This window comes from Neolamprologus multifasciatus, chromosome 23 (assembly GCF_963576455.1).
Source record: "Neolamprologus multifasciatus chromosome 23, fNeoMul1.2, whole genome shotgun sequence".
Classification (NCBI taxonomy): Eukaryota; Metazoa; Chordata; class Actinopteri; order Cichliformes; family Cichlidae; genus Neolamprologus; species Neolamprologus multifasciatus.
Genome location: NC_140460.1, coordinates 6,428,999 through 6,991,680, shown reverse-complemented (window position 1 = coordinate 6,991,680; position 562,682 = coordinate 6,428,999). Strand labels below are relative to the sequence as shown.

At 39.7% G+C, this 562,682-nt stretch overlaps 45 protein-coding genes, 4 long non-coding RNA genes and 1 pseudogene across 106 annotated transcripts in view; 22 read left to right on the top strand and 28 right to left on the bottom strand.

Moving 5' to 3' along the window:
- Nucleotides 1–19,970, top strand: part of lrrc52 (leucine rich repeat containing 52) — a 31,103-nt gene extending 11,133 nt beyond the window's left edge. Inside the window, exon 2 of the mRNA XM_085152609.1 lies at nt 6,477–19,970. Within this exon, the coding sequence (XP_085008735.1) occupies nt 6,477–6,817 (341 nt within the window). The 3' untranslated portion in view covers nt 6,818–19,970. The remainder of the gene's footprint in view (nt 1–6,476) is intronic.
- A 17,226-nt stretch (nt 19,971–37,196) lies between these two features.
- On the bottom strand, nt 37,197–42,855 carry mmachc (metabolism of cobalamin associated C). The gene is made up of 5 exons (XM_085152611.1): nt 42,673–42,855; nt 42,142–42,339; nt 39,214–39,366; nt 38,943–39,119; nt 37,197–38,636 (listed from the first exon to the last, which is right to left on the bottom strand). The coding sequence occupies exons 1-5, from the start codon at nt 42,760–42,762 to the stop codon at nt 38,454–38,456; spliced, it is 801 nt and encodes a 266-aa protein (XP_085008737.1). The 5' UTR covers nt 42,763–42,855; the 3' UTR covers nt 37,197–38,453.
- A 116-nt stretch (nt 42,856–42,971) lies between these two features.
- Nucleotides 42,972–57,334, top strand: LOC146490890 (uncharacterized). Of its 4 annotated transcripts, none has more exons than XM_085152604.1 (12): nt 42,972–43,087; nt 45,789–45,866; nt 46,320–46,362; nt 46,527–46,687; nt 46,798–46,879; nt 50,077–50,260; nt 50,410–50,483; nt 50,617–50,693; nt 50,786–50,886; nt 50,980–51,071; nt 51,155–51,295; nt 54,279–57,334. In XM_085152604.1, the coding sequence occupies exons 2-12, from the start codon at nt 45,801–45,803 to the stop codon at nt 54,449–54,451; spliced, it is 1,194 nt and encodes a 397-aa protein (XP_085008730.1). In that variant the 5' UTR covers nt 42,972–43,087; nt 45,789–45,800; the 3' UTR covers nt 54,452–57,334. The 4 variants fall into 4 exon arrangements, with proteins under 4 accessions (XP_085008730.1, XP_085008734.1, XP_085008732.1 ...); XM_085152608.1 differs by having other exon boundaries at nt 43,075–43,106; XM_085152606.1 differs by lacking the exon at nt 42,972–43,087 and adding an exon at nt 45,078–45,213.
- On the bottom strand, nt 56,444–70,510 carry LOC146490889 (uncharacterized). The gene is made up of 5 exons (XM_085152610.1): nt 70,189–70,510; nt 66,227–66,454; nt 61,677–62,102; nt 60,385–60,539; nt 56,444–58,075 (listed from the first exon to the last, which is right to left on the bottom strand). Exons 1-5 carry the CDS (start codon nt 70,256–70,258, stop codon nt 58,034–58,036), a joined length of 921 nt encoding a protein of 306 aa, XP_085008736.1. The 5' UTR covers nt 70,259–70,510; the 3' UTR covers nt 56,444–58,033.
- A 1,767-nt stretch (nt 70,511–72,277) lies between these two features.
- Nucleotides 72,278–103,960, top strand: LOC146490888 (importin-13-like). Of its 2 annotated transcripts, XM_085152599.1 has the most exons (23): nt 72,341–72,406; nt 72,819–72,905; nt 81,385–81,510; nt 81,604–81,960; nt 82,461–82,714; nt 85,763–85,903; nt 88,106–88,247; nt 88,776–88,942; nt 89,238–89,358; nt 89,718–89,865; nt 89,990–90,171; nt 90,429–90,455; nt 90,684–90,818; nt 92,382–92,534; nt 92,924–93,004; nt 93,083–93,220; nt 94,768–94,864; nt 96,897–96,949; nt 98,470–98,536; nt 98,679–98,737; nt 98,871–98,960; nt 99,105–99,286; nt 100,734–103,960. In XM_085152599.1, the coding sequence occupies exons 2-23, from the start codon at nt 72,837–72,839 to the stop codon at nt 100,828–100,830; spliced, it is 2,886 nt and encodes a 961-aa protein (XP_085008725.1). In that variant the 5' UTR covers nt 72,341–72,406; nt 72,819–72,836; the 3' UTR covers nt 100,831–103,960. The 2 variants fall into 2 exon arrangements, 1 of the variants encoding a protein (XP_085008725.1); XR_014872551.1 differs by lacking the exons at nt 96,897–96,949; nt 99,105–99,286; nt 100,734–103,960 and having other exon boundaries at nt 72,278–72,406; nt 98,871–98,951.
- A 332-nt stretch (nt 103,961–104,292) lies between these two features.
- Nucleotides 104,293–120,816, top strand: pfas (phosphoribosylformylglycinamidine synthase). Its single transcript, XM_085152598.1, is given in 29 exon segments — nt 104,293–104,818; nt 106,781–106,903; nt 107,070–107,205; nt 108,123–108,228; nt 108,336–108,473; nt 108,475–108,535; nt 111,039–111,144; nt 111,234–111,374; nt 111,460–111,584; nt 111,672–111,800; nt 113,375–113,512; nt 113,734–113,862; nt 113,962–114,035; nt 114,113–114,269; nt 114,363–114,424; nt 114,538–114,699; nt 114,836–115,072; nt 115,172–115,402; nt 115,550–115,730; nt 115,840–115,923; nt 116,100–116,255; nt 116,507–116,626; nt 116,724–116,869; nt 116,953–117,160; nt 117,645–117,724; nt 117,826–117,940; nt 118,018–118,167; nt 118,315–118,455; nt 120,224–120,816. Coding segments are annotated over 28 exon segments (3,945 nt in total). The 5' UTR covers nt 104,293–104,818; nt 106,781–106,782; the 3' UTR covers nt 120,535–120,816.
- Nucleotides 120,817–121,052: 236 nt separating this feature from the next.
- On the bottom strand, nt 121,053–125,602 carry LOC146490886 (E3 ubiquitin-protein ligase RNF170). Its single transcript, XM_085152612.1, has 6 exons — nt 125,161–125,602; nt 124,604–124,706; nt 123,936–124,044; nt 122,585–122,658; nt 122,388–122,498; nt 121,053–121,814 (listed from the first exon to the last, which is right to left on the bottom strand). Exons 2-6 carry the CDS (start codon nt 124,622–124,624, stop codon nt 121,476–121,478), a joined length of 654 nt encoding a protein of 217 aa, XP_085008738.1. The 5' UTR covers nt 124,625–124,706; nt 125,161–125,602; the 3' UTR covers nt 121,053–121,475.
- Nucleotides 125,603–127,008: 1,406 nt separating this feature from the next.
- Nucleotides 127,009–142,456, top strand: hook1 (hook microtubule-tethering protein 1). Its single transcript, XM_085152600.1, has 22 exons — nt 127,009–127,259; nt 130,162–130,247; nt 131,241–131,313; nt 132,807–132,857; nt 133,022–133,154; nt 133,390–133,457; nt 133,690–133,752; nt 134,356–134,439; nt 135,914–136,077; nt 136,157–136,297; nt 138,104–138,305; nt 138,474–138,584; nt 138,686–138,773; nt 138,859–138,925; nt 139,017–139,157; nt 139,294–139,381; nt 139,795–139,826; nt 139,935–140,017; nt 140,098–140,198; nt 140,276–140,377; nt 140,808–140,876; nt 140,968–142,456. The coding sequence occupies exons 1-22, from the start codon at nt 127,215–127,217 to the stop codon at nt 141,124–141,126; spliced, it is 2,151 nt and encodes a 716-aa protein (XP_085008726.1). The 5' UTR covers nt 127,009–127,214; the 3' UTR covers nt 141,127–142,456.
- On the bottom strand, nt 142,362–149,013 carry LOC146490884 (cytochrome P450 2J6-like). Its single transcript, XM_085152601.1, has 9 exons — nt 148,026–149,013; nt 147,562–147,727; nt 147,306–147,458; nt 147,073–147,233; nt 146,801–146,974; nt 146,564–146,705; nt 146,268–146,455; nt 144,590–144,731; nt 142,362–144,503 (listed from the first exon to the last, which is right to left on the bottom strand). Exons 1-9 carry the CDS (start codon nt 148,221–148,223, stop codon nt 144,328–144,330), a joined length of 1,500 nt encoding a protein of 499 aa, XP_085008727.1. The 5' UTR covers nt 148,224–149,013; the 3' UTR covers nt 142,362–144,327.
- A 90-nt stretch (nt 149,014–149,103) lies between these two features.
- On the bottom strand, nt 149,104–156,914 carry LOC146490883 (cytochrome P450 2J4-like). 2 transcript variants are annotated; one of them, XM_085152603.1, is made up of 9 exons: nt 156,577–156,914; nt 151,827–151,992; nt 151,587–151,739; nt 151,334–151,494; nt 151,058–151,234; nt 150,837–150,975; nt 150,538–150,725; nt 150,302–150,443; nt 149,104–150,196 (listed from the first exon to the last, which is right to left on the bottom strand). In XM_085152603.1, exons 1-9 carry the CDS (start codon nt 156,760–156,762, stop codon nt 150,021–150,023), a joined length of 1,488 nt encoding a protein of 495 aa, XP_085008729.1. In that variant the 5' UTR covers nt 156,763–156,914; the 3' UTR covers nt 149,104–150,020. The 2 variants fall into 2 exon arrangements, with proteins under 2 accessions (XP_085008729.1, XP_085008728.1); XM_085152602.1 differs by having other exon boundaries at nt 151,058–151,237; nt 151,337–151,494; nt 156,577–156,912.
- Nucleotides 156,915–160,992: 4,078 nt separating this feature from the next.
- On the bottom strand, nt 160,993–165,003 carry LOC146490882 (cytochrome P450 2J5-like). The gene is made up of 9 exons (XM_085152614.1): nt 164,716–165,003; nt 163,781–163,946; nt 163,544–163,696; nt 163,286–163,446; nt 163,041–163,217; nt 162,814–162,951; nt 162,294–162,479; nt 162,059–162,200; nt 160,993–161,950 (listed from the first exon to the last, which is right to left on the bottom strand). Exons 1-9 carry the CDS (start codon nt 164,899–164,901, stop codon nt 161,775–161,777), a joined length of 1,485 nt encoding a protein of 494 aa, XP_085008740.1. The 5' UTR covers nt 164,902–165,003; the 3' UTR covers nt 160,993–161,774.
- Nucleotides 165,004–170,383: 5,380 nt separating this feature from the next.
- LOC146490881 (cytochrome P450 2J5-like) lies at nt 170,384–173,720 on the bottom strand. The gene is made up of 9 exons (XM_085151778.1): nt 173,431–173,720; nt 172,488–172,653; nt 172,251–172,403; nt 171,993–172,153; nt 171,748–171,924; nt 171,521–171,659; nt 171,002–171,189; nt 170,767–170,908; nt 170,384–170,660 (listed from the first exon to the last, which is right to left on the bottom strand). Exons 1-9 carry the CDS (start codon nt 173,614–173,616, stop codon nt 170,485–170,487), a joined length of 1,488 nt encoding a protein of 495 aa, XP_085007904.1. The 5' UTR covers nt 173,617–173,720; the 3' UTR covers nt 170,384–170,484.
- A 5,208-nt stretch (nt 173,721–178,928) lies between these two features.
- Nucleotides 178,929–182,279, bottom strand: LOC146490880 (cytochrome P450 2J5-like). Its single transcript, XM_085151779.1, has 9 exons — nt 181,989–182,279; nt 181,044–181,209; nt 180,807–180,959; nt 180,549–180,709; nt 180,304–180,480; nt 180,077–180,215; nt 179,565–179,752; nt 179,330–179,471; nt 178,929–179,223 (listed from the first exon to the last, which is right to left on the bottom strand). The coding sequence occupies exons 1-9, from the start codon at nt 182,172–182,174 to the stop codon at nt 179,048–179,050; spliced, it is 1,488 nt and encodes a 495-aa protein (XP_085007905.1). The 5' UTR covers nt 182,175–182,279; the 3' UTR covers nt 178,929–179,047.
- A 5,163-nt stretch (nt 182,280–187,442) lies between these two features.
- On the bottom strand, nt 187,443–190,827 carry LOC146490879 (cytochrome P450 2J5-like). The gene is made up of 9 exons (XM_085152367.1): nt 190,536–190,827; nt 189,591–189,756; nt 189,354–189,506; nt 189,096–189,256; nt 188,851–189,027; nt 188,624–188,762; nt 188,112–188,299; nt 187,877–188,018; nt 187,443–187,775 (listed from the first exon to the last, which is right to left on the bottom strand). Exons 1-9 carry the CDS (start codon nt 190,719–190,721, stop codon nt 187,600–187,602), a joined length of 1,488 nt encoding a protein of 495 aa, XP_085008493.1. The 5' UTR covers nt 190,722–190,827; the 3' UTR covers nt 187,443–187,599.
- Nucleotides 190,828–196,201: 5,374 nt separating this feature from the next.
- On the bottom strand, nt 196,202–209,429 carry LOC146490878 (cytochrome P450 2J4-like). The gene is made up of 17 exons (XM_085150242.1): nt 209,103–209,429; nt 208,264–208,429; nt 208,023–208,175; nt 207,764–207,924; nt 207,468–207,644; nt 207,241–207,379; nt 206,165–206,352; nt 205,930–206,071; nt 205,653–205,825; nt 198,310–198,475; nt 198,073–198,225; nt 197,815–197,975; nt 197,570–197,746; nt 197,343–197,481; nt 196,824–197,011; nt 196,589–196,730; nt 196,202–196,482 (listed from the first exon to the last, which is right to left on the bottom strand). Exons 1-17 carry the CDS (start codon nt 209,286–209,288, stop codon nt 196,307–196,309), a joined length of 2,787 nt encoding a protein of 928 aa, XP_085006368.1. The 5' UTR covers nt 209,289–209,429; the 3' UTR covers nt 196,202–196,306.
- A 6,783-nt stretch (nt 209,430–216,212) lies between these two features.
- On the top strand, nt 216,213–220,973 carry LOC146490877 (cytochrome P450 2J2-like). 2 transcript variants are annotated; one of them, XM_085152368.1, is made up of 9 exons: nt 216,213–216,467; nt 216,794–216,956; nt 217,457–217,606; nt 217,713–217,873; nt 217,959–218,135; nt 219,012–219,153; nt 219,281–219,468; nt 219,552–219,693; nt 219,806–220,973. In XM_085152368.1, the coding sequence occupies exons 1-9, from the start codon at nt 216,285–216,287 to the stop codon at nt 219,979–219,981; spliced, it is 1,482 nt and encodes a 493-aa protein (XP_085008494.1). In that variant the 5' UTR covers nt 216,213–216,284; the 3' UTR covers nt 219,982–220,973. The 2 variants fall into 2 exon arrangements, with proteins under 2 accessions (XP_085008494.1, XP_085008495.1); XM_085152369.1 differs by having other exon boundaries at nt 217,457–217,610; nt 217,717–217,873.
- A 4,466-nt stretch (nt 220,974–225,439) lies between these two features.
- LOC146490876 (cytochrome P450 2J2-like) lies at nt 225,440–229,626 on the bottom strand. 2 transcript variants are annotated; one of them, XM_085152373.1, is made up of 9 exons: nt 229,224–229,626; nt 228,783–228,945; nt 227,616–227,769; nt 227,353–227,509; nt 227,099–227,275; nt 226,645–226,786; nt 226,141–226,328; nt 225,904–226,000; nt 225,440–225,817 (listed from the first exon to the last, which is right to left on the bottom strand). In XM_085152373.1, exons 1-9 carry the CDS (start codon nt 229,404–229,406, stop codon nt 225,642–225,644), a joined length of 1,437 nt encoding a protein of 478 aa, XP_085008499.1. In that variant the 5' UTR covers nt 229,407–229,626; the 3' UTR covers nt 225,440–225,641. The 2 variants fall into 2 exon arrangements, with proteins under 2 accessions (XP_085008499.1, XP_085008498.1); XM_085152372.1 differs by having other exon boundaries at nt 225,904–226,045; nt 229,224–229,621.
- Nucleotides 229,627–231,339: 1,713 nt separating this feature from the next.
- Nucleotides 231,340–235,614, bottom strand: LOC146490875 (cytochrome P450 2J2-like). The gene is made up of 9 exons (XM_085152370.1): nt 235,011–235,614; nt 234,391–234,553; nt 233,780–233,933; nt 233,517–233,673; nt 233,257–233,433; nt 232,793–232,934; nt 232,142–232,329; nt 231,899–232,040; nt 231,340–231,810 (listed from the first exon to the last, which is right to left on the bottom strand). Exons 1-9 carry the CDS (start codon nt 235,191–235,193, stop codon nt 231,635–231,637), a joined length of 1,482 nt encoding a protein of 493 aa, XP_085008496.1. The 5' UTR covers nt 235,194–235,614; the 3' UTR covers nt 231,340–231,634.
- A 12,962-nt stretch (nt 235,615–248,576) lies between these two features.
- On the top strand, nt 248,577–264,283 carry LOC146490874 (cytochrome P450 2J2-like). Of its 6 annotated transcripts, none has more exons than XM_085152349.1 (10): nt 248,577–248,637; nt 248,853–248,965; nt 250,993–251,155; nt 251,242–251,391; nt 251,927–252,087; nt 253,040–253,216; nt 254,157–254,295; nt 254,387–254,574; nt 256,937–257,078; nt 257,427–264,283. In XM_085152349.1, exons 1-10 carry the CDS (start codon nt 248,592–248,594, stop codon nt 257,600–257,602), a joined length of 1,455 nt encoding a protein of 484 aa, XP_085008475.1. In that variant the 5' UTR covers nt 248,577–248,591; the 3' UTR covers nt 257,603–264,283. The 6 variants fall into 6 exon arrangements, with proteins under 6 accessions (XP_085008475.1, XP_085008479.1, XP_085008477.1 ...); XM_085152350.1 differs by lacking the exon at nt 248,577–248,637 and adding an exon at nt 248,737–248,782; XM_085152353.1 differs by lacking the exon at nt 248,577–248,637 and having other exon boundaries at nt 248,675–248,965; nt 250,993–251,129; nt 251,242–251,372.
- A 591-nt stretch (nt 264,284–264,874) lies between these two features.
- On the top strand, nt 264,875–270,889 carry LOC146490873 (cytochrome P450 2J2-like). Of its 2 annotated transcripts, none has more exons than XM_085152382.1 (9): nt 264,875–265,140; nt 266,241–266,377; nt 266,487–266,617; nt 267,154–267,314; nt 267,897–268,073; nt 268,231–268,369; nt 268,463–268,650; nt 268,828–268,969; nt 270,468–270,889. In XM_085152382.1, exons 1-9 carry the CDS (start codon nt 264,940–264,942, stop codon nt 270,641–270,643), a joined length of 1,452 nt encoding a protein of 483 aa, XP_085008508.1. In that variant the 5' UTR covers nt 264,875–264,939; the 3' UTR covers nt 270,644–270,889. The 2 variants fall into 2 exon arrangements, with proteins under 2 accessions (XP_085008508.1, XP_085008507.1); XM_085152381.1 differs by having other exon boundaries at nt 266,241–266,403; nt 266,487–266,636.
- Nucleotides 270,890–274,994: 4,105 nt separating this feature from the next.
- LOC146490872 (uncharacterized) lies at nt 274,995–276,380 on the bottom strand. The gene is made up of 3 exons (XR_014872515.1): nt 276,224–276,380; nt 275,880–276,060; nt 274,995–275,507 (listed from the first exon to the last, which is right to left on the bottom strand). It is a non-coding gene; the product is annotated as an uncharacterized LOC146490872 (long non-coding RNA).
- Nucleotides 276,381–277,156: 776 nt separating this feature from the next.
- Nucleotides 277,157–280,144, top strand: LOC146490871 (cytochrome P450 2J1-like). Its single transcript, XM_085152380.1, has 4 exons — nt 277,157–277,709; nt 279,464–279,626; nt 279,776–279,925; nt 280,031–280,144. Exons 1-3 carry the CDS (start codon nt 277,509–277,511, stop codon nt 279,883–279,885), a joined length of 474 nt encoding a protein of 157 aa, XP_085008506.1. The 5' UTR covers nt 277,157–277,508; the 3' UTR covers nt 279,886–279,925; nt 280,031–280,144.
- LOC146490870 (cytochrome P450 2J4-like) lies at nt 280,058–283,224 on the top strand. Its single transcript, XM_085152379.1, has 6 exons — nt 280,058–280,191; nt 280,610–280,786; nt 280,878–281,016; nt 281,594–281,781; nt 282,202–282,343; nt 282,560–283,224. Exons 2-6 carry the CDS (start codon nt 280,634–280,636, stop codon nt 282,733–282,735), a joined length of 798 nt encoding a protein of 265 aa, XP_085008505.1. The 5' UTR covers nt 280,058–280,191; nt 280,610–280,633; the 3' UTR covers nt 282,736–283,224.
- Nucleotides 283,225–283,790: 566 nt separating this feature from the next.
- LOC146490869 (cytochrome P450 2J2-like) lies at nt 283,791–289,802 on the top strand. 7 transcript variants are annotated; one of them, XM_085152339.1, is made up of 9 exons: nt 283,791–284,467; nt 286,007–286,143; nt 286,270–286,400; nt 286,513–286,673; nt 287,132–287,308; nt 287,385–287,523; nt 287,760–287,947; nt 288,964–289,105; nt 289,251–289,802. In XM_085152339.1, the coding sequence occupies exons 1-9, from the start codon at nt 284,267–284,269 to the stop codon at nt 289,424–289,426; spliced, it is 1,452 nt and encodes a 483-aa protein (XP_085008465.1). In that variant the 5' UTR covers nt 283,791–284,266; the 3' UTR covers nt 289,427–289,802. The 7 variants fall into 7 exon arrangements, with proteins under 7 accessions (XP_085008465.1, XP_085008462.1, XP_085008460.1 ...); XM_085152336.1 differs by having other exon boundaries at nt 283,792–284,467; nt 286,007–286,169; nt 286,270–286,419; nt 287,388–287,523; XM_085152335.1 differs by having other exon boundaries at nt 283,795–284,467; nt 286,007–286,169; nt 286,270–286,419.
- Nucleotides 289,803–290,773: 971 nt separating this feature from the next.
- Nucleotides 290,774–294,304, top strand: LOC146490868 (cytochrome P450 2J2-like; annotated as a pseudogene). The gene is made up of 8 exons (XR_014872514.1): nt 290,774–290,960; nt 291,992–292,145; nt 292,252–292,407; nt 292,485–292,661; nt 292,984–293,125; nt 293,437–293,624; nt 293,720–293,861; nt 293,948–294,304. The product of XR_014872514.1 is annotated as a cytochrome P450 2J2-like (transcript).
- Nucleotides 294,305–297,102: 2,798 nt separating this feature from the next.
- On the bottom strand, nt 297,103–305,557 carry LOC146490867 (cytochrome P450 2J4-like). 3 transcript variants are annotated; one of them, XM_085152354.1, is made up of 9 exons: nt 305,241–305,557; nt 304,144–304,306; nt 303,855–304,004; nt 303,589–303,749; nt 302,186–302,362; nt 301,945–302,083; nt 301,164–301,351; nt 299,625–299,766; nt 297,103–299,396 (listed from the first exon to the last, which is right to left on the bottom strand). In XM_085152354.1, exons 1-9 carry the CDS (start codon nt 305,439–305,441, stop codon nt 299,221–299,223), a joined length of 1,497 nt encoding a protein of 498 aa, XP_085008480.1. In that variant the 5' UTR covers nt 305,442–305,557; the 3' UTR covers nt 297,103–299,220. The 3 variants fall into 3 exon arrangements, with proteins under 3 accessions (XP_085008480.1, XP_085008482.1, XP_085008481.1); XM_085152356.1 differs by having other exon boundaries at nt 303,874–304,004; nt 304,170–304,306; XM_085152355.1 differs by lacking the exon at nt 297,103–299,396 and having other exon boundaries at nt 299,629–299,780.
- A 789-nt stretch (nt 305,558–306,346) lies between these two features.
- On the bottom strand, nt 306,347–320,464 carry LOC146490866 (cytochrome P450 2J4-like). 3 transcript variants are annotated; one of them, XM_085152363.1, is made up of 9 exons: nt 318,501–320,464; nt 315,784–315,946; nt 315,479–315,628; nt 314,325–314,485; nt 313,555–313,731; nt 313,318–313,456; nt 312,611–312,798; nt 308,733–308,874; nt 306,347–307,602 (listed from the first exon to the last, which is right to left on the bottom strand). In XM_085152363.1, the coding sequence occupies exons 1-9, from the start codon at nt 318,699–318,701 to the stop codon at nt 307,523–307,525; spliced, it is 1,401 nt and encodes a 466-aa protein (XP_085008489.1). In that variant the 5' UTR covers nt 318,702–320,464; the 3' UTR covers nt 306,347–307,522. The 3 variants fall into 3 exon arrangements, with proteins under 3 accessions (XP_085008489.1, XP_085008487.1, XP_085008490.1); XM_085152361.1 differs by lacking the exon at nt 306,347–307,602 and adding an exon at nt 308,393–308,625; XM_085152364.1 differs by lacking the exon at nt 306,347–307,602 and adding an exon at nt 308,393–308,625 and having other exon boundaries at nt 315,498–315,628; nt 315,810–315,946.
- Nucleotides 320,465–320,587: 123 nt separating this feature from the next.
- On the bottom strand, nt 320,588–335,485 carry LOC146490863 (cytochrome P450 2J2-like). 3 transcript variants are annotated; one of them, XM_085152322.1, is made up of 10 exons: nt 335,270–335,485; nt 325,457–325,783; nt 323,766–323,928; nt 323,457–323,606; nt 323,105–323,265; nt 322,569–322,745; nt 322,354–322,489; nt 321,734–321,921; nt 321,399–321,540; nt 320,588–321,146 (listed from the first exon to the last, which is right to left on the bottom strand). In XM_085152322.1, exons 1-10 carry the CDS (start codon nt 335,372–335,374, stop codon nt 320,971–320,973), a joined length of 1,725 nt encoding a protein of 574 aa, XP_085008448.1. In that variant the 5' UTR covers nt 335,375–335,485; the 3' UTR covers nt 320,588–320,970. The 3 variants fall into 3 exon arrangements, with proteins under 3 accessions (XP_085008448.1, XP_085008447.1, XP_085008449.1); XM_085152321.1 differs by having other exon boundaries at nt 322,354–322,492; nt 335,270–335,483; XM_085152323.1 differs by lacking the exon at nt 335,270–335,485 and having other exon boundaries at nt 322,354–322,492; nt 325,457–325,814.
- On the top strand, nt 328,362–330,029 carry LOC146490865 (uncharacterized). Its single transcript, XR_014872517.1, has 3 exons — nt 328,362–328,719; nt 328,818–329,199; nt 329,928–330,029. It is a non-coding gene; the product is annotated as an uncharacterized LOC146490865 (long non-coding RNA).
- LOC146490864 (uncharacterized) lies at nt 332,155–333,164 on the bottom strand. The gene is made up of 3 exons (XR_014872516.1): nt 332,867–333,164; nt 332,550–332,772; nt 332,155–332,365 (listed from the first exon to the last, which is right to left on the bottom strand). It is a non-coding gene; the product is annotated as an uncharacterized LOC146490864 (long non-coding RNA).
- On the top strand, nt 335,273–404,413 carry LOC146490856 (cytochrome P450 2J2-like). Of its 3 annotated transcripts, XM_085152345.1 has the most exons (10): nt 335,273–335,287; nt 399,512–399,760; nt 400,346–400,508; nt 400,652–400,801; nt 401,150–401,310; nt 402,199–402,375; nt 402,466–402,604; nt 402,863–403,050; nt 403,499–403,640; nt 403,918–404,413. In XM_085152345.1, exons 2-10 carry the CDS (start codon nt 399,548–399,550, stop codon nt 404,091–404,093), a joined length of 1,509 nt encoding a protein of 502 aa, XP_085008471.1. In that variant the 5' UTR covers nt 335,273–335,287; nt 399,512–399,547; the 3' UTR covers nt 404,094–404,413. The 3 variants fall into 3 exon arrangements, with proteins under 3 accessions (XP_085008471.1, XP_085008472.1, XP_085008470.1); XM_085152346.1 differs by lacking the exon at nt 335,273–335,287 and having other exon boundaries at nt 399,478–399,760; nt 400,346–400,492; nt 400,668–400,782; XM_085152344.1 differs by lacking the exon at nt 335,273–335,287 and having other exon boundaries at nt 399,482–399,760.
- LOC146490862 (cytochrome P450 2J2-like) lies at nt 335,751–342,579 on the bottom strand. Of its 8 annotated transcripts, none has more exons than XM_085152330.1 (9): nt 341,452–342,579; nt 339,761–339,923; nt 339,515–339,664; nt 339,261–339,421; nt 338,629–338,805; nt 338,414–338,549; nt 337,992–338,179; nt 336,835–336,976; nt 335,751–336,689 (listed from the first exon to the last, which is right to left on the bottom strand). In XM_085152330.1, the coding sequence occupies exons 1-9, from the start codon at nt 341,650–341,652 to the stop codon at nt 336,514–336,516; spliced, it is 1,494 nt and encodes a 497-aa protein (XP_085008456.1). In that variant the 5' UTR covers nt 341,653–342,579; the 3' UTR covers nt 335,751–336,513. The 8 variants fall into 8 exon arrangements, with proteins under 8 accessions (XP_085008456.1, XP_085008452.1, XP_085008458.1 ...); XM_085152332.1 differs by having other exon boundaries at nt 335,752–336,689; nt 338,414–338,552; nt 339,534–339,664; nt 339,787–339,923; XM_085152329.1 differs by having other exon boundaries at nt 335,753–336,689; nt 338,414–338,552.
- LOC146490861 (cytochrome P450 2J2-like) lies at nt 342,695–347,948 on the bottom strand. Its single transcript, XM_085152357.1, has 9 exons — nt 347,647–347,948; nt 346,421–346,583; nt 346,151–346,300; nt 345,886–346,046; nt 345,291–345,467; nt 345,061–345,199; nt 344,300–344,487; nt 343,573–343,714; nt 342,695–343,356 (listed from the first exon to the last, which is right to left on the bottom strand). Exons 1-9 carry the CDS (start codon nt 347,845–347,847, stop codon nt 343,181–343,183), a joined length of 1,497 nt encoding a protein of 498 aa, XP_085008483.1. The 5' UTR covers nt 347,848–347,948; the 3' UTR covers nt 342,695–343,180.
- LOC146490860 (cytochrome P450 2J2-like) lies at nt 351,128–358,258 on the bottom strand. Its single transcript, XM_085152360.1, has 9 exons — nt 357,785–358,258; nt 356,522–356,684; nt 356,292–356,441; nt 355,603–355,763; nt 353,945–354,121; nt 353,650–353,788; nt 353,369–353,556; nt 353,050–353,191; nt 351,128–351,551 (listed from the first exon to the last, which is right to left on the bottom strand). Exons 1-9 carry the CDS (start codon nt 357,983–357,985, stop codon nt 351,376–351,378), a joined length of 1,497 nt encoding a protein of 498 aa, XP_085008486.1. The 5' UTR covers nt 357,986–358,258; the 3' UTR covers nt 351,128–351,375.
- On the bottom strand, nt 360,576–369,957 carry LOC146490859 (cytochrome P450 2J4-like). The gene is given in 9 exon segments (XM_085152347.1): nt 360,576–361,431; nt 361,778–361,919; nt 363,776–363,963; nt 364,055–364,193; nt 365,136–365,312; nt 366,531–366,691; nt 367,236–367,385; nt 367,472–367,634; nt 369,665–369,957. Coding segments are annotated over 9 exon segments (1,497 nt in total). The 5' UTR covers nt 369,866–369,957; the 3' UTR covers nt 360,576–361,255.
- On the top strand, nt 373,790–388,108 carry LOC146490858 (cytochrome P450 2J4-like). The gene is made up of 10 exons (XM_085152383.1): nt 373,790–374,108; nt 376,550–376,707; nt 376,860–376,942; nt 377,987–378,147; nt 380,575–380,687; nt 382,514–382,577; nt 382,676–382,814; nt 383,298–383,485; nt 387,247–387,388; nt 387,496–388,108. The coding sequence occupies exons 1-10, from the start codon at nt 373,908–373,910 to the stop codon at nt 387,669–387,671; spliced, it is 1,425 nt and encodes a 474-aa protein (XP_085008509.1). The 5' UTR covers nt 373,790–373,907; the 3' UTR covers nt 387,672–388,108.
- LOC146490857 (cytochrome P450 2J2-like) lies at nt 389,642–398,917 on the top strand. Of its 2 annotated transcripts, none has more exons than XM_085152359.1 (9): nt 389,642–389,903; nt 390,854–390,990; nt 391,156–391,286; nt 391,409–391,569; nt 392,796–392,972; nt 393,075–393,213; nt 395,374–395,561; nt 397,245–397,386; nt 397,539–398,917. In XM_085152359.1, the coding sequence occupies exons 1-9, from the start codon at nt 389,703–389,705 to the stop codon at nt 397,712–397,714; spliced, it is 1,452 nt and encodes a 483-aa protein (XP_085008485.1). In that variant the 5' UTR covers nt 389,642–389,702; the 3' UTR covers nt 397,715–398,917. The 2 variants fall into 2 exon arrangements, with proteins under 2 accessions (XP_085008485.1, XP_085008484.1); XM_085152358.1 differs by having other exon boundaries at nt 389,644–389,903; nt 390,854–391,016; nt 391,156–391,305.
- Nucleotides 404,414–407,837: 3,424 nt separating the features above from the next.
- LOC146490855 (cytochrome P450 2J4-like) lies at nt 407,838–415,017 on the top strand. Of its 2 annotated transcripts, none has more exons than XM_085152366.1 (9): nt 407,838–408,110; nt 408,619–408,755; nt 408,872–409,002; nt 409,256–409,416; nt 410,770–410,946; nt 411,043–411,181; nt 411,370–411,557; nt 413,832–413,973; nt 414,478–415,017. In XM_085152366.1, exons 1-9 carry the CDS (start codon nt 407,910–407,912, stop codon nt 414,651–414,653), a joined length of 1,452 nt encoding a protein of 483 aa, XP_085008492.1. In that variant the 5' UTR covers nt 407,838–407,909; the 3' UTR covers nt 414,654–415,017. The 2 variants fall into 2 exon arrangements, with proteins under 2 accessions (XP_085008492.1, XP_085008491.1); XM_085152365.1 differs by having other exon boundaries at nt 407,840–408,110; nt 408,619–408,778; nt 408,872–409,021.
- Nucleotides 415,018–415,970: 953 nt separating this feature from the next.
- Nucleotides 415,971–427,146, top strand: il23r (interleukin 23 receptor). Of its 3 annotated transcripts, XM_085152312.1 has the most exons (19): nt 415,972–416,066; nt 416,216–416,326; nt 416,449–416,550; nt 416,688–416,789; nt 417,196–417,325; nt 417,503–417,669; nt 418,241–418,364; nt 418,446–418,612; nt 419,014–419,150; nt 419,262–419,463; nt 419,576–419,658; nt 420,333–420,531; nt 420,618–420,818; nt 421,112–421,210; nt 421,361–421,516; nt 424,143–424,283; nt 424,424–424,511; nt 424,951–425,041; nt 425,974–427,142. In XM_085152312.1, exons 4-19 carry the CDS (start codon nt 416,729–416,731, stop codon nt 426,622–426,624), a joined length of 2,697 nt encoding a protein of 898 aa, XP_085008438.1. In that variant the 5' UTR covers nt 415,972–416,066; nt 416,216–416,326; nt 416,449–416,550; nt 416,688–416,728; the 3' UTR covers nt 426,625–427,142. The 3 variants fall into 3 exon arrangements, with proteins under 3 accessions (XP_085008439.1, XP_085008438.1, XP_085008436.1); XM_085152310.1 differs by having other exon boundaries at nt 416,216–416,550; XM_085152313.1 differs by lacking the exon at nt 417,196–417,325 and having other exon boundaries at nt 415,971–416,066; nt 416,216–416,550; nt 425,974–427,146.
- Nucleotides 427,147–429,201: 2,055 nt separating this feature from the next.
- il12rb2 (interleukin 12 receptor, beta 2a) lies at nt 429,202–442,164 on the top strand. The gene is made up of 16 exons (XM_085152320.1): nt 429,202–429,527; nt 429,772–429,962; nt 430,554–430,814; nt 431,317–431,440; nt 431,542–431,732; nt 432,239–432,381; nt 432,727–432,868; nt 434,605–434,669; nt 435,274–435,472; nt 437,229–437,411; nt 437,537–437,635; nt 437,737–437,883; nt 438,667–438,798; nt 439,657–439,753; nt 439,839–439,926; nt 440,013–442,164. Exons 2-16 carry the CDS (start codon nt 429,902–429,904, stop codon nt 440,451–440,453), a joined length of 2,373 nt encoding a protein of 790 aa, XP_085008446.1. The 5' UTR covers nt 429,202–429,527; nt 429,772–429,901; the 3' UTR covers nt 440,454–442,164.
- A 2,095-nt stretch (nt 442,165–444,259) lies between these two features.
- Nucleotides 444,260–450,306, bottom strand: serbp1a (SERPINE1 mRNA binding protein 1a). Of its 4 annotated transcripts, none has more exons than XM_085152374.1 (9): nt 449,935–450,306; nt 448,437–448,620; nt 447,733–447,873; nt 447,518–447,589; nt 447,224–447,298; nt 446,887–447,058; nt 446,213–446,257; nt 445,896–446,084; nt 444,260–445,602 (listed from the first exon to the last, which is right to left on the bottom strand). In XM_085152374.1, exons 1-9 carry the CDS (start codon nt 450,188–450,190, stop codon nt 445,546–445,548), a joined length of 1,191 nt encoding a protein of 396 aa, XP_085008500.1. In that variant the 5' UTR covers nt 450,191–450,306; the 3' UTR covers nt 444,260–445,545. The 4 variants fall into 4 exon arrangements, with proteins under 4 accessions (XP_085008500.1, XP_085008502.1, XP_085008501.1 ...); XM_085152376.1 differs by having other exon boundaries at nt 447,518–447,586; XM_085152375.1 differs by having other exon boundaries at nt 446,887–447,055; nt 449,935–450,305.
- Nucleotides 450,307–450,416: 110 nt separating this feature from the next.
- On the bottom strand, nt 450,417–456,616 carry hsd17b7 (hydroxysteroid (17-beta) dehydrogenase 7). The gene is made up of 9 exons (XM_085152378.1): nt 456,481–456,616; nt 456,050–456,256; nt 455,837–455,929; nt 455,584–455,698; nt 454,456–454,650; nt 454,225–454,338; nt 454,090–454,146; nt 453,913–454,011; nt 450,417–453,820 (listed from the first exon to the last, which is right to left on the bottom strand). Exons 1-9 carry the CDS (start codon nt 456,513–456,515, stop codon nt 453,713–453,715), a joined length of 1,023 nt encoding a protein of 340 aa, XP_085008504.1. The 5' UTR covers nt 456,516–456,616; the 3' UTR covers nt 450,417–453,712.
- Nucleotides 456,617–456,784: 168 nt separating this feature from the next.
- ddr2a (discoidin domain receptor tyrosine kinase 2a) lies at nt 456,785–489,024 on the bottom strand. Of its 6 annotated transcripts, none has more exons than XM_085152314.1 (17): nt 488,885–489,024; nt 475,117–475,230; nt 467,020–467,122; nt 466,249–466,480; nt 465,849–465,996; nt 464,531–464,633; nt 463,101–463,284; nt 462,775–463,015; nt 462,288–462,347; nt 461,727–461,863; nt 461,425–461,638; nt 461,107–461,339; nt 460,886–461,013; nt 460,582–460,779; nt 460,263–460,497; nt 459,297–459,446; nt 456,786–458,486 (listed from the first exon to the last, which is right to left on the bottom strand). In XM_085152314.1, the coding sequence occupies exons 2-17, from the start codon at nt 475,196–475,198 to the stop codon at nt 458,355–458,357; spliced, it is 2,580 nt and encodes an 859-aa protein (XP_085008440.1). In that variant the 5' UTR covers nt 475,199–475,230; nt 488,885–489,024; the 3' UTR covers nt 456,786–458,354. The 6 variants fall into 6 exon arrangements, with proteins under 6 accessions (XP_085008444.1, XP_085008440.1, XP_085008443.1 ...); XM_085152317.1 differs by having other exon boundaries at nt 461,107–461,294; XM_085152316.1 differs by having other exon boundaries at nt 461,464–461,638.
- Nucleotides 488,928–503,375, bottom strand: uap1 (UDP-N-acetylglucosamine pyrophosphorylase 1). Of its 3 annotated transcripts, XM_085152341.1 has the most exons (11): nt 503,246–503,375; nt 501,732–502,036; nt 500,424–500,628; nt 499,723–499,898; nt 499,462–499,634; nt 495,349–495,542; nt 495,112–495,252; nt 494,058–494,246; nt 493,763–493,804; nt 492,808–492,874; nt 491,291–492,708 (listed from the first exon to the last, which is right to left on the bottom strand). In XM_085152341.1, exons 2-11 carry the CDS (start codon nt 502,012–502,014, stop codon nt 492,616–492,618), a joined length of 1,563 nt encoding a protein of 520 aa, XP_085008467.1. In that variant the 5' UTR covers nt 502,015–502,036; nt 503,246–503,375; the 3' UTR covers nt 491,291–492,615. The 3 variants fall into 3 exon arrangements, with proteins under 3 accessions (XP_085008469.1, XP_085008467.1, XP_085008468.1); XM_085152342.1 differs by lacking the exon at nt 493,763–493,804; XM_085152343.1 differs by lacking the exons at nt 491,291–492,708; nt 492,808–492,874; nt 493,763–493,804 and adding an exon at nt 488,928–489,058.
- Nucleotides 503,376–505,554: 2,179 nt separating this feature from the next.
- On the top strand, nt 505,555–514,219 carry ubxn6 (UBX domain protein 6). The gene is made up of 11 exons (XM_085150949.1): nt 505,555–505,756; nt 506,222–506,379; nt 507,058–507,122; nt 507,755–507,883; nt 507,983–508,080; nt 508,199–508,274; nt 508,390–508,474; nt 508,594–508,813; nt 509,675–509,805; nt 509,944–510,092; nt 510,443–514,219. The coding sequence occupies exons 1-11, from the start codon at nt 505,674–505,676 to the stop codon at nt 510,566–510,568; spliced, it is 1,320 nt and encodes a 439-aa protein (XP_085007075.1). The 5' UTR covers nt 505,555–505,673; the 3' UTR covers nt 510,569–514,219.
- chaf1a (chromatin assembly factor 1, subunit A (p150)) lies at nt 511,032–526,265 on the bottom strand. 3 transcript variants are annotated; one of them, XM_085150945.1, is made up of 16 exons: nt 525,884–526,265; nt 524,103–524,150; nt 523,191–523,840; nt 522,692–522,754; nt 522,297–522,532; nt 521,867–521,948; nt 521,712–521,780; nt 520,997–521,214; nt 520,054–520,222; nt 519,850–519,930; nt 519,202–519,303; nt 518,815–519,064; nt 516,179–516,332; nt 515,746–516,067; nt 515,490–515,574; nt 511,032–514,774 (listed from the first exon to the last, which is right to left on the bottom strand). In XM_085150945.1, the coding sequence occupies exons 1-16, from the start codon at nt 525,945–525,947 to the stop codon at nt 514,665–514,667; spliced, it is 2,703 nt and encodes a 900-aa protein (XP_085007071.1). In that variant the 5' UTR covers nt 525,948–526,265; the 3' UTR covers nt 511,032–514,664. The 3 variants fall into 3 exon arrangements, with proteins under 3 accessions (XP_085007071.1, XP_085007070.1, XP_085007072.1); XM_085150944.1 differs by having other exon boundaries at nt 522,297–522,541; nt 525,884–526,261; XM_085150946.1 differs by lacking the exon at nt 525,884–526,265 and adding an exon at nt 525,236–525,806 and having other exon boundaries at nt 522,297–522,541.
- Nucleotides 526,266–526,832: 567 nt separating this feature from the next.
- scamp4 (secretory carrier membrane protein 4) lies at nt 526,833–538,990 on the top strand. Its single transcript, XM_085150956.1, has 7 exons — nt 526,833–526,990; nt 527,424–527,450; nt 527,731–527,859; nt 527,975–528,131; nt 531,618–531,719; nt 534,822–534,939; nt 535,067–538,990. Exons 2-7 carry the CDS (start codon nt 527,444–527,446, stop codon nt 535,253–535,255), a joined length of 702 nt encoding a protein of 233 aa, XP_085007082.1. The 5' UTR covers nt 526,833–526,990; nt 527,424–527,443; the 3' UTR covers nt 535,256–538,990.
- On the bottom strand, nt 536,259–554,567 carry LOC146490844 (semaphorin-4E). 2 transcript variants are annotated; one of them, XM_085150947.1, is made up of 14 exons: nt 554,443–554,567; nt 547,672–548,159; nt 547,214–547,356; nt 546,084–546,146; nt 545,587–545,685; nt 544,231–544,330; nt 543,874–543,984; nt 543,605–543,756; nt 543,326–543,498; nt 542,958–543,114; nt 542,628–542,850; nt 540,553–540,668; nt 540,117–540,333; nt 536,259–539,929 (listed from the first exon to the last, which is right to left on the bottom strand). In XM_085150947.1, the coding sequence occupies exons 2-14, from the start codon at nt 547,778–547,780 to the stop codon at nt 539,166–539,168; spliced, it is 2,427 nt and encodes an 808-aa protein (XP_085007073.1). In that variant the 5' UTR covers nt 547,781–548,159; nt 554,443–554,567; the 3' UTR covers nt 536,259–539,165. The 2 variants fall into 2 exon arrangements, with proteins under 2 accessions (XP_085007073.1, XP_085007074.1); XM_085150948.1 differs by having other exon boundaries at nt 547,672–548,156; nt 554,443–554,552.
- LOC146490845 (uncharacterized) lies at nt 543,899–545,551 on the top strand. Its single transcript, XR_014872314.1, has 2 exons — nt 543,899–544,004; nt 544,905–545,551. It is a non-coding gene; the product is annotated as an uncharacterized LOC146490845 (long non-coding RNA).
- Nucleotides 554,465–559,992, bottom strand: LOC146490843 (uncharacterized). Of its 6 annotated transcripts, none has more exons than XM_085150954.1 (5): nt 559,887–559,992; nt 559,347–559,694; nt 558,896–558,943; nt 558,382–558,519; nt 554,465–555,413 (listed from the first exon to the last, which is right to left on the bottom strand). In XM_085150954.1, the coding sequence occupies exons 1-5, from the start codon at nt 559,927–559,929 to the stop codon at nt 555,253–555,255; spliced, it is 738 nt and encodes a 245-aa protein (XP_085007080.1). In that variant the 5' UTR covers nt 559,930–559,992; the 3' UTR covers nt 554,465–555,252. The 6 variants fall into 6 exon arrangements, with proteins under 6 accessions (XP_085007080.1, XP_085007081.1, XP_085007076.1 ...); XM_085150955.1 differs by having other exon boundaries at nt 558,382–558,498; XM_085150950.1 differs by lacking the exon at nt 554,465–555,413 and having other exon boundaries at nt 556,382–558,519.
- Nucleotides 559,993–562,682: the final 2,690 nt, after the last annotated feature.

Genomic DNA, 562,682 nt, shown 5'->3' with positions numbered 1-562,682 from the left:
GAAACTGCAGTGCAGTGAGCATGCAAACTGTCAATTTTTCGAGGCTGCAGTAACTGTCTTGAAACTGCTGGAATTAGACTGCACTCAAACTACTCTGCAGGAACAAAGAGCGCAGGCACACATCTCTTTATCTTTGTGCTCCACACTCGCTCTCTGCTCTCTCTCTCTCTCCGAGCCTTTCTCATGCACATCCACACAGTCCCTAACCTGAAAATACCCCTGGTTTAGCTCTCTGGGTATTTGTTTCATTTTGTAGAATTGTATAAGTGCTGCACCTACTGAGAAGTTTTAATGAGACAATGAGCAGGTTAACTGCACAGGCAAATGGAAAGAAGGGCAAATGTTAGCACAAGTTTGCAAGTAACACCCTTTTATACACATTTAAGTTTTCAAAAAGGTGTGTTTAAAATAAATTAGCACCTGTACTGAATGGGTACTATAACTGGACATTTAATGAAACAGTCTTCAGATTAGATATTAACCGGAGAGAATGGCTACAATGCCTAAAATGCTGGACTTTAAACAAGAAAATAACAGTTTTAACTACATTTATCAAAAGTACCAGCGCGTATCTTATTAAAGACAAAATTCAGTGAAATATAGCGACTGTGAAAAACAGGGACAACTACTGAAAATGTCAAGGGCATGCTGCCAGAGTGATGGCTGAGTGATGGGATGAGTGAGAAAACAGTGAGTGACAAGGAAACAGACGGCAAAGAGAGACTGAACACAGAGTGAATCATCCAGGCTGCCACCTTTTCCTGTATTCTCCAGTAATACTCACATTATTTTCTCTTATCTGGGATTGGAAGCAGCAGTGAATTATCTCCAAAGCGTAGCCACAAGTGTGCAGGATAAATGGATTTGTGGGCGGGAATTCAGACGTCTTCCTGTTGAACGACACAGAAACAACTGGTAAATGGCCTGTGTTTGTATAGCGCTTTACTAGTCCCTAAGGACCCCAAAGCGCTTTACACATCCACCCATTCACACACTGGTGATGGCAGCTACATTGTAGCCACAGCCACCCTGGGGCGCATTGACAGAGGCGAGGCTGCCGGACACTGGCGCCACCGGGCCCTCTGACCACCACCAGTAGGCAACGGGTGAAGTGTCTTGCCCAAGGACACAACGACCGATACTGTCCAAGCCGGGGCTGATTACAAGGCGAACTCTCAACTCTTGAGCCACGATCGCCCGAGTTAAAGGAGTTTGTTTAACCACCCTGTATAGCTGCTGTCATGGCTTCTCCTGTAATCCGTTCCTATTACCCGTTGTATTCTAAAAGTTATTTCCTTATTACTCCCTTCCCTCCACCTGTGGCTTATCCTTTTTCTCTCCCCGTCTGTGTTTAGCCATTACTCGATCTTATCGTGTTCATCTCCTGCATGCCTCTCATCCATTTGGGGATCCTCTGCATTTTTATTTATCTCATTGTTTACTTATTTGACTCACTGCTCGACTTTGGTGAATCCTGCTAAACTCTGCAGTGCTTTTTGTGGTCATGTTCTTCCAAAATTTACATTAAATTTACACCTTTCTTGTTTAACATCAGGCTTTGTGTGTGCTTTTGACAGAAGCCCTTACACATGACACCTGCCCAGTTCACACCATGTTACAGTCTAAAACTCTTAACTTTAGATTAAGTACAACAGGCTATATACACTCGCTGGCCACTTTACACCCATGATGCACATCTCCTATTAGTCTATTGGATTGATATGTGATTATTGTGGGCTAATTTTCATGTTCAGAAACCAGTTTGAGATGATTGAACTTTGTGACATGCAGGGTTTTTCTGCTGGAAGAAGCCACTGGTGCGGTCATAAATAGATCAGGAGTCTCTGTAATTATTTGACTGATTCATTATAATTTGGGTGTTACAAGGGCATACAGCTAGTTTGTGGGAGTCAAAATTCTGGCTGGGTCATAGAGGATCAAATATTTACTTCACTCAATGACCTGCAAATTAATTTTTAACTTTTATGTTTTTTCTTTTGACTTTTTTGGTTGATATTTTGCCTCTCTCCATTAAAATGAAACAGGGGGTCAAAGAATTATTTACCCCACTGTATGTCTTGTGCTAGGATGAACTCATTAAGTTCCTATAATTGCTCATTTTAATTAAATGCAATACAGTTTTCTTCCATTTAATGCTAATTCACAAGCGCTAACTCATGGCACTTTGCAAGTAAAATACTAAAACTTACCTAGTGTTTATGAAAAAAGTGCAGGTCCAGATTACTATTACTGCCAGTAAATCTTATTAATCTGTATCATATGATCCTTTTGTCAATGGTCAGTTCTCATTTTGTGTTTTGATCAATGAGAAAAGGACTGCTTTTCATACAAAATCAATAGGAAGACAATAAAGAGAGTCATGTGAATTGAATACGTTTTCCCAAAGTAAGACTTAACTTTTGCTTCTATCAGGCTGCCTGATTATTGTTAACTTCACAGCTAACACTAAATAACAGGAACATGGTGGATGCATCGTACTTTTATGCTTATCTATTGTTTAAATATTAGAGTTTTCTGTTGAAGGATTGTTTTAATGTGAGACAGTGTTCTTGTTTGTTCACTTTGCTCAGACGCACACAGAGGAATACAAGTGGAGCACGCTCAATCAGTATACTGCCTTTCATCACACTTTAGAGAAGAACAGGCAGCAGTACCATGCAGCCAAGAACTGTGACCAGAGTTTGAATTGTTACAAGACGCATGAAATGTTGACGGAACAAGAACAAACGAGACCCCAATACCCCGAGCGACCTGTTTGCTGTTGTGAGTCTGCACAGCCTCTGATTGCACCTCATTGTTCCAGCATCCAGTTACGAATGTTACATTGCAAGAGAGAAAAGAAAACACCTCACCGCATATACGCAGGAAAACAAATCCTCACACCAGCCTCGAGGCAAGATTGGCAAGGTAATGAGTTAGAGCAGACCAGCTAGCTGAGCCAGAAACAGTGGAAGACGATGACAGAGGGACAGCCACGAATAGTGAAGACACATAAGGAAGTTTAGCGCAGTTTTCCAACATATGAAGACCTTTCAACATAAATAAGGTAACATGGAGAAAAGGTTAGTGACAAGCAGATTAAAATAATAAAATAAAAACAGAACTGACCTTCCATACTTCCTCCACAGATTATTTTGTCCTGAGCTGACCTCAGGCTCCTGCTGCAGCCCTTCAAACGATACTAAGAGGCAGAATTTCTCAAGCATGTCTTGGGTCTTCTCCCAGTTAAATGCCTGAAAAACCTTACTTTGTAGATACCGGGATCCCAAAGGGTAGTCAGACCTTTATCCATGGAGCTTGGCTGGACGCAGCCCAAACAAGTGGGTCCACGGCCTGTAGATGTGCCATTGTGGCCTGCTGCATTGTGGCTTGGGCAGCAGTTAAAGGAGGCAGCAATGGTGATCTGATCCCCTGGGTTCACAGACAGCCTGTTTAAGGCCTATATAGATTTTGTATTGTAATAGTGAATTACTGAATGACATCAAAAATCCTTTGCAACAGACAAAGGCCATCATTCATTTCAATCAGGTGTCGTCTTTAGAGTCTCTGCCTCCTGACATCTGACCCACACTAAACTCATGGACCGGACATACACACACCCACAACCACCTACACACACACGCAATGGACAACTGTACCCTCAAACACACAATAATAACATGGACTGAACCACCACTCACAACCACTAGCACTTTATATAGCCTCTGTAGAAATTATCCAAATATCTCACTTATCTTAACTGCACTACTGTGTAGCTCTGTGTAAATAATCATTCTGTACATACGATAATTTTTTATCCTACAACTGTTTATAACTTGCATAGTTCACATTTCTGTATAACTGTATATCTCAGATTTCTGTATAGTTTTTTTTATTTCATATTTATATCCTGTTCATAGCCTGTACATAGCTTGTACTCACTACAGCCTGTACATACTTATAGTTATAGAATATTCACAACATACTTCATACCGTGTACATTATAACATACCACAATAGACCCATTTCTGTAATATACTTACATATCTATATTATTGCTAATATATATTGTAATATATCTATATCATGGCTAAAGCACTTCTGGATGGATGCAAACTGCATTTCGTTGCCCTGTACCTGTGCATGTGCAATGACAATAAAGTTGAATTCTATTCTATTCTATTCTTAGTGGAGAACAATCCTCGAAGAGCCAGTAAAGTCTTGTTTGGGTGGGTTTAAAAAGCCCTGTCCCTGCTTTCTCCAGCACTTTCTGATAACTAATTTCCACAAAGGAGAAATATAAAAGAATTTCTTCATTACATTCAGGAATGCGCCTGTTTTACTTTCACATTTCCAGCAGTAAATTTCATCCGTCGGTCCAATTTTGGCCTATTAACTTACAGACACTCTAAGGTTAATGCCATTTACAAAACTACCAGTGCGGTAACAGCATAATTTCTGTGTGTAATAATAAAGTATCTAATCTTGCCCTTTGCGTTGCCCACTGAACACTCAGCATTAACCACTGTATTTGTCCCCTCTCAGTATTCTCTCCCAGCTTTTTAAATCAGGTCTCTTTTTCATGCCGATCACTTCTACGAAGCGAGCAGAGACAAGAGAGGGGCGATGTAAAATCTCTGTGCGTCTATTTTCTGATTGATAGTCAAAAATGGATAAAGATAAAAAGGTGTTACATGCAGAATATGTTCCAATTTATCCTCAGTTGTTTATTTGCCACTGAAAAATTGTGCACCTCTGACAACTAATCCTGTTTTATGGTGTTAAATACTAACTCAGTGACCTCATACTCTCAGCACTCACATGGACAGCTGTTAAAAAGGAAAAAAAAAAAACCATCAAAGCTATTTGGTTACAGAAGAATACCAATCCATCACTTGACACATGCAGCAGACTTGACACAACAGCATCAGCTCAACTCTTCTTCTCAAGAGTGGGAGAAAGCCCTCGGGGGAGGTGATAAGCGACGCTGTATTGATCAAAAACATAAAACCGCTGCAGATATACGTGTTGTGAAAGTTCTCCCGAGCAGGTTTTTTCAAAACACCAAGTTTGCTTTGTTTGATTCCACTTTTCTTACCACCAGTATAATGTGTCTCGTGATTATCTTAGGCAGAATAAAACACTTTAGGTTTAAGGTTCATTTGGGCGTCCTTCTAGTTCTTACTTCAAACTGATGCTTCTGCAAATCCCTGGCAAGTAGTCTGAGATGTATAGATCATATCCAGTCATTCTTTTCCCATTGCTCATTTCCATGTCCAGACCTTTGGCTTCATTGGTAGATGACTGCAGTTTAATTAACACTGCTAACAGCAATAATCCATCAGAGGAATGGAGCGTCGGAGACTTCGCTCATATTCTATGTTCTGTCTATCTCGTGATTCCTATTTAGTGTGTGCATACACTCTTTCTCTGTGTATTTGTTTGCATTTTTCTTCCTCCATCCCCGTTTTGTGCCGTTATCTTTCTCTCGGTTTTCAAAAGTGCTCATCTCGATTTGTCCGTCTATCTCTTTTTCGGTCTCTCATCTCTCTCGTTTTCCCAGCTTGGAATAAAGAAAAAGAAAAAGCAAAACACACAAAAAGCTCGTGCCCGTTATGTAGACAAACGCAATCAAGCATGCAGGGAGGGTGGGAATGAAGAAGCATGGGAATTAGCCGTGCTTCTAAAGTAAGATGAACTGATAGGAAACAGCGCATACTGTTCTTGTTTCTGAAATGATATACACGAGGGTACTGTATATGCTAATGCAAATTCACTGTAGCAGAATGAACTGATTCAAGGAGGCTAGGACAAGCACGGACAAACAGATTGGGACCTATCTGGCTTCAGTAGTTGACCCTAACCTTTGACCTCTCTTTTGTTAAATCAATAAGTCATTTACTGTTTTAAAAGTGTCAGTGTTTCTGCTTTTCTGTGTAGATGACAGTTACTCCGGCTGATTATCATTTTCCCATTACGAGCAGCAGATGTTTTGTCAGCGAAAACACTCGTCTCCTTATCTTCTCACCAGTGCACAGTGATTTGCTGGTGTATAATGATGTACACGAGCCTAGGGGAGCGTTTATGTGCCCCAGGCTTGCAGTCAAGTCACCTTTCCTTGCATACATGTGCATGAGTATGTGTGCAGCGTAATAATGATCCCGTGCCCTAGACACCAAAGACCTTCATTACTCAGAGGAAATCTGTTGTGTCTCTCGGGATCCTTTATCACAAAGGTTATCAGTGCATTTTTAAAAGCTGTTTGTTTGGATCCTGGCGTTTGATGTTTGCATACCTTTTTCTCCTGAGTAATTAAATTTTTTCCCCTTTTCTCTCCCGATACTTTGCCCTTCATCCTCAACCACTCACTGATTATTCTCTGCCACTGCTCTCTTTTATATGTCTTTCCTCATTAATCTCCTCTCTCATTACTCCTCCGCTCTCTTTTTTCTTTTTCTTTCTCTCCTCACCTCCAGATGAGGGCCAGACAGTTTGCCACAACCCTCCGGAGCTGGCTGGCCAGCGGTTGGCGGAGGTCGGCATGCAGTTGCGGGCAGATTGCCACCAAGGCCTGGGCTACTGGGACTACCTCTTCTTCATCGCCATCGGCTTTGTCATCTTCTCGGCCGGCACGGTGTCGGCTTGGGTGATGGGCGTGCTCATGGTGCTGTACGAACGCTACAGCAAGCGAAAGAGCGAGGAACTGGACAGCGATGACGAGGACGAAAGGGGAGGGATGGGTGGAGGTGGGGGAGGTGGAGGGGGAGGTGGGAACCAGGGGAATGGCGATCTGAGCAAGCCTGGCATGCAAGTGTGACAGACTGATGCGAAACAACATTGGAAGAGGAAGAAAGAAAAGACGGAGAGGAGCAACTTGAAGTGATGAGAGGAGTCTGAGACCAAAGGCTCCGCTATGAACTAAGATCTGCCTGTCTCTCTTTGTTACAGATTTAGATATTGCAATATGCTCCTTAACATATAAGAAAGTGAGTGTGTATGCGTACGTGTTTGCGCGCGCGTGTGTGTGAGTGTGTGTCTGCGAGAGAGAAAGAGAGACAGACAGAGACAGCAATAAGGATGACTATGCCTTCACTTCAGGAGAAACAGAATGACCTCTGAGATTATTGAGAGCAATAACCCCCCCACCACCACTACACACACACACACACACACACACAAACATACACACACACTTTGCACAGATAGTCTACGGAGCTGCTGGTTTCTCTGAGTGGGTGGATGTACCTTTATACTATATGTAAAGTACTCTTCAGTAACACCCAGTAAAACAAGACACGTGAGTGACGCATTCAAACACACACACACACACACACACACACACACACGCACGCACACATGTATAATCATACAAAATACATAAGAAGGTACTGGGAGTCACAACGAGAGCTTTGCCTTATCTCCAAAGTTAAAGGGGGATCTAGTTTCGTATTTAAATGTGATTTTCCTGAAAGCCTTAAGGCAACTCACTTGAAATATTCTACAGTCACCGCTGTTTCCTATAGACAGAATCTGTCCACAGAGAACAAACACACATTTTGGGTCATAACAGATCGAACAATGTCAGACACTGTCAAAATAATGTGAATGTACAAAAAAAGAACAAAGAGGTGGTCCAACTAAGCTTGCCGTGTTACTCTTAACATTGAAAGGCACCCTGTGGAGCTGTCTGAGTGGTAAATGGTGCTATGGAGCAACATTTTCTTTGGGGTGTTTGTCAGTTTTGCTGTACTGACTGACACATAACGTTTTAAGCAAAATTAGAAGGTTTCTAGTTATCAATGCATGCCGATGTCTTAAGTCGGCAGGTATTTATATAAGTATTTATATAAGCCTAGAGGATAGACGGAAATGAATTTATTTGAATGTAAAAAAAAATAATAACTCCCTTTGTTGACAAGAAAACTGCACAGGGTGCCTTTACAAAGCAACTTAACACCAGCTGAAAATCAGACTTTGTGGTTACTATATCCAGACAGTAATGCAAATTTGTAGCACAATTTTTTCCTGAATTCCTGACCAGAGACCTTTTGGAGTGTTGGGACCAAAAATGTCTGCAAGAATCTGAAACACTCTGACATCTTGAGAATGAGTTTCCACAACATGTCCTTGATGTTGACCTAAAGGAAAGCAAAGCAAAGACAGATTAAAAGATGTTAAAGTGAAATCACACAAGCTGTAAAAGACAGAACAGTTTTGACCCTTTTAAAAAGTACTACTCAAACATTCTGGGAAATGTGCTAAATTAATGGTGTTAATTTCACCTATTTATTTAAAGGTAGCTACAGTTTCCCCAGTATTTCACAAAAATCTGATATTGTCATTTCCTGCTGTTTCTTACTAGGGCGGATGGTTCACTCGACATTTAAAGACGTGCTTTTACGTGCCGTTGCCCCAGCGTCTCCAACTCAGATAGGGGCCGTGCAGAACAGTGACTGAGGTGCTTTTCAGTCTGATGTTAAGTTGCTCCCAAAGCTCGTTTCTCTGTATTAACAGATAGGAGAAGTCTACCTATAGTGACACTAAGTGACTGTCAAATCTCATGTTTACTATGTGTATGTCTGACTTCATGTTTCTGTGTGCACAGTACATGGTTTGCCACACCGTGAGTCGCGCTGCAGTAGTTGCTTGCCGTAGTCTCCATCTTGCTATTGTGCTTGTGGGAGAAGTTTGTCTTTCTCTTTGTGGCAGGATGCCTGTTGTGAAAGTCAGACAGTGTTTGTCAGGCTTTCACCCAGGAAGTCTGGAGTTTGAGCCAAGTATTTAATTATTATTTTAAACTTAAAGTCAAAGTTTAATTAGTTGCATTTGAGAAAAGATGCTTTTGGTGGTTAAAATACACATTGCCACAACATTAGCCACTTCTTAAGCTGTTTTCACACATGCACTGCAGCCCTCAGTTTAACCCTGTCACATCAATCACTATACGCTAACTTGTGTGTCTGTGTGATGTCCAATTGCACACGTGAGAAAAGCGTAGGCAACTGCACGGTGAATTGACCGCGAGCAAGTTGATCTGCTGCTTCGTGCACGCTCTACCCTCATAGCACCTAAGGCTAATCTCCACAGAGTATTCCTCTGTAGTAAGAATTATTTCCTACACGTAAGAAAAGGCAGCTTTGGACATTGTCCCGACCTGATTCTGTATGCGCACGTGTGAAAATGGCTTTTGAAAGCCCTGAAGCCAAACTTCTCCCGTGCTCTGTAGTTGTAGAAGTGGGGCGGGATCATGGTGGCTGCACATGAAGACAGCACCAGGGTGATTGACTCAGTGGTACATCCACGGATGACTCTGCTTTATGTGGTCAGACATATCACTTAGTTGACCCCATATCACGTACGCAGATGGGCTGCAGCCTATAACCCGACTGTCAGAATAGAAGTGTGCCTCTGGAGCAGTAGTAGTAGTAATATTACTGTTTGTGTTCATGTATGCGTAACTGTATGCGTTTAAGTGGGGTAGAGCGATCGTAGAGCATCTCTGTTAGCAGCGTGGATGAGTGATTCATGAGCACAGACAGGTCCAAACCGATTCCTCCTTCATCCTGCTCCGCTTCCACCCTGTCTGTCAGAGACTGGTTAGGCGGTTAGCGATAATAAAACTTTAGATAGAGGTGGGGTTGAGCAAGAGCGGGGTCACCATCTGAAGCAGGAATTCATCCTGACTGATGTATTTAGCAGCTGTATTGAAAGACTGATTGATAGCCAGGCTTTTATTGATGTTGTGGGCTAAGTGGATCCAAATGCCCGGGATGAATGGGCACGGTTAAATGATGAATCTCCAGAGGGTTTGGCAGAATGTATGCGTGTGCGTCACTGTGTGAGTGTGTGAAAGAGTGCATGTTTATGTTTTTTTGTGGCTTGGTTTATGATCATAACAGTATATCCTAATGTGGGTGCAGATGAGCGACAACAGCTTTTTCATTTGTTTGTTTATTTATTTTTTTTTACAATGAGAGGTTAACTTCCAATGAAAATTTGTCACATCTTCACAGACAGGCTTCCTCCCTCACTCAATCACAGGAAGCTGCTCACCCTCCCATTTAAACACACACACACACACACACACAGATCTTCCTACATGCACAATAAATCTCAAGGGCATCACTAAAGTCAGAGCAGCAAGCCTGAGAACATTAACACTCCTGCTTTGGTCTCTCTTACCATGCATCACTACATCCTCTTATCCTTCCCCTTCATTCTCAATCCGACACTGTCATCAGCTCTCACATGACGCCAGCACACAAAGGCACACGGATACACCTGGATCTATAATTTATCTGCTAAATCTTTAGGCTGTCAGTGCAGATTTTAAAAGGACCTGTGGAAGGCTGGTATCTATGTTTCATCGCATTCATAAAAAGGCATGTGACCTACCATGGCATGACCTCGCAACCTATACCTAAACTTGCAGACAGCACTTTCTGTTTGGTGCGTACATCTGTTTTGCTGGGCTGATTGTCAGTTTTATGCTGCTGACAAATATAGAGCTGTTTAGCGGACAGAAAATGTGAGTCCTTTATCAGCACTAGGTCAGAGGAGAGGGGAGTCAGTCAGTGTGCCAAAAGGTGAGGCGCTATACTGGTGTGAAGTCGTCACAGGGCAGAGCACAGGACAGGGTAAAAATATCACTGATCTAAGAGGGCTTCTGTTTTGTGCACACATGTGAGCACCATCAGATTGTGTAATTAGCTGAGAGGCGAATGGAAGTTTAAAATGTTTGGTAGGAAGCTACTTTGGACTTATGAATCTCATCTTAAAGGCACTAATGCATCTAATGAATGAGCATGAGTTTGTGGAAAGGAGTTGGAAACAATTTAATATATTATTACTGATAAAATCACTGTAGTGGACTCTGTTCTGGGTGTAGCTGATCAAAGCAAGCGAGGAAAGAGAGGAGGGGGCTTCTTTGTAACTTCTCCCCTCCTCTCGTCATGTTTTTACACATAATAATAGTAATAATAATAATAATAAACTTTATTTATAAAGCACACTAAAAAAACCAAGGGTATACCAAGGTGCTTGACAAAAAATAAAATAGGAAAAAGGAGATGGGAGGGAAAAGAGATAAGACCTGGCACGTATCAATTATAAAACCTTGACAATCATAATATATAAAAGTAGTTAACAAGCATAACGGATAAAAATGTACCAACGCACACCAAATGTTAACTAGGTGGAAAAGCAAGATTAAATAAATAAGTCTTCAGCCAGGATTTAAACAGTGGCATAGAGTCAGACACCCGGATAGGGCAGCTACAGCAAACACACGGTCGCCGCGAGATTTCAGCCGAGAACGAGGTTGCTCCAGAAGAAGTTGGGTAGCAGATCTAAGTGCTCTGACAGGAGTGTGTAACCTAATTCCGCATTCTGGACAGTCTGCAGAGAGTTGCAGTAGTCCAACCTGGAAGTCACGAATGCGTGAATAAGTTTTTCCAGGTCATTGTGCGGAATATAGCGCTTAGCCTTAGAAATGAGGCGCAGCTGATTAGAACTAGACCTCACAACAGCAGACACTTGCTTGTCAAATTTAAACGAGCTATCCAGTAATATGCCCAAATTACTGGCATAATCAGAAGGGGAGCTAGCAAAGGGCATCAGAGCAGCACACAATTGGTCGCGGGGGATTTTACTATCGAACACCACAATCTCTGTTTTCTTTTCGTTCAGGACAAGAGAATTACTCTTGAACCAATCTTTAACCTCACGCATGCATTCACGAAAATAGTGAAAAGACATAGCAAGATCGTCAGTAATCTCAAAATAAATCTGTATATCATCAGCATAGCAATGAAAGGCAATATTATACTTCTCAAAAATTGCTCCAAGAGGGAGCAGATATAGTGAAAAGAGAATAGGGCCTAATACAGATCCTTGAGGCACACCACAGCGTACAGGTACCGAGGAAGATGAGAAGTTGCCCAAATTAACCGAGAAAGACCTGTCAGCAAGATAAGATTTAAACCAGTTGAGGGCAGTGCCTCTTATACCCACAGTATGCTCAAGTCTTAGTAGAAGAATGTTATGATCGACCATATCAAAAGCAGAGGAAAGGTCCAATAAAACCAGGACCACAGAGCGTCCAGAGTCAGTGCTTACAAGAAGGTCATTGAGAACTCTAAGCAAGGCCATTTCAGTGCTGTGCCATGGTTTAAAGGCAGACTGAAATTTCTCTGCAATGTTGTTCGCGTCTAAATACGCCTGAAGCTGAGAAAGAACTAGTCGCTCCAGGATCTTGGACAGAAACTGAAGCTTAGAGATTGGTCTATAGTTCAAAAGATCATAACAATCAAGATTCCTTTTTTTTTCAGAATAGGCTGGACTACAGCATGCTTAAAGGCCAGTGGGACAGATCCAGAGAGTAGAGAAAAATTTATTAAGAATAGAATGCTCGGTCCAATTACATCAAAGCAGCCCTTAACAATGCGTGATGGGAGAATATCAAACACAGCATTGGTGTTTTTCAGTTGATCAACCAGCTGCTTCAGAGTCGAAAGTAACACGGGCTCAAATTGATGAAAAGTTGAATTACACTCAGAGGAAAAGACGGGATAAGAAGCAGACGAAGAGGAAAGCTTAAGGGATGAAACCTTATCTAAAAAAAAGAATTTGAAAACGCTCACAAAGAGCTTGTGAATACAGTAAAGGCATATCAGGACAGGGATTAACAACAGAATTAAAAATTTTAAATAGCATACGGGGGTTGTGACCATTAGCTAAAATGACTTTGGAAAGAAAAGATGCCTTAGCCATTCTAGCAGCAGTTTGAAACTGTGAGTGGCTAGTCCGTAACATGTCATAAGAAACCTGAAGTTTATCTTTTTTCCAGCAATGACAGTAGGTTTTAGGGCGCTTCATTTTGATGGGAGCAACAGAATCAAGAATAGAAGAACAAAAAGATAACAGGATATTAGCACAACCATCAACCGAGCAGAAAGAACAGTCATCAGGTACAGCCAAATCAGGGGTAGATGAAAGTAATGATAAGAAAATATCAGCATAACCATCAGATGAGCAAACTGAGCAGCAGTCAGGAATCATAAACGCCAAATCTAAAAAAGACACAGCAAACTTTGACACAGCTTCAGAGCTGAGTACGCGTAGCGGACGAGAAAGAGCTCCAGACTGCGGTCCAGCGGCAGATAAGCCAATATCAAAGGAAATAGGAAAATGATCTGAAATCCCAGCGTCATTTATATCCTTAATACAGATATCCAGGCCATACGTAAAGACCAAGTCGAAAATATGGCCTTTAACGTGGGTTGGTTCATTTACCCACTAAAGGAGGTTAAAAGAGTCCATTAAAGCAAGAAAGTCTTTAGCAAGCAGGTCATCCTTACAACAGATGTGTATGTTAAAATCACCAAGAATAAGAACAGAATCATATTTAAAAAGAACGGAACCCAAGAAGTCGGCAAAGTCCAAGATAAAACACTTGTTATATTTGTGCGGTCAATAGAGCAACACACACAAAGTGGTCATGGAAGCAGTCATCTCCAATAACTGAACTTCAAAAATAGCAAAGTTAGGCGAGGAAAGTCACCGAACATTATATATCTTTTTCAAAACCAAGGCTAAACCACCTCCCCTACCAGAAAGCCTCGGTGAACTAAAAAAGGCACAGTCCAAAGGAAGAAGTTCAGAGAAAGGAATGAGTTCACCAGGGCGAATCCAGGTTTCTGTAAGGAATAAAACATCAAGGCCGCTAGTAGAGAAGAGGTCATTGTAGCGTGTGAGGATGTATCTCTGTGTGTGGCTGGAAAATTCACAAATTACTGCCTGAGAAAGCAGCGTTGGTGTGCTGTTTAGAAGTCAGAGGTGCTGTGATGGCTTGCTGTTGAAGCTGCAGATTGCAGATGTCCTCGAAGGCGACAGCACAGTCCCCAGTGTACGTGTGTGTGCGTGTGTGCGGGGGGATCTGATTTAGATTCTGACAGACCTGCTGATATACTGTGTATCATGTTTTTTAGTTCCTTTGCCATTTCTTTTAGATTTTTCTTTAGTTTTGTACATCATGGATCATAAGCAATAAAGAACTTAAGGATGAAGTCTGGATGAAAAGTAGTTTTCTAAGATTTTACTTGTTAATACTGGAAAAATGACTTGAATTCTTGTCTTATATGAATAAAAACTACTCAGTTAAAAACTGTAAGATTTTTTTAATACCACAATAGTGGAGATCTTTTGTTTAACAGCACTGAGTCCTGGGTCCAGTGCACCTTTGCTGGATGTTTGCAGTATAACATAGTTCTGTTACTGATTTTCATAGCACCACCACCACATTCTTTATTATTGGCATTTTTATAGATCTCTCAATTTGGTTTACTCGCAATTTTTTTTAATGTTTCCAGTATATTCTACCATTTACTAACTGAAATGTCCTGTCTGCTTTTAAAGCATTAAGAGGAAATTGTTTATGCATGTATACCAGTGTTTCTAATAATGTGGCATTGATATCAGCTGGCTTCTTTTTCAAATTCTCTGCAGTCGCTCTTCGGTTGTATTTCACAGAAAGCCCTAACGAAATCCCTACAGCCTGCAGGGCAGATGCATGCAGTTGCTTTGGGTTGCTTGGGAGTAAGGCCCAGCCACCAGACCCTCACCCTCAATCCCCTACCCCATGCCTGGCTCCAGGCCGGAACCACGGTGACTCTATTCTGTGCAGCGGGTCACTCTTGGATCCTCCCCCAGAACCAGTTTGCCTTGGGAGATCTGACCAGGGGCAGATTGACCCACACAACATATCTCCTGTGATCACTGGACATGCAAATCCCTCCACCACGTTAACGTGATGATTCAAGGAGGGGACTGCATATTTAGAAGGTAGCAAACTGGCAACCATATGTTAGCCTACCATGGTTTGCTACTTTACTTCTTAACTATTATTTAGAAAATTAATAACACATTGTATTCAAAGTGAAACTAGCAACTGAGACCATTAACTCATCAAGACAGTCAATAAGGTCACAAATCAAGTTAGCAGTACGTTCATTTCCTCATAAAAGTTGCCCCTGCTGGCCATTTAGAGAAAAAAAAACAGGTTCACGTCCACATTGGCTTTACTTTTGGAGGCTAACTCTTTGCTATGCGTATGGTTTATGAATGAGCAATCTGGGAACCCACTGGCTAGTCTGATTAATTAGCATCTGGAGACGATGCCAGCAATTCTGGGCTTATACTGAAGCCAGTAAAGATCTGTTCCAAGATTTCCTGTTCCGGAAATCGTTTATGAATGCAGGTAAATTAGAAAAAGATGATGAGAAAAAAAATCGTGTCAGACAATAGCTGATGGCTTTTTAGATTGCATTTCAGCACGCCATACCTCTTTTAATCTACACAAAAACTGTTCACTTGCATACATTTTGGGAAATTCTTTACCAAAACTCTGCAGATTTGGCATATTTGTGCTCAGATATCTGTTTATGGAGATTAATGACAAAGTAGCAACTCAAGCTGTTACTACAATAATAACCACACAAGTTATTAAATCTACTATGAGTGAAATCCCGAAGGTTCTCACTTTAAACTGTGTAGTCGTGCTCTGGTACTGATGCGCAGGTGTGTGCTTTTGCTGCAATTGCCTGTGGGAACTCAGTTTCACAGATAGCTCTCAGTGAGGTTGGAAAGAGCAATCTTAGATTCAGTCTCTCGCTCTCACACACACACACTGAGGGAAAAATAGAAATAGTCCATTCTCATAAATCTGAGCAATATTTGGCTCCATTTCCTATATATTAGACACAGTCCGTCTGTCTGTCATGTGTGCCTCTAGAGAATTTAGAGACTGCTCGCCACACACATACACACTGCACAGTGGAACTGGGATAGCATCAGGGGCTTAGAGCAGGAAGCAGAGGCTCACAAATGACTTTGGTGAATGCACGTATGAATGTTTTTTCTCCCCTCTCTTGCCCCTCAACTTTTCTTTCTCCTCTTTATCTGTCCTCACACCCTGCTCCCACCTGCTTGGCTCGGAGCACCCCACCCTTCCACTTTCCCTTTCTTTCCACTCCCTCCTCCCTTCACTTCAGTTGTGCTGCCAACTGCTCAGCCGCTCCGCTCACACCACTGGCAGAGAGCGAGCCCTAATCCCTCACACGGCCCTCAAAACTGCGCCTGCTGGATCTCAGAGCTTTGGCGCTTCTAAAAGCTTTCCATGAGAGAGACAGGAAGGATTGCGGGCTGACAAATGGACACAGAAAGACCGACAGGCTTGCAGACAGACGGACAGAAATGGCAATTTTATACAATACTAAGAACACAAAACCCCAGAAGCACAACAGCAATGCAAGAGCCAAAACATTTTGTGTTCACACAACCATTACTGTGTGCGTTTGCATGTGTGTGGGTGGGTGTGCGCTTTAGTTTGTGTGTTCAGTCTGATCTGATCCCGTTATTCCTCTGAGGGTGAAGTTAGAGTGCAAGCATGAAGCACAGAGACCATCTAATGCAATAAGTCAATATTACAACCCATCACTGCACACACACACACACACACACACAGCACAAAATAGCCTTCCAGAAGAAAATGTGAACATTTTGTCTTTGCAGATCCTTTGAGTTTTATTATTCTCCATCATATTCCCTGTACTCACCACTCATGCACAGCTACAGTGGAAAAACTGTAAAAATCAAAGGAGGAATAGTAGAATATGACCAGGAGGAGGTGATACATCAAAATCAACAACTGTTTATGCATCACTTTCAATGCAACCCCACTTTAAGAGTGGGGGAGAATGCACTGTGACTTCACCCACAGGTTTTCCTACAAACACATGACATAATTTTTATAATTTGCAACATTAATAAGTAATTATGTTAACTGGTGATGACAACATTGCTCTATGGCTGCAAAATAACCAGCGCACATGAAGCCCTTGTTTGCATTTACATTGTTCTACTGCAATTTTACTGCAGCAAAACAATGACAATAGTTATTTTATTTTACTAAAATAACTATTTTGCAATCTTAATAATGTTTCCACTATAATGAAACCAGCTTATCAGTCAATGCATGCAAGCCTAACTAACAAGCTGTTAGCATCTATAGACTGTAGGGGCACGTCACACAGCAACACAAGTGGCTGTTCAAGGAGCTGCAACTTCTGTGTTGACTTCATTTTCCAACCAACACATTTATCAACCCAGACATGAGTCCGAATAGCTACAATAATGGGAACGAAACTCAAGTTCAACTGTAATTTACCATTAACACCGGCCCTCTTCCAAGAGGTAGGGTGCTCAGAAGCTTTGAAAAACATGACCTTTCAGTCAGTAGATGGATGTCTTTGAAACAGACCAGCCTATAGGTACTTGAGCAAAAGAGGAGAAAATAATCACCGTCACACTAAATGTCCATTCTAGAAAAAACATTATAGTACGATTAAAAGTTAAAGTGAGGACTCTTTTTATATAAATCTGTATTTGTTAGATTAAAAAAATCTTTAGATGAGGCAGAACTAGTCTTAGTTCATGTTTATGCTGCGATTTAAAAGGTTTAAGACTGGGGACTGGCACGATCTTAAGTGTTTCAGGCGTGTCAACCATCTTTTCTAGCACATCAAGATGTGACATAGTTGGAGTAGAGGTCAGAGGTCAAAAGTGGACCAGAGACAGATTTTAGTTTCATAATTATAGAAATGGCACACTTCGTATACACTAGAAACACACAATGTGCTCTCACGCAAATAAATAAAAACAAGTACAATACAGAGCAGCAATTTACCCAAGCCTTTCTGACACACACACACACACACACACACACACGCACACACACGCACACACACACACACACACACACATCCTGTTGATCGCTGGCCTATCTTGGTTCTCTCACTTGCAGTAGCGCTCTCTTTCTAGTCTCTCTTGGCTTTACACACTCCAAAACACCAACACACACACACACACACACACACACACACACACACACACACACACACACACACTATTGTACAAATCTTCACAGAACTTGTCTGTACTGTATGACTAGCAGTTCTGGCTATTTAATACTGCAGTAACTTATATTAAGTAACATTTTATCTTTTACTATCAATTAAATCAATAGACTGATGTTTAACCAATGTTTGTGCTTTCATTCCTTTTTTTTTAACAGTGTGTCTTCTCTGTTTGTCCCTTTCTTGGGTGTCCTATGGTGATGTGGAAAAAAGTACACATCCTATGTCAGCACAATGTGCAGCAGGAGAGCAAATCGTGATTGATTTAGTCTCTGCACCAACACCCTGGCGCTGGAGATGGCAGTGACAGAGGGACTGAGGGTTGGGAGAGAGAGAAAATACATAGCCTCGTACCTGCAACTTCATTCAAACAATGTCAACCCTAAACTATATTTTTGTTTAGTTTAGATTTCAACCTCTTCAAATTCCCAGTCAAAATTTCCCATCTCCTGCGTGCCCCCAGTGATTTTCCCTTCTTATTTCTTTCCCACTCTGCCTCACTCTCTTATTCTTTACCTCCCTCCCTTATCTCCTCTTGTCTTTCTGGCAGGAACAGTGGTTTTATTATCCAACGTCACCTCTGCCAGGTTGGGTCAGATACTGCAGTGGAGCTTTCTTCACTTGGCACTTAACATAGGGAGAGGGAGGAAAAACAGATACACAGCTGAGGGAAGTAGAGGGAGTGACACGCAGGTGGAGAGTTTATCCCTCTGCTGCACAATCTGTAGGTGTGAAGGTTCAGGCTTCCAGCCTGGCAAATTGTGTAAAATATTTGTGTTTATGCGTGATTGTGTCTGCGTAGATGAAGTGTGTCTGAGTAGTGTTTGCTGCAGCTCCACTTGATGAACGATGCGTCACTGTGGCTGTGGGCTTTCTGGGAAGAAATGGTTGACCAGGCACAGCACGCCAATGCAAGAATGCCAGGCCTGGTCTCTACCGCCAGCTCGGAGGAGCCACGATCGATCCTGACAGCTCAGTGTGTCACCAGGTCACACTGCCACACTGTGGAAAAAAAAACTAAAAAACTAATTTCAATCAACTAAAGTGCACTTTTCTCTTTTAACCATTTTAAGGAGCAGAAGATTGGAATAAGAATACCTGTTCTGCTTTGTTCTTTCTGTCAATCCAGGTGCATTCTTAGTAGTCCATTACCTCAAGTTTATTTTGTACTTTCTGCTACAGCTACAAAGATTATGCCATCCTAACCAGATAGAAAACGATCTGTAAGAATGACTATCTGATTTAGTTGCTTTAGACATTCCTTCTGTGCCCTTTTCCTGTCTGATGCAGTCGGGCAGCAAGAAAAATACTCCCCATCTGCACTGAGTAAATGGATGACCACAACTCTTAAAACTGTTTCACTTCACAATATCTGCCAGACCAGTCTTTGTTTCGAAATCTAAAAAGTCTTTCATAGCTTAATAATTAAAAAATAATAAGCAGCATATTTGGTATGCTGTAGAGATCATGTCGGTCTAGGGGCTTGAGAATATTTTGGTTTCCTACCAAAGGATCTGTAAGAAAAGGCTACAGTAAGGCAAGTCTACGCATTTTGCTTTGAATGCTGCCTCTGCAACCCAGACCTGGACCCATGAATACATGGATGGATGAAGAATAAGAAAAAATAAAGTTCACAGTTCTCTAAATGCAGCTTATTTGCTCATATTTAAAGATGCATTGCTAGACGTCAGTATTTTGCAGATTGCTGTCAGCTGAGGTTTATTTTCTTATCCTTTCCAATTCACATGCACAATCCAAGCATGTTTTTGTGCTCACTATATTTTTACATATTTCAACAACATATCAACATTTAAGGTCCCAGTATAACTACTGCAACGGTCGCTTCGCTCACTGCCATGACTTCGTCTCACGGTCACCAAATCAAGATTTGCATCCCATGGCCGACGCGCAAAGATCGACACATGAGGTGATGTCAAAATCAGCGAGCATAATGGTCTCACTAGCAATAAATCAGGAAATAAAAATGAAAAAAAAAAACCTCCAGATCTGTGCCAATAAAATATTTTGCAGCATTTTATGTTTTTACACCTGAATGACCTCAAAAACTCTGGTCACCGTTCATCTTCAGCGAGTGTACGCTGTCAGCCCACTGTGAGCTGTCTATATACCAGATGTCCACATCGACTTATTCTAGAAGAGGCTGTAAAACTTTGTGAATGGAGTCCAGTACGAGACGATGAATCAGTGAAGCTCATTTATATCCGATGACAGGGATACTCAGGTGAGTTGTTGATATCTTTAACTTTTCTGTCAGTAAGTGCTGCTGTTTATGCCACTATTAGCCTCTGCTAGCTAAACATTCCTTGAAGTGGATGTGACATTTGTGGACATTTTTGGAAATAAACTCTCATATTATGTGAAAATGTAAACAAACTGTTTATCATGCTCGAGTCTAACATTCGCTGGCATAATGTTAACTTATAACCAGCTGTTGTTCTTGTTTAACTGGCTCAATATCAACTGTCCCGAGACAGAAGGGTTGCATGTCTAATCTGGTGACAGTACGCAACTGCAATAATCTTATATATATGTATCTGGCTGATCTCTACTGCACACATATAACAAGATTTGGCAGAGATACCACGTCCATCTCGCTCACCTTATTCAAGATAGAGGAGCAACATGCAAACTTCCACAAACCCACTTATATGTATTTTGAACTGATTAATTACTCAGGTTGGTGATATTGGATCGGGTTTCTGGAAGGTGTAATTACACAATATTCAATATATATATTTCAGTACAGCATTTTCTCTCATAAAATAACCTTAAAAATGACTAACTGTACCTTTAATATTTCATATTTTAAAAAAAATAATTACAGCCATTATGTATTGAAACTTTAAACTCATGAGAGAAATATTAAAGAAAGCAGAAACTGAGTCAATATTTAGACTTTGAGAACAAGCTAGTTTTGGGAAACGTATCAGAATGCAATACAGCAGCATAGAAATCACAGAATGTTTTGGCCCTCGTATATAAATGCTGGTTTTGTGCTCCTGTTCCCTTATTTCCATCTATGTTCCCTTTTCATTGTCCTACTGTTGAATGTCAGGCTACAGTGTTACATTTAATTACATCCCGTTTTGCCTTTTTCTTGTCTTTTTGAGGTTTTTACCTCATGCCCCCCACCTGTGTTTATTTGTCAGTGGCTTCCTATTTTGAGTTAATTAGGCTGCTGAACATATTGGTCTCTTTTTTAAAAAATAAATAAATAAATCCACCTTTACTTTTTTTCTATTAAGCGTCTCCATTGCTTGGTTCTTCCTTTGTTAGAGGAGACCTCCAACTCTAAGGTATTCACATTTCATTGCATAATCTCACAAGATGTCACTGTTTATGATACAAGAGTCGAAACATCTTTTATCATCATTTATCATAGGTGTCATTCCACTACCTTTATGTAAGTTATTACATTAAGACATTATGCACCAGTGTTTCCACTGTGTTTGTCATTTTAATTACACACATCAAACAAGCAGCAGCCGACTGTTTAGTTGACAGTAACTCGACGGCTGTCACCTTCAGCCATTACAGCCAGCTGGGATATGCTGCTCTGGGTTTTTGTTTTGATTTGATCTTACTCCTGAAGTGTATTGCGATTATAGTTACAGCCAGTGAGGGTAACCTAGAGGAATACCAGCATTTTACAGGCAAAACTGGCTTTATGAAAACAAAACAATATTAATATTTTTCATTTGAGCTTTAAGTCAGAGCACTATAAAGCTGCAAAAAATGAAATGAAAGTAGGGATTTCTGTTTGGAAGGAGCTATAAATTCACTACAAAAAGCCTGTGGTTGATATCATTGATTTATAATCAGTGGTATACCTCTTTTAGATAAATTTCAGACTCCAACCCTCCCTCCCCCCACCCTCCTCATCTGACTTTCTGACCTCGACCTACTGCCCTGCTGCCCTCCTGCAGACCTGACGGAAAATCTCTCTAAATGCCCTAAACGTGGACCTTTTAGCAGTTTGTAAGAAGTCACATGAAGCAGGATTGTCACACCTGATTTGATTCTTGAAGCTAAACTCAAAGATGTCCTTACATTATGGTGGTTGTCAAAGGGGGCGGGTGGGGGGTGGGGGTGTATCTGTGCTGAGCAGCATCAGAAGGTGAACCAGCCAGATTAAACCTCAGAATAGCAGCTCAGTGCCCCTAGAATAGAGCTCATCTTCCTCCGAGACTAACAGCTCATTACCACAGGAATGCCTCCAAGGACCCACCCCAACCACCTCACCCTGCCTTCATCACCAAACCCCCACCCAACAAAATGACCTGTTGTTGGGTGGAGCATCCGCATTGTGACGTGTTTCTGTATGAATACACCTCCACCTCCCCTTCACCACTATTATCAGTAATCTTAAGTAACTCCCGTTCCTCCTACTTTTGTATTCCGCCTTTCTCTCTATAAGGATAGCTGCCACCCTTATCTCAGACACATGACTCTTCTGTCTTTCACCAGAATCCCCGACAACCACACACACACACACACACTCCCCTCCTTTGCCTCCGCTCCCCTCTGTCCCTTTGCAGGGTGGCTCTTGTCGACACCTTTCCTGATTTGGAAGCTTTTGATGAGAATTCCCCACCTCAATCTCTTCTGTTTCCCTACTTAACCCTCCCAGGGGCTCCTTAGATCTGCACACACTGACGCAGACACACACAAAAACGACTGGATCATGCCCAGTGCGTTGGCACATACTGGAACATGAGCGTGCACACACACTTCGTTATAGCCTTAATGAGGTCTCATCATGTCTTTTACTCTCTCTCTCTGTCCTCTTCCCTCTCCCTCTTCTCTTAGCCCAGTGTCATAATTTTTATTCTGCTGCTCTACTGAGATGTCAAATTAAAACATTAGCTGAGACAACCATTTGAGCTCCTGAAAGACTTTAAATTAACATAACAAACTGGGTACTCTTTTGTCAGACTCACAGACTTTTCAAAGACACAAACAAACTCTGGCAGACTGACTAGCTCTCCCTATGAATGCAAACTATGTTATTTTATGTCTGGTTTGCCCCAACAATGTTTGTGCAAGGACATGCATTAATAAGGGCATGAGTGTGAGTCTTCAGTGTGTGCATGTGTGCCTAACTGGGCAACCCCAAACCCCATAGATGGCCTCCGTGATATGGATGTTAGAGCAGTAATAAAAGGCATCCTTATAAAGGAAAGGGCCATGATGTGGAGGAGAATGCCTCATCGTGAAGAAGTGGTTTTTCATGATTGATATGAATGCCTTGGCATACAAAAAGTACACTACAAGCATCATGGGTCACACCTGCCATCTGCTACATCTCAGTCTCATTATTTGAACAGCCATGTCTGAGTGCGGACGTTAGTATGTCCTCTAACTTAAGGGTTTTAGAACAGAGTGTGGAGTCAGCATAGGTTCATCTTATCCACACACTCCAAGGTAAAATATAGTTTTTATTAGTTAGTTTTTAGTTATTCTTTACTGTGGCTGTATGTTTGATTATATTTGTTTCCATGTAGTCTGGGCAAGGTGTCTCGTCTGCCCGTCCTGCTTACATGTGTCCCTGGTCTATCGTGTGTGTCCATGTGTTTCTGTAGCCCGTCATGTCTTGTTCCTTCTTTCCCATATCCCCTGTGTTTAAATCTTCCTCACGCTCTCTCTCGTTCTCCCTCACTCCCTCTTTCTGTCTCTTGTGTCAAGCTTGCGTGTCCCAGTTTATGTCCCTCTATGTTTCCTGTTTTATTTTGAAAGTCTTGTGTCTCCATGTTCAGTGTGTGCAGTTTTGTATCTCCCTGTGGCGTCATGTTCATTTGTGTCAGCTCTGTTCCCCATGTGTTTCCACTTCCCTCATTAACCTTCTGCGTATTTAAGTCCTCTGTTTCTCTTTGTTCATTGTTCGGTCGTCTATTTCAGCGGTCCCCAACCTTTTTTGCACCACGGACCGGTTTATGCCCGACAATATTTTCACGGACCGGCCTTTAAGGTGTCGCGGATAAATACAAGAAAATAAAACTAGTACCGGTACCGAAAAAAAGATGATTTATTCATAACACACGTGAAAAGACCCAGGAAAACCGAGTTAACGATAAAAACGCTAACAAAATAACACTGAAAACCGATAAAACCCCTGAAAACTGTACATTTCACACCTGAGCCTCAACTCTCGCGGCCCGGTACCAAACAACTCACGGACCGGTACCAGTCTGAGGCCCAGGGGTTGGGGACCGCTGGTCTATTTAATCTTGCTGTCTATGGATAGTTTTCATGTCTTCATGCCCCTGTTCATGTTCATGTTCATACTTTTGTCATAGTTTTCATGTCTAGCTCTAACTGTTTGCAGTTTGATTTAGCTTTTGTTCTTTGACTTAGTTCCTTAAGTCCTTTTGTTTTCTATGTTTTGCTATCAGCCTAAATAAACATCTCGCTTTTTGTTACACTTCAGTTTTGTTTCCTGTGCGTCTGCTTTTGGGTCTGCTCCTCAAACACACCAGCTGCTCAGCCGTAACAATAAGACTTCCTATTTAGCATGAGACGTGCTTGGGCAGTGTGAATTGACTGTGAATTTATTTAATTTAATGATGTTTAATAATTCTAAACATTAAAACATTTTTTAAATATACTGAGCACACATAGAAAGATTCAGACAATCGGAGTAACTGGGAATTTTCAGTTAACATATTAGTAATGTATTGGATTGACATGAATGTTTTGCCAAGAAAATATCCTCCAGAATATTATAACAGCGCCAGTGGCCTGAATGGCTGATACAAGGCATGATGACTCCATTTTTTCATGTTGTTTACACCAAATTCTGGCCTTACTATCTGAATATTGCCACAGAAATTGAGATCCTTCAGACCAGGCAGTTTTTTTCCTTTTCCTTTGTTTCATTTTGGTGAGTCGGCCTGGTGTGTTTTTAAGCAGATGTACCCACACTACCAAAGTAGTTGGTGTGTGTGTGTGTATATACAATTACAATGGTATATGCTCATATTACACATGGCATGATAAGTTTCAAATATTGAGGTCGGCACATGTGCAAGTATGAACTGTGTTCTCTCAACACAGTGGTGGGAGCTGGAAACAGCACCAAAGCCTCAGAAACTATTACCTGAAGTGTAGGAAGGCTTACAACTACAGAATAAAACAGGAAATGACTTGAACAATAACGAAAAAAAAAAATCCAAAATCAAGTAAAAGTATAAGCGTCTCAAGCACACTAGCTGAGTGTGTCCACTTTGTATTTTTCATCATTGAGTGGGTCTGCACGAAAAGAAACACCCAACAGGGGTAAGTTGTTTAACCTCAGGGAATGTAAAGCATTCATGCTTACCTTGCATTTTTGTCAAAACACAAATAAAAGACAGATTCTTACATGCCCTTTTCTCAGAAACTGCTGGCTTAGCACTTTGCGAAGGCTGGTTTAGTAGCTGGGCTTGTGTGATGGATAGCCTCTTGATCCTGTTCCAGGTAGAGGGGTAGTCCGACTGCTCCCAGGGGACACTGAAAATAGCCAAGTAGAAGCCCACTCAAATGAAACTGCACACTGGAGCTCAGAAGGCAAGAGTGAGATGGACAAACACAGCGCCGTTAGTCCAAGCTCTTGCATATCTGTCAGCAAAGAATGGCTGAAACACCAGCGCAACACTCCTAATGTAAAGTTTTTTCATTAACCAGCAGTTTTCTGGTATCAAGGGAATACCGTCATGAACTCAGTACATTTACTCCAACCCAATTTCCCCTTCTGTCCAAGTCCAAGTGGTGTGTTGATGAGTTTGACTGCAATGTTTATCACTTCCCAGGAGAACAAAGAGTACGCCCGCAACTATCCACCTTGAACATGCTTACTGCTAACAACCTCCCTAAAGACGCACGTTCACCCCAGAAAGATGACACAATTCAAGAAACACCCAAGAAGATATGGACTATTTCATTATTTGCAAATCCGCCTTTATTTACTGTGATTAATGTGAGTTAATGCCTACTTAAAACACAGAGAAAAACATTCACTTCAATCATGATCAAGTGATCAGACCTAGGGGTAAAAATCCTGTGACCCAAAAACAAGATATAAAGTGATCTAATGAACCTGGGAAAAAAATTAAAGGAAAAAGGAAAAAGAAAGAAAAAAATGCAGGGTCAAATATCATACCGGAGGCTGCAGCTAAAAACAGCCCTTTATGGATCAATACAGGAGAGCAGAACAGAAGATGCAAGAAAAGGAAGAAAAGAAGTAGAAAAAAGAGCCGATGCAACTCTGCATTTCCTGCCATCCACATGAGCCTCCCTCTTTTCTGAAAGATGCCTTTCTATTGATCCAATATATGAACTCACTCTCTCTTCCTCTTGCCCTGTGTGTGTGTGTGTGTGTGTGTGTGTGTGTGTGTGTGTGTGTGTGTGTGTGTGTGTGTGTGTGTGTGTGTCTGTTTTGTGAACCTAAAACCATCTACATAATCACATGGACACATGCTTCCGTAACGTAAATGATTCAATTTTAGGCCTAAAGGCACATATTAAAATTATGAAAAGGTTATGGTTAGCCAAGTATGATAGTATGGTAAAGGTCAGAATAAACCTCTAAAGGATAAATTCAAATCAGTGCCATCTGAAGTCATGGATACATGACTGTGTGTATGTGTGCATGCATGTAAGAGAGAGAAAGAGAGAGAGAGAGCAGATGCTTATATCTTTCGACAAGCCTGACTCAGCCAGTCTGAATGTAAAGTATGTTTGGAGTTTGTTTTTTGGCAATGAACTTCACTAGAAACCCAACAGCTTCACAAGCAAATTCAAATTTCTTCCCTACTAGAAATGTAATGTTCAACCGTAAGTGGTATTATTGCAAAGTGGAAGCATAACAACTCAGCTACAAAGTGGCAGATGAAAGTCACAGAGAGGGGTCGCTGAGTGCTGAGGCACATAGTACCAACGCTCTGCTGACTCACTAACTGCAGAGCTCCAAACATCTGGCAATAACATCAGAGCAAAAACTGTGAGCCTCGAGTTTCATGGCATGCGTGTCCATGGCTGAACGGCTGCATGTAAGCTTTGCATTTCCAAGCACAACATATCGGATAAAGTGGTGCAAAACATGCTATCACTGGACTCTGGATCAGAGGAAACCTGTTCTGTGGAGTGATGAATTATGCTTCTCTCTCAGCCAGTCTGATAGACAAGTTTGTGTTTGGTGAATGGCAGGAGAATAGGACCTGCCTGGTTGCAGTGTGCCAGCTGTAAAACCTGAGGTATGGGGTTGCTCTGAGCCAACACTGCAAAATCAATCTTTATGCCTGCCCTTACCAAGGCAATTTGGATAATTCTGTGCTTCCAAATTTGTGGGAACAGTTCGAGAAAGGCCCTTTTTTTTTATTTCTGACTGTGCCTATTTCACAACGCAAGGTTCATAAAGGAATGGGTGGATGAGTTTAGTGTGGAAGAACTTGACCGGCATGCACAGACACAAACTAGAACAGATTTCAAACCAGATCCTCTCACCCAACATCAGCGTCTAACCTCACAAATGCTCTTCTGGGTGAACAGCCAAACGTCCAAGAGACACACTCCAAAATCTTGCAGAAAGTATTCATAGGAGAGTAGAAGTGGATATAGCTGCAAAGGGGGAAACCATCTGCGTATTAATGCCTATGGATTTAGAAAGGGGTGCAATTTAAGCTCCCATAGCTGTAATATGTAGATGGTCCAATACTTTTTACCACAGGTAAGTAGAAGAATGTCTCTCTACAAGGTGGAGACATGAACAAAACTCCTGTCATAAATTTTAATAATGGATATGACTTATATAGCACTTTTCAAGGCACTTTACAATGCCACTATTCATTCACTCTTACCCAACACCAGTAGGGTAAAGTGTCTTGCCCAAGGACACAACGACCAGGACAGAGAGCCCAGGGATCGAACCGGCGACCTTCTGGTTACAGATACGCTTCCCAACTCCCTGAGCCACGGTTGCCCCTTTTTAAATTTTAAGTCATGTTAAACTTGGCTTGTTGGCCTTTTTACAGAAAAGGAGATGAGTTCTTCTGCGATGAGAGAGATAACTCGTGACTGCAGGCAACAGTGCTAATGGATTTAGGACAGTGAGTGCCTTCGCAGTGGAAAGCATTTGCATGCTGGAGTGAATTGTAGTGTAAGTTACATCTACTGTATTCTTATATTCTCCACCCACCTACTGTTCAGCAAACACACCAAAGGAAATTAAAAAACCAACAACAAATAAAAATAAAAAATAACCACAAAAAATACAACAAAAAAACGAGTTGACGGTAAATATTCATCAATCAGGTATAAGATTATGACAACCTGCCTAATACTGTGCTGACAGGTGGTCCCCCTTTTGCCTGGAGGCATACAGTAGACGCTGTCCCCTTGATGCATCATTAGTTGTCATAACTTTGTCACAAAGGAGAAAATAATTTAAGAAAATCCGGCAAAATATCTTAGTAAAGTCTACTTTACCAACTTAAATGAGATTAATGCATCGATCATTTTAACTCCTAGTTACAATTGCACAAAATTAGATCCCCAATCAATGCTTGAATTTAGTGGCAGATGACGATTTATAACTGATACAAAATATACACCGATCAGGTGTATAACATTATGAGCAAAAGAAGTTCCCCCTTTTTCTGCCAAAGCAGCCATGATTCGTCAAAGCATGGACAAAGCGTGGTCTCCATGGACTCGTCTTGTTTGTCCACATATGTTCGATTGGACTGAGAAATGGGGAATTTTGAGTCCGAGTCAACACCTCGAACTCGTTCTTGTGCTCCTCAGTTATTCCTGAATCATTTTTGATTTGTGGCAGGGTGCATTAGACTGCTGAAAGAGACTAAAAACACAGCTAATATTGTAATAGTAACAAAAAATGTAGTCAGTGTGGTAAATTTTACACTTTAAACATCTCAAAACATTTCCAACGTGTAAAACATGATCATTCTCTCTTGGCCACGCAGTGATTAGCGCTTTCTTGGCTGTAAGAAAGTCCTGAGTGGAGGAAAAGTCAAGAGATAACTGAAGAATATAGAATTTATCTTCTGGAAACCATGAATGTGTGTACATTGTCCTCTCATCTGAAGGTCATGGTCCAATCTGATGCTTTTCTGGTCTGCATGTTGACGGGAGATCCCCAAACTGAATTAACTGTGTATGAGTGTTTCCATGAAGTGATTTAAATGGTCACACTAGACAACCCACCCAATCAAGTTACTAAATAAATGATCAAGTTACTAAATGATCAAGTAAGCATCTTGTACAAACTCTAGCATAAGCTGACACTGTATCCATAACTCTAAAACTCATTTTCTGTAACTTTCACATCAAAGTCATCTGTAATTTAAATGCTCAAACTGGTAACTACTTTGCCAGGCCTGCCAGCTAAATGTAGGAGTAGTGCAGAGTGGTTTCTCTGTGTTGTGTCAGATTCAAGCACTCTCAGAAGTGCTCTCCAGCTGCGTTCAGCACAGGCACTCTATTTATAAAAAGTGCATTGAGGCGTGGGAGGAGAGCATTATGCTGTGTCAATATTTCAGATGGTATAAACCTCGACGATGTGTTACTCAAGTAAGTGAGTAGAGTGGAGATGCCTGTGTGTCTGGCTACACACAAGGACATACACGCGCACAGTGGCCTGGCCTATAATCGTCCCTATTTAAATTGCTAATTTCCTCTCTCCCGCAGGTGCCTAACTGTGTTTGAAACTAAATTGCTCGTCATAGCAGGTCAATCTGAGCCTAATGAATTCAGCTGTTCTCCCATTACACTTATTGACGCTGAATGGCGAACGACAGGTGCGCTGAGTACTCAAGAGCTTGAAAGCAAAGCCTGCAGCCTCTACTTGCCTTCTCAGTGGGTGCAGATGAAGTTCCACATCAGCCTGTGAATATTTAAGCATTTGGCTTGAATGAGATTTGTTCAGCGAACATCTCCATTACAGGGGATATTTTACTTAGAGGTGATCATTGGCTCACTGACACCACACAACTAATCAGACTAAGTCACCAATCCCCAGAAGCTCCACATCAGCCCTGTTCTGACTTTAAGGACAAACACTGAACAGGATTTTGCTTTGTGCATGCGCATGAAAATCAATTTAATTATGCTGGATTGCAGCCATACAGTGCAGAAGCAATGCTGCTTCAGAATGGAGCTCATTTGCATAAAAATAAATCACAATGCACAGGCACATACGCATACTCCTAATTCCCATATATCATGTCGAATGCAAAACACCAGATTTAGCGAAGTGGATGTTAAATATAAATATAAACATGTGATTGTACCACCTAATGCTTTAGGACAATATTTCTGTGGTTTATCAAGTTACTTTACTTCTAGGTTAAAACACTTGTGCACAATCAAACTCCACACAGGCTTTTCTTTTTGTTTACAGGTGACTGGCATAATACATTTTAGGTCCAGTATTGTTGCAAAAAGTCTATTACGTACACTTTAGAACTAGAAAAATGTTCCCCCTGCCGATTCAAAACAGTTAATGATAATTATGAATGAGTCCCATCCAATACGACAAACTGCGAGGACACAGGAGGACATCGCAGAAAGATGATCAAACTATTTTCTCTACAGTTCTACCTCCTTCAAAAAATCCTTCACGCATGTAGAAAGAGAGAACAGAGGAAGAGGAAAAGTGAAAGGCAAAGCTGAGGTGAATGATGTAATTGTTTCTCCTTGTGTTTCAGAGAAACGCATTAAGAGGCCTCACTCATACGTGGCAGATTTAGAGTTCATCAGCAGCTGTGATGTAATCCTTAATGCATAGCTATAAATTAGCTGATACACACATATGTGTATGAGAGCATTAGTAGAGAGCAGAGATGGGCAGTTACTGTAATCCGATTACTTTTTTCAAGTAACAAGTAAAGTAAGGGATTACTATTGCAAATAAGGTAATTAAATTACTGTTACTTTCCCGTAAGCACGCTGCGTTACTGCGTTACTAAAACCGTGATTTTTTTTGCGAGAGTGTCTCATGACAATGACATAAGCGAGTGCAACATTCGTGGCAACAGCTGTGTGCAGATCAAAAATGGATAATATAACGGCTGTATCCCAATTCAGGGTCTGCAGCCTTAAAGTATGCAGCCTCAACGATCCCCAAGGGCCGCGTACTTAAAGACCGCTAAGGCCGGAAGTGCGAGGCTTGTGAGATGGGACGGTCTAGCCTCCAGTGCACTGCCCAGGTTGCCTAGCAACCATGATACTAACAGCTGGAAACGTTTCATACAGCTTTGTTTGACAGAAATGAAGGAGAAACTCTTTTGTTCATTTGCTTGTTTGTTTCTACATGAGCTCTGATCATTCTCTGTAAGATTAAGGTCAGCTATTGAACGATGTATATTTTAAAGTAAAGGCTGTAAAACCAAGTTAGTACAAACGTCACTTATGTCACATAACTTTGCAGACATGTGGTCAACAGTAATGTTTTGATGTTCTTCATTATTAAACATTTGCACATAAATAAGTGACATAATATTCAGAACTTACTTAAAGTTTACTCTTCGGGTGCCCCTCATCTGCCGTTTTTTTCGGCAAAATTATCCACATCCACCACTGCGCTATGCATTCTGGGATATGTTGGGCCATGAAGTCTACACCGCCACGTCCTTAAAATTCAGGGAAATTAAGGACGCATTTGAGGGCAGCATTTCGAGCAGCCTTTGAATTGGGACAGCCTTCGTCGCGTCGCGGTGACGTAATCGGCCTTAAAATGCGGCCTTTAAGGCTGCAGACCCTGAATTGGGATACAGCCAACTAGTGCGGCAGAAAGTATGACCGTGCAGCGTTTAACGCGTGGAAGTACTGACCTTACTTTGAGTTTGATTCCGTAAAAAGTGACAAAAACATTAGTGTCCGATGCTCACTGCGTGGGAACCCTAAACATCCGAGCAAGCACCAAATACGCTGCCGCTGGAATGTGAAATTCCAAAACAGAGAAACTGCCGTATCCTTCCACTGACCGCTGCGGCACACCTGCACCAGGGCAAACCTCCGCCTGCCTCACTCCTGCTATACAGGTGAAAATGGAGCAACAGGACCGCTGAGTCTTTGATTTTATTTATTTTCTGCTGTGTTTTACGTGCATTTATTTGACAGAGTGAGTGTAAACACAAAAAACTATTTTATTTTATATGCTGGAATATGCAGAAAATAGGTTTAAATGTTAAACAATTTTCTTCCAGTCAGAGAATGTTGCATATAATTTAATGTTTGCTTGATGCATAAAGTTAAAAGATTAAAACTAATAAAACAAGTTTTAAAAAGAGACTTTTTCATTTGACTACATTTTATATGATGGATTATGCAGAAAAAGTAGAATTGGGCTGAAATATCTATTGCTTTAAATGGTAAAATCTATTGCTTTATTACCTATTTAGGGGATTGATCATGTTTTAAAAAGTAACTAAGTAACTAATTACTTAATCAGTTATTAATTAAGTAATCAGTAAAGTAATGGGATTACTTTTTTTGGGAAGTAATCAGTAATTAGTTACTGATTACTTTTTTCAAGTAACTTGACCAACACTGGTAGAGAGCAGCAGACCAAGCATATGAAGCATGGAGCTCACTGCAATCAAACAATAGAAAGCGAAGAGAAAGGAGCGAGAACACTCCCCACCACGAATCGAAAAAATAATGGTGGTTGCCAACTCCACTCCTCAGACTCCTAGCAGACGTGCGTATGGAAAAAATCCTACTTCTTCCTTCAGAAAACTTGACCTCTGATCTTGGACTGTACAATCTGAACTGCTCCCAACAAACATAGATGTTTACATCAATGCTGTAACTGCAATAAGTTAGTTAATTAACCAATTCGCACTACAACCTGGTTTGCCTCTTACCTGTAATTATTTTTATTTAATTTAATAGCTGTACAGTACTCTCTGTTTATAGTAACCATTGTCCTTAATGTAAATATGTAAGAAAATTGTGTATTTTTCTGTTCCGTGTCCTGTGTACTGTTTGTTTGTATATTTGTCTTTTTGGCTGCTGTTACAACCAAATTTCCCCTTGTGGGACAATTAAAGGATTATTCTATTCTTCTATTCTATTCTATTCTTGACCTTGAGGTTGAGGTCACCAGGATTTGAACTCATCTGAGATTGCACCTATAGTATGAATTTCAAAATCCTACATTGTCTTGTTCCCGAATTACTGCATTCACAAATTTGGGTGTCCACCCTGCTCTCCCACCCGCCCAGTGGTATGACAACAGCATCAGATATTTACGATTGAGGGGTAAAAATGGGTGAAGTATAACTTTCCTCACCACAAAAGAGGAATCAATCACTGCTCTTGTTCATGGATATGAAAGCATTATTTGGATTTTCATACACCTTTCTCCTGGTTTGGTGCCATTTTTCACCAACCATGTCACCGTCAAAGTCACCTTAATTACATTTCTTCCCCATTCTGATGATCGGTTTGAGTTTCAGCAGGTCATCTCCATATAAGGAAAATAGGAAATAATGGCTTTGACTTCATCTTCGCTGGCTTGATATGAAGAGTTTAAAAAAGCCCCGACTCTGACCTTAAAGCAGAACTATAAGACAAGGACAATAAATAATAGCTCGCTCCTCATTCTGTAAATGTCGAATCCATAACCAATAAGATGCTTTCATTTCTTTCTCTCACTTAAAAACACATTTAGGGTTTTTGCTGCAGACTCGATCTGGTATGTGCAGCAGTTCATGCTGATGGCTCACGATAGCTGTTTTTGGGCTGAAGCATAACAGACATTACTGAGTCTTTCTATTTTATCTCTGCTCCTGTGCCACTAAATTTTATCTCCAGTTTTTATTTTCCATAACGGTTGCTAGTAACCAAAGCGGGTTCATCCAAGATTTATAAAGGCCTCTTTTACTCCCAGAACTGAAGCACTGCTGTGTGTACTCCACAACAGCATAAACGTTCCATCTCAGTAGACACAGGAGAGTATTTTATGTTGTAAATGACAACCGCCCTCCGTTTTGTTTTCTGCTTCTTCTTTTTTTGTGAGGCCGCATTCCTCTTTTATGGTTCAAAGGCTGAAATATATCACTGTCTCAAGGAAATGAAGTTAATCTAAAAATGTGGATTATGTAAGGGGAGTCTTAGCTCGAGCTAATCCTCTGCTGCCTGCCTGCCACCCTGTTGCGTGATGACTCGGTTATTGTGGAGATGATGCGGTGTCAGGTGAACGTTGTTATGTTGTTGTCCAAAAGAAACAGAAATATTGCCGTTGTAATATCTTTAGCCTCACATTCAATAAATCTTAGTTGTTGTTGTTGTTTTTTTAATTTTGCATATACTTGAATTTACATAAAAATAAATGATGGCAATACTTAAGTACATGTGCAAGCAACCCGATGGCATTTAGCACAAATGAAGAGTCTGCACACAGACAGATCAGATCAAATTCTCCCTTTCTGACAAACTAAATGTACACATTGACATGTTCACTGCACTTTTACAGCTGGGGGAACTGAGCAGGTTTGCTAATGATGCAATGCACCTGATTTATTTATGTTTTAAATAGTACTTGTGCTTTTTTGTTGTTGTTGTTGTGTAAAGAGGGTGGATTTCTAGTCTATTGCAGCTGGTGTCTGATAAGACAATTGGGCAGTTCTCCACTTACCCACCTCCACTCGCTTTCTCTCTCAGTATTCCCTTCTTCCCCTGCTGACCACTCCCTGTCCATAACCATTGGACTGCACAGGCACAGCTAAATAACCAATTGGCTGCAGGGAGAATTCTGATGCAAAAGACTAGTTAATTATGCTAAGCCAAGAAAGTGATAAGGAGGCGGTTTTAAAAATTTAAAACCTCCTAAAACACAGATACACACCGAGGCAGTGTGGTTTAAAGAGAGGCAGACCCTTTGAGGAATAAAGTGAGACTATTTCGTCAGAATAAGCAAATATGGGATGTGCAGGAAATGGAGAAGAGTTATAATTAGGATCCTCCCCTTTTCTCATAAACTTCAACCTCGGTTATTTAAACGTTCAGTGTTAAATTCTCCCTTTTCTATCTCAGTTTCAGAAAAGCATAATAAACATTCAATTCAAAATTCCACTAAATTCTCTAGATGCAGGTCCTTTCCTCCCCCCATTCGGCTTTCAGTTCCTCCTCTGTTGCTGGTACTCTGCTGGCCTTTCCCCTCTCCTCTTGTTAGCTTATGTCTGTGGGCGGATAACACTGCTTCACTGATCCACAACTCATGAAACACCACTCATTTTTTCCTCCTCTTTTTCATCTCTGCCCAAAACTATCTGAGATTCAGATAATTTGTGCAGCAAACACATTCAATTACAGCCCAGAGTTGTTTTTCCATCTTTGGATTTTAGAGGAGCAGCATCCAGTATACTTTTAGCATCATTCCTCTTTGCAGATATATTCAGAACTGATTTTATTTTTGAACTATTTAGAAAATTCCAATTTCATTGTTTTCCAATTTCATTGTACTACTGTACTATGTATGACTGTGCAATGACAATAAAGAGTTATCTTATCTTATCTTAAAACTATGACAGATCTGGGAATCTGGGTGCTTCATGTTCTTGTTGATGGCTTTTGTGCGTGTTGTTGTGAATCATAAAAAGGGTTGTTTTTTTTTAACCATTTTACTGTTTCCAACAATCAAATCTGTTAAACTCAGTGAAAGTCCAAAAACTGCCTGTGTAGTTCTGCAAAAACACTGGAAGCATGAGAACCTGCTGGTGCAGTTCTGCCTGCAGTTTTGCCTGCCAACACGATCTGCAATGTGCTTTCCTGCAGGATACTGAACAGACGCGAAGGGAGAGCTTGATCATCAGGAGTACCTCCCTACATCCCGCTCGCTTGTCTTTTTGCTTCATTTCAGACATGCTCTGCTCCAGATATTAGTGTTTTGCCAGCTGCAGAGAGGTGAGGCATACTACTCACCTCTAAGGACTCAGAAACCCGAGAGTTGGCTTCTCCCATTTTTTTTCACAAAGAAAATTACCCCTGCACCTCATCAGAATCAGAATGACTATCGGGGTTCAGAACTAACCAAAGATGGAAGGAAAGAAGAGAAAAAAAGCTAGAAAAGCATCATTCTGCTAATGATTTCTGTGCTTGCTTCAGTTCTTGGTGTGTAAATTTGTGCCAAATATATCACCCGTGCTAAACATCTGCATCTGCAAATGTAGCATGCAGAATTTGCCTCACTTCAGTACAGCCAAAGATAAGTTACATATCTTTGCTTCACTGACTTTAACAGTAACTTGTCTTCTTGATCAAATTCAGAATTCAGAAAATGAAATGTTAGAAGCTCACAGTATGTTGGGCTGAGAAATGAAGACCCCTCCTAAAAAAATGACACAGAGAAGGCAAGAAAAGGGGAGAGTGAGGTGGGATGGGACGGAGTAACAGTGGTGGGGGAAAGAGGAGAGCTGGAGTATCTGTGGGAGTATAATTAACTCCATGGTCTGGCTCTCTGCAGGCCTGCGGCATACTGCTCTGAAATGCTGATTCAGTACACAGATAGACAGAATAGCACGGGCGGGAGAAAGGGGTGAGGAGAGGGAGGCAATAAGAGCAAAGGAGAGTAAAGGAGTCAGGGATGGGGTGTTGGATTGAGCATTAAAGAGGAAATTAAGCAATAGATGGCTCAGTGGAGTAAAAAAAAGTCACCAAAATTGAAAGTAAAACATAGCAGAGAGTACAGCCGTTTACCTAAGAGTGAAAGAGTTGTCTGAGATTCACTGAGCTGTGTGCAAATGTATACTTCATAATCTGAGGCAGGTTATCTGCAGTCAGTACTTGACTTTATGAAGTGCTGAACATTTGCAGATGCTTCAGAAACAGCAGCGCAAACCCTCAGCCTCACGACAACAGCGACACCTAGAGGCGTAAGTGTAAACGTGACCTGGACTGAACCCGTACTGATGCAGTTAACCCCTCAGTGCACATTAGATCCTGTTGTACTCATTCCTCTTAAAAATAAACAGACAGGAGGAGATAAACCTGACAAACTGAGCATTCTCGGGATCACAGTAGCACGCTGGGTGCTGACTCAACGTCACCGAGGTTAGTCACAGTTAAAGGTAGTCAGTCTGTCACCAGGCAGGTGGGCAGAGGCTGCTCACATCTATAATGCATCAGCTGAGTGTCAGGTAAACTAGAGACAAGGACAAAACAATGGAGGGAATGAATACTGGAGACAGATGACTGGATGGACTTTTTGTTTGTTTGTTTTAACAAAATAATAATTTTTGACTTTGTGCTGCAATATTCAGCGTTGATTTTCTGCAAGTAGGTTCATTCAGTTTGAACTATAAACTTAAAGAAACACACTCCTGTAACAAGTACACTGTTCTGGAAAAAATTACAGATGTGATCAATATTTTTCTCAAAGCCCTGCACAAAGACTGCATGCATGGATGGCATATATACATGTTTACATCCTTCTTGGATCCAGAAGGAATATATTGTCATATATCATCAACACGTTGTCTTCTGCTTATGCAATTCAGAATTCAGGGTCGTGCGAGGCTGGTGACGATCCCAGCTGACATCACCAGTCTGTCACAGGGCTAAGACAGAAACAGACAACCATTCACGCGCACATTCACACCTAGGGCCAGTTTAGAGTTCCATTACACTAACCCCACGCATCTCTTTGGACTGTGAGAGGAGGCTTTAGTATCCACAGGGAATCCACGCAAGCATGAAAAGAACATAGAGAAAGACATAACACAAGAATTAGCATTGTTAAACAATCCTTCAGATATTTCTCAGTTTGTTGGGTTAAGTCTCATCTCTGGACAAAAAAAAAGTAATATTCAAGCAACTATAATTTTTTGAGTCATTCTGCTCACAAACAGACTAAAGCGATGTTGCTATTTAGTCTCAACTTTTATTGCTTCACTGTTAAATCAAATAGAAACATTATACAGAAAAACAATATTGTTCTTTTTTTAATCAAGGCACTTGCATGCAGATTAAACATGCTGATGACACATGGCTTAACTCAATTTTGAACTTGAGTCATTCAAAATGTGAAGCAAAACCTTCCTGTTGCTACTTGGACACACACATTCTCTATTTTCCCGATAGGACACAACAAAAACTAAAGTGCATTACTATGCAAAAGCACATCAGACTGTAAACTCTGCTTTCCTGAACAGAATACTACTCAGCAAACATCCACTCAATAATATCAGCTATTACCTAATAATACAAGACGTAGAGGAAGCTGATATGTTACTGATATTTTCAGTAGTGTTAAACTTTTAAGAAAAAAACAAAACAAAGAATCAAACACATTTTCAACCCTGAAAAAGCAGCTTTCACCAAAAAGCCAAGCTTACATTAAAATCCCAGCTTTGGTCTCAATAAGAAGCTGTTTGATTAAAAAGGTGTTCAACCAAGACTTCGTTTAAGTTCTAGATACAGCAGAGGTTTGAATTCAGAAAGGACAGGCGGTGCTTCCACAATTCACCCATGTCCAATTTCTTGACTCTGTGTGTCCGAGGTGGGTTCAGGTTGATTATTGTCACTTGGCAGATAGCCCCAAGCCCTGAGCAAAGCCACACGCTGGGCAGGAGGGGTGGAGAAGTAGTCCCTCTGTTTCTGAGAGTAGGTCTGGATTGGACTGATAATGTTTCGGTAGCTCCAATCCTGATGAGGCAGAATGGTGGAAAAATTCAGTTATACATTAATCTGACATACTCAAACTTCCCAAAGATTGGAAAACTAAAATGCAGCTTTAAAAACGAACCAATGATATGAAATTTGTCAAATTTGTCAATTTTTATCGTCATGAAATAGGAAACAGGACAACAACATGTGTCCTTTTCCACATCACCCCTACAGCGCAGACAAATCTTCTCAGAGAACAAAACCTCCATCACAGAGCACAAAACTGTTGTTGGTGTCTATCTACAGTTTGTGTGTGACGCAGGTTTTATGACTAAAAGATGTTACCTGCCAGTGAAAGTTAAAAGCCTCTAGCAGCTTTATCCTGCCCTCTCTGGATGGCACACAGTCAGAAGGAACAGGCTGCACCAGCTCAGAGCCCACCGTGACATCTCCAAACACCAACAGAGCTCGGATGGCAAACCAGCCCCCAAACCGCGGATGCACACACACTCCAAACATTTTCTGAAAGCAAAAGGATCAAAGGATCACAGCACACAAGAAAGGTAAACACTGCCTTTCAAAAATGTACCAAGGGAGCAAACAAGAATGTGATTACTTTTTCAGCCCAGGGCTGCTCCGTCACATCAGCCTTTTGGTAGTAAAAAGCTGCTCCCGATACGTGAGCTGCAGTCTGGGCCAAGAACTTGGGCTTCCTGCTGGGCAGTAGCTCATAGTCGAACCTCACATCCACGTTCCCTCCTGGAAAACACTGCAGGGCAGGACCAAGTAAGAAATATGTTTAAACGTGAGAAAAAGTTCATGAATATGATTATAGTTGCAATCTAAATAGAGTTAGCCAGCATGATGATGCTGTGAGACTGTCAGAGGCTTTCCCATAAAGTTTCATGTGCTATAGGCTTCCAGTAACTTTTACACTGTGTTTAAACTGTATGCACACACAAACTGTAAGCTCACTCACGCAATGTAAGGTTTATGCCACAAGTTCCCTGAATTAGCAGCACTGGTTATTACAAAATATTTTTTTATATTTCCATAACAGTTGATATACCAGTATGCACAAGCGCCTTAATCAAAATTATATTTTCAATTCTAAAATATAACTATTCTTGTTATACATTTTTGAATAAGATGCTAAATTATGGTCATTTTGAATAAAATCAAAAATTACGTTTTGGTCACTGAATGTTACCATTAATGTTATGATTCATTTCTGACTTTGAGTTTGTTATTTGTCTAATAAATAACAATGCAATTTTTAATTTAAACAGGTTTTTGAGAGCTTTCTAAAATATTTTGTTTTCTTGTTTTTATGACAGGTGGTCTAATAAATCAGCATTGTTCAGTCGTGCAAAACAAAACAAAAAAAGTCACATCAGTTTTTAGTAAACACGGTGCAGAGACAGATCATAGTATGGAAGCTTGATTCAGCGCTGAAAAAAAAGTTGAGCTTTTTTCATCCATAAGTCACCAGAAGTATGTGAAAATTTTGGGTTATTATTTCAAAATTATTTGAAGTAATGTGTTATTTTTCTCAAGTTTGAGTTACTCTCTCAGAGGTGCGAGTTCGTAAGGAGACATTTCAAGACACTTGACTCAAAATGTGATAATATTAGAAAATGTGAGTTATAGATGGCAAAAAAGGATCTGCAGGTCAGGACAAGGGTGGCCTTTTTGCAGTGGCAGAAACAAGCTTCCACCATAACCTATTAAATTTCAGTGAATCTGATAAGAAACAGGGTGACACAAGGCACATCCTAAGTGGATGACAACTCTTTAGATTTATAGGTATTACCCTGACTGCACAGCCTTGTTCAATAATCCAGTGGGCTCATCAAACACGCAGTACAGCCAGTCTAAGCTAAGTGACTTCAATGACTGCCTGGAAACTAACTGAGACTGAACATATAGAAAAGTTTAATGAGAAACAACAAAAATGAAGGAGTGACTTAGACGTTTAGTATGTGAGTATTTTATTTTTTCATTTAATCCAACGTGAAGTTAATTAGAAATATTGGAAATAACATAACTGTATGGAGAGCCCCATTTTCAGAAGCCAGCACTTCTGCAAAGGCTCTTTGATAATTAAAGAAAAGCTAATTATATTAGCCAAGCTAAAAAATGTCAAAAAGAAGGAATACATGTGGCTAAATAAGTGTCTAGAATTCGAATACTGTCTCAAAATAGCAGCGCTATACAAGACTGGCCTTCAGCAGAAACCTGCACTCCAAGGCAGGATTTCATCTAGCCAGGTAACTTTAGGGTTAACCCCAGATTAAAATCAAAATCAATAGGTATAAAATCACCGCCTACTGACCAATCAGATCTCAGGAAAAGAGCATTACAATACTTGGAAGACACCTGAGACTTCTGTGTATGGGGAGTAGAAGGGTCTAAAGTTTTTCAATAGCATTTAAAGCCTTTGTATTTCCCAGTGGAAATACCCATTGAGGTATACTGTAAGTTGAACTCATTTTGTAATACAGGCCTTAGGATGCTGGAAAAAGTCAGTCATGGTGAAAATGAATACGGACAAAAGAATGCAGGCATTTGAGAAGAATTATAATTAGGTCACTAACAGTGAATGAACCACAGATTGAAATTAAATGAAGTGAACCACTGAAACTGATTTTTGCAATCACTACCACCATTATTATAGCCAAGTATTTTTAACCATTTTTAGTGTAATCGCTTTAGTTTTAGTTTAATTTTTGATCAGTTTCAGTGCTACTTTTAGGTTTTCCTTTATTCAGAAATGAGTGGCATTTTTCAGGGGGAAGGAGAAAGATTTAAAAACAGTATGAGTTTGGAACACAACTACGCAAACATAGACGTCCTGTTTTCAATACACATGTGCATCTGAGCTCTACACTACAAAGAAAGTTCAGCATACCCAGGGTATCTTTCCGTTGTCTGGACCCACTTAACCTAACAGTGGCGATCAGACTGAGTGGTCACACGAAGCCACTTATCAACTCAAAAATTAACTCAGGGTTTATCAATCCAGCTACGAGCATGTTCACATGAAAGGAGTGGTACTGCCAGCATCTGACAAATCACAGACATGGATAAGTGTGCTGGCAGCTGCATACAAATCAGTGGTACGAGTGTAGACGCAACTGAAAAGCTTCAGATCCGCCAACAGCCTGAGGGATCTTCCAGAAGTGCTATTTTCCAGTCAACTGATTGATCAGTAGGTGGTAATTTTACCCCTGTTGAACTCTAATTTGAAACATAATCGGCTTCAATATGTTACCATTTACCCTGGTAAGAGTTAACCCTAAAATTACCTGGATAAGCCAAGACCCTGCATTGTAGTACAGACCTCAGTGGCTTCTCATGTTGGCTTCTCATTAATAAAAAAAAAATGACTAAAACTAGAAATATTTCCTGTATATTTGTATATGTTGTTGTTGTTATTATTACTATTATTATCATTATTATTATTACTACATTTTCAAAATTTAGTTTTACTTTTTAATTAGTTTAACTAAAATAACCCTGGTCACCACTCTTCCATCCTCACCTGAGAGACAGCAGAGGTGATGCATTGTCTAACACACTGGTCTATGGGGTCATTAAGCCCCTGGTAGCACCTCTGCTCGAGGAAAGGCAGAAAGGCTTCTTCAAACATGGCTGGAGTGCTGAGCACCACCACAGCCAGGGTGTCATCTGGATACGACAGGTGCAAGGTGGGAGGTAGCACAGAGTTGTACCAGCCAATCTGCAAACAGAGGGACATGTTAGGGAGTAAGAACCAAATATGTGCAGGTTACTCCATCACAAATCATCTGATTTGGCTGAAAATTTCAATTCCGCGGAAGAGATAAAAGAACAGAAAAGAATGATCCACGCACATTCCCTTAAAGGCAAGAACCAGTAATACGTCAGTAAACATGTAGTATTCAACCATCTATCATTATATTTACTTGTTGTAGCATGTTTAACAATTAATATTTAAACGTAAAGATTTAACTAGGACATATAAAAGAAATAGTTCTGCGATCAGAATGATTTTTTCATACTTTTCAATATAAAACTATACAATTCATTATACCTTTAACGGGTAAACTTCAAATCCCAGATTTGTTAAACTGTCGTTTAACAGTCGTCTTACACTTTCCACGCTTACATTGGAAGCCGCCATTGTTGCTTGTCAACATTGAGCTTTGCATTGTGGGACATGGTGTTCTTTGGCCAATCAGCGTCCTCGATGAAAAATCTTAGCTTCGGGGTATATTTGAACAATTTTTTGTTTGTTTGTTTGTTTGTTTTTTGCTAACTAGAATGCGTTTAGGATACAGTGTATTTTACTAAGTGAGTGTACATCGAGGATATCTCTGTAATTTTGAGGGTAAAAATAATTACGGACCTTTTGACTACAAAACCCAGAAGGCCTGTGCTTTACGTCATACGCAATCACGTTATTGTTATGGGCTCCTGGATTTAAAAGTGGAGTCGGAAGGTTTTCTGTGAGTATCTCGATTAGCGGTAGGAAAACATGCTTATTTTCTTAATAATGTTTAAGAGACAGCATTAGAAACAATAAAGTTAACTCTATTTACTGTTTTAAAGTCGAAATTTTTTTTCCTGGCTACACAAATAAAACCCGAGAGAAAAAAATGTCGCAAATCACGGCTAACGTCTAACGTTAGCGGTATTAACTGTAAAACTTGGCCTTTACCAGTTGATGTGTCTCAACATGTTTGTGTGCTTTGCATTTTGTCTATGTTAGGAATTGCTTGCTCTGCCCAGAGCTTCTCTTTCAAGCTTCTGTTCCTAGCAGCCGGACAGCGATATGCTCTATAGTTCCTAGCGGACCTGCAGATCAGTTTAATAGGCCCATTACTTTATCGACCTACAAACCGTGGCGTGGGCGAAACATAATATAGGGGGGACGACGTTGATTAACCTGTGTGCAACCCCTGTAATTATAATTAGCACTGTAGCAGTAATGAAATACCTGAAATTGAATCCCGGATTCATCGTTTTGTCATAAGGGACATTTGGCATCTGCTGATCACCTATGGTCCCAGGTGCAGAAAGGTTAATTGACCCTGTGCACGAGAAAATGCTAACTTCCTGGTTTGAGACCGGATGTGGGGTTGTGCATTTCCGGTAGCTTTACTTTGCGGTCAATCGCTACTGCGAAGATATATTCCAAAATCATGTCCAAAACTCGAAAACGGAAAGATCACGTTAAGTTACAAAGAGGAGAAGGTGGGAACACTCACCACTGTTGTGTCATAAAAAATCTAATGATCAACTTTGACGTTTAAAGAGTTTAGATCGATCAGTTGTTTACATCACTCAACACAAGCAGAACTGCATCACCCCATGCAGAAGACACATCGTCCACATTCAGAAGCACATCTCTGTATAGTGACTGGTCTTATGATTTAAACAGGTAAATGTTCAGCATTCAAACTACAGGTGAACAATAGTCAAACCAGATGTTTCCGTTATGTCGATATCAGCTAGTCAAGTACACACCTACACAGCATGTTAACAAACCGTGAAAAAAAAGCCACACAAAAAATGAATGATTGCTGGTAAGGGTTTCTATACATTAGTATTTACAAGGGTATGTTGTGACTTACCTTCAAAATTACAGCGGTCCCTCGCTATAACGCGGTTCACCTTTCACCTCGCTGTTTCGCAGCTTTTTTAGTGCAAGTTTGCATGCTTATTTTTTTACATCACATTGTGTCCTGCGTCCTGATCGCTGCAGACGATCTCCTCCGTGATGTCTCTCCTGTACAGTACAGAATCGCTGCATCAATGGCTAGCAGTGTAACTCTGAAGTGCAGTACTGTATGTCCACGATGTCCACGAAACGTTTTGCACCGTCAAAAAATAAAATTGGCTACTTGATTTCACCTATCGCTGGTTATTTTTAGAACATAACACCCGCGATAAATGAGGGACAGCTGAGAAATATAACATTTGAATCACTTTTCTCTTTTGCCCTGAGGCGCGGGTAAAAATATTGACAAGTCGATGAACATCATTTACAGATATATTGGGTAAATGCCCAAGACATGTATAGAAATGTAAATCGCCGCTTGATTCATTCATTTGCTTAACTTGTTTTGGACCGTAAACAGGGCGTGAATAGGACACCGGAAACAAAGCTCCCCACAGGAGTTTCTGCACCGGAAGTAGCATATGCTAACGTGCACATAGTCAATTGAATGTGTCGGACTTGTAATTCATGGACTGGAAGAAAAAAAAAAGATAATTGCGCGTTTTTCATGTTTTTTCCAGAAATTAAAGTGACTTATATAGTGACAGAGAATTGAGGAAATATTCTCATATCTACTGCTTTACTATGAGAGAATATCCATTTTCTTTCTCATGAATTATTAACAATAATTAGCGTAGGAAAATGTAATTAAATTTTTTTTATTTGTCTCTCCATCCATCCATCCATCCATTTTCTGCCACTTTTCTGGATCTGAGTCCCATTGACAGGATTCGAAGAGAAGCCCAAACCCCTCTCTCTGCCCGCCTCATCCGGCATGTATAGGGGGACACCAGAGTGTTTGTGTGCTGGGGCCTCCTCCCGGTGAACATGACCTAACACCTCAGTTAGGAGGCATCCTTGTCAGATGCCCAAATCCACTCATCTAGCCTTTTTGATGTTGATGATCATCCCCTTAGAATTTTTTTTTTATCTATAAAGTAGCCAGAAATATTAGGAAAATGCACAAACTTCAGCTAAGTCAGGTAATAAGACTTTTTATTTTAACTGCATGTGAACCAGTTGTGTTTACATTTGTAGTCATTCCCAACAGGCCTGTTTGGAAAACTCTTGCTCTCTTTTTAATCTGAAAATGAGCTAATACGCTGTCATATCGTGACATCCCATGTTACATTTTCCTGTGAAGCAGCTGATCGCTGTAACTAAAAACGTGCAAATGCACAGGGCTGCTGTAATTTAATCTCCCTCAAAGTGTAAGCTCTTAACTCAGCTGATACCTCGCCTACCAGGAATAACACGTGTCTAAGGTTGTGTCATTGTGGTCTAGTGGTTTTTGATGTAGCTTTAACCTATGTCAGGGCAGAAAGCTTCGTGTCAGATGATGCTCCTCGTGGATCAATTATCAGTTAAGCGACAATAATAATGAATATTTAAATTTGACAACTTCCCTTTTTGAATTCTCTTTCTAGTTCGAATGAGACATGAACTGGGACAATCAGCTGAGCTCTATTCTGTCTGTAGCAGATGGCAGTGTTGCAAAGATGAGGGTGAGTACATTTAAATACTTCTATTTGTACGTGTTGATTCATACTGAGGCAGGTTTTTTTCTGCATCACTCTGAACAGTACTTCTGTAAAGCCAAAACAAAGTTCACATCACACAACGTTCATCAATCGCTGACAATAAAAAAAGGCTCGGTGTTGATATTTACATAAATAAAGGTGCATATCAAAGCACAGTAGCATCTGCAAAACCTGTTAAAAACGGCATTTTATTTTATATATTTCACATGCTTGTCTGCACCCTGTTGTTTGATAAGCTCTGGCGTTGACCACAGGAGAACCTTCTCTGATCCTTTGTGATCAGTTCCCATAACGATCTGTAGATGGCAGCAGTGCTCTATTAAAGTGATTTTAAATTAAGACAGTGTAGATAGAAGACTTTGGGAAGTACCCTTTGAATGTAAAAAACAAACAAACAACAACTTCTGTCTCTAACAGGAGAGGTTGACGCCAACGGGGAAATTCTTCAAAGGAGGCGAAGGTGAGCGTAGCATTTTAAATTTCTCAATATGACTAGAAGGGGAAATTACCCTCAACTTGTCATTGTTTATGCTAAGTTGACTTCCTTTCTTTCAGAGTTAACTAAATACTGTAGGCGCAACAGTTGTTTGAACCATCTAAGTGATTTCCACTCTTCCTTTTCAGATTTGTTTCCAGTGCGTGAGAGAGGTTGTGATTCAGATTCAGACCCCCCAGCTCTTCCTCCTCGAGCACCACTTCTCCGACAGACTTCCCCAACTTTCAGTCCTGGTGTGCAGTGGGCAGACTTGGCTTCTGTCCAGTCACAGCTCCAGATACAGAGCCAGGTGTGTTTATTTGTTTAACACTGAGAACTAAATAGCAATATATTTATGGTATTTAACAGATTGTTTGATTTGAGCAGTGACTCATTTTCTCTTCCCAAAATCTTTCAAAGGCGATTGATTCCCTCACCCAGAGGCTCCATGATTTGGAAAGGGAGAAGCACTCTCAGCAATGTCACATTCAGGTGCTTCAAGGTAACCGATACTGTGTCATATTACTTTTCTCATAAACACATCTCATCCCACTTTGTCAACTACAAGAAATTAGAGATGGCACAATACCACTTTTTTATGTCCAATACCAATATCATAAATTTGGATATCGGCCGATACCGATATGAATCCGATATAGTGTGTGTTTTTTAATAAAACTGTTTTGGTTTTTTTTATATCTTGCTGCATTTTGTATAAGTTCAAACTCAAGTTAAAAAAAAACACTAAAGCTATTCTGTTGTACCTGTATGCAAAAAATACATTGCACCCAAAATATTTCATAGTTCAGCAATACAGATCAATCTAATAAACTTAAACCTACCTACTCCACCCTCCCTATTCTGGTATTTTAAAGAGTACTTAGCAGAAATATTAAGCAACCTAACTAATAGGGTTGCAAACTCCCAGCAAAAAAAAAAAAAGGGAACCACCCCCCACCTCATGATGCTTAATCGACGTAATCAACTTTAATTTGATGCAGTGTGGGAAAAAAAAAATGCACAGAAGTAAATTATTTTTCTACAATATTTAAATAGATTCAACATCTTTCTTCAACAGAACTGCAGAGATGGTACCTTCCCAAAGGAAAAAGTACTATAGCTTACTGGGGTATATTAGACTTAATAGTTACTATATACAGTAATGAACTTCTATACATTTTACATCAAATTAAAACTTTGGGTGTAAGATTCAGATAATTATTTATTAAAAGCTAGACATTTTAAATGAGAATAAGAAAGAAAAGTATGTCTTTGTGCCCCCTTTTCCCTGTTAATGCCCTACCTGCCCCCCTGGCTAAACTTTGCTAGAGCCGCCCCTGCACAGTTACCAGCCATCAGCTACGTAGAAAAAGATCCAGGTGTTGAAAGTAATATTAAATAAATTCTAACAACAGATTATCAAGCTTAAACGTGCTGCTGTGGTTCAGCCGCTGGTTTCCTCTTTCTGGCGCGAAGTGGGCAAAAAACAAGCAAGAGAGACGGACTCGTGACAGAAAAGCTGATCATTAATCAGTTTCACAATTGAAGTAGCAGGAGGAGAGGGAGGGAGAGAGAAGAGGCAGTCGCTCCATATATCGGTTGTTAAGCTTAACGCTGGAATGCTTTACAAACATTCAGAGATGAACTTACACACTTGCTTTACTTCTCTCTGAAATGCCGGTTTGGTAGCGGGGCTCCAAATGCTCAACCAGACCGCCGACAGGTCCCGCACGCCACAGCCGCTCTATCACGTGATGCATTCTGCTCCGACGTGCTGCGGTTATGAGCCGAGTTACGCCATGTTGCAAGTTTTGTGAGGTGATTTTTGATATTTAATGGATCGGCTTACGTTTTTTTATTTCTCTCCGATATCCGATCCAGTAATTTAGGTCTGTATCGGACCGATACGTAATATCGGATCGGTCCATCTCTACAAGAAATGAACTGTTACCAGATTCAGAAGTGTTGAGAGTCATCATCCAAACTGAGGTGTCAGGTCACAAACAATGCGCCCAAAGCATGTAGCATTTTAATGTAAGTTAGTTGTTACCACATCGTTTTTGTGTGATCCATTATAGACATTACATGTGATGAGCTTCAGATTACAGTACAAACAATCCTTGAATTTTATCGTTTTTACCTACCCTAAGGCATTTATGTTCATATATCCACTGGATATATCCAGTTTAACAAACTGTGGTTGGCTCATTAATTAGTTATGTATCCATGAGGTGAAGGTAGAATCCACCTCACCTTCTCAAGCTTGTTTCTCAAAATCTGAGGTTGAAGAGTTTTAAACACGCTAGAAAAATAAAAAAAGATAAACCGCATGTTACCACCAGGCTTGTCCAAAAGAAATAAGTCTAGTGTTACCTTGTTATCCAAACTATAAAGGCTCCAGCGCATTCTGGACTTGTGGTGTCAGAAAGGGAAAGAGTAGCCTCTGCATTGTCTTCATGATATGGGAAGTGGGGGTAAATGGTCTGTAGTTGTTGATCACGGTCAGCTGCCTTGAGCACTGGCACAGGACGGTTGGAACTCGTCTGAACTACGGTTGAAGATAGTGTGCAGAGGCGCTGCCATCTGCGATAAAGTCTTTAAATAGCCTGGGACTTACCCCATCTGCTTTCCTAGAGTGCATCCTCCTCCGCTCTGCTTTCACCTCATTCACTGTAAAGAACAGCTGAGGAGAAGCTGGTGTAGAAGGTGCTGCAGCTGTAGTGTGCTTAGTGAGGATGGTGCTGGAGATGCTAGACTGGCAGAAGTGGCAGAGTGCCAAGTTCAAACCAGTTATAAAACAGGTTAAACTCACATGCTATGTCCTGGGGGCTGGCTACTCTTCCTCTTGAAGTAAGTCATGGTGTTCATTCTCCCGCACATATCTTTGATGTTGCTGCATGGTAGTTTCCCCTCCAGCTTCCTGTTATTGTTTCCCTTTACCTGTTAAAACTGCCTCTCAGGTTGTGCTTCCTTTTTGTGGTTTAGTAGGCACTTGATACTGCTAGCAGATGATTTGCAGCAAACAGTTCTTACTGGCACAGCAACATCCCTGCAGAGGTTTATGTAATCAGTTCTCTTTTACATTCTCTATATGTACATATTGGAAAAAATAACAACACTCAGACGGTGTAGCTGAAGTCTAAGATTGTGACTCACACAGATTACTTTGTGGACATGGTGACATTATTTGACATTTTGACCACATTTAATATGATGATCAGCTTCTGTAACATTATATAACTGACAGAAATTAAAAACTTGGAGGTGCTTAAATTTTTAGTTTACATTAAATACAGTTTGACCCACTTCCACTCTACACTAACAGGTTCACTTAGCTGTCTCAGGAGAGATGTAGAAAAAGTGAGCCAATAGCTAAACACTTGCAGCTAAAGGAAGCAAGTGGATTTACAGGAAAATATGGTCTCAATTTTTTGAGCCATCAGCACTTACAGCACCGCTTGAAAGAGATGAGTCCTAGCAAACTTTATTTGTTATCGGCCCGCCTCTATTTTCTCTACTCACTATCCACCCCTTTCTCTCTACAGCCTGGGAAAACTGCTAAGTGTATTCAGCCAGAATGGATTCATTCATAATTAAAGATATTGATGAATTATTCTGGTTTGTCCGCGAGGGTAATGGAAGGAGCAGTAAAGTAGAAAAAAAAATCAGCTGGTCCTAGATATCTATCTTCTTTTCCAGACGAGGTCCACAGACTGCATGAGGAGTTGAGAGAGAGGGATAGACAAAGGGAGGAATCGAGGAGAGGACAAAGCCCAGGAGCAGAGAGAAGGATGGAGCAGTGGAGAAGGGAAGTTGGACGTGAACTGAACAGTCTAAGGGGACACATCACCCGAGCCACGTCGCTAGGCAACCTGGAGGAGAGGTGCATTAGGGGTGGAGCTGGGGGAGGTGACTGGAGACTGAAATGATGATAGGTCCAACCCTAAATTGACATTAAAATGTTTACATCTCTTAATAAGAGATGGCTATTACAGAGTTGTGTGAGTGTCATTTACTTTCTCTTTTTCCCAGTTTTACCTCAAAGCTCCGCCGAGAGGAGCTGGAACAGCTGCGCAGAGAATTGGACCAACTAAAAACACGGCTAAGTGAGTCTCACACACACACATTCCTTGCATTCATTCAGCGAGACTGCACATGTTCTTTTCCACTGTTGGTCTACAAAGGAAAAGCAAGAACCATCTTGCTTGGAACATCTGCTCTTTCTTTTACCCTTGACAGGGAGGCAGGAGGAGGACATGTTTCTCCAGCAGGCACAGGCCAGGGAGACCAGGAGACTGTACGAACACAGCTGCAAGGTACACAATGTAACTCACAGCCAGTGTTTTCTTGTGGGTTTGTGGGTTTGATTCTTTCAGATGCTTAATCTTTCTCTGTGTGATTTATTCAGACTCTGGAGGAGCTGACAGACAGCTACAGAATTCACAACACTGATCTGACAAAGACAGTCTTACAGTATTCTCACACACAGCAAGAGGTTCGCCAGATCAGGTATATGTGTAACCATGTATAGTCTGTGTGTATCTAGTTGTTTTTTTTTTCTTGTCTTGTATTACATATGTTACTGTAAATCACTTACACCAGATCAACTGTGTCAGAACTGAAGGATGAGGTCAGAAGTCTCGTTCTCCGAGGATGTGAATCAACATCACCTCTGCCTTCAGCCCACACATCAAGTAAGTCCCATCCTTTGTTTCTGTTGAACACAGATGCACAGCATAATAAACCATGTTTGGGGTTTTTTTGCTGTTTGATTTAGGGGCATCACCACTCCCACTCTCTCACAGCCATAAGAGAGTGGTTAAAGTTGAAGAGGCGGACTCTGACTCAGAAGACCTTAGCCTGACCCCGAGCCTGGCGGAGATCAGCTCAGATGATCTCTCGTGGCTGGAAGACCCTGGTAAGAATTTATCTTTAGGTGCACTAGCCCGGTGGCCTAGTGCACCTAAAGTCACAGCAATACCACATGTGTGCATTATAGTGTTCTTGCAAATCAACCTTTGGTACAAATACAGCAACAAAGACATGTTCTGACAGTTAAACCACCTGTCACATCAACATGAAACGTTGGAAAAGCAGAAAATGAAAGCAGATGTGCACGACCTGATGGCGGTTTTAACAAGATGAGACTAGTCATTCCCTCTCCCGCCACTTTCCCACACATCTGGCTCAACCTTCAGTCTTATTCAACCCAGTAGGTGTGACTCAGGGCAGAGAGTACACTACAGTCTTTGCCAATTTAGCTTGCAGTGAAATAAGCCCTGTTCAGACATGACTCCTTTCCATTGATCTGACAGTATATCTAAATCATGTGATCTGTTGAAGTCAGAGATGCAGTCTTACTGGTTTGGACCTTGTTTTGGTATAATTGTCAATACAAGTCTGAACTGCACACAGTCATGTCAACAGATAATCACTGACAATGCACTTGACTGTGCATCTTTGTGAGTTGCCCACCACACTGGCCTAAACACCAATTTTTTTTATGTAGCATGCATAATGCAGTTTTTGTGAGCAACTCTGTTTCTAATTCACAAAAACATTTATATATGGTGTATTTTCCCCAAAGACAAGTCCCCCCCCCCCCCCCACACACACACACAAAACTTCACAAATATGGTTGAACTATATATTTGCTTAATTTTTTGTATATATGGCAAATATTGCTTTCTCTGTTGCTGTGGTGTGTATGTCTGCTCTGAAGCGATAAGGGATATAACATAAATATAGCCTATACCTGAAAGACTTTGTAAATACGCTTTAATAGGCAGTAATAAATAACTCCAATTCCAAAAAAATTGGGACACTGTGTGAAAAAGTGGGGGGGGGAAACTGAATGCAATGATTTGCAAATCTCATAAACCCATGTGTTATTCACAGTAAAACATGGAAAACATCAAATGGTTAAACTGAGAAAATGAAGCATTTTAAGAAAAAAAAGGGTCATTTTGAATTTGATGGCATCATGTCTCCTCTGCTTTTACCAGCCCATAAACGTCTGGGAACTGAGGAGAGGAATGTTGCCTCGTTCTTGTCTGATAATAGTCCGGGCTCTTCTTTGTTGTATTTTTCATTGCATGATGCTCCAAACCTGTATATACCTTTGAGTATTGATGTTGGATAGTGCCAGTGACATAGACAGTAATGCACCAGTCAGAGATGCAACACTGATAACAAGCGAGATGGTTCTGGCATCCGTCCTTTCCCAAAAGAATTTCAAATTTTGATTTATGTGGCAATAGAATAATTTTCCATTTTGCCTCAGTCCATTTTTCATGAGCTTTGGCCCAGAGAATAAGGTAGTGTTTCTAGATCATGTTCACATGATATAGTTTCTTCTCTTTGACCTGCTTTTATGGATGGCATGGGGAAGTTCATGACAGAATCATGGCCCATTTTAAGTCAGTGCCAGCTGAGAGCCCATAGATCATGGACTTTCAATATTGATTTTCTGCCTTTTTCCATGCGCACAGAGATTTCTCCAGATTCTGTTGATAATATTATGTACTGTAGATGATGAGGCAGTCTTTAATATTTTACACTGAGGAATATTAAATTGTTTCATAATTTGTAGACACAGTTTTTTTTTGTTTATTTTTTGCCAATCTTTACTCCTGAGAAACTGACTAAGATGCTCTTTTATATGATATTACTGACCTGTTGCCAGTTAACCTAACTAGTTATAAAATTTACCTCTAATTTATTTTTTAGTCCATACACCCCCCGCCCCCCTTTTTTTTCCTGCCCGTGTCCCAACATTTTTCACATGTATTTCTACCATCAAATTCAAAATTATCTAATATTTTCAACGGAAAATATCAAAGTTTTAAACATGTGATATGTTTTTTATGTTCTATTGTAAATAAAATATGGGTTTATGAGATTTGTAAATCATTGATCTGTTTTTCTTTACATATAACACAGTGTGCCAACTTTGGAATTGAAGTTGGACCATGCCTGAAAAGGACTTTAAAGTAATAGATTGACATGTCAGGAAATAAAATATGCTTTTAGGTTTCTTTCCAAGAGTTAAAAGAAAACCTTAATACCACTACAGTGTCTGTCCTGGAGAATATCCTTGCTCTTCTACTCTCAAAGGATTTGCTAGAGATGAGTTCTGCCAAGATCTTTAAGATATTTCATTGTTATTTTACAATCTAGTTTGATGTATTGTAAAACTACAGCTAGTTATGATGATTTTGTAGGGAGTAACTGTAAGCATGTTAATGTTAAAGGAAAAATGTGTTACTGGGATACAGCAACGCTTGTGGTCACCTCATTAACAGTCTTTATGCTAAGCTAACCATATCCTTTTGTAACTTCATCTTACATGAACCATGACCAGTGAAGAGTTGCACACAAAAGCAGTAGTTTTAAAAAATTACATGACCAAACAAAAACCTTGAAATTAGATATAAAATATACAGGATTATATAATTTGCTGGTGATAGTGAGTGTAGCATGTCAGTGTCAGCAGGCTGGTGTCCTTTTGTGTTCTTCCGTCTGCAGAAAAAAACACTAAAGCTCTCATTTCCTCTCCAACGGTCTCTGCAAAGCTGGTCATTTCTCTGGGAAATTTAGTACTCTGTGTGCCTGTGTGAGCTCATGCACTGCTCACCCTGAGACTTACTGTAACAGAGGGTTGACGTTCCCGGAAGAGATTACCATCACTGCTCTAAATGTTTCCCAGAGTGATTTGGGACCACGAAGCCAGGATAATTTGACAATTGTATCCGCACACACTTGCACACGCACTCATGCCAGTGCATAGTTGTTAAGAAAAAATTTGAATCTTTTCCAACCCAATCCCAGATGGTACCACAGCAATAAGGTACTCGCGTACACAAAATTAACCACTCTTCTTTGCTCCTTATGTCTGCCAGCTCTTCATCAGAAGCCCAGAGCACGTCTGAGTATTCAGTCCAGGCGGAGTGACTTTGCTGGTCCTGGATCAGATGTGGGTGGTGATGACAATGACGATAATGATGGTGATGATGATCTTGAAGATGATGTGAATTCAGATTTGGGATCTGACCTAAGTCTTGATGAGCTTTGACCTTTATGTGTTGTGAGTTTTTTTTGGAAAAGTTGAAGGCTGAGGAAGCATTCGGCAAGAAAAAGACAGCTGGCAGCGTTGTTGCTTCGTCATTGCCGAGCGTGATGAGAAATTAAATGAGGTGCATAAAATGTGAGATAAAACTTGATAAATTCAAAAATGAGTATTGAATGTACATAAAGGAAAGCGAGTAATTAGATCATTTTACCTATTGCTGTTACAGAGCTGCTTGGATATGATTATTTTTTTCTTGGGGGGGGCTTTATTTGAATGCAGTTTAACAGTTTTTGTGAGAGTGCCAGAAGTCTTGGACTAAGGACAGATCACTAAGTGTGAGGCTATTTTAAATTTTCTTTTTTCTTTTTTTAAACTGGTCTCGTTTGAATTGCCCACTCTCCTTCTCGTACTCATCATCAAAGCATTTTTTTCTCCACTCAGTCTATTTAGTGTTATCAGGTACAGTTTAGGATTGTAAAATCTTCTGTTCCCATATGCGCAGACTGATAGGATGCTGGGAACCACTTGAGGTGACAGTCAGTTGTTTAAATAGTTCTTTGTATGACCTTTTGATATAAAAGCTTTTTTCTCCCATTATTGTGGAGCTTTGTGTCAGTCTAGAAGCACTTTTGTAAGGTGCATTATTTTGCAGTGTGAGGCACTAAAAGAATACGTTTTAATTGTTGCCACACCCTCTGCCCGCATGTTGCGTGCTACTGGCAGAAAATTATGGGTCCTACTGGAGTTAAGGATAGAACTGCTGCAATTGGTCTGCTAAACCACAAAGTTTGGCTTTAGGCATGACGAAATTAAAAATAGTTATGTTTAGGTTTGTTATGATTACAGATTGTTGGGGTTAGGTGAAACTTTGATGTGGTTAAGGTTTGGGCTGGACTCGCATCTTTGCCCATAGCGACAGTGGGATGCATAATGAGACATAACTAATCACTTGGATTTGAAGAGCACACCACGGGTTTGCAAGCTTAGAGCACGGTGATATACTCAGATTGAGTTAAGTTGGTATTTTATAACTGGGACTTGGATCACTTTATAGACAGCTCTTGCGTTTAAAGTTCTGGTGAATGTCATGACTCTGTATTAAAAGTAACTGTAAGTCTTCTCTGTGAAACTGTAATGGATATTTAATGGATTTTTTGTCTTGCATAATGCACTCTTCAGTCCAGAAGGAATCTGATGAGGGATGGGATTTTGGTTCCTGGTAATGTAACTGAAGTGAGGTAGGAGTGAAGTGAGATAAAATAAATAGGAATCAAAAGCCATTACCATTATCAAGGCGCCGGTGCCCGTCAGTCTCCACTTCGATCTCCATATACCCACAACTCAGCAAGGCAGTTGAAGGTCCCTTTATTGCTACAGTGTCTGACATGAATCACACTGCGCCAGGCTACGTGTCAAGCTGTTAAATATTTCAGCTTCCAGACACCCCCCATCAAGGATCCCAGACCTCGGTGCAGAGCTGCAGGCAGCTGACAGCCAGGTTAGGTATTCAGTGGGGGGCATGCATTCAGGCTTCAACAGTATTGACCACATACACATTGTCCACCTCACTAACAAGACAGATTGTCTTAGTAGTCTGTAGTGAGCAATACAATACCTTCTAAAAAACCAGAGCAGAGCGTATTTTTCACAATCCACTGTAACACTATTTTTGTATAGCTGTTAATTTTGTTGTGTAAGCCATTTAATGTAGAAAAGACTCATCTATTTGTTATTGTGTCCACATAATGGCTGATGAATCAGACCCTTTTACTGCCATTTTATGGCGTTTGCCAAGTATTGTGCGGTTAGGCTGCAGTAAAGCAGAGCACTGATTCGTTTATTCAAGATGTGTAAAAGAAATGTTTTACATCTTGTCTCCAAAAATAAAAGTCTGTTTTAAAAGAAGAGACTCGTTTTCCATTGTGAGTTCTTTGGTGCTGAAGTGAAAAGTTGGAACAACACAGACAAAAATGCTAATTAGGGAAATGCAGGGGATGGTTTCAAAATATCTTTAATCATAAATCACCAACAGTCCAATAATTCACATCTGGCAGCAAAGCCTCAGGAAAAGCATTTGGCATTCGTTTTTACAGAAACAGACAATACAGGACTTAAAAATGATGACTGAGTTATACATTAGATCTTTTTAAATGGTTATAGCATAACCATTACTCTCACCAAATAAAGGAATGAGTTTTGGAGGATTGATGAGAATTAGAAGTGTAGAATGTGCCAAAGACCACTGAATCTTTTATGGCCTGACACAAATTTTCTTTCATTTTCTTTTTCTGTGGCACAAATACTAAACTACAAACACAGCTGTAGCTCAAACATATCAGCATGATTTAAACCAGAATTTAACTTTTATCAGTGGACAATGTTGTTGTTGTTTTTGTTTTTAAATAAAGAGTAGTTAAAATGTGTTTTGTGTCATTGTGGGCGATTCAGTTGTCCTGTTTGTCACATTTCCACCCATTATATTTTTTCCCCCACGTGTTTTATATCCGTATCCTTTTGCTTGATGCAGATCAGTAGTATTTACAATACACAGGAAAATGAAAAACATTGTGTGGAAAGGCCACTAACGCACATCAGTCTCATTGTATGAAAGAGTGCCTTACGGTGAACATGCCTGAGGCTTATCTTCAAACACAGACGACTCATAGCAGCCACTTGGCCCACAGAGCGTGTGTTTAAATGGTTACTGGGAATGCCTACTTAATCTGGAAATTAGTTTTTGTGGAATATGAAAACATTATACATTAAAAGCTGTTCGTGTACTGTGTAAGGCACTCTCTCCTGGACTTAAAACACTGCACATATCAAAATCAGGCAAAAAAAGCCAGCAAAACCATTAAGGTAACAAAACAAAGAAGTTAAATAAAACCTCCCATGCCTCTTTAACACACTTGCACACACAAACGTTCACCCAGCTATGCTGCCTATGTACACAAAAACCTTATCTTTAATACACAGAAAATTCTTCTACTTATGTTTTTTAATCTCCACTCCTAAAAAAAGTAAAGTGCAACCTTGTTAACAATATAATCAGGTGGTTTGTTTTGTTTATTTCTTCTCTTTAGCTCGCTGGCCTTTATTTCTGCCAGACTTTAACTGGTAAAGCAACATTAAACCAGTGAGCCACAGTAGGAGAGGCTCGGTCGATGGCCATGTCAGATGATCTTCTGCTTTGAAACAACCTATTTTCAACTCTAGAGAAATCAAATATATTACACAACCCCAGCAACCTTAGATGGGCTGAATAATGTAAAGTTTACAGTAATGAACAAATGAATGAATGGATGGATGAAAAATTGGGAACACTTGTGATAACAGACAAATTTAGAAAAAAAATCCAAAAGGCAACGTCATGGATATTTTCTTCATTGTCCATTGCAGTTTCAATCGGATCCTTTTGCCAATGATCTGGGTAACTTAAAGCAATCCAGAAATGTGCTTACACCTACCCAGGATTCTTTCTGTTTGGTGCAGATTAAGGAAGAGAGACCAACTTCACCAACCACAGTGGCCTGATTCTGGAATCTACGAGGGTATTTGGACATCAAACATCCTATTGTGCCTTCATCAGTAGCTGTACATGGACAAAGGTGTGTCCTCCATATCATCCTACAAGAAAAAGAACGATGTAAATGCTTACACCTATATTTACAAGGTCATACTCACACTTTTGCCTTTTCTTTAGGCAATACAGTTGAACTTCAGGAATCACTTTGTTATAAGGCAGCAAATTATAACATTTTAATAGCTTTATTATTGGCTCATATTATTAGCACTCCTGTCTGAGGGACTATTGGACTTTGGAAGCCACTATAGAATAAAAAGCATTCATGAATCCTTCAGGAAGATGCAAGATAAACTGCTAAAAGGGTGTTATGGGCAGCAGAAGGAGGAGACCAAAGCCCACGGGTGGGCTGGGGGTGTATACATGCACATAGGCTTAAATCATGGCAGGCTATAAGTATCAGAGGCAACAGAGACAGGAGGACCAAAGGTGAAGACTCTGCAAAGGGGCGCGGGGGGCCCTCGGGCCTCTGGGCCTGCGGCTCGGTTCACTCTGGCATGGCGGGCACGCCGGTGCAGCCCCCTCTAGCTTCTGCTCGGTGGCTACTGGGTGACCCCTCGTCTGGGGATCCTCAGCCCTTCCCATGAGGGTGGCACGGATGCCCCTCCGGTGGTCCTCCTTGGGCTCTCGCACTCTGGGGCCTCTGGATGTCTGGGGCCTGGATCTCCTCCATGCCTGCTTCATGCCCTGGGGGAGAGGGCTATGGCTCCCTACATCCTCTTGCAGACCATTACATGGGGAAACCATTTGAATACAAGCGCGCTGATCCACGGATGATCTGATATCGTCGTGTTGGTGTTGTTCCCAGATCATCATGAAAATGTTGTTCCAGGTTCAACATTGCAAGTGACCAATCACATTATTGTGACGTTATTCTTTTACGCACCAACCCATTCGTGCATTTATGAAATTCCAGTGTTGCAAGGACAATATCAATTCTGCTTAGCGTTTATTAAAGGGTTAGGGTCAGGGTTAGGGTCCGTTGATCGGCGGACAATGGCGGTTTCTCGCAGCTTAAGTACAGTTTTTTGTTTTACGCCGGTTTTTCCCGAAGTCGTAAAAGTATGACATCACAACATTCTGATTGGTCACTTGCAATGTTGATCCTGGAACAACCTTTAGTATGATGATCTGGGAACAACACCAACACGAGGATATCAGATCGTGCCTGATCCACACAGGTGTGCACACGGGTGTTCACTGTTCGTAGACTTAAATCACACCTTTCTTGGCTGCTACTTCAAAGCACATTGTGCGCTGTCTGTCCTGCGTGCTGCACAACAACATTCAATATTTAGTATTTACTGCTGTTTACACTTAGCTAGATTAATGCAATGGTGTTGTGTTTAGTATGTTGCTTTGTTTTTTTTTTTTTGCTTGTTTTCTATTCTTTTTCTCTCAACAGGTGATCCAGGAGATTTTTTCCCCCTTTCTCACTGTCCCTCTCCCCTTCTGTTTTTCTTTTCCTTCCTCTTTCTTTCTCCCTTTCCTATCCCTCACTCATGTCTGCCCCGTCTGTAACAACTGAAAATAAAATAAAATAAATAATAAAAACAAAGGTCGATCAAATGGATCAATACGGCAATGCCATGATGATCCATTTGGCAAAATAAATCCATTGGGTATCCTTGTTGGTCTTCAGACAACAATTCTGACGGCTAAAGAACCAAATGCGACAGGCAAAAAAAAAAAGAAAAAAAGAAGACTGTGCAAAGAAGCCCAAGAGGCCGAATATTGTAGAAGGGTGGAAGGTGCACGCCATTGCAGCTCACACTGAGAGACACTGCCAAGTGTCTGGGATTGTGCACAGGAACATCTGTGCCCAGAATGTCCAATGAGGCACATCCCAAAGCGGCTGAGAGCAAGAGAGCAAATGTTCTGTAAGACTTCAAGTTCTAGACAGACAAGCTGATACTGGCTAACCAGCCAGATAGAGTGGTAGTTAACAAGGAACAAAGTAATCGCAGCAGCAACATTGGAAAGAATGAGCATGAGAAGAATGGAAAATGGAAAAGCCCTGTGGAGGGTAAAGTCCAAAATGGTCCTAGTAGTAATAGCAGCATTAGGGGCTGTAACCACCAAACTCAAAGAGTGGCTACATGAGATTCAAGGCACAACGTGTGGTTTCAAAGATGTAAAGGCCTAGAAATAACCCTTAAACTCCCAGGCCTATATTAGAAGCCTGAGGAAACGCTGTGAGTTTTAACTATATTAGGAAGAGCAGCAGCAGAAGTACATCTCCAGTCAGGCCAAATGAAAACTGTAACTAAGAGTGCATAACACATCTGCTTTTAACAACATCTGACAGGCTGAATATTTTCCAGTGTTGCCTGGATATGATGGGTGAGCTCACCATAGGTAGGTCCTGCAGCCTGCGGAACTCCGGCCCGTTGCCTCTTCGGCGCAGTTTGAGGAAGAGGAGCAGAGTGATGATGACAGCAGCAATGATGAAGGCTGATACCAGACCAGCCAGGAGGGGGTCTAATCCAGGAGAGTTGTGGGCCGTCGCTAGACAAGAAACACCAGAGACACATCAGCTGGGGCCATTTTTCTATTACCACACTGTATGCTGAGTAAACATGCTGGCAATGCAGCGTTTAGGGAGGATTTGACTTTGAAGTTCTGGTTAGAACTATATATAGACACTCCATGAGCCTGCTGAGTGTTCATCATGAAGCTCAGGACAGAAGTGTCAAACAGGATGTTTAAACTTGCCAGAACGATACTTAAGGCGAAGAAGTAAAATCAGCAAGTGATTTTATTATTAAGGTATCATTTTAAGACCTTTTCAAACTAAACTAGATTAGTGTATACAGCACATGAAGTGTGTTTCCATTTTCTCCCAGGTTATTGTTTAATTTCAAAGACTAGCCTGACCTTTTGTTTGGTGTTTCTTTCCGCTAAGTATTTCTGGGCAGGAGGATTTCAGATCTGCGTTTCTGGCATCTCTGTATATGAATGTTGCTATGGAAGACTGTTTTGTAAACTTAGCTGTTTTTTTTAATATCCTTTGGTCAAAAGTAACAACAACCACAGAGCCATGAATGCTTGCTGTTCCTCTGGCTTATGGAAAGAGGCAATGTGCCAAGCACCTAATAAAACCACACAGAGTGAGACAAGCAGAGAGAATTTTACACTTAAACTGTAGTCAAGCAGCCTTGACAGCTGAGAAAAGTTAATCAGTTATTCATTTCTTTGCACCTATAGTCTGGTAAAAGTACTTTCAACGTGTTCAAATGAATGGTTTCTAAACCCTGTATGGACACAGAGAGAGCAACTGTTCATATAGAAATCATTTAGTAAATAGAGAGACGGAGACAGACAAAAAAGAGAAAAACAGAAATCTTGAGGCTAGAGTCCCATGACTGCCTCTGTCCCTTTCTCAAACAAACCCATGATTGTGGAGTGCTTGGTGGTGACAGTGCTTGTAGAAGATGTCAACGGGGGGGGGGGGGGGGGGGGGGGGGGGTTGCGTGGTGTGTGTTTGTGTCTCTGTGTGTACAGCCAAAGACTGGCTTGTGCTGGAAACAAAGAACAGCATCTCCTTTGTTGTTAAGCCAATTCACTTCTGGCTCTGTCAATATCCTGGAAGTGAACAGTCAAGAACAAATTCATATACCAGCACAGAAGGTATTATGCACTTACCGTCCCCGTTCACGTTGAGCAGTGATGGGTTGTTGGCATGGGTGCTGGTCTGGATGCTAGGCTGGGTGGACTGTCTGTCGGACTGTGAAGTGTTTGACGTTGGCTGGGAAGTGGAGGACTTTTGGACGGAGGCGGTGCTGGAATTTGTGTTGGACTTGGTGGTGGCGGCGTTAGTGGTAGATTCAGGCTTTGGTGTTTCAGCTGCTGGGGCAGAAGTAGCAGGGGGTGCTTTGGTCTCATGGTTTGATGCGTTTAGATTTGATGAGGGAGTCGGGGTGACCGGTGCACCTGCAGAAGTGCGCAGTACGAGTGTGGTGCTGATATTGATGGGAACAGCTGTGGTGGGGCTGCTCTGAGAAGGTGAAAGTGCCGTATTTGTGATGTTTTCATTTTTTGCTAATGTGGTCTTAATGGCGTTGTCGGTTACTATGGAAAGAGAGAGAGAGAGAGAGAGAGAGAGAGAGAGAGAGAGAGAGAGAGAGAGAGAGAGAGACAATGTTATTGTCAAAATGATGTAGTACTATCAGGTAAAAAAATCAAGTCATGCCTTTAGTTTCCTGTGTTTACATTTCTGCCAGCACATCCAATTTAATTTGACCCATTTTATTTTGTAAAATAAAAAAAGCAGTGAATCTAGCCTTTATTTATAATAATATTGATTATTTAAAATTACACAAAATAATATAAACAGTAACTATTACTATCAATTCACACAGGAAGTGGTTTTATTTATTTTTATGAGAAATGGTGAAGAGTTCCAGGTGGTCTAAACATAGAAGATAAGATCAGTTTTTCCAAGCTCAGTATGGACTTAAAAGGCTTGCAGTGATAGCCAAAGAACTAAACCAGTCTCTAGAACCAGTGTGCAAAACGACAGCTTGCCAATAAGAGCCTTACAGTATATAACAACATATGCCTATAATGCCTTTTACACAAATAAGATTTATTCATATAAAATCCATATAAACTTGAGGATAAACATCCTCCAAGGGCTTAAGGGTGGAGACAGAGACATGCAGATAAATCCTCTTACTGTAATCCATAATGGTGAAGCATATGGTTTTAATTTTTTTTCCTGAAATAGTCAGAAAATTAGATCTACTTCTGTTAAAGAAGCAGATCTAATATCTTAACAAGACTGAATGATATTTGAATGTAAGCAAAACACCGGAGATGAATGAATTTGTTTCACATTACTGTAAAATTGTATTTTTTAAAAATGTTTTTTTTAACTGTATTTTCTTTTGAAGAAAAAAAGATTAGAAGACCAGGATTAAGGTCATTTCTTCTGAAAACAGATGGTTCAATTGACTTTCAGCTACTCTGACACCTTTTCGATAGACTGCCATGAAATCCGTTCAGGTATTCATGGTTTTTTCAGAAGCTGTCTCCTGAAAACTTTAGTGACCGCTTGAGGCTGATGAAATGAAATGATCGTGGCTGGTGAAATCTCTTGAGAACTGTGGAATTAAATTTTGTACAGGATAAAATGTAATTACTCTGATGATCGTTTCACTTTTATGTGGTGCCATCATCACATATCTGCTAATGTAATGCGGTTCTCATCAGCCTCGGCTGTACTTTTGTGCTGAAAGCATGTTTAATTTAACGTTTACCATAAATCACTCTAAACAAGACTTGCTTTCTATTATATGAAGCAAATGTTATCTATTATACATGCTAAATGTCAGTGAATTTATTTACCTTATCACCTTTCAAAGTTATTTCCAATAGAATATTTTTTTCTTAAAATATAACTAAATATACACATGCAAAAGGAAAATGTATTTTCCTTTTCTGTATGCTGCTTTTTTTAAAGCTAAAAGTGCCCGGTAAAAGTGATATTTAAAGACAGAAGGCTTCATACTTCTGAGTCTATAATAACTAAAACTGGCACCCAAAAGCTTCATGGAGAAACCTTATGAATACTATTTGTAAGATCATATTGTGGCACGCTATATGGAGAAAAGTGCTGAGCAGATGTTTTCTGTCCCACTGTCACAGGTGTACAAAATCAGGCACCCAGCCATGCAGTTTGCTTTTACAAACATTTGTTAAAGAATGAGCTGTTTTAAAGAGCTTTCTGATTTTGAGTGTGGCATTGTAACAGGATGTCACTGTTACAGCTACTCAGTTTGCAAAATGTCTTGCAAAAAGGAAGTGTTTGTACTAGAATGCCACTGTTACAGCTAATCAGTCTACGAAATGTCTTGCAAAAAGGAAGTGCTTAAGAACTACAACAAGGTGAGAGACCATGTAAATTTACAAAGTGGGATCAAAAAGTGCTGAGGAGCACAGGGTGCACAATCTGATATCCTCATGTTGGTGTTGTTCCCAGATCATCATACTAAAGGTTGTTCCAGGATCAACATTGCAAGTGACCAATCAGAATGTTGTGATGTCATACTTTTGCGACTTCGGGAAAAAACGGCGTAAAACAAAAAACTGTACTTAAGCTGCGAGAAACCGCCTTTGTCTGCCGATCAACGGACCCTAGCCCTGACCCTAACCCTAACCCTTTAATAAACGCTAAGCAGAATTGATATTGTCCTTGCAACATTGGAATTTCATAAATGCACGAATGGGTTGGTGCGCAAAAGAATAACGTCACAATAATGTGATTGGTCACTTGCAATGTTGAACCTGGAACAATATTTTCATGATGATCTGGGAACAACACCAACACGACGATATCAGATCATCCAGCACAGGGCATAGAAGTCAGCAGTGCTCTGCTGACTCAGTAGTTCCAGACCTCCTCTGACATTAACATCAGCACAAAAACTGTGCACCGGGAGCTTCATGGCAAGCTACTATAGATGGAATAAGGAGGTGGCCCAGTACTTCTGTCCACAAAATGTAGGAAGTCTGCGCTATAGGAGCAGATAAGGCCAGTAAGTGCTTTCGCAACTAAAAGGACTTCAATTCAGTTTTAATGGTAGATTATGTAAAACAGCAATTATCTGATCTGCTTTTCTTCAAACTCTGGCAACAACATCCTGGTTAACATGCAGTTTTGTAATTGCTGCGTTCAGTAGCTCAGTATATACTTTAAACAGGAGTAAGAAACAAAAGCTGGAACAATATTTGGGTAGAGAAATCCCAAAAAGTTAATTCTGTTCATCTGGATGTAGCGTTTTCAGTGGGAGAAACATTTCTTCACTCATCCAAGTGACTCCTTCAGTCTCCAACACTAGCTTTAGGCAGTACCTGCCAAAGTGGGTTAAAATGTCTCGATGCGTGCTCAATTAAGAACCCACTTGGACAAGTGACGAATTCTTTCTCCCGCTGAAAACGCTACATCAAGATAAACAGAATCAACTTTCTGGGAAAACCTTGAACAAGCTTTTCAGCTTCAGCTGTGTTTCACAAATGGTAAACAGCAATTTTGTCCAAGAATAATTATTAGCTATTAAATAGATATCAGAATCAAATGTGTCACTTAAGTTTTTTCCCTTCTGATTACATCTGTGCGGCTACAGGACAGAGGCTCTCTAACACTTGCCGCCTTATTTTGTCTTCATTTAACTTTAAACAGCTCATGTTCATCTATTGATTAGCAGCTGACACGGTCAGTTAAATGAAAATATTTTGCTCATTTGGCATTATGGACATATACAGCTGTGTGTATCAAGAAAGCAGCTACAGATATTCACACCATACTTACGAATCACAGTGGTAGCATATAATTACGTGCATGAGCATGCTAAGTATAACCTACAAGCACTAAGAATGAAAATTTACTTGCTTCCACTCTACTGAGGTAAGTGCTAATGACTTAAAAGTTAAATATGTCTGATGAAAACATATAACCACAGCTATCTGCCAGCTTAAATCCTGCAGAGATACTGACTCATGTCAATGAAAATAATTGCTATTTTTTACAAAAAGTAATTGCGTGTGTGTGTGTGAGTGAGAAAGGCAAAGAAAGAGCTATCCATGTCTGTCTTGGGGGAGAGGATTTCACTTCTCTTTCTCACCCCCATGTGAAAAGTCGCACAGCATTTAATCACTTCTCACCTCAGTGGCATCTGAATCACCTCTTTCTCAGCTCTTCTCCAACTAGATTTTGCCTTTATTCTCCATTTCCTATACAGTTAAGCTAGTCGCAGCTTCTTTGTACTGCTCTTCTTCCCTGCTTTGCATCATCTTTGCATTTAGTGGCATTTCCAGTTCTGTACTCTGTTTCTTTAAAGTCTGAACTGAGCTCTCTGTCCCTTCCTGTGTTGTGTTTGTGGAATCACAGTCAACACTTAAACCTTGTCACTAGCCCTGTGGCCCACTTCTGGACGTGGAAAACGGTGATAAGGACTCTGTTAATTATAGCTCCTCAACTCTGAGCCACCTGCTGTTGTGCTTCCTCTAAATTCTTCTGAAGTCTAACAAAACTTCCCGTACTGGCAAACGTCAAACAGACAGAAACAATAACCACAACAGCGCATCACAGTTTGTTGCAAGTTTGCAATATTAGGCCACTTCCTAAACACTTTAGCCTACCATCATGTTTTGTAAGTGAGCGCAGGAGTAAGAGTTTGGAGGTGCATGCTTACCATTATCTTTCCCTGGTTCGGCTGTGATGGTGATGCTTGTATTTTCTGTAGTTGTGCTACTGCTCACATTGACTGTGCCATTGGAACTTATGTTTGTCACTGGGCTGCTCCCTGAATGATTGGCAGCATCCAGGCCCAAACTAGACTCATGGTCCAGAACTGGAGCCCCTGTAGTTTGAACAGTACTAGGAGTAGTTTTTGAAGAAGGGGCAGGACTATGCCCATCAGCTGAAGAAGTAAGGACAGAAGCAAATGTGTCATTTTATTAATATCCTTAAAGTCACAAATTATTTATTCATTATTCCAAATACATATGGAGCAACAGGCAGTGTTCACACCCCAAAACCATCGTAACAACTCAGGCTAATGTTTAAACAACCGAACAATGGATACTGAAATTAAAACATGCACACATACAGCTGTGCAAACATTTTAAGCAACAACAGTAAGGTATTAACAAGTGATAATGGCATGAATACATTTTTGAATAAATAACATTATTATTCATTCATTTATTGAATAAGTGTGCACGTCTCCTCACTTCTTTTCAATATGTAAACTAAATCAAAAAAGTGGAGCAATGTTGGAGTGTATTTCGCTTAATTTTTTACAGTATTAATTCTCTTTTTTCGTAAATAACTTTCTTTATATTGTTTACATGATCGAAATATAAACTGAAAACAAACAAAGTTTCCACATGACCCCAGTTGTTGGCTGGGAGTTTTTTCAGCTTTCACAACGTCTGCTTGCTTGACATCAGAGATTTGCGGGGGTTGCAACATCCGCTCCAAAACTATTTGTTCATCTCGTTGCAGCAGGTTGCACTTTAAAAATCTCATTATATGTCTGGGATAAAACCCATCAGATGCCCTCTCGTGTTACTGCTGGAATCCAAAAGTCTAAAGAGCCCCAAACTTTTGCATAGTGCTTTATATGTAAATGTATCTGTCCTGAGTAAAGCCTCAAAATCATCACAACAATTATCGAACAGCTTCCCTGGATCAAACAAGGTTTTAGTGTCTGGCTAAAGAATTTGGAAAGAGAATCATCCAGGTAAGGAAATCCCAAAAAGTTGATTCTGTTCATCTGGATGCAGCATTTTCAGTCTCAGCGAGAATGAAAAAGTCATTTGGATGAGTGATGAAATGTTTCTCCCACCGAAAACGCTACATCCAGACGAACAGAGTCGACTTTTTAGGATATCAAGTTGTATTTGTTTTGCAAGTCCAGAGTTTCTTTTGCATCAGGAGCCATAAATTCCCAACCATTTTTCGCATGTGACTTTTTAAAGTAAATCAAAGTAAACCTACTTGTGACCTGTAGAGATGTGATTAGCTTAGCCAGTGTGTGATGTTCCCTTTTGGGAGACATCTTTAGAAGGCTGATATGACAAACCATCCATAATAAAAGTATATATCTATTGTTTTACCAGCTCAAGTTTAACCTTGCATCCTTTTATGAACTCTAATCTATAGGTCGTGATTTGCTAACTAAAGTGCACAGTCACAATGCCGCACGAAAAAAAAAATAGACACAATTTGACTGCCACTTTCAACTACAGGCCATATAAGTTGTGTGAACTAATGAAGACCTTCAGTCTTTTGAACTCTCTTTTCCCCCTCTGTGCTGACACATTTATCTCTACTGTCCAAGGCTCCATTTCAGTTTCTCCCCTCCTTTGATGAAGACCAGAGCACTAATGTAATGTAAAGTCATTACCGTTCCATAACACACTGCCCTGATACCTTTCATTACTGCCATAATCAGTCACACGGCTCATCAGTAAACACAGTGAGAGAGCGAGGCAGTGAGACACAGACAGACCCAGAGAAAGAGAGAGTTGTGTGAACTAAATGATACCAAAACAGACACACTCATAAATAGACAGAGGTGCTTGGCTGTATAATACTGGCCTTGTTCCCTCACTTTAGCTCCATTAGCGAGCTTCCTAGGTCTCGTCTAGTAGGCTATGTCTGTTTTCGTACATGCATGTGTGTGCAGGGTAAAATCATGAAGAGAGTCACTGTTTCCACCATTGCACACGCCCCTTTTTAGATATTACAAGGGCTTACTCACAATCTTTCAGGCCAATGCAGCATGTACCTGGGGAGATAGCTTTTGCCCATTTGTTGACCCTGCCAGCGAGAGAAACAGCCACAAGTTTCTCTGTGAACAGATGTCTGCTGCTGCTGCTACAGGAAAAATATACTGCGATACATCATAAGCTCTGTTTTCTCAGCAAGTGGTTCTGGTGACATTTCAGCCAATACTGCTGAAGTGAGCTTTTTATTAAGTGAAACTGAAAGAGCTAAAAACAAACAGCTATGCACATGCTGCACTCAAACTGCCTACCATGTTTTTGGCTCTCGTTCTCATTCAGTAGACCACATGTGAGAGCCTAAACTAACTATAGGTGTTTCGTTATTTTTTATGATAGCGAACTTACCTGGTGCATGCATGTTACACACCGCATGCAACAACTTCTGTCCTAAACTAATTTGCACCATAAAAAACCCTCCCAGTAAAACTTAATAATTATCCAGCTCGGGGAATTTATCAGAATGAAAAATTAAGCTCAATGAAATGAAACAAAGGGATTTCTCGTAAATGGAAGCTATTAAAAACAGCCTTTTTGAAACCAGGCAGAGAGAGAGCTTCAACTTATATCACAGTTTTGCTTCATAAGATGCTCTATCTGTAGTTCTTTTCCTGAGTAAATATGACTCCATACAAATGAAACTTAAACCCAGCTCTGTTATACCGTGTGCATATTATTGCATAGGTATGCTGGCTGAAGCATGATGTCAGTTTATTTATTTATTAACCTTTATTTAACCAGGAAGATCCCATTGAGATTAAAAACCTATTTTTCAAGGGAGACCAGTTACTTTTGATCTAATTTTAAATAGTCTGTCTATGTTACTCTTATTTATTTAAAACTTGTGTTTTCCACAGGAGAAAAGATCTGATTGATTGGTTATAAAAGAAGGCTATATGAGTGCAGCATTGCTCATATTCTTTGCTTCTTTGCTATGAAAACTCAGGGGGCTTTTTTTTATGGTGAATGCTAATAACCTGCCATCATCCCCTTCATTGTGTTTAATGCATACAGTAAAAACTGAACCTGTTACCACTGAACAATCTCTTCATAAAGTCTGCATAGTGTACTGCAGAGGCGAGCCAATTAGTAGGAACCCAGTAAAATGACAGTGTGCTGCTGCACATAATTAGAGGTGTCATTTATCACAATGTACTTTTCCTGCTAATTTACAGCCAATAAATGTTCTCCAGTGGAGCCGTGCTGTTTCCTATTCATCTGAATTTCAGCTCGAGGAGCTGAAGGGACAGTTCAGCCCAATAAAATCTTTTCAAATGTCAACAGTCTCATTGTCCTTTTATGTGAGAGGTGGTGATGGAAGAAATAAAAGAGAAGGCCGGAGGAAGAGAGAAAAGGGTTGTAACAGGTAGGAGGGGGCAAAAAAACAGAAGGTGGGTTAAGAGTGAAAGACAGGATGTGTGAGAGGTGAGTTAATGTAATGCAAGCAGAAAGAGGAAGAAGGGGAGAGGGCGCAAGGGAGGAAGTGATGTGCGAGATAAAATGTGGCTTGCTTGAACAGTAGAGGCGAAGATGTGGAGTAGAATTTTTAAAATAAATCTGCGCAGTGTAAAAGCGAGGTTGAGCTAGAAAAAAAGAGGAACTAAAATAAACAAAAGAACAACCTGTCTGTCTCTTTGTTGCGTAAAATGAAAACAAAACAACAACACTGACTTCATCCTTTAAACCCAGATGAGTTTTGTCATTTTAAAGCCGGACAGACATGACTAGTAATGCCACTAATCCCCACTCTAACAACATCACAAGTGTCAGCAGGTGAGTTTGGCGTGAAAGACTGTGTTTACTTTTTAGGCGCTGTAAGCATAAAGTTCGGGCATGTAGCATACAGAAATAAACTGCCTCCTACCGTGTACAGCGGATCCCAAGTAAATCGCTAGAAGCGCGCAAAGGGCAATCCAGAGTTTGGTCTCCATCATCTGTGTCCTGTGGCGACGCAGTAATAAAATCACTACACAAGCGTGGTTTCCTCTCCTCTTCTTCACCCAGGACTTCTCTCGCTTTTGTCCACAGTCGGACTGCAGACTTTCATGAAACAGTTTAAAAACCCGAGGCCGCTTTAGTGTCCTAACCGCGGCGGAGAAACAGTAGCACTAACTGTGTGTGCGTGGCTGGAGGGACAAAGTTGAGGGAGGAGTGTGTGGTGTGTTCTCTCTCTCTCTCTCCAGAACCAGTGCCACGTGTTCCTGGTTCAAAATAGTCAGCGAGTCTGTGACGCACAGGCGCACAGGGCAACGACGACGCAAACACGAGCCACACAAATCACAAATGTATTAAAGATCTGTTACATTGCTATTTATAGTTAATATTTAAGCTCCATATTACTCATTTCAACGAACTTCTAACGTTGTTTTTCTTCTGTCCTGTTTTTTCCTCTCCATTCATACCTAATTTAAAAATAACGTTAACAAATAAATTACTTCCTCAAATGCCTGTGATGCATTAGTAATATTGCACTGGCTATATAATATGTATTACTCCATTTTTTTCTCTCTTTTTAAAAAATAATAGGGTTTCGTAATGTTTGACTTATTGATGCCTTTAAATCTGCAACAACATCAACATCTCCATGTTTAAACTGGGACTATGTTAAATCATTGTCTCACTAAGGATTCAGCTATGCAACATTTAAAAAAAAAAGCTTCACTCCTTCTTTTGGGTTTATAACTTTATGCTAAAGCAGAATAAAAAATAAGAACGTTCTCGCTTTTTGTGATTTTTAAGGCATGCTGTAAGTTTTTCTCTCATCCACATGGGGGCGCTGTTGCTTTAAAGTTGATTCTTATAACAGGCCAAACTGTAAACTGCAACACACTGCTCTAGTTAGACTGATGAACTGAAAGCCATTTGTCTCACACATTTCATGTAGATATGGAATTATATTAAGATATTAAACTGTTTTGGGGGTGGAATGAAGAATAGTAAACATATACACAGACGGTTGTTAGGGCTGGGTTAGGGCTCTCAACTCTACTGCTGATTCACTGGTTTAAATAAGATTAGACTTGTGAGTCATTGATGTCCTACAACTCCTGATTCAATTTTAACTGCAATTTTCTTCAATTGAATTGGATGGTTTTGTTGTTATTACTGTTTGTACACTATATATATGTTTTAAATAGTTGTCTGTTGACAGTGATGTGTGGTTATCATTTTGTCCAGGAGAAATTTATATGATATGCACTTTAAAAAATATATATTGGTCTATTATATATTTTATTTGCATATAAAATAATAAACCTAATATGATAGCTGGGATAGGCTCCAACCAGCTGCAGCCCTGGAATGGATAAAGGAAGAAAATGAATAGATGGATGAATGAATGGATTTACAAGTCAAGTTCAGTAAAAGAAATAAAGCCATTGTTTAAAAAGCACAACTTGCTTGAAAATCTAAAGATTAAGATGTATTTGAAAACACAGGGTGGAATGGTGATGCTGAAGATTGTCTATTGAAATACAGTCCTGGGCCTTTCTGTATGGAGTTTGTATGTTCTATCTGATACCCTAACTTCCCTGCAAAGAAGTGCATGCAGTTAGGTTAATTGGTGATTCTGAATTGCCTGGTGTAAGTGTAAATGGTTGGCTCTACGACGTATATTTAAATTAAGGTAACTGTGGGCTGTTATTATTATTATTATTATTATTAGTAGTAGTAGTAGTAGTAGTATTGGTAGTATGTGTGCATAGATGTGTATTCCATCACTCGCATTTAGGGAGGAAACTGTCGCATTTAATGTTAATGGCTTCAAAAGGGCAACTCTGGACGATTTATATAATTTAACCTTGTGATGACGCAAACAGTTTAGTAAGGCTGATAATATATAACTAACTAATAGATTATAATAGCAAAATTCACTCTTTGCAGTAACGTATACATATCCTGTGCATTTAGTATTATGGGAATTTTACAAAATTGCTGTTTCATTTGCCTTGTTCATTGGTTACGCTGCGATTACGATATTTCCAACAACACGTGAACGCAGCAAAGGCTACTGGTGACGGAGCAGAGGCAGAAGAGCGGCGGGGAGCTGCCAGCATCGTCTCAGACCGTCGCAGGACAGAAAGGTGTGAAAATACTGGTCCACCAGATAGACTGGCGATAACACACTGAGATGAGATTGTTATGATAAAACTGTCACTCTGAAAATACCAGCGTCGCCGTCTCGCTTGGTTGAATTTGACACTAGGGTTGCGTCAAGTTACATTGCTACGTTAGCTAGTTTCGTGCTAGCACAGTGACGCTAGCAATCGCTGTAGTATTCTTACATAGTGGAGGGTAGCGACAGCTAGAAGAGCTAATGTTAGCTTGCCGGTTAGCCCCTCATGTCATCCTTAAGACTACAATTATCATATCGTAGAGCTAACCTAAACATGCTCATTGCTGTTGCGGAATTATTATGGAAATTACACACTTTGCGGGGGAAAGTTTAACGAAAGCTGCTGCTGAATGTGTTGCTCCTCTTTGATCATTTGACAGCTCCGTATCAGCGGAGATATGGAGACACCGGGGAGAATAGCAGCCACACCGGACGCCCTGGACTTTACGGTGGAAAACGTGGAGACGGTAAGTTTTTGCATCAGTCAGCTGAAGAGGAAAAGCAGGGGCTGTGTTAAAGATAATACGGACGAATTAAGGGGGGAAGCAGGACGCTTAAGTGCGCCTTGTAGCCCGCTGTAATTACTTTGGTTAAGACTTTTTCTTACAATGCTGGTTTATTTAGGGGACGTGATGTTGCTGTGTTTACGAGCTGACCTCACCTAATTTAGCCTCGACTAAATGCTATGTTTAGAAAGAATACTGAAGTGGTAACAGGTTGTACCATGCACATTCTCCTAAGTGCGCTTCAAGGTTTTGTTTATCTTTGTCAGATTGGTTATATTCAGCTGGTGTGTTTGTGTGTGTACGTGCGTGTGCATGACAGTGTTTGCAGCCAGGTCGCTGTGATAAATCTCCCTCCTTGGTGGCCGCTAACAGGGGCACAAGGGGATGGGTGGGGAGGCGGTGGAGAGTGTGTGTGTGTGTGTGTGTGAGAGAGAGAGGTTCTCCTGTGGTGGATGAGAGCTGATGTGATAAAACTGATAGAGGGATGAGGTGAAGGAGGGAGGGGTCCATGTCGATAACAGTGCCAGTAAAGAAAGAGGAGGGGGTGAGAGGAGGTTGGGGATGCGACAGAAATGATTAGAGGCAGGTTTAAAGGAAAGAGGCAGATTCTTGTGGGGAAAATGCCTGGATAGATAGGTAGTGTGGTGTAATAAAAGCACAAAGAAGAATAACAAACACGGAGCACGGTCCTGTTCTGCCTTGGGATAATCTATTTTCACTTATTCATGTTTCATTTCTGCAAGTGGAGAGTGTATTGTTTTATTGGCACACTAGAGGAAAAAGATACTCCATTCCATGGAATTACATTTTCTAAATTTAAAGTTAACACTAACATATATTACATGCACTCCTTAAAATGTGTAATTAATATAACTTGAAGCATGGAGGTAATTTTTTTAGATAGTAAACGAAGTCCAAACTCATATGCTTAGATATTATCATAACATTGTTCTGTTTTTATTTTGAGTTTGCAATATTGAAGTGAAACCTTGCTTACCAAAAACCTTTCACACAAGCAAAAACAATGCCTGATATTTACAAAAAAAAATGGTGTGAATCACATGCGCTACATTCAGCTTTCACTGACTCATTTTACTGTCTGAATCAGGTAGTCGTGTCAGGGTACTAATCATTCAGTAAATAATAGTTTTTAAAAAGTGTTTAAGAGCATCTCTGTAATGTCTTTGCAAATAACAAAATGTCATGTGTGGGTAGTGTTTAAGAATTTAAGGTCGTTATTCAGATTGTGTGACAGCTTGCACCAGCATTCAGTCTGTTCCAAGCCGTACAGCACTATCTGTAATCTCATGAACTAATATAGCATGCATACAGCACATAGCATCTGAAATATAATTTCCCATAAAAGATAACAGCAGTTTTGTATTTATAGTGCAGTGGCATTTCAAAACTAATGAGATATTGTTAGTCTAAGGCTTGACTATATTTAGAAAGTAATACCGGTAGCTGAGATTTTTTTTCTATTTTCTTATCCTTTCTTGTTAGTTTGGTGATAACACTTTGGTTATGGGATCAGTAGGATGCTAAGAGAATGGAAAGTGTCTTTAAATTTCTTTTTCTGCTTACCTAAAAACATCCTTAGCATGTAAATCTGATATTTAACTTATTGTCTAATATGTTAGTATTGGCAGTAAATTACCTACTGTACAGTAGCATATGGCTTATGAATAAAAAGATAAATTGTAATTTTATTGGAGCAGTTGAAAAAAGGAGATTGTAGATGCAGAATTTTCCCTTTGCTGCAGTGGGTGTTGGGTAGTGTGTGCTTATATTATAGATGGTGGTGGAGATGATGGTTCCTGGCCCAGTGTTTCTGTGTGTTCCATAGAGTGCTCTTTGTTCAGTCTCAGCTCTGTGAAACAAAGTGTCACACTGTCAGGATATTTGTGTGCATAATAAAAGGGGTTCGAACACTGGCGTACGTTTCCGCCCAACTATAATTATCTTTGGAGTCACTATGTGCCAAGAAAGGGAATTTTTTTAAAGGAAATTCAGAGCGCCACAGTGTGTTTTTAGGATTTTGCCATTTTTCAGCTCTCCCCTGAGACAAAATACTGCTGTACCACAGGAAAGAAGCCCAACACTGCACTGGATCGGCCCAATTCTTGCTCAAGGGAACTTTAACGGGGTGACTTTCTGTTACCGTAACTACCTTAATCACCCCACACAGGATGCTGTGCACAGGAGACTGTCAAGGTCCATTTAGTATGGTTTAGCTCCCTGCCTCTCAGCTGGTAAAGCACCTCTGTCATTCAGTAACTGTAGGTAATTTCAGGGTGAGATCTATGTAGCAGCAGGTGCAGTTTTAAGAAGTTTTATCACATTTAAAGGCTGAGGAGACTATTCACCCAGCCAGCTAACATATTATAGAACATAGCAGCACCCTAAAATCTGTCACTGAGAAATTACACATGATGTATTAAATAGTTTTTGAGTAGTCAGAGTGTAAGAGTTTTATATATCTTCTTGTGCTAATTCAATGTCAGTATTAAATGAATAACCTGAATTACTCACTGTGAGAAAGAGACTGGGAATCTTTTTTTAATGTTTAAGTCTAGACATTAATAATTGGTTAATTAGCTCCTGTCATGTAAAGATACAAGTTAAGCGTTCTCACCCTCACCATCTTGGTATTTTGAAACAAAGAACAGGAGAATCTGACTGTGAAACTAAGAACACCGCGCTTTCTCGCAGCTTGTTATTGGGCCAATTGTTGGCCAAAGAACCTCCCCTGGGTAGTGTTGTTTCTTTACTCTAATAATAACCATAATTTACAAAATTAAAATAATGTTTTAATCAACAGTGACAAAGAAAGTGAGCCGAGGACAGTTTTACTGTAGACTTCTACACAACCAGACTTCTTTTTACCAGAGAAGTCAACCTCATCTGACCATTAAAATGCATGTTTTCGGTGAGTGCTCATAAACCCCAGTTCTCTATTATAGACCTTGTCCAATTATATTAACATTTTGAAGATGCATGGATATAAATAAGATCAGTGCAGTCCAGCCCTGACTTAGAAGTTTTAACATCAAATCAAATCACTTTTATTGTCGCATCACATGTGCAGGTACACTGGTACAGTACATGTGAGTGAAATTCTTGTGTGTGAGCTTCACAAGCAACAGAGGTGTGCAAAAATACAATAATATAAGAACAAGCAAAATATAAGAATGGCTAAATCTGAGAATTATATGAATAAATATATGTACAATATAAGAGTGTACATCGGGTGTCTTTCTTGCTTCAAAACACGAAGAATTTGGTTTTAAAGTAATTAAAATTTGTATTTTTTTCACCAGATCCTTCAATTTAGATATCCTTTTTAAAGTTATCAATTGTAATTCATAAGTACTTCTGTTATACTAACTCACTCTCAGAGCTGAAAGGTTTAGTACGTTTGAGTTCACACACACAGAGTTGTGCTGCAGTGTTTTACAAACTGATTGTAGCTGACAGAGAGCCTAATTAGGAGTAGGTGCAGAGGAGTGGATCACAGTATCATCTGCATAAAAATGAAACTTTGCTTTAGTGATATTTTAATGGTCGTCAAACATTTCACATTTCTCTAGGGGCCACCGGCATGCAAAGAAGGCTGACCTTACCTCGATGACACGTAGGCCCAATCTTTACTCCGAAGATTTGGGCCAGCTTATGCACTCCATTCAGTCTTGAGTTGCAGTTCCTCACCCTGCAGACAGTTCAACACTTGGGTGATGAGACATAAAAGTAATTATATTCCAAATAAACAAAAAAAGAGGGGAGTGAAGCCTGGAGATGCTTTAGTATCCTCTTCTTGAAAACCCATCATCTCACACCTGCTCCTGTCATTTCATGAAGGGCAATTTAGTATGCCTGGTGGCCCTTCAGACTAGGGCTGTGCGATATGACCAAAATCTCATATCCTGATATAAGAATTCTATCGTCCAATAACAATATAAATCACAAAAATTTATCATTTTCTGTCAATTCTTTGAATCTCGGGCAGCTCGACTTGCGGGAAGTGTTTCCAGCTGCGCGTCATGTAGCTGGAGTCGAGTGTTTTAACCGAAGCATGAAACGATACATTTTTAGACATAAGTTGTAAAGGCTGCCGTTTTCTTTGTGAGTATTTATTACACGGCGTGCTGCGGAGAACAGCCTGTTCTAACATTTAAGTCTAAGGTTTATTTTTTAGCACCTGGCAGCTCTTTTTGCTTCTCATCCGTAAATATTCTGCTCTTTCACATGATTCAGTTTATTTTGAAAAGTCTCAACAGGATCTTGAGCTTTATTGTGAAAGGTTTATGTGGAACATAAACAAGCAGACACGCGATGGTTTTACCGTCGTTGTTGCTAACCACAACGCATAAAAACAGGCGCTTGTCCGTCTGTAGTGTAGTTATATTAAATATAAGAGAAAGAGAGAACTTTAAGAAATTAATATAGCCACTACAGTGACCATCAAAAGGATGAAAAAATATTGCCGTAAACAGTTTATTTTGCGACACCACGAAACAAACGATAGCGTAAAATGAAACGATAGATGTTTTTATATCGTCATCCGATATATATCGTTATATCGAACAGCCCTACTTCAGACCCACACCCTTCACATCCTTGTGGCCAAATCCTCAGGTGGGTGGTACTGTGACAGTATTATGGTTGTTTATATCTAAGATAAACGGCAACAATCTTAGAACTGAATCATGGGACGCACCTTTAGTTAGATGAAGCAAAATAATATTAATGAAGTTGATCACAGTTACACCGAACATTAGCACAAATCACACAGAGTGAAGTCAACAGGAAAAGCACACTTATGGGGTGTTTTTAGTTGTCATGTCTGTTAACTAACATCAGCTCTAAATATCAGATAGATGCATTTCTATAGTAAATAAATATTATTATCCTCAATTCAGTATCTACACCTCAGCAGTCCTCTGAAAATTTTCAGGAAAATAAATGGTTTATGGAACAAGGGACTGCATATGGAGACATTTGGTACAAGAGATTTTTTTAGTGTTCATGTGACTGAGATATAATCACTCTTGGCAACATAGTATTCTTAATTTCTATCTTGGCTGTATGCTGTCAACAGCCACCCGCGCACACAAACTATTGTTCTTTGTTCCCTCATTAATCATCATTTGTCTGCATGTCTCTGACTCTCGCAGTGTTATCATGGGTCAGTGATGTGATCATGCCTTCTGCACACACAACCGTAGCTGCTACAGTGACACTTGTGGACAGATGGCTTGAAAATACACTGAACCTGACCTGCTGTGTGTGAACACAGTGTGCAAAGATATTTCCAAAGTATGTGTGTGGGGGTTCCTGCTTTTATGCCTTAAAAGCATGCTGGGGAAGAGAGATTTCTTTAGTAAAAAATAAAAAAGACTGCCTTTATTTTAGATCTGCCTGCCTCTATTAGTCCAAATCTGCTGCTATGCACATTTTGTTATTTTAATATGATCATTTTTAATTTGTAATTGCTCTTACCTCCTGGATTTGCTTCATATTTGGTATTTAGTAAAATATAGGTGAAGTATTATAGCTATTTGTTTTGGTAGTGAGGATTCAGCTAGATAGTGAATCTGTCTGATGGAGGCATGTTGTTTTTTTTGTTTTGTTTTTTTACCTACACGCCCTTTCCCTTCCTACAGTGGTGAGGAGGCTAATGACCTTTGACAGTGTCTGCCAAGAGCTCGGCTTCCTCAGGTGAAGCCAGGTGGTTCAGGCATTGTGCGACCATCTGTAGATACAACTACCTCTGTCAACTGCAAGTAAAATTGAGGGCTGGTGTTTTTAAGGATGTGGGTTTTCTTCTTGTTTTAAGAACCAGTTAACAGTAGACAATACAGTTGTTTGAGATTTTTGAGATGTCTTGTGTGATTTATAGGAAAAGACAAACAGTGGTTCTTTGTCAGCAGATTAAAGGAGCAAACTGAGCAGACTGTTTAGCATGGTGTGCTTTGATAATAAACCTCGGAAGGACAGAGCAGCTCAGACACAGCGCTGTTCGGGATTAAATAAGGAGAAGTCTACGATCACACAGTGGAGTTAAAAGCTGCTGTTTATGACTCGGATTACATCAATGGCACAGTGGAACTGACTAAACCGTTTTTATACATCCAATCTTTTTATGTTTGATCTGTCTTAATTGGTATATGAGTGAAAGCTGGACCTGAATATTCATCTATTCAGATTTGCATTAACACTTTCCTCTTGGATGAGCAGTTCGCTCTCAGTTATGTATACCCTAGTAACTTCATAAACCTTCTTGTATTAACTTTAACTAATAGCTGTCTCTGGTACCAGGCTCCTTGCACTCTTGCTTCTGTTAACTTTATTGAAGAGTGGTGTGTTTTCAGTTTTACCTGAATCCAGTAGTTTTGGGCAAATTCGCACATAAATATTTTGTGTTGATTGTGAGATTTGTGAAGTCAGACACTTTTCTCTAGTAGTAAAGCAAACTGCAATCCCTCCTCCCCTGAATTGTCATATTTTATTCAGATAATGAGCACAGAGAAGCAGAGCTACTCCTAGATTGGTCTGTTGCTAGTGTTTGTATACGATCATGTGAGAAGGACAACAAGGTGCTGAGTGAAATGATTACAGTCAGTGCTAATCATCAATAAAATGAGATTTGAATGGTTAAAAAAAACAGAACATCATTAGAAGAAAGCTGGTCAGTTATTTGTGGCATCTCTGTTATTTGCGAGATGCCACAAATAACTGAGTATATGGGAAACATTGCCTATTTTCCATATATGCTTCCCAGGTAATGTTTCTAGGAAAATACTGACGATAGGTCTATATACATCACAAATGGATGGATTGGCTGATCTATATTAATATTGAAATTATTTTCCCCTCTCTAAAAATGATAAATGTCCTAAAAATCCAGTTATAGTTGGGGCCAAATTGCAAAGATCCTGCCAAATCACAGCACAACATTCATTTTTCATACATTTTGCCATGGAGATTTTTCTACATCAGTGGTTCTCATATTTTCTAGCATGCTACACTTGAAGTGAAACATAGTTCACACCCCTCAATTTATAAGTTGTTAACAGTAATGCAGGTTGAATTATAGTTAAAGGTTAGCACAAAAGCAACAGTAAACCGTTGTCCTTATTTTCCCTACAATTTATCAGGCTTAGTTTCTCTCCATGTGTCAACAGTCCTCAATCGTGGTATATGTGGTTTAAAAAAAGAGGTTTTGTAGCCTGTTATCACTTATGTTTCTCTGAAACTGAAGATAGATGTTAAGTATGAGCTAAGAATAAATAAAGGCCCCTTACCATACATATGGCTCCTATAGCTCTTGCTATAGCATCTGTATAGATGCTATAGATAGCTATGTACAGATGCTACCTGACTGTGCAAACAGTCAGCTCATTAATAGCCAGCAGCCGTGTTCAGAGTAGTATAGTGAGTGGAGACAGATAATTGCAGTGGAGGATGACAGACATTTAGAGAACATCACCTGAAACTCTGCCTCTAGTCAGTATTGACTTTGTATTGATAGTCCTTTTTCAGCTTTAGTTGTATTGTTGTCCTTTGTAACCTGTCATGTTTTTTTTGCTGTATTGTTAAACCTTTCCTTTTCTACAACATTATATTTTGGGGTAAAATGTAAATCCTAGAAGAAATGTGAGGAACAGAGGCATGGGAAGAAACCAGATGGACAGTTAAGGCTCGAGGAAGAAAAATAGAGAGATGAACTGTCAGAGAGAAAAGAGGAGAGCATGACTGGTGGTGGAGGAAGTGATGTGAGCAGGCTTCAGGGGTAAAAGACAAGGATCAAAAGCTCACTGAATAGATTTTTTTTGCTTCCCTGAGACACTATGTGCTGGCAGCCAGCTGTTTCAGTTCAGTGAGCATGTATGTGTGCTAGTGCGCTTGTGTGCGAGACAGAGAGAGGGAAATAAAAAGGCATTTTATGCAGAGTAGTGCCTCAGTATTTTGTCTAGCATTGTCAGGATTGGAGGTGACTGTTTAATTAACACTGCATTTTATTTTCTTGTATTGTCCTCTCTCACACTCATCCCTTATCTGTTTTTTATTTGGCTCTCTCTTTGCTCTCTCTGCACTCAAGTACTCAAATTACTCAGAGCTACATTTCACAGAGTCCTATTTTCAGGTCATTGCTTTCTCAACTCTTCAGATTTTGGAGGTAACCTGTCTATTTGGTGTTTATGTGTTGCCAAGTGAGAAAAGATTCTCATTTCTCAAGGCATCAAGGCCTTTCCAGCATACAAGTGCTCAAAGGAATGCATCTATTCGCAGCAGGTCTGTTTGCGGACACCCACTGTTGTGACTGTGGAGTGTAGTTGCAAACATTTCTCACAAGAAAGTTGTTCAGATCCTTCATGGTTCAAGACTGTATGGATTGGTTTCACTGTTTAGTATTATTCTTCTCTTTTCTTTTTCATAGGCACTCCACCAGTTGTACTATGACCCTAATATAGAAAACAAGAATCTGGCCCAGAAATGGCTAATGCAGGCTCAGGTCTCGCCTCAGGCCTGGCAGTTTTGCTGGGCCCTCCTGAGCCCAGAAAAGGTACATGGTACACAGACTCTCACAAAGACACACATAGATAGAAAAAACTAAGATATTTTCTGTAATTTGCATCCATCTTTTCTTCGTTCACAGGTCCCAGAGATCCAGTACTTTGGCGCTAGTGCACTTCACACCAAGATCTCTCGGTACTGGTCAGATATCCCCACAGACCAGTATGAGTCTCTGAAGAGCCAGCTGTTCTCCCAGATTGCCTGCTTCTCCTCTGGCTCCAAGATGGTGCTCACAAGGCTGTGTGTGGCATTGGCCTCTCTGGCACTCAATACCATGCCTGAGGCCTGGCCTGGCGCAGTGGCAGAGATGGTGCGAGTGTTTCAGGAGGACGGGGGAGGAGTGGACGGACGGGCACGCTGCCTTGCATTGCTAGAGCTGCTCACTGTCCTGCCTGAGGAGTTCCAGACCAGCCGCCTGCCCCAGTACCGGAAAGGACAGGTATCTCTCCAGGCACCCCTTTCTCCTATCTTTGCATCCACTGCAGGTCTCCCTATATTAATATCCCTTTTACTCAACCACTGTCCATGCATCTTCAGAGTGTTAATAGTGCTTTACAAGATTTTTAGTTGTGGAAAATTTAAAAAACTTAAACGGCTCACATGCCAGTAGCGACTTCTTGTAGTATTTTATGCAGCCCATGTATTCAACCAGAGTTCATGTTATGCTATGATATGACAACACAAGACTAAGAAAGCTTTAACATTTTTTGCATTGTAGCTACCTCTCATTTCTTTCGTTCTTTTATTAAGTGTTTTTGAACAACAGTTCTTTCTTTTGACTGGATTTTTTAACTACAGAGATGTTTGTGAGAAAACAATGGTTTATATTCCAAAAAGTATTGTATCCAAGTATTTTATTACCACCAAAATAAAAGAGGCAAATACCAGACCTAAACAAAGCTTTAGCAGTATTAACCCTTTTTATCATTATCACTGTAGGTTCGGGGAGCCCTGGGACGGGAGTGGGGGTCAGTGTGTCCCTTACTGCAACAACTACTGCGGCGGACAGACAGCCCGGGAGCCGTGAAAGCTCGCGTGCTACGCTGCCTGTCATCGTGGGTGCTGCTAGATGTGCCCCTCAGCGAGAGTGAAGGCCTGGTGCACGACTGCTTTAGTGCCCTGCCTGACCCAGAGCTCTTCGACACAGCAGTAGAGGCAATAGTCAATGCCATCTCGCAACCCGACTCCCAAAGGTGTGTACAAATGTTTGTAAATGTGCGTTTATGTTTACCTATTAAAATGGGATTATAACTATAAGACGACATGATAACTATACTGCTACGCAAAAGGTTGTGAGGAACTGGTGAAAATACACTGGAGTCAAAATGAAAACAGTGAAAGAGAGAGATGAAAAAATCAGTAGCTTAGGGCTGAGAGCAGACAGGGTGGGCACTGGAAGGGCACAAGGGAGGGATGGAAAGAAGGAAGGAAGGAGGGAGGGATTGATACAGGGCAATCTGACAGCCAGGGGGAGGAGAGCGGCATTTCTCGGTTGGCTGGCGTTGCTATGGTTACAGAGCTGGGGAGAGATGTCATCATGCCCCGGTTGATTCAGACATAGCAGGCACCCATTACCCCTCCCCTTAGAGACATAAATCTAGAGGGAGGGGGCGATGGGGCGATGCAAAGAGAAGAAAGGATGCTAAGAGACAGGGGAGGGCAAGGGAAGGTGTGAGATGTGTGGAAGGATAAAAGGCTTCATCCTCCATACCTCTGCACGGCTGCACAGACAGAGGGGGGTGGACCTGTGAAGTTGCTGTTGACAATTTGTTTTAAACAACCTGACATTATTCCTAGCAGATGGTAGGAGGACAATTAATGGCAGTGCAGTTACAGGTAGAACATCTTCAGTCTCAACATGACACACACAGCATAAAATAAGTATTTTCAGGCTCCTAAAATAGACTGTTACAAATGTTATCCTTCTGATTTCTTCTGATTTCCTTTTTTTCAGTTATGTTTTCGTTTTCTCTTTTTTTGTTTTCTGTTTTTTTTGGTTCCCCTTTTTTCTTTTTTTAATGTCATGGTTGTCAGCCCCTCCCAGAAATCATGTCTTATTAGAAGCGTCTCCTGAGACACATGTGGCCGCTGTTTTTGTTGGTCCATTGTTTAATCATAAGGTTAAAGTAGCTCCATAAAATAGTATCTGTTCATTAATGAATGAAAGACAAGAAAACGAATAAATCTATTTTTCCATTATCCCTTAAAATACTGTCAAAGCCCACATTTTTTTTCCATCCTTCACAATCGCTTTTTTAATTCTATTTTATCGCTTCTCTCACTCTACCTCTGATTCTTTGTGCTCTTCCTTTCCCCTTTCTCATCTCTCTCATCAGCACTAAGCCCTCCTCCCTGTCTCTTGTTCTCTCTTTCTGTTTAAACACATTACAGTCAACTCATTTAGGGGGATGCTATTGGTCCAGCTGCATCCTGTTGCCAGGCAACCCATTTCCCCTGTCTCAGAGTGTTGCAGTAATTGCAGAGGGGATCAGAGGTGGGGAGAGGGATGTTGGGGGGGGAGGGAGGAGCTGGAATGAGAGGGAGAGAATGAAGGAGGAGTAAGGAAGGCAGAAAGTGTATAACATCATGGTAGGAGCTAAAGAGAAGAGTAGATAACTATAAGCTAGCGGAGAGGAGATTGCAGCAGGCTGTCTCAGAGGAATCTCCAGAATGTCATCTCAAGTAAAGGAAGTGGGGAAATGCATACAAATTCATTCTTCCCTTTTAATCACATGACATGCACACCAAGCCTTCCTTTTCTGGGATAAAAGTGCATGACCTGCATTTGCAAAGCACCTTATTAAAAATGAATGATCTTCTGAGTGCATGAGTGCAGTCTACCGGTCACATGTACACACACGCGTGCTCACACAGTCAGTTAGGTTAAGTGCAGTTCTCGGTGCAGCTCATAGCATTACTTAGACAGCTGAACACAGGATCTAGGCCAATAGATGTACAGGTATGAGATTATTAGATGAAGGCCATATTCATACACATGTGCTTCGCTACAGGGTGGATCTCACTCAAGAAAAGGCTGAATCAGCATGGGCAGCTTAATAGAGGGCTGGACTTCATACAGGACCATAGAACCATCTGCTTGACCCATAAAAGGGTCCTAAAGAAATTAAAATAATAAATCCTTTCTATGACTGCAGCAAGGGATACATTTAACGTGCAACACAGGAGGTACATTGCAAGGGGGGTCGGGTGGGTGTGGACACTTTTCCTGTGGCTGCTGTTAAATTACCACTGAGAAATATTTAATTAGTCAACATAGACAGGAATCCATGTAGCTATCGAAATTTAAAGACGACTTTTTTTTTTTTTTTTTTGCGTATGTCAAATAGATGTTTTTTGTTGTTGTTGTTGTTGTTTTTTTAAAAGATTAAAAAAAACATTACTGGCAGATACTGATAATGGAAATAATAGTCAGTTGTGGCCTTAGTGTGCTTCTCTAGTGCTCTAATCTAACCTACAGTTGATTAGGTTGAAATATTTGGGTTTTTTTTTTTAATTTTGTGTGCTTTTCCAAATGCCGGTATAGTCCCACAACCTTGCTCTGTCATTGATAAATATTCATCGACCTGGACCAACCTCCATATTGACTTTCTCGTAAAAGATGAAGCACAGGCTGCATGCCACAAAAGCCCAGTGGGACACACGTAATATGGTTTACATGTATAGCATTCACTCGTGCACATAATCTTCTAGTTGACATTCAGGAGCCCTTCATCTCCAAATGTCACTCTTTTTCTTGCTGTCATTAAAGACGACAGGAGAACTGATGTTGTATGATGTCGTCACATGAGCAGCTGTGAGGGGAGCGTGTGGTGCCGTGTGTCACGTCATACGTGTCTTTTAGCCAGAGTGAGGGAATTATAAATGGCTGAGACAGCAGGAAGAGGACAGAATCAAATTTGACAGCAGTGAAGCTGTGAGAAGAAGCTCTGAATAGATTTTCAGGTGGGATTTTTACGGTGGGTGTGCTAGATCAGAGGTTGGACTAACTTGGACTGAGATTTGATTTGAAATAAACACTTGTCTTGGAAAGGAGCAATAAATACATCAACCTAGCTGTGAGCAGTGTGAGTCAGGTTGGTATACACTAGTTGAGAGTCCCTAGCCTTGCATCCTGTGTTTTATCTGCTGTATTTTTTTTAAATCATTTTTATTAAACTTTGCAGTCTCATAAATACTGATTGTAGATGTTCTTTTTATTTGTTTGTGTTTATGGGTTGCAGATATGTGAACACTTTGTTGAAACTGGTCCCTCAAGTGCTGGCACTCCAGGAGCAGCTCAGAGAGGCTGTTCAGAATGGAGACATGGAAACCTGCCACGGTATCTGCCGGATCGCCGTCACATTGGGAGAAAACCACTCCAGGTGTGTGTTTATTATAGCATAAACATAATAATAAACACTTACAAATAAAGTGATCTTGGTCAGTATTGTTGCTATTAATATTTCAAGAAATTACTTGCCCTTGAAATTTTGAAAGTGGCACTACCTTAACCTACCTTCTTAGGTTACAGGAAATACGAGTTATTTATTTATAAGTGGCCTTTACTTTTTGTGTTTCCACACATAAAGGTAAGCATGGTTTTAGGGGAAGGGACTTCTGAGTGGCCCTGATCTTAAAAAATCTTAAAAAGCACCTTTTGTTAGTTCAATTTAGATAAGACAAACAACACAAACGGTATGTAAAAGTGAATCTAGAATTAACTTTTAATTCTAAAATTAAAAAAAACTCTAATATTAATATAGAGTCCAGAGCAGCATTGGAATTGAAAAAGTGAGAAGAAGCAGGCTGTGGTGTTTAATCAGCCTAGAAAGTGAATGAAGAGCAGAAGAGGTATTAGTGTATACAGAGCACTGAATTGGAGAACTGCTTTTTATTTTCTGATTGGTTACTGCGCATATTCTAACACACCCAACCCCAACACAGTCATCCTGGAAGGTGCAGCTTGCAGAATTTTCAGAGCCAAAGACCAGCTTCATCTTCATTCTTTATATACAGGTCTCATCCTATCCTCAGTGGCTGCTTTGTGTGTCTGTTTCGGTGCTGTCACGCAGACGTGCATCTCTGACAAAGACAGGGAACAGAAAAGAAAGATGGAGACAGCTGAGACATAACCTCATCACTTTTCTTTTTTCTTTTTCTTTTTTTAAATAAATTCCTGGGTGTGAAAACAGCTGCTACAACAATAGCAGACTAATTTCCATTTTCATGGGTCTTCAGTGCAGCACAGTTGCATGAAAACAATGCTTTTTCAAAGTCTTTACATTGTTATTGAGAAAAAAACTTCTTCCTACTTTGGAGTAGGGATGGGTACCAGTATCCGGTTCTGACATAAACGGTACTAACCAGACTGAAAAGCAGCGCACATTTCGGTGCTTTATTTTGGTGCTTTTTTCCCCTGAAATGTCATACACTTTGGATTCTAGCCAATCATTTTACCTTTGCAAGCATAGTATGCTGGCCCAGGTACGTACATTCTTTTAGAGCAGAGCTACAGATTAAAAATGCCCAAGGCGAAGCGGTCAAAGTCTGGCTGTACTTCACAGCAAAAGATGCAAACTCAGCAGCCTGCAACAAGTGCTTTAAGCTGATACTGTGATACTGTCAAAGGAGGTAACTCCTCGAATCTGATGAAACACCTGGCGACGTATAGCATTTTGTTAAAAGCTGAGAAATGCGCCGTATTTGATAGCTTACTGCGAGACCTCACACCGGGCACATCTACTGCGGGTGTGGTGCCTGTTATCGGACCCGGAGTTAGCAACATCCCCCAAAAACCTGAAGAGTAGAGTCCTGGCCCCTAGCCCTGCCAGTGTAGCAGAAATGATGACGGATGATGATGGCAGCAGCAGCAGCCGTTCTTCTCTGCGTGAGTAGCTTAATGTTGTTCGTGTGTAATTTACGTTGAGTAGGCTAACCACGTTATTACATTAATGCACGTAAGGTGAACTAGCAAACACCGTCGTAGTTACATGCGGCTGTCTTCTTGTTTGATGATACTCCCTTCACCCTGGCCAAAAAGGCTAAAATGACCAAAGAGAAAGTGGAAAACAGTTAAACATGAGAGGTTTTTGGACAAAATTTGTGTTTTTTCCCATTGTTTAAGCACTGCTTCCAGCCAAGAGTGATACCATATTTGCCCCATAGCTGCAGAAAAAGCTAACATTGTTATCTTTTTACAAAAAAAAGCTGAACATGAGAGGTTTTTGGACAAAGTGTGTGTTCTCCATTCTTTAAGCACCAGTTCGAGCACCGTTTAAGCACCGGCACCGTTTCAAAAGTACCTGTTTGGTACTGGTATTGGATAAAACCTAAATGATACCCATCCCTACTTCGGAGTGGAAAAAACCCCAATTAAAATCTTGGTTTTTACTGAGCTCAGTTTGTATAAAATAAACCATGCTTTAAACTGTCTTTATACTGTCAGCGTTTTATGTGTTGTTGTGTTTAAAGAGAGTAGTAGTCTAGTTTAAATGTGTACTAACTTCACTGTGCACTTGCCAAATCACACCTTTCTTCTATCTCTCTCTTTTTCCCTTTACACTCGTCTCTCCCACTCTCTCCAGGACTCTGTTGGAGCAGGTGGATCACTGGCAGAGCTTCTTGGCTTTAGTCAACATGATCATGTTTTGTACAGGCATCCCCGGCCACTACCCAGTCAATGAGACAACGAGCTCCCTCACACTCACCTTTTGGTACACGTTACAAGTGAGTGATGTTCAAATCAGATCTGTACCTCAAGGTTAGATTCTTACAGTATATAAAATGTGTTTATGGGTAATCCCAGCAAGTCTAGATGTTTCTGCTAGTCATGTCTTTACTGGGCATTCAAAACCATCCCATCCATTAAGCTTTGCTACCTCCTCCATAGTATCACAAAGCTTGCAATTCACTGGCTTTTAACAGACTTCATGAGAACATGAGTCATTCTGCACTTCATATTGCACAAATAAACTCTTCTTCGGGTTGTCATAGGTCTTTGTCTTCATTTTTTTAATTATTAATTGCAGCTCTGAAATCATTGGGTTTTGTCTTCTATATTATCTGTTTCATGGTTGGTTTCTATTTGCAGAGCTTGGGTAATTGTGTTATTATTGTAAAATCTAAACTATTAACCAAAATCAGTTCTTGTTTTTTTGTGAACTTTGTGTGAGTCAGATAGATACCTTGGAAGTATTTCAGTCATTTTATGTAAAAGACCATCGATTTGATTCTTCTTTATCTCTTTCTTCTCAGGATGAGATCATGTCATTTGAGTCAGACAAACAGGCCGTATATCTGCAGGTCTACAGGCCAGTGTATTTCCAGCTGGTGGATGTCCTGCTGCACAAAGCCCAGTTCCCCTCTGATCAGGAGTATGCATCCTGGTCCTCAGATGAAAAAGAGCAGTTCCGAATCTACAGGTGTGTTTGTTTGCTTTTGTGTTTGCGCATTTGTATGCATGGATCTGTCTCAGTCTATTGTACAAGCCCGTTTGTGCCACTGCTGTTATGTGCAAGTGTTTCGGTGATGGTCTAAGAGTTTCAGAAATTACTCACTGACAGGATGATTGGTCAGCAAATGAGCATGCATTCCTCTAATAGACTCTCACTGAACTGACAGCTGAGAGGGCAAAACCTGTCTTGTAAACAGATCAACGGATAAGGTTTCTAGACTCCGTGCCCCTAAAATGTCTGTCTGTGCACGTTTGTCCTTCAGAGTGGATATCTCAGACACACTCATGTATGTGTATGAAATGCTGGGATCTGAGCTGCTGAGTAACCTGTATGACAAACTGGGAAGATTGTTGACTAATGCAGAGCAGCCTACATCATGGCAGGTGGGTGAGACATAGACACATAAACAAGCAAAGAAGTAATCTAAGCTATTTTCAGTTTCTTTCAGTGTTGCAAAAGAGCCTGGACTGAAAATGTGTCATGCTAGATATAATTTGTTTTTGAGACTAGCACCTGTAGACTTATATAACCTAAATAGACGTAAAAGCGAAATGTGTAATCGCAAAAACAAAAACCATGAAAAACATTTTGATTTCAGTTTTGAATTATTTTTTCTTTCCAAAGTTTTATTTATTTATTACTTCTTCTTCTTCTTTTAATCCATTCTTTAAGCTATTATAATTGCGTCACCTTTCTTATTTTGTACACAAATACATTGATCCGCTTCATCTTCCTCCTTCAGCACACAGAAGCTTTGCTGTATGGCTTCCAGTCCATAGCAGAGACGATAGATGTGAATTACTCTGACGTTATCCCAGGCTTGATAGGTCTCATCCCCAGAATCAACATCAACAACGTCCAGTTAGCAGACACAGTGATGTTCACAATAGGTAAGACGATAAAGATAATAAAATGAATATCAAATGTAAATAATGGTAATTCATGTGACTAGACAGTTGTGGTGCATACAGAAAAAACACACAAATAGTTTGTTGATCTGTATCTGAATTCTAGGTGCTCTGGCTGAATGGTTGGCAGACCACCCAGTGATGCTTAGCAGTGTCCTTCCCTTGGTGCTACAAGCTTTAGGAAACCCAGACCTTTCTGTGTCTTCAGTGTCAACCCTCAAGAAAATCTGTAGGGAGTGCAAATATGACCTACCCCCATATGCGACAAACATAGTCGCTGTCTCACAGGTGTGTGGATATTATACGCTTGTGTACTTTCTTCCAAATTGTTCCAGGATTTAAGAAGTTGATAATCTAACTGCTTCCTTCTTCGTTTTTGGAAGCTACGGTGTTGCAGATTTTTGTAATGTTCCAGAAATAAGTACACTTTGAACTGACTTCAGTTGTATTATTTAGGATTACTTTTTTATTGCTATTTTAAGATGTTTTTGTTGAGCTCTCAGAATCATACAGCCTTCTTTCTCTCTCTCTTTTTTTCCATCAAGGAGGTGCTTATCAAGCAGATACACAAGGTCAGTATTTACCGTGTCACATTCAGTCTCTGTCTCTGTCCTGGCACTCAGTTTAGAAGTGACAATTAAATGAGAAAAGCTGTGAAAGGATTACGTGACATGTTTGCAGCCTGTAGTCTGAAGATTATGTGTTGTGCAACAATCTGTTAGCTATGTCTGTATAGATCTTTGTGATGATTTAAAGCTTGCTTAAACGAAAGCTAAACCTGTGATTCCTTCCTCTTGCAGACAAGTCAGTGTATGTGGCTCATGCAGGCTCTTGGCTTTCTGCTCTCTGCTCTCCCCGTGGAAGACATCTTAAGAAACCTTCACTCTCTCATAACCCCCTACATTCAGCAACTGGAGAAATTAGCAGATGAGACGGTACGTATACAAACCAACGTGAAACGGCACACACAAACAGAGCGCGGGCACAGTTGGATTCTGGCCAATAGGAACAGGCCTTGTGTCTGTGTGGTGTCACTGCAGTGGAACATATCTCTGCGGGACCAGATTGGATTTGACCCTGCACCATGGGCTAGTGACTCACATGGAAGTAGCAAAGACACCCTTTCTCTTACTCATGGAAACATCCACAGGATAAAAGCAGAGTTGGGAAAATAAAATTGCCTACACCAATGTACTTACAGTAGGTCATGCTTTCATGCTTGTGAGCAAACAGTCAGGCAAAAGAAAATTCATGACTCTGTTTAAATGTTACATCCAGTAAACTGTCATACTGGATAGTACAAATATAGAGCTGTTCCTGTCTAAAAATAGTCTGATATTTACTGTTTGTGGAACAGAACAGGTTTTCTCCTGATCGCTTGTTTTTGTGTGTGGGTTTGTTTTTTTGGTTTGTTTGTTTTTATCAGTACAGACCCTGGATGGGCTGAATAGAGATGTCAGTTTAGATGAAGCTTTTCATTTCTGTGTCTGTCTCTGGCCCTGTCTCACCTCCCATCCTTCACAAAATACGCACACACAGTCAAACCATGTCTTACCCATCCTCGTTTCCTCCCCCTCTTATTGTTTTCTGTCTTGCTTTTTGATGTATCGGCATTACATCAGACTAGGAAATCAGGTGGTGTCTGGTGCCGGACAAATAGTGGCACCTAGTGGGGAGACCTTCGGGTTGCATTACGTCAGGGGTGAATGACCATGACATGTGATAGGGGAATAAATAACTGATGGAGGCACTTGGGGGCTGTTGGGAAGCATTTGTCCATGAGCTGTAGTTCAGCTGCAGTTGTTGCAGGATTAGCATGGGACTGTCAATGGATTTGAAGGAGACATAAAAGATGTGGCTCTTAGAGGGTGTGGCAACTACATGTTTGTTCTCTTTGTTGCAATTTGGTTGTTACATCTCCACAAAAAATGGCAATTATTAACCACTGCCTGTGAAACTCCTACTGTTTTTACCTGTGATGGTGTGTTTGTGTTTGTGCTAAGTGTGTTTGCATGGGTGGGTGTGATGATGCCTTTAAGAAAAGTGGTATGACAACAAGACTCAATTTTTTTTAATTAATTTTTTTTTCACTTGAAATTGTAATTGAAAATATAATAATTTAACAGTTTAATTGTAAAGATATAAATATGAAAGAACAAATTTAACCTAACCGTAACATTGAGTTAATTATTACTGAATAGATTATTTAGTGTCAAATTTCATTTATTGTTTTTATTTTATTATTTACATTTCACTTCTTACCGCCTTGAATTGTTGATGCCTTTGAATCATTCTTAAAACTGTTTATTCTGTTGGCAATTGTAATTGTGCCAACATGTAGTTTGCAAGATTTGTTTGTGTCTTAAATAATTAAGCAGTTATAGATTTCAAGGCTGACACTAATGCTCTTAGTCAGTCTGGGTCCCAGCATTAGGTTGTAAATGAGCAAATTTCCAATTAGAAATAATCTGTTTCTCTATTTTTTGTTGTTCCTTCAGCCTAATCCTTCTAATAAGTTAGCAATCATCCACATCCTGGGGCTGCTGTCCAACCTATTCACTACGCTCGACATTAGCAAGCAGGATGACGAGTCAGCGGACGGCTCAGCGCCACCTGTCAAAACAGCCCCACCTCCACCAGGACCAAACCCGGTCAGTCACAGCACACAGTCATCACTTTAATTAGAAGTGTTGCGTGAATGAACAGTTTCTATGGCTGTCGTCAATGAGCTGAATGTGTATTTGTCAGATTTGAGCTAATATAAACACAGAGAGTGTACCATTTTACAGCTTTATAGCATGACACACTCTAGTTAAGTAGACATGGAAAGCAGTGAGATGCTTAGCCCTTGCAGCCGTTTGACTTTAATTCTCTACAACCCAACCCCGTGCTGTCTCCGCCACTGAACACATCAGGATGTCACTGAATAAACTCATGACTGGGGATTTATACTTCTATTTATAACAATAACAATCATAGCCGCAGTATATGGACTCACAGATGTCAGCAGATTATGGTTAATGATGTCTGTGTGTTTCAGGTCGTGGTTGTTTTGCAACAAGTTTTTGCTCTCATACAGACGGTACTCAGCAAGTGGCTCAACGACTCACAGGTTGTAGAGGTGAGTTGTTAAGATGTGCAATGCATACCTTTATATTTTGTCTATATTTTATGTAGCTAATCCTGTAATATCCTTCAGGCGGTGTGTGCCATCTTTGAGAAGTCAGTGAAAACTCTCCTTCATGACTTTGCTCCCATGGTTTCTCAGCTAAGTGAGATGCTTGGGCAGATGTACAGTACCATTCCGCAGGCTTCAGCCCTTGACCTCACCCGACAGGTACACACACATTTTGGTCAGATATTTAGACATAAATGAGTACCTTTTCATTTGCTTTTAAAGCTCTAAAGCTTTGTTAAAAGTGGTAGTGTAGGAGTTACAGAGCTATGTGCCAGCAAGTCCAAAGTTAATGAGAATGCTAAATAACATTGTAAATCATGATCCAGAGTTTTAGTATTTATTCATCACCAGACTTTCTAGTAGGATTTATGTTTCCATATAACTGAAACACACTTTGATTACTGATTACATTTTCCTTCAGGAGGTTAAGCAAGAACACTAATAATGAACCTATTAGAAGCAGTTATTGACAGTTTAGTGCTATTTATAATGTCAAATAAATGTGTTAGGTTTTTACTCCACAGAAAAAGGTCTGGTGTATTTATTTACAGACGGTATTTAGTCAGATTTTTTATTATTTGCAGCTTCACAGCATATTTTTTAAGTTAAAGTTTGTAGCCTAAGCAGGAATGTTTCTGCAGAAGAAACCTGATTTTTCTTTTTTCTTCCTTTCTTTTTTGTCCGTTTCTTTTAAAACTCAAATGCAAGTCCAGTTGAACGTGTGAATGTCTACTTACTAAACAAGTGTTAATTATGCCAATTTCCACAGATAAGAAAAATCCAGAAATACTGAAGGAATTAAAAGTAATAATACAAAGCTTGTTTTTATCTCTCCACTGGGTAACAGTAAAGAAAGAAAATAGAAGAATGTGCTTGCCTTCTAAAATGAATCTAAAAAATCTCTCCAGTCCCCAGCCACTTTGTTCGTTACACCTGTTCTGCTGCTCCTTAACACAAATATCTAATCAGCCATCATGTCAGCAGCTCAGTCAGTTTAAGCAAGTGGACATGATCAACATGACCTGCTGAAGTTCAAACTGAGCATCAGAATAAAGGATAAAAAGCTGATCTAAGTGGCTTTGATTCTGGTGTGGACAAGCTGGTGCGAGTATTTCAAAAACTGCTGATCTACTGGGATTTTTGCCACACAACTGTCTCTGAGGTTTTCAGAGAATACTCCAAATGCCTTGTTGATGCCTCAGGTCAGATGGGAATTGCTGGACTGCTTCAAGCTGATAGCAAGGCAACTCAAATTTAGCTTTAGACCACTTGTTACAAGCAAGGTCTGAAGAACATCTCTGAAAGCAGAACACATTGAACCTTGAAGCAGATGAGCGTTTGCAGCAGCAGGTCACACCAGGCACCACTCCTGTTGGCAAAGAATGAGAAACTGAACATAAAATTTCTAAAACAGTCTCACAAAAATGTCATGAATATGAACCAAAATCTCTGAGGAATGTTTCCAGCACCTTGTTTAATCTATGCCACAATTAATTAAAGCAGTTCTGACAGAAAAAGGGGGCCGAGCTCAATACTAGTGAGGCCTACCTAATAAAGTGTCTGGTGAATGTAAGTCAGTAATTATCTGGTTAGTTTGTTGCCTGTTTAAAGTCCTTTCTTCATACTGCAGCCTGTTTTCCTTTGAGAAACACAGTTTTTTATGTGTAAGTAAAAATAGTTTTTAATGTGAGGCCCTGCTGTTTCAGATGGTGCATATCTTTGCCAGTGAGACAGACCACTTCCCACCCATCAAGGCTCTGTTTGAGCTGGTTACTTCGGTAACACTGTCCATCTTCCAGCAAGGTAGGGGGTCCTGCAGGGGCGGGAGTGTCAGTAATATAAACGGTTTCTGTTAAAATCAGGTAGGTTTTTTTTCTGAAAAAGACAGAAAAGCTGCACATTATTTGGCTCCAATTTAATAGTTAGTTAATCTTTCTTTTACATTCTGCAGAGGTAGACCTTTAAATCATGGACGTGTAATTTTCACAACATATTGTGATTTATTTTGGGGGTTTTTGTCAGGCACCTAAAAAAAATTAAAAATTACCTGAATGTGCACATGCTCCTTTTTTGAGTACAGGTTTCTAGTCATATTTGATTTGACAGTTTTTGATTTGGTTTAGCAGAGGTGGTTTTATTTCATGTCCATTGATGCTTCCTGCTAAGAGTACTTGTGCAACATAGTAGATTTTGCTAACAGGTCAGCCTGGGAGCATAAAAAAGAAAACAACAAAGAAGGTTACAGGTCATCGGACTCCACGGTCGACCTTTAGACATTCACTCTAATTACTCAATAATGTGAGTTGAGCCACAAAGTTGTCTGTCTGCTTGGTGTGTTGACAGAGAGTCATAAAAGCAGACCTTTTTTTCCACTTATGATTCAAGTCATTTTCAGATTATTGCTATCTGCTGCTATCTTGTAACATTTGACATGTTGTCATGATTCTGTTCAATAGGGGAATTTATTTATTACATTTATTTGTCTTTTACATTTACAAACCGATGTAAGTATTTAATTGAGGAAAAGTTTCCTCATATGCGTAACCCGGGGGCTAGGGTGATTGTTAAATATTTGACATAAATGGACATCGCTGAGTCGATATCTCCTCTTTCATTAAACATGGCTTTGAGTATTGTTGCCAAGTCTGTCTGATACTCCCCTTCCCTTTGTGTTGTCCCCTTTTCTTCTCCCCCTTTTCCTGTTTTGACTAAGTAATGGCTGCCTCTCCTCCCTCCTCTAAACTCTTGTTTTCTGAGCAGGTGTCCTGCAGTAGTATTAGTACTGGATACAGTCACAACAAAAAGACTAGCTTTTTTCAGTTGACATATAACATAGCAGGGAGGGCTTGCTCCATACGACTGCAACCACTGTTGTCCAAGAATTAGTCAGGCTCACTATCACAACCCTTTTGAATAATCCTGAATTGTCTCGGAAGTGTTCCTGTGTGGTAGTGGGCTGGAGGAGGGTATCGAGCAGGAAACTTTGTTTGGAGTCTGGGAACAGCCAAAGCTGGGCGCTCACTACATCTGTTTTCTTTTATCCAGAAAAAAAAAGTTGGAGTCCCTCCAACGTCAACCTTTCGCTATTGGATTGATCCCGAAAGTCAAAAATTTCAATGTGGATTCTTCTGCTTTTACAAGAGATGTGTGTTTAACTCTGCATCATATGTTTTCAGAGCCTTGTAGTCTGTGTCCAGCATAAAGGGAGGTCGTGATAAGTGAAGCTGTCCTTAATGTTAAATGTGATTCCTATTGATGCTGTGGGCTCTCATTTGAACCAATGGGGATGTTATTGACTAGTGCTGAATGGACCCTTTACAGTAACCTTCACCTCTGAGGTGCTCGTTTAAATGAGAGGAAATGCTTTGCTTGCTATTTGATGGTGTTGATGTCGGCGGCGCCTCATGAGGAGGAGATAAAAGAGGGTTCATTCTGGTTTGGTGCCTTTTTTTTTCTCCTTGTTTTTTCCTCCTCCAAGCTGTAACAGTAACAGAGGTGCCTCCTGGGTTCCCACTCCAAACACACTTTTGTTCTTTTAGGTTTGTTCTTTTTCTCTCGTTACTTCTTTCCGTTTCTCTCTCCAAACAGACCCATGTCTTTGTCTTCTGCCTGTGTTTTGTTTTTGGTTGGTCTCTTCTTCCAAGACTCTGCCAAAGCTTCATATGCCCCTCCCCCCCTTCTCCCCTTCGTTCCTTACTCACGTGTGAATTATTTCAATGAAATATTTTTGAGTTCTCTTTTATTTCCACATGACTGTTGAATCTATTAAGTTGCTGTTTGTATATTATTCTTATTCTCTTATGATTTCTTAAGTTTCATCTTTATTATATTTTAGGACCCAGGGATCATCCTGATATTGTTGATTCATTTATGCAACTCCAAGCTCAGGTGTGTTTTTGGTTTCTTATTTCATTCACTTTGGGTTTCTCTCTCTTTCTCTTTTTCTAGTTCCGACCTGTTTCTCTGTCCTCTTCTCTCTCTATATAAATATACCCTTTTCTGTTCTTTGTTACATAGGCAAGGCAGTGGAATGTAACACACGAGGGGAATGTTTGAAAACGGGACGTTTGTCTCTCCTCAAACGCTTTTGATTCTAACAGTCTCCTCACCACAAAAACATAGCGCTGTACTCATGTAGAGTTTTTATTTTTCTTGTAGAAATGAGCTTTATCTGTGCAGTGTGCCCAGTACAGTAAGGAAAAACAACCAAAATTTCAGGTTATATTCAGGTAATCAGCTAATAAAACATTTTTTTATGGCCTCTTGCAAATATGCAGGATTTTCTCTTCTCACTGCCAAGTTACCATCATCACATAACCAGTCTTGTTTCAGTAAGATAACAGGGCATTTTTAAAATGACCCTGGGTCTTTTGGAAAGGTTTTATACCCTCTGATGTCTTAAATTCTCATGACACATGCCATGTAAACCCTTAACCAGTTACTACTTTATGACAAAAGATCAAGAGGACTTGTTTGAAGTCATTTTGCAATAAAATCCACCACCTGACACACTTAAATCGTATTATGTCTTTAACCAGTTTCCCTAAAGTCAACACCAGGGTAGATTTCCTCATCTGGAAAAAATAAATCCACAAACTCAGAACCTCAGAGGAAATATTTTAGTTGATGCGGCGCTCGTGGGAAGGATGATGCAACAGTATGAGTATCAGCATTGTGGTCTCAGGTGACTGATTAGTCTCTGAGCTGAGTCCTCCTCTGAAGTCATTCCAGCCCAGAGCCAATCAAAGCCCAAATGAATTAATATTCAACTAATATTAATCAGTTCCGACAAATTGGCTGATGGCTCTCCCGTTTTATATTTTTGTCTTTCGTCTTCATTCTTCTTCCTTTGTTTTCTATCTTTGGATAGATCTGACCTTCATCTCTCCCTTTCCCTCTCTCCCTCTCTCCTCTCCTCCATCCTGAATGAGTTCATTATTATGAGATGAGTTGTCTTTCTCTTTATCTGCACATGTTAATTACTTACACACTTCTGTTGCATATTCAATCCAGTCAACCAAAAACAAGGAATGTAATGTTTGGAATACAATTGAGTTCAAGAAACGAGCCCAAAACCACCATTGCTTTTAGTTTGACTTAAGTTTTCAAATGATTTCAAAGTTTGATTTTGTGCAATTTGTTTGTTACACCTGCCGACTTCTGCATTGGAGGATCTCTGTATGAGTTTGCATATAGTTCTTCCTAAACAGACGGAGAGAGAGTATTGCAGCCTGGTAGGCAGATCTGGCTCCTTGCCCGTGTTGCTGTCAGATCTGACTACCAGGCTTAGCGGGTATTGTTGATACCAGAAATTTGAAGGATCTTATGCAGTGGAATGTGGTGAAGCAGTACCGATTGGGTCGGGCCGACAAAAACATACTCCGTTTAATTCCTTTATCTGCTTTTAGGCCCTCAAACGGAAGCCCGATTTGTTCTTGTCTGAGAGCCTCGACGTGAAAGCAGTGTTCCACTGCGGTAAGTTTGCACATGATTCACACAACCATACACACTGTTGTGTGTTTTGCTACAGTTTCTGTGAATGTGTGCTTGTCAGTACAAAGTACAAATTGTAAATGTTTGACACCAGCCTTCAGTAGTTTCTGTCTCCCACTTCTAGGAGTTCTGTCACTCAAATTTCCTGAGGCTCCGACTGTCAAGTCAACGTGCTTGTTCTTTGTAAGTGCGCGCACACACACACACACACACACACACACACACACACACACACACAGCTTAAACCATACGAGTGTGTTCAGAAGTGAGTCATTTGTCTTTAAATTTGATGATTCTCTCTGTGTTCCTGTCTTAGACTGAACTATTACCCCACTGCTCAGACGTGCCTCCATTAGCCAGAGTGGTGCAGGAGGACGGCAAGCTGTTGGTACAGGCCGTTCTGGAGGTGAGAAGCACCACATTCACACCACAGAAATGTTTCATCATTTCAGTGATCCTGCAGTTTGCTGTGTTATTACACTCCAAACTCTTCTTCCTCATTTACTGCAATTAAGTCCCTGATGTAATTTACCTCCTCCGCTCTCCCCAGGGCATTGGGGGTGGGGCATCTCGGAGTCTGATGGACCAGTTTGCAGATGTGCTGTTTTGTCTGAACAAGCACTGCTTCTCTCTTCTCGCCGTGTGGTTGAAAGAGGCGCTGCAACCTCCAGGATTCCCATCATCACGGATCACAGCTGAGCAGAAAGACAACTTTTCACACCAGATACTCAGGTAACACCACTGGACACACACATCCATAATATCATCCTTTTATTTCTCACTGAGATTTAACATATGACACAAATACAGAAACACACAGTAAAATCGAGGGAGTGTGAGACTCACATCATATGCGATAACACTTTAACCCTTTAAAACCGATCGGAGCGGGCATGCTCTGTTTTGCGTAACTATTTTTAAATCCCGGTAGCACTGCAACCACGTAAGCTAGCACAAAATTATTTTTTTTTGCATATGAAACCTGAGGAGTCTTACTTACATCTTATGCCATCAGCTTGTCCTAGGTCACAGTTTCCTTCCACATATAGCTTTGCAAAAACTGCATAAACAGCGCTTGCAGCAACACAAACATAATATTCCAGAAACACGCTTTGCAAAATACAAAAATGATTTTCAATTTTTTTGTAGTTCATTGCACTTTTTTGCAATTTATGTAATTACTATGCACTTAATTCATACATATTATTAAAATCTGGGCTATAATGGTTGTATTGGTGTATAGCAACTTGAAATGCTCCCAAAAATGGCACTATAGCATGTAAAAATATAATATAAGCTCTGGCGGACTTGGTTCTATGGTAGGTCTTAAAGGGTTAAGAACAAGTAACATTACATTGACCAAGAGGACTGTTCTGCATCACCACCAATTCTGACAGTTTCCAGATTATTCCAGAAAAAAGAGGTGGCATACTTCAAATTTCAAGTAAAATTCAAAATATTTTTGTCACACACACATCCATACACAGTATGACATGAGGTGAAATGCTTATTGCTGTGCCATGTCCGACCATTAAATTACCATTACTTGAGGCATTGTCACATCTGTTGTTCATTTACTCTGGTCTGAATCTGTTGATGAGTTTGTAAACTTATACATTGTGTTCACTGTGATAACTCGTCACTACAAACCACGCGAGACTGTTCAGTATGATCATTGGTTAGATATGTCTTGAGTGTGAGCAACAACAGTAAATACGGATGCTGAGTTCTGCACTGTTGGAGATTTAAGTTAAGTTCACAGTTGCTAGCCCGTACAGACCACAGCACGTATATTGGACTTTGTTGCTTCCCAGAATATACGGCATACATGCCTACAGGACGTTTTTTGCTCAAACTGGAAATTTACTCCTGGTAGTTTGTTCAGATTGAGGTCAAATCACATTCACACCATAAACGAACCACACAAAACTACCTCCTCCAAAGTGTCTCAGTGTGCGATTACTGTGTCACAGCTACACAAAGGAACGGCACCAAAGGGGAAAACAAACCAGAGTTCTGCTCTAAGTTTGGAGACAAATGTTTGTAAAATATGAGACTTTACTGATTATGCTTTAAACACATGTTTGCACACAAAGAAGGAAGCAGCCCAAGGAGCAATTTACATATACTTTATAATTGTTTCTTTTTTTGCCTTCTTTTCTTCTCTATTGTTAAACAGAGAGCGAGTGAACAAGAGGAGGGTGAAGGATATAGTGAAGGAGTTTACGCTACTGTGCAGAGGTCTCCATGGTACAGAGTACGCCGCTGAGTACTGAAACTCTACCCTTGAACTTTCACCTAACCATGACCTCTGTCTTCAGTGCAAAACAGCTGGATGCCACAACTACACAGTTCTCTTGAACCCCTTCAGCGAAGATATCATGAAATGATTGTAATGTAACCGAACCCGCTGCAGAACAAGACATGAAACCATTCCAGTGCAGACGCGCCATCGGATTAATGGACAAACATTAAATCCATGGCTCTAGAGAGGCCATGATTTCTTTTTTTCTTTTTTTGTTATAACCTCGATTGTTTCTCTCGCCCACTTGCCTCTCTTCTCTTACTTAAAGGTCTTTTGTTAAGTCAAGCTTTGAGGAGAAGTGCTGCCACACATCTCCTTTTCTCTCTGTCTTGTTCTGCCTTTCTAGATCTTCCTGTGGTTCCTAGATTGTTTCCTGGTGATTAGCATCCATATGAAATGGTAGTGGTATCGTACGTAGCTACTTAACATTATTTTCAAAATGAATCAAATTAATTATATAAATGTATATGTATGCACATATATTAAGACAGTGGTTTTCAGTCCTGCTGCTGCTATGAAGAAAGGAGAAAAGGACCAATCTTAGGGGGAGGGGCGGGGGATTCTGCAGGAAGACTGACGTCGATATAATATTTAGTCCTACTCATGCCCCTTGTGGTCTCTGCATTTGCCAAATTATCATGGATCTTTCATTTTTGTGTTTCGTTTTTAAATAAATGCCTTTTATGGGATTTATATGGAGACAGAAAGCTGAAGACCACATTGACTTGGTCAGTCTTGCCCTGCCCATTGTGTACAGGGCTGTACCTCATGTACATACGATTCCACCCAGTCATATTGCAGTCTCCTCAGGTTTGTAGATAGTGGGTAATGCAGTGGTCCCTTAGGTAAAGCAGGGCTGCTTACAGTAACAAAATGAAAGGAAAATAAATTGTAGTTGCTGGAAGAGAAAACGGCCCAAGATGTAAATGAAGAAGGGAACAGACTGCTGGGAGGGAATAATAATCCTGACGGTGGACTGCTTAGTCACTGTAATTGTGCAAAAATATTAATCAACTTGTGCATATTAACAGTTATTGCTGAACACTTATGTGTATTTGAGTGTATGCGTGTGTTCATACCTGTATGTATGAGAGGTTGTGCATGAATGTGTGCGCGTGTGTCTGCACAGATTATATCTTTTTCCACTTGTTTAGTGCACTTATATCAGACCTACAGTTCACATGCATAATTTCTGCCGGTTTTTTAAAGAAAGAGCCCAGTCATCCATTCGTATCTTCATACCACTCTTATTCAGCTTACTCTCTTCATTAAAACTGACCATGCACGTCCAAATATTTCACCTATGCTGCTCACCAGCAACCACACCCATCTATTAAACCTCTTTTTCATGTGGGAAATCATTGCTGAGATTCATCCGTCTATCTGTTATTGACACCAACTACTGCTCTTAACGAACTGCTTGCAAACAAGCTACCCAGAATCCTTTTACCCACCTGGGTCACTGCCTTGGAGAGGACCGAGAAGGATTAGAGAGTTCAGTAACAAATTGCAAGACCGCTGAGAAAGTTTTTTTTGAAACCGACATTCTGTGCTCATCTAATATGCCTGAGACATTATTGGTGAAGTGATGCGAGGGCTGTAAAATACACTGTCTAGTGAATCAGCAGGACCAGCTGACACCTAATAACACTCAGCATTTGAAATGTACTTTGTGGTCTCTGATAAAAACTATCTCAGTCTAATCCTTCTGTCTTATCCGCGGTGCCTGCAGACATGTAGCATGTATGTGTTTTTGTGGGGAGGGGGTGGGGAGGGGGTGGGTGGGGGCGAGGTAGGGTAGAGATGCGATTTGCGGAGTGAGATCCGAGGCATGAATCGGCTTTGGAGTGAGCTGTTCTGCTTCAGAGTCTGATATGAACTGTGACGTTGAACGCCGATCCTCTGTCGGTGTTTCGCTCTTACTCTGAGGTGAGGAAATGAACAATGTTTGTCACAGTTTAAAGAACGACTTGTAGGTGGTGGAGGAGGGGAGGGAGGTATGAAATGTACTTGTTTTTTTTTGTACCTTGGCTTTAATTTATTAAATATATCTAAGACTGCAACTCTTGACTTTTTATGTGTGTGTGGGAGTATTTTTGTTCTTTTCCTTCAACACTTGCATTAAAATGTCTGCAACCTCTTGCATATATTTTCCAATTTTCAAAACGTTTTACACAACTAAGAAAATGTCTTCAATTGTTTTGTTTTTTTATAGCTTGAGAGAGTGAGCCTATTATGCGAATTTACAACTCCATATTTCTGTTTTTGGACTGCACCAGAGCAGCACTGTATTACTCACAGTTCGAAATAGTATTTATTTACCTTATTCTGCTCCTGGCTGCAAACCCAGTGTATCCTACCCTCTCTCTTTAATGTCACCATTAGTTAAAGCCAACTCTTTTCTGATTGGCTGTACCTGGTCCATCAAGTTTAAACAGCAGTTGGAGGCTATTTCTTTACTCACAACATGAATTATCTCCCTGAGGTGACTATATTACCTGCACCCACAGCAGCTTTTTGCTTACAGGGTTTATTTGCACATATATTTGAATGGTAGCGTCAGAATTTGGCATAAAGAACATGAAAACATGGATCTACCCTGCCTTGTATTAGGCTTGTGATTGTGTTCTAATGATGTGGGCAATACTTTCTTGGCACACTTTGGGCCCCTTAGTACCAAATGAGCATTATTTTAAGGCCACAGCTGACCTGAGTATTGTACCTATCTTCTGATGGCTGCTTCCAGCAGGCTAGTCGTGGTGTCACAAAATTTAAATGAACATGAGAGTGAGTCCTCTGTACTCAGATGGCCTCCACAGTCACCAGATCTGCAGCAGCTGTGTGATGTTTACTATCTTAGTGTGGACTGAGATCTCTGAGGAACTTTTTCAGCACCTTGTTGAATTTTTGCCACAAAGACCTGAGGCAGCAAAGATGTGCAGGGTGAGTTTATATGAGAAGAAATAAGGAAACAGTAATTGGCTCCCTTGAGCTGTATACAATTCTTTAGGATCACCGGGACAGGATGTTAGAAATACTAAGATTAATAGTCAAAGTAAACCCCCAAAGTTTTCCAGCATGAAGATCTAAATGACATGCTCCCCCCCAGTTCTATTAATTTCAGCTTGTTCTGAATCATTTTAAATAAAATGATTATTTTCAGGTGTTTTAGAAATTTTAAAAAGAAAAGTACAAAATAATTTACAAGTTGCTTCCCTGTTGGCAGTTTTCACATTAAAAGTTCAAAGCCTCCCAAAATTCACTGACATCCCTGAAACTTCTAGTATGTTTGCTGATAATGATAAACAGACTGCCATCAACAGGATTTACAAAGAGGATTTATATAAAATAAAGAAATAACCTGTTTTGAAAGCATTATCCTACTTTTGTCCCTTTTGCCCGCTTAAAATATCTTTATAGGACTGTTGTGCAATTTCTGGTCCTGTTTGGCCAGAACTCGATTGAAAAAGACATTTTTAATGGCAATGAGACTTTCCCAGAATAAATAAAGGATAAATAGAAATCACTTTGCCAAAACAAAAACAAACAAAACAAAAACAAACAGATTCCAGCTTCTAACTTGTGACAGGAAAGTTCACTGTTGCTCAAAATTAGTTGATATCATTCGTAAGAAATATGGCTGAAATATAGGATAAAATTGACAGATTATAAGCCAAAAAGCAATTTACCACAGTTTAAATACTGGGGATCATCACTGAGCAAATACTGTAAATCACTCTTTGCTACGACACCCACTTGCGCATGCGTCTTGCAGTTTGAGTGGCTCACACGTGGGTGCAGAGGTCCAGCCATCCTTCCATCCATTCAGTCAGTCTGTCAATCAGTGTGCAGACCGCAGCTAACTCAGCCGCTTTCAGTCTGTCCTTCAGGAGCAGAAGTTACTCCGGGACTCCAGCAGAGACCAAGTTTGATCCCAGACAGCGTAACTGCTGCTGCACGTAAGTTAGCTAATGTGCTTTCTGCTAACTCTGCTGCCTTTTAGCCGCTTAGCTTCCACACAGGAAACATGGAAAACTCCCCCAGCTCTTTTTAGACACGAGTCACTTATTAAGAAGTTGTATCCCTTATAATGTGTCGTTGTTGTGTTACAGTCAGTTGACACAGAGGTGTGTGTGTTTATGTTGAAGGGGGTTGCAGTTTGTAGCGTGTTTAACACTAACAGAAAACTCCTGACCGTGCAGTGTGTGACCTGCAGTCAGTGGGCCATTTATCAGGATCAGGATTGTGTGTGTGATTTTTATATTGGACATAGTTCTGCATTTATTATTGTAATGTAGGTTTTATTAAGTGTAAAATTAAGGAAGTTTTATAGAATGTTCACCTGAGCCACAGCAACTATATATAAAGAAATGAATAAATACTTTTGAAACCATGAAATCATAAGTGTTAATGACAAACATCTCTTATCTCTTGAAAATCTGATGACATGAATTATTTTTTAATTAGAATATTTTTTAATTAAATAGAATATTTTTAATAAATAAATAAATGGTAAATGGCCTGTATTTGTATAGCGCTTTTTCTAGTCCCTAAGGACCCCCAAAGCGCTTTACACAACCTGTCATCCACCCATTCACACACACATTCACAGAATAAGTGTTAGGGTACTGCTCATTTTTTCTTTAGGGGAGCCCAGAATTTCTTTCTTTCTCCTTATTCTCTGCACATGTGTCAATACATGTAGAGTTCAGATCAAAGAAAACCTTCACATGTTGGTTTTCTAACCTTGCAAAAGTGTTATACATCTTTATAATTCAAACAACTTGAGTCTGGATCTAGACATTTTCCAGATGTTTTACCAAAAATGGATTAACTTCTTTTTGTAATTAAAAATTGGAATAGTTAATGACTTGAATACAACTTTAAAACTTTGTTGTGGTCCCTGGGTTGTATGTTCAACATGCTGATATCGTTGGCTTTTTGTGACGATTTGCAACCTTTTTCCCCTTTTGAATCAAACATACAGTGGACTGAAAACTTTTAGAAACTACAAATAAATTGAGATCGTGCAGTATTAATAGTTTTTATTTGTTTTGAACTTAATGTACAGTAAACGAAAATTAGATTTCAGTGTGTTTTCTGCTAATGTAAATTCTTAGAAATTCAAATCAAAATAAAGTGATCTGTACCAGCGTTCTTCCTCTTAGCTCCTGTTCCACCTTTGTAGCAAATTTCATGAAATTCACCTCTGTAGTTTGTAATCTTGCTGAAAATCCAAAAAAAAAAAGACCTTTAAGAAAAAGCCTAAGTCGGAGTGAGAATTTGTCTTGTAACATCCTCCCTGTTCTGTGTGCCTTCGAGGTCCTTGACACAAAATGTGCAGATTCAGCCTCCCTCCTCTTTCTTTTATCCCTTCATTAAATCGCTGACTCCATGATGATGAAATCCGGGCGCTGTGTGGCCCATAGCATGTTGCAGGACTCCAGTTCTTTTTCCTGTTTGGGTTCAGAATGAAGTGTAGCCCGATCCTGCTACAGCGTAATGGCTTGTAATCAAAATATTTAAAGCTCTTAAAGCTTTTGAAAAGTGCCGTATCTAAACATAGATTACTCTGCTATACTGAGAGATGGCTTTCACAGCCTCTTTGAGGTCTTGCGGAGGTGTTGGAATGGGTTGTAGGCTTTTTGCAGTATTACGAGTGGCCTGCTATCGCATTATTGGTTTGTCTTGACCTGAATCGATCTGGAGACAAGGGTCGGCACACTTAATATTGGTCATCAATTTCATACTTTGGACTCTGATTTAATGACTCGTTACTTCAGAAAATGCAGTTAGTAATAGGCTAAATCAATTCTATTGACAAATGATCCCTAAAATTCACCTTCTTTGACCCTCTACAATTGATTTGACTAATGCACTACCCTCTGGCTTTTAACTGGATTTGTGTATCTCTTCATCAGTCATGGCTGTCGTGAGGTTCTACAGTAATGAAGCTCTGAAAAGTCGGGCCTTACAAAGGGCAGCCAAGCTCTACCCACATCTGTTAGTCACAACCGAGCTGTGCTACAATGTGGAACTGACAGGTGAGTGTGTAACAGGCCTTGAAGATGCTAATTATTATGGATGTGGGTAGAATGAGGATTAAAGTCACTGAATTCACCTTAAAGGTTTTTTACTAGTCTACCACTTAAAATGTGACATTTACATCTGTTTATAATGTTTTGTCCTGCTGTGATTTTTCTCCCGCAGGCTGCAAGAGTCTCAGCGATGAGCAGAAGGGGGTTCTACTCTGGTTGTTTCATCATCCTCTGCACGCAGAGCCGCTGTCTGAGAAACCACACCTCACAGAGGGCAGTGGGGAGAAACTGGTGGAGATCGGGCCCAGGTACTGCTGCCTGGTTTTTAGAGATAATTCATTTGCATCTCAGTCTTTTTGCTTAGCACAAAACACACAGATGCCATCTGCAGTTGCTTTACCAGGCAATCCCTGCTCTTATTTTGAAAGTTCAGTCACTGCCAAGCAGCTAGCCCTGGCCTTTCCCTGTGAATCCTTACTTGATGAGGTCCTGGCTAGGTAGCAATCAGCTGCTTTACCAGCGAGGATCCGACATCCACCTCCACTGTTTTTGGATTGCAGCTGGGATTGCTAGTCCTTGTTCTTTTTCGAGATCCACAGCACCTCTCTAACTAAAATGGTTCAGATATTGCAGTCCTAGGCAGCAGGTCGCGATTACGAGCTGCAAGAAGGTGGAGCTGGAAGAAAGATACAAATCTGTACCTGTGCATTTTCAAATGTTTGTGTTCCAGGTGCTCTATGTTTGTTTTCTTGGCAGTTGGCAATGCATGTGCATTTCTATTTGTACTCTATTCTTTGACCACATATACCCCAACATTTGTTCTTTCTTTTTTTTTCTCCTGCCTTAGACATTGTCATTCTGTATAAATAAGATTCCAGTTAGTGAAATGAGAACTTAAGGTCATGAAATGCAGGAAACAAAGAAGTCAAACTGGTAAATTGCAAACAAGCCAGGCCGTGAGGGTTCTGGCCAAGATGTTTGTGACTTCCTGTAGCATACGTTCAAATAAATACTGTCTGTACTGAACAATGTTAGGCAGGTGTTCACTGTGACTAAGGGTTAGTAATATGGAAATCTTTAAAAGTGCTGCGCAGACTGTAGGCGAGCCTGACTTAAAAGTAAATAGGGAAACATATGGTACATTTTTAATTAAAATAATTCTTTTAAATCGTTCATATGAGAGAAAGTCTACATTATAAAAAAGTCTTTTATGTTCTATTTTCAGGTTGAACTTCTCCACTGCCTGGTCCACTAATGCTGTGTCCATCTGCCAGAGTGCCGGTCTCACTAATGTCACCCGAGTTGAGCTGTCGCGCAGGTTTCTCATCAAGGTGTGAACACACACACACAGAGAAAAATCTATGCATATATATATATCTTTTTCTTTTTCTTTTGCGACTTTACTTTCTGGGTCTAATGTGAACTGTCTCCGTTTCAGCCCAAGACCGAGCAGAGTGTGAGTGAAATCAGTGGAGATGTAAAGAAGCTGATTGAGTGTCTGTATGACAGCATGACGGAGTGCATCTATCAACACCCCATCACCTCCTTCACTGTGGAAACGGAACCTCAGGCGGTGTTTCGACGTGGACATCCTGGGGAAGGGTCGCGCAGCCTTGGAGAGCGCTAACGATGAGCTGGGTGAGAATTTATTCATTTTATATATTTTTTTACACTTTAATAGAGTTTCCTTACTGGGGCTCTCTTAATTAATGGAGCATTATTGAGCTTCATCCTCTTTTAATTTCCTCAATCAGACTTTTATTGCATTTAATGAACTGTGACCTGCCTCTCTCCTCTCTTTGTCTGCTCTTCCTTTATGCTGCTTCTCAGTCTTACAGTGGTCTGTGAGTACACTGCTAATAATGTCACATGATGCATGACATTATTACTTAGCTGGTTGAAGTCACAGGACAGCAGTGATGCTGCGGATTATCTTGCACGTGCATGTGTGTGTCTAATGTAAAACCCTAAAGAGATAAAGGCGGTCGATTGAAGGACTGAATAAACTGATCTGAGTGATATTTGAAGCCAAGATTTTTGTTTGTTTCTGGTTGACTAAAAGTTTTTAGTCCTTGTACCTGACCATTTTCTTTGTTTGTTAGTTTGTTTGTTAAGGTTTGTAACGCACAGAAAACAAGGGGCTGAACCAGTGCTTAGTCCACACATGGCGAAAAACTTACAACATATTATTTTATTTTTTATCTTTAAGCGCTTAGTTACAGGCAGTATGTCATAAAATCCCAGTTTTACAGGCATAAAATGGTATTTTTGTACCCATGAGGTGATTCTTAAACAGCTATTAACTAAAAATTTGGCATATCTCAGCATGGTGTGTAGTTTGTCCTTAAAAAATTGGAGTAAACTGGAGAACAAATGACTTATTGGCAGACCTATAAAAAAAGGTGAATGGTATCTGAAATGGAGTAAAAGCAGAACAAAACACTGTCAGTCATGGACGGGCCTTCCCGGAGCCCTGACCTCAGCATCACTGAACACTGTGAGAACATCTTGTCATCAACTAAAGGCAGAAAACACTCAGAGGTCTTTGATTTTTATTGCTTAAGCTGTGTTGAAGAACAAAGGTGCTCATACCAAATACTGAGTTTTAAAACTGTACCGACTCTATTTTTGCCTTATATACTATATTAACATTAACATGCAAATAAATTAGAAGTGGCTTGAGACATTACTGTATAAGATAATAAAAGCAGTTAAGTTATTTTCCTAGAAAAAGTTGGATGCAGTGGTTAATCGCACTTTAAAATTATTTTTGTTTCCCTAGTGACACTGATTTTATTTAAGGATCATTGCTAAGTTAAGGTTTTTCATATCTAAGTGGTTCTTGGTTTTATATTTTCTTACTTAAATTATTGCTATTTACCGCTCTTAACTAACCATCTTTAAAATCCATTGCAGTCTGTCCAAAATGCAGCTGCACATCTTTTAACTGTTTCCAAGAAGAGATGTCTTGCATCTTTATTCACTCTGTGTTAGCTTTAGAGTCAATTTTAAAATTCCCGTTTTAGCTTTGAATGCTAAGGCGCTCGAGTATATCGCACTCGGTGTCTCTCCTTCGGGTTTATGAGCCCGTTGTAACATGATCTTCTATTCGCCGACCTGGAGCTGCAGTCACACTGCGGTGAAAGCTGTAGGCTGACAGAAACAGCCAGTTGCAATTGTTTGACCAGACGACCTTGTGTCCTCTTCAAACTTCTTAATTTTTCCTTTATATAATATTTAAAGTTCAAGGACATCTCCTGCAAAAACAAGCTCAATACCAAAATGATTAAGATTGCAGTTACGGCCCTCAGTAAAAATACTTTTTGCAGCCATACGAACAAGTCAGTTCTGTCATCTGTGCGTAACGGCGATTTTCTGTGTAATGACCCAGAACTGTAAAACATTTCATGTGTCTGCACGCTGAGTGATTATTTCCTCCTAATAATGTGAACAGGGTTCAGGCTGACACCAGCCACAGCGACAGAACGTGGCGTGCGTTCTTATGTTCATGCTCTGCTTATTCGCTCAGCTTCATTAACATTCACAAGCACTCAAAGAAATGAGAATCATTTCGGTGCACGTACTTTGTAGGCGCCGCCATGCTCGGCTGGTGAATTGAGGAGATAATTAAAAAGGTATATGTGGAATTCGTTCTGACTACAGCTGCTTTGAATCCTTGTGAAATCAATTTTACACTCAGTGTTTTGGTGTTTAATAGATGGGACACAAGGTTGTTATGCAGTGTGGATCCTTGGAATGCTAATTGTAATGTGTTCATGCTAAGTACTGCTTAAGTTTAAGTGCAGTGGAAGTGATCAAATTTATGTGTAAACGAGCCAAAACCATCTCAGAGTTGTCGGCTTTCTTGTGTTTTGAAGCATGTTTGAATGCATGGGAGTGTGTCGATTGATTTTTGTTTCGCCCGAGGGTTAAATGATATTTTTCCAAGTTTATATATAGAGAACAATTCAGGGGAAGAAATGCTGACCGAAGCGCTGTGCACCTTTTTAGAAGAGCATGTTTTGAATCAATAGTAAATGGATGGAAACTACTCGGTGCTCTTTAAATGATCGGGTGATGTCATGTGGTTGTTTTTTCAGTATTGAGAAACTTTATGGATGCACTTTTGTGGTTGGTGCAGGCTTGGCCTTTGACGCCTGGGATCTGGACTACTACACATCGATGTTCCAGAGGATTGAAAGGAACCCCACCAGTGTGGAATGTTTCGACCTGGCCCAGTCCAATAGGTGGGGTCGTCTGCAGTGAACAGATTGGCGGGACTGCTCTGTGTGTTTTTGGTATTTATACGCTGCAAGGCTTTCTTTGTCCTTCCCAGTGAGCACAGTCGTCACTGGTTCTTCCGGGGGCGGATGGTGATTGACGGGAAGGAGCAGAAGGAGACTCTTTTCAGCCTCATAATGGACACGCAGCGGCACAGCAACCAGAACAACGTCATCAAGTTCTGCGACAACAGCAGGTAGTAGTGGCGACAGCAGGGGCGAGCACACTTGTGAGCGTGTCTGTCTATTTTGGCTCACTGTGAATTTTCTGTGTGTGTTCAGTGGCATAAAAGGCATGGAGCTTGAGTTCATTTGCCCAAAAGATCCATCCCAAGCGAGCCCGTATGAGACTCGGCGCTCACTAAGACATGTCATCTTCACAGCAGAGACGCACAACTTCCCGACTGGTTAGGGCGCAAAAAGCTTTGTACTTAATTAAAATGCAAGTTTTTGTTTTTACCTGAGATTAATCCTGAGCTGGATGGACATTTTAGGTGTATCACCGTTCAGCGGAGCAACAACAGGGACTGGCGGTCGTATCAGAGATGTCCAGAGTGCCGGACGAGGAGGCCACGTCGTTGCTGGCACTGCAGGATACTGCTTCGGGAACCTGCACATACCAGGTCCAAGACTCTATGCATCTAATATTTAAGGGCAAGCTTTAAAACAGCCGTCCCAACCTTTGTTGCGCCACGGACCGGTTTAATGTCAGACAATATTTTCACGGACCGGCCTTTAAGGTGTTGCAGATAAATACAACAAAATAAAATGATACAACTAAGACAAAAACTGTGGTGTTTTGTAAATATAATACTAAACGCGAATTCACTGTCTAACTTTATTAGCAGCGTCCACCTGAAATGTGGCAACAACATTGAAAGTAACGTCCTCTTCTTAATGCTTAATGCTTTCTGGTTGCTATGGTAACATGTAAATATTTCTTTCAAAATAAGACACACAACTACAACACGGGAAAAGACCCAGGGAAACAGAGTTGATGATAAAAACCCTGAAAACCATAAATTTCACACCCGAGCCTCAACTCTCGCGCCCCGGTACCAAACGACTCACGGACCGGTCCGTGGCCCGGGGATTGAGGACCGCTGCTTTAAAACCTACAGGACAACAAATTAAAATCCACATATTAGAGTTATTATAATATATCACAAGTCTTCACTACAAAGTAAAAGTTTTAAATACCTAAATATAGTTTTTATCGATGAGTCATTTTGGCACCATGTGAGGATGCTAGAATAGTTTTGGTTAAAGTTGATGTTGATCAGTGAATTGCCAGTTGAGGAAAGTAAAAAGGTGGTTTCATTCAAGTTTAATAATTTTCTCTTTAAAGGTAAAATCGAAGAATTTGACCACATTCATTTAGATAAACCTAGGCTACGTCCACACGTACCCGGGTATTTTTGAAAAAGCTGATTTTTCTATGCGTTTGTACCTTTCGTCCACACGTAAACGGCGTCTTTGGTCACTGAAAACGGAGGTTTTTAAAAACGCCGGCCAGGGTGGATATTTTTGAAAACTCAGTTTTTGCGTTTACGTGTGGACGAGAAAAACTGAGAAAACGCAGTGTCAAAGGTTTGCGCATTTTTTGACGTCACACTGTGCGCCACGTTATTGTTTCGGTGAAATGAATTTCTACAATAGTGTTACTGTTAATTGTACTCTCTGCAGTGTTTAAATGCTTACATATACACACACAGTTACTGTCCCTCCACACATACGACTCGGTTCTGCTTCTATGCCCCAGCTTTGTTTACTTTTTCCCACCGAGGCTTCTAGACTTCTGATTGGCCAACATTTCTGCATGGTTAGGAATATATCGCCACCTGCTGCTTTGGCATGTTCCTAGCAGCGTTTTCCTTCATTTCTGCCTTTACGTGTGGATGGGATTATTTTTTAAAACAAAAACAGAAAATCTCCGTTTTCAAAAATACCCGTGTACGTGTGGACATAGCCCTAGATGTCATCTGGATAACAGTTAAAAAGAATCTGAAAGTCTTGAATGATTTGCCACACACATGGCGTCTATACAGAAAATGGATAATGGGCTAATAATGAAACCCTGAGGCACAACATGCCAAATGTAAAATAGATGCATTTTTGTTAATAAGGTATCAGAAAACATGGTTGGACTGTGCTGCACAGAAACTGACCTTGAGTCAACATGTCTTTCCATCTGTAGGATATGATCTCCCATGGGAGTGTAAAGGAGAGGGATGGGAGTATCCCTCCACCTTTGCCCCTCCTCTGCAGGTGGCCATTGAGGCCAGCGATGGAGCGTCGGACTACGGCAACAAGTTTGGAGAACCTGTCCTCTCAGGTAGGAAGACCGTACATACTAAACACATAAGTTTAAACGACAACACAAATCTAATATTATCTCTGTTGTTGTAGAAAATTCATTTTGTCTCTTTTCCTCAGACTGCTTCCCAAAAACATTGCATCTTTAAATCTGTAACCTGTTTTCTAACATAACTGTACAAATTTATGAATGACTATTGAATTATTTTGGCACTGCTTTAACATATAACCCTCCTTTAGGCTTTGCTCGTTCCTTCGGCATGCGGCTGGCTAATGGGGAGCGACGGGAGTGGATTAAGCCGATCATGTTCAGTGGCGGTCTCGGTTCTATCGAAGATATCCACGTGAAGAAAGAAGCGCCAGAGCCTGGTGATGCTTTAACACACTGTGTGAAATGACATTAATCAATTCAGAGGCTATATTTACACACATTAATCAGAGACTCTCTGCTGCTCTGCTGTCCATCAGGAATGGAAGTGGTGAAGATCGGAGGGCCGGTGTACAGGATCGGTGTAGGAGGAGGAGCAGCCTCTTCTGTTCAAGTATGGACACTACAATTGATCAATGACCTCGCATGACGTGAATGTTTTTCAGTATTTAAGTACATGTAAACTTGTAGGTCCAGGGGGACAACTCCAGCGACAGGGATCTGGGTGCTGTCCAGAGGGGAGATGCTGAGATGGAGCAAAAGATGAACCGTGCTCTCAGGGCATGCCTGGAAAGAAGTGGCGGAAATCCGATCTGCAGTATACATGATCAGGGGGCAGGAGGAAATGGTGAGGAAAATGTGGCTTCTTTAAGAGGTTATATGAAGCTGAAATGAGAGAAAAACCAAGGTATTGAACCTATACTCTCATTTCTTTTTTTAGGTAATGTGCTCAAGGAGCTCAGTGAGCCAGGAGGAGCTGTGATATACTGCAGTAGATTCAAGGTAATCACCACATGAACACAGCTTTCTGTTTGTGTTTTTAAACACATTTCTTGTATTTTCTTTTAAATCCAACAAGATAAATGTCTGGATTTTTTTTTATGCTTGTGTTGTAGAAAGGTGACCCCACACTGAGTGTGCTGGAGCTTTGGGGGGCTGAGTATCAGGAGAGCAATGCCCTCCTGCTGCGGCCATCAGACCGGTCCTTCCTGGAGAGGGTGTGTCAAAGGGAGAAGTGTCCTGTTGACTTTGTGGGAAACATCACAGGAGACGGCAAGGCACGTTTTAGACTGGCTCGAGTCGATAAATGCACATCTATCATACCGGTCATTTCACCTTGTTGGCTAGGTTATAATGCCACAAGTGTCTCGCTGAGTAAATCCACGCTCAGTGAATTACTGATTTCTCACTCAGATTGTGCTGGTCCATGACGAGGGAGGAAGCGGCGATGAGGCAGACACCGGGCGTCGTCCTGTGGACTTGCAGCTGGAGTGGGTTCTGGGAAAGATGCCGCAGAAGGAGTTTAAGATGGAGTCACTGGCCCTGAATCATCAAACGCTGAGTCTTCCTGCTGGGCTGACTGTCAAAGATGCTCTGCACAGAGTTTTACGTTTGCCTGCTGTGGCGTCCAAACGCTACCTGACCAACAAGGTGTGTGTGTGTGTGTATACCCGTCTTACAGTCTCTTGTTTTTAGAAATAACTTGTGCAGACACTGATTCTCTCTGTTGTCTCTCTCTCCCTCCATCAGGTGGACCGGTCTGTGACTGGGTTGGTTGCCCAGCAACAGTGCGTCGGCCCTCTTCACACCCCATTGGCCGATGTGGCTGTTGTTGCTCTATCACCTTTCAGCCTAGAGGGAGCAGCAACAGCCATTGGGGAGCAGCCAATTAAAGGGCTGGTGTGTCCTGCAGCAGGGGCTCGCATGGCTGTGGGTGAGGCTCTGACCAATCTGGTGTTTGCAAGGGTAACAGAACTAAAGGTGAGTAAATATGCAGAAACAAACAAGCTTAATTAATATATTGCAGATATGCAAAAATGTAAAAAGGTGTATTTTAAATCCCAACATGATGTAATTATTAGAATTTTATTATTATTATTTATTTTTTTTTTTTTTAAATCTTGTCAGGATGTGAAGTGCAGTGGTAACTGGATGTGGGCTGCTAAGCTGCCTGGAGAGGGGGCGTGCCTGTGGGAGGCCTGCCAAGCCATGTGTGCAGTCATGGGTCAGCTGGGAGTGGCCATCGATGGAGGCAAGGACTCTCTGAGCATGGCTGCTAGAGTTGGAAAAGAGACGGTCAAAGCTCCAGGTACTGTGTGTGTGTGTGTGTGTGTGTGTGTGTGTGTGTGTGTGTGTGTGTGTGAGAGAGAGAGAGGGGGAACTGTCTAAACTTAGCTTTCGCTCTGCTTCTTTTTCAGGTGCTCTTGTTATTTCAGCATATGCTGTTTGCCCTGACATCACTGCTACTGTGACGCCTGATCTCGAGGATCCAGATGGCAAAGGTATAACGCACACACCAAGACTCAAATCTGTCAGTGTTTTAATGGCATAAAAAATAAGTTAATTTTCCTTAGAGTTTTTTTTTATTTCTATTTTCATGCTTCTCTAACTCACGCAGCGCACATCGTGATCTCAGTAACAGACAGCTTGCCTCTGACTTTTTGTCCTCTGTCTGCAGGCGTGTTGTTGTGGGTTCCTCTCAGTCCAGGCCATCATCGTCTAGGAGGCTCTGCCCTGGCTCAGTGCTACAGCCAGCTGGGAGACTGCTCTCCTGACCTGGACCAGCCGGAACTATTGACAGCCTGTTTCAACACCACTCAGCAACTCCTACACGGTCAGTTTGCACAGGGTAAACATCTCCCTGCCACAGAAAGGGAAAAAGTTGGCATCGAATTATACTGGGAGCAAAGTTTTCTTCAGTGTTTTTGGTTTTTTTTCCCCCCCTTTCAGTTTTGTTTAAATATTCCATTAAATTCTTACTGCACAGCCACAGCTCTGCACTGTGACGAGAGAGCCACCTAGTGGCTTGGAAAGCTCCTAAAAAAATAAGAACAACAACATGTAATCTATTTTGTGTCCTTTCAGATCACCTGCTGAGTGCAGGTCATGACATCAGTGACGGAGGCCTTCTTACTTGCTTGCTAGAGATGGCGTTTGCAGGAAACCGTGGGATTGATGTTGAATTAACTTCACAAGGAGCTGGAGGTTAGAGACTGAATGTGTTATTTCCCTTTCCTTACCAGTTAATTACACATACATAATGCAAAATAACTGTGTCTTTACAATCTTTTGCCACGTGCAGTCATGGAGCTGTTGTTCAGCGAGGAGCTGGGTTTGGTTCTGGAGGTTTCTCAGTCAGATTTAGAAACTGTGTGTCAAAGATACAGCGATGCAGGCGTCCAGTGCCTTCATCTCGGCAGAACATGTGGCTTTGGACCAGAAGCCATGGTGAGATGTTAAACCTGGCATGGACTCGGGTCTTGTGTCTTTGTAAGGGATGACCGCTGTCTTTCATCTCACTTGTCTTCCAGATCAGGGTCCGTGTAGATGGAAAGGAGGTGCTGAGGGAGCTGCTGCCTGACCTCAGAGCAATGTGGGAGGACACAAGTTTCCAGCTGGAGCGTCTCCAAGCCAATGAGCTGTGTATTAAACAGGAGGTGGAGGGGCTATCAAAGAGGACACAGCCATACTTTAAACTGACCTTTAACCCCTCTGAAATGCCCACCATCAGCCAACCTGGTATCAGTGACTTATTGTACTCCAGAATTGGAATTAATGGTTGTTTTTATTATGAAGTCAAACACTCTTTGATTATTTAATTGTCTATAAACTATAGTTTAGCATAACAGTTGTACATGCTGTGAGGGTGTATCCCCACTGGGGAAGTCCTCCAGGAACAACAAACCTTTGAAACATTTTATTCAGTTCGCTAGTGTTTCAAACTGCCAGTAGCAACACTGAACTGATGCAACAGCTAGCCGCTAACTGGTAATGCATTGTCATCCATTGTTGTTTTTCTTTATAAGTCTGTTTTATCTTATATATTTTCCCTTTACATCATTTCCCAGTGTGCTGAATGGAATGAAACCATATTTATTTAGTGGTTGGACAGCACCACTAAATTCTTAATCATTTAAATTCAGATATAATCATTTATTAATACTGTGATTTTTTTTTTTAAATTGTTTTTTTTATTTTATTTTAAACTGTTCTGCTCTTTTAGCACGTGTTGCTGTGGTCAGAGAGGAGGGCAGTAATGGAGATCGAGAGATGTCTGTCTCTCTGTACATGGCGGGCTTTGAGGTCATTAACAACAGCCTTATGAACCAGATATCTGCTTATCTAAATCTAAACTGTGTTGCCTGTGTTCATTATTGAGCTTTGTAATGTAAATGTGTGTGTAGGTTTGGGATGTCACCATGCAGGACCTGTGCACTGGCTCACTAACCCTGGACCCTTTCAAAGCAGTTGTCTTTGTTGGTGGTTTCAGCTATGCAGACGTCCTGGGATCAGCTAAAGGTAATCGCACTCAGACGTAAACCACTGTGAGGTACATATTCTTTTTTCCTGCGTAACAATATTACTTTTTCATAAAGGTTGGGCAGCTACTGTTGCCTACAACCCCAAAGCCAAGGCTGAATTTGATCGTTTCCGACAACGTGAGGATACAGTGAGTCTGGGCGTATGTAATGGCTGTCAGCTGCTCGCCTTGTTGGGCTGGGTGGGAGAGAGCGAGGAAGGAGTGGGTAAGAGGACATAGGCAGAGAAAGCCATTGAAATGTTTCTTGAAAATGTGATGATTTGAAATAAAGCAACACAATACCTTAGTAGTGAATTAAAACAGAATTGTTTAGAATGGTTTTTTTTTTTCTTGGCTTTTTTATTCTCACCAGAATCTGAAGTGGTGCTGAGTCACAATAAGTCAGGCAGGTTTGAGTCGCGTTTTGTCAGCGTTGGGATCCAGGACTCTCCATCCATCTGGCTGAGAGGCATGGAGGGCTCAGCGCTGGGAGTCTGGGTTGCACATGGAGAAGGTAAAGTCAGATCAACATGAGAGGTCTACTGCTACTGGTTTAAACGAGCGAGCTTAGTATCATGACAGTGGGTCACAACTTACTGAACTAAATCACAGTGGTAACTTACACTTAACTTAAACTCACCAGCTGTAAAAACAGTACCCACAAACCAGTTCTGTTCTATTGGAAAATGGTGTCTTAGAACAGCGGTCCCCAACCCCCAGGCTGGTAGTGGTCTGAGAGTTGTTTGGTACTGGGTCGTGAGAGTTGAGACTTAGGTGTGAAATTAATGGTTTTCAGGGTTTTTATCCTAAAAACCATAAATAATAAACCATAAAATATTGTTTTTATCATTAACTTGGTTTCCCTGGGTCTTTTCTTGTGTGTCATGAATAAATTTTCCCTTTTTTTGGTACCAGTACTGGGTTTATTTTGTTGTATTTATCCGCGACACCTTAAAGGCCAGTCCGTGAAAATATCGTTGGACATAAACCGGTCTGTGGCGCAAAGAAGGTTGGGGACCGCTGTCTTAGAAGACACTAGAGTAGGGGTGGGGGAACTCTAGGCCTCAAGGGCCAGTGTCCTGCAGGTTTTAGCAGGTGTCCTTGATCCAGCACTGCTGATTTATATGGCTAAATTACATCCTCAACATGTCTTGAAGTTCTCCAGAGGTCTGGTAATGAACTAATGATTTGATTCACGTGTGTTGACCCAGGGTGATATTTAAAACCTGCAGGACACCAGCCCTTGAGGCCTGGAGTTCCCCACCCCTGCACTAGAGGATCCTATGAAGCTCAAATATTCAGAGATGATGACAGATCATTTAATTAATTTTATTATAATACATGAAATTTCAGGATGTTTGGACATGAATTCTTTATATGTGGTCAGGAGTTGATCAACCAAACATGAACAAACTTGGCCCACAGGGCATCCTAGGCCCAGGATGTTATCAGATCAGATATCATCATGTTGCCTACTAAACATCAAGGGGCTAAAATGATCCATATGTAGCATTTATTCTTACAACAGCTTGCAACTATGTTATGACTGTTCAATTTTCAACAGGCATAAAATAGTATTTTGCATCAACAAGGTGATTATCAAGAAACTATTAGCTGGCAAACTTGGCATATCTTCTCATGATGCACTGTCTCTAAAAACTTTGCAGCAACTGTATAAGTACAAAAGACGATGTGGCAGGCTTAAAAGCTATCTGCAGGAAATGGATAGTAGCTGACAGAAGAGAGAAAAGCAAAAACCTGGCATAAGACCTGAGAGATGACATGTTTCTCTTCAGCTGATCTATCTGCTGTTCACTAAACCCTCATCAGAAATAGTCTCGGTGGAAGGTTGGCTGACGAGAAGTCTTTTTTGAGGGAGGGAAATGGAAGTGGGGGGGAAAGCTGAGGTATATCAGATTACACAAGAACTGGACCGAAAATCTGTGACATCTGTAAAACACGTTGGAGGCTCTGTCGTGGTTCGGCCATGGTGTTGGGATCTTGTCAGAATGTATGGAATTATGAATATAGAAAAGTATGCACTAAAAGTGGTCATAGCCAAAATGTTCTAGCTTTATATATTTCCATTAAAATTTTGCACACGTCAATAAATCACTCAGCTATTTATCATTTTTCTAGCAGAATGTACAGAAATGATGAGCCCCCCTCTTTAAACTTGCATAACATCAAAGATTAATCTGGTTGCCTAACAAGTCAGTGGGTCAGCAAATCAGCACCTGTGTTTAGTATTGATTTTCCCCTAACCTTTTTCTTTCTCGTAGGTCTTGTGCAATTCTGTAGCTCTCGGGCTCAGGACCTGATTATTTCTGGTGGACTAGCCCCCCTCCGTTACCTTGACGACCAGGGTCATCCCACCGAAGAGTACCCTCTCAACCCTAACGGCTCACCTCAGGGTATTGCGGGACTCTGCTCCAGGGAAGGAAGACACCTGGCCATGATGCCCCACCCGGAGCGCTGCACCCTGAGCTGGCAGTGGCCCTGGGCCCCGAGGGACTTCAGACTTTCTCTCACACCTTCACCCTGGCTGCGTATGTTCAAGAACGCAGCTTCTTGGTGCAGCAATCAAGAGTGATATTCCTCCATTAACATGTTTCTAGTGCTGTCAAAGTAGGGGGTCAACTAAAACTGCCATGTCTGTTTACATTTTGTTGCCCAGCTTTTTACTTACTGGGGTACGCTGGTGTTTATGCATTAATACTGCCTGTTATACTTTATTGAATTATGGATTAAACATGAATTCCATAGGTTTAATCTGCATATTGTACAAAACTGCAGGTCTGCTGTTATTAGTGTTGGTCTGCTGAAACATCCACTACTGAACTTGCTAACAATAAATGATTTAATACTGGAAAAACGTGGTGTTGTGTGACATGATAAAGAACAGCTATATAAATCAATAAATATTGTTTATTTAAACCATAAAAACTTAAATTTATACAATGTCAAGTATTTACATGGATGTCAATAATACAGTACTGATGTGACACATGTTCTGTAGCTTACTGGAACAACACGTTTGTTTTTATATATATATATATATATATATATATATATATATATATATATATATATATATATATATATATGGTCCTAAAAGAGCCCTATCTGTGTCTCTGGGAAATCACAAGCTAAAAAAATAATATAGATTATTAAAATATAAAAGATGCATGTTAATAGACACTGGTACAGATTTTTTTTTTTTTTAAAGGGAAAACAAAGACAAGTCAAACACTTAAGGACTCAAGAAGGGTTAAGGATTTGTAACCACATCTGAACCTACAAATTGCATAACGTCATATTTTTAGTTTAGCATGAACTCTGTAAACAGTTCACAAAAACACCTGGAATCTGAATCTACATTTAGGGAGGCTCAGACAACCTCTAACACCTTGACTGTTGCATGCTGTGCAGTTGTCAATATTCTTCTAACCACTAATCCAGCCAGAGGGAAGAAATTCAATAGAAGTCCATGTCTAACAGCTTGTGCTGCCACGCTCCAGCTGCTCATGCTCTCTAAAGTGAATCTCCCATCACTCCCTGTGAGGTTGTAGCATTTCCAGGTTGTCCTCTCTCTGGTGTTATTTGCTGGTTGATATTGATAACGCAGATAAGGAGCAGGATGACCACCACCAGGTCGTCCAGGAGACCTAGCAGTCCGCAGAGAGAGGGGTCTGTTTCTAGGGTGCTCGATGAAGACACGGCATCCAGAGCAGGGGAGGTGATGGACATCACGGTCCCCACGCAGCACAGGGCAACCCTGAACAGAAACAGCCACACGAGTCCTCCCATGGTGCCCAGGCCACGAACCAGTAACTGCAGAAGCAGGGGGGTGTCACAGAGGTAGTCCGTTACCTGGAGGGGTGAGTATGCAGGAGGACATCAGACAACCAGATACCAAACATTTCAAGTTGGAGCAATCAAAAATGATCCACAAGATTTTGACTGAGCACTTCGACATGGGTCAGGGGTATTCTGCTGATTTCCTGATGCTGCATTTATTATATTTGTGTCTCTTAAAAGCAAGAAATAAATTATTCTAAATGTATAGTCAAAAGTAGTTCCAGTTCTTAAGCATGAACGCTACAGGATATGTTTTCAAAGAAAAAAAACACACAAAGAAGGTCACGCGGCTTCTAGGTGTGTCATTGTGAGCTGTTGAGCTCATACCTCCTTTGTCTATCACTGTTGGTTAAACAGGACAATAACTGCTAGGTTGCATAAGAGGTATTCCCTTTTCTAACTCTTCGAGGAAATAATGAAAGAATTCTTTTCTTCCCTTTCAGATGCCCTGATAGATACCACGGCTTATGATATCTTAGAATAATAATAATAATAATAAAAGTACTCTTGGCTCTTTGATAGGTGAGTTTGCTGTTGGGGAGTAGCAGTACAATGATGTTACTGATGTTTTAACAGAGTACTGACCCTGCGTGGAGCTCCAGAATAACGTTTGTTGTAGGCTGTGATTTCATCGAGCACTTCTTTTGACTGCTGGTCTGATCGGGTCTCGTTGAACAGGTGGCAGAGCACGCTGACCTGCAAGATTGCAAGTATATTTATTTCACGGCCACGCTCGTAACACATTTATGATGTACAGTAAAAGAACTACGAGAATACCGCACCTTCTGTCTGCAAAGAGGACAACTGATTGCATCTAACCATGACCCATGCCTCCAGTAGGTGATAAGACAGGGAGCTGCAGAATCAAACACAACTATTTATTTAACTCGTCATTTAATCTGTAACAGATAGTATCAAGGTTGGATGAGTGCATTCATGCCATAAATGTTACTCAAAAGCTACAGATATGAACATCTAATTGACCATCTCAGATATGCCCGAAGAAATTCTAGGAGAAACACTTCCTAATAGGAATTTGCAGAATTATCCAGAATTTCAGGTTCTCAGTTCTACTGTTTTGGGGTTTTATTTTTAAGCAATAAATTTATGCACAGTCATGGTTCTGGGCCATAACTCTGCATAAATTGGCTTTTGTTGTTATTCTTAAGCAATCTTTGGCTGCCACATATAAATATGAGATATTTTCAAAAATTTATATTGGAAACATGAGAGATCACCATCCCAAGTTTTGGATATTCTTCAAAGAATATTATGTGCCTTGAATATGAGAAGTTGTGAACAAAATATCAGTCCTCTACCTGCAAAAATGTGGTGTCTTTAGGTCTCCAAATCTGCTGGTAGAGATTGGACATAATATTTCAGGGATTTCAACAACAGTCATTATATGCTATCCACTCTTGAGACTCTATATTCATAGTGCCATGTTACCAGATATTTACACCAGAAAACTGAAGGATCTAGCTCAAGTTATTAAAAAAAAAAAAATCCCTAAATGACAGAACCTGAAATGTATTCCCCATTGACAAGTCAATCTTTCTCCTGGATTCTTTTTTTCGGGCAAATCTAAGGTAGAATGACCCTGTAGCAAAAATTACAAGAGCCCTTCTCAAAAGCGGATTTGTAAAGACCTGAACATTTTTACATGGTTAGCCTAATATACGGATACGAGCTCTGTTTTTTTATTCTATGTATTATACACCTCTCAGGTCAACTCATAGCGCAACTCTCCTTAATGCTCCAAGTGTAGATTATGAATTTGGGTAAATGATGTTGAAGTTTTGCTTTCCCAGTAGCTGGCATAAAACCTCCATCTCGCATCGTCTGTGAACACATACCTTACTGTGTTTGGTCGTTTGCTGCTCTATCTACAAGTGTAATGGGTGGACCGTGGCAAACGTTAATTATTAAAAGCCAAACAGATGGGCCAAACAGATGGGCCTGAAACAGCTACAGCACACTACTTCTACACTGATCAGTGAATAAAGCGCATAAACTAAGACACGAAGTGTGAGCCCTAATCACAGACGATTGTCCGAACGGGTGTGTGCATAAAATAATTAGAGTCTGAGAAGATTTTGGTCAGTTTGTGCAAATGTGTGCAGGATCTCGTACCGCAGAACAAATGGCCGCAGTTCGTCTGGACTGGGAATCTGGCCGTCTGCAGGCAGACTGGGCAGTGCCAGTCTCGTCTGTTCGAAGACTGACGTGCCTGCATGGATTCCTAAAAACAGGAGAGACGAGGAGACATAGAAGTGAAAAGTAGGTCAGGTGTGGGCAAAAGACCTGCAACTGACAAATAAAGGCTATCTCATCTCTCAAGTAGGAAGAAGGGAAAGGACAGTGACAGAAGAATCGATAAGCGTTTTCTATTCCTACTCCTGGTGTTCATGGATTTCAAGTGAAATAATCTTTGAAAAGCTTATACCGATGTAACGGTGAAACACAGAACACAAAACAACAGAAAACTTTTGATGTGAGTCATGCAAGCAGTGACATCAACTTCCTCCTCCAGACTGTGCCCCCAATAAAAGCAATAAATTACCTTTTTTATAACACAGGAAGTGTCTTATAAATAATGTTTTCCCAGTTTCCGTGTAGGAGAAACTGTTTTAAAAATCCAAATTAATGTAACTCTTTAAGTTAAACCACGAGATTCACCCAAGTGCTTCAGAGATAGTGACAAACAGAAGTGTAACCCCCACTGAAAACAAGGAAATATAATAAGCCCCTGTGTGACATGAGCTTTACTGTGAGTGTATGCGTTTGTGTGAACCATTCACCTTTAGGCAGCTCATATACATTGATGTTGACTGATCAGGTGTGCACAGCAAATACGTGGATTATCCTACAGGCGACCCTGACTCAGTGGAACTTCAGTCTGATCTGAAACAGACATGACATAGCAACATAGATAAACACACCTGTAATGCAAGTTTATCTAAATAATGATTTAATTATTGATGCGTGAGATAAAGAGAACAGAAGCTCAGCTCTTCTCTGTTTGCGGATTACGGCTACTGATGCTCCGACTTCAGCGTTCGGACTGCTAATTTAAATGGTTTGTATAGCTTAGCCTGCACTAACAGGTGAAATTATTTTTTCAGATGGAAAGATGAAACTGTTAATAACGATATGCTCAAATCAAAGAAGGCTGCAGGTTTCATTTGTCAAATAACTTCAGTATCAATTTATGGCTTAGATCTTAGGTCTGGTCTTTCATACAAATCAAGAAATCTGTAAGAAACACACTCAACAAATTCCCCCAAACCTTCTCTAACAATTTGGTAAAGCAAAAAATCATATTTCTATTACAGAAAACATTGGAAAAAAGACTCACCTGGACTTAAATCTGTAGCACGGGTGTATAGACGTTAGGCAGATAGATAATCACTGTCTTCTAGAAGGAAGTGAAGTGCTGCCCAACAGCATCACTGAACAAAATAAATTGAAGCTCCCTGTTAATGATCAACTACATTTTCCAATATCAGCTGGCCTGTGAGTCTTTCTACTTAAAGGGGACAGCATTGTGGTCAGATCAATACATTGGTGCTTTGTACAAAACTCACTTACTTCCCTTTAAAATAGGCAGCTGTCAACCTTTAGTCTCAAATAAATACAAAAAAACGAGAAAAAAATCAACATATTTGGCCCTTCAGTCTGGCCAGCGGTAACCGGTTTGGGTCGCATGACCAGATCAAAGCCAGAAAAGATTCCACCTACGCTTTGTTTAAGTAGGTTATATTTGAACTTGCCAATAATTTACCCAGAGTTTACTTAGCCAAAACCTTGTCCATGCAATGCTTTTTTATATTACTACACTAAGGGTACTTCAACTGATCCTTTGATCCAAATCCAAGTTGCAATGTGAAAGCAAGAAATGTCCAAATTGGTGGATAGTAAAGCCATTAAAAACAGAGTACTACATGAACATAGCATTGACTTATTGTGGCAAATATTTGTGTCAAAGCAACCTCTCTGGTAGTGCCAAATGTTGTGACAGCCATCACGTACTTTTCCAAGGCAGCTATTGCAGAAATATCTTGTCAAATATTTGCCCTGGCACTTCACCATACCTTAGAAGCTAAAAAAGGGAAGTTCATGTGGATCAAATCCTCTAAAAATAGCCACTAGAGGGTCAAGGTCTGAGTGGCAGAAATCAGGAGATAAATGAGGTCCTCATCCAAAGAGAGTTTAATGGGTAAAGTCCAGAGTCAGTTCAAGCACGTACTATTTTATGAGTGTGTCAAATTTTAGCTTTGATTTGTGAGGATTAGGATGCTTGCTGAGCGATGTAACAATCCCCTTATAATAGGTGCTCTTTAAGATTTGTTTGTAATTTTCCATGGTGTTGCTTGGGAAAGCATGTGACACAGAGAAGATTTCATATCAACTAGACACAACCTCATGTGAGGCATAAAATAAATGGGTAACTTGAGAAATTTATTGCCTTCATGGGAAATGATTTACTCGCAGAGAGTAGCTGACATGCTACCAGGGTTTTAGTGGCTCTTTGGGAACAGTGCAGATTACAGAAAATAGTTGTGTAGCCAATAAAACGTGTCCAAGGGATTATCATTCCAACAGTATTTATCTTAAAGCTCTGCCTAAGAAAATTTCTGTGCAGGGTTTTTAATTTGTTGGGTGTGATAATAAAATATTTTAAAGCAGAGAAGCCAAACATGATATAAACTGCAGTTTGACTTGTTTCAAGCAGCAAATAGTTTGAAATATTTACCTTTGCCTGCAAAACTGATTGTATTTTTTGGGAATTCGATACTGTCTGGTTTCTCCTTAAGTTATCATATTAGTGTATAAAGACTTTAGTCATGATGCTGTAGCCTCGAGCAGGGTTTTTACTACTTAACTGCAGGTGAAATGACGACCTCATTTGGGGGAAATGGATACTGTAACCTTTATAGAACGCAATAAATAATACTAAATTAGCCACGCTCCATTTTCTTCTAATACCTTTTTGTTTTCCTGTTCCCTAATATCGGTGGGCAAAGAAAACAACTGAGCGGACAAAAAAAAGTGTTTATTTTGTGCAGATAATTGAGGCGTACACGAATTTCAAATCAAGCTGTCTGATTGGCCAGAGTGTGGAGTCACAGCCGTCAATCATCCCCGATCTTAATACCGATTGGTTTCTGCTTAGATACCCTCTCACTTCGCAACAACCCAACCTGTAAGCAAGAAGAAGAAGCTACGCTATTCGCGTACATCTTACGCAAACTTAATTCAGACAGGTCTTCACTCGTCTTCAAAATACGTATCTGACGTTAGATAGCCACCTTTGGCAGCAGGTGAGGTCAAATGCTGTGGGACAGAGCGGAAGAGCTTTGCCGACAGGTGGAGGAATAAATATTTTAGCTTTAAGCTAAAAGGCAACAAATGGACGAAAACAAGACGGAGCTGGTCGAAAGCCTCATAATATGGGTGAGTCTATTTGTGAATGTGTCGCCGAAACCGCGGAAGGGATTTAAGTCACCTGTTCGTAGCTGGTGGGGGTGTCAACGAAAGAAACTAGAGAGAAAATGAAGGAAATCTGACGATTTGTTCGGACGGTGTAATGGCAGAATAAGGTCGTTATTAGAGAGATTAGCTTCTTGTGCAGCTGTTGTTCGTTTCTGTGACCCCATAGGTAGGAAATGTAGCTGGGGGCGGGGGGTCCTGCAGTCTGCTGAATGTAAAGTTAACACCTAGCAGGTGCAAAGATAAAAATCCTCTCGTTTATGTGGCTTGGCAAGACTCGGGCCGCTAATCCAATTAACCAGGGGGGTATTTACGGAATGTCGCTGTTTGGATTTTTGCTAATGTTATGTAACTGCTTAAATGTAGCAAACAGCAGCAAGTAATAAGGCACTTTGCGCTCACAGAGAACAAACAGTTTTGCTGCCTGTCTTGTGGTTAGTAATAGGATAAGCGCTGAGTTAATGAGATCTCGTCCAGGATCCACGATTGCTGTGTCTGTCAGTAAGCCACTTTGTTGAACCCGTAACTTTGAACAGCAGTGTCACTAAGTAACGGGTCAACTTACCCAATGCCAAAAAACAAGAAAATGTGTAAAGGTGTCCCATGAAGGGAGTAAAACTTCCTATAAACTCTTCAAAACCGTGCTTGGTGGTCTTTAAATTTTATCGTGGCTATAGCTGCACTGTTCTTGCGGAAGGATATTGATATTAGACTGGGAGAATTAACCGTACACCGCTTGAATTATTTACATCATCATGTAAGCAAGAAAGCCTTTGTCTTTACTTGGGTCTGCGGTGGTTTCTTTGCCACTGTTGTCCTGTGTGTCCCTGTACATCCTGCCCTAAACATTGGCCAATTTATCATTTCTTCTGTCCTAGTGCTGCTCGATTATGGGAAACGTGATAATTGGAATTGTTTTAGTCAATATTGAGTTGTTGTTGTTTTTTAACTCAGTGGTTTGACTTTGGAAACATTTTGCAAATGTAGAAAAGTAAAAAACACTGCTATAAATGAGACAAACAAGACTAAAGAAGAACACAAATGAAACAGTGCTAAGTGATGATGTGTCTTATTCTGTCCTCTCATCTTTCCTTATTCTCTATAGGGGTTTTGAAACTACAGTGCAGTGAAAACTATTTGCCACCCTTCTGATTTCTTTTTTTTAAATTTTTTTAGGTTGTTTGTTTTTTTTTGTCCCATGATGTTGAGATCATCACATTTTAATATTAGACAATGATAAGCCCAGTAAAAAAAAAAAGGTGCAGTTTTAAATGATGATTTCATTTGTTAAGGGAAAAAAGTTTTCAAACCTACTTGGCTTATTGATGTTGAAAAATAAATTGCCCCTCCCCCTCCTTTTAAATCATAATTAACTGTGATTAACCAAATTTTTTTTGGAAGCCTGAGTTTAATTTCACTATTAAATCACAAAAGCACTTAGATGGAACCTGTCTGACAAGGTGAAACGGGCTAAAAAGTCTCAAGAGGTAGCAGCGAACCACAGTGAGACCCATTATCCACAAATGGAGACAACTTGGAACAGTAGTGAACAGTGGTAAGCCTACTGAAATTATCATCAATAATCCATCAATGACTCATCATGAAGGTCACAAAAGAACCAGGAACCTTGAAGACTGCACGTTTCCCTTGCATCAGTCAAGGCTGATCTTTGCAATTAAGAAAGAAATTGAGCAAAAATGCCATCCATGGTTCCAAGGAGAAATCCACTGCTGACCAAAAAGGAAACAAAGGCTTGTCTCACATGTCCAAGACTTTTGAAGAAATATACTGTGGAGTGACAAGACACATTGAACCTTTTCAAATGTTTGCATCCCATTACATCTTGCATGAAACTATCATACCATTTCAAAAACAGTACATCATGTCGACAGTCAAACGTGGTGGTGGTGGTGGTAGTGTGATGGTTGCTTTGTTGTTTCAGGACCTGGACAACTTGATGGTGACATAAATTCTGCTCCGACAATTAGTTTGTGGCTGAATTCAAACAATTCTGCAAAGAACAGTTGGCCAAAATTCCTCCACAGCAGTTGTTCCCAAAGTTAAGAGCGCTGAGGCCCATTTAAAAATGAAAGACTCCAGAGGGGCCTGCCATAATTAAATCTGTACTCTTTACAAAATATGAAATAGTGCTCAATTTCCACGAAAATTTATAAAAAAAAATAAAATAAATAAGTGGCTATAAATTGCTAATGCTACCCAGTCATATGCAAAGTATAACGGCCAACGTTTGACCCACTTGCCACTGCAGCACAAACTTCAATAATAGTAAATTTAGGTCAGAGTAATGTTCTGTTACCAGTTTTAAATCACCTTTTTATATAAATAAATACATTTATATAAACATGTTACTGTACATACTTGTGAGTAATTTCACATTGAATTTCTGTTATTACTGTGGCCCACCAGGGGGCCCTGGCCCACACTTTAAGAATCACTGCTGCACAGCAACCTGAGACACTCATTGTCACTTAACACAAACACTTGCAGTTCTTGCTGCTAAGGGTGGTGCAACGAGTTATTAGATTTAAGGGGCAATTACTTTTCAGGTATGTCCAGGTATGTTTAAATCGTTTTGTTCCGTTATTTTTATTTTTTTTTAATTATCATTTAAAGGGTTCTTTCTATAATAATATTTATTTGATCTAAAACAGGTAAAATCTTCTTTGCAAATATGCAAAGAAGTAAAAAAATAGAAAGGGGGCAAATACTTCACAGCACTGTATGGCATCTCAGAATCTTTGTAATGTTGTAGTTAAAGTCTTTAAAATATATTTGCTGGTGCACTACTATATTATTCCCTTGGTTTATCAGTCATCATAATATTATTTTGTTTTTTGCCTCTCAGCTGCAAACTTTCAACACTCCTGCACCCTGCCAAACAGTGGAGGAGCTGACCACTGGAGCAGCAATGTCACAGGCTCTGCATCAGATGTGAGAGCACATGCTTTATTTATTTCCAGCCAGTTTCGTTAAGCTTGAGTAATTCATGTCACACTCCTGCCTGCTCCACATTAGGTCAAACGTGCACTGCTGGAACAGTTGGGATAATGTGCTTGCATTTTGTTTTTTGCTCTCATGCCCTCATTAGTTCCTCTACTATAGAGAGAAAGGGTACTTATGCTTTAAAGTGCACACAAACAAAAAGAAAACTACTGATCTTATCTTATTACATTTCTGGCCAGCACCACATTGTAGTCATTGACAATGACCCCTCACCGCAAGAACATTTTGGGTACAAAGTAGAGCTGCTTAATTATGGCAACAATCTTAATCACAATTATGATGAGGATTATTTATCACAAAAAATTAACTTAAAATGAAGTCCATTTGTTAAACGTTTTAGTTTAACAAAGAGAACAGAGAAAGTGCCCCACTGTAAAGGAAAGGCAAAGTGAAAGCACCATTTCAAACACTTGTTGGAGGTTTTAATTGTAAGTGAATATCAATTTCAGTTAATTGCACAGTTATAGCTTTGTGTGATATTTCTGAGAGCGAGAATGGAGTTTGCATGCTCTCACCTATCACATGTCAGATATTTCCAATAAGATAATATCTTACTCGTATAATCCACAATCAGTGGGTTAGTTTAGAATTCAAACATTTTCTCCTATTACAGAAACAATTTTGCCACTTTTGTTGTTCTAAAAGTCAAAAGTGTCTCTTCTATGGAAACCCATTCTCACCTAATTAAATTCTATCTGGCTCTTCCCCATGTATAACCCACGGCTGAATAAAAGAACTTGCCTGTTGTATCTCATCTAATGCTGGCAGTTGTAGAAATTAAACAGCTTGAGTAGAAAAGGTTGTAGCATTTATTTCAGAAATTTCATGCACATAACATGGATATCTAACAAAGAATGTGAACTGTACACTACTAAACAAGGACTCTTGTGTAGATTAAGTCTTATCATCTCTGTGCTTCAGAGACCCTGCATGGTTCACTGATGGATGGCTCAGTCGTATCAAAACGGATGTTGAAGACAACTGGAGATTAAAGGTACAAAGTACTACCATGCGGCATGCCCCATGTTTGCTTTTGTTCACTTTGTTTTTTTGTTTTTTTTAATTTTTAATTTTTTTCTAATTTGCTGAACCCTTTGTGTGCTAAATCCTTTGTTTGCTCCACACCTGCCAAACTGTCCTTGACACTGATCTCCAAGCTGCTCCAGGGGCTCTGCTTAAGCGTGCACTCTGACTCTGCGCTCTGACTCTTCTGGTGAAAGTGTGCATGTATGTTTGTCCAAATATGTCAGCTGTAAAGTGTAAGGATGGAAAAAAAAAGAAGCCATTTTCTCTACATTGATTTGGTTGTGATCCTTTCCCTGCTGCTGCCTTGTCTTCTCCCTTGAATGCTTTTTTTCATAAATGCATCCTTTATTGCAGCGGTCCCCAACCTTTTTTGCACCACGGACCAGTTTATGTCCGAAAATTTTCACAGACCGGCCTTTAAGGTGTCTCGGATAAATACAACAAAATAAAACCAGCACCGGTACCAACAAAAGAAGATTTATTCATAACACATGGGAAAAGACCCAGGGAAACAGAGTTAATGATAAAAACTATAAAGATCCTGAAAACCATGAATTTTACACCCGAGCCTCAACTCTCGTGGCCCGGTACCGGTCCGTGGCCTGGGGTTTGGGGATCGTTGCTTTATTGTGCATATAATAGAAGTCTTATTTACATGTGGGTCATTCATCTCAAATCTTTTGCCTGAACATTTCAGATTTCTTTTAAAATGTTATGGTCCAAAAATAAAAATTCTTGTCATTTTCTTGATCAGTATTCTACTTGTTTTATTCATTTTTTTTGCATTATTGTTAAATACAACTCTATACTCTTCAGAAATTATCTTCTGCAATGTGCCTTTTTTTTAATTGTCGTGTCATAAAATATGGGACTTTACAGAAATGTTTCCTTTTTTCATATTTTAACTGGCAAATATGCAAACATTTTTTATTAATGTGTCTCAAATTACTCATTCATTTTTATAGAGCGGCCAGTGAAAATTTATGGATTTTTTAGGCTCAAAATAGTTTTTGAGATATATTCAAGTTCAAAAATTGCCTCAGATTTCAATGTGCAAAAATAAGGCTTTACAGTAGATGGACAGGCCTTTTAAAAAAATAAAATGATATTTATAGATAATTATCTACAAGTATTTGATACATGACCTGAAGGTTGACTGCAATTGCTATATAATTTTAGATTTTAAACCATAAGATTTTCAGGCAAATCAGAGGTGGCTGAGCAGAAATTTGATGATGAGCAATTAAAATACCTAATTTGGTTTTAAGCGTTATCATTAACATTAACTTAATCTACTATGCAACTCAAAATATCTGCCATGAAAAAGGACATTTTCAAATGTGTGATTGAAAAGTTTCTCTCTTTTCTTTGGTCTGCATGAACGTGTATTGTTTTCCATTGTTGTTTGTTCATTTTGATCGATATAAAACAAATATGAGAATATTTTATATCTTTCCTCAGATGAACAACCTGAAAAAGATACTTCAGATGGTGGTTGACTATTATAATGAGGTATGAAGTATGTAATCCTTGTTTATGCAGAGATGTTAAGTCATTGGTAGAGACGACTACAGAATCTGAAAACCTATAAACAGTTGTTTACGGCTTTTCTACATCTTAGAGAAAAGCTTTAGTGAAAAGTTAATGCGCAGCTTTTATTTTCTGTGCACCTTCAGGTCTTATCCCAGGAAATTTCAGATTTTCCCTTGCCAGATGTGTCACTGGTGGCAGAGCATTCAGACCACACTGAACTGGGGAGACTTCTGCAGCTTATACTGGGCTGTGCAGTCAGATGTGAGCGCAAACAGGGTATGTTGCTGCTTGTGTGTTACACATAATCTCTACACTCATGTAAGCAATTAAATCCATTTTTCAGGAGCAAAATGTAAAAAAAAAAAAAAAAAATGTTGTAACATGTCACTTACAAAGACGGAGTCTATGAGATTAGAAACCAGTGAGGACAGGTGCTGCATTTGGTAGTTTGACAAAATATTGCAATGGTGTGTACGTTTGTATGATTTAATCTCCCTCATTATATCACCAGAATACATTCAGATCATCATGACCTTGGAAGAGTCTGTGCAGCATGTTGTCATGACAGCCATCCAGGAGGTCAGCCTGTTTTAATACAACATTACTTGCTCTGACAAATTAGCCGTATAGGATACTCAGAAACAGCTTTGCTGAGCAGTTCTGCCATTTTAAATAACAGTAACCGTTTCAGCAGCAGCAATAGTGTATGAAGGAGGTTCGAGTATTTGCTTGCATATGCTGAAATAGGTTGAGGCTTTTCAGCTTTTTCAGTTAGTGTATGTAATGAACTCTGCTCCATTTTCCTCTTCAGCTCATGAGTAAAGAGACCAAGACCCCATTTGGAGCAGAGCTGTCTGGGGACTTGGAACAGCAGGTTAGTATTATTATTATTATATCCCACTCATTCTGAAAGAAAGTGTGTTGTTAAATGCATTTGTAATGCCCATTTGGTGCAATATGGTGGATATGAATGCCTCAGGGGGCAAATTGGGGGTTTAGTATCTTGCTCAAGAATACTGTGACATGTGGACCGGAAAAGATTAGGCTTGAGACACCTACCTTCCGATTGGTAGACGACCTGATCTGCCACCTGAGTGACAGCCGCTACTCTATTTCTTTGCAGTTAAAATGTTCCTTTAGAGCCGCTTGCAACCTCAGCGTTTGGTGAGGTTGATGTGTTTGAGGAAGAACATTGTCACTGTGCAGAGACTACCACAGCTCAAGTACTGACATGAACTGCACATGTAGCGCTGAAGATCTGCATCTTCAATGGGAAAATGAATCGGGGAACATTGATGGTTTTGTATTGATTTTATGAGTAATGTATTTTATGCTTAGTTCTTGAACTTAGCTTTCTTTTCTTTTTTTTTTTTTTAAGAAAAACCTAGCCATTTAATATTTGCTTTTTCTGATCCATGTGAGAATCACATCAGTGTCTCTCTTCAATAATTTAACTTCTAAATCCTCATGTGTCCAGCTGAAAAAAGCTCTTGAGGACCTCGCTGAACGTCAGACAGAGAAGGAAGCACTAACCCAGCGATGTCAAGAGCTGGACGTACAGGTGAGTGCAGACCTGTTACACACAGCCAAGGTGAATTTCTATTGAGAAATCTTCTTGAATCTGATTGACTAGCGCTCTTTTGCCTTACTTTGCTGATATTCAGGTCTCTATGTCTCCACACATACATGTCTATGTACAGTATAAACAGGAATTGTGTAATGCTTTGCTCCATTGTGTGGAGCTGCTGTGGCAGAATGACCATGAGCTTAGAGTCTGGGCTCAGCTTGTCCTACCGTGGCATTCAGCCCATGCTCTGCCACTGCTACAAGGCCTCATTCATCACTGAACAGGCAGACTAATTTTAGCATAGGGACTGATCAACTGTTCAACTGGACTCTCGACAAATTGATTTGTTCTGTTTCCAGTCTTGCTCTTCTCCGATCGTAGCGAGGTAAGTATAACATGGTTGTCTGTCCCGCGCAACTAAACTCAACTAAACGAGCTGCTTAAATATTTGTACTCTAACTCTGCTAACAGACAGTTCAGTTGGGATTCTGTTTGACACAGGGCACGCAATACTTATTGAATAATTTTTACTGTTTTTCTAGTAATTAACCTTTTGAGAAAAGCAGCATTACATTATTTTGTAATGTATATGGGTCTTTTGTACTGATGTGCTGTGTTACTAATTAGGTGTTGTTTTAAAGATTCAAACTATCAAAATAAATGGCTTTAAGTTAGCCTACAACAGGCCATACAGAGTTACTAAATAATTTTATTTTACATGGTTTTGTTTGGTGGTAGTAGATAAATTGAAAGTGCATTTTGTAAATATTTTACACGCACAGTAAGAGGTTTTGACATCTTACATTGGTAGAAGGCTCCTTATCATTTACCCATGCGTTTGGAAATGCTGTTGTCATCGAGGACGCCTGTTGCCATGGGTGTATAGTCTGCAGCATCCTGCCGAAAGGTTGCATCAGTCAAAGAAACATGCACATGAAGGTCAGAATCAAAGGTCTACTAGCAGAACTCTGCACTATAACGAGATCACTGAAATTGTTCTGTGTTTGACCTGTGATTTTTAGTCATGTGCCTGATTGGTATTCATAATAATAAGAATAATAGTGAACATATATGTCAACTTTAGTTGTAGACAAGTTGTAAGGACATTATGGGATAGGAATTTAAACAGTGATGTTATTCTCAAACTAGTGTTTCATAAACTGGCAACCAGCTTTGAGGTACTGGTGAGTGAGAATGAAAACTAACCATGCATTAACATGTTTGCTTAAAGTGCACTTTGTCTGTGCTCTGCTTTCAGCATGGATTAACTGCACTGTTTGCTTTAACAGCTGGGAAAGTAAATTCTCATGGCAGTGGTGTATTTTTTGATGCGATGATGTTGTGACATTTTACTTTGCATGAAATAAATGAAGATATTTAATGTCATATTTTTCCCCCCGATGAAACCAGTTCAACTTTAAAACTACTTGTGGGAATGGCTCGCTCACCTTACTTTTTCCCTGCACAGGTGGCTGTTCTTCAGGAGGAACGGAACAGCTTATTGGCTGAGAATGACGTCCTAACAGACCGAGCTAATCAGCTGGACACATTTGATGATCCAAGCACGCCGTCGGGAAAAAAACACAGTCAGTTACAGCAACAGCTAGAAACACTGCAGGAGGAGAACTTCAGGTTTGTCCTTTCCTCTTGAAATGGCTGATGAACCTCCCTATGGTGAAAACAAAACAATGATGTGTTATGCATTTTCTAGGCTGGAGGCTGCTAAGGATGACTATCGGATCCACTGCGAGGAGCTGGAGAAGCAGCTGATAGAAGTTCAGCACCGAAACGATGAGCTCACCAGCTTGGCAGAAGAATCGCGAGCTCTCAAAGATGAACTGGATGTGCTGAGGTTTGTGTCTGTAATACAACAGATTCATTAAAGTATTAAATTGTGTAGAGGTAAGATCATAATTCAGTAAAATAAAAATGCATTTCAGACTCAGGATTAGAAATGATTGCATCAGTTGGATAACTTAAATAGTTAGCGCGGCAAAGCCGAGATTATTTGGACATATGTAGAGGAGGGTTAGTGCTTACAATGAAAAAACGATGTTGAATATGGAGTTGCTAGGTGAAGGGAAAAGTGGATGACCACAAAAAGGATTCATGGATGTAGCGACGGAACACACACAGAAGGTTGGTGTGAAGGAAGATGATGCTAGGGATACGCTCAGATGGAGACAGATGATCCTTTGTGGTGACCTCTAAAGGGAGTAATCGAGGGACAGTTTACAAGCAGCCACTTTGTTGCCTCCTGCTGCGAAACTAGTAGAGGCAGTAAGGCCACACCCTTCAAAGAGTGAAACTGGCTGATGTTTGAGTTTCTGACCTTGACAATAAGGGGTGTCATTTTGCTGGCATGAAATCGGTGTAACACCAGTACAGATTATCTCATTCCAGTAAATGACTAATTCTTAATCGATAATGTTACAGGAAGTGAAACAATGAGATTTTGAATTTCTTTTGTAAGAGTGTCCTGAGACTAGATAATCAGCAGGTTTTTGAAACTAGAGCTCTTTGATCTCTCACGCAAGCACTGGGAGATCCTTTAAGTTCAACACAAAAGGTGCTTACCTTAGATCAAAACGTTCTACCTTAGTGTTATTTCTGAAGATGCTCTTTTTCACGGTTATAATGGAGACTCAAATGTGTGGCGACGATATTTTACAGTCCTTCATATTCTTGTGTAGGAAAATGTCTGTTTTACAATATTTAATATTAGGGCTGCACGATTTTGCATAAAATGAGAATCACGATTTTTTGGCTTAGAATTGAGATCACGATTCTCTCACGATTATATTTATTGCACTTATTAACTGCACATCAACTTCGTAACAGTTGAGACTGAACATAAAAACAATAAATAAACATAAAAACAACAAATGTCTCACGTTTTGTGGTTGCCGCAAAATATTGTACTGCTTGAAATTCCGTCTCCACCGTTGCTCGACACTGCGTGTATAGAGCAGGTAGTGCAACAATAGAAAAATAGTTGCTGGACGGCACTGCGTAGCGTTTGTCTAGGGTGTTGATCATTTTCCTAAATCCCTCGTTTTGCACAGCGTTGATGGAGCCATATCTTTGGTCAGGTGATAAGTAATAGCCTCCGTAATTTCTTTGTGCCTGTGGGAGTTTGACGGGTATAGGGAAGCGCTGTATAAGGTTCCCGTTATTGATGTTTGGGTGGTTGACCGGGACGGATTTTCTCCTGTCACTTTCTCATCATCCCCGACGTGTTCTCCGTTGTTTTTTCCCTGCCAATTTTAGCATCACACGGCACAGCTTCTGTATCACGTGGTATAAGGCTCCGCCCTTGTCATTTGTTGAGCAGGAAGAGTAAGCGCTTGTTTTCATGCAGATTATGTCCCGGATCAAAATGCGGTACAATCGTCGTAGTCTTTTTTTTTTTTTTTTTCTTTTTCTTTTTATTAATTGTTGTCATTTGGAAATGAGATCGCACATAAGTATGAATCGAGATCGCGATTTTCTAACGATTAATCGTGCAGCCCTATTTAATATGTAACTAATTAAAGAGGCAGTTTTAAAGTATGCAGTGATCCTAATATCTGTATTAAAATGTTGCTTATTCCAGGCACAGTAAATTGAGATATGTGCTGCAGTACTGTACATTTCAGTTTTCCCATGTGCTGTATAGGAACTGCTCAGATCGGGTGGTGATGCTGGAGGCTTCGGTGGAAACGTACAAGCGCAAGCTGGAGAATCTGGGTGATTTAAAGAGGCAGATGAAACTGTTGGAGGAAAACAACATGACTTACATGCAAAACACAGTCAGTCTGGAGGAAGAGCTGCGCAAGGCCAACGCTGCCCGTGCACAGCTCGAGACATACAAGAGACAGGTAAATGACATGCAAAAGCACAGCTCGAACTTTCATCCAAAATCCACACAAATTATAAATCTCACAATATAATCATTTGTTTGTAATAATAACATTTATTGGCATTTTATGAGCAATAATGTGTCTGGTGGTGGATGAATTTATATTATTACATTTTCATTTATTTAGGTCCAGGAGCTACACAGGAAGTTGTCTGAGGAGACGAGGCGAGCAGACAACCTGGCGTTTGAGATGAAGAAGTTGGAGGAGAAACATGAAACTGCAACGAAAGAAAAAGAGGTTTAGCAGCATTTTTTTGTTAGCAATAATAAAATAATAATTTTCTAGCTGTGATAAAACTTTTAACTAACATTGTTAAAAAATTTCTTCACCACCACAAGAGGATCATCATTGAGCGAGATTCTCTGAAGGAAATCAATGAGGAGCTTCGATGCACTCAAGCTCAGCAGCACCAACTCTCCCAAGCAGGTATCCTATAGGAAAGGTCATACCTGACATTAGTTATTGTGGTGTTGCTATGGTAATCTGAAGTTTGCATGCTTATTTCATATAGGCATGCTTCCCTCTAGCAGCCCCAGTCATGATAACCTGGCTGCTGAGTTGATGCCCGTTGAGTACAGGTAGTATCTTACTGCTGTTGCTGCACTTAATAAGATTTCTACTTTTCCCACCAAACTGATGTGTGTGACTTATGTGTGTGTTATTGTTCAGAGAAAAGTTCATCCGGCTGCAGCATGAGAATAAGATGTTGAGAGTGCAGCAGGAAGAATATGAGCGTGAGAAGATCGCTTCTCTGCAGGCCCAGCTGGAGGAAGCACACAAGACTCGCAGTGAACTGGACACTGAAAACAGGTTTCTGTCAAGCACTGATAGATGTGATGGAAGCTGTTCTCTCCATACATTTAGTTTGATGTATTTTCATCATTTATCAAATGTATTTGATCTGGATGTTAACCTTTCATTCCTCTACATTCTGGTTAATCTTCAGATTGAGCCGAGAACGGGTCGGTGAGCTGCAGCAGCAGGTTGAGGACCTTCAAAAGGCTTTGCAGAGCCAGGCATCCAAGCCTGATGATGTAAGTTTGCCCAAATGGGCTGGCCTTAGTACAGAGAAAATGCAGAGTTAATGTTAGCCTGGTATATTTGATGCTGACAGGGTATTACGACAGAAAATCACTTTATATAAGTTAGGTAGATTGATATTGGTAAAGAAAGATGTATGCACTGTAATTACAGCCATTTGTATGCATTCACATAGCTGGTTTACAGCAAGATGCAAACCTCTGGTTAAATTCAAGAACAGGAAGGCCAAATTAACTTTTCCAGAAAACACCTTAAAGTGCCAGCACAGTTCTTTCAATCATGCCTTGATTGTTAGTTTTAACTTTAGAGTGAGTGTATCAGGGGAAATCCTTTTATTTATTTTTGCCATCCAGAATGAAATTCCATTACCACATTTAATCTTGTACTTCTATTTTCTCATTTTCAGTCAAACCTGAAGCGGAAACTTGATGCACACATGTAAGTGCAGCTGGTCTGAGCTTTGACAAATAACTGAGGGGTGCAAAATGAATTTCTATGTTTTCCAGTAGAGGGAGGTAAAGAAGCAGCATTTTTCTTCCCCTTCAGGGTCCAACTGAACGAGGCCCAGGATGAAATCATGAAGAAGAAAGAGCTGCTGGAGGACCTTCAGCCTGACAACACTCAAACCTGTAAGTTGCACGCTGCGTCATCATCAACACTAGACACAAAGTGATGGCTTAGTTATAAGTGTTGCTATTTTATTTGAAAGCTCTGAAGGTGGATGAGCTGATGGCTGCTCTTAAGAAGAAGGATGATGACATGAGAGCCATGGAGGAGAGATACAAGGTGTATTTGGAGAAAGCTCGCAGTGTGGGTAATATTATTCATGTTTCGTTACTTTGAGTATTGTCTGTGTTAGTATTTCATTTCCTTTGTTCCTACTGTAGGTGATCCGAGCATTGGACCCTAAGCTGAATCCTGCTACTGCTGAGATCCAAGCTCTGAGGAACCAGGTTGCAGACCGAGACAAGCAAATTCTCAGCTTGGAAGTAAATCTGCATTTTAATCTTGTTCAAACTGAAGTTATATGTTTACTACATTTTTCCCTTAAATGAGTCAGTTTGCAGAGAAGAAACTCTGTATAAGAATTATGTAAGCCATAAATTTCCAGGTTTTTGAATATGGCAGTCTCTAGCTTTTCCATTATAAAGTTCCAGTAATGTTTTCCCTTCTTGCATTTCCGAAACCAGTAAATAAGATTACCTCCCGTTGCCTCACTTTTAGGGCAAAGATCTGAAATTGGTTCATTTATCCTGTGGGGGTCTTTCTGGTGTGAAAGAAGTGATGTGGAAAAGTTTTTGATTGCTATATGAAAACATTACTGCTTACTGCTTGTTTTAAGTTGGAGGGTTGTTTATTTCATTTTATTTTATTGTTTAGTTTAAATGGACTGACATTATTTGGTTATTTGTGTCATAGCGTCAGTGTGAGCAGGCAAAGCTGAGAGAGTATGAGGAAAAGCTGATTGTCACGGCGTGGTATAACAAGGTAAAGTAAAATGGTACATTGCCTGCAAGATGGTCAGTTGCATATTTACCTACTGCCTCTTCTTTACTCAGTGTTTTCTTTCTGTACTCAGAGTCTGAACTTTCAGAAGCTGGCCATCGAATCACGTCTCGGGGGCCGCACTGCCTCCATGCTGTCCCCCGGTCAGTCCTTTCTGACACAGCAACGGCAAATCTCAAATGCCCCCCGCCGGGCACTTTCAATCAGCGTGCCTGCCACTGCCTCCAAGTAGACTGTGTCACAGAGCCAAATGTCTCCCTTTATTCAGCTAAGGAAAAATCTATAAGCATCACTCCCTCCCATAAGTGACCTTAAACACATCTGCTCTCAAGACAGGGAGGGGTCAATGAAATGCTGATTGGGATCAGTGAGCATCGGCTCATCCAATAGGTCACCCACCTGATGATATTTATGCTCTCCTACTGTACATTGAACCTGGATAGAAAGTTAACCTACTGTTAACTCAAGCAGTGCACAATTCACCAACTCTAGAGTAGACTAGAACACATTTACCCTGTCTTTGCTTTGCTGTGCAGCTGAATGCTTGTTATAATCAGCTCATTTATCTCCTGTCAGGACTAAGAGAAACATAACTGACTGCTTAACAATATTTAATATAGAGTTTGAGCCCACTCGTTTTAACGAATGTGATATTAATGAACACTAAAGCCGAGAACGTGTAACTTTAGATGATTGTTGAAATACGTCCAAGTTGAACAGTCAAAGTATGCAGTGATGGTGACACGGTCATCAAACAGCAGCATCTGATGAAAAACACAAAGAAGCTTTGGAAAATCAATTCTGTGTCTGGTGCTGGCCACCAACTGCTTTTATGCTTCAGCCACTTAAAGATTTTTACTAAAACGGAAAAAAGCTCATCGTGTAAAGCTGTGAAAATCCTAAACCGTTTAAAGTAAATCCAGGAATATTTTTCTAGATTTCCAGGGAGTGATGTGATCACAGTAACAACTGCTGGGCCTTCTTGAATCATATTTAGCAGTGACTATCCAAGACTGTAGTCTCTAAATTTGTACAACTGTAATGTAAACATGATTTTAACACCAGCCTTTGATCCAAATGTCAGAATCAGGTTGAACATTTATATAGTACCTTCAAATTGTAACTTGAATTTTTTTTTTCTTACTCTAATCAGGTTGTATCGTGAACATATATTCAGGCTCTTTAGTGGCAGCAGAGGTTAACAGCACTATAAAGGAGCAGAATTTGTCTTTCAGGTTGTTGGTTTCTGGCTGCCTGTTGTTACACCTTCTAGTTAAACTGCACTAGTTTCACAACACATAATTGGATTCTATTATAATTTTGTGTAGGAGTATCTAATATTGCTTTGATTTTTCTTTTGAGTGAATGAAGATTATAGATTTCTGATGTTAAAAAGCAGTGACTCCTAAAACTAGGTGGTATCAAGTGTAGCACAGCACAGAGAACTGAGTAAATGGATTTAAAAAAAAAAAAAGTGTAGTTATAAACTTTCTGGGTTGTAAGCAGTTCAAATTTTAATGCTTTTGGATTTCTTGTGAATAAATGCATTTTGTTTTTCTAAACATGTATATTGTATTCTTTTATGACTCAGGGGTGTACAGCTCTGTCCTCATTATCCACACAAACCAGAGGTTTCAGATGATGTGGTCGGTGTGTGCAAATCATCGCTGTGAGCCAAAAGTTCAGGCTCCAGAATAATTCAAATTCGCATTTTCATACTGTATTTTTCACCCTGCTGTTGTGTGTGGATGATGCTAGATCATTCACCTGTAGCTCAGATACACTCAGATAAAATGGTCCCAAATACTTACTGTTCAAGCCTGTTGTTTGTGAATTTATCACCTCAGTTTCTACTTTCAGGTCTTCCTGAACACTAGTCGAACCAAAGGCTAATATCAAAGAAATTGCAACAGTCTTCTTTGTTTGCTACACTTTGATAAATCGAAGATTTCTTGGCGAGATTGTATAATTCAGCAAGCCTTGGCATAAACCTGGGAGTGTTCCGGTACATGTAGTTTGAGTCATTTTACTCTGTACTCAGCTCTAGACCATTAGAAACAAGTAAACATCAGCAGGACTCCTTTTCCGGGAAATGAGCATGGATGATGGAGCATGGAGTATTAATGAAGTCCAGGGTGTTTGTATGGCACTTTTGAGTTAGTCTCTATTTTTGAGTTGGGTGTTGATATTACATAATGTGTGAGGGCACATCATGGTCAATGTCTGCAATCAAGAGACGACTTTGCATCACACTTATAATTTTCCGCATTGGTTGCTAATTTTCCTTTTCAGATCAGTTAAGAACTCTGTGAACAGAAATGCTTTTAGTTTGTTGCTTTATTTTTTTACTTTAGTTTTTTATGTACTATATTATACATTTTAAAACTTGAATTATTGTAGTTTTTGAACTACTTGGACAAGTACTGGAGCATTTTCATTGTGAATAATGAATCTCAACTGATTGTTGAAATGACCTCCTCGATTTTTGGGTAATAACTGTACATGTCTCTGAAATGTAGGCCTCGGATATTTTGAATAAACAGTAAAAACAAAATAAAAATACTTCCAATGAACCTGTTTACCTTAAAGGAAATGTTGGTGCAATAACAATATAAATATCAAACTTGATTGATAATTTTCACAAGCAAATTAAACAACAATGCAATTTAAAACTCACACTTAATGGTCACGTAACACACAACTGCTTAACGTCTCATTTAAAGCTAATCTGCATATCAAATTCATCCTAACCTTTATTTATGTAAATAGAATTAGTCACCACAGCAAAACAACTGTAATTAAAAAACAGCAGTTGTAGTCTAGTACATCAGTTTGTTTGTAGCTTCCACACATCCAGCACTGACTAAAAAACATTTGGAAACAGTTATTGGCACTTTTGTGGAAAACATAAAAGGTATAGCAACAAGCAGCATAGTTGACTAATGTCTGCACACGTGCCATCTTACATAGCCTTACAAAAAAAATACTGTGGTTCAACCGGGCACGTGCATGTAGCTGTGTGTGTGCACACACATTAGGGTGTATTCCAGTGCTTAAAAGCACTAGAAGTCTGCTCAGCACATCATGGAAGCACCTCCATACAGCCATGGCAACAATCAGAAAATGTTGCAGCAGATTTGAGCTACCCCCTGCTGGACATATTCTCCTTTAAAGAAAAGTTTCAGTTTCAAAGTTAGCGCTGCCTCTTGCTTATTACATCACCTTCGAGTCACAAAAATAGTGAAGATGCCAGCTTAAGGCTTTACAATGCACTTTGTTAACCAGTGTGAGGTCTATCTTTTATGTACAGTCTGTAGTCAAAACTCAGTATACGATAAATAATAATAATAATTTTGAAAAAGGCATCGTCTCCATCTCACAGCAACACAACAATATTCATATTTGCTTTTTCTGTTGATTTGTCGGGGATGGTTCAGCGCGGCTTAGCGTACACCTTAAAAGGGTAGGGTGTGCGAGTGGCTCCGGTGACTCCTTCTGTACTCAGCTTGACTCCATCCAGAGTGGAAAAAATAAACTTCTGAAACAAACTGACAAAAAACAGGAAGAGTTCCATCCTTGCCAGCCCCTCACCGAGACACGCACGCCTTCCTGGGAAATGAAGGTGACTCTGGTTATCACCCCATCTAACCAATATCATAATTACAGTTTGTAATTTTAACATATGTTAAAATTACCTGCAGAGAAAGGTAAAAATGCTCCCCTCCTCACAAACTTGCCCTCGCAATCTAGGAAATGTTCAGGATTAAAGGTGTCTGGAGTCTCCCATTTATTCTTATCAAACAGCACTGAAGTCAGGTTAGGCATCACAGAGGTCCCCTGCACATAGACGACAGCAGTCACATTCAAAGATAGTATTCAAAGTGCTGGTTTATACAGCTAGGCAATGTTTGTAAGAACAAATATAAGACAAAAAAAAGACCATTTTATCTTGAAAAAAGGACAAAGAACCCTGCCTAAAATCTCATGCAAGGGCTTGTTGACAGTAAACACTTGCTCAGTGCTAACACTGTTAAGGGGGTTATAATCTGGGAAACGACACATACTGTTTTGTTAAGGTATAGCCAGTGTTGGGAAGGTTACTTTTAAAATGTATTCCATTACAGATTACAGAATACATGCCCCAAAATGTATTCTGTAACGTATTCCGTTACGTTACTCAATGAGAGTAACGTATTCTGAATACTTTGGATTACTTAATATATTATCATGCTGTTTACAACTACATGAATGTACTATTGCTGTGATTTATTACTGTTACTGAAGGTCCGCGGCTCCGATCCGTAGTGAAGGGACCTCTGGCTAATAAGGTGGGTTCTGTGTTGGGCTGAAAACTAGCTATACTTTGTTGTCTGGGTCAACCTTGCTAGCGAGAGACAGTGAGAGGCGTTGAAAGGCTGCTCCAACGGAACTTATTGTTTTTGGAGGAAAACACGAACACGGTGTACAGTCGAGTCTTAATAGCTTACTTACAACTGGGCTCGTCAGGCTCTCTTCTTTGCTGCAGTGGTTATTATTATATTTACATGCTTCCAGCTCCCGTTTTAGCTCGATGACAGCTCAAACTTTTCCTTTTTCTCCCTCCCTCGCTCACAGACACATAACGGGTATGGCAGTCCATTCTCCCTGCAGCACGGACTACACTGCCTATGATGCTACATTCTTTAGAGCTATACCTGTAGCATTCTGCCTATTAGCTTAGCACAACAACAACAAAAAGGCCTCTCTCACCCAGGAAACACGCAGAGAGAGAGAGTCACCCTGTAACCATGGCAACCGTAAAGCTGCCACCTGGAACAACAAAACGTGGCTGTCAAACAAAACCCAAACAGTCCTGACCCGCCAAAATATGAAACAGGAAAGTACCGCATATAATCCATTTATTTCAACAAAGTAACTGTATTCTAAATACCACCTTTTTAAACGGTACCTGTAACGGAATACAGTTACTCATATTTTGTATTTTAAATACGTAGCGGCGGTACATGTATTCCGTTACTCCCCAACACTGGGTATAGCCTATATATTTAGCATGTATCATTATTAGCGACCTTGCTCTCTTTCAGAAAAAAATGTTTTCCCATTTTGGCATCTGCAATGCATTTGAAAGCAACAGTCAGTTTTAAGTTGCAGTGTGGCCAGTGGAAAAATAGAAATCTCAGTCTATTACTATTTTGGAAATAGAAAAGTATTTTTGTAAAAAGCTAAATTATTTTGGGCAAATGCAAACCGTGTTTTTGGTTCCCAACATGATGGTTTACCTGGATGAAACCAACGCATGAACTTGAACTAAGCAATTTTTAATCTTATGTAGGGGGCTTAAGCTGCTGTGTTCTGTGAGCAGACCAGATGCACCTTGGGTATGAAGTAACCACCCAGGATTGTGTCCTTGGCGGCCATCCTGAGTCCATTGAGTGGAACGATGTTTCCCATCCTCTGGATCTCGTGGATGACAGCATCAGTGTAAGGCAGGTTGGGTTTGTCTGCCATGGTGGGCTGACGGGTCTGTCCGATCACTCTGTCTATCTCTTCCTGGACTTTACCTAGGAGTCAAATTATATTAACTTGTTAATTAACAGGTATCTGTGTCATATAATTATTTTGATCTCTGACCTGGATGGTATTAAAAACTAGTTTTGTTCTGAACTTACACTGGATCTGAGGGTTCATGATGAGATAGATGAGTCCCCACTGCAAAGTCTTTGAAGTGGTTTCACTGCCAGCCAGGAACAAGTCCAGACAGCACAGACCCAGGTTTTCTTCCTCAAAGCCCAAATGACTGTTTCTGTTGTGCTAGCGAGCAAAGCAAGGTATCAAAAAATACAAGTTAATAAACAGATTTTTTTAATTACTGTTATTATTATTTTGGTTGACCGTAAACAGCATACTTTCTCCTTTATGAGGAAGCTGTCAATGTAATCTCTCGGGTTGTTGGGATTCAAATCTAACTTGTGTTTCTCGATCTCTTCCCTGATAGATGCCACCAAAGATTTGGAGCTGCTAAAGATGCGATTGTGAGGCCCTGGCAGGTGTTTCATCAGTCCTGGGAATGCATCATATAGCTGTTAGGGGAGGAAATTGAAAAAATGTATTCAGTGGTGGGTTACCTTTCAATATTTTCAGGAAGAAAAAAATTCCACTGACACAATTTGTGTCTTACTAGAGCCCATATGGAACCTTCCAGATAGGCCATCTCAGTCAGATTGCTCAGCATGACCTGGAAGTTGTGGTCACTGTAGTCAAATCGTCTCCCAAACACTATCTTGCAGATGATGTTGGAGACAGCATTGTTTAAGAACGGCACTGGGTCGAATGGCTCACCTGAAGGCAGGAAATGCGTTTAGTCACAGTACACTGTGTGTGTTTTGCTTTCACTCATTGCTGTCTCTTGACCTTTCTCCTTTTCCATCGCGTCCTTCAGATGTTGACTTTCATCACAAATACTCTGCTCTGTCGACTCCTTAGCTAAACCAAAGGTGCGTAAAGTAGTCATGGCAAAACGTCGCTGTCTCCTCCACACCTTCCCATTACTGAAGAAAAGACCCGCTGAAAGGAAAAGAAAGCAACAATTACTGAGGTGTGGCTCAGAGGGTGACCTGACTGCTTTGTTGCAGAAGTATTGCATTTGTGTATTCTTTTTGTGATTCACCTGAGTTCCCTGAATAAATTCTGGTCACCATCGGGCTGTAAGGCCGGTCCACAAAGTTGTCCGCTTGTGTTACTAAAGCTTCCTTCACCATCTTCCACCCGGACACAAACACTGTTTTGTGCCTTCCCAGACGTATGCAGAACACATTCCCATAAGAATCAGCAAGCTGTGGATGCAGCAGCAGACAATAAGTGGCCTGTTGTCTAGCATGTGATTCTGATAAGATGCATAGCACAACCTGATGTTAACACTATAACTTAGTATCTGCAAGGTATTTGGTATTGTTTTATTATTTTTCCAGAGTGAAATATGAACATTTTGTTAACTTTATTATTAATGTTCTCTTTAAACTATTCTACGTCAGATAAAAGTGTAACTAAAGAGCGTCAGTGTCAGCGGAAATCCTGAGGTTGCCCAAGTGGACTTTTAAGAAATGTGTAAATGCCACAATGATGTCAGCTTACCTTGGTTAGGTAAATATGAGGCTGTTTGGCATCAATGTTGAAGATGTTTCCTAAAATAGGTAGAGCTGGAGGGCCTGGAGGAAAGCCCGGTGGATCCTTATCCTTACGAAAATGAAAATATACCATAAGGAGGCCAGCAAAAATAATAAGCAGCTGCTCCTTTATATCAAGACAAAGAAACAAATCACACAGCTGCATTGTGAAGCAGAGTAAAACTAAGTGATCAGGACCTCAGCTCCAGGATCCCTTCCTATTTAGAGATGGGCTGGTACACTGCTGACTCACAGCTTGGGTATATATAATGATCTGTGTGTGTGTGAAAGTTTGTCTGATGCTGGGTCAGGCCTCAATTATTACAGATTCTACTAAAAGGTAGCACAAACATTGTTGTTTTATGTTCACATTGTTGATGTGAAATCTTTACGTACATATGTGAACGGTTTTCAGCAAACTGATATAAGGGAGAAAAAAAAACTTGAATAGTAACACAAATAGTTAAATGTACTGGTGCTTACATACATAAGTATAGCAGAGCATTTAAAGCGCTTTCTACTACCAACCACATTCACAAAGCACTTTGATTATCAGTGTTGGGAAGGTTACTTTTAAAATGTAATCCATTACAGATTACAGAATACATGCCCCAAAATGTATTCTGTAACGTATTCCGTTACGTTACTCAATGAGAGTAACGTATTCTGAATACTTTGGATTACTTAATATATTATCATGCTGTTTACAACTACATGAATGTACTATTGCTGTGATTTATTACTGTTACTGAAGGTCCGTGGCTCCGAACAGTAGTAAAGGGACCTCTGGCTAATACGGTGGGTTCTGTGTCGGCTCGTAGCTGAAAACTAGCTTTACTTTGTTGTCTGGGTCAACTTTGCTTGCGAGAGACAGAGAGAGGCGTTGAAAGGCTGCTCCAACGGAACTTATTGTTTTTGGAGGAAAACACGAACACGGTGTACAGTCGACTCTTAATAGCTCACTTACAACTGGGCTCGTCAGGCTCTCTTCTTGGCTGCAGTGGTTATTATTATATTTACATGCTTCCAGCTCCCGTTTTTTGCTCGCTGACAGCTCGTACTTTTCCTTTTTCTCCCTCCCTCGCTCACAGACACATAACGTGTATGGCAGTCCATTCTCCCTGCAGCACGGACTACACTGCCTATGATGCTACATTCTTTAGAGCTATACCTGTAGCATTCTGCCTATTAGCTTAGCACAACAACAACAAAAAGGCCTCTCTCACCCAGGAAACACGCAGAGAGAGAGCATCACCCTGTAACCATGGCAACTGAACAACAGAACATAGCTGTCAAACAAAACCCAAACAGTCCTGACCCGCCACAATATGAAACAGGGAAGTACCGCCATGTAATCCATTTATTTCAACAAAGTAACTGTATTCTAAATACCACCTTTTTAAAAGGTAACTGTAACGGAATACAGTTACTCATATTTTGTATTTTAAATACGTAACGGCGGTACATGTATTCCGTTACTCCCCAACACTGTTGATTATATACCTGAGCACTTTGTCTAGCATTCACGTGCATGCATACACACAACAATACTTTGACATGCAGACTAGAGGAGCACTGGCTTGTAAAAAAATCTAATGTTAAAATGGGGAAAGAAGCTAGTTGAATGTGTAGTTGTGGCTTTGCATATGCGGTTTCTTGTGTAACCAGTGAATTAAATCAGGTGTGCGACACAGATTGGCAAACAACTAGTTATGAATACATTTTATTACTAAAAGTGTACATTACAATTTGTCGTTATTGCAATTTAATGATGGAATATCCTTGAATTAAAACACAATATAGTGAATCGGATGCACGTGTAAAGAAAATCAGGTAATCTTTGCAGGCAGCAGTGATACAGCAATGAAATGAAGATATTAAAATAAAAAAAAAATCCATCCTTCATTAAAATACTTTTTCTCAGTCTTGACTCTTAGTCGTTGGTTAAATGGCTCAGTGAGATTTATCGAGCCTTGGCGTGAACCTTGAAGGGTTCAGGCACACGTATAATTCCAGGAACACCCTCTGTACTCAGCTCCACTCCATCAGGAACAGAGAAAGTGAACTTCTGCAGCAGGCCAACAAAAAACAGGAACAGCTCCATCTTGGCGAGGCTTTCACCAAGACACACACGCTTCCCTGAAAAATTCACAAACACATACACGTGCAGGTTTACAACCTGTGAATGATGTTTTTTTCTTGTTCAGGTTTTGCTAAAACAAAACACTCATTGTGGGGTTTTACCTGCAGAGAAAGGTAGGAATGCTTCTCTCTTCACAAACTTCCCATCAGCATCCAGGAAGTGTCCTGGGTTGAAGGTGTCTGGAGTCTCCCATTCAGTCTTGTCAAACAGCACAGAGGTGAGTACAGGCAACACACTGGTACCCTAGAAAAAACCCACAAGATAACAACAAGATGCACTTTAACAACAACACCTGACAGAACAAACATGTGAAGCTTAAAATGTATATTACATGTACCTTGGGTATGTGGTAACCATCCAGGATTGTATCCTTGGCGGCAATTCTGAGTCCATTGAGAGGAACAATATTTCCCATCCTCTGAATCTCGTGGACGACGGCATCAGTGTAGGGCAGATTTGGTCTGTCAGCCATGGAAGGCTGGCGAGTTTGTCCAATCACGTTATCTATCTCTGCCTGGACTTTCTCTGTGAAAGAGAATTAAAGGAGTTCAGCTTTAACTGTGGGAGAAATGTTTACTTTTGCTGGCTTTATGTTTTGGCTACTTTAAAACATATGAAGCCCAGCATGTCACCCACCCTGAATATCAGGATTTCTGATCAGGAAAACCAGAGCCCACAGCAAAGTGGTGGCTGTTGTTTCTGTTCCAGCCAGGAAAAGATCAGTAGAGCACATAACCAGGTTGATCTCAGTGAAGCCCAGGTCAGATTTGTTGAGCTGTTCAGACAAATGAATAAGTTACAGTACACAGTCACAGTAACTGGTAGAGTGCAGTTTGTGCAATGCAGTGTCCACATACATTCTCCATTTTGATGAGGAAAGCATCAATGTAGTCTCTTGGATTGTTGGGATCCAGGTCCTTCTTGTGGCTCTTTATCTCCTGAGCGATGAAATCTTTGACTATGTCGGCATAGCTGAACATTTTGTTATGAGGACCTGGCAAACGCTTCATCACTCCAGGGAAAGAGTCGTAGAGCTGGTCGGTGATGAGAGGAAGTTAAATTTATAAATGATTAAGACAAATCCCACGCATGCCATACTGCTGTCCCTTTTTCACTTTCTGAAATTCACTTACCAGACCCCATATGGAGCCCTCCAGCTGAAGAGTCTCAGACAGATACTTCAGCATGAGCTGGAAGTTGTGGTCACTGTATTCATATCTTTTCCCCATCACCAGCTGGCAAACTATATTAGACACAGCATTGTTGAAGAGACCTGCTGCACTGAAAAGTTTACCTGAAGAAGAAGAAGAAGAGACAATTGTTACAGGTAACTTTTTGCTCCCTTGTGCAGGATTGTGAGCTTATGTTCCACTTAAAGTAAAACACCTTTCTCCTGATCTATCTCCTCCTGCAGGTATTGGATCTCCTCACAGATACACTGCTCCATGCGGTTTTTCCCCAGGCCGAAGTCTCGTAATGTAGACAAAGCAAAGCGTCTCTGTGCCTTCCATGTTCCACCGTTGCTCGCGAACAGACCATCTAAATACAAACATGCAGATTTGGGAGTTAATAACTGGGAAACAATTCCTGCACTAAATGAGAGGAAACAGAGAATAATTTCTTAACCCGTGGGTCCCGAGTAAAACCTGTCAGCCAGGGCACTGTATGGTCGATCCACAAAGTTGTCAGCTTGCGTCACCAGAGCCTCTTTTACCATCTTGTATCCAGAGATCATTACCATTTTATCCCTGCCGAAGCAGAAACTGAACACGTTCCCATAGACTTCAGCCAGCTACAAAAAACACAAGCATGAACAATATTACCTGCCATCTTACCCTCCGACCATACATACATTACACAAAACATCACATGGGCAAGACAGGTCAGAGAGGTATAACAATCAAAAATGCACCACATGAGGAAAGATAAGGAGAAAAAATAACTCCCCCCAGACTGAGCTCCAACAGGGAGATCAGTTTGAGAACAGAAAAAAACACCTCTGCACATAGCACATGAAAAAACTCTTAATACACCAAAGAAACACATGACAAGCAACAGGGGTGGGTAAAGGGTGCAGCATCGGAAGGGAATAAGCGTCGAAGGCGTTTGGAAAGGGAGGGGGGGATTAGTGTGTGCATATCAGTGTATATGTATGTGTGTGCGTGTCCAGAGTTCAGCTGAGACAGTGTCCTTCGCCCTGCTAGGCTAAGTAAACAGTCTTCCAGCCAACCCAGGTGGTGATATTCAGCCCCTCTTTCTCACTGCCTCAAACTGAATGGGACAATTGTCTGATAAGCCATTTCTTATGCAGGCGAGGCCTGTCCACTTATAACTTATAGCTATATAAGCTATACGTTCATATATGGCAACCATACAGATATCAAATATCTCTCCCCCCCCCTCTCTCCATAAATCTACATACTATATATATATATATATATATATATATATATATATATATATATATATTTATATTAGGGGTGCAACGATACACAAAATTCACGGTTCGGTTCGATACTTTGGTGTCACGGTTCGATATTTTTTCGATACAAAAAAAATGTTCATGCCTTTTTATTAATTTGTCATTTATTAAATTTTCACGGCACATTCTGCACCACATCTCTGTGCGTTCATCATTTGTTTGAAGCCAGCTCACCTCCTGCAACCACTTTTCCGAGAATACGCGCTTCTTTTGTGGTTCGGACTCCTTCTGACATTTCTTTGGAGGTGGAGGAACATCACAGTAATTGCTTAAAGGAGCTTCTTCGACATCTTTAAGAGTTCTAAACAAATGTCTGTCCTCCTCCTGAAAATCTTATGTACGCAAACACGCGTTGCAACTTCTTATCTTGTGCGCGTTTTTATTTTGACAGCGAATGCGCACCTGCGGACCACTTATGTGCAGCCCTGGTTATTTAGCTCGTCATATTGCAGCCACAGAAATTCTTTTGTCCATGAAACCATAAAGCTGCACTTTCTTTTTGCCTTATAGTCTGATTTGTCATAACTTTTCCGTTTTGTCACTTCTTCACCCTGACCTGTCTTATTTGGCTCAGCAGAACTATAATATATATCCTGCTGCTTTTACACACGCACTCACATGATGCTCAGCGATTCTCTGCGCGATCAACCTCTCACATGTTTAAGCTGCGGGAGATTTCACTTGTCATGTTTGCATAGTAAGCTAACGATTGATAAGACGATGTCAGAGGAATTGGTGCGCAAATTATCATCACTCACCAATCAGTACTGTTGCTCTCTATACACAGTTCACGCGATTGCAAAGTGAAAGCAAAAAACAAGCGCACATTCAAATGCGATTTCAGTATGTCACATATTGACAGTGGCCGATGCCAATGATATAATTACCCAGCTACATTTCCGAAAGAATGCAAAAGCATTGACATATATTTTTCCTTCCTACGATAGGCCGACGGGCAGGGCAGAGATAGATTTTGGTAGCCCGACTGGAAAAAAGCCCCAGGACGTTGGGCTAGCGATTTTGCGAGCCCTGTATCTGATTGAGGAATCACTCATCTTTGGAAAAGAGAGTTTATTATGGAGAAATGTCTCTTTCCAAAATAAAAGCTATACTATACGCTTCTTCTGGGCTATATTCTCAGCAGCATATTAAACATATCAGGTCCCCATAAGGAGAATCATGTGCTAACGGCTGTCTAAATGACTCGGGTAAAGTTTGTAGCATGCGTGCTTGTTTTTGTCTGCTTCCACTTGTCTTTGCACTAGGATGATGTCGGAGTAAATGTGCAGTCATATTCGTTGTGTTCCCACTAGTGCTGTCAGCGTTAATCTGAAATGACGTTAACATCACAACACGGCAAATCTCCGTTAACGAGCTACCGCGGATCGCCTCATGAGTGGGGCTGGAAGACATCAACACATTAACGAGCTAACTGCGCTAACACACTAGTTCCCACCAATTGAGCATTGCTGGCACATCCAACATACTGTTTTACTTTTGTCCGTGACACGCTTACCTTCAGGGTCATACGTCACATGAAAACCAAAATAGTTCCAAACGCCAGATCTGAATGAGGGTGGGGGAGGTTCAATGTTGCCATGTTGCAACTAGCCTAGCTTCTGTCTCGCTAGCTTGCCCTACGCTCAGTGAATCTGTGTTCGACTACTCCGCCTAGGCTGCACTGTCGAGCGCAGATCCACTGAGCGCTCAACACAGACAGCATCGTCAGTAGGAAAGTTGATAAAATAAATTAAAAATGTTTAATTTATTAAAAATGTTGTATTGTTCGATACATATGCATACCGAACCGAAAGCACTGTATCGAACGGTTCAATATCGATAGGAGTATCGTTGCACCCCTAATATATATATATATATATATATATATATATATATATATATATATATATATATATATATACGCATATTGGGGAAACCTGTGTGCCAAGGTAGTTATCCCTGACAGAAACAAATAACATCAGGGTCAAACGTGGTATAATTTATATGAATCGACTTTAAACAGACTTGATTATCCTCCTATTGGCCAAAACGTCACTATTTCCACATCAGCTCGGTTGGAATTGAGGAGTGGTCAACTGGATCCGCTCTCCCTGCCCAGTGCGCAGTCCAGCAGTGGAAACAAATTCACTGCTCAGCATTCAGCTGAGACTGAGAAAGGTGTTTCCATGAGTGACCAACGAATTACCCCACTGAAAATTCATCCAGATGAACAGAATCCACTTTTTGATTTCCTTTCCTTTTCGATTGAGCATACATCGAGACATTCACAAGTGTTTTTTGGTTAAGCATTTTTGTTCGCTGTGTGAAAACAAACTAAATTATGTGGAAAAGCTACAAGTTTACAAACTTATTAAGTACACAGGTATTTTTGAAAACAAAGATTTTCCGTTTTCGTTTATAAAAACATAAAAGCCAAAAACGAAGGAAAACGCTGCTAGGAACATGCCAAAGCAGCAGGTGGCGCTATATTCCTATCCGTGTAGAAATGTTGGCCAATCAGAAGTCTAGAAGCCTCGGTGGGAAAGAGTAAACAAAGATGGCGCATAGAAGCAGAACTGAGTCAATGGTTGTGTCCAAATTCATGGGCTGCATCCTCCTGAGGCCGCATTTGTAGACCGATTACGTCACAGCGACGCGCCGAAGGCTGTCCAAATTCGTAGACTCCTCCGAATGCAGCCGACAAATGCGTCCTCCTTTTCCCCGAATTTGAAGGATGGGTCGGGTGTGTCCTTCTTGGCCCACCATATCCCAGAATTCATAGCGCGGCCCAGCCAAGCTCCAGTTTCCGGCAATGGCGGCCGCTACTAAGTTTTAAAATTACTCTTATTAATCTTTCTGGGCCACAAAATAAACTTTAAACATATTTTCAGGCGAGAATGTGGGTTAGCTCGTTAATAATTAAAAATGAACACAAAAAACGGAGAAAGATTTCGGGGTCCATTTTCGATTTTCGTGCCGTGGCGCTGACAACCGGAAATACTCTGAATTAAGGGCGGGAGTAGATCGAGAAGGCTAGACCGTCCAATTCCATAGCCGTTTACTTCCGGCCTACCCGACCTCCTGAGGACCCGGCCCACATAGACCGCGAAGGCCGGGTCCTCAGGAGGATGCAGCCCATGAATTTGGACACGACCAGGGACAGTAACTGTGTGTGTATATGTAAGCATTTAAACACTGCAGAGAGTAAAATTAACAGTAACAGTATTTTGTCTACGTCCGCCATTGTAGAAATTCATTTCACCAAAACAATAACGTGGCGCACAGTGTGACGTCAAAAAATGCGCACACCTTTGACACTGCATTTTCTCCATTTACCTCGTCCACACATAACGGGATCTTTTGAAAGTATCCACCCTGTCAGGAGTTTTTTATTTTTAAATCTCCGTTTTCAGTGACCGAAAACGCCGTTTACGTGTGGACGAAAGGTGCAAATGTATGTGTGGACATAGCCTCGGACTACAGTAAAAACGCCCTTAGTTTTCATGGCTCTGATATTCTCTGCATAGATGCATGCAGTTGTCCTTCCTTCCGTGTTTCAGTAAAAAAAAAAGAGAGAGAAGAGAAATCTGCCTCAAATGCGTACGATATCTTCCACAAGGGTAAACTAAGATTTACAAATGTGTACAATGATTTGGGTGTAACCTTTAAGGACAGACAAGCGCCTGCTTCAATCCACACACAAATACACAGAAATCTGTAGACACGTAAAACTGTTTTACAGATTTGAAACCCTTTTAAGGCATATTTCCCTCCATAGAACATTGCATAAATATCTCAATTTCAAACACACCAGCACACAAGAGCATACAAACAAACAAAGCTATACTACAAAGTACACTCAATACTAAATGTAACAGAAGTGTGAATCAGTACCTCAGCGAAGTAAAGATGCAAATGTTTCTTGGCAATAAACTGAAGATTCCCGAGGAGAGGTAAAGCAAAAGGTCCAGGCGGAAAATTTCTTGGATTCCTGTTTTTGACGTAGTATGCGATCAAAAGGATAAAGAAAAATGAAAGTAAAATCCCCTCACTGCTCAGCACAAAACTGGAAAACCACATCGTAACAGAGAGCGAAGACGTGAGCAGTACGATATCTGTATTATGTGCGTCCTCGCGGATGCAACACGCCTGGTTAACTCCTTTTGTTAGGTAGAATTTCAGGACAGACCAGTCGTCACAAAGTTGATATATGAGCTTTATCTGCAAACAAAGGTGAATGTGATGTAGTCAGTGGCGGTCCTAGCCTGTTTGGTGGCCTGGGCGAACACTCCCTCTGGCGCCCCCCCCCCCCACACACACACAAAACAGATTAAGGACATTATTGTACACATTGTACATTAACATAAAACTGTTGTACACACACACATATGAAGAGAGAGATAGTATGCATAGTATGCAAACGGCTACCAAACAGCCATCATAATTTGTCATACAATGAGAGCAGGACAAATCAACAATTGACAATGACTAATTAATATTAAAATCTGTAACATAATGTATTGTTTGGAGTTTACTCTGTTACTGTTGCTATTTTTACCGTTTCTTCTTGGAGAAACTGTCACTCACATAATTTCCTTAGGGATTAATAAAGTATTCTGATTCTGATTGTTTCAGGATACATGACCTGCCATTATCCAATCACACATCTGCTTACCTGCATCTTTTGCTCGTTTCTCCTCGTCTTCTTTTCTCTTTTTTCTAAACTGAGCACCTGATGGCTTTGAACTTTTCTTGTCCATCTTCCATTGGTTTTAATTTTGCACTCCAGTATGAACACCCATCCCTCAACCCGAGGATCACCACAACATAATCTAACAGACCTACACCTTAGTTCACAGATTTACTTTGTCAAACTGTATTTCTGGGATTTCACACAACCCAGGATTCAAATCATGACTAGATAATGGGCTTGGATTTACAGCATTATGAATGAAATGTGCTCTATTTGGAAGCAGCCGGCCCCCTCCCCTTTCGATGGGTTGTGTGTGTGACTTTAAATCATCAAACTGCTGCAGAGGAGGGGTGACACAGTGAACTCTCTGGGCGGCACGGAGGCGGGGAGGCAACAGGTGTACGGGACTGTGTTAATGAGGGAGATGTCTTTTTGTGTGCCCACAGGAGCTAGTGATGGCCAAATGAAGCTTTCTGAAGCACTGAAGCTTGTATTGAAAAACGGTTCATTACTCGAAGCTTTTCAACAGTCCTCTCTGGTGACATCTTGTGGCCAAAAATATGACAAGCAGCTTGAATCCACAAAATAAAACCAACCCCTTCATAATGATTGCCCACTCTACAGAGTGGAATTCTGTCTGATATTGGGCTGCTGTTGTGTTGCTTTGAACGTGTATTCTTTGGTGTTAAAAAAAAAGTGGTTTATTTGTTTAATAAATAATTTTGACCAGTAAACTCTCCTTGTTTAAACATGCACCATGGTGTGGTCTTTCTTTGCTTGTGACTTCTTGACTTCTTGATGTTGGTAAATACAATAATTGAAAAAATACCACGTTACATATAACATACTGCTGTGAGGTCCTGCCTCCATGTACTTATGCAATTAATCGTTAGACGGGTATATTTATAAATAATATTATATTAGGGAAATTTTCGTATACATATTTTTGACCTGGGGGTAGAATTGATTGTAAATGGAAAGGGAAAAATGCTTATGAACTTGCAAATTAAAAACATGATGCATTTAAAGTAGCCCTTTTTCATTTTTATTTAAGAAGAGAATTTGTTCTAGTGTGCGATGGCCGAACCTGTTCCTTTTCGTGGGGATAATTTCTCCTGCCTTAAGGAAAATCCCTTCACATGGCACAGAAGAGGCTGGAGTGCAGAGAAACTGGTAGAGATGCAGTTATACAGTCTACCTGGGCCCAAAAACTATCAGCTAAAGAGAATAAATAAATTAAATTGCTGCACATTTGGTAGACTAACATTTTAAGTTTATTTAAAAAATAAAATATGTATTTTTATAACATTACATGTAAAGAGTCAAATGGAAGTCTTTCTAAAGTTATTTAATGATATTTATATTATGAAAAGCAAATTTTTGACATTTTAAGTTTTTCCCGTTTTCAGATATAATAAACACGCACAAAACAAAAGCAAACAGCCAGAACACACAGCTGGAAAACCCACCCGATTGACCAAAATCAACTCAAAATTCTCCCACACAACCGAACCTCCTCTATTCCTCGCTGGCGCCAAATCTCTCAGTGGAATGATCAGTGGTTCGCTATCTGTCACCATCAAAACACCACAAATCCCGCGAATGATTCACCTGCTTATAAACCATTGAATCAGATACCGAAGCAGTTAGGTTCTAAATGAAGCTTCGGACGTCACTGATCACGTGACTCTGGCCAAGCGAATCAAGCTTCGACACAGTGCTTCTGAAGCAGTGTGTTGATTTTTTTGACACACGCACCGGAGCTTCAGCTTCAAGCGAGCCATCAGTAGATGGAGCAGATGATGCTGGTATAGAGAGAGAGTGGCTGCGTCCGAGGCGGGTGCCGAAAAAACCGCAGATTATTTCCAAAATAAAAAGACACTAAGCATAACCCATGTGTGTGTGGGTCCTGTGTCACATACCCCTAGTACTAAAGTGGATATTTATTATCTTACTCCTCTTATATTTATTGTTTGTTTACTTGCACTGCTGTAACTGGAGCCTCGTCGTTGACTTCAGCAGCGAGCAGGCGCACCGAGGGCTCTCGTGCTCACTTTTCGCGTACAGAATTTCGAAAAAACATCGGTGCAAATTATAAGTCTGTATCATGATGTCTGGTGTTTTCGTGTTTATTTTGTTTTTATTTTGCGAGTTGGTTATTAGGTGCTGCTCCAGCCACCAGTGAAACCCCCGCCGCCCCGCCCCCTCCTCCCTGTGCTGCAAGCAGGGCGGAGGGCGCCCTTACTCCCAGCAAATGGGCGATAGAAAACCGATCGGTGCCTATGCCATTCCCACTATGCGCTGGCCGTGATGTCGCCCCCTACCACGATGCCGCCCCGGGCAACCGCCCGTGTCGCCCGTATCTAAGATCGCTACTGCAGACATGTATGCATTCTCTTCTTACATACATATATTATTTGTGAGATTAAATGCATGTAAATGAGAGCAAAATGTAGGAATGCATAAATGAAAATGCATGTATGTTAGAGTGAAAATTTGTAAATATGTACATTAAAATACATGTATAAGAGAGCACAATATTGCAATGTGTGTGTTAAATATGTGTAAACATGAGAATAAAAATATCTAAATATAAAAATTAAAATAAAACTATATGAGAGTGAAAATATGAATTTTGGCTTGTTATTATCCATAAAATCATCACATTCTCTGTAAGATTAAGGTCAACTATATATATATATATATATATATATATATATATATATATATATATATATATATATATTGAAGTTAACGCTGAAAGTACAAACATCACTAATGTCACACAACTTTGCCGACATATGGCCAACAGTAATGTTTTAATGTTTTTCGTTATTAAACATTTGCACATAAATAAGTGACATCATATTCAGTACTTACTTTTGACAGTTCACTCTTCGGCTGCTCCCTTCTGCGCTATGTATTGAGGGATATATGGGCCACGAAGCGTGCACCGGACCACGCTTGATATTTGGGGAAATCGACGGCGCCTTTGGAGTAGGCATTTGAAGTACACTTCGAATTGGGACAGCCGTCGTCGCGTGGCGGTGACGTAATCTCACTCAAAAAGCGTGCAGTCTCTTAATTGGGACACAGCCAATGTGTGTCTGCTGTTGACATTTTCAGCGCCGAGAACCATAACCTCAGTGTTATCTGAATTTAGAAGCAGAAAATTAGAGATCATCCAGGTCTTTATGTCTTTAAGACATTCCTGCAGTTCAACTAATGGATGTGTATTATCTGGCTTAATAAATAAATGAAGCCAGTCTTTATTTTGAAAAAATGCTGGTCAACATAGTTAGCCTTTGACTCAGGACTAAAGTGTTTACCGTAAAACTGGTGTATTATATTGAAATCTGTGATTATTTATTATGAATTATACTGAGACACTGCAAAAGGTCATCCATCTCTTTATATGTTGCTTTCGAATGTAACGTTCTACTGAAATGAGGTTTGCATATGCGAAAAGTGCCGACTACATTTGAAAGAACTATATTGCGTTAATATTAATTGTAAGGCATTGTACCAAATGTTTGGTTACATAACCTGTGGCTTTAATAAAGTTAATGACACAAATCAGTCAATCATTATTTTTTTGTGAATATTTTATTACCACAAACGTTCATACACATAACATTACAACATTACATAACATTACATGGTCCATGGCCGGTGTCGGAGGAGCAGATGGAATGCCCACGCCTACGGGTGTGGCTGTCGTCTCCACACCTGCATCCCATTCCAGGCGATCATCATGAGGATTATTTAATCCCGCTCAGCCAGCTGCTCCACGCCAGTCCGTCAGTCACCATTCAGCGGTTATCACTTGACGTGTTTGAGCCTACACCTGCCTGTCCTCCTGCCCGCCTGGAGTTTGGATAATCTCCTCCTCTGTCTCCCTGGAGCTCTCCCGCGGACCCTCACCCCTCCCTCCAGTTCCCACGGCCCTGCCCTGATCCCTCCCACGGTCCTGATCACGGCGTTCCCGAGTTGTTTGTCTCCCGGTCCCTTTGTTTTCCTTTGACCATTCCGGGACACCCTTAGTTCAGAAATAAAGTTGCGTGCATCTCTGCGTATTGTGTTTGCTTCTGGGTCCAGCTTGCGTGCTTGAACTACGGTTCTTGACAGAAACAAAATAATTAAAACTTTCTTTTTTCTTGAAATACATTTTGAATAGAACCTATAAATAGTTTTTGATTGACATTAATCATCAAAAATACAGGTGAAAAATGAACAGGTCAGTTTAAAAGGCAGTAATTACACAGCAGATGAAGACTGATACTGAAAAATAATATCAACATTATTCCCACAAAATAAGGAAAATCCACCCTTAATGAAAATGATCTCACTTAGTCTTGTCTATTACACACTGGCCTTATGGAAAATGAGCAAATGTAATTCAGCGAGTCTTGGCGTGAACCTTGAAGGGTTCAGGCACACGTGTAGCTCCGTAAACTCCCTCTGTACTCAGCTCCACTCCATCAGGAACAGAGAAAGTGAACTTCTGCAGCAGGCTGACAAAAAACAGGAACAGCTCCATCTTGGCGAGGCTTTCACCAAGACACACACGCTTCCCTGAAGAATTCACACACACACATACACGTGCAGGTTTACAACCTGTGGATGACTGTTTTTTTTCTTGTTCAGGTTGTGCTAAAACAAAACACTCATTGTGGGTTTTACCTGCAGAGAAAGGTAGGAATGCTTCTCTCTTCACAAACTTCCCATCAGCATCCAGGAAGTGTCCTGGGTTGAAGGTGTCTGGAGTCTCCCATTCAGTCTTGTCAAACAGCACAGAGGTGAGTACAGGCAACACACTGGTACCCTAGAAAAATAGACAAGATAACAACAAGATGCACTTTAACAACAACACCTGACAGAAGAAACATGTAAAGCTTAAAATGTATATTACATGTACCTTGGGTATGTGGTAACCATCCAGGGTTGTATCCTTGGCAGCAATTCTGAGTCCATTGAGAGGAACAATATTTCCCATCCTCTGAATCTCGTGGATGACGGCATCAGTGTAGGGCAGATTTGGTCTGTCAGCCATGGAAGGCTGGCGAGTTTGTCCAATCACGTTATCTATCTCTGCCTGGACTTTCTCTGTGAAAGAGAATTAAAAGATTTTATCTTTAACTGTGGGATAAATGTTTACTTTCCCAAACTGAGGTATGTTTTGCCTTCACGCATAATGTGACCCAAACTTGGCCCAAGCTTTCTATGGAGCTATTGAGTCCCATAAGATGATTATTTTGTATTTTGTTATTTAGTACTTGTTATTTGATTGAATACCTTTGGTTGTTTACATGAATGACTTAATCATAAAGTCATATAATGGACTCTATTGATTCTGGTGAACAAATTTCTCTCACATCATTATCAGGGTTGAATTTGAATTTGTCCAGCTCCATATGAAGCCCAGCATGTCACCCAACCTGGATATCAGGATGCCTGATCAGGAAAACCAGAGCCCACAACAAAGTGGTGGCTGTTGTTTTTGTTCCAGCCAGGAAAAGATCAGCAGAGCACAAAACCAGGTTGATCTCAGTGAAGCCCAGGTTAGCTTGTTTAAGCTGTTCAGACAAATGGAAAAAGTCACATTAGGCACAACACAAATAGCTATTTGGTAGAGTGCAGTTTGTGCAATGAAGTATCCACATACATTCTCCATTTTGATGAGGAAAGTGTCGATGTAGTCTCGGGGATTGTTGTGATCCAGGTCCTTCTTGTGGCTTTTCACCTCCTGAGTGATGAACTCTCTGACTTTGTTAAAATCCCTGAAGATTTTGTTATGAGGACCTGGCAAACGCTTCATCACTCCGGGGAATGATTCATAGAGCTTGTCGGAATAAAAGATTTGATGAGAGAAAGGAAGAAGAAAGAAAGAAGTTAATTATTTTGACATACCTGAGCCCATATGGAGCCCTGCAGGTGAAGAATGTCAGACAGATTTTTCAGGATGAGCTGGAAGTTGTGGTCACTGTAGTCAAATCTTTTCCCCATCACCAGCTGGCACGCTATATTAGACACGGCATTGTTGAAGATGCCTGCTGGCCTAAAAAGTTTACCTGAAGACAAAAAGACGATTGTTAAGAACACATTATTCTTTGCTTTAGCCATGTTTGTGCAGGATTGTGAGCTTATGTTCCACTTGATGTAAAGCACCTTTCTCCTGCTCTATCTCCTCCTGCAGGTATCGGATCTCCTCACAGATACACTGCTCCATGCGGTTCTTCCCCAGGCCGAAGTCTCGCAATGTAGACAAAGCGAAGCGTCTCTGTGCCTTCCATTTTCCACCGTTGCTCATGAACAGACCATCTGAATACACACAAGCAGATTGAGAACTTAACAACCTATGAAGAATAATTTCAACACTGAATGAACGAATAGAGACTTCCAAACCTGAGTTTCCTGAGTAAAACCTGTCAGATATTGGGCTGTACGGTCGATCCACAAAGTTGTCAGCTTGTGTTACCAGAGCCTCTTTTACCGTCTTGTATCCAGAGACGATTACCATTTTATCCCTGCCGAAGCAGAAACTGAACACATTCCCGTAGATTTCAGCCAGCTACAAAAAACACAACAAACATGAAGGATATACCACAACATTTGTAATCTACAGAAAGAAATTAGAGTGAACTGCTGTAATTAGAGGCCAGAAATCTACACGGATAAACTAACTATCAATCAATATTTCATCTGTCCATCTGTTCTCTTCCACTATTCTTCCACTTATTGCAGGAGCAGGAGGCTATTGATGGTTAAGTACAACATGGACAGGCTCCAAGCTTGTGACAGACTGACAGATGTGTAACAATTTACATCCACACCTGCGGGACCAATTAGCCAAACCCCATTGTAAGGCAACTAACTTATACACTCAAATTTAAACTTTACAATACTGAATTTAAGTGGATTGAAATTTACATAATTAAACTTCTGGGATCCACAATTTTTCCAGATAATTGTTTGTTTGACCATATTTGAAGAAATTGCTATATTAGACATAGCATAATATAGATAGATATAGATATAAGACACAGACTTATATCTGCTTATTAGGACTAAGTATGAAACTATAGTACAACAGTTAGTTGCTCTGATAATCTATTAGAGTCGTTTCTGAAATATTCTCTCCTTCCTGTGTTTCATTAAAAATTAATTTGAAAAATCAAAATCAAAAATCTGTTGCAGTAAAACATGTAGAAGTAAAAAATCAAAATCTCAGTTTTGATCCTGACCCAGCACACAAGTATACATGCAAACAACAAAGCAGTACTTTAAATTGCACTCCTTACTTAGAACCCCCCTAATATTATACAAGCATGAACCAGTACCTTGTTGAAATAAATATGTGGGTGTTTCTTTCCCACAATCTGGAAATTCCCAATAAAAGGTAAAGCGAATGGTCCCGGTGGAAAATCTCTTGGATTCTTGTTTCTGAGGTGGTACATGATCAGAAGGAGCAAAAACACAGAGAGTAAAACTCCCTCGTTGCTCAGCAAAAAGTTGGAAAACCACATTGTTAAATTCAGCTGCAGCTGATTCTTTCCAATCTGGAGATGTGATTCTTTCTTACAGAAACCAGTGGTTTATAAACCTGATGCTTGATAAAAATGCTAAAGTTCAGGACACACAGTACAAATACTTGTCTGTTCAAAGGTGCTTGTGATATGGTGGCTACACAACAAGCTGGGCTACAAAACACAATCCACTTGCTCAGCTCTGCAGGATGAATTTGCTCAAGGCTTTTGAACTTACATCTACTCAAAGTGTAAATACTGTCCAGTGGTGACAAAAGTCATCTAGTAAATTCATCCTGCAGTTTCATATACTTCTGATGACCTTAGAGGAGTCATCATCAGTTTTACTGTCTTTTGCTATATAGCTAAGATATATTGTCATTATCAGCAGAAATATCAAATATATATATATATATAATATGTGGTCGCATGATTTTCATGCACAAAAATAAATGTATGTTATTGTTATAAAAATATGTTGTCACGTGGTTTTCATGGACAAACAATAAAAAAGGAGTGCCCTTTGTCCTGATCCTGCATAAAACCTTATCTGTGATCAGATTACAGTACAGGTCTCAATTTCTGACTTGCAGGAGCAGGAGGGAAACTTTTTTTAATCTGTTCTTCTCAGGTTAGTGATAAAGTGGTGGTAAAAGTGTTTCTTGCACCACCCAATGGCTGTTGAAAACAGTCACTGATACCACCTAGGTAAATGCCATCTATTGTTTTTCTCTGGATGTAAATTTTGGGGTTGAAGCAGCTGCTGCAACAATAACCTGATGGCTTAGAATGTTGTTTAGCTTGTATAGGTTTATGAGGTTGCTTATCTTGTTGTTTGTTTAATAACTCTGTATATTTGAAAAGCACGAGTTACTATTGTTGGGTCTGTGCTTCAGCAGGCCCGCTAGTTCAGAGACTTATCACCAATGTTTCCTCGAATTTTTCATGTGTCTGAGCGAGCACACAAACTCCCTGAGCGGTCTCTTGGACCACTGTGAGCAACAGCAGACGTGTGCACTGTGGTCACGTCAGCATCAAATCCATCCAAGTTACATGGTTTATTAAAATAATAAAATTACAGCATTTACATTTATGTTAGACTACTTTTAATTAACTGCTTTAGCCCACTTACAATGAAAATGTAAAAAAAAAAATCTTGTTCATGACCTGTGTAGGATGTTAACATTGTTGGAAGTAAAAATAACTTGAACTCATTTTGAAAACACAACTTCTTTTCTTTTAAATAAAGCTCTGACTTGTATTATGAGTCTGTGGTCTGGGAGAGAGTCCTGTAACTGTCTGTCTGCAAAATACAGTATATAATGACCAATGTTGGGCAATTAATGATATAGTTGCTTCTTCAAAAAAGTAACTGAGTTTTGCAAACAAAGTTTTTTGCAGCTGTTTACCTAAAAATGCAGCCAAGGTGTTGTTTTTAAATAAACATTTCAAACTATTTACAGAACAATCAGCACACAAATTATTTGTCTATTATTAGTTATTATTATTATTAGTTATTATTAGTTATTAGTTATTATTATTATTATTATTATTATTAGTTATTTATCTGCAGGCCTGACAACAGGAGATGTATCACTGCTGTAACACCTGTAACATTCAGCAGTCGCCTCATTGTTCTGACACACACAACAAAACTATCGACTACACTACACACTAACTACACAAGATTTGCTCTAAACGTCGCAAATCTCTCACATCTCAAACCACCGTCGTCACTCCTAAAACTTCCTCCAGTATCTCAACAACTACTCACCATACACAAGCACACTGAGGCCATAAAGAGGAGGAAGTAAAACATCCTCACTAAATAAGGACACCCAGAACCTTACATGCAACGTCTGCAGTTAAACACTATAACTAATTACCTCCCCCAGCATCCTAGATGTGTAGGGGAGGAACAGAAGAATATCTAAACATGCAGTTTAAGGCAAGGTTTACAAATTTAAGTACAACAATGACAACTATTATCAAAATCAACCTAACAACTATAGGACATTTTCATGTGCACACTAAGTGTTGGATTTAAAAAAGGCTCAGGGGCTATACTCACATGTGAACTGCAACCCCGGCCCAAACTCCAAAAGTCTAATTTCTTTTTTCTTCCTTTTTTTTTTTCCAGATAAAGAAAATTGTTTTTGAGTTTAATTATTTGTTTTTCTACATATTCAAGGTGGCAGGGAAGCAGACTACGCAGACATTTCAGGTTTCCAAGGTGAGCAATTTACTTAGAGTGAACTTCATTTAATATGTAACTTAACAAAACTTCCCCCCCAAATCAACTCAATTAACAAACTCAACAGCTCACCTCTCCTCTCTGCTGCATCTGGTAGAGACTGGCTTAAATAGGGCCATCAATTTCCCTCCACTTGCCCGGCCTGTACCACTCACTCAACCTGAGGGATCTAAAACTCTACACAGATGATCTAAAAACACAAAACCTCTACAAACTTCTAATATGCACATTTACACAACTAAATGGCATTAACGAAAGGAAAAACATTCAACAAATCCCTTTAAACCTTAACACCAACAAAAGGAATCATCTCTATGGAAAAAGAAACCCCTCCACTTGGTTTGACCTGCTGACGTCATATGTGACATCTTCGGAATTTAAAATGAGGAAATGCTAGGCGGGCATTTCCCCACACCTGACCCTCATGAAGACTGAAAAGACAAACAAAGTAAGTATGAACTAGTGATGGCCAAATGAAGCTTTCTGAAGCACTGAAGCTTGTATTGAAAAATGGTTCATTACTCGAAGGTTTTCAACACAGCCCTCTCTGGTGACATCTGGTGGCCAAAAATATGAAGAGCAGCTTGAATCCACAAAATAAAACCAACCGCTTCATTATGATTGCCCACTCTACAGAGTGGAATTCTGTCTGATATTGGGCCGCCGTTGTGTTGCTTTGAACGTGTATTTTTTGGTGGTTAAAAAAATGTGGTTTATTTGTTTAATAAATAATCTTGACCAGTAAACTCTCCTTGTATAAACGTGCACCATGGTGTGGTCTTTCTTTGCTTGTGACTTCTTGATGTTGGTAAATACAATAATTGAAAAATACCACATTACATATAATATACACATGATAATGTACAACACATTATGGAGTATGCTTCTGCTGTGAGGTCCTGCCTCCATGCACTTATGCAATTAACCGCTAGATGGGTATATTTATAAATAATATTATATTAGGAATATTTTCCCAGAAATATTTTTGACCTGGGGGTAGAATTGATTGTGAAATGGAAAGGGAAAAATGCTTATGAACTTGCAAATTAAAAACATGATGCATTTAAAGTAGCCCTTTTTCATTTTTATTTAAGAAGAGAATTTGTTGTAGTGTGCGATGGCCGAACCTGTTCCTTTTCGTGGAGATAATTTCTCCTGCCTTAAGGAAAATCCCTTCACATGGCACAGAAGAGGCTGGAGTGCAGAGAAACTGGTAGAGATGCAGCTATACAGTCTACCCGGGCCCAAAAACTATCAGATAAAGAGAATAAATAAATTCAATTGCTGCACATTTGGCAGACTAACATTTTCAGATTAATTAAACAACAAAATATATATTTTTACAACATTACATGTAAAGAGTAAAGTGGAGGTTTTTCTAAATTTATTTAATGATATTTATATTATGGAAGCAGATTTTTGACATTTTACCTTTTTCCCCTTTTCAGATAAAATAAACACGCACAAAACAAAAGCAAATGGCCAGAACACAAAGCTGGAAAACCCACCCGATTGACAAAAATCAACTCAAAATTCTCCCACACAACAGAACCTCCTCTATTCCTCGCTGGCTCTTGCTTCATAGTGAGTGAAGCAATGTTGCTTGACAAATAGCAAATCATAGCAAATACATAGAAACAGAATAATGTGTACAATGTGCAAAAAAAGGTAAACACATATGGGACAAATGGAGACCATTGCAACTGCTCCTCCACTTTTTCACACACCTCATGTTTTTTTGTTGTTTTGGGGTTTTTTTGTAATGCTGAGAGCAACAGAAAAACACTGGGGTACTCAGTGGGATTTTCTGGTAATTTCAGGTAACATGTTTTAGAAAGCTGAATGTTGACAAAGTCACTGTAGGAGCCATATGAGTTGTTCCTTTTTGGACTAAGTGGGTTGGTTTAAATGGACTCACTGTATTGGTGCACGGGTGTGGGGCGTGTCTCATGGGTGTGGTAGATAATAAATGTGGTTGCACTCACCTGTTCACAGCACCTGATGTTGATGAGCAGAAAGGTAGGGTGAGCATGAGGCAGAACTTTCTGTTGACCGCAACTTGATCGCAGCTTGAGCGCAGTTTGAATTATTTTGATGTATTATATCTGTGCATTTGTTTAATAAGTTAATCCCAGGCACTGATTTGTATATGGGACAGTTGCATGTGGAATAAAAGGAGCAAAAGGTACAGAAGTGTATTTTATGTGTTCATTGTTGCGCGTCATCTGTGTCCTCATGTTTAGCCTGCCGTGGCCATAGGTTGGAGGAGCCGCAACAGTCACACTGTGATGTGCAGATTCTGAGGGAGATCTTTATGTCCTTAAGACATTTCTGCAGTTTAACTAATTGGTGTGTGTTATCTGGCTTCATGGATAAACGAGGCCAGTCTTTATTTTGAAAAATTCTGGTCAACATAATTAGCCTTTGACTAAGGACTAAAGTGTCTACCCTACACTCGTGTGTTATATTGAAATCTGTGATGAGATATTATGCGACACAATTATGTGATTACTTATTATTATTTATTATGAACTGAATGCGAGCAAAACCAAAGAGATGCTTTTGACCTTCTCCAGTAGGCAGAGGGATCTGGCTGCTTCAGTCACCACCACCATCCATGGGAAGCGGTAGTTGAGCAGTACAAATACTTGGGAACCATCTGAAATTCTCTGCCAACACAGAGGAGATTCTAGGAGGTGCCACCAACGGCTACACATCCTTAGGAAACTCAACTCCTTTGGAGTCAGCACACCCATCATGATGACTTTTTACTATGCCTTCCTAGAAAGCATCATGACCTTCTCCATTACCTGCTGGTTCCACTTCCTCAGCCTTCAGAACAGGAACAGACTGCATCAGTGTGCTCTAAAATCATTGGCCTGTCTGTCAGAACTCTTGCACAGGTTTTCAGCCAACAGGCCCTTAGACAGGCAGCCAAAATTATTAATGACCCCTCTCACATTCTTCACCCCGCATTTCAATGGCTGCCCTATGGGCGGCGCCTCCGCTGCATTTCCTGCAGGACTGAGAGGAGGAGAGCCACCTTTGTCGCCAAAGCCACCCTGTCTTTTAACTCACACCCATAAACATAAAGACTTTTTTTTTTTTTTTTTATACCGCCGACACTTTATTCAGTTTTAGTCACTTACAGTTATATATTCACTTATTCAGCCACTTTAATTTTAAAACTGTGTATATACTGTATATTCTAAAAAAAATTTTTTTATCTCACTCTAATTGCCTGCTTAAAAAATCCACCCTTAATGAAAATTATCTCACTTAGTCTTGTCTTATACACACTGGCTATATGGAAAATGAGTAAATGTAATTCAGCGAGTCTTGGCGTGAACCTTGAAGGGTTCAGGCACACGTGTAGCTCCAGAAACTCCCTCTGTACTCAGCTCCACTCCATCAGGAACAGAGAAAGTGAACTTCTGCAGCAGGCCGACAAAAAACAGGAACAGCTCCATCTTGGCGAGGCTTTCACCAAGACACACACGCTTCCCTGAAGAATTCACAAACACAAACACGTGCAGGTTTACAACCTGTGGATGACTGTTTTTTTTCTTGTTCAGACTGTGCTAAAACAAAACACTCATTGTGGGTTTTACCTGCAGAGAAAGGTAGGAATGCTTCTCTCTTCACAAACTTCCCATCAGCATCCAGGAAGTGTCCTGGGTTGAAGGTGTCTGGAGTCTCCCATTCAGTCTTGTCAAACAGCACAGAGGTGAGTACAGGCAACACACTGGTACCCTAGAAAAATAGACAAGATAACAACAAGATGCACTTTAACAACAACACCTGACAGAACAAACATGCAAAGTTTAAAATGTATACTGTATGCACCTTGGGTATGTGGTAACCATCCAGGATTGTATCCTTGGCAGCAATTCTGAGTCCATTGAGAGGAACAATATTTCCCATCCTCTGAATCTCGTGGATGACGGCATCAGTGTAGGGCAGATTTGGTCTGTCAGCCATGGAAGGCTGGCGGGTTTGTCCAATCACGTTATCTATCTCTGCCTGGACTTTCTCTGTGAAAGAGAATTAAACGATTTTATCTTTAACTGTGGGATAAATGTTTACTTTCCCAAACTGAGGTATGTTTTGCCTTCACGCATAATGTGACCCAAACTTGGCCCAAGCTTTCTATGGAGCTATTGAGTCCCATAACATGATTATTTTGTATTTTGTTATTTAGTACTTGTTATTTGATTGAATACCTTTGGTTGTTTACATGAATGACTTAATCATAAAGTCATATAATGGACTCTATTGATTCTGGTGAACAAATTTCTCTCACATCATTATCAGGGTTGAATTTGAATTTGTCCAGCTCCATATGAAGCCCAGCATGTCACCCACCCTGGATATCAGGATGCCTGATCAGGAAAACCAGAGCCCACAACAAAGTGGTGGCTGTTGTTTCTGTTCCAGCCAGGAAAAGATCAGCAGAGCACAAAACCAGGTTGATCTCAGTGAAGCCCAGGTTAGCTTGTTTAAGCTGTTCAGACAAATGAAAAAGTCACATTAGGCACAACACAAATGGCTATTTGGTAGAGTGCAGTTTGTGCAATGAAGTATCCACATACATTCTCCATTTTGATGAGGAAAGTGTCGATGTAGTCTCGGGGATTGTTGTGATCCAGGTCCTTCTTGTGGCTTTTCACCTCCTGAGTGATGAACTCTCTGACTTTGTTAAAATCCCTGAAGATTTTGTTATGAGGACCTGGCAAACGCTTCATCACTCCGGGGAATGATTCATAGAGCTTGTCGGAATAAAAGATTTGATGAGAGAAAGGAAGAAGAAAGAAAGAAGTTAATTATTTTGACATACCTGAGCCCATATGGAGCCCTGCAGGTGAAGAATGTCAGACAGATTTTTCAGGATGAGCTGGAAGTTGTGGTCACTGTAGTCAAATCTTTTCCCCATCACCAGCTGGCACGCTATATTAGACACGGCATTGTTGAAGATGCCTGCTGGCCTAAAAAGTTTACCTGAAGACAAAAAGACGATTGTTAAGAACACATTATTCTTTGCTTTAGCCATGTTTGTGCAGGATTGTGAGCTTATGTTCCACTTGATGTAAAGCACCTTTCTCCTGCTCTATCTCCTCCTGCAGGTATCGGATCTCCTCACAGATACACTGCTCCATGCGGTTCTTCCCCAGGCCGAAGTCTCGCAATGTAGACAAAGCGAAGCGTCTCTGTGCCTTCCATTTTCCACCGTTGCTCATGAACAGACCATCTGAATACACACAAGCAGATTGAGAACTTAACAACCTATGAAGAATAATTTCAACACTGAATGAACGAATAGAGACTTCCAAACCTGAGTTTCCTGAGTAAAACCTGTCAGATATTGGGCTGTACGGTCGATCCACAAAGTTGTCAGCTTGTGTTACCAGAGCCTCTTTTACCGTCTTGTATCCAGAGACGATTACCATTTTATCCCTGCCGAAGCAGAAACTGAACACATTCCCGTAGATTTCAGCCAGCTACAAAAAACACAACAAACATGAAGGATATACCACAACATTTGTAATCTACAGAAAGAAATTAGAGTGAACTGCTGTAATTAGAGGCCAGAAATCTACACGGATAAACTAACTATCAATCAATATTTCATCTGTCCATCTGTTCTCTTCCACTATTCTTCCACTTATTGCAGGAGCAGGAGGCTATTGATGGTTAAGTACAACATGGACAGGCTCCAAGCTTGTGACAGACTGACAGATGTGTAACAATTTACATCCACACCTGCGGGACCAATTAGCCAAACCCCATTGTAAGGCAACTAACTTATACACTCAAATTTAAACTTTACAATACTGAATTTAAGTGGATTGAAATTTACATAATTAAACTTCTGGGATCCACAATTTTTCCAGATAATTGTTTGTTTGACCATATTTGAAGAAATTGCTATATTAGACATAGCATAATATAGATAGATATAGATATAAGACAGACTTATATCTGCTTATTAGGACTAAGTATGATACTATAGTACAACAGTTAGTTGCTCTGATAATCTATTAGAGTCGTTTCTGAAATATTCTCTCCTTCCTGTGTTTCATTAAAAATTAATTTGAAAAATCAAAATCAAAAATCTGTTGCAGTAAAACATGTAGAAGTAAAAAATCAAAATCTCAGTTTTGATCCTGATGACAGACACACCAGCACACAAGTATACATGCAAACAACAAAGCAGTACTTTAAATTGCACTCCTTACTTAGAAGCCCCCTAATATTATACAAGCATGAACCAGTACCTTGTTGAAATAAATATGTGGGTGTTTCTTTCCCACAATCTGGAAATTCCCAATAAAAGGTAAAGCGAATGGTCCCGGTGGAAAATCTCTTGGATTCTTGTTTCTGAGGTGGTACATGATCAGAAGGAGCAAAAACACAGAGAGTAAAACTCCCTCGTTGCTCAGCAAAAAGTTGGAAAACCACATTGTTAAATTCAGCTGCAGCTGATTCTTTCCAATCTGGAGATGTGATTCTTTCTTACAGAAACCAGTGGTTTATAAACCTGATGCTTGATAAAAATGCTAAAGTTCAGGACACACAGGACTAATACTTGTCTGTTCAAAGGTGCTTGTGATATGGTGGCTACACAACAAGCTGGGCTACAAAACACAATCCATTTGCTCAGCTCTGCAGGATGAATTTGTTCAAGGCTTTTGAACTTACATCTACTCAAAGTGTAAATACTGTCCAGTGGTGACAAAAGTCATCTAGTAAATTCATCCTGCAGTTTCATATACTTCTGATAACCTTAGAGGAATCATCATCAGTTTTACTGTCTTTTGCTATATAGCTAAGATATATTGTCATTATCAGCAGAAATATCAAATATATATATATAATATGTGGTCGCATGATTTTCATGCACAAAAATAAATGTATGTTATTGTTATAAAAATATGTTGTCACGTGGTTTTCATGGACAAACAATAAAAAAGGAGTGCCCTTTGTCCTGATCCTGCATAAAACCTTATCTGTGATCAGATTACAGTACAGGTCTCAATTTCTGACTTGCAGGAGCAGGAGGGAAACTTTTTTATCTGTTCTTCTCAGGTTAGTGATAAAGTGGTGGTAAAAGTGTTTCTTGCACCACCCAATGGCTGTTGAAAACAGTCACTGATACCACCTAGGTAAATGCCATCTATTGTTTTTCTCTGGATGTTAATTTTGGGGTTGAAGCAGCTGTTGCAACAATAACCTGATGGCTTAGAATGTTGTTTAGCTTGTATAGGTTTATGAGGTTGCTTATCTTGTTGTTTGTTTAATAACTCTGTATATTTGAAAAGCACGAGTTACTATTGTTGGGTCTGTGCTTCAGCAGGCCCGCTAGTTCAGAGACTTATCACCAATGTTTCCTCTAATTTTTCATGTGTCTGAGCGAGCACACAAACTCCCTGAGCGGTCCCTTGGACCACTGTGAGCAACAGCAGACGTGTGCACTGTGGTCACGTCAGCATCAAATCCATCCAAGTTACATGGTTTATTAAAATAATAAAATTACAGCATTTACATTTATGTTAGACTACTTTTAATTAACTGCTTTAGCCCACTTACAATGAAAATGTAAAAAAAAAAAATCTTGTTCATGACCTGTGTAGGATGTTAACACTGTTGGAAGTAAAAATAACTTGAACTCATTTTGAAAACACAACTTCTTTTCTTTTCTTTTAAATAAAGCTCTGACTTGTATTATGAGTCTGTGGTCTGGGAGAGAGTCCTGTAACTGTCTGTCTGCAAAATACAGTATATAATGACCAATGTTGGGCAATTAATTATATAGTTACTTCTTCAAAAAAGTAACTGAGTTTTGCAAACAACAAAGTTTTTTGCAGCTGTTTACCTAAAAATGCAGCCAAGGTGTTGTTTTTAAATAAACATTTCAAACTATTTACAGAACAATCAGCACACAAATTATTTGTCTATTATTAGTTATTATTATTATTATTATTAGTTATTTATCTGCAGGCCTGACAACAGGAGATGTATCACTGCTGTAACACCTGTAACATTCAGCAGTCGCCTCATTGTTCTGACACACACAACAAAACTATTGACTACACTACACACTAACTACACAAGATTTGCTCTAAACGTCGCAAATCTCTCACATCTCAAACCACCGTCGTCACTCCTAAAACTTCCTCCAGTATCTCAACAACTACTCACCATACCTAGATGTGTAGGGGAGGAACAGAAGAATATCTAAACATGCAGTTTAAGGCAAGGTTTACAAATTTAAGTACAACAATGACAACTATTATCAAAATCAACCTAACAACTATAGGACATTTTCATGTGCACACTAAGTGTTGGATTTAAACAAGGCTCAGAGGCTATACTCACATGTGAACTGCAACCCCGGCCCAAACTCCAAAAGTCTAATTTCTTTTTTCTTCCTTTTTTTTTTTTTTCCAGATAAAGAAAATTGTCTTTGAGTTTAATTATTTGTTTTTCTACATATTCAAGGTGGCAGGGAAGCAGACTACGCAGACATTTCAGGTTTCCAAGGTGAGCAATTTATTTACAGTGAACTTCATTTAATATGTAACTTAACAAATTTCCCCCCAAATCAACTCAATTAACAAACTCAACAGCTCACCTCTCCTCTCTGTTGCATCTTGTAGAGACTGGCTTTAAATAGGGCCATCAATTTCCCTCCAATTGCCCGGCCTATACCACTCACTCAACCTGAGGGATCTAAAACTCTACACAGATGATCTAAAAACACAAAACCTCTACACACTTCTAATATGCACATTTACACAACTAAATGGCAGTATTAAAGAAAGGAAAAACATTCAACAAATCCCTTTAAACCTTAACACCAACAAAAGGAATCATCTCTATGGAAAAAGAAACCCCTCCACTTGGTTTGACCTGCTGACGTCATATGTGACATCTTCGGAATTTAAAATGAGGAAATGCTAGGCGGGCATTTCCCCACACCTGACCCTCATGAAGACTGAAAAGACAAACAAAGTAAGTATGAACTAGTGATGGCCAAATGAAGCTTTCTGAAGCACTGAAGCTTGTATTGAAAAATGGTTCATTACTCGAAGGTTTTCAACACAGTCCTCTCTGGTGACATCTGGTGGCCAAAAATATGAAGAGCAGCTTGAATCCACAAAATAAAACCAACCGCTTCATTATGATTGCCCACTCTACAGAGTGGAATTCTGTCTGATATTGGGCCGCCGTTGTGTTGCTTTGAACGTGTATTTTTTGGTGGTTAAAAAAATGTGGTTTATTTGTTTAATAAATAATCTTGACCAGTAAACTCTCCTTGTATAAACGTGCACCATGGTGTGGTCTTTCTTTGCTTGTGACTTCTTGATGTTGGTAAATACAATAATTGAAAAATACCACATTACATATAATATACACATGATAATGTACAACACATTATGGAGTATGCTTCTGCTGTGAGGTCCTGCCTCCATGCACTTATGCAATTAACCGCTAGATGGGTATATTTATAAATAATATTATATTAGGAATATTTTCCCAGAAATATTTTTGACCTGGGGGTAGAATTGATTGTGAAATGGAAAGGGAAAAATGCTTATGAACTTGCAAATTAAAAACATGATGCATTTAAAGTAGCCCTTTTTCATTTTTATTTAAGAAGAGAATTTGTTGTAGTGTGCGATGGCCGAACCTGTTCCTTTTCGTGGAGATAATTTCTCCTGCCTTAAGGAAAATCCCTTCACATGGCACAGAAGAGGCTGGAGTGCAGAGAAACTGGTAGAGATGCAGCTATACAGTCTACCCGGGCCCAAAAACTATCAGATAAAGAGAATAAATAAATTCAATTGCTGCACATTTGGCAGACTAACATTTTCAGATTAATTAAACAACAAAATATATATTTTTACAACATTACATGTAAAGAGTAAAGTGGAGGTTTTTCTAAATTTATTTAATGATATTTATATTATGGAAGCAGATTTTTGACATTTTACCTTTTTCCCCTTTTCAGATAAAATAAACACGCACAAAACAAAAGCAAATGGCCAGAACACAAAGCTGGAAAACCCACCCAATTGACAAAAATCAACTCAAAATTCTCCCACACAACAGAACCTCCTCTATTCCTCGCTGGCTCTTGCTTCATAGTGAGTGAAGCAATGTTGCTTGACAAATAGCAAATCATAGCAAATACATAGAAACAGAATAATGTGTACAATGTGCAAAAAAAGGTAAACACATATGGGACAAATGGAGACCATTGCAACTGCTCCTCCACTTTTTCACACACCTCATGTTTTTTTTGTTGTTTTGGGGTTTTTTTGTAATGCTGAGAGCAACAGAAAAACACTGGGGTACTCAGTGGGATTTTCTGGTAATTTCAGGTAACAGGTTTTAGAAAGCTGAATGTTGACAAAGTCACTGTAGGAGCCATATGAGTTGTTCCTTTTTGGACTAAGTGGGTTGGTTTAAATGGACTCACTGTATTGGTGCACGGGTGTGGGGCGTGTCTCATGGGTGTGGTAGATAATAAATGTGGTTGCACTCACCTGTTCACAGCACCTGATGTTGATGAGCAGAAAGGTAGGGTGAGCATGACGCAGAACTTTCTGTTGACCGCAACTTGATCGCAGCTTGAGCGCAGTTTGAATTATTTTGATGTATTATATCTGTGCATTTGTTTAATAAGTTAATCCCAGGCACTGATTTGTATATGGGACAGTTGCATGTGGAATAAAAGGAGCAAAAGGTACAGAAGTGTATTTTATGTGTTCATTGTTGCGCGTCATCTGTGTCCTCATGTTTAGCCTGCCGTGGCCATAGGTTGGAGGAGCCGCAACAGTCACACTGTGATGTGCAGATTCTGAGGGAGATCTTTATGTCCTTAAGACATTTCTGCAGTTTAACTAATTGGTGTGTGTTATCTGGCTTCATGGATAAACGAGGCCAGTCTTTATTTTGAAAAATTCTGGTCAACATAATTAGCCTTTGACTAAGGACTAAAGTGTCTACTCTACACTCGTGTGTTATATTGAAATCTGTGATGAGATATTATGCGACACAATTATGTGATTACTTATTATTATTTATTATGAACTGAATGCGAGCAAAACCAAAGAGATGCTTTTGACCTTCTCCAGTAGGCAGAGGGATCTGGCTGCTTCAGTCACCACCACCATCCATGGGAAGCGGTAGTTGAGCAGTACAAATACTTGGGAACCATCTGAAATTCTCTGCCAACACAGAGGAGATTCTAGGAGGTGCCACCAACGGCTACACATCCTTAGGAAACTCAACTCCTTTGGAGTCAGCACACCCATCATGATGACTTTTTACTATGCCTTCCTAGAAAGCATCATGACCTTCTCCATTACCTGCTGGTTCCACTTCCTCAGCCTTCAGAACAGGAACAGACTGCATCAGTGTGCTCTAAAATCATTGGCCTGTCTGTCAGAACTCTTGCACAGGTTTTCAGCCAACAGGCCCTTAGACAGGCAGCCAAAATTATTAATGACCCCTCTCACATTCTTCACCCCGCATTTCAATGGCTGCCCTATGGGCGGCGCCTCCGCTGCATTTCCTGCAGGACTGAGAGGAGGAGAGCCACCTTTGTCGCCAAAGCCACCCTGTCTTTTAACTCACACCCATAAACATAAAGACTTTTTTTTTTTTTTTATACCGCCGACACTTTATTCAGTTTTAGTCACTTACAGTTATATATTCACTTATTCAGCCACTTTAATTTTAAAACTGTGTATATACTGTATATTCTAAAAAAATTTTTTTTATCTCACTCTAATTGCCTGCTTAAAAAATCCACCCTTAATGAAAATTATCTCACTTAGTCTTGTCTTATACACACTGGCTATATGGAAAATGAGTAAATGTAATTCAGCGAGTCTTGGCGTGAACCTTGAAGGGTTCAGGCACACGTGTAGCTCCAGAAACTCCCTCTGTACTCAGCTCCACTCCATCAGGAACAGAGAAAGTGAACTTCTGCAGCAGGCCGACAAAAAACAGGAACAGCTCCATCTTGGCGAGGCTTTCACCAAGACACACACGCTTCCCTGAAGAATTCACAAACACAAACACGTGCAGGTTTACAACCTGTGGATGACTGTTTTTTTTCTTGTTCAGACTGTGCTAAAACAAAACACTCATTGTGGGTTTTACCTGCAGAGAAAGGTAGGAATGCTTCTCTCTTCACAAACTTCCCATCAGCATCCAGGAAGTGTCCTGGGTTGAAGGTGTCTGGAGTCTCCCATTCAGTCTTGTCAAACAGCACAGAGGTGAGTACAGGCAACACACTGGTACCCTAGAAAAATAGACAAGATAACAACAAGATGCACTTTAACAACAACACCTGACAGAACAAACATGCAAAGTTTAAAATGTATACTGTATGCACCTTGGGTATGTGGTAACCATCCAGGATTGTATCCTTGGCAGCAATTCTGAGTCCATTGAGAGGAACAATATTTCCCATCCTCTGAATCTCGTGGATGACGGCATCAGTGTAGGGCAGATTTGGTCTGTCAGCCATGGAAGGTTGGCGGGTTTGTCCAATCACGTTATCTATCTCTGCCTGGACTTTCTCTGTGAAAGAGAATTAAACGATTTTATCTTTAACTGTGGGATAAATGTTTACTTTCCCAAACTGAGGTATGTTTTGCCTTCACGCATAATGTGACCCAAACTTGGCCCAAGCTTTCTATGGAGCTATTGAGTCCCATAAGATGATTATTTTGTTATTTAGTACTTGTTATTTGATTGAATACCTTTGGTTGTTTACATGAATGACTTAATCATAAAGTCATATAATGGACTCTATTGATTCTGGTGAACAAATTTCTCTCACATCATTATCAGGGTTGAATTTGAATTTGTCCAGCTCCATATGAAGCCCAGCATGTCACCCACCCTGGATATCAGGATGCCTGATCAGGAAAACCAGAGCCCACAACAAAGTGGTGGCTGTTGTTTCTGTTCCAGCCAGGAAAAGATCAGCAGAGCACAAAACCAGGTTGATCTCAGTGAAGCCCAGGTTAGCTTGTTTAAGCTGTTCAGACAAATGAAAAAGTCACATTAGGCACAACACAAATAGCTATTTGGTAGAGTGCAGTTTGTGCAATGAAGTATCCACATACATTCTCCATTTTGATGAGGAAAGTGTCGATGTAGTCTCGGGGATTGTTGTGATCCAGGTCCTTCTTGTGGCTTTTCACCTCCTGAGTGATGAACTCTCTGACTTTGTTAAAATCCCTGAAGATTTTGTTATGAGGACCTGGCAAACGCTTCATCACTCCGGGGAATGATTCATAGAGCTTGTCGGAATAAAAGATTTGATGAGAGAAAGGAAGAAGAAAGAAAGAAGTTAATTATTTTGACATACCTGAGCCCATATGGAGCCCTGCAGGTGAAGAATGTCAGACAGATTTTTCAGGATGAGCTGGAAGTTGTGGTCACTGTAGTCAAATCTTTTCCCCATCACCAGCTGGCACGCTATATTAGACACGGCATTGTTGAAGATGCCTGCTGGCCTAAAAAGTTTACCTGAAGACAAAAAGACGATTGTTAAGAACACATTATTCTTTGCTTTAGCCATGTTTGTGCAGGATTGTGAGCTTATGTTCCACTTGATGTAAAGCACCTTTCTCCTGCTCTATCTCCTCCTGCAGGTATCGGATCTCCTCACAGATACACTGCTCCATGCGGTTCTTCCCCAGGCCGAAGTCTCGCAATGTAGACAAAGCGAAGCGTCTCTGTGCCTTCCATTTTCCACCGTTGCTCATGAACAGACCATCTGAATACACACAAGCAGATTGAGAACTTAACAACCTATGAAGAATAATTTCAACACTGAATGAACGAATAGAGACTTCCAAACCTGAGTTTCCTGAGTAAAACCTGTCAGATATTGGGCTGTACGGTCGATCCACAAAGTTGTCAGCTTGTGTTACCAGAGCCTCTTTTACCGTCTTGTATCCAGAGACGATTACCATTTTATCCCTGCCGAAGCAGAAACTGAACACATTCCCGTAGATTTCAGCCAGCTACAAAAAACACAACAAACATGAAGGATATACCACAACATTTGTAATCTACAGAAAGAAATTAGAGTGAACTGCTGTAATTAGAGGCCAGAAATCTACACGGATAAACTAACTATCAATCAATATTTCATCTGTCCATCTGTTCTCTTCCACTATTCTTCCACTTATTGCAGGAGCAGGAGGCTATTGATGGTTAAGTACAACATGGACAGGCTCCAAGCTTGTGACAGACTGACAGATGTGTAACAATTTACATCCACACCTGCGGGACCAATTAGCCAAACCCCATTGTAAGGCAACTAACTTATACACTCAAATTTAAACTTTACAATACTGAATTTAAGTGGATTGAAATTTACATAATTAAACTTCTGGGATCCACAATTTTTCCAGATAATTGTTTGTTTGACCATATTTGAAGAAATTGCTATATTAGACATAGCATAATATAGATAGATATAGATATAAGACACAGACTTATATCTGCTTATTAGGACTAAGTATGAAACTATAGTACAACAGTTAGTTGCTCTGATAATCTATTAGAGTCGTTTCTGAAATATTCTCTCCTTCCTGTGTTTCATTAAAAATTAATTTGAAAAATCAAAATCAAAAATCTGTTGCAGTAAAACATGTAGAAGTAAAAAATCAAAATCTCAGTTTTGATCCTGATGACAGACACACCAGCACACAAGTATACATGCAAACAACAAAGCAGTACTTTAAATTGCACTCCTTACTTAGAAGCCCCCTAATATTATACAAGCATGAACCAGTACCTTGTTGAAATAAATATGTGGGTGTTTCTTTCCCACAATCTGGAAATTCCCAATAAAAGGTAAAGCGAATGGTCCCGGTGGAAAATCTCTTGGATTCTTGTTTCTGAGGTGGTACATGATCAGAAGGAGCAAAAACACAGAGAGTAAAACTCCCTCGTTGCTCAGCAAAAAGTTGGAAAACCACATTGTTAAATTCAGCTGCAGCTGATTCTTTCCAATCTGGAGATGTGATTCTTTCTTACAGAAACCAGTGGTTTATAAACCTGATGCTTGATAAAAATGCTAAAGTTCAGGACACACAGGACTAATACTTGTCTGTTCAAAGGTGCTTGTGATATGGTGGCTACACAACAAGCTGGGCTACAAAACACAATCCATTTGCTCAGCTCTGCAGGATGAATTTGTTCAAGGCTTTTGAACTTACATCTACTCAAAGTGTAAATACTGTCCAGTGGTGACAAAAGTCATCTAGTAAATTCATCCTGCAGTTTCATATACTTCTGATGACCTTAGAGGAATCATCATCAGTTTTACTGTCTTTTGCTATATAGCTAAGATATATTGTCATTATCAGCAGAAATATCAAATATATATAATATGTGGTCGCATGATTTTCATGCACAAAAATAAATGTATGTTATTGTTATAAAAATATGTTGTCACGTGGTTTTCATGGACAAACAATAAAAAAGGAGTGCCCTTTGTCCTGATCCTGCATAAAACCTTATCTGTGATCAGATTACAGTACAGGTCTCAATTTCTGACTTGCAGGAGCAGGAGGGAAACTTTTTTATCTGTTCTTCTCAGGTTAGTGATAAAGTGGTGGTAAAAGTGTTTCTTGCACCACCCAATGGCTGTTGAAAACAGTCACTGATACCACCTAGGTAAATGCCATCTATTGTTTTTCTCTGGATGTTAATTTTGGGGTTGAAGCAGCTGTTGCAACAATAACCTGATGGCTTAGAATGTTGTTTAGCTTGTATAGGTTTATGAGGTTGCTTATCTTGTTGTTTGTTTAATAACTCTGTATATTTGAAAAGCACGAGTTACTATTGTTGGGTCTGTGCTTCAGCAGGCCCGCTAGTTCAGAGACTTATCACCAATGTTTCCTCTAATTTTTCATGTGTCTGAGCGAGCACACAAACTCCCTGAGCGGTCCCTTGGACCACTGTGAGCAACAGCAGACGTGTGCACTGTGGTCACGTCAGCATCAAATCCATCCAAGTTACATGGTTTATTAAAATAATAAAATTACAGCATTTACATTTATGTTAGACTACTTTTAATTAACTGCTTTAGCCCACTTACAATGAAAATGTAAAAAAAAAAAATCTTGTTCATGACCTGTGTAGGATGTTAACACTGTTGGAAGTAAAAATAACTTGAACTCATTTTGAAAACACAACTTCTTTTCTTTTCTTTTAAATAAAGCTCTGACTTGTATTATGAGTCTGTGGTCTGGGAGAGAGTCCTGTAACTGTCTGTCTGCAAAATACAGTATATAATGACCAATGTTGGGCAATTAATTATATAGTTACTTCTTCAAAAAAGTAACTGAGTTTTGCAAACAACAAAGTTTTTTGCAGCTGTTTACCTAAAAATGCAGCCAAGGTGTTGTTTTTAAATAAACATTTCAAACTATTTACAGAACAATCAGCACACAAATTATTTGTCTATTATTAGTTATTATTATTATTATTATTAGTTATTTATCTGCAGGCCTGACAACAGGAGATGTATCACTGCTGTAACACCTGTAACATTCAGCAGTCGCCTCATTGTTCTGACACACACAACAAAACTATTGACTACACTACACACTAACTACACAAGATTTGCTCTAAACGTCGCAAATCTCTCACATCTCAAACCACCGTCGTCACTCCTAAAACTTCCTCCAGTATCTCAACAACTACTCACCATACCTAGATGTGTAGGGGAGGAACAGAAGAATATCTAAACATGCAGTTTAAGGCAAGGTTTACAAATTTAAGTACAACAATGACAACTATTATCAAAATCAACCTAACAACTATAGGACATTTTCATGTGCACACTAAGTGTTGGATTTAAAAAAGGCTCAGGGGCTATACTCACATGTGAACTGCAACCCCGGCCCAAACTCCAAAAGTCTAATTTCTTTTTTCTTCCTTTTTTTTTTTCCAGATAAAGAAAATTGTTTTTGAGTTTAATTATTTGTTTTTCTACATATTCAAGGTGGCAGGGAAGCAGACTACGCAGACATTTCAGGCTTCCAAGGTGAGCAATTTACTTAGAGTGAACTTCATTTAATATGTAACTTAACAAAACTTCCCCCCCAAATCAACTCAATTAACAAACTCAACAGCTCACCTCTCCTCTCTGCTGCATCTGGTAGAGACTGGCTTAAATAGGGCCATCAATTTCCCTCCAATTGCCCGGCCTATACCACTCACTCAACCTGAGGGATCTAAAACTCTACACAGATGATCTAAAAACACAAAACCTCTACACACTTCTAATATGCACATTTACACAACTAAATGGCAGTATTAAAGAAAGGAAAAACATTCAACAAATCCCTTTAAACCTTAACACCAACAAAAGGAATCATCTCTATGGAAAAAGAAACCCCTCCACTTGGTTTGACCTGCTGACGTCATATGTGACATCTTCGGAATTTAAAATGAGGAAATGCTAGGCGGGCATTTCCCCACACCTGACCCTCATGAAGACTGAAAAGACAAACAAAGTAAGTATGAACTAGTGATGGCCAAATGAAGCTTTCTGAAGCACTGAAGCTTGTATTGAAAAATGGTTCATTACTCGAAGGTTTTCAACACAGTCCTCTCTGGTGACATCTGGTGGCCAAAAATATGAAGAGCAGCTTGAATCCACAAAATAAAACCAACCGCTTCATTATGATTGCCCACTCTACAGAGTGGAATTCTGTCTGATATTGGGCCGCCGTTGTGTTGCTTTGAACGTGTATTTTTTGGTGGTTAAAAAAATGTGGTTTATTTGTTTAATAAATAATCTTGACCAGTAAACTCTCCTTGTATAAACGTGCACCATGGTGTGGTCTTTCTTTGCTTGTGACTTCTTGATGTTGGTAAATACAATAATTGAAAAATACCACATTACATATAATATACACATGATAATGTACAACACATTATGGAGTATGCTTCTGCTGTGAGGTCCTGCCTCCATGCACTTATGCAATTAACCGCTAGATGGGTATATTTATAAATAATATTATATTAGGAATATTTTCCCAGAAATATTTTTGACCTGGGGGTAGAATTGATTGTGAAATGGAAAGGGAAAAATGCTTATGAACTTGCAAATTAAAAACATGATGCATTTAAAGTAGCCCTTTTTCATTTTTATTTAAGAAGAGAATTTGTTGTAGTGTGCGATGGCCGAACCTGTTCCTTTTCGTGGAGATAATTTCTCCTGCCTTAAGGAAAATCCCTTCACATGGCACAGAAGAGGCTGGAGTGCAGAGAAACTGGTAGAGATGCAGCTATACAGTCTACCCGGGCCCAAAAACTATCAGATAAAGAGAATAAATAAATTCAATTGCTGCACATTTGGCAGACTAACATTTTCAGATTAATTAAACAACAAAATATATATTTTTACAACATTACATGTAAAGAGTAAAGTGGAGGTTTTTCTAAATTTATTTAATGATATTTATATTATGGAAGCAGATTTTTGACATTTTACCTTTTTCCCCTTTTCAGATAAAATAAACACGCACAAAACAAAAGCAAATGGCCAGAACACAAAGCTGGAAAACCCACCCAATTGACAAAAATCAACTCAAAATTCTCCCACACAACAGAACCTCCTCTATTCCTCGCTGGCTCTTGCTTCATAGTGAGTGAAGCAATGTTGCTTGACAAATAGCAAATCATAGCAAATACATAGAAACAGAATAATGTGTACAATGTGCAAAAAAAGGTAAACACATATGGGACAAATGGAGACCATTGCAACTGCTCCTCCACTTTTTCACACACCTCATGTTTTTTTGTTGTTTTGGGGTTTTTTTGTAATGCTGAGAGCAACAGAAAAACACTGGGGTACTCAGTGGGATTTTCTGGTAATTTCAGGTAACAGGTTTTAGAAAGCTGAATGTTGACAAAGTCACTGTAGGAGCCATATGAGTTGTTCCTTTTTGGACTAAGTGGGTTGGTTTAAATGGACTCACTGTATTGGTGCACGGGTGTGGGGCGTGTCTCATGGGTGTGGTAGATAATAAATGTGGTTGCACTCACCTGTTCACAGCACCTGATGTTGATGAGCAGAAAGGTAGGGTGAGCATGACGCAGAACTTTCTGTTGACCGCAACTTGATCGCAGCTTGAGCGCAGTTTGAATTATTTTGATGTATTATATCTGTGCATTTGTTTAATAAGTTAATCCCAGGCACTGATTTGTATATGGGACAGTTGCATGTGGAATAAAAGGAGCAAAAGGTACAGAAGTGTATTTTATGTGTTCATTGTTGCGCGTCATCTGTGTCCTCATGTTTAGCCTGCCGTGGCCATAGGTTGGAGGAGCCGCAACAGTCACACTGTGATGTGCAGATTCTGAGGGAGATCTTTATGTCCTTAAGACATTTCTGCAGTTTAACTAATTGGTGTGTGTTATCTGGCTTCATGGATAAACGAGGCCAGTCTTTATTTTGAAAAATTCTGGTCAACATAATTAGCCTTTGACTAAGGACTAAAGTGTCTACTCTACACTCGTGTGTTATATTGAAATCTGTGATGAGATATTATGCGACACAATTATGTGATTACTTATTATTATTTATTATGAACTGAATGCGAGCAAAACCAAAGAGATGCTTTTGACCTTCTCCAGTAGGCAGAGGGATCTGGCTGCTTCAGTCACCACCACCATCCATGGGAAGCGGTAGTTGAGCAGTACAAATACTTGGGAACCATCTGAAATTCTCTGCCAACACAGAGGAGATTCTAGGAGGTGCCACCAACGGCTACACATCCTTAGGAAACTCAACTCCTTTGGAGTCAGCACACCCATCATGATGACTTTTTACTATGCCTTCCTAGAAAGCATCATGACCTTCTCCATTACCTGCTGGTTCCACTTCCTCAGCCTTCAGAACAGGAACAGACTGCATCAGTGTGCTCTAAAATCATTGGCCTGTCTGTCAGAACTCTTGCACAGGTTTTCAGCCAACAGGCCCTTAGACAGGCAGCCAAAATTATTAATGACCCCTCTCACATTCTTCACCCCGCATTTCAATGGCTGCCCTATGGGCGGCGCCTCCGCTGCATTTCCTGCAGGACTGAGAGGAGGAGAGCCACCTTTGTCGCCAAAGCCACCCTGTCTTTTAACTCACACCCATAAACATAAAGACTTTTTTTTTTTTTTTTATACCGCCGACACTTTATTCAGTTTTAGTCACTTACAGTTATATATTCACTTATTCAGCCACTTTAATTTTAAAACTGTGTATATACTGTATATTCTAAAAAATTTTTTTTTATCTCACTCTAATTGCCTGCTTAAAAAATCCACCCTTAATGAAAATTATCTCACTTAGTCTTGTCTTATACACACTGGCTATATGGAAAATGAGTAAATGTAATTCAGCGAGTCTTGGCGTGAACCTTGAAGGGTTCAGGCACACGTGTAGCTCCAGAAACACCCTCTGTACTCAGCTCCACTCCATCAGGAACAGAGAAAGTGAACTTCTGCAGCAGGCCGACAAAAAACAGGAACAGCTCCATCTTGGCGAGGCTTTCACCAAGACACACACGCTTCCCTGAAGAATTCACAAACACGTGCAGGTTTACAACCTGTGGATGACTGTTTTTTTTCTTGTTCAGACTGTGCTAAAACAAAACACTCATTGTGGGGTTTTACCTGCAGAGAAAGGTAGGAATGCTTCTCTCTTCACAAACTTCCCATCAGCATCCAGGAAGTGTCCTGGGTTGAAGGTGTCTGGAGTCTCCCATTCAGTCTTGTCAAACAGCACAGAGGTGAGTACAGGCAACACACTGGTACCCTAGAAAAATAGACAAGATAACAACAAGATGCACTTTAACAACAACACCTGACAGAACAAACATGCAAAGTTTAAAATGTATACTGTATGCACCTTGGGTATGTGGTAACCATCCAGGATTGTATCCTTGGCAGCAATTCTGAGTCCATTGAGAGGAACAATATTTCCCATCCTCTGAATCTCGTGGATGACGGCATCAGTGTAGGGCAGATTTGGTCTGTCAGCCATGGAAGGCTGGCGGGTTTGTCCAATCACGTTATCTATCTCTGCCTGGACTTTCTCTGTGAAAGAGAATTAAACGATTTTATCTTTAACTGTGGGATAAATGTTTACTTTCCCAAACTGAGGTATGTTTTGCCTTCACGCATAATGTGACCCAAACTTGGCCCAAGCTTTCTATGGAGCTATTGAGTCCCATAAGATGATTATTTTGTTATTTAGTACTTGTTATTTGATTGAATACCTTTGGTTGTTTACATGAATGACTTAATCATAAAGTCATATAATGGACTCTATTGATTCTGGTGAACAAATTTCTCTCACATCATTATCAGGGTTGAATTTGAATTTGTCCAGCTCCATATGAAGCCCAGCATGTCACCCACCCTGGATATCAGGATGCCTGATCAGGAAAACCAGAGCCCACAACAAAGTGGTGGCTGTTGTTTCTGTTCCAGCCAGGAAAAGATCAGCAGAGCACAAAACCAGGTTGATCTCAGTGAAGCCCAGGTTAGCTTGTTTAAGCTGTTCAGACAAATGAAAAAGTCACATTAGGCACAACACAAATAGCTATTTGGTAGAGTGCAGTTTGTGCAATGAAGTATCCACATACATTCTCCATTTTGATGAGGAAAGTGTCGATGTAGTCTCGGGGATTGTTGTGATCCAGGTCCTTCTTGTGGCTTTTCACCTCCTGAGTGATGAACTCTCTGACTTTGTTAAAATCCCTGAAGATTTTGTTATGAGGACCTGGCAAACGCTTCATCACTCCGGGGAATGATTCATAGAGCTTGTCGGAATAAAAGATTTGATGAGAGAAAGGAAGAAGAAAGAAAGAAGTTAATTATTTTGACATACCTGAGCCCATATGGAGCCCTGCAGGTGAAGAATGTCAGACAGATTTTTCAGGATGAGCTGGAAGTTGTGGTCACTGTAGTCAAATCTTTTCCCCATCACCAGCTGGCATGCTATATTAGACACGGCATTGTTGAAGATGCCTGCTGGCCTAAAAAGTTTACCTGAAGACAAAAAGACGATTGTTAAGAACACATTATTCTTTGCTTTAGCCATGTTTGTGCAGGATTGTGAGCTTATGTTCCACTTGATGTAAAGCACCTTTCTCCTGCTCTATCTCCTCCTGCAGGTATCGGATCTCCTCACAGATACACTGCTCCATGCGGTTCTTCCCCAGGCCGAAGTCTCGCAATGTAGACAAAGCAAAGCGTCTCTGTGCCTTCCATTTTCCACCGTTGCTCATGAACAGACCATCTGAATACACACAAGCAGATTGAGAACTTAACAACCTATGAAGAATAATTTCAACACTGAATGAACGAATAGAGACTTCCAAACCTGAGTTTCCTGAGTAAAACCTGTCAGATATTGGGCTGTACGGTCGATCCACAAAGTTGTCAGCTTGTGTTACCAGAGCCTCTTTTACCGTCTTGTATCCAGAGACGATTACCATTTTATCCCTGCCGAAGCAGAAACTGAACACATTCCCGTAGATTTCAGCCAGCTACAAAAAACACAACAAACATGAAGGATATACCACAACATTTGTAATCTACAGAAAGAAATTAGAGTGAACTGCTGTAATTAGAGGCCAGAAATCTACACGGATAAACTAACTATCAATCAATATTTCATCTGTCCATCTGTTCTCTTCCACTATTCTTCCACTTATTGCAGGAGCAGGAGGCTATTGATGGTTAAGTACAACATGGACAGGCTCCAAGCTTGTGACAGACTGACAGATGTGTAACAATTTACATCCACACCTGCGGGACCAATTAGCCAAACCCCATTGTAAGGCAACTAACTTATACACTCAAATTTAAACTTTACAATACTGAATTTAAGTGGATTGAAATTTACATAATTAAACTTCTGGGATCCACAATTTTTCCAGATAATTGTTTGTTTGACCATATTTGAAGAAATTGCTATATTAGACATAGCATAATATAGATAGATATAGATATAAGACACAGACTTATATCTGCTTATTAGGACTAAGTATGAAACTATAGTACAACAGTTAGTTGCTCTGATAATCTATTAGAGTCGTTTCTGAAATATTCTCTCCTTCCTGTGTTTCATTAAAAATTAATTTGAAAAATCAAAATCAAAAATCTGTTGCAGTAAAACATGTAGAAGTAAAAAATCAAAATCTCAGTTTTGATCCTGATGACAGACACACCAGCACACAAGTATACATGCAAACAACAAAGCAGTACTTTAAATTGCACTCCTTACTTAGAACCCCCCTAATATTATACAAGCATGAACCAGTACCTTGTTGAAATAAATATGTGGGTGTTTCTTTCCCACAATCTGGAAATTCCCAATAAAAGGTAAAGCGAATGGTCCCGGTGGAAAATCTCTTGGATTCTTGTTTCTGAGGTGGTACATGATCAGAAGGAGCAAAAACACAGAGAGTAAAACTCCCTCGTTGCTCAGCAAAAAGTTGGAAAACCACATTGTTAAATTCAGCTGCAGCTGATTCTTTCCAATCTGGAGATGTGATTCTTTCTTACAGAAACCAGTGGTTTATAAACCTGATGCTTGATAAAAATGCTAAAGTTCAGGACACACAGTACAAATACTTGTCTGTTCAAAGGTGCTTGTGATATGGTGGCTACACAACAAGCTGGGCTACAAAACACAATCCACTTGCTCAGCTCTGCAGGATGAATTTGCTCAAGGCTTTTGAACTTACATCTACTCAAAGTGTAAATACTGTCCAGTGGTGACAAAAGTCATCTAGTAAATTCATCCTGCAGTTTCATATACTTCTGATAACCTTAGAGGAATCATCATCAGTTTTACTGTCTTTTGCTATATAGCTAAGATATATTGTCATTATCAGCAGAAATATCAAATATATATATATATATAATATGTGGTCGCATGATTTTCATGCACAAAAATAAATGTATGTTATTGTTATAAAAATATGTTGTCACGTGGTTTTCATGGACAAACAATAAAAAAGGAGTGCCCTTTGTCCTGATCCTGCATAAAACCTTATCTGTGATCAGATTACAGTACAGGTCTCAATTTCTGACTTGCAGGAGCAGGAGGGAAACTTTTTTTAATCTGTTCTTCTCAGGTTAGTGATAAAGTGGTGGTAAAAGTGTTTCTTGCACCACCCAATGGCTGTTGAAAACAGTCACTGATACCACCTAGGTAAATGCCATCTATTGTTTTTCTCTGGATGTAAATTTTGGGGTTGAAGCAGCTGCTGCAACAATAACCTGATGGCTTAGAATGTTGTTTAGCTTGTATAGGTTTATGAGGTTGCTTATCTTGTTGTTTGTTTAATAACTCTGTATATTTGAAAAGCACGAGTTACTATTGTTGGGTCTGTGCTTCAGCAGGCCCGCTAGTTCAGAGACTTATCACCAATGTTTCCTCGAATTTTTCATGTGTCTGAGCGAGCACACAAACTCCCTGAGCGGTCTCTTGGACCACTGTGAGCAACAGCAGACGTGTGCACTGTGGTCACGTCAGCATCAAATCCATCCAAGTTACATGGTTTATTAAAATAATAAAATTACAGCATTTACATTTATGTTAGACTACTTTTAATTAACTGCTTTAGCCCACTTACAATGAAAATGTAAAAAAAAAAATCTTGTTCATGACCTGTGTAGGATGTTAACATTGTTGGAAGTAAAAATAACTTGAACTCATTTTGAAAACACAACTTCTTTTCTTTTCTTTTAAATAAAGCTCTGACTTGTATTATGAGTCTGTGGTCTGGGAGAGAGTCCTGTAACTGTCTGTCTGCAAAATACAGTATATAATGACCAATGTTGGGCAATTAATGATATAGTTGCTTCTTCAAAAAAGTAACTGAGTTTTGCAAACAAAGTTTTTTGCAGCTGTTTACCTAAAAATGCAGCCAAGGTGTTGTTTTTAAATAAACATTTCAAACTATTTACAGAACAATCAGCACACAAATTATTTGTCTATTATTAGTTATTATTATTATTAGTTATTATTAGTTATTAGTTATTATTATTATTATTATTATTAGTTATTTATCTGCAGGCCTGACAACAGGAGATGTATCACTGCTGTAACACCTGTAACATTCAGCAGTCGCCTCATTGTTCTGACACACACAACAAAACTATCGACTACACTACACACTAACTACACAAGATTTGCTCTAAACGTCGCAAATCTCTCACATCTCAAACCACCGTCGTCACTCCTAAAACTTCCTCCAGTATCTCAACAACTACTCACCATACACAAGCACACTGAGGCCATAAAGAGGAGGAAGTAAAACATCCTCACTAAATAAGGACACCCAGAACCTTACATGCAACGTCTGCAGTTAAACACTATAACTAATTACCTCCCCCAGCATCCTAGATGTGTAGGGGAGGAACAGAAGAATATCTAAACATGCAGTTTAAGGCAAGGTTTACAAATTTAAGTACAACAATGACAACTATTATCAAAATCAACCTAACAACTATAGGACATTTTCATGTGCACACTAAGTGTTGGATTTAAAAAAGGCTCAGGGGCTATACTCACATGTGAACTGCAACCCCGGCCCAAACTCCAAAAGTCTAATTTCTTTTTTCTTCCTTTTTTTTTTTCCAGATAAAGAAAATTGTTTTTGAGTTTAATTATTTGTTTTTCTACATATTCAAGGTGGCAGGGAAGCAGACTACGCAGACATTTCAGGTTTCCAAGGTGAGCAATTTACTTAGAGTGAACTTCATTTAATATGTAACTTAACAAAACTTCCCCCACAAATCAACTCAATTAACAAACTCAACAGCTCACCTCTCCTCTCTGCTGCATCTGGTAGAGACTGGCTTAAATAGGGCCATCAATTTCCCTCCACTTGCCCGGCCTGTACCACTCACTCAACCTGAGGGATCTAAAACTCTACACAGATGATCTAAAAACACAAAACCTCTACAAACTTCTAATATGCACATTTACACAACTAAATGGCATTAACGAAAGGAAAAACATTCAACAAATCCCTTTAAACCTTAACACCAACAAAAGGAATCATCTCTATGGAAAAAGAAACCCCTCCACTTGGTTTGACCTGCTGACGTCATATGTGACATCTTCGGAATTTAAAATGAGGAAATGCTAGGCGGGCATTTCCCCACACCTGACCCTCATGAAGACTGAAAAGACAAACAAAGTAAGTATGAACTAGTGATGGCCAAATGAAGCTTTCTGAAGCACTGAAGCTTGTATTGAAAAATGGTTCATTACTCGAAGGTTTTCAACACAGCCCTCTCTGGTGACATCTGGTGGCCAAAAATATGAAGAGCAGCTTGAATCCACAAAATAAAACCAACCGCTTCATTATGATTGCCCACTCTACAGAGTGGAATTCTGTCTGATATTGGGCCGCCGTTGTGTTGCTTTGAACGTGTATTTTTTGGTGGTTAAAAAAATGTGGTTTATTTGTTTAATAAATAATCTTGACCAGTAAACTCTCCTTGTATAAACGTGCACCATGGTGTGGTCTTTCTTTGCTTGTGACTTCTTGATGTTGGTAAATACAATAATTGAAAAATACCACATTACATATAATATACACATGATAATGTACAACACATTATGGAGTATGCTTCTGCTGTGAGGTCCTGCCTCCATGCACTTATGCAATTAACCGCTAGACGGGTATATTTATAAATAATATTATATTAGGAATATTTTCCCAGAAATATTTTTGACCTGGGGGTAGAATTGATTGTGAAATGGAAAGGGAAAAATGCTTATGAACTTGCAAATTAAAAACATGATGCATTTAAAGTAGCCCTTTTTCATTTTTATTTAAGAAGAGAATTTGTTGTAGTGTGCGATGGCCGAACCTGTTCCTTTTCGTGGAGATAATTTCTCCTGCCTTAAGGAAAATCCCTTCACATGGCACAGAAGAGGCTGGAGTGCAGAGAAACTGGTAGAGATGCAGCTATACAGTCTACCCGGGCCCAAAAACTATCAGATAAAGAGAATAAATAAATTCAATTGCTGCACATTTGGCAGACTAACATTTTCAGATTAATTAAACAACAAAATATATATTTTTACAACATTACATGTAAAGAGTAAAGTGGAGGTTTTTCTAAATTTATTTAATGATATTTATATTATGGAAGCAGATTTTTGACATTTTACCTTTTTCCCCTTTTCAGATAAAATAAACACGCACAAAACAAAAGCAAATGGCCAGAACACAAAGCTGGAAAACCCACCCGATTGACAAAAATCAACTCAAAATTCTCCCACACAACAGAACCTCCTCTATTCCTCGCTGGCTCTTGCTTCATAGTGAGTGAAGCAATGTTGCTTGACAAATAGCAAATCATAGCAAATACATAGAAACAGAATAATGTGTACAATGTGCAAAAAAAGGTAAACACATATGGGACAAATGGAGACCATTGCAACTGCTCCTCCACTTTTTCACACACCTCATGTTTTTTTGTTGTTTTGGGGTTTTTTTGTAATGCTGAGAGCAACAGAAAAACACTGGGGTACTCAGTGGGATTTTCTGGTAATTTCAGGTAACAGGTTTTAGAAAGCTGAATGTTGACAAAGTCACTGTAGGAGCCATATGAGTTGTTCCTTTTTGGACTAAGTGGGTTGGTTTAAATGGACTCACTGTATTGGTGCACGGGTGTGGGGCGTGTCTCATGGGTGTGGTAGATAATAAATGTGGTTGCACTCACCTGTTCACAGCACCTGATGTTGATGAGCAGAAAGGTAGGGTGAGCATGAGGCAGAACTTTCTGTTGACCGCAACTTGATCGCAGCTTGAGCGCAGTTTGAATTATTTTGATGTATTATATCTGTGCATTTGTTTAATAAGTTAATCCCAGGCACTGATTTGTATATGGGACAGTTGCATGTGGAATAAAAGGAGCAAAAGGTACAGAAGTGTATTTTATGTGTTCATTGTTGCGCGTCATCTGTGTCCTCATGTTTAGCCTGCCGTGGCCATAGGTTGGAGGAGCCGCAACAGTCACACTGTGATGTGCAGATTCTGAGGGAGATCTTTATGTCCTTAAGACATTTCTGCAGTTTAACTAATTGGTGTGTGTTATCTGGCTTCATGGATAAACGAGGCCAGTCTTTATTTTAAAAAATTCTGGTCAACATAATTAGCCTTTGACTAAGGACTAAAGTGTCTACCCTACACTCGTGTGTTATATTGAAATCTGTGATGAGATATTATGCGACACAATTATGTGATTACTTATTATTATTTATTATGAACTGAATGCGAGCAAAACCAAAGAGATGCTTTTGACCTTCTCCAGTAGGCAGAGGGATCTGGCTGCTTCAGTCACCACCACCATCCATGGGAAGCGGTAGTTGAGCAGTACAAATACTTGGGAACCATCTGAAATTCTCTGCCAACACAGAGGAGATTCTAGGAGGTGCCACCAACGGCTACACATCCTTAGGAAACTCAACTCCTTTGGAGTCAGCACACCCATCATGATGACTTTTTACTATGCCTTCCTAGAAAGCATCATGACCTTCTCCATTACCTGCTGGTTCCACTTCCTCAGCCTTCAGAACAGGAACAGACTGCATCAGTGTGCTCTAAAATCATTGGCCTGTCTGTCAGAACTCTTGCACAGGTTTTCAGCCAACAGGCCCTTAGACAGGCAGCCAAAATTATTAATGACCCCTCTCACATTCTTCACCCCGCATTTCAATGGCTGCCCTATGGGCGGCGCCTCCGCTGCATTTCCTGCAGGACTGAGAGGAGGAGAGCCACCTTTGTCGCCAAAGCCACCCTGTCTTTTAACTCACACCCATAAACATAAAGACTTTTTTTTTTTTTTTTTATACCGCCGACACTTTATTCAGTTTTAGTCACTTACAGTTATATATTCACTTATTCAGCCACTTTAATTTTAAAACTGTGTATATACTGTATATTCTAAAAAAATTTTTTTTATCTCACTCTAATTGCCTGCTTAAAAAATCCACCCTTAATGAAAATTATCTCACTTAGTCTTGTCTTATACACACTGGCTATATGGAAAATGAGTAAATGTAATTCAGCGAGTCTTGGCGTGAACCTTGAAGGGTTCAGGCACACGTGTAGCTCCAGAAACTCCCTCTGTACTCAGCTCCACTCCATCAGGAACAGAGAAAGTGAACGTCTGCAGCAGGCCGACAAAAAACAGGAACAGCTCCATCTTGGCGAGGCTTTCACCAAGACACACACGCTTCCCTGAAGAATTCACAAACACAAACACGTGCAGGTTTACAACCTGTGGATGACTGTTTTTTTTCTTGTTCAGACTGTGCTAAAACAAAACACTCATTGTGGGTTTTACCTGCAGAGAAAGGTAGGAATGCTTCTCTCTTCACAAACTTCCCATCAGCATCCAGGAAGTGTCCTGGGTTGAAGGTGTCTGGAGTCTCCCATTCAGTCTTGTCAAACAGCACAGAGGTGAGTACAGGCAACACACTGGTACCCTAGAAAAATAGACAAGATAACAACAAGATGCACTTTAACAACAACACCTGACAGAACAAACATGCAAAGTTTAAAATGTATACTGTATGCACCTTGGGTATGTGGTAACCATCCAGGATTGTATCCTTGGCAGCAATTCTGAGTCCATTGAGAGGAACAATATTTCCCATCCTCTGAATCTCGTGGATGACGGCATCAGTGTAGGGCAGATTTGGTCTGTCAGCCATGGAAGGCTGGCGGGTTTGTCCAATCACGTTATCTATCTCTGCCTGGACTTTCTCTGTGAAAGAGAATTAAACGATTTTATCTTTAACTGTGGGATAAATGTTTACTTTCCCAAACTGAGGTATGTTTTGCCTTCACGCATAATGTGACCCAAACTTGGCCCAAGCTTTCTATGGAGCTATTGAGTCCCATAACATGATTATTTTGTATTTTGTTATTTAGTACTTGTTATTTGATTGAATACCTTTGGTTGTTTACATGAATGACTTAATCATAAAGTCATATAATGGACTCTATTGATTCTGGTGAACAAATTTCTCTCACATCATTATCAGGGTTGAATTTGAATTTGTCCAGCTCCATATGAAGCCCAGCATGTCACCCACCCTGGATATCAGGATGCCTGATCAGGAAAACCAGAGCCCACAACAAAGTGGTGGCTGTTGTTTCTGTTCCAGCCAGGAAAAGATCAGCAGAGCACAAAACCAGGTTGATCTCAGTGAAGCCCAGGTTAGCTTGTTTAAGCTGTTCAGACAAATGAAAAAGTCACATTAGGCACAACACAAATGGCTATTTGGTAGAGTGCAGTTTGTGCAATGAAGTATCCACATACATTCTCCATTTTGATGAGGAAAGTGTCGATGTAGTCTCGGGGATTGTTGTGATCCAGGTCCTTCTTGTGGCTTTTCACCTCCTGAGTGATGAACTCTCTGACTTTGTTAAAATCCCTGAAGATTTTGTTATGAGGACCTGGCAAACGCTTCATCACTCCGGGGAATGATTCATAGAGCTTGTCGGAATAAAAGATTTGATGAGAGAAAGGAAGAAGAAAGAAAGAAGTTAATTATTTTGACATACCTGAGCCCATATGGAGCCCTGCAGGTGAAGAATGTCAGACAGATTTTTCAGGATGAGCTGGAAGTTGTGGTCACTGTAGTCAAATCTTTTCCCCATCACCAGCTGGCACGCTATATTAGACACGGCATTGTTGAAGATGCCTGCTGGCCTAAAAAGTTTACCTGAAGACAAAAAGACGATTGTTAAGAACACATTATTCTTTGCTTTAGCCATGTTTGTGCAGGATTGTGAGCTTATGTTCCACTTGATGTAAAGCACCTTTCTCCTGCTCTATCTCCTCCTGCAGGTATCGGATCTCCTCACAGATACACTGCTCCATGCGGTTCTTCCCCAGGCCGAAGTCTCGCAATGTAGACAAAGCGAAGCGTCTCTGTGCCTTCCATTTTCCACCGTTGCTCATGAACAGACCATCTGAATACACACAAGCAGATTGAGAACTTAACAACCTATGAAGAATAATTTCAACACTGAATGAACGAATAGAGACTTCCAAACCTGAGTTTCCTGAGTAAAACCTGTCAGATATTGGGCTGTACGGTCGATCCACAAAGTTGTCAGCTTGTGTTACCAGAGCCTCTTTTACCGTCTTGTATCCAGAGACGATTACCATTTTATCCCTGCCGAAGCAGAAACTGAACACATTCCCGTAGATTTCAGCCAGCTACAAAAAACACAACAAACATGAAGGATATACCACAACATTTGTAATCTACAGAAAGAAATTAGAGTGAACTGCTGTAATTAGAGGCCAGAAATCTACACGGATAAACTAACTATCAATCAATATTTCATCTGTCCATCTGTTCTCTTCCACTATTCTTCCACTTATTGCAGGAGCAGGAGGCTATTGATGGTTAAGTACAACATGGACAGGCTCCAAGCTTGTGACAGACTGACAGATGTGTAACAATTTACATCCACACCTGCGGGACCAATTAGCCAAACCCCATTGTAAGGCAACTAACTTATACACTCAAATTTAAACTTTACAATACTGAATTTAAGTGGATTGAAATTTACATAATTAAACTTCTGGGATCCACAATTTTTCCAGATAATTGTTTGTTTGACCATATTTGAAGAAATTGCTATATTAGACATAGCATAATATAGATAGATATAGATATAAGACACAACTTCTTTTCTTTTCTTTTAAATAAAGCTCTGACTTGTATTATGAGTCTGTGGTCTGGGAGAGAGTCCTGTAACTGTCTGTCTGCAAAATACAGTATATAATGACCAATGTTGGGCAATTAATTATATAGTTACTTCTTCAAAAAAGTAACTGAGTTTTGCAAACAACAAAGTTTTTTGCAGCTGTTTACCTAAAAATGCAGCCAAGGTGTTGTTTTTAAATAAACATTTCAAACTATTTACAGAACAATCAGCACACAAATTATTTGTCTATTATTAGTTATTATTATTATTATTATTAGTTATTTATCTGCAGGCCTGACAACAGGAGATGTATCACTGCTGTAACACCTGTAACATTCAGCAGTCGCCTCATTGTTCTGACACACACAACAAAACTATTGACTACACTACACACTAACTACACAAGATTTGCTCTAAACGTCGCAAATCTCTCACATCTCAAACCACCGTCGTCACTCCTAAAACTTCCTCCAGTATCTCAACAACTACTCACCATACCTAGATGTGTAGGGGAGGAACAGAAGAATATCTAAACATGCAGTTTAAGGCAAGGTTTACAAATTTAAGTACAACAATGACAACTATTATCAAAATCAACCTAACAACTATAGGACATTTTCATGTGCACACTAAGTGTTGGATTTAAACAAGGCTCAGAGGCTATACTCACATGTGAACTGCAACCCCCGCCCAAACTCCAAAAGTCTAATTTCTTTTTTCTTCCTTTTTTTTTTTTTTCCAGATAAAGAAAATTGTCTTTGAGTTTAATTATTTGTTTTTCTACATATTCAAGGTGGCAGGGAAGCAGACTACGCAGACATTTCAGGTTTCCAAGGTGAGCAATTTATTTACAGTGAACTTCATTTAATATGTAACTTAACAAATTTCCCCCCAAATCAACTCAATTAACAAACTCAACAGCTCACCTCTCCTCTCTGTTGCATCTTGTAGAGACTGGCTTTAAATAGGGCCATCAATTTCCCTCCAATTGCCCGGCCTATACCACTCACTCAACCTGAGGGATCTAAAACTCTACACAGATGATCTAAAAACACAAAACCTCTACACACTTCTAATATGCACATTTACACAACTAAATGGCAGTATTAAAGAAAGGAAAAACATTCAACAAATCCCTTTAAACCTTAACACCAACAAAATGAATCATTTCTATGGAAAAAGAAACCCCTCCACTTGGTTTGACCTGCTGATGTCATATGTGACATCTTCAGGACTTTAAAATGAGGAAATGCTAGGCGGGCATTTCCCCACAACTGACCCTCATGAAGACTGAAAAGACAAACAAAGTAAGTATGAAATAGTGATGGCCAAATGAAGCTTTCTGAAGCACTGAAGCTTGTATTGAAAAATGGTTCATTACTCGAAGGTTTTCAACACAGCCCTCTCTGGTGACATCTGGTGGCCAAAAATATGAAGAGCAGCTTGAATCCACAAAATAAAACCAACCGCTTCATTATGATTGCCCACTCTACAGAGTGGAATTCTGTCTGATATTGGGCCGCCGTTGTGTTGCTTTGAACGTGTATTCTTTGGTGGTTAAAAAAAATGTGGTTTATTTGTTTAATAAATAATTTTGACCAGTAAGCTTTCCTTGTTTAAACATGCACCATGGTGTGGTCTTTCTTTGCTTGTGACTTCTTGATGTTGGTAAATACAATAATTGAAAAATACCACATTACATATAATATACATATGATAATGTACAACACATTATGGAGTATGCTTCTGCTGTGAGGTCCTGCCTCCATGCACTTATGCAATTAACCGCTAGATGGGTATATTTATAAATAATATTACATTACGGAAATTTTCCCAGACATATTTTTGACCTGGGGGTAGAATTAATTGTGAAATGGAAAGGGAAAAATGCTTATGAACTTGCAAATTAAAAACATGATGCATTTAAAGTAGCCCTTTTTCATTTTTATTTAAGAAGAGAATTTGTTCTAGTGTGCGATGGCCGAACCTGTTCCTTTTCATGGATATAATTTCTCCTGCCTTAAGGGAAATCCCTTCACATGGCACAGAAGAGGCTGGAGTGCAGAGAAACTGGTAGAGATGCAGTTATACAGTCTATCTGGGCCCCACAAACTATCAGATAAAGAGAATAAATAAATTCAATTGCTGCACATTTGGCAGACTAACATTTTCAGATTAATTAAACAATAAAATATATATTTTTACAACATTACATGTAAAGAGTCAAGTGGAAGTTTTTCTAAATTTATTTAATGATATTTATATTATGGAAGCAGATTTTTGACATTTTACCTTTTTCCCATTTTCAGATAAAATAAACACGCACAAAACCTTTCAATCCTTGAAAGAGTAGTTGTCAAACAGCTAACAGATCATCTGCAGAGGAATGGTTTATTTGAAGAGTTTCAGTCAGGTTTCAGAGTTCATCACAGCACAGAAACAGCTTTAGTGAAGGTTACAAATGATCTTCTTATGGCCTCTGACAGTGGACTCATCTCTGTGCTTGTCCTTCTTGACCTTAGTGCAGCATTCGATACTGTTGACCATAATATCCTATTAGAGCGATTAGAACATGCTGTAGGTATTACAGGTATTGCACTGCAGTGGTTTGTATCATATCTATCTAATAGACTCCAATTTGTGCATGTAAATGGAGAGTCCTCTTCACACACTGAGGTTAATTATGGAGTTCCACAGGGTTCAGTGCTAGGACCAATTCTGTTTACATTATACATGCTTCCCCTAGGCAGCATCATTAGAAGACATAGCATACATTTTCACTGCTATGCAGATGACACCCAGCTCTATCTGTCCATGAAGCCAGATAACACACACCAATTAGTTAAACTGCAGGAATGTCTTTAAAGACATAAAGACTTGGATGGCCACTAACTTTCTGCTTCTTAACTCAGATAAAACTGAGGTCATTGTACTCGGCGCTGAAAAGCTTAGAAATATGGTATCTAACCAGATTCTTACTCTGGATGGCATTACCTTGGCCTCCAGTAACACTGTGAGGAACCTTGGAGTCATTTTTGACCAGGATATGTCCTTCAACGCACATATTAAACAAATATGTAAGACTGCGTTCTTCCATTTGCGCAACATCTCTAAAATTAGAAATATCCTGTCTCAGAGTGACGCTGAAAAACTAGTTCATGCATTTATTACTTCCAGGCTGGACTACTGCAATTCATTATTATCAGGATGTCCAAAAAACTCACTGAAAAGCCTTCAGTTAATCCAAAATGCTGCAGCAAGAGTACTGACAGGGACTAGAAAGAGAGAGCATATTTCTCCTGTTTTGGCTTCCCTTCATTGGCTTCCTGTTAAATCCAGAATTGAATTCAAAATCCTGCTCCTCACATACAAGGTCTTAAATAATCAGGGCCCATCTTATCTTAATGACCTTGTAGTACCATATCACCCTATTAGAGCACTTCGCTCTCGCTCTGCAGGCCTACTTGTTGTTCCTAGAGTATTTAAAAGTAGAATGGGAGGGAGAGCCTTCAGTTTTCAGGCCCCTCTTCTGTGGAACCAGCTTCCAGTTTGGATTCGGGAGACAGACACTATCTCTACTTTTAAGATTAGGCTTAAAACTTTCCTTTTTGCTAAAGCATATAGTTAGGGCTGGACCAGGTGACCCTGAATCCTCCCTTAGTTATGCTGCAATAGATGTAGGCTGCCGGGGGATTCCCATGATGCATTGAGTTTTTCCTTTCCAGTCACCTTTCTCACTCACTATGTATTAACAGACCTCTCTGTATTGAATCGTATCTGTTATTAATCTCTGTCTCTCTTCCACAGCATGTCTTTTATCCTGTCTTCCTTCTCTCACCCCAACCGGTCGCAGCAGATGGCCGCCCCTCCCTGAGCCTGGTTCTGCCGGAGGTTTCTTCCTGTTAAAAGGGAGTTTTTCCTTCCCACTGTCGCCAAAGTGCTTGCTCATAGGGGGTCATATGATTGTTGGGCTTTTCTCTGTATCTATGAAGCGCCTTGAGGCGACATTTGTTGTGATTTGGCGCTATATAAATAAAATTGAATTGAATTGAATTGAAAACAAAAGCAAACGGCCAGAACACAAAGCTGGAAAACCCACCCGATTGACAAAAATCAACTCAAAATTCTCCCACACAACAGAACCTCCTCTATTCCTCGCTGGCTCTTGCTTCATAGTGAGTGAAGCAATGTTACTTGACAAATAGCAAATCATAGCAAATACATAGAAACAGAATAATGTGTACAATGTGCAAAAAAAGGTAAACACATATGGGACAAATGGAGACCATTGCAACTGCTCCTCCACTGTGTCAGACACCTCACATATGTTTTTTTTTTTTTTTTTTGTAATGCTGAGAGCAACAGGAAAACACTGGGGTACTCAGTTGGATTTTCTGGTAATTTCAGGTAACAGCTTTTAGAAAGCTGAATGTTGACAAAGTCACACTGTGATGCGCAGATTCTGAGGGAGATCTTTATGTCCTTAAGACATTTGTGCAGTTTAACTAATTGGTGTGTGTTATCTGGCTTCATGGATAGACGAGGCCAGTCTTTATTTTGAAAAATTCTGGTCAACATAATTAGCCTTTGACTCAGGACTAAAGTGTCTACCCTACACTGGTGTTATATTGAAATCTGTGATGAGATATTATGTGACACAATTATGTGATTACTTATTATTATTTATTATGAACTGAATTCGAGCAAAACCAAAGAGATGCTTTTGACCTTCTCCAGTAGGCAGAGGGATCTGGCTGCTTCAGTCACCACCACCATCCATGGGAAGCGGTAGTTGAGCAGTACAAATACTTGGGAACCATCTGTTACCAACGGCTACACCTCCTTAGGAAACTCAACTCCTTTGGAGTCAGCACACCCATCATGATGACTTTTTACTATGCCTTCCTAGAAAGCATCATGACCTTCTCCATTACCTGCTGGTTCCACTTCCTCAGCCTTCAGAACAGGAACAGACTGCATCAGTGTGCTCTAAAATCATTGGCCTGCCTGTCAGAACTCTTGCACAGGTTTTCAGCCAACAGGCCCTTAGACAGGCAGCCAAAATTATTAATGACCCCTCTCACATTCTTCACCCCGCATTTCAATGGCTGCCCTATGGGCGGCGCCTCTGCTACATTTCCTGCAGGACTGAGAGGAGGAGAGCCACCTTTGTCGCCAAAGCCACCCTGTTTTTTAACTCTCACAACCATAAACATAAAGACTCTTTTTTTATACCGCCGACACTTTATTCAGTTTTAGTCACTTACAGTTATTTATTCACTTATTCAGCCACTTTAATTTTAAAACTGTGTATATACTGTATATTCTAAAAAACTTTTTTATCTCACTCTTATTGCCTGTTTATGCACTGTCCTTGCAGACACACTGGTGGTCCTGTGCTAGCCCATGTGTGGATTACCTCTGGCAAACGGACTGCGGTATGTGGGCCATGTATAAGTGGTGTGCAGCCACTGGCCAGTTGCATCACACTGCTGGTCCTGTGCTGGCCCAGAACAGTTTCAAATCTGGCCCCAGATACCAGCCTACTGTGTTCCTTAGTCAAGTCATGTAATAACAACATGCGCCGCAACATAATAGTCCAAAAGTAACATGACAAAACTCTGTTCAGACAGTGAATGGACTGATTCTTATATAGAGCTTTTCTACTCTCATGTAGCATGTGCTCTATGCAACATGCTACATTCACCCAATCACACACTTTCTCTAAACTGAGTGCTTCCTAACTATACACATTCGCACTCTCAACGTGCAGACTGGAGGACCCAGGGATTGAACTACTAACCTTCCAATCAGTAGGTGATAAATAAATAGTGCCATCATTGCCAGAGCTGACCAACATCTGGCTAGATACACTCTGCCATGACACCATTCGGTCAGAAGTGCCAGCTTGATGCCAGATCTGGGCCAGACCTGTTTTCTATGAGCCTGGGCCACATAAACCAAACCATAATCAGCATGCCATCACATAAACAGTGCCATCATTGCCAGGCCTGGCCCATATCTGGATGACATACCACTTACCATGCTAGAAGTCAGCCAGCAATGCTGGCGTGACACCAGATCTGGGCCAGACCTGTCTGCTATGTGGGTTGGGGATAAATAAAGTTTCTCTGATTCTGAATTATACTTAGACACTGCAAAAGGTCATCCATCTCTTTATAAGTTGATTTTGAAGGTAAAATTCAACTGAAATGATGTTTGCATATGTGAAAAGAGCTGACTACATTTGAAAGAACTATATTGCGTTAACATTAATTGTAAGGCATTGTACCAAATATTTGGTTGCATAACCTGTGGCTTTAATAAAGTTAATGACACAAATCAGTCAATTATTTTCTGTGAATATGTTATTACCACCAACGTTCATACACATGACATTTAAAACCAAAATAATCAAAACTTTCTTTTTTAATGAAATACATTTTGTATAGAAACCATAAATAGTTTTTGATTGATGACATTAATCATAAAAAATACAGGTGAAAAATGAACAGGTCAGTTTAATAGGCAGCAATTACACAACAGATGAAGACTGATACTGAAAAATAATATCAACATTATTCCCACAAAATAAGAAAAATCCACCCTTAATGAAAATTATCTCACTTAGTCTTGTCTATTACACACTGGCCTTATGGAAAATGAGTAAATGTAATTCAGCGAGTCTTGGCGTGAACCTTGAAGGGTTCAGGCACACGTGTAGCTCCATAAACTCCCTCTGTACTCAGCTCCACTCCATCAGGAACAGAGAAAGTGAACTTCTGCAGCAGGCCGACAAAAAACAGGAACAGCTCCATCTTGGCGAGGCTTTCACCAAGACACACACGCTTCCCTGAAGAATTCACAAACACATACACGTGCAGGTTTACAACCTGTGAATGATGTTTTTTTCTTGTTCAGGTTGTGCTAAAACAAAACACTCATTGTGGGTTTTACCTGCAGAGAAAGGTAGGAATGCTTCTCTCTTCACAAACTTCCCATCAGCATCCAGGAAGTGTCCTGGGTTGAAGGTGTCTGGAGTCTCCCATTCAGTCTTGTCAAACAGCACAGAGGTGAGTACAGGCAACACACTGGTACCCTAGAAAAATAGACAAGATAACAACAAGATGCACTTTAACAACAACACCTGACAGAACAAACATGTGAAGCTTAAAATGTATATTACATGTACCTTGGGTATGTGGTAACCATCCAGGGTTGTATCCTTGGCAGCAACTCTGAGTGCATTGAGAGGAACAATATTTCCCATCCTCTGAATCTCGTGGACGACGGCATCAGTGTAGGGCAGATTTGGTCTGTCAGCCATGGAAGGCTGGCGGGTTTGTCCAATCACGTTATCTATCTCTGCCTGGACTTTCTCTGTGAAAGACAATCGAAAGAGTTCAGCTTCAACTGTGAGAGAAATTTTTATTTTCCCAAACTGAGGTATGTTCTGTCTTTAAATTCACACATAATGTGGCCAAAACCATTAGCCCAAGCTTTCTATGGAGCTACTGAGTCCCATAAGATGATTGTTTTTAGTTTGTATTTTTTATTTAATACCTGTTAACTCACTGACAAACTTTGGTTGTTGGATGGTAGACATGTCTAACAAATATGTCAAAGTTCTGGAAGGATTGCTGTAAAACTTTGCACTGACGCTAGTAATCTTGCAATTGTTTCATTCAATTTACTTAATGACTTAATATTCAAGTTTTGAACTTTTTTAAAATGACAAGTTTTTAAAATGTTTAGGAACAATAACACTGTTTCCCAGAAAAGTTATATAATTGTAGGCCTTTCAACGTTAACACGTCAATGTGAATTAATCTGTCATTATGATTAATGCAATGACAATTTTTTAACATATTTTACCCATCTGGAGCACAGAATGACTCAAAATCCCCAAAATGTCTCTGTCAACGCATTTCGGGCAGTTTGTCCAAAGTTTGTACATTCTGCGCTCCAGATGGGGGTAAGTGTGGTAAAAAAAATTCAGTCACGTTAATCGTGATGATGCGTTTGCATTGACAGAACTAGAAAATAGACTTTATTGATTCTGGGGAACAAATTTCTCTCGCGCCATTTTCAGGTTCGGATTTACATTTTCCCAACTATTAGTTTTAAACACAAATAAAAAGCATTCCATTAGTTGTATATGTGGTCTGCTTTTGCTACTGTTAGCATTTATTGTAAATTGTATTAGAGCTACTAGTGTTATGTTCCGACTATTTTAAAGCTCCGGATGAAGCCCAGTACAACACCCACCCTGGATATCAGGATGTCTGATCAGGAAAACCAGAGCCCACAGCAAAGTGGTGGCTGTTGTTTCTGTTCCAGCCAGGAAAAGATCAGCAGAGCACAAAACCAGGTTGGTCTCAGTGAAGCCCAGGTCAGATTCTTTGAGCTGTTCAAACAAATTAAAAAGTCACATTAGACACAACACAAATTGCTAATTTGTAGAGTGCAGTTTGTGCAATGAAGTATCCACATACATTCTCCATTTTGATGAGGAAAGTGTCGATGTAGTCTCGGGGATTGTTGTGATCCAGGTCCTTCTTGTGGCTTTTCACCTCCTGAGTGATGAACTCTCTGACTTTGTTAAAATCCCTGAAGATTTTGTTATGAGGACCTGGCAAACGCTTCATCACTCCAGGGAATGATTCATAGAGCTTGAGATTTGATGAGAGGAAGTGTTATTCAAAGGACGATAGAGAGAAGAAATCCAACACCCATGCCACAGTGCTGTCTCTCATTCTTTTTTTGACAGAAGGAAATTATTTTGACATACCTGAGCCCATATGGAGCCCTCCAGGTGAAGAATCTCAGACAGATTCTTCAGCATGAGCTGGAAGTTGTGGTCACTGTAGTCAAATCTTTTCCCCATCACCAGCTGGCACGCTATATTAGACACGGCATTGTTGAAGACGCCTGCTGGCCTAAAAAGTTTACCTGAAGACAAAAAGACGATTGTTAAGAACACATAAATTCTTTGTTTTAGCCATGTTTGTGCAGGATTGGATGCTTATGTTCCACCTAATGTAAAGCACCTTTCTCCTGCTCTATCTCCTCCTGCAGGTATCGGATCTCCTCACAGATACACTGCTCCATGCGGTTCTTCCCCAGGCCGAAGTCTCGTAATGTAGACAAAGCGAAGCGTCTCTGTGCCTTCCATTTTCCACCGTTGCTCATGAACAGACCATCTGAATACACACAAGCAACTTAAGAACTTAACAACCTATGGAGAATAATTTCAACACTGAATGGTACATCAAATAGTGACTTCCAAACCTGAGTTTGCCGAATAAAACCTGTCGCCCATGGGGCTGTACGGTCGATCCACAAAGTTGTCAGCTTGTGTTACCAGAGCCTCTTTTACCATCTTGTATCCAGAGACGATTACCATTTTATCCCTGCCGAAGCAGAAACTGAACACATTCCCGTAGATTTCAGCCAGCTACAAAAAACACAGCAAACATGAAGGATATACCACAACATTTGTAATCTACAAAAAGAAATTAGTAGGAAGTGCTGTTATTAGAGGCTGGAAATCTACATGGATACTGACTATCAGTCAATATTTCATCTTATCATCCATTTTCTAGAGGTACATCCTGGATAGGTTGCCAAGTTTGTCACAGGGCTAACACAGACAGACAGGCAACCATTCACATTCACAACTATGAGAAATTTCAATTTACCAATCAACCTAATAGTTAGCGAATGCGAAGTTAAATGTAAACTTTACACTTTTGAAATTCAAGTGGACTGAAATTTACATAAATTTACATAATTAAAATTCTGGGATCCACAGTTTTTCCATATAATTGTTTGTTTGACCATATTTGAAGAAACTGCTTAGACCTACATCTGCTTATTAGCACTAAGTACCAACTATAGTTAGTTGTTCTGATAATCTATTTGAGTTGTTTCTGAAGTATTCTCTCCTTTCAAAACAAAACAAAACAAAAAATCTTGCTGCAGTACAAAATCAAAATCTCAGTTTTGATCCTGATGACTGAACAATGCAGACAGAAGCACGCAAGTATACATGCAAACAACAAAGCAGTACTTTAAATTGCACTCCTTACTTAGAACCCCCCTAATATTAAACAAGCATGAACCAGTACCTTGTTGAAATAAATATGTGGGTGTTTCTTTCCCACGATCTGGAAATTCCCAATGAAAGGTAAAGCGAATGGTCCCGGTGGAAAATCTCTTGGATTCTTGTTTCTGAGGTGGTACATGATCAGAAGGAGCAAAAACACAGAGAGTAAAACTCCCTCGTTGCTCAGCAAAAAGTTGGAAAACCACATTGTTAAATTCAACAGCAGCTGATTCCTTCCAATCTGGAGATGTGATTCTTTCTTACAGAAACCAGTGGTTTATAAACCTGATGCTTGATAAAAATATTCATCTGATGCTAAAGTTCAGGACACACAGTGCTAATACTTGTCTGTTCAAAGGTGCTTGTGGTACAGTGGTTACATAACAGGCACGTGCGGGGGGGGGGGGGGGGGGGGCTAGAGGGGCTTGAGCACCCGCCCCTTTCCTGATGGGTGCCCAAAGTGCCCTTTTGTTGAGGCAACTTTTAAAAAAAATATATATATATATATATTTTTTTATGTGTGTGGGCGTGCGGAGTCCTATCTGTGCCCCTCAACAATAATATTTAACTATTAATCACAGTTTTGCTAAATAAAAGGATCTGGCTTGCATCAGTCACATGATCGCATTTAACCAATGATCGCCCTTGACGGCAGAACGCGCTGGTTACGAGCCGGGAACGAGCTCACAAAGAGCACGCGCATTGTTTGCGGTCCGGAGCTGTAGGAGAAACACAAGTTAACTCAGAGACACAGACCGATGCGACAAAACCAGTAAGTAGGTGTACAGCGTACACTGTAGTGTATAGCACACAGGAGTATTAGCGTATTACGTACACGTTGGTAAGCTGTCTTGTTGCAACTGACGAACTGAAACAAATGAGCGTGCTGTGTGTACAACAGCGCGACAAACATTACCTGTCCTTTTATTAACTGCACAAGTAGTGCTGGTCATAGCTGCTGGCTACCTGTGTAAGGCTGTCATGGGTCTGTAGCTCTGTCACCGTTTTAGGGAACATATTTAGTTTTAAAGTAAGTTTCCGGGCTTTTCCTGCCTTTCTGGGGAGATTATATTTCACTAAAAAACGATCTAATATGCATGTCCACATAATTATGCATTATTATAATTATAATATATTAAAAAACACACGCTGTATTTTAAAGAACATACATTAAGAAGCAGATTATATTAGCTTTATATTTTAAACAAGACAAAATTTGGATTTTACAGCAGTAAAATTATTGTATCTCTACAGTTTAAAATTTAATAAGCTTTGCCCTGCACAGAGTGGATTGTGAAACAAATGGAATCATCATAAATACATTATTTCATATTTATTACTGCCCCCTCCTCATTGCTTTATTATTGTAGCTCTAGTAATAAATAATAATGTAAGGATTCTGGATCAGCACCGTGATGCCCATAGTATATACAGTATTCTGAAGAAGGTCTAAAATGTCACTGTGCGTGCATGTGTGTGTTTTATTTAGATGGATTTAAAAAAAAATATTACTCATGATATAACATTGTCCAGACATGCCTGGTAAGGACATGAGGAGGAAACAGTAGGAGCTGTGTGAGGCTACTAAAGGCAGTGCTATAACATTTTTCTGTCATCATTTTATTATAGATTAAGTGCAAGAGTTGTTAGGTGTGGATAATTAGATTATAGTTTATTGCAATAGCAAGTTGTGCCTTGTTCTCAGATAGACAGCAAGTGGAGAGTGATATATGAAATGATGGGATGGAAGGAAGAAGAGAAGCAAAGAGTGATTCACAGGCAGAGCCTAAATTATTTCTCACAGTTCTTTATTGCTTTATGGTTCCAAGCGCTGTCACCAATCTTTGCATTTTGTTATTATCTCATGACACTTGTTTAATCAGCTACCATCTCTCCTATGGACTTTTTAATGTCTACAGTCTCAGATCAACACAGCCCTGCCCTTCCCATATTAGATTCTTGATGAATGTGTGTTGTTGTTATTCAGCCTGGTTCAATGTGCCCCTTTTTAACTTTGAGCACCTGCCCCTTTAAACCTCTCTGCACGGCCCTGTTACATAACAAGCTGGGCTACAAAACACGATCCACTTGCTCAGCTCTGCAGGATGAATTTGTTCAAGGCTTTCGAACTTACATCTACTCAAAGTGTAAATAATGTCCAGTGGTGACAAAAGTCATCTAGTAAATTCATCCTGCAGTTTCATATACTTCTGAGTGGAAGTCACATGAACGATGACCAGGAATCATGGTTTTACTGTTTCTTTCGCTATATAGCTAAGATGGGGTGGCTGTAGCTCAGGTGACAGAGCAGGTCAGCCACTAATCAGAAGGTCGGTGGTTCGATCGGTGCCTCCTGGCTGCATGCCAAATATCCTTGGGCAAGATACTAACCCCATGTTTGCCTACTGGTGGTGGTCAGAGGGCCCGGTGGCGCCAGTGCGCCCCAGGGCAGCTGTGGCTACAATGTAGCTTGCCATCGTGAGTGTGTGTGTGAATGGGTGAATGATTGAATGTAGTGTGAAGCGCTTTGGGGTCCTTAGGGACTAGAAAAGCGCTATACAAATGCAGGCCATTTACCATTTACCATATATTGTCATATTATCAACACAAATATACATAGTATATATGTAGTATGTTGTCACGTGGTTTTCATGGACAAACAATAAAAAAGGAGTGCCCTTTGTCCTGATCCTGCATAAAACCTTATCTGTGATCAGATTACAGTACAGGTCTCAATTTCTGACTTGCAGGAGCAGGAGGGAAACTTTTTTTCTGTTCTTCTCAGGTTAGTGATAAAGTGGTTTGTAAATGGACATATGCACGTTCCCTCACATTTGCACACACGACAGGTTATATGTTTTTGTATGAATAATTTTTTATTGATTGTTTTTATCCTGCGATTCGCTCTGTGTTCATAGTTAAACACATTTGACCTTCCAAGGGATTCAGAGATTCAGCTGGATATTCATTAAAGTGACTGATTGCTTTCAAATAGTGCAATTATCCAGGGTTCTGCTCATGAATCTGCTTGTTGATATTTGCCTCCACTGAACATTATTTACACTGTGAGTAGATGTAAGGTCACAGAGCCTGATGGGTCTGGATTTGCTTTGCAGACCATTTCACAAACGCTGTTTCTCAAGCACCTTTGAACAGACAATATTCTATATGAACTTTGTCATGACTGATTTATTCTGAATGTCTACATAGCAAAAAAGTCCATGAAGCATGAACAGGCTTATAAAACCACAAACATACGACAAAGAGCGCAGGCAGAATTAAAATTTAAACTTGAATGCACTGTTTAACCGAGTGTATTGAATGAAACTCAAATATATTTAATGAAAGACCAATGTCACAGAGGAGCTGGCTCCATCTTCTGTTTTAGAAGTGTAATATTGTAACACATGATGCTAAAAGAAGTGATAACATGAATAAGTTTGCAGAGAACTCCTAAGCAATGAAGACATAATATAATGGAAAATGTACTAGTAATGAACTCCAGGGTTCAGTGCTGTACAATGGATAAAGAAATTTAGTCAGTGTTTCATCACAGACTAAACTAAATGTACAGAACCCTTAGCCGACCTCTAGTATTGCTAAAGGCAATGGAAATATTAGGTGCAGAGAGAAATGATCTCATTTTAAAAACCCACGAACTCTGTGTATCTTGTAGAATACTAGGTTTTACAAAGTTCCTATCGCATAACGTATTTTTTCTATTTCTTTTTAAAGAAATGGAAATTAATTACCTTTGTTTGTACCTTTATGTTTTGCATTTTGTTTCACTCAGTAACTTTTAGCTGCTGTTTTTATTTGAGCTGTTGAAACTAAAATCTACTTAGTTTTGTGCTTATAAAAAGGAAATGTATTTTGAATTTCCATCCATCTCTCAAGCCATTCTAGGGGCGATCGTTGCTCAAGAGTTGGGAGATCGCCTTGTAATTGGAAGGTTGCCAGTTCGAGCCCCTGCTTGGACAGTCTCGGTCGTTGTGTCCTTGGGCAAGACACTTCACCCGTTACCTACTGGTGGTGGTCAGAGGGTCCGGTGGCGCCAGTGTCCGGCAGCCTCGCCTCTGTCAGTGCGCCCCAGGGTGGTTGTGGCTACAATGCAGCTGCCATCACCAGTGTGTGGATGTGTGCGTGAATGGCTGGATGAAATAAAATCTCAGTTTTGATCTTGATGACAGACACACCAGCACACAAGTATACATGCAAACAACAAAGCAGTACTTTAAATTGCACTCCTTACTTAGAACCCCCCTAATATTATACAAGCATGAACCAGTACCTTGTTGAAATAAATATGTGGGTGTTTCTTTCCCACAATCTGGAAATTCCCAATGAAAGGTAAAGCGAATGGTCCCGGTGGAAAATCTCTTGGATTCTTGTTTCTGAGGTGGTACATGATCAGAAGGAGCAAAAACACAGAGAGTAAAACTCCCTCGTTGCTCAGCAAAAAGTTGGAAAACCACATTGTTAAATTCAGCTGCAGCTGATTCTTTCCAATCTGGAGATGTGATTCTTTCTTACAGAAACCAGTGGTTTATAAACCTGATGCTTGATAAAATATTCATCTGATGCTAAAGTTCAGGACACACAGTGCTAATACTTGTCTGTTCAAAGGTGCTTGTGATACAGTGGTTACATAACAAGCTGGGCTACAAAACACGATCCACTTGCTCAGCTCCGCAGGATGAATTTGTTCAAGGCTTTTGAACTTACATCTACTCAAAGTGTAAATACTGTCCAGTGGTGACAAAAGTCATCTAGTAAATTCATCCTGCAGTTTCATATACTTCTGATGACCTTAGAGGAATCATCAACAGTTTTACTGTCTTTTGCTATATAGCTAAGATATATTGTCATATTATCAACACAAATATACATAGTATATATGTAGTATGTTGTCATGTGGTTTTCATGGACAAACAATAAAAAAGGAGTGCCCTTTGTCCTGATCCTGCATAAAACCTTATCTGTGATCAGATTACAGTACAGGTCTCAATTTCTGACTTGCAGGAGCAGGAGGGAAACTTTTTTTTCTGTTCTTCTCAGGTTAGTGATAAAGTGGTTTGTAAATGGAAATACGCACGTTCCCTCACATTTGCACACACGACAGGTTATATGTTTTTGTATGAAGAATTTTTTATTGATTTTTTTATCCTGCGATGCGCTCTGAGTTCATAGTTAAACACATTTGACCTTCCAAGGGATTCAGAGATTCAGCTGGATATTCATTAAAGTGACTGATTGCTTTCAAATAGTGCAATTATCCAGGGTTCTGCTCATGAATCTGCTTGTTGATATTTGCCTCCACTGAACATTATTTACACTGTGAGTAGATGTAAGGTCATAGAGCCTGATGGGTCTGGATTTGCTTTGCAGACCATTTCACAAACGCTGTTTCTCAAGCACCTTTGAACAGACAATATTCTATATGAACTTTGTCATGACTGATTTATTCTGAATGTCTACATAGCAAAAAAGTCCATGAAGCATGAACAGGCTTATAAAACCACTGAAAACCACAAACATACGACAAAGAGCGCAGGCAGAATTAAAATTTAAACTTGAATGCACTGTTTAACCGAGTGTATTGAATGAAACTCAAATATATTTAATGAAAGACCAATGTCACAGAAGAACTGGCTCCATCTTCTGTTTTAGAAGTGTAATATTGTAATAACATAATATAATGGAAAATGTACTAGTAATGAACTCCAGGGTTCAGTGCTGTACAATGGATAAAGAAATTTAGTCAGTGTTTCATCACAGACTAAACTAAATGTACAGAACCCTTAACTGACCTCTAGTATTGCTAAAGGCAATGGAAATATTAGGTGCAGAGAGAAATGATCTCATTTTAAAAACCCACAAACTCTGTGTATCTTGTAGAATACTAGGTTTTACAAAGTTCCTATCGCATAACGTATTTTTTCTATTTCTTTTTAAAGAAATGGAAATTAATTACCTTTGTTTGTACCTTTATGTTTTGCATTTTGCTTCACTCAGTAACTTTTAGCTGCTGTTTTTATTTGAGCTGTTGAAACTAAAATCTACTTAGTTTTGTGCTTATAAAAAGGAAATGTATTTTGAATTTCCATCCATCTCTCAAGCCATTCTAGGGGCGATCGTTGCTCAAGAGTTGGGAGGTCGCCTTGTAATTGGCGGTTCGAGCCCCTGCTCGGACAGTCTCGGTCATTGTGTACTTGGGCAAGACACTTCACCCGTTACCTACTGGTGGTGGTCAGAGGGCCCGGTGGCGCCAGTGTCCGGCAGCCTCGCCTCTGTCAGTGCGCCCCAGGGTGGCTGTGGCTACAATGTAGCTGCCATCACCAGTGTGTGAATGCGTGAGTGAATGGCTGGATGACTGGATGTGTAATGCGCGAGGCATGGAAAGAAAAAACAGTGGGGAAGAGGAACGGTGTTAAAGGGCACAAAAAAAAGGTGGGGGGCAAAAAAAACAAAACAAAAAAATATATATATGTATCAATCACCTGGATCACCTGTTGAGAGAAAAAAAGAGAGAAAACAAGCAAAAAAGAGAGCAATATAACAAACAACATCATCGTGATAATCTACGTGTATTTAAAAGTACATACTAAATATTTTCTTTTTTATACTGTGGAAAGAGACCACATCCTTCAGTGAATGCTGTTTCTATGAACTTTTGTACATGGTCTGTGACCTTTAACTGACAGCTGTGGAAAATAGATTAGAGAATTTATGAAGCAGAAGTATGAAGCAACTATGTTTTCTCTGAGTTGTTAACGTCTGAATTTGGGGCAGTGCCACAGATATGCAATTCATTCCATCTTAAACCAGCCATTTTTTTAGAACAGCATTGTTATTCCCTCCTTTAATTCAGACAATTAAACTTATTTTAAACTGTGAAACATCTACTAATCATGTTTGTAAAAAAAGCCATAGAATTGGCAAAATCAATATTTTAATATACCATTAGTCACTGACAAATCAACCTGGGTATTAACATTTAAAAGACATTCTTAAAGTCAGCAGAGAGTTCGAGGAATCCAAGTTCCAGCCTTTTATTTTCACACAAAGCTTTCAGTGTTATGTAACCTGACACGGGGGCTTGTTTTCCCAGAACTGCAGGTTCCACCCAAATAACATCAGACATACCAAAGCCCTGTCTGCAGAATCAGTGTGGTTCTCCACAAGGATCATCAATACTTTCACCATGGTTTTTCAAGCTCTTTTTGACTGTTTGAATTTTAGTAGTTGGCTGTTGCTTGCTTTTGTATTGCTGATTTTGTTTGATTTGATAAGAAACCGCAGACCTCGTAACTTTCCACCAGGACCCCGGTCTTTGCCTCTTCTAGGAAATGTTTTTACCGGAGTTGACTTCAAATCAATGATGAAGGTGAGCTTAACAGTCATGTAAAAGTAATGCATGCAACAGTATGTACATGCATTTTTTCCAGCAGAAGTTTGACTTACACACAACAACGTGGTCCACATGAAGTGCAAAAGAAATCACAACTGCAGAATAACAATATTGCAACTTAAAAGATTTGTAGTCATCACTGTCACACTTTCATACTGTGTCAGCAGTTTCAGTGGGGGATTTGGGAACTTCAATCTCTTAATGAAATATTTGTCATTGTCTACATATTGAAGGTATTATAATATGAAAAAGTAATAACCTGTTTGTGAAACATTTCTCCTCCTAATTTTTCCTGCTTGCAGCTGGCTGAGACGTACGGTCCTGTGTTCAGTGTGAAGAGAGGCAGTGAGAGGATGGTGTACGTTGCAGGATACAAGATGGTCAAAGAGGCTCTTGTTAATCAGCTGGACAGCTTTATTGATCGACCAGTTCTTCCTCTCTTCCATATTATCTATAAGGGTCTTGGTGAGTATAGGGGCATCAAGGTCTAGGAGCTGCCAAACATACCCCCTCCCACCCGCACCACCAAGTGTCATCAGTCTGTCACTTTGACAAAAAGGGCTCATGATGTAACCAAGTATTCTAATTAAATTAAATCTAATCTCTAATTAAATACAATCTGAATATACTTTACTGAAGTATTTGCGTTTTACAACTCATATTTTGGAGGGAAATATTACTCCACTACATGAAACTGTAGTTACTAGTTATTGCATAGATTTGTATTATTATTAAATATGTTTTGAGTATAAAGTATAACAATTATATGATTGTGTACTATTAACTTTCCGTCATAAAATAAGCAGAAAGTAGACACTTCTGTAGCATGAAAGTGAAGTCACATTTGTTGTTGGAAAACATTTTACAAAGGACATCATATATATACAGCATATTTTTTGTGGGAAAAACAGAAATATAACTGGGCAGAAACTAATTGTTAGTTATTCTATATAATATTGTCATAGGCATATCTTTGAGCAATGGTTACCTGTGGAGGAAGCAGAGGAAGTTTGCCAACACTCACCTACGTTACTTTGGAGAGGGCCAGAAGGCACTGGAGAGGTACATTGAAGTGGAGTGCAGCTTCCTTTGTGAAGCTTTCAAGGAGGAGCAAGGCAAGTAGGCTGCAGGAATTCACTCAGTTGGGCTGTTTGTTGTGCACTAAAATCATTTCTATAGCAGGATTTCTCTTGACCTGAGTTAAATTTGACATCTTCACAGGAAGACCATTCAACCCACACTACACCATAACAAATTCAGTGAGCAATGTGATCTGCTGTGTGATCTTTGGGCATCGCTTTGAATACACTGATCCAAATTATCGCAAAATTCTGGAGCTGGACAATGAGGCTATTGTGCTTTCTGGTTCAGCCCAAGCGCAGGTATTCCTTATGTAAACTATTGTAGTAATAACAAAATAAGCGATGTTGGTCTATTGCTGTTCTCAGAGACTGTCATCACCAACAGCTCCTTGATGCCTTTCCTGACTTGATGAAGCACCTGCCAGGGCCTCATCAGACTATCCAAAACAACTACAAGGAGCTTTTGGCATTTGTAAAGAAGGAAATAGAAAAGCACCAGGAGGACTGGAACCCTGAAGACCCTCGTGACTTTATTGATACATATCTGTCAGAGATGGAGAAGGTAATATGAAGGCATTTCTAACAAAGCTTATGAATCCTGTTAGGTCAAGAATTGCATGCTTTTGCATCCTTGAACAAAGTGAACAAAGCCAGCAGTTTCTGCTCAAAATAGATAGTTTAAAATTTAATTTATATTTACAACTAATGCACATATCATTGTAAAGAAAAGAAACACACACACACAAAGTTTTTTTCTATGTTAATGTGAGAAAAATGTGAGAAAAAAAATGTCAAGACATAAATGCTGCATTACACTTAGTCAGTGCTAATATGACTGGCAAACAGCAAGCCCAGCTTGATAATATATTAACTATATTGTATAAATTATGTTTTCCCTTTATTCCTAGTTTGCAAAGCTACACTATGACATCACAACAGTGTGATTTGTCAGTTGCAACTTTGATGCAGGAACAGCAACAAAATGGGTATATCAGACACACCAAACTGTAATAAAGCAAAAACTGGACTAAAAAAGATTCTAACCTTCTTCAGTGCTTTACTTGCTGATGAAATTTGTTTAGTTCTTCACCAAAATACCACTTTTAATTCCCTAAAGATTTATTATCAGTGTCACTTGAAAATTGATAAAATATCTAAATGCTTATATGAACCAGGAGTTTCAATTAGCCATGGTGGAGAATACTCTGAACATGCTTCTGGAGAGTAGACCGGAAAATCCCATTAGTTCCCAAAACGTAAAAAAATAGTGAAAAATGACATAAAGCTTACTTAAAATAACTAAGTTAGGGCAACTTATTCATTATGAGTACAATTTGTCAAGAAAATGTAAAACATATAAATATATTTAGTGGTGGTGTAAAATAGCCTAAATCAGCTCATCACTTTGAATAATGTCAGTACTTTTTTGTTACATTAGAAACAAATGGATCCCCAGGCTGGCTTCAACCTTGAAACACTGTCGTTATCCTCCCTTGACCTGCTTGAGGCTGGAACAGAAACAACTGCTACCACCCTGCGCTGGGCCCTTGTATTCATGATGACCTACCCAGAGATACAGGGTCAGAGTCTAATCAATAACACTTAACATTGATGTATTTCAGTGAAGGACTGAGACTGTTGATGAGAGTTTAACCATGATGAGCAGTGAACTGTCTGTGTTAGTCCTTACTGTGCTTACATTTTCAGAGAAAGTCCAGGCAGAGATAGACAGAGTGATCGGACAGTCTCGCCTGCCCACCTTGGCTGACAGACCCAACCTGCCGTACACTGATGCTGTTGTCCATGAGGTCCAAAGGTTTGGAAATATTGCTCCCCTGGGATTCCCGAGACTTTCCACTAAGGACACTACACTGGGAGGATACTTCATTCCTAAGGTAAGTGACGATTTACCTGAGTCACCCAGAGATGGTTATTTCTAAACAGCTAATATTAAAAAGATTGTAAAACTTATTTTCAGGGCACAGCTACGACTATGATTCTTGCATCCGTGCTGTTTGACAAGAATGAGTGGGAGACTCCCGATGTCTTCAATCCTGAGCATTTCTTGGATTCACAGGGCCAGTTTCGAAAAAGAGATGCATTCTTGCCATTTGCAGCAGGTCATTTTAAATCTACCTTTTTTTTTTTTGTTCTTTAGCAACAATAATCAGAATTCCCATTTTAGAGAATGACTGCCACCAAAAACAAATACTTCTGTTTGTCACCCCACAGGTAAACGTATGTGTCTTGGTGAGCCCCTGGCCAAAATGGAGGTCTTCCTTTTCTTTGCATCTCTGCTCCAACGCTTCACCTTCACTCCTATTCCTGGAGAAATGCCCAGCATGGATGGTGTGTTGGGCTTCACCCACACACCTCAGGAGTTCAGGATGCAGGCAGCGCCTCGTTGATGTCATTCTATCCAAACATAAAGATCAAGAAGCTGAACCTCTTTATGAGCATACTAGAAACCCAAAGAGAAGCAACACCTTTTATTATATATATTCTGACCTGCAACTGAAAAAAAAGCAACTTTCTTAATGTAACTCTCTTTAAGTAGTCTTGAGGAATAGTTCTCCAGGCTTCTTAAGAACATTCAAAAATCTCTTTTTGATGTTGGCTGCCTTTTAAAAAAAAATTGTCTAGAAGTTGTCGCAGTGTGCCTAACCCCTTATACTATCTACTGTCACTGACTTTCAGTCGGGTTCTTAAGTAATTTACCTCAAGAATGACTTCTTGACATTAATTCTTCCACTATTTTGGAAAAATCAGCAACCATACAACAAAAACCTTGATTTTGTTCAACAGCTATATTATATACAGCTAGAGAACAAATATCATCAACAGCATAGTTTAAACTGGAGTGGCCACAGTGTAGTGATTAAGAGATTAAGGGATGGTGATTGTGGCAGGAAGGACATTTTGTGTAACAATTTGTTTTTTAAATTTGCCAAGTCAAATACACAAAACTACACTTTGATATCAAATATACAAAGCTACACTTTGATGCCAGGCTCATGGTCTAGTCATGATCATTCTTTAAATATTTAGCATCTAAAGCACATATTTGGTTCCATGAGACATTTCTTTTGAACTGTGTGTAATTATGAACACAAGATCCCATTCGATCATAGACAGAAGACAGGGCAAAATTGAAAAACTTCAAAAAAGTGAAAAATTCACATCTCATAAATTAGACCAAAAAAGTGGAAGATTTTTTTGTAAAAAATTAACTGATCTTCATATAACCTGGCATGCTGCAAATTGCTTTTACATGTGATTATATAGAAGACCCTGTATTTATGGGTATTAATTCAAATGTAGGAGTGCTGCTTTTCTATTTCCTGCTTATGTTTTCAAATGTATTAATCAACACATTAAGAAATAAAACAACTGCATACTACGTGCTTATGATTGTCATTTTATTGGTGGCTTTCATGGATTTAGTTGTTGTCTAAAAGCCTCCAGTTCATCAACTATGCAAGGGAGAATATGTGTTCCCTGTGTCAAAGCCAGCATTTTAACATGTAGAGAAAAGGACTATTGTGCTATACAAAGTCATTGTATCAAATTCATCAATAAATTTGATACAAAAATTGTCATAGTTAGATTAACATATGTAATGCATGAACCATGAATGTGTTTGAGAGAAAAGGATTTACGACTTGAAATGTGATTCGTATTTTTTATTATTGTTAGTTGTCAATGTTGTTTTGTTTGTTGGTTGATTGCAGTAATTAGGGAATGCTGGATCACACGGATATTGGTGGTGCCAGGTAATTGATATTAGCAGCTTTTCATCTGTGTGTACTGAGGAAAGAGAGCGATGGGGATTTCCATATGTTTTGTTGACTGCTATTTTCCTTTTGATTACTTTGATCATTTAAATATATTTTGTTCCCGTTATTATGTTAAATTTTGTTGAAAAGATTGTTTTTCATGTATTTTGGACAGGCAGAGAATTTTTTTAGTTGCGTGTCAGACACAGTAATTGACCCTGTGCACGAGAAAATGCTAACTTCCTGGTTTGAGACCGGATGTGGGGTTGTACATTTCCGTAGCTTTACTTTGCGGTCAATCGCTACTGCGAAGATATACTCCAAAATCATGTCCAAAACTCGAAAATGGAAAGATCGCGTTAAGTTACAAAGAGCAGAAGGTGGGAACACACACCTCTGTTGTGTCATAAAAAAAATCTAATGATCAATTTTGACGTTTAAAGAGTTTAGATCGATCAGTTGTTTACATCACTCAACACAAGCAGAACTGCATTACTGCAGCAGAAGACACATCGTCCACATTCAGAAGCACATCTCTGTATAGTGACAGTTATTATGATTTAAACAGGCAAATGTTCAGCATTAAAACTACAGGTGAACAATAGTCAAACCAGATGTTTCCCCGTTATGTCGAGATCAGCTAGTCAAGTAAACACCTACACAGCATGTTAACAAACCGTGACAAAAAGCCACACAAAAAATGAATGATTGCTGGTAACGGTTTCTATACATTAGTATGTACGAAGGGTTCTTCTTCCCTGTGCCAGATTTCTTGCCAGCCTGAGGACCGCCGTTTGGTGAGCTAAAAGCCGGAGTCCAAGCTAAACCTGAGCGTCAGTGGAGGATTGTGTACATAGCCCGTGTGTTCCATTCCCGTGCCTGTGTTTCCCGGAGACCCTCTCCCTGTGACCCCTCACCTGTATATATCTGCACCTGATGTCTGTTTGTAAATAAATTGTGAACTTTTGAGACGGTCTGCCTCTGAGTCTCTCCTTAGCCTGACAATCACTGACATTTTGTTTGTTTTCCAACAAAACAAGTTTGCAGCCATGGTGCGCCTTGGCATTGTACAGTGCTCGAACAGTGCATGGACCTCTCCGCTTCACATGGTGCCCAAATCGGACGGTGGGTGGCAGCCATGCGGAGATTTCCGCCATTGAAATAATGCCACGGAGAATGACCGTTACCCCATCCCCCACATTCAGTAATTTTCTCGCCAATCTTTACCTGGACGATATTTTGCTGGCCAGCTGCTCGGCGAGCCAGCACGAGTCCCATCTGCGCCAGGTTTTCCAGCGTTTGGCAGCGCACGGCGTGATCATCAACCCTTCCAAGTGCCAGTTTGGGTTGCCTGTTCTGGATTTCGTCCGGCACCGCCGAGGGTGTGGTTCCATTGCTGGACAGAGTCCAGGCCGTTTCAGTTTTCCAAAGCTTTAAATGACATTCTTCCTTCCAACATTATTAAGGATGCTCTGACTACTATTGGACCCTGTATCTCAATTTTATTGAACTCTCCATTGTCATCAGGCTGTGTTCCGACTGCCTTCAAACATGCAGTCGTGCAACCTGATATTAATAAAAGCAACTCTGACAGCAACGCTCTTTCAAATTACAGGCCAATTTGTAAACTTAACTTCATGTCTAAGATTTTAGAAAATATAGTTATCCAGCAACAACAGTCCTTCCTAGAGACAAATGGTGTCAGCGACAAATTTCAATCTGGATTCAAACGCTGATTCAGGGCCACAGGATGCCCTGAATCAGCGGTTAAAAACTCTCAATAAAGCAATTGAGAGTTTTTAACCGCTGATTCAGGGCATCCTGTGGCTCAAATTTTATTAGATCTAACTTCTGCCTTCGATATGGTTGACCATAATATTCTCCTAACAAGGCTGGAAGATGTAGTTGGCCTTAAAGGTAAAGTTCTTTTATGCTTTAAATCGTATCTATCAGACAGATCCTTCTCTGTCACCACGGGGAAATACTCTTCCTCTTCTGCCCTGGTTAACTGTGGTGTGCCTCAGGGATCCGTATTAAGCCCTATGCTGTTCTCCCTGTACATGCTGCCCTTGGGACTCATCTTTAAAAAACATAACATATTCTACCACTGCTACGCGGTTGATATCCAAATCTACCTTCATCTAAACTTGGATGCCCCATCTCCTCTCTTGCCTTTGTTCGACTGTCTGCGAGAGGTTTAAAATTGGCTATCCCAGAATTATCTTGTCTTAAATGAAAGCAAAACCGAAATGATTGTTTTCGATAGCCACATTCCCCAGGGCCAGCTAACCAATACACTGGGGTCTTTCACCAGCCACCTCTCTCATTCTGCCAGAAATCTTTGAGTACTCCTGGATAGTTCTTTTAAATTAGAGAAGAAATCCACTGTGGTAAAAACAAGCTTTTATCAATTGCGGTAAATTTTCAAAGCTAAGCCCTATTTACCACATAAAGAACTCAAAAAACTCCTCCATGGCTTTATCACTTGCAGATTGGACTATTGCAGCACTTTTTACCTGGGCCTCCGACTCTCCCTCCTTCAGCGCCTGCAATTAGTCCAAAATGCGGCAGCTGGCCTCTTAACCGGCTCTAGAAGACATGAGCACATCACCCCCATACTCCCTAACTTGCACTGGCTTCCTGTCAAATATCACACTGATTTCAAAATCCTTCTGCTCACTTTTAAAATGCTAAAAAATGTGGCCCCCAGCTACCTAACTGATCCCCTTGATCTGTACAACCCAAAGAGAGCACTAAGATCCTGCAGCCAACTGCTTCTAATGCAACTAAGGACTCGTTTAAAAACCAGAGGTGACCGTGCTTTTGCCATTGCCACCCCTAGACTCTGGAATAATCTCCCAGTTGATATCCGTACATCGGAATCATTCAAATCATGCTTAAAAACACACCTGTTCAACTTAGCTTTTGAAGCATATAAGTTCGACTTTCATTCTGCCTGCACTACACCATGTAATGTAATTTTAATTGTAACTGTACTATTTGTTAATTGTTCTACCCGCTTGGCAGTTTTATTGTGAAGCACTTTGATGTACACTAGTCTTTTAAATGTGCTATAGAAGGGGATGGATGGCAAGGGAAGTGTACAAAAATGGAAAACAGTTTCAGACAGTAGATGCCCTTCGTCTGGCCATCATCACTTGGAGAAATGTTCCCACTCATCTCATGGAAGCACTAGCATCAAGCATTCCGCAATGAATTTTTGAAGTGATCAACAATAACAGTGGAACTATTCATTACTGAGTTCATGTTTGGAACTTTAATTTCTGTTTTAGAAGAGTTTACGGGTTTTTTGGAGGTGCGGTCCTAAACTTTTGATCAGCTGTAAAACAGTCTGTTTCTGTTGTTTTCAATAAATTACACGCTCAAAAAATGTTTTGTCTCACTCCCATTTCTTTTAGTTGCATGTTGAAGCTCTACTTGGAACCTTCTTAGGATCCAATCATGCAAAATTTGAGTTTTTGCCATTTTTCAAGTGGACTTAAACTTATTTTTCAAGTGGACTTTGGATCGGGACTGTATAAATCTTTACTACCATTTCAACTTGGTTGTCAGCACCGGAATAATCACTGCCAAGAGTAGAAATAACACTTGATTTTGTGTGGTTCATTCATTTGTCTAATATATTTTTGATTAATTTGTTGGTGATTGTAGAAGAGGTCTATCAATACAAGAAACCTTGTATGATTTCAGTCAGTATTTAAATAAATTCAATAGGACAAAATTTTTTTAATGGATTTTACTGGGGTTGTAATGACTTTATTCATTTATATAAAAAAATAACATTTTGCCACTGAACTTGGACTTAGAGAAAATACTTCCACACTGGCATTGAGGAGACAGAGGTGCAGCAAGCATATGTAGGCCTTGCTTATAGGTAAAAATAAGCAGAGTTTTATCCACACATCAAACATTTTTGTGGATTTAAAAACAAAGGATAATATCTGAAGTCCTTTGTGTTAAGAAAAACTCAAGTCACATAATGTAGCACCTAACAGTGTTGAGTCAACCATTATCAACACATGGCTGTTATTTCGCAAGGTTGTCTAACCTTAATAAGTATTGCGTAAGCTTTCAGCAGGTAAGCAAGAAAGTTTTATTGTTTTATATAGCACTTTTCACAGATAAAAATCAAAGTGTTTCACAATAAAACAAGAAATAAAAGTAACATGCATATAGTGTCTCAATATGTAAAATTTTCATTAAATCTTTGCTGGTCCCATGAACCTTGTGGAGTTTCAGTTTATTCATCTTTGTGTTTGCCCGACATGACATCAGCGAGGCACTGCCTGCATCCTGAACTCCTCAGGGGAATTGTTGAAACCCAACACACCCTCCAAGCTCGGCATTTTTCCAGGAACAGGTCTGAAGGTGAAGCGTTGGAGCAGAGATGCAAAGAAGAGGAAGAGCTCCATTTTGGCCAGGGGCTCACCGATACACACACGTTTACCTGTGGGAAACAGAAGTTTTTATCCTGCTAACCCTTGATATCAAATGTACTCTCAATGGAAACCTAATTACACGCTATAAAATGACCTGCTAAAAATGGCAAGAAGGCATCTCTTCTTCGAAATTTGCCCTCTGAGTCCAAGAAATGTTCAGGGTTGAAGACATCTGGAGTCTCCCACTCATTCTTATCAAACAGCACAGATGAAAGTATTGTAGTAACAGCTGTGCCCTGAAGTTTCATTATAAGATGTTGTTATTAGCTATTTATAAATAATTGACACACACAATTTAATTTCTGACTCAGTCTGGTAAATAATCCCTTACCTTAGGAATGAAGTATCCTCCCAGTGTAGAATCTTTACTGGCCATTTTTGGTAATCCCAGTGGAACAATATTTCCAACCCTCTGGGTCTCGTGGATAACAGCATCAGTGTAGGGCAGTTTGGGCCTATCGGTCAAGGTGGGCAGGCGAGACTGTCCGACTACTCTGTCTATCTCTGCCTGCACTTTCTCTGAAAGGGGAAACAGTAACGACTAAAAGTCATCACAATATGCCATATTATTAACTGAAGTAAAAGTGGTCCCAAATATTAAAAAAAAATATGTCAGAAGCAGGTTTGCTATAACAACAATTTCCGACGCAGTATTTATATTTAATTGGTGTTGTGTGAAAATGAGGCTCTGAACCAACGATGTCTAATTTTGTAGGGAAAAAAAAATGCCTCGATGCCCCTCCGGTCTACACCTCCTTCACTTTCATCTTTGGAGACTATTACACAAGGAAAGGAGTTGGGAAATTGAAGGGGGATTGATTAATAAGGGACTAACCCTGTATTTCTGGGTAGTTGATCATAAATACTAGAGCCCAGCGTAGAGTGGTGGAAGATGTCTCTGTCCCAGCCTCAATCAGGTCAAGGGTACAAGCCAGAAGCGTTTCAGTATTAAAGCCAGCACGAGGATCCTCTTTTTTCTAATGTAACAGAAAAATACAGGCATTATCCACAGTACTGGGCTCATTTAGGTAATTTACATTATTACCAGTTAATCTCATGATCATAAGGATTGTGTTTTTTGATTAACTGATTCATTTGGGTGGCTGAAGTCTCAGAAACTTTTAAAAGACTTCTTTGGAATGCCAATAGGGATCTGCTAGTGGCCAGCAATGACATGAACATGATGAATTGTTATGGTTTACATGAACATATGCCCCCATGGCTATTGTTGCTTTTTTTTTTTTTTTTTTTTAATAAAGTGAACATAACAGGATTCATTTTTGTGTTACCTTTTCCATCTCTGACAGATATGCATCAATGAAATCACGAGGGTCATCTGGGTTCCACTCTTCCTGGTGTTTTTCAATTTCTCTGTTTAAGAAAGTCATGATCTCCCTGTAGTTGGCATGGACAGTCTGGTGAGGTCCTGGCAGGTACTTCATCAAGCCAGGGAAGGCATCATACAGCTGGTGAGGATGATAAACTCTTAGTAAAAGACCAACAACAACATCATAAGCGATCACAACATGGTAGTTTAAACAACCTGTGCCTGAGCTGAACCAGCAAGCAGAAGGGCATCATTGTCCAGCTCCAGAATTTTACGAAAGCTCGGATCAGTGTATTCAAAGCGATGTCCGAAGACCACAGAGAAGATGATGTTACCCACTGCATTTGTCATGATGTAGTGGGGGTTGAATGGTCTTCCTGTGAAGATGTCAAATTATACTCAAATCAACAGAAATCCTGCTACAAAAATGATTTCAGTGCACAGCAATCCCTTCAGTCGTGTGAATTCCTGCAGCCTACTTGCCCTGCTCCTCCTTGAAAGCTTCACAAAGGAAGCTGCACTCCACTTCAATGTACTTCTCCAGTGACTTTTGGCCTTCTCCAAAGTAACGCAGGTGAGTGTTGGCAAACTTCCTCTGCTTCTTCCACAGGTAACCGTTGCTCATAGATATCCCTTGGAGAATATTATATTAAGTTAATAATAAGGAAGCCTTTGCACGGATGTACATTTTGTAGGGGACGGAGTACAATGTGAGCCAAAACAAAATGAAGTTATCATTAAGGACTATGTGACAGGCAAGGCAAGACTCTGAGACAAAGGGGTAAACTAAAAGAGGCAGCTTTATTGCTGTAGCTTATACACTTAAAAATACAAAAAACTAGAAACTTAACGAACTGATGAATTAGAAAACTAATGACATGGACACATGGAATTCCAGAAGACAGCTAGAGAAGCTGACACCACAGAGAAGAGAGGGAGACGCAGACAGTATGTACACAGATTGGGGTAGAGTGGACACACCTGAAGAACACAGCTGAACAGAATCTGACTGACAGGACAGGAAGAAAACCTGAACATAACACACGCAAGACTATCAAAATAAAATAGGAATTAACACACATACTCTGATACTCAGACTACGGCACGCAAACTTGACACTGGGACTGGGGATAACCATGAAGATATGAAAGACTGGTGAGTAAAGGGAACAAAACACAGAGAGATGAACATGGAAACATGAAGGGAGAAAACAAACAGAGAGGACTAAAGAAAGTATTAACTGGACACAAACAGAACAAACATGAAGAAACCAGAATTGAAGAACTACAGTATGACTAATAAACCCATCTGCACAGGAAACTAACATACTCAGGAACTAGTTCATAATTATCTTATTATGAAATAATAAATAGGTCCAAAATGAAACTCAAAAACTGGGTCCAAGACTCAGGACTGTAACAGCACTAAAAAATAATTTCATTATATTTTTTAATTTGATATGCTCTTTCAGGGTTTGTTTTGAGAATTGGGCCATACAGGGACATGATATAATGAGGATGTACAGGTATTGATCATTTCTAGTTTGATGACAATCTAATACAGCTTAAGACTTGGGGAAGGAGGTTGGTACAGCAAAAAATATAGCCAATAGCACATGCTTACATGCACGTGTTTTAACTACTCACCTAAGCCCTTTAATACAACATGGAAAAGAGGGATGATTGGTCGATCAACAAAGCTGTCCAGCTGGCTGACAAGAGCCTCTTTGACCATTTTATATCCTGCAACAAACACCATCCTCTCACTGCCCCTCCTCAAACTGAACACGGGGCCGTACTTCTGAGCCAGCTGCATGTAGAAATAAATCAAGAGAAATGTTTCACATTTGGTATTCCTTTAGAAGTAAAGACTTTTTGTCAGATTAAAAACCCTTCAAGTGGTAGACAATAACATAAACACAGTATTGAAAAGGATCTGAGCTGGAGTTACTAATAACTCACTGAAACGTTTAAATGTTTTTAAAGTTGAAGTCTTGCTATTATCTGTTGTTTTTCCATGTGCACATTATATTGGCCAGCGTACTGCGTGTACACCAAATTGTACTGTAAGGATCTTCTCCTGCTCACCTCATGCATTGTTTTGTAGTCTACTCCAGTGAAGACATTTCCTAGCAGAGGCACAGCCCAGGGTCCTGGTGGAAAGTTGCGAGGCCTCCGGTTTCGTATTACATCACTTAAAATTAACAATACAAAACTGAGCAAAAACCAACTAGTCAAATTCATACAATCGAAGAAAGCTTGAAAAATCATGGTTGAAGTATCAGAAATCCTTCTGCAGAGAAGCAGTGCGGCCCAGCAAAGAGTGCTGTGGTATGTGTGGTGTTATCATCAGGCTGCAGAGTGCTCAGGAAAAAGAGGCCCCAAACATGTTACATAAAACAAATGGACTCTTGGGAACTGTCAGAAGCTGGAATTTGAACTATTCCAGCTGAGTGATGACTGTGAGCTTATGTGTTAAATGTTAACATAAATGAGACTATTACAAGGTAAATCAAAGTTTGTTTGTTTGGGTTTTTTCAGAATTTTTTCACATCTGGAAAGTATGATATTTCACAGTTCACAATTATAAGGTGAAAGGTCATCTTGGGGTAGTCAGCTGGTAAAGCAAACAGTTATGAATGCTGGGGTTCTTGTAACTTCATTCATTTGTATTAAGAAATTATATTTTTGCCACTGTCGATTTGTCTTTTTGGAAATAATCTTTTTGGCTTTGGAGAAACCCTTTTCACATTGGCACTGAGGAAGCAGGGCTGCACAAGTATTCCACAGCAAGCCTGAATAGCTCAACACTCAAAATTCAGACGTCATCACTGACACCATTCACCCTTAAAAAAAAACAGGCTCGATACCCTTGATAAGAAAACGACCTAGGGTTCTTGACATATGCTGCAAAGCCTCAGCACAGAGTTAACCATCACTAGTTCGAGGTGAAAGACCAAATTGGCGGATGTTGCCAAATAGCCATGGGTTTTAGTTTCCTTAGGTCCTATTTAACAAGTTTGTCTTCATATTGTTTTCCTTTTCTTTTGTGGTACATCCCATCAGTCTAAGCGGCTTTGTTATATATGGCGTTATTTTTGTGCCATTATTCTGAGTGCACGTAAAGAAATTTTGAGCGCATGTAAAAAAACATTTGCAGATGCACAAAAATAACGCCATAGTTTTAAGCATTTGTGAATAAATTGGACATCAGGTGAAGATAATTCCTGCCTCCAAGTGTTCTTCCTTCACTGCATCTGTATCCCTCTTACAGGGAGCCACAGTGTATGCCACAAGGAACCTTCTGCTGCATGTAGCTAAGAAATACAGACCCAGAGGGAAGCTGCTTTGCCCGCCCAAGAAAGACTCTTCAACAATATGAAAGAAATGAAAGAAACTGATTTAAATAAGTTTTTAAAGCTCACCACACCAACTCATATTTTTTCCTTTTCAACCAGAGCAAAACAACTCCTTTAACTCTCACCCACTTCAACTGTGCAAACAGAGAACTCAAGGTCCAAAGCAGTTTGGGCATGAAGTTTAACTGGATATTGAAAAGCATTTATAGAACACCTTTCTAGTCTTACTGAGCACTCAAAGCATTTCAGTATGTTTAAAGTGCTTCATTTTATGGTGTCTTGTCACTATTCTCTCCTAAAGCCTGTAAGAGTTATTTAGTCATGACCCAAAGACACGCTGTGATGTATTTGTAACAGAAAATAATTTTACATTTAAAGGAATAAGACTCATTTTAAATTTGCTCAGTAAATTTATTCTGGCAGCCATTTTTAGAATTAATTCTGCTGTGAATTCTTATACTAGATTTGTATTCAGTATTATACAACCACTTATCTATCTGTTGATAGGTTGATAGGTAACATGTAATCTTTTGCAGTCCAGAGAAATTAGTTTTATCATGAAAGGAAATTGCATTTCTAATAGTTGTAAAAAGATGCAAAGTTCACAGAACAGTTTGATTGGCAAAGAATTGTAAAGTCTAATAGATAAAAATAGATAAAAAGGGCAGTTTTATCCACATGTCATCAAACTTTCTTTTTGTTAATTTAATTTCAATACAACATATATTTAAAGAATTTGCCTTATTATAGATAAAGTTAGTATTAGCTAATGGCATTATGTGGCACCTAATTTTCAGTCAGTTGTTATAATGCATGCACATTATTTTTTCAAGGTTGTCTAACCATTATTATGTATTATGTAAGCAAACTTTATTGTTTTATATAGCACTTTTCACAGATAAAACTCAAAGTGCTTCACAGTAAAAGACAAGAAATAAAAGTACAACAACAGTTAGCACTGTGACATGCACATTGTGTCTTACTATGTGAAATGTTCGTAAAATGTTTTACAGAGTATATTTTCACGCTATTGCTTCTTTCCGGGTTTCTAGTATGCTTTTTCTGTATACTGTGATTTGGTGATCCCATAAAGCTTATGGAGTTTCAGTTTATTCATCTTTGTGTTTGCATGGCATGACCTCAGCGAGGCACTGCCAGCATCCTGAACTCCTCGGGAGAGTAGGTGAAGCCCATCACACCCTCCAAGCTGGGCATTTCTCCAGGAACAGGAGTAAAAGTGAAGCGTTGGAGCAGAGATGCAAAGAAAAGGAAGAGCTCCATTTTGGCCAGGGGCTCACCGATACACACACGTTTACCTGTGGGAAACAGAAGTATTTATCCTGCTGTTCATTTTGCTATCAAATGTACTCTTAATGGAAACTAAAATACACGCTATAAAATGACCTGCTGAAAATGGCAAGAAGGCATCTCTTCTTCGAAATTTGCCCTCTGAGTCCAAGAAATGTTCAGGATTGAAGACATCTGGAGTCTCCCACTCATTCTTATCAAACAGCACAGATGAAAGTATTGTAGTAATAGCTGTGCCCTGAAATAGTGTTATCAGATGTTGTTAGCTATTTATAAATAATTGAAAGACATATGAAATGAACGTTAATTTCTGGCTCAGTCTGGTAAATAATCCCTTACCTTAGGAATGAAGTATCCTCCCAGAGTAGAATCTTTACTGGCCATTTTTGGGAATCCCAATGGAACAATATTTCCAAACCTTTGGGTCTCGTGGATAACAGCATCAGTGTAGGGTAGGTTGGGTCTGTCGGCCAAGGTTGGCAGGCGAGACTGTCCGACCACTCTGTCTATCTCTGCCTGGACTTTCTCTGAAAGGGGAAACAGTAACGACTAAAGCAGAAAACTTAATAACCATCATAGTCAGACTGATCTAAAATCTATATTCTTCAGGCTGTTCTCATTTTTCTCGTTTGTGCCTGCCCATCTGTCCCCCCTCATCCTGCTTGTGACCTAAAATCTCATGACAATACACCAATGGTTTACAATTCTTAAAATGCATTTGACAGACAGAAAAAAGGGAGTTCTCTCCTTTGGAGTTACAGTCGAGGATGCAAAGGCGTATCCATTATGAAAGTGGGCCACCTAGAATTTAACCTGCAAATTCTTCTTGGAGGAGGAAACCATCCTTTATTTGCTTTCAGCTGTTTAAGATTCTCAAGCTTTTTGACCTTCACTTTTTCCTCATGCGATGATAAAGGAGAGTTGAAAGCAGGGATTGAAGATATGCAATCTGGGATGTGAGAAAGGGGGATGGAGTAATAAGTTACCAACCTTGTATTTCTGGGTAGTTCATCATAAATACTAGAGCCCAGCGTAGAGTGGTGGAAGCTGACTCTGTCCCAGCCTCAATCAGATCAAGGGTACAAACCAGAAGGGTTTCAATATTAAAGCCAGCACGAGGATCCTCTTTTTTCTAATGTAAGAGAAAAATACAGACATTATTGACAGTACTCGGTTCATTTAGGCAATTTACTTTATTACCAGTTAATCTCATGATCATAAGGATTGTGATTTTTGATTAACTGATTCATTTGGGTGGCTGAAGTCTCAGAAACTTTTGAAGGACTTCTTTTGAATCCAAACACAGTGCTGGCACATTACAAATGTGACCTATTAGTGGCCAGTATAGACAATTGTTATGGTTTACATGAACACATGCTTATTGTTTCAATTAATTTTTTAAAAAGTTAACAGAATAGTATTCATATGCTTCACTAGAAATGTTTTTGTATTACCTTCTCCATCTCTGACAGATATGCATCAGTGAAATCACGAGGGTCATCTGGGTTCCACTCTTCCTGGTGCTTTTCAATTTCTCTGTTCAAGAAAGCCACAATCTCCCTGTAGTTGGCATGGACAGTCTGGTGAGGTCCTGGCAGGTACTTCATCAAGCCAGGAAAGGCATCATACAGCTGGTGAGGATGATAAACTCTTAGTAAAAGACCAACAACAACATCGCAAACGATCATCACATGGTAGTTTAAACAAGGAGTACCTGCGTCTGCGCTGAACCAGCAAGCACAACGGCGTCATTGTCCAGCTCCAGAATTCTGCGAAAGCTGGGGTCACTGTATTCAAAGCGATGTCCGAAGACCACAGAGAAGATGATGTTACCTATTGCATTTGTCATGATGTAGTGGGGGTTGAATGGTCTACCTGTGAAGATGTCAAATTGTACTCAAGTCAAGAGAAATCCTGCTACAAAAATGATTTCAGTGCAGAGCAATCCCTTGAGTTATGTGAATTCCTGCAGCCTACTTGCCTTGCTCCTCCTTGAAAGCTTCACAAAGGAAGCTGCACTCCACGTCAATGTACTTCTCCAGTGACTTTTGGCCTTCTCCAAAGTAACGCAGGTGAGTGTTGGCAAACTTCCTCTGCTTCTTCCACAGGTAACCGTTGCTCAGCGCTATACCTATTAGAATATTATATTGAATTACTAACAAGAAAGTCTCTGCATTAATGTACATCTTGTAGGGCACAGGGTAAAATGTTTTTGGACTGTGAGAGGAAACATGGGAGCTAATAAAGCCCATGCAGGTACAGGGAGAACATGCACACTTCACAAAGAAAATCATCAACTACCAAATTCACTGCAGTGAATCAACCCAAGGCGTTCTTGCTGTGTGTAATGTGTGTAATGGAGAACACATTAAAATATGTACCTAAAGTTTCTAGAAAATAGGTAAAATTTGACTTACTAGTTGCATTTCACCACAGGACTTCTCATTTAATGCTATGACAATGATATATTGGTGCTTGTCATTTCCAAAAGGCAAAAATTTAATACAGTTTAAGACTTGGGGAAGGAGGGTACACCCAAAAATATATGTGATAGCACATGCTTTCGTGCACGTGTTTTAACTACTCACCAATGCCCTTGAATATAACATGGAAAAGAGGGACGATTGGTCGATCAACAAAGTTGTCCAGGTGGCTGACAAGAGCCTCTTTGACCATTTTATATCCTGCAACAAACACCATCCTCTCACTGCCCCTCCTCAAACTGAACACGGGGCCGTACTTCTGAGCCAGCTGCATTTAGAAATAAATCAAGAGAAATGTTTCACATTTGGTATTCCTTTAGAAGACCCGAACTCTTCCACGGCATGCATTTTTAATTTCTCTTTGATATTTGGGCTGAATGGGACCAGATGAATGTAAAAACAAAGAATTACCAGTTTGTTTGTTTTTTTACCTGATTTTTGTTTCTAAGAAAAATGAGAGCCACATATAAGGATATTTGTTTAAAACTTTGATAGAACAGTAGCAGTAAAATGTCCTCGTAAGTGGATCTCAGGCCCTTGGAGAGCAAAATTGAGTATTTTGGTCTAAATAACGCAAAATGTGATGTCCACATATGTGGATGCCAGGTCCTAGGAGGTTAAAGTTGAAATCTTGTTATTATCTGTTGTTATTCATCGTGCACATTATATTGGCCAGCCTACTGTATGTAAACCAAATTGTACTGTAAGGATCTTCTCCTCCTCACCTCATGCATTGTTTTGTAGTCTACTCCAGTGAAGACATTTCCTAGCAGAGGCACAGCCCAGGGTCCTGGTGGAAAGTTGCGAGGTCTCCGGTTTCGTATTACATCACTTAAAATTAACAATACAAAACTGAGCAAAAACCAACTAGTCAAATTCATACAATCGAAGAAAGCTTGAAAAATCATGGTTGAAGCATCAGAAATCCCTCTGCAAGAGAAGCAGTGTGATCCAGCAAAGAGTGCTGTGGTATGTGTGGTGTTATCATCAGGCTGCAGAGTGCTCAGGAAAAAGAGGCCCCAAACATGTTACATAACACAAATGGACTCTTGGGAACTGTCAGAAGCTGGAACTTGAACTGTTTCAGCTGAGTGATGACTGTGAGCTTGTGTGTTAAACATAGATGCGTAAAAGCTTTATTATTAGTTTTTTTTTTGGTTTCACAATAACTTATTTTGTGGTGTATTTTCAAAATGCTTCACACTTGAAAAATGTCAGTATTACACAGTTCACAATTATGAAGTGAAAGGTAATGCGGGGGTGGCCATCTGGTAAGATAAACAATTCAGGCAGGAAGTAGTAATGAGGAAAGAGGCAAAACTCTTCCAAAGTTCATTCAGGAACAGCTCAACTAACAGCTCAAAGAATACAAAAGCTCTGCTTCAGTGAGAACTGAGACTGAAAACCCAGCAGTGCTCGATGGGGAGTCAACATATCCTCCATATGTTGACTCCATATGAGTCAACATATGGAGGAAACAGATTAGATGATCCATTAAAGGCTCGGTAATTCTCATATGTTGTATTTGTTCTCGTTTCATGTGCACAAGGTTAAATGTCCATGTGTAACTCATCACACAAAAATAAAAACAATCATGTACTACACATTTTAGAATCTAAAGGGCAAGAATATAAGATAGGTAAAGCACGGATACAAGTATAACAATCAGTCGAGTGAGGACAGAATTAAAGATATAGTTTTGAAGAAGCAGTACAAGAAAGGCAAGCTAAATATGTCTTTTATAAGTATGCCATCTCAATGACTGTATCTCCACTTTTCAGCATTTTTGTGTTTGACCCCCTCCAGATTTTATACAGAATTTATGATCCTGCTTCTGGTTTTCTTTGCAGTGCCACATGGAAGAAATTATTCTTTCCCTGTTGAAATTTTTTGTTTTTTGTTGTTTTTTGTTTTGATTCAATTCAATTCAATTTATTTATATAGCGCCAAATCACAACAAAAGTCGCCTCAATGTGCTTTATATTGTACAGTAGATACAGAGAAAAACCCAACAATCATATGACCCCCTATGAGCAAGCACTTTGGCGACAATGGGAAGGAAAAGCTCCCTTTTAACAGAAAGAAACCTCCGGCAGAACCAGGCTCAGGGAGGGGCGGGGCCATCTGCTGCGACCGGTTGGGGTAAGAGAAGGACAACAGGATAAAGACATGCTGTGGAAAAGAGACAGAGATTAATGAGAAGTATGATTCAATGCAGAGAAGTCTATTAACCCATAGTGAGTGAGAAAGGTGACTGGAAAGGAAAAACTCAATGCATCATGGGAATCCCCGGCAGCCTACGTCTATTGCAGCATAACTAAGGGAGGATTCAGGGTCACCTGGTCCAGCCCTAACTATATGCTTTAGCAAAAAGGAAAGTTTTAAACCAGGGGCGATTTTAGCCCAGTTTTGGAGGTGCTTCAGCACCCCCAAAATGAATCAAAGCACCCCCAAAGATGTCTTACTTTTTTTGAAAATATTTGCTGTTTGTGGGAAACACTACTAAAAGTATAAAAAGCATACAGTACTTAATTGAGATGGAACATTTTAACAACAAAAGTATAGATAACCCCTCCCCCCTCCCAAAATGGTTTGTTCCAGCTCGGCTCTCTCCTACTTGCTTTAGCGCCGTTGCTGCCAGAGCGATGGTGGCTGAGACGCAGCGGAGCAGAGGTGGAAGTGCCTGGCTTAAAACAGGACATATTAGCTGCATTTAACTTTCAGTTACTCTTTATTTTGTTAGGTAGGAGCAGGGGCGATTCTAGGATCAGAGCTTTGGGGGTGCTGAGCACCCAGAGAGCTGCCCATCCAGGCAAGGTAAACTTTACTCATCACAATAAGACTTCTTCCCCGTCTCTGTCAATCCCTGCATCCATAAATGCCTCCAGTTGTCCCGAGTTCTGTCTGACTGCCTCCTTGGTGCATTTAAACCCCTGTTCCTCCCTGTCCTCATCGTCTGTTGTCTTCATCTCCATTATCAGTCATCACAATTTTACCCTCTCTGTGCAAGTCTGCAAATTTCTTTATTAAATCATAAGTTTCTTAAATTCATCAAGTCTCTCTGTGCCTGGGTCCTCGTCACAAAACACGACATCACTGTTTTGTACATTTTAACACAATTTAATCCCCACATTTTTGAAAGAATAGCAAAACACTTTTTTGAAAAGTCTGTAACAAAACCATCAAATCTGATCAAGGTTATTAAAATGCTGCCAAAGAAGAATGGATTGGAATTTTAAAAAAAATACATATCCTAACCTTAATTACTGGGGAAAAATGATAAATGATGCTCATAGTGAGTAAAAAGTAAACTGTGTGCATTTTTTGGACAGAGATTCACTTCTAAAGTGTATGTATAATACAATACAGATACATAAAAAATACACTCCAAAAATAGAAGAGTCCTTGAAATATACAAAATATTATTAGAAAATGGAGACACTTGGCCTTTGGTACAATGTATACAATGTATGAAAAGATCTTTACTGCAGATGCTACTATGGCTCTGCAGATTTTTTCTTTTCTTTTAACCTATGTCGCCTCACCTTGAGGTTGGTAAATCTGTCTATCACATTTTGGTGGTCAAGTTTCTCACGCATCTCTTTATCAACTGACATCACAGCCAGGTGCTGGAGTCTGCTTTGACCCATGGTCCTTCTCAGCCAGGTATGGAGCTGACTCAAGACACTAAAAGACCTTTCACAGCTACAGCTGCTAACTGGGTTTGTTAGGGCAACCTGAATAACAGTTTTCAGTTTGGGGACGATCTGATTATCCAGAAGATTGTACAATGTTAACATATCTGGAATGGCACCAGCCTCACTCTTGAGCTTTATAAAGTCTTTGGCAACCGTGACTTCCTCTGCTGAAGCTCAATATGGTAATGCAGTGCCAGGGCTGACAACCCAGTTTGTTTTGCAGATTCTGTATAGCAGCTTTAATATAGGGAGAACACAACTTCCAGATTGTATGAGTTGTTTGTATTAGTTGTTTGTCTTTCTTTTTCTTTGCCAGTTAAACAGTTACTGTTTTGCCTGTTAGTACTCCCTGTCTGTTTTCTTACCTGGTACTTCCTGATCTTGTACTTTGTCCTCATGTTCCCCTCTTTCCTCTCTCCCTCTTTGGACTGACAATCTGTACACACACACACACACACACACACACACACACACACACACACACACACACAACAGGAGTTATAAGGTTAATGGGCATCCAGTCAGTTAGCTAGTTAGTACCTTGGGTTCAATATCAGCACATGCACATATGGCAAAATAACCAGTTTCTCTCATTACATTTCAAACAGGACAGTGGTAACAACAGCAGGCTACGGACAATGTTAAGTTTTAGATTTGAAATAGGCTGTATACATTTCAATGAGATCAACAGGGCAGTCAAATATCGCTAATTTTACTACAGAGCAAACATCTCGGAAAACACGTTTTCAACTAGGGCTGCCACAAACGATTATTTTGATAGTCGACTAGTCACCGATTATTTTTGCAATTAGTCGACTAATCAGATCATGCATCCATTGGATGTACAGCGTACAGCTTATTGCACCAGCATGCATCTGCTCTCATATAACTATCATTAGCTTACAGCTCTAAGTGTTTAAGGTATGTGCTAACTAAAAATAAAGACAAGATGATAGTTTATTAAATTTGAATGAAATTTGCAGATTGTTTTGGTGAAGTTTAATAAACTCATTGTTATCTAAAATATAACGGGACACCGGAGTATATTCTCGAGCATCTCACACTTCTGATAATCAGTTGTCTGCTTGACGTTTATTCAGCTGTGTAAAAACTATAACTTTAATCTCAGCCTAACCGATTTACTCAGGAACAAATAAAATACTAAAAAAAGCCAAACAATAACATTTTTAAGTTATCTAAGTGACTTATATATGTTTGACCTGAGTAGCGAAAGACCGCAGTGGGTTTGAAAGCGATTTGCCGGAGTCCGGTGTTCTCACGGGCTCTAGAGAGCCTTGCCCTCAGCTAGCTATCAAGCTAGTGGGTAACAGACGTCTCCGAAAACGTCGGAGCGCTTTTGAAAATATGTGGTGTCTTGATAAACTGAGCAGATATTTACACAGTTTACACAGCTACATTCTCGCCTGAAAATATGCTAAACGTTTATTTTGTGACCCAGAAAGAATAATAAGAGTAATATTAAAACTAACTAGCTGCCGCCATTGTTGGAAACTGAGCTGGGCTGCGCTATGAATTCTGGGACACAGCTCCTTCTTCTTCTGGGTTTAACGGCAGCTGGCATCCTTGTACATGCAGTGCTGCCATCTTCTGTTTCAGTCCGTTATTACACTCTTAAATTCTACTACTTGTTCCTGCGTCTTTTGTGATCTTACAAAGTTTCAAACGACGCATCAACTATTAAATCAGTCGTCGATGATTTTGATAGTCGACGTAATCGTGACTAGTCGACTAATCGTGGCAGCCCTATTTTCAACACAGCAGGTTACCTGGTGTAATGTTTTTTAGTTAAAAAGAAACATGGTCTGACTCCTACCTAACTATATAAAGAGTAACTGAAAGTTAAATGCAGCTAATATGTCCTGTTTTAAGCCAGGCACTTCCACCTCTGCTCCGCTGCGTCTCAGCCGCCGTTGGCAGCAACGGCGCTAAAGCAAGTAGGAGAGAGCCGAGCTGGAACAAACCATTTTGGGAGGGGGGAGGGGTTATTTATACTTTTGTTGTTAAAATGTTCCATCTCAATTAAGTACTGTATGCTTTTTATACTTTTAGTAGTGTGTCCCACAAACAGCAAATATTTTCAAAAAAAGTAAGACATCTTTGGGGGTGCTTTGATTCATTTTGGGGGTGCTGAAGCACCTCCAAAACTGGGCTAAAATCGCCCCTGTTTAGATTACTGTAATTCTCTTCTCTATGGTCTACCTCATCAACACGTTCTCACTCCCAACTCATCAAATGTGTGACGCATGGTCAGGCTCCCTCTGCTTCACTTATCGACGCGCAGGGTACCCCCTCGCGTCGAGAATCGACGTGCAGGGTCCTCTCATTGAATACTATAGAGCTCCCTTAACGTTGCTTATTGACAAGAGATTGCCGCGGAAGAGCATGTTGTCCGTATATTTATATATTTCCGAAATCACATTGTAGTGACGTACTGAACACAATAAATTATATAATGTAAACAACTACCTGAAAAACAGGTAGAACGATACTTTTGTATCGTTTATTGCATTTATGGAGGGAGTGGTGTATGCTGGGTAATGGCACAGCTAGCGACTGGGTGATTTTATTCACCCGCTTCGGCTGTTATCAGTCCATACAATGGGCGTTATTAGCACAAATCAATCCCATAGATATGGGCCATCTCCTGCTAGATTGTTCAGAAGGTTGTTATCATCCATCCAGATGGAGGATCACTAACAGGAGCGTGGGAAGACTCCAGAATCCACTCTGGCTGGAATCCGGTGGATACAGCAGTGTTTACAGGTAAGACCATTTAAACGGACGGCATTTATAGAATGACTATTAAAAGTCAGCGAGTGTCAATAATGTTAATGTGGTTATGTTAGTAATACACCGAGTGCTAATATAACAGCTTTAAGATGCATTTGTAGATATTATTACGTTTTTTACCGTCTTTATGGTGCTAGCTTAAAGTTACGGTGTAAACGTTAGCTTATATTGGAGTAAAGCTGTTACTGTTTAAACGATGTTAGCACAGAAATATTAGCTTCTGTCATGACTGATGAAGTTACTAGTTAATGAAGTTTCCAGTAAAGTGTTTAATCGCAGCCACAGATTGACAGCAAATATCTCGATTAGCTTCAGTGCATCTGTAATAAATATGTGCAAGTTTCAGTGCTTCGTTTAAACTGTATGATACTTATACTGACCCAAGGTCAGTGTAAAATACAATCCTAGCTGGGTGAACAAAGCCTGGCTCCTTTAATCCTGGATGACAAACCTCAGGATGCAGGTTATTATTACTCTTTCCTGCTGACACACCTGTCACATCTGAGAGTCAGCTAGAAACTTACAGTGACGTGGACATCATGCAGACTGCCAGACTCTGTAATACTGTAAATGATCAGTGACTCAAGTTAACACTAAACTTTAAACAGTACTTCTGTGTCTATGTGTGCTGAACATTTAGGATTGAGTCAGGCTGCATTGACTTTATTCATTGGGACTTTAATATGTTAAAAGCAGGTTGAAGACGGTTCAGAAACATTTAAAGATTAAAATTTAGCATTATGGCTGGTGGTGGTTTGTAAAGCCTATACTCAGCTGTATTTTTGTTACTAATTTATGTTTGTTGTTGTTTAACATAGATTTCAGAAGAGCAAATATGCTTAATAGTTTAACTAGATTTCATTTGTCAGTGTGGGACTGCTGAGTCACCTGAAGAACTCATTTCATTTATTCTCCACATGATATTCATTTACAGAAATGTTTCACAGGAACGGATTCCTCCCAAAGGGTGAACTAGTGTGTTTCCATAGATTACCTCTATATGAATGTACTTCTTAAATGAAGGCAAGTGTTTGTCCTTTTTTGTTCCTCAGTTACAGTACGTGATATCAAGGGCAGGCGGTCAACACTGGGGGAAGACAAGAAGCAGACGTACTTCCAAGAGGGAGCTGCAGTGAGGACACAGCCAGGTCACTGAGGTCAGAGGTCAGGATCTGAAATAGCTCAGGTTTATATTTTAGGGGTTATAAAAAATCAAAATGTATTTATAAAGAAACCTTTAAATAATAGTCATAATTATGATTATTATAAGAAATATCAAACATTTAAGTGGATTTTCTGTTACACATATTGTGTTAGCCCTGCAATAAACTGGCAGCCTGTCCTGTCTTTGTCTTGTATCAGCTGGGATAGGCTTCATCCTCCCGCAACCCTGAATTGGATACATTGTATTCCAATTACGTAATCTGATCATTTACAAACTCAAGGTATCTAATCAAAATGTAAGTAATAATTATAAAATGGGAAAGCAGAAAGAAGTGTGACATGAATGTAAATGTGTGAGCTGACATAGAGGACAGCTACATGCAGTCTGAAAAACCTTTGTTGTCAAGTTTGCTGGTATATCAGCACGAGACATTCTTACATAGAAGAGTCTGTTAAAGTCTAACTCAGTGAAGCATTATTGGTCCAGTCTGGATAAATATAGTAAGTTGATGTTTGTCCATGTATTGACACATTTTCTTAAGTGCTTATCCAGTTCAGGATCACAGTGGAGCTGCAGCTGGATATGTTCACTAAATAAACCTTACAAAAGTTAACAATAAACCTGCATCCCTGTACGTTGTTGTCCACAGGATGAGAAAATCAAACTGGAAGACTGTGGAACATGTTAATAAATGTTTGTGTTTATCCCTGTGTCTTTCACAGGAGGCGCTGGAAGGTTTCCCTAATAGTTCCTGGTGAATCAAAGCAGAACCATAAAGGTTGCTGGATTGCATGATGGCCTTACCCCTGAGCAGTCATCCTGTTAAAGGAGGAACCAGTTAGAAGCTGTTTTCAAAGTAGCTGAGCAGATTTTATCTCAAGTAAGCGATTAACTGTTTGTTCATCTGTTCTGCTACTTAAAGAGCATTTAAGGACGTCTTTTGATTGTCCAGTTGAATTAATTCTACTGGCTCTCATGGTCATTTGTTATTATAGACATATTTTTCATGTTCATCCAGCTATTTAGTAAATTCTATCTATTTAGTAATATCCGTCAGCTATAAAATGTAATATAAATATAAAAAATATCTAAATATCTCCTGCCCTTTATATTTTAATGATGTAAGTCAGTTATCGTGTTACATTAGCATTCCTCACATATCAATGAGATGCTGTACAGTACAATCCTACTGACACAGCAGAGGGATAACGACGGCTATTCAACATCGTTACACGACACATTTGAGCTGCATGACGCAGACAAAGTGACTAAATCATCTTTTTTGTGGTTTATTGTCTTCAAACCAGCAGACAAAGCCGATGGCAGAAGATGTCGGAGAAGAACTTCAGGCCGTGTACTGAAAAGGTATTTTTTTCTTGTTATCAAAAGACATTTGGAGTGACGGCTTCTACAACTGGTTGTGCTAAAGTAAAGCTTACAGTCTAAGAAATCAAAGTGTTGATATTCAGCACAAAGAGAAAAGCTCACTTGTTTGAATTTATTTACAATCATAGGTTTATAAATTCTGACTGTAAACATCTTTTACAGCTTTGATATTGTTTGACACTAGATATCAGGTTTAATTTAAAGGTTTCTGTGTCCCAATGAGCCATTTACACTGACCAGTGTTTCACTTTAACTGTAACACATTCATTATTTAGATTCAACAAAGAAATAACTGAATGTAAAAAATGGCAGCCCTCAGGCCAGGTTTAATTGATAGAGATATATGCATGCATTATGAAATTTATGTATCCCAGATAATTGTTATTCATCTAGTCATGGCATACCCACCTCTTCCTCCCAAGTTAACTGCAACCCAAAAGATCTAGTGGGGCTATTTACACACTCACAACCAGTGTGGGGTAAAAGAGCCACCAAAAAGCTGTCAGCCACAGATGTGCTAGAAGAGTTAGAAACTCAACTTATGGAGAAACTTTCTAAGTCTAACAGGGGACAGGTACTCCTGCCCAAATAACATGATATAACCCCACATACAGCCCAGCAATAAAATGAACCAAATCATTTAGTTAAAGACAGCATGGGACCAAATGCATGTAACCAGCCTGCACCAACCTGGCATTTCTTCCTCCTGAATTAAATGAATGAATGGATGAAAGTTAAATGACTACAAACCTAAAGCCACTAGTTCCCACACTGGAATTCCCTGACACTGTGTGTTAACCGTATTTAGCTTGTATCAACAATTGTAACAGGCTAAGCAAGGGCGTAGATTTGGCATGAACGGAAGGGACGTGTCCCCACCAATATCCAGCGATTATTGAATTGTCCCCACCAATAATTTGATCTCTTCGAGTAAAGAAAAACAAACCCGATAGTAAGAAAAAAACGATCTGTCAGCGTCTCATTCAGCGAGCGGAGCACAAAGAGTTAAATTACGTTCTCTACTGGAGTCCTACGTCATGTGACAAATATGGCCAATGTGACTGGCTGAGCCTTTCAGGGAGCTCTGTTTAGTTTCAGCAGCGGCAAACCTGCGCTGCGAGGAGGAGAGGAGAATGGCAGCGCAAAGGAAGAACCTGGATATAAGAAATTGTTTTTCAAAGAAACCTGTAAGTCACTTAAAGTCAAGTTCACTCATATCATGTGTCCGTCACAATAACGTTACAGGCTATGCTAGGCCATACATGCCAACACTCCCGATTTTTTCGGGGAATCCCGAATTTCGGTGCCCCTCCCGAAAATCTCCTGGGACGACCATTCTCCCCCCAATTTCTCCCGATTTTCCACCCGGACAACAAAACTGAAAACCATATCCCAGACTGGCCCAGCCAATTCCAGTTTCCAACAATAGCTACTATTACTATTACTATTACTGCAGCTACTTAGTTTTAATATTACTCTTATTACTCTTTCTGGGTCGCAAAATAAAGTTTTAACACATTTTCAGGCGAGAATGTAGCTGTGTAAACGTCAAATAACTTAAACATGTTATTGTTTGGCCTTTTTCAGTGCTTTAGTTGTGTTTTATTTGTTGGTGAGTAAATCGTTTTGGCTGAGATTAAAGTTATTAGATTAAATTAGATTGAATAAAACTTTATTAATCCCTCGGGAGGATTCCTCCGGGGTTCTCACACAGCTGAATAAACTGCTGTGTGAGAACAGCAGTTTATTCGACCATCTACGCCAGCGTCCGGTTATATTTTAGACAGCAAGGAGCAGACGGCAGGTGACGTAATTCTGATGGCTAGACCGTCCAATTTCACAGTCGCTCATTTCCGGTCTACCCGGCTTTCAGAGGACCCGGCCCTCTTAGACCACAAAGGCCGGGTCCTCAGGTGGACACAGCCTCTGAATTTGGACACTCCCTGCCTGTTTCCAGCCGGACAATAATAACGGTGACATTTAACTTATTTTATCTGATAATTAAACACTGTAAGATTCAAGTTTTTTGTATATATATGTACATGTATATCCCCCCCAGCCCCTTTGAATGTCTCCCTAATTCTGAGGTCTCAAGGTTGGCAAGTAGGTGCTAAGCTTGGTCCACATCAGTCTAAAATTGTATGTAACCATGAATAACGTGATGCCATGTCCACCAGGAGAGACTGGACAGTATAGATGTAAAACAAATATGCCAGCAGTTCATTTCAGCTAACGAGAGGAGCAGGCATGTGTTTGTTGTGTGGGGCATGTAGTCCATGTCTGTTGCTGTAACAGTAGTTCATGTTTAGAATAAAAAATCCCAGCTCACTGATCTGATAGAGGGCAGTAGTGCCTAAAATGTTGCATAATGTTGCTGAGAGATCTTTTACTTTGTGGTCATCTTAGATGAGTAGTTTTATGGACAAAACCCACCAGATCATTCAGTCTTCCCTTAGTGCTAATGTGTCTGAGATGTTGGTGTACTATAACTGAAGTAATGTTGTTAAGTCCTTAAAGTCATATTCTTTTATTGTCATGACTGTCTTTGAAGCTATTTCTACTTTTGTATGATACCTGATTTATATGGAATATGGCTGAAGTAAACTAAAGCCTGAAATACTTAGTCAGTCATTTGTTTAATAGTAATTTGGAGTTCCACAGGGTTCAGTGCTAGGACCAATTCTGTTTACATTATACATGCCTCCCCTAGGCAGCATCATTAGAAGACATAGCATACATTTTCACTGCTATGCAGATGACACCCAGCTCTATCTGTCCATGAAGCCAGATAACACACACCAATTAGTTAAACTGCAGGAATGTCTTAAAGACATAAAGACCTGGATGGCCACTAACTTTCTGCTTCTTAATTCAGATAAAACTGAGGTCATTGTACTCGGCGCTGAAAAGCTTAGAAATATGGTATCTAACCAGATTCTTACTCTGGATGGCATTACCTTGGCCTCCAGTAACACTGTGAGGAACCTTGGAGTCATTTTTGACCAGGATATGTCCTTCAACGCACATATTAAACAAATATGTAAGACTGCGTTCTTCCATTTGCGCAACATCTCTAAAATTAGAAATATCCTGTCTCAGAGTGACGCTGAAAAACTAGTTCATGCATTTATTACCTCCAGGCTGGACTACTGCAATTCATTATTATCAGGATGTCCAAAAAACTCACTGAAAAGCCTTCAGCTAATCCAAAATGCTGCAGCAAGAGTACTGACAGGGACTAGAAAGAGAGAGCATATTTCTCCTGTTTTGGCTTCCCTTCATTGGCTTCCTGTTAAATCCAGAATTGAATTCAAAATCCTGCTCCTCACATACAAGGTCTTAAATAATCAGGCCCCATCTTATCTTAATGACCTTGTAGTACCATATCACCCTATTAGAGTACTTCGCTCCTGCTCTGCAGGCCTACTTGTTGTTCCTAGAGTATTTAAAAGTAGAATGGGAGGGAGAGCCTTCAGTTTTCAGGCCCCTCTTCTGTGGAACCAGCTTCCAGTTTGGATTCGGGAGACAGACACTATCTCTACTTTTAAGATTAGGCTTAAAACTTTCCTTTTTGCTAAAGCATATAGTTAGGGCTGGACCAGGTGACCCTGAATCCTCCCTTAGTTATGCTGCAATAGATGTAGGCTGCCGGGGGATTCCCATGATGCATTGAGTTTTTCCTTTCCAGTCACCTTTCTCACTCACTATGTGTTAACAGACCTCTCTGTATTGAATCATATCTGTTATTAACCTCTGTCTCTCTTCCACAGCATGTCTTTTATCCTCTCTTCCTTCTCTCACCCCAACCGGTCGCAGCAGATGGCTGCCCCTCCCTGAGCCTGGTTCTCCTGGAGGTTTCTTCCTGTTAAAAGGGAGTTTTTCCTTCCCACTGTCGCCAAAGTGCTTGCTCATAGGGGGTCATATGATTGTTGGGTTTTTCTCTGTATCTATGAAGCGCCTTGAGGCGACTTTTGTTGTGATTTGGCGCTATATAAATAAAATTGAATTGAAAAATTGAATTAATTTAACATTATATAATTCACATATAAAACTATGAATTGTAATTTTAAATGGTTTAAAAGCATGTAAAATAGCATATGTAGGCAAGTATATTTCTCCTTTTTTTATCAAGAAGCAAAAACAAAAAGGAAAAAATAAGAAACGGGGCAGGGTTCGGTGGTTGAATCATCCGTCCCCACCAATGCGACAACCAAATCTACACTCTTGGTTTTATTGTTCCTGTACAAGTTTTTCAGCAGTTCTTGGAGAGTTTTTGGGATATAATATATCACATGTAACCCTTCTGGAATATATCCCTCAAGTTTGAAGCCGAAATATTGTTTCAGTGACAAGTTATAGGCCACAATCACTTTTTGGTAGCACTAAAATGCCATGTTCTCAGTCGTTATTCTGAACAAACAAGAAAGAGTCATGGTGATACTGGCACAATAGGTCTTTATTGTTTTAACTACTATTCGACAGTCTTATAACAAATATGAACAACGGGAGTAGACATACTAAACCTGTAGGCATTAATTATTCCATCGTGATGCGTGTAGTCATTCATGACTGCGTTACACACTGAAAGCAACCGTCTGATAAGCGTCATAATTCGGTTACAAGAAACGTTAAAGTTCCATAAATGCATACCTTTGCCTAATAACAAGGCATAAATGTGTTTGGGTCCCCCCCACACGTTATATCAGTTGCACGGAAGTAGCTGGCAACGCAAGTAATCCGGGCGCTGCAGTTTTAAGCCAACACGTTCTCACTCCCAACTCGTCAAATGTGTGACGCATGGTCAGGCTCCCTCTGCTTCACTTATCGACGCGCAGGGTACCCCCCTCGCGTCGAGAATTGACGTGCAGGGCTGTTGACGTGTGGCTTGTCACGTGTTCCATAATGTTGTGCTGTGGACATTTATGCTCTTTTTGTGCAGAGGAGCTTGTTTTGTTTTCTGTTCTCATGCTGTCCTCCCATAGGAGCCCAGCATGAGTCCTTTTTTTTTTTTTACTTTCCCATTGTAGTGTATATTTCAGTGTTTTTCTGTGACGCTACTGATCTCCGACCTGTATCCATGTGATGTCTGTGTTGTGTGTGTATGGTGGGGTGGGGGTGTGTGTGTGTGTGTGTGTGTGTGTGTGTGTGTGTGTGTGTGTGGGGGGGGGGGGTCCCATTTCACTGCAGGGCAACCTGCATGTGACGAATAAAGCCTTGATTGATTGATTGATTGATTGATTGATTAAATGTACGCCGCCCAGATGTGGCCCGCGGGCCTTGACTTTGACACATGTGTGTTAAAGTTTGCACTTTGTTCACAGTTCATGGTTCAGTGTGAGGTGGGACACCACAGTCAGTGCTGTTTATCTGATTGTGTTTGTCCTCTGTTTATTTGTAGCAGGACAGATGAAGAGAAGATATGGAGTTGATATTCAAGGTTCTTGGCTTGGAGTGGATAGATGGCAAAATTATTTTAATATTTTTGACTGTTTCTCTACTGTTGACAGATTTTCTGAAGAACAGAGTGCCAAAAAACTTTCCTCCTGGACCCTGGGCTCTTCCTTTCATTGGTGACCTTCATCGTATCCAAGCTACCAGACTCCACCTGCAGTTAACAGAGGTATGAGTCCATTCCTAAATAAAAATTAAAGTTATTATATTATAATAAAATGAAAAAACATTTGAAATTGAAAAAAAACCAACATTCATTCAACCATACAGATTTCACCTGCAGCTGACTGACTAATAATAAAAGCAGAAAAATAATGTGAAAGGAAACAAACATGTGAAATCACTGGAGTGCAAGGAGGCATAATTTACACCAAAGTATGGGCGACCGTGGCTCAGGGGGTTGGGAAGCGTATCTGTAACTGGAAGGTCGCCTGGTCGTTGTGTCCTTGGGCAAGACACAATGACCGGGGCCGATGGCGCGATATGGCAGCCTCGCTTCTGTCAGTCTGCCCCAGGGCAGCTGTGGCTACAACCGTAGCTTGCCTCCACCAGTGTGTGAATGTGAGAGTGAATGAATAGTGGCATTGAAAAGCGCTATATAAATCCAATCCATTATTATAAGTAGACAGAGTCGTTATTTAGCTTGTATGAGGCTTGAAGCAATTGTATCATGTTTAAGGCTATATTTAGCAAACTTTTTAAATCAAATGGACACCAGTATATCCTGCATTAGAAATGAAACTGAATTAGTCCATTTAAATAAATGGAATAATTGTACATTTACGTCAATGGGCAATAATCTTTAATAGTTTTTTAGTTTCTTTCTTTGAGGTTTTGACTGTTGGTTTAATCAAAAAAAAAATCATTATCATTTTCTTGCTTGGAAATTGTTATTTACTTTTTATTTTAGTTTTTTGTTTGTTTGTTTGTTTGTTTTTTACTAAACTTCTACTGAGAAGTGAAATGATTGAGAAATACTTTGTATTTGTTTTGCATTTGGCTTCCTCCGGTGCCCATGAGGATAAAGTGAAGGGTTCAATGAACCTCTTAGGTTTATTGAACCCTTCACTGAACTGGTATTTATTGCTCACAATTTTAGCTATTTAACTGAATAGTAACTTAATGGCCTCATTACAGGTAGGCTAACACCTGATATAGTGACATTTTCATAACTATAGGAACTTGTCTTAATGCCAAATCTGTTCTGAATTCCCCACTCTGCTGAATGCAGAATAAGAATATTTTATTAATCTCAGAAGAAATTAACTGGCCTACTAACTTACAGCAGTTCTGATATTAAGTAAAAAACAACAAAAACCTTTTCTTATATAAATTGCAAAATATGAATATATATAATATATACTACTCCTACTTTCATCTCCGTAATAATAACCGCCTTCGTCCCTCACTGACTCCACACAGTACCGCCATACTTGTCAATGCTCTTGTCACATCTCGTTTAGATTACTGTAATTCTCTTCTCTATGGTCTACCTCATAAACCCCTCCATAAATTGCAGTTAGTTCAAAATACAGCTGCTTGTATATTTCCAGAACTAGATCCACTGAACATATAACACCTGTTCTTAAACAGCTCCATTGGCTTCCAGTTCACCTCCGTGTCAATTTCAAGATCCTGCTTCTCACTTACAAAGCGCTTCATAACCTAGCTCCTCCATATCTATCCGATCTTCTCCATACATACTCACCCCCCGTACACTCCGCTCTTCTTCAGCTTCCCTTCTGTCAGTTCCACCTGCTCACCTGACTACCATTGGACTCAGAGCCTTTAGCTGTTCTGCCCCAAGACTTTGGAATGCACTTCCACTTGTTCTCCGGACCACACACTGTCTCACCACTTTTAAATCACGTCTCAAAACTCATCTATTTAGAATTGCATACACCTGATCTGTCTTAGTCCATTTTTACCTGCTCAGTTTTTATACTGGCCTTTATACTTTTATGACTGTTTATGTCTAAATTTTATTTTACCATGTTTATTATATATACATATATTTTTTAATGTTTTTTTATGCTATTGTTCACGTGTTATTGTAAGGTGACCTTGAAGGTCTGAAAGGCGCCTATAAATAAAATGTATTATTATTATTATTATTATTATTATTATTATTATTATTATATAGCCTCCTCAGAATGTATCTTGCTCCAAAAACAACAATATACTGTCTGTGTTCAGTTTGCAGAGAAATATGGAAACATTTTCAGCCTCCGACTCTTTGGTGGTAGGATTGTGGTCGTTCATGGCTACAAACTTGTGAAAGAAGCCCTGGTTCACCAAGGAGAAAACGTCATGGATCGCCCAAGTATACCCTTATTTGAATCAATTACTGGGAATAAAGGTAGTGTTTGCATTTTTCCCTCCAAAATTCCAAAAACTTGATTGAACTGATCACATCAGGTCTAATTAAATTTTTATTTCCAAAAGGTCTTATGATGTCAAATGGTTATCCCTGGAAGCAACAGAGGAGATTTGTTCTTCACACATTCAGAAACTTTGGTCTGGGGAAGAAGACCCTGGATTCATCCATCCAGCAGGAGTGCCAGTATCTCACAGAGGCTTTCACAGATCAGCAAGGCACAAAAAACAAACAAACAACTATATAGTTACATGTTATCTATGTTTAGTATGTGTGTTTATAAAATTTAAATATAATTCACCATATGACATGTTTATAAGGTTCACAGTACTAAAGCACATGGCCTAAAAAGTTTCCTTAATAATTGTCCCACTTTTCTTTACCTGTAGCTCATCACCTGATTTATGTTTTAACAAGGAGTTCTAATCAGAGGCCAAACATTAAAAACAGCACCCACTCTGTTTCTCCACTTGTTGACATGCATTATATCCTGTTCATTTGATTTTAGTTTTATTGATATAGCTCCAATTCTTTGTTCAGATTCACAATTATTTGCTGAAATGTTCTGAAACACTCGGGACATTTCCCTAATCCTTTACACCAAAGTTTATTTGACACCCTTGGGTAAGAGTTGGAGGTGCATTTCACTTGCAATTTTCAAGGTCCTCTTTGTTCCCAACTATGTATTTGAATTTTAATTTTATTTATTTATTTTTTTAATTTCATGAATGTTTTTTTCTCCTCATTTTGCAGGCAAACCCTTTAATGCTAAAAACCTGATTAATAATGCAGTCTCAAACATCATCTGCTGTTTGGTGTTTGGCAATCGATTTGAGTACACTGACAAGCAATACCAGCATATTCTCCAGACAATAAATGACATTGTTCGATTACGGGGAAGTTTGACAGTACGGGTGAGTGCATGTTATTCACACACTCATGTACTTCTAGTTCCAGTCTCAAACATGGATGTAAATGTGTGCTAAATCAATTTTCATATCTATCTGCTGTGATGTCCACTTGGTGGTTTTTCACCACTGTGCATTACAAGTGAAATACACTCCAGAAATGATTATTTACTGAATGTGGATCTACAATACAGCAGTATCAGATTTACCCATCGCCTGTAAAAGCCAAACAGAACCAATTCACCCATTCATTTTCTAACATTTCCTGGTTAGATACAGTAGGGGCAACAGTTTAAGCAGAGCTGCTTGTTGCTATTGTAAAACCAATCACACCGTGATGATGAGTGTAAATCCTAATGAATGAAGCCTTAGCTTGACACCCCTGACTTCTAGCCTTAAATTAATTCACACTTCCACACAAACAGCTCAAAAAGACTTTTTAATAAACTTCATTGAGCCTTTTTTACTTTGACACCAAGCTGTTTACAAACATTGTGGCAGTGATATGTTTCACACTAAAATGTTTGAACCATTTTAAAAATGAAGAGAGACAGACAGGTCAAAAAGCTGCATGACTTCACTCTTAACTAAATTGCCCTTTTGTTTTCTTTGTTTTGTTTTGTTTTCTTGGTGCATGCCCAACTTGTGCCCTGTATAGCGGTGCCATCCAATAATAAACACACTTAATATAAAAACAAACAAATGACCTACCTAATTACCTATACATAAACTAATTCAACTAAATAATTATCCCACCTTTAAGCATTTAAGCTCTTATAAAGAGAGTAGACCAGAAATCCAATAACAAAATGCCACTCGGGTTCCGTTCTTGCAGTGATACAGCTGCAGGTTTCAAACCTAAAATTCATGAACACACAGTAATAATGATCTTTATTATTGCTTATGTTAATACGGCCAGTCAATTAGATAATCTGGTTACTGTCTTCCTGCTCTGCAGATGTACAATACAATACCCCAGCTGATGAAGTGGCTGCCTGGATCACACCAGACGATATTTATCTTGACAAAGAAAATAGTTGAATTTGTAGAAACTAGGATCAAAGAACACCAGGAAAACTTTGACCCTTCATCACCAAGAGACTACATTGACTCCTTTCTCAAAGAAATGGGAGAGGTTAGTGTTTTAATATCTATCTCGATTTGCTTTTATGAAAAAAATTAATTCCCCTCTCGCCTCTGCAAGTAGTCAATCCTTCAAGCTCAGGTCCTCTACCAGAGAGCTGGGAGCTTAAGGGTTCTAACTCTAACTCTTCTGGACAGAGGGATCTGCTGGAGCCATTCACCTAACTTGGGAGTCACTGCACCCTAGTGCTCCGATTACCACTGGGACCACTGTTACCTTCACTCTCCACCTTCTCAGCTCTTCTCTGAGCCCCCGGTACTTCTCCAGCATTTCGTGTTCATTCTTTGAGATGTTACTGTCATTCCGTATTGGTACGTTTATCAGTACGTCTTCTGCTACATCTTCTCCTGCTTGTCTACAACTACTATGTCTGGTTGGTTAACCATCACCATTTTGTCTGTCTGTATCTGGAAGTCCCACAGGTTCTTAGCTCTGTCATTCTCAACCACCCTAGGAGGTGGTCTGTCCTCACTGTCTGCAATGTTTCCTTCTGGTAGTGTGATCCCCTCTGTTCTGACAGCCTTACTTCTCTGAGAGGATTTAGGTCTATGCAGAACATCAGTGGGGACAGTGCATCTCCTTGGTAGATCCTGTTGGTCTCTAGTGTTGTTCGCCACATCCCCGTTGAGTTCCTGATGAAGGCTCTTAGGGTCCTGTTGATCTTGCACTGTTACCTTCACTCAAGTTAATCTTGAGTGAAGGTAACAGTGGTCCCCGTGGTAATTGGTGCGCTCGGTGCAGTGACCCCGGAGCAAAGCAAGTGGCTCCAGCAGATACCAGGAACAACATCCAAGATCTCTGCACCTTCATGGGGGCGAGAGGGGAATTTGAAAATTTTATTCTTTACTTTACAAAACGTTTTGATAAGATGGTTTGTATTTATATTGTGTACATAATCAAATATAACAATTTTCTCTTGTATCATTGATAGAAGGAAGATAAAGATTCTGGGTTTTATCTCGAAAATTTGATGGCTTGCACAATGGACCTGTTTGGCGCTGGAACTGAAACCACAACTACTACTTTACACTGGGGGCTTTTATATATGATCCACCACCCTGACATACAAGGTGTGTCAGGGTAATATCTATCAGGGATACATATTTTGTGAGCTTAGTCAACTGTGCACAACACTTATTTTCCTGTTTTCTGTGTGTGCAGAGAAAGTCCAAGCTGAGATAGATGCTGTGGTTGGTTCATCCAGGCAGCCGTCTACAAGTGACAGAGAAAACATGCCGTTCACTGATGCAGTTATTCATGAAATCCAGAGAATGGGAAATATTGTCCCACTTAACATACTTCACGTGGCAAACAAGAACACAACTCTGGATAAGTACTCAATCCCAAAGGTACACAATCAACCAGTAACAAATGTGCGCCAGTTAAAAAGAAAAACTCTGAGATAATCAGATGTGTCAAAGGTACATACTAATAATGGATTGCATTTATATAGAGCTTTTCTAGACACTCAAAGCACTTTACAATTCCACTATTCATCCACCTTTCCCTCATCCACCTGCTGGGCTCAGTGGAAGCTCCGCCATAGCCACCACCAAACAACTGACTTATTTTTACATTTTACACATCGGCCAGCTGCTGGACAGTCCACCACCTTTGGTTGTTTATACTGTTACAAAAAAACGAATCAACAAACACACACAAAAAAAACCCCATCGGCCTATAAAAACAAAAACTCCCCATTGGCCCACCGGGCAGATGCCTGCTATGCCTGATCTGATGGCCAGTCCAGCTATGGCACCAGGAGGTTTTTAGCGTACATGATGTGATCAGCTGACCTGCTCTTCTCTGTAGATTTACACAATTACACAAGTGTAGATGGGTTTTTTCAGCTATCCTGGCAGATGTCTATCCCCCTACACTTTATACAGAGTTGTTATAAAGTTTAAATTCAGTGAAGTAATCTAAGCATGATCATCTAAAATGCAAAGTCGCTGCTACACTTGATGTAACCTAAATCTGACCAGGAGCACCACAGCTACTGTGCACCAGTCCAACACAGTGCTTTACTGTAAATTCAGCCCTGTAATGCAAACTAACCTGTTTATCCTGGACAAAACTACCCAGTATTTCCATGCAACATTTGAATAGCACAAAGTTAATATAGGTTAGTTTGTTTTGCAGGACATTTTACGACAATGAAAATACATAATTTATCAAAAAACATCATACACAGTTCCAACATGTGGTTAAAATAATGACATTGCATGTAAGCTTTAAATTTTGTGTTTAAGCGTCACTGTGCAGTCTTCAGCTTTAAATCTAACCTCTCCTGTCGAGTTTGTCTTCCTAAATCTTTATCCATCTCCGAGTGAAGTTAGCTCTCATTCTCTTCTCTCCCTGTGAAATCCATCAACTTGACCTTTAGCTATGAATGCACTGTGCGACAAACTGCATACGAACAGCTTGTGTGTTTTCTGATGTTTGCTGAGCTAATAGAAACTGTCTGTGAAGGTTTTTTCTCATGCGAGGTGAAACGTCTTCCAGGAAACTTAAAGAAGTCCAGACACTTTTCTTTTCAGGCTACTTAGACTGATAGAAACATTGATTTTTAAATTGCATGCCACTTAAAAAACACTCGCTTCATGCATCCTCCTTATCTGTAGCACTAGCTACATGCTGAAGTACCGCCAACACAACATACGGACACCTGCCTTATTAAAGTTCCGGCCAACTTTAACCCCTGAGTATAAACGTTATAAATGATAACACTGAACGTAAAGTAATTAGCATTTTCTGAACACGTAAGGAGTAGAAAGTACAGATATTTGTTTAAAAATGTAGGGAGTAAAGTAAAAAGTTGTCAGAAGAATAAATATTCAAATACAGATACCTGAAAACTGAACCAGGTGACCCTTAGTTATGCTGCAATAGACGTAGTCATGGGGGATTCCCATGATGCATTGATTTTTTCCTTTCCAGTCTCTTTTCTCACTCACTATGTGTTAATAGACCTCTCTGCATTGACTCATACTTGTTATTAACCTCTGTCTCTCTTCCACAGCATGTCTTTATCCTGTTTTCCTTCTCTCACCCCAACCGGTCGCAGCAGATGGCCGCCCCTCCCTGAGCCTGGTTCTGCCGGAGGTTTCTTCCTGTTAAAAGGGAGTTTTTCCTTCCCACTGTCGCCAAAGTGCTTGCTCATAGGGGGTCATATGATTGTTGGGTTTTCTCTGTATCTATTATTGTACGATCTACTGTTCAATAAAAAGCGCCTTGAGGCGACTGTTGTTGTGATTTGGCGCTATATAAATAAAATGGAATAGAATAGAATAGAATTGAAAATTCTAATTACAGTAATAAAGTTACTTTGTTACTTCCCACCTCTGGAAACACCCCAACACGGGATCATAAGTAATTACAAAGAACAGTTACAGCTCAAATATTCAGATACTCAAATACCAAGTACTGTAGCCAATGGGGAAGTTCAAATCCTGCAATTTGAACAAATGGTATTTTTCAGGGCACCAAGATCTTGGCTTCATTGCACTCTGTTCTATGTGATGAGTCTATGTGGGAAACAATCCACTAGTAACAAATGTGTGTATTTACAAAACAAATTAACCTGATAGAAGACCATAAATAATGAATAAAGAATAATTCTGAGATACTGAAATCACAGGCTTGATGCTAAAGAACTGTAGCTAATGGGAAGTTCAAGTCCTATAATTTAAACAAATGTTTTTGTTTCAGGGCACTAAGATCTTGGCTACATTGCACTCTGTTCTATGTGATGAGTCTATGTGGGAAACTCCACATTCCTTCAACCCTCAACACTTTCTGGACCAGGATGGAAAATTTAGGAAGAGGGAGGCCTTCTTTCCCTTTTCTGCAGGTTAGTTATTAGTTGCAATCCTTTAAAACTCTGGTAAACGCTGTTTTAGGCAGAAGTTTAAAAAAATGTTGCTGCTTATGGTCAACTTTTTGTATATGTAACATTTTATTTTGATTATTTGTAGCATAATCATATTTACACTGCTCAATACAGTGATAAAGTGGTGAAGTAGATACAGATTAGCAGATACTCTGCTGCTTGTTCCTTGCATTAAATTGTGTGCTTTTAAATGTTCTGACTTGTGCTTTATTTGTTGATCTAAATTAATAAATAAATGTTATAAGCTGTGATTAGCGTGGAAACCCTGTAAATTATGTATTTAAAACATGTAGTCTTGTGTATTCTCAGGTAAACGTGTGTGTCTTGGGGAGCAGCTGGCCAGGATGGAGTTATTCCTGTTTTTCACCTCCCTGCTGCAGAGGCTTTCATTGTCTGCACCTGCTGGAGAGAAACCCAGTCTGGACTTCATTTTAGGAGCCACACGCAGTCCCAAACCTTATCGTCTGTGTGCTGTGCCACGTTAGAGCACGAGTTATCCTCAGCTGAGCATGTCTGTTTCTCTGCGCTCTCAATGACTGTCTTCTGATATTGTTTTTGATGCAATGCATAAAGAATATCTGCTTTACTGTTCTCTCTGTCTATCTCTAGCGCTCTAGTGTAAGTAATTAATAAGTAATATATATTTTAAATAGAATTTGAACGTATTTTAATTTTGCATGATTTTTCTGAATGAATATGGACTCACAAATAAAATAATCCTGATGCAATAAAATCCACGGACCATTACAACCTCTGAAGGGAATCACCAAAACGTCGTACTTATGATAATTTCTCTGCACATTGGATTTGTTGAACCTGTAAATAATTTATTTAGATATTATTACACATATAAAATACTTTTTTAAAATGATCACTTACCAAAAGAATGAAAATCTGAAAATAATAGCAGAAAATGAAATTTGAAATTTTCTTCTTTTATCTATATCATTTTTTAAATGGTTCTCCGTGAGAGAAGTTAAACAGGTGAGATGCCTTCCTCACCTGTATAACTACTGGTCAGTGCACCATATTGTCCTTCCTTGTTTATGGAGATTCAGTACAGCATCTTGTAACTATTTTTTCTTACTGATACTTTGTTTATGCTTTTGTTGTTGAATCTCACGTGTAAAGGAGATTTCAATCTCAATAAATTACTTCATAAAAATACCCATCTGCTATTAGAAAAGGATACTTTTTTAAAATGAACTGCCTTTGCATTCAGTTATGTGAAAAAGAAATGTTTCACAGGACACTGCAGTACTGTAAAAAACAAAAACTATCTTTAGCAACAATAATTTTAAATATTTTTGTTCTGTATGACTTGTCTCTCACATAGTTGTGGAGAAATGTTGGCCCACTTTTAATAACTCTTTGTCATCTTCCATCCCAGACAGTAAACAGACAGAAGCAAATCATCATGTCCCACTAGCTACAAGTGCTATGTTGATAATAGAATAGAATAGAATAGAATAGATCTATGTACAATGAGATTGAAAGAAACTCCTGCCCAGTGGAAACATGTAAAAAAAAGAAAAAAGAAAAGGTAAAAGTGCACAGTTCTCCGGTGCTAAGTACATACTCAAGAATAAATATGGATTTTATATATACAGTAATATATAACATTGCACATGTTACATATTGCAAAGTGATTAGGATTATGACTGGATTCAACTTTATCGTCATTACACAGCTATGAATACAGGGTAACGAAATACAGTTTGCATCTAATAAGAAGTGCAAGAGTAGTAAGTGCAATAAGAGCAGATTACATACAGATAAGTTAAACAAATATACAGATGTACTACAGGCAGATGTACGGATATACTAATATATACAGATAAGGGTACTACAGTGGCTTGCAAAAGTATTCGCCCCCCTTGAACTTTTCCACATTTTGTCACATTACAGCCACATACATGAATCAATTTTATTGGAATTCCACATGAAAGACCAACACAAAGTGGTGTACACTTTATCCCTGACCTGTCTGGTGTGTTCTTTGGACTTCATGGTGTTGTCACTCCCAATATTCTCTTAGACAACCTCTGAGGCCTTCACAGAGCAGCTGTATTTGTACTGACATTAGATTACACACAGGTGCACTCTGTTTAGTCATTAGCACTCATCAGGCAATGTCTATGGGCAACTGACTGCACTCAGACCAAAGGGGGCTGAATAATTACGCAAACAAAAATGTTTGGAATCATGTATGATTTTTGTTCCACTTCTCACGTGTACACCACTTTGTGTTGGTCTTTCACGTGGAATTCCAGTAAAAATGATTCATGTTTGTGGCTGTAATGTGACAAAATGTGGAAAAGTTCAAGGGGGCCGAATACTTTTGCACGCCACTGTATAAAGGGTGGAATGGTTATGAACAGATTATGTACGGAGAGACAAAGTATACAGATGAACTACAGACATATGTACAGATATACAGATGATCTGTGTAGCATACAGATATTCTATATTCCTATACAGACGGGCAGATATACAGATGTACTATAAACAAATATACAGATTAGCTAAATATATACAGATGTGCTACATATGTACCGATGTACTGCTGTAAGGTAAACAGATTTAAAGAGTCCCATGAGTATATCTACAGCGGTGGGAGTGTGGCGCTCTGAGTAGACTATAAGAGCTAACAGTGTATGCACTGTACCAGAGAGCATACTATGTCAGTGTCCTAAACTACAGTATTAACCAATATGAGCGTATGGTGAATGTTACAAATGAATGCGAGTCATGATCGTGGTTCCTGAGAGGGATAAGGGGTTATGGATGGAGAATTAGTGTGGATGGAAGCAGCAGGGGACTGAGTTCAGTGTGGGGAAGAAGCTGTTCCTAAACCTGCTGGTTTTAGTCTGTAGGGTCCTGTAGAGTCTTCCAGAGGGGAGGAGCTGGAAGAGTTTATTGGCAGGATGAGAGGAGTCCCTGAGAATGAAGCGTGCTCGGCGTAGACATCTCTTCTTGTGGACATCCTCAATGGCAGGAACATGAGGGAAAGAGGAACAGGTGGCAAGACAGCTGGAACTAATTGGGCAAGACAAGGAAGTAAAGCACAATACAATAACATGAGACAAAACCTTCAAAGTAAAACAAGAAATCCACAGACTAAACCTAGAGGCACAATGCTAACACGGAACAGTGGGAACACAGAACCAAAACCTAAGAACTAACAAAGACACATCAAGAAATCAAAGATTAATAATACCAAAAAGGAAAAGACTGCGTCGCCGACCCAAGACCGTGACAAAAGAAATAACTGGGAACAACCATATTACAATCCTCTGTAATGCACACTGAACTTGTAGGACCTTCTAAATCTAATTAATGCAAATAAATCACACTGAGGTTTCTTTTACACTGAGAGATTTCTTTGTGTTAAAGTTTGCACTTTGCTCACGGTTCAGCATGAGGTGGGACTGCAGCGCTATCAGTGATTCAGGTTACAAGTTAACCTGTGACCTGTTCTCAGGATGTATCTAGTCAGAGATAGATCATTAGTCATTAGTTGTTCTGTGTATATGTTCCTATTAAGTGGATTTAAGTTTTATGTCAAGTTTAAAGCTAAGGCATTTGGAGGGTTTATTTAATGGTTCCACAATATGACTTACCCCAGACAGGCTGTTGTCACAGAAGAGCAAACATGTCCTCTTATGTTCAGAATTGACCATGAAAAGTTCAATTCAATTCAATTCAATTTTATTTATATAGCGCCAAATCACAACAAATGTCGCCTCAAGGCGCTTCATAGATACAGAGAAAAGCCCAACAATCATATGACCCCCTATGAGCAAGCACTTTGGCGACAGTGGGAAGGAAAAACTCCCTTTTAACAGGAAGAAACCTCCGGCAGAACCAGGCTCAGGGAGGGGCGGCCATCTGCTGCGACCGGTTGGGGTGAGAGAAGGAAGACAGGATAAAGACATGCTGTGGAAGAGAGACAGAGATTAATAACAGATACGATTCAATACAGAGAGGTCTGTTAATACATAGTGAGTGAGAAAGGTGACTGGAAAGGAAAAACTCAATGCATCATGGGAATCCCCCGGCAGCCTACATCTATTGCAGCATAACTAAGGGAGGATTCAGGGTCACCTGGTCCAGCCCTAACTATATGCTTTAGCAAAAAGGAAGGTTTTAAGCCTAATCTTAAAAGTAGAGATAGTGTCTGTCTCCTGAATCCAAACTGGAAGCTGGTTCCACAGAAGAGGGGCCTGAAAACTGAAGGCTCTCCCTCCCATTCTACTTTTAAATACTCTAGGAACAACAAGTAGGCCTGCAGAGCGAGAGCGAAGTGCTCTAATAGGGTGATATGGTACTACAAGGTCATTAAGATAAGATGGGGCCTGATTATTTAAGACCTTGTATGTGAGGAGCAGGATTTTGAATTCAATTCTGGATTTAACAGGAAGCCAATGAAGGGAAGCCAAAACAGGAGAAATATGCTCTCTCTTTCTAGTCCTTGTCAGTACTCTTGCTGCAGCATTTTGGATTAACTGAAGGCTTTTCAGTGAGTTTTTTGGACATCCTGATAATAATGAATTGCAGTAGTCTAGCCTGGAAGTAATAAATGCATGAACTAGTTTTTCAGCGTCACTCTGAGACAGGATATTTCTAATTTTAGAGATGTTGCGCAAATGGAAGAACGCAGTCTTACATATTTGTTTAATATGTGCGTTGAAGGACATATCCTGGTCAAAAATGACTCCAAGGTTCCTCACAGTGTTACTGGAGGCCAAGGTAATGCCATCCAGAGTAAGAATCTGGTTAGATACCATATTTCTAAGCTTTTCAGCGCCGAGTACAATGACCTCAGTTTTATCTGAGTTAAGAAGCAGAAAGTTAGTGGCCATCCAAGTCTTTATGTCTTTAAGACATTCCTGCAGTTTAACTAATTGGTGTGTGTTATCTGGCTTCATGGACAGATAGAGCTGGGTGTCATCTGCATAGCAGTGAAAATGTATGCTATGTCTTCTAATGATGCTGCCTAGGGGAAGCATGTATAATGTAAACAGAATTGGTCCTAGCACCGAACCCTGTGGAACTCCATAATTAACCTCAGTGTGTGAAGAGGACTCTCCATTTACATGCACAAATTGGAGTCTATTAGATAGATATGATACAAACCACTGCAGTGCAATACCTGTAATACCTACAGCATGTTATAATCGCTCTAATACAATATTATGGTCAACAGTATCGAATGCTGCACTAAGGTCAAGAAGGACAAGCACAGAGATGAGTCCACTGTCAGAGGCCATAAGAAGATCATTTGTAACCTTCAATAAAGCTGTTTCTGTGCTGTGATGAACTCTGAAACCTGACTGAAACTCTTCAAATAAACCATTCCTCTGCAGATGATCTGTTAGCTGTTTGACAACTACTCTTTCAAGGATTTTTGATATGAAGGGAAGGTTGGAGATTGGCCTATAATTAGCTAAGACTGCTGGGTCTAGAGATGGCTTTTTGAGTAAAGGTTTAACTGCAGCCACCTTGAAGGCCTGTGGTACATAGCCGATTATTAGAGATAGGTTGATCATATATAAGATCGAAGAATTAATCAATGGCAGGACTTCTTTGAGCAGTTTTGTAGGAATGGGGTCTAAAAGACACGTTGATGGTTTGGAGGAAGTAATTATTGAAGTTAACTCAGAAAGATTGATTGGAAAAAAAGAGGCTAACTTAACATCAATGGAACTAAGAGTAGCTGTAGATAATATTACATCTGTGGGATGATTATTGGTAATTTTTTCTCTAATGATAAAAATTTTATTTGTGAAGAAGTTCATGAAGTCATCACTAGTTAACGTTAAAGGGATGGTTGGCTCAAAAGAGCTCTGACTTTTTGTCAGCCTGGCTACAGTGCTGAAGAGAAACCTGGGGTTGTTCTTATTTTCTTCAATCAGTGATGAGTAGTAAGCTGTTCTGGCTTTGCGGAGGGCTTTCTTATAAAGCAACAAACTATTTCTCCAGGCTAAATGATGATCCTCTAAATTTGTGACACGCCATTTCCTCTCCAGATTACGAGTCATCTGCTTTAGGGTACGTGTTTGAGAATTATACCACGGGGTCAGGTACTTCTGATTAGAGACCTTAGTTTTCACTGGAGCTACAGTATCCAGAGTCGTACGTAGTAAGGAGGTGAAATTATTAACAAGATAATCGACCTCTGTTGGGGTAGCGTTCAGATAGCTGCTCTGCTCTGTGTTGGTACAGGGCATTGACGATGATAACAGTGGCTGGATTATATTCTTAAACTTAGTTACAGCGCTTTCAGAAAGACATCTACTTTGATAAAGTCCACTCTCCACTGCTGCGTAATCAATTATTGTAAATGTAAATGTTATCAAGAAATGATCAGACAGGAGAGGGTTTTCAGGAAACACTGTTAAATGTTCAGTTTCTATGCCATATGTTAAAACAAGATCTAGAGTGTGATTAAAGTGGTGGGTGGGTTCTTTTACATTTTGAGAGAAACCAATTGAGTCTAACAACAGATTAAATGCCATGTTGAGGCTGTCATTTTTAGCATCTACATGGATGTTAAAATCACCCACAATAATTATTTTATCTGAGCTCAGAACTAAATTAGATATAAAGTCTGAGAAATCAGACAGAAACTCTGTGTAAGGCCCAGGTGGACGATAGATGATAACAAGTAAGACTGGTTTCTGAGTTTCACAGCTGGGGTGGACAATGTTAAGCATCAGGCTTTCAAATGAATTAAAAGTCTGTCTTGGTCTTTCATTAATTAATAGACTGGTGTGAAAAATTGCTGCCACAACCGCCCCCTCGACCTGTGCTTCGAGATTTCTGGTAGTTAGAATGACTCGGGGGTGTTGATTCATTTAAACTAACATAATCATCCTGCTGCAACCAGGTTTCTGTAAGGCAGAGTAAATCAATTTGTTGATCAATTATTAAGTCATGTACTAACAGAGACTTGGAGGAGAGAGACCTAATATTTAATAATCCACATTTCACTGTTTTACTCTTTGGTTCAGATGTGGATACTGTATTGTTCTTTCTTTGTGATTGTTTAAGTTGTTTGTTGCTGGTTTTTAGTTTGTTTTTTGTCTTTTTGGAAGCAGACACAGTCTCTATGGAGATGGGTTTTTGGGGGGGTAGCAGGAGGAGAGAAGCTGCAGAGAGGCGTGTAAGACTGCAACTCTGCTTCCTGGTCCCAACTCTGGATAGTCATGTTTTGAGGGGTTTAATAAATTTGTCGATATTTCTAGAAATGAGAGCTGCTCCATCCAAAGTGGGATGGATGCCATCTCTCCTAACAAGACCAGGTTTCCTCCAGAAGGTTTGCCAATTATCTATGAAGCCCACATCGTTTCTGGGACACCACTCAGACAGCCAGCAATTTAAGGAGAACATGCGGCTAAACATGTCACTCCTGGTCTGATTGGGGAGGGGACCAGAGAAAACTACAGAGTCCGACATTGTTTTGGCAAAGCTACACACCGATTCAATATTGATTTTAGTGACCTCCGATTGGCGTAACCGGGTGTCATTACTGCCGACGTGAATTATGATTTTATTGAATTTACGTTTACCCTTAGCCAGCAGTTTTAAATTTCCTTCAATGTCGCCTGCTCTGGCCCCTGGAAGACAATTGACTATGGTTGCCGGTGTCTCTAGCTTCACATGTCTGAGAACAGAATCACCAATTACCAGAGTTTGACCCCCGGCGGGTGTGTCACCGAGTGGGGAAAAACGGTTAGACACATGTCAAAGTTGAACCTTGACATACCTGGACATGTTGTCTGCTGTTCACTTGTAGCAGGAGAGTTGAATAGAAGATATGGAGTCGATATACAATCTTCTCGGCTTGGAGTGGATAGATGGCAGGAGTATTTTAATATTTTTGACTGTTTTTCTACTGTTGACAGATATTCTGAAGAACAGAGTGCCAAAAAACTTTCCTCCTGGACCCTGGGCTCTCCCTTTCATTGGTGTCCTTCATCGTATCCAGTCTACCAGACTTCACCTGCAGTTGACAGAGGTATGAGTCCTTACCAAAATAAAAAATAAAGTTATTGCTTTTGAGGTTTCAAAAACCTTCATTCAACCAGACAGATTTCACCTGCAGCTGACTGACTAGTAATAAAACAAGAAAAATAATGTGAAAGGAAACAAACATGTGAAATGAATCACTGGAGTGCAAGGAGGCATAATTTACACTGGAGTAGACAGAGTTGTTATTTAGCTTGCATGAGGCTTGAAGCAACTATATAATGATTAAGGCTTTATTTAGCAAACTTTTACTGGCTTGTGAAAGCCCTACATACAGGGTCAATAACAAGTAAAAATATAAAATTATTTATAAAATGGAATCGTCAACCTAGAAAAACAAATCTAGCACAATTCATAAATTAAATGGACCCTAAAATATACTGCATTAGAATTGTAATATTTTAGTTTATAGACATAAAATTAGTTAATCTGTAACATTTTAATCAATTACATTCAGCAATGCACTAATTCCAATTTCTCAAAAGTTAATTTTTGAAATATTTGTGTAATGGGTTCTGTGATAGTAATTTGGGTTCTTCTTTTGAAGTTTGGACTGTTTGTTTAACCAAATACGCGTTATATGTATAATGTACTTGTAAGTGCTTGTAAATAGTTATTTATTTTTCTTTCTATTCAAATATTTTTAACAAGTGAAATTATCACGACAAAAAGGTTAATTATTTTTAGTCGCATTCATGTGTATATTTGGCTTCCTCTGTATAGCGGTCCTCGTGTGCCCATGAGGGTAAAGGGTTCAATCAACCTAACAGGTTGATTGAACCTGAACTGACAGTTGTAACTGAAAATTATAGTTATTTAACTGAATATTCACTTAGTGGCCTTATTGCAGATGGGCTATCACCTGACATTTAGTGACATTAGTGACATTTTAATAATTATAAGAACTCGTGTTCATGCTGTAGCTGTTCAGGACAATTGGCTTGCAGCCTACTATGACTAAATTTTAGCAGTGCTGATATTTAGTAAACAAAAAACAACAACAAGTATTGATTGTAGAAATGATAAATATAAATAGCCTCCTCCGAATGTATCTTGTTCCAAAAACAACAATATGCCGTCTGTGTTCAGTTTGCAGAGAAATATGGAAACATTTTCAGCCTCCGACTCTTTGGTGGTAGGATTGTGGTCGTTCATGGCTACAAACTTGTGAAAGAAGCCCTGGTTCACCAAGGAGAAGACTTCATGGATCGCCCAACTATGCCCTTATTTGAATCAATTATAGGGAATAAAGGTAGTGTTTGATAAAAGGGGTTGCATTTTTCCCTCTAAAGATCTAAAGATCAGGTCTACATTATTATTTTTTATTTCCAAAAGGTCTTGTGATGTCAAATGGTTATCCCTGGAAGCAACAGAGAAGATTTGCTCTTCACACGTTCAGAAACTTTCGTCTGGGGAAGAAGACCCTGGAGTCATCCATCCAGCAGGAGTGCCAGTATCTCACAGAGGCTTTTCCAGAACACCAAGGCATATTTTTTTTTACAATATAGTGACATGTTATTTATGTTTTTCATGTTTTATAAAATTTAAATATAATTTCTCCCTGCATACCATATGACATTAGAGGATTCGGAGTACTAAAGACTTTTCTTTACCTGTGGCTCATCACCTGATTTATGTTATAACAAGAGGTTCTAATTAGAAGCCAAACAGCAAACGGTACCCACTTTTTCTCCACGTGTTGACATGCATTATATCCTGTTCATTTGATTTTAGCTTTATTGATATAGCGCCAATTATTTCTTTAGATTAACAATTATTTGTTATGTTTTGAAACAATCTTTCTCTAATCCACCAATGTTTATTTCTAGGCCTCATGAACTGTGTACATTTTGCAATGTTTGAACCACTTGCAATTTTCAAAAATTAGGTCCCATTTGTTCCCAACTGAGCCCTGCCATGTAGCTTGCCCCCATCATCTTTTTTAAAAAAATTATTTATTATTTTAGTATATTTAAGAGGTGTTTTTCTTCTCATTTTCCAGGCAAACCCTTTAATGCTAAGAACCTGATTAATAATGCAGTCTCAAACATCATCTGCTGTTTGGTGTTCGGCAATCGATTTGAGTACACTGACAAGCAGTACCAGTATATTCTCCAGACAATAAATGACATTATTCGATTACAGGGAAGTTTGACAGTACGGGTGAGTGAACTTTACTCACACGCTTATGTACTTCTAGTTCCACTCTCAAGCTTGGATGTAAAATGTGTACCAAATCAATCTACAGGTCTATCTGCTGTGATGTCCCCTTCAAAATAAGAGAGCAGCTGAAATTGTATAAGTACTAAAAGTACAATGCTTGAGAAAATATACTTACTGTTTTTCACCACTTTGCATAACAAGTGAAATATACTCCAGAAAGGATAATTTACTGAATGCAGATCTACAACAAAACAATAACAATAACAATCCATCACCTGTAAGAGCCCATCAGAACCAATTCAACCATTCATTTTTTAATGCCACCTGGCCTGAGATAGAGGATGCATCAGCTTAAGGAGAGCTGTTGTAATTATAAAACTAATCACAACATGAGATCAGAGGAGAGATTAGACCAGAAGTCTAATAATAAAATGTAACTCAGATTTACATCTAGATATCCTTTCCTGCAATGATACTGCTGTGCTGTGGAACACATGAAAATACAGTAATAATGATCTCTATGAATGCTGTTGATACAGCCAGTCAATCAGATAATCTGGTTACTGTCTTCCTGCTCTGCAGATGTACAACACATTACCCCGGCTGGTGAGGTGGCTGCCTGGATCACAACAGAAAATATTAACCTTGATAAAGAAAATAGCTGAATTTGTAGAAACTAGGATCAAAGAACACCAGGAAAACTTTGACCCATCATCACCAAGAGACTACATCGACTCCTTTCTCACAGAAATGGGAGAGGTCAGTGTTTTAATGTGCTTGTTTCTTGCTTGTCTTATATAAAAGATGGGTTTATGAGATTTAAAAGTGTGCCATCATTTTTGTGTGTGTGAGTGTGTGTGTGTGTGCAAATAATGCACTATGCAAATAATCAAATATTATGATTATCTGTTGATAGAAGGAAGATAGAGATTCTGGGTTTTACCTAGAAAATTTGATGGCTTGCACCATGGACCTGTTTGGCGCTGGAACTGAAACCACAACTACTACTTTACACTGGGGGCTTTTATATATGATCCACTACCCTGACATACAAGGTGTGTGTATAAGTAATATCTACCAGCAATATATAGTTTGTGAGCTCAGTCAACTGTGCAACACACTTGTTTTCCTGTTTCCTGTGTGTGCAGAGAAAGTCCAGGCTGAAATAGATGCTGTGGTTGGTTCATCCAGGCAGCCGTCTACAAGTGACAGAGAAAACATGCCGTTCACTGATGCAGTTATTCATGAAATCCAGAGAATGGGAAATATCATCCCACTTAATGTGGTTCACATGGCAAACAAGAACACAACTCTGGATAAATATTCAATCCCAAAGGTATACAATCCACTAGTAACAAATGTGTGTATTTACAAAACAAATTAACCTGATAGAAGACCATAAATAATGAATAAAGAATAATTCTGAGATACTCAAATCGCAGGCTTGATGCTAAAGAACTGTAGCTAATGGGAAGTTCAAGTCCTATAATTTAAACAAATGTTTTTGTTTCAGGGCACTAAGATCTTGGCTACATTGCACTCTGTTCTACGCGATGAGTCAATGTGGAAAACTCCACATTCCTTCAACCCTCAACACTTTCTGGACCAGGATGGAAAATTTAGGAAGAGGGAGGCCTTCATTCCCTTTTCTGCAGGTTAGTTATTAGTTACAATCAGAGATGGCAAAAGTACAGACTTTCTTTACTTAGGTAGAAGTAAAGATAATTGTGTTAAAAAATACTTCACTAAAAGTTGAGGTACTGAAGCAACAATTTTCTGTCACGTAAATGATAGAGGGTGATTTTGCCGCCACACCTAAACAATAATCACAACTCAGTAATTTCTAACATGAGCCTCAGTAAGTTTTCTTACAGGCTGTGATCAGCTGACCTGCTGCTCTTTGTGGATGTACACAAGTGAATTTAACAAGATGTCAGCAGTTTCCCGAGCTGCCTGTACACAGACACTATACTTTTTATACTATCTTTATACTAGGCCTATACAGTCGACATGAAGTGGGAATTCAGTGAATGAATCCAAGCATCATCATCTTAAATGCAAATTCATATCTGCTGCACTTGATGTAACCTAAATCTGATCAGGAGCACCACAGCTACTGTGCACCAGTAATTTCATCACATTAATGCAAACTAACCTGTTTATCCTGCACATAACTACCAAGTATTCTCATCAACATTTGAGTAACATAAAGTTAGTATAGCTTAGTTTGTTTTGAAGGACATTTCACAAAAATGAAAAACCATAATTGATCAAAACACATACACAATTCCAATATGTGATTAAAATGATGAATGTAAGCTTTGAATTTGCAGTTTAGTAATTTTTTAACTAACTGTTCAGTAACAGTTGTTTTATTTAGCTGAAAAGAAGACAGTATTTATACCTAATCCACATTTACACTTATGGGACCATTCTGTAATCAGAGAGCTCTTTAACCATATTTCCCTTCTCTCTCTGTTAATTTGATTTACAGTATATTTTTTATAACACCACTCAAAACCAAGTAAAATAACAGCTAGGAAATTGGAAATCAAAGGTGTTTAATACACCACAGTTTGATTCTCCTTTTTGCATGTGTAACTACATAAACTAGATTAACTGCAATCATCATGGATGGATTCAACAAAACTTTTGCATTAATTAAACTTGATATTGCAGAGCTCTCTGAGAATAATCATTTAGGAAATTGTTCTAAAGAGTCACACTGAAGGTTTCAGCATATTCAAAACTAAGTTCAGACAAACGACAGGGCAATCACGACTGCATCTTAAAACCTTTAACCAAATTAAATATAAATTGAAAAAGTGGTGAAGTAGACACAGATTAGCAGGTAGTCTGCTGCACTGTAGTCTGTTAATGTATCGAGTAGGTCAACTCAAAAGTGCATACCGTGTAACATTGTGAAAAGACAAGGCGCAAAAATTTGTGACTTTTAATGTTCAGACTTGTGCCTCATTTATTGAGATTAAAAAAAAAACAATTAAAAAAATCTTCCATCTATTACAACATTTCTTTGTCAGTTGGGCATCAGTGTCTCGAATGTACCCTTAGGTTGTTCCAAAGCTTCTCTAATAAGTTGGCGTCAAAGTGAAATTTATGTTAACTAATTAAAATTGTCTTGTGTATTCTCAGGTAAGCGTGTGTGTCTTGGGGAGCAGCTGGCCAGGATGGAGTTATTCCTGTTTTTCACCTCCCTGCTGCAGAGGTTTTCATTGTCTGCACCTGCTGGAGAGAAACCAAGTCTGGACTTCATTTTGGGAGCCACACTCAGTCCCAAACCTTATCGTCTGTGTGCTGTGCCACGTTAGAGCATGAGTTATCCTAAACTGAGCATGTCTGTTTCTCTGCTCTCTCGATGACTGTCTTCTGCTATTATTTTTGATGTTCAAGAATGTTATCTCTCTCTCTCTTTAGTGTAAGTGTAATAGAAGCAGAAAACCAACTTTATTAAAGCAACTGACAAATTCTGATTTGATTTGCAAGTGTCTTTACCTTTTATGACTTGAGATAACTTATTGTAAATTGATGCTGTAATAAAACTGAATTAAAACTGACATGACTTTAATTCAACTGAGCCATTTTGTACGTAGTATAGAGCTAAAAGTGTAGACACCGCTACACTGTTAGAGTATAAAGTACTTTACTTAATGAAGCAATGCAAGAAACTTGTAGAAACTTACAACCTAGGACAAGGAGTCAAGGGTTCACGTTTTTCCTTTAATTTTTAAGCAGTCTGTATTTTTATCAGGGTGTGATGGACCGAGCAGTGAAGGAAACTTAGGCACAGGTTAAAGTCCAAAAAAAATGATTTTTTATTTAACCCAAAAAACATAATTAGTTAAATCATGCCAAAAGAATCAAAATCTTGGGCCCATAAAAGAGGTCAAAATAACAAAACTCTACTCAAAGTTGACAACACTACTGATAACTCAAACAAACTGACCTAACTTAACGAGACAAAGGGGAAACTTAAATAGTGGCTGATCAGCCCACAAAAACAGGAGAAGGGGTAAAACACACAAAACCTAACTAAACCAAACATAATGAACTCCAATTCCCCCCCATGGTCCCGAGTTATGGCATGAACCAATTTGTAGTGTTCCTTTAAAACTCGCTCCGCCCCTTTTCCACCTCTTGGCTCCTTAATCAAGGGACTGGAACAGCTGCAACTAAGGTAACTCAGAAAACAAAAGATTAATCATACATAACAGTGTAAACTAAAATGTGCGCACTTATTTTAGAATACAGTGTTATGTGGATATGTGAATTAACTCTAAACAAAAACCAGTTATTTATTGTCCTGTAAATTAATTCCTATATTTAAAGAAAGACAAATGTGAATGCAATGTTACTTGTAAGCCTCTACCCTAACATGGTGGGTATTACCACTGTGTGGCTGTAAGTGCAGCCATCACACAGGGACTTTTGCAACTTCCGTTGTTTTTAAGTCAACTCCAGTGAAAACATTTCTTGAAAAAGGCAAAGCCCTGTGGCTGCTTGGGAACTAAGGCTGCTGGTATTTTACAGAATAAACAAAACAGAACATCCACCAGCCAGCAAAATTCATACATGGCTTGGAAAGTAACGATAAAAAGATCTGTACCAAATGTACTTTTTTTTCATATATTCCACCTCTAAGTTTCAGGATGGCTGCTAGTTTTTGTGTAACAAGCATAGAAACCAATGAAGTGTGGACATAAGCTCCTCAGTGGAGGCCCCAACCATGTTACATAAGACTGAGGACCTCTCGGGAATTCCAATGTAAATAACAAGTCAGGAGGTTGAGCTCTTCCAGCTGGTTACTATGGAGCTGATTGTAAATTGAAGCATGCTGAAAACAACTTCAAAATGTATCACATTTAGCTCCAAACCTCTTAAAAGTCACCCCCCCCCCCCCCCCCACACACACACATACACATACACACATAAAACATATCAAGGATTATACATTAACATAAAACTGTTGTCGGAACCATACTGAATTTCACCAAAGAAACACACACACATATGAAGAGAGAGAGAGTATACATAGTATGCAGACGGCTACCAAACAGCCATCATAATTCGCCATACAATGAGAACAGGACAAGTCAACAATTGACAATGACTAATTAATATTAAAATCTGTAACATAATGTATTGTTTGGAGTTTAGTCTGTTACTGTTGCTATTTTTACCATTTCTTTTTGGAGCAACTGTAACCCACATAATTTCCTTAGGGATTAATAAAGTATTCTGATTCTGATTGTTTCAGGATGACCTGCCATTATCCAATGACACATCTGCTTACCTGCATCTTTTGCTCGTTTCTCTTCCTCTTCTTTTCTATTTTTTCTAACCTGATGGTTTTGAACTTTTCTTGTCCATCTTGGTTTTAATTTTGCACTCCAGTATGAACACAAATCCCCCAACTCGAGGATCGCCACAACATGATCTAACACACCTACACCTTAGTTCACAGATTCACTTTGTCTAAGGTGTATTTCTGGGATTTCACACAACCCAGGATTCAAATCATGAATACATAATGGGCTTGGATTTACAGCATTATGAATGAAATGTGCTCTATTTGGAAGCAGCCGGCCCCCCTCCCCTGCCCTTTCGACGGGTTGTGTGCGAGACTTTAAATCAGCAAACTGTAAATTATAAAATTTAAATTGTTATTGATCCCTTTACCCCTGGTCCTAAAGTGTATATTTATTTTCTTACTCTTCTTATATTTATTGTTTGTTTACTTGCACTGCTGTAACTGGAGCCTCGTCGTCTCGTCTCTCTATATACTGGACTGTAGCGGAGATGACAATCAAGTTTACTTTGACTTCAGCAGCGAGCAGGTGCACCGAGGGCTCTCGCATATAGAATTTCGAAAAAACATCGGTGCAAATTATGAGTCTGTATCATGATGTCTGGTGTTTTCGTGTTTGTTGTTTTGTTTTTATTTTGTTTTATTTTGCGAGTTGGTTATTAGATGCTGCTCCAGCCAGCCAGAGAATCCCCCGCCGCCCCGCCCTCTCCTCCCTGTGCAGCAAGCAGCAGGCGCACCTCGCAAACGGAGGGCGCCCTTACTCCCAGCAAATGGGCTATAGAAAACCGATCGGTGCCTATGCCATTCCCAATATGCGCTAGCTGATGTCGGGGCAGCATGAGTATGAGCATTTTTTTTAATTTTTTTTTTTTTTGGGATGCCCGTGATGCCGCCCCCCACCACGATGCTGCCCCGGGCAACCGCCCGTGTCGCCCGTATCAAAAACCGCTACTGGTTACATAAACATGTTAAGTACATGTGCCAGTTCTAAATATTATTGGTTAAATCCAAATGTTATGGGAAACGAATTTGCAGTATCAACAACCCAATCATTCCCATTTGAGTGTTTCAATACAGCTGGATGATGCAAAAGACTAATGTAGCTACACAAATGTTCTAGCAATTTGGGGGCGCGAGCCAAGAAGTTTGCGCAACTGTCTGCCTCAATGTAATAGCAGGAATACACAAACCTGCAAACAAATTGTTGTATAGAGATTAATTATTGGGCAGCATTTAATGACTAACAAACGACTCTGTTACTTTAACTTCCCCTTGTTCAGTTCAACTTGGTTTCCCCCCCTTTTTAAAAAAAATAAATTTTAAACAATTAATCACTATTCTCTTAAGACAGTGTATTTACATAAAAGCGATCCATTCGAATAAAAGGTACACCGATATCTTTTGTTAACTGTATCATTTTAAATAATTTTTCTTTAAAGTTCTCTTCATTATTCTTCCCACATTCCAAACCAAATTAGGATTCGGGTTTCAAGATAAGCACCTTATCTTAACCGCCCAGTAGGTTAAAGGCATTGGCACCTAATGCCTTTAACCTACTGGGCGGTTTAAACTTTTCACACACTGAGTGTGTTGTTTTCTTTGGCTCTGAATATGTTATGTAATTATGGCAAGAACCCAAAGGTCGACAGAAGAAGAATACCAACTACTGTAAACCATACAGGCCAGTAGAGGTCTGAAATATACTGCTCAAAAACTGATCGTGCTTAAATCACAAATGAGATCTTTGTGAATGAAATATTTAATAAATATATTACATAATTTTTTGAGAAAAAAACAAAGTAGACAGTCAGTGAAAAACAAAGCCATAATCTTTCTAAATTTAATTAAAAGGTAAAAGTTTCATTTCTCAGGTGTTTTCAATAAATGTACAAAAACAATAATCCTACACTGAAAGCACACTATGTGTCTAAGACCTGAAACAAGCACTGTTACCTGTTTCCTCCTAAACGTAGCCCTAAATATTCTTAACTTCATACACTGTTACAACTCCGATTTTTCTTAACCACCTGGTACAGGTGTAACAGTTGTAACAGAGTGTCTTAGAGATGTAGTGTAATTTTACATTGGTTAAGTCTTAACCACGCGCTTTTATTTTGAAAGCATCTTTCCACGTCCTCTGGTAATAACCCAGATAGCAAGGAAACATTGAAACAACATGGAGTCAATATCAGGCGACGTCATTGAACTAACGTTGAAGTGTGACGTTGACCTAACGTCACTCTTGCACCCTTTTTTAATGTTGAAACAACGTCAGGTTTTGATGTTGAATCAATGTTGAAACCTGACATTGAAACAATGTCAGATTCTGATATTGAAACACTGTTGAGCTATGGTGTTGATTTTCCACCTCTTTCGCACAGTTGCTTTTTATTAAAACAACAGTTAAATCATGACTGGAAATCTACCTTTCTTTATAAGTATTTTAACCAATACTAAACTACTGCATGTTTCCATCAATACTTAAACCACCTAAACACATAATTATACTTATTCCTCAAATTGGACACCCTTTATAAAAAAAAACAACAACAAATGTCTCACAATGTATCATGTCAATATTAATATCCTAAAATAAGAAAGCATTGCATGTGATGTAACAGAAAAAAAATAAACAAAAAAAGGTCAATAGGCATGTTTCGTTTGCTAAATACTTTATTAAAAGACAGTTTCCTATTTACATTTATATGTTTCACAGAAGTTTGTAATTTTTTACTCTGGGATGGGGATGCATGATGTGCGTCCTGCACCACCCAAACGATCTGGGGCGTATCGGAGCCATTTCTGCACTGCTTGTGCAAAGACAAACTCGGACATAGAGTTTGCCCCTAACTGCTGCGTCAGGCCATCTAGGAAAAAAATACACACACACAAACAAAAAAAGTGAATTAGAGCACATGAATAAGCTCTTGTTAACTGTCTTCAGCGGGGAGAAAGTATGTAAACTCCTAGGCTGATAAACATGAAAGTCACCAGGCGTAAATCTGCAAACTGCCGCATTTGATTCCCAAAGAGCTATGAGCGGAAAAAGTGATAAGTCTTAGCATGGTGTGCCGTGTAGCCTTTAAAACAAAATAAACATGGGGTCCTCGAGCTGTACAACTACAACCCGAGGACTAAACAAGCCAAAGACCAAAGACTCCATCTCCAGATTAACCGGACATGAAAGTCTTGTTATTAAGAAAGACAAAGTAATATAGCAAAAAAACTGTAAAACTTACCACCATATATGCATTTGCAGAGCGCTGTATCTTTAAATGCCATTTTTTGCTTTGTCTGGTCCTTGGTTTTTTTCCCTGCCCAGTTGAGTACCGAGGCCAGCTCATTTGTAATGGCATAAGCCATTACACGGCGGACTCGCACCTCCAGTGTGGTCCCTCCAATCAAGGCAAAGCGTCTCACCTATAGACACATTTTAAGAGATGGAATTAGCGTGTCTCATGTCTTAAATGTGTATGCAAGTGCTTGTGTGTTTAATCAACAGGCCGTTGTTATGTATTTAAATCACATCTGACAGCTATTACACTTTATAGTTACAAAGTGTACATAACCTTTATATACTTACCATTGCCTTATTTGCCTCTTATGATTGAAGAGCTGCCTCTGCATTGTTTAGCTCCTCAATGTTGTGCAAGGGCAAATCCAGAGGCAGTACCCCAGCATCTACCGATTCATTTCAGCAGGGATGGCGGATGGCTCTGACCTCCTCACGGAGTTCGTTAGCAGCTGTCGTCAGGTCTGACAGCATAGCTAATATCTTTTGTGAGGTCGCATCTGTTTAAAAAAACAATTCCAGAAAGATTAATGGCTTAAGCAGTGAGAGGCGAAAAACTAATAAATAAATAATAAAACGCAGTTTACGTGTGGACAAAAGGTGCAAACGCAAGGTAGGTGAGCGTGCAACGTAAAGTTTGAATTGAGTGCGAATCAAAGCGGGTGCTCTCCAATCATTAAAAGTAACAAAGTCATTGAACACATTTATACAGTTACCTTTACGTTTATCAATCATATATCACAGATTTACAATTTTTTGTAGTACTATGCTAAAAAGAAACTACAGAGCGAAAGTCTGGGTCAAGCGCCGAGGCGACGGCAAGAACAAAGGAACCCTCGAAGCGTTAAAGCTAGCTAGCTAGCTTTGTAAGGGAATATAACGGAAAAGTATGAAACGAAAATGTTTTCTTTGTTGACTTTGTTCGCAGTGCAATTTATTTGTTGCCGGATTGTAAGATGAAAGTAGACACAATTTCGGGCTCCCACATTTTGTCCGAAACTTTACATTAACAAGTTTGTTTGTTTTTTACTGTTATTCAAATGCAACCGTGGAAATAACGAATAGAACAAAAGTCATTCATTCTTACCTTATATTAATCGTGGTGCAGGCCAGTGCAGTGCAAGAACTGATGCCTTCTCCGGTCAATTCCGCTGAGAGTAAATCTAATGTCCCGCTCTACTGTACAAGACAATGGTTACCTGAAGGGATGTACCACTGTGAGAGGGGGGGTTATGGAATAGTCCAAGTGGTAGCAGCTTTAATTTCCCGCGAAACCATAAATCAATGGTTTTTCAACGTGATTGTTGTCACCTTGTCAACTATAAATAGATCAACAATCAACGATGACAGAACAACAGTGAATCAATGTTATTTCAATGTCAGTGTCAGGTTTCATCAGTATTTCAATGTTGTTTCAACATTGGTTTTGTGTTGACATTTCAAGCATGACGATTCTGATGGTTCAGATGGAAAATCAACATCTGTTCAATGTCTCCTTGCTATCTGGGAAAACAATCATCGTCATATTTGCAGATATAGCCCATCTCAATAAGCGACAGCCTAACTAAGCGAAGCCATGGAGACATTATACAGCCTTCTTGGCTCAGAGTGGATAGACGGCAGGAGCATTTTAATCTTTTTGTTTGTTCTTCTGCTTACGACTGAACTTTTGAAGAACAGAGTGCCAAAAAACTTTCCTCCCGGACCGAGGGCTCTGCCTTTCATTGGAAATCTTCATCGCATCAGACCTGATAGAATTCATCTGCAGTTTGCAGAGGTATACATACTGCTACTACTACTACTAATTTTTATTAATAAAATGTCATGTTGTAAAAATAACGTGCCCCAGGCATTAAAAGTGGTATTTATTTTTTTTAAACCGAATTAAGACACGTAGGATGCGGTGAACAAGTGGCCTCAACTTAGCTTTAAAAACCTCCACACAGTGTTGCCAACTCCTCAGTAAGGAAAATCGCTATTGGCTGTCCTAAAAGTCGCTAGAAGTCGCCACATGACGTCATCGCCTAATTTGCATAATTGGTCATGCTAATGTAATTGTAACCTACGTTGTTGGAGAGAGAAATAACATCGTGGAAGAGACATAAAGTGAGTAAAAAACGTCCTAAATGCAGTTAGATTATTTAGAACTACAAATTAAATTTCTTTTAGCAATTATTGTTTTTTAATGTCACAATTCCAACCCTGCTCCTTTACCCGGGCTTGGACCGGCAAAAGTGACCCGAAATTGGCACTCTGGTGGAGTTACTTTGTGTGTGAGTGTTTATAAGTAGTTTTAAACCTTGTGATCCACAAAACAGCATAACAGTAAAAGAAGAACTGACTGCGTTACAGTCAGTGCGGGAGCAGCGGCTACGCACAGGTGTGAACGTCTCCTGCCCTGATAGCAGCTGGGGGGAGGACTATCCTCCGCCTGGGAGCGCTTTGGCACGGCGAGGTGCCCAAGGCAGCACCGCTGCTTGTTGAGAGTAAGAGCGATACACGTTTTTACGTCAAAAAGTCGTCATAAATAAGTCTCCAATAACACTAGAAAAAGTCGCCAGATTTGTCGCTAAGGGGGTCTGAAAACTCGCTAAATATAGCGACAAAGTTGGCAACAATGCCTCCACAGAGCATGCCTTGAAGGAGGTTGTTCTACAAAAATGGGGCATGAAAAGAACTTGTAGAAGGCCAGAATCCTGACATATGACCTCTTTATTGGACAAGAGTGTAACTATCAATAACCTTACAAATATCAATTTCATTTTGTACAAATCTGGCCAACTGTCTGAAGTTTGTGTGGTTTTCAATCTGAGCAGATGAAGCTTCCTGCACCATCTTTTCAACATCCTAATATGTTGATCCTAATATTCTTGTTACTAAAAACTCATTCTGAAGTATGCTTTCACTAACTCAGAGGGTATAGCAAACGTGGCAGTTTGTTGTGAAACAACTACTGTAATCTCCACATTTTGACTTTTTTCTCTAAATAGACTTTTTGACTTTTTTCCCAGAAACATAATTTCGCCTTTTTTCAAAGAACAATATTTTGACTTTTTTCTCAAAATACATTTTTGATCTTATTCTCAAAATGATCAACAGTATTTTTTTTTCTCGCCCTAATACTCTGTCCTAGTGTGGGCATTCTACAGCTAGAACACAACCATTATCATGAGTTACCAGTGGGCTGGAAAGTAATAAACAAACAGACAGTGCATTTATAAAGCAGGTTAATTGCTTTTAATTGCTTTTAAAATGTGCAATAGAGCAGAACAGTCACAGAGTTTAACATTGTCTTAAATATTTTCTTATATAAAATGCCTACCTATGGTATGAATAAAGTATTTGTTATCTTGTCTTTTTGGTTATTTATTGAGAGAAAGGGACGTTGCTGTATGTGAAGCTGTATTTTATTCAGAAGAAGCTGTATTAATATTGGCTTTCTTAAGAGGAAATAGCCAAAATTATGAAGCGGTCAGCCAAATGAGGCAGATCCCAACCCAACACTGAACAGAATCTTCTGTTCATGTTCAGTTTGCAGAGAAACATGGAAACATATTCAGTCTTCGATTCTTTGGTCAAAGAACTGTGATTATTAATGGCTACAAGCTTGTCAAAGAAGCCCTAATCCAACGAGGAGAAGACTTCATGGATCGCCCTAGCCTACCAATGTTTGAAGAATTGGTTGGGAATAAAGGTGATAATTTTCCATGAAAAGTTTTTCAAGATGTTTTAATAAGACCAGCATCATCTGACTATTTAGCAATGTTAAAACGTAGGTCAGCATTTTACTGACCTTATTTTTTAAGTTACTTTGGGCCTAATGCAGTTTTGTTTTTCCAAAAGGTCTTGTGATATCAAATGGGTATCAGTGGAAGCAACAGAGGAGATTTGCTCTTCATACACTCAGAAACTTTGGTCTGGGCAAGAAGACCCTGGAGTTATCCATCCAGTAGGAGTGCCAGTATCTCACAGAGGGTTTTGCAGATCATCAAGGCACACACAGACACACACATAAAACCTACACATTTTTTTTACATAATCGAAATTAATTAGGAGTTTGCTTTTAATGTTTTGTCTAATGGACATATGCTCTTTCAGGAAAACCTTTTAATATCCAGTCACTGTTAAACAACGCTGTGTCCAACATCATTTGCTGTTTGGTGTTTGGGAATCGTTTTGAGTACACTGACAAGCAGTTTCAGTCTATTCTGGAACTCTTCAGTGAGATAGTGTACTTGGAGGGAGGCGTGTGGGCACAGGTGAAACTCTTTCACATACCTTAGTGTTGTTCGATTCAGGATTTAAAAATAACAAATAAGAAACTTTAACTGAACTTTTTTGTGCAGCCCAAGTGAAAGCTATTTTTGCAAATGGAGCAGTTAGTGGAGCATAGCTATTGTTCACATTAGACTCCACCAGGGCTGTGCCTCGTCTCAGACTCTCAGACTGATATCTCAACGCAGATTATCTTTCCTGAAATATTTTACTGTTGTGTTCATTTAACTGCAGTGGAGGAAGAAAGTTACTTATGAAATCTGCTGTGGTGTAAAAGAGATTTTAATTACTATTAAAGTATGCTTCAAAATTGTGTTTAAATGATTTTACTCTGTTACTTTTCATTACTACCTACTTTTGCAAAATTTGACCTATTACTGCAACTGTCTTCCTGTTCTGTAGCTTTACAACACATTACCCTGGCTGATGAGGTGGCTGCCTGGACCTCACCAAAAAATATTCACTCTGATCCAAAAGATAATTGATTTTGTAGAAGTCAAGATCAAAGAACACAGAGAAAACTTCAACCCATCATCACCAAGAGACTACATTGATGCTTTTCTCATAGAAATGGGGGAGGTAAGTGTTTTCAAAATGTGTTCTTGTTCATTTAAACTTTCTAAAAAACATGCCTTTTATTTCCTGCGTCTGGATTTTGTGACTCTGATAGAAGGAGGACGAAGACTCTGGTTTTAGTCTCAGCAATTTGTGTTTTTGCACCCTGGACTTGTTTGGTGCTGGAACTGAAACCACTACAACTACTTTACGCTGGGGATTGCTATACATGATCTACTACCCTGACATTCAAGGTGTGTGTATGAACAATATAGATTCTGAATACACACTTGTGACCATCTTTCTATTAGTTTTTTTCAGAGATTTTGACAGGTTTGTAGCTTAAACCTATTCGCTGGAACGTTCAAGACAATTTAACTACACAGCAAAGCAAGACACGAGTAGGCAAAGTTCTGTATGTTTCTCGTGCACGGGAGAGAATTGGACAAACGCCGCTCCTTCGCTTGACACCAGTTGCTCTCGTCCGTTCCCCCGTAACATTGCTCTTTTATTTAGGTTACATGAATATACATAGGTTCATTAACATATGACGTATACATACACACAAAGAGTACCTTGCCTGTGCGTTGTGTAAGTATGTGTGTGTGTGTGTGTGTGTGACCCCATAAACGACTTCCCTAAACCTAATAAATATATATTTCTAGGCATAAATGGCAATCCAACAATACAAATCTAACAGATTTCTCACCGATCATTCTTGTGTTGGTTAATTTTGTTAATTTTATTTCAGTTTTATTTTGTAATCCAGGTTCCTTTTATTAGTGCCAAATTGTGACAACAGCCACCAGTTCATGTTCTCACTATGTGCAGAAAAAGTCCAGGCTGAGATCGATGCTGTGATTGGTTCATCCAGACAGCCGTCTATGACTGACAGAGAAAACATGCCGTATACTGATGCGGTCATCCATGAGATCCAGAGAATGGGCAACATCATTCCCCTCAATGTGGCCCATGTTGCAAACAAGGACACAACATTGGATAAGTACACAATCCCAAAGGTACATAAAGGAATTGCAAAGATGAATTTTTTTATAGCACTTTTTGGTGTTTTTTGTTTTCTCAGATAGATTTTGAATGAAAAAGTTGTCCTTTTATCATCTAATGCCAGGACTCTCAAAGTTTGTTGTTCTCAATAACATTTTGTTGTGAAGAAGAACCACTCAGTGCATCATGGAAATTATATGTTTTATCAAAAAAGAAAGTTTTAAGCTTAATCTTGAAAGTACAGAGGGTGTCTGCCTCCCACATCCAAACTGGGAGAAACAGAAGAGGGGCCTGAAAGCTGAAGGCTCTGCCTCCTATTCTACTTTTAAATGCACTGGGAACCACAAGTTTTATAGAAGTTAATGTGAATGACATATGCTCTTTCTTTCTAGTCCCTGTTTAAATAACGCTTCTAACTGGCAGTATTTTCTCAGGGTACAATGATCATACCTGCTCTACACTCGGTCTTAAATGACGAGACAATGTGGGAAACTCCAAACTCCTTCAACCCTCAACACTTTCTTGACCAGGATGGTAAATTTAGGAGGAGAGAGGCCTTCCTTCCCTTTTCTACAGGTTAGTCAGTTTTTACAGTTCCTCAAAATCCAGTTAAAGGCTGTTTAAAGCCAAGTGCTTTAAGGAGGCAAGATTACTAAAGTAGTATGTCTTTGGTAGGGGATCGGTCTCTTAATGGTATCTCTGTTAAGTTCCAGAGCTGCAGCAATAATCTGTGACCAAAGTGATTAACTTCTAAATTGAGTGAATAAAACTTGTGTCTCATTGTGTACTCAGGCAAGCGCTCATGTCTTAGAGAACAGCTGGCCAGGATGGAGTTATTCCTGTTCTTTACCTCCATCCTTCAGAGGTTTTCATTCTCTGCACCTGCTGGAGAGCAGCCCAGTCTGGAGTTCAAGTTAGGAAGCACTCGCAGTCCCAAACCTTACCGCCTCTGTGCCGTGCCACGTTAAACCACCAGTTCTTGTAAACCGAGGGCATACCTTTCTCAGCACAATGAATCACAACTAATCACTCTCTTCCATTATTATTACACTGTCTTCCAGCTAATCTATTCTATTCTATTACATTTGTTGTAATGAATGATGATCTCCTATATTACAATTTTAGAAGAATGCCAGTTGTGATTTTTTTGTCCTCTCTGTATTAAAGGACTGTTTTCAAATATGCAGTAAATATCTTCTCCTGCAACTCTCTTAAAGTCTTTTCCAGTGCACATTAAATTTGTCAGGCCTACCAAACTCATTGTGCTCATATAAATCACACTGCTTAAATAAATCACACTGTCATTAGGATTTGTGTTTAAGGTCACAATATAGTTTCAGACTGAGCTTTAACAGGTGGGAGTGCGGTTCATTTCAGTGCTGTTTATCAGTTTGAGAATGCATGATGTAATCTGGACACTTCAGTTTCAATAAAAACTTTACTCTTTATTTAAAGGCTTTCAGAGTCACTTGTTGTCTTCATGAATAAAACACCACATTCTGGCATGTGAAGAAATAAAGAACTTTTCTTGGGTGTAAATCAAACCTTTACCTTTGCACACAAAGCAAATTCTGAGGTGTTCTTTATCTTCACATGTGCATGATATCAAATAACCAGTGAGAGAATGTCACCACATCTAAAGTAACCATGGTGAGGCAAATATTTAAATCCCTAAGTGAAAGCACTATTACCACCCAAATACTTCTAGTGACCAATAATTCAGCAATCTTAAGATTATAAACAAAGGATAATTATAGGCTGGATGTGAACCGCATTGCTGGCTGGAGCTTTTGTGTGGAATCTGCCTGTTCTTTGTACAGACACACAATGGGACACACCTCCAAAATTGGTTGAAAACAACAAGTTTCAGATTGGTGACAGTAAAATTGTGAGATTAAGAGGACTGAGGTACAACTGGAGCAGGTTGAGAGGTTGAATGGGTGCATTGGAGGCTTCAACCCCTAAATTGGGAGAGTGCATTCAGCAGATTACAGGTTCTGAAGTTCAACTTCTGAAGTCTCTGTTGAGAAAAAATCAAGTTCTATGAACATCTACAGAAACTAAGGGATCTGCTTAAACCACCATTACAGCCAGTGAAGGTTTTACTATGCTAATATGTGCTTTTCAAAGAGAAATCTGTGTTACTATATTGCTTTTTGGCCATTGGACCCCTCTGCAGCAGCTGCAGGTTCAACAAGAGAGCACTGAGCACTGTTTTCACAACCTAGCATGCCCCAGCTGCATGCTTACCGCATGCATTTGGTACCAAACCTCAGATCTGTTGTGGTGGCGCAGTTAAGAGTGTTATCCCATCCCTGACACATCTGACGAATAAGCGGAGTAAACGTTCTCACGTGTTTTGTAATGACGCATTTTGATTCTTTTTTTTCTCTTTGTGAAAAGAAACCAAAGTTCGAGGGGGAACGCTACAAGTTAACAAATCGATCAACTGATTGTTACCTGTAAACGAACTACAGGTCAGCACAAACAAGTGAAGACATGGAGACATTATACAGTGTCCTGGGCTTAGAGTGGATAGACTTCAGCAGCATTTTCTTATTCCTGTGTGTTTTTCTGCTCCTGACTGATTTTTTGAAGAACAGAGTGCCGAGAAATTTTCCTCCTGGACCCTGGGCTCTTCCTTTCATCGGCGATCTTCATCGCATCAGACCTAGCAGACTTCACCTGCAGTTCGCAGAGGTATGACACTATACATAAGAATAATATGTCATATTAAACAAATTGCTGACAGGTTAAAGTAACACTCTAGTTTGACCGCTTTTAAAATACGCATTTATTGTTTTCATTAGAGGATTAAACTTAAAGATTTTATGCTAAGTTTAGAGTTTAAGATGAAGACACCAGGCCTGCCCAATAAAGTCACTCTGCCTCATCAACTGAATTGTACTGATACACTTTAAGTTACACTAATCAAATGTGCAAGTTATATTTTGTTATTCGATTCGCAATAGCTTTGCGCTTCTGTAGGTCAGACTGATCATTGAGCAGTTCATGCAGCTGGTTTTATAACATTACCGACAATGAAATAATGTCACTCCTGCTTTGCTTTTGCAATCAAACACAAACATTTTTGCACTTTTATAAACGTGCTCACATTTCTCTGCGGTATGAGTGTACTATGAGTGTGTAGTTCTAAATCTGCATGGCGTGTGTAAGTGTATGGAGGGCTTGGAGTGTCAATAAATACATTATTAAATATTTAATTAAATGTATCATTAAAGAATTAAAATGTTAAATATTTAAATAATAAAAATATTATTAATTAATACAAAAAATTAATTAAAAATGAATGAGTTAATAAATTCTTTAAATGATGATACTCGATCTTTAAGTAATTATTTATATATGTAATTATTTTCATATATATATATTTTCATATATACATATTTCTACATGGGGCGATTGTGGCTCAAGAGTTGGGAGTTCGCCTTGTAATCGGAAGGTTGCCGGTTCGAGCCCCAGCTTGGACAGTCTCGGTCATTGTGTCCTTGGGCAAGACACTTCACCCGTTGCCTACTGGTGGTGGTCAGAGGGCCCGGTGGCGCCAGTGTCCGGCAGCCTCGCCTCTGTCAGTGCGCCCCAGGGCAGCTGTGGCTACAATGTAGCTGCCATCACCAGTGTGTGAATGGGTGTGTGGATGACTGGTTGTGTAAAGCGCTTTGGGGTCCTTAGGGACTAGAAATGCGCTATACAGGCCATTTACATATTTATCATGTTGGCAATCACCTAGCAGCATGTAAAAATGACCTTGGATTTAGCCTTAAGCATCATTTCATTTTCATTTCAGAACTGTAGCATGAACTGTAGCATGTTATTTATATCCATAAGAGGTGAATTATAAATGCCTAGCAACCACCTGGCAGTGGGTTAAAAAAAAAGTATCAAATAAACAACATCTACCACCATTTTTTTTAAAAACTTATTTTTAGTGTGATTAGGATATTGTAAACTCCCGCAATAATACAGCGAAAACCCCAGCAACCATCAAGCACATGGCAACAAACTGCATTTTAGCAGAACGAAATCTCAAGCAGCACCAGGCCCGGGGACGGGTAACTATCTGCCGCGACTGGTTTGGGGTGAGGGGATGGAAACTGTACGAAAACATAGTGTGCAAGAGAGTCAGAGATTAATAAAAACGAATGTTTAAATGCAAAGTGATGTATAAAAACACAGTTGTCCTCCTCACAAACACACCTGTCCACTCTCTGTGTTCAGTTTGCAGAGAAATATGGAAAAATTTTCAGCCTTCGACTCTTTGGTGGAAGAGTTGTGGTGCTTAATGGCTACAAGCTTTTGAGAGAAGCGCTGGTCCAACAAGGAGAAGATTTCACAGATCGTCCTGCAGTACCCATATTTGAAGACTTATTTGGGAATAATGGTGGTTTTTTTCTTTTCCTTTTTTCCCCCAAAAGAATCTCATTAGCAGTAATTAGACCAGCAGCATCAGTGTGTGTGTGTGTCTGTGTGTGTGTCCAAAGGTCTTGTGATGTCAAATGGGTATCAGTGGAAGCAGCAGAGGAGATTTACTCTTCATACACTCAGAAACTTTGGTCTGGGCAAGAAGACCCTGGAGTTTTCCATCCAGCAGGAGTGCCAGTATCTCACAGAGGCCTTTGCGGATCATCAAGGCACACACAAACACACACTTAGAAATTGCACAAACATCATTACTCAACAAGCCTTTTACTGCCTCGTATTCTCATTGTCTCTTTATTCTACAGGAAAGCCTGTTAATGCCCAGCCAGTGTTAAACAACGCCGTGTCAAACATCATCTGCTGTTTGGTATTTGGGGATCGATTTGAGTACACTGATGAGCAGTATCAGTCTATTCTTAATAACTTTACCGAGATAGTACGTTTACAGGGAACCACAGTGGCACAGGTAACCTCCTTTAAAAAGGCAACAACATTTATTAAACTTATTACATCACAACATGTCCTGAATACATATGTCATATTTAGTTAAGTAACAAACATCACCTTATTAAATTCAAATGTATTGATCTAAAAATACTTTTTTTTTTTACTGAACATGTGTATTAACAAAGTGTATTAATAATTATCTAGATTAACCTTTAATTTCAGTGGTCACTGAAACATAAACTGAGTGTATAGAATCACCAAACTGAAATGGTTTGTTGACTTTGCTCTAAAATAAGGTTTAAAAGATTTCATTTTTCCCTGGACGTTAGACTTCCATCAATATCTTTGGATCTGTGGAATTCCCCAACACATGTTAATTCAGGGTCCTTTGAGTACCATAGAGAAATACACAGGTAGAAATGTCACAGTTGTTTCCAGACCATCATATGATTTGGTAACTGGCTTCCTGTTCTGTAGATGTACAACACAATGCCCTGGCTGGTGAAGTGGCTGCCTGGACCTCATCAGAAGATACTAACTTTAAAACGACACATAACTGATTTCATAAAAACGAAAATCAGAGAACACGTGGAAAACTTTAACCCAGCATCACAGAGAGATTACATCGATGCCTTTCTCATAGAAATGGGAGATGTAAGTGGTGTGCTGTGTTTTCTTTTTGCACTTCAAATGAAATATGTCAACAGTCATTTATTCCTGTCTCTGCTAGAAGGAGGGCAGTGATTCAGTTTTTGATCACAGCAGTTTAAGTGCGTGCACTATGGACCTGTTTTTTGCTGGAAGCGAAACTACAACCACTACTTTACACTGGGGACTACTTTACATGATCTTCTACCCTGACATACAAGGTGTGCATAATATCCATCATGCCTGCATACTGTGTATTCATCTTGCCATCACATATTGATTGTAGGTGGAATGAGAATTTTCTCCCCAGTTATCTGTGCAGCAGACAGCACTCAGTTATTATGGCTTTTAATTTATTTATTTTTAAGTCTCACTCCTTTCAGTTTAGTTTAGTTTTTTTAGTTTATTTTCATCTTAAGCTTTATTTTTAAACTTGTTTCCTGTTTTCACTCCACAGAGAGAGTCCAGGCTGAGATCGATGCTGTGATTGGTTCATCCAGACAGCCGTCTATGACTGACAGAGAAAACATGCCCTATACTGATGCGGTCATCCATGAGATCCAGAGAATGGGCAACATTATCCCCTTCAATGTGGCCCGCAGTGCAAGCAAGGACACTGCAATTGATAAGTACACAATCCCAAAGGTACACAATCCACTAACAATTTTAGTGCCTCTTCTTTTCCAAGTCAGACTTTCTGGCTTAGCATTTTAAACCTCCAGGAACCAACCCAACCCCCCACCCCAAACACAAAAAGCAAATAATTACACAATACACAAATAAAACCAAAAATAAAGAAACAAACAAAGAAACAAACTGTTGAAACAAGGTGATTATCACATCCTTTCTAAGTATTCAGGAGATCCTACACTTGCTCTAAGACCTCAGCTTTGTTATTTGTCCATTTGGGACTGTTGTTGATACTTGATGATGCAAACATTATGGAGTTCTAACTTTAATTAAGTAGCTGTTCACTCTAGTTCACACTAGTGTTTCAAGTATTGTATAGGAAGACAGAAATCATGTGTTTATGTGAGCTTGAACCTGTAGGTGAGTGAGTCTTTCGAATATTGTTCAGAAAATGATCTAAATTCCTGATAAATCAGATGCATTTATTATTAAGTGTAGTTATTGGCTAAAATATATGGAAATGGGATATTGTGTGAAATTTAAATAAGAACAGAATGCAGTGATTTGTAAGGTTTATAAACCAACATGTAACAGAAATATATTAGAAAACATGTCAGATGTTTAAATTGAGATATTTTACTATTTCTTAAAAACTATCAGCTTATTTTGAATCTGATTACAGAAACATGTCCTAAAAAGGTGGGATAGTAGAAGAGTCATGAAACTAAAAAAAATATATAACAAATAAAACTCAAGACTGCCTAACAGCTAAATTCGTATATAAGAAAGGATGGGACATTTTCTCCAAAAAAGTCCAGCAGCAGGTCTTCTCGGTTTGCAAATGAGTAAAAAAAATGAGTAAAAAGATAATATAGTACACAGTGGTAAACATGGTGTTGTCCCGATAAATTTTATTAGTTTAAATATCTGATATTTTTCTTTCTTTTGATTTTATTATTATTTTTTATTTATTACACTTTTAATTATTTTACAATTTTAGCATCTCAGTTTTTTGTGTCATACTTCTTCAGGGCACCATAATCCTGGCTACACTTGACTCGGTCCTACATGATGAGTCAATGTGGGAAACTCCACACTCTTTCAACCCCGAACACTTTCTGGACCAGGATGGTAAATTTCGCAAGAGAGATGCTTTCCTTCTCTTTTCTGCAGGTTTGTTGTACATTAAAGCCTCTTGTACTGTTTTAGCCAAATGGCATGCATCCTTAGTTTGTTGCAGAAGTGTAGTAAACTCTGCGATATAGTGAATATCTTAAAAATTTTATAATAAAACTCATGTCTTATTGTTTATTCTCAGGTAAGCGTGTGTGTCTTGGAGAACAGCTGGCCAGGATGGAGTTGTTTTTGTTTTTCACCTCCCTCCTTCAGAGGTTTTCTCTTTCGCCACCTGCTGGAGAGCAGCCCAGTCTGGAGTTCCAGTTGGGAGGCACACGCTGTCCCAAACCTTACCGCCTCTGTGCTGTACCGCGTTAAACCACCAGCTATGACAAACTGAAAACATCTGTTTTCCATCACATTATCTATACCTGCTAAATAATTTCACCTCACAGCATGAGTATCTTAAAATTTTGCTTTTTTCTTCTTCTCACCATTCAGTCTACTGTATTCAACAAGTAAAAGTATAAAGGTTTACAATATAAACCTCCTAGGACCTGGCGTCCACATATGTGGACATCACCTTTTGGTTTGTCTCGACCAAAATACTAAATGTTGCTCTACAAGGGCCTGATACCCACTTACGAGGACAATATACTGCCACTGTTCTATTGAAATCTAAAATGAATGTCTTCTTATGTGGATCTCATTTTTCTCAGAAACAAAAATAAGGTAAAAAAAAAAAAAAATCAAATCAGATAGTTCTTTGTTTTTACATTCATCAGGTCCCAGTCAGCCCAAATAGCAAAGAGAAATTCAAAATGCACGCCACATAAGTGTTCAGGTCTTAGGAGGTTAAAGTACAACTTTTTAAGAGGTCACATTTCAAAGGGATGCAGGCAAGCCAGAAAAATAGGTGGTGAAAGGGTGATCTTAATAACTGTAATCGTGTGAGTGTTTTTATTTTTCATACCACTGCTTGTAATGAAATGCACAATGCCAGAAAAAAAAATTGATTTTCTACATACACTTGCTTTTTTATTATGAACTTGTATTATCGACACTATCACTGACAGATTGTATTCACACTACCTCAGCTGTTAAATAAAGTTATGTGGTAACATCTGGACTAATGTGATTATGTTTAAAGAAAATATTTTAATCACAATTTTAAAGCCTTTGGGTTGGAGTCGTTGCTGGTTGTGGTTCAGTGCTAGCTTCTTTAAACTTTCTTATGGATTTGTTTGGCAAGTGAAAGGTTGTTGGTTCAGTTTGAGCCAGAGACAGAAATCCCCTTAAGGGACACTTAAGAAAGAACATCTGATGTTAAATGCTCTTAAATTAAACGTGGAGCTTCTAATGTGGTGACCCTTTATGACAAGAGAGTAGATAAGAGTAGCTTAATCGCACTCAGCTGCGGTCCTGCGGACCAAAACAACCACACCGGGACTCTTTGGAGAAGGTGGCGTCGGTCCGGTTCTAAACAAACGTGATCCGAACCATCTACCTGGTGTACCCTGCAAATGTGTGTACGCTTTCCAGAAGCCGGCCAGGCTTTGCATTCACAACTGTCACTTGAGACTGGCGGGGCTGAGATAGATTTTGGTCACCCGACCGGATATCGCTAGCTCCGGGACGTCGGGCTAGCGATTTTGCGAGCCCTGCACTTGAAGGGTTTTTAATCTGACAAAAAGTCTTTACTTCTAAAGGAATACCAACTGTGAACTCTTGATTTATTTCTAAATGCAGCTGGCTCAGAAGTACGGCCCCGTGTTCAGTTTGAGGAGGGGCAGTGAGAGGATGGTGTTTGTTGCAGGATATAAAATGGTCAAAGAGGCTCTTGTCAGCCAGCTGGACAGCTTTGTTGATCGACCAATCATCCCTCTTTTCCATGTTGTATTAAAGGGCTTAGGTGAGTAGTTAAAACACGTGCATGTAAGCATGTGCTATAGCCTATATTTTTTGCTGTACCAACCTCCTTCCCCAAGTCTTAAGCTGTATTAGATTGTCATCAAACTAGAAATGATCAATACCTGTACATCCTCATTATATCACGTCCCTGTATGGCCCAATTCTCAAAACAAACCCTGAAAAAGCATATCAAATTAAAAAATATAATGAAATTATTTTTTAGTGCTGTTACAGTCCTGGGTCTTGGACCCAGTTTTTGAGTTTGATTTTGGAACTATTTATTATTTCATAATAAGATAATTATGAACTAGTTCCTGAGTATGTTTGTTTCCTGTGCGGATGGGTTTATTAGTCATACTGTAGTTCTTCAATTCTGGTTTCTTCATGTTTGTTCTGTTTGTGTCCAGTTAATACTTTCTTTAGTCCTCTCTGTTTGTTTTCTCCCTTCATGTTTCCATGTTCATCTCTCTGTGTTTTGTTCCCTTTACTCACCAGTCTTTCATATCTTCATGGTTATCCCCAGTCCCAGTGTCAAGTTTGCGTGGCGTGGTCTGAGTATCAGAGTATGTGTGTTAATTCCTATTTTATTTTGATAGTCTTGCGTGTGTTATGTTCAGGTTTTCTTCCTGTCCTGTCAGTCAGATTCTGTTCAGCTGTGTTCTTCAGGTGTGTCCACTCTACCCCAATCTGTGTACATACTGTCTGCATCTCCCTCTCTTCTCTGTGGTGTCGGCTTCTCTAGCTGTCTTCTGGAATTCCATGTTTCCATGTCATTAGTTTCCTAATTCATCAGTTCCTTAAGCTTCTAGTTTTATTTCTCACCTGAGTTTTTTGTATTTTTAAGTGTATAAGATACAGCAATAAAGCTGCCTCTTTTAGTTTACCTCTTTGTCTCAGAGTCTTGCCTTGCCTGTCACATAGTCCTTAATGATAACTTCATTTTGTTTTGGCTCACATTGTACTCCGTCCCCTACAAAATGTACATCCGTGCAAAGGCTTCCTTATTATTAACTTAATATAATATTCTCCAAGGGATATCTATGAGCAACGGTTATCTTTGGAAGAACCAGAGGAAGTTTGCCAACACTCACCTGCGTTACTTTGGAGAAGGCCAAAAGTCACTGGAGAAGTACATTGACGTGGAGTGCAGCTTCCTTTGTGAAGCTTTCAAGGAGGAGCAGGGCAAGTAGGCTGCAGGAATTCACACGACTGAAGGGATTGCTCTGCATTGAAATCATTTTTGTAGCAGGATTTCTGTTGATTTGAGTATAATTTGACATCTTCCCAGGTAGACCATTCAACCCCCACTACTCATGACAAATGCAGTGGGTAACATCATCTCCTCTGTGGTCTTCGGACATCGCTTTGAATACACTGATCCGAGCTTTCGTAAAATTCTGGAGCTGGACAATGATGCCCTTCTGCTTGCTGGTTCAGCTCAGGCACAGGTTGTTTAAACTACCATGTTGTGATCACTTATGATGTTGTTGTTGGTCTTTTACTAAGAGTTGATCATCCTCACCAGCTGTATGATGCCTTCCCTGGCTTGATGAAGTACCTGCCAGGACCTCACCAGACTGTCCATGCCAACTACAGGGAGATCATGACTTTCTTAAACAGAGAAATTGAAAAACACCAGGAAGAGTGGAACCCAGATGACCCTCGTGATTTCATTGATGCATATCTGTCAGAGATGGAAAAGGTAACACAAAAACATTTCTAGTGAAGCATATGAATACTATTCTGTTAACTTTTTAAAAAATTAATTGAAACAATAAGCATGTGTTCATGTAAACCATAACAATTGTCTACACTGGCCACTAATAGGTCACATTTGTAATGTGCCAGCACTGTGTTTGGATTCAAAAGAAGTCCTTCAAAAGTTTCTGAGACTTCAGCCACCCAAATGAATCAGTTAATCAAAAATCACAATCCTTATGATCATGAGATTAACTGGTAATAATGTAAATTACCTAAATGAGCCCAGTACTGTGGATAATGTCTGTATTTTTCTGTTACATTAGAAAAAAGAGGATCCTCGTGCTGGCTTTAATACTGAAACGCTTCTGGTTTGTACCCTTGACCTGATTGAGGCTGGGACAGAGACATCTTCCACCACTCTACGCTGGGCTCTAGTATTTATGATCAACTACCCAGAAATACAAGGTTAGTCCCTTATTAATCAATCCCCCTTCAATTTCCCAACTCCTCTCCTTGTGTAGTCTCCAAAGATGAAAGTGAAGGAGGTGTAGACCGGAGGGGCATCGAGGCATTTTTTTTCCCAACAAAATTAGACATCGTTGGTTCAGAGCCTCATTTTCACACAACACCAATTAAATATAAATACTGCGTCGGAAATTGTTGTTATAGCAAACCTGCTGCTGACATTTGTTTTTAATATTTTGGGACCACTTTTACTTCAGTTAATAATATGGCATATTGTGATGACTTTTAGTTGTTACTGTTTCCCCTTTCAGAGAAAGTCCAGGCAGAGATAGACAGAGTAGTCGGACAGTCTCGCCTGCCCACCTTGACCGATAGGCCCAAACTGACCTACACTGATGCTGTTATCCACGAGACCCAGAGGGTTGGAAATATTGTTCCACTGGGATTACCAAAAATGGCCAGTAAAGATTCTACACTGGGAGGATACTTCATTCCTAAGGTAAGGGATTATTTACCAGACTGAGTCAGAAATTAAATTGTGTGTGTCAATTATTTATAAATAGCTAATAACAACATCTTATAATGAAACTTCAGGGCACAGCTGTTACTACAATACTTTCATCTGTGCTGTTTGATAAGAATGAGTGGGAGACTCCAGATGTCTTCAACCCTGAACATTTCTTGGACTCAGAGGGCAAATTTCGAAGAAGAGATGCCTTCTTGCCATTTTTAGCAGGTAATTTTATGGCGTGTAATTAGGTTTCCATTGAGAGTACATTTGATATCAAGGGTTAGCAGGATAAAAACTTCTGTTTCCCACAGGTAAACGTGTGTGTATCGGTGAGCCCCTGGCCAAAATGGAGCTCTTACTTTTCTTTGCATCTCTGCTCCAACGCTTCACCTTCAGACCTGTTCCTGGAAAAATGCCGAGCTTGGAGGATGTGTTGGGTTTCAACAATTCCCCTGAGGAGTTCAGGATGCAGGCAGTGCCTCGCTGATGTCATGTCGGGCAAACACAAAGATGAATAAACTGAAACTCCACAAGGTTCATGGGACCAGCAAAGATTTAATAAAAATTTTACATATTGAGACACTATATGCATGTTACTTTTATTTCTTGTTTTATTGTGAAACACTTTGATTTTTATCTGTGAAAAGTGCTATATAAAACAAGGCCCAAGTAAAAAGTGTTGCAATAGTCCAATCTGCAAGTGATAAAGCCATGGAGGAGTTTTTTGAGTTCTTTATGTGGTAAATAGGGCTTAGCTTTGAAAATTTGCCGCAATTGATAAAAGCTAGTTTTTACCACAGTGGATTTCTTCTCTAATTTAAAAGAACTATCCAGGAGTACTCAAAGATTTCTGGCAGAATGAGAGAGGTGGCTGGTGAAAGACCCCAGTGTATTGGTTAGCTGGCCCTGGGGAATGTGGCTATCGAAAACAATCATTTCGGTTTTGCTTTCATTTAAGACAAGATAATTCTGGGATAGCCAATTTTAAACCTCTCGCAGACAGTCGAACAAAGGCAAGAGAGGAGATGGGGCATCCAAGTTTAGATGAAGGTAGATTTGGATATCAACCGCGTAGCAGTGGTAGAATATGTTATGTTTTTTAAAGATGAGTCCCAAGGGCAGCATGTACAGGGAGAACAGCGTAGGGCTTAATACGGATCCCTGAGGCACACCACAGTTAACCAGGGCAGAAGAGGAAGAGTATTTCCCCGTGGTGACAGAGAAGGATCTGTCTGATAGATACGATTTAAAGCATAAAAGAACTTTACCTTTAAGGCCAACTACATCTTCCAGCCTTGTTAGGAGAATATTATGGTCAACCATATCGAAGGCAGAAGTTAGATCTAATAAAACTTGAGCCACAGGATGCCCTGAATCAGCGGTTAAAAACTCTCAATTGCTTTATTGAGAGTTTGAATCCAGATTGAAATTTGTCGCTGACACCATTTGTCTCTAGGAAGGACTGTAGTTGCTGGATAACTATATTTTCTAAAATCTTAGACATGAAGTTAAGTTTAAATTGGCCTGTAATTTGAAAGAGCGTTGCTGTCAGAGTTGCTTTTATTAATATCAGGTTGCACGACTGCATGTTTGAAGGCAGTCGGAACACAGCCTGATGACAAGGAAGAGCTCATTAAAATTGAGATACAGGGTCCAATAGTAGTCAGAGCATCCTTAATGATGCGGGAAGGAAGAATGTCATTTAAAGCTTTGGAAAACTGAAACGGCCTGGACTCTGTCCAGCAACGGAACCACACCCTCAGCGGTGCCGGAGGAAATCCAGAACAGGCAACCCAAACTGGAACTTGGAAGGGTTGATGATCAGGCCGTGTGCTGCCAAACGCTGGAAAACCTGGCGCAGATGGGACTCGTGCTGGCTCGCCGAGCAGCTGGCCAGCAAAATATCGTCCAGGTAAAGATTGGCGAGAAAATTACTGAATGTGGGGGATGGGGTAACGGTCATTCTTCGTGGCATTATTTCAATGGCGGAAATCTCCGCATGGCCGCCACCCACCGTCCGATTTGGGCACCATGTGAAGCGGAGAGGCCCATGCACTGTTCGAGCTAGGGTTGCCAACTCCCTGCGAAATAAATAAGGGACACCTCGTGGCCAGGGCCGGGCGACCCAGTTGACTTCACCCTTCCCAGTGTGGTGAATTTTTTAGCTCTTTTTTTGTGTGTGAAATTATTTTTTTAACCATTTGACTTGAATTTGATTTAAGTAGATGCGTATTCTTTGTGATATCAACACATGGGAAACAAAAATCATTTAGGCATTTATTTTTAGCTCAAAATGACAACATTAACACAATAAAACAGGTCTCTTTCTTAAACAGAAGCCTGTCATGCTTAACTTTTGAGAATAAAAGTAAATCTTTCTTTAAAAGAACTCTGTCCAGCTTAACTTAAAATTATATAAATTAATAGAAAACAATAGAAAGAAAAATATTCTTGTAACAGTGCACATTTAGTGCATTTAGTGCAATTGGCTTCAGTAGAGGCATTATTTCAGCTTCTGCTCCCGTTTGTAAACCCACTTGTTCCCATGATTACGCATCATAACTCATCATCATTATTCATCTATGTATTACTTTTATGTATTACTCATCTATTTGTTGTAATCATCTATCCTTGCAGTTGTTTATTACACAAAATAAATTATATTATCACACTTCTGGCCACATAGCGCTGATATTCACTGCACATGCCCATTTTAACCTTAACCAGAGGGTTTAAAAACAAACAAACCAGTGTTTACCATATCTGCTTCTGCCGTGGCCTGGTGGACAAAAATTGGTTAAGGGTTCCCCGAGCTTTCACGCCCCTCATGTTCTTCATGTGCCCACCATTAGAAGCATGCCTATGGAAAAAGTGCGCCGGGACACAGTGCAGTGCGCTTTATAGGTGTTATCGTGCACTTTTCCAGCCAGGTGTTTTCCTTTTCCCATTCTTCCCTGTACTTTTGCAGCCTTTTTTTCTTTCTCTGAGAGGAACAAACATTGCTGGTCTAATGCTGGCCTCACACTGTGCGATTTTTGGCCCATTTTGAGCTGATTTTTGAGTCGTGCGACCGTTTTGGCGATTGGCCGATTTTGGCCTTCATCTTGCGTTGTGCATCGTGTAGTATACGTGGGGTAACGAGAAGCGATTAACACCTCACGACCAGCTCCCGATCATCAATCGCTCGTGAGGGTGTCACCGCAGCCGCTCACACTGCTCACACGCAAACACGTAAACGTCGGTGAAAAAGACGGAGCAGCACGGCTGTGCAGTGTGTGATCTGGACACAAGCGATGGAGGCACAACTTGTAGAACTTTGGAAAGCTCATCCGAGCCTTTTCGATGTGGCATCACCAAATTATCACGACCACAACAACCGTGAAAATAGTTGGATTTACATTGCTGCTCAATCACAGCTGCCTGATCAGTGTTTTTCATTAGCAATTTAGCAAAGTTGATGGCGGTGTGTGTCTGTGTGAGTGAAAGACAGAGAGGGAGAGCGAGCGACAGATTTTCTGTTATAACCTTCATTTTATGGAGGCACAGTGTGAGCACTCAGGTCGCATCAGAGCATCGGGCGGTATAGTGTGAGACCGTGCATCGTGACCTACGAACTTATAACCCCTGCGAGCCATCGTGCAGTTTTAAAATCGCACAGTGTTTGCCCAGCTTCAGGTGTACTGTCGTCTGAGACTTGCACCGCAGTGTCGGCGTTTGTTTCCCTGTTGGCCATGCTTTTTGTTGTGGTCATCTGTTGTCTTCCGGTATTTTCTCAAGCGACCTTTCCTCAACCAATGAGATGAGCGGTAATCTGAATTGTCATACTCGAATTGTCATAAGTGTGCTGTCAGTTCACTGGTCACAAAGCAGGAGCGGGGCTGGGAATTATGTTTTCAAACAAAGCGTAAATTACATTAAAACTTATAGACTACTTTTGATTCTCACTGTATTACGGGACAAAGTGCGTCCCTTTTCAGCTCAATACGGGACGTGTACTTTTGTTTCTAAATACGGGACGATTCCGTTTTTTAAGGGACGGTTGGCAACCCTAATAACAAGTATCTTATTACGATGATCGTAGCGTGTTTATGTGTGTGTGTGTACAATGTTTCCTTGTTAACTGATGGCCCAGTGTAAAGGAAACGTTGCATGTCACATCATCACACATACAGAAATTATTAACATGTATAGCTTTAATAAGCTTTATCTAACAGTTTTTATGATTTTCCTTTATGTTATATTAATCGATCATACATCTGAAAATGATACATTCTCTGTTTGTTTTGCGTGTCACGTGTTTCCTGTACTTATTGTAATTTATTTGTCACTGATTTTTGTTTCAATCAGCAGTGAAGGATGCGAAAAAGCATTAATCAAATTAAACAACCCAGCTGATTTGTAAAGAAAGAAATTTCCTCTAATGTAGAGTTCCTCTACATTATTTAACAGTTGGGGTAGGGAGATTACAAGCTGTTAGTGATAGCTGTCAGTCCAGTCATTCATTGTATTACTGCCCTCTGCCAAGGTAAAGACTAAAGCTGACACCAGTGACACAAGCTCATAATGAAAAAGGCAAGTGCATGCAGAAAATCAATTTATTTATGACATTGTGTATTTTATAAGAAGCAGTGGTATGAACAATAAAAACACTCATACCAACTGAAATCAATTATTATGGTTATTAAGATCACCCTGTCACCACCTGGTTTGCCTGCATTCGTCTGATATCCAAATAAACATAAACCTATATACTTTTCAAAATAGTTTGTGAATTTAAAAGGGCCTTCTTGTTTAAGAGTGACATAAGATTGTTGGTAATCAACCCGCCCATTAGGTTATATCATAGAAACTCTACTGTAGAATAACAACTGATTTCTTATGTTCTTTTAAAGAAATTGGGAAAGTCAAGATGAGGATTACCACGTTTAGCAGAACACCTTCAAAATACCATCAAAGCAAACAGATTTTTTTTTACTATTCTGATATATTTCCAGAATCTTATTGCTGCCTCAAGCACTGATCAACTTCAAAACACTAAATCAAATAAGCATAGTTTCATAGAGTACTTAAAGATTATGTGAAATCATCTTTTGGATAATTGAACTGAAATAGGATATTGATCCTAAACATACAAGCAAATTCACCAAGATATGGTGGGCTTTTGTTTTCAATGTAGACACTGACTCAAGTGTAGATTAAACTTAGTAAATTAAAGTTTGAATCCTATGTAAATATCTCTGCAGTACTACTCTTAAATGTTAAAAACAGAATGCTGTTTTTTTTTGTCCTGCTGTATTTATCTTATTGTCAAAACTTTACTGAAATCCTTGTAAATGTTTGCTTATGACAGCGATTGTCATGCATATGCAGTGGAATGTGATCTCTTAAAAAGTTGTAATTTAATATTGTAAACCTTTATACTTTTATTTGTTGAATACAGTGGATGGAATGGTTCTTTTAAAAGGTCTCCACGGTGAGGAGAATTTAGCGGGTATAGATAATGCTTCATATGACAAATATGATGAAGGACATTGATTCATCAAACTGAATATTAGACAATTTCAGTTTTGTCATAGTTGATGGTTTAACGCGGTACAGCACAGAGGCGGTAAGGTTTGGGGCAGCGTGCGCCTCCCAACTGGAACTCCAGACTGGGCTGCTCTCCTGCAGGTGGTGAAAGAGAAAACCTCTGAAGGAGGGAGGTGAAAAACAAAAACAACTCCATCCTGGCCAACTGTTCTCCAAGACACACACGCTTGCCTGAGAATAAACAATAAGACATGAGTTTTATTCAAAAAATTTACAAGATATTCACTATATCATAGAGTTTACTACACTTCTGCGCCTTGAGGCGACATTTGTTGTGATTTGGCGCTATATAAATAAAATTGAATTGAATTGAATTGAATTGAATTCTGCAACAAACCAAGGATGCATGCCATTTTGTCTTGGCTAAAACAGTACAAGAGGCTTTAATGTACAACAAACCTGCAGAAAATGGAAGGAAAGCATCTCTCTTGCGAAATTTACCATCCTTGTCCAGAAAGTGTTGAGGGTTGAAAGAGTGTGGAGTTTCCCATACTGACTCATCATGTAGGACTGAGTCCAGGGTAGCCACGATCATGGTGCCCTGCACAAAAAATACTATAAAAATAACCAAAATACTAAAATTGAAAGAAATAAAAAAAATTAAAAATTGTTATTCAAGTATATTGGTTTAATTTGCCATATAACAGAAGGTGAGCTGATGGAAAAAGGCAACGTGACAGTGTCAAAATGTCCAAAAGAGCTTTTTAGTATGCAATTGTGTCAAACTACAAAGTGTATAATGCCTGTTAATTAAGAACCAGGGACAAGTGCAATGGTTGTTTTAGATGTTTTAACCTTTAATCGTATGTGTTAAAAAATGTATCTGTTTTCTCAAAATTTCACATTTTTACAAGTGTATATTCTTGTGTCTATTCACATTAATTTCTCACTTTCAGTTATTGTTTTGAGTTAATATGAGAACAGTAATGAAGTTGACCTTTTTATTTGATTTGAAGTTGCATTTTCATTACATACAGTATTTCAGAGAAACTAGAGAGAAACCATGTCATTGCTGTTTTGATAAAATAGTGGTCGTATGATTTGACATCTACTCTACCTGTCGCAGGGCAAAAGGCAGTCTATGCAGCGCCATAACAGTATCATTATGTGTAGCCAGGAATCACTGTAATACAGAGCCCTGATGTAATACTAATTCAATCCATTAGCACAGGTGTGCCACAGAGATCTATTTTTGGACCTCATGTATTTATTTTACACATAACCACAGACTAAAAATGGTCTCAGCCACTGTGTAGTTACAAAACTCTGCATTTTGACGGGTTAGCATTTTGGCTGCTGCCATGTCACTTTTTAGGAGTCAGAAGTTACCATATATTGTTGAGAAGTCTAAACAGGCATGGTACTGTGAATTATTTAAGCATTACATAAGTCATTTTAAGGACTGCATAATATCTGGATAATTTTGAGGAAGAAGAATATTTTCACCATCTTACATCACAAATACACTTTACTTTCCGGGTCCATGTGGTATAATGGAGTGGATCAATCTTGCCTAGCAAAACTTTACTTAAATTTACTTACATGCCTATCTAAATTTACCACATTCCTAACTTTAAATTGTAAAAGCATTAACACACAGTTCAGTCGATACCAAAAAGTTGATTCTGTTCATCTTGACGTAGTTTTTTCAGTGGGAGAAACGTTCAGATGAACAGAATCAACCTTTTGGGATTTACTTACCTGGATGATCGATCATACATCAAGAGAGTACAGTTGATAGTGAGTGTTACACTACCCACAGATATCAGAACTATTTTTATACCAGGCTTTAAATGTGCTTTTTAAAGCTGCTTCATTGGTTTTTTTAAGTGTAACATCTGGATTGACTTTTCAAGTCAGCCTCAAGTTGCTAAATTGGTAGACAAGGAATACTTTATTCTACAGCGAAACTGCCAGAAAGTATTATGGTTTGTGTACCTTTGGGATTGTGTATTTATCCACTGTAGTTTCCTTGTTTGTCATATGAAGCACATTGAGAGGAATGATGTTGGCCATTCTCTGAATCTCATGAATGACAGCATCAGTATAGGGCATATTTTCTCGGTCACTCATAGAGGGCTGTCTGGACGAACCGACCACAGCATCGATCTCAGCTTGTACTCTCTCTGCACAGTGAAAACAGGATACAATCAGAGTCTGTTTGAAGCTTATTATATTTATCTAAAAGTAAATGAAAAATTAAAATTGATTGTGAGAAACAATTTCAGGTTATTAATGTAAAAATAAAAACGTACTTAAGAAAAAATAATTACTACCAATACTGAATTATTAACTTCAGATCAAACATAATTAGAAACCTAAACAGGAAATATATTTTCAGTCTTAGTATTTGCGAATTTGTTAATATTTGTCAACACAACAAGCTACAAAACATTCAAACATATGTTTATTGAAAGGTGGAAAGTCTATATGAATGTCAATCGGCTATCTTCGCATATTGATTTTATATTGTCAGCTTCATGACCACATATGTGGTCTTCCTGTTTTCTGATAAATAATGCCAGGATCTACTCTGGAAACTAACTGAATCCCAACTAGAAATCAAAACATGCTAAAAAAAATGCCCCCAAAATGATGAGACTATTATAAACTCTGTTTTGTGTATTATGTAGATGACTAACACAACCTGCATGCTTTTTCTCACAGAACAAGACCGACATGAAAAAATACATAGTACTGTTGGGTATTACACACGCACCTTGTATATCAGGGTAGTAGATCATGTAAAGCAACCCCCAACGTAAAGTAGTGGTAGTAGTTTCAGTTCCAGCAAAAAACAGGTCCATGGTGCAAGCATGTAAGTTACTGAGAGAAAAACTTGAATCTTTGCCCTCGTTCTATCAATGGTCCAAGCAGCAGAAATTAAAATATCTTATATTTCAGGTTGCATTACAACACCAAAATGAACAAACATGATGGAGATCAAACACAACACTCACCTTTGCCATTTCTATAAGAAAGGCATCAATATAGTCTCTCGGTGACGCTGGGTCAAGGGTTTCTTTGTGTTCTCTGATCCTGATTTCTATAAAGTCCCTTACCTCCTGTGTCAGAGTGAACATTGTCTTATGAGGTCCAGGTAGCCACTTCATCAGCCAGGGAATTATGTTGTACATCTACAGAACAGGAAGCCAGATGAAACCATCTTTTCATGACTGGACATATCATGCTGTGCATTCAAAGAATTCTGAATTGAAATCTAACACACTTCTAACAGGAATTCCACAGTGGCAAAGCTGATGGTAGAAATATAATTACCAAGAGAAAAATATTTGAGGGCAATGTCAGCAAACATTTATTTTGTTTTTTGTTTTAATGAGAGAGATCAAGTTCATATTCCCCAGTGTTCACTGAAATTTAAGTTGATTTAGATAATGCTTCAAAAAGCACTTGAAGACACTTGGCTCCACATATTACCCGTTATAAGCTGATTGTTATAAAAAAAAAAACTACTTAGGTACAAATATTACTTGTAAGCACACGTATACAAATATGATGTCTATTGGGATCAAGGATCCTTTATTGTTATTCATCATGAAGAAAATGTTATAGAAAGAGATGCAGTTACTCAGGTCTCATCTCAGTACTAGTAACATTTAAAAATAATAGACAGACATTCAGAGATTTCTCCAGATACAGACGGACAAACTGGTGGTAGCTAACCAACCGCACATTGTAGTGGAAGACAAGCAGAAGCATATATATGTCTGTAAAAATTCCCCCCACCCCTACAGGTGGTCTGTCCTTCAAGCTCAGGTCCTCTACCAGAGACCTGGGAGTTTTGAGGGTCCTGCGCAGTATCTTAGCTGTTCCTTCTACTGCGCTCTTCTGGACAGAGATCTCTGATGTTGTTCCTGGGATCTGCTGGAGCCATTCGCCTAGTTTGGGAGCACCTAGTGCTCTGATTACCACTGGGATTACCGTTACCTTCACCCTCCACATCTTCTCTGAGCCCTTGTTACTTCTGCAGCTTCTTGTGTTATTTCTTCCTGATGTTGCTGTCATTCGGTATCACTATGTCTATCACTACGGCCGTCTGCTGCTTCTGCTTGTCTTCCACTACAATGTCCCGTTGGTTAGCTACCACCAGTTTGTCTGTCTGTATCTGGAGAGATCTCTAAATGTCTGACATTTTGTTTATATCTGTGGGCTTTGCATCTGCCAGGACTTGGCTTCCTCCTCTCTGCCCTTTGGTGTGTTTTAAATCAGTCTTTGTTTTTGCTCCTTGTCATTAGAAACCCTGTAGGGAGACTGTGGTTGCTTAAATGTGACTTTTGCATTTTATATAAATTGTGATGTAATATGATTACTGCATAATGTAGGATGGTGGAAGGAGATTCACCTGTATCGATATGCTTCCCTGTAAGCGCAAAATTTCATTGAAATTATGAAGAATAGACTGGTACTGCCGGTCAGTGTACTCAAATCGACTCCCAAACACCAAACAGCAGATGATATTCGACACAGCATTATTTATCAGTAGCTGGACATTAAAGGGCTTTCCTGCAAATAAAGACAGAAAATATGGGGACAAGTACCCAGTGTCATAACAAAGCAAGCACACTCTATTGAATGGTGCCAATCATGTCACCAAGATGTTTTTTATGCCTTGGTGTTCTGAGAAAGCCTCTGAGAGATACTGGCACTCCTGCTGGATGTATAACTCCAGAGTCTTCCTGCCCAGACCAAAGTTTCTGAGTGTATGAAGAGCAAATCTCCTCTGTTGCTTCCATGGATAACCATTTGAACCCACAAGACCTTTGAACACACAAATACACAGTAATAGATTGAATAAGAATCACTACCTTACACCCCTGATTTGGTGTCTCAATTATGTTGTTCATTGTATTAAACACTAACTATATATATTTTTTAATGAAAAAGAGAAAAACAGAACCTTCATTCCCAAATAAATCTTCAAACAGTGGTACGGTGGGTCGATCTATGAAGTCGTCTCCTTGCTGGACCAGGGCTTCTTTCACAAACTTGTAGCTATTAATGACCACGGTTCTTCCACCAAAGAGTCTGATGGTGAAAATGTTTCCATATTTCTTTGCAAACTGAACAAAGACAGCAGGCAGATGTTGTGGTTCAACAGTACTCAGAATTAATACTGCTTCTACATCTTTACTGCAGATACTATAAGATTGCAGCAATGTTGCCTCATTAATATTATATCTCTTAACAAGAACCCAAACTGCAAACACATGAGAAAATATTTAAAAAGAGAATTTAAGTAACCGAAAATGCAGCTCTGACTGAACCCTCTTGATGTGGTCTCCATAAACCAAACTCAAACAACAAACCTTCTCTCTTGTGTGAATAAAGGCAACTGCAGATAAAGTTCACTGAGTTAATGATTGCCAGAGTTGTAAATGGCAACTTCTCTGAACTTGTCCTTGGTACTTTAAAAGGTGAAGGTCCTTTTACTAACTATTACACATTTTCACATTTTCTTCCATTACATAAGTAATGGCCATTGAAAAAAGATGCTCCTTTAATTCTTGGATATTTTATTATTAACTCTTCAGAGGAGGTTATGTTTTTGGTAGCATTTATATCCATGCATGCCAGCATTTTGTTTGTAAACATGACAGCTCAATTATAACATTTATGTTATTTATTGTTTTTGTTGCTATGCAAATGCATTTGCATTTAAATATCTTGTCAAATTTGACCTCGAATGTCATTTTTTCATTTCGCATCTGCCTTTTTGCAGGTTGACCCCACGATGTGTTAAATTTTTATAGAAAGTTTTACTGAGAGAAAGAGAAAATTAGCTAGAAATATATTGTATAATAAGCACAAGTTATACTATTATACTATTATCTATTACCTACTCCTATATAACATTTTTTGTAATTAAATAAAGCTACCCTTATCTGATTTTTACTGCAGTAACATCTAACATCTTAAAGTACTTTTAAGGAAAAAAGAAAGAAAAGAAAGATATTAAAATTAAAACACTATTCCCTTAATAGTAAACACGAGTACCTCTCTGAACTGCAGGTGTATTCTGTCAGGCCTGATGCGATGAATGTCACCGAGAAACGGGAGAGCCCACGGTCCAGGTGGGAAGTTTTTCGGCACTCTGTACTTCCAAATATCAGACAACAGCAGGAAAACACAGAGAAATATTAAAATGCTCCTTCCATCTATCCACTCAAAGCCAAGAACACTGTATAATGTCTCCATTTAAAGTTCTTAATGTTGCATGCTGGATTACTGCAGGGTTTTAACTGTGATGCTACCACGAAACAAAGTGCAATCAGATAAATGGGTGGACTTCCTTAAAACACAAAGGTGAAGCTAAGACTAGCCTTCAAAATAAAAGCTGATAATGGTGGTGTTATTTTCAGTTTTTTTACACATAGGACATTATTACATGCAAAAAGGCTACACATAAAATTATGTATGAAGTACTGATTACTGTCTCAGTAATCTCGGTGATTGACATTGTGAGGGAAAAACAATTATTTCCTGCGTAAAACAAAGAATAACCCACCAGCACAGCCAACCCACCTCCTAAAGAAAAGCGAACAAAGACATGTATATGTAGATATGTAAACAGTGTCCAGTAACTTTATACCATTTCATAATGATGGAGAGGCCAAACTATTGAGTGCTGCATTATTAACTGGCTGAATAAAACAATGATATAGCTTCCAAGCAAGCCTGAATACGAACTACCAAGCTAACAATTATGCATGTTTAATTCTAAAAAAACACGGTTGACTCATGTAAGTAGAACACGAGGAAAGAAAAAAAGAAGTCTGGTTGCAAATTTTGAAGCCAATATGATAACCTTATTACACCAACGATGTGGAGGTCTAGCTTTTTAGATCCAATCTGGTCTTTAAGTCTGACGTCATTAGCCGTTTCCGGGCCCAAACTCCGCTTCAGGTCCCAAAATCAAACAAACACTGTGGCATTACATTACTGCGGAGTTACAAACTGTCTAAATTCTTTCATCTTTAATCAGTGTGGCTGCTCTAACAGGTAACAATTAAGTTTAACATCCAGCCATCCATGAAAACAGGATTAATAAAATTTAGAAGTTAGCAGGGAGTTAGCTCGCTAGTTTCCACCTAAACATAATATACCAGATTCTGACAGGGATTTCTAAAAAGAATTAAGATATACAGCTCTGCTATCACTGCGAACATTGAGGAAGACAGCAAGCTAAACAGTAGTGATGTTTGTAGGGTTGCTGAAGTCAGACTAGCTGGTATATAATGATGTGCTACGTGATCGCTAGTGACACGCTTGTGTTAGCATTATAGACTTTGACAGTTTTGAGGGAGAGTGAGTCCAAAAGTCCGCAAAACTACAGATATCAAAGCAACTGCAGAGCGAAAACAATTAATCCTCCTGACAACTTTGTGGGGTATGGGGTATGCTACTATATCCATTAAGGAAGGGTTTTTCTCAGCCTTCGTCAACGGAGACGGGCAAAATGAGTCCCAGGTCCACTCTCAGCCAGGCCAAGTTTGTTTACTATATTGGTTAAAGATGGGTGATGCATCATCTTCTGACAGCGAAGACGGGCAGATAGCCTCCCAGGTGCATCTTAGCAGGGCTGAGTTTATTTAACCCTTTCTTTGGACTTATCACCATTGGCCATAACACAATCAAAGGTTACTTATTGATCCTAATTACTACATTTGAGACAGTATGTCCTCATACAACAAGTGGCACACACTTCATTAATGTAATTGTAGATAATATTTGACCTAAATATGTGGGTCTTGTGATTTAAACATGTAGGTTAGATGCTTATCACAATGATTCCGTTATATAAAACACTCCAGTGTAGGTATATATATAGTGTACACGAGTATATATGATTACATAGTATATATGTGAATATTTATGTCATAAATTGTGGAATTCTTTTTTCTGGCAGCCACATTTTGGACCAGCTGTAGTTTGTGTTCATGCAAATGTATAACAAATTGCATTGATCAAACAAAGAGGAATTATAAGCATGGTATGGCACGGCACATAGCTAGATTCCTTTGGATCAACCTGAGCTGAACTTAATAAGTCGCCTAAGCCAGAGAGCAAGATTGGACTAAATTGACAGGGATGCTTATTTATGCTGAGGTTTTTACAATATTGGCCCACATTTATAAGCAAGGAGCCCAGCTATATATGAATAAGGTCAGTGTGCCATAGTCTACTTTACTTACATGAAGTAATTGTGCTCTTGTGAGCAATGTCAGAAGGATTTAAGCACCTGGCAACCTAGAAGTGCTCCAGTTTCTGTGACCAGTTCATCCATTTCCTGCAAAGCTGACAGTAGTGCAGGATCCTCCAGACCACGCACCTTTCTGGACAGCTTTTGCAAGAGGATCTTAACAAAGAGGACAACAGAACTCCAGATTCTTAAAGGAGAGTTAAAGTATTGTAAATTGAACTAAAAGATAAACAATACCCCAGAGGTACAGAGGTTTGGATGCCCAGTTGCAGCCCAAACACTCTCCCCACAAGGAAGTCATGATCCAAATCAAGTCCTTCATACCATGTATTCTATACTTTTTTGGTATTGCAACCATCATGGCACACCTCCTACTCATCTATTTTTACATTTCAAATTATTAGATTTAGAAGTATTTCTAAATGGATTTCAATGCTCTCTCTACTCTTGCCACCCTAGATTTTCTCATTTTCTCTTACTTGTCGTTTTCAATCTCTAACTTCAAACACACTTCAGGTAAAACAAAAACCTTTGACTGGGTGTTAATGGTTTAAAGAGAAATGAAAAGTCAAGCTTGAGATTTTTTTAATGGTAATTGTTCAGAATTAACGTTCATTTCAGGTGAAGTAACAATTTAGAAGAAATGATTCTGTAAGCCTTCAAATACAGTGGAAAGTTTTCTAACAGATTACTTTGATTGTCCTTAAAAGGGACAGAATCCACTTTACTTGTAAAAGCAATGAACCAGGCAGGTATCTCTGAAACCGTTAACCAGAACAGAGACTCAATCCTTTCACTTGCCTTAATGTCAGAAAAAAAAGGATAAACTAATTTTTTTTTTGGTGGTTTAACATTTTTAGTAATTTCTGTTAGAGTAGAATAGATTTATATTGTAAAAGTTAATGAAAAAGATCTACTGGACTACAAGAACAAAAACTAAACAGCATTAGATGATAAATGTAATAAAGGAGTGATTTATTTTCAGTTTGCCATAGTTGATGGTTTAACGTGGTACAGCACAGAGGCGGTAAGGTTTGGGACAGCGCATGCCTCCCAACTGGAAATCCAGACTGGGCTGCTCTCCAGCAGGTGGCGAAAGAGAAAACCTTTGGAGGAGGGAAGTAAACAACAGGAATAACTCCATCCTGGCCAGCTGTTCTCCAAGACACACACGCTTACCTGAGAATAAACAGTAAGTCATGAGTTTTATTCAAACAATTTTTTTTTACTACACTTCTGCAACAAACTAAGGATGCATGCCATTTGGCTAAAAGAGTACAACAAACCTGTAGAAAATGGAAGGAAAGCATCTCTCTTACGAAATTTACCATCCTTGTCGAGAAAGTGTTGAGGATTGAAAGAGTGTGGAGTTTTCCACATTGACTCATCGTGTAGGACTGAGTCCAGGGTAGCCAGTATCATGGTACCCTGAACAAAAAAACCCAAAAACCCCACAAAATAATCTTAAGACCTGAGATACTGAAATTGGAAAACCAACAAGCAAACAAACAAACAAATCTAAATTGTTACTGAAAATTGGTTTAATTTGCCATATGACAGAATCCAAATCCAATTTATATAGCATTTAAAAAAAAACCCCAGAAACGTCTTGATGCATGCTCATCCAGGTAAGTAAATCTCCAAAATTTGATTCCTTTCATCTGGACGTAGCATTTTCAGTGGGAGAAACATTTCATCACTCATCCAAGTGACTTCTTCAGTCTCAGCTGACTGCAGGTTTCCCCAGTCTTATAAACAGTACATTTGCATAATGACTGAAACCAGCCCACTGAAGGAACAATATGCTGGGAGGCCAGTTGGGGAATGGCTGCAATCACAGCATTGTACGATGACGAAAGATGTACCCTTAGGCCCCCTCCTCGATTAAGAGGTGGTCTTTCCCTTTTCACGTAAATGGCCTCCTTGACTCCGCGTTCAAACCAGCGTTTTCGTTTAGGCAGTAGTTGTCCTTCTCTCCTGGATCGGCTGGAGCTTTCTTTTGGTGCCTTCCCATCTTTGACAAAAGTCCAGCTGGGATAACCACATTTACTCAGGGACTTCTTGATGTGATGTTCTTCTGCCTCCCTGGCCGCTGTGTCTGTGGGGATTGTGTTATGTCTCTGTGTTGTAGCGTCCTGATGACACCCAGTTTATGCTCCAGTGGATGATGAGAATCAAACCTTAAATACCAATTCATATGTGCAGGTTTACAGTACAAATCAGCTTTTAGATGTCCCCCATTACTGATGAAAATCTCACAGTCTAAGAAGGCTAACCTGCCGTTTTTCATATCCTCCCTGGTGAATTTGATGTGTCGGTCCACCGAGTTAATGTGATCCGTGAATTGTGGTACGTCCTGAGATTTGATTTTCACCCAGGTGTCATCCACATATCTGAACTAATGACTTGGTGGTGTTCCAGGGTAGGATAACAAAGCCCTCTTTTCCACTTCTTCCATGTATAAATTGGCCACGATGGGTGAAACTGGGGAACCCGTGCACACCCATGTTTCTGCCTGTAGAACTGACCCTTGTATGTGAAGTAGGCCGAATGAAGACACAGTTCCAAAAGCAAACACACTTGGTCGATGCTGAGAGTGGTTCTGTTGCTGAGGTTTGGGTCATCCTGTAATCTCTTACAACCTACCTCCAACGCTTCCGTACTGGGATGCAAGTGAAGAGAGATGTAACATCGTACGAGACCACGGTTTCATCCGCCTCCATAATGACATCTCGATCTTCTCAACAAAATCCAAATGTAAATGTACTGTTTATAAGATTGGGGAAACCTGCAGTCAGCAGAGACTGAATAACTCACTTGGACGAGTGACGAAATGTTTCTCCCACTGAAAACTCTACGTCCAGATGAACAGAATCAAGTTTTGGGGTAAAAATCAGAACGTTTGCCTAAAATACTGTACAACAGCGGTCCCCAACCTTTTTTGCGCCACGGACCGGTTTATGCTCGACAATATTTTCACGGACCGGCCTTTAAGGTGTCGCGGATAAATACAACAAAATAAAACTAGTACCGGTACCAAAAAAAAGAAGATTTATTCCTAACACATGTGAAAAGACCCAGGAAAACCGAGTTAACGATAAAAACGATAACAAAATAGCCTGGAAAATCGATAAAAACCCTGAAAACCATACATTTCACACCTGAGCCTCAACTCTCGTGGCCCGGTACCAAACAACTCACGGACCGGTACCGGTCCGAGGCCCTGGGGTTGGGGACCGCTGCTGTACAAGAACAAAACAAAGGATAAAAACATTCACATTTAAACACATAAAACATAAAAGCAAAAAAAGCATATCAACTCACACCAGTCTAGACGCTATTGAATAAATGTGTTTTGAAAAGAGTTAAACAGGAAGTGAAGATGCCTGTCTAACATTTAAAGGCAACATATTCCAAAGTTTGGGAGCCACAATTGAAAAAGCTTGTTCTCTTCTAAGTTTCAGCCTAGTTTTTGGGACAACCAAAATCATCTGGTTGTTGAAGTACATTAGAAAGGTATGGAGGAGCAAGACCGTTTAGGCATTTCTAAGTCAAGATTAGGACTTTGAAATTCATTCTGTGATAAACAGGAAGCCAATGAAGAGGGGACAGGATAGGGAAGATATGTTCGTGCCTGTGTGTACCAGTTAAGAGACGGGCAGCAGCATTTTGAATAAGCTGAAGATGTGAGAGGGATGATTGGCTGACTCCAGCGTAAAGTGCAATGCAATAGTCAAGCCGAGTTGAGATAAAGGCATGCATTATTTTCTCCAAGTCACACTTTGACAAAACTGGCTTAAGCTTTGCTATTTGCCTTAACTGGAAAAAGCTTTTTTGCAAGACAGAGCTGATTTGTTTATTACATTTAAATCAGAGTCCATAATGACTCCCAGATTTGTGACATTCTATTTGATGTATACCCAAGCCAACCATAATTAAGTGGGGTGCATGAGGTATTATTAGGCCTGAATATAATTACCTCTGTTTTGCTTTCATTGAAGCTCAAAAGGTTGAGAGCCATCCAAGCCTTGAAATGTTCAAGGCAGTTTAAAAGGAGTTGGATGGAGCCTGGACTATTAGGTGCTAAAAGGCAAGTGAGGTGAGCTGATGGAAAAAGGTCATGTGACATTGTCAAAAGATCTAAAAGAGCTATTTAAAACGGAAGCGATTTTATTTGGCCCAAATCGATTTTCCAACCCTCCAGATGTTGATTTCACTGTTTTGACCTCTTATTTGAAGAGTTCAAGCACAAATCTTGGAGTAAAGATCGATTCTGCACTTACCTTTGATGACCACGTGAATGGGGTGATAAAATCAGCATTCTACCACCTCAGACGTCTATCGAAGGTCAAGCCCTTTTCTCTCCAAACGTAACTTAGAAATTGTAATTAATGCTTTTATTACTTCACGCCTGGATTACTGTAATTCCATTTTAATAGGGGTTGGGCTGGGCACTTTGTCACACTTACAATTAGTGCATAATGCTGCGGCTCGATTTTTAACTGGTAGAGGGAAATTCGACCACATCATTCCGGTTTTGGCCTCCCTACATTGGCTTCCAATCGAATTTAGGATCCTACTTAAAGTTCATTTATTGGTTTTTCGGAATCATCAGAATCAGAATACTTCATTGATCCCTAGTGGAAATTATGGAAATCTTTTTTAAATCTTTAAATGGTTTGGCACTCATTTATTTGTCCGATTTGTTGAAGCCTTATGTTCCCACTCATTCCCTTCAGTCCCTAAGTCACGTCTGAAACTCAGAGGAGACCGGGCGTTCTCTATTGTGGCCCCGTTGCTTTGGAACAATCTTCTTCTTCATATTAGACAAGCTACATCAGTTGGTAGGATCAATTTTGCCTACCAAAACATGATTTTTTTTATTGAAATTTGCCATTTAAATTTCTTTCCCCATTTTTTCAGTGTTTCCTGTAAAAATCTGACTTGTTACCTCTTTGTTCTAGTGTGCCTATTTTTAAGTATTTGTCAATAAATACAATTGCATTTTAATTTCAAGTAAAAGTAATTAAAATTCAATTTTATTAAAGAGGAATTATGCCCTCAGTCATAGGCTATATTGCTTTTGAAGACCTTTGAAGCCAGCCTCAAGTGGTTGAATTGGTAGAAAAGGAATACTTTAGTCTAAGTATTATGGATTGTGTACCTTTGGGATTGTGTATTTATCCACTGTAGTTTCATTGCTTGTCATACGAAGCACATTGAGAGGAATGATGTTGCCCATTCTCTGGATCTCATGGATGACAGCATCAGTATAGGGCATGTTTTCTCGGTCACTCACAGAGGGCTGTCTGGACGAACCAACCACAGCATCGATCTCAGCTTGAACTCTCTCTGCACAGTGAAAACAGGACACAATCAGAGTCTGTTTGAAGGTTATTACAGTAACCTAAGACTAGATGAAAAACTTAAAGTGAGTGTAAAAAAGACATTCCAAGTCATTAATACCAATACTAGATTACTGGACTACTTAATAAACTACGAAATATAAACAGAAACATGAACAGGAAATATATTTTCAGTTTTAGCATTTGTGAATTAGTTAACCTTTGTCAACACAACAAGCAAGAGGAGACAATCGAGCATATATCTATTAAAAAGTGAAAATATAAATGTTAATCTGCCATCTTTACAAAATGCAGATTTTATATTGTCACACATATGCTGGACTTCTTGTTTCCTGATATATACTGCTGTTTTATATTAAAAGAAAGAATACAATTGCACATTTTAGAGTAACAGAAACTAAAGTTAAAGAATTAGATCTTCTCTGGAAACTAACAGTATTATTACTCTCAAAACAAAAATTTGACATGACAAAATACAAGGTGCCGTTGAGTATTACATACACACCTTGTATATCAGGGTAGTAGATCATGTAAAGCAACCCCCAGCGTAAAGTAGTGGCAGTAGTTTCAGTTCCAGCAAAAAACAGGTCCATGGTGCAAGCGTGTAAGTTACTGACAGAAAAACTTGAATCTTTCTCCTCGTTCTATCAACGGTCCAAACAACAGAAATTAAAATCTGTTATCAAACTTCATTACAAGACCAAAACAAACAAACATAATAGAGATCGAGCACAACGCTCACCTTTGCCATTTCTATAAGAAAAGCATCAATATAGTCTCTCGGTGACGCTGGGTTAAAGGTTTCTCTGTGTTCTCTGATCCTGATATCTACGAAGTCCCTTATCTGTTGTGTCAGAGTGAACATTGTCTTATGAGGTCCAGGTAGCCACTTCATCAGCCAGGGAATTATGTTGTACATCTACACAATAGGAAGATAGATTAATCCATATTTAGTGACTGGATAAATATTCATATGGCTGTGTGCTCCACATATGAAGCTGTGCATTCGGAAAATTATGAATACAAATCTAGCGGAGGATTTCACTACAGCAGAAGTGGTGGTAGAAATATAATTCCCAATATCTGAGGGCAAATTCAGCAAACTTTTTTTTGTTTGTTTTCGTTTTAATGAGACAGGTTAAGGGCAGGAAGGCTGATTTTCCAAATGTCTGAGATTTTGTTTATCTCTGTGGGCTTTATATTTCCCAGGCCTTAGTTACCTCATCTCTGCCCTTTAGTGTGTTTTAAATCAGTCTTTGTTTTGGCTCCTCACAACTGATTTGCCATTAGAAACCCTATTAGGAGACCAGAAACATAACTCTGGGATGCACACTCCACCAAAACTGACAACGACTTAATAAAGATGTCATTTTATAGTCACGATATTAAATTACAGTTATTTAATTTGCACATTTTAGTTATTTAAGACGCTTAAATTTGGCTTGTGCATTTTCCATAAATCGTGATGTAATATGATTATTGCATGATGTAGCACGGCAGGAAGAGGTTCACCTGTATTGAAATGCTTCCCTGTAAGCGCACAACTTCTTTGAAGTTATGAAGAATGGACTGGTACTGCCGATCAGTGTACTCAAATCGATTCCCAAACACCAAACAGCAGATGATATTCGACACAGCATTATTTATCAGTAGCTGGACATTAAATGGCTTTCCTGTAAATGAAGACAGAAAATATAGTGTCATGGTTGATGTGTCTGAGGAGCGGACCCAAAAGCAGATACACAACGGACAGGACTAAAATTCAACAAAAAGCGAGTCATTTAGTTTGGCTGATAACTACGACAAAAACAAAAGCACAAGCAAACAAAGGTGAAAAACTACACAATAACTTAAACTGGGGAAAAAACTAGCGCAGGACAAGGAAAAGCTCTAACTATAAACCTACAAATGAACATGAGAAACCCAAGACTAGAGAAACATGACATCCATGGACCATGACGTGAGAATAACAGGCAACCTGAAACTAAACAAAGGGAGACAGAAGACTTAAATACACAGAAGGATAATGAGGAAAGTGGAAACACATGGGGAACACAGCTGACACAAATTAACATGACGGCACAGGGGAAGCAAAACTAAACACACTGAATATGGAAACACAAGACTTTCCAAAAAAACCCAAAAAAACCAGGAAACATGGGAAAACATAACCTGGGACACACAAGCTTGAGATGAGTGACAGAGAGAGAGCGAGGGAGGAAAGATGAGAGAGAGGGGGATTTGAACACAGGGGATACAGCAAGAGGGAACGAGACATGTTGGGCTGAAGAAACATACATGGACAAACATAACAGAGAGGGGAGACATGGAACAGAACATGAGGAGGCATGTAAACAGGAAGGGGAGATGAGACACCTTGCCCAGACAACATGGGAATAAATATGACAAAACATACAGCCAAAGCATAGAACTACTAAATAAGAGAAAACTAAAACTTTCCAAAACACATTGAATTCACAAAAGAACTTAGACCTCAAAATGCTGAGTCACAGACAAAGCCCCCTGACACATGGGGGACAAGTACCCATGTCATAACAGTAGGTAAACTCTACTGAATGGTGGCAATAAGCCTCATAACTTCTATCGCAGAGAAAGGTGGTGATCTTTGGACTCTTCGGAAAAAAGCATAGATGTTTTTTTCATGCCTTGGTGTTCTGTGAAAGCCTCTGAGAGATACTGGCACTCCTGCTGGATGTATAACTCCAGGGTCTTCTTGCCAAGACCAAAGTTTCTGAGTGTATGAAGAGCAAATCTCCTCTGCTGCTTCCATGGATAACCATTTGCTATCGCGAGACCTTTGAACACACAAATACACAATATTAGACTGAATGTAACAAACACTAGCTACATGCTTACAGCCCTGATTTGGTGTCTCAATTATGCTGTTCACTGTATTAAACACTAACTAAATATTGGGTTTTTTTTCAGTGAAAAAAGAGAAAAACAGAACCTTCATTGCCAAATAATTCTTCAAACACTGGTACGGTGGGTCGATCTATGAAGTCGTCTCCTTGCTGGACCAGGGCTTCTTTCACAAACTTGTAGCTATTAATGACCACGGTTCTTCCACCAAAGATTCTGATGGTGAAAATGTCTCCATATTTCTTTGCAAACTGAACATAGACAGCAGGCAGATGTTGTGGTTCAACAGTACTCAGAGAATTAATACTGCTTCTACATCCTTACTGCAGATACTATAAGATTGCAGCAATGTTGCCTCATTAATATTATATCTCTTAACAAGAACCCAAACTGCAAACACATGAGAAAATATTTAAAAAGAGAATATGAGTAACTGAAAATGCAGCTCTGACTGAACCCTCTTGATGTGGTCTCCATAAACCAAACTCAAGCAACAAACCTTCTCTCTTGTGTGAATAAAGGCAACTGCAGATAAAGTTCACTGAGTTAATGATTGCCAGAGTTGTAAATGGCAACTTCTCTGAAAAAGGTGAAGGTCCTTTTACTAACTATTACACATTTTCTTCCACTGAGGATAAGTAATGGCCATTGAAAAAAGATGCTCCTTTAATTCTTGGATGCTTTATTATTAACTCTTCGGAGGAGGTTATGTTTTGGTAGCATTTATATCCATGCATGCCAGCATTTTGTTTGTAAACCTGAAAGCTCAATTGTAAAATTTGTTGTTATGCAAATGCATTTGAATTTAAATATCTTGTCATATTTTGACCTCGAATGTAATTTATACATTTCATATCTGCCTTTCTTTCAGGGGGACCCCACGATGCGTCATATCTTTAAAGAAAGTTTTATCGAGAGAAAGAGAAAATTAGCTAGAAATATACTCTAGTATCATATTGTATAATAAGCTCAAGTTATTTATATTCAGTTCTTTCAGTTCTTGTTAGGAGAGACGGCATCCATCCCACTTTGGATGGAGCAGCTCTCATCCAACAGCTAGACCTCAGTGCAGCGTTCGATACTGTCGACCATAATATCCTATTAGAGCGAATAGAAAATGCTGTAGGTATTACAGGTACTGCACTGCAGTGGTTTGTATCATATCTATCTAATAGACTCCAATTTCTGCATGTAAATGGAGAGTCCTCTTCACACACTGAGGTTAATTATGGTGTTCCACAGGGTTCAGTGCTAGGAGCAATTCTTTTTACATTACACATGCTTCCCCTAGGCAGTATCATTAGAAGACATAGTATACATATTCACTGCTATGCTGATGACACCCAGCTCTATCTGTCCATGAAGCCAGATAACACACACCATTTAGTTAAACTGCAGGAATGTCTTAAAGACATAAAGAGCTGGATGGCCGCTAACTTTTTGCTTCTTAATTCAGATCAAACTGAGGTTATTGTACTCGGCCCTGAAAATCTTAGAAATATGGTATTTAACCAGATTCTTACTCTGGATGGCATTACTTTGGCCTCCAGTAATGCTGTGAGGAACCTTGGAGACATTTTTGACCAGGACATGTCCTTCAACGCACATATTAAACAAATATGTAAGACTGCTTTCTTCCATTTGTGCAACATCTCTAAAATTAGAAATATCCTGTCTCAGAGTGATGCTGAAAAACTAGTTCATGCATTTATTACTTCCAGGCTGGACTACTGCAATTCATTATTATCAGGATGTCCTAAAAACTCGCTGAAATGTCTTCAGTTAATTCAAAATGCTGCAGCAAGAGTCCTGACAGGGACTAGAAAGAGAGAGCATATTTCTCCTGTTTTGGCTTCCCTTCATTGGCTTCCTGTTAAATCCAGAATTGAATTCAAAATCTTGCTCCTCACATACAAGGTCTTAAATAATCAGGCCCCATCTTATCTTAATGACCTTGTAGTACCATATCACCCTATTAGAGCACTTCGCTCTCGCTCTGCAGACCTACTTGTTGTTCCTAGAGTATTTAAAAGTAGAATGGGAGGCAGAGCCTTCAGTTTTCAGGCCCCTCTTCTGTGAAACCAGCTTCCAGTTTGGATTCGGGAGACAGACACTATCTCTACTTTTAAGATTAGGCTTAAAACTTTCCTTTTTGCTAAAGCATATAGTTAGGGCTGGACCAGGTGACACTGAATCCTCCCTTAGTTATGCTGCAATAGACGTAGGCTGCCGGGGGATTCCCATGATGCATTGAGTTTTTCCTTTCCAGTCACCTTTCTCACTCACTGTGTGTTAATAGACTTCTCTGCATCGAATCATATCTGTTATTAACTTCTGTCTCTCTTCCACAGCATGTCTTTTATCCTCTCTTCCTTCTCTCACCCCAACCGGTTGCAGTAGATGGCTGCCCCTCCCTGACCCTGATTCTGCTGGAGGTTTCTTGCTGTTAAAAGGGAGTTTTTCCTTCCCTCTGTCGCCAAAGTGCTTGCTCATAGGGGGTCATATGATTGTTGGGTTTTTTTCTGTATCTATTATTGTACGATCTACTGTACAATATAAGGCGCCTTAAGGTGACTGTTGTTGTGATTTGGCGCTATATAAATAAAATTGAATTGAATTGATTTTACAAATCAATACCTATTATCCATTAATATAACCATAAATATAACATTTTTGTAATTAAAATAAAGCTACCCTTATCTGATTTTTACTCCACTAACATCTTAACGTACTTTTAAGGAACAAAGAAAGAAAATAAATATATTAAAAATAAAACACTATTCCCTAAATAGTAAACATGTGTACCTCTCTGAACTGCAGGTGTATTCTGTCAGGCCTGATGCGATGAATGTCACCGAGAAACGGGAGAGCCCACGGTCCAGGTGGGAAGTTTTTCGGCACTCTGTTCTTCCAAATATCAGACAACAGCAGGAAAACACAGAGAAATATTAAAATGCTCCTTCCATCTATCCACTCAAAGCCAAGAACACTGTATAATGTCTCCATTTAAAGTTCTTAATGTCGGATGCTGGATTACTGCAGTGTTTTAACTGTGATGCTACCAAGAAACAAAGTGCGATCAGATAAATGGGTGGACTTCCTTAAACACAAAGGTGAAGGAAAGACTCGTGTTCGCGCAGCTGGACTTGACAGCTGGTAATGGTGGGGTTATTTTTAATGTTTTCACATGTGGGACGTTATTGCATGCAAAAAGGCTACACGAAGATTATGAATGAGTTTCCTTTTTAAATTCCTTTAAGAGACCTTGGATTGGCCATGGAATTGTTTGAACTAGTGTTGGATGTGGACCCAGTAAAAGACCTTTCCCAGTGAGACACAACCGGTAAATGCTGGGATGTTCCTACAATATTTATGTTAAGACTGTTGCACCCATGTAATGTTTAAATGGCAGCTTGGTGATTTTTAGCCTTGGTTGTTGTTTTTTTAAGGCCCAGGCTTGTTTTTATTGTAAATAAATGAAATGTTCTTGATCACCACACTGGGTTCTGTACTCCTTGGCTATCATTCTATTTTTTAGCTGCTCTCCAACCAATGAAAAGGATTTTTTTTATTTATTTACAGTGATATAAATGCTGGCACCACAAGGAGATGATGAGTGAGGAATAAAGAAGATTCAAAAATTGTAAATTAAAAGCAAGTATAAAGTTATTCAAATACAGTAAGAATGATCAAATTAAAATTGATCACTAGGAGAAGGTGATGAAAGGAAAGAAAACATATCTAAACTTCTCAGGGAGGTTTTTCACAGGAATTGGTGCCCTGATGGAAAAGGTTTGGTTAGTCTTGATTCTCACCTGAACTGTGGGACAACCAGCAGAGCCTTGGCTCATGGCCTTAGTTTATGACCAGTGGTGTACGATGACAGGAGATGTGATAAATATACTGTGGCTGAAGCTCATAGAGAGCTTTAAAGGTCAACAAAAAACTCTTAAAACTAGTTCTATAATCAATAGGTAAAGCCAGTGAAGAGAAGCTTAAATATGACTGTGGTGCCGCATTTTGGACCAGCTGTAGTTTGTGTTTGGTTCAAGCAAATGTATAACAAATTGCATTGATCTAACAAAGAGGAATTATAAGCAGGGCATGGCACGGCACATAGCTAGATTCCTTTGGATCAAACTGAGCTGAACCTAATAAGTCGCCTAAGCCAGAGAGCAAGATTGGACTGAATTGACAGTGATGCTTATTTATGCTGAGGTTTTTACAACATTGGCCCACATTTATAAGCAAGGAGCCCAGAATGTGAGGTCATCGAACCATAGTCTACTTCACTTACATCTATAAATTAAGTAATTGTGCTCTTGTGATGTCACCAATGTCAGAAGGATTTAAGCATCTGGCAGTGGAGTGCTCCAGCTCCTGTGACCAGTTCATCCATTTCCTGCAAAGCTGACAGTAGTGCAGGATCCTCCAGACCAAGCTCCTTTCTGGACAGCTTTTGCAAGAGGATCTTAACAAAGAGGACAACAGAACTCCAGATTCTTAAAGGAGAGTTAAAGTATTGTAAATTGAACTAAAAGAGAAACAATAACCCGGAGGTACAGAGGTTTGGATGCCCAGTTGCAGTCCAAACACTCTCCCCACAACAAGGAAGTCATGATCCAAATAAAGTACTTCATACCATGTATTCTATACTTTTATGGTATTTCAACCATCATGGCACACCTGCTGCTCATCTATTTTTACATTTCAAATGATTCGTTTTAGAAGTATTTCTAAAAGGATCTCCATGCTGTCTTTACTCTTGCCACCCTAGATTTTCTCATTTTCTCTTACTTGTCATTTTCCATCTCTAACGTCAAACACACTTCAGGTAAAGCAAACGACTTTGACTGGGTGTTAATGGTGTAAAGAGAAATGAAAAGTCAAGCTTGAGATTATTTTTTTAATTGTATTTTTCTTCAGAATTATCATTCAATTCAGGTAAAGTAGCAATTTAGAAGAAGTCATTCTGTAAGCCTTCAAATACAGTGGAAAGTTTTCTAACAAATAACTTCGATTATCCTTAAAAGGAGACAGAATCCACTTTACTTGTGAAAGCAATGAACCAGGCAGGTATCATATACTCTGAAATCCTTAAACAGAACAGAGACCGACTCCATTATTTCACTTGCCTTAATGTCAGAGTAAAAAGGATTAACTTTTTTAGAAATTTCTGTTAGAGTAGAATAGATTTACATTGTAAAGATTTATCAAAAAGGTCTACTGGAGTACAGGAACAAAAACTAAACTGCATCAGTTTGTGGTTCATGGTTTAACGCGGTACGGCACAGAGGCGGTATGGTTTGGGACAGCGTACGGCTCCCAGCTGGAACTCCAGACTGGGCTGCTCTCCAGCAGGTGCAGAGAATGAAAACCTCTGAAGGAGGGAGGTAAAGAACAGGAATAACTCCATCCTGACCAGCTGTTCCCCAATACACGCACGCTTACCTGAGAATGCATAAGACAGCGTTATTCAGATAATTTACAAAATATTAAATGCACATACCACATATTATTAGTGCACCTCTGGAACAAACTAAGGTAACAGTGAACACCTATGACCTACCAACCAACGATACGTAAAAAATTGCTTGGGCAAAAAAAGACATTGTGGTGGCAAGACGATTACAAGGAAAGACAGTACTGGGTTTCATTTAGCTCTTTTTAGAATAGAACAAGAGGTTTTAACTTCCAACTAACCTGCAGAAAATGGAAGGAAGGCCTCTCTCTTGCGAAATTTACCATCCTGGTCCAGAAAGTGTTCGGGGTTGAAAGAGCGTGGAGTTTCCCACATTGACTCATCATGTAGGACCGAGTCAAGTGTAGCCAGGATTATAGTTCCCTGAAGAAGTATGACACAAAAACGGATCACTTAGAAAGGACGTGATAATCAGTTTGTTTCAACAGTTTTTTGCTTGTTTGTTTCTTTGTCTGTTTGCTTTTTGCCTAGAGGTTAAAATGTTTTTAATTCAAGAATAAGCCAGAAAATCTTACTAGGAAAAAAAAGGCACAAACACTTGTTGCAGATTGTGTACCTTTGGGATTGTGTACTTGTCAATTTTGGTGTCCTTGATTGCACTGTGAGCCAGATTCAAGGGGATAATGTTGCCCACTCTCTGGATCTCATGGATGACCGCATCAGTATACGGCATGTTTTCTCTGTCAGCCATAGACGGCTGTCTGGATGAACCGATCACAGCATCAATCTCAGCCTGGACTCTCTCTGCGCAGTGAAAACAGGAAACAAGTTTAAAAATAAACAAAGTAAACTAACTGAAACGACTGTGTGCTTTTAAAGCTATCAAGAATAAACTCAGAAAAGTAAAAAATTGTCTTTGTTAAGTTGCTCTTTGTTAACACAGCAAGTATGAGGAGTCTACAGGACAATCACTCAAATACCTTCACACATGGTTTTGACATTGTCATCCTGATTCTGGTCTTCCTGTTCCCTTACAAGTTCTACTCATTTTAAATTAACAGAAAATAAACTAAGTGATAACTGAAACTGATAAATTTAAAATAAAATTTTAAAACTTAGAAAATTCAAAACTATGCTGCAAAGATGGCTGGAAAAAAAATCCTAATACCACTAACAATAAATATGTGATAGCAAGATAATTACAGCAAATGCAGGCACGGTGGATATTATGCACACCTTGTATGTCACTGTAGCAGATCATGTAAAGTAGTCCCCAGTTCAAAGTAGCGGTAGTAGTTTCACTTCCAGCAATAAACAGGTCCATAGTGCATGCACTTAAACTGCTGTGATCAAAAACTGAATCACTGCCCTCCTTCTAGCAGAGACAGGAATAAATGACTGTTGACATATTTCATTTGAAGTGCAAAAAGAAAACACAGCACACCACTTACATCTCCCATTTCTATGAGAAAGGCATCGATGTAATCTCTCGGTGATGCAGGGTTAAAGTTTTCTATGTGTTCTCTGATTTTTGTTTTAATGAAATCAGTTACGCGTTTCGTCAAAGTTAATATCTTCTGATGAGGTCCAGGCAGCCACTTCACCAGCCAGGGCATTGTGTTGTACATCTACAGAACAGGAAGACAGTTACCAAATCATATGATGGTCCGGTAACAATTGTGACATTTCTACCTGTGTATTTCTCTATGGTACTCAAAGGACCCTGAATTAACATGTGTTGGGGAATTCCACGGCTCCTAAGATGGTTATAGAAATCTAACATCCAGGGAAAATAAAATCTTTCAAAACCTTATTTTGGAGCAAAGTCAACAAACCTTTTCTAATCTAGATAATGATTAATACAATTTCCAAATATGGCTCCTGAGTAGCAAAATTATTTCTAGAGGCGCTGATCAACACATTTGATTCAATAAGGAGATGTTTGTCATTTTTATGTATTCTTGACACGTGTTTAAAAGGGGTTTACCTGTGTCCCTATGGTTCCCTGTAGGCGTTCCATCTCAATGAAGTCACTAAGAATAGACTGATACTGCTCATCAGTGTACTCAAATCTATCCCCAAATACCAAACAGCAGATGATGTTTGACACGGCGTTCTTTAACAGTGGCTGGGCATTAAAAGGCTTTCCTGTAAAATAAAGAGTATAATGTGAATAAGGCTTGTTTCAGCTCTGCAAGAATAATGATGTTTCGCAATGTCTGATAATTACACTAATGCTTTAATACATGCGTGTCTGTTGGAAAGTTGGAAGAAACACAAAATGATGCATACGTATCAAACAGAAAAATTTGTGAAAAAATGTGTGATATTTTTTATGCCTTGGTGATCTGCAAAAGCTTCTGTGAGATACTGGCACTCCTGCTGGATGGAAAACTCCAGGGTCTTCTTGCCCAGACCAAAGTTTCTGAGTGTATGAAGAGTAAATCTCCTTTGCTGCTTCCACTGATACCCATTTGACATCAGAAGACCTTTGAACACACACACACACACACACACACACACACACACACACACACACACACACAGAGAGGTAATAGAAACTAATTAAAACATCTTAATATCCCTATTTTGGCAGTTCTGATGCTGCATGTATTATAAGGGAGATTCTTTTGAACAAAAAAACCCACCATTATTTCCAAGTAAGTTTTCAAATGAGGGTAATGTGGGACGATCTATGAAGTCTTCTCCTTGTTGGACCAGCACATCTCTCAAAAGTTTGTAGCCATTAAGCACCACAAGTCTTCCACCAAAGAGTCGAAGGCTGAAAATCTTTCCATATTCCTCTGCAAACTGAACACAGAGAGTGGACAGGTGTTGTTGTAAGTATGAAAACTGTGTATTTATACATCACTTTGCATTTAATAATTAGTTATCAATTAAATCAGACTTTTGCACAGTGTGTTTTTGTCCTGTCTCCCTGCCCTCACCCCCAGCTGTTTGAGGTACATGGTTGCCCCTCCCCGAGCCTGGTTCCTCAGGAGAGTTCTTCCTGTTAAAATTGAATTTTTCTTTCTTATTGTTGCAGAGTGCCTGCCAGGTGGTTGACAGGCATCTACAATTCAACTTTTAGGGGTTTAAATAACATGTTACAGTTCTGAAATTAAAATGTCAGGATGCTAAAGGCCCAAACCAGGTCATTTTAACCTGCAAAATAACAGGGAATAAAAGGAACATAGGATAAAGTCCATTATTTGCACTTTAGTAAATATTTAATAATAGTAATAATAATAATAATAAATCTTTGTTTGGGAAAGATTGTTGTTCTCTCCCTCTCTCTAAAGCAGGGGTGTCAAGTTCCAGTCCTCGAGGGCCGGTGCCCTGAAACTTTTAAATGTGTCCCTGCTGCAAACACCTGAAGAACATTAGTAGGTCATTCGCAAGACTCTATAGAACTTGACTGAATGCTGAAGTAGCAAACCTTAACCCTATTCAAGTAAATTTGAATAAATGTAAGTGTTTGGAAAATTGTACTTCTAATAGTACTTTTATTGCACCATGTTCATTCACTAATGAGCCACAGTAACATGCATCAAATGGCTGAATTGCCACCTCAGCCTGTCATATAATGAAGGGTTATTGTACAGTTTTGCAGAGAGAACAATAGGAATGATTTCCTTGAGGGCTCTTCATGGCTGAGACGTTGAATCAGTTTGAGGGATAAGGCGCTCTCCTGCTTCACAAGTATGGAATGGAGCAGGTGTGATGGGCTGACCATCATGGAGAGCAGTTTGTTCAGTGACCTCTAACCCTCGCTGACTGAAACACCTCCAAATGCTGAGCAGTTCTTCCAGCTTTGCAATTAATTTGTTCTTCCTTTTGGCATCTCTGGCATGGCTGCTGTCCCTACTTGTACAAAGCATCAACAAAGCATCACTGCTGGTCCTCCAGTCCAATCTGTAATTCAGGTGAATTCTAAAGTGCCTGTATCTGTCCGTTTCGACCTCCACAACCATGACGCTGATGGGTACAGACCCAGTGTTTTCCATCAAAAGTCAGCTACTATCTCTTTTGTCTTACAGACATTCAGATGGAGGAGGTGATTCCATCCGGACCACTCAACAAAGTTCCACACCAGCTTCCTGTGCTTGTTATTTTCAATGTGTAGTGTACGAATTGTGTAAGAAAAGTGCAATAACATTGTGGGAAGCTGGCAGTGCAGCTAACTTGACTTTCACTTCACACACGAGGGCTCACTTGGCTGCGGTTTGGGTTTTAGAGCCTTTTGTCTCTGAGCTAGAGAGACGGAGGTCCGTCGCGCCATGTAAAACTAATGTGAAATTCTAACCGTTTGAAAATAAATTGTGAAAATAGGTCATACCTCTGCGAATTGCAGGTGAAATCTGTCAGGTCTGATGCGATGAAGATTACCGATGAAAGGAAGTGCCCAGGGTCCAGGTGGAAAATTTCTCGGCACTCTGTTCTTCAAAAAGTCACTCAGGAGCAGAAAAACACACAGGAATAACAAAATGCTGCTGACGTCTATCCACTCCAACCCGAGGACACTGTATAATGTCTTCATGTCTGCGTTTGTTTGTACCGACCTGTAGCTTCCCTGTTGAACAAGACAAACCACGCGAGAACGTTTAGTCAGCTGGTCAGATGTATCAGTCAGGGCTCGCAAAATCGCTAGCCCGACGTCCCGGAGCTAGCGATATCCGGTACTGCGGTCAAGTGAGCCCTCACTTACGAAGTCACAGTCAAGCTAGCCGCACCGCCAGCCGCACCGAAAATGTGGTTGCACTACTCTTACGCATATTACGGTATGGGTGAAGCCCGGTTTAGAAACGCAGTCTTTTGTGTCCTGGCACTATTTTACTTCACAATCCACTCCCAGTTTTATTGTATCTCCACTTTCCCCCCTGTGATCCACAGCCCAAATTACTGTATGCTTCAGAGAAAATTAACAATAAAATTTACACAATTTACTCTACTGTACTTTTAATGTCCTCATCTTTGAGCTCAGATTACAGGAAAACTGTAAGAGGTGACGCAGATATTTCACTGGATTCTGACTCTGGGTGACCCCCACTCTGCACCCTGTCATCCACAGCCAAAATTACTGTACGGTGTTCCTGAAAATTGATAGTAAACTTTGCACAATTTACTGTACTGTACTCTATATATTCTCATCGTTGACCTCAGATTACAGGAAAACTGTAAGAGGTGACGCAGATATCTCACTGGATTCTGACTCTGGGTGACCCCCACTCTTCACCCTGTCATCCACAGCAAAAATTACTGTACGGTTTTTGAGAAAATTGATAGTAAAATCTTCCCATTTTGCTTTACTGTACTCTACATATTGACATCTTTGACCTAAGATTACAGGAAAACTGTAAGAGGTGACGCAGATATTTCACTGGATTCTGAATCTAGGCCATCTCCACTCTTCACCCTGTGATCCACAGCCAAAATTACTGTACGGTTTTCCAGAAAATTGATCGTAAACTTCACACAATTTACTCTACTGTAATTTTAATATCCTCATCTTTGACCTCAGATTACAGGAAAACTGTAAGAGGTGACGCAGATATTTCACTGGATTCTGAATCTTGGCCATCTCCACTCTTCACCGTGTCATCCACAGCAAAAATTACTGTACGGTTTTCCAGAAAATTGATAGTAAACTTTGCACAATTTACTGTACTCTATATATTCTCATCTTTGACCTCAGATTACAGGAAAACTATAAGAGGTGACGCAGATATCTCACTGGATTCTGACTCTGGGTGACCCCCACTCTTCACCCTGTCATCCACAGCAAAAATTACTGTACGGTTCTTTAGAAAATTGATAGTAAAATCTTCCCATTTTGCTTTACTGTACTCTACATATTGACATCTTTGACCTCAGATTACAGGAAAACTGTAAGAGGTGACGCAGATATTTCACTGGATTCTGAATCTTGGCCATCTCCACTCTTCACCCTGTCATCCACAGCAAAAATTACTGTACGGTATTTGAGAAAATTGATAGTAAACTTTGCACAATTTACTCTACTGTACTTTTAATGTCCTCATCTTTAACCTCAGATTACAGGAAAACTGTAAGAGGTGACGCAGATATCTCACTGGATTCTGACTCTGGGTGACCCCCACTCTGCACCCTGTCATCCACAGCAAAAATTACTGTACGGTTTTTGAGAAAATTGATAGTAAAATCTTCCCATTTTGCTTTACTGTACTCTACATATTGACATCTTTGACCTCAGATTACAGGAAAACTGTAAGAGGTGACGCAGATATCTCACTGGATTCTGACTCTGGGTGACCCCCACTCTGCACCCTGTGATCCACAGCAAAAATTACTGTACGGCTTTTGAGAAAATTGATAGTAAACTTTGCACAATTTACTCTACTGTACTCTACATATTCTCATCTTTGACCTCAGATTACAGGAAAACTGTGAGAGGATATTTTCACTGGATTCTGAATCTAGGCCATCTCCACTGGCCTAGAGACCTGTGATACTTCTTGCAGGCCTTTCAGACTGATCTGGTAAGAGCATTTGGTAATCGGGCCTACAACAGGCCTGTCATGTTCATGTGTGATGGATCCCTGGTACTCCTCCGATCCATTTCCATGACATTCTGCAGAACAAGTCTAGAGGATCTGCTGCATAAGTACTATGTCTTACTGAGTGGCCAGCAATTCAACATTCCCATTCTTCATCGATGTTTGAGCCATGTCATGAAAAATGCCAAGGACCTTTGTAAAAAAACATTTATATCAATAATTAAAAAAGAATACAAGATTTGTAATGTAAAGGTCATACTAACAGTGATTTCATTCATTCATTTCCCCAGCATTCCAGAGAACTACAGGCTTGGAATGCATGTGTTTGGGCTCCTTGCATGCTGTGATAACTTAAAAGACATGGATGATGTTGTCCATAGTGCAGCAATAGTGTTTTGCAGTCCTTGTAGTGGAAGGAACGTAACAAAACACTACAACAACTTGAAAATCCTTATGCAAAAACGGGGGACCCTGGATTTGGATGAAAAGACTGTGATTGCTGAAGATTACAAGGTTAGCTAAGATTTAGTTTTTAAGTAACCATATTAATAACTTTTTTACTTGTGTCTGTTGCAAATGAATTAATGAATTCACATTATTTTAAATATATATATTTTAAACCACAATAACATTTTACATAATTAATTTTTCTTTGGTTTGATAACTTGCTGAATACAGATATATATCTGATTTACAGACTGATGTTCAGAATGCGCCCTGGAAGACCCATTTCCAGGCAATTGTTGACAATGCAACACTGGACTGTGAGGGCGAAAGAAACATCTTTCATGCACCCAAATTTATTGCCGGTCTGGTAAATCACCTTCTACCACATGCATCTTTGTGGTCATCAATGATGCTCGGTACATTTTTTTATTTGTTGTATTACTATCTTAAATTGTCAGTTATTCATTAATGTAAATGTGCTAAATGTTGAATTATCTATTTTAATTATGTTTTTGAATTGCTTGTATTCTCCTTAGGGGATCTTGGACGTCATGGTACTGGTCCTGCTTACCAGCAGCTCAGTAAACTCTTTGGTGACATTCAGCAATCCAAGAACCAGGTATCATAGCGAGAAGAATAAGTGAAAAAGAAACATAAATTGTACATAAATGTACAATACATAGATACTGACTTAATCAATGTACTACTGCATTTAAGAATTTTACACAAGACAACAGAACCCAAGGAATCATGGAGAAAAGCCAGTGGGATTTGAAAAAAATCCGTATCCAGAGAAGGAGACTGACAAGGCTCGATGACTTTGTGGAAATTTATCAAAAAATGCACGATGCCCTCCTGCTATGAATAACACAGTACTGGTATGAATAACTTCCTAATAATGAAAATTGTGTTTTATACAACAAGAACAAGAAACTAAGAAAAAGTGAAAACATTTGGCTATGACTATAGAATTAAGAGATGATCTTAAAAGTCTTTTTGCGTGGAAATGGAGAAATGGAAAGACAAACGCAATAAATGAAAAGGTGTGTACGTGTCACCGTTAGTGACAGAACTGCCACTGAAGAAAAAGAAAACTGAGGTAAGTCATCATGTTCCCATTATTTTCAATAATTAAACCTTGTGATGTCCTCCTGATTGCCATACTCCTTTTGTCCTCTGGGGTAAACTATAAAAAAATTATCATCCGTCTCCATGTTTCAATGTTTTATCAAACTGTATTCCAACTGATTACTTGAAATCTTTATGTGTTTTGACATTGTATTACACCTAGCCATGGGCCTTAGTGAACCCCCACTTTAATGCCAAAAAATGCATGTCCATAGGTGACATAAGTGGAGGAGGAAGCTCAGGTTTTTTGCTTTTTGCTGGTCACACCATGTACAGCTTTGTTTTCAGCAGTTGTAGGCCAAGGGCATATGAATTAAACAAGCTTTCAAGGCTGATTATTGTCTTTTGGAGACCTACTGTATTAAGCACAGCTCGCGTGCCCTGACTGCAGGCAAGCAAGTTTGCAATCATACACTAGCATGTTCTCTGTACAACTGGACCGGGCATCACATACTGCCCATGTTTTTATCTCATAGTTCCTCTGTTTACTTGGGACGTAATGTTGGACAGAGTCCTTTAAGGGGACTAGGCACTCATACACAGTCATATCAGTTCCTGTATGGTACACCAACAGCAGGACAGATGCTCACTCGTTACATACATCTCAAATCAGAACAAGTTTGTCTCATTCATGACCATATTCTTTTGTATATTATATTCTATTATATAAAGTCATTCAAAAATGTTATCTGTTAACAGATAAAAGGGAAGACCACTGTTCAAACCTTTAAACAGGAACAGCACAAACAATATGATGCTCGTCAAAACCAGGTATTTTTAGAAATGTTTTTAATGTCTACATTTATGTTGTTACGACACGGCTCAAAGCCGCAACATAAAAAAGGAGACGAATACCAGAGAGTAGGAGAACAGAGGTTTTGTCTTAAAAATGGACTATCAAGTCGGCTAAAATGGCTGGTGCCTCCAAGGCAAAGACAAGTGTGCTTCCCGGGAAGCTTGCCTCAGGTATGCTTTTATCCACCCCTGACTAGGTGTGGCCAATTAGCACCAGCTGAACACATTGAGCAGATTAGAGGCTGCAGAGGGACGTAACACCTCCTCCCTTAAAAGGGTTCCTCTAGGACCCCTAAACAAATTAAAAGTCCCTCTGAAGCCTTGATCCCTCAAAAATAAGTCGGCATCTTCAAGCATGGATGCCCCTACATGAGGATCTGAAGTTGCCACACTGAACACACAAAAAGTAACATGTGACCAACACAAAGGAGTACAACAGTCACAAACCCAAAATGATTATTCAGCCTGTTACAACACAAAATGAAACCAGCCACGAACAATCACACACAAGTGATCTGTGGTCTCCACCACACAAACGGTCACATACGAGTGGCCCTATACCACAACAAGTTACTCAATCCACAAAGTTCAGTAAAGCAAGCATGCTAGTGACCAACCACAAAATGGAGAGCTATGGCCACACAATGATCACATCAAGGGTGGTTCAGCACCCCACAGTGTTATTGCCATCACCTGGCCAACAACACTCACAAGTGATCCAACAAAATACCATATTCCCCACAACACTAAAGGTCACAGCACAAAACACTCACCTCACAAGGATCTCATTTGCATCCATCAACACTGACATATGCACACACACACGGTGTACACATTATGCCAACTTAAAAATGGTCTACCTGCCTCAGCCACAAGACCATAATTATTGAATGGTCCCAAACCTCTAGCCAAGTTTGGTGCCACTGATTTGCTATGTGCAACTCCCAGCCTAAAACGCTACAAGACAAATCTTTACCTGTCTAGTCTTCAGTGGTGTACCAGGCTCGAGGCAACTTTAAACGCGAACTCGAGAGCAGGCAGCAGACCAGAGATATAGTCTCCTACCAAACTCCGAAGCGTACCCCCACCCAGGATAGCCACCAAAAACAACAAATTAAAACAACAAAGCAAAACAACAAACGAGTGCTTCGCTGGAAGGGCAGCACAGCTACCCAGCTGAAACACACTTACTAAAGGGAGTTTGCTTAATTACAGTGAACACCATCACTCACCCACCCAAAGCAATACAAAAAACTGGTATTCGAACTCCGCTAAAATGTCCAAAGATCCCGGACGAGCCCCCACTTATGTTACGACCCGGCTCAAAGCCGCAACATAAAAAAGGAGACGAATACCAGAGAGTAGGAGAACAGAGGTTTTGTCTTAAAAATGGACTATCAAGTCGGCTAAAATGGCTGGTGCCTCCAAGGCAAAGACAAGTGAGCTTCCCGGGAAGCTTGCCTCAGGTATGCTTTTATCCACCCCTGACTAGGTGTGGCCAATTAGCACCAGCTGAACACATTGAGCAGATTAGAGGCTGCAGAGGGACGTAACAATGTTTTTTGTGTTATTGTCATAAATGACACTGAAAATTGACAAGTGTCTATCTTTGTAGGATGAGAGCCAGGAACAAATAGCCGTTTGCCCAAAAATAGCAACATACATGGCTAATAAGGCATCGGTCACAGTATGGAAAAGTGATTTATGTGCCTTCAAAGTGGATGCAATTGTTAATGCAGCTAATGAAAGTCTCTCTCACATGGGTGGACTTGCAAAGGCACTGTCTGCTACTGGAGGACATACTATCCAAGCAGAGAGTGATCTCTTCATTGCCAAAAATGGCAAATTAAAGGCTGGACAAGTTGCAGCTACCACAGCAGGCAAACTACCTTGCATGAAGCTGATTCATTTGGTAGGCCCGTGTCTGCAGAATAACCCCATAGTGCACATGATATCCCATGCAAAGTAAATTTTAACTAAAAGTATTTTGTCTGTGAAGGTTCTCAGTCATCCAGGTCATCGTAGCCAAAGGAGCTTGCAAAGAAAAGCGTCTGGACTTCTTTAAGTTGCTTGAAGACGTTTCACCTCTCATCTGAGAAGCTTCTTGAGTTCTAAGGTCAAATGGTGGGGAGTCCAAGATTTAAACATAGTGGGAGTATCCCCCCACAGAGGGACAAAAGGACCCCCTGATGATCCTCTAATCGCCTGAGCCAAGGTGTGAAACTGGGTGTGGGTCCCAATCAGAAAACTGAAACCCTGGCTGATTGGGACCCACACGTACATACTTTTAATGCTTACTTATTTTAATGTAAGGTCTTCAAGGGGGCATTCTGAACATCAGTCTGTAAAACAGATATATATCTGTATTCAGAAAGTTATCAAAACAAAGAAAAATTAATTATGTAAAATGTTATTGTGGTTTAAAATATATATATTTAAAATAATGTGAATTCATTAATTCATTTGCAACAGACACAAGTAAAAAAGTTATTAATATGGTTACTTAAAAACTAAATCTTAGCTAACCTTGTAATCTTCAGCAATCACAGTCTTTTCATCCAAATCCAGGGTCCCCCGTTTTTGCATAAGGATTTTCAAGTTGTTGTAGTGTTTTGTTACGTTCCTTCCACTACAAGGACTGCAAAACACTATTGCTGCACTATGGACAACATCATCCATGTCTTTTAAGTTATCACAGCATGCAAGGAGCCCAAACACATGCATTCCAAGCCTGTAGTTCTCTGGAATGCTGGGGAAATGAATGAATGAAATCACTGTTAGTATGACCTTTACATTACAAATCTTGTATTCTTTTTTAATTATTGATATAAATGTTTTTTTACAAAGGTCCTTGGCATTTTTCATGACATGGCTCAAACATCGATGAAGAATGGGAATGTTGAATTGCTGGCCACTCAGTAAGACATAGTACTTATGCAGCAGATCCTCTAGACTTGTTCTGCAGAATGTCATGGAAATGGATCGGAGGAGTACCAGGGATCCATCACACATGAACATGACAGGCCTGTTGTAGGCCCGATTACCAAATGCTCTTACCAGATCAGTCTGAAAGGCCTGCAAGAAGTATCACAGGTCTCTAGGCCAGTGGAGATGGCCTAGATTCAGAATCCAGTGAGAATATCCTCTCACAGTTTTCCTGTAATCTGAGGTCAAAGATGAGAATATGTAGAGTACAGTAGAGTAAATTGTGCAAAGTTTACTATCAATTTTCTCAAAAGCTGTACAGTAATTTTTGCTGTGGATCACAGGGTCCAGAGTGGGGGTCGCCCAGAGTCAGAATCCAGTGAAATATCTGCGTCACCTCGTACAGTTTTCCTGTAATCTTAGGTCAAAGTTGTCAATATGTAGAGTACAGTAAAGCAAAATGGAAAGATTTTACTATCAATTTTCTCAAAAATCGTACAGTAATTTTTGCTGTGGATCACAGGGTGAAGAGTGGGGGTCACCCAGAGTCAGAATCCAGTGAGATATCTGCGTCACCTCTTACAGTTTTCCTGTAATCTGAGGTCAAAAATGAGAATATATAGAGTACAGTACAGTAAATTGTGCAAAGTTTACTATCAATTTTCTCAAAAACCGTACAGTAATTTTGGCTGTGGATGACAGGGTGAAGAGTGGAGATGACCAAGATTCAGAATCCAGTGAAATATCTGCATCACCTCTTACAGTTTTCCTGTAATCTGAGGTTAAAGATGAGGACATTAAAAGTACAGTAGAGTAAATTGTGCAAAGTTTACTATCAATTTTCTCAAATACCGTACAGTAATTTTTGCTGTGGATGACAGGGTGCAGAGTGGGGGTCACCCAGAGTCAGAATCCAGTGAGATATCTGCGTCACCTCTTACAGTTTTCCTGTAATCTGAGGTCAAAGTTGAGAATATATAGAGTACAGTAAATTGTGTTAAGTTTACTATAAATTTTCTGGAAAACTGTACAGTAATTTTTGCTGTGGATGACAGGGTGAAGAGTGGAGATGGCCTATATTCAGAATCCAGTGAGATATCTGCGTCACCTCTTATAGTTTTCCTGTAATCTGAGGTCAAAGTTGAGGATATTTAGAGTACAGTACAGTAAATTGTGTTAAGTTTACTATCAATTTTCTGGAAAACCGTACAGTAATTTTTGCTGTGGATGACAGGGTGCAGAGTGGGGGTCACCCAGAGTCAAAATCCAGTGAGATATCTGCGTCACCTCTTACAGTTTTCCTGTAATCTGAGGTCAAAGATGAGAATATATAGAGTACAGTAGAGTAAATTGTGCAAAGTTTACTATCAATTTTCTCAAAAACCGTACAGTAATTTTTGCTGTGGATGACAGGGTGAAGAGTGGAGATGGCCTAGATTCAGAATCCAGTGAAATATCTGCGTCACCTCTTACGGTTTTCCTGTAATCTTAGGTCAAAGATGTCAATATGTAGAGTACAGTAAAGCAAAATGGGAAGATTTTACTATCAATTTTCTCAAAAACCGTACAGTAATTTTTGCTGTGGATGACAGGGTGAAGAGTGGGGGTCACCCAGTGTCAGAATCCAGTGAGATATCTGCGTCACCTCTTACAGTTTTCCTGTAATCTGAGGTTAAAGATGAGAATATATAGAGTACAGTACAGTAAATTGTGCAAAGTTTACTATCAATTTTCTCAAAAACCGTACAGTAATTTTTGCTGTGGATGACAGGGTGAAGAGTGGAGATGGCCAAGATTCAGAATCCAGTGAAATATCTGCGTCACCTCTTACAGTTTTCCTGTAATCTTAGGTCAAAGATGTCAATATGTAGAGTACAGTAAAGCAAAATGGGAAGATTTTACTATCAATTTTCTCAAAAACCGTACAGTAATTTTGGCTGTGGATGACAGGGTGAAGAGTGGGGGTCACCCAGAGTCAGAATCCAGTGAAATATCTACGTCACCTCTTACAGTTTTCCTGTAATCTGAGGTCAAAGATGAGGACATTAAAAGTACAGTAGAGTAAATTGTGTAAATTTTATTGTTAATTTTCTCTGAATCATACAGTAATTTGGGCTGTGGATCACAGGGGGAAAAGTGGAGATGAACCAAAACTGGGAGTGGATTGTGAAGCAAAATAGTGTCAGGACACAAAAGACTGCGTTTCTAAGCCAGTCGGCACCGATAACGTAATATGCGTAAAAGTAGTGCAACAACATTTTTGGTGCGGCTGGCGGTGCGGCTAGCTTGACTATGACTTCGTAAGTGAGGGCTCACTTGACCGCAGTATATCCGGTCGGGTGACCAAAATCTATCTCAGCCCAGCCAGTCTCAAGTGACAGTTGTGAATGTAAAGCCTGGCCGGCTTCTGGAAAGCGTACACACATTTGCAGGGTACACCAGGTAGATGGTTCGGATCACGTTTGTTTAGAACCGGACCGACGCCACCTTCTCCAAAGAGTCCCGGTGTGGTTGTTTTGGTCCGCAGGACCGCAGCTGAGTGCGATTAAGCTACTCTTATCTACTCTCTTGTCATAAAGGGTCACCACATTAGAAGCTCCACGTTTAATTTAAGAGCATTTAACATCAGATGTTCTTTCTTAAGTGTCCCTTAAGGGGATTTCTGTCTCTGGCTCAAACTGAACCAACAACCTTTCACTTGCCAAACAAATCCATAAGAAAGTTTAAAGAAGCTAGCACTGAACCACAACCAGCAACGACTCCAACCCAAAGGCTTTAAAATTATGATTAAAATATTTTCTTTAAACATAATCACATTAGTCCAGATGTTACCACATAACTTTATTTAACAGTTGAGGTAGTGTGAATACAATCTGTCAGTGATAGTGTCGATAATACAAGTTCATAATAAAAAAGCAAGTGTATGTAGAAAATCAATTTTTTTTCTGGCATTGTGCATTTCATTACAAGCATTGGTATGAAAAATAAAAACACTCACACGATTACAGTTATTAAGATCACCCTTTCACCACCTATTTTTCTGGCTTGCCTGCATCCCTTTGAAATGTGACCTCTTAAAAAGTTGTACTTTAACCTCCTAAGACCTGAACACTTATGTGGCGTGCATTTTGAATTTCTCTTTGCTATTTGGGCTGACTGGGACCTGATGAATGTAAAAACAAAGAACTATCTGATTTGATTTGTTTTTTACCTTATTTTTGTTTCTGAGACAAATGAGATCCACATAAGAAGACATTCATTTTAGATTTCAATAGAACAGTGGCAGTATATTGTCCTCGTAAGTGGGTATCTGGCCCTTGTAGAGCAACATTTAGTATTTTGGTCGAGACAAACCAAAAGGTGATGTCCACATATGTGGACACCAGGTCCTAGGAGGTTTATATTGTAAACCTTTATACTTTTACTTGTTGAATACAGTAGACTGAATGGTGAGAAGAAGAAAAAAGCAAAATTTTAAGATACTCATGCTGTGAGGTGAAATTATTTAGCAGGTATAGATAATGTGATGGAAAACAAATGTTTTCAGTTTGTCATAGCTGGTGGTTTAACGCGGTACAGCACAGAGGCGGTAAGGTTTGGGACAGCGTGTGCCTCCCAACTGGAACTCCAGACTGGGCTGCTCTCCAGCAGGTGGTGAAAGAGAAAACCTCTGAAGGAGGGAGGTGAAAAACAAAAACAACTCCATCCTGGCCAGCTGTTCTCCAAGACACACACGCTTACCTGAGAATAAACAATAAGACATGAGTTTTATTATAAAATTTTTAAGATATTCACTATATCGCAGAGTTTACTACGCTTCTGCAACAAACTAAGGATGCATGCCATTTGGCTAAAACAGTACAAGAGGCTTTAATGTACAACAAACCTGCAGAAAAGGGAAGGAAAGCATCTCTCTTGTGAAATTTACCATCCTGGTCCAGAAAGTGTTCGGGGTTGAAAGAGTGTGGAGTTTCCCACATTGACTCATCATGTAGGACCGAGTCAAGTGTAGCCAGGATTATGGTGCCCTGAAGAAGTATGACACAAAAAACTGAGATGCTAAAATTGTAAAATAATCAAAAGTGTAATAAATAAAAAATAATAATAAAATCAAAAGAAAGAAAAATATCAGATATTTAAACTAATAAAATTTATCAGGACAACACCATGTTTACCACTGTGTACTATATTATCTTTTTACTCATTTTTTTTACTCATTTGCAAACCGAGAAGACCTGCTGCTGGACTTTTTTGGAGAAAATGTCGAATCCTTTCTTATATAGGAATTTAGCTGTTAGGCAGTCTTGAGTTTTATTTGTTATATATTTTTTTAGTTTCATGACTCTTCTACTATCCCACCTTTTTAGGACATGTTTCTGTAATCAGATTCAAAATAAGCTGATAGTTTTTAAGAAATAGTAAAATATCTCAATTTAAACATCTGACATGTTTTCTAATATATTTCTGTTACATGTTGGTTTATAAACCTTACAAATCACTGCATTCTGTTCTTATTTAAATCTCACACAATATCCCATTTCCATATATTTTAGCCAATAACTACAGTTAATAATAAATGCATCTGATTTATCAGGAATTTAGATCATTTTCTGAACAATATTCGAAAGACTCACTCACCTACAGGTTCAAGCTCACATAAACACATGATTTCTGTCTTCCCATACAATACTTGAAACACTAGTGTGAACTAGAGTGAACAGCTACTTAATTAAAGTTAGAACTCCATAATGTTTGCATCATCAAGTATCAACAACAGTCCCAAATGGACAAATAACAAAGCTGAGGTCTTAGAGCAAGTGTAGGATTTCCTGAATACTTAGAAAGGACGTGATAATCACCTTGTTTCAACAGTTTGTCTGTTTGTTTGTTTCTTTATTTTTGGTTTTATTTTGTGTATTGTGAAATTTTTTGTTTTTTATGTTGGGGGGGGGGGTTGGGTTGGTTCCTGGAGGTTTAAAATGCTAAGCCAGAAAGTCTGACTTGGAAAAAAAGAGGCACTAAAATTGTTAGTGGATTGTGTACCTTTGGGATTGTGTACTTATCAATTGCAGTGTCCTTGCTTGCACTGCGGGCCACATTGAAGGGGATAATGTTGCCCATTCTCTGGATCTCATGGATGACCGCATCAGTATAGGGCATGTTTTCTTTGTCAGCCATAGACGGCTGTCTGGATGAACCAATCACAGCATCGATCTCAGCCTGGACTCTCTCTGTGGAGTGAAAACAGGAAACAAGTTTAAAAATAAAGCTTAAGATGAAAATAAACTAAAAAACCAAAACTAAACTGAAAGGAGTGAGACTTAAAAATAAATAAATTAAAAGCCATAATAACTGAGTGCTGTCTGCTGCACAGATAACTGGGGAGAAAATTCTCATTCCACCTACAATCAATATGTGATAGCAAGATGGTTACACAGTATGCAGGATGTGGATATTATGCACACCTTGTATGTCAGGGTAGAAGATCATGTAAAGTAGTCCCCAGTGTAAAGTAGTGGTTGTAGTTTCGCTTCCAGCAAAAAACAGGTCCATAGTGCATGCACTTAAACTGCTGTGATCAAAAACTGAATCACTGCCCTCCTTCTAGCAGAGACAGGAATAAATGACTGTTGACATATTTCATTTGAAGTGCAAAAAGAAAACACAGCACACCACTTACCTCTCCCATTTCTATGAGAAAGGCATCGATGTAATCTCTCGGTGATGCTGGGTTAAAGTTTTCCACGTGTTCTCTGATTTTTGTTTTTATGAAATCAGTTATGTGTCGTTTTAAAGTTAGTATCTTCTGATGAGGTCCAGGCAGCCACTTCACCAGCCAGGGCATTGTGTTGTACATCTACAGAACAGGAAGACAGTTACCAAATCATATGATGGTCTGGAAACAACTGTGACATTTCTACCTGTGTATTTCTCTATGGTACTCAAAGGACCCTGAATTAACATGTGTTGGGGAATTCCACAGATCCAAAGATATTGATGGAAGTCTAACGTCCAGGGAAAAATGAAATCTTTTAAACCTTATTTTAGAGCAAAGTCAACAAACCATTTCAGTTTGGTGATTCTATACACTCAGTTTATGTTTCAGTGACCACTGAAATTAAAGCTTAATCTAGATAATTATTAATACACTTTCCAATTATGGATGTTCAGTAAAAAAAAACATTTTTAGATCAATACATTTGAATTTAATAAGGTGATGTTTGTTACTTAACTAAATATGACATATGTATTCAGGACATGTTGTGATATAATAAGATTAATAAATGTTGTTGCCTTTTTAAAGGAGGTTACCTGTGCCACTGTGGTTCCCTGTAAATGTACTATCTTGGTAAAGTTATTAAGAATAGACTGATACTGCTCATCAGTGTACTCAAATCGATCCCCAAATACCAAACAGCAGATGATGTTTGACATGGAGTTGTTTAACAGTGGCTGGGCATTAACAGGCTTTCCTGTAGAATAAAGAGACAATGAGAATACGAGGCAGTAAAAGGCTTGTTGAGTAATGATGTTTGTGCAATTTCTAAGTGTGTGTTTGCGTGTGCCTTGATGATCCGCAAAGGCCTCTGTGAGATACTGGCACTCCTGCTGGATGGAAAACTCCAGGGTCTTCTTGCCCAGACCAAAGTTTCTGAGTGTATGAAGAGTAAATCTCCTCTGCTGCTTCCACTGATACCCATTTGACATCACAAGACCTTTGGACACACACACACACACACACACTGATGCTGCTGGTCTAATTACTGCTAATGAGATTCTTTTGGGGAAACAAAGGAAAAGAAAAAAAACACCATTATTCCCAAATAAGTCTTCAAATATGGGTACTGCAGGACGATCTGTGAAATCTTCTCCTTGTTGGACCACCGCTTCTCTCAAAAGCTTGTAGCCATTAAGCACCACAACTCTTCCACCAAAGAGTCGAAGGCTGAAAATTTTTCCATATTTCTCTGCAAACTGAACACAGAGAGTGGACAGGTGTGTTTGTGAGGATGACAACTGTGTTTTTATACATCACTTTGCATTTAAACATTCGTTTTTATTAATCTCTGACTCTCTTGCACACTATGTTTTCGTACTGTTTCCATCCCCTCACCCCAAACCAGTCGCGGCAGATAGTTACCCGTCCCCGAGCCTGGTGCTGCTTGAGATTTCGTTCTGCTAAAATGCAGTTTGTTGCCATGTGCTTGATGGTTGCTGGGGTTTTCGCTGTATTATTGCGGGAGTTTACAATATCCTAATCACACTGAAAAGAAGTTTAAAAAAATGGTGGTAGATGTTGTTTATTTGATAATTTTTTTAACCCACTGCCAGGTGGTTGCTAGGCATTTATAATTCACCTTTTATGGATATAAATAACATGCTACAGTTCTGAAATGAAAATGAAATGATGCTTAAGGCTAAATCCAAGGTCATTTTTACATGCTGCTAGGTGATTGCCAACATGATAAATATGTAAATGGTCTCTATTTGTATAGTGCTTTTCTAGTCCCCAAGGACCCCAAAGCGCTTTACACAACCAGTCATCCACCCACACATTCACACACTGGTGATGGCAGCTACATTGTAGCCACAGCTGCCCTGGGGCGCACTGACAGAGGGGAGGCTGCCGGACACTGGCGCCACCGGGCCCTCTGACCACCACCAGTAGACAACGGGTGAAGTGTCTTGCCCAAGGACACAACGACCGAGACTGTCCAAGCCGGGGCTCAAACCGGCAACCTTCCGATTACAAGGCGAACTCCCAACTCTTGAGCCACAATCGCCCCATGTAGAAATATGTATATATGAAAATATATATATATGAAAATAATTACATATATAAATAATTACTTAAAGATCGAGTATCATCATTTAAAGAATTTATTAACTCATTCATTTTAAATTAATTTTTTGTATTAATTAATAATATTTTTATTATTTAAATATTTAACATTTTAATTCTTTAATGATACATTTAATTAAATATTTAATAATGTATTTATTGACACTCCAAGCCCTCCATACACTTACACACGCCATGCAGATTTAGAACTACACACTCATAGCACACTCATACCGCAGAGAAATGTGAGCACGTTTATAAAAGTGCAAAAATGTTTGTGTTTGATTGCAAAAGCAAAGCAGGAGTGACATTATTTCATTGTCGGTAATGTTATAAAACCAGCTGCATGAACTGCTGAATGAACAGTCTGACCTACAGAAGCACAAAGCTATTGCGAATCGAATAACAAAATATAACTTGCACATTTGATTAGTGTAACTTAAAGTGTATCAGTACAATTCAGTTGATGAGGCAGAGTGACTTTATTGGGCAGGCCTGGTGTCTTCATCTTAAACTCTAAACTTAGCATAAAATCTTTAAGTTTAATCCTCTAATGAAAACAATGAATGTGTATTTTAAAAGCGGTCAAACTAGAGTGTTACTTTAACCTGTCAGCAATTTGTTTAATATAACATATTATTCTTATGTATAGTGTCATACCTCTGCGAACTGCAGGTGAAGTCTGCTAGGTCTGATGCGATGAAGATCGCCGATGAAAGGAAGAGCCCAGGGTCCAGGAGGAAAATTTCTCGGCACTCTGTTCTTCAAAAAATCAGTCAGGAGCAGAAAAACACACAGGAATAAGAAAATGCTGCTGAAGTCTATCCACTCTAAGCCCAGGACACTGTATAATGTCTCCATGTCTTCACTTGTTTGTGCTGACCTGTAGTTCGTTTACAGGTAACAATCAGTTGATCGATTTGTTAACTTGTAGCGTTCCTCGAGCTTTGGTTTCTTTTCACAAAGAGAAAAAGGAGAATCAAAATGCGTCATTACAAAACACGTGAGAACGTTTACTCCGCTTAATCGTCAGATGTGTCAGGGATGGGATAACACTCTTAACTGCGCCACCACAACAGATCTGAGGTTTGGTACCAAATGCATGCGGTAAGCATGCAGCTGGGGCATGCTAGGTTGTGAAAACAGTGCTCAGTGCTCTCTTGTTGAACCTGCAGCTGCTGCAGAGGGGTCCAATGGCCAAAAAGCAATATAGTAACACAGATTTCTCTTTGAAAAGCACATATTAGCATAGTAAAACCTTCACTGGCTGTAATGGTGGTTTAAGCAGATCCCTTAGTTTCTGTAGATGTTCATAGAACTTGATTTTTTCTCAACAGAGACTTCAGAAGTTGAACTTCAGAACCTGTAATCTGCTGAATGCACTCTCCCAGTTTAGGGGTTGAAGCCTCCAATGCACCCATTCAACCTCTCAACCTGCTCCAGTTGTACCTCAGTCCTCTTAATCTCACAATTTTACTGTCACCAATCTGAAACTTGTTGTTTTCAACCAATTTTGGAGGTGTGTCCCATTGTGTGTCTGTACAAAGAACAGGCAGATTCCACACAAAAGCTCCAGCCAGCAATGCGGTTCACATCCAGCCTATAATTATCCTTTGTTTATAATCTTAAGATTGCTGAATTATTGGTCACTAGAAGTATTTGGGTGGTAATAGTGCTTTCACTTAGGGATTTAAATATTTGCCTCTCCATGGTTACTTTAGATGTGGTGACATTCTCTCACTGGTTATTTGATATCATGCACATGTGAAGATAAAGAACACCTCAGAATTTGCTTTGTGTGCAAAGGCAAAGGTTTGATTTACACCCAAGAAAAGTTCTTTATTTCTTCACATGCCAGAATGTGGTGTTTTATTCATGAAGACAACAAGTGACTCTGAAAGCCTTTAAATAAAGAGTAAAGTTTTTATTGAAACTGAAGTGTCCAGATTACATCATGCATTCTCAAACTGATAAACAGCACTGAAATGAACCGCACTCCCACCTGTTAAAGCTCAGTCTGAAACTATATTGTGACCTTAAACACAAATCCTAATGACAGTGTGATTTATTTAAGCAGTGTGATTTATATGAGCACAATGAGTTTGGTAGGCCTGACAAATTTAATGTGCACTGGAAAAGACTTTAAGAAAGTTGGAAGAGAATGTATTTACTGCATATTTGAAAACAGTCCTTTAATACAGAGAGGACAAAAAAATCACAACTGGCATTATTCTAAAATTGTAATATAGGAGATCATCATTCATTACAACAAATGTAATAGAATAGAATAGATTAGCTGGAAGACAGTGTAATAATAATGGAAGACAGTGATTAGTTGTGATTCATTGTGCTGAGAAAGGTATGCCCTCGGTTTACAAGAACTGGTGGTTTAACGTGGCACGGCACAGAGGCGGTAAGGTTTGGGACTGCGAGTGCCTCCTAACTTGAACTCCAGACTGGGCTGCTCTCCAGCAGGTGCAGAGAATGAAAACCTCTGAAGGAGGGAAGTAAAAAACAAGAATAACTCCATCCTGGCCAGCTGTTCTCCAAGACATGAGCGCTTGCCTGAGTACACAATGAGACACAAGTTTTATTCACACAATTTAGAAGTTAATCACTTTGATCACAGATTATTGCTGCAGCTCTGGAACTTAACAGAGATACCATTAAGAGACCGATCCCCTACCAAAGACATACTACTTTAGTAATCTTGCCTCCTTAAAGCACTTGGCTTTAAACAGCCTTTAACTGGATTTTGAGGAACTGTAACAACTGACTAACCTGTAGAAAAAGGAAGGAAGGCCTCTCTCCTCCTGAATTTACCATCCTGGTCGAGAAAGTGTTGAGGGTTGAAGGAGTTTGGAGTTTCCCACATTGTCTCGTCATTTAAGACCGAGTGTAGAGCAGGTATGATCATTGTACCCTGAGAAAATACTGCCAGTTAGAAGCGTTATTTAAACATGTCTAGTGTTTGTTCTAATCAGCGTGTCATACGTGTTTCTGGTATTGCTGATTGTTCATGCATTTATTACTTCTACAATCATCTATTCATTATTAACAGGTTGCTCGAAATGCTCGCTGAAAAGCCTTCAGATGATCCAAAATGCTGCAGCAAGAGTACCGACAGGGACTAGAAAGAAAGAGCATATGTCATTCATATTAACTTCTATAAAACTTGTGGTTCCCAGTGCATTTTAAAGTAGAATAGGAGGCAGAGCCTTCAGCTTTCAGGCCCCTCTTCTGTTTCTCCCAGTTTGGATGTGGGAGGCAGACACCCTCTGTACTTTCAAGATTAAGCTTAAAACTTTCTTTTTTGATAAAACATATAGTTTCCATGATGCACTGAGTGGTTCTTCTTCACAACAAAATGTTATTGAGGACAACAAACTTTGAGAGTCCTGGCATTAGATGATAAAAGGACAACTTTGTCATTCAAAATGTATCTGAGAAAACAAAAAACACCAAAAAGTGCTATAAAAAAATTCCTCTTTGCAATTCCTTTATGTACCTTTGGGATTGTGTACTTATCCAATGTTGTGTCCTTGTTTGCAACATGGGCCACATTGAGGGGAATGATGTTTCCCATTCTCTGGATCTCATGGATGACCGCATCAGTATACGGCATGTTTTCTCTGTCAGTCATAGACGGCTGTCTGGATGAACCAATCACAGCATCGATCTCAGCCTGGACGTTTTCTGCACATAGTGAGAACATGAACTGGTGGCTGTTGTCACAATTTGGCACTAATAAAAGGAACCTGGATTAAAAAATAAAACTGAAATAAAATGAACAAAATTAACCAACACAAGAATGATCTGTGAGAAATCTGTTAGATTTGTATTGTTGGATTGCCATTTATGCCTAGAAATATATATTTATTAGGTTTAGGGAAGTCATTTATGGGGTCACACACACACACAGACATACTTACACAACGCACAGGCAAGGTACTCTTTGTGTGTATGTATACGTCATATGTTAATGAACCTATGTATATTCATGTAACCTAAATAAAAGAGCAGTGTTACGGGGGAACGGACGAGAGCAACTGGGGTCAAGCGAAGGAGCGGCGTTTGTCCAATTCTCTCCCGTGCACGAGAAACATAAAGAACTTTGCCTACTCGTGTCTTGCTTTGCTGTGTAGTTAAATTGTCTTGAACGTTCCAGCGAATAGGTTTAAGCTACAAACCTGTCAAAATCTCTGAAAAAAACTAATAGAAAGATGGTCACAAGTGTGTATTCAGAATCTATATTGTTCATACACACACCTTGAATGTCAGGGTAGTAGATCATGTATAGCAGTCCCCAGCGTAAAGTAGTTGTAGTGGTTTCAGTTCCAGCACCAAACAAGTCCAGGGTGCAAAAACACAAATTGCTGAGACTAAAACCAGAGTCTTCGTCCTCCTTCTATCAGAGTCACAAAATCCAGACGCAGGAAATAAAAGGCATGTTTTTTAGAAAGTTTAAATGAACAAGAACACATTTTGAAAACACTTACCTCCCCCATTTCTATGAGAAAAGCATCAATGTAGTCTCTTGGTGATGATGGGTTGAGGTTTTCTCTGTGTTCTTTGATCTTGACTTCTACAAAATCAATTATCTTTTGGATCAGAGTGAATATTTTTTGGTGAGGTCCAGGCAGCCACCTCATCAGCCAGGGTAATGTGTTGTAAAGCTACAGAACAGGAAGACAGTAGCAGTAATAGGTCAAATTTTGCAAAAGTAGGCAGTAATGAAAAGTAACCGAGTAAAATCATTTAAACACAATTTTGAAGCATACTTTAATAGTGATTAAAATCTCTTTTACACCACAGCAGATTTCATAAGTAACTTTCTTCCTCCACTGCAGTTAAATGAACACAACAGTAAAATATTTCAGGAAAGATAATCTGCGTTGAGATATCAGTCTGAGAGTCTGAGACGAGGCACAGCCCTGGTGGAGTCTAATGTGAACAATAGCTATGCTCCACTAACTGCTCCGTTTGCAAAAACAGCTTTCACTTGGGCTGCACAAAAAAGTTCAGTTAAAGTTTCTTATTTGTTATTTTTAAATCCTGAATCGAACAACACTAAGGTATGTGAAAGAGTTTCACCTGTGCCCACACGCCTCCCTCCAAGTACACTATCTCACTGAAGAGTTCCAGAATAGACTGAAACTGCTTGTCAGTGTACTCAAAACGATTCCCAAACACCAAACAGCAAATGATGTTGGACACAGCATTGTTTAACAGTGACTGGATATTAAAAGGTTTTCCTGAAAGAGCATATGTCCATTAGACAAAACATTAAAAGCAAACTCATAATTAATTTCGATTATGTAAAAAAAAATGTGTAGGTTTTGTGTGTGTGTCTGTGTGCCTTGATGATCTGCAAAACCCTCTGTGAGATACTGGCACTCCTGCTGGATGGATAACTCCAGGGTCTTCTTGCCCAGACCAAAGTTTCTGAGTGTGTGAAGAGCAAATCTCCTCTGTTGCTTCCACTGATACCCATTTGATATCACAAGACCTTTTGGAAAAACAAAACTGCATTAGGCCCAAAGTAACTTAAAAATAAGGTCATTAAAATACTGACCTACGTTTTAACATTGCTAAATAGTCAGATGATGCTGGTCCGGAAAATTATCACCTTTATTCCCAACCAATTCTTCAAACATTGGTAGGCTAGGGCGATCCATGAAGTCTTCTCCTCGTTGGATTAGGGCTTCTTTGACAAGCTTGTAGCCATTAATGATCACAGTTCTTTGACCAAAGAATCGAAGGCTGAATATGTTTCCATGTTTCTCTGCAAACTGAACATGAACAGAAGATTCTGTTCAGTGTTGGGTTGGGATCTGCCTCATTTGGCTGACCGCTTCATAATTTTGGCTATTTCCTCTTAAGAAAGCCAATATTAATACAGCTTCTTCTGAATAAAATACAGCTTCACATACAGCAACGTCCCTTTCTCTCAATAAATAACCAAAAAGACAAGATAACAAATACTTTATTCATACTATAGGTAGGCATTTTATATAAGAAAATATTTAAGACAATGTTAAACTCTGTGACTGTTCGGCTCTATTGCACATTTTAAAAGCAATTAACCTGCTTTATAAATGCACTGTCTGTTTGTTTATTACTTTCCAGCCCACTGGTAACTCATGATAATGGTTGCATTCTAGCTGTAGAATGCCCACACTAGGACAGAGTATTAGGGCGAGAAAAAAAAATACTGTTGATCATTTTGAGAATAAGATCAAAAATGTATTTTGAGAAAAAAGTCAAAATATTGTTCTTTGAAAAAAGGTGAAATTATGTTTCTGGGAAAAAAGTCAAAAAAGTCTATTTAGAGGAAAAAGTCAAAATGTAGAGATTACAGTAGTTGTTTCACGACAAACTGCCACGTTTGTTATACCCTCTGAGTTAGTGAAAGCATACTTCAGAATGAGTTTTTAGTAACATGAATATTAGGATCAACATATTAGGATGTTGAAAAGATGGTGCAGGAAGCTTCATCTGCTCAGATGGAAAACCACACAAACTTCAGACAGTTGGCCAGATTTGTACAAAATGAAATTGATATTTGTACGGTTATTGATAGTTACACTCTTGTCCATTATAGAGGTCATATGTCAGGATTCTGGCCTTCTACAAGTTCTTTTCATGCCCAGTTTTTGTAGAACAACCTCCTTCGAGGCATGCTCTGTGGAGGTTTTTAAAGCTAAGTTGAAGACCCACTTGTTCACCGCATCCTACGTGTCTTAATTCGGTAAAAATGACCACTTTTAAAGCCTGGGGCACGTTATTTTTATAACATGACATTTTATTAATAAAAATTAGTAGTAGTAGTAGTAGTAGTAGCAGTATGTATACCTCTGCAAACTGCAGATGAATTCTATCAGGTCTGATGCGATGAAGATTTCCAATGAAAGGCAGAGCCCTCGGTCCGGGAGGAAAGTTTTTTGGCACTCTGTTCTTCAAAAGTTCAGTCGTAAGCAGAAGAACAAACAAAAAGATTAAAATGCTCCTGCCGTCTATCCACTCTGAGCCAAGAAGGCTGTATAATGTCTCCATGGCTTCGCTTAGTTAGGCTGTCGCTTATTGAGATGGGCTATATCTGCAAATACGACGATGATTGTTTTATTACCAGAGGACGTGGAAAGACGCTTTCAAAATAAAAGCGCGTGGTTAAGACTTAACCAATGTAAAATTACACTACATCTCTAAGACACTCTGTTACACCTGTACCAGGTGGTTAAGAAAAATCGGAGTTGTAACAGTGTATGAAGTTAGGAAAATTTAGGGCTACGTTTAGGAGGAAACAGGTAACAGTGCTTGTTTCAGGTCTTAGACACACGGTGTGCTTTCAGTGTAGAGTTATTATTTTCGTACATTTATTAATTAAGAAAACACCTGAGAAATGAAACGTTTACCTTTTAGTTAAATTTAGAAAGATTATGGCTTTGTTTTTCACTGACAGTCTACTTTGTTTTTTTCTCAAAAAATTATGTAATATATTTATTAAATATTTCATTCACAAAGATCTCATTGTGATTTAAGCACGATCAGTTTTAGAGCAGTATATTTCAGACCTCTACTGGCCTGTATGGTTTACAGTAGTTGGTATTCTTCTTCTGTCGACCTTTGGGTTCTTGCCATAATTACATAACATATTCAGAGCCAAAGAAAACAACACACTCAGTGTGTGAAAAGTTTAAACCGCCCAGTAGGTTAAAGGCATTGGGTGCCAATGCCTTTAACCTACTGGGCGGTTAAGATAAGGTGCTTATCTTGAAACCCGAATCCTAATTTGGTTTGGAATGTGGGAAGAATAATGAGGAGAACTTTAAAGAAAAATAATTTCTTATACAGTTAACAAAAGATATCGGTGTGCCTTTTATTCGAATGGATCGCTTTTATCTATATACACTGTCTTAAAAGAATAGTGATTAATTGTTCAAAATGTATTTAAAAAAAGGGGGGGGGGGAAAGCAAGTTGAACTGAACAAGGGGAAGTTAAAGTAACAGAGTCGTTTGTTAGTCATTAAATGCTGCCCAATAATTAATCTCTATACAACAATTTGTTTGCAGGTTTGTGTATTCCTGCTATTACATTGAGGCAGACAGTTGCGCAAACTTCTTGGCTCGCGCCCCCCAAATTGCTAGAACATTTGTGTAGCTACATTAGTCTTTTGCATCATCCAGCTGTATTGAAACACTCAAATGGGAATGATTGGGTTGTTGATACTGCAAATTCGTTTCCCATAACATTTGGATTTAACCAATAATATTTAGAACTGGCACATGTACTTAACATGTTTATGTAACCAGTAGCGGTTTTTGATACGGGCGACACGGGCGGTTGCCCGGGGCAGCATCGTGGTGGGGGGCGGCATCACGGGCATCCCAAAAAAAAATGCTCATACTCATGCTGCCCCGACATCAGCTAGCGCATATAGGGAATGGCATAGGCACCGACCGGTTTTCTATCGCTCATTTGCTGGGAGTAAGGGCGCCCTCCGTTTGCGAGGTGCGCCTGCTGCTTGCTGCACAGGGAGGAGAGGGCGGGGCGGCGGGGGATTCTCTGGCTGGCTGGAGCAGCATCTAATAACCAACTCGCAAAATAAAACAAAATAAAAACAAAACAACAAACACGAAAACACCAGACATCATGATACAGACTCATAATTTGCACCGATGTTTTTTCGAAATTCTATATGCGAGAGCCCTCGGTGCACCTGCTCGCTGCTGAAGTCAAAGTAAACTTTATTGTCATCTCCGCTACAGTCCAGTATATAGAGAGACGAGACGACGAGGCTCCAGTTACAGCAGTGCAAGTAAACAAACAATAAATATAAGAAGAGTAAGAAAATAAATATACACTTTAGGACCAGGGGTAAAGGGATCAATAACAATTTAAATTTTATAATTTACAGTTTGCTGATTTAAAGTCTCGCACACAACCCGTCGAAAGGGCAGGGGAGGGGGGCCGGCTGCTTCCAAATAGAGCACATTTCATTCATAATGCTGTAAATTAAAGCCCATTATGTATTTATGATTTGAATCCTGGGTTGTGTGAAATCCCAGAAATACACCTTAGACAAAGTGAATCTGTGAACTAAGGTGTAGGTGTGTTAGATCATGTTGTGGTGATCCTCGAGTTGGGGGATTTGTGTTCATACTGGAGTGCAAAATTAAAACCAAGGTGGACAAGAAAAGTTCAAAGCCATCAGGTTAGAAAAAATAGAAAAGAAGAGGAAGAGAAAAGAGGAAGAGAAAAAGATGCAGGTAAGCAGATGTGTCATTGGATAATGGCAGGTCATCCTGAAACAATCAGAATCAGAATACTTTATTAATCCCTAAGGAAATTATGTGGGTTACAGTTGCTCCAAAAAGAAATGGTAAAAATAGCAACTGTAACAGACTAAACTCCAAACAATACATTATGTTACAGATTTTAATATTAATTAGTCATTGTCAATTGTTGATTTGTCCTGTTCTCATTGTATGACGAATTATGATGGCTGTTTGGTAGCCGTCTGCATACTATGTATACTCTCTCTCTCTTCGTATGTGTGTGTGTTTCTCTGGTGAAATTCAGTATGGTTCCGACAACAGTTTTATGTTAATGTATAATCCTTGATATGTTTTATGTGTGTATGTGTGTGTGTGTGTGTGGGGGGGGGGGGGGGGGGTGACTTTTAAGAAGTTTGGAGCTAAATGTGATACATTTTGAAGTTGTTTTCAGCATGCTTCAATTTACAATCAGCTCCATAGTAACCAGCTGGAAGAGCTCAACCTCCTGACTTGTTATTTACATTGGAATTTCCGAGAGGTCCTCAGTCTTATGTAACATGGTTGGGGCCTCCACTGAGGAGCTTATGTCCACACTTCATTGGTTTCTATGCTTGTTACACAAAAACTAGCAGCCATCCTGAAACTTAGAGGTGGAATATATGAAAAAAAAGTACATTTGGTACAGATCTTTTTATCGTTACTTTCCAAGCCATGTATGAATTTTGCTGGCTGGTGGATGTTCTGTTTTGTTTATTCTGTAAAATACCAGCAGCCTTAGTTCCCAAACAGCCACAGGGCTTTGCCTTTTTCAAGAAATGTTTTCACTGGAGTTGACTTAAAAACAACGGAAGTTGCAAAAGTCCCTGATAAAAATACAGACTGCTTAAAAATTAAAGGAAAAACGTGGACCCTTGACTCCTTGTCCTAGGTGGTAAGTTTCTACAAGTTTCTTGCATTGCTTTATTAAGTAAAGTACTTTATACTCTGACAGTGTAGCGGTGTCTACACTTTTAGCTCTATACTACGTACAAAATGGCTCAGTTGAATTAAAGTCATGTCAGTTTTAATTCAGTTTTATTACAGCATCAATTTACAATAAGTTATCTCAAGTCATAAAAGGTAAAGACACTTGCAAATCAAATCAGAATTTGTCAGTTGCTTTAATAAAGTTGGTTTTCTGCTTCTATTACACTTACACTAAAGAGAGAGAGAGAGATAACATTCTTGAACATCAAAAATAATAGCAGAAGACAGTCATCGAGAGAGCAGAGAAACAGACATGCTCAGTTTAGGATAACTCATGCTCTAACGTGGCACAGCACACAGACGATAAGGTTTGGGACTGAGTGTGGCTCCCAAAATGAAGTCCAGACTTGGTTTCTCTCCAGCAGGTGCAGACAATGAAAACCTCTGCAGCAGGGAGGTGAAAAACAGGAATAACTCCATCCTGGCCAGCTGCTCCCCAAGACACACACGTTTACCTGAGAATACACAAGACAATTTTAATTAGTTAACATAAATTTCACTTTGACGCCAACTTATTAGAGAAGCTTTGGAACAACCTAAGGGTACATTCGAGACACTGATGCCCAACTGACAAAGAAATGTTGTAATAGATGGAAGATTTTTTTAATTGTTTTTTTTTTATCTCAATAAATGAGGCACAAGTCTGAACATTTAAAAGCACACAAATTTTTGCGCCTTGTCTTTTCACAATGTTACACGGTATGCACTTTTGAGTTGACCTACTCGATACATTAACAGACTACAGTGCAGCAGACTACCTGCTAATCTGTGTCTACTTCACCACTTTTCAATTTATATTTAATTTGGTTAAAGGTTTTAAGATGCAGTCGTGATTGCCCTGTCGTTTGTCTGAACTTAGTTTTGAATATGCTGAAACCTTCAGTGTGGCTCTTTAGAACAATTTCCTAAATGATTATTCTCAGAGAGCTCTGCAATATCAAGTTTAATTAATGCAAAAGTTTTGTTGAATCCATCCATGATGATTGCAGTTAATCTAGTTTATGTAGTTACACATGCAAAAAGGAGAATCAAACTGCGGTGTATTAAACACCTTTGATTTCCAATTTCCTAGCTGTTATTTTACTTGGTTTTGAGTAGTGTTATAAAAAATATACTGTAAATCAAATTAACAGAGAGAGAAGGGAAATATGGTTAAAGAGCTCTCTGATTACAGAATGGTCCCATAAGTGTAAATGTGGATTAGGTATAAATACTGTCTTCTTTTCAGCTAAATAAAACAACTGTTACTAAACAGTTAGTTAAAAAATTACTAAACTGCAAATTCAAAGCTTATATTCATCATTTTAATCACATATTGGAATTGTGTATGTGTTTTGATCAATTATGGTTTTTCATTTTTGTGAAATGTCCTTCAAAACAAACTAAGCTATACTAACTTTATGTTACTCAAATGTTGATGAGAATACTTGGTAGTTATGTGCAGGATAAACAGGTTAGTTTGCATTAATGTGATGAAATTACTGGTGCACAGTAGCTGTGGTGCTCCTGATCAGATTTAGGTTACATCAAGTGCAGCAGATATGAATTTGCATTTAAGATGATGATGCTTAGATTCATTCACTGAATTCCCACTTCATGTCGACTGTATAGGCCTAGTATAAAGATAGTATAAAAAGTATAGTGTCTGTGTACAGGCAGCTCGGGAAACTGCTGACATCTTGTTAAATTCACTTGTGTACATCCACAAAGAGCAGCAGGTCAGCTGATCACAGCCTGTAAGAAAACTTACTGAGGCTCATGTTAGAAATTACTGAGTTGTGATTATTGTTTAGGTGTGGCAGCAAAATCACCCTCTATCATTTACGTGACAGAAAATTGTTGCTTCAGTACCTCAACTTTTAGTGAAGTATTTTTTAACACAATTATCTTTACTTCTACCTAAGTAAAGAAAGTCTGTACTTTTGCCATCTCTGATTGTAACTAATAACTAACCTGCAGAAAAGGGAATGAAGGCCTCCCTCTTCCTAAATTTTCCATCCTGGTCCAGAAAGTGTTGAGGGTTGAAGGAATGTGGAGTTTCCCACATTGACTCATCATGTAGAACAGAGTGCAATGTAGCCAAGATCTTAGTGCCCTGAAACAAAAACATTTGTTTAAATTATAGGACTTGAACTTCCCATTAGCTACAGTTCTTTAGCATCAAGCCTGCGATTTGAGTATCTCAGAATTATTCTTTATTCATTATTTATGGTCTTCTATCAGGTTAATTTGTTTTGTAAATACACACATTTGTTATTAGTGGATTGTATACCTTTGGGATTGAATATTTATCCACAGTTGTGTTCTTGTTTGCCATGTGAACCACATTAAGTGGGATGATATTTCCCATTCTCTGGATTTCATGAATAACTGCATCAGTGAACGGCATGTTTTCTCTGTCACTTGTAGACGGCTGTCTGGATGAACCAACCACAGCATCTATTTCAGCCTGGACTTTCTCTGCACACACAGGAAACAGGAAAACAAGTGTGTTGCACAGTTGACTAAGCTCACAAACTATATATTGCTGGTAGATATTACTTATACACACACCTTGTATGTCAGGGTAGTGGATCATATATAAAAGCCCCCAGTGTAAAGTAGTAGTTGTGGTTTCAGTTCCAGCGCCAAACAGGTCCATGGTGCAAGCCATCAAATTTTCTAGGTAAAACCCAGAATCTCTATCTTCCTTCTATCAACAGATAATCATGATATTTGATTATTTGCATAATGCATTATTTGCACACACACACACACTCACACACACAAAAATGTGGCACACTTTTAAATCTCAAAAACCCATCTTTTATATAAGACAAGCAAGAAACAAGCACATTAAAACACTGACCTCTCCCATTTCTGTGAGAAAGGAGTCGATGTAGTCTCTTGGTGATGATGGGTGAAAGTTTTCCTGGTGTTCTTTGATCCTAGTTTCTACAAATTCAGCTATTTTCTTTATCAAGGTTAATATTTTCTGGTGTGATCCAGGCAGCCACCTCATCAGCCAAGGTAATGTGTTGTACATCTGCAGAGCAGGAAGACAGTAACCAGATTATCTGATTGACTGGCTGTATCAACAGCATTCATAGAGATCATTATTACTGTATTTTCATGTGTTCCACAGCACAGCAGTATCATTGCAGGAAAGGATATCTAGATGTAAATCTGAGTTACATTTTATTATTGGACTTCTGGTCTAATCTCTCCTCTGATCTCATGTTGTGATTAGTTTTATCATCATCATCATCGTCAACTTTATTTATAAAGCACTTTAAAACAACCACAGCTGACACAAAGTGCTGTACATTGGAACTGTAAAATAAAATGACATAAGATATAAGTAAAAACCAAATAAAAGAAGAGTGAAATCATTAAATAACTACTTCAATTAAAAGAGAAACTAAATCTCGCTGAGGTTAAAAGCCAAGGAATAAAAGTGGGTTTTAAGACGTGATTTAAAAGTGGACAGCGAAGGGGCCTCTCTAACGTGCATGGGCAAATTATTCCATAACTTTGGAGCCACAATAGAGAAGGCCCTGTCCCCTCTGAGCTTCCTCCTGGATCTCGGTACCTCCAGGAGCAGCTGGTCAGCTGACCTGAGAGACCGACAGGGTATGTGGGGATGAAGAAGCTCAGAGAGGTAAGGCGGGGCAAGACTGTGAAGGCATTTAAAAACAAACATAAGAAGTTTAAAATTAACTCTAAAAGACACAGGCAGCCAGTGCAGAGAGGCTAGCACGGGGGTTATATGCTCTCTTTTTCGAGTTCCTGTTAGGAGTCGTGCAGCCGCATTTTGAACCAGCTGCAGACGTGAGAGCAATGACTGACTGACCCCCACATAAAGTGAGTTACAGTAGTCCAGGCAGGAAGAAATAAAAGCATAGATCACTGTTTCAAGATGCTGCCTCGAAAGAAAAGATTTTACTCTTGCCAGTCGCCTTAAATGATAAAAACTGGACTTCACCACTGCTCTGATTTGGTTGTCCAATTTAAAATCACTGTCCAACTTAAAACCAAGGTCAGTAACAACAGGTTTAAAATAGACTTCCAGGGATCCTAAAACAACAGAGGAGGACTCACAGGGACCACTGGGTCCAAACACCAACACTTCTGTTTTCTTTTCATTAAAATTTATAATTACAACAGCTTTCCTTAAGCTGATGCATCCTCTATCTCAGGCCAGGTGGCATTAAAAAATGAATGGTTGAATTGGTTCTGATGGGCTCTTACAGGTGATGGATGAACTTGTTATTGTTTTGTTGTAGATCCGCATTCAGTAAATTATCCTTTCTGGAGTATATTTCACTTGTTATGCAAAGTGGTGAAAAACAGTAAGTATATTTTCTCAAGCATTGTACTTTTAGTACTTATACAATTTCAGCTGCTCTCTTATTTTGAAGGGGACATCACAGCAGATAGACCTGCAGATTGATTTGTTACACATTTTACATCCAAGCTTGAGAGTGGAACTAGAAGTACATGAGCGTGTGAGTAAAGTTCACTCACCCGTACTGTCAAACTTCCCTGTAATCGAATAATGTCATTTATTGTCTGGAGAATATACTGGTACTGCTCATCAGTGTATTCAAATCGATTGCCGAACACCAAACAGCAGATGATGTTTGAGACTGCATTATTAATCAGGTTCTTAGCATTAAAGGGTTTGCCTGGAAAATGAGAAGAAAAACACCTCTTAAATATACTAAAATAATAAATACTTTTTTAAAAAAAGATGATGGGGGCCAGCTACATGGCAGGGCTCAGTTGGGAACAAATGGGACCTAATTTTTGAAAATTGCAAGTGGTTCAAACATTGTAAAATGTACACAGTTCATGAGGCCTAGAAATAAACATTGGTGGATTAGAGAAAGATTGTTTCAAAACATAACAAATAATTGTTAATCTAAAGAAATAATTGGCGCTATATCAATAAAGCTAAAATCAAATGAACAGGATATAATGCATGTCAACAAGTGGAGAAACAGAGTGGGTACCGTTTGCTGTTTGGCTTCTGATCAGAACCCCTTGTTATAACATAAATCAGGTGATGAGCCACAGGTAAAGAAAAGTCTTTAGTACTTCAAATCCTCTAATGTCATATGGTATGCAGGGAGAAATTATATTTAAATTTTATAAAACATGAAAAACATAAATAACATGTCACTATATTGTAAAAAAAAATAATAAAAAAATGCCTTGGTGTTCTGCAAAAGCCTCTGTGAGATACTGGCACTCCTGCTGGATGGATGAATCCAGGGTCTTCTTCCCCAGACTAAAGTTTCTGAACGTGTGAAGAGCAAATCTCCTCTGTTGCTTCCAGGGATAACCATTTGACATCACAAGACCTTTTGGGAATAAAAAATAATGTAGACCTGATCTTTAGATCTTTAGAGGGAAAAATGCAACCACTTTTATCAAACACTACCTTTATTCCCTATAATTGATTCAAATAAGGGCATAGTTGGGCGATCCATGAAGTCTTCTCCTTGGTGAACCAGGGCTTCTTTCACAAGTTTGTAGCCATGAACGACCACAATCCTACCACCAAAGAGTCGGAGGCTGAAAATGTTTCCATATTTCTCTGCAAACTGAACACAGACAGTATATTGTTGTTTTTGGAACAAGATACATTCGGAGGAGGCTATTTATATTTATCACTTCTACAATCAATACTTGTTGTTGTTTTTTGTTTACTAAATATCAGCACTGCTAAAATTTAGGCATAGTAGGCTGCAAGCCAATTGTCCTGAACAGCTACAGCATGAACACGAGTTCTTATAATTATTAAAATGTCACTAATGTCACTAAATGTCAGGTGATAGCCCATCTGCAATAAGGCCATTAAGTGAATATTCAGTTAAATAACTATAATTTTCAGTTACAACTGTCAGTTCAGGTTCAATCAACCTGTTAGGTTGATTGAACCCTTTACCCTCATGGGCACACGAGGACCGCTATACAGAGGAAGCCAAATATACACATGAATGCGACTAAAAATAATTAACCTTTTTGTCGTGATAATTTCACTTGTTAAAAATATTTGAATAGAAAGAAAAATAAATAACTATTTACAAACACTTACAAGTACATTATACATATAACGCGTATTTGGTTAAACAAACAGTCCAAACTTCAAAAGAAGAACCCAAATTACTATCACAGAACCCATTACACAAATATTTCAAAAATTAACTTTTGAGAAATTGGAATTAGTGCATTGCTGAATGTAATTGATTAAAATGTTACAGATTAACTAATTTTATGTCTATAAACTAAAATATTACAATTGTAATGCAGTATATTTTAGGGTCCATTTAATTTATGAATTGTGCTAGATTTGTTTTTCTAGGTTGACGGTTCCATTTTATAAATAATTTTATATTTTTACTTGTTATTGACCCTGTATGTAGGGCTTTCACAAGCCAGTAAACGTTTGCTAAATAAAGCCTTAATCATTATATAGTTGCTTCAAGCCTCATGCAAGCTAAATAACAACTCTGTCTACTCCAGTGTAAATTATGCCTCCTTGCACTCCAATGATTCATTTCACATGTTTGTTTCCTTTCACATTATTTTTCTTGTTTTATTACTAGTCAGTCAGCTGCAGGTGAAATCTGTCTGGTTGAATGAAGGTTTTTGAAACCTCAAATGCAATAACTTTATTTTTTATTTTGGTAAGGACTCGTACCTCTGTCAACTGCAGGTGAAGTCTGGTAGACTGGATACGATGAAGGTCACCAATGAAAGGAAGAGCCCAGGGTCCAGGAGGAAAGTTTTTTGGCACTCTGTTCTTCAGAATATCTGTCAACAGTAGAAAAACAGTCAAAAATATTAGAATATTCCTGCCATCTATCCACTCCAAGCCGAGAAGATTGTATATCGACTCCATATCTTCTATTCAAAGTGAACAGCAGACAACATGTCCAGGTATGTCAAGGTTCAACTTTTCATGGTCAATTCTGAACATAAGAGGACATGTTTGCTCTTCTGTGACAACAGCCTGTCTGGGGTAAGTCATATTGTGGAACCATTAAATAAACCCTCCAAATGCCTTAGCTTTAAACTTGACATAAAACTTAAATCCACTTAATAGGAACATATACACAGAACAACTAATGACTAATGATCTATCTCTGACTAGATACATCCTGAGAACAGGTCACAGGTTAACTTGTAACCTGAATCACTGATAGCGCTGCAGTCCCACCTCATGCTGAACCGTGAGCAAAGTGCAAACTTTAACACAAAGAAATCTCTCAGTGTAAAGAAACCTCAGTGTGATTTATTTGCATTAATTAGATTTAGAAGGTCCTACAAGTTCAGTGTGCATTACAGAGGATTGTAATATGGTTGTTCCCAGTTATTTCTTTTGTCACGGTCTTGGGTCGGCGACACAGTCTTTTCCTTTTTGGTATTATTATTCTTTGATTTCTTGATGTGTCTTTGTTAGTTCTTAGGTTTTGGTTCTGTGTTCCCACTGTTCCATGTTAGCATTGTGCCTCTAGGTTTAGTCTGTGGATTTCTTGTTTTACTTTGAAGGTTTTGTCTCATGTTATTGTATTGTGCTTTACTTCCTTGTCTTGCCCAATTAGTTCCAGCTGTCTTGCCACCTGTTCCTCTTTCCCTCATGTTCCTGCCATTGAGGATGTCCACAAGAAGAGATGTCTACGCCGAGCACGCTTCATTCTCAGGGACTCCTCTCATCCTGCCAATAAACTCTTCCAGCTCCTCCCCTCTGGAAGACTCTACAGGACCCTACAGACTAAAACCAGCAGGTTTAGGAACAGCTTCTTCCCCACACTGAACTCAGTCCCCTGCTGCTTCCATCCACACTAATTCTCCATCCATAACCCCTTATCCCTCTCAGGAACCACGATCATGACTCGCATTCATTTGTAACATTCACCATACGCTCATATTGGTTAATACTGTAGTTTAGGACACTGACATAGTATGCTCTCTGGTACAGTGCATACACTGTTAGCTCTTATAGTCTATTCAGAGCGCTACACTCCCACCGCTGTAGATATACTCATGGGACTCTTTAAATCTGTTTACCTTACAGCAGTACATCGGTACATATGTAGCACATCTGTATATATTTAGCTAATCTGTATATTTGTTTATAGTACATCTGTATATCTGCCCGTCTGTATAGGAATATAGAATATCTGTATGCTACACAGATCATCTGTATATCTGTACATATGTCTGTAGTTCATCTGTATACTTTGTCTCTCCGTACATAATCTGTTCATAACCATTCCACCCTTTATACAGTGGCGTGCAAAAGTATTCGGCCCCCTTGAACTTTTCCACATTTTGTCACATTACAGCCACAAACATGAATCATTTTTACTGGAATTCCACGTGAAAGACCAACACAAAGTGGTGTACACGTGAGAAGTGGAACGAAAATCATACATGATTCCAAACATTTTTGTTTGCGTAATTATTCAGCCCCCTTTGGTCTGAGTGCAGTCAGTTGCCCATAGACATTGCCTGATGAGTGCTAATGACTAAACAGAGTGCACCTGTGTGTAATCTAATGTCAGTACAAATACAGCTGCTCTGTGAAGGCCTCAGAGGTTGTATAAGAGAATATTGGGAGTGACAACACCATGAAGTCCAAAGAACACACCAGACAGGTCAGGGACAAAGTGTACACCACTTTGTGTTGGTCTTTCATGTGGAATTCCAATAAAATTGATTCATGTTTGTGGCTGTAATGTGACAAAATGTGGAAAAGTTCAAGGGGGGCGAATACTTTTGCAAGCCACTGTAGTACCCATATCTGTATATATTAGTATATCCGTACATCTGCCTGTAGTACATCTGTATATTTGTTTAACTTATCTGTATGTAATCTGCTCTTATTGCACTTACTACTCTTGCACTTCTTATTAGATGCAAACTGTATTTCGTTACCCTGTATTCATAGCTGTGTAATGACGATAAAGTTGAATCCAGTCATAATCCTAATCACTTTGCAATATGTAACATGTGCAATGTTATATATTACTGTATATATAAAATCCATATTTATTCTTGAGTATGTACTTAGCACCGGAGAACTGTGCACTTTTACCTTTTTTTTTTTTTTTCTTACATGTTTCCACTGGGCAGGAGTTTCTTTCAATCTCATTGTACATAGATCTATTCTATTCTATTCTATTCTATTCTATTCTATTCTATTATCAACATAGCACTTGTAGCTAGTGGGACATGATGATTTGCTTCTGTCTGCTTACTGTCTGGGATGGAAGATGACAAAGAGTTATTAAAAGTGGGCCAACATTTCTCCACAACTATGTGAGAGACAAGTCATACAGAACAAAAATATTTAAAATTATTGTTGCTAAAGATAGTTTTTGTTTTTTACAGTACTGCAGTGTCCTGTGAAACATTTATTTTTCACATAACTGAATGCAAAGGCAGTTCATTTAAAAAAAGTATCCTTTTCTAATAGCAAATGGGTATTTTTATGAAGTAATTTATTGAGATTGAAATCTCCTTTACACGTGAGATTCAACAACAAAAGCATAAACAAAGTATCAGTAAGAAAAAATAGTTACAAGATGCTGTACTGAATCTCCATAAACAAGGAAGGACAATATGGTGCACTGACCAGTAGTTATACAGGTGAGGAAGGCATCTCACCTGTTTAACTTCTCTCACGGAGAACCATTTAAAAAATGATATAGATAAAAGAAGAAAATTTCAAATTTCATTTTCTGCTATTATTTTCAGATTTTCATTCTTTTGGTAAGTGATCATTTTAAAAAAGTATTTTATATGTGTAATAATATCTAAATAAATTATTTACAGGTTCAACAAATCCAATGTGCAGAGAAATTATCATAAGTACGACGTTTTGGTGATTCCCTTGAGAGGTTGTAATGGTCCGTGGATTTTATTGCATCAGGATTATTTTATTTGTGAGTCCATATTTATTCAGAAAAATCATGCAAAATTAAAATACGTTCAAATTCTATTTAAAATATATATTACTTATTAATTACTTACACTAGAGCGCTAGAGATAGACAGAGAGAACAGTAAAGCAGATATTCTTTATGCATTGCATCAAAAACAATAGCAGAAGACAGTCATTGAGAGCGCAGAGAAACAGACATGCTCAGCTGAGGATAACTCGTGCTCTAACGTGGCACAGCACACAGACAATAAGGTTTGGGACTGCGTGTGGCTCCCAAAATGAAGTCCAGACTGGGTTTCTCTCCAGCAGGTGCAGACAATGAAAGCCTCTGCAGCAGGGAGGTGAAAAACAGGAATAACTCCATCCTGGCCAGCTGCTCCCCAAGACACACACGTTTACCTGAGAATACACAAGACTACATGTTTTAAATACATAATTTACAGGGTTTCCACGCTAATCACAGCTTATAACAGTTTATTAATTTAGATCAACAAATAAAGCACGAGCCAGAACATTTAAAAGCACACAATTTAATGCAAGGAACAAGCAGCAGAGTTTCTGCTAATCTGTATCTACTTCACCACTTTATCACTGTATTGAGCAGTGTAAATATGATTATGCTACAAATAATCAAAATAAAATGTTACATATACAAAAAGTTGACCATAAGCAGCAATATTTTTTTTAAACTTCTGCCTAAAACAGCATTTACCAGAGTTTTAAAGGATTGCAACTAATAACTAACCTGCAGAAAAGGGAAAGAAGGCCTCCCTCTTCCTAAATTTTCCATCCTGGTCCAGAAAGTGTTGAGGGTTGAAGGAATGTGGAGTTTCCCACATAGACTCATCACGTAGAACAGAGTGCAATGAAGCCAAGATCTTGGTGCCCTGAAAAATACCATTTGTTCAAATTGCAGGATTTGAACTTCCCCATTGGCTACAGTTCTTTAGCATCAATACTTGGTATTTGAGTATCTGAATATTTGAGTTGTAACTGTTCTTTGTAATTACTTATGATCCCGTGTTGGGGTGTTTCCAGAGGTGGGAAGTAACAAAGTAACTTTATTTCTGTAACTAGAATTTTCAATTCTATTCTATTCTATTCCATTTTATTTATATAGCGCCAAATCACAACAACAGTCGCCTCAAGGCGCTTTTTATTGAACAGTAGATCGTACAATAATAGATACAGAGAAAACCCAACAATCATATGACCCCTATGAGCAAGCACTTTGGCGACAGTGGGAAGGAAAAACTCCCTTTTAACAGGAAGAAACCTCCGGCAGAACCAGGCTCAGGGAGGGGCGGGGCCATCTGCTGTGAATGGTTGGGGTGAGAGAAGGAAAACAGGATAAAGACATCTTGTGGAAGAGAGACAGAGGTTAATAACAAGTATGAGTCAATGCAGAGAGGTCTATTAACACATAGTGAGTGAGAAAATGTCCGTATGTTGTGTTGGCGGTACTTCAGCATCTAGCTAGTGCTACAGATAAGGAGGATGCATGAAGCGAGTGTTTTTTAAGTGGCATGCAATTTAGTAGCCTGAAAAGAAAAACGTCTGGACTTCTTTAAGTTTCCTGGAAGACGTTTCACCTCGCATGAGAAAAAACCTTCACAGACAGTTTCTATTAGCTCAGCAAACATCAGAAAACACACAAGCTGTTTGTGTGCAGTTTGTCGCACAGTGCATTCATAGCTAAAGGTCAAGTTGATGGATTTCACAGGGAGAGAAGAGGATGAGAGCTAACTTCACTCGGAGATGGATAAAGATTTAGGAAGACAAACTCGACAGGAGAGGAAGAAGAGAGGTTAGATTTAAAGCTGAAGACTGCACAGTGACGCTTAAACAGAAAATTTAAAGCTTACATTCAATGTCATTATTTTAACCACATGTTGGAACTGTGTATGATGTGTTTTGATAAATTATGTATTTTCATTGTCGTAAAATGTCCTGCAAAACAAACTAACCTATATTAACTTTGTGCTATTCAAATGTTGCATGGAAATACTGGGTAGTTTTGTCCAGGATAAACAGGTTAGTTTGCATTACAGGGCTGAATTTACAGTAAAGCACTGTGTTGGACTGGTGCACAGTAGCTGTGGTGCTCCTGGTCAGATTTAGGTTACATCAAGTGTAGCAGCGACTTTGCATTTTAGATGATCATTCTTAGATTACTTCACTGAATTTAAACTTTATAACAACTCAGTATAAAGTGTAGGGGGATAGACATCTGCCAGGATAGCTGAAAAAACCCATCTACACTTGTGTAATTGTGTAAATCTACAGAGAAGAGCAGGTCAGCTGATCACATCATGTACACTAAAAACCTCCTGGTGCCATAGCTGGACTGGCCATCAGATCAGGCATAGCAGGCATCTGCCCGGCGGGCCAATGGGGAGTTTTTGTTTTTATAGGCCGATGGGGTTTTTTTTGTGTGTGTTTGTTGATTCGTTTTTTTGTAACAGTATAAACAACCAAAGGTGGTGGACTGTCCAGCAGCTGGCCGATGTGTAAAATGTAAAAATAAGTCAGTTGTTTGGTGGTGGCTATGGCGGAGCTTCCACTGAGCCCAGCAGGTGGATGAGGGAAAGGTGGATGAATAGTGGAATTGTAAAGTGCTTTGAGTGTCTAGAAAAGCTCTATATAAATGCAATCCATTATTAGTATATACCTTTGACACATCTGATTATCTCAGAGTTTTTCTTTTTAACTGGCGCACATTTGTTACTGGTTGATTGTGTACCTTTGGGATTGAGTACTTATCCACAGTTGTGTTCTTGTTTGCCATGCGAAGCGTGTTAATTGGGGCAATATTTCCCATTCTCTGGATTTCATGAACAACTGCATCAGTGAACGGCATGTTTTCTCTGTCACTTGTAGACGGCTGCCTGGATGAACCAACCACAGCATCTATCTCAGCTTGGACTTGCTCTGCACACACAGAAAACAGGAAAATAAGTGTTGTGCACAGTTGACTAAGCTCACAAAATATGTATCCCTGATAGATATTACCCTGACACACCTTGTATGTCAGGGTAGTGGATCATATATAAAAGCCCCCAGTGTAAAGTAGTAGTTGTGGTTTCAGTTCCAGCGCCAAACAGGTCCATTGTGCAAGCCACCAAATTTTCGAGATAAAACCCAGAATCTTTATCTTCCTTCTATCAATGATACAAGAGAAAATTGTTATATTTGATTATGTACACAATATAAATACAAACCATCTTATCAAAACGTTTTGTAAAGTAAAGAATAACATTTTTTTAAATTCCCCTCTCGCCCCCATGAAGGTGCAGAGATCTTGGATGTTGTTCCTGGTATCTGCTGGAGCCACTTGCTTTGCTCCGGGGTCACTGCACCGAGCGCACCAATTACCACGAGGACCACTGTTACCGTCACTCAAGATCAACTTGAGTGACGGTAACAGTGCAAGATCAACAGGACCCTAAGAGCCTTCATCAGGAACTCAATGGGGATGTGGCGAACAACACTAGAGACCAACAGGATCTACCAAGGAGATGCACTGTCCCCACTGATGTTCTGCATAGACCTAAATCCTCTCAGAGAGGTAAGGCTGTCAGAACAGAGGGGATCACACTACCAGAAGGAAACATTGCAGACACTGAGGACAGACCACCTCCTAGGGTGGTTGAGAATGACAGAGCTAAGAACCTGTGGGACTTCCAGATACAGACAGACAAAATGGTGATCGTTAACCAACCAGACATAGTAGTTGTAGACAAGCAGGAGAAGATGTAGCAGAAGACGTACTGATAAACGTACCAATACGGAATGACAGTAACATCTCAAAGAATGAACACGAAATGCTGGAGAAGTACCGGGGGCTCAGAGAAGAGCTGAGAAGGTGGAGAGTGAAGGTAACAGTGGTCCCAGTGGTAATCGGAGCACTAGGGTGCAGTGACTCCCAAGTTAGGTGAATGGCTCCAGCAGATCCCTCTGTCCAGAAGAGTTAGAGTTAGAACCCTTAAGCTCCCAGCTCTCTGGTAGAGGACCTGAGCTTGAAGGATTGACTACTTGCAGAGGCGAGAGGGGGATTAATTTTTTTCATAAAAGCAAATCGAGATAGACATTAAAACACTAACCTCTCCCATTTCTTTGAGAAAGGAGTCAATGTAGTCTCTTGGTGATGAAGGGTCAAAGTTTTCCTGGTGTTCTTTGATCCTAGTTTCTACAAATTCAACTATTTTCTATGTCAAGATAAATATCGTCTGGTGTGATCCAGGCAGCCACTTCATCAGCTGGGGTATTGTATTGTACATCTGCAGAGCAGGAAGACAGTAACCAGATTATCTAATTGACTGGCCGTATTAACATAAGCAATAATAAAGATCATTATTACTGTGTGTTCATGAATTTTAGGTTTGAAACCTGCAGCTGTATCATTGCAAGAACGGAACCCGAGTGGCATTTTGTTATTGGACTTCTGGTCTACTCTCTTTATAAGAGCTTAAATGCTTTTTTATAAAATAACTTCTTTTAAGTGTCTCCCAGCACAATTCTTAGCATATTTTGGTTCCTGCAACTGGTCCATTGGGTTATTGTCTCCCCAGAACCACTTCCCTTGTGCTTTTGGAAATCAGTTTTCATTTTTCCTATTTGTGTTTTCTTTTTTCCAATTTCCGTTGTGCTTTGTTTGCTTTTGCAGCCTTTTTGTTATTGCTGGTGTTTTCTTAAGTTGCAGTCCGTTTGGCCTCTCAGGGCCACCATATTAATGTAATAACTTAAAGGTGGGATAATTATTTAGTTGAATTAGTTTATGTATAGGTAATTAGGTAGGTCATTTGTTTGTTTTCATATTAAGTGTGTTTATTATTGGATGGCACCGCTATACAGGGCACAAGTTGGGCATGCACCAAGAAAACAAAACAAAACAAAGAAAACAAAAGGGCAATTTAGTTAAGAGTGAAGTCATGCAGCTTTTTGACCTGTCTGTCTCTCTTCATTTTTAAAATGGTTCAAACATTTTAGTGTGAAACATATCACTGCCACAATGTTTGTAAACAGCTTGGTGTCAAAGTAAAAAAGGCTCAATGAAGTTTATTAAAAAGTCTTTTTGAGCTGTTTGTGTGGAAGTGTGAATTAATCTAAGGCTAGAAGTCAGGGGTGTCAAGCTAAGGCTTCATTCATTAGGATTTACACTCATCATCACGGTGTGATTGGTTTTATAATAGCAACAAGCAGCTCTGCTTAAACTGTTGCCCCGACTGTATCTAACCAGGAAATGTTAGAAAATGAATGGGTGAATTGGTTCTGTTTGGCTTTTACAGGCGATGGGTAAATCTGATACTGCTGTATTGTAGATCCACATTCAGTAAATAATCCTTTCTGGAGTGTATTTCACTTGTAATGCACAGTGGTGAAAAACCGCCAAGTGGACATCACAGCAGATAGATATGCAAATTGATTTAGCACACATTTACATCCATGTTTGAGACTGGAACTAGAAGTACATGAGTGTGTGAATAACATGCACTCACCCGTACTGTCAAACTTCCCTGTAATCGAACAATGTCATTTATTGTCTGGAGAATATGCTGGTATTGCTTGTCAGTGTACTCAAATCGATTGCCAAACACCAAACAGCAGATGATGTTTGAGACTGCATTATTAATCAGGTTCTTAGCATTAAAGGGTTTGCCTGCAAAATGAGGAGAAAAAAAACATTCATGAAATTAAAAAAATAAATAAATAAAATTCAAATTAAAATACATAGTTGGGAAAAAAGTGGACCTTGAAAATTGCAAGTGAAATGTACCTCCAACTCTTACCCAAGGGTGTCAAATAAACTTTGGTGTAAAGGATTAGGGAAATGTCCTGAGTGTTTCAGAACATTTCAGCAAATAATTGTGAATCTGAACAAAGAATTGGAGCTATATCAATAAAACTAAAATCAAAAGAACAGGATATAATGCATGTCAACAAGTGGAGAAACAGAGTGGGTGCTGTTTTTAATGTTTGGCCTCTGATTAGAACTCCTTGTTAAAACATAAATCAGGTGATGAGCTACAGGTAAAGAAAAGTGGGACAATTATTAAGGAAACATTTTAGGCCATGTGCTTTAGTACTGTGAACCTTATAAACATGTCATATGGTAAGCAATGGTGAATTATATTTAAATTTTATAAACACACATACTAAACATAGATAACATGTAACTATATAGTTGTTTGTTTTTTTTGTGCCTTGCTGATCTGTGAAAGCCTCTGTGAGATACTGGCACTCCTGCTGGATGGATGAATCCAGGGTCTTCTTCCCCAGACCAAAGTTTCTGAATGTGTGAAGAACAAATCTCCTCTGTTGCTTCCAGGGATAACCATTTGCCATCAAAATACCTTTTGGAAATAAAAATTTAATTAGACCTGATGTGATCAGTTCAATCAAGTTTTTGGAATTTTGGAGGGAAAAATGCAAACACTACCTTTATTCCCAGTAATTGATTCAAATAAGGGTATACTTGGGCGATCCATGACGTTTTCTCCTTGGTGAACCAGGGCTTCTTTCACAAGTTTGTAGCCATGAACGACCACAATCCTACCACCAAAGAGTCGGAGGCTGAAAATGTTTCCATATTTCTCTGCAAACTGAACACAGAAAGTATATTGTTGTTTTTGGAGCAAGATACATTCTGAGGAGGCTATATAATAATAATAATAATAATAATAACAATAATAATAATAATACATTTTATTTATAGGCGCCTTTCAGACCTTCAAGGTCACCTTACAATAACATGTGAACAATAGCATAAAAAAACATTAAAAAATATATGTATATATAATAAACATGGTAAAATAAAATTTAGACATAAACAGTCATAAAAGTATAAAGGCCAGTATAAAAACTGAGCAGGTAAAAATGGACTAAGACAGATCAGGTGTATGCAATTCTAAATAGATGAGTTTTGAGACGTGATTTAAAAGTGGTGAGACAGTGTGTGGTCCGGAGAACAAGTGGAAGTGCATTCCAAAGTCTTGGGGCAGAACAGCTAAAGGCTCTGAGTCCAATGGTAGTCAGGTGAGCAGGTGGAACTGACAGAAGGGAAGCTGAAGAAGAGCGGAGTGTACGGGGGGTGAGTATGTATGGAGAAGATCGGATAGATATGGAGGAGCTAGGTTATGAAGCGCTTTGTAAGTGAGAAGCAGGATCTTGAAATTGACACGGAGGTGAACTGGAAGCCAATGGAGCTGTTTAAGAACAGGTGTTATATGTTCAGTGAATCTAGTTCTGGAAATAATACAAGCAGCTGTATTTTGAACTAACTGCAATTTATGGAGGGATTTATGAGGTAGACCATAGAGAAGAGAATTACAGTAATCTAAACGAGATGTGACAAGAGCATTGACAAGTATGGCGGTACTGTGTGGAGTCAGTGAGGGACGAAGGCGGTTATTATTACGGAGATGAAAGTAGGAGTAGTATATATTATATATATTCATATTTTGCAATTTATATAAGAAAAGGTTTTTGTTGTTTTTTACTTAATATCAGAACTGCTGTAAGTTAGTAGGCCAGTTAATTTCTTCTGAGATTAATAAAATATTCTTATTCTGCATTCAGCAGAGTGGGGAATTCAGAACAGATTTGGCATTAAGACAAGTTCCTATAGTTATGAAAATGTCACTATATCAGGTGTTAGCCTACCTGTAATGAGGCCATTAAGTTACTATTCAGTTAAATAGCTAAAATTGTGAGCAATAAATACCAGTTCAGTGAAGGGTTCAATGAACCTCTTAGGTTCATTGAACCCTTCACTTTACCCTCATGGTCACCGCAGGAAGCCAAATGCAATACAAATACAAAGTATTTCTAAAACATTTCACTTCTCAGTAGAAGTTTAGTAAAAAACAAACAAACAAACAAACAAAAAACTAAGATAAAAAGTAAATAACAATTTCCAAGCAAGAAAATGATAATGATATATTTTTTTTATTAAACCAACAGTCCAAACCTCAAAGAAAGAAACTAAAAAACTATTAAAGATTATTGCCCATTGACGTAAATGTACAATTATTCCATTTATTTAAATGGACTAATTCAGTTTCATTTCTAATGCAGGATATACTGGTGTCCATTTGATTTAAAAAGTTTGCTAAATATAGCCTTAAACATGATACAATTGCTTCAAGCCTCATACAAGCTAAATAACGACTCTGTCTACTTATAATAATGGATTGGATTTATATAGCGCTTTTCAATGCCACTATTCATTCACTCTCACATTCACACACTGGTGGAGGCAAGCTACGGTTGTAGCCACAGCTGCCCTGGGGCAGACTGACAGAAGCGAGGCTGCCATATCGCGCCATCGGCCCCAGTCATTGTGTCTTGACCAAGGACACAACGACCAGGCGACCTTCCAGTTACAGATACGCTTCCCAACCCCCTGAGCCACGGTCGCCCATACTTTGGTGTAAATTATGCCTCCTTGCACTCCAGTGATTTCACATGTTTGTTTCCTTTCACATTATTTTTCTGCTTTTATTATTAGTCAGTCAGCTGCAGGTGAAATCTGTATGGTTGAATGAATGTTGGTTTTTTTTTCAATTTCAAATGTTTTTTCATTTTATTATAATATAATAACTTTAATTTTTATTTAGGAATGGACTCATACCTCTGTTAACTGCAGGTGGAATCTGGTAGCTTGGATACGATGAAGGTCACCAATGAAAGGAAGAGCCCAGGGTCCAGGAGGAAAGTTTTTTGGCACTCTGTTCTTCAGAAAATCTGTCAACAGTAGAGAAACAGTCAAAAATATTAAAATAATTTTGCCATCTATCCACTCCAAGCCGAGAACCTTGTATATCAACTCCATATCTTCTCTTAATCTGTCCTGCTACAAGTAACCAGAGGACAAACACAATCAGATAAACAGCACTGACTGTCCCACCTCACACTGAACTGTGAACAAAGTGCAAACTTTAACACACATGTGTCAAAGTCAAGGCCCGCGGGCCACATCTGGGTGGCGTACATTTAATCAATCAATCAATCAATCAATCAATCAAGGCTTTATTCGTCACATGCAGGTTGCCCTGCAGTGAAATGGGACCCCCCCCCCCCCCACACACCACCACCACCACCACCACCACCACCACCATACACACACAACACAGACATCACATGGGGGATACAGGTCGGAGATCAGTAGCGTTACAGAAAAACACTGAAATATACACTACAATGGGAAAGTTTAAAAAAAGGACTCATGCTGGGCTCCTATGGGAGGACACAGGGGCGATTCTAGGATCAGGCACCCAGAGAGCTGCCCATCCAGGCAAGGTAAACTTTACTCATCACAATAAGACTTCTTCCCCGTCTCTGTCAGTCCCTGCATCCCTAAATGCCTCCAGTTGTCCCGAGTTCTGTCTGACTGCCTCCTTGGTGCATTTAAACCCCTGTTCCTCCCTGTCCTCATCGTCTGTTGTCTTCATCTCCATTATCAGTCATCATAATTTTACCCTCTCTGTGCAAGTCTGCAAATTTCTTTATTAAATCATAAGTTTCTTAAATTCATCAAGTCTCTCTGTGCCTGGGTCCTCGTCACAAAATATGACATCACTGTTTTGTACATTTTAACACAATTTAATCCCCACATTTTTGAAAGAATAGCAAAACACTTTTTTGAAAAGTCTGTAACAAAACCATCAAATCTGATCAAGGTTATTAAAATGCTGCCAAAGAAGAATGGATTGGAATTTTAAAAAAATACATATCCTAACCTTAATTACTGGGGAAAAATGATAAATGATGCTCATAGTGAGTAAAAAGTAAACTGTGTGCATTTTTTGGACAGAGATTCACTTCTAAAGTGTATGTATAATACAATACAGATACATAAAAAATACACTCCAAAAATAGAAGAGTCCTTGAAATATACAAAATATTATTAGAAAATGGAGACACTTGGCTTTTGGTACAATATATACAATGTATGAAAAGATCTTTACTGCAGATGCTACTATGGCTCTGCAGATTTTTTCTTTTCTTTTAACCTATGTCGCCTCACCTTGAGGTTGGTAAATCTGTCTATCACATTTTGGTGGTCAAGTTTCTCACGCATCTCTTTCTCAACTGACATCACAGCCAGGTGCTGGAGTCTGCTTTGACCCATGGTCCTTCTCAGCCAGGTATGGAGCTGACTCAAGACACTAAAAGACCTTTCACAGCTACAGCTGCTAACTGGGTTTGTTAGGGCAACCTGAATAACAGTTTTCAGTTTGGGGACGATCTGATTATCCAGAAGATTGTACAATGTTAACATATCTGGAATGGCACCAGCCCCACTCTTGAGCTTTATAAAGTCTTTGGCAACCGTGACTTCCTCTGACTGAAGCTCAATATGGTAATGCAGTGCCAGGGCTGACAACCCAGTTTGTTTTGCAGATTCTGTATAGCAGCTTTAATATAGGGAGAACACAACTTCCAGATTGTATGAGTTGTTTGTATTAGTTGTTTGTCTTTCTTTTTCTTTGCCAGTTAAACAGTTACTGTTTTGCCTGTTAGTACTCCCTGTCTGTTTTCTTACCTGGTACTTCCTTATCTTGTACTTTGTCCTCATGTTCCCCTCTTTCCTCTCTCCCTCTTTGGACTGACAATCTGTACACACACACACACACACACACAACAGGAGTTATAAGATTAATGGGCATCCAGTCAGTTAGCTAGTTAGTACCTTGGGTTCAATATCGGCACATGCACATATGGCAAAATAACCAGTTTCTCTCATTACATTTCAAACAGGACAGTGGTAACAACAGCAGGCTACGGACAATGTTAAGTTTTAGATTTGAAATAAGCTGTATACGTTTCAATGAGATCAACAGGGCAGTCAAATATCGCTAATTTTACTACAGAGCAAACATAGTCGGAAAACACGTTTTCAACTAGGGTTGCCACAAATGATTATTTTGATAGTCGACTAGTCACCGATTATTTTTGCAATTAGTCAACTAATCAGATCATGCATCCATTGGATGTACAGCGTACAGCTTATTGCACCAGCATGCATCTGCTCTCATATAACTATCATTAGCTTACAGCTCTAAGTGTTTAAGGTATGTGCTAACTAAAAATAAAGACAAGATGATAGTTTATTAAATTTGAATGAAATTTGCAGATTGTTTTGGTGAAGTTTAATAAACTCATTGTTATCTAAAATATAACGGGACACCGGAGTATATTCTCGAGCATCTCACACTTCTGATAATCAGTTGTCTGCTTGACGTTTTTTCAGCTGTGTAAAAACTATAACTTTAATCTCAGCCTAACCGATTTACTCAGGAACAAATAAAATACTAAAAAAAGCCAAACAATAACATTTTTAAGTTATCTAAGTGACTTATATATGTTTAACCTGAGTAGCGAAAGACCGCAGTGGGTTAGAAAGCGATTTGCCAGAGTCCGGTGTTCTCACGGACTCTAGTGAGCCTTGCCCCCGGCTAGCTATCAAGCTAGTGGGTAACAGACGTCTCCGAAAACGTCGGAGCGCTTTTGAAAATATGTGGTGTCTTCATAAACTGAGCAGATATTTGAGGTTTACACAGCTACATTCTCGCCTGAAAATGTGCTAAACGTTTATTTTGTGACCCAGAAAGAATAATAAGAGTAATATTAAAACTAACTAGCTGCCGCCATTGTTGGAAACTGAGCTGGGCTGTGCTATGAATTCTGGGACACAGCTCCTTCTTCTTCTTCGGGGTTTAACGGCAGCTGGCATCCTTGTACATGCAGTGCTGCCATCTTCTGTTTCAGTCCGTTATTACACTCTTAAATCCTACTACTTGTTCCTGCATCTTTTGTGATCTTACAAAGCTTCAAACGACGCGTCGACTATTAAATCAGTCGTCGATGATTTCGATAGTCGACGTAATCGTGACTAGTCGACTAATCGTGGCAGCCCTATTTTCAACACAGCAGGTTACCTGGTGTAATGTTTTTCAGTTAAAAAGAAACATGGTCTGATTCCTACCTAACTATATAAAGAGTAACTGAAAGTTAAATGCAGCTAATATGTCCTGTTTTAAGCCAGGCACTTCCACCTCCGCTGCGTCTCAGCCACCATCGCTCTGGCAGCAACGGTGCTAAAGCAAGTAGGAGAGAGCTGAGCTGGAACAAACCATTTTGGGAGGGGGGAGGGGTTATCTATACTTTTGTTGTTAAAATGTTCCATCTCAATTAAGTACTGTATGCTTTTTATACTTTTAGTAGTGTGTCCCACAAACAGCAAATATTTTCAAAAAAAGTAAGACATCTTTGGGGGTGCTTTGATTCATTTTGGGGGTGCTGAAGCACCTCCAAAACTGGGCTAAAATTGCCGCTGATTTAATGTCTCACACACAGCCCTTCGAAAGGGCAGGGGGGCTGGCTGCTTCCAAATAGAGGACATTTCGTTCATAATGTTGTAAATCCAAGCCCATTATGTATTCATGATTTGAATCCTGGGTTGTGTGAAATCTCAGAAATAAACCCTAGACAAAGTGAATCTGTGAACTAAGGTGTAGGTGTGTTAGGTTATGTTGCGGTGATCCTCGAGTTGGGGGATTTGTGTTCATACTGGAGTGCAAAATTAAAACCAAGATGGACAAGAAAAGTTCAAAGCCATCAGGTCCTCAGTTTAGAAAAAAGAGAAAAGAGGAAGAGGGAGTGTTTGCCCGGGGCACCAAATGGGCTAGGACCGCCACTGCACATGTGAAAACACTAAAAATAACCCCACCAGTCCAGCTGCAGGAACACGAGTCTTTCCTTCACCTTTGTGTTTAAGGAAGTCCACCCATTTATCTGATCGCACTTTGTTTCTTGGTAGCATCACAGTTAAAACACTGCAGTAATCCAGCATCCGACATTAAGAACTTTAAATGGAGACATTATACAGTGTTCTTGGCTTTGAGTGGATAGATGGAAGGAGCATTTTAATATTTCTCTGTGTTTTCCTGCTGTTGTCTGATATTTGGAAGAACAGAGTGCCGAAAAACTTCCCACCTGGACCGTGGGCTCTCCCGTTTCTCGGTGACATTCATCGCATCAGGCCTGACAGAATACACCTGCAGTTCAGAGAGGTACACATGTTTACTATTTAGGGAATAGTGTTTTATTTTTAATATATTTATTTTCTTTCTTTGTTCCTTAAAAGTACGTTAAGATGTTAGTGGAGTAAAAATCAGATAAGGGTAGCTTTATTTTAATTACAAAAATGTTATATTTATGGTTACATTAATGGATAATAGGTATTGATTTGTAAAATCAATTCAATTCAATTTTATTTATATAGCGCCAAATCACAACAACAGTCACCTTAAGGCGCCTTATATTGCACAGTAGATCGTACAATAATAGATACAGAGAAAAACCCAACAATCATATGACCCCCTATGAGCAAGCACTTTGGCGACAGAGGGAAGGAAAAACTCCCTTTTAACAGCAAGAAACCTCCAGCAGAATCAGGGTCAGGGAGGGGCAGCCATCTACTGCAACCGGTTGGGGTGAGAGAAGGAAGAGAGGATAAAAGACATGCTGTGGAAGAGAGACAGAAGTTAATAACAGATATGATTCGATGCAGAGAGGTCTATTAACACACAGTGAGTGAGAAAGGTGACTGGAAAGGAAAAACTCAATGCATCATGGGAATCCCCGGCAGCCTACGTCTATTGCAGCAAAACTAAGGGAGGATTCAGTGTCACCTGGTCCAGCCCTAACTATATGCTTTAGCAAAAAGGAAAGTTTTAAGCCTAATCTTAAAAGTAGAGATAGTGTCTGTCTCCCGAATCCAAACTGGAAGCTGGTTCCACAGAAGAGGGGCCTGAAAACTGAAGGCTCTGCCTCCCATTCTACTTTTAAATACTCTAGGAACAACAAGTAGGTCTGCAGTGCGAGAGCGAAGTGCTCTAATCTCTTCTAGTCCCTGTCAGGACTCTTGCTGCAGCATTTTGAATTAACTGAAGGCATTTCAGCGAGTTTTTAGGACATCCTGATAATAATGAATTGCAGTAGTCCAGCCTGGAAGTAATAAATGCATGAACTAGTTTTTCAGCATCACTCTGAGACAGGATATTTCTAATTTTAGAGATGTTGCGCAAATGGAAGAAAGCAGTCTTACATATTTGTTTAATATGTGCGTTGAAGGACATGTCCTGGTCAAAAATGTCTCCAAGGTTCCTCACAGCATTACTGGAGGCCAAAGTAATGCCATCCAGAGTAAGAATCTGGTTAAATACCATATTTCTAAGATTTTCAGGGCCGAGTACAATAACCTCAGTTTGATCTGAATTAAGAAGCAAAAAGTTAGCGGCCATCCAGCTCTTTATGTCTTTAAGACATTCCTGCAGTTTAACTAAATGGTGTGTGTTATCTGGCTTCATGGACAGATAGAGCTGGGTGTCATCAGCATAGCAGTGAAAATGTATACTATGTCTTCTAATGATACTGCCTAGGGGAAGCATGTGTAATGTAAACAGAATCGGTCCTAGCACTGAACCCTGTGGAACTCCATAATTAACCTCAGCATGTGAAGAGGACTCTGCATTTACATGCGGAAATTGGAGTCTATTAGATAGATATGATACAAACCACTGCAGTGCAGTACCTGTAATACCTACAGCATTTTCTATTCGCTCTAATAGGATATTATGGTCGACAGTATCGAACGCTGCACTGAGGTCTAGCTGTTGGATGAGAGCTGCTCCATCCAAAGTGGGATGGATGCCGTCTCTCCTAACAAGAACTGAAAGAACTGAATATAAATAACTTGAGCTTATTATACAATAAGCTACTACTAGATACTGATACTAGAGTATATTTCTAGCTAATTTTCACTTTCTCTCGATAAAACTTTCTTTAAAGATATGACGCATCGTGGGGTCCCCCTGAAAGAAAGGCAGATATGAAATGTATAAATTACATTCGAGGTCAAAATATGACAAGATATTTAAATTCAAATGCATTTGCATAACAACAAATTTTACAATTAAGCTGTCAGGTTTACAAACAAAATGCTGGCATGCATGGATATAAATGCTACCAAAACATAACCTCCTCCGAAGAGTTAATAATAAAGTATCCAAGAATTAAAGGAGCATCTTTTTTCAATGGCCATTACTTATCCTCGGTGGAAGAAAATGTGTAATAGTTAGTAAAAGGACCTTCACCTTTTAAAGTACCAAGGACAAGTTCAGAGAAGTTGCCATTTACAACTCTGGCCATCATTAACTCAGTGAACTTTATCTGCAGTTGCCTTTATTCATACAAGAGAGAAGGTTTGTTGTTTGAGTTTGGTTTATGGAGACCACATCAAGAGGGTTCAGTCACAGCTGCATTTTCAGTTACTCATATTCTCTTTTTAAATATTTTCTCATGTGTTTGCAGTTTGGGTTCTTGTTAAGAGATATAATATTAATGAGGCAACATTGCTGCAATCTTATAGTATCTGCAGTAAGGATGTAGAAGCAGTATTAATTCTCTGAGTACTGTTGAACCACAACATCTGCCTGCTGTCTTTGTTCAGTTTGCAAAGAAATATGGAGACATTTTCACCATCAGAATCTTTGGTGGAAGAACCGTGGTCATTAATAGCTACAAGTTTGTGAAAGAAGCCCTGGTCCAGCAAGGAGACGACTTCATAGATCGACCCACCGTACCAGTGTTTGAAGAATTATTTGGCAATGAAGATTCTGTTTTTCTCTTTTTTCACTGAAAAAAAAGATATTTAGTTAGTGTTGAATACAGTGAACAGCATAATTGAGACACCAAATCAGGGCTGTAAGCATGTAGCTAGTGTTTGTTACATTCAGTCTAATATTGTGTATTTGTGTGTTCAAAGGTCTCGCAATAGCAAATGGTTATCCATGGAAGCAGCAGAGGAGATTTGAAACTTTGGTCTTGGCAAGAAGACCCTGGAGTTATACATCCAGCAGGAGTGCCAGTATCTCTCAGAGGCTTTCACAGAACACCAAGGCATGAAAAAAACATCTATGCTTTTTTCCGAAGATTCCAAAGATCACCACCTTTCTCTGCGATAGAAGTTATGAGGCTTATTGCCACCATTCAGTAGAGTTTACCTACTGTTATGACATGGGTACTTGTCCCCCATGTGTCAGGGGGCTTTGTCTGTGACTCAGCATTTTGAGGTCTAAGTTCTTTTGTGAATTCAATGTGTTTTGGAAAGTTTTAGTTTTCTCTTATTTAGTAGTTCTATGCTTTGGCTGTATGTTTTGTCATATTTATTCCCATGTTGTCTGGGCAAGGTGTCTCATCTCCCCTTCCTGTTTACATGCCTCCTCATGTTCTGTTCCATGTCTCCCCTCTCTGTTATGTTTGTCCATGTATGTTTCTTCAGCCCAACATGTCTCGTTCCCTCTTGCTGTATCCCCTGTGTTCAAATCCCCCTCTCTCTCATCTTTCCTCCCTCGCTCTCTCTCTGTCACTCATCTCAAGCTTGTGTGCCCCAGGTTATGTTTTCCCATGTTTCCTGTTTTTTTTGTTTTGAAAGTCTTGTGTTTCTATATTCAGTGTGTTTAGTTTTGCTTCCCCTGTGCCGTCATGTTAATTTGTGTCAGCTGTGTTCCCCATGTGTTTCCACTTTCCTCATTACCCTTCTGTGTATTTAAGTCTTCTGTCTCCCTTTGTTTAGTTTCAGGTTGCCTGTTATTCTCACCTCATGATCCATGGATCTCATGTTTCTCTAGTCTTGGGTTTCTCATGTTCATTTGTAGGTTTATAGTTAGAGCTTTTCCTTGTCCTGCGCTAGTTTTTTTCCCCAGTTTAAGACATTGTGTAGTTTTTCACCTTTGTTTGCTTGTGCTTTTGTTTTTGTCGTAGTTATCAGCCAAACTAAATGGCTCGCTTTTTGTTAAATTTTAGTCCTGTCCCTTGTGTATCTGCTTTTGGGTCCGCTCCTCAGACACATCAACCATGACACTATATTTTCTGTCTTAATTTACAGGAAACCCATTTAATGTCCAGCTACTGATAAATAATGCTGTATCGAATATCATCTGCTGTTTGGTGTTTGGGAATCGATTTGAGTACACTGATCGGCAGTACCAGTCCATTCTTCATAACTTCAAAGAAGTTGTGCGCTTACAGGGAACCATTTCAATACAGGTGAACCTCTTCCTGCCGTGCTACATCATGCAATAATCATATTACATCACGATTTATGGAAAATGCACAAGCCAAATTTAAATGGCTTGTATGGCCATTTAAATGGCCTGTATTTGTATAGCGCTTTTTTTTTTTTTTTACTAGTCCTGCCTAGGGACCCCAAAGCGCTTTACACACCCAGTCACACACAGGTGGAGGCAAGCTACAGTTGTAGCCACAGCTGCCCTGGGGCAGACTGACAGAAGCGAGGCTGCCATATCGCGCCATCATCCCTTCTGGCCAACACCAGCAGGCGGTAGGTGAAGTGTCTTGCCCAAGGACACAACGACCGAGACTGTCCGAGCCGGGGCTCGAACCGGCAACCTTCCGATTACAAGGCGAACTCCCAACTCTTGAGCCACGGTCGCCTGTTATTTAAGCGTCTTAAATAACTAAAATGTGCAAATTAAATAACTGTGATTTAATATCGTGACTATAAAATGACATCTCTGTTAAGTCGTTGCCAGTTTTGGTGGAGCGTGCATCCCAGAGTTATGTTTCTGGTCCCCTAATAGGGTTTCTAATGGCAAATAGTTGTGAGGAGCCAAAACAAAGACTGATTTAAAACACACTAAAGGGCAGAGATGAGGTAACAAAGGCCTGGGAAATATAAAGCCCACAGAGATAAACAAAATCTCAGACATTTGGAAAATCAGCCTTCCTGGCCTCAACCAGCTCTTTCTCGTTTGGCTCTCAGCGGAGGCGGTCGCACTTTTCTCCTCTCCTCCTTACCCTTATCTTCCCTGCTTAGCCTCTCTGTCCTTGTCTGTCTCATGTGCATTACTTTTTCCCTGGAACAGTCTCTCACTGTCGTTCTCTAAAACCTAAAAGAGAATTATGGATTTGATCAACTGGTCTCTGAATGCTATTGACACCCTCTTCTCAACGAGAAGTCTGGGCCCGGGAGAGCCCGAGTGCCCTGGAGGGACTTTCCCTGCCGGATACACGATGGACGGGTGGCAGAACTGGAGAGTCAGGAGAGAGCCTGGCGGGACTGTCGATCGAGGATGCTGAAGATATTTACCTATTCGGAACCATGATAACAGGGTTCTTGCTGATCGGAGCTGGCATGGCCCTGACTTATCGGAGAATTGAGAGAGCGGAACCGGCTGTTCAAACCCCCCCGAGGCGCGAGGCGCGACCTCTCACAACGAACGCAGCATGGTTAACACCTTGGAGACGCTTACAGCTGCTGTGAAGGCTCAAAACAACACCATTGAGCGTATGGTGGGATACATCAGAGAGGGCCCTGCTCAAAATGACAACCTTGAGCGAAAGTTGGATCACATCACAGAACAGATCACTGCAGTTGTGAGGTCTCAGAATCAAAAGTATGATAACACCACGGATCAGAAGTTTGATACCATCATGGGGAGGCTCGCGGCTCTCCAACGGGAGATCGAGAGACCAGCATCAGAGTGTTAAAGATCAGCTTTGAAAATTCTCAACAAATCAACAAATTCGGGATCAAAATGCAGACACCACCACGGCGCCAGCTGCACAGGCCCAAGGCTGAAGCCGGACAAACACTCCCTGATAACGACTGTGTGATGACTATTCTCCCCATCCCATGCAAGGCCACCTGGATTGGCTGGAGGACTGTTTACTTAGCCTGATAGTAAGCCTGACACTGTCTCAGCTGAACTATGGACACGCACACACACACACTTACACTGATAAGCACTCACTCATCTCCCCTTCCCTTTCCAACGCCTTCGATGCTTGTTACCTCCTGGGAACACAAGGCGGGTCTGGGCCCGCGCTGGCGAGTCGGCGCAGTCGCAGGATGTCTGCTGTGTTGCCTGGGATTACTCCTCATCCCCCTACCCAACCCTGTGGCTTGTTATGTCTTCATAATGTTGTGCTGTGAACATTCATGTGCTTTTTTTGTGCAGAGGAGTTTTTTTGTTTCCTGTTCTCATGCTGTCCTACCATGGAAGCACAGCATGAGTAGAGGTCTCTTTTTTTCCTCTTGTACCTTCCCATTGTGTGTACATTTCAGTGTTTTTTTCCGTAACTGCTGATCTCTGACTTGTAACCCCCATGTAATGTCTGTGTTATGTGTGTAAGGTCGGGGGGGGGGGGGGGGGGGGGTGTGTCTCATTTTACTGCGGGGCAACCTGTATGTGACAAATAAATTCTGATTCTGATTCTGATTCTGATTCTGAACCTGTCTCATTAAAACAAAAACAAACAAAAAAAAGTTTGCTGAATTTGACCTCAAATATTGGGAATTATATTTCTACCACCACTTCTGCTGCTGTGGAATCCTCCGCTAGATTTTTATTCATAATTTTCCGAATGCACAGCTTCATATGTGGAGCACACAGCCATATGAATATTTATCCAGTCACTATATATGGATTAATCTATCTTCCTATTGTGTAGATGTACAACATAATTCCCTGGCTGATGAAGTGGCTACCTGGACCTCATAAGACAATGTTCACTCTGACACAAGAGATAAGGGACTTCGTAGATATCAGGATCAGAGAACACCAGTGTTGGGACTAACGCGTTATTAAGTAACGCGTTACAGTAACTACGTTATTATTGTGGTAAGGAGCACGGTAACTAATTATTATGCCAAAATCGGGAACGCGTTAGTCGTTACTGGGATTTAGATAGGGTCGTTACTCGTTACTTCGTGTGGTGGCTATCGCGGAGCTTCCACAGATTCTGTAACATTAGCAAGTGGTGGAGGCAGCAGGTGGATGAGGGAAAGGGGATGCAGAAGGAAAAGACACCCGAGGCGGCCGCCGGCCCAAGTGTGAACTGAACTTCAGGTAAGAAGTTATGACCTGCAGTCTATCTGGGTCAGATATAAACCAAGTTTAGGTGGAGTTTATTTTCGTTATTCTGACTTTTTCCGTACTGCGTACTAGCTAGCATGACGGAGTTTCTATACAGCTGGGTGGGTGCTATGAAGTTAATGATGTTGAACTTTATTTTGTTCATAAGTTATTAGAGTTGCCAACCGTCCCGTCTGGTATTCAGAGAAAATATTACGCGTTTCTTATTGAGGTGAAAAGGAACAGTTTGTCCCGTAATTCAGCTACAATGAAAAAGACACAAAGCTGGAGTTATTCTGTGTCTTTGCTGCACAGCTGCCTCTTCTTATCTCATTCTCCCCCTCCCTCTCCCGTTTCTATTTCAATCATGAAACTGATCAATGATCAGCTGATCGGCTCTCTTGTTTGTTTATCGCCCACTTTGCGCCAGAAAGAAACCAGCCTATTTCGCGTTAAACAACAGCAGCACGTTTAAGCTTGATCAGCTGTTGTTAGAATTTATTTAATATTAATTTCTAGTATCGGCTGGTGTTTGCTGGAGCCACAGCTGGTGAGATTTGGTGGAGATGGAGATTTGGAGATGGTTATCTGGTGAGAGGGAAACATGAAGATGAAACCAGGAGATGTCCTTACTGAATCATCAGAGCTGAACAGGTGATGGAGAATCAGGTTTACCTTTTAGGTGACATAAATGAGTTGAAGGGAAGTTATGAACTGTTTCTGAGAGACAGATAACCCCAGGATCCTTTTTAGGTAGCTGACAGCTGGTAACTGTGCAGGTGCGGATCTAGCAAAGTTTTGCCAGGGGGGCCAGGTAGGGCATTAACAAGGAGAGGGGGGCACAAAGAAATACTTTTCTTTCTTATTCTCATTTAAAATGTCTGGCTTTTAAAAAATAATTATCTGAATCTTACAACAAAGGATTGATAGATTGATGCATATATACCATCAAAACAGTGTACATCACTGTCACAACAGCATTTGTTTTCATTCAAAGGCTTTATGATTTTTCCTATAATGGTGGGCCAGTCTCAAGTCAAAATGCCCGGGCCAATTTTCTGTCCCAGTCCAGCCCTGTATGCAGCTCATCTGCAGTCTGGTGTTACCTACATCTTCCTATTCAGAAGGCAGAATTTCTGAGTTCTGAGTACAATCAAAGCACCACGACTGCAGTTTTTGTGTTGGATGTAAAAGGCACACATGACGCTGTGACGTAGGCTAGAATCATGGCAGCAGTCAATGACGGTCCAGGTGTGGGATTTCTCTCGTGGAAATATGCGCATTATCTTTTCCTTTCTATTGGTAGGTGGCACAGTGCACTTGTGGCAAGTAAGCAAGCTAGAAGACTGGCAAAGTTGTGGAAGCAACACATTAACAAGAGAATTCTGAGTAAAACCAAAGTTACTTTCCCTAGTAACTAGTTACTTTGAAAGTAACGAGTAACTTGAAGTAACTGAGTTACTTTTGATAGAAGTAACTAGTAATGTAACTAAGTTACTATTTTAAAGTAACTTACCCAACACTGGAGAACACAGAGAAACCCTTAACCCAGCGTCACCAAGAGACTATATTGATGCCTTTCTTATAGAAATGGCAAAGGTGAGCGTTGTGCTCGATCTCTATTATGTTTGTTCGTTTTGGTCTTGTAATGAAGTTTGATAACAGATTTTAATTTCTGTTGTTTGGACCGTTGATAGAACGAGGAGAAAGATTCAAGTTTTTCTCTCAGTAACTTACACGCTTGCACCATGGACCTGTTTTTTGCTGGAACTGAAACTACTGCCACTACTTTACGCTGGGGGTTGCTTTACATGATCTACTACCCTGATATACAAGGTGTGTATGTAATACTCAACGGCACCTTGTATTTTGTCAAGTCAAATTTTTGTTTTGAGAGTAATAATTCTGTTAGTTTCCAGAGAAGATCTTTAACTTTAGTTTCTGTTGTAATATAAAACAGCAGTATATATCAGGAAACAAGAAGTCCAGCATATGTGTAACAATATAAAATCTGCATTTTGTAAAGATGGCAGATTAACATTTATATTTTCACTTTTTAATAGATATATGCTCGATTGTCTCCTCTTGCTTGTTGTGTTGACAAAGGTTAACTAATTCACAAATGCTAAAACTGAAAATATATTTCCTGTTCATGTTTCTGTTTATATTTCGTAGTTTATTAAGTAGTCCAGTAATCCAGTATTGGTATTAATGACTTGGAATGTCTTTTTTACAGTCACTTTAAGTTTTTCATCTAGTCTTAGGTTACTGTAATAACCTTCAAACAGACTCTGATTGTGTCCTGTTTTCACTGTGCAGAGAGAGTTCAAGCTGAGATCGATGCTGTGGTTGGTTCGTCCAGACAGCCCTCTGTGAGTGACCGAGAAAACATGCCCTATACTGATGCTGTCATCCATGAGAGCCAGAGAATGGGCAACATCATTCCTCTCAATGTGCTTCGTATGACAAGCAATGAAACTACAGTGGATAAATACACAATCCCAAAGGTACACAATCCATAATACTTTCTGGCAGCTAGCTGTAGACTAAAGTATTCCTTTTCTACCAATTCAACCACTTGAGGCTGGCTTCAAAGGTCTTCAAAAGCAATATAGCCTATGACTGAGGGCATAATTCCTCTTTAATAAAATTGAATTTTAATTACTTTTACTTGAAATTAAAATGCAATTGTATTTATTGACAAATACTTAAAAATAGGCACACTAGAAGAAAGAGGTAGCAAGTCAGATTTTTACAGGAAACACTGAAAAAATGGGGAAAGAAATTTAAATGGCAAATTTCAATAAAAAAATCATGTTTTGGTAGGCAAAATTGATCCTACCAACTGATGTAGCTTGTCTAATATGAAGAGGAAGATTGTTCCAAAGCAACGGGGCCACAATAGAGAATGCCCGGTCTCCTCTGAGTTTCAGCCGTGACTTAGGGACTGAAGGGAATGAGTGGGAACATAAGGCTTCAACAAATCGGACAAATAAATGGGTGCCAAACCATTTAAAGATTTAAAAAAGATTTCCATAATTTCCACTAGGAATCAATGAAGTATTCTGATTCTGATGATTCCGAAAAACCAATAAATGAACTTTAAATAGGATCCTAAATTCGATTGGAAGCCAATGTAGGGAGTCCAAAACCGGAATGATGTGGTCGAATTTCCCTCTACCAGTTAAAAATCGAGCCGCAGCATTATGCACTAATTGTAAGCGTGACAAAGTGCCGAGCCCAACCCCAATTAAAATGGAATTACAGTAATCCAGGTGCGAAGTAATAAAAGCATGAATTACAATTTCTAAGTTACGTTTGGAGAGAAAGGGCTTGACCTTCGATAGACGTCTGAGGTGGTAGAATGCTGATTTTATCACCCCATTCACGTGGTCATCAAAGGTAAGTGCAGAATCGATCTTTACTCCAAGATTTGTGCTTGAACTCTTCAAATAAGAGGTCAAAACAGTGAAATCAACATCTGGAGGGTTGGAAAATCGATTTGGGCCAAATAAAATCGCTTCCGTTTTAAATAGCTCTTTTAGATCTTTTGACAATGTCACATGACCTTTTTCCATCAGCTCACCTCACTTGCCTTTTAGCACCTAATAGTCCAGGCTCCATCCAACTCCTTTTAAACTGCCTTGAACATTTCAAGGCTTGGATGGCTCTCAACCTTTTGAGCTTCAATGAAAGCAAAACAGAGGTAATTATATTCAGGCCTAATAATACCTCATGCACCCCACTTAATTATGGTTGGCTTGGGTATACATCAAATAGAATGTCACAAATCTGGGAGTCATTATGGACTCTGATTTTAAATGTAATAAACAAATCAGCTCTGTCTTGCAAAAAAGCTTTTTCCAGTTAAGGCAAATAGCAAAGCTTAAGCCAGTTTTGTCAAAGTGTGACTTGGAGAAAATAATGCATGCCTTTATCTCAACTCGGCTTGACTATTGCATTGCACTTTACGCTGGAGTCAGCCAATCATCCCTCTCACATCTTCAGCTTATTCAAAATGCTGCTGCCCGTCTCTTAACTGGTACACACAGGCACGAACATATCTTCCCTATCCTGTCCCCTCTTCATTGGCTTCCTGTTTATCACAGAATGAATTTCAAAGTCCTAATCTTGACTTAGAAATGCCTAAACGGTCTTGCTCCTCCATACCTTTCTAATGTACTTCAACAACCAGATGATTTTGGTTGTCCCAAAAACTAGGCTGAAACTTAGAAGAGAACAAGCTTTTTCAATTGTGGCTCCCAAACTTTGGAATATGTTGCCTTTAAATGTTAGACAGGCATCTTCACTTCCTGTTTAAGTCTCTTTTCAAAACACATTTATTCAATAGCGTCTAGACTGGTGTGAGTTGATATGCTTTTTATGCTTTTATGTTTTATGTGTTTAAATGTGAATGTTTTTATCCTTCGTTTTATCTATTGTTTTGTTCTTGTACAGCAGCGGTCCCCAACCCCTGGGCCTCGGACCGGTACCGGTCCGTGAGTTGTTTGGTCGCGAGAGTTGAGGCTCAGGTGTGAAATGTATGGTTTTCAGGGTTTTTATCAATTTTCAGCGCTATTTTGTTATCGTTTTTATTGTTAACTCGGTTTTCCTGGGTCTTTTCACGTGTGTTATGAATAAATCTTCTTTTTTTCGGTACCGGTACTAGTTTTATTTTGTTGTATTTATCCGCGACACCTTAAAGGCCGGTCCGTGAAAATATTGTCGAGCATAAACCAGTCCGTGGCGCAAAAAAGGTTGGGGACCGCTGTTGTACAGTATTTTAGGCAAACTTTCTGATTTTTACCCCAAAACTTGATTCTGTTCATCTGGACGTAGCGTTTTCATTGGGAGAAACATTTCGTCACTCATCCAAGTGAGTTATTCAGTCTCTGCTGACTGCAGGTTTCCCCAATCTTATAAACAGTACATTTACATTTGGATTTTGTTGAGAAGATCGAGATGTCATTATGGAGGCGGATGAAACCATGGTCTCGTACGATGTTACATCTCTCTTCACTTGCATCCCAGTCACGGAAGCGTTGGAGGTAGTTTGTAAGAGATTACAGGATGACACAAACCTCAGCAACAGAACCACTCTCAGCATCGACCAAGTGTGTTTGCTTTTGGAACTGTGTCTTCATTCGGCCTACTTCACATACAAGGGTCAGTTCTACAGGCAGAAACATGGGTATGCACGGGTTCCCCAGTTTCACCCATCGTGGCCAATTTATACATGGAAGAAGTGGAAAAGAGGGCCTTGCTATCCTACCCTGGAACACCACCAAGTCATTAGTTCAGATATGTGGATGACACCTGGGTGAAAATCAAATCTCAGGACGTACCACAATTCATGGATCACATTAACTCGGTGGACCGACACATCAAATTCACCAGGGAGGATATGAAAAATGGCAGGTTAGCCTTCTTAGACTGTGAGATTTTCATCAGTAATGGGGGACATCTAAAAGCTGATATGTACTGTAAACCTGCACATATGAATTGGTATTTAAGGTTTGATTCTCATCATCCACTGGAGCATAAACTGGGTGTCATCAGGACGCTACAACACAGAGACATAACACAATCCCCACAGACACAGCGGCCAGGGAGGCAGAAGAACATCACATCAAGAAGTCCCTGAGTAAATGTGGTTATCCCAGCTGGACTTTTGTCAAAGATGGGAAGGCACCAAAAGAAAGCTCCAGCCGATCCAGGAGAGAAGGACAACTACTGCCTAAACGAAAACGCTGGTTTGAACGCGGAGTCAAGGAGGCCATTTACGTGAAAAGGGAAAGACCACCTCTTAATCGAGGAGGGGGCCTAAGGGTACATCTTTCGTCATCGTACAATGCTGTGATTGCAGCCATTCCCCAACTGGCCTCCCAGCATATTGTTCCTTCAGTGGGCTGGTTTCAGTCATTATGCAAATGTACTGTTTATAAGACTGGGGAAACCTGCAGTCAGCTGAGACTGAAGAAGTCACTTGGATGAGTGATGAAATGTTTCTCCCAATAAAAATGCTACGTCCAGATGAAAGGAATCAAATTTTGGAGATTTACTTACCTGGATGAGCATGCATCAAGACGTTTCTGGGTTTTTTTTAAAAAAATGCTATATAAATTGGATTTGGATTCTGTCATATGGCAAATTAAACCAATTTTCAGTAACAATTTAGATTTGTTTGTTTGTTTGCTTGTTGGTTTTCCAATTTCAGTATCTCAGGTCTTAAGATTATTTTGTGGGGTATTTGGGGTTTTTTGTTCAGGGTACCATGATACTGGCTACCCTGGACTCAGTCCTACACGATGAGTCAATGTGGGAAACTCCACACTCTTTCAATCCTCAACACTTTCTGGACAAGGATGGTAAATTTCGTAAGAGAGATGCTTTCCTTCCATTTTCTACAGGTTTGTTGTACTCTTTTAGCCAAGTGGCATGCATCCTTAGTTTGTTGCAGAAGTGTAGTAAAAAAACATTGTTTGAATAAAACTCATGACTTACTGTTTATTCTCAGGTAAGCGTGTGTGTCTTGGAGAACAGCTGGCCAGGATGGAGTTATTCCTGTTGTTTACTTCCCTCCTCCAAAGGTTTTCTCTTTCGCCACCTGCTGGAGAGCAGCCCAGTCTGGATTTCCAGTTGGGAGGCATGCGCTGTCCCAAACCTTACCGCCTCTGTGCTGTACCACGATAAACCATCAACTATGGCAAACTGAAAATAAATCACTCCTTTATTACATTTATCATCTAATGCTGTTTAGTTTTTGTTCTTGTAGTCCAGTAGATCTTTTTCATTAACTTTTACAATATAAATCTATTCTACTCTAACAGAAATTACTAAAAATGTTAAACCACCAAAAAACCGAGATTAGTTTATCCTTTTTTTTCTGACATTAAGACAAGTGAAAGGATTGAGTCTCTGTTCTGGTTAACGGTTTCAGAGATACCTGCCTGGTTCATTGCTTTTACAAGTAAAGTGGATTCTGTCCCTTTTAAGGACAATCAAAGTAATCTGTTAGAAAACTTTCCACTGTATTTGAAGGCTTACAGAATCATTTCTTCTAAATTGTTACTTTACCTGAAACGAATGTTAATTCTGAACAATTACCATTAAAAAAATGTCAAGCTTGACTTTTCATTTCTCTTTACACCATTAACACCCAGTCAAAGGTTTTTGTTTTACCTGAAGTGTGTTTGAAGTTAGAGATAGAAAATGACAAGTAAGAGAAAATGAGAAAATCTAGGGTGGCAAGAGTAGAGAGAGCATTGAAATTGGGATCAATAAGTAACCTTTGATTGTGATAAGTCCAAAGAAAGGGTTAAATAAACTCAGCCCTGCTAAGATGCACCTGGGAGGCTATCTGCCCGTCTTCGCTGTCAGAAGGGGATGCATCACCCATCTTTAACCAATATAGTAAACAAACTTGGCCTGGCTGAGAGTGGACCTGGGACTCTTTTTGCCCGTCTCCGTTGACGAAGGCTGAGAAAAACCCTTCCTTAATGGATATAGTAGCATACCCCTGGCAGTAAACCCCACAAAGTTGTCAGGAGGATTAAATGTTTTTGCTCTGCAGTTGCTTTGATATCTGTAGTTTTGCGGACTTTTGGACTCACTCTGGCCTCAAAACTGTCAAAGTCTATTATGCTAACACAAGTGTGTCACTAGCGATCACGTAGCACATCATTATATACCAGCTAGTCTGACTTCAGTAACCCTACAAACATCACTACTGTTTAGCTTGCTGTCTTCCTCAATGTTCGCAGTGATAGCAGAGCTGTATATCTTAATTCTTTTCAGAAATCCCTGTCAGAACCTGGTATATTATGTTTAGGTGGAAACTAGCGAGCTAACTCCCTGCTAACTTCTAAATTGTATTAATCCTGTTTTCATGGATGCCTGGATGTTAAACTTAATTGTTACCTGTTAGAGCAGCCACACTGATTAAAGATGAAAGAATTTAGACAGTTTGTAACTCCACAGTAATGTAATGCCACAGTGTTTGTTTGATTTTGGGACCTGAAGCGGAGTTTGGGCCCGGAAACGGCTAATGACGTCAGACTTAAAGACCAGATTGGATCTAAAAAGCTAGACCTTCACATCGTTGGTGTAATAAGGTTATCATATTGGCTTCAAAATTTGCAACCAGACTTCTTTTTTTCTTTCCTCGTGTTCTACTTACATGAGTCAACCGTGTTTTTTTAGAATTAAACATGCATAATTGTTAGCTTGGTAGTTCGTATTGAGGCTTGCTTGGAAGCTATATCATTGTTTTATTCTGCCAGTTAATAATGCAGCACTCAATAGTTTGGCCTCTCCATCATTATGAAATGGTATAAAGTTACTGGACACTGTTTACATATCTACATATACATGTCTTTGTTCGCTTTTCTTTAGGAGGTGGGTTGGCTGTGCTGGTGGGTTATTCTTTGTTTTACGCAGGAAATAATTGTTTTTCCCTCACAATGTCAATCACCGAGATTACTGAGACAGTAATCAGTACTTCATACATAATTTTATGTGTAGCCTTTTTGCATGTAATAATGTCCTATGTGTAAAAAAACTGAAAATAACACCACCATTATCAGCTTTTATTTTGAAGGCTAGTCTTAGCTTCACCTTTGTGTTTTAAGGAAGTCCACCCATTTATCTGATTGCACTTTGTTTCGTGGTAGCATCACAGTTAAATCACTACAGTAATCCAGCATGTGACATTAAGAACTTTAAATGGAGACATTATACAGTGTTCTTGGCTTTGAGTGGATAGATGGAAGGAGCATTTTAATATTTCTCTGTGTTTTCCTGCTGTTGTCTGATATTTGGAAGTACAGAGTGCCGAAAAACTTCCCACCTGGACCGTGGGCTCTCCCGTTTCTCGGTGACATTCATCGCATCAGGCCTGACAGAATACACCTGCAGTTCAGAGAGGTACTCGTGTTTACTATTAAGGGAATAGTGTTTTAATTTTAATATCTTTCTTTTCTTTCTTTTTTCCTTAAAAGTACTTTAAGATGTTAGATGTTACTGCAGTAAAAATCAGATAAGGGTAGCTTTACTTTAATTACAAAAATGTTATATAGGAGTAGGTAATAGATAATAGTATAACTTGTGCTTATTTTACAATATAATACTACAATATATTTCTAGCTAATTTTCTCTTTCTCTCAATAAAACTTTCTATAAAAATTTAACACATCGTGGGGTCAACCTGCAAAAAGGCAGATGCGAAATGAAAAAATGACATTCGAGGTCAAATTTGACAAGATATTTAAATGCAAATGCATTTGCATAGCAACAAAAACAATAAATAACAATAAATGTTATAATTGAGCTGTCATGTTTACAAACAAAATGCTGGCATGCATGGATATAAATGCTACCAAAAACATAACCTCCTCTGAAGAGTTAATAATAAAATATCCAAGAATTAAAGGAGCATCTTTTTTCAATGGCCATTACTTATCCTCAGTGGAAGAATGTTTGTAATATGGATGTAATAGTTAGTAAAAGGACCTTCTGCCTATTTAAAGTACTACAGAACAAGTTCAGGCAAGTCCCCATTTAAAACTCTGGCAGTCATTAACTCAGTGAACTTTATCTGCAGTTGCCTTTATTCACACAAGAGAGAAGGTTTGTTGTTTGAGTTTGGTTTATGGAGACCACATCAAGAGGGTTCAGTCAGAGCTGCATTTTCGGTTACTTAAATTCTCTTTTTAAATATTTTCTCATGTGTTTGCAGTTTGGGTTCTTGTTAAGAGATATAATATTAATGAGGCAACATTGCTGCAATCTTATAGTATCTGCAGTAAAGATGTAGAAGCAGTATTAATTCTCTGAGTACTGTTGAACCACAACATCTGCCTGCTGTCTTTGTTCAGTTTGCAAAGAAATATGGAAACATTTTCACCATCAGACTCTTTGGTGGAAGAACCGTGGTCATTAATAGCTACAAGTTTGTGAAAGAAGCCCTGGTCCAGCAAGGAGACGACTTCATAGATCGACCCACCGTACCACTGTTTGAAGATTTATTTGGGAATGAAGGTTCTGTTTTTCTCTTTTTAATTAAAAAATATATATAGTTAGTGTTTAATACAATGAACAACATAATTGAGACACCAAATCAGGGGTGTAAGGTAGTGTTTCTTATTCAATCTATTATTGTGTATTTGTGTGTTCAAAGGTCTTCTGATGTCAAATGGGTATCAGTGGAAGCAACAGAGGAGATTTGCTCTTCATACACTCAGAAACTTTGGTCTTGGCAGGAAGACTCTGGAGTTATACATCCAGCAGGAGTGCCAGTATCTCTCAGAGGCTTTCACAGAACACCAAGGCAAAAAGCATCTTGGTGACATGATTGGCACCATTCAATAGAGTGTGCTTGCTTTGTTATGACACTGGGTACTTGTCCCCATATTTTCTGTCTTTATTTGCAGGAAAGCCCTTTAATGTCCAGCTACTGATAAATAATGCTGTGTCGAATATCATCTGCTGTTTGGTGTTTGGGAATCGATTTGAGTACACTGACCGGCAGTACCAGTCTATTCTTCATAATTTCAATGAAATTTTGCGCTTACAGGGAAGCATATCGATACAGGTGAATCTCCTTCCACCATCCTACATTATCCAGTAATAATATTACATCACAATTTATATAAAATGCAAAAGTCACATTTAAGCAACCACAGTCTCCCTACAGGGTTTCTAATGACAAGGAGCAAAAACAAAGACTGATTTAAAACACACCAAAGGGCAGAGAGGAGGAAGCCAAGTCCTGGCAGATGCAAAGCCCACAGATATAAATAAAATGTCAGACATTTAGAGATTTCTCCAGATACAGACAGACAAACTGGTGGTAGCTAACCAACGGGACACTGTAGTGGAAGACAAGCAGAAGCAGCAGACGGCCGTAGTGATAGACATAGTGATACCGAATGACAGCAACATCAGGAAGAAATAACACAAGAAGCTGCAGAAGTAACAAGGGCTCAGAGAAGATGTGGAGGGTGAAGGTAACGGTAATCCCAGTGGTAATCAGAGCACTAGGTGCTCCCAAACTAGGTGAATGGCTCCAGCAGATCCCAGGAACAACATCAGAGATCTCTGTCCAGAAGAGCGCAGTAGTAGGAACAGCTAAGATACTGCGCAGGACCCTCAAAACTCCCAGGTCTCTGGTAGAGGACCGAGCTTGAAGGACAGACCACTTGTAGGGGTGGGGGGAATTTTTATAGATATATATATGCTTCTGCTTGTCTTCCACTACAATGTGCGGTTGGTTAGCTACCACCAGTTTGTCCGTCTGTATCTGGAGAAATCTCTGAATGTCTGTCTATTATTTTTAAATGCTACTAGTACTGAGATGAGACCTGAGTAACTGCATCTCTTTCTATAACATTTTCTTCATGATGAATAACAATAAAGGATCCTTGATCCCAATAGACATCATATTTGTATACGTGTGCTTACAAGTAATATTTGTACCTAAGTAGTTTTTTTTTTTTATAACAATCAGCTTATAACGGGTAATATGTGGAGCCAAGTGTCTTCAAGTGCTTTTTGAAGCATTATCTAAATCAACTTAAATTTCAGTGAACACTGCGGAATATGAACTTGATCTCTCTCATTAAAACAAAAAACAAAATAAATGTTTGCTGACATTGCCCTCAAATATTTTTCTCTTGGTAATTATATTTCTACCACCAGCTTTGCCACTGTGGAATTCCTGTTAGAAGTGTGTTAGATTTCAATTCAGAATTCTTTGAATGCACAGCATGATATGTCCAGTCATGAAAAGATGGTTTCATCTGGCTTCCTGTTCTGTAGATGTACAACATAATTCCCTGGCTGATGAAGTGGCTACCTGGACCTCATAAGACAATGTTCACTCTGACACAGGAGGTAAGGGACTTTATAGAAATCAGGATCAGAGAACACAAAGAAACCCTTGACCCAGCGTCACCGAGAGACTATATTGATGCCTTTCTTATAGAAATGGCAAAGGTGAGTGTTGTGTTTGATCTCCATCATGTTTGTTCATTTTGGTGTTGTAATGCAACCTGAAATATAAGATATTTTAATTTCTGTTGTTTGGACCGTTGATAGAACGAGGGCAAAGATTCAAGTTTTTCTCTCAGTAACTTACATGCTTGCACCATGGACCTGTTTATTGGTGGAACTGAAACTACTACCACTACTTTACGTTGGGGGTTGCTTTACATGATCTACTACCCTGATATACAAGGTGCGTGTGTAATACCCAACAGTACTGTGTATTTTGTCACGTCAGTCTTGTACTGTGAGAAAAAGCATGCAGGTTCTGTTAGTCATCCACATAATACACAAAACAGAGTTTATAATAGTCTCATCATTTTGGGGGCATTTTTTTTAGCATGTTTTGATTTCTAGTTGGGATTCAGTTAGTTTCCAGAGTAGATCCTGGCATTATTTAGCAGAAAACAGGAAGACCACATACAGTGGGGCAAAAAAGTATTTAGTCAGCCACCGATTGTGCAAGTCCCCCCACTTAAAATGATGACAGAGGTCAGTAATTTGCACCAGAGGTACACTTCAACTGTGAGAGACAGAATGTGAAAAAAAAATCCATGAATTCACATGGTAGGATTTGTAAAGAATTTATTCGTAAATCAGGGTGGAAAATAAGTATTTGGTCACCTCAAACAAGGAAAATCCCTGGCTCTCACAGACCTGTAACGTCTTCTGTAAGAAGCTTTTCTGTCCCCCACTCGTTACCTGTATGAATGGCACCTGTTTGACCTCATCATCTGTATAAAAGACACCTGTCCACAGCCTCAACCAGTCAGACTCCAAACTCCGCCATGGCCAAGACCAAAGAGCTTTCGAAGGACACCAGGAAAAGAATTGTAGACCTGCACCAGACTGGGAAGAGTGAATCTACAATAGGCAAGCAGCTTGGTGTGAAAAAATCAACTGTGGGAGCAATCATCAGAAAATGGAAGACATACAAGACCACTGATAATCTCCCTCGATCTGGGGCTCTACGCAAGATCTCATCCTGTGGGGTCAAAATGATCATGAGAACGGTGAGCAAAGATCCCAGAACCACACGGGGGGACAAAGGTCACCTTCAGTAACACACTACAACGGCAGGGAATCAAATCCCGCAGTGCCAGACGTGTTCCGCTGCTGAAGCCAGTGCATGTCCAGGCCCGTCTGAAGTTTGCCAGAGAGCACATGGATGATACAGCAGAGGACTGGGAGAATGTCATGTGGTCAGATGAAACCAAAGTAGAACTTTTTGGTATAAACTCAACTCGTCGTGTTTGGATGAAGAAGAATACTGAGTTGCATCCCAAGAACACCATACCTACTGTGAAGCATGGGGGTGGAAACATCATGCTATGGGGCTGTTTTTCTGCCAAGGGGACAGGACGACTGATCCGTGTCAAGGACAGAATGAATGGGGCCAAGTATCGTGAGATTTTGAGCAAAACCTCCTTCCATCAGTGAGAACTTTGAAGATGAAACGAGGCTGGGTCTTCCAACATGACAATGATCCAAAACACACCGCCCGGGCAACAAAGGAGTGGCTCCGTAAGAAGCATTTGAAAGTCCTGGAGTGGCCTAGCCAGTCTCCAGACCTCAACCCCATAGAAAATCTGTGGCGGGAGTTGAAAGTCCGTGTTGCTCGGCGACGGCCCCAAAACATCACTGCTCTTGAGAAGATCTGCATGGAGGAATGGGCCAAAATACCAGCTACTGTGTGTGCAAACCTGGTAAAGACCTATAGTAAACGTTTGACCTCTGTTATTGCCAACAAAGGTTATGTTACAAAGTATTGAGTTGTATTTTTGTTATTGACCAAATACTTATTTTCCACCCTGATTTACGAATAAATTCTTTACAAATCCTACCATGTGAATTCATGGATTTTTTTTTCACATTCTGTCTCTCACAGTTGAAGTGTACCTCTGGTGCAAATTACTGACCTCTGTCATCATTTTAAGTGGGGGAACTTGCACAATCGGTGGCTGACTAAATACTTTTTTGCCCCACTGTATGTGGTCATGAAGCTGACAATATAAAATCAATATGCGAAGATAGCCAATTGACATTCATATAGACTTTCCACCTTTCAATAAATATATGTTTGAATGTTTTGTAGCTTGTTGTGTTGACAAATATTAACAAATTCGCAAATACTAAGACTGAAAATATATTTCCTGTTTATGTTTCTGATTATGTTTGATCTGAAGTTAATAATTCAGTATTGGTAGTAACTGTTTTTTCTTAAGTACGTTTTTATTTTTACATTAATAACCTGAAATTGTTTCTCACAATCAATTTTAATTTTTCATTTACTTTTAGATAAATATAATAAGCTTCAAACAGACTCTGATTGTATCCTGTTTTCACTGTGCAGAGAGAGTACAAGCTGAGATTGATGCTGTGGTTGGTTCGTCCAGACAGCCCTCTATGAGTGACCGAGAAAACATGCCCTATACTGATGCTGTCATTCATGAGATTCAGAGAATGGCCAACATCTTTCCTCTCAATGTGCTTCATATGACAAACAAGGAAACTACAGTGGATAAATACACAATCCCAAAGGTACACAATCCATAATACTTTCTGGCAGTTTCGCTGTAGAATAAAGTATTCCTTGTCTACCAATTTAGCAACTTGAGGCTGACTTGAAAAGTCAATCCAGATGTTACACTTAAAATAACCAATGAAGCAGCTTTAAAAAGCACATTTAAAGCCTGGTATAAAAATAGTTCTGATATCTGTGGGTAGTGTAACACTCACTATCAACTGTACTCTCTTGATGTATGATCGATCATCCAGGTAAGTAAATCCCAAAAGGTAGATTCTGTTCAACTGAACGTTTCTCCCACTGAAAAAACTACGTCAAGATGAACAGAATCAACTTTTTGGTATCAACTGAACTGTGTGTTAATGCTTTTACGATTTAAAGTTAGGAATGTGGTAAATTTAGATAGGCATGTAAGTAAATTTAAGTAAAGTTTTGCTAGGCAAAATTGATCCACTCCATTATACTACATGGACCCGGAAAGTAAAGTGTATTTGTGATGTAAGATGGTGAAAATATTCTTCTTCCTCAAAATTATCCAGATATTATGCAGTCCTTAAAATGACTTATGTAATGCTTAAATAATTCACAGTACCATGCCTGTTTAGACTTCTCAACAATATATGGTAACTTCTGACTCCTAAAAAGTGACATGGCAGCAGCCAAAATACTAACCCGTCAAAATGCAGAGTTTTGTAACTACACAGTGGCTGAGTCCATTTTTAGTCTGTGGTTATGTGTAAAATAAATACATGAGGTCCAAAAATAGATCTCTGTGGCACACCCGTGCTAATGGATTACATTAGTATTACATCAGGACTCTGTATTACAGTGATTCCTGACTACACATAATGACACTCTTATGGTGCTGTATAGACTGCCTTTTGTCCTGCAACAGGTAGAGTAGATGTCAAATCATACGACCACTATTTTATCAAAACAGAAATGACATGGTTTCTCTCTAGTTTCTCTGAAATACTGTATGTAATGAAAATGCAACTTCAAATCAAATAAAAAGGTCAACTTCATTACTGTTCTCATATTAACTCAAACCAATAACTGAAAGTGAGAAATTAATGTGAATAGACACAAGAATATACACTTGTAAAAATGTGAAATTTTGAGAAAACAGATACATTTTTTAACACCTACGATTAAAGGTTATAACATCTAAAACTTGTCCCTGGTTCTTAATTAACAGGCATTATACACTTTGTAGTTTGACACAATTGCATACTAAAAAGCTCTTTTGGACATTTTGACAATGTTACGTTGCTTTTTTCCATCAGCTCACCTTCTGTTATATAGCAAATTAAACCAATATACTTGAATAACAATTTTTAATTTTTTTATTTCTTTCAATTTTAGTAGTGGGGTAGGTGGCAGAGCAGGTCAGCCACTAATCAGAAGATCGGTGGTTCGATCCCACGCTGCCTCCTGGCTGCATGCCAAATATCCTTGGGCAAGATACTAACCCCATGTTTGCCTACTGGTGGTGGTCAGAGGGCCCGGTGGCGCCAGTGTCCGGCAGCCTCACCTCTGTCAGTGCGCCCCAGGGCAGCTGTGGCTACAACGTAGCTTGCCATTGCCAGTGTGTGAATGGGTGGATGACTGAATGTAGTGTAAAGTGCTTTGGGGTCCTTAAGGACTGAGTAAAGCGCTATACAAATGCAGGCCATTTACCAGTATTTTTTGTGCAGGGCACCATGATCGTGGCTACCCTGGACTCAGTCCTACATGATGAGTCAGTGTGGGAAACTCCACACTCTTTCAACCCTCAACACTTTCTGGACAAGGATAGTAAATTTCGCAAGAGAGATGCTTTCCTTCCATTTTCTACAGGTTTGTTGTACATTAAAGCCTCTTGTACTGTTTTAGCCAAGACAAAATGGCATGCATCCTTGGTTTGTTGCAGAAGTGTAGTAAACTCTATGATATAGTGAATATCTTGCACATTTTTTGAAAAAAACTCATGGTTTATTGTTTATTCTCAGGCAAGCGTGTGTGTCCTGGAGAACAGTTGGCCAGGATGGAGTTGTTTTTGTTTTTCACCTCCCTCCTTCAGAGGTTTTCTCTTTCACCACCTGCAGGAGAGCAGCCCAGTCTGGAGTTCCAGCTGGGAGCCGCACGCTGCCCCAAATCTTACCGCCTCTGTGCTGTACCGCGTTAAACCATCAACTATGACAAAACTGAAATTGTCTGATACTCAGTTTGATGAATCAATGTCCTCCATCATATTTATCATATGAAGCATTATCTATACCTGCTAAATTCTCCTCACCATGGAGACCTTTTAAAAGAACCACTCCATCCACTGTATTCAACAAATAAAAGTATAAAGGTTTACAATATTAAATTACAACTTTTTAAGAGATCACATTCCACTGCATATGCATGACAATCGCTGTCATAAGCAAACATTTACAAGGACTTCAGTAAAGTTTTGACAATAAGATAAATACAGCAGGACAAAAAAAAACAGTATTCTGTTTTTAACGTTTAAGAGTAGTACTGCAGAGATATTTACATAGGATTCAAACTTTAATTTGCTAAGTTTAATCTACACTTGAGTCAGTGTCTACATTGAAAACAAAAGCCCACCATATCTTGGTGGATTTGCTTGTATGTTTAGGATCAATAACCTATTTCAGTTCAATTATCCAAAAGATGATTTCACATAATCTTTAAGTACTCTATGAAACTATGCTTATTTGATTTAGTGTTTTGAAGTTGATCAGTGCTTGAGGCAGGAATACAACTCTATAATTTTGCACCACTGTGCTTGATGATTACTCTTAGATTCTGTCTTTGTGTTGCACAAAACCACTCGCTGTGGTTAGCCAGTTTTGTTGGCACTGACGGACCCTCATGAAACAGTGACCTCCTGGTTAATGAAGCTGACACTCATCAATGATGTGTTTAAAGTATTTTAAGATTCTGGAAATATATCAGAATAGTAAAAAAAAATCTGTTTGCTTTGATGGTATTTTGAAGGTGTTCTGCTAAACGTGGTAATCCTCATCTTGACTTTCCCAATTTCTTTAAAAGAACATAAGAAATCAGTTGTTATTCTACAGTAGACTCTCTATGATATAACCTAATGGGCGGGTTGATTACCAACAATCTTATGTCACTCTTAAACAAGAAGGCGCTTTTAAATTCACAAACTATTTTGAAAAGTATATAGGTTTATGTTTATTTGGATATCAGAGGAATGCAGGCAAACCAGGTGGTGACAGGGTGATCTTAATAACCATAATAATTGATTTCAGTTGGTGTGAGTGTTTTTATTGTTCATACCACTGCTTCTTATAAAATACACAATGTCATAAATAAATTGATTTTCTGCATGCACTTGCCTTTTTCATTATGAGCTTGTGTCACTGGTGTCAGCTTTAGTCTTTACCTTGGCAGAGGGCAGTAATACAATGAATGACTGGACTGACAGCTATCACTAACAGCTTGTAATCTCCCTACCCCAACTGTTAAATAATGTAGAGGAACTCTACATTAGAGGAAATTTCTTTCTTTACAAATCAGCTGGGTTGTTTAATTTGATTAATGCTTTTTCGCATCCTTCACTGCTGATTGAAACAAAAATCAGTGACAAATAAATTACAATAAGTACAGGAAACACGTGACACGCGAAACAAACAGAGAATGTATCATTTTCAGATGTATGATCGATTAATATAACATAAAGGAAAATCATAAAAACTGTTAGATAAAGCTTATTAAAGCTATACATGTTAATAATTTCTGCATGTGTGATGATGTGACATGCAAAGTTTCCTTTACACTGGGCCATCAGTTAACAAGGAAACATTGTACACACACACACATAAACACGCTACGATCATCGTAATGAGATACTTGTTATTGATTTCATGTTTTTATTAAATGCTTTTATTTTGAAGGCCAGCTATCGAACCCACTTGGTTATATAATCACACACCATTTTGTTTAGTGGTGAAATCAAAGTTAAAACAGTAAAGTGACAAGAATGAGCGGAGCTATGGAGACACTATACAGCGCTCTCGGCTTGGAGTGGGTTGACGGCAGGAGCATTTTATTTTTTTTCTGTGTTTTTCTTCTGCTGGCTTATGTTCTGAAGAACCGAGTGCCGAAAAACTTTCCTCCCGGACCGTGGGCTCTCCCTTTTATTGGTGATCTTCATCGCCTGCACCCTAACAGATTCCATCTGCAGTTCGAAGAGGTGTGATACAAAGTAACGATTATTATTATCATTGTTGCTGTTAAGAAGAAGAATATATTCATATAGAAAATGGGGCGACTCGTTTACTGCAAATAGGTAGCTAAAATGGTGCTATAGGTTCCCTTTATTCCTCCGTTATTGGTAATCATTTAGACTTAGATTGGGCTACATGGGGCAGAGCAGTTTTTTTTTTTTATTAGACTTTAAAACATTCGGTAACATAACTAACAGCCTACAAGCTTAGTGTGAGCTGCATTTCAAGTCGCTGCTGTTGTCCTTTCAGCGTCTACTTTTTGCTGCCGAGTGTCCCGTAAAGAGACATTAAATATTTGTAAGCAAGCATTTCTGTTTTATTTTATTAGCTGCTTTCAGTTCTTGTTTTTGTTTTTATTTGCTTGTTTTGTGGTTGTTGTAGTTTTTAGGACATGGTATCACATGTCACACTTATCACAGCTGCTACAGTCTTAGTTTTCTTTTGGTAGAATAAAAATGTAAAAGTCAGCTGTATCAGAAAAGTTATTTCTTTTTAAATTATCCTAAAATATGCAAGTGTTGAATAACAAGCTAAATCTACTGTCGATTCAGTTTTCAGAGAAATATGGAAACATTTTCAGCCTTCAATTCTTTGGTCATAGAGTTGTGATCATTAATGGCTACAAGTCTGTAAAGGAAGCCCTGGTCCAACGAGGAGAAGACTTTGCAGATCGTCCCATAATTCCTCTGGTTGACGATGTATTTGGAAATAAAGGTGATTTCATTTCTTTTAATTACACACTTAATATTGGAGTATCAGACGGGCACCAAGTTAGATTTATTAGCGTGACGATGGTGATCAACATGCCTAGTTTCTCTTCCAGTCAAAATATTTTATTTGTATATGTTTTTTCAAAGGTATTGTAGCTTCCAGTGGTTATCCATGGAAGCAGCGGAGGAGGTTTTCTCTTCAGACACTCAGAAACTTTGGTCTGGGCAAGACGACGTTGGCAGAATTCATCCAGCAGGAGTGCCAGTATCTCACAGAGGCTTTTGCAGACCAGCAAGGCATTAAAAAATCACACTGTTTGATAGTCTAAGGAACTTGGAAAGAAAAGCGTCTGGACTTCTTTAAGTTGCTTGAAGACGTTTCATCTTTAATCCGAGAAGCTTCTTCAGAACTGAAGAAGCTTCTCGGATTTCCAAGCTCCTTAGACTACGATGACCTTTTTACATTTTAAATGTTTGATAATTGCTTATGACCTTATCTAATTTTCTGCTAAATATACAAAATAGAAAATTGCTCATTTTTTCTTATATAATACACGCTTTTTTGGTAAATATCAAGCAAGTTTGTCTTCTCTTTGGACATGGAGTCCATTTTCTGTCTCATCCACACTTTATTTTTATTTACAGGAAAGCCTTTTAATGCACAGCCATTGCTAAACAATGCCGTGTCAAACATCATCTGCTGTTTGGTGTTTTCAAATCGATTTGAGTACAGTGATGAGAAGCATCAGTCTATTCTTCAGGACTTCAATGAGCTTTTGTACTTGGAGGTAACCATGTGGGCACAGGTGAGCCTCCTTTAAACCAGGATTCAGTAATCTAATTAAAAGGATTTATGCAAATGCATGCGTCATATTTATTTGAATCACATTATTATAAAAGGCTCTCCTTGAATTGTTCCCTTCCTGAATTGTTCTGTGTCCCAGTGATTTGTATATTTGTAAATCATACATAGAGACCACTGATTTAAAGCATCTTTAAATCTGATCTTACTTGAGTCCAGCTTTGATTAGGTTGTTTTTTTGTTTTTGTTTTTTAATCAAGTTTGACTGTTTGTTCTTTTAGGAAATACTGTGTTAGCTTTATGCCATATGTTGTCTCATCAATATATATTTTTCTAAAGGTCTTGAGGATCATCAAGATGTTGGCAAATGTGAAACAAGCCTTTTGTGTTCTTTTTGGGCAGCAGTGGTTTTGACAGTGACATTCCCCCATGCAGTTATTTAGGTGTTCTTCTGGGTTCTTTTGTGACCTCCTGGGTGATCAGTGGTGCACTCTTTAAGTCATTTTGGTAGGCTGACCACTCCTATGAAGGTTCACTACTGTTCCAAGTTTTTTTCATTTGTGGATAAGAGCTCTGATCATTTTTGGTTGAAGTCCCAGCGACTTAGAAATGTCTTTATAAGCTTAGGTGCTTTAAGATCTTTTAGCCTCCTTTACTTTGTCAGACTGGTTCTATTTAAGTGATTTAAAAGGTCTTTACAAAAAATGGGATTAATCATAGTCAATTCATGATTTAACAAGAGAGTTCTTTACTTTTTCACATAGGGACATACAGTAATGTGGATCTCTCTTTGAAAGCTAATTAATTTAGTACATTTTTATTAAATAAATAGAAATGTCATAGATATATCCATGCTGTCTGACAAGTTAGTGACTGTCCTCCTGCGCTGTAGATGTACAACGCAATGCCCTGGCTGATGAAGTGGGTGCCCGGACCTCATCAGAAGACATTTACTCTGGTCAAGAATATAAATAATTACATAGGAAACAGGATCAGTGAACACAAAGAAGACTTTAACCCATCATCTCCGAGAGACTACATCGACTCCTTTCTCATAGAAATGGAAAAGGTGAGTGTTGTCCTGCATCTCTGCTGTTTTTGTTCTTTTTACATTTTTAATGAAATGTCATCAGATTTTCTTCATCTTTGCCTCTAACAGAATGAAGGCAATGATTCAAGTTTTGATCTCAGTAGTTTGCAAGCTTGCACCCTGGACCTCTTTGGTGCTGGAACTGAAACTACTACCACTACTTTATACTGGGGCCTTCTATATATGATCCACTATCCTGTCATACAAGGTTTGTGACTGAGTAATAGTCACTATGACTACATATTCTGCAAGTATCTTAACTTTATAATGACAGCGGCCTCTTATAGGTCAGCCATTTATATAAAAATTGATTGTTTCTGATGTGACATTGTATTGTGTGTTTCTGTTTAATTTTGTCTCTGGATTGGGTTTTTTCTCAAGTCTATTTTATATATTTACTTAGATTTGAATTGTTTTCTCAACTTTAAAAATCTTGACGTAGACTCACATTATTAACTGTGTACAGAAAAAGTCCAGGCTGAGATCGATGCTGTGATTGGTTCATCCAGACAGCCCTCTATGAGTGACAGAGAAAACATGCCTTATACCAATGCAGTTATTCATGAGATCCAGAGAATGGGCAACATCCTCCCACTGAGTTTGTCACACATGACAAACAAGGATACAATATTGGATAAGTACACAATCCCAAAGGTACTCATGCTAAGAATTATTTCACCAAAGCCTTTTGCTTATTTTTCTGGTTTCTGGTCATATAGCTACTGAATAACTCATTAAATTCAGCAATTATTTATTTTTTCAGTCACTTTAAAGCATAGATAAACCCAGAAAGACAGTTTTTGTGCAATATTTATGATGGAAATATCTTAATTAATTGCAGTGGGATAATGGTTAAACATAAAAAAAACAACCACTGCATTTTGGTGCATCTGTTGTTGATTAACAAGTGTTTTACACCTCATAATGCGATACAACGCATTTAGTAGCTCTTTTGGAATATCAAAATAATAATTGCTCAACATATGTAATGGTAATTCGTTTCTCTATCAGCTGATTTTCCATCTAACCTGTTTAATTATTTTGTTCTTAAACGTTGAGATAATTTTTAAACAAACACAAATGAACTTACCTGTTTCTTCAGGGCACCTTGATCCTGCCTTTATTGCACTCTGTACTCAATGATGAGTCAATGTGGGAAACTCCACATTCCTTCAACCCTCAACACTTTTTGGACCAGGATGGTAACTTTAGGAAGAGAGAAGCATTTATGCCTTTTTCTGCAGGTATGTCAAGAGGGCAGTTTATCTCAGTGAACATGTTCTGTTAATAAATATGTAGGCAAACAACAAGAGAGGTGTTTGAGCAAGCTATGGTAAAAGAAGTGTTACATGTTTCTGCTTGCTGTTAACTGTTCGTGAGCACCGACTTATATCTACAAACAATTTCTTACATCACTGAGTTTGCAGGGGATCGGTGTCTCTTTTGTGTGTTTCAGAGCTGTAGTAATAATCTCTGTGAGATGAAAGCTTAGTGACTGAAACTCTTATTGTGTATTGTCAGGCAAGCGTGTGTGTCTCGGGGAGGGGCTTGCCCGAATGGAGTTATTCCTGTTCTTTACCTCCCTCCTTCAGAGGTTTTCATTCTCTGCACCTGCTGGAGAGCAGCCCAGTCTGGAGTTCATACTGGGAACCACTCGTTGTCCCAAACCTTACCGCCTCTGTGCCGCAATACGTTAAATCATCAACTATAAGCTAAACACGTCTATTTCTTACAGTGTACATTTGTCTTTCATTACATTTTATAATGTCAAGCAGTTTCTGTTTCATCATTATCTATTTCTATTATGTTATGAGCCAGAATGCTGTTTAATAAAACCTTTAGAAATTACACACATATATACTGAAATTACATATATGCTGTATACAAACTGTATAAAATTCTGACATTATACTACACACTTTTTAATGATTCATTGTTGAGTGATAATCTATGTGCCCTCACTGTGAAGCAGTGGTTTTAAGTGTGCTGAACAAATAAACATGGCCTAACTTGAAAATGTGTGCGTGAGTAATGTATATTCATCTTTCACTAAATCCAGTTTTGATTGACCTAATCCTTCTTATTCAGTCTGTTTTTTGTTAAAGTTCACGCTGCATTCAGTTTGAGGTGTCCTTGGCATTTCTCAATGTTTGTATTATCCAATACAGTTTTGTGTTCCTCAGCCATTACCTGAAAACAACACAGTTACAACACTATAAAATGCCCATGTGAATCTGATGTAGTAGTTCTACTCTTCGAGGATCAAGTTGCAGCACGATAATAGAGAATATCTGACTTCATCGTATGACTCGATTCATGCAGCTCAGCGTCATTTAGGGTTCATCGTTTTTTTGTGGTCTCTAACCTTTTCCAGTATCGACTATATGATGTGTGTCATATGACAGTTTCCATTATCTAAAGGTCTCTGCATGGCTGAAAGGTGCCTCGAAAGTGTGTCAGCAAATTCAAGCAGTTTTCAAAGACACACTTTGCCTGTGCATTGACGTTTGCTATTCTCATTAACAAAAAGCCATTGCAACAGTATCCTTTCAAGTGTGGAAACAATGGCTTGTGGTCTATTTGGGTAATGAAATGTACAGGCTAAAGTTATTTTGGAAGCGCTCTATATGCCTAAACCACAGCCAAGCACTCCTTTTTGATCTGTGCATGCATTATTTTGGTACCTTTTAAGGTGGCAGCCTCCCTCGTTGTCCATCGTGGTCCTATAGGAGAATCCCTTCCCAGCTTATTGCACGGAAGACTTAATTATTATCACAAAGGCTAGTACGGGTGCATCAGTTAAGAAAAAGGACCTTTTAAATCCTAGACCTTTGCCAGACATGCGTCACTGCCTGGTTGTGTGATTTCATGCAACTAGTGACCCAGATCATGTACCACACCCTGAACAGCTCTGTGGTCTGTGGTAGCTAAATGTTTCTCATGTCGCTATCTTTTGTGGCATCAGACCTGACACAGAAAAAGATGCGCATGCACATTCACGCCAGTATTGTACTTTCACATCACGAGCATCCACGTGTTTGTCGTCAGAGGGTTAGCGCAAGCCGTCGGTGTACTTTCATGGGTGTTGTGACCACAAGGTTGTCCACAGAAAAACGGCACTACATAGGTTAACAGAAGTCACCCAGGAATTCATGGTGTAAAAATCTGGAAGAATGGAAAGTCTTGTGAATTTGTGTGCTGATGACTTGCTTGTCTGAACCAACAGTGTTTGTCCCCTATCTCCTGGAATGTATCAAATCATTCAGCTGTAGTAAAAGTGAATTTATGCCACTCATAGATGATTTGGGGGTACATTTCTGTTTTTTCTGCTGTTTACGTTCCTTGTTCTTAAAACTCCCTGTAAACCCAAACTCTTGATGACTCTTTCTTATCTTATCCATTTTTCCACCAGTGTCATTTATTTAAAAAAAAACAAAAAAAAAAAAAAAAACAACTGGATTAATAGTTTGCATTTTCCCTCATTTACCCTAACACTAACCCCACCCTAACCCTAACCCATATTTTTATCACTACCTCCAAATCAGACATTTTGGATGGGGCTCTGTTCCCAAATTCATGCTTTTTTTAATAAGTCATGCTTTTTTATGACCTCTTCTCAATGCCACAAACTCCAAACATCCAAACATTTAGCTTCCAGTTTTCGCTATGGCAGTTAGCACAACCATGTTAGTGAAGCCTTCAACATCATGGGGCAATCGTGGCTCGAGAATTGGGAGTTCGCCTTGTAATCCGAAGGTTGCCAGTTTGAGCCCCGGCTTGGACAGTCTCGGTCCTTCAACTGCAAGACACTTCAACTTCACATGTTGAAGTGTCTTGCCCTACTGGTTGTGGTCAGAAGGCCCAGTGGCGCCTGTTTTCGGCAGCCTCGCCTCTGTCAGTGTGCCCCAGGGTGGCTGTGGCTACAATGTCAATTCCAGGTTGATTGAATTTAAAGTCTTGCATAAGCTCCACTATGCCAAGACTTAACAAAACATTTGGTACTGTCTCCCCCATGTGTGATAAATGTGGTATTGCAAAAGTGTCAGTGTCACACATGTTGTGGTCCTGTCCAGATATATTTGGCTTACCCAAACAGTATGGTGTGTTCATTAACCTGGACTGTAATCTGGAGATATTTGGCTACTATGATGGGACAAGAGCACTCCCATTTAATCAAAGACAACCTCTGAGGGAAGGCATCATTGCTGCTAAAAATATTAATTTTGCTGACTTCATTATTTATCTCCTTTTTGTATTTAAAAAAAAGGATAATGAGCATAGAGATCCGGTCACTTTATGACAAACCACAGTTCTGCTAATTTGAGTAGCAGAACTAGACGTTTCATTGTTGTTTATGGTGCCTTTTGGAAAGAGATTTTTGACATCTCTTTGTTTCTTTTGCTGCACATTTTGGCAGGACAACCCCAGGACCAAACTTTGGGGTTTTTTTCACCTCCCTCCTTCAGAGGTTTTCATTCTCTGCACCTGCTGGAGAGCAGCGCAGCCTGGAGTTCAGACTGGGAACCACTTGTTGTCCCAAACCTTACCTCCTCTGTGCCGTGGCACATTAAACCATCAAGTATAAGTTGAACACGTCTATTTCTTACAGTGTACATTTGTCTTTTATTACATTTTTCATGTCAAGCAGTTTCTGTTTCACCATTGTCTATTTGTATTATGTTGTGAGCCAGTATGCTGTTTAATTAAACCTTTGTACATTACATACATTATTATACTGTATACAAATATAAGATTCTGACATTAAACTACACACTTTTTAAAGATTTATTGTTGAGTGATAATCCATGTGCCCTAACTGTGAAGCAGTTTGAAAGACCCTCTGTGGTTTTAAATGTGCTGAACAAATAAACATGGCCTGACTGAAAATGTGTGTGTGAGTAATTTATATTCATCTTTCACTGAATCCAGTTTTGATTGACTTAATCCTTCTTATTTAGTCTGATTTCTTTTAAGTTCACACTGCTATCAGTCTGAGGTGTCCTTGGCATTTCTCAATGTTTGTATTGTCCAATACAGTTTTGTGTTCCTCAGCCATTTCCTGACAACAACAGTCACACCACTGTACAATGCCCATGTATGTTGTGTTCATTAACCCAGACTATGATGGGGCAAAAGCACTCCCATTTAATCAAAAACAACCTCCACAGGAAGGCATCATCACTGCAAAAAATACTAATTTTACTGACTTCATTATTTATATCCTTGGTCGAGTTTTTGTATTTAAAAAAAAAAACGATAATGGGCATAGACATCCGGTCACTGTATGACAAACCACAATTCTGCTAATTTGAGTCACAGAACTAGATGTTTCACTGAACTTACAGGAGAAAAACAAACCAAAACCTTGATTCTAACACCTAGGAGTGTAATCGGGGCTTTATCTGGACTTTGGGCTGGGTTATATAATATTCTGTCCCTGTAGCTGAATGCACTTTGTTTCCAGTGGGTCAAAGTGAAAACACTGAGTTACTTTTGCATAACAGAGTAAAGCTATGGAGACAATATACAGCGTGCTCGGCCTGGAGTGGATTGACAGCAGGAGCATTTTACTATTTGTGTGTGTTTTCCTGCTTCTGACTGATTTTTTGAAGAACAGAGTGCCAAAAAACTTTCCTCCTGGACCGTGGGCTCTTGCTTTCATTGGTGATCTTTGGCGTATCCAACCTGCCAGGCTTCACTTGCAGTTCGCAGAGGTATAGAAATATATTTATTGCTGTGTAGTCGAAAATGAAGGGTCAGAAGCGTAAACAACACTCACAGATATCACATTGCACTTTTTGCATATTGATTTAAGTAAATCAGTAAATGTGAGGGTTTTTTTTTTTTTTTTTTTAAAAAGTCCTAAACATGTCAGGTAAATAGTAAATTATTAACTTAAATGCAAGATAACCAAACTGAACTCTATTCCAGATTCCCCTTTGTTCTATTTACTGGAGGTCGGGGTGGGGGGTGGGGGGGACAATATTGATACATACTATTAATTTTATATTGTTGATTAAGTAATTTGTCCTCCAGATTTTAAAAAAGGGTAACTGAAAAATCCAACCAGCATTAGAAATGATACTTTTAAATAGATTTCAGCAGCTGATAAGAAACAGTTAAACCTGGGGGTTAAAACTGAAATGGGCAATCACATGACAGTGACTTCTTAAAAAATATGTCCACTCAGTGGTCAACCACAATGTCAATGCCTGTGTTCAGTTTGCAGAGAAGTATGGAAACGTTTTCAGCCTGCGACTATTTGGTGGAAGAATTGTGGTCGTGAATGGCTACAACTCTGTGAAGGAGGCCTTGGTACAAAAAGGAGAAGACTTAATTGATCGTCCTGTCATACCCATATTTGAACTAGTAGGAAACAGAGGTGGAGTTGGTTGTATTTTCATATTTGAAGTTGAACAACATCAGACTCCATTTACACCATTTTGGAGTTAATGTTTTTGTATGTTCCTAAAAGGTCTTGTGATGTCAAATGGTTATCCATGGAAGCAACAGAGGAGATTTGCTCTTCACACTCTCAGAAACTTTGGTCTGGGCAAGAAGACCCTGGACTTATCCATCCAGCAGGAGTGCCAGTACCTCACAGAGGCTTTTGCAGATAAGCAAGGCACAAAAAAATTAACTCACACTACCTCCAACTTTGAAGACACAAGCATGCACCAACAGCTACATACATTGTGTACTTAGGTATCATGACACCTGTTGCATGCGATTCATGTAACATGCGTTGTCCAGTGACTCATCATATTTGATGTTTTGTTTGTGATGTTTTGGGCCCCAATTTTCTTTATTATTATGACATGTTGCAAGGGTTCCTCAGTCTTTTTTCTGTATTTTACAGGCAAGCCCTTTAATACCCAGTCACTGATAAACAACGCTGTGTCCAACATCATCTGCTGTTTGGTGTTTGGGAATCGATTCGACTACACTGACAAGGAGTTTCAGTCTATTCTCCAGAAATTCAACAAGATTATGCATTTACAAGGAAGTTTGTCAGTACAGGTGAGAATACATCCAATAATTTTATTCATAACTGGATTTTCTTCTGTAACTAAAATGTGTTTAATTTGAAACATTGCGAAGAAATTTTATTGAAAACGAATACAGTAATGTTAGACTACTAAAACTAAAAGGTGCGTATTCAAACTATGAGTCATGTTAATGTACACAAATATTATTGTGTGAAATCTATTTTATGAATCAAAGGTAAAAGTACTGATCTGGCTCTTAAATTTTCCGTGTTGCTGATATTGTTCAAATTAACCAGTTGTACTTTTGCTGAAATTGTAGGATCCATAGTGTAAAAGTTTACACAGTCACCAAACAAGCAAAAGATTATTTTATGTTTGAAACACAAATCCCATTGAAGTTGCATAAATAAGGGCATCCGACTTAAAAATCAGCTAAATCAGTCAACAAGCAGCCAACAGTAGCTTTATTTCCAATCCAAAAATTTCTGTATGACATGAAACTGTTGTTTCTAGTTAAGAGGAAGTTCTAACTACTTTATGTTTAGTTAGATTAGGCAACTGAATTCAGCTCTATTTACAACACTAAATCAACAGTCGCCTCCAGGTGCTTTATGTTGTGAGGTAAAGACCCCTACAATAATACAGAGAAAGCCCCAACAGTCAGACGATCCCCTATGAGCAAGCACTTGGTAACAGTGGGAAGGAAAAACTCCCTCTTTACAGAAACAAATCTCAGAAAGAACCAGGCCCAGGGAGGGGCCACCACCTGTTTACATTGCCTTACTCTAAACCTGCTCACCCACCCCTGTTGCTTGTCACGTGTTTTCATGGTCTTACGATGTGAAGATTCTTGTCCTTCTGTGCTGAGGAGTTTTTGTTTTCTTTTCTCATACTGATCCCCTGTCAGGAGCTCAGTCTGAGTACAGTTCTCTTTTTTCTCCTCCACTGCACTTTTGTCTTGTACATTTCATTGTTTTTCTTTACGCTACCTGTTCTGACCTGTCCCAATGTGATGTTTGTTTAATGTATGTATGGTTGAAAGGGGTTCAATTTCACTGCAGGCAACTGCAAGTGACAAATAAAGGCTTCATCAAAAATCTAAATCTCCCGTGACCGGTTGGGGGTGACTGGAGGGAGGACAAAATATACATTAAAGGACTAGTGTGGGGAATCTGAAAGGAGGTCAAGAAATTTATATCTTCACTTCTTAAGAGAAAGGAAAAACAACCTCAGTTCTTGTTTACATCTCCTTGTGTTTTGGGGTCTAATATTTCATGACATTTGAAGTATAGTAGGGGTTTCCAAATATCTGTAGTTCTTGAGTTATCTGGTGTAAAAGCCAGTAGTCAACAGGTGTACCTGAAACTGTCTTCGAACTCTGTAGATGTACAACACAATGCCCTGGCTGATGAAGTGGATTCCTGGATCTCACAAGGAAATTTTATTTCTGATGCAACAATTAATTGAGTTTGTAAAGGTGAAGATCAATGAACACAAAGAAAATATTGACCCTTCATCACCAAGAGATTACATTGATGCTTTTCTCATAGAAATGGGAGAGGTGAGTGACGTGCTCCTTGTCTGTTGTCTGCATTTCTAATAAAATGTGTGATTTGTTACCATGTAACACATTTTTGCTCCTCTCTCAAACCTCTAGAAAGAGAACAAAGAATCTGGTTTTGATTTACAAAATCTGTGTTTTTGCACTCTGGATCTTTTTGGTGCTGGAACTGAAACTACAACCACTACTTTACACTGGGGGCTGCTTTACATGATCTACTACCCTGACATACAAGGTGTGTTTATGAGTCACATCCACCTTTACTACATATTTTCTAATCAATTTGCCATCTCTTTATATTCTCAGGGGGTCCCTAAGAGATCATATGTATTGTGAGAGGATGCGTGTAGGATGTGTAAACTTTCCCTGTAAGTCATCTATGCTGCACACAGACTCACATTGTTTCCTGTTTTCACTGTGCAGAGAGAGTTCAAGCTGAGATAGATGCTGTGGTTGGTTCATCCAGACAGCCCTCTATGAGTGACAGAGAAAAAATGCCCTATACTGATGCTGTCATTCATGAGATTCAGAGAATGGCCAACATCATCCCCCTCAATTTGGCTCACATGACAAGCAAAGACACCACACTGGATAACTACGCAATCCCAAAGGTATACAGTCCATATGTTGTTTCCCAAGTGAGGTTTTTGTCATTTTTTGAAATGACTTATCCTTTTATCACATAATTAAGAATGTTTTTAGACAGATTAAATGTAATAATCATAATCAAAACCAAAAACATGCTGGGAATTTGGGTATTTCACTTAAAATACTAGAAATCCTCCTTTACACGCCAACTCTAGAGGTGTATAAATATATAAATACATTATCTCAGGAACTTCTTTAAGTTTCTTGAAGATTTTTCACCTCTCATCTGAGAAGCTCCTGGTGGAGAGTCCCGGATTTAAGTCCTATTAGGAATGTCCCTTAAGAGGGTCACTGGCCCACTATTGATCATCTGCCTAATCACATGAGCCAAAGTTCTGAAGTACACTAGGATGACATGCTTGGAAAAGACTCTCCTGAGTTTCTCTGATAAAGGGATGATAAGAGATGACAATGCTGACAATGCTATTCTGTTTTCCTTCTGTTTCTCCCTAGTTGATGTCTGACCTTTTTTACAGTATCTTTGCTGATTCGATAACCACATGCTTTAAGAGCGTTCGTTACATCTGTGTGCTCCTCTTTCTCTTGTGGCTTGGAGGGAACGTTTTCTGCCCCGTGTTGGAGGATCCTTCAAGAAACTTAGAGAAGTCCAGTCGCTTTTCTTTCCAAGCATCTTAGATTACCATAACCTGGATGACTGACAACCTTCACAGACATACTGTAAATACATTGTATTGCCAAAAGTAATTACTTACTCATCCAAATCACTAAATCAAGGTCTTTCTGGCACTTCCATGGCCACAGGTGTATAAAATCAAGCACCTTAGCATGCAGATTGCTACTACAAACATTTGTGAAAGACTGGGAGCTCTCAGGAGCTCAGTGAATTCCGTGATAGGATGTCATTTGTGTAACAGGTCCAGTCATGAAATTTCCTCATTACTAAATATTCCACAGTCAACTGTTAGTGGTGTTATAACAAAGTGGAACCAATTGGGAACGACGGCAACACAGCCATGATCACATAGTGGGGGCCAGCGGATGCTGAGGCGCACAGTGCACAGAGGTCGTCAAATTTCTGCAGAGTCAAACAATCAATCACTACAGACCTCCAAACTTCATGTGGCTTTCAGATTAGACCAAGAGCAGTGCACAGAGAACTTGATGGAATAGAGCTGCAGCTGCAATCTTGACATCACCAAGAGCAAAGGAAACCCAACAGATGCACGCTGCATAAAACACGCTGCCACTGGACTCCAAAGCAATGGATGTGTTCTCTGGGTGTGTCAGGTGCCAGCACTGTGCCAAGTGTAAAGTTTGGTGGAGGGGGGATTAAGGTGTGGAGTTGTTTTTCCGGAGTTGAGCTCAGCCCCTTAGTTCCATTCAAAGGAACTCTTAATGCTTTAGCATACAAAGAAATTTTAGACAATTTCATGCTCCCAACATTATGAGAACAGTTTGAGGTTGGATCCTTCATGTTCCAACATGACTGTGCACCAGTGCACAAAGCAAAGCCCATAAAGACACGGATGAGCAAGTTTGGTGTGGAAGAACTTGATTGGCCTGCACACATTGGCCTATAGATAGAAAACCTTTGGGATGAATTAGAGCAGAGATGGCAGGCCAGGCCTTCTCGTCCAACCTCACAAATGTGCTTGTAGAACAATGGTCAATAATTCCCATGAACACACCTTTAAACCTTCTGGAAAGCCTTCTGAGAAGTGTCCAAGCTGTTATAGCTGCAAAGGTTGGGCCAACATCATATTAAACTTTATGGATTAAAGATGGGATGTCACTCTATTGTAGCACAGGATGACAAGTTCCAACATTCGAGGAGGGCTCAGAGTAGATTGCTACTCCTCCCTGTCAAAAGGAGCCAGTTTAGATGATTCGGGCATCTGTGGGATCTGTAGTACTGAGTGATGTGTCTTAGGCATGCCCTGTCAGGAGAAGGCCTCGGGGTACATCCAGGACAGACTGTAGAGATTATGGATGGATAATTGTGTAATGTGACACAATAATCCATTTAATAGCCCTGCTCTTTAGTTATAGGAATTAGCTTCTTCCATGAGCTGATTTTCCACCAACTAGCAAATTAACACAATTAACAATTGCACATTGTATTATTTTTGCCATTTTTAAGTTTCTAAATTCTTAAGAATTGTTGATTCTGTCCAAAACTTTATTTTAAAACTTGCATTAGAAACAAACTAGTAAAATACTAAAAACACATTAAATAACAGTTTAAATAATCATTTACTTCAATTGTATTTTTTCAGGGTACCATAATCATAACTTTACTGCACTCGGTCCTGTGTGATGAATCGATGTGGGAAACTCCACACACCTTCAACCCTCAACATTTTCTGGACCAGGATGGTAAATTCAGGAAGAGAGAAGCCTTTATGCCTTTCGCTGCAGGTTAGTCAGTAGTTACTCCACATATCCTGTAACACAGTTGCATGTTTTTTTAGGGGTATGTGTTTTATGAGGCACTATAAAATGTTATAGCTTCATGGAACACCAGAAAGGGTTCCGATAGGAAGCAAAACACCAGTTTTCCCACAAAGACTATGATCTGTTGAAGACCTTCCCTGATTGAAGTGCATATGCATATGCAAATTTCATAGCATTAAACTTTAACCTGCCGGGTCCCTAGTACAAAAAGTGTGCATTTTTTTTTGCTGGCACCCTTCTTCTAAATAAAGAAGAGTATTTCCAGTAATGTGTCCCGTTGTGTGCTACACATGAGATATGGCAAGTTTAGCCAGTGTCCTGAAATGCTTTTCCCAACATTTTACAGACTTCATGTGTGAAAATAAGTTTTGTATGCTAGGTTTGTTTTCCCAGAACTACACAAATAATCTGTGAATTAAGGTGAATGTCCTTGTGAATGAAATCACTCAACTTCTGGTGTATTCGTAGGTAAGCGCGTGTGTCTTGGGGAACAGCTGGCCAGGATGGAGTTATTCCTGTTCTTTACCTCCCTCCTCCAGAGATTTTCATTCACTGCACCTGCTGGAGAGCAGCCCAGTCTGGAGTTCAAGTTGGGAGTAGCTCGGGCCCCCAAACCTTATCGTCTCTGTGCTGTACCACGATAAAGCAATAAATGGCACATAAAATGCCATGTTTCTTTGCATGTATCTTTATCTATCTCAAATTTGAGGGTATAGTTTTTTCAGGAAGGAGGGTTTTCTGCAATCTAAAATATTCAAAAATAAATAAAACAAACTCCTTAAAAGAAATCACTGGTATGCAATTTCCTGCAGTCGCTTCCTCTGCACATTGTCTTTGTAGTTAACGTGCTTGAATAAACTGTATGTTTCTCATTCAGACCGCTATTTGTTAAATTTCACACTGTGGTTTTATTCTGAGGTTTGGAAGTTGGAAAAAAAAAACACTCAACGTGCCGCTCTTTGCTGTCGCTCTATGTCTATTAAAATCACTGTAGTTTAAAGATTGATTATTTAAAAAAAAAAAAAAAAAAAGTTGTGGAGCATAAAGTTTATGTGAAAGAAAATGAAATGTCAATAAAAGGTTGAATCATTTAAAAAATTGTGTCTTTTTTATTTATAGTATTTGTGTTAAGAATACTGAACACCAGTAGTAAGAATTCTGTCATGTCACTTGTGAAAAGTGACACTTTCAGAGAGTTTCTGAATTTGAACCGTGAACATGAAGGAGTATTAATTCTGAAAACTGCCTTAAACCTCAAGCCACCTTTATCTCACGAACATGCACCCCGTCAAACTTCTGGGTTTTCCCTGTAAACCGTTTGAAGTTACAGATGGAAAATATCTTGTGAAAGAAAATCACAAAAGCCAAGATAGCTAGAGACTTTTAAACAGTTGAGGCTGAAGCACTTTGCGGGACTACAAACGCTAGCAAACGGGCTCAGTGAGAAAAGATGTTGGAGTGTAAATCGATTTCTCTAAAGAGTTCTCTGTAAGTTTCTTTTAAAAATTTTCTAAAACACATTTAAGATCCAGGATGTGTTTAATTTCTATGTCACTGAGCTGTTTTCTGTTATGTCATTTTTTTTACTTTATAACCTTAATTATGTAGGTCTGTCCTTCAGCACATTTTGACTCATTGTGTCAGGATAAGTACAAATTCAAATAACCAAGTTGTCAGCGTGCTTTTCAAAGTAAAATGATTGATGTCACCGTGTCGCTTGCTCGGTTGACCACCGGATTATGTGCCAGCAGCAGCATGTTTAATGAGAGCAGATGCTGAGAACACTGATGTTTCAAGTCAACAGAATCGTTGTGGTGATGAAAAACAGGCAACAGAAGTAGGGCAACAAACTACTCAAAAAAAAATGATCAAAGTTTCTGCATTTGCCAGAATACCACAAAACTAGGTCACTGGCCTCTTTAAGACATTTCACTCCCATGAAAGAGATCATTTTAGTCAGGTGCTCCTCACACAGCAAGTCGTCTGACGATCGATTCACAGCAAAAGCCTTTTTGGATGGTATCTTGATAAGAAAACCCAGACAGGATGAAGTTCTGGTGAGCGTTATCTCAATCTTTCACCTATATGTCGAAAGTGATGGTATGTGCAGTCTTTGAGAGACAAAAACATACAGAGAAACATGTTACAGTGGTTGATCGCTAGGAAACTCTCCCTGTGAGATAATGCAGTTTGTGCTGTCTTTCAGGTTCTGCGTGCCGCAGGTGTGTAGCGATAAGGCTTGTTAGCCACGGGACCAAAACCAACGTATCTCAACAGGCTGCTGGCAGCAAAAGAATTGAAAGATAACATGCTTGACGTGAGGAAATACTTAATCTCAGTTCATCTCAGTTGTGTCAGCAGGATAGAACATTGACAGGAACGTGTTTTCTCTTATCTGCCACGGTGTTGTGACGCTTGTACTTCTGTTAATGTTATCAGCTTCAAGCTTGCACTGGAAAGGATGAGACATTCAGTTAAAAGCTCTTCCTCCGCCTCATGTTAGGCAGCTCACTCCAGTGCTCCCGCACGCAGATGACTGAGGTAGGCTTTGAAGATAATTTTGTGAAAGGAAATTTCTTTTAAGTGATTCATAAGAAGTAAGAAATCTGTCATTTTTCTTTTTTTTTCCCTAAAAAACAACCTGTTTTTCTTCTCTTCTTATTTCTTTGTTTTTACAGCTGCTGAAGGGGTTCTTCGGGATTCAGAAAAATGAGCTGAGATGACTGTCTCCTCAGTCATTTCGAGATGTATTATTGTACTTCTTACTTTTTCTATCAATTGTGAGTGTTACAGGTTCCAACTATTTAAAAAACACACCGCCATTACTCTGTTTCTGCTCACTGAGATCCCTTATCACACTTTGGTAGCTCTTGTGGTTTTGAACTGTAACCCTTGCTTCGGCTCTTACCACAACTTCAACCCAAGTGTTTCAGTAATTAAATTATCACATACATAGTCATGGAAAACACTTTTGCTTTGTCTGTTCTTGGCATTCCTTCTTGCACAAAGAGGATTTTTTTTTGGGATCTCCCACTCACACATTACAGCCAATGAATGTAATGATCCACTTGGTATTTATAGTAAATTGGTTTTGCTATACATAAGGTATTTATTGGCATGGTCTAAAATTCACTTTTTCGACTAATGCTGTGGGGAAAACTTCATGCATTTGTCTTTTCCGGACAGACTTCCCTCTTCTGCCTGTTGGCTGCCAACGAGCGATCACTACTGGGTACCTGGTTGTAGAGCCAGCTCCACTCTTTCTCATGGGCTCAAATCTGACGGTGTACTGCCACACCGATAAATGTGATAGGAGGTGGGAATCACAACAATGCTACACAGTATTCTGCCATGCATGAAAATCTCCCTGCTGTGTTTGTAGCTATCAGCTTTATTGGCTCATATTTGTTAACAGAAAATTAGTTTTTAGAATTCTTGTCCCTCTCCACCAGTTAGGAAATTATAATTAAAAGTTTTCTTTTTTTACATGCAGTGCCAAGATATACATGGTGCTAAATCGCAAGACTGTGGATAAATGGGAGAGACTCAACTGCACTACAGTGAAATTCTATCTGCCCAGCATATGGATCCCACTGTCTGTAGCGATCTGCAGTAATCATATGCAAAGGGTTGTCACTGGAGTGGATCTACGAGCTGGCCGTATGTACAGTTTACAGCAGCTGCAAAAGTAAATTTGTGTGCAAATGCAAAAAAATAGAAAGAGAGAGTAAGACACAAATTTACAACACTGCCTATAAAAGTGGCATAATGGTAAGAAAGTGCAGTGGGGTTGTATGTAAACTTGGTTTGCAGCAAGCTAAACAAATCACAATTGTTGTTTTTTTGTTTTTTACTGCTGTCTTTTACGGCTGATGTTGAGCAGAACTTGGAGGCTGGGTTATTGGAACATAGTTTCTTTTTTATTTATTAATTTTTCTTGTAGAAGCTAACCAAACAGTACAAAATAAAAAATAAAAAAAGCAAAGTGAAAGGTAAACCCATGGGTACCTTGTAGGAATGGGAGCAGACGTGCTCAAACTTTAGTTACTAAAATACATTTTTTAGGAGAAAGTATAAAATTATTGAAAATATGCATTTGCTAATATTTTACACTGTGAAATTTGTTTATAGAAGTGACACAGAAAGCAAATGACTAGTTTTCATTTTCCAGCAAATGTAAAAACTAAGGTCTGTTTTTTTTTTTGTTTGTTTCAATCATGCGCTTTTAAAGTGCCTCCAGATAAACCTGACACTATAACATGTGAAACAGCAAGGAGCTCATCCTTAATAAACTGCTCGTGGACGAGGGGGCAGGAAACGTACCTCCCTACTCTCTACAACATTTCTGTAAACAGGTATGGTGTTAGGATTTTGTTTTGTATTTTCTTGTTTATCCAAATCTCATGGTTTGATTTTTTTTAATGTTTTATTTTTAGGGAAAATGGGAGTCAGATACGTCTATTTCAAATCCAGGATGCTGACAAAATCGCCATACCACGAAGAATGTTTGATGAAAACACTACATACCTGATCACTATCACTGCTTCCAACCACTTTGGAACATCACAGTCCGATCCAGTCGTCCTACGTGTGAAGGACATAGGTAAACCTGTGCTTCTGCAATACTTACACAGATCTTGAATTTGAATACTTGAACACTATTGAGTGTTAATTTTTTTTTTCACTTCTTAATTTCATTCTCTTTCTTTTTTTTTATTAGAGTCATATGGTTTCTCGAGAAATGTGTCATCACCTGATGTATCATTTTTAGAAAGTTTTTTTTTTTATGGTCACAGTTTGACTAATTTGACCTTCTTATCAGCAAACTGTTTTTCTGTTTGTGTAATATTTCTTTGAAGAGAAATTTGCCTACGCCCTCGGAGGAGCTCTGTCACTATTTCAGTAAACTTTAATTGCCCAGAATTTCTGTGCCATTACAGAATATGTAGCTGTTTCTGTCTCTATCATTTGTGTGCACTATATTTGGTTTCCTTTGTCTTGCAGTGATTCCCGATGCACCTATTATTATGCGGATAGAGTTTCAGAGCGATTCCGTAGCAACCACATTGCAATGGAAAAGCAATGAATCCTCGGTTCATCCCAGACCTCATGTCATGCTGCGCACAAACAACACTTCCTGGGTAAAGTTTTATTACTCCTATTTCACTCCTCCAACGACACTGTGGGGGGTTTTTACAGCAAAAGCCTTTATCTGGCAGCATGAAGTTGATCTAATCTCTTAATGCTTTTAGGAAATGAGAGCGGGCGTGGAACTCGGTAAGAATCTGATACGGGTAGATAATCTAACACATCTGACTGAGTATGAGTTCCAGATGAAAATATGCAACACAGCGCCTGTGCTGACACATACCAACGCAAGTAGTATTACCGCCAGAAAGGCATTGCTTTGCAGCAAATGGAGCCCGTCTGTGAGGAAGAAAAGCCCTGGAAAAGGCAAGCTCACTGTTCTTGCTTATCATAAGACAGATGCAATGTAAATGTGATGATATAAGAATTTGTTGTTTCTAGTTCATAGCCCACAACTTATGGTCTACCTTCCCCTCAGGTCCATCCCAGCAGTTGCAAGTTTGGAGGAAGGTGGAGAGGCAGGGGACAGACGGCCAGAGGAACGTGACTGTTTTGTGGAAGGTAATAAGTTCTGGCCACTCATGAGCCCTGGCTTTTGTTGTTATGCTGCCAATTATGAATCCTAAACATCCATCAAATACAAGAAATGTTTTTTATAATGCATCAGTTTGGTTATAACACAGAAAGCTTTCACTGCTGATTGGTTAAAGGGAATCATTTATCATTTTGTAAATTGCAACCACTTGATTTTCTGCTGAGACCTTTTTGTTGTGCATTTTACATGAAAGAAAAAACTTTCTCTTGACAGCGACTTCCTGCACAATACCTGACCACAGAATAATCTAACACAAAGCCTGTCTTCTGGCAGCAGTAATTTCAATTTATACGGTAAAATGAAAGTGGTGTCAGACCTCTAATCTAACTTTTGGATAATAAGCAAGTAACTGTATTTCAGACTGGCAAACTATATTACTATATTACTAAAAATGAGTAATACAGGAGTGCAGGTAGAATTTCAGTTCTAATTTTTTATCCATCACAGCAAAGTGCAAAGAAATATAACAGCCTCTTGGCTAATGCTAAACAAGGGACAATTGCAAACAGGAAATGCCATCCTCTGATCAGAGGTTTTACAGACACCAGCTAAATTATTTTTACATAATGTGCAACCCTAAAGAACTTAATCTGCAAATGACAAATGTAAATATTAAGTGATGACTGGATTTCTTTCCCAGCCTCTACCACGAGAGGATTTCAGTGGCAAGGTGATTGAGTATGACATCTTTCTGGATAATGGTCAGAAGCTTAAAACCTGTGCTGCCGAGTGCATCCAGTGTTCAGTTCAGCTACCAGCAGAGGTTAGCAGCCTGAGCATCAGTGCGGTCACCACATATGGAAAGTCGCCACCAGCTTATGTAATTCTCAGACAATCAGGTATAGCAATACTGCACACAGAAGATTTAAACAAAAGTACGGTTAAGTTGTGGAGAAAATGAACACTAAATGTCTTCACTGTTCAGGCGTCCCTGGATCTCTTCTGATCAAATTGAGCCCTGATGCTGATGGTGCTGTGTTTGTTTCCTGGTCGTGGACAACAGGAAACTACCCATCGACACAGGACGAAGAACTGCGGTATTACGTAATAGAAAGGACAAATGTATCTGGAGAAGGGCTGTGGTGGCAAAAGTTGGCCAAAGATCTAAACAGCACATCAATCACAGGTAGACTCACCACTGAGCCACTAGGGAATCTGGCTGTCTATGTACGAACAGCAAAATATTGCATCACATAAATACAAATTTAAATCTATGAAATGATATAAAGACACCAGGGCTTTAAATGAGAGAAAACAGTGGCCTCTTGTGGCCATTTGTTGTATTACACCAGCACAAGCACAGAATGCAGATGATGGTCTTTATATACCTTAGGTCTGTGTTTGTGAACTAATCTTCATATTTGCAAAATAAATAATATATTTTAATATAATGTAGTTTTTTTTCTGGCTTTGCTTCAGGTTTGGCTCCAGGTGAGAGGTATAACATCTCTCTGTATGCTGTGACCACCAGAGGTGTCAGTGCTCCATCATCCATACTGCTCTACTCCAAAGAACAGAGTAACACTTTTTTTTTTTTTAAGAGAAGTTTATTTCTACATTTTTGAAGATTTTTTTTAAGCATGTGCTAGATTTTGTGAATCTATACCTGGGCTTCAGGAAACACTTACCGTACCCAACGCGTAGTCTTTGCATCACTGTGTGTTTCAGAGCCACTTTCTGGTCCAAGCCTCTCTGTGCTGGCCCACGAGGCCCGACGCATCCAGATCCAGTGGGAGGAGCTGCCCGTATACCAGCAGAGGGGTTTCATCACAAAGTACAACATCTATTGCAAAACACTGGAATCCAAAGACAAAGAATTAAATAGTGAGCATCAAACTGTATATGGCAATTAATGGGATGGGCATTTTTTCACAATCAGTTGTTCGACGAAAAAACATCATATTAACTGATAAATTGAGAAACAGAAACAGACATTTATTGTAGCAGTAAGTGAAAATTGGTAGGTTGTCTATAAACATTATCGGGTCACCTCATTTATCCTTTTAAGGCGGGTCCAAAATAAGTACCTGGCATGCTTTGGTGTGACAGAAAAAGTTTAGTTATATGAGCAGGCTGTTGCTTTAAAAAAAAGTCTAACTTTTTTTTAACACGTTTTTCAGATGCTTTTTCAGATCAGTATAAACACGTTGATTTGCACTGAAGGTTTAGAGGAACCACAACTTTGCGCTGTGTTTCCTGTTCTTCTACATCACGAGCCCTGCCTTTTATGGGGCACATGTAGCCATACGTTTTGTGTCTGTATTCCACCTAGGTCAGACAAAGTCCTCCTGTGGGCGCACACGTGTGCGAAATTTATGTATGCAATAGTAAATTCATGTAAGCATAAATTGTGTCTCAGCAGAAGACTCGTGTTACAAAATGGAAAGTGTGCAACCAGGATTCCATCGATACTCCCCTCCCACAAAGATGCAGTGCATCAGCAGGGTTTTTCACCTCTCGCTTCCAGTAATGTCGTGAATTTGAAATGTTAAACTGCTGCATGTGGATTATGTAGCTATTATGTTACAAATACTTTTTCAAAAAAGCTAAAAGGAGGGGACAGCATCACTGTCTAACATGACAAGAGAGCCGGTGGCTCTACTGACATTAGAAATGTTACAAACCTTTTTGGTAGTTTTCTCTGAAGTCCTACGCATTTTGTATCTATCTTAGATCACCTTGGTGATTGATTGTGTATGCCGAGATCTTACCTAAGAAAAAACAGTTGTTTGTCGTCATTTTCACAGAGTCTTCAGAGTTTTCTAGAACTGGCTTTGACCACAAACAGGAAGCCATGTGGCTATGTGCACAAATGCATCCGTAAACACACTTACAAACCAGCCTGCTTTGCGCACTATTTTTGGAATGTCAGCTTTAAAGCACCTGAGATCGCACATTCTGCTCTCTCAAATGTGCTACGTGCAGATACTAAATATCAGTGTTCTTTGAGGTATTTCAGATAATTACTTCAGTGATCTACTTTTGTCTTATGCCATTTTGCTCTATTACTCATATACTGTGCCAAAATATAACCTGCAGCCAGATCATGCTAAAATCTTTTATTGGTAGTTAATCCTCTTACACTGCACTGAAAGTTGCAGCTTACAAGAGAAAGTCATGTGGAAACTGGTGAGATCTTTGCACTCAGAGACAGTCATGATCTGACTCAATGTTCACTATCTCTGTTTGGTAGAAACGTTTAACTTCAAATGATCTGCACAAACACACCAATACATGAGTGGAAAAATACTGGTTAGAAAAAGTTTGATGGGATTGTGGCTTTAACAGAGGAAAAAGGATCAGACTGACGTTTGGCCAATGAAGTCCTTAACAAGTGAAAGAGTCTCTTTGTTACAGATTTATCTTGTTTTTCCTTAATTTTCTGTTTTGCAATAATGTGCAAAAGTCTTGAGCCAACCCTCATTTCTCTCCATTTTTCTTGGAAAAATGAGAAATAGGTGCTGTGGCTTATTAAAGCATGTACAAGCATACATGGAAATACAGTATAGAAGGCAAAAATAGATTTTGTATAATTGGTATGACTGCCTTTATTCTTCAGCACAGCCTGAACTCTGTTAGAGAGCTTTATGGCAAGTAGTTTTCAGGTGCAGTTCGCGAAGCGTTTTGAAGGGCATTCAAAGCTCTTCTTCGAGTGTTTTCAGCCTTTTGTTCCGCTCTCTATCAAGATGATCCTGCACTGCTTCAGTAACGTTAAGGTTGGGGTTATGGGAAGGCCAAATCATGACTGATAGTGTTGTTGTTTGTAAAAAACTAAAACAAAAGCTCAAGCTGGGCAAATTAAGCTAGCCACAGGCCTACCAGTCAACTATCGACTAATGATTGGTTATTGCTATTTATTTTTATGTGCAATCAACACTTATGGGGACGTCATCAGTTTAATACACAAGGTCTGGCTAGACCACTAATCAAAACTGGTGTTTCAACGGAACTGAAAGTACAAGGGTGGCAAATTCCCCATCAGTAATTGAACCTGAAAATAAATATTTACTCATAAGAAGTGTATTTTTCCCAAAAACCAGGAAATTATTTTCACCAGTATCCATTGTTACAAGTGTACAGTCAGCAATCCACAGACACCCGCTTCCCAGAAAGCGTTGGTGCATCAGAACCATTTTTAACCACAGTGGTTCAGCAGAGCCAAGCAGGTTTCAAGCAGCAGATAGGCCACAGATCCTATGATCATGCTTGTTGACAGTAGGTTGGAGGACGCTGACTAAAACCCCCAACTGATATGTTATCTTTACAAGAGGACGAGGCCAAAGTAGTGAAGAAACAGAGGAATGGTCCATCTCATGCAAAAGAAGACACGTTGATGTTCAAACAGCAGCATTATGCCGGTCTTCTTCTTTGGCTGCATATTTTAAAGGCTACCTTAAAAATATTGTGCTTGCTTAAAAAAGAAATATCTCTCATTTGCTTCTCTACACAGAGACTGTGTCTGCACCTGGTCCAAGGCAGGAGTGGTTGAACTGTCCTGAAGGAGCTGTGGTTCTGCAAATGACTGCATCTAACTCAGCAGGAGAAGGACCGCGAGGGCGCCAGATCTCCTCTCAGCCTGCAGCTCCTCCAGGTCAATATTCTATTGCCACAAATACTAAAACATATTTAGGCTTTTAACTCTCCTTTTGTATTTTGAGGACAACTAACATCAAAATAATATTATTTTCATAACTCCTTTACAACTTGTCTTTCTTTTCTTGCCTCCTGTAGTTGGCCTGGTGGTTGTGTGTGTTTTCATCGTTGCTATCTTCATTGCAATCATAACCAACCTGATGTGCTGGAGATGCGTGAGGGAAAGGTATTAATCATTTATGCTCAAAATGAACAATTAAGCTCGAAACAACTGTTGTTCGACAGACACAAAACAAAACCTAACAGCCAAAGTATTTCTAAGGATACCACATCAGGACCTTAAGTTTTGTTTTACTAGTAACAGCGATGGATGCCATTGTGGTCGGCTTTATTAAAATGCCACACGGCAACATGAACAGATGAACAAGAAGCCACAGATTTAACACGAAGAGAAACTTAAACCAACACGTGTAGCCTACTAAATGTGGTCAAAGCACCCTTTCCCAATCTGGTGGTTTTACCTGCGGAGAGACTGATTTTGATTTGCAGTAGTAGACAGCTATAGTAATACACGCATGCATCAGTTATATTGTCTAGTACCTCAGAGGCACAATAAGGAGGTTTTGTTGTAGCGTTTTAATAAATCTAACTGTTTTCTGTCTTAGGATCAAACAGAAATGTATATCCTGGGGACCTGCCTGGCTAGTTGAAAACTTGCCAAAACCTGGACACAGTAATGCCATCAGACTATTGGAGGTAAACAAAGCAAGCATGTCCACTGAGATGACATTCATGCTCATCAACCATACACTGTACATAAAAGATGAATATAGCCACTATAACATGACATTTTGGTTTGTGAAGTCTGCATTTTAAAGCATCATGATACGCTTTAAAATATAACATTTCTAAAGTAGAATTACTGTGGCGATCACTTTAGTCTCTTTGTGCCATTTTTCGTCTCTGCTTTGTGCTTTTGGCTTAGCTAAATGCTAAGAGAAAGATTATAGAAAGATCATATCTTCATTAGGATAGGGATTTGTATTAGTGTGTAGGGCTGTAATAGGTAACAATCCCAACACTGATCACAACAAAGAGGGGAAATACCTCCCACACGCACAAACATTTCACACAGCCTGCAGTCAATTTGCATGAATGCATTTGATAGGCTGTTAGCATTTGTGGAGCCAATGAGAATCAACAAGTGATCAAATCGATAACTGATATCGATAATGGAATTAGAATCTCCACATTTTTCATTGTTCCCATTCCTAGTTCCGAGTAACGTAGCACTGGAGTCTAATAGTGTTAACTCACTTCTGAGGCCAGCCTTAGCGGATGCTCCAGGAACCCTTGGCACGTATTGGCTTCATTATTCAGCCAAGGAGACAACATCTTACTGTCAGCATAATGACCAAAAGAGAAACCACTAGCAAATGAAACAACTCCACCAGTGCCAGCAAAACAAAGAAATCAATTTGCCAGTTTTGAGCTATGCTAAAAATAGCCTACTATTAGTTTCTAGACATTGCTAGCCTGAACTATCGTAGGAAGTCAATGCTACTTCCTGCTTTCGTTCTGAGAGATTTAGATACTTTGTCTTGATGACACACATAACTCTGAAACAATTGCATTGTATTTATTTCTCTAGATCTAAGTATGGATTTGATTTGTTTTGTGGTCCACAGCACGATGGAGTCGAACCATTATTCTCATGCACCCACAATGACCCTCCACTGTCCCCCATCACTGTCATCTCCCAGGAGGAGAGGGATGAAATCTACCCCAACATCCATGTTGAAGAGCCCCAGACTGGATCAGGACCACTGACAGTGAAAACACCTTTCCTGATGTCAGATACTGAGAAAATGCTTGTTGACAGAAGGCTCGAGCATGTTGGCTACAAACCCCAGATTGGCATGATGACTTCAGAAGAAGAGGAGGTGAATGAAGTGGAGGAGAAGCAGATGGACACTTCATCAAATGGGGAGGACGGCAGTTGTTCAAGTGTGTTTGAAGGATTACTGAGTGGCTTGTTGTTGAGTGTGGATGTGAATTCCTCTTATTCATCTCGGGAACGTACTCACGGCTTTTTGAATGATCGTCTGAAGCCTAAACCTCCTGAACCAAGCACAATATCTAGAGGCTTTCCGTTCTTACAACAGCATAGAGGGACTGTGGATGAAGTAGAAACAGACTCTCCATTTCTGGACTTGCCACAGGATGAGATTATGACTCCTGATGCAGCAGACCCCAGCTTGTCTCAATGTACTGGTGAGATAATACTGTTTGGCGGTTACTTCCCTCAGATTGCTGCCGTCAGCAGTGATCAACTGTAGCATGGACGATGGGGACGACACAAAGAAAAAAAGATAAACCTGCACTACAAAGAAAGCATTATCAAAGCACCTTATCGCTTGAAATGATGATTTCAGTAACTTTGTGCGATCAGAATGAAAATCTGTCTGAAATTGTTGTCAAAAACAAATTCATGAAATAAATTTAAAGCAAAAAAAAAAAACTTTATCAAGTTTGCTGAATGTCAAACATCAGAGTGACCTGATGGCAGAGTGGTTATGGCCACATGAGGCCAAAATGTCTCCTGAATATATGAATAGATATAACACCACCCCTCCAAAAATGCTAACAGTGGTGCACACTCATACATAAATAACTTTCTTCTGTGCAATTTGGACTCATGGGATCATCGGTCTGTTGCAGGACTAATGCATGGAGACGTGTTAGCCCAGGAGTTGATTTAAAATCACTACTGTGAAAGGAAGCTGGAGTACCTGGAGAGAAAACGCACACTCAGAAAGGCTCCAGCCTGGATTTGAAACCAAACCCTTCTTGCTATTTAAACAATGGTGCTAGCCAATGTACCGCAGTGCTTGTAAATAGCATCATAAAATTATAATTTTAGTATTTAGCGATTCATATCTATCCAATTTGTTAAAAAAATAATTTATGTTTCCAAGAGAATTAAACCAGGTAACTTTACAAAAAATAACATCTCTATTTCCATCATCCATATATTTATCTTTTAGTGATGTTGTCATATCTTTCAGTCTTTACATTTATCTGGTAGATTGTTGTTAACTTTGGTAAAACAGATTGAAGGTGTAGACAAGATGTTTCCCACTTACTTAAAGAATGAGTTAAAAACTCACCCACTCACTGGAAGGTCTGTCACTATAGAGACATTCATGGTTTCTCTGGATTGAACTGTAATATTTTGTTGATCCTCTGATAAGCATCATGAATTTCATGTTCTTGTGCCTGCCATAACATCTGTGAGGTGGAGATGGTGGAGGATTTGCAGGCTGACATTAGCATTTAGCATTAGCATTCAAAACACTGTAAGTAAAGTGTCACAGAGATGCTAGTGTAGCTTGTTTTTATTATTAAGCTTGTTAAATACCCAAAGAAACTGTAATCTGGGTCCAGATTTTAGACTAGACTGAGAGACTAGTGTCTCAAAAGCATACGTGAAGCTTAGCTTACTGCAGTTTGTCGCCTGATCTTTTAACTAACTTGTAGTTATATTAACCTCATGATTTAATGATGTACAGAATTCAGTTTGAGGTATTTAGCAGTTAGACCCCGACAGTCCATCACAGCAGGAAAGAATCCCAGCCGTGATAGGGATTAGGGTAGGACAACCCAGGAGTTTAGACAATGGTGGTGGAGATGAAGATGGAGGCTTGAGGGATGAGCGGCGGTATTGGGAAGAAGGTGGGTTGCACAAAGGTGGCTGCAAGGAAGAATGAGAGATGCACATTTAAAGTATGCAGGGTGAAGGAATAAGCTTCATTTGCAATATCAGTTCTCTATTGCATCACAAAGAGTCAAGAGGAAGAAAAAAAACTTCCTATGAGCAAGCTTTTAGTAATTTCTTGCTCATACATTGACCTGATTGGACATGGTCATCCACTATCAACAGTATGTGACAATCACAAAAAAAGAGCCTGGAAACCAAACTGTGCTTGCTAATGAGCTAAAGATGAAACCACATCCAAATAATCAAGCAACAAACAAAGTAAAGTTATCAACTTTGATAGTGCCTTTATCCAGAAAATTCCAAATGCTTGTATCAGGTCAAACTCACACATTAGGGCGCGACCCCTGCATGTTTCTAAGTGCTGGCACCACACTTGGTGAGAAGAAAAGCAATGAATGTGAAATTATTCCAAAACACACCCAGGCTAAAGCCTTCCGGGGCTTTCCCTCTGCAGTCGGTGGCTCACTGTCGGGTTTTGTGAACCTGCATTTCTACTCATACATGCACCACCTGCAGTTCAATACCGTTTTTATCACTTCCTGAGAGCCGGCTCACTTCCTTAAAAGAAAATCAACAGTTCACGACAGTCTCTCCTTTACTGACATACTACATTTTTAGGAAGTCTCCAGGTTAGCGATATCTCGTTATTCTTGCCAATTTAACCACTACATGCATATCCATTCATCTTGAGTCTTGTGTTGTATTTCCGAAGAATGCGATGCCACATTGGAAAGTCCCCCATTGCACCACATGGAGATGTAACAGAGGGACTGAAAGACTTTGGGCTGCATGGAAAATCTGATAATGTAACTCATTCTGAGAGCTTGTTGTGCTTTTGCAGGTCCTTCTTTTCAGGAGGTTCCCAAGCATCATCTAAACAGCAGCTCGAAGAGATCCCCCCCATAAGATCATAATCAATCTTTGCACCTTTTATCGCATAATAAAGTTTTGCTGATCATTTATGCACTCATTGTCACGTGTTGTCTATCTGTCTGAATATGCTAAACACCACAAAATGCACTACCCAAAACATGTATATATATATTTTTTACTTTACAGTTAGTACTTTTGGTAATAACTGCAATAAAAAAATAAAAATTTCCCCTTGTGGGACTAATAAAGGTATATCAATTCAATCAATATCAATTCAATTCAAAAATAAAAATCGTGATTGAATGATTTGCTAAATCTTGGATGCACGTATTAGTAAAACAGACAAGTAGGCAGTGCTGATGTGCAGCCTGGGTGCGCACAGAAGCCTCTGTGGTTATCTGGCTTCAGTGATAATTTCTAAAGTAAAGATAGACCAGTTTCAGGACTTATCTCACATCAGGGGCGGCAGCCAGCCAACACGGAGTCTCCGCTCTCACGTTACCACCGCAGTGTGGACGCGCGCTCTCTCTAAATGAAGATGTTTAGGATCCGATACGAAGACGGCTAGAGCTACGAACAGCTTAGACGGTAACTAAAAGTTAAATTTGATGTTGAGATGTGATATTTGGGTGACTTTCAGGATCGTTTCTCCTGTTTTTAAACTACTATTGACTATATACTGTCCTCTGCTGCACTTGAACCATGCGTGTCATTACACTGACACTGGTACATGCCTCACAATGTATACATTTTATAAGTTACGACCTTATTGGCTGTATGAAGTGAACATTTCTAATCAATCATGTTATTTTGATTCCTCCCACCTCTACAGTCGCTGCATCGAAAGCATAAGAGATCGCAGGCATTTTTTTTTTACTTCTCCTTTTTAAGGCGAAGCGGCTCCCGTGGCAATGGAAGAGACACTTAGGCTGCTGTAAAGTTGCTGATGACTCGTGGCAACAATGTTGCAGTTATGGTCGGTCTTCGCCGCCGTTGCCGTGCTGGCCGTGCAGCTTTGCGTTGGTAAGCTTAGATAAATGTGTGGATTCAGTTTTCTAACATATCTCTTATTTTCTCTTTATATATGTTGGTGATAAAAGTTCGATATCAGCAACACGATCAGTGGGTTTGTTTGGTGTGTGTTTTTTAAAGTAGTCTTAAAGGTAGTGATCTAGAATCTTTCCCATTGTCCGTCGTTTGTGAACCTTGTGGTTATGTGATAGTTTACATATGATAATTAATATGATAACTGAAGAAGAACGTGTGCATGTGGACAGTGTTTTTGTGTGCAAATGTGAAGATTGACATTTGAAATTATAGTTAAATCAGATTTTGACATAATCCAGATTAGCAGTTAATGTTTGGCTGTTTCTGCAGGTTCCTATGAGCCAAATTTGGCCTTGACTAAAGACATTGACTCAGACGTCTGAGTCAATGTCTTTAGTCAAGGCCATCTTACTGGCCCATCTTACATGAGCCAAGTGTCAGGCATAGCCCCGATTAACCCCAAATGTATCTGCCATCTGGGATATAACTTTTTTCATACACACACACACACATATATATATATATGATCATGTTATTACAGTCTGTAAGCTGTTCTTTCTGTTTTAGGTGACAAATCCTGCGTCATCAGGTCGAGTACTGAATCTGTAGTGCAGCTAGGCTCCAGTTTTGAGGTGTTCTGCATCTTTAACCTGAGATGTACGGGTTCCATGTACAGTGGCCAAGGTCCCACAAAGCAGAAACACAAAGCACTGAATTCTACAACCATACATTTTAAGGTGGTGAACATAACAGAGAACAGAACATACAGCTGTCACTGTGAGAACCGTAAAGATCTGGACCCCTGTGGACTCGACATCTCAGCTGGATGTGAGTATTCAGTGAGCATGAAAGTCCCCTCTACTGAGACTTTTAGCCCAGGTTCATGGATTTAAGGCTCTCTATTTCTAATTAGAAAAAGCCAACAGATTGATGTTGAATAGACTGAAAAGTCCTGAGCGATGCTCTGCAGGGCAGGACTTGTCTTTCAGCTTGAGAACTTTTTTATTTTAGGGTATGTTTAGTACTTCTAAGTTACAAAAGCTGTCAAAGGGTCATTTGCTTTTTTGTCTTTACATAATGTACACTCTGGTTGCATGTTAAGGAGTGAGCACAGCTAAGTGTCAAAGTTAGCTATGATAAGTTGCTGTAGCTATAGCTATAGGATTTGCTAACTCAAGTGTGAAAATAAACTATTTTTGGTTGTTGTTGCTGTTTCTGACACATGCAGCTTGACATAAAAAGACAAATTACTACTTTTAGTATTGTTTATGCTTTAGCTCTCCGCTCAGTACTCAGTTGAGTATTTTTCTCTGTCTTCTTTGATCTCCAGACCTACCAGATCGCCCTAAAAACATTTCATGCATCTACAAAATCGTAAAGAATGAAAGTGGAGTTGTGGTCTGCATTTGGAACAGAGGACGGGACACTAATCTTCGAAACAGTTCAGCGCTTTGGTGAGTCACCACCATACTGCTATAAAAACAAATATTCTGCTTGTCAATTTTGCCTTTAAAACACATCAATAACAGTTTATTCTGTCAACTGAAACTTTCAGGGTGAAGGGGGTCGATGGAAGTCACTCGGATGGATCAACGTCATACAAAGTCTCCGATAAGGGAACCGAGTTGCTGTCGGTGAATTTCACTGTCTCCAGATCAGTCGAGCTCATCTCAGTGTGGGTTCAAACTGAAAATCCACTGGGTTCTGCAAAATCGTCCATCGTTAATTACACACTCAGTAAAATCGGTAAGACTCATATAAGTTACCATCAACTGGAGACCAATGACTCCAGAGATGAAACTTGTGAAGAAAAAGAAAGAAAAAAGCAAAGATTTTCAGGTTGACTGAAGGGTATGACAACGTAATGATGCTGTGGGTAGAATTTCACGCCAACTCTGCAGTGGAAACTGTTCTATACTTCAATCTTGAAGTTTATGGTTACTGATGATCACCCATCCTCTTTTCCAAATCCTGCCAATAACAATCCAGAGGAATCCCAGGAAGATGATTCTGCTCACCCCGATGTTACGTTTTTAGCTCGGGGAAACGTTTCGTCACTCATTCAATGGATGAGGGATGAAACACCTTTCCCACTGAAAACGCAACATCCAGATGGATTTGCTTACACGCTGGATGGAGCATGCATCAAGACAATACATATATGGCAAATATTAGGAACCTGTTTTGTTTTAGTGCTGTACAAAATGTTTGTTTTTGTCATTTCTGTGACCGCTTTGCGTTGATCTGAACAGTGATGCCGTCGACTCCCGTTCTCGGCAAGCCAGAGTGCTACTCCCGGAAGTGCATCATGAAAGTGGAGCAGCCTGTGAGGACTCAGCACTTGGAGATCCAGTACAGGGCAGAAAAGCAGACATGGACAACTTGTCAGGACTCAGTAAGACATTTTAACTCTTCAGAGTTTGAGAATTTAGGGACTTTCAGTGAGAAAAGTAGAAGTCAGAGATATCACATGAACCTTTGAAGATATACAGTTGGACCAAATAGGTCTGTTAATGATTCAGACCGAGAGGCATATATGAATAGCAGGACTGATATGAGCATAAGTGAATTGACAATGATGCTCAAGTCGTAAAAACAAGCTGGAATTTGTCCTTTTATGTTCTCTCAGGTGTTCTTACAATGGGTTAATTCGTGGATCACTTCCACATGCAAAACTCGTATCTATATGGCAATCTGAGGTTATGTAACTGAAAAATATGTATTTATTATTAACTTACAGGTTGTGCAGATGAATTCCTCCCACTGCTCCATCTCTTCTCTGGAGCCCTATAGGTTGTACCATTTCAGAGCCAGATCTAAATTCACCACCGGCCTGTGGAGCGAGTGGAGCACAAACATTTGCGCATGGACTCAAGAGGAACGTAAGTACTCATGTGTTAACCTGCAGCTCCGGAAGGCTGTTTTAAGGTCTGCCTTTGCGTATTATGAAGCACTTCCTGACACTACACATTCTGTCTAGAGACTGATAATCAGGTACACATACAGTATATCTGTGGCGCTTTATCTGTGCAGACCATCAGATAATACAATTGTGCTTCCTCTCGGTTTCTGAGGCACTTATCTGCTCACCACTGGCTGAGCCACTGAAATGGGTCTTACTGTGCTGAGAACAAAAGCAGCTACTTCCAATACGATGTATGCATGTTTTCTTAAATTGCTAATTTAATCAATATCTTCAGGAAATATTTATTGAGTGTAATTATACACAAGTTCAATAGTGGGGCACAGGGAAGAAAGGTGAGGCTGTGAAGAAGACCGTGATGCTTTATGGGAAGTATCGCTGCATTTTTTTTAATACTGATGGCGTGAAGATATGAAGGCCTCTGTACATATATGTAAAACTATGAATGTACAGCAGTGACAGATCATCATTTTCCATCAACGTCAGTTTGACAGAAAGGTGAAGCAACGTTTGTGAAGAGTGTCTTGCGCGCCTTCTTCGAGCGTGTGTGCATCAAACACGTTAATTGCAGTTTGTGTTTCTTCCTCATTTTTCTGGAAAGCAACGTGTTCTCTGGACCTCTGAAGAAGGCTATTTTGACTCCACACATTAAATCACCACAGATGATTAATATCATGATGTCAAAGGCACAATGAAAATCAGCTTAGAGAGAAACATGACCCAATATGTTGCCTTTTCTTGTGAAAGTGGATCATTTCATAGGCGTTTTCATTTTTGCACTAGGCAGTGCTGTGATATCCTTTTTTGTGGTTGGTATCTGTATTTGGAAATATAAACACGCTGAATAGAAACAACTGAAACTGACATTTAAAAAGTTGCAAGTGGCCGACCCTGAAATCTCATTTTACAACAGCACTTGAACTCATCAACAGGGAACCATTGTGACCATGTGACTGCTGCGTGTTATCATTAATACTTAAATTTTCCTTCTTTCGAGAAATTACTGGAAGTGAAAGAAAGTAATAACTGGCAGTGCACTTTGGAATAGGGTTGACGCTAGCACACATGCGTCTTCTAGGAGGCAATGTACAAAGCACTCCCTCTAACCTCATTTACATTTATTTTACCACATCTTCCTACATTTGTACACAAATGACAGGGTGAAGTGACCTTTTCTTCCTCACTGGGTTACAGCATCTCATGTACGGTCACACACTGCTGCCAGAGTTACTGTAGAGGAAACCACCCTCCCCTGTGTAAGACTTTAGCAAGTTTGGTTTAGACAGAACTTTCCAAAAGCATCACAGAGTTTGTGAATAAACCCTCATAGAATTAATTTTAATAATGAATAACCACAGTTTGCACCAACAGACCTTTTAACCACACTGTTTGTGCATTATTTTCTTTTTTTTTTAATTTGATAAGGACTTGGATTCAAATAACACGGGGTTTCTTGGAATTGCTACTCATTACTGTCAGAGTTAAGATGAAAGGAAAAAATAACAGAGCTGCACAATGGATGTCTGTCACTTTTTAAAATATTTCAAAGCATTTCATCGCTGATAAGGAACCATCACACCGTTGATGCAGATGCACTCATTTACTGAAATGAAAACCCACCCAGTTCACTATCTTCTCTTGCATGAATTGAGTTAATATGGCCTGGTGACTTACTGCAGTTTGTTTTTGTTTTAGCCCCCGCCAAAGAGCTGGATGTGTGGCTTGCATCTGATTTTAAACACATGAAAGTTTACTGGAAGGTAAGTCTTATTAGAAAACTTATACAGTTTTCACTGTTTATTATCCTTAACATGTTTGCTGCAGAGCTGAATTACATGAAATTGCACTGCACTTGACACACAGCACATAGCGCTGCTGTGTGTGCTTGAGTCTGAGGGTTTGAGGTCTACATGTATTCCCCTCTCCCCGTCCTGTGTGTCTGTGTGGGCATGTGACATTGTAACCATAGTAACACTTTCTGATCTTTGTGCTTTACTACGTTCTGCAGACTAAATGTCAACAACTGACCACCTCTGAGGTGTGACATTCACACTCACACAATCACCACTCTGGACCATGCACACACACACACACGCACGCACACACACACACACCCCGAAACTTTCAATGTCACATAAAGACACTGAGAGACAAGTGAAACCTGTCAGCAGATACCACAGTTTCAGTTTACAAGAAAGAGAGGAGCTGAACAGAAATGATGTGTCTTACATACTCATCTTGCTGTGGTGTTGATTTTGAGCGCCATCTAAATCCCAGGCTTGTGTAATCATTTCCTTTGTCTGGTCTGCATCCTCCAGTCATCAAAAAAACTGATGCAATGCTTTTTTATTTCTTTGATTTCAGAAGGCGAACGTTTCCGTCTCTAGAGGGAAGATCCTAGGATATGAACTCAGCATTTCTAGCTCTAGTGTCATCACCAACGTCAGTGCCAATGAAAGGAGTTGTCAGGTTGAACTTTGTGCCAGCTGTGATGTGACAGTGAGGGCTCGCAACTCCAAAGGGCTGTCCCCTCCTGCCAGAGTAACAACCCGTCGTACTGAAGGTAAAAAAACAAAGACATTTGACATATGATTCAGCATCTCTTTTTCCATCGTCTGTGCTGAAACACTGATATGTCTTTGTTTGTAGTTATCTGGTTCACCAAAAACATATTTGGAATATGCTCTTCAAGGATCTCTCTTGATGCATTGAGTTTTTCCTTTCCAGTCACCTTTCTCACTCACTATGTGTTAACAGACCTCTCTGTATTGAATCGTATCTGTTATTAATCTCTGTCTCTCTTCCACAGCATGTCTTTTATCCTGTCTTCCTTCTCTCACCCCAACCGGTCGCAGCAGATGGCCGCCCCTCCCTGAGCCTGGTTCTGCCGGAGGTTTCTTCCTGTTAAAAGGGAGTTTTTCCTTCCCACTGTCGCCAAAGTGCTTGCTCATAGGGGGTCATATGATTGTTGGGCTTTTCTCTGTATCTATGAAGCGCCTTGAGGCGACATTTGTTGTGATTTGGCGCTATATAAATAAAATTGAATTGAATTGAATTGAATTGAAAGGACAGATCTGGTCTAAAATTAGACCAAATTCGACTACAGCAAAATCCCCCCTGCAGTTTGAGTGAATGGCACTGATGGTCTCGTTACAGTGCATTCAGGCCACAGTGAAAAAGCTGCTCACAAACAGCTGGAGGAATGTAATAAAGAGTCTGTAATGTTGACCTAGCATTCAAACTCTCCAGATCCCAATCTTACTGAGCACCCATGCAACAAGTCCAGCCCAAGCAGTAACCCTAGCGTGTCCAGGTGCCTGTGGCTGTAAAGCGTTTTTATTCCTCGTCCCTTGTCTCACACAATAAAACAAAGTCCCAAATTTTCGTAGCCTTTAGTTTTCAAAACTCAGCATGGACACAGATACTTCTCTAAAGTCTGGCTTTAACTTAGCGGCTCTTTAAGACAGTAAAGAAAAGGTGTGATTTGGTGGGTGGGACCACAAGAAAATTTAATCCAGCTACACCAAAGACAACTTGTGACTTGGGGGAAGGGCGTAGAAGGTGACTCTCATGGCATTAGTTCCTTTTTCCCGGGAATTAATTTTCAGTTTCGCATAGGGAAGATATGACACAGTGTATGTTAATGTCACCCTATAGATTAGATATATCACAATTTTAGTGTTCCTGCGTGCATGTTTTCTGGGTCAGATCTGTGTTGATGGCATGCTCGATCTGCTCGTATCAGGCCAGGTGGTTTTAACGTTGTGCATTATCAGCGTACACCAACATGTTGAGACCCTCCACAAAACAGGGGCAGTTATTTATGTAATAATTCAGGTTGCAGTTTACCTTACACGTCTATTTGTTGCAAAAATAAAACAATTCCTAACTGCCTAGTGCAGGGGTGGGCAATCTCAGTCCACGAGGGCCGGTGTCCCTGCAGGTTTTAGATCTCACCTTGGGTCAACACACCTGAATCACATGATTAGTTCGTTACCAGGCCTCTGGAGAACTTCAGGACATTTTGAGGAGCTAATTTAGCCATTTAAATCAGCTGTGTTGGTTCGAGGACACATCTAAAACCTGCAGGGACACCGGCCCTCGTGGACTGAGATTGCCCACCCCTGGCCTCGTGAAAAACTTTTCCCAGATGGTAATTCAGCCTTGTTTCTTTGTCAGGAGAATTACAAAAATCCACAGTCTGGTTCCCTTTCTTTTAATTTTAAGTCTTCTCATTAAAATGTTACAAATGTATTAGTAACACTGGTCTATGCATTTGTGAATTACGTGACTACATGATTGCCTTGTTTTTGCTTCAGCCAAATCCCCTAACAACTTACAAGTAACAGCCAACAACTCCAATATCACCATCTCCTGGACAAAACCTGAAACTGCACCACCACCGACCACATATGTAGTGGAGTGGTACCCAGATGGCAACAAGTTGGAGAAGCTCAGATGGGTCAGGCTGGGCGAGAACGAAAACCACGCTGTCATTTCAGGTAGGAAGTGAAAGATGAAGCGGGAGAAAAGCAAAGCCTCTAATGAGCAATCTGTCACTTTTTTAAAACACACATTTTGCCCATTTCTTTTTTCTCTTAAAGTGCTTCTGTCCTCCTTTCTGCAGATGTCCAGCCATATGAGTGCTATGACGGAGCAGTGTATGTGCTCTATATTGAGAGTTCCATTAGTTGGAAATTTAAAGGTGTTGCCACTTTGGAGTCAGGTAAGACATACAAAACAGTCAATATTCCTTATTAAATATTAAATATTTTGTTAATGGTCATCATATTAAGCAGTGTTTTGGGTTGTGCTTGTGGTTTGCAGCTCCAGAAGCAGCCCCACGTGTCCAAGAGAAGGTTGAGGGAAGAAACAACGTGAACATTACCTGGAGTGAGCTTGACAGGAGTCAGCGCAGGGGTTGCATTACCAAGTATACTATCTATTTGGAGACCATGGGGAACCCTAAAATCTGTAAGGATGAGTTAAACTGCAGTTGTTTTATTTTACTGACATTTTCAGAAAAGGCCAAGGTGAAGAAAATGAGAATGCTAAATCGAAGGGACATTAATATTTTATTCAAAAGCTTGTTATTTCAATATGGTTCCAGGCATTAAAGCATTTTTCTTGTGAAGCGATGTAACCAAATGAAACATAAGAGAACAGATGATTTAAAAAGCATACAGATCATACAGAGGATTCGTCAGCCATTAGTTTGTGAAGTTCAGCATTTCTTCTGTTGCCAGCATGCCGTTTGGAAACCGGACACAATGAGTGAGGTGTGGGCCTCACAAAGAAACCACAGATTGCATGTGCATCTATAGAGTTGTGACTTATGAATCACAAGACAGCCACACCTTAAAGTGTAACATTTAATCAGTTTGTGCTACTTAAACGGGTCAGTGTAAGCATAGACAACCAGACCAACCTCACCCCGGCCGCCTCCTCCAGCTCTTCTGAAGAGGGATGCCAAGCTGTTCTCACGCCAACTAAAATATATAATCTCTCCTGGGTCTACATCAGGGCCTCCTACAAGCTGGGAAGCCCCAAAACCTCACACCTGTGAGGCACCTTAGCCAGACTACCAAACCACCCCAACTGGATCGTTTCAGTGTGGAGGAAAAGCAACTTTATGCTGAGTCCCTCTCAAATGACCGAGCTCTTCTATATACAGTCAGTGACTGAAACATATTTAACAGAAACTATGCACACTGACAAAATGTTCTGCCTCTGCTGTATGTGTTTATGCATTTTCAGACTCTACACCAGCATCAGAGAGGACGTATATAATTAAAGACCTGCCTCCAGCAGAGTACACACTGTGGATGAGTGCTTCAACAGCTGCAGGAGAAGGCCCTGCAGGTCAAAAGATCAAGTTCTTCATTGAACGTAAGCAGCCTCTTTTTTTACACTTAGTTTCTTTCAGGGAGGAGTTCATTCCCACTCTTGGCTTTGTAGAGTAAATATGAAACTACACTAGTGATAGGAGGTCTGCATGCCATGCAAGCTATTTCCAATGCAATCATTTTGCTAAGCTAAGCTAAGCTACCTGGTTGTTGAGTGTTGCCATGAATTTAACAGGTCTGTAAGAAGTTCATGTCAATTATCACATCTGTAGTACTGTGTTAATATTAAATAAATAAAAAATTTAATATTAATTAACTTATTATCACTAAATTTTTTTTGTACAAGTAATTGTAAAGTTTCACATTAAAGCTTTGTTTTAAGTGAAACTGTTTAAAAACACACTGTATACTTAAAACTCAGACTGTTTGCTTTTTGGTTTTCAATCCAAGTGATCTTCGTTAAAATAGTCCCTGATACTGATGTATAACTTTTTTTAAATGTACATATACAGTAATGAGGAAAATAAATTAGTCACAGCCTTCTATGCAGTCCTGTGAGAAAATAAGTCCAAACAATGACTTAGTATCTCATAACTATTATAAGCAGCAGTAAACCTATTTTCTGTATGACTCATCTTTTTAAAGTTGCTTCACTTCATTGAAACTTGGCATTTATTTATACTTAGCTTTCTTGAAGTACTTCCACCGCATCAGTTGGGTGGAGAACTGGACTGTGGGCCTTTGAAATACCTAATGCTTTTACTTTTCAGCCATTCTGTTGTAGATTTGCTGTCCTGTTGCAAGAATCTGCAGAGTTAAGCATCCTAGACACGCTGTAACAGAGGAAATAAAGGTGTATTCCGTAATCTTACATCTTTTTATTTTGTTGCCACTGTTGCAGATGACACCCAAGAGTTCCTCCTACCGGTGTGTATTACCATCCCTGTGATTGTGGTGTTTCTTGTGTGTTTGTACCAGAACTCAACCGTAAAGCAAAGGTACATGTGCAACATAAACTCTATAACACAGTTACACCTTATTATTTTACTTATTTATTTATTTATTTTACTCCTTCTCCCTCAGGTTTTCGGAGCTTTTTCAGTGCTTCATGCTAGATGTTGTGCCAGATCCTGCAAACAGCAAGTGGGCCAAAGAGTATACCCAAGACAAGGTAAACGTATAAAAGTTAAGAAGAATTCAGGTTGGACTGCATCTCTTATTGTTCGTCATTTGAGCTCGTGTCTCTGATCCAAACAGGGCAACATGAACCTGCCGCTCCCATCATCCAGCTCCAGTGAACCCAGGGAGGAAGAAAAGCTCATCCTGGTGAATGTGGAGGAGCTACCCAAGCAGAACAGTGACTCTAGAAAACCAATCTTGCGTATGTCTCCTTCAACCAGGCTGAGCTCTGACACTGAGCCAGAGTCGGTCATTCCAACCACGTACATTAAGAGTTTGTCCCACGACTCAGACAGCTCCGATCACACGCACACGTCTCTGGACACAACTGTTGATTATATTTCATCACACGAGCCCGGAAATTTGGACGAGGAAGACGATGAGGAGAAATGTGGAGAGTTTCTGGACATGCCTTTCATCTCCAATCACAACATCTTCATAGAGCCGCTGGTGTTTGGAGGGAAGCTGACTCTGGATGCAGTGAAAATTGACTGCAGTGACTTCTTTCAAAACGCTTAGTAAAACTGAAAGCAAATGAAACCTGCTTTTAGAGGAAGAATGCTGATAAGCCAACAGCCCAGAAACAAAGAACTGCATGAACTACCTCCATGCTCACTGAAACCAGAGAACTTTTGCTTAAGTCTGAGCTTCAGTTATGCAGTAACAATTTTAAACCTAAAGGGTATTCTTTTCATGTCATGCATTACAATTGTTTTCTCTTCAAAACGGCAATGGACACACTAATCGCTTGACCACAATTAACAGGACAGGCTTGCAAGAGACGTTGTCATTTCTGGCTGAAGAAATTTCCAAAGGCCCAATCAGACGTTTCATAGAAGGAGAAGCAGAGAGATAACTTGGTTCCTGATGCAAAAATAGATTTCAGACATAATCTGCTTTTCTGTTTGTGCTTTTCCTGCTATGACATGTAGACGTGTCCTCTCCTTTGTAAAACATCATCCCAAATGCATACTCTGTTATAGCCTTGACTATCCCGTGCATTTGCATTTTTCCTACCTCAGTCTTAGCTCATCTACAAAAGGAGAAGGTTAAACTGGACCATTTAGAACTAACTGCAACTTTTTAACTTGAGACAAATCCAACAGCCCAGCAGTGTTGAGAGACAATAGCTAATATTAGCCTGACAACACAAAGCCAGTAAAAAACATACTGATGTTTATAGAATATGATTACTACACTCAACAAACACTTCATTAGAATATCTGTATATCTGCTTGTTTGTGCAGTTCTGGAAACAGCCAGTCAACTTGGTACAGCATACACTCCTGCAGATAAACATTCAGGAGTTTCAGAATGAGGAAAAGTATGATCTTTGAGACCAAACACGATTCTCTGTTTCAGGTTTTCAGTTTACTCTAATACCAAAAAGTCATGGGAAAAGCTTTATCTTATCTCTGATAAGCCCTCTTTCCAGCTGCACAGTTGTAGGATTCATGTTCCCAGCTTGCTTTGAGTCAAACACCTGACAACAGCTGTGTAGTGACTTTAGACCCTGCAATCATCTCAGGACTTTATGGTGTGCATCTCTTTCTGGTCACAATTTTCTACTTTTAATGCTAAATTCAGCATGTCACAAAGTAGGAATTATCTTTAATTGTTTAATTAACGTGATAAATTTAGTGGCCTCCCCAGTCCCCAGATCTACAGCCAGTAGAACACTACTGGCTCATTAAGAACAGGCAAGTAATAGCAAGAATATGTATCTGATTAATATAAAAATGATGTGATGCATTTCTATCAAACATGGCAGAAACAAAAAAGGGATACTTGTAAAATCCACATTTATCAGTTCTATCTTAATTTAAATGACAATTAGCACTGACCACAAAGTAAAGCTGAATCAGATACATTTTGCAAAGATGTAAAAGTGACAGATGCCATCAGCAATAAAGTCTTTAAAGCCACAAACATGAACTTCATGACAGGGTGAAAGAAAGTCAAAGCGAATATATTGTGGATATATTTCATAAATTCATTTATATTTTTTGTTGTTCCAGGGATGGCATAGCAAAGAAAGAAAAAAGTAAAATTTGATGAATGTACAGTGCTATTCTTTTATGTTTTTCAAAACAATCTTGTGTTTTGAGTGACCTCTTTGATGATTTTGCACCCTTTGACTATGACTGTCTTTATATGGGAATAGGCGTAGCTCATAAATATATACTTAATTTACCTCGATGTCAATACCAATAAATGAGTTCATCATTCAGACTTTGTACGTTTCTTTTTCTCTCCTGGATGTCGTATGGTCCACTGACTCCAAAGACTATAATTGTGGTGCCAGAGTCGTACAAAGCAAACCTAGTTTAGTAACAAGAACACTCAGAGAGCACATCTCTGACGTTTAATCATATATTTATCACAGTATGATGACATCAGCGGTTTTTCTAGATCATTTGTGCTGACGTCAGCATTGTTAATATCAAAATCTAGTTTAGTATATTAATCTTTTTATGTCATTAGGAAGTCATACAATGTTAGATTGAAAAAAAAGTTTCAAAGAATTCAAATAAAGAAAGTGTTTATATCCCCTAAAGACTAATTTAGTATATTCCTGGAAACTAAAAGCTTTTTCCTAATTCATGTGACCCTAAACGTTGATCTAGGACCTTGAAGCATTACATACAGAAATGGTGTATTTTACTATCTTTACCCATATGATTGGAGCAATATTTGGCTTCGAAAAGCTATAAAGGTTGAATAATGAAGGTCAAGGTCAAATGAAGTGTACAAGGTTGAAATCTCTGCTCAGATTCAGCCAAAATAAAAAGCAGCCACGAGTTTCTCATGGTAAATAAAATAATCAGTAATCATTGAGTCAGTAATCTAGTCTCATGATGCACTGTTTTTTTTTCTTCCGTCAGGTGATGTTCTTTATACACTGCATTTAATCACTGCTTATTATTCATCTCCGACTCTTTTCCATAGTGTGTCTTGGTCCTGTTTTCATCCAGACCCCAAGCCGTCACAGCAGTTGGCTGCCCTTTCCTGAGCCTAGTTCTGTTCGGTTTCTTCCTTTTAAAACAGAGTTTTTCTTTCTCACTGTCACCAACGTGCTTGCTTATAAGGTGAGTTATATGACTGTTGGGGTTTTCCGTGTTCTTTGTGATTTGCTGCTATATAAAGGAAACTGAATTGAATCTCATCTTAAACCAAGCACTTTGCAACCTGTTCTAATGGAGCCTTCCTCTTATTTTGTATACATTTTTCCTGTTATTTATTCTTGCTGTCTTACTATTTTACTTATATTTTAAACCTGCACAGCTGGTGTTGAGCACTCACAATTTTGTTGTACATGGACAATGACAGTAAAGGGCTTTTCTATTCTATTGTAGAGTATGCCTTTCACTTACTGATTGCAAAACTAAATGCAGAAGAACCCACACATAAGCAGTAACTGAAGCTGCTGGCAGAATCTCTAAAGGGAGGAATCCCAGCATTTAGTGAAGTCCATGGGTTCAATTCTTCTTATCCACGTTTTTTTATATATATATATATATATATATATATATTTTTAGATTTAAAGCTGTCTAATTTTGAGCCTCTGAAAAAAGGGCCTATTATTTATTAAAACAGTTAATGAAATACTTTTGTTAAATTCCTCAAGTTAAAGCTGAAAGTCTGCACATCATTAACATTTTCAAATATCTGAGTATTGTACTTGCAGCAAAAACACAAAAGCTGTCTTTCCCCAACAAACTGCATTCTTTAAAAGCAGTAGCAACAATTTCCCTTCAGGGACAATTAAAGTATCTCGCTACAAACCCATTTCAAACATGGTCAGGATTTTAAAAATGTTTCTGTATGTAATAGTAACTCCAGAGCCAAAAATACAGGATGCAATCTGATCTACGTGTTTGGTTTCAGACTATAAGGACTTTTGGCTTTATCTCAGCAAATTAGAATCAAATATGATTCTCCCAGACACCACGCTGGGTCTGAGCACAGGCAGCCAATTTGTTCACCTGTTTTGTTTGCAAAAGCCAACCTTCAGAACAAAACTGGCCTAAAGGAGGGAAGAAAGCAAAAACAGGTTGTTTCAGAAAACTGAGGGGCTACACTAAAGGTCCAGCTAAGTCAAATGACTAGAGTAATAATGCAACACTAGCCTAGTAGGGCAAGGTGAAAAAACATCTGGATATCATAACAGGTCCCCCTAATTGAACACAGTGGTAGCATACATTTAAAAAGTGATGCGGTCAAAAAGGAAATTTTAAAAAAAGTACAGCAAAAGCGTAAAATAACAGTGCCTTTGTGCAGGCAGGACAAAAAAAAAGAAAAAAAGAAATGACAATGCAAAAAAATTTATCGACCACCTTTATTTACCGACAGAGGTCTCCAATAGCAGGGCTAGAATTCACACATTTGTAGAGAACTTCTGTTGTTCCACACAATGGACAACTGTATTTCTTTCAGAGCAATTATGCAGTGGTGCCACTGTGGAAGCTACAGGGCAAGTCAACAGTGGAGGAAAATATCAGCACAGAACAGACTGCAGAAACAAACTGAAGCTGGGCTGAGTTTACATCTGTAAAAGGATACCAGAGTGGAGTGTGTAAACAGTTGGAGAGGGTCAAATCTCAACTGTGTAAAAACACTTCCTCCCCTTAGCGCTCTAAAGTAAAAAGAAAGGCATTAATTGACTCGCACATGGCCAGTGATCAAAGATGAAATGGGCAAGGAGGAAGATGCATTAGACCGAGGATTGCACTTCAAATAACAAGTAACGAGAAAATGTGAAATATCTTTGAGCTGCTAATAAATTCACCTGACCAAAGTTTCCTGATCAGCGCAAATTTAAGAGTCATCACCAGCGTGCTCCTCCAAAATGACCTAATGTTACTCCTTCAAAACATCTTCAGTACAAAAAGAACCTTAAATTCAGATTTAGGCGCCATTTCATCAATGCATTCAAAGATAGGTAGCACCTTTTGACCAAAGATCAAGGTGCATCCTATTTGCACCATGTGAAATACAGTCTCTGAAAGAATCTATGAAAATAGTTACGATTTACAGGCTGAAGATCATACAAGAATAGACCTCCTGTACAAAATATAAAACAATATCCCAGTGCTAAAGAAAAAAGAAATCCATAAATCTCAATGACTGAAGCTGTAACGTCATCTGAAATACCTGGTGTGTCAGAGCTTATGAGCTTGGGTTGGAGCTCCACAGTGCCTAGTTTAAAGCGAGAAAGCAATGGCACACACCACACTAAAGATACTCTTTCAAAATGCATATTTTCAAGCAGCAATTACAAAAATTTATCAATGGACAATGCATAACCTCTGAAAAAAATACTGTATGAAAACATCCCTGCTACTTTGTTTCCAAGTACAAAACCTCTACCAATAAGTTGCTCCAGAGTAGCAAGAAGTCCTTTTATTTTTTTGTTTTTTTTGTTAATTTCTGTTTTTTTTTCCATCTTCGTTTTGTTTTTATTGGGTAAAACTCAGTCCTCACATTGAGTGTCATAGTAAATGACAGTCTTCTCCATTGGTTCACTCTGCTGAAGGATCCAGGAACATGCAAGCCTCGTAGTGGAGGTGCTCAGGAGGCTCCTGTAGGCCTGAGGATTAGCAACCCTGGCTTAAGCCAGGGCTGGGAAGGCCTCTGGGTCGTCCACGTTTGGCACAGACGTAGATGACTGTTAGAAAAGGTGGACAACAAGTACAAGTTAGAAAAGATGAGACTGATTAATGGAAATGGTCCACTGCAATAATACAGAAATAAAGTCGTAAAATTATTTAACAGCAGAGGGCAATCTGTTCTTTAAATGAAGGGCTGTATCACAAAAAAAGGACGTTCTAAATACCAAAAAGAGCAAATATCAGAATCACTGGTAATTTAAACATTTCGTGTTGTGCATCCCAACTTCCTGCGCATAAACCTGGTTGTTGCTGATATAACAGCAACTAAGCTGTGCTTAATGCCCCTTACCTTGTCAGACCTTCCACCACGCATTGGCCTGGTGGCTTCGCCGCGGCCACGACCACCTCCACCTCCACCTCCACGGCCACCACGTGGTCCACCACGTCCACGGCCTGGACGGCCCAGGTCTCCAAAGTTGATCTCCAGCTGTGACGTAATGTCATTGGCTGGCTTCCTGCAATGGTGCTCATCATCTCCCTAAATTACAAAAACAAGGGTTAAAAATTACGTTTTATTGTTTTGGTATATCTGCAACATAAATTTACTGCTAGCATGCATGACTGGAGTTCATATACTCAGAGTACATGCAACTGTAGAAATGTTACCTTCTGCTCCTCAACCTCAGGTTCAATCAGATCACCCTTCTTATCCTGCAGTGGACAGGTACAAAGACACAAGCCAACATTAACACACTGATCAAAATAATGTGCTTCCACCAACAAATTCAAATCTCTTAATAAGATAATACAGTTAATATAAAAACATCCTGTCGATTCCTGTTAACAATGTATGACTCACACTTATAATGTCAAACCCAGTTTTAGTGACATGTTCTGCACATTGACTGAAAATGCTATGATGGAGTATTGCCTTAGAAAGTGGATACTGACTAATACAATTTTGCACAACACTCCGATTCACTTTTTTTTTAAGACATATTGCAAAAATAAAACTTGCATCATTGTCTGATAAGTACAACTACTTCCTGTTCTATGTTGAAGTTCTGACTTTGAAGTGCAGCCATGAAAACCTTTTGCACCGGTGCAACATTATTAAAGTCAGTTTCATCTCACGGAGAAAGAATATTTAACATAACCTCCAACACATGGGAGTTTCCATAATTTTCCCTAATTCCTGGCTAAGCTGTTGTGTCACCTATTTTGGAAGTGTCAATATACTACATTGGAAGAAGAATTCTTGCTTGAATACTGGATACCTTGTCAAAATGTAGCAATAAATAATTTCTCCAACCGAGAGCAGACCTTTTGTTTTTACTCACTTCTGCCTTGGACTTGTGGAGCACAAATCCTTTGTTCCAATCAGCTCCCTCGTTGGGCTTGCGGATGTTGAATTCTACCTTGGCGCGGTCCTTGTCCTGCATGGCCTTCCATTCATCCAGAGTCATCTCCTTGGGGCCTTCTTCCTTCACTTCTTCAACCTCATTCTCCCTTCAACATGAACACACCCAGATAAGCGTTAGAATTAATAACACTGTCTTTCAGTGTAACTGATTTAGTATGGATGTGCGTGTGTGGCTACAAAATGCACAAGTTGTGAATCTTTTCACAGTGAAAGTGAAGTCTCATTGAGGAACACAGCAAGGTGAAAAAAATTACTTGTTCTCAGAGTCGGCAGCTGGATGCTCCTCTCCTTCAGGGTTTTCTTCAGTGACGTTTGATTGGTCAAGCTCACTGCAAGGAGGGGGCAGGGAAGCCATGAAAATGAGGATTGCTCTGCATGCATCAATTTTAGCAAGCATTACCCAGAACAGCACATGTGTCACCTAAGAATGGCATACTAATAGATCATTTAATGCATCTCTTGCAGACGAGAGAGTTCTCGCTATCAAAGCGTAAAGGTGTTATTTAACTATCACAGAAGTTTCTTCCGTTCCTAAAGAAAGAACTTACTTCAGTTCATCCTTAACGGTGCCCCAGTTGTGAGATCCACTTCCACCACGCTTCTCTTCTCCTTTCAAACTACTGAAACAACATCTGGATTAGCCAGGATCATAACATGATCACTGCATCACAACACACACAAAGGTCTTAAGACCAGATGCGTTAAGGGTATTTCAATGAAGCGATATATAAGAACTGTGAGGAAAAAATAAAATATTACTTACGATTTGTCACTGCCGCTGTGCCGATCAAATTCACGTTTTCCTCGGGAATCAAAGCCATCGCTGCGACCCATGCCGCGACCCCTGCCTCCGCGGCCTCCCCTACCGCCACCACGTCCCCTCATTGGCCTGTCGCTGACGGGCCTAAAGAAATTAATGCAGAACAACTGTTACAATCACAGTCTGGCCAAGGTCCTTAGCCAATGGGGAAAACATTTTTATTGTCCAGTTGGGGGCAGTAAAAACAAGTTTTCACCATTACAACATAACACTTATCTCCGGTTTTGGTTTCTACAAACTCCTGAGGGAGTCCTGAACAGCTAACTGTGTCTACTGCTTGGTGCTAAGCTTTCTGTTTCCTTGGTTTTTTTTGCTGTTTTTCTTTTCCTGCTGCCTGCTGCAAACAAAAACTGAGAATATGAAAGTGAATCAATCAGCTGAGCAATGACCTAAAGCTCCCTGTAAGACTCCATACAACTGAGTGGGACTGCACATACAACTGATTTTTTTAAAAGGTTTATAAAAATCCTGACACAGATTTTTGTGACAATAAGATATACGTTCCTGCCGCAGTTTGGGCAAGACTACAGTCTCTTATCATTGTAAGAAACGCCTAAACAGTTGTAGTCCCACCCAATAATGACAACTATTTTGTAAAAGCAGAAGACACCCTGTTGGAAATTAGTCTGCTCAGAAAATAAACTCACTTCTCCACTGAAAATTCACCACCCTCAGGCTTCTCGCCAGAGTCGCCAGCAGGCCTCTCGAAGCGGCGAGGTGGCCGCCTGTCCGCTGGCCGTCTGTCTGTTGGGGGGCGTCCTTCTCCCTGGCCGCCCTGGGGTCTGGACCCCTCACCCTCTGGCTTCCGGCCCATCCTCCTCATTCCAGCACCTAGGATTGACCACAACAGGAGGATCAGATGACCATTAGCAGTGAAAGTGACAGATTGGGACCAAATGCTGAGTGTGATAAAAGACAAAGATGATGTGTTTGTTGTGTTTAAGTGGAGCAAATAATTCCAATTAACATGCAAAGGAAGTTGACCTACTTTTGTTTTCTAACCTGGAAAGCCATCTGATAACTTAATCACTCGTTACTCCTTCCTTTCACAGGCCAACCATGTGAATTAACACCTACACAGTGTTTAACCCTGTATGGCACATCTAACTGCCACTGACCCAGTGTGACACAACACCATCCACCCATTGCTTAACTCACCAGCTACCAAAATAGACATCCACCACTACACAGGAGCAGCTGGTTGCACCATAGTCGGCGCACCTGTCTCATCTTCTCTCTTGCAAACAGATATGAGCCTACTTGGCAGCCTGAAGTGAAGATAATGGCAAACTAACCTCCTGGAACTAGGTCAAATCCTGACGCTGGAAAATTTAAGACAAACAAGTTGTAAAACAAAAATATATTGAATGACTTGTTAACTATACATGATGTTATATATGACAAGTAAATATCTGGGGGGAAATGGAAACCGTAGATACAAGCGTTGTGAATGTACGTCGACCGCGTGCATCGCGTCTGCATTATGCGCCAATGGGAAGTGGCGGTTTAAGAGCCTGTGCTTTAACACGCCCCACACTACAACCACGAGGTTCATCCGCGCGAGAGCAGTGCAGGCTCCGAGGTCCAATCCACCTGCCGATCCGCCACGAGCGTACACATGTACTCATATTACGTTACCTCAATCATTGCACGTGCTAAACTTCCTTCTCCTTAAAGCGCCTGACATTAATATATACAAAGATATTTTTCTTCTTTTATTTTTAAAATAATTAACTGCTTCCTAAAAACTGCTTTCTGGGTCAGCTCAGCCACAAGTGGGGGTCTCTGGAAGCCCATCGTGGCAAGTATAAACGTATAAACCCGGAGATACACCCCCGGCCAGTCAGGCTTTCAGGTTCTACCCGCTCAACAAGGCCCACTGGAGGGGGGAGGGCAAGCCAAAACACGTCGGACAGCAATTTTTTAAGCCCAACGGATCCCACTGCGGAACACGTTTGTTTAAATGTCATTGTTCGGGTAAATGACAGCCAGCAGGGGCACACAACAGCCATGTGGACCGCATGTCACGGGGAGGGTGGCTTGTGAACCATTGCTAGCTAGTAATCAAGCAGCTTAGCCTGTTAGCTCAATGTTAAGCATCTGCTTTAACTGTGCGAGACATGAAACGTGAAAATTATATTTTACCATCTTTCTTGAGCGGGACGGCCTGGGTCTCCTCCTTCTTATCGGCCAAGGGGGCCTTTCTCTCTTTCTGAGACTCCTTTTTAGGCTGCTTGGCAGCCTGGGCTGCAGTCTTGGCGGCACCAGGGGCAGAAGCCTCCTTCTTCTTCTTTACTTCGGCTTGCTTCAGCAGCTCAAACGGATCCGACTCGTCGTCAAATAACTGGTCGAACCGATTGGTTATGGCACAGCCAAAACCTTCTTGCATTTGTCCGGGCATGATGGCGCCCCTTCAGCAGGATTTTCCTCCGATTCTACGAGGCTTGGTGCGAGCACTTCGCTAGGTGAAGCCACAAGATGGCTGGGAAAGGACCGTCTTCTCTTCCGGCGCGATAGACATCCGGGACCTCTGGGTTGGCGCGGGTGGGGTGTGTAGTTTCTTTGGACGATCAAAGCACTAGACTGAGTTACTGATAGGCAATTGAAGAAACTCGTTTACCCACAATGCAAGAGGGGCTAGTGTTGCTATCCGGTGTAGTCTGTAAAATAAAGCATGAGTGCCTTCATTTACACTGCGTGCTCTTGTTTTGACTTTTCAGAAATGTCCCCAGTCCTCGAAACTGTCTTGAAAAGCACTGCAGACTGGTTTCCACACTAATGAGGGTCCAAATATTTGGTCAGGCTTATTATATATTGTCTCACATATCTCGAAGGGAAACAGCAGGTGCTCCTCCTAATAGAGGCACTATAGTTTTGTTGGAAAACAAAAGGAAGTGGTTAAAGATTTAACTTAAATTGTTAAAGTTTAAGTTTACGGTAGAGTGACTATACAGAGTGTAGGTATGTTAGTACAGCTCAGAACAAGCATTTGCACGACATCGGGGCCTAGCCCCCATTTAAAGCTGGCAAGTAGCCTACTGCAAGTATAAACAGCACTTCACATTTGTATTTAGAGATAGCTTTATCAGCACTGCCTGATATAGGTGAGGAAACCTGCAAACAGTGCTATACAAAAATGCATTATGGTGGTTTAAGACTGTAACACAGGGCTACATTTAAAAATTATTTTTCTGCTTCCTGATCACTTATTTTTTTTGCGTATCTGTCACACTTGCATGTTTCAGATCATCAAAAAAAAATTTTACACAAACATAACACAAGTGAATATAAAAATCAGTTTAAAATGATGTTTTATTGTATTAGTCTAAGAAAGCTATGCAAATAAACCTGGTCCTGTGTGAAAAGGTAATTACCCCCTGGACCTAATAACTGGTTGTGCCACCCTTTGCAGCAAGAACCAAAATCAAGTGCTTGTGATAACTGGCAATAAGTGTTTCAGAACGCTGTGGAGGACATGTGGCCCAACCCTCTTTGCAGAATTGTTTCAATTCAGTCACATCGAAGGGTTTTCAGGCATAAATGGCCTGACCTTATGTGTATGTTCTTTAAGGTCATGGCAAAACAAAATGCAATCAGATTTAAGTCCAGAGTTTGACAAAACCTTCATTTTGTTCTTGTTTAGTTGAGCTATTCAAGTAGTATATTTGCTAATGTGTTTTTTTTTAGATTGTTCTGCTGCATAACCCAAATGTTCTTGAGCTTCAGAACATAAACTGATGGTCAGACATTCTCCCTTAAGACTGTCTGGTAGAGAGCAGCATTTATGATTCCATCAGTTAGGACAAGTGATCCAGGTCCAGAAGCAGGAAAGTTGCTCTAGACCATCACACTACCACCACCATATTTGACTCTTGAAGTCTTGGAGATCACTGAAATGTTTTTGACATTGAGAAGGAAAAGTGGGAAGGAAAAGCTCAATTTTAAAAGTAATCACTGATCCAAGTTGTATCCATTTATGGAAAATGGGTCCCTTTGTGGTTTGTTGGAGTCTCAAAGACATAGAGATGGTTTTGCAAGACTTTCAGGACTGATAGATGTCAGTGACTTTGTTTCTCAGCTGTTCCTGAGTTTCTTTAATTTGTGGTATGTTGCGCTGTTTTTTGAAATCTTTTAGCCTACTTCGCTTTGTCAGACAGGTTCTGTTTAAGTGATTCAGCAGGCCTGGTATTAATCCAGCTTGGGTGTGGTTGGTGAAAATGAACTCAGCTTTACAAAAAATGTGGTTAAAGAAAGTTAGTTCATGATTTAACAAGGAGACTAATTAATTTTTCACATGGGCGCAGGAATGTTTGGATAACCCTTAATAAATGAAATCATCATTTAAAAACAGCATTTTGTATTCACTGAGATTATCTTTGTCTAATATTAAAATGCATTCGATGATCTGCAACATCTTTGTGACATTTTCTTTTAATCAGCAGCTGTTCCACAGCACAGAATGAGTTATTTTCACCACCATGTTTCTGGTTCTAATATATTGTATTTGTTTGCTTGGAAATTGAGAAATGGGCACATTAATAAGGAGACAGTGAGTAGTTGAGCATCATGCAAGAAAATGAAAACATTTAGAGTTTTAGTATGATGTAAGACTAAACACATGCACCAGTCTCAGTCTTATTTAATATTTTGCTGGGATTAAATTGAAAAATAACAACCTATACCTTAAAAATAATCTCCAGTTTCAACATTTAATATGTTGTCTTGTCTGTAATATTTTCATTAAACAAACACGTTATAAATGATCTCTAAATTCCTGCACTTTTATGTGCATTTATATTTTGCAGTGCCACGTGCTTGGAAACTTGGTTGTGCTTCATTTATTTATTTATATATATAGCCTGTAGCCAATAAGCAAATATTAAATAGGCATATGTAATACTGTGATTGGTTGAAAAGACAACCGAACACAAAGCAAGACCACACATTAAACAGAAGCTTGATGTTTTGTTGCCGATTCTCCTCGGTAGTCTTAAAAAAACAAAAAACAGTAACTGTTTATATCGAAATTTTGAGAATCTTAAAAACTCCCATAATGGTCGACTTTAAATCGTCCGGGAATTTTTTTCCCCTATGTCTGTCTCGCGTTTCTGAGTGGTCCAGCTCGAACGGTGATGCCACTTTTGCTGACTTCCCCCTCGCGACCAGACTTTCGGTAGTCCGTTCAGTAACTCCTGCATATGCGCAAAATGACGTCCGCAGTCACCAAAGCTATGATAGAGTCCTACGCGCTCATGATTATGGTCATGGGCACGTTTTTCATCTATTTCTGCGGGATGGTTTGGGCTTTTTGCAATCCGAAACTGAGCGGAGCAGAGGAGGAGTGCGAGACTGGAGACCAAACAATGGAACACGGAGATGGCTGCTGGGTTTCTGCCCCAGATCCTCCGGAGAGGTGTTTCGAGAGCGCTTGTGCGCACCTGCCGGCACCTCCTTACACCGCCGAGAGGCTCACACGAAGTACCTATATCAACTTTTGGGAAGACACAGATAGTCTGCTGTCAGACTGCACTGCGTTTTGCCGTGAGGACCATGGGATTAACAACCAGATTGGAGAAAGTGGAGAAAATGCATAGTGGTGATCACATTTATTTCTGTGTATTAAGACTCCAAACCTGTGTTAGTAGGTTCTGATAATTTGTTAAGTCTCTGAATAAGAATTAGCGGAACAGGCAGTGCTTATTTGTATTGTTAGATGAAAATGTGTGCTGTCACAACATGCACCACACTCATCAGTTCCCACTTAAAATTCAGCCTTGCAGGTTGCTGTGACAGGTAGAGGTGTGTTATTTTTCTGACAGCCAGAGCACATAATCCTCCTAGGAGACCTGTGAGATGGGAATAAAATGTTTTCCATCCAGAACTGGGTGATATGCATCAAGGGGATCCTGCAGGATTTGGGGGATCACGGTGGGCTTTCCTTTTGTTCGTCCTTCAGTTTCTTCCTTACTTCTCTTTCTAGCTGCAGTAATTTCTCATACAAAGACTCCGATGTCTCCAAGTCAATGTCCATCTGTGAAGAGACACAGAAGACATATGTGGAACTACATTACAGACTGTTTTGACTCAACATTAGTTTTTAATGTCAATTTTTACCCGCCGTACCTTACGGGGCTGTGTGTAGTTGTTCCCTAGCCCAGATGTTAAGCTGTGATACTTTGCATATGGGTCCAGCGATTCAGGCTTTTGTTTAAATAACCAAAACTGAAAATAAGAACAGAATTGAGAACATGAATTTCACCTGAACTGTGTGTTGGAAGTGTGAATTTCTGTTTTACTTACCAGCGCTTCAGCTCCATTATAAGGTGTCAATGTGAAAGTGTTTGTGAACATTCTTATCTGTGAGTTTGAAAGAAATACACATCTCAGATAGAGCCAAACACCCGACTATGCATTTGTAACAACTGTGTCACTCACAAGCCAGAAGATAGGTGTAAACAGTGTCCAGAGGAATGCTGGGAAGGAGGGCAGGATGTTGTAGGTCAGATTGGTCATCACAAAACCAGGACAAATCACAGATGAGTACAAACCCTAAAAAAAAAAAATAACGAGCACCAGGGTCACTTTCATCAAAATATTAGGAGCTTAAAAAAAGAAATGCAATTTCTGGTGTGAGTCAGTCATGACATGTGAGGTGCATGAGCTGACCTGTTTATTGTAGTGTGTGTTGAGTGCGAGGCTGAGCAGGTCAGAGGCATATTTGGAAGAGCTGTAAGGCTGAGTGCCTTTTTTATGTTGAATGTCTTCGAGACTAAAGGCCGAACGATGAGCATTACTAGAGGAGGTCCAGACCAGCTGGGAGGTCCGGCCTGCACGGCACAGCATTGACTCCAGCTCCCTGACCTTTATCATTAAAAGCAGAACACAAAATGACAGAAAGATCAAATTAAAACTTGTTTCCACTGCAGTTTGTCCAAAAAAGAAGCTAAACTCAAGGTAACTGGGTGAACTGTGAGAACAGATGAGATTACTGCATGTACTGTCTATTAAACTGGATGCTTATGCAGCAATCTGACATAACACTAAAACCAGCTGATATTATATAAGTAACCAAAATAACTTTAACAAAATAGTATGGGCAGTGGAACCTAGGGTCCAGTGGGCTGTAGGGGCTTGTTCTAGTTATTGATCTTGAAGGCCTTGGCCTCTGTTCTTTTAAGCATTCGAAAGCAGTTTTGGGGGCTTGACAATGTGCACAGTCCTACGGTGGAGGGCCAGTTCTGTCATTACTGTCTCTGTTTGGTCTACAAAAACATTTCTATGGGAGGAATGTGCCAAACTAATCTCCACATAAATGCCAGCGCCGAATCAGCCTTGTTCTCTTTGCCTGGCAGTGGTTTTAATGTTGTGCTTATCTATGTAGATTTTAAAGAAACTGAGTGAGCATTTTAAGAAGATTCCACCAAAATGTCTAAAAGTAAGAGTGAACAGTTTTCTTAAGTGCACTGTTTTATAATTGCTGAAAGTTTAAACAAGAACTTTGAAAAGGTTACTTTGATGGCAGCCCCAATTCAGCCGAAAATGCAAAGTGAGCAGAATATTACCTGCTGTGACCTTATGGCTAGAGCAGTACGTGCTGTTAATTTTTAATGAGCGTAGTTGCTAAGTGACAGACAGATCCAGTATCACCTATATTTGTTTCATCAAGGACAATCGACCAGCAATTGGTCTTCCTTCAGAAAACTATGACAAAGCACATCTCAGTACAATATTTTATGGGCAGATCTGTCTAAAATATGAAGATTATTCAGACACCAAATTACAAAAGTGACTCACAAAAAGAAAGTGACCAAAGAGATTTGTCATAAAAACTTCCTGGAGGTCATCTGGGGTAACACCATCCTGCTGTGTCAGAATGCCCTCACCGGTGGCAAACATTGTGATGACATTTCTGCAATACAGGTTTATAGAAATTTGAGGCAAAAGAAATGCAGCATGGGACACAGTTGAAGATGATGAAATATAAAGAAACTGTGATGCACTGTAGATAAAATTGAGGATTCAGGCACGTCTAGAGTTACTAGTTTACCTGGAAAAGAGGCCTTTGAAAAAGGCATTTACATCAAACTGTGGATTTGGCATGATCCCTGCATTCAGGTAAAGGTAGTCCAGCCGGTCGTACCTGCAGATAACAAACAATGGTTGTCTATAGCACGTAAAGAACTATCAGCATAACTGGTGATCGGTGATGATTTATCAAGTACAGATTTGATTTCTGTGTTTCTGAGTTCATCTCTCCCACCTCTTTTTGACCTCCTGTGCAGCACTAATGACGGAGGAGATGCTGCTGGTGTCCACCTGCAGCAGGGCCACCTGGGCTTTGGGGTGAGAGGTGAGGAGAGCTGAGCGAGCAGCTTCAGCCCTGCGCATGTTCCTGCAGGCCAGACAAAGCTGGAGACCCTCTGTGTCCACTGAAAGGAGACGCTCACACAGTGCCAGGCCAATGCCACTGCAGGGAAATCCATATTACTATTACTACTAGTATTTACTTCTACTACTACTACTTACAACAATACTTTACTACAGTATTACTGTTTAATACTGTGGATTAAATTCACTGCAAAAATGACATTTAGTCAAACATTTTTGTAATATAACTAGTAGTAAGTTCACTGAACATATAAAGTTTCCTGATTTGAAGGTTATCATTTAAAAAACAAAAACAGTGATTACCTATTGGCTCCTGTTACCAAAATCACCTTATTCATCCTGTTAACTTCAAACTGCCAATATAGAAAACTCTACATTTGGGGCCAAATGTCAATTGATCCGTGCAAAGTCCTAAGAATGATTTCCTGATCTGTGAAGTAACAGTTTTCGCCCCACCTCTGAGTTCTGATTGGATGCTGTAGCAGCACTCCGCCAATAAGATCCACATGGTTGTCAGCTGATCATCTTTAGGGACAGCCCACTCAGACACAGCATGAAATATTCAGCTCTGTTCATGAATAAGACAAAAGCTCTCAAACAGATTCAATTTCCAGTTTAATTTTTATTTAATGAACAACTTTTGCTTACAGAAATATATAAAATATTCTCACTTAAACATTTGAGTACAAAGATGAAATGAATCTCAACATATTAGGACTTCATAGGGCTAAACATCTGCCTGCACTGAGCTGATGGAGAATGCCATGAAATGCTTTCTTTGTCTTGTGAGAACATCTGTGAGCTTCACAAATGTGTCTTTAAACCAAATATCAGATTTAATTTGTAGAATGTCTTTGCCCAGATAGGGATACGTTGAAAGGGCAATGATCTGAGCTTTCTCTTGATTTACAAAGAGGGACAAAGACCTGCAAAAGCAAAGCCTGTAAACACAGTTAAACTATCTGAAACTCAGTACAGACGTGGACAAACAAACAAATCGAAGAGGAAATAATACAGAAGAAAAAGCCAACTGCAGAAAGCTAAACCTGTAGATGACTCATCAGATATTTATTTTTTCATTTGCTTATATAAACTACAGTGAAAGCGTTCACTCATAGGCATCTTATGGTTCTTGTCTAACACACCATTTAGGATGAATACCTACATTTAATCTGCTTTCAAAAAAAGACTTATTTTCTCTGTCATTTGTTCAACATCCACAGCACTCTCAGTAACATCTTTCCAATGACACTGACTGTAAACACATACTGTTGAACCAACGCGGCCTGGATTGCTGATAAGCATCTTCCAATATCTCATCGATTATCAATCACAATGGTATAGAGCTTAGTGTATGATCAACTCAACAGTTTGCAGCAGGATAAAAGATAACGTAGAAATCCAAAATGTAACCTAGAGAATTAGTTGCATTGCATCAAATACAATACTCCAAATAAAGAGCATATTAATGCACAAACAAAACCAACGGAACAAACACATATTAACATATAAATACTAATACAAAATATTGATATTTGAGATTTAGACTTATCTGTTGAAAATACAGAGTCATATACATTTTATGTTGAAACCACGTCAAGGAGATGTAAAAGATGGTATTTCCTTGTTATTCTCGTCAATGTAAATGTGTGGCGATTAGATACTTGAGATAAGATGAACTGTAACAGTGATGGTTTTTCTGGACTTTCCTCCTCTACATTCAAGCAGTCTTCCAAGAGAAAACACTAGAGAGTTCAGTTGCATTAGTTTTGTTGTCAATATGAAAATTGCTGTAACATAGGAAATTTAAACCAACATTAACAAATGCAATTAAAATATATTTTCAAAAGTGCCAAATGTCACTTGCTACATTAAAGTAGGCTTCATCGACATGAGTCAGAGCCTTAGGTCGTGTTCTTAAGCATGTTTGAAGAATAGCGTAGTATAAAACAGCGCTGGTTTTTTTGAGGAATATTTGTCTATAAAACATCTTAGCCAACTTGTTTTTGCTAATAACTGATACACACTCACTCTTTTGGGTAGTACATAGTGCCCCCAACCCTGTTTCTCTACAGAGACAAGCTTAAACCTGGATAATGTCTGCTGTTATTGCCATATTTTCATTTACTTCCAGAGATGAGCAGACTGGGAATCACTGTCTTTAACACTGCACTGGCTTAAGATTGTATTTCCAAGATGGCCCTGTGTATCTCCTGGAAGGACGGCCGTTCTTTTGCGTTCCTCCTCCAGCAGCTCAGCATAATCTTGTAGAGCGAGTCCGGGCACAGCACAGGTTGAGGCAGGTAGATCTGCACAATATGGATGAGATATTAACTCAGGGAATCAAAAGAGTTGACTGTTTTAGCACTTTAGACTGTTTAGCTGTAATTGAAAAATACATATTTATTAAATAACTTACAGTTTGGGTTCAGAGCAAACACATTCACCTCAATGGCTGCAATAATGGAACTAATAGAAGTTTATGGCTAACAAGAAATACACTGTGGAGGTGTTGATTGACACTGGCAAATAAAAAAATTAAGTCAAATTTATGAAATTAGAAAGAATTGTATCAAACTAGATTTTCAGCTGTGATTTTTAGACTATAAATTAGTGGCTCCATTAGCTCATGAGGAGACACAAATCCATAGAAGGATTGTGTCAGGAGGCATCTGGTGTAAATCGAATATATAGATCTATTTGCTGTAGCTACCTTTTGTGAATAAGAGAGCACAACGTTTTGTTAGAAGGCTCATTAAAACAATATGGAAATAAATATCTGAAACCAAACTAAATATATCTCATATCATAACTTGTACATTTACATCATCATTCCCTAATATCTCCATAAATGACCTACTGTGTGAAGGTATGGGTATGTAGTACTTGGTGTTTGTTTGGTGAAATCCAGTGAGAAATTTATTTTCCTTTAGAACAGGATAAAGCTTCAGCTAACACCTTTTCATTCATTAATTTGTGTTTTTCCCATTTTAATTGAATTCTTTGTTGTAAAACAGTTTGTTTAATTTCTTATTTTTTTGTTTTGGTCAAAAATGGTGATAATAACATTTTTCTTATTTAAAAAGAAACAATGACAAAATGCTTCTGTCAGCCCTCACCTGTCGTTTCTGGTCCCTGAAAAACTCTCCCGTGTTTTCTATCACCTGCTCATCAGTGAGCTGAGAGTAGGGCTGTTCCTTGCAGAAGTTTAGTATCTCCCACAGGGTCACCCCGAAGGCCCAAACATCGCTGGCTGTGGTGAACTTCCCCTGCAAAGCAGAAGATTGCAAACATGTTTTTTTTCCCTACTTTTTAATAATCACTGCAGAAAAGCCGATGGGTAATTTTTAGTGTGAACAAATAACAGCATTTAAACTGATAATGTTTACTAATCAGTAATTGACTTGAAAGCTATCTGCTATCTGTTTTACAAGTAGACAAGTAAATAGAGCATTAGACGGATAAGTAGACAGATGAGGTGTTGGTGACGTAAATCACACGATTGTTGTTTCAGCTGAAATTGGCAACACTGATGAGTAACAATCACAATAACATGTATCAACAAATACTAAAATGTTTTTTTGTTTCAGTGTCAGTAGAAAAAATAATACAGTATATCATCCCTATAAAACATTTTTATAGATAATGTCATAAAAATAACTGACAATCTATGGTATATGAATTATCATATAAATGTTTTCTTTTATGTTGTCTGGGGTGGCTGTAGCTCAGGTGGCAGAGCAGATCAGCCACTAACCAGAAGGTCGGTGGTTCAATCCCAGGCTGCTCCAGTCTGCATGCCAAATATCCTTGGGCAAGATACTAACCCCATGTTGCTCTCTGATGCATCCATCGGAGTGTGAATGTGTATGAATGTTAGATACTTAGCACTTAAGCTTAGAAGTGATTGGGTGAATGAATTAGCTGTATAAAGCGCTTTGGGTGCTCGGACAGAGTAGAAAAGCGCTATATAAGAACCAGTCCATTTATACTAAATTAAGTATTTACTAAAGTTTAATTAGATATCAATTTACAATTTATCAGTAACGGTTGAATAAAGTGATGTTTTTGCAGGAAGTCCTCACCAGCAGGATGCTTTCCCATGACATCCAGCGTATAGGCAGCACTGCCCGGCCCTGGATGCGATAGTAGTCCCCACTGTACAAGTTTCTGCTCATGCCAAAGTCAGCTATCTTTATTGTGTACTTTTTGCCCACCAGACAGTTTCGTGTGGCCAAGTCTCGATGAACAAAGTTAAGTGAGGATAGGTACTTCATCCCCGAGGCTATCTGAGTGGCCATGTAGCAGAGATTACTGAAGCTGGGGAAGAGAGAGAATAAATATTCATATAATTGCCTGAAAATCATGTTTACATGTGTTTGCATATATTAGCCCCCTTCCTACCTCACAGTAGGTGCATTGCTAAGCAGAGCAAGATGTCCCTCTGGTTCGTGGCGGGACAAGAACTGGTTGAGATCTCCGTTCTCCATGTACTCTGTGATCATGCAGAAAGGGTCGCTGTGGATGCACACAGCTAGGAGGCGAATGATGTTGGGGTCCTTCAAACGTGACATGATCTTTATTTCTTTAAGGAAGTCATTCCTTCCGATGGGAAACAATTTGCAAGTTAAAGGTGAGAAAAATAAAAACTTCACATGTACGCTTGCAATTTCATTTCATTTAAAGGGCACAAGAAGCACCGGCACACCTGGCATTTTTATTGGCATCTGAACGGAGCATCTTCACAGCCACCAAGACGGGCTCATCTTCTGTGATGTCAAACAAAAACTCTTTATTCATAAACTCCTGCATTCCTTCTGCCTCACACAGGTGCACCTAGAAGAGAAAGAGGGAGCGGGGAGAGTGAGATTCAAAACGTGACTTGTGTTTTATCTTATGCAAAGCTGTAACCAAAGCTGTAACCTGCACCTCTCCAAACTGGCCTTCTCCAAGCTTCTCTTTAAACGTGAGCAGTTTTCGTGGGAACTCCTCCACAGCAACATCCTTCCCTGACAACAGGTCCATAGTTACTGCAGGGATGGCATAAGTGTTGCTTCCAGTTACACCTTGTAGGTTTACAACATCTGCCTCTGCGTAGTGAGGGACGCCATCTTGGACTGCAAAAGAGGCAGTGGATTTAGAAGCAGAAGTGCTGGTCGAACCTGAAATGCAACATGGTAACTATAAATCAGTGCAAATTAATATAAATACATTTGAATTTGTAAGTACCCGTGTTTGCCTGCTTACTGGGCTCTTCGGTTCTCTGTGAAAACTCCGGCAGCTTACTTATGAGGCGCGAAGGTTCCTGGTAGTCTGGACCGAGAGGAAAGATGTGCTCATAGGTGGAATTAGACTCCTGTGCATCGGTTGTATTCGACTGGTTGTGGGTGTGGTAGCCCAGTGTTTCGCTCTGTATCGACAAACTAGTAGTTAGTTCGTCATCCAGCATCTGACGAGAGGCCTGAAATTAAAGATATAGAGGTGAAGAAACAGAACTGACCGCTTCTTAGAAGAAAGCTTCAGCTGAAATGCACAAACCGTGAGCTCACCTTCTCCAGCATCTTCTGCCACACCTGCCTCCACAGCATAATCACAATAATGGCTACAAGGATGAAGATAATGGCCACTAAACAGCCAATCAGAATGCGGGTGTTGCTGTCATCTACTTTGTGTGTGGGGTCATCTTCTGCAGTGAAACAGAGAGAGAGGCAAGAGTTGAAGATTTTGAAGGGAGTGTGCTCTTGCAGACCAGCCCAGGCCTTTCACCCTATGACAGCTGGACGGACCTGCTTTTGAGTCTTAGTTAACATTAATTTGATAAAAATGTCAATTTATGGCACTGCATATCTAAAACCTGCTTAAATCAGTTTGTAAAATGCAAATAAAACATGGAAGTAAACAAATAATAATAAATCTCAATTGCTTTTCATTGATTGGAATAAGAAAACAGCAAAGAGACATCAGTAAGTTAAACCCTTGATAGTTTGCATGCTGTGTTGGTGCATTCATTATCACTGCCAAATGCTCAGACCAACGTCGTTGGGTGTTGCCACAGATTTTGTAACTGATAGTTGTATTATTAGTGTAAGTGAGGTGAGTATTGCACTAACCTGGTGGTGTGTTAGGTGTTTGCTCGGGTGGAGCCAGCGTTGTGTTGTACATGGCTGTGTCTGAAAGGGCAGATGGCACAGAGTTGATCAGAAATTAGCCGAGCTTGTCAACTTTTTTATTAAAGCATAGTGAGAAAATAGTAGTATTTAGTATTTTTTCAGTAATTCCAGACTTGCAAAGAGAGGAAGTGGTGCCCTCAAGCACCTGGTGCTATTTGCAGAAGTCAAACGAGGGGCAGCCAATCAGAAGAAGGCAGGCTTATATGAGGCAGGAGTGAAAGCTACTTGTTTCAGACAGTGGATTGAAGAAAGGGCTGCACAAAGCCCACTATAAAATCCCAGTATGGGATAAGTATTTTCTTAACCATCTGAAAGTACTTTATTCAATAAAAGCACAGAGCTTGAAATGAGCATGATCCATTTTACAAACCTATTCTAAATACATAACAGACTAGCAGAGAGCATCACACAGCTCTCAAATGTGTACCTGACTGGAAGGTGATCTCGCTGAACAGCATCCAGGCATCAGCGAAATAGAACTGGCACTTGATGGCACTGGCCATGTGATTAGCCAGGTTGACGATGACGAAGCGGGCAGTCGGATTCTTCTCATCCGCCGCTGGGCTGAAGGAGAGCGGCGTGGCCTCCCAGTCGGAGTCAGAGCGGAAGTAACAAACCACCTGACGGAAGGCTTTGACGTGTCTCGAGAACATGTTGTTGCAGTGGACCTGAGTGGGGGAAATAGCCACCCAGTGAGATGCGTGGAGCTGAACAGTCATGGAGAATTTCAGCTTTTCTGATCATGAACCTCACCTTCATCGTGGTAAAGTTTCGTATGCGGTCAAACTCAAACATTATTTCTACAAATCCACTCGGGAAGCTCTCATTGTTCCAGCCCACGTAGTCGTATCCTGGCCATCCATTGCGTTCATGACTTACTGTAAAATCGTCCAGGCCACACACTCCATCAGTCAGCTGGCCCAAGCCCTCTGTCATACTGAGAAACAGAGAGGCAGAGCGTGCTTAATGCTCCGATCTTAAATTCTATGGAGCCTCATACTGAAGAATAACTGTTACTACAACTGGTTACTAAAACAGAAGTTGAAGAAACGTCTTTTTACTGCATTTAGCCGAGAGATTAAAACATTTGGGGAAGAGGTCAGTGTAACATGTGGTGTGATTAACTCAGAAGAAATTCCACTTGATCCAAAGGTATTTGTGTTTGGGTTGTAACTAAGGGCGTCACTATATTTAAATTAAATAAATAATCAATGCAAATAGCTGACCTGACTGGCTACCTCCCTGGACTTTTTTAGGGGGGAGGTAACAATGTTTAAAACAATAACAATAATAATATTTATATTTATAACAAGGTGCAATAATAATGAATGTGCAATAATAACAGTGTGCAATACAAATACACTTATTCTTCTTTTTTTATTACTAAGTTATTATACTGTGTTGTGTTGTTTGTGTTGCGTTGTGATGTGTCATATCGTGTCGTGTTGTGTTATATGTAGCGCCGACATAGGACAGTTTTCCAATTTCATTGTACTACTGTACTATGTATGACTGTGCAATGACAATAAAGAGTTATCTTATCTTATCTTATCTTAAAAAAAATACAACAATGAATCTTGAGAGTAAAATATCATGTTTCAAATGCCAAAAAGCTACAGGCATTGTTTTGAAGAGAGAACTATTATGCACTGGATAATACAAATTATATCACAATATTAATCTGAAGGGCAAAAAAACAATAATAATTTGGAAAGGTTAACTAGCCGTAGTAGGAACACTTTTCATATGTTGATCCAGCACTAGGTGGCAGCATTGCATAAATCATTTTCTATCTTTGGCTTTTGGCTTTGATATTGTAATATGGTCCATTTTCTTTTCCCTCTGCCCTTTTCTTTGACAGAGAAAATAAGCTTTGTGTCATGGAGGAGATTATTCAGCCTACCATAACCCAAACACGAATGTCAACAAAATACTCTGATTGGTTCAATCTGGTTTTGTAACTGTGTGAGCGGGCTTGACTCAATTATTCCCATGAGGTATTGCCTAACAGTAAACCACCATGGCCCACTCACCACTGTCTGTCTCTGCTGTCACCATAGAAACTGGACAACAACATGGCAAAGGGGAGGATTGTAAGAAGGTGGATGTAAAGTGAGAGGGTGGTGTGTGATGGAGGAAAATGACAAAAAAACAAACAAACAATACATTAAACAGTCACACACCTGTAGATGATCGCTCCATCATACACAGAGTCATTGAGATAAACAGGATAAGCGGGCAAATTCATCTGTTCTCCCACTGGAACGTTGTATGAAACAAGGCCGTCTGCAAAGCAAAGCAAAATTATTCTTCTCTCTTTTTTTAAGCGAATCAGTCTGCTCAATCCCATGGACTTTTATGAGAGCCATCATTCATGTCATGCAGAAAGCCTTTGTTGAAAACCCACAAAGTTTGTTTTACATTGTAGTTCAGATTTTTACCAAAATGTCAAGCGTCACAAGAGACGGGTGGAATTTTCCACTTTGGTAGCAGTAATAGTCCTCGATGAAAAGGCAGAACAAGGAAACAAAGAATATAAATGTAACGTTTAGGAGCAGTATGGGAGAAACGGGACTGTTTTGCAAGTGCTGAGAAAAGAAGGACTTAAAGGAAGCACGAGGAATGAACAAAACCGACTGAATAGCACTTTTACTTTAAGACACCCACTTAAAGCTTCTAACACGCTGGAGGTAAAGTGACTTTTAAAAAGCAGTTGCTTTCTTTTTTTCTTTGTCTTCCTCATGCGAGCAAAACAATCTGCTAACATGACCAATAAAGTCTGCTTCACAAACATTTCACTACTTCATATTCAAAACCTATTCAGCCATGCAGTATTATTTCATGCACTAAAATCTGGAAATGTTTCAACAAAGGCACCTTTTTCATGGGACTGTGTAAAAAAAATATGGCAAAATACGTCAAAGGTTTATTCAATATTATAGTTCAATGCATTTAATCAAAACTGAAAGTGCATTTGCAGGAGTAATGTCATTAATTAACCAGCTTTTTATTGATTCATTAGCTATACACGTGGATTTTAAACAAGGATGTGTTCACATGAGCATAAGAAGCATGCAGGGTCTCAAAATAATACATCATGGCATTAGTGTCAGTTTTAAAGCTGGTTTTGGGCATTGATTTTTGCATAATATTTAAGGGAGCAGAGACAGAGAAAAAGTGCTTTAAAAAGTACACATTGGCTCTTTTTTCACTGATTAATAATAAAAAGTTACCACGTAAAGGGACTAAAGTGCCTATAAAGTAGATGTTTAATATTTTCCTTGCTGTATACTCATTAAGGGCACCAGTGTTTTTCAGACACTGCCCTGCCTGTCATTAAAAAGCAACAGATCCTCAGCTGATCCTCTCTATCTTTATGGGCTCAAAGATGATTCCTCAGCTCAGCTGTTGAATTGCCTTTACAGTTCTTTGCACATTATTCATTATATTTCCCATTTTTCCCTCTGCACGGTTTTCCCTTCCACCTGATCCACCACTTACCCAGCCATTCACAGCCATAGAGCTCCACTCTCATGCAGACATTCATGGAGTGGTCTGTGACTGGCATGAAGCGGACATAGCGAGCAATTATGGGCGGTTCGAGGTCCTTGAGGACAATGTCGTAGGCGTTTCTGTTTCCCTCGATCACCTGGAGGTCAAACAAATGCACTGTTATGGCAGACACTAATGACTGAGAGTCACAGAGTTTATAGATAGCAAAGCCACTGCATCACTTTAAACGCAGTCATAATAGGTCCAAGTAATGAGAGGCACTAAAAGGGTAAAATCAGTACAGCGTTATCATTTGCTGTAAAGGTCCAAATAGATATGACTGCCAAACCAGAAAAAGATGTAGTTTCACCTGATTTACTGCAGAGGACAAACTCTATGGTGCATTTACCTGCTTGCCCTGTCTGTTTCTCCACGAGATCCAGCGACTGCCATCGCGACTGTACTTGATCTTGTACATCTGGGCGAACTCATTACCCATGCCTCCTGCGTGACGACCTTGGGTGCCCACGAGCGTGATAAAGTGGAGGGAGCGCAGGTCAATCTGGAGGAACTCCTTCAGGTTGTCTGGCTCCACTGTTATCTCCGGACACCACGCGCCATCGCCCTCCTCAAAGTCCAACCTGGAGAAATAAATGGAGGGAGAAAGACAAATAATAGTAGATGTGCACATTAGAATTACAGCAGGAAAGGGAGCGACGGAGCAGAAATGTTAGGACTTGACAGAGAAGAAAAAGGTGAGAGGAAAGTAAAAGTGAGTTCAGTGTTGGATTTCAGTTCCTGCAGCCTGCTATGAAAACACTTTTGGTGAAAGGCTGCGTCGTAAATTCATCTTAAAGTGTTAATTTCAGGCAGGGGCCTGGCACAGGAAAGACGGCGCTGGGCAAGACTGAAACTACAGCCAGGATGGATGGGGAAAGTATATTACATCATTATCCTGATACTTACTGAGGGCCACCCAAGTTCTAGAGCAGACACACACAGAGACACACAATCATGCGGCTGTAGGTTAGAACTGATACCCCAGTCTGTGGTTAACTGCAAATAAACAGGCACAGGCACCTTGCAGGATAAACCACCCACACATATACACACACACTCACTCATTATCAGGGTACACATGCCACGAAACACGTGTGTAAGTTTGTAGAGAGATACCTACCTGCCGTATCTTGCAGCTGTGGATTCAGACCACTGACTAGAAGCAGAAATGTCCTCATCCTGTATCTGTCCTCCTGACATCCCCAGAGGATACCGGCACACACCTGAAACACCACAACATCCATCAATTGAAATCGCAAATATGCAAGCAGACAGACAAAGCAGCCTGATGTTTTCTCAGCCATAAATACCACCGAGCCAGTGGGGTGCACGTGGCGGGGGGATGGGGGTTGCTGATTACAAGTACTGCTGTCAATGAGAAGCTTTTTCTCTTTACTAGCACTTGTGAAAGCAGTAATTCTCTTTTAACTTGCTGTGAGTCCACTTTTGATTATGCAATTATGAAAAGGCCAGAGTTACACAGTAGCGTTTTGGTAACGATGCAAGCAGGAAAATATGATTTTTCCACTGGTTTCCTTTTTTTCAGCCTATTAAAAAATCTGATGAGGGAAAAATGGCAACCAGATTGGTTATACTCAGCTACTTTAGTCAGGAAATGTTTGCAGTCTAACATTTTTTGTAATTGTGTTTATCTACTCTGACATTGTGTATTTTTAACAGCACTCAAGTTGCTCTGTGTCTTTAGCTACAGTTTCTTTTGTCATCGGTTTTGAGTTTTTGTGAGCTCATGTTTTCTTTTGTTTTGAGCATGATTCATATTTTGTTTGGGTTTTGTTCTTCATTTTTGTTTAAATTTAGCTTTCTGTTTTATTTATTATACCTTCCTGGTGGTCCTACTTTATATTTAGCCTGTCATTTGAGTCTTGCTTTTTAGTTTGTCTTTTTGATTGGGTTTGTGTGTGTGTGTCTAGTTTGCACTTAGCTTTCTATTCATTAAGGTATTTTTTTAATTATCTTGTGCTTAGAAGCCTTGTTTATTTTCTGATGCTTTGTATGGGCTCTTTATGGTCTATTTCCTACTTTTGCTGTTTAAGACTGAGGTCTGTTTGTGTTCCCTTATTTGTTGAGTCTTTGTTACTGATGATTTTGGTGGCATTTATTTTTAAATTAATGCCACCTCTATGCTCCTTCTCTGTCCCTCTATCACTCTGTGTTTGCCCTTTTACTTTCAGTGTTCCTGGTTTCCTTGTCATCTCCTGTGTCAAGTTAGTTTTTTTCTCGTTTAGTCTTTATTTCCCATTTTATTTTGGTCAATGTTTAGCTTTCTGTATTTTGTCTAGTTTTACTACACCTGCCCATTGTCTTGATTGTTTAGCTCCCCAACTGTTTTCTCTTCCCTCATTACATCTTCTGTATATATGTATGTATTGTCTCAACCTTACTTTGTCACATTATATATTTAGCTGTATATTCTCTGAGCTTGGTTTACTGTGTATTTGAAGTCCCTGGATTTACTCTTTCTGAATAACTGGGTACGGACTATCAGCATTACAATTTTGTGTTTGCCTTCTGTGTTCCTGTGTCTTGCTGCCTATGTTGGAAATGAATCCACATATTATATGTCTGCCAAGACATATTCCACATGTGTGTCTTGGCAGAATGACATTTTAAAGAATGACAACATTTGATATAAAGCATAATGATACATATATAAAGAAGCTGCCTACATATTGATGCATTAATGTAAGAAAATACTCAAACACTGACACAGACAATTATGTTTTCATAGTGGGGTAATATTTGACTATATTACTTGGCTAATCTTAACTCAGATGTGAGTGGTTTTCTCAGTATGACGATGTCCCCATCCAGTGGGTGCGAGGGTGTCACTGAACAGTTTGATATGTGCACAATGTAAATCACACTCTGGCCTTTCCAGTAATCAGAGCCTAACCAAACTGAACACCCACAGGAGACTGTGGACCAGTGACAGTGCTTTCCACCACCAAAAGCACTGTCATGACAGAAAAATGGAAAAATGTTTTTTCCAAGCTTCCACCCACCACCTTGGTAAGACACTCTTTATTGGGTTGTTTTCTCTTTGTTTGTCACCCATTTTTATCAGCCCTTTGAAAAAAAAAAAAACAGTTAGCTCTAAAAACACTAATACATTTAGCTCAACCTCAATATATCCTCTTGTTTAAAAAATGAAAGGTTTTTCAGCCCAGCTATTTTTGAATTCTTGGAATTTAGTAGAGGTTCCTTGTAGTTAGAATAATCCTCATGATGGTCTTTGCTATAGCCGGTCAGTTCACCCACTGATTGACCACCCCTCACAAACAGAAGGCTAGAAAAAAGCAGGTTTATGGCAGCCAGAGCTGTGTGTCTGAAATAATCATTTTAAGGACATCCACTCTCAATGAGCAGAAATCCATTTAAAACCACTGATTAGGAGCTAAATTTGCTCAGTCTAGAGTATGTGCTTTTGTATACAAGCTTACTAACAATATATATGATTGAAATAAGAGAAACTATAATAGGTCCACTTTTAGAAGACTGAAAGCTAAATATCTCTTGGCCATGGCTTTACAAACAGCAGTAAATATTGTATCAGTCTTCTTCTCTAACTCTTTCCACCTCTATTAAACCTGCAGTCGCATCAACATATCATCACGGTATTTTTTTAACTTGATAAGAGGACCACTTCTACTTCAGTGTTTCTTTTTACGCAGGAATTTTCTAGGAGACTGTCCACCTCCTGTACTTAAATCAGTTATCACACCGTTAAGCAAACGTCTCCCCTAACTCTCCCCAGACCCTCCGCAGTGCTCGACGGTGATGAAAATTCAAACTCGTACTCAAACATTCACCAGACAGAAATATTTCATTCCCAGCTTCTGTCAAGAAACCTGAAAAACTTGATGGATAGTGCTGGACGAAGGGGTGGGGTAGTGCCGTGGGAGGACTGCACACATATGCATGCGCATACACACACGGCTACACACTCTGTGCCCTCAAATTGTGGTTCCTTATTGAAATAATAAGCTGTATCCATTCGGTGTTTCTGCCAGTGCAAACAGCACTGGTATCAAGCACATGAGGATTGAGTTATTCTATGCATGTGTGTGTGTGTGTGTGTGTGTGTGTGTGTGTGTGTGTGTGTGTGTCTATGGTCAGAGTGACTGGTGCCCCCACTGTGCGGTCAATAAAACCATTATGCCCATCGTTTCCTACATGGCCCTCCACCCCCTCAAGCTCCTTTCTTCCTCTCTCCCCTGTGTCCCATCCTGTGTGGTCCCTCCTTGCTCTCCTCTGACCATCTGAGTGGTTAAAAGAGATTAAAGTTAACAGCATGATTTACAAAATCTTCATCTCATTAAGACTCAGTGAGCTAGAGGCTACCTGAGCGTGATCCAGCCAACGTGGCATCTATTAACTTTTATACGCCTCTGAATGAATTAAGCAATTTATGGGTGTTTTCAGAGGCCAAAAAAGGGCCACTCTTGACAGGTTGGGAGAGATACTACGTTTGGCTCCTAGACTGATTCCACCTAATAGGATATGACCACCATGCAACCTGTTTTGAACCATGTATGAAAGAGTCTTTGAAAAATTTGATTTCTGCATATGTGATAGCATCAGGTCGCAGCCTTTAGCTTGGTTGGAGGTGGAAGTTAAAGGGAGTCTGATCAAGTTTGCCTGGCCCCTTGTTTCACAAAAAACCCCTTTGAGAAGATGCCAGCAAGAGCTTGAGGTCCAAGGCCTCCTGTGTCCTCCTCTTGCTCTTTATGTCTCCCTGTTATTCTTTCTTCCTCTGATCCTAATCTCCTCCAAATATTTGCTAAATAGTCGAGATGGGGAGACGCCTTACGTTTTGGAAGCTGGAGCGATGATCAGATACGCAGTCCGTGCACGCGCACATCAGATACACAAAAGAGCAAGAGTAGATGAAACCACAAACACGCATGAAAGCTTCGTTTTGGCAGTGACACGGTGAAGGAAGCACAAACAAAAACTCTTCCAGATGTCTACATTTACCTCCTCTGACTTCCTCTCATCTTGTCCTCACTAACCTTTGCTGCCCTCCTCACTCCATCCCGCATCATTTATCCCCTACTGTTTATATCCCTCCCCTCCTACAATTTCTCTCCATGCACCAGATCGCTGTGGCAATAAACAGACCACATCAACCAAAACCATCCTACTCGTCTCGTGTTCCAAGTAAATTAGTGGCATCCTTAGATGCATAATTACAAAACAATTTCAGGTGCTCGAACTGCACGAATGACAGCTGGAGCAAAGGGGAAAAAATAATCAAGATGAACTGCAGAGATGTGTATTACACGAATCCCAATCCAGTCAAATAACTACACTGTTTGAAAACAAATGATGAATAGTAATCACTGGTTTCAGACTGACATGTAGCTGAAATCTGTCCTTTTGTGGCAGCTCAGTCCAGCTAGGTTAAGGGGTTTGAGGTGGTTGGCGCTCCCGCACTTTTGAATGCCAGCAGAGCCTCGTTCGCACTGAGGTGAAGAGTGTAAACAGACACTGAGGTGGCGAGTGAGTGAGCAAAGCACAGCAGCTCTTGTTATTTACTTTAACTGTTTCTGCTATGAAACACAGTCAAAAGTTAAGAGAATACTTTCAGTGACCATTTTGAGGTGAAATTGCCCAAGACGCAACTAATGAAACAGGAGCCATTATCAGACCCTTACCACATCCCAGAGAGAGTCAGAGCGAGAAAGAGGCGGGTCTCAGTACGCCCTGCCGGATGTGTGACCGCTCTTCCAAATGTTGGTTTTTGCTGTGTTTATTTATCTACCCGACCCACTCAGAGGTGACCCCCGGGGTGAGTTGTGGGGGCAGTCCAGTGTATGCATTTGGATGTATGGACACATACCCCACTCCCTTTATGTGCACACCCACCACCACCATCACCACAACCCATCAGGCTTCACATTGAGCTGCGCTATCTAAAAATATCACCCGTGAAAAAAGGTGGAAAAATACTTGCCTTGTGTGGTGGAGGAATAAAGAGAGAGAGAGATGAAGAAGCAATGGACCAAACCTCTCGCTCACCTCTTGATTTTTACCGCACCCTGCACTGAAAGGCAGACTTGTTCTTTAGCTTTTGCAGTTCAACCACTGACTGCACACACACACACGCACACACACACACACACCGCAGTCATGAACGTTTATGTTCACATACCTGTCCCTTATGTGTCAGTCATGTTTTGGTTTCATTGCCTATAAATAAGCTGTCTGCTTTATTGTATCTCCGAGACCATGACCATGTAAACTTGTAGCAGCCACTGTGGCCACAAGTGGGAATTTACATGGTTATGGCTCAAGTCAGTCACCTAAGTCAGTTGCTTTAAAGCTGAATTAATCAATATTTCTATCAAAGATTGCATGTGATATGAAAGGTTTGCTGTGCATACCATTTTAGCAGCTTCTGAGTCAATGGTGGGCAATTAATTTTCCCAAGGGAACACATTAGAAACTGGGGCTTTAGTGGAAGTTTGCACCAATACACTGAACTCAGTTCAGTTAGTCCCAGTTTCTTATTTGGCTCATTAGGAAAATTAATTGCCCCGCTGTATTCTAGGTTACTGTACGACTGCATACGGCTCAAGTGGCTCAAGAAAATCGGAAGGTTGCCGGTTCGAGCCCTGGCTTGGACAGTCTCGGTTGTTGTGTCCTTTGGCAAGACACTTCACCCATTGCCTACTGGTGGTGGTCAGAGGGCCCGGTGGCGCCAGTGTCCGGCAGCCTGTTAGTGCGCCCCAGGGTTGCTGTGGCTACAATGTAGCTTGCCATCACCAATATGTGTGTGAATGGGTGGATGACTGGATGTGTAAAGCGCTTTGGGGTACTTAGAGACTAGTAAAGCGCTATACAAATACAGGCCATTTACCATTAGCATCCAGGCTGTAAATATAAACCATTAACCAAGTTATTTGACTATAAGCTTCTTGATATTTGACATTAAGTAAGGTTGCAGCAGCAAATTTGCAAAGACTGGCATTTAGTTAATTCTTCACCTCACATAATTTATATTCTTATTGTAGTGAAATTCACTTTTATAAGCTCTCAAATTCGACTGCATTCATTCATTCAAGACTTAAACATCCTCAAAAGAAGAAGCCCACACAATAATAGTACTGCCCAATATTTGGATGCTCTGCCCTGGCCTGTGCTCGTGTCCACACTTCCTCCCCGCCCTCCTCCTCTCTCCACAGTGAAATAAAGTTCGCCTACTCACGATTAAAATGGGAAAAACAGGGATGGTATAACTCCATTGCTTGGGAATTTTAAACAGGGGAAAGTTGGCATCACTCAGCATCTTAGCTCCACTAAATTCAGCAGTGAATATTTCCACACGGTGAAAAAAACGACTCACTTCTCAATGCAGCACAAGTAAAGCATTAGACAGAATTATAGGTGGATATGTCCTGCTTCCGTTTATTACAGCAGGTTGAGATTTGAGTTTTTAGCGGAGGACAGTGACAAGCGGAGGTGAATGCTTTAAACAATGGTTTGGATCAGATTTTAAACGGGATCGAATGTCTTAAATGGTGAACTTGTTGAACGCTGACAACGATCAGATACACAAACAGTCTTTTCCTTTGACTTATAAGTGGTCAGATACTGGGAATTGCACACCCCACAGACGCACACACAAACACAGAAATGGTGGGGAGAAAGACAGAGCCTATTTCAATGGACTTTCCTGCTGTCAGAATGTCTGGTATGCATTAGCCACAGACTCCAGTGGGATAGCTGGATCACAGCATGCGTGTGCATGCGGGTATATGCATGCAAGCAGGCGCACAAACACGCACACATGCATTCACTCACTCACAAAAACAAGGAAAGAAGACAGACAAGAGGGAGAAGCTTTAACAGAGTCAAACACTCAACGCGTAATTGAGGAGATGTCTCATAAGACATGTTTGAAAGTTTTGGTACTGAATCCTGAAAAGGCTCTCACATATGGCTATATAGGTCAGAAATGCTGCTATTAGTAACTACGTATAAGGAAATGCTTGAAAGTAACCACAGCATGCAGGCACTATTTTACTTATACTCCTTGACACCCTTTGATCTCAATTGCAACCAGGCTGAATTTATTCTGTTGTCTTTGGATTGAAGATGAGTGCCAGAGTGAGTCAGGTTCAAATGTGCGTTTACCTGTGATGTGGTTGTGCAAGTATTTGTGTTTGCCTGTGCAGTTCAGTGGTGAAAATGAGAAAGAAACATGTAGAAAACAGCTGTTGTTAAAAAAAGGAAAAAGAAAAGTTGTGTTTCTTAAAAAAAACTACTTTGGTTTGGTGGGTTTGAAAAATGTAATGTTAGTAGTTTTGCTTCAGCAGTGTCCATTTAAGAGAGCAGAAAACCCCCAGGCCTGTCATCATGACCTCATGTTTGCTTTTACTTTCATACTTTCTCAAAATAAAACTGGGTTTACAGTCTTAAAATGCTGCAGAACATCATGTAAGAAAGTTTTATTTTGAAAGTGGAAGTGGGGTGTAGAAAGGCTGGAGGATGTGGAAGTGATGGGGCACTTTTTTTTTTTCCACTGTTGTTTTTTTTTTTTAACATTTCTTGGCAGAGCTGTCGGGATATAACCTGTAAACCCTGTTTTGAACTTTTCTGACAAAACCATTATTAATTACTGTTATTAGATCTGAAATACTGTGGCATATGTGTCCTTCATTATTCTTTCAACAATAAAGAAAACTGAACCTGATGACAGAAGCTTTGAAACTGAAATCATAAACAGTAGCCAGCTCGAGGTTTTTACTGGCAAATATCTTCTGCATTTCTACAATTTCAACAATAACTAGAAAGCTCTCTTTGGTTGCTTTTTGACTCAATCTTTGCCCATTAAATGTTGCTACCCCATTTCCTTGTAAAAAGATTATTGGTCCCTTTTCATTGACATCACAGAAACCACACATACACTGAAGAGAGAGCTGGAGAAAGGCGTGCATGCTGGGATCAAAGAGGCCAAACCAGAAAGAGAGGACCACATGGCTCCCACAATGCAGCACTTATCCAAAATCTGAATCAGTTGCAGTCTGGACTGTTGGACTGCAGCACCGAGTCCAAAAATCCCTACTCAAAACTCACAAAAGTGGTTTTATAGTATTCACAAACTCTTGAATATGACCTTATTACACCCTCAGACACCCAAGGACAGAAAAATGGGAGCTCAACACAGTACGTCATCTCATTTTGCACACACCTGGGTTGACCTGTGACGTGACGCCTCCTAACAAATAGACAAGGATGAGCAGGAGGAAGTGAATGTCCCACAGGTGCTTCATCCCAAACACGTGCAAAGAGACAGACTTCCAACCTGAAAGACAAGATGAAAACAGCAGGTTATGCAAACGTCTGAAAGACAGTTTCATAAACTCGGGGATAAAACTGTGAACTCTTTGGTGCCTGCAGGATGACCAGATTACATTTTGTACAAACTCCTCTGTATTCATGGGAACAAAACATTTGTTTAGATATATAAGAGGAAAATGGCAGTTTAATTGGAAACATGTTTTTATTTCACTCAATAAAAGACACAATAACTGCCACCGAAAACTGGAATTTCCCTTTATTTAGAGCTTTATCGCTCTGTGAATGAGCTATTAAAATCTAACTGTAGGGATGTTTAAATTTCAGCCAAAGAAGACAAAATAGTCTCAGTTAAAGTTGTTTTTTTTATGATTTTACATAATGCACACTAATTATAGGAAGAAATGAGGAACGAATAAACGAAGGGACAAATTATGAAGCGAGGGGGAAAGAGACGTTGAGGCACTGAGTCACAGACATGACCTCAGCTGGAAGGCCGCACAGCCAACCAGCCGCCTCCAACTGACCAGTCCATCCAACAACAGAGAGAAACACCTAGTTTCAGCTAGTTTCTCACCAAATCCAATTCATAATCAGCCTTTATTTGTAGCACTTTTTAGATTACATTCAAATTCTGTGACTGTGCAAATGTAAAAGTGCAAAAAGTGATGAAAGAGATCAGTGAAATGCCAGCATACTTGATCTTTTTAAAGGGGACTATTAAAACTCTGAACAACTTCGCCAGCATTAGCAAAAGCTTCCACTTATGTTTCCGCACTAAATTTGCACATTCCTGATCACCGTGTGTCTGCTTGAAGAAATCAGAACTTAACACCTGAAGTCTAGTTTTGCTTTAACATTTTACAGCGTAGAATACTCTGCACGCTGTTCAGCTGTTTGGTAGTAGAGGAAATCAATAAAGCAAGGTTATCTAAACTAAAACACACGTGATGCAAAGCAAAACTAAGAGAACATTGTGGGAATTTTCATAAAGAAACATCACAGTGTGTGTGTGTGTGTCTGTATCGAACATTTCCTGGTCTTCGTCTCGGGCCAAAAGCAACATATTCCTGACATTCTCCCACTGAAATAACAAAAGGAGCAGCAGTCTGGTCAATGAAACAGAGTTTCACCACAGTGCAGGCCTCTGTTCATTTTATTTCATGTTCAATCTGCTGTCATCGGTTTCAAGATTTGCTGATACTTCAGTTTGTCCAAATCAAACATATATGCGGTACAGGATCTGTCTGTCTATAGATACGCCTGCACTGCAGCATGTGTTTCTAAACATTACCGGACTAAGACGCACACAGGAACAAGAAGTGCCCAGCACACTCAGATTGGACATTACATGTGCAGGTAACGATAAGATAAATTCAAAGATAGTGAGCACTCCTCCTGTGTTTTTCGTCCTTCATTCACCTAAATCAAACAGTGTATTTTCAGTTTTGAGGATAAATGAGGAGTTATGAAAAATTCTTTCAAGCTTGATTCTCTCAACATTTTCCAAAGTTTATGGGTGTAAGTTTATTTATATAGTACAATTCAACAACAAGGTCATTCAAAGTGCTTTACAGAGACATTAAAAAACAAAAACAAATAGAAAGCATGATTTAAAATTGATTTAAAAAACAGTAGATAAAATCAGTAGTTAAAATGTAAGTTTTGAAATTTAAGCTTAAAGTGTGGATTTGGTGTTTTATTTAAATGCAGCTGAGAATAGGTGAGTCTTCAACCTGGATTTAAATAAACTGAGTGTTTCAGCTGATCTGAGGCTTTCTGGGAGTTTGTTCCAGATATATGGAGCAAAAAAGCTGAATGCAGCTTCTCCGTGTTTGGTTCTGACTCTGGGAACTGATAAAAAACTGGATCCAGATGACCTGAGGGATCTGGAAGGTTCATACTGGGTCAGGAGGTGTAATATAGCTTTGTAGCGCTGAGCTTACCCTGTTTTTTACGAGAAGTTTAGAATCGCGCCTTTAAGAACGAAATCCTATCAAAATGCTGGATTTAGCATTAGTTGTACATTAGTTATGAATTCTCTGATTGCTTGACCACAGAGAACAGAGAGTCCACCCGGTGCATTTTGTGACACTTATTACACCCTGACTTGCCTCTTTCATTGTGCCTTCACACATAATCTCATTGCTTTTCTTACTGCTATTTCCTGCAGCTTCATGTTACAGCCATTTCCCACTGAGACGCTTTTACTAAGCTTAATTCCTCTTGGCGTTTCGTAGCTAATGAAACACAAACACCTGATGGCTTGCGTGTATCTGGCAGTCGAAAATGTGTTTACCATGTGCTGGAGAACATTTATGTAAAGACTGCCTGTATTGTATGTCCGGGAGGAGAACTGACCTTTGGTTATACATTTGGAGACTCTCAAAGGACCATACCAGTGTGTTTGCGTGCAAACATACATTTCACATTACTGCTCACCAACTATCAGACAGTCTGGAGCGCTTTAGATCTAAACTTAAATATATGGACTGGCAAAACTGAGCACAGAGAGGCTGAATCCCCAGACCATGTCTCCTGTTGATAATTGGTGGTCCCCTGAGTTGTAATCAACAGATCAAAAGGCCAGCCTCTGAAACACCTCCAAAGCACTATCTCTAAAACTAATGATCAGATATACTTTCAGTAAGGGAGCAAAGCACGCTGTAATCACAGATGACTCCTGTGGATAAAGACAAACTTGAAAAACCTGCAGGTTTTACACAAATAAAGGCGGGGTACATTTGACAAACACAAAAAGTGAGTCTGAAATGTCTTTAAATGGCAACAACACCAAGAAAAACATGTTTTAGATAATAATGGCTTTTTATTCTCTTTCCAAAAGTAAAATGTCTAGCTTTCATTTGTTTGTTGTGTGGGGATGAGAGGCCCTTTAAGATGCTGGAATAGTTGTGAACATTTAGACCATCGGTCTTGTTATATCTCGGGCCAGCACTGTAGTGTGGTGGTCCGCACCCACAGCAAGAAAGGCCTGGGACTGAATCCAGGCTTTCCTGTGTGGATTTTGCATGTTCGCTCCATGTCTGCATGGGTTTTCTTCAAAAGCATCCATGTTAGGTAAACTTATGATTCTAAATTGGCCCTGTGTGTGAATGTGAGCGTGCATGGTTGTCTAGATCACATGTTAACCTTTCAGAAGACTAATGACTGACACAGGGTGTACCTGTGCAAGTCATTTGTGTACCTAGGAGTACCTGATGTACCAAGGATAGGATCTCAGCTTTAAACATCATCTTTTAAGGTTTCCTCATATAAATATTCCAAAGTTTAATCAGTAACAGCTTCAAAACTGCAATTAATTTGAAAATTAATACATTTGGACTGCTGCTCTGGAGAATTTGGGCAATAAGTTTCCTTATCACTCACTTGATACAACTGAACTTCCCCTAAAACTCCTTAGATCTTAACTCTGCGAATGTGATACAACAAAAATGAAGCACAAATAATCATATAACTGTTTAGTCAGCTATAAAAACCCCAGCTCTGTTTTTACAGCAGATTCCCGATTCACGGACCTTCAGAAAGTTAGAAAGTGTTGAACAACCTCAGATCTCGACATAATTTACTTTAAGATTTAATTGCAGAGGTTTGGAAAGTGCTTAATATGGTAATAAAGTCTACTGTGAAAGCTCAAAGTGTGGTAAGAACACCGGGCATCTGAGTGAAAAGACTCGGCTCAGCAGCAGCCTGGATAAACTACGTATGTTGTGACAAATTCAAATCTAGAAGGCAAAAAAATGTAACTATAAAGTCTAATCTAGAAAAATTAAACCCGTTTTTTAAGAGTTGTTTGCTTCCCCGGAATACAGCTACACAACTTCCAGCTGTGTTTTCCATACCTGTATTAATAAAACAGCTTTTATTCCCTGTTATAGTAACATCAGATCAGTCCACAGTGCTGAGAACCCAGCACAGGTCCACATTTCTGGAAAGTTCTCTCCGCTCTCCTCTTACAGGAACACGGCAGGAAAAACTTATTCATATCCTATCTCCGTTTCAAAAGGTATCCTTTCCAGGGGTTTTTTCCTTTGCACTTCCAAAGAAAAATTTCAGACTTTCATGTGAAAAAAATAAAGAAAAAACAGAAAGTATCTCATTAAACTATTACTAAACCATGTAATATGATTAAACTATAATTGCCGAGTAATTTTAAAGTGTACTATTATTCATCATATTATGTATATTTAACATTTTTCATAAAGAGAAAATTAGCTGTCTCATTTCATGATGAAATACATTACACAAGTAGCAATGGTGAAGTAAAAGACGGGGAAACTGGAGACCAGCTGCACAAACCCTTCAGAGGTGAATTTATTCTGATAGCTCCTGAGAGACACCGCAGGAAAAAGTTAGGAGAGCTGGGTATACACAGACACCCCCACCTGTACATATGCAGAACAACCTCCAGGCCCTTTGTTATTCAGCCTGCTGGAGCACACACGGGATTCAAATTCTCTGAGGTGAAAATGGAAATAGTGTCCCCTTCCAGGTACGATATGTCTGCCATTTTCCTGCTAATTAAACAATCCTTCAACACTAGCAGGCAGAGTTTGGTTTGGATATCGCTGGTCTGAGGTAAAGTCTGCTCTCTGCTGTGACGATGGCGCCCAGGTAAACCGGGTCCAAATTTGGCCTGCATTTTTCACAACATGCAATCCAGTGTAAACAGCGAGACTGAGAGCCACGGGAGGGGAGAAACGAGGTGAGGATGGAAGCACAAAAGAGGTGTTGGATGAAAAAGGGCTATGATTCCATAGAGGACATGTCAACACATAAATGGAGCTCTGAGGAAGAAGGAAAGCAAGATGAATTATAACGAGAGTGTTTTATGGTTGTTGTCATGGTGTAGTTCTTAAAGTGATGTCCAGAGGCCTCATTTTGGGATCGGTTATATGTAAAAGATGGATGTAGCCACCGCTACATCACCCATTAGTTAATGAAATCCTGTTATGGACTGTTAGGGTGATCATTTTTGCCAATTTGCTGCAATTTTGGTGTTGTAACCACACTGACGACTGAGAGGCGGGTCTGACTGGAAAACTGAGGGATAATGCACCTTGCCAAACACAAGGTGGACTCCACAAACAAAGGTGTGCCTTTGGATATACCTTTTTACCCTATTAGGGGCTGTTTTCTTAGGAAATTATTATTATGAAGTGTTAAACTTGTTAAAGAAGGTCTAGGGCCATTTTTCTTAGATCTATAATCCAGTGTATTTTCTCAACATGGCCACAAAAAGGTACGTTTAAGACACTTTCACACTTTTGGAAGGAACATACATCTTTGATATACAGTTTGTAGTCTGGTACTGTATTTCTGATCCTTCTTGCCTTATAACTTTCTCACTTTGAACATGTTAAATTGCTGACTTAGGCATATCAAAGTATCTGTGTGCAGCCTCACGTTTTAAATTCATGGACATGAGAGAGTCTACACCTCTGATCGCCTATCTTTTAAGACAGCTAACCTTCAGGAAAGTCTATACCGGTGCAAGGCCCACTCAAGGTTCACATTTCTGAAAATAAACTAAGGACACTTCCAAAAGCTTTCAGAAAAAGAACAAAAAATAAACCTGAGCAGAAAGTGTATAAAGCAATCAAAACAAAAGGTTTTAGAGTAGCAGGCATGACACATTTCAATGTGTCCGGGGAAACTTTCCTGTTACAAGTTATTCTGTAAAAACATACAAATCTATAGTAAAAAATATAGTCCAAAGAGGCCACAAAAGTTAGGGAAAAAAAGGCAAATATATGACTTCACCAGTTTATAATTGTCAAGAGTGACAAGATACATAACAGAGTGGTGAGTTTCACATCAGTTCCACCTTACCGAGCTGTATCTCCAGACTATAAGTTATAAATGCCGAGGCAATAGCTCAAAAGGAAAATTGGCCTCATTTACTGTATTCCTACTCCAAAAGTTTCCTTTTTCCCTGAGTGAAATATGTTTAGCCATCGGTGGGATGAAGAGTCCCTGAGGATGGCCTTTTTTTTTCTGGTTTCATGTGCTGCCATAGACATAACTATTTAGCATATAAAAAACAGAAAGCATGGAAATTTCTTCTTTCAAATACATCTGTGTGCCTCCCCTAGGACTGCAAACATAATATGCTAAATGTCATAATGGAGGGCTCTATCTTCAGTCACAATATTAGGCAAGAACCCGATTTTCAGCTGAGGTTAAACTCATCTGTCATTATTAGTGTCATTTTGAAACTCTGATTGTTTATGAAGAAACTTGTTATAATTCCACATCATCAAGAGTTAAATTTACATACATATTCCCCGTGCAGGAAATCGTGACTGCGAGGGGCCTCACCCTCAGGTCGGCTGAGACCCAGGCTTACATTTTCAGCCCCTCATGGGTTGATAAGTCCTGGTGAAAAGAATACTTTGACATGTTGGGAGACATGTTATTTTCCCTTCCTGCAAAGACTTAGAATAGACGATAAATACTTTTCTCCTATGTGTCTCTTTACAAAAAGCTGCTGTCAGCCACTGGTTATATTAGCTTAATCTAATCTAACTTGTTCTGTTTTTTATTTGCATAGATGTCTTTATAAGTGTGAAAATTGGGTGCTAGCAGGCCAGAAAAAGGCTATTTAACTCCCCAGTCTTGATTGTTTATCCTATGCTAAGCTATGTAGATACTTGCAGTAAATTCCTACAGAACTGTGCATTCACAAGGATGAATTTCCAGAGTCAGGTCATTCTTCTGACGCTGTGTTCAAGTGCTTTAAGTCAGAAAATGGAAATAACATGGATGCTACAATGAGGAACTGTTTCTTGCATATAATAAATAAAATACTGTTTTACTTGAATTGTTTACGTATTCATTGATAATAAGCTTTCTAGCTAGTCTCAGACAGTGTAGATGGATGGCAAGTAATGTTACAATCTAATACAGCGCCACAGATTAAATGATACTATAAAAGCGGTCTGCAATATGTGAATTTCCACGATTGACCGAAAGCTGCTATAGCCAACAAAACATTTCCTTTCATACTCCGCGTGTGTGCTTTTATGACGTCAAGGACTCGGCAAATCCTGTGCAGAACTTGGAAAAGTTGTTGTTCCAACTTGAGGGGGTGTTTTGGTGAACTTTTTCCAGCCGGGAACCATTTTTTTCCCCGATTATTCCAACACCAAATGAATCCACAAAAGAGCTGGATGTCCTCAAAACAGATTCAAATGCAATACTTGAGCACCAATAATGAATTGTTATTTTCCTCTTGACTTACAATACAGTCCAGCATAACAGCTATTTATACATACTGTCTTACCAAGACTCAAATATGATAGAAAACGTGCTTTAAATGTTCCTGCGCGCACTGGGAGTTTTTGGGTTACTTTACATTTTACACAAAATCTTACATGCTAGAGGCTAGACCCCCACTCAGGACAACATCTACGGCCAAAGCTATTCAGAGTTATTGCATGTTAGAACAGACATTATGTGTTTTAGAAATAATGACTTTCAGCCTCTGTGATAGGGCTCTAGCCTTTGATTGAAAACAGGTTGTTATAAACCAAGTGGTGATCAGCAGCAAGCAAAGTTTATTATCTAGCTGGAGCAGAACGTTCCTGAATGGAATAACTGTTTGCTCAAATTTCTGTTTCTGGGGTCGATATCAGGTCTCTCTTGGCTAGTTCACGAAGTGGTGAAGGACAGATATTCCACTCAGAAACCCACAAGGCCGCAGAAAGAAACACACGCACACGCACACACATTTTTTAACCTGAAGGACGTCTTAAATACCTTTGAGGTAAACTGATGAGTCTGGACAATTCAGAGGAATAACTATTCAACCTAAATATTAAGGCACACCGGTTTAGTAGTCTCACAGGCGCTCATGCACTGATTGCAAAGTCCTCCTGCAGAGCACTCACATTGCCAAAGAAAAAAAAATGCACAGGGATTTTATTTTGTTTTCCCAGGCTTTATATGTTTGTGTAAATAATTTAATTTGCTCGGGAGTAACGGGCAAAGCACACAGAGTAACACTGGTGCACCAGGGCCTGCAGCCTGGGAAAAACTGTAAAGTCAACACACAGGTTTACCTGGCTCTACTCCCTGCCTCTCTCGCATACAAACACAAACACACAGCAGCATCAACATCTGAGGTTTTACATGACAGGAAGCAGCCAGGCGAGGCTGGCACGGTTGAGAAAGACTGAGAATTTCACCATCCAGGCACTAAAAACTGTCCTGCCAATATCAGTGGGCAGACAGAAGAGGAGGGGGCGAAGGAAAGCACAAAGGCCTGAGGCTAGGGAGGCACTTAGAAAATTATATCCTCTGTTTTATAATCACAACGCTACAACACAGGCCATAATTTCTGTCAAACTGTATGACTTCACGTTGATTAGAATATGAAATTTAACTACAGTGCTTTTAGAAAATAAAAACAACTGTATGACAGGTTAATTTCCAGGGTAAACACATTATAATGTCACTGCTCAATTCTTGCTTTTCCATTTGCTCATATTTTACTCTGCTTCTTAGATATCGCCCCCTGTCCTGACTGACTGCATAAAGGCTCTTGATTTAAGAAGCACAGGAGGGATGGAGCGTAATCTTATCCTGATACTAAGCCCACTAACATACGGCAAAGTGGCATGACTCGATTTATGAGATGAATTGTTATCAGTTTGCCAAATCTGAACACATTTTAATGGCCACTAAATCATTTTGATCTCATGAATAAAACAATAAAACACATCTATTAGCTAGCTTGTATTTTTAAACTGGGTTTTGTTGGAAAAATGGAATGTAATGGAGCCTGTCTTTAAAGCACTTCTATTGTTCAAATGGTATCAACTGGTATCAATAGTAGACTGAAGTCTGAAGCCCAAGATTTGGGCTCATAAGGATTATTTACATCTATTATTACCTTTGGTCAGATTTAATATGAGTAAATATATAAGGCAGAAAATAAGAAAATGCTTAAAAGTCAAGCATTATTTTTCTTATCTATTATTTTTCCCCTCATTTTTGTTTTCTGTGTTAATGCCAGGACACGTGGTAGAAAAATTATGAGCATGAGTACCAAATTGGTAATAAGATAATAAGAAGCACTTTTGCACCGAGAGCCACGCCCTGCATAGAGCACATGTACTAGTGTGAGTGTGTTTATGTGCACGGGTCTGATTGCTATTCAGTGCACCCGTATGCTATGCACCATAACCGTTCACATGTGCTTTCTATTATATCCTCTTGTTTCTCCCTTAAGGCTGTGATATAGCATCACGGATATTTTATTTTTATGGAAAAGTATGGAATCTGAATTGTATTTCACAACCAGACCCAGGTGGAGCCATGTAAACACACAGCCGTAAAATCTTAGAATGAGGAGCAGGGACATGCATGGAAGAAGGCCCACACACACACACACACACACGCACGATTGAATTATTGTGACTGGAAAGGAAAAACGCCACGGAAAACAATCCTCTATTGTCCACATAAAATGTTGTGACATGTGGGGAGAAGTCCTTAGTTACATGCTTAAATGTGGGATATCTTACACCACGTATGCAAATGTGACACAGCAGACTTGCTGCTCTGCTGCTCTGCGATACTGTGGATGAATACAAGATTCCGCTTCCTAAGCAATAGTTTTACAGTAACGTGAAACCCAAAGCTGAAAAGCAAAGGTCCTTCACTGCTTCACTGGTTGGAGACAACCTCTGCCGGATCTTTTCACATAAACAGTCTGTTTTTTGTTGCCTTTGTGTTGTTTATTTCCTTTAAAAAGCTGTGCAGGGGAAATATTATGTGTCACATCTTGTGTCGAGGCGTCTTTTTTGTTTTTTCTGAGTCACAAAGCTGCTTTATTTATTTATTTATTTTTATCCTGGAACAGCAGTCACAAAGCGCTGTGGAAGAAACATACTGTCATATTTCACTTTGTTTTATGCTTCGCAGAAATTTCTCTATTTAAAAAAGGCCAGTAGTGAAAATCCACAGAGCTGGAGTAAGTGGTTCAAAGCATAAGGCAACCAGATCTCTTTTCGGTCCATTACCGTTATTCAGATGATTGAAAATCTACACAGAAAAACTGTCTGGTTTCTGTCTTCGTACTGCTTGCTGACATGATGGCTTAAAGGCTGTGTAAGGTGGTTGTCCCACCAATACACTATGTAATAAAGCAAAGGGGTTTTTCTTTTACAGCATAACTGTGTACAACGCATTCAGCCTAGAGCACACCTGTTGGAGTACGCCAGTGATGGCGCCACTGGGGACTGAGACTTGCCTGAGGACATGAACTGTTCAAGCCAGTGTACAAGTGCTTGTTAAAAAAAAAAGGCTGTAAAAAGGGAGAAAGAATGTGAGAACCTGCAGGAGAGACTGAAGCGTCATTTTTAGCACCCTCAGGCAGACCGGGCATAGAGTTTTACCTGCAAAATCCACCAAAATATTTCGACAAAGGCACAAACTGTTCACTGTGAATATTGTGCAGCTACAGGCTGTGTTTGTTATGTAAGGAGAGTAGCCCAAAATCTATGAGTGGAGATCCAGTTTGATTGAATATGCAGGCCCTGAACTTTACAGCTACACTGTCAGATTGGAAAAACAGCATCTCACGCCAATTTCCATCTCCCCCGTTAAAGCAGAGCTCTATCCGCCACACGGCGCCCAGCTCAAGAGCACTTGTGCATTGAAGCCATTTGACTGTGGCAGTTGGGGCTGTCTTAAATTTAAACAGCACACTGACTCACAAATATCAGTGACTGCAACTGAAGTGAATAATATATATAAAAAAATACATTCACTGCCACCCACTTTCAAACTGAAAGCGCATTCTCGTCCAAAAGGTCACTAATTAAAACAGAATGATTTCAATAAATTCTTTTGTATTTTTGTAACAGGATCAAATAAAAACAAGTCGACACAGCAGAGCAGATGGCAGTGGTTCCAGAAAGAAAAGGCCATCGTTGTCCATGCAGTGACAACTCAGCAGTGACAACTCATTCAAAGCCAAGACTGTCATTTGTACCCAGCAGCAGCAGGCTGCAGCGAGTCATGAGGTTTTTCTCATGTTGAGATATTGCCTCAGAGTGTCCCTGACGTTCTGTAATTAGGGAAGGCATGAGAGAACTGAGGTGAAGAGATGGATGATGAGCATCAGACAAACAAACAAACAAGAAAAGACTTCCACATGTAAACAGGAGAAGGAGGACAGCTGAGGACACGTGCAAACAGAGAGAGGAGGATTTCTGACTGCTTTGTGTTAATGAGCACCTCTAGCTTGGCTCCTTTATAATTACCTAGCTTTCATGATACACATCGAGAATAAGCTCTCTCTGGACGAAAGCAGCGAGCTTAATAATTATTCTACAGCGGAAATTAAATATATGTTTTCCATGACTGAAGACAAATCAACATATAGTTTTCAGAGAAACGCCAATTAGACATACTCAGAAAGGACAAAGGTAGACTTCTCTGGGTTACACGTTGCGTAATGCCCCTCAAAAGAAAGGTGATGATCTGGGTGGTGGTTTGGGCAGGGTCGAAGTTCAAGCACATGTGGGATTGCAAAGTCAACAGCGCAGTATTTTAGCCATGACGTTCCCTGAAATGGATCTATTTATGCCAAATTACAGCATGCACCTCAGCTAACGAGCGCACGGCTGGTTTTCTCCTGCCAGAGGCATTGATTTGAAAACACTTCCAATCAAACAAGGTCAGTGTCGGGTTACTGCTAAGCTAAGTAAGCACCGGGTGCCTCTAGTGCAGTGTTTTGAAAGTAGGGTTGAAATTACAACCTTTGCTGTGGTGTGTGATTTGGGTCTGTATGCGAGGATGTCAGTCAGCGTCAAAGCTCGAGACAGAAGGGTTGCTAATTGAAAGGGCGTGCAGGAGAAATGCATAAATCCTCCTGTTGCTTCTTTTGTTCTCTCTGGATCTGGGTGTGCGCCTATATGCATCTGCACACAGCTGCTCATCAGATACTGACATATATGGAGAACAGAGTGATGGCATGCGCTTAAACCAACAGTCTGAGCTAGTAAAATATATGGGTCCACTCCCCTCTTGCATCAACCACAAGTGTTTCATATATTTCAATGTAATAGGAAATAACTTCTTTTAATTCTGCTTTGGCAAAGAACTCAATTATTATGATAAAGATGGTTTCCTATTAACACAATAACAAGCCAAGCAGGGACACAACAAAGAGAGCTTAAAGGAAAAAGCCACACCCATATATTCTTACACTGCAATAAATCCACAGTTTGTTGTAATCAGTACATTCCTGGACTTAATTTGCGGTGATGTTGTGAAATCTGACTTATTGCTTTCTTTTGTCTGTTCCTACTCTATTACTTATTTGGTCCTCGCAGAGAAAGTGTCTGATCTAATAGCAGAGATGGCATAAGCAATTACAGTCCTGCACAGAAGTCACAGCCTTGTGCCATCAACAGTGTCTCAGCAATCAGCTTTATTAAAATAGGGCATGATTTGGTCAAATCACTTCAGATATTATGAAGCCACTGGGGTCAGCATCAGGTTTTTGCATTACTAGAATGAAAGTGCTTGTCCAGAAAAGGAATCCATCCACATATTAGACCCAGACTACATACACATACCTGAGTATCAGCGTGACCTTCCTCTAACAGTTATTCCATTGATCAGAGCCACCTCTCATGACTGTTCACCTCAGCTGGGCGCCGTGGTTCAAATGTCAAAGCTCTGAGCTCATAGTCCATATCCCGCGCTCTTCGGCAAAGCACAAAAGCGACCTCTGTGTGAACATCTATTACCCACATACCGCAGGATGATACCTACATACCACCTACGTAACACCTACACCGAAGTACACACATCACCTCGGTGACACAAAGGCGTTTTTTTTTTTTTTAGAAAGCTGCAACTTCAAATTTCAACATTTCACCAGGTGACCACAGAGAGGATCTAAGCAGCATGAAATGAGTCAGTTGTTTTAGTTTTCCAAAACTTCCAGGCCACAAAAAAACACACAAAATATGTGTGAGCTTGATGCACGGCGGTAGAAAAGAGGTCACATCATTTTTTTCATTAGCTATGCCCGTAAAAATAATACGCACAGTCATTCTGCACAGAAGAGAGGGGTTTGTATGATGAAGTCGATACCGCAACAAACTCCAGAATTATATTTAAGCCAGTCAACAGTAGACATGTGTGTTGTTTTAAAGTTACAGTAAACACATAGAGAATAAAAAATACTCCACATCTGAAGATCTTAGCCTGCAAAGAGAAGTTTGCATCTTTTCTTCAATTTTAATTTTCATTAGAAATAAAAAGATTTTTAGGAGTGAAAAGAAGGAATTGGCCTCAATCACGTTTGAAGTCAACCGCAGCAAAGCCAAACGGTAAGTAATAGCTTCTGTTGAAAACAGCTGCATCCACTGCAGAGCAGACAGGAGTCTGAATGCGGCACCGCATCGCTCTGTTCTGCTGTCCACTCTTCTCGTCTGCCATGCAAACAGAAGCTGCTTCAGTCACAAAAGTACACAGAAGTCTGGATCGCGTGTGCAAACGGGCCTCCCAAGAGGAAATAATTCAAGGAGAGAGCCAAGAAAGCTGATCAGTCTTAACAGTCCTAACATAGAGAATAAAAAGTTGTTGTTTTTTTAAAGTAAAAGAAATGAGTGACTTACTTCTAAGAGGGTTTTATTTTCATTTCAAACCATTTGTTCACTGATGGTTTTAGATTATTCCAGTGAGACGCAGGCGGCTGGATGTAACACTCCAAACCTTGCTCTCTGTTGCTCGCTCACTCTCTGTCCGTCAGTTGCCTTCACCAGGACTCACTGGGCTGATGTAAGACACCCCTGCAAATAGGGGAAAAAAAGAGGGAGAGAAGAGAAACAGAGTAAGAGAGCGAGAGAGCGAGAGAGCGAGGGAGGCAGGGAAAAAAAATCACATTCTGTGGATTCCTGGGAGTTTGCCAACGTCCCAGAATTCCACATGCCACACATAAGGTTTCAATTAAAGACACACACAAAAAAATCCAAAGCTCAATCAAAAAGCTTTCTTCCTCCTGAAAGGAACCTTTCTTTTGACAGCTACAGGACGAAGCATAGAAGCAGCCATAACTGAAGGTAGTATTTGCGGTGGTGTCGCTGTCACTTGCTTTATGTCAAATTCATATAACTTATTGTTTCATCACTAACCTTAAAAACAAGCTTACTTTAGGTTTAAAAACTGCAAAAGAAGCTACTCTTTTATTGAACTCAGTGGCACTAACGCAGCAGTTTGTCACAACCTCAATAGTCAAACCAGATCCATGAAAAATGTGAGTCAGGTGTCAGAGAGAGGTCTTCTTCTTATTACGTTGTACCCTGTGTGTTTTGCTGCTGATGTGGTCTGAACTCTATGACCTGATCTCTATAAAAACAATGAAGTTTTCATCTGTTAGACATGGTGACTAAGAGCTTTTCGGACTTATTTACATGCAAAGCTGCTTGCTTTGCTGATGAGGAAGCCATATTGACCTGCAGTGAAGTGACACCAATGGCCAGTGGAAATTTATTGGAACCCTAGGATTTTACTTTTTACTTGCTTGGAGATGTTTTTCTGCTGCTTTTACCACAGCTCTGTCCTACTCTGTATTCCCCAGTTTAATATTCTGTTTAGGCATTTGTCAAGTCTCTTAAAGCTTTCCAGTTCTTTCCGATGGCCTGCTGGGGCAACGACTGTAGTTACAAAGAGATTTTCAGTTGTGTAAAGGTGTTTCTGATATCCCCGTGTTAGTGTTGTTTCTGAATCATCATAATTCATTTTGACCTAGGTTCAGTATCACAAGTGACCAATCACAGTGTTATGGTGTCATAGTTTTGCGATGTGGGAAAAAAAATACGTTGCCCATGTCCACTCAGGAAAACATCCAAGAAAAGGAGGGGTTTGGGTTGAGGCCTAACATGTGATCTTGGTTAGGGTTACGGGGCTATAGTTAGGATATCGTTGCAGTGTTAAACCTGGACAAACATTAGCTTTGATGATCCAGGAACAACACCAACAAGGAGATATCAGATGGTGCGTTGGAAAACAGCCCTCATTAAACACCTCACTCATGAGTTTATGTACTCAGTCTCTTATTTTGAGTCATTAGGAAGAGAACATTAAATTCTTTTGTAAATTATTGTAAGTATTGGAGTCAGTTATTAGAGGATAAAGGAGGCTTTGGTCTTTGGCTCATGACTTTTACAGTCTGATATGCCAGCAAATAGGCCTTCGACAAGTTAACCCTAAAACGTTCTGTTTAAGTCACTTCTTTTTCTTCTTTCAGCTACTTCCTTTAGGGGTCCCCACAGGAGGTCATCTCCCCCATTTCACACTATCACTAACACTCTCCTTCCACACCAACACTCTGCACACTCTATCTTCCATTTGCCAGGCAGCTCCAACTTCAACATCCTTTGTTCAGTATATCCACTATCCGTCCTCTGCACATGTCCAAACCATCTCAGCCTTGCCTCCAAGCCGCTCAACCTGAGCTGTCCCTCTACTTCTAATCTTGTCCATCCTGGTCACAAAGCTTTACATCAGGGGTGTCCAACTCCAGTCCTTGAGAGCTACTGTCCAGCAGCTTTTAGATGCATCCCTACTCCAACACAGCTGAATCAGATGGTTGGGTTACCTCTTCAGCATGCCATGAAGTTTGGCAAAGGCTTTGTAACAAGCCATTCATTTAATTCAGATATGCCGGAACAAATCTTCGGCTCCTCACCTCCAGCTCTGCCTTGCATCTTTTTATCCGTTTTAAATATAAATATTAAATAAATAATTTTTTAAGTATTATTTATTTTTATTGTTTCATTTTAATAGCACGGTGGCACGGTGGTTAGCACTGTTGCCGCACAGCAAGAAGGTCCTGAGTTCAATTCCAACATCAGGCCGGGGTCTTTCTGTGTGGAGTTTGCATGTTCTCCCTGTGTTTGCGTGGGTTCCTTTCGGGTACTCTGGCTTCCTCCCACCGTCCAAAGACATGCAGCTTGTGGGGATGGGTTAAATGGATAATCCAAATTGCAAATAGGTGTGAATGTGCGAGTGAAAGTGAGTGCGAATGGTTGTCTGTCTCTGTGTGTTGGCCCTGTGACAGACTGGCGACCTGTCCAGGGTGTACCCCGCCTCTCGCTCTATGACAGCTGGGATAGGCTCCAGCGCCCCTGAAAAGGATAAGCTGAAGCGAATGGATGGATGGATTTTAATAGCCATTAATGGTTCATTCATGATTTTTTAAAACTACTAAGTTTGACTGTGAATACTAATATTCATAGTTAAAATTAGATTTTTTTGAGCAAACTTTGAACACTTGTAAATACTAGCATCATGAGCAAGTTGTGCCCAGTAACAACGTCACATATCTGTTATCTGCTGACTGTGGACTCTAAGTAGAACAGGTAAAGTGTATGAAATATGTTAAAGAATTAATGTACTGATTAAAATGCCATTAAAGAGTTTTTCAGCTTAGCTACAGGTCAGGCTGTCCTTCCATAGACGTTATAAGAGACCTTCTTTAGTCTTAACAGCGCCGTTATGGAGCGGGAGAGAAAGAAAGTGAGTCAGAAAGGAGCCACAAAGAAAAATGCCCTGAATAGCTGCAGCAGCGTTGCGTCCTCGGAGCCATCTTGAACATAAACCATCTGCTGGAAATGGTGATTCACAACACCAAAGAGCTATAATGCAAAAAACACACCTCGCAGACACCGGCGAGCAAAGATATGACAAAAAAAACATGTTAACACCATTTGAATAATTAAACAGACACAAAGACATTGCTTTCCAAGTAGGAAAATGTATTTAATAAAGATGAGCCATAGCGTCTCTTAAAGCTGAATAACATCCAGTCTTCACTGATTACAAGCAGAGAAGAAGCAATTATTATAAATACCCCCCACACCCTGACCATGTACCGTATCTGATTGTAGGAAACATCTGTGTGATCATTTCATCTGAATCAGCTGTTGCATAAAAAATCACCAGGTAAAACAAGTAGATGGCCATTTCCACCAATAGATAATCTATCAGTACATATAAAAATAAGTCTCATAAGCAAAATAAATAGATGCACCTGCAGACAGCTTCAACCTGTCAGTATGACAGGATTTTCATACTTCAATTCTTGCTGTGTTCAAGTCTTCAAGGAAAAAAAAAAGAAGAAGAAGAAGAAAAGCAAAACAAGTTACAAAGCAAAGGAAAGCCTGGTGCTAAAAAAGTAAACTTCATGTTGTTCATTCATTCATTTTGGACAGGACAGATTCTTTCTTGAACACATGTGTGTGATATTTGTTATTGCACAGCGATGACATCACAGTTTCTCTTCCCATACAATGAGAGATAAAGGGAAGTTGGGCCGTTTCCTTCCCCGCATTCTCCCGTTCAGTCATTACACCCCATTCTTCACCAGCTGGTGGACTCCCTCCTTATCGATCGTCAGAGTCGGTTGAAACTCTTTTCCCTTCACCAGCTCCTCAAGACCCTTGAAGTACAGACGCCATCAGGACAATGTTAGTATTTTACTGAGTATTCGTGGATAAGAATAACATCTGGAGTTTTATTTAGTACAACGTGTTCCTACCTCTCCCCCGTACGACACCAGTGGGGAGATCTCGCATTTGATCGGCAGGTCCGTTCCGTCCTTCAGGCTGCGGTGGAAAGACAAATTCGGAGAGGATCACAGGAGAAAAACAGAAAGCGAATGAGCGACGGTCTCGTGGAAGAAGAGAAGCAATTGTAGCTGAAAAGACAGCTGCTAGGACTCCTTGACACAGCTGTTCTTCTACTGCGGCTTGTGATTAGAGGACAAAGAGAATCAGCGCTTCATCGCAACAAGTGATTAGTCCTTTGACTTGTGATAGAAGTCCGCTAGAAGAAAACAGACGAATGAAAGGAACGTTGTGCGAGACTGCCGTCACTCAACGTGTTAATTTCTAGATGATGATTACAGAGGGGAAAAAAACACTAGTCAGACATCAGGTGTTTCAGGTGTTTTGCTGAGCAGCTGCCTGATGGAAAAGCTGAATGACTGAGAAAGAAGCACGCCCTTTAAGAGTGTTGGAAACATTCGTGGTGCCGAAAGAGTTTGTGAAGCACATGCTCATTTAATTCTGTCTGGAAAAACAAGCAGGTGGATTTAAACTTAAAGGCAAAATAGCAAGCGATGAAGCTGACCACATAACTATTTGGTACAGAAACCAACAGGTGTGTGCTCTGTCTCCCTTTACCCAGCATGCAATATATCACAGGTTGACATGATAGTAGATCATTTAACCAAGGTGCGGAAGAAGACCATGTTGTCAGGTGACTTCACTGATCCTCGACGTCATTTCCTGCATCCCGACTGACCGTGAAAAGACTGAAAGAAAGCCGCCGACTGGCAGGGCCTCTGCAGACTCTTTTCCTCTCAGTGGAAATGCAGGAAAGGGATGTCAAGGATCAGAAGTAATATTACACGGTGTTAACACGTCTGAGCGAGAGGGTAAGAAAGCCATAACCCCATCACCATGCACTCAGTACTGCAGAGGGATAATTACTTTCTCTTGCCATCATCTGTGACACTGCCTGCTGCTCCGTCTCTGGAAACATTGCACGGGACACACAGGAGCAAGACCAAGCATGAGAGAAGGGGGAGTGAGAGTGTGAAGCTAAAAGAATACGATGTCTACAAAACAAACAAAAAGTCCAGCGCATACAGTCTGTACACAAACAAAAAAGGTCAGTGCATACAGTTTGTCCACCGTGTGGAAAGTGTCGAGGAGATGGGAATAACCACAAAGATCTCATTACTATGCATGTTTTTTGTAAAGTGACATGACGTGCTGTGGTCACCTGGGTATGGCGGGTACACGTCTGCCGTTCTCGTCAATGAAATGTCCCCCAGCGTTGAGCACCCAGCGGTGGTGGAGGGACATCAGGGCGTGTCGGGCTGTGGTGGGCGTGTCCTTTCCGTCCTGAGTGTCTGCGTTCTTCAGCGGGGAGAACTCGTCCTCTCGGAGCACCTCATACACAACAAACGTCCTGTTAGAAACACAGAGCATCCCATCAGCACACAGGCAAACCGAAGACTTGCATCACAACCGAGCAGCTGCCAGGGATTGAAAAATCAGCAGGTTAATTAGTTACTCAACAGGAAATTCAACCGCAACGAATAAAAACAAAAAATGTCATTTTTCTTTCTATGCTTGGAGTGGTTTCAGATTGTGCGTGACTTCCATGGAGCGATATAAAAATAGCAGCCACACTAAAGATAGTCCAGAGGAACACATAAAAATGCTTCTGCAGAGGACTGAAATCAGTTAAGTTTTGTTTGTTTTTATGGACCAAATGGCTCTAAGACAGGTCATAAGACAACAGAGCAGGCCACATTAAAAACTAAAGACCTGAGTCCTCAGCAGCATGAAAAATAGGTTTTTCTTTACTTTAAAAATACATCTTCAAAAACGTTGAAGTAAGCTTGATATGGTGTCCTTGATTTTCCATCAGTTAACTGTTACAGGAATACTTTCATTAAATATAAAGTTCTATTAGTAGTGACGTGACTCAGAGCTGATGTCATGTAACACTAAAGGATGTGGAACCGCTCGTAAACTTCCATCCCCTGTGGAGAATTTGGCAAGCTTAGTCTGCTGGACCAGACCTTGCAGAAATGGCACGACTGGAGGGCAGAAATTAGGGCTGGAAAAAAACAAGACAGTCCTTGCACGGAAGAAAAAAAATCAAGGACCAGTAGAACCAGGGCCCCAAATATATGCAAACTGGTCACCTCTCAAAAGGAGGGGGAGGTGGGGTTAGTACGAGGCAAGATTTAGCTAACTGGTACTGGCATGCACGCACACATTCATATTTTCTATGCCATATATGAAAAAAATGCACCGTCACTCACTTGGCAAACTGGAAAATGTCAAAGACAAACTTTTCCATTTTGATGCCGTTTGGTTTCTCTGGTTTGATTAGTTGACCCTGAGCGTCCACATATGGGATCTTCTTCTGGGCCACGTGGTGCTGCAGCTGGGGCTCGTATTTCCTAATGTGAAAACGGGGAAAAAATGTCTCATTACGATGATGTAAAGCTGAAAGAATCCGAAACGTAATGATAACTGTGTTTATAGCTTTGCCTTACTGCACTATGTCTCTGAGGAAGGAGAAGCTGAAGAAATGATTGGCCACGTTTGCTGCGTTGAACATCAGACGACCGTCGGCGCTCCGCTTCTCAGCGGTTGCCAGGCTGATCTCGCTGTACTCCACCACCTGGTAACGACCATCCACCTTGCAGACAACGCCTACTGCTTCTGTCGGGTTTGTTTTCTCCACCACCTGGGAAACAATGTCACAAAATGACCTTACTAAAAACCTCAGATTACTACAAAGTCAACTTAAAGTGGACCGTGCTTTTCCTTTTACTGTCACATATGTAACTGTTACTGCTGGATGCTCATATCAAAAATAAGCAAAGATTCAAATCAAAAGTTCAGCACATGTCCAAGTAATTGCTGTCACTCCAAAACTCAGGCTTCAGACTGCTCTGAATGCTCAGCTTCAGTCAACTTTTTCTACTCTGTATGATATTGATAAAAGCAGATATCCCAAACATAACATGGTCAGACACACACAATTGTTCTGTTCAAATATTTTGTCCACAAGAGACAGCCAATCATACATTTTTGGTTTAAAGCGAGGAGGAAGGGAACTAAAAAAGCTTGTTTCAGACAGAGGATGTATCAAAAAAAGTTATGATATTAAAAAAGGATTATTTTAACATGAATCATGCAAAGCTACTCTAGTTAAGTCAAAGAATAAAAATAAGCAACTGTAAAATGCTAATAACTCTCTACTTTAACTATTTATACAATAAAATCCACAGATCGGTACACTTTAATTGTGCTACATTTAGTTTTCCATATAAAAACTACAAAATATTTTCACTGTTGTCTCTTTATGAGTCAAATTATCTGTAAATTATTTATAGTCAGAAATAGTCTAAAACTGAAATAAAATAGTAAATAAAAGTGCTATGAAGCAATCGGTGCACTCCATTTTACAACCAGTAAGTTACGAGTCTGCACTGAATGAAAAATCCTTCCCCCTTCCTATCTGTCGGTTACTAATGACAGGGTCCTGAGGGGGGGATGGTAAACTGGTAGGGGTTTGGCAGGGGGGGGGTTGGTGAAGCCACATGAACTGTTAGCGGAGCTTAGTAATTTACGATGAGAGGGTGGTACCCCGCTCTGATCTGATTCTTCCATCGCTGCTCCACCCCACGTCTCATAATTTCAAACAGAAGCAGGGTCTGGGTGATCTTATTACAATAATTAGTTCACTCTGCTCTGTGTTAGCTGGAAAATATACATAGTGCTTCTACTTCTTAGAGGAAATCAAAAAGTAGCAGGATCCTTCAGGCACTCTTTAGCTATCCAACACACACTGAAGCACGTAATTTGTGCAAAAACAGTTAAAAAAGTGAAATCTTGACTTCATACTTTGATGTATTTGAAGTAAGATGTGGTCTGTTTAAAAATTAATTAGTAAGATCTGCCAGCAAAGCTTAGTCACACATATATCAGTCATATTTTACTGTTAAAGCTAAAAACAGAGGTCTCCTGATGGTTACACTCTTTCTGGTGTACTCGACTCCTATCGCTTAGCTCGTCAGTAGGTGTTATTTTAGAAAAATGTCCCTCTAACTATCTCTGCACCAAGGTCAGCAGTATCTTCACAGAATGAATAATGGTGAAGAATAAATGTAAAACTTTTTATCTCAAACACCTCCTCAGCAGCAGATCTTGGCCAGTGAGAACTGAATTTTCACATCACCACAAACTAGATTCTGCTCAAATTCTTTTGCGAGTCTATACGTGAAAATATTATTTCATAAATCAGAACTCCTTTATGTCTTTAGTTCTGCAACATTAAGCTTCTTTGGGATTATCTTTTTATAGTAAATCGCAATACTAATTAATTACTTACACTTGTGGAACAGTGGTTATCACTAACACTTCACAGGACAAGAAGGCTCCAAAATATGTGGGAAAAGTGGCATCTTCCCATCACACTATCAACTAAGACCATAATAGTGGGCAAAAGAAGATTCTGGGCTCATTCCTAAATTTCCTAGAAAGCTAAGTGTAGTGCAAAAGAAGATTGCAGAAGTGGATTACAACTCCACCCAGTGGCAAGTTGTGGAAGGTGCAGCTATCTGGAACCTGCCAGGTTAAACTGACCCCACCTTTCGATATATGACATCCCACACTTGTCACACTTCGGACCTTCTAGAGCAGGGTTTTCAAACATAAGGTCCAGGGGCCAGAATCGGCCTGGCTAAGACTCCAATTAGACAGCTGGGCAGCTGTGAAGAAGGGCATAAAGTTTGGACTTGGGACCATATTTTCACAAGTCTTCAGTTTTTCCTGCTGATGAAGACCCCCTCAGTTTTTTATCATGTATGAAACTGTCATACATAGGGATGGGTACCGGTATCCGGTGCCATCATGGCACCGGTTCTGACATAAACGGTAGTAACCAGACCGAAAAGCAGCGCACATTTCGGTGCTTTATTTCGGTGCTTTTTTTTCCTGAGATGTCATACACTTTAGATTCTAGCCAATCATTTTACGTTTCCGAGGATAGTAGGCGGGTCCAGGTACGTACGTTCTTTTAGAGCAGAGCTACAGATTAAAAATGCCCAAGGCGAAGCGGTCAAAGTCTGGCTGTACTTCACAGCAAAAGATGCAAACTCAGCAGCCTGCAACAAGTGCTTTAAGCTGATACTGTGATACTGTCAAAGGAGGTAACACCTCGAATCTGATGAAACACCTGGCGATGCATAGCGTTTTTTTTTAAAAGCCGAGAAATGCGCCGTATTTGATAGCTTGCTGCGAGACATCTACTGCGGGTGTGGTGCCTGTTATCAGACCCGGAATTTGCAACATTCCCCAAAAACCCGAAGAGGAGAGTCCTGGCCCCTAGCCCTGCCAGTGTAGCAGAAATGATGAGGATGATGATGGCAGCAGCAGCCGTTCTTCTCTGCGTGAGTAGCTTAATGTTGTTCGTGTGTAATTTACGTTGAGTAGTTTAACCACGTTATTACATTAATGCATGTAAGGTGAACTAGCAAACACCATCATAGCTACATGCGGCTGTCTTCTTGTTTGATGGCAGATACTCCCTTCACCCTGGCCAAAAACGCTAAAATGACCAAAGAAAAAGTGGAAAACAGTTAAACATGAGAGGTTTTTGGACAAAGTTTGTGTTTTTTCCATTGTTTAAGCACTGCTTCCAGCCAAGAGTGATACCATATATGCCCCATAGCTGCAGAAAAGGCTAACATTGTTATCTTTTTACAAAAAAACAGCTGAACATGTGAGGTTTTTGGACCAATTTTGTGTTCTCCATTCTTTAAGCACCGGTTTGAGCACCGTTTAAGCACCGGCACCGTTTCAAAAGTACCGGTTTGGCACCGGTATCGGATAAAACCTAAACGATACCCATCCCTAGTCATACATGATAAATGGTTGCTCAAGAAGAACGAGACTAACTGCTCAGACTGGATAAAATACTACAAACATGACTCGACTGTTGTCATACACATTACCTAACTCAAATACATGCTTTAGTATTTGCATGACTCATCTGTATGTGCCATTCCTATTTAATGACTTTTAATCTTTGTGTGTGCAATCACTGATACTAAAAGGTCTGATAAAGGTCAACTTTAGATTTATGAATTCAATTCACTGTTACTTTTATAGTGCTTCGAGGTGACTTATCAGTGTTCAGACAACTTTAGGAGGGGAATAAAATACGTTTACTGCTTCCTCGGTTCTTTATCTTTTGTTTTGTCGTGCCTTTTTATGTGGCCTGATTTGGGTAATGATTAACATAAATGCAAAAAGAAGTCAGTTGTGTTGGTTTTGGGGGGGTAAAGTCTCAAAAACTAAAAAAAACTCATGTATCAAATATGATTTACTCGGCTTTAAGGGGATAAGTACTACTCATGTCCAGTCTAGACCCAGTTCCACACATTCCCACAGAAAAAATATTAGCGTCACTCCCCAAATGATGGCATCAGCACCGCACCACACCCAAAGTTTGGAATTACTGCCCTTGTCAGTAACTTTGGAAGGTGCTACCACAAGAAATTCACCAAAGATGGAGGCAGATGAGCTGCTGTGGCGACCCCTAGAGCGGGCAGCTGAAAGAAGAAGAAAAAAGGAAAGAAATAGGTGGTATGACCAACCTTAGCTGCACAGTCCGCTCCCTTCTGCACACAGAAACCAACAAAGGCAGGGTCAGCCACTTTGACCAAAATGTTATCAACACAATAAACATGGATGGACTCAATCCCCCTCCTCTCCATGTCATCCAGGATACCCTGGTTCCCGAGAGCTCTGTAAAGACCCCCATTACCGTCTAGAACACAAACACAGACACATTTCTCACACACTGAGCAACACTGTGAATTAGGCGTACATACACTTCTGTATATGTGTGGACGTACCCGGAGCCATGGAGGGCTTTCCTTTGCTCTCCAGGATGATCTTGCAGTTGTAGTCCATAGCCGGCAGCATGCCCTGCTGAAAGAAGACCACGCTGTTCTTGTCCAAACCAAAGTAGTTATGTTTGGAGAAAAAATCCTTTGTGGATTTCATTGTCCTGCCGCTCGTCATGATGTACCTGAAGGCAACACGGAAAGAACGCAGCACTTATGCATTTTAAACAATTTAACAATCGTGCAGTGCTGCAGAAAACATCTCCATCATCTCGTACAAAAACTTAACAGCAAAGGTGATGTTAGCTTGAACCAGCAGTATAATACTTAAGTTTATAGCAGACAATAAAAAGTAACAACTTGATGAAGATGTTTCTAACATATCCTTCAACTACGTTAAATCTGACACGCACAACTCTATTTCCTGCTTTTTATCTTGATCATTCATATTATAAAACTATAAACTGCTGGATCTCCTCTGCAGGGACTTAAAGCTTTTCCAGCAACACAGCTTCCTTGACTGAGTTTCCTTTGATTCACACAGTGACTTGACCCAGTTAATCATCATGCTAACATAATTAGGACAGCTGAAGTTCACTTTACAAATAGGACAGCACTATTTGGTTGCTCGAGCTTGTTTATTTTTCCTCAAATCAAGCTTTAGATTTAGTCGACTAAAATGCCTTAGTCATGGAAACCTCGTGTCTCACCAGGGGATACAGCACTTGGTTTTGTGCGACTGCTCAGCCAGCTGTTGCAGCTTCAAGATGCGCTCAGCCTGGATCTGAAAGAGGGTTTTGTGGGACGGCAGCCCAACGTCGTACATGCCTTTGGGGTACGAGACCCCCAGCCTGGTTCCTTGGCCTCCTGCCAGCAGTAAGACTGCCACTTTATTCTTAGAGAAGCACTGAAGACCTAAAGGGCAACACAGCACAGCGGTCATAAATAGTAGCAGAAATGTGTCCCGTAGTTTATTTAAAACAGGGCCATGCATTTAGTGTTGTACACTGATATGATGGCACACAATGCACAGTACCTAATCTCTGCAGACCTCTTATTGCCTGGTTAGTAGATTAATAATAATAAACTTAACAAAACAATTCTGATAACATTAATCCAAACAGTTCAGCAGCATTTTATGACTGGTTCTGGAGTACTTGTGGACGTGACACATTATATGAGCTTACAACCCCACTCGAGATTTTACTATGGTTCAATGTACCAATAGTTTATAATGGTTCCAGTTTGTCTAACATAAACTGCAGCAACGTGACACGATATGAAACTCTCTTCCTACTGGTTGGTGCCAGGAAGCAAGTTTTATGTACTGGGTTAATCCATAAACTTTGACACATGCCCCACACCCAGCAACACAGATTTGGTCCCAACAGATCACAATGAGCTCATGACTGAGGGTCAAGAGGGAACTCCAGTTACGTCAAGCACAAATCAACACCAGATGTTTCTGCTGCCCACCGAGACAGTCATACAGCCCCGGGAAGAATGAAGCGTGAGGGATTGCGCAAAACATAATGAATAATTCCAGCAACTTACTCAAATGTCAACCCTTGCACAGAAACGCACAATGGATAAACATGGAGCTTCTGACGCAGCATGACTGGAACTTTGTAATAAGCTTTTGCAAAAGTTTTGATCTAATGGGCTGTTTTTCTGTGAGCTAACATCTGGATGTGGATACTTAAAAATATTGCCATGAGAACAACTATTCATCCAGCTGGGTTACCCATGTGATGTTTTAATCCACTTAAGCTTCCCGGTCTGATACCGGTTAAGCTTTCCTCTCTTACCTGCAGGTCATCACTGTCAAGATTTCATTGTGTTAAACGTGTTTGCAGTAACTAGGCGAATCTTGTTTAACAAGTGATAATAGCTTACATATTCTCATTAAAACGAGATACTCTCAATTCTAATGCTTTATGTTTCCTTAAAACACTCAGCATACTGAGTAAGTACAGTTTAAAGGTCAAAAGCAGTAAATAGGTGAGATTATACTTCACCTGTCAGCTCCCAGTCTTTGACGCTCTCCCTGTCTCTCGTCACACTTCCCAGCACCTCCCTGGGCACGGGCTCCATGCGGCAGTCCAGCTTCCCTTGTTTGCTGCTGTTAGATGTCTGCATGGCATTCTCGAAGAATCCGTTGATCTCCTGAAAGTCCATACCCTCCAGTTCTTGGGTCAACTCGCCCTGCTCTTCAGGGCTCAGCTCGTTCCAGAACTGCAGGAGGTGAGACTGGCCGGCGTCAGCCAGTTTCTGCCTGAGTGTGCTGATGTTTGGGTCCATGATCACCTGTGCTTTTAATTAACTGTGGGAAAAAAAGATTCTTTTATTTAAAAAGAACTGCAAAACATGCCCCAGGTCTTGTGTTGTTTTTGTATAGGCCGGTGGCCTTTATGTAAATATAAAAAAATAGATGATAAGAGAAAGGTCACACTACAATATCCAAACATTTGCAGGGTTTTTCCCACATATAGATCTGGCCTTCTGCAAGGACTTTTTAAAAAAAATACTTGTAGCTTTTTTTTTAACAGTGTGGTTTAATTTACTCACCTTTAAATTTATTTTTTTTTAAGTAAAATGGGTAAAAAAAATTACAGAACATAGACTCTTTCCTATAGTTTCGTGTGGACCAATCATATTTCTTAATACAGTCACCACTAAAAGCTCATTTTGAGCACCCAAGAAACTGTATGTGTATATAAAAACAAATTTAGGAGTAAAAAAATAATTGATGACATAGCCAATGTCCTTAAAGTGACTGAAGATCTTCTGATGGAAGGTGGAAACATGACAAGAGTATTTAATAGCCCTGTGCTACTTGTAGTGTAGGTAAAACAAGCACTGCTGGAATGCTTATATGTTTGAATCCACACCCACTTTTACCAGGAAGTCATTACAACACTATAGGATAAGGTCGAGGATAGTTTAGCCCAGAGGATAGTGTGAATACTGACTCTTTCATACCCATTATGTTTGCTTATTATGATTGATAATTACAACAGTACAATAATAGCAGTGTAACAACGCGATATTATGAACCCGCGATGTTTTCTAAGAGAGTTTACACCAAAGACATCCCCTCTGTAAGTGACCTTTTCAATGGGATGCTGACGACTAACACCCCAGCCACACACCCTGAATTAGCTACAGCTGTAATACACAATACTCATATATCATTTTTAGTTAAAGTGTTCATAAAACTTTTAAACTTCACATCTCCAGCATGACTGTGACGGTGAGCCTGTAAAGGGGTAGCAGGGACTGCTGTGTTGACTCGGAGCACAGATAAATCCAGTGTTAGCACAATGTAATAACACGGACTGTTGCTAAGAAGCGCATAGATTTAGTGAACCTCATTTTCAGTCATTGTATATGATAGTTAGTCGCGGTCTGCGCATCAGTCAAGCTACAGCCGGGCACATGTTAGCAAATATCCGCCCGAATGAGGAGCGGGAAACCGCTCAGGTTGCTGCACACACAGCAGATAGAAGTAAATCAAATATTTAACTCTTACCTCTCACAAAGACTCCTCTCCGGTGTAAGATCATTAATGCCAATCGATGACTATTCGCTCGCACTGGTCACTATTCGCCTCCCTCCCGGAATACACCTCCTGCTACGTCACATTTGACGTGGCATCAGTGTACGTGTGTATGTGTAGTCAAGTCAGTGATGCGTTCAAGTGCCACCTGTAAATTTAAACACTCTATGCTAGGGGTGTGTGGGGGGGGGGGGAGGGGGGAATGTGTCTGATTTTGTGCGAAAAATTGTTTTCTATCGGTGTAATATATTTGCTTATATTGTTAAATAGACTGCAGTCAATAGGATTTCTGAAAAGGTTATATATAAAATAAAGACATGGCCTGTTTTGCAAGAACCTTTCTTGATTCTACCTATTTGATAATCACAGCAGTCTGTTCTGGCCACTTAAAATATCTTGATAACCATTTTCTGCCATTTGTGCTGCCCCCTTGGGCACATCTTTCTTGAAAAATACATTTTTGACGTCAATTTCCCTTTTTACCAGGATAAATGAAGGATATATACAAGCCCCCTTGCCAACAACTGATCACAGCTTTTATTTTGTCTTGAAATCATGTTTGAGAAACATGTCTGAAATTTTCTTGTCAGATTATATTGCAGCAAGTCATGAACAGCATTTTAAATATAGCTAATTGGGTTTTTTTGCACCACACCATCAAAGACTCTTATCACCTCTGGACAGCTTTGGAAAATGTGAAGGAAAATGAACAACTAACTGTATTTTTGTAAATTCTATTTATATAAATTTTATGGCTTCGCCTACTGAGGTCAAAGAGATATGTTGACAGTTTATTTGATTTCTTTAATAAAGAGATGAAAATGCACTTCTTTTTCTGATATATCTATATTTGCCGACATGCCGAATCATGCAAGCTTTATGTCATACTACTTGTCATCACTTTTGCGTATTTGTACTTGTTCTTAACAGTCTTTGATAGTCTAAAGCAGCTTTATGAATGTAATCAAAGGTAAATCATCAGACAGGTAGAGACAGAGCAGTCAGCTTCAGTGAACCAGCTAATGTACATATCTCCACTTAAACTAAAAAAAATAAAAACACAAATTATTTTTTATTTGTGTGTTTTAAACTCATTTACTAATCTCTGTTATTATTTTTTTTCTTTTTGTTCTTTCATTACTGTTCACACTGATATTAGTCTAACAGCGATACAGCTCATTATGTTTGCCATAGTAGTAACTGATTTACAGTTTTACCTAATAAGTAAAAGATCACTGGTTCGAGCTCAAGAAAAGACACAAAACCTTTTTGCGTTGCATTGGGCCGACCACTCTGTGAATTAGGGAACAGCTAAAATGAGCTTTTAGTAACTTAATGTGATGTGTTTCCAGAATGTGATAGCATATGTGTGTGTGTGTGTGTGTTTATATGCATTTTCTAACAATTAGCATATAAATTGTGTTTATCTGAAGAGAAAGCATGAATTACCATGTATTACATGCTGAGATGCCTGGTTGTTAATATTCCCTTGCTTTAAAGGAATAAAAAATAATAATTCTTTAATAATTTTATGCACAACCTAAAAAAAACTTACATTGAACCTACTGCTTCAGTAGGTGAAACGTGCATACAAGTGTTCTGTGAAGAACCCCCCCCCCCTCCACACACACACACACACACACACACACAAAAGATAGCTAGAGAAATAAGATGACTCTAAAAGCGGTCAGCAGCAGCCTTGAGAGTTGTATCATACAGCTGCTGAAATGTTGGCACAAAATCCGACTGTTGTTTGGTGACAGACTCCATGGCTGACAACACAGCAGCTTCAAATGGGATCCTGTTAGGTTCCCAAATCCAGAATCACCAGACACCTAAAGAGTTAGAGGGGGCTGCTCTGATAATACCATCAGGTCAGGTGTCAGACTGGATGATTAGCAGCAGCACCCTGCTGTTACTGTATACTCATTTGTTCATTAAATCAGTAACATATTCAGTTCATTGATCTGAAAAAAAAAATAGCCATAATAGTCTGTTAATTGACTAGTTCTAAATCTAACTGCAAGATTAAAACATTTAATTTTAGAAAGGTAATCAACACAAACCAAATTCTGTGCTGACCTTTGAGCCAGTCAATACTAGGGTAATTTCAGCAAACATGTAAGTACATGTAATCAAACAAACAAACAAACAAACAAAAAGGTCAAATAATAAAAAAAAGTTGTCTTATAAAACACGAACAACTGATCTGGAATGGTTGGACTTTCAGTTCTGAGTTCAACCACGAGGGGGCGACCGTCTCTCCTGATGAGGCGGAAGCAGTTTGTTCTCATTTGAAACAATTTTGTTGTGGTCCTCCTCTTCCTCGCTAAAACCAGGCTGGGTGCTGCCCATCTGTTTGTTTTTCCCTGGTGGTCAGATTTTTGTCCAGCTACAGAAAATGAAGAAGTTTTTCGATGACATTAAGAAAGACATCAAATTTAAATCCGCCGGACCCGGGAAGAAACTAACGGAAGACACCAGGCAAATAACAAACTTTTTTTTTCTCAGCTGCTACAGCGCTAAGCAGAGCTAGCCGCACAGATAGCTATTTAACGTTGGCTAAACGGGCTTATCTCATAGCTGACAGCTGGTCAGTAATGACTACCGCTTTTCCGTCTCCCAATGTATTGAAGCTAACCACAACAGTGCTAATTTGTTTGTGTTTTTCTTATGAGTGTGCGTCAAACGGCTAACTTATATATTCTTGAGCACGGCGGGGGGCGACTGTATCATTTCAGGGTGACCTGACTAACAGTTAATCCCTGCACAAGCTTGTTTAGTTAAAGAACTAAGCAAACCTGCTTCTCAACAGGAAGCAGAGCTGATGTGATTGTGTTTGTACTGTTGTCGTTGCTACTTAGCTTAGCACTGTCTTTTCTTCTTCCTACTGTGAAGCCACAACACGTCTCCTCTTATAGTGCTGTTTCTCTCCTAATAACCCTACAGTGCCAAGCCTGAGGTGGTGCAGGGCAGATCCAGTGTCAAGCACGATCGCCATGGCCCCAGTGAAGGAGCCCAGAGGGCTGGAGCTGCAGCCTTGGCCAGGATTGAACAGCATCAGAAGCCGAAGGTTCACACCTCCCAGGACGCCATTAGGACCCAGGGTGAGACATGCAGCCCTGTTATTACACCAGGTGGTGTCTCAGATCAAACACAAATGAACGTCAGCCTCCTCGTTTCAGTTGTGGGTATTAGAATAATTCAGTTGTGGGTATTAAAACATGTTTTGGACTGTGAAGCACTCTACGGATTATTATAGTTGATCTGTTTAAAAAAAATCACATCTTCTAAATTTGTTGTCTGCTACTGTAATATATCCAGTATGTGAAAGAAACAGCCACCAAAAACATTTATTACCTCTGAAAAACCACATAATAAAAGAAGTCACCCACCCATTCATTTTCTGCTGTTAAACTGAGGTCGGTTATTAAGGGCAGCAGCCTAAGCAGAGAAGCCCAGACCTTTCTCCCCCCTCAGATATTTCAGTTCCTCCACTTGAGGTAGCAACTTGTCCCTGAACCAAAGAAGTATTTATTTAAAAAAAGCATTGTTTTTGTATTCATGGGAAAATTTGCATCAAGTACATAATCTTTATGTTTATATTAAGATGCTGATCCTGTGAAGTCAATGGAAAGTAGATATGATTAGATACTGTTTTAAACTGATAAAGCAAACAGCAAAGATTTTTATTTTGAGGTAACAGTTTTGGTTAAAAAAAAAAAAATTATTAACTGTTATAAAATATTCTGGTTATAACAGTTGTTTTCTACATGTGCTTGCAGTAAAAAGAGAACTCGAGGCCGAGGCAGCTGCACTTGCTGAAAAAGAAAAGGCAGCTGCAGCAGAGGTAAGTGTTGCATAAACCAGAATTGTGACACAATTTTCATGCTAATTTTGGTTCACATTGACTGTTCTTAACTACTTAAAATATTTCATTTTTTTCTTTCACTTTGAAGAAGACAGTACTCCTGATAAGCTGTTTTCATGACTGATTAAAGTAAATATTCCTGTTTATACACAGCCTATCATACAGTGTCCAGTGTTGAAAAGGGCAGCATAGGTGCAGACAGCTGTTCATCTCAATGTCAATTTGATAAAAGTAGGTGTCTTTCTCCAGCCAGACAGTGGGCTTTTGTTTTAATCTTCCCTTATTTCCCTTAAATCTGTTCAGTACTAAAATGTTTTTATCACAATCCTGGTGGTTTTCTTTAGTTGAAAAGCCAGAACTTTCTTTTTTTTATTGGCACCAATTCTTTTTTTATATGAAAAAAAAAACCCTATATGCTTGTTGAAACCTGAATTATACATGTCCTTACTGGAAAATACGTCAGTGGTTGTGAGGCCTTATTCAGAATATCAGAAAAGGAGCCGGCTAGTTATGTGAGCTGTATTAAATTCAGAGGAATAGCGGTGGCCTGTTAGTGTGGATGAAAATTTTATTACTGAATCTAACAACACTGATTGACATTTTCCTCCAAGGGCTCCAAAGTGCCAGTGAAAGATCCCACCCTTCTCTCAGTATCGGGCGTCTATTTCATCTGTCCACTAACTGGAGCCACATTAACCAAGAGCGACAGGGAAGTACACATTAAAGAGGCCATTTTAATGGTATGTCTGAGGATGTTGGTTCAGTTATAACGGGTGTGCAGTCAGACTGAATGCTTATCTAATCGGCGCTTTTGATAAACATGCAATTTTTGCCTGCAGCGGTTTGAGGAAGATGAAGTCGAGGCGTCGGTTATGATGATGCACACATTTAACAAAGACAGAGAGAAAGTGAAGGCTGCTGTGGACATCATTAGCAAGTAAGACGCTGATTTTGATGTTAATTACATATGTAAATGTTTTATGCTGTTGTCACAGATTTTGAATATCTGTTCTAGACATCAAAGGTTTTTTTTGTTGTCATTGTTTTGTTTCCAGATATGTTGAAAATATATGCAAGAACCCCACAGAAGAGAAATACAGGAAAATTAAACTCAGCAACAAAGTGTTCCAGGTGTGTAACGTTCCTCACCTACTGGATCAAGACTATTTGTAGCAGACTTTATGGGATTTCTATAAGAAAACAAGATAATTTAGCATGTCTTATAAGATTCCTTGTGTTATTTCAGGAGAAAGTAAAGTCTGTGGAGGGCAGCAGGGAGTTCCTGCAGGCTCTGGGCTTTACAAGTGTGATGCTTCCCATAGAGGGCCAAGGTAAATGAATAGTGATATTTATGAGCAGTATGTGTCTGCTCACCTGCCAGCGATTTTCATTTATGCATCATTCAGTCTTTACATTGTTTTAACGCGTGCCCACCTTTCACGGAGATCAGAGGAGGAAGAGGAGTTCCTGGTTTTGCCAGAACAGAGCCCCGATGCGCTGGAGCTGATGAAGGAGAGGAGGGATCGTCTTCAGAGAGGCGAGCCGGTCAGAGCGCAGCTGGACAGGCAGCCTCAAGCTTTCAGGCCGTCTCCTAACGCTCAACGCTTTGAGCTGCCGCCAGAGTTCTACAACCTGACGGCGGAGGAGCTCAAAAGGGAGCAACAGCAGAGGTATAGACTCACTTTCAATCCAAAACATGGATCTAATTCAAGTCAGCTATAAATTCTAGTTAGATGGTAGAGAAATGTTGTCTCTCTTTTCTTTAATGAATTGTCTGTGCAGTCAGATCAATTACTTGATTTCACTCGCTGTGGTAGCAGTTCCAGTGGAATGGAGTAAAGATCAATATTTGTCTCATAGGATTTGCAATTTATCTGTGACAGTGTGGTTAGAGAAACTTCATCCCTGTTTGAATTTATCCTACAAGACTGCTGTAAAAGAACCACAAGTAACAGTTTGCCCCTAAATATGCTGGTGATCAAACTAGGTTTTGGTTATATTTGTTCCACATGGTTTCCAATTTTGAGTAACCAAGTAAAGAAGATTCAGAGGAGACAGTGACAGTCTCCTGGATGTGTGCAGTAGACAGGGACCCCTCGATGGATCATTAGTTCTCATAACTTTGCAACATGATGTAAAGCGATGGTAAATTCTGAGGTGGGTCCTCTATGGATCGGACTTGTCCAGCACATTCCTCAGATGCTCGATTAGACTGAGACATGGGGGCAAGAGGGCGCAGCCATTAGGGAATACTGTCTCCATGAAAGGGTGTACAACTAACACCTTTTTTTAAACGACTGCAGCATTGAAATGATTATTTATTTATTTTTTAACTCTTAGTTGTCCTGGGTTGTATGGCAGTATTTGACTCTAGGTTTCCACTATTAACAGCACACCCAAGAATAATGGATTATTTAATGCTGATGTGCTTTTTATAGCCTCTGGGTGTGTCATGTGCCTCTAGCCAGAAAAGTTTCCCTGGTTTACTAGTGTTTGTCTATCAGCGAATGAGTCCCTTGTGTGTTTCACAGGAGTGAGTTAGTAGAGAAGAACGCCATGCTGCGCACTAAAGCCATGAGGGAGAAAGAGGAACAGAGGGAGAGGAGGAAATACAACTACACCCTGCTCAGGGTGAGACTACCTGATGGAAACCTGCTACAAGGTGAAGCCACAATTTAAAATGTACTCCAAGATTAAATCAAATTGAGTAAACAAAAAGCATTTTACTCTGAAAAATCCTACACATTGTAGTTTTGTGGGCATTGTCGACACAACTGCTCATGATTTGTGACCCTCTCAGGAACATTTTATGCCTGGGACCGGATGCCTGTGCTGTTTTCATTCATGCGGGAGTCTCTGGTGGACGGTTGGCAGCCCTTTGAACTGATTGCTCCTGGAGGTCAAAAACTACAAGAATCTGAAGACGTTGCTCTCGCAGAGTGCAACTTGGTGGGTTGAAATCAGAATCTACTTGGCAAACCGGCCTGTGGATTAATTTTTTTTGTCAGTCCCATTGTTGCCCTAACACGTAACACTGTATTTAGTACTTCTTTCTGATGAATGTGGACACTGGGAGAATGAAAACAAACTTCAACGTTAAAACCCAAAGCACAGAGCAGGGGTTTTAATTCAGGTTTTAGTTTGTGGCAAAATTTTAGAACAGAGTGAATGTTTGAGGTCATTTCTAGTCGGGTAATATTGATGTTGAGGTAAAGTGTCACATTTACATTTCAACTACTACTTTTCTCCCTTTTAAACGAAAAATAATCTGTATTGTACTGACTTCCCTTATATTTTAGGTCCCTGCTGCGCTGCTCACGTTTGCCTGGGATGCAGCTGTGCAGGCTGATATTGCAGCTGCAGGTGGAAAGAGCCCCACTCTCCTCAAACCGGAACTGCTGGAAAACATTCGGAGCCTGAGCTGAGCTGGAGTACTCTCTCCCGAACCCTCCCCTCTACCTCCCTCTTTCCTCTCACACTACTGGGGTGAATTCGGCCCTTTACTAGTGACACATTTATTTTCGCAAACTCTAACCTAAGTCGGTAGCAGTGATAGATTAGGGGCAATGTTACCCTAATATATTTGTTGGGCTGAGCATAATCTCCCCATGGGGATGAGGTCACAACACAGCCTGCTTCAGCAGGACATGAAGGAAGCACTGCTGACAGATGGAAAGAGAAAGCAGGAGCACATGGTTGTTTTGCATCCCGAATGTACATGCTGTGTAGTAAACAGACTCTGCAGCTGCAGTCTTTCCTGTTCTACCCAAGTCAGTCAGGTAGAGTTTTCAAAGCATGTTGAGACCCTGTTTTAACTGTGTCACCACTTCCTCCCCTTTAGAAAAAAATAAATAGCAAAGACCGTTCAAGATACAGTTGTTGAATCACGTTAAGTATCTCAGCTCCTTCAGCGGCTCCTGTGATTTTGGGTTTTTTTTTTAAGGCTGCTGGGTGTCAGTGCACTGGCTTTACTTCAGACTTGAAATGCTCTGTGCTTTGTTTGGCGGTGTTGAAGATTAGCTCAGTGTAGTCTGTTAACTGATTTGATGTGATACGAGTCTGGCTTTATTGCTGAAAACATACATAAGCTTCTGTTGCCCTTTTGTCCTCTGCTCCGGAGCGGCCTTGAACTCCTTGGTGTTACAACACAGACTGTCTTTTGTTGTTGCTTCAGTATGAGCATGAGCCTAAATCAGAATTCATAAATCAAAGTTTTTATTTTGGATAATTTTGAAATTTATGTTGAGATAAAACAGAGGGGTAACTTAAAAATAATTAAAAGATGAGGCCCATATATATAGTTTTATAATTGTGTCAGCCATGTGGTGACAATGTGAAGGCAATTCTAGTACTGGAATCAAGTATTTTGTAAGTTTGTAACAATGAAGGATATTTTGGGGAGTAGGGAGGGGCCTAAACACCTCTACTATTACATTGTTCACACTTAAATGATTAATGTTTGAATTTTATGTTGAAGCTTTATGTAACCAACTCCACCCTGGCATGGAGATGGCCAAATTTCTGGCAGCATGGATTTCTGTTGTATTGAAAATGGTGGTTAATTATTTTTTGTATTTGTTTGCATCAAACACTTATTTTTCTCCACATAAATGTTCTGAGTACATGAAAACACCTCAAAACACCAACTGTCCGAACTGAATCCAGTGACAACTCAAGTTGCAAAAGAGACTGAAGTTTCAAAGTTTATTCAAGCTGCATGTTTATTTTGGTTGTGATTTTGCTGTACATGAGCATTTACCAAGTAGAACTTTAAAACCTAATTACTTTCTCCTTGTAGTGGTTGGTTAAATGACAACAGCCTACCTCTTACCATTTCCATGCATCACAAGGGAAATGTACACAATTATGTAACATCAGTCTAAGGTTAGGGGATACTGTCTTTTCCCCTCTTATGTTGCTAATAATGGTCAGTTGCACACTGAACACAAACAAATTAGAACTGGGTGATGGGGAAACAAACTGGTGTCCACTATTTCATTCACAGCCCAGGTTGAATCAGCCAAAAGAAACATTTCTGCAGTCTAACACTTGTCCACAGGTATTGCATAAAAGGGATGTAGATCTTTCATTAGCACCATAACAGTATGAAAAATTAAGTGAGCAGTTGTGATCTGTCCAGATGTTTCCTTCCGAGTGGTGTTCTGTTGCTTTTTAAGCTGCCTGTAATAACGATCGCTTGCAAAGCCTCTTCACTTTTAACAAACAGAAGTCTGTTTAAAAAAATAAATAAAAGTTGTCTTTGGAATAGGAAATGTTTTCTCTTCTTGTGTTGGACATGTATTTATTTGCAAAGCCTTCATAATATGTGCAACATCTTGACGTGCTGATACCTTAAATGTGAAATTAGTTTAGCAGCCAGCCATTTACTGCTCTCAGATTTGGACCCTTTAAAGTCAAGTGTATGATATTTAATGCGTTATTGCAGATTATTTTCCCTATGAAAAAAATCAATAAATAAATTGCAAAAAGAAAAGAACCCGTTGTAACAAATATGATACAACTTAAAATTCATATATGCAGACAGTTCAACAATCACTCCATTTTCATAAAATTATAATTTTCTGGCAATTATTTTATGGTTCTGGCTTTAAAGGGTTAATTAGATGAAATACAAAGTGTCTTTAACCAGATTACGTCATCTTATTAGACTTTTAATGGATGTGTTGGTGGGGAGTTTCCCTCCTCTCAACTGGTAAACCATGTTAGATAGGGCCCCAGTTTTTTTGTTTTTAACTAAATAACAGCAAAATAAGTCAGAAACAGGTTACCATCTTTAAACCAAATTAGAGCTGCTAATACTCCTCAGCCCCCCTAGCCAGCTGTAACCAGGTAGATGGTTTCCTCTCCCTGAGCCTGCTTTTGGGGTCTCTTCCTGTTAAAAGTGAGTTTCTCCCTCCCACTGTCACCAAGTGCTGTCTGTGTGGCTTAGTCTGATTGGTGTTCTATCCCTTATCATATACATTCAAATTGGCTAAGGTGAACTGCAGTATCAGTATTCAGATGTTGCTAAGTAGTTTAGAAACAGCTGCTTTACGTGATTTTTCAGCACAAACATCTGTACCGTGTACCAAGAATGATCTGAAAAAAAGAAAATATCCAGTGCGCAAATATGTTGATGATGTGATGTCAGAGAATGGCCTGATTGTTCAAATAGCGACTCGTTACAACCAAGATATGCGCAAGAGCATTTCTGAATACACGTCTAACCTTGAAGTAGATGGCTCTCCGGGTATAACTCAAGTCAGCTAACAACAGAGAACTGATGCTACAGTTCGCACACCAAAATGATCAGCAGAAGATGGGAAAACTGTTGCCTGGTCTGATGAGTGAATTTCTGGTGCAACACTCAGAGGGTAGAGTCAGAATTTGGCGTAAACATCAATATTACTCCTGACTATGTTTATTCCTTTGTGACAACAGTGTATAACAGCGATGACTGTTTCCAGCAGGATAAAGCCACGTGAGCCTAAATCACCTGGCACTGGTTTCTTAAACATGACAGTTTACTGATGTTGTGTAACAGAAGATTTAGGTAACACGTGCATCATTAATATATTACTTATCAACTGTCAAACTTAATTGCCCATTGTGGGACAAATATTTTCTGAGTTTAGTTCCATGTAACAACTCAGCTGCCAGTTTGCTTGTTTTTTACAGAACTCTACTAACAACTAATATATATAGGTTTTGTTATATAGAATAACAAAACATCCCAAAAAGACAAGGAATAAACTGTATATAAAAGTGCAGTACTTTTATTCATGTTTAATTGATTTATCCTGTTCAAGTATTCTTGAAAAATAAAGAAAATACATATTTATAAAACACTGTGACACTGAACCTAACTGTACAAGTACAGATCTAGCAACTACTCCAGTGAGTTTGTCAGGTTTAGAAGTTGCAGAATAAATGAACCCATGGAAATCAGAAGAAAATGTACAGATGGACTTTAAGCTTCTCGTTTTGGTAACCTATATACATTAGAAAATATCACATCCACAACTTGATGAATTGAACATTTCAAAAACCGTAAATAATGTCCTTGATGTCTTGGATGCTTCTCGTGGAGGGAGGGGAGAAAAAAAAAAAAAAAAGGCCATTTGTGTTCTGCTTTTCTCCCTGTTTAACCCAAATCTGCAGCAGCAGCTAAAGCAGTGCCGGAGAAATTCACCTTCCCCTCTATAGGCCCACGTTAAACACAAATATCAGACATAATCAATGAATACTGGAATACTGGTCAAGCCTGTCCTTATTCAAACCAGTCACCAATATTAGGGATAGCTGCTGTCGGCCCGATGGCTGCTGACTGAACTGAATTAGTTGAGAGGGAACTCAATCCTGAGCAGAGTTTACCTGCTACGAGTTACCCGTATCTTAGGTGCGTCATCTTACTTGAAGACTTGATTCTGTCTGGCACACTGTGGAGTTCAGATCCAGCAAGCAGGAATTTCTAGGCTGAAAAGGGGTAGTCTGACTGGGTGAAGACTGCCTGTCCTGCACTCAGACAGTGTCGAGGGCAGACGCAGAGCTTGCAGTGGGGAGAGCAGCAGTGTCAGAGGGGGTTGTTTCGATTGTACCATCTCCCTCGCTGGACGTCTCTTTTGTAGGGCCTGGAAAAAAAGAAAAAGAAAAAAAGAAGTACAAATGTAATAAGATTTAATTTAGGTGTCTAAAATGTATACATACACTACTAAAACTGAATAATATATATAGGAAACTGTAATAAACAGCTCAGGTTAAATGCTTGGCTCAAAGTGGCTCTATTGTGCTATTAATTTCCAGCTCCATAATTTTATTCTTTGACTCCACAGTAAGTTTCCATACTTGACAATTGAAAACAATCCCCATTTATGTTATACTGGGTCTTGGTGGTACCCCTCAGTTCACCCACTTTCAAACCTTTTCTGACATGCCCTACTTCAGAAGCTGAAATAAAAGTTCACTACACCGTTTTTAAAATCAATCACTACCATCAAAATCCAACTACAGACTACTGGAAACTTCTTCTGATTGACTGCTACTCCAAAAAAGGTATGAACAGTAGATGACTATGTTAGGAGCCATTCTCATTGGCATTATACAGAATTAAGAGTAAAATGAGCATTTGCAGCAGTCTGAACTCTGAGCTTTTGCATCACAGGAATTACTCGTATATATGCTGGCCTCACTTGATTGTAGCCATGTTGAAAATGAACACTTTCACATCCATTTATTCACTATTATTTTCCTGTGATGTCGTTGAATCTTGGTTTAAACCTTAAAGTTGAAAATTACGGTTAAAAGGTAAAGTTTTACAAAAAATAATAATCTTCCTATGCAGCTTACCACTTTGGGTAGAAATAATTACACAGTCATCTTCATCATCATCCTCAGTGTCAGCTTGAAAACCGTCAGCCTCCATTGTTTCCGTCTGGTAAACAGTAAAAAGCTGCAGTCAGTTTAAGAAAATCCTTTCACGTGTCTGGTAACATGATATTAAAAGTGGTAATGTGAAGTGGATATTTCATTGTAGACCAGTCCTGCAAACAGGGCTTTTAAAAAAAATAAAAAATTAGAACTCTCACAATCCACCTTTACCTACCTGCTCAGGATCATTACATCTCTTCATAAACTTGGTGATTGACATGCTGCCTGTGCTCTTCCTTTTGTTAGCGGATGAAGGGGTGGTGGAGCAGCTCTGGGGAGTTGTGGGAGAGTTTCCCTGAGAGCCTGTGGCTGCCTGGGGTTCTTCACGGGGTTCTTCTCGAGCTCCCGTGGTGAGGTAGGTCCATTGGCAGGGCACTGGAAGAGCCTCCTGACCAAAACGGGACAGAACCTCTTGGTGCACATACCAGCAGCATCGCCTGTGGGCTGAACGCTTCTCATAAACAGCATTGTTCTTGATGAGGCGTCGCAGCTGCATCCTGATCAAAGCAGGAGGGAAAGGAAAAATCTCAAGACAATACAACTACACCATATAAACATAAACGTCCACACTGAATATTACATTTACTGTTCCCTAACCATTGCTTTACCTGCTGGGAATGTTTTCTGCTGGGTTCTGAGGGCTGGACAGAACAGGAGGAGATGAGGAGGTGGTCTCCTGGCGACAAAACTCCCGAAACTCATTGATGATCACTTTGCTACTGTTGAGATTGCCATGCAGAAGAGGCAGCAGCTTACCAAGTACTGTCCAAGACGAGAATATTAGGGAGTTATTCATTGTGATGTCATAAATACATACATTTATTAGAATTTAAATACATTTCACATAAAAATCAAAAGATTTATTTCCTTGAAGAAAGAAAGAAAAAAAAAAGCCAACAGTGCTGAGCAATATTAGGCTAGCGTAGAACCATGACCCATTCCGCTGCCAAAATAAGTTGATCCAGAGTTTGCAAGACTTTATATAGACACTTTACACCTCCTGTTTTACCATTCATCCATGAGAAGATAATTGATAACAGACGATTTTTCCTGCTTTTATTTTGAAGGCTTACTCTAGAAACTCTAGTCTAAAACTTTTATTTCGTAAACACGCTGGTTACTGTATGGTCAGAATTTGAGATCTCAGTTACAGAGGTGGGTAGTAATAAGTTACATTTACTCCATTACATTAACTTGAATAAGTTTTGGTGGAAAAAGTACTTTTAAAAGTACCTTTATTACACCATACTTTTTACTTGAGTACATTTGTGAAGAAGAACTGCTACTTTTACTCCACTATATTTGGCAATATTTGACTTGTTACTTTTTTTAAATAATTAATTTCTAGTCTAATAACATTAGATAATACTACTAATAATGGATCATGCCGCCATTGGAGTTACCTGTAACTCTTTCACCAATCAGATGTAGCCATGCAGTCACATGACCAGATATAAAACACATTTTTTAAAATGGCAGAGGTAGCTAGAACTGAAGGGGATGAACACCCTTGCCCTCATGTACAAAGCATGTTTCACGTAAAAGCAGTACAAAATAACAGCTGTATAACCAAAACAAACCGACATTTCAGCATAACAAAAACTCAACATCTAACCTGAGGAAGCATGCTAAATTTCGTTTTTTTAGCTGTGGTTAGGTGGATGTCATCCTTATGTTACAGCAGCTGTGTTGAGCTCAATTCCTCGGTGGTCAGCGTACTGCAACTTTTTGATGTGTCCATACTCCAACACACATGAATTAAACGGCTGAATTGCCACCTCAGCATTGAGTCAAGTACTATAGAGTCTTGCAAATGACATCATTTTATTCTGGTGTGTAGCGGCAAGGACACGTTTAATAGTTTCAGGACACTGATCCCTCGAGGACTGGAGCTTGACACACGTGGGTTATAGGATCACAGTCTTGAGCCACATTAAAAATTAAATGATTTAAAAAAAAAAAAAAGGATGCGTATTTCCAGAATCACTCCCTTTCTCTGCTAGAAACTACATTGGTAATTAAGCTGTTTTAATATTTTTCTTTTCTCAACAAGTGACTTTTTGTTCTGACTCCTTCAATGAACTTCAATTATGAGGTGTAGAAGTTTATAACTAAGAGGAAGGCTAAACATTTTTTTGAAGGAGACCATTTGCCACCACTGCTTAGCCTTGCATAAGTTCTGATTTGGAATGTAATCTGGAAATCATCGCGAATTGTTTGTGTTGGCTATGAATGACAAGATTTTGTTTTAGTAGTTAGTAAAAAACATCTCCAGTGTGATCAAATTTTCATGGCAAACATCCTATACAGCACAATAATGCCCAGACCTAATTCTTTTGAAAACCATACATCTTTCCACAGGTCTCAACTTCATCAGACATCACCTAGATACAGAGTTGGATGAGGCCAGTACAAACAGTAGCCTATCCGATGAAGATGACGTCTTTGGATCCATGGGGTCAGGAAGCCAGAAGCAGGGAAGCTGGAGATGTACCTTTCATGTATATTCATTAGAAATATGGATCTACTGCATAGCTTTCCTCACATCAAGAAACTGTCATTCAAAGTCAATACAGCTCTTCCTGCATCTGGAGCCTGTGAGGGACTTTTTAGTCAGGCAGGACTTGTGTTCACTGCTAAACAGCTAGTTTCACAGCAAGAACCTTGAGAACTGCTGCTGAAGCTTAACGATCACTTCACTAAGTGAAGAAATGGCACATTTTTTGCTAAATATGCAGATAGATGCACACCCATACAATTTATGGTAAAGTGAGCCGCCTTGTATGTTTGTACCTAGGTTGAAGTTGCCTCGTTCTAATGTTTTTTACTCGCTCCATAATTAATCACAAGAGGAGCAGGCAGCTCAGGCAGCTCTTCAATCGATCGTGGCTCAAGAGTTGGGCGTTCGCCTTATAATCGGAAGGTTGCCGGTTTGAGCCCGCGGCTTGGACAGTCTCGGTCGTTGTGTCCTTGGGGAAGACACTTCACCCGTTGCCTACTGGTGGTGGCCAGAGGGCCCAGTGGCGCCAGTGTCCGGCAGCCTCGCCTCTGTCAGTGCGCCCCAGGGTGGCTGTGGCTACAATGTAGCTTGCCATCACCAGTGTGTGAATGTGTGTGTGAATGGGTGGATGACTGGTTGTGTAAAGCGCTTTGGGGTCCTTAGGGACTAGTAAAGCGCTATACAAATACAGGCCATTTACCATTCAAACTTTGCATGCAAGCAAAACATCTGACAGACACTTACATTTTTCTTCTCTCTGAGACTTCAGTGACATCTCCTCTGGGCTGGGACTGTTGTCTGCTTTGGGTAAAGGCTCCACCAAGCACACAGCATATGACTGTAAAAGTTCAAAGCCAGGTGCTTCTCCCTCCCAGATGCAGCCCCTCACCACCGGCTCCAGGACCTTCATCTTCTTCTTGCTGGACATAAGCTCATCCCACTCCCTTGCTTTCAGTTTCTGACGGAGTTTCTGCTTTTCCAGGTCACCACCATCCTGGGAGGTTTATTGGGCATTATCAGTTGTGCGAACCGCCAAAAGAAACTTTGCCAAAGTATTTTGAAACCAGAAGAGTCAAACAATTCTGTCAGTAAGGTGACAGAGGGAACTAATACCTGTAGTTCAACTCATACCTCTTCTTCCAGTGCCCCTTCATCTTCTGAAAGGTAGCCATGAGGAACAAAGAATCCATCATCGTCATCGTCATCATCTTCTCCTCCCTCTTCCTCATCTTCCTAAAAGTGATCAAGAGTTCACAGCTTTCTAACGGGTAAAATAATCACTGTCACAGTTGTTACCAGCCACAAAGCATAACCTGTATCGTTTTCACCTTGTAAAAAGAAACGCGCATAGCTGTCATTTCATACAATCATGGCATGGCTGAAGATGCATACTGTAACGTCAACTATAATTTAAGATGGATTTGAATACTTTGGTAGGGGTTGATGAGTATGGCAATGGATAAACAAACATTTAAAACCATATGAATGAGTTTAAAATCAGTCATATGTGTGGTCCAAGTGCTCACAGTCAACATTTTGTGTCATGGTTGAACAATCACATCACATCAGGACTTTGGGACAACAATCTGTGATTTCTATATAAATCATGAGTGATTGAAACGGGTCAGTTTCAATGATTTCAAAGAGAAGAAAAAAACAAATGTGGGAGTGTTGTTTGACGAACAGTAATACCTATACGTTTATATGTCTGCATGTGTCTAAATCGGTTATTAAATGGGGGGGGGCAAAAAAAAAAAAAGAAAAAAAAAAAAGACTTACCCCTTCACTATGAGACAGGGACTCTCCTGGCTCTTCTTCCTCCCATTCTTCATCACTGTCCACCTCATAGTCAAGTAAACCCTATGGTCGTAGAGAACAGTTGCTATCACTACAGCTACACATAAACTGGCAACCCACATAAGCACATTCACCGCATGGTGCATGAACAGAAGACATTAATAAAATTACAAATGAAGGTTTCACCTTGTCTTGTCTAAAGGGGCAGCGAGGTGAGATGTGTAGACTGTTCTTGCTCCATGTGCCCCAGTAGGCTGGACGGTAATTCTCACGAAACTGCAGAAGCTTCATGGGCCCATAACGTTTACGGTCCGGCACACTATCTGGTTTTGGCCCTTCCACTGCTATACAATCCCTGAGAGAGGAAGAAAAATCCCACAACAAAAGCTTGAAGGACTATTTTAATTATCTTTTTTTCCCCCCAGTTTATAAAAATGATACATGAGGACCAATTTAAAACAATTTTATTGTTCTACAGGCATTAATATATAATCCATTTGTACTTTAGACTTTGGTCATTCATTTGAATTATGTTTGTTTTTATACTTTATTGTCAGACAATTGGACAGAATAGAAACTGTAACCATCCTAGGGCCAGTTAGGAAAATACTAATTTAATAGTTGATTAAATTTATCTGTGTATTCTAGAGATGTGGCACTGACACTGTGTGAAAGAAGAAACTTGCATAGTTATCATTTCACCTTTCCCCCCTGACGTTTTACAGCCCAATTTAGCTGACTTTGATATAGCAGATCTTGTTCAGACTAACTGACCAAAATGCCTTCAAAATACTTTTCCTGACTACAAATACACTTGTACTGCTCAGAAGCAGCTGTGTTGCTTCCAGTCTGTGTTATACATTTTACTTTTTTATATTTTTCTAATATTACAGTTTTAACTTGTTTTTAAAAATTAGATGTTCTGCTTGTTCATGTTTGCAACTGGGCCACCTCTTTCAAATCAACATGCTCGCAATTAAACTGACAAACCCTGGGTTAACTTAAGCAGTTAATAACCAAGATCATGTGACCGCCTCTGCCCAAGGAGTCTAAACAAGGGATTACTGCTGCTGTATATAGATTTACAAAACAAAAGTTAAATTGGGATTACCACCAATTCCAGTCTCACCTGAGTGAGTTGGTCTGTCTGGGTTTTGTGGGTCCTGACTGTCTGGGTTTTTGCCCAATCCAATCTTTCAGTCCATTCGTGTTATCAGCAGGATTCAACAAACATCGGTCCAGTTCCTCCAGAGCAGACTCTTCACACTGAACCCGGCACAGTGGTGCCAGAGCCATGTTTTCTTTGATCTCAAATGGAGCAAATTTCCCACACGCAGCTGCAAGTGTCTGAAATGACAAGGGAAGAAAACACATGGCAATTATTATACTGGAGGTTCATGAAGTCAATATAAACGAGAAGCACTAAAAATGCAAACCTCCGCCAAGGTAGCTCACTCTCTGAGCAGCATTTACCTTTAATATTGTACTTTTAACAATACATACTTTAAGTTTGCAGTGCAGTGAAAATCGTGTAGCAGCTGTATGAAAGAGGTTTGCTTTGATTACACAAACCTTACGTAGGAGTAGATAATGGATAATGGGCACAGATTTTTAAATAACTGAATGTGAATACACTGAGCTTGTTATACAATGTAACAGTGGTTAGTTAAAAATACACTGCAGACTGCTCTCTTTTTGTCTTAACAATACTTGCTGTAAATATTTAATGTGGGTGCAGTTTTAAAGAAAAGACATTTTATGAAACTGTACAGATTTTGAAGGAGAGATCAGAGTTTAAATGTGACATCCATCAATTTTCTTGTCAGGTTAGTGAATCTACTTACCTTTGGAGCCTGCTGGATCTTTGATTTTTGTAGAAACCGCGTAATTTCTGCTTTCTCAGCTTTGAGGCGCTGTAACAAAACAGAACAGTCAAATGGTTCATTTTGAATGTAGAACAACATGCTGAGCACATAACTGTCAAAAAAAAAAAACTTACATCCTTTTCTTCTTTCAACCGTTTCTCCTCCTCTTTCATTCGCTTCTCTTCCTCTTTCTTTCGTTTTTCTTCCAGCTTGGCCCTATGGCAGATGTTAACAAAAATATTTTACCAAATCTAAACTTAAAAACAAAACTTAATTCAGATTAAATGAATAGACTATATGGATTCCTCTATCAGCTGCCCTATATGTCGCTTAAATGACTGCAAGTGTGGGGGGGGAAATATAAATATATGGATAACCCAAACCACATTCCATTTCATCTCCACTGCCACAACGGACACAGAAATCTTTACAACCATATGAAACAATGAAAGTGTTTTCACTGTTCAGATTCCTCCATCAGCTGACCTGCAAGTCTCTCAAATGACTGCAGGTGTGGCGAAAAGTATGGACAACTACAATGTAAAACAATAATCCATTACTTACTCCATTTTGGATTTCCGCAGCTCCTCTTTTGCTTTTAGCCTCTCTGCCTTTTCCCTCTCCTCCTTCTCTTTTTTCTCCCGTTTTTCTCGTTCATCCTTCTCCTTTTTCTCCCGTTTTTCCCTTTCTCGTTCCTCTTTTAGTTTCCGAGCTTCTTCCTTCTTTTTCTCTTTTGCAGCTTTGGCCTCTTCCTTCTGCCGTTCCTTCTCCTGTCGCAGCCGGAGTCTGTCGTCTTGTTCCTGTAAACTCTAAATGTCAAATATTTATCACTTTTTCTACAAACTGATAAAGTGGGTGAAGAAATATGACACACAAAAGGCTCACAAACTCACAAAATAAATAAATAAATGAAAGCAAACCGAATGCAACAATTTGGGTTTGTTTTTGGTTTTTTTTACCTTCAATGAGCGTCTTTTGACCTTTTTTTGATCTGCTGGTATCTTGGGGGTGGTCTTTGACTCCTGTTAGTGAGAGAAAAGAAATATGGCTCAAGATCATTGCCTGTCTTTCACAAATGCTCCTATGTTTAAATTTTAGCAATGTTAAATGTTAACAATGGTATAATTACTTCAATTAACAATGACATTTTTCTGAAGAGCCAAGATTCTCTCTCTCTCCCCCCCCCCCAAAAAAAACAAAAAAACACTGTTAATTATTAATGGTTTAGTACTTTAGTGTTATGCATTACATGAGCAAATATCAAATTAAAGCAATCTATTGATGACAGGAAGCAAATACTCATTAGAAATCTTGTTTTTTGTGTGATATGTGCAGATTTATATATATAATTTATATTTTAAAACAAACTCTTTGAACACTGATTATGTCACGTTTGTAGTAGTATACTGCCCAATGTGGGCTGCAACAAAAAGCAGGGCCACAGAGTGCTGTACATACTGTAGGTGTAGTAGCGGGTGTAGGGTCATCCGTCTTGGACTTTTCTGGCGAGCTTTCAGACGGAGAGGTGACTGATGAAACTGACTGCATGGACCGGTTTCCCAAACTAGAAACATTTTCTGACTCATTCAGCTCCTCTGCTTCAGTGTCAGAATCCTGTGTTGTGTCAAGCTGAGAGATGGATGCGGTGTTGTTCTTTTCCTCCTCTTCTTCCTCCTCCTCCTCTTCTTCATTATCATCATTGTTGATTACAACAGAGTCTAATGTTTGCGTTTTAGGAGCGCCATTAGCACTGCAGGACTTCTCAGGCGAAGCCGTTGTGTCTTTGCAGTGATGCTTATCTTTTGCTGGGACGCAGGGAGAGGCTGAAGCAGATGAGGCAAGGGGCTTTAAAGGAGATGATGTGTTGTCCTCAGTCAGATCTATAATCATGTTCTCATCTGAAGTTGTGGTGCGTCTACGGCTTATGAAGCCATCAAGTGGCCCACGACCATTAACCAAAGGTGGGCCACTGCGCACAGAAAGAGGAGAGGATGCATTCTCATTCTCCCTGTCTGAGACTTCAGGTTCAGGGCAGGAATGGGCACAGGGGCGCTTAGGTGGCTGGTTCTCTTTAGGTGCAGGGTTCAGGCGCTTGAAAGGAAGACGGGCTGGAGACAGAAGAAAATACGGATCATTTGGAGCTGCACCACTGTGTATGATGAAAGACAGAATTTTGATTCAATATATTGATGAGGGAAAAGTAATACAGAAAGTCTAGAAGTAAGTAACAGGCACTGTTAGTGCAAGGTATAATTTTACAGTAGACAGCACAGAAATTATGAAACATTTAATCTGCATTGTCTCATTTCTCATTGTCAAGGGTAATATGTTTCACAAAATGTAGAAGTAAAAATTAAACATTGCATTTACCTTGTACAAGTTTCTTGCTGGCATTGTTACTTGACTTACAATCCATGCCTGAAAAATGAAAACAGACACGTTAAAAGATAATTAAAGTAAAATTTCACTTCATGATATTCATTTGTTTTAAATAACTTGCCAGTGAAAGTGCTCAAGAAGAACAAAAAAAGACTATATAATATAACATAATATAATAAGATTTTATAAATATTTATCAATTCCTTATTTATTTCTGATAAATCTTTAATTAGAGAAAGGGAATTTCTGTGGAAACATTAGTTTAGGAGCACTGTTTTGTGGTGTAAAAACATGTCACCAATGGCAAAAGCTTTGAGAAAAGTGATTGTAATTAGTTGGAATATTTGAAACATCTGTGCCTTTTAGAAGCAAATAAACTACTTTCTGAGCCCCAATTCAAATCAGTTGTATTGATACAGTGCCAATTCACAACAGTCACATCAAGGCACTCGAAATGGTTTTGATGGACTGAAAGAAAAAAAAAAAAAAAAACTGAACAGGTTTTAAACTTCCAAGTATCATTATCCATCTTGGAGCCTATCCCAGCTGTCTTTGTAAAATGACTGCTATTGCAAGTAATACTTAAAACACAGCGTTTAACGTTTTTTTCGTATGTACACACAATAAAACAGTTACACTCATGCTGGTAACCTGTTGAGGCCTACTTCCCCCTCCCCACTCCCAGCAGAGTGATCAGACTTTAGGAGAAGTGGACCAGTTATCAGAACCGATATTGGCATTCATCAATAAAATATTTATCAATAGCCATACCCCCACAAAAATTATATTTATCCATTTAAAAAGCAAAACAAAACACTGGCAACACCACTTTTTAGTGTTAAGATTCTGCTTGTAGTAAAATAGCATTTACTGACTAGTGTCATAACAACAGTCCGAGAACCAATACTAATCGATTGGCATTAAATTCATTTATCTGACAGTAAAAGTAGCTCTTGAATGTGCTGTATTAACGGCACAATACGCTGCAACAACAACATTACACCGAGTATAGTAGATATGTTTGGCTGGCTCTCCCGCCAACCGGCGTATGCATCGGTGCAACAAGGCCCGGTAGAGTCCACAGGGCAAGCGCCTCAGTTTGGGTCTGTCAGGATACCTTTTACCTGCCAAGCGCTGAGCTGAAACCTCCCTCGAAACAACAACTGAGGATGGTCGTAACAACACGACACAGTTACAACAGCTTCAAAACGTCAATGTGTGTAAAGCTAAAGGGAAGGGAGCAGCTTTGACGCGTTAACTGTGACCCGGCTTTCAAGTTTGCTGCTAAGCATCTAGCCTAGCAGCTTTAGCTAAGCACCTGAGGTAGAGCTTTGAGTTGCAAAGTAGAGCAAAAAATACAACTGTCATTCGGTTAAAGACCTTTAATTGACAGTTAGATTTGGATGGATATAAATACCGACCAACGGAAGCCTAGCTTAACTAATTTAAACGTTATCCGACGCTAAAAATTTCCGGAATGACGTTAAGTGACATTATAACAGCAAAGTAGCAGGTTAGCTGCACATAGACTTTAATGACTCAAGACAATGGCGCATATTTTTTTAAAAAAACAATACGTGTGTGTCTCGTCCTATTGGCACTAAATAGCCTCGCGAGATAAAACAGTTTTTAGCGTTGGATAACTTTATAGTACGCAAATGACAGTTTTGTCAGTTTGTCAACTCTGTACGTAATTAAGACAAAACTGTACTTTGTCTATGATATACATGTAAACATGTGTGCTTTAATGGCATTCAGGGCCGTAGCATTACCTCTTCTACGAGGAGTCGATGCTGCCAAATGTCCTTCCACCGATGGGTTTTCAGCCGCCAACATCCCAACCACTAACCCGGTGCTTCTGTCGTTAGCTGTGTTCTCCGACAAAGTGACTTCAAAATACCCTCAAGGTTCACGTTAACACCCGAAAATACACCGTGGTAGCAAACCAATATTGTGCTGCTATTCGAACGACATGTATAGCTAATTTATTTCACATAAAACATAACACATACTCCTTCCTACAGCTCCTACATGCTCCCCTGGTTTACCCTGCTGCCTGCCTCGCGCTCCCGAGTCGGAATTGGCGGGAGCCTGTCACTTCCATCAATGCTCCTCACTGATTGGCCCAAAAGAAGTTACCGGCTGCCAAGGGGCTGTTTGATTTGTACTGCGGCGCTGCACGTTTATGCTACTGTTCACGTTTTATAAAGCTACGTGACTTATTCTTGGCAGAAAGAGAGTTCTAGACGCTGTCTGATAGTATTTAAGATGTGAACTGTAACAATAAAAGTCTATTCTCTCATGTCATTCAGTGGTCTAAAACCAATTTAACTTTATTATGCCGACACTAGCCACTCCATAGGGGACACCTGATGCTGTGAACCAAAGAACGCCCAGTGTAGCTGATGATTCGGGCTCTGTGATTGGCAGAAGAGTTTGACTTTCTGAAGTCATGGTTGCCATGTTGTGTGAAATAAAGGAATGGGCCGGTATAAACTCCCGACTATTCCGGTGTCCCGGACCAACAGTTTTTTTGTGTCAGGAAAGCGGCTAAATGTTTATGAATGTGTTAATGAGGTTTTCATTTCTCTACTTTATGATTAAAAAGGCCTCTCCTATACTGTTTACAGAGAGGGGACTGGGTGGAAACGATGTCATGTTGAAGTCACGCGTTTTCCGTTTACCGCTCGAATGGCTGCTGGGACGTGTAGTTCTACTGGTCCCCTGTACTTGCCGAATATAAACAGTTTTGAACTACATGTGGTGAACGGGGTAGCGCAGTCGCAGATGATGGGTCGAAAAAGCGCATGCGATTCCTAAATGATTCCAGGACCCCACCGCTGTCGTCGACTGAACCGCGAGGATATTCTGTTAACCCGGTAAAACCGACATGTCTTTGCTGTCCTTTTTCTGTACAGACCATTGCTATTCAAATGAAGCAGCAGCGTGAAATAAAGAGTCACTGAGCTCATATCTGCTACTGTACGACAACTAACTGCTTAGAAACACGCCTTAGCTGCTATCAACTCTAAAATGTCTCACGTAAAGCAAAGAGTTAATAACTTCACGTTGGCATTGGTAAAAGATGAAAGTGTTCCTGTTGGCGTATTGAAATCGATATTCAATTTGAGCAAAGTTGAAATCTGCAGTTCGAACTAATTAGAGGGTTTACTGTTCCTGCAAGTGGTCGAAGGTTAGCTTGAATTTGTATAAATCAAGGTTAGCACTGGCAGAAAATTAATGACAGTTAAATATATAATTTAAAAATGTGTGGAGATTTACGTCTCTTTTTTGTATATTCCTCTTTTTCAGGGAAGACGTGGAATTTCAAAATGGCAGGTTGGTTACTATCTGTCTATCTAAAGAAGGGGTGGGCTGCAAAATACTTGGAATGCAATTTTTACTCCCTGCAAAAACCTTCCAGTGGGCCACATTGGACCCCTTTAGCAGGCCAGTTTTGGCCTCCAAGCCTCATGTTTGAAATCTTCTTATTTAAAGTACAACTCCACTATACCTCATTTTCTCTCTCTCTCCCTCCCTGCACTGTATTCAGATATATTCAAATAAAAACTATTACTATGGCAGTACGTTTATGATGTAATCTTGCTTCTTGTTTCAGAGCGGGCCAATAACTTTCCACCCCTGCCCAAGTTTGTCAAAATAAAGCCATGTTTTTACCAGAACATTGAAGAGGAAATACCTGCGCCCCACCAGCTGCTGGTACGCAGAGTCTATATCCTCTGGATGAGTAAGTGTCTTCAGTTTCTTCAGAACAGGAAGCATATGGATTCCTTCCATTTTTGCTGAGAAAGTACTTATTTCCCTTTCTTTTTTTCACGCACGCTTATTTCTCCTCTTTGCAGTGTATTCGGGAACGCTGTGCGTAAATTTAATTGGATGTATTGCTTGGTGGGCCGGGGGTGGAGGTGCCACAAACTTTGGCTTTTCCCTGCTCTGGCTCATCCTCTTCTGCCCCTGTAGTTACACCTGCTGGTTTAGACCACTCTACAAAGCTTTCAGGTCAGTTATCATTTAGTAATTGCCCTAAATTTATGAGCAGCTTCTGATTACACACATGCATACATTACAACTGTAGCATAACATCAGGCGTACATTAAAAAGTTCTTATAAATGCAAAACAAACTCAGATGACACATGATCAAAATCAAATGTTTACCCAGGGAGTAAAACTGGCAGAGAGAAACACGAATGGCTTTCAAGCATGTTCCAAAGAAGAAGAAGACTATAACGAGCAAAGGCTCTACGGCAAAAGCTGTTTTGTTTTTGTTTTCCAGTCTGGAATGCTTAAAAAGCAGCAATAAACATAATATAGACCAAGAGAAAATGAAAATTCATCTGTATCTAGTTGCATTATTCCAGAGCTATGCCAAAAGGTGCAGGTTTTACTGGTTTTACTTTTACTCTTCACTTTTTTTTCTTAATTTTTTCTTCTTTTTTTTTTTTAAAGAACACCCCTGTTATCTTTCCAGGGCTGCAGTTCCAGTTAATTGTTAGCGGCTGCATGAATTCTTAAACCCAGTAGTTTTCAGCATTGTACACAAATAAATGAAACAAAGTAATTTAGGCCCCTGTCACAGAGACCTGGTTTGCTGACCCAGTTAAAAAAAAAAAACAAGCATTAATCCAGTTAACAAAACTAGTGAGGGGGGGAGGGGGGGGGGGGCAATCACACCTGTGGACTATGCGGCATTATATCCTGTTATTTGTATTTCCTTTGCTGTGGGCAATACTAAAAGTATTGTAAACAATAGGGTCATTATATATGAGTTTTAAGATCAACTGAAGGTTTTTCAGGGTGCTTTTAGAACAACCCGATAATAATGAATTACAATACTCGAGCCTACAAATAAAGATGCATGAACTACTATTTCACCATGACTCTTAGACATGACGATTCTAATTTTAGACATATTGCGCAAATGCAAGAAAGCAGTGCGCCATATTTGGTAAATATGCGCATTGAAGCACATATCCTGGTCAAAAATGACTCCAGGATTCCTTTGCCAAGGTAATGCATTTCAGAGTAAGTATCACAGTGTTTCTAAGCTTTTTAAAGTAAAATAAACTCGGTTTTATCTTAATTTAGAAGCATTACATTAGAAGACTTTTTATGTCTCTTAAAAAAGTCATAGCTTTGAATCAGTTAGATGTTGAGTGAGCTTAAGAGAGCTGCTTGCACCACGTGTCAAGAAAAGTGGTCTAAAAGTATTTCCTGAAGATTATATATCTGATTCAAAGCTCTCAGTTTCAAGGGTTTACATACTACTATCTGCATGTGTAATTTTGTGTCAGTATGTTCAGGAAAGATGAGGAAGATTATGATCGCCTCCACCAGGGACATGTATGTTTTTGTTAGCATTTGATTGCATGCATGTATGTCTCACTCTCTGTAAACATGATGGCTTCAAAAGTTTATCATCAATTATGGTAAAACTTTCTAAGCGTGTGGAGTGGCGTCATGTTAATAATCCATTAAAATTTTACTTCCATCCACCGAGGTCTTCAAGATCATCTTAAGGATTTATTGGTTGAAAAATGACCAAAAGCCTTTTAACTTAGAAGCTAAAGTGGGGTGTGTTGTCAACATATAGAACGTACTCTATAAAGATTTATAATATCATGTTACAGTTCATCTCTGATCTTTCCTTCAGGGTAATAGATTCATCTGAAGGTCAAAGTAATAATAAGGCTAGATAGAGATATTTAAAATGACAATTGGTTTTCAGACTGACAAGAACATCTTGACATGGGATACTTTTTGTGTATATTGGATTAATTTTATTATGAAGTCGATGTGTACAATACAGTAACAGGTTATAACATTTTGAATATAAGGAAAATGTTCCTGAATACGTTATTTTGTTTTTTGGGGTCAGGGAAACAAACTTAACTTGTGATGAAAAAACTTTTTCAATTGGTACTTATTACCAAATAGTTAAAAAAAAAAATACTAAACAGTGAAATGAATGCTTCATGTGTACTATATCCACATAAATTTAAGGTTATGGGATTACAACATCCATAGCTTGAAGCTTCTAGTTGAGCTTTACAGCTATATCAATCTAGTTTTTCTGGAACTAAAAATGACCACATTAAATCAGTGTGAGATGCCAAGTCCCCACTAATGCCAGCAAGCCTCCATAAATTTTGTGGGTGCATTATTTGTCAGATAATTTTCTTAAACATGCTCTAAAAGGTATCAGCATAATGGAGAAGTCTAATTCAATGATTCACATTTATAATGGTAAAAACAAGCAAATAGCAGTCTGCTACAGATGCCTGTCAAAGTGACCACGTCCCTAGTTGTAAACCTTAAGAAAATCTAAAAGGATGAGTTACAAAAATAAGTTAGATACTGGCCCATAACGGTGGACATTTAAACTTGCGCATCTGTGTTGATTTACTTGGTTTTGGAACCAGCCTCTTGTGGCCATTCGAGGAACTACAGTTTTGGTACTTTTTTGCCATTGGGTTAAATTGTGCGAGGAATTAAAGGTTGTTAAATTTAATGTCTTCAAATTCACACGAGTTAATAAAAGCGAAAAAGGTGAGCTTTTTTGGTATTTAAAATTGAAAATAGAACAAATCTAATTGAAAGAAAAAGATTATTCATAATTTTGAGAATAAAGTCAAAATGTTGAGATTAAGGTCACAATTCTATTTTGAGGAAAAAGTCAAAACGTGGAGATTACAGTTGTCGTTACGGCCACGGTTGCAATACCCTCTGAGTTAGTAAAATCGTTCTTGGTAACTAGGAAGAATATGATTTCTCTTTTAACACATAATCATATTCTGGCGATAAGGACATTAAAAAGATGGTCAGATTGGAAAAACTTTGAAGTAGATTTTGAATTTTTTTCTCAAAATAGTTTTTCGTTTTAATCTTGAAATTTCAACTTTCTTCTCAAAAGTATCGGCAATATTTCTTTTCTTATACAGCCCTAATACTCATAGAATGAACTCTTTAGAACGGACAGAAATCGACCCATCCGGTCGCGGCAGAATGCCCCACCCCTCCCTGAGCCTGGTTCTGCTGGAGGTTTCTTCCTGTTAAAAGGGAGTTTTTCCTTCCTACTGTCACCAAAGTGCTTGCTCATAGGGGGTCATATGATTGTTGGGGTTTTCTCTGTATGTATTATTGTAGGGTCTACCTTACAGTATAAAGCGCCTTGAGGCGATTGTTGTTGTGATTTGGTGCTGTATAAATAAAATTAATTGAATTGAATATAAGCCCCCAAAAAGTTTGATCAGCTCTGACTGTGCTGCTTGTTTTCTGATTTGAATTTGCACCCATCTTTTGAGTTTACTGAGAACATTTTCAGCTTTTCTGTGACTTGTTCATGTTTCTCTGCAAGTATGTGTGGTAGTTTGACTCAAATCTTGCCAACAAGAAGGAAGAAGCAACTGTGCAACAGAAATGGAAAACCTTCGGGCTTTTTTTCTACTGTATCATCTTTGTATTTTCTTTTCTTATTTTCTTCATAGGGCTGACAGCTCGTTCAACTTCATGGCCTTCTTCTTCATCTTCTTCTTTCAGTGTGTCTTGGCCCTCATCCAGGCTATCGGCATCCCTGGTTGGGGAACATGGTAAGTTGAACCAAACCTGCTTTGAACACCGCACATGTTGGCTGCTAGTTTATTTATTTATTTAGTTATTTTATGTTGTTTTGGGGTTTTTTATCGGATTGGGTCATGAAGGTTTCTCTCTGATGATCAAGGCAGCTGGAAAATGTGCTTTTCACCACACATGGCTGTTTCTCATCTGTTCAATAAAAAAAATCATGAAGTTAACATATAAGGAGGTGAAACATTTCAAACTGTTTTAAAATTCAAAATATTTGCCATCTTTAGTCTGTTATCTACCCAGTTGTATGTAAATACAAAATGAAAGTGCATTTTATTTTTATTTTGTATATGTTTGAGCTGCAGAATAACAATGTGGTTTACATTTTGTGGATTTATTTTTTAATTTCGCAAAGTTTTTATGAAGTGGTGTTTCTAAACCGGTTTCCTGTATTACTGACATCGATCTGTTTTTAGAGACGTTGTACTCTCATTGGCCACATTGTTAGGTACACCTGTCCATCTGTTTGTTAAGCACTTATCTAATCAGCCAATCACATGCCAGCCATTCAATTAATTTAGACATGGTCAAGATGACCTGCTGATTTTGGCGGGGGGGGGGGGGGGGGGCATTCTTGATATCATCGTTATAGCAACACTGTGCCTTTATGTCCCTCATGCACAACAAAGAGACATATCTGACAGTGAGAAGTGTATTTCTGCTGCTGAAGATTTGGTATAAAGGGAGCTACTCTAACACCCCCAACATAGCGCAATACTTTTGGAAAATATGCTAGAAACCTGTTCCAGCTGAAGGGAACAAACTTCTTTTCAACACTCGAGACAAAAACACACTGTGGAGTACAACCGGGCTAGGGTGACAGGCAGGTAGGAGAGATGCTGGCAGCTGTGTACAGTCCAAAAGTAAACAAATGGTTCAACCAAACGTCACTGGTGCATACCTAATTAAACTGCGTATAGACTGGAAGAGCAGAAAATGGATGCAAATCATTGATGTGGTTATATATTGTTTGGCAAAGTACATGATACCAGGTTAAATGGTGGAAAGGTTGTTATGCAAATGGTTAAAAAGTCCAAGCCACATTACAACATCCCAGATAGAAAATCTTTTACCATTTTTAGTGTTCAGTGTCTTTTTTTCTGCTTCAGAAGTATAATTACATTGTGGCACATTTTCTTAAAAAATATAGTGATTTAATTTTGAGGCTATATTGCCCTCAAATTTAAATGTTGCATGGTTGTTGGTGCCATACAAACCGGTCTGAGTATTTTAGAAACTGTTGGATTTTCCCACACAACAAACTCTAGAATCACAGAGACTGGTCCCAAAAAGATATCCAGTGAGCAGCAGTTCTTTGAATCAAAATACCTTGTTGATGACAGAGAATGGCCACACTGATTTGAGCTGATAGAAAGGAAAAGTAACCACTCGTTAAAATGAAGGGATGTAGCAAGACCACTGTAGGGAAAACTCCTGCCAGCTAAGAACAGGAAACCTGAGGCCATAATTCACACAAGCTTCTCAAAATTGGACAACTGAAGATTGAAAAAATAAGATAACTCTTTATTGTCATTGCACAGTCATACATAGTACAGTAGTACAATGAAATTGGAAAACTGTCCTACGTCGGCACTACATATAACACAACACGACACGATATGACACATCACAACGCAACACAAACAACACAGTATAATAACTTAGTAATAAAAAAGAAGAATAAGTGTATTTGTATTGCACACTGTTATTATTGCACATTAATTATTATTGCACCTTGTTATAAATATAAATATTATTATTGTTATTGTTTTAAACATTGTTACCTCCCCCCTAAAAAAGTCCAGGGAGGTAGCCAGTCAGGTCAGCTATTTGCATTGATCAGGGCTATTGCCCTGTTGTAAAAGCTGTCCTTGAGTCTATTTGTTCGGGACCTCAGCAGCCTGAACCTCCTGCCGGACGGCAGCAGCTTAAACACCCAGTGTCCTGGGTGTGTGCAGTCCCGTAGGATGCTGCGTGCCCTCTTGAGACAGCGAGTGTTGTACAGGTCCTTCAGGGAGGGAAGAGGATGTCCAATGATTTTTTGGGCCATATTGATGACCCTCTGGAGTGCCTTTCTGTGTGCTGTGTTGCAGCTGGAGAACCACACACCGATGCAATATGTCAGCACACTTTCAATGGAGCATGTTGCCTAGTCTGATGAGTTTTAATTTTTACTGCAACCTTTGGACCGTGGAGTCCGAATTTGGTATGGAGGCATGTAAGAAAGTGACAGTGAATTCACTGTGCTCAAATGGCCTCCACAGTCACCAGATTTCAATCCAATAGAGCAACTTTGAGATGTCGTGGAATGAGTCTCATCATGGTTGGTCAGCAGAGAAATTTACAGCAACTGTGTGACAATATCATGCGATGAACTGAAAAGTTTCCAGGACATTGTTGTATCTGTCACCTAGAATTAAGGCAGTTATTACAGCAAAACAGGATCTAATCTGGTACTGGTAAGGTGTAGCTAATGACCATGAAGGTGGCCAGTAAGTGTAGGTCAAGTAGTATCTTTTTTTTTTTTTGGTTAACATAAAACATGAAAACAGGGGTGGCTAAACCTCAGCAAGTCTTCTACTATTTGGAGGATTGGTGGTTGATCGCTGGTTGCTCCAATCTGTATGCCAAAGTATCCTTGGGCAAAATACTAACCCCCATGTTGCTCTCTGATGCGTTCTTCAGAGTGTGAATGTTAGATAGAAAACACTTGCGTGTAGAAAAATGTCTGTATGAATGGGTGAATGAGGCAAGCTGTGTAAAGCGCATTCAATGCTTCAGTAAAAAGAAACACTCCATATAAGAACCAGGCCAGAAAATCTTTAAAAATGTAGGAAGTAATAATAAGAAGTAATGATAATGAGACTTTTGGTCGATGTGTTAGCTGATCATTGCTGTGCTGTTTGTTGCTATGCCTCAGTTCTCACTGCTTCGTGGCTCTTTTTTTTTTTTTTTTTTTTAATAAAACTTTAAATTGCATTTGTTTTAAATCCACTTTGCTAAGTGCATACTGTCTGATACACTAACCCATAAAACTCCATCTCACCCTCACCAACACAACAAAGCGGCTGGATTGCAACAGTGACGTTTTTCAGCCAAAATGTGGGCTCTGCTGTAGTGATGCTTATCACAACTCTGCTCTTCACTCTGGTGACTGCTTTAATGGCACTGGTTCTCATTAAGGTGAGTGAACGCCTATGCTGAAAATGCACACGCACTTACCTTTACCTTTGTGTGGGTCAACGTGCACACAGTTCCTTGCAGACACCAAAGCACACCAACAACTACCTAACACACCCACTCTCTCCAGGTGCACAGAATGTACCGTGGTGGTGGCGGTAGTATGCAGCGAGCTCAGGAGGAGTGGAGCACCGGGATGTGGAAGAGCGCACCGGTGAGGGAAGCGGGGCTTAACGCCGTTGCTCAGACTGCCCAAGGCCCAAGTTTGCCACAGTACCCTACGGCGGTGCCCAGCTATCCCGACAACAGTCACTGGTGATGGCTATGAATCGCCTCTAGGGGGAGACAGATAACTGGAGGTTTAACCAATGTTCAAGAAAGCACTTCAAAAACGCCATTTATTTAACCCTTACATTTCAAAGTATACATGTGTGTTTTATGAGAGGACAGAGTTTTATCAGAAAGCCTCTACACGTGTGGTAGAGGACTATCCTTAGATTATACCATTCCATTTCAGCTTTGTTTACATCTGGTCCTTAAAATGAATGACTCAATTGGAAAAAGTGTGAACACTTTCAAGAGTGTGTGAGAGATGTGTGCCTTATAGACCTCTATAATAGGATTGTTTTTGTATATTGGCAGAATTGCATGCTCGAAATAATGGTATGCTGAAGAGCAGAGTTTTTTTTCTTTTTTGCAAGAAGACAGTGTGAAAACTGGTGATTTTTTTTTATTTTTTATGTATTTAGGCATAAATTGAGCTTATTTTTGATAGTCTGCTTGATATGTCCACGCTTGCCTGTGATGTATTGAAATGCGCCTTACTGTTGTGTGCAGATTTTTGCATGTTTAAAAAAAAAAGCCTGAACACCTGATTTTTGCCTTAAAAAAACACTCTTTAATTGTTTTGTTTTTTTGTAAAACTGGATGCTTCAGTGAAGCAACTGTCCTGTGTGAGTTATCATTGAGCCAAAACACTTTCTACTCTTACGACGGAGGGGGGCGGGGGTGTCTCCACCTCAGTATTTCACCATTCCTGTTGTTTTAAAGCTACACTGTTTGCTTTTAGTGGTCAGTGCCCTGCAGTGACAGCACCTTATCAGCTGTTGTCAAACTTCCAGCAACTTTCAATTTTCCCCCAGATAGACTGAGTTATTGCATCTGGGGTCTACACTGTGTTGCATGCAGCCTGCAGTGGGATTCTGAATGAAGGCGATTCTCTTATTACAAATGAACTGATGTCATGTAAACAGTAAAGACGGGTACAAACCGCTGGCTGAGTGAACTAATGCATGCAGATGTGGTAACAAATTGTTTAAACATAGTCTAATATCAGACATGACTGAGGAATTATTGCTTTTTTTTTTTAAGAAATATGTATATATGCTGGTAATGCAACACCGTTGATCCAGATAAAGCTTGTTTGAAGTAAAAGCACTATCATAGAAAAAGGTTGCTCCCTCATAGATACACAATTTTTTTTTTTTCTTTTCAACATACTGAAGTGCCCTTTATGGCCAACTGCCAAATTTAATACTTTGATTTATCTGGTATTTGATAAGTGACTGATAAAATGGATATGTTAAACTAACACTGCAGCATTTCAATAAATCTTCTTATTCACATTGTGTTTGCCTGTCCCTGCTTATCATAAAAATACATGTAATTGTTGGCTTTATGTTGAAAGTCTTAAAAATGAGTAAGATTTGCCACAGCTACTTTAATATAGAGTGAGTTTAAATCTTTTTACTTGGGTTTTATATATACTTTTTATACTGTCTTTAAACTGCAAGCAAACTCATGTCTCTCAGTTCTGTTTTGATAGTCTGAACACCAAAAATCATAGAGAATGAGCTTTTCAGCTGTGATTTGAACCGGATGCCAGTCGGATTTTTTTTTTTGCAAGCAGTCCTGTCAGTTTGTGGAGCTTGTACATTTCTTGCCTGACTTCACTCTCTTGCTGTGAGACACTAGTGAAATGCTTCGGGGTATGAATAAAAGTATCTCTTGACATCCTAAAATTCCGGATGAAATCTGCTCCAATAAAACTCATCATGTTGCAATCCTACTATTCTTAAATTCAACTAATCTGAACTTCCTCATACAGAAGTAGCAGCTATTGCTTCCCAAGAAGACCCTGAAAATTGATAATATTTCACCTCACAGTTTTACTGCTGATGAATTCATTTCAGCAACACTATTATCCTTTAGCTTTTCAAATAGAGCTCAATACAAGATGTTTAAAACTAATACCAATATTTGGATACATTAGCTGATTTCCTTTTTCTTTCAGATGCATAAAAAAAGAGATTTTGCCATCATTTGTTACATGAATTTACTAGTTTACACTCCCACTACTTAGATCAAATTGTTGTATTTGTAAATTCTGAAGGGTTGCCAACAGGAAGTTGCACTTTACATAGTTTGCCCACCAGGGGGCAATGTTAACACTCATAACAACTCCCATGTCTTCTTTTTTAACTTTCATGTTTTTGGCCATCATTAATAGATACCAACGGATTAGCAAATATCTATCAGCAAATAATGTCAATTTCCCAATTAATAGCTCGGGGTCTAATTTTAATAACTCAAACACCTCCTAGAAAGTCAGTAGTCTGTTGCTTGACTAACACCGAGAGACAATTATTTGCACCTATGACCAATTGATAATTAACCTAGTGGACTGTGGGAGGAAGTGGGAGGGAACCCACACAAGCACCTTTAGGAAATTCTTGCTGTGAAGTAATGGCGCTAACCACTGCACCACTGTGACCAAAGAACAGTATTACAACGCATTTCACAAAGGCAAATAAATATTTGCCATACGGATCACACAATAACTCAAAGCCAGATGTAAGAGAAGAAGCCTCATTTAAATGTTGGGAGGAAAATTGAGGTCAGCTAAAAGCCATTTCTGAATGATGTAAACAATTCCGTTTAAGTCTTGTAGCTTTATTGTTATAAAATGTAAAACAATAGTTGGCAGTGTTATAGCTGGGATGATTTTCAGTGCTTTTAAAAAAACACACACAAATTGTACCCTTTAAAAAAAAAATATTCGAATGCACAGGTATCGTTTGAATGATTACTTTGTACTACTGACATTGTACATCCATATACAATTCTGCTCTGTTTAATAATTCAGCAGAGACCCATTTAAACTCTCACACGTACAGAACCTGATGAAACACAGAAGTCTCTGCGCAATGGCGCTAATGACCAAAACTGAAAACCACAGAGAAGATTCGGGGAGCTTCACTGCAATTGACTTTTTGTCCAAAACAAACTGTAATAATTACGAACTGAGCATGTGGTGTTAATGATGATGTTTTCCTCCCCTACAAACCATATGAAACCTTTGGAAACATTAATATTGGAAGCGGTGGCTTTGTGCGTTGCCTTCAAATACATTTCCCGGCTGTGTGAGACATTACTGACTTACTGATTCATAAGTGCATGACAAGACTCTCAAAGTTCCTTTCATGAGCAAGGCAGCATGTTTCAAAGTTTGACACCGAAACTCTTGGATACGCTGCACCTCTGAGTTGTTTCACTGACAGAAATGTACACCCCCACCCTCGACATTACAATGACATTTTTGTCTGTTTCTTATTAAGTGTACAGTATGCTTGGAATCAGAAATGTAGCTACACATCCAAAAAAAAGAAAAGAATTACCCCAGTTCACCCTAAATATATAAAAAAAAAATTTCTTATTGAAGACAGAGGTACAACATTGATTCACCTGCTATATTGGGGGGGGGGGTTATGCTTAAAAATAGAGGTATGTATGTAGAAGATTTTTTTACGGCCACCAGGAAATAAAATAGTGATACAGACAACTGATCAATCATTAAAAATCATTGAAAATATGATCAAAATGCTACATGTCCAGTGTTTTTTTATACTATATTTACAAATAAATAGTCCAAAAAGAAAAGGTGTTGGCTGTACACAATCTATTGCACAAAGCTTATTCACAATTTATCATTATACAAAAAAAAAAAATACATATAAAAACATTAACCACCAGTTAAATATCTTTTTAGAGGACATGAGCTGCCTGGTAAGAATATGGAAATGATAGTCAGTGTAGGAAACAGGACACCAATTAAAAGAATTTATAATGCGAAAACCTTTATAGGAAGCGAATCTCAGTGGAAGTACACCTATAGGAAGATAATTAGTGCACGAGTCCTGCCTCAGACTGAATTCTACACCTCAGCAGAGTCAAATCTCTGACTCATCATTTATGTATCCCAGACCGTCCAGACTTGAAATGTTGGCCATAGGTGGGAAGTGATGCTCCCCATTCCCTTTGAAGTCAACAGCAGGGTGATTATTATTGGCACTGCAAGGTCTCCCGGATTCAGGCCCCAGGAGCTTTACCTCTGAAGTTCTGTTCAGGATCTGCCTGTACTCAGTAGACTGCCTTCTCGTCTCGCTTTCACTGGGCCGCTTTACAAACTTTAAGCACTCCCAGTGCCCACGGCTCCAGATCATAAATATGACTCCCATCAGAGAGAGGCAAATCAGGGACAACATGGCCACAGCCACCTGTAGATGAGTTATCCTGCCACTGTCGTTTTGACTCGCAGGAGACGACGGTTTGTCAATGTTATGGCTTGGCACTGGATCTTGTGTCAAATGTATTGTTTTGTGAATAGTTTTTGTGGTACTTGGCACCTCTGTGCCAAAGGTGGGGATGATCCCCATTGTCGGGTCAGAGTAGAGCTGTAAATGATAAACCGCCACAGTCTGGTTGTATTTTTGTCCGTTTATCTCCTCTACTGAGTCGCAGATATACTGGCCAGCGTCTGTTTCAGAAGCACTCAGGATGAGGAGACCGCCACTGTAGATGTAGTATTTGTTGTTGGAGTGAAGTGTGTGGTTACCGAATCGCCAGTCGGCCACAGCCAAGTTAGAGTGAAGTTGGCAAGGCAGCTGGATATTGTTCTCTGGAATGAGGACTAATTCGACAGCTGTCACTGGATCTAAAAACACACAAACGCAAGGTTAATCCAACTTCATGCTCATAAAACTGCTGCCACTCCCAGTGATGTCAGCACACGCTTGATCAAAGGGTGTCTCTATAATATTGTTATCTCTACAATCTAACAACCCTTGTGCTTTCTTGGGTTCTGATTTAACACTAAATAAAAACAACTGAATTTAAAGTACCTAGTGGAGGACACTGTGACACATCTCCCTTCTTGAGACTCTGTATTGTGTGTGGGGAGGGGGACAAAGTGTTGACGGAGGAGCACTGCTCGGTGGATAAATCCCAGGCGCAGTACGGATCTCTTGCAAGGATGCAGTCCACACAAGTCTCATAGCGGCTGCAGTTACTGACCGGCATCTGGACTGCACCAGAAGTTGAACCAGCATACACTTGGCCCTATAAGTGCACAACCATAAAGACTCATAAATATCAAAAGACTAAAAGTGTTTCACCTTTAGCACAACTGAAGCCTCTTTATTGCCTGTAAGTGGCAATTAGGTGATGACATATTCAAACTAAGATATTAAACAGCATCTCCCAACCAAAACCCCAGCAAACAACCGTAAACTGTGGTGATGACGAAACATGTATAATGGACTTGTTATTATATATTACCTCAGTGGTTGAGAGGCGCAAGATAGAGATGGGCTCGTGGTTTTCATACAGCTGAACCTCCTCGATGATGAACATCTCTCCGTCATAGTTCACAGCCTTCTGAACATAACCGTTTCCTATTACAAAGACAAAAAGCAGAGCCCGTAACTTACATAAGTGTATTTACCCATATCATTTGATGACCCTGCTGCTTAGAACAAATCATAAAAAGCTAATGATTAACCAAGTTATATTTATTGCTTTAAAAGCCTTTACTTTGGTCTCTGCTTTTGCAACAGTTTTAGATTTACTTTGGGCATTTATTTAGCCAAGATATTACAAAAAATAGGGACAATAGAAAAGACACACAGGAAATAGTGTGAGGTGGACACCTGCAGCCACCTTCAGCAAATGGGTCACCTGCCCAACCAGGTGTTGTGCAGCTGATGCCTTTATAAAGGGGAAAAACTGTGCCATCAGTTTTTATTGGTAAGTTTATAACTAGAAAACACTTATATGACAATATGACAAATGTCATATTGTTAAAATCTATTGCTAAATTAATGGAAACTAATATGTTCACCTCCTTTAGTTACATTATAACGACAATATAGTTGCGTTAAAGTTGCATAATTCAGTCTTTCTGATAAGTTCTGATCAGATTTAGTGAGAAACAATCACACACTTCACTGAAGACATTTGTAATTCTGTGTCAGGGAGCCACTTGCAGTGCTCAAACTCTTTTCCAAGTACAATAAACTAATCTCTTTTTAATCAGCATAATTAGGAAAATTAAGTCAAACAAAATTTATGTGGATCACTGTATGTTTTTTCAGCTGCTAAGCTTCACCCAGAAACAGAAGCCAGTTTCTAAATTTGCTGTTCTGATATCTGATTTTGTTACTTTTCTCCTTCTGTGAAGTTTTAAAGCCATTTAAAAGGTTATGAATAGGGATGGGTACCGGTATCCGGTGCCATGATGGCACCGGTTCTGACATAAACGGTAGTAACCAGACCGAAAAGCAGCGCACATTTCGGTGCTTTATTTCGGTGCTTTTTTTCCTGAGCTGTGATACACTTTCTTCTTCCTTACATTTGTATTGGCGGTTGGCAAACAACTGAAAGGTGCATTACCGCCACCAACTGGTATGGAATGATACACTTTAGATTCTAGCCAATCATTTTAAGTTTCCGAGAATAGTAGGCGGGTCCAGGTACGTACGTTCTTTTAGAGCAGAGCTACAGATTAAAAATGTCCAAGGCGAAGCGGTCAAAAGTCTGGCTGTACTTCACAGCAAAAGATGCAAACTCAGCAGCTGCAACAAGTGCTTTAAGCTGATACTGTGATACTGTCAAAGAAGGTAACACCTCAAATCTGATGAAACACCTGGCGACGCATAGTGTTTTTTTTTAAAGCCGAGAAATGCGCCGTATTTGATAGCTTGCTGCGAGACCTCACACCGAGCACATCTACTGCTTGTGGGTTGCCTGTTATCGGACCCGGAATTAGCAACATCCCCCAAAAACCCGAAGAGGAGAGTCCTGGCCCCTAGCCCTGCCAGTGTAGCAGAAATGATGACGGATGATGATGCAGCAGCCGTTCTTCTCTGCGTGAGTAGCTTAATGTTGTTCGTGTGTAATTTACGTTGAGTAGGCTAACCACGTTATTACATTAATGCATGTAAGGTGAACTAGCAAACATCATCATAGCTACATGCAGCTGTCTTCTTGTTTGATGGCAGATACTCCCTTCACCCTGGCCAAAAAGGCTAAAATGACCAAAGAAAAAGTGGAAAACAGTTAAACATGAGAGGTTTTTGGACAAAGTTTGTGTTTTTTTCCATTGTTTAAGCACTGCTTCCAGCCAAGAATGATACCATATATGCCCCATAGCTGCAGAAAAGGCTAACATTGTTATCTTTTTACAAAAAAACAGCTGAAATGAATTCATTTAAAACTGCAGTATTGAATATTAAACCTTAACTAGTTTAAGAATTTTATGTGAGTGACATGTTTAACATTAAAAATAAAACTCAAGTAACACCGGCAGTACTCCAAAGGGGCCTTTCTGAAAAACCCAGCTCTTTTTTTTTTACCTGTGCCAATAAACATGACGTTATATTTCTCTCCATCCAGGCCCTGCACGCTGTCCACTACAATCCGAGTCAGCAGAGCTCCCTTCGTGATCAGCAGCGGGCCTCCCGTCAGTGGCCGAATTGCTTCATCCATTAGAGGACGATCCCTGATGAACTGGAGCGTTTTGTCTGGAAGGTCCAGAGAGCGATTCATCCCCATTTTACGCACCATGTTATTGATGCACTGAAACACAAAAACTGCAATTTAGATTTTTTTTTCTTCCACGTCTATTTGCGTTTATCTGGTTTTTCAATTTAATTTCTGCATGCAACAAAAGTCTGTAAACGCACCGCTCCTGGTCTGGGGACCGGCACCTCACCGGTGTACATCACCCATTTAATATGAGACGTCTCCACAGCAACAGGGGTTTTAAACTTTCCCTCATTGAAAATATCTCTAATAGCAGATACGCTGTATGCACAAACAGCCGACTTCTGGGATAAGCTCCTGGAAACGCAAAATAACAAGTTTAGGTGAAATTCAAACAACACACTGAGACAAGTTCGTATCAGCTGAATCTCAACAAAATACTAGTTGCAACAGACTTGGTGTTTTTTTTGTGTGTGTTAACTAAAAGCTCAGGATACTCCTAACATTCCTCAAAGCCAACACCCGCCATGAGCAATAAGAGCCACTGGATTTGTCAGCAAACACTTACGACTGTGGAGTGAAGACAGCATAGAAGACACTCTTCCTCCAGTCCTTGTGTCTGAGAAGGAAGACATCCTGGACAATGGAGGGCAGGCTGGGTTCAGACAGGGAACAATCCAGGCGAGCTTTCAGGAACGACGTCCATTTCCTCTGCAGTGTCCGCTGGCCGCCCATATCCCCCTTTAACACAGATATGGAGCACTCTGATGTGTGTGCGTATTGCCTTTAACAACAACCAGACCTGTGTCAGACAGGCCAAGGCTTTCGAGCAGATTGTGTTCATTACCTTGCAGACACGGGCCACTCGTGACACTGAAACCTTTCTGTAGAAGTCGTACTCTATGGCATTTTCACTGAAGAACAAGTACACCTTGTCGTCGTCACCATCGGGACTATCAAAGCTCTCATCCACAAAGTCCATGTAGACAAAGTTTGGCTCTGAAAACACAAATTGAATTGAACACAGGCAAACGAAAATAGAAGTCAACAGCACCACAAACGCCAAAATGTTCATGGGGCACTATAACATTTTAAAAAGAAGGGAGAGGAAGTCACCATTGAGCCAGGAGCTTTTAAACTCGGTACGAAGAGCCAAGTTTGAGCTGCGCAGAACAACAGGCTCAGAGCCCAAGAAGTTGATGGATGTGGCAGAATACAAATCGTTTCCTGTGAGACCGGAAAAAGAGGTGAGTGAAAATTCCTGGAAATCCATTATTCACTTTAAATTGTAACAACATCACATTTATATACAGAACAATTTGGCATTTCGACAAATCGTACAGAGAATGCTGAATGAGCAGGTAGCTCTAGCAAATATACTCAGAGCGGTATTTTTCTTATTTATTTAGTGTGTGAAGTGAAATCTGCACACAACTATCAAATCTTCATTCTGTGTCTGCCTCAGACACTCACCAACCATGAGGGAGGAGTATCTCTGAAAGGGATCGAAAGGACACTTGCCCTTCCCCTCCTCCGGCTTTCCCTGCAGCGTCAGCTGTCCTTTAGCAAACGTCTGTCAGAAACAAAGAAAGAGATCAAGCAAAGAGAGAGAAGTTGAGAAAGCTGTGTTTTATTGAGAGTGAGGACTGGAACTGGAAGCTTACCGTTTGTTCACATGTTTAAGCAGTTAACTAAACTTGCATACATTTGCATAATAACTCGCTAAAGTGTCCAAACGAAACAAAGGGTTTTACATGGGTTTTCAAAACTCATATGCGGAATCACTTTAATTGTTTCTCTTAAAATCTTCTTCCAGAGTCTGGGGATACATAATGAGCATATTGTCTGCCTTTATTTATTTCGTTTGTTATTATCATAGTGCTGCAGGTTCACATAGCAACAGTTTAACACCCCATTGTGATGCAGCCAAGGCTCCTCAGTCCTCTGAAATTTCAGCGTCTTGCCAAAATAAACTGTTTTCCAAGACACCAACAACAGGGGAAGGAAATTTAACTGACGATGACAGGAGAGAAATGTCTCAAAGCGTGCCCATTTACAACACTTCAGCATAAAGCTTAACAAAATCCAATCCCAGTTGTTACTCCTTGAATTAAACCCTGCACTGCCTTCTGCTCTGTTGTGTCTAGAATCTTTCAGCGGTGGATGCAAGTTCAGCGTATCTACAGGTAGGCTACTGACTGCTCAACAACCCTACACTTCAAACAGTGAGAGCAGATTTTCTGAATATGGTCATCTAAGACACACCACCCTAGCTGTGTACCACATACCAGCTGTTCACATTGTTTGTTTGTGCGGGGCAGCCAATGAAATAAAAGCTGGTTAAAGGGAGAGGAGCTTGTTTAAGAGTGTAAGATAAGGTCATCCAGAGCTGCACTAGTACAGGCCAAGAATAAAATATGAAGTTGGAAATGAGTATTACAGGTTCCCTTTAAAGTAAGATGAGTGATATCATTTTGATTGCAAACAAATCAACATGGGAAAGAATAAAAACAAAAATGTGCATCCAAACACACGTACATAAATGAGGAAATCTATGCCACAGTTTTCATTCATTATAGAAGGTACTGTACTTTATTTTAAGGCAGTCCCTTCTACACTGTAGTACTGAGTACACATGTATTTGGATATAAGAAAAACATCTGTTTTGTGGAGTCACTGAGTTACAAAAAAGGAAAAAAAAACTTCTACATCTTCAGTAGGAAGGAGCTTTTCATGTGGATCTCCTTTATGGATCTCATGCAAGTGTTACTAGCATCAGTTTACAAGGGGGCAATGAACTAAACGCTTAACTCTTAAAGCCACACTTACCAGATAATCACAGGTCGGGCTAAACGCATTTGTACCACACACATACATTGTAGAGTCATTCACTCTGTGCAGGGTTCGAATGTAGTTGCGGCATTCCACCTGCAACAAGATCCAGCAGAGAGAATGCCAAGGTCAGAGCTTTGTTAGTTCAGCCGCAAAAACACAAACATACCGCATACATATAGCGACTGCACATGCTGTCCGCAGCTCGCGGTGACCAAAAGGTCAGGGCTGTGCACATGCGTTTTCTTCCTGTGCCTTTATTTGGACTCTCAGCACAAAGATATGAGCAAAGCACTTCAAAGAGAATTCCATGTAAAGACATGAAAAGGGAAAAAAAATCATTCTCATATAAATGATTTACACACGTGCTAAGATAAAATGTGAGGGGGGAGTAAACAACTTTCAATCAGTGGTCATCTTCCACAGCTGCAGCAATGCCCCCGAAGGAAAAGTTGTCTAGTGCAAACTTTTGTTTTGAACGACTTTACACAAACCTCTGCATTTTTTCCCTTGTACGTGCAGTCCCTCTGCTTATCCTCAGTCACCCGCCAATACACCTGCACCAACAAAACGAAAGAGTCTCGTCAAAGCATTCAGGAATGGTGTTGCAACCACACAGTAGTAGTCCAGTTACAGCTTTCACAATTTATTGTTTTTTGAGACCTGTCAGCGTGCTCTAAAAGCATGAACCGGTTAGCTGGCAAAGCACTCCTCGCCTCTGACTGTTAGACATGTATCTACAGCTATGAACAAACAACAGAGTCCAACAGAACCATTATTAGTGAAATATCTCATGCAAATGTGCAGTGGTCATGTAGACCTAACATTTGGCCATAATTCACAGCATCTGAAAGATGTGCAAATATGAAATGTTTCTTCTCTTTATACGAAAAACCTGACACAGTAGATTTTAGGGAAGATATTTAATATGCTGTGAATGATATCTGAGACTTTCGGAAATACTCAGAGCAGCCCATCTGACACCAACAACCGTGCCACCTTCCAAGTCACTTAAATCTCCTTCCTTCCCCATTCTGATGCTCGTTTGAACTTGTCTACATGCCTGAACGCACTGACCTGCTGCCATGTGATTGGCTGATCAGATATTGCCGTTGCACTTAAACAGATACACCTAACAGAATTAGTAAGTGTATGCAATAAATCAGTACTGTATACCAGCCTGGCTGTTGATTAACTATTGATTAACAACCTCTATTATTAGCTATTATCAGCTATTGCTATACTGGAAACCAGCGAGAAACAAAATGCTGTTTACTTTTTTTATTCTCTTTGTAAAGTACTGAAATATTTCACTGTGTTAAGCCAATGCTATCACAGCATAACCTAAAAGAAAGTTAAGAACCATGAATACAAATCACATCTAAGCATGATAAGTCCAGCTTTGGCAGGGCTACTGATTATTTGAGGAAATGGCTTCAGCGCTGTGGTAAAACATCATAAATGTTTAATGAATCTTCCATTTTTAATCCACAGTGATAAAAAAAGTTAACTAATTACTATTTCATCAAACAAAATAAGCAACATGGCAGCACCAGCGTGTGTATTTTATATGTACATTATCTGACAGCTCTGCTCAGAGTGTACAGACTCCTCATGTTCTTACCGTAGCATTTTTAACTGAGATGTCGCTCATATTCAAAGCATAGATGGCCTCTCTTGCCCCCAGCAGCATCACACCCAGGTCTTCTCTCATCAGCATCGTGGAGTAATTGTAGATCCCCTCTTCCCTGAACAACTTCAGTTCATCTGCACAGAGAAATCTGCATCATACACTGTTTCTTTGCTTTATTTACCTCCCACATGTTAGCTACCGTGACTCCATGCAGTAGGAAAAATGCCCCCACAGCAAAAAGCAAAATGCTAATTTACTGAAAACTAATAAACTTGTCCCAGCCAGCAAAAAAAGAGATGTTAAAGTTGCACTACTGGGTCATAAATCACAGTAAAAATATTCAAAACTGCTCTAGCTTCTACTTCTGATTCAGCCCACAAGAAGAAAGAAGATGCTAAGAATAATTCTACGACATATTACTGGAGAGGGTGAGAGAATCTCTGACTCACTCTGGTAGGGCACGGTCTTTCGTGGCACACAGTAGTCAGTATTGACGGCACTAAAACAAACATGGAGCATCAATCCACAGAAGATGCTCAGAGCTAAAAGAAGAGACATGGCTCAGAGTCCGGGTTTGTCTAAGTGTGGAAGAGCTGCAAGATCCAGCTCCGCCACCAAAGCACGAAATCAGAGAAAGATCATGGTCCACAGTGTCAGTCCAGATGTTGTTAAACTGTGGTGATGTCACGGTCCTGGACATGTGCCACTCTGGCACGAGTCATCATATTTGCTTACAGAGACCCTCTAAAGGTGAATCGTTCAGGTGTTTAACCGGGAACGTCGAGCGCAGCAACTTGCTGGGAATCTATGTCGGTGTTAGCCTCCAGCGCAGTGCTAACGAGTTGCTGGTGTCCTCTCTGGAAGGAGGAGCAGAAGCCATACTGCTCAGCTAGTGGTGAGGGATGCTGGAGGAGATCATTTCCACGGCAGCCCACTTCTGGAAGAGATATGAAAACATCTATGAAATAATCAAAGAGACCCATGAAATAGAAAACCTGACTTTAATACCAAACCGGGAAATATTACCTACATTAAAAGATGGCTACATTCCCTTAAAAATTTTCAATGCAAGCTGGTTTTCCTCCAACACTTTATTTCTTTTCATTTTATCTCTGTTATGCTTGATGATTTTTATGCAGGGCAATATAAATTTAAAATGCCCCTACTATTATGCCCTTGCTACCTATTCTTCTCATTTATATGGACTTATGGCCTCTACAAGAGTCACTCTGCATGGCTCACAATTCAAAATAATCCTTTTTATTTTACATTATACTGGGTCCTCATGTAGCCCCCCAGTTCATCTACTGCCTGAAACAAGCACTTTAGCTCCCTTTGTATATCTAAGTTTATCTAAGTGACAACAAGCAAGACTTTGTTCATTTCCTGGAGAACTTCCTTCTTTCTTTCCTTCTTTTTTTTTTATTAATTTGGGTTGTTCAAAAGAGCCAGATTAAAAATAAGCAACACCTTTCAAGTTAAAGATAGTAGTGAAAATACCAAGGTGGGGGAAAGTGTTATAAATGAACATGTTCTGTTTGCTGACCGTTAAATCCTGAAGACCCAGACAGTATGCTAAACAGAGACAAACATAACCATGTTTTTCTACCAGAGATGTCTGGCAACACTTACAGCTAAAGCTATGACAACTCATAACAGTAAACTTCACAAAGGAAGCTGATGTTAAGTGAAATTCTGCAGAGTGCCATATACTGCCCACCCACCCCCACTCTCTCTCTCTTCCTCCTGCAGTCTCTGTATCTTCCTGTCCTCCTCCCTGATAAGAACCTGCTTCCTCTGGACTCAGCAGGGTTCAAGCAGCAGCGGGGATCAGTTCAGGTTTGGGCATGCATGCAGATCACGGTAATTCACCGCTCACGAACTCCATCCCTACCCTGGGATTCATGTGGAATCGAGACTTACCACTTCTTTGGCGAGATTCACTCTCTGTGTTTTGACAAACTGAGCGATGCAGCCTCATTCAAAATTCATCAAGGCACTTTAACTCAGAATAACACACAGAGCATATTTGAAACCAGATTCGCAAGGTAAAAAAAAGAAGAAGAAGAAATAAATAAAATGGGGTGTGCAGTACACAGCTGCTTTGCATGTGCTATTCAGATTTAAGTAAAAGTAAAAAGTAAAGATGCATCTTTTGAAACACCGTACAGTCCTCGCCTGTTGACAGAAATAAAAAAATGACAGTATCTATATTTCCTTGAGAGACAGCTAAGCGTTAACTCCCCTGCGTCTTTGAGCAGTCTGGGTTTGTTTTTTGGGTTTTTTGGGATGTGCATTTTGCAGCTAACCTGCTGTGCTCCCACCCTGTTGTTAGTTGACACAGTGGGACGAGCTGCTGCATGTACAGGACTGCTCCTGTGTTGTCAAAGAGGTGACATGTTGCATGCTTTTTACCACAGCCTGTTGGGGGCTGAGGGTACTGTGGGTTAAGCGCCACAGCTGAACGGAATAACTGAAGGTTGTTTTTCAGAGGTTTTGGCAGATAGGTCATGATGGCGCAGACAGGTAGGCATGGCCACAATAACAATACAACACACAACAGTTGTCCTTTCCTCTGGCTCTCCCACACTTAACATAGCGTAAGGTGTGACAGTGCACTGCTGAGGGATTTACAACACATATGATGCAGATTTCCATTCGCAATGGGGCCCTTAGGTTATGTTTAGTCTGGAAGTCGCTTAATGGATTGAAAAAAATTATATAAATCCTAAAAGTCTGAGAATTTGAAAGTAAAAAGGCCCCACTGCTTTATCAGTGGATTGTACGTTATTAATCTAAACGCATTAATTAGTTATTTATCGCATTAATTTGCCTCCTAAGGCAGGAAAACAAGCTGAAATTGCATCTTCATTAGCTAGTCACTAAGATAATGTTGTCTGTATCCATTTAGTGATCCCCGAGAAGCACACGCAGTTTATTTATTAAACGTGTACCTCCACAAAAAAACAAAAAACCACTATACCTTGCTACAGATAAAAATGAGTGTTTGACTGCAGGCTAACAAAACAAAGAGTGTAGAAAAATGAAAATTTGTTGTCATTCTTTGTTTATTTATAACTAGAAACAACACCTCTTAAATTACCATCAGTAGATAGCCCGTTAGAAGTGCATGCAGCTTTTAATATTTTGATATAAAAATGTGTTTTGTTCATGTCTTTGGTCATTGCTTCTCTTGCACGCTGATGCATGTTCAGACTTGGACATTAGAAAATGTGCTGAAAGCTTCTCTGATCTTATCAAAAAGAAAAATCTGATTTTGTTCACCGCGTACGAGCAGGGTTTGTGACACCGCGAGTAGCTTGGAAAAAACAATCGCAGTCAAGCAGGAGATACGAGTTGTATTGAAATCAAAAAAATAAGGGAAGAAGGAAGTAAAGATTGAATTTATTTTAAGAGGTGCCGCGCCTTTCAGGATTTATTTTTCCTTGGAAACGAACATTAATTTTACATTTCAGATTTGTGTGAAGGATTTCTTTAGAATGCTTTTTTTATTTTTAATCAGGAAAGACACACCAATGGACTGTTTGACCTTTTTTGTCATGCACATGGTTGCATAACACCTCTGCTCTACATAATGCCTTACTAGCAATACAGCCCCTAAGCCTTTATGGCTTATTACACAGTGGCCTTTTATCAGTAGCACACCTTTATTAGTTCTGGTAAGTAAAACTGGACCTAAGATGTTTTAACACTACATTTTAAATGGTGAACCCTTTATTAACATTAAAGGATTTGACCTTTTGTACAGTGAAGAGCTTTTTTGATTTCCTCTTGTTTATTTGACACCTTAGTGACAAAAACAAAAATAAACCGCCATCAGCGTGGGTGTGCTCTTCACTGAGGCAAAACCTATGTCATGGAAGACTAGTGTATTATTATTTTTCATAAGGGCACGATGAAAATTCCAGTACGGCCAGCAAAACCTGCTCACGGACCCGTCACTGAGCACGCAGCTTCATTATGCAGCTCTGAAAAACTTGATATTCCCTTTGTGTCAGACTATAGAGCACATCTATAGTATTCACTCACTGACTAATCCCGCTCACACAGACAGTATACAGGACCTGCATGCAATGAACAACACTTTCTAATCTCTGGACTTCTTTTGCTTCTGTTTAAAATCACTGACATTTAAAGTCTGATCTGAGGTCAAACAGTACTCACAGAATTAACAAGATTGTGACTAAAACTGTTCCCTTGCATCTCCATACATCTAGATGTAAATGTCAGCATGTACCTTCCTACCAAGCAACATTCTAAAAAGGCACAGGGACTCCAAGTGGGTTTTTACTCATCAGTCGGTACAACACTAACAACTGTGGGTTCAAAAGCTTCACATGAACGAGTTCAATGCACAGAAGAAGCCTGGCGGCAGTATCTCAAGACACTGGAACCACTTGAAGCATGGGGATATTTATAGCCTCCACGCCATCTCCAAAAACCTCTACAGTGGATTCTCAACACAACTGCGTGCTGATAACAAAGTAAAAACCTCATGCAGCAGCCTCTGAGACGTGCTCAGACTTGCATGTTGTTGTCATCCCTGTGAGTCATAACACATCCAAAAAGCAGTCAGTCAAACAGCTGGAGTGAGCCATGACTGCTTTGGTGTACGCCTTAAATGACGGCACTACGCTGAGCCCTATGGGTGAGGTCCCCTTCGGCAGTAACTGATTTACCTCTGGCCTGACAAACTGTTATGCAGGTTTGATTCTGGTTGAGTCACTGGCCGACTGGTCGGTCGTCTACTGCCTCTTTCTACGTCTTGTTGCCATTTGGGCGTAAGCTGAGCCGTCCACTGGCAGGCCAGCTGGTGAGCTGGCTGTGATACAGTATTTCAACAGCACACCGGCCTAAACAGGAAAGCGCCAGTGGGAGAGTTTTCACCTCTGACACTCCGTGTGTCACAGACTGTTGTTATTCACTGGAAAACACACCCCAGTTCAGCACCGGGTTATATTTTTGCAAGCTCACATTTGCTTAAAAAAGAAAAAGCCCCCCTTCTTTTATCACAATGACAGTAGCTTCCCACCTTTTGTTTTGATGTGCAGGAGGATTGTAATTAGCTGAGAACAATACTTCAAAAACATGCAGCGTGTACAGTTTTTAAGCTACGGCCCAAATCAGTGGAACTGCGCCAGAGCACAACTGACAATATCATTAACTGAAATGAAAGTGACAACTGAGCAACACAATAACAAAAGCAAAAGCCTGTTTAATAAGATACTGACTTCTGTTTTGACATATCAATTGTTATTGAGTCAAAATGCATGCACGCACGCACACAGAAAAACACACACCCAGGCAAGTCTGTGCAGGTCGTAAAGTGTGGGACGCTCCTCTCTTTAGATTTAAAAATCAACACCAAGAATTGACTTCACAACTCTTACACTGTTTTTTAGAAAAAGGGTGTGTTTTTTTTTAAACCAGTGCTATCAGCTCAGTGTTTCGCTTTGGCCAAACAGCCACCAAAAACCAGAAGATAATTTAGATTACAATACCATAAAACATTACAGAGGACAAAAAGGAGCAAAGTACAAAGAATTCATGTCTCACTTTATTTTAATGATCACTGAATTAGTTCTTTCAGCTTTCTTAGAAACACTAAGGTGTATTCTTACTGGGAGGGCAAGAGAATCTTGATGTTTTTGTAAACCTTCACTTACTGCCATTACGATGTTATTACTCATTTCATTTTAAATCCAAGAACTATCGTGTTAATAAACTGCTATGTGCAATATGCCTTCTGCTTCCTGAGCTTAGACCTTAAAAACCTGGTGCCAGCCAGTTACGATGTGACAACCATAAAGATGTTTTTCCTGTTGTGGTTTCCAAGACTTATCTAATCTCTGAAAGCCACTTTGCTGACTGTCTGAGTCGAAAGCAGTGGTTTTCAAACTGGGGGCACAGACTTAAAAGAAGACGGGTGGGGGTAATCCGATGATCAATATGCAAAGAAAGAGCATGTTGGGAAAACAAGGGTTTGCTGACGCTGTCCTGCTGACCTTCACTAAAAAATTAACTAGCTTTCTTTTTTGTCCTTGTTATCGTTAATGATTGATAACAAATCTGAGTCACCTACTGATTGGGGGGGGGGGGGGGGGGGGTCATGCTTGGATAGGCTTGAGAACCGCAGTTCATGAGAATCTGATTGTGAACTATAAGAAGTTATCTGTCAAATAAACTCCAAAGTTCTTTTGGAGATGAATCATATACATGCAATCACAGTGAAACAGACACAATCTGCACCATCTCCAGCTTAGAGCAATGTAAGTGCTATCATCGGTGTGCAGCCATGAACCCACTTAATGTAGCTGCAGTATGACAGCTACAATCGGGCAATCCCCAGAGCAAGTAAACTGAAAGCCTTTCACTTCGTCTATCGTCTGCGCACTGAGCCACACACACTCATCCTGGTACAATTCTCACCATCACTAAACCTCCACCACAAATGCCCTCGAATATCCGCTTCACCCCCATTTAACATCAAGTTCGGTTCAGTGATAATGTGCAATGAAAATTTGCTGCTTTTTAATAAATTATTTGAGAATTTGTGAATTATTGATGCACCAGTATTGATTTTTCTTTTCTTTTTTTTTTTTTTTGTAGCTGTGTGCGCGCAGAGAAACGTTTCCAAAAGATTAGACATGCTGATGCTTCCTTCTGCGCACTATATTTAAGAACTGATTCATGTCTCTGAAGTCTGTGAATTATATGCTTGGTTTCCAGCGGAGGAAAAAAAAAAAAATCTGTGTGCTTAAGCTTTATAAAACAGCTTGGCTCGCGATTCAAAGCGTTTTCTCCTCCGGATCCAACCACACACTCGCTCCCGTAGCGCTGCTATATCTAATCCCGAGGGCTGCAGGGAACGCGCGACCCCTCCAAGTTTGATGAGCGCGTCTTTCTCAGTGTAACACTATCCGTGCTGCTGCTGGTGCAAGAGTTTGTAAGTATATCCTACTACTGCTTACTCTAACGCCCCGCTGCTATTATTAGATTAGGATATCCTATAATCTTAAAGTAAGTCCGAGAATTTGCAGTGCGCCGTCTCTGCAACCTCTCCACCCCTCAGGTTGGCAATCCAATTCCCACAACAAGCCCGAGCGCAGTGGAAAAATAACACGCCCAATGGGAAAAACCTGCACCAAAAACAAAAAAGAAAAGGAAAAAAATGAGTCAGCGGGCTAACTCGCACTTACCAGTAGTTAGTTTTAATATTAAACCGCTCAGAGTGCCGATGTCTTTCCCGTCTTGAATCCAGCTCCGCTCTTTTTTTCACTGCTCCACCTGTAACGTTCACTCCGCGTCTAATTCCTGCAGGGAGTGATTATCCGACAGGCAGCTCTCAGCGGTAGGCAGCGCCTGAACACGTCACGTGTTTGATCGCACCTTTACTGATATAGGAGCCGCTGGGCTTCGCGACCGAGCAGACAGCAACGACATAGTCCTGTTAATGTTCCCAAGTGCGGACTTTTGGTTTGTTTGGAAATGTTAAGTCGACTTAATAGGTATTTTACCAGAGGACGTATTAAAGTGTTAGCCTAAGCACGACAGAAAGCCACGTTTATTTTGAAAATAAAAAGAAGGACGCAGTCGATATATAAGAAATTAACGTTTTAGTCTCCTCTAAAAAAATAATACAAAAATATACATATATGTGTGTATAAATCTTCTCCATACTCCATCCAAAAGCTATTGAAAACATTTCCAAATATTCAGTATTCATCATATTCAATATTAAGTAATACAATACAAAAATTAAGGGAACAAAACCATGACTTTACACATTCACACCGAATTCATCATCTGCCATCTAGTGGCTCATAAAAGCTACTTCACCTGCGCATTTTAAAAAACGTACAGTTTGAATGAAAAAACCCTAAACCAGAAATCCAGATGAACAAAATGTAGATCCGACAATAATGAAAGGGGAAAGTTTCTTTCAGTGTCCCGGTGAAATTAGCTGTGAGGACCTTTGGTGGCATTAGTTTGTGAGGTCCGTGACTTGTTCAGTGTCTATATCTCCGTTTGCCTTCGTCGTATCTGCTGCCAGGACTCGGGGTCCGCAGGTCTTGAAAGGAAGAAGCTACCTTCAGGCTGACCGCTGCTGCGCTCATGGACGGCCGAGGTGAAGGTTGTTTGTTGGGGGTGTTTGCATAGATGGGCTCTTCTGGTGGACGAAAGGCAAATACAGAATCAATGGCATATCGTTTAATTGCTGTAATTGATGTATATCTGCATTTGAGCTGTAGGACAATCTGTAGAACAAAAACTCAGAGGGATTTTTCTTTTATTGCTTATCATTTGGCTGATTAGACTTTAAAGTAGTAATCAAATATCACTGAGACCAAACCAAAATGCAGGGAAAAAAATACAGTTTTACCCTAAAAATGTCCTTATTTAGTTTTATTAGTTGAATTAGCTAATTTTGATTATTGTGCAGTTGTTCTAATTGTTACACACTGCAAAGGAAGCTATTTAAATCCTCAACCCCAATGAAAACAGTGATGAAATACAGTGTAAACACATAACACTATTTATTTACATCTTTATTTCCTTTTTTCTGGATTTGCAGATTTGTAGATTTATATATATATATATATATTTCTTTTTTTCTAAATACTTTTCATATGTATGCAGTGCTGCAGAAACTGTGCACCCCACCCCTACTTTCTTCTCAAACATGTTTGCACTGAGTAGGAGATGCTCTGTATGTCGTTGTACATCTGTATAGTGACAATAAAGGCATTCTGTTCTAGTCTATTCAGTGATGAAATACAGTGATTTACAATAAAGACTGATTTCTGTGCAAGTAACTAAATAACGTGACCTTATTTTTCATATGTAGTATGTCAGCATCAATTATCTACACTGATAATTTGATTTTTAGAGAAAGACTGCAAGTCACGTCGGATGTTGTCCTTCCAAATCTTTATATATTTGAATATACATAGTATTAAGAGTCAATATACATCTTGTTACTACAAATGCTTCACATATTTTATTATCAACTTAATACTAAAGTGGTTTAATGGTTCAATTTAGAAATTGATCAGGAGATGTAAACTTGAAAGTTTCCTAACAACAAAATAGTTTAAGATGTGAATTATTCAAATGTCAAATATTTATTTTTAATTGTAATTCATTTCTATTTTAACAGAATATCCTTTCTGCCCTGAAAACTATACATTTGGAACCACGTGTAAGTTTTTCTCACACTTTTCACACACAAAAAGAAATGCTGTCACTGTAAATTTAATCTTGACATTTTTTTACTGAAAGGCAAAACATTTTGCAGTGCAAACATTCATTTGTACTGCAAAAACACAAGTGTTGACTCAGTGAAATCACTTGACTATGATTCAAAAGTAAAAAGATTCATCAAATTAATACATCAAAGCCTTTCAAGTTAAAGTTCACTTACAGTCAAGATAGTTAAATGTCAAAGAAACAGAGTCAGTACCAAAGTCCCCTGGAATTTCTTTATTTAATTTCTCACTGCGACACAGATGTGCTAGTCATAACTATAAAATAACTACGATTATACATTTTTAGGTTTTGTTTTATTTGTTTTTATGTTTATTTTTACTTTTCTGTTTTCAGTTCAGTTTAGTTTCAAAAGTCAGTTTGGTTGTTAGTTTTTGTTGTTTTAAAATTTAAACTTTCATCTCATTTTTATTCATTTCAACATTAATATTAGCTCCTATTGTTATGTTGCAGGTGCTGTTTGACATATTAAAAGATTTAAGTTCAGAATGGTACAGCGATACCCGAGGGGTACCCGAGTCTCAATAGGCATAAGCACTCGCGTCCCCTTGTGCTGGTTATATCGACCAATGTGGCCAAACTTACAAAATACTTAACCAAAATTAATTTCCTTTATATTTTTATTGTATATGATATCGTTTCAATACCTTTTTCTAAAGCAGAGGTTTGCTTTTTATTGACGGTAATTCTCTTTTTCTTTCCTCATTCTCCTCGTTTTTTTTTTTCAAGTATACTTTAATACATTTTCTCAGTAACACAATACTCCAAACAACAATTTGTGTCAGTCAGAAACCACCTTGCCTGGGTCATACGTGTGATTTTACAGCTGCTTGGCAGTACTTTCAAAGCTTCACTCTACATCTGTTTTTTCTCCTTCCTCTGTGGCCATCAATGGTGGCCAAACAACCACATGTACTTGCACGAGCTGCTGGTTGCCTACATAAAGAACTGCTTTGTCCTCTGTGGTTTAAAGTTAGTTTACAAAGTGTGTCGATGACTTAAATCTGTGAGCTAAATACAATCTTACGATGACGAGTGGGACTGAAGTCAGAACTAATCAAGTTTTAAACTTAATTCTTTGTCAGTTAATGGACAGAAAATTTGAGTTTTGGAAAAAACATAGTTTTCCAATCATAATAATACCAGTTTCATAGTCAAACCACTTGTAAGGGCTTCAATAATCATGAAACAGCTCAGTTTATTTTGCCTGTCAAATATGGACACTACAGAAAGCTATCTGTAAGTGGTTGATGCAGATGTGGACGGGCTTTTTCAGCTTTGCCTGTGTTTTATTTCTGCAGATATCTGATATTAATAACAGAGTTGATCACCTGTCTACAACCAGATCTAAAAGAGCTTACCTCGAGCTCTGCTTCACAAAATAAACTGCGGTCCTTGTCTCTGATGTCTGCTAGAAATTCAAATCTTTTTCTTAAGTGAAACCGCACAGGAGGAGAAGACATCTATTAGTGACAGCAGAGTTTGTCTCACGGTGTGCTGTCAAACCACACTAACCACCTTCTTGCTCAGTTTGTGTCCATCAGCCACTACTTGGGAAGGTTTCTGCTATCATAAAAACTTCTTCTCTCATATAAAATAATGAGAGGTTTTCTTCTTTTAAATGCAAATATTTGCAACGAAATGAATCAGCCTGTACTGTCTGCGGTGTAGATTTGGAGTGACTGTAGATCTTGTGAAGTTATCTTGTGCGATAATTTGCTTTTTTGTCGCCTGACCTCTTTTTCTTATAGAGCAACCTTTATCTCGGGCTAGCAGCTTCTGTTGCATACAGCTGAAGCACAGCTTATCTGCAATCTGTATAGACTGTCGATGATTATCTAAACCTTCACAATGAAAAGAAATAGCACTACCTCTATTCTCTTGTCTTCTTGAGAGCAGGACACATGTGACCGCCAGGATGAACAGGATGAAAGAGGACGCTCCCAACACCACCCATATCCACCAGTTGTCACTCAGGGCAGGAGGGTCTGCGGGAGGAAAAGTTTGCCCTGAAATGTGAACGCATTTAACATACTAGTAACTCTCAAGTTACACCATGGATACAATAAAATGAATTGTCGCGTTATGTGATCACTTTAAAAGATATGTAGTCGTTAAGTCAGCCCTTTTTATGTAAAGGTCCACGCACTTCCTGTGAACAGTACGCATCTGACAGGACGAATGTGAGCACTTTGAAACAGTTTTGACTCATCAGCTAGAGCTTTTATCCCCTGTGTAAGTGGACAAATGACACCCACGCAGAGCCACACTGAATGGAAAATCTACGCAGCTCAGTATCTCCTGGGTCCTGAAAATGTCCTATGCCTTTTGAGAACTGCATACACGCGCTCTCTCTCACATGCACACGCACATACATGCACACACCTTCAATATTCGTCACATTTGACGGGTACGTTGTAACTTCACTGTCCGCTGTCGTGGAGGAAACAAAATTATATGAGAAACATTCATTGCAAGCCAGGACATTTAAATTAGTTATGCATTCATTCATGACAAAAAAGCAGGTGTTAAGATGTTTGTAAGCGGCATATAAACATGTAATGGTTTATAACACATTAATGTTAAAGGTGGGTTGAAGTGGATGCTGTTGTATTTATTATGATAAAAATGATGTCTCCATACTAACAGAGGAAGTTGTTGACAAATATAGATTACCTGATAAAAGGTAAAGTGCATTTTATCTGTGTACTACTGTACTGCTACATTTTAGTGTATTATACAGCATTTATTAAATGTTTGTATACTGCTCAAAAAAGTTATACAAAAGACTTAAAGTCAGAAATTACCAGTTTTATAAGCCAGAAGTGATACTTACAAACATTTACTTCTGTTCCATTGGTGCGAATTTCTGTTAAACTAGGAATCTCTATTGTGACTTTGCAGAAGTACCATCCACTGTGGTTTGTATTAACGTTTGACAAAATGCAGGTCTTTCTTGAGTCTTGTTCAGTTTTGTTAGTAAAGATATTTTCACAGCCTGAAATTGACTCGCTGAAAACAAATCCAGATTTGCTGAAAAACCAGGAAATTCGATGTCGCTCATATTTCTCATTGTTCAAAAAGCAGTACAAAGCCAGGTCTGATCCAGATGGAACTCTCACTGTTCTTGTTTCATTCAGAAATACAGCAGTTTGACCTGATATCACCATGGCTGTTGCTGCCACTGTAAATAGAAAAAAGAAGATATTTTACTTTTTGAATCATAAAATAGTTCATGTAGACAAAAACTACAGACAGGCGACTAAGTTTCGTCTTCAGGAAACATGCACTTTGCGTTTAGCATGAAACTTTTTTTATTTGTACGACTGTGTGTAATCTTTTTTCAATCTGTTAAATATAAAGTCAGGAGTCTTACCTGTGAGTAACAACAGAATCAACTGCTTCAGCGACATTTCCATCTTATCGTGTGAGCGGTGGTCTTCTAATCGTCGGTGTCATCCTGTCTTAGCAGCCTGCCTTTCTGCACATCTGACAAAGCCAGACGTAGAACCGGTGTGTGGGCGGTTGGGTTGGTGGGAGGGAGGAGTAGGGTTTTTTCTTTTTTTCTAATACTGTTCAGTGTCAGTCAGTTACTTTTACTATAGGAGATTTAGGCAGACACAGCAAATGAAGATGGAAACTGACGTAGGCTTTCTAAAGAAAGTGGAGAAAGAGAATTATTGACCAGACACACCAACTCATTTTTTATACCTAACAGTTTTAATCACTAGAAATCACACCTGACTACTACTCTTAGGCCTTTCTAAAAAAAAAAAAAAAGAGTATACCCTGCATTGCTCTGCACCTTGTGAATTCCTCAGTGATATAAATGTACATTTGCTGACTTTCTTGCTGTCACTAAATATAAAAAACATGAGGATGATGTGAAGGGGTTGTGAAACCCCTGTGGCTTTTAAGTGCAAGGGTGCTAAAACGCTACTCGTCTCGTCTCCACACCGTCTTACTAGAAAAGTAACATCTGGCTTCCTGTGACAAGACACAACTAAGCAAAATGGCTTGATGAACTTTCTGATCCAGTCTCCAACCACAATCTTGACGAAAATAAAAAGATTCAACTCATATATATTACATATATTAATTTTCTTGCATTGTCGTTTTATAAAGTGAACACAACAAAAGGCTTTAAGAACACAACAGTGTGGGTGGCATTTTGCATTCAGGTGTTTAAAGTGTAAAGCCGTGCTGCATTGATTTGCTCTGAAAACGAATCTTTAATTCACTAACATTATAGCAGGTGTCAGTGTATTATTTGTTCCTGACAGTGAAGAGCAAAGAAAAAAGGCCACAAGACGAGACATCTGAAGGTTGCAGGGGGTGTATAGCTTCTGAAACCTCAACCCTATGATCTTTTTTTTGTCTCTGAAAGTAGGTCCTGTTTGTAATGCAAGAAAAGAAAGAATCTTAAAATCATTTATTTAGTAGCAGAACTTCATCTTTTATGCTGTTATATATGAAATGATAATAAAATTCAGACCATTTTCTAATTACTGGTGTGGTTTTTCATAAGAAACACATGTCGATGCATAAAAGCAAAAGAAAAAGACAAAAATTACTGTAAAAAATGTTGCGTTTCGAAACAGCTGCGGGGTTGTTGTTTTTTTAATCAAACATAATGCAAATTTTACTTAGTATACTGATCAGAATCAAGAAATGTTACCAACATTTAGGTTTTAGGGGCGCGATACTTAAAAGGGTTTTTCTTCTTCTTTCTATTTAGAGAACCAGTGCAGCTACGTCAGAGTGGGTCTTTTGTTTGCTGCTGAGCAGACAGGAAGCTGCATCTCTTAAGTTAGGAGTCTCTGTTGGTTATTTTAATTCCTTTGTTTTGAGATACACTTATTGGCCAATGGTTGTTTCATTGTTGTTTTCCTTCATCAAAAGTATGCAAGTTTGCGGTCACTGTGATGTGACCCATTCTGAGGACATAGAAATAGAAAAAAGAAAGTTGTCCAAATGTGTCCAAACTAAAACTGTGAGTACAAAGGTCACATATGCTTTTATACTTTGTTTAAAAATCACGTTGTCATCACTTTTAACAGTTTTAAAGGTTATGAATAGTCTGTGACACATTACACATGCACAACACGTAGTTATGTTCTTTATTTTTCTCATAAGGCAAGAGGCCAAGAGAGGAAGAGTTGTGGTAGACCCTGGTCAAATAGACATACTCAAATACGTGCTCACATTTACACTTCTGGGCAATTTATAATCACTAGCTGACCTAACGTTCATGTGTTTGAGAGGACGGTGGGGGAGAGAGTCAAAGCACCTGTAAGAACAAATGCAGACACAAAGAGAAAATGCAAACTTACATGAGCCGACAGTTAAATTCAAAGTCGGTGCTTTCTTACTGTGAGCTCACAGTGTTAACCACACAGCACTTTTAACAGAGCGGGGCCCAGTGGTGTTCGAGGGTGGCATCTTGCATCTCTCATATCAAATTTTCAGTCTGAATTTAAATGAATAGAAAAAAGGCCAACATCAAGCTCTGATATGAAGTGGTGACATATGTGATACAGTTAAATCAAAACAAGCGCAATACTTGAGTAAAAGTTTTATTTATTTCCATATTTCTAACCACACCTTAACGAGCAGATTATTCACTCAATCAATCTTTATTTCAGTTGCAAAACACCATCCAACAAAGAGAGGATACCAATGTTTCTAGAATTAATACTGGTAATGTCTAGTGTTAAACATCATTTGCATTTAGCCCGTAGTGATTTCATATTAAGCACGCATATATAGTTACACCCAGTAGTTTTAAATATGCTGGCTCCAGTAGTTACAAACATCTTACATTCACCGAGCCATCGTCACCCTCATGACGTCATTGAAAGCTACATTTAGTTTCGGTAAACTCATTTTCCTGCACACATATGTGCTAGAGCTGTACAGTATGCACAAACTAAAGGAAAGAAAAGCACTTTGCTCTACATAACGATGTAAATGAAGACCCTCCCTCCGTCTGTGCATGCATTAAATATGCTAGTATATACATTATCGCACGTTGCCTACAAATATCATCGTCACGTGTTTTTGTTGTTGTTGTTTGTTTTTATTTTTTGCTCTGTCCAAGATATCTGACCCTACACAGTAGCGTTATTGTATGACAATATGAAGTCTATAAAATCTTAAATGTTTGTCTTCC

Coding starts and splice junctions, on each gene's coding strand:
- mmachc (XM_085152611.1), bottom strand. CDS start 42,762: ATGGCGGCTTCCAATGTAAGCGTGGAAAGTGTAAGACGACTGTTAAAC. Junction 39,367..42,141: donor TCACCTCTGCTGTCTCTCAG/GTGAGGATGGAA, acceptor CCTGCCCTGCAG/TGTTTTCCAGGAGGGAACGT. Junction 38,637..38,942: donor CTTTTAACTTTCACTGGCAG/GTAACATCTTTT, acceptor CTGCCTCATCAG/GATTGGAGCTACCGAAACAT.
- LOC146490890 (XM_085152604.1), top strand. CDS start 45,801: ATGAACTGGGACAATCAGCTGAGCTCTATTCTGTCTGTAGCAGATGGC. Junction 46,880..50,076: donor TCACATTCAGGTGCTTCAAG/GTAACCGATACT, acceptor CTTCTTTTCCAG/ACGAGGTCCACAGACTGCAT. Junction 50,887..50,979: donor CAAGAGGTTCGCCAGATCAG/GTATATGTGTAA, acceptor CACTTACACCAG/ATCAACTGTGTCAGAACTGA.
- LOC146490889 (XM_085152610.1), bottom strand. CDS start 70,258: ATGATGGAGACCAAACTCTGGATTGCCCTTTGCGCGCTTCTAGCGATT. Junction 66,455..70,188: donor CTTGGGATCCGCTGTACACG/GTAGGAGGCAGT, acceptor TTACTTCTTCAG/CTGATGGGCATAGTCCTGCC. Junction 58,076..60,384: donor GGCTGCAGGACCTACCTATG/GTGAGCTCACCC, acceptor TTTTTCTTGTAG/GATGATATGGAGGACACACC.
- LOC146490888 (XM_085152599.1), top strand. CDS start 72,837: ATGGAGACACCGGGGAGAATAGCAGCCACACCGGACGCCCTGGACTTT. Junction 81,961..82,460: donor CCCAGTACCGGAAAGGACAG/GTATCTCTCCAG, acceptor TTATCACTGTAG/GTTCGGGGAGCCCTGGGACG. Junction 89,866..89,989: donor CACAGTGATGTTCACAATAG/GTAAGACGATAA, acceptor TCTGAATTCTAG/GTGCTCTGGCTGAATGGTTG.
- LOC146490886 (XM_085152612.1), bottom strand. CDS start 124,624: ATGTATATGAGCTGCCTAAAG. Junction 124,045..124,603: donor TGTATATGAGCTGCCTAAAG/GTGAATGGTTCA, acceptor TCCTGTTTTTAG/GAATCCATGCAGGCACGTCA. Junction 122,659..123,935: donor CTGCGGCCATTTGTTCTGCG/GTACGAGATCCT, acceptor TTGATTCTGCAG/CTCCCTGTCTTATCACCTAC.
- hook1 (XM_085152600.1), top strand. CDS start 127,215: ATGGACGAAAACAAGACGGAGCTGGTCGAAAGCCTCATAATATGG. Junction 138,585..138,685: donor CTGCAACGAAAGAAAAAGAG/GTTTAGCAGCAT, acceptor CACCACCACAAG/AGGATCATCATTGAGCGAGA. Junction 140,018..140,097: donor GCCTGACAACACTCAAACCT/GTAAGTTGCACG, acceptor TTTATTTGAAAG/CTCTGAAGGTGGATGAGCTG.
- LOC146490884 (XM_085152601.1), bottom strand. CDS start 148,223: ATGCAGCTGTGTGATTTGTTTCTTTGTCTTGATATAAAGGAGCAGCTG. Junction 147,459..147,561: donor AATTTATTCAGGGAACTCAG/GTGAATCACAAA, acceptor TTTTCCTTTCAG/CGGGTCTTTTCTTCAGTAAT. Junction 146,456..146,563: donor CATGAACCCTCAGATCCAGT/GTAAGTTCAGAA, acceptor TTTGACTCCTAG/GTAAAGTCCAGGAAGAGATA.
- LOC146490883 (XM_085152603.1), bottom strand. CDS start 156,762: ATGTGGTTTTCCAGTTTTGTGCTGAGCAGTGAGGGGATTTTACTTTCA. Junction 151,235..151,333: donor AGGGCTCCATATGGGGTCTG/GTAAGTGAATTT, acceptor ATCACCGACCAG/CTCTACGACTCTTTCCCTGG. Junction 150,976..151,057: donor TCCTCATCAAAATGGAGAAT/GTATGTGGACAC, acceptor TTGTCTGAACAG/CTCAACAAATCTGACCTGGG.
- LOC146490882 (XM_085152614.1), bottom strand. CDS start 164,901: ATGTGGTTTTCCAACTTTTTGCTGAGCAACGAGGGAGTTTTACTCTCT. Junction 163,218..163,285: donor AGGGCTCCATATGGGCTCAG/GTATGTCAAAAT, acceptor TATTCCGACAAG/CTCTATGAATCATTCCCCGG. Junction 162,952..163,040: donor TCCTCATCAAAATGGAGAAT/GTATGTGGATAC, acceptor TTGTCTGAACAG/CTTAAACAAGCTAACCTGGG.
- LOC146490881 (XM_085151778.1), bottom strand. CDS start 173,616: ATGTGGTTTTCCAACTTTTTGCTGAGCAACGAGGGAGTTTTACTCTCT. Junction 172,654..173,430: donor CACATATTTATTTCAACAAG/GTACTGGTTCAT, acceptor TGTTTTTTGTAG/CTGGCTGAAATCTACGGGAA. Junction 170,909..171,001: donor ATGGTTACCACATACCCAAG/GTGCATACAGTA, acceptor CTATTTTTCTAG/GGTACCAGTGTGTTGCCTGT.
- LOC146490880 (XM_085151779.1), bottom strand. CDS start 182,174: ATGTGGTTTTCCAACTTTTTGCTGAGCAACGAGGGAGTTTTACTCTCT. Junction 181,210..181,988: donor CACATATTTATTTCAACAAG/GTACTGGTTCAT, acceptor TGTTTTTTGTAG/CTGGCTGAAATCTACGGGAA. Junction 180,960..181,043: donor GTTTTACTCAGGAAACTCAG/GTTTGGAAGTCT, acceptor GTGTGTATTCAG/ATGGTCTGTTCATGAGCAAC.
- LOC146490879 (XM_085152367.1), bottom strand. CDS start 190,721: ATGTGGTTTTCCAACTTTTTGCTGAGCAACGAGGGAGTTTTACTCTCT. Junction 188,300..188,623: donor CAGGCATCCTGATATCCAGG/GTGGGTGACATG, acceptor TCTCTTTCACAG/AGAAAGTCCAGGCAGAGATA. Junction 187,776..187,876: donor ATTCCTACCTTTCTCTGCAG/GTAAAACCCCAC, acceptor TGAATTCTTCAG/GGAAGCGTGTGTGTCTTGGT.
- LOC146490878 (XM_085150242.1), bottom strand. CDS start 209,288: ATGTGGTTTTCCAACTTTTTGCTGAGCAACGAGGGAGTTTTACTCTCT. Junction 208,430..209,102: donor CACATATTTATTTCAACAAG/GTACTGGTTCAT, acceptor TGTTTTTTGTAG/CTGGCTGAAATCTACGGGAA. Junction 206,353..207,240: donor CAGACATCCTGATATCCAGG/GTGGGTGTTGTA, acceptor TGTCTTTCACAG/AGAAAGTCCAGGCAGAGATA.
- LOC146490877 (XM_085152368.1), top strand. CDS start 216,285: ATGGTTTTTCAAGCTCTTTTTGACTGTTTGAATTTTAGTAGTTGGCTG. Junction 216,957..217,456: donor TATTATCTATAAGGGTCTTG/GTGAGTATAGGG, acceptor ATATTGTCATAG/GCATATCTTTGAGCAATGGT. Junction 217,607..217,712: donor AGCTTTCAAGGAGGAGCAAG/GCAAGTAGGCTG, acceptor ACATCTTCACAG/GAAGACCATTCAACCCACAC.
- LOC146490876 (XM_085152372.1), bottom strand. CDS start 229,406: ATGATTTTTCAAGCTTTCTTCGATTGTATGAATTTGACTAGTTGGTTT. Junction 228,946..229,223: donor ACTACAAAACAATGCATGAG/GTGAGCAGGAGA, acceptor TTCTACATGCAG/CTGGCTCAGAAGTACGGCCC. Junction 226,046..226,140: donor GAGGATACTTCATTCCTAAG/GTAAGGGATTAT, acceptor ATGAAACTTCAG/GGCACAGCTGTTACTACAAT.
- LOC146490875 (XM_085152370.1), bottom strand. CDS start 235,193: ATGATTTTTCAAGCTTTCTTCGATTGTATGAATTTGACTAGTTGGTTT. Junction 233,674..233,779: donor TTCAAGGAGGAGCAAGGCAA/GTAGGCTGCAGG, acceptor CTTCACAGGTAG/ACCATTCAACCCCCACTACA. Junction 231,811..231,898: donor CTTCTTGCCATTTTCAGCAG/GTCATTTTATAG, acceptor TGTTTCCCACAG/GTAAACGTGTGTGTATCGGT.
- LOC146490874 (XM_085152348.1), top strand. CDS start 248,765: ATGGAGTTGATATTCAAGGTTCTTGGCTTGGAGTGGATAGATGGCAAA. Junction 251,392..251,926: donor GGCTTTCACAGATCAGCAAG/GCACAAAAAACA, acceptor CTCATTTTGCAG/GCAAACCCTTTAATGCTAAA. Junction 254,296..254,386: donor CCACCACCCTGACATACAAG/GTGTGTCAGGGT, acceptor CTGTGTGTGCAG/AGAAAGTCCAAGCTGAGATA.
- LOC146490873 (XM_085152381.1), top strand. CDS start 264,940: ATGGAGTCGATATACAATCTTCTCGGCTTGGAGTGGATAGATGGCAGG. Junction 265,141..266,240: donor TTCACCTGCAGTTGACAGAG/GTATGAGTCCTT, acceptor GTCTGTGTTCAG/TTTGCAGAGAAATATGGAAA. Junction 267,315..267,896: donor AGGGAAGTTTGACAGTACGG/GTGAGTGAACTT, acceptor CCTGCTCTGCAG/ATGTACAACACATTACCCCG.
- LOC146490871 (XM_085152380.1), top strand. CDS start 277,509: ATGGAGACATTATACAGCCTTCTTGGCTCAGAGTGGATAGACGGCAGG. Junction 277,710..279,463: donor TTCATCTGCAGTTTGCAGAG/GTATACATACTG, acceptor GTTCATGTTCAG/TTTGCAGAGAAACATGGAAA. Junction 279,627..279,775: donor AGAATTGGTTGGGAATAAAG/GTGATAATTTTC, acceptor TTTTTCCAAAAG/GTCTTGTGATATCAAATGGG.
- LOC146490870 (XM_085152379.1), top strand. CDS start 280,634: ATGAGGTGGCTGCCTGGACCTCACCAAAAAATATTCACTCTGATCCAA. Junction 280,787..280,877: donor TTCTCATAGAAATGGGGGAG/GTAAGTGTTTTC, acceptor TGACTCTGATAG/AAGGAGGACGAAGACTCTGG. Junction 282,344..282,559: donor CTTCCTTCCCTTTTCTACAG/GTTAGTCAGTTT, acceptor TTGTGTACTCAG/GCAAGCGCTCATGTCTTAGA.
- LOC146490869 (XM_085152333.1), top strand. CDS start 284,267: ATGGAGACATTATACAGTGTCCTGGGCTTAGAGTGGATAGACTTCAGC. Junction 284,468..286,006: donor TTCACCTGCAGTTCGCAGAG/GTATGACACTAT, acceptor CTCTGTGTTCAG/TTTGCAGAGAAATATGGAAA. Junction 287,948..288,963: donor ATAAGTACACAATCCCAAAG/GTACACAATCCA, acceptor ATACTTCTTCAG/GGCACCATAATCCTGGCTAC.
- LOC146490867 (XM_085152354.1), bottom strand. CDS start 305,441: ATGGAGACATTATACAGTGTTCTTGGCTTTGAGTGGATAGATGGAAGG. Junction 304,307..305,240: donor TACACCTGCAGTTCAGAGAG/GTACTCGTGTTT, acceptor GTCTTTGTTCAG/TTTGCAAAGAAATATGGAAA. Junction 299,767..301,163: donor ATAAATACACAATCCCAAAG/GTACACAAACCA, acceptor TTTTTTGTGCAG/GGCACCATGATCGTGGCTAC.
- LOC146490866 (XM_085152361.1), bottom strand. CDS start 318,701: ATGGAGACATTATACAGTGTTCTTGGCTTTGAGTGGATAGATGGAAGG. Junction 313,732..314,324: donor AGGGAAGCATTTCAATACAG/GTGAACCTCTTC, acceptor CCTATTGTGTAG/ATGTACAACATAATTCCCTG. Junction 312,799..313,317: donor CTACTACCCTGATATACAAG/GTGTGTATGTAA, acceptor TTCACTGTGCAG/AGAGAGTTCAAGCTGAGATC.
- LOC146490863 (XM_085152321.1), bottom strand. CDS start 335,374: ATGTGTGTACGCTTTCCAGAAGCCGGCCAGGCTTTACATTCACAACTG. Junction 325,784..335,269: donor ACCCGACCGGATATACTGCG/GTCAAGTGAGCC, acceptor GGATATCGCTAG/CTCCGGGACGTCGGGCTAGC. Junction 323,607..323,765: donor AAACTTACTTGGAAATAATG/GTGGGTTTTTTT, acceptor GTGTGTTCAAAG/GTCTTCTGATGTCAAATGGG.
- LOC146490862 (XM_085152324.1), bottom strand. CDS start 341,652: ATGGAGACATTATACAGTGTCCTGGGCTTAGAGTGGATAGACTTCAGC. Junction 338,553..338,628: donor TTCTCATAGAAATGGGAGAG/GTAAGTGGTGTG, acceptor TGTCTCTGCTAG/AAGGAGGGCAGTGATTCAGT. Junction 336,977..337,991: donor ATAAGTACACAATCCCAAAG/GTACACAATCCA, acceptor ATACTTCTTCAG/GGCACCATAATCCTGGCTAC.
- LOC146490861 (XM_085152357.1), bottom strand. CDS start 347,847: ATGGAGACATTATACAGCCTTCTTGGCTCAGAGTGGATAGACGGCAGG. Junction 345,468..345,885: donor AGGGAGGCGTGTGGGCACAG/GTGAAACTCTTT, acceptor CCTGTTCTGTAG/CTTTACAACACATTACCCTG. Junction 344,488..345,060: donor CTACTACCCTGACATTCAAG/GTGTGTGTATGA, acceptor CACTATGTGCAG/AAAACGTCCAGGCTGAGATC.
- LOC146490860 (XM_085152360.1), bottom strand. CDS start 357,985: ATGGAGTCGATATACAATCTTCTCGGCTTGGAGTGGATAGATGGCAGG. Junction 355,764..356,291: donor GGCTTTTGCAGAACACCAAG/GCATTTTTTTAT, acceptor CTCATTTTCCAG/GCAAACCCTTTAATGCTAAG. Junction 351,552..353,049: donor CTTCATTCCCTTTTCTGCAG/GTTAGTTATTAG, acceptor GTGTATTCTCAG/GTAAACGTGTGTGTCTTGGG.
- LOC146490858 (XM_085152383.1), top strand. CDS start 373,908: ATGGAGACATTATACAGTGTTCTTGGCTTTGAGTGGATAGATGGAAGG. Junction 380,688..382,513: donor ATCAGGATCAGAGAACACCA/GTGTTGGGACTA, acceptor TGGAGAACACAG/AGAAACCCTTAACCCAGCGT. Junction 382,578..382,675: donor TTCTTATAGAAATGGCAAAG/GTGAGCGTTGTG, acceptor GACCGTTGATAG/AACGAGGAGAAAGATTCAAG.
- LOC146490857 (XM_085152358.1), top strand. CDS start 389,703: ATGGAGACATTATACAGTGTTCTTGGCTTTGAGTGGATAGATGGAAGG. Junction 392,973..393,074: donor TTCTTATAGAAATGGCAAAG/GTGAGTGTTGTG, acceptor GACCGTTGATAG/AACGAGGGCAAAGATTCAAG. Junction 393,214..395,373: donor CTACTACCCTGATATACAAG/GTGCGTGTGTAA, acceptor TTCACTGTGCAG/AGAGAGTACAAGCTGAGATT.
- LOC146490856 (XM_085152345.1), top strand. CDS start 399,548: ATGAGCGGAGCTATGGAGACACTATACAGCGCTCTCGGCTTGGAGTGG. Junction 402,376..402,465: donor TTCTCATAGAAATGGAAAAG/GTGAGTGTTGTC, acceptor TGCCTCTAACAG/AATGAAGGCAATGATTCAAG. Junction 403,051..403,498: donor ATAAGTACACAATCCCAAAG/GTACTCATGCTA, acceptor CTGTTTCTTCAG/GGCACCTTGATCCTGCCTTT.
- LOC146490855 (XM_085152365.1), top strand. CDS start 407,910: ATGGAGACAATATACAGCGTGCTCGGCCTGGAGTGGATTGACAGCAGG. Junction 409,022..409,255: donor GGCTTTTGCAGATAAGCAAG/GCACAAAAAAAT, acceptor TGTATTTTACAG/GCAAGCCCTTTAATACCCAG. Junction 410,947..411,042: donor TTCTCATAGAAATGGGAGAG/GTGAGTGACGTG, acceptor TCAAACCTCTAG/AAAGAGAACAAAGAATCTGG.
- il23r (XM_085152312.1), top strand. CDS start 416,729: ATGACTGTCTCCTCAGTCATTTCGAGATGTATTATTGTACTTCTTACT. Junction 416,790..417,195: donor TCTTACTTTTTCTATCAATT/GTGAGTGTTACA, acceptor TTTTCCGGACAG/ACTTCCCTCTTCTGCCTGTT. Junction 424,512..424,950: donor TGGAGATGCGTGAGGGAAAG/GTATTAATCATT, acceptor TTTCTGTCTTAG/GATCAAACAGAAATGTATAT.
- il12rb2 (XM_085152320.1), top strand. CDS start 429,902: ATGTTGCAGTTATGGTCGGTCTTCGCCGCCGTTGCCGTGCTGGCCGTG. Junction 431,441..431,541: donor CGAAACAGTTCAGCGCTTTG/GTGAGTCACCAC, acceptor TGAAACTTTCAG/GGTGAAGGGGGTCGATGGAA. Junction 432,869..434,604: donor CGCATGGACTCAAGAGGAAC/GTAAGTACTCAT, acceptor TTTTTGTTTTAG/CCCCCGCCAAAGAGCTGGAT.
- serbp1a (XM_085152374.1), bottom strand. CDS start 450,190: ATGCCCGGACAAATGCAAGAAGGTTTTGGCTGTGCCATAACCAATCGG. Junction 447,299..447,517: donor ACCGTTAAGGATGAACTGAA/GTAAGTTCTTTC, acceptor CCCTCCTTGCAG/TGAGCTTGACCAATCAAACG. Junction 446,258..446,886: donor TCCACAAGTCCAAGGCAGAA/GTGAGTAAAAAC, acceptor TGTCCACTGCAG/GATAAGAAGGGTGATCTGAT.
- hsd17b7 (XM_085152378.1), bottom strand. CDS start 456,515: ATGAATAAGGTGATTTTGGTAACAGGAGCCAATAG. Junction 456,257..456,480: donor TTGGTAACAGGAGCCAATAG/GTAATCACTGTT, acceptor ATTTCCCTGCAG/TGGCATTGGCCTGGCACTGT. Junction 455,699..455,836: donor TTCAAAGGCCTCTTTTCCAG/GTAAACTAGTAA, acceptor CCTGTATTGCAG/AAATGTCATCACAATGTTTG.
- ddr2a (XM_085152314.1), bottom strand. CDS start 475,198: ATGAAGCACCTGTGGGACATTCACTTCCTCCTGCTCATCCTTGTCTAT. Junction 466,481..467,019: donor ACAGCTGCAAGATACGGCAG/GTAGGTATCTCT, acceptor TTATTTCTCCAG/GTTGGACTTTGAGGAGGGCG. Junction 461,014..461,106: donor GAGAAGGCCAGTTTGGAGAG/GTGCAGGTTACA, acceptor TTTCTCTTCTAG/GTGCACCTGTGTGAGGCAGA.
- uap1 (XM_085152341.1), bottom strand. CDS start 502,014: ATGGACCCAAACATCAGCACACTCAGGCAGAAACTGGCTGACGCCGGC. Junction 499,899..500,423: donor ACCAAGTGCTGTATCCCCTG/GTGAGACACGAG, acceptor TGTTGCCTTCAG/GTACATCATGACGAGCGGCA. Junction 493,805..494,057: donor CGTGTACCCGCCATACCCAG/GTGACCACAGCA, acceptor CAATGTTTCCAG/AGACGGAGCAGCAGGCAGTG.
- ubxn6 (XM_085150949.1), top strand. CDS start 505,674: ATGAAGAAGTTTTTCGATGACATTAAGAAAGACATCAAATTTAAATCC. Junction 507,123..507,754: donor AAAAGGCAGCTGCAGCAGAG/GTAAGTGTTGCA, acceptor TTTTCCTCCAAG/GGCTCCAAAGTGCCAGTGAA. Junction 508,081..508,198: donor GCTGTGGACATCATTAGCAA/GTAAGACGCTGA, acceptor TTTTGTTTCCAG/ATATGTTGAAAATATATGCA.
- chaf1a (XM_085150944.1), bottom strand. CDS start 525,947: ATGTTGGCGGCTGAAAACCCATCGGTGGAAGGACATTTGGCAGCATCG. Junction 519,065..519,201: donor AAGGGGCACTGGAAGAAGAG/GTATGAGTTGAA, acceptor TAAACCTCCCAG/GATGGTGGTGACCTGGAAAA. Junction 514,775..515,489: donor AATTATTTCTACCCAAAGTG/GTAAGCTGCATA, acceptor CTTTTTTTCCAG/GCCCTACAAAAGAGACGTCC.
- scamp4 (XM_085150956.1), top strand. Junction 531,720..534,821: donor ATCCCTGGTTGGGGAACATG/GTAAGTTGAACC, acceptor AACACAACAAAG/CGGCTGGATTGCAACAGTGA. Junction 534,940..535,066: donor TGGCACTGGTTCTCATTAAG/GTGAGTGAACGC, acceptor CACTCTCTCCAG/GTGCACAGAATGTACCGTGG.
- LOC146490844 (XM_085150947.1), bottom strand. CDS start 547,780: ATGTCTCTTCTTTTAGCTCTGAGCATCTTCTGTGGATTGATGCTCCAT. Junction 543,985..544,230: donor ATACTCCTCCCTCATGGTTG/GTGAGTGTCTGA, acceptor CCGGTCTCACAG/GAAACGATTTGTATTCTGCC. Junction 540,334..540,552: donor TGCGCCTCTCAACCACTGAG/GTAATATATAAT, acceptor GTGCACTTATAG/GGCCAAGTGTATGCTGGTTC.
- LOC146490843 (XM_085150950.1), bottom strand. CDS start 559,929: ATGGAAATGTCGCTGAAGCAGTTGATTCTGTTGTTACTCACAG. Junction 558,944..559,346: donor TGGAACAGAAGTAAATGTTT/GTAAGTATCACT, acceptor CCTCCACGACAG/CGGACAGTGAAGTTACAACG. Junction 558,520..558,895: donor AAATGTGACGAATATTGAAG/GTGTGTGCATGT, acceptor TTCACATTTCAG/GGCAAACTTTTCCTCCCGCA.